General features: G+C 38.6%; 1 protein-coding gene, 1 long non-coding RNA gene and 1 pseudogene across 4 annotated transcripts; 1 reads left to right on the top strand and 2 right to left on the bottom strand.

Moving 5' to 3' along the window:
* The first annotated feature begins 262,086 nt into the window (after nucleotides 1-262,086).
* On the top strand, nucleotides 262,087-263,314 carry LOC140845850 (uncharacterized). The gene is made up of 3 exons (XR_012124761.1): nucleotides 262,087-262,163; nucleotides 262,643-262,973; nucleotides 263,112-263,314. It is a non-coding gene; the product is annotated as an uncharacterized lncRNA (long non-coding RNA).
* A 21,866-nt stretch (nucleotides 263,315-285,180) lies between these two features.
* On the bottom strand, nucleotides 285,181-547,900 carry RNGTT (RNA guanylyltransferase and 5'-phosphatase). Of its 3 annotated transcripts, XM_037013982.2 has the most exons (16): nucleotides 547,611-547,899; nucleotides 538,960-539,069; nucleotides 535,621-535,724; nucleotides 535,448-535,536; nucleotides 528,227-528,302; nucleotides 526,731-526,971; nucleotides 502,859-502,968; nucleotides 501,553-501,654; nucleotides 459,193-459,328; nucleotides 450,244-450,315; nucleotides 444,724-444,888; nucleotides 410,408-410,476; nucleotides 385,682-385,782; nucleotides 341,043-341,109; nucleotides 289,219-289,342; nucleotides 285,182-287,796 (listed from the first exon to the last, which is right to left on the bottom strand). In XM_037013982.2, the coding sequence occupies exons 1-16, from the start codon at nucleotides 547,672-547,674 to the stop codon at nucleotides 287,633-287,635; spliced, it is 1,794 nt and encodes a 597-aa protein (XP_036869877.1). In that variant the 5' UTR covers nucleotides 547,675-547,899; the 3' UTR covers nucleotides 285,182-287,632. The 3 variants fall into 3 exon arrangements, with proteins under 3 accessions (XP_036869882.1, XP_036869886.1, XP_036869877.1); XM_037013987.2 differs by lacking the exon at nucleotides 410,408-410,476 and having other exon boundaries at nucleotides 285,181-287,796; nucleotides 547,611-547,900; XM_037013991.2 differs by lacking the exon at nucleotides 450,244-450,315 and having other exon boundaries at nucleotides 285,181-287,796; nucleotides 547,611-547,900.
* A 13,771-nt stretch (nucleotides 547,901-561,671) lies between these two features.
* On the bottom strand, nucleotides 561,672-562,894 carry LOC108407027 (histone-binding protein RBBP4 pseudogene; annotated as a pseudogene).
* Between the last annotated feature and the right edge of the window lie 13,822 nt (nucleotides 562,895-576,716).

The following is a 576,716-nucleotide window of genomic DNA, read 5'->3' as shown; positions in this document are numbered from 1 at the left end:
TGTTCACAACTAATATAATTATTTTTAACTTAATTTAAATTTCTGGTCTTGAATATTTGATTGCTTTCAAGGTTAGATTATTTTCAATTAATCAGATAAATCTGTTAAAAATCAGAAATTAGTTTAATACTTAGATAAGTTTTTTCTCCAGCATATGACATTTTTAATCTTTCTATATTTAAACATGGAGTAAACTAGCTTGATGTAAGATGCTCAAATTGCAAATTGATTTTTGAGCATGAAATTAATATTTAGTACATATCAAAGTAAGTTTAAAAATCTATAAGGCCATTATGTTTGTATCATTATAAATCCAATAAAAACATGTAAATTCATACCTAGAAACATATTGTTATATAATGTTTTCCCCACCTCACAAAAAATAGGTAAAGAAAAATTAGACTACTTATATTGCTCTAATAAATTAGTATGTTTGAATTTTAGTTTTCATCTAGGATGGGAGAAAGTTTGTAGTGCTCCTAAGATTTGAATAAATTTATTTTACATTCCAATAAAATATTAGTTTAATGTTTTGTAACTGATTTATAATTTTCAATATGCTGAAGTCATAGTATGCCATGAAATACTTCCATTTTAGTTTACCTATCATTTTCTTTTCATATTTATGAGACATAGGCCATTTTCAGTGCATATTCATTGTTGTACTTCATTTTTTAAATGTTTTTTTGATGAAAAGGCAATGATCATTGTGTTCTGAATTTTCCATTACCAGACAGGTAATTTTTATTCCTGCATTGAAGCATTATTTCTCTTCCAGAAGTGTCGAGAACTGTCACATTGTACATGCATTTCATTCTTACTCAGCCTAGCATTTGGAAACTCTAGAATATGCAGTAAGTGAAGCTGTTAGCAAATGCAGAATCAATTCTCTATAGAAACAGATTGAGATCTAGGATAAGTGCAAGAAAGAAGACCTACTGTATGGAAATTGAAGTAGCCTCTGAAAAACTCAACAATGAAACAGCTCAATTACACTCCCAGGCAGAAACACCACAAATGGCTCCAGGCTCACAGAGAAAATCAATCCAAGAAGATGTGCTGATTTACATAGTGATGTGGCTGAAAAACGGGCAAAGGGAGAACATAGCTTTCAACACAGAAAAGGCAGGTGAAGAATTAAATTTGTACCGGGAGATGCTTAATGGAGAAAGCGCTCTCCAGAGTGAGTGCCACACAAAAGGGACAGGGGTCTGGAGTGAGTGCAAGGGCAGTTCTGTGACTGTCCCATCCTGAAAGCTGATCTGAGAGACCTCTAGTGAAAATGATCCCCTAAGAAGGATTCATTAATAATGGGCACCCAGAGGTGATCATAAACTTGCAAGCAAAGTCTGTCTCTTAGTGCTGTCATTGCAGTCTCTACACTAGGTGTTAGGCAATTTCCCATTCCTCTCGCAGAATGAAAAGGCACACATTGAAGTACGCTTTATTAATTTCACTGGCTTTTAAGTTGTCTGAACTGCAGAGGCCCACTCTAATGTATCAGCTTGTTCATTACAGGTCTTGTCTATTCATGGTTTCTGGAGAATGAATGAAATAGCCTAGGAATTGAAATATGTACAACTGTTAAATTACCCACGAGGATAGTCTGCCCATGCCAGTGAATATATAGGGACATAAATGCAGTGTGCTGTGATTCCAAGGAAAGGGGAAGCTGTCTAAATTCTCTACAGTTTTGAAGGCACACATCCATCCTGAATATTAGTGATCCACAACAGTATAATGGCATTTATCATGCCCTTTACATCATTCTTTTTTAGTTTCCTTTTCCCTTTTCTCCTTGATAAGGATAAAAGGGTGAGAGGTGATGGTACTGAGAGCTGGTGAAGATTGCTGACATTTCCCACACGGCACCTCTCTCTCTCTCTATCATGCCTACTGTCACAGGCCATAGGCCTTAACTTCATCTTAAAATCTAGGCACAATGTGAAGAAGGGCTCACACCTCAGAAAAGAAGCCAAGTCTCACATCTAAAGACCACATCTTCATAGCATGATAAAGGTTCCTCTGCATTTTCTGATGGGGACTCAGGCCTAGACCCACCATGTACCTGCTGTATGATGTTAGGGAAATCACATAGTCTTTCTGAGCATCGCTTTCCTCACTCCTAAATGTCTAAATAACCGATGTCTACCACAGGGTTTCTCAGGCTCAGCACTATGGACATTTGGGACCAGATCATTCCCGTGGAGGCCCATCCTGTGCACTGTAGGACATTAGTAGCACCCTTGGCCTCTACTCACAAGATGCCAGTAGTGTCCTATGGGGACAGTAGCAGCTCCTACGGCCAGGATCCTCCCCTGACCCTAAATTATTTGATGATGTAACTGGCCTACAGCAAGGCCACTGCATCCATACCCATAGGCAATGAGCTATTACTGACTGAGTCACTATATAAAGAGCTCTACCCAGTGCTCTGGGTGAAGACAGACAAAAGAGGATTGCGGAGCTGCAGACTGCTGGATGCAGATGTGATCCCAGTGCTAAACCTACTGCCAGGAGAATAAGGCTGGGTACAAACCCTTTTACCTAAGAATATTCCGTTGTCATTTCTTGGCCTCACTGAATCCACAGTGAACTTGATCAGGGCTGAAGCCCTCAGGCAAGGTGCATTCCCTGCCTTCCCCAGTGTGACAACCAAGTGTCTCCAGACATTGTCAAATGTCCCCTGGGGAGCAGGAGGTTCTCACCCTGGTTGAGAACCACTGTTCTATTGAGTATTTTGATGAGTGTCAGGCACTTTTCTGAAAGCTCTTATGTTAATTTGTCTATTCTGTCCAACACAGAGGTGGGTACTATTATTATCTGCATTTCACTGGTGCAGAAATCAATGCAGAAAAACTTAAGTCACTTTCTGGAAGTTGCCCAGCTTTAGATGACTGAGCCCTGGCAGTGAACAGGTGCTGGGCTCCAAGGGTGTACTTTTCACCTCTATTTTCTGCTACCTGGGCTGATCACAGCACAGCCTCCTGAGCTGTTGTTGACATTCAGTAACTCACTGCTGTTGCTGCTGCTATTGTCACCATCAAGAGCACCAGTCATCCGCTTTGCAAGGCAAGGCTTTACCCCATGACCTCAGAGTCAGTTACTGCCCCCATGCCGTGGCCTGTGCTTCAGGGGGAGGAGGCCACAACCCCACTGGACTTCCCTCTCTACTTGCTGACTCCCACTTCAGGCCAATCCCGGCAGTCCGCCTCCTTCACTGTTTGATTCAGAGAAGTCAAAAGAAACTGCATATTCAGAAGCAGAGAGGGACTTGATACAACACCAGCGATTCCCAAATTTGGCTGCACAAAGTACTTACTTAGGTAGCTTGACAATACCAAATAGAGCCAAGGACCCTAACCCAGAAATTCTGGTTTAATTGGACTGGGTGAGGTTTAATGGGGGTGAGGCCCGGGTGTTAGAGTTTTTCAAAGTTTCCCAGGTAGTTGTAACATGCAGCCAAGGTTTGGAACAACTGACCTAAGACAACTTTTCTGTAATAACCTGTTAGTTCATGTGATTTTAATATAGTTTACTTATTAAGTATTATACTTTACTGATATAAAAGGTGCTATTTTTTTTATATCACCATGAAGTAACCTAAAATTAACAAAAAGTAAACTGTAATCACTTGACAATTGGAAGTGTACAGAAAGGAATGAATGTGGGAGGGATGAATTTGAGTTTAGATTTGCTGTTTTCATGAATACCATGCAGAGGGTGATCAAACTCCAGATGAGTAGCCCTTGCACTCTGGACAGAAACTCAGCAACAGTGGACTTGGGAAGTTTAGCAGGTGAAAAAATTTTAAGAGAGTGTTTAATATCTAAAAATAGTGGATTAGCTAAATAAAGTAAATGTCATACTGTGAAAGGCTGTGCTCCCATCAAGGTGATTGTTCAAGGTGAGATAAATATGCTGATGCAGAAAAATCTTCACATTTTTAGCCCGTGGGGAAAAAAATGATGAGTTATGAAGTAACATACAGACATCTTTATTCTTTTTAAAATAAAAATAGACAAACCATAGAAAAATAAGTACAAGGATGTATACCAAAACATCAAGGGTGGTAATTACTAGATGGTGGGGTTAAAAGTGATTTTTTTCTTCTTTCTGCCTCTCAACATCTTATAACTTCTCTGTGATCCTTATGTATGACTTATGTAACAAAAAGTGTCATTAAAAATAGAAATCCAACTCTCTTGTTCTAATTTCATGCTCCTGAAGGCATTCTTCTGGCCTAAAATCTAGCTGATTTACTGCCTCTCACCCCAAACAGAAAGGCTGTACCAGATAAGAAAAGCTTGGCATCTCTGCATCCACACTGCATTTGTCCCCATCACTGCTTTTACCTTTGGACCTAAAGAGAAAAGGAAAGGGGCTTCCATTCAGCCCCACAGTCCTGCATGTCGGCTTGCTAGCCAGCAGAAGGAATTTTGCTTACAGTTTGAGATTTCTGCAAAGAAATAGGCCTTCCCCAAAGCTCACTTCCCCAAAGGGATGTACAGAAATGATGACTGGATTGTCAAGGATTTAGAGGAACATCATGACAAGATGCACGTCAGTCTGCCTCGAGCCAACTAGCCAAGGACAAGGAGTTCCACTACCCTCCTCAGGCACTCGCTGACGCCCAGCTGTCTGAGGCCGATGGTCACCTCCTGACCTCAACTCCTTCCTGCCCCTGCTTCCCTCAGGATTGAAACCAGTCCTCTGTCTTCTCAGTCTGCTGGCTTTCCCAATAAATTCACTTTACTTGCCCCAGCACCTTGTCTCCGACTGAATTGGCATGCCCTGCCATGAGTGGCACAAGCCTGTGCTTGGTACCAAGGCTATCCCAGCTGGATTCAGTCAGTTAAAACTACTGTAGTTTGTAAAGTGAATTCTTCTGCCACAGTCAGTGAACCAGAATGTGACCCACCATCCTCTGGGCACCTTTCTGGGAAGCGGCCCTGAAGCAGCCCAGTGGCGGTACCCTGTCTCTTCACACATGGCCGTATGGGTGTGGCTCTGTATGGCTTTCATGTAGAGACCTCCCATCAGCACCTGTTCTCCGAGTTGGGCCACTTGAGGATTCAGGCCACTTCAGCATAAGGTTGGCTTTGAGTTAGAGCTGGGCTGGCTCTCCTGTTAAAGGAAATAGTGAAAGCTATGGAAGACATGTTGCTGGAAGCATGTAATTGAAATACAGAAAGTGAGCTTTTGCATTAACAGTCTTTTATTCTGAAAGCAAGTGCCTGATAAAACCATATCACCGACCCAGAGTTTTACATGCAATAAATATTTGATGAGTGAATGAGCAAACAAACACAATCAAAAGCCATCCATGTAGAATGAAAATGAATCTTACCTCATGTGGGTTAGGCCCCTCAGTGAGCCAGGCTTATCCTGTTTTTGCACTTTCAGATTCAGACTTTTTCACAGTTGAGTGACACGTGGCTCCTGTGGTTAGAAGCAATTCACAGACTCCTAGTGCCAGAGTACATGTGATAAGCCATGTTAAAATGCCTTCTGAACGAAAAGGAAATGTGGAGGAAAGCCCTTTCTCTAACATGTGTGCTTCTGTGGGATTTTTGCATCCTTTTCAGAAGCCATTTTTGAGGTCTGATACAAAATAATGTGATAACACACATTATTCCACAATATTGGCTTAGTCACCACATTCAGGAATTAGAAATATCTTCAGGATCTAATTTCCTTCATCTTCCCAACTCCTGCCCTCCCCCCATCTCTATGAAGATAACACCTAACCTTTTATACACATGATGTCTGATTGAATCTCGAAGCTCTCCAACGAAGGACAGCCTGCCATTTTCCTTAGTAGCATTTTCCAAAGTCTTATTCATCCATCCCAGGTATCAGAGTTTATAATTATCGTAATATGTTATCATCCTATTGAAAAAAACTAAAAATAATTTCCTTAATATACTCTTTCTAATCTGAGTCAAATTTAAAATTAATCATCTACAATTATCAAACCTAATTTAATTAAAACTAGCTGCTCACCATCTGGTCTTATTTGTATAAATTTAAGAATCTACCATTTCATACCATTTCATAAGAAATTCCTCTATTTAACCAATTATGTGAAGCATAATTATTATGTAATTAATCTCAGTTCAAATTACATTTTGTTGTCACTTGATTGGAAAGTAATTTATGTGATAAAAAAGCAGTTGACCAACTAATTACTCTGCCAAATTGGGCTCTTTTATCTCAATGTCTCACCATTTTTTTCAAAAGGTACTTTATAGGAAAAGATTCTTTTTGAAATATGAAACTAGCTATTGTCAATGAAAGGAAAACACAAGAATTGATATTTGGAATGAATCTTTATTATGTTTTGTAGTTTCAAGACCTTTATCTGGATAAATCAGTAAGCAAGGGCATAAATTAATGGTGGAAACAGAACACAAATTATAAAGCTAAATGCAGGAAGCCAAGAAAATTCATCAGGAAATGGGAATGAGGTAGGAATGCATGTACTCCCAAAAGCCAGCTTCCTGCAGCAGGATTCTTCACTGCCTGCTACTTTCAGATGTGTTTCCCTCCTTGTGATTGATAAACTTGCTAACAGAAGAGACAAATAGTCACTCTGAAAAAGATACCTTTATAAATAATGCTTATTTCTATGCATTTCCATTTGAAGGCTTCAGGAAGATCAATGATGCTATCCTAGGAAGTCTAAAGAGTACATGTTGTTCACCCAAAATCTTATCATATTGGAGGGAGTTTGATCTCTGAAGGAGGGGGTACATTTCTGAAAAAGAAGAAACAACTTTAAAGACAAGAATGCCTTGCTTGAATAAAAGCTGGGAAGAGAAAGAAGAGAATAAGTAGAGCAAAATCAAAACAAAGCATTTGAGATTCTTGCTCTAGCTGCAATCTTGCACTAGACAAGTGGGGCCAAAAAGGCAAGGAAAGGAGAAAGAAACTCACCTGTGTCAAAATCTGAGAAACACTTTGTAGACAAAGAAAAACTTCCTACAAGTGCAGTAAGGAGTCAAGTGCGGAGTGTTTCTCTATTTGTTTCACCCTTATTCTGTGCTACAAGTTGCAATAGGTGGCCGGGGCCTTCAAAATTGTTAAGTTTCCATAGAAGAAGAAGCCATATGACAAGAGAGGCTATAAAAATTTTCACCAGCCTGTTTAAGGGCAGAAACATGGTGGAGAACTTTTGTGACTTTAGCACTGGTTTTAAATCTTAAAATTATGAACTGCATTCTTAGATAATAGCTTTATACCAATGTTTAACCTCCTGAATTTGATAACTGCACTGTGGTTATGTAAAACAATGTCTTGCTTTTAGGAAATATACATGAAAGTATTTAGAGGCAAATGAGGCACAGTTTTTTAAATTAACTCTCAAATGGTTCAGGATAAATATATGTGAAGCAAATGTGCCAAAATATAAGCTATTAATGAATCTGGGTGAATGATGTATGGGAGTTCTTTGGACAATTCTTGTAAGTGTTCTGTAATTTGAAATTATTTCTGAGTAAAACTTAGTAAATAAAGATGATAACTGTAAAGAGTACTCTGTATCTAAAAAACTAAAAATTCAGCATCAGCGTATTGGGCTAAATCATGTAAGATCTTTAGGTCCTGTGGTGGGAGGAGTTGCTTTCACCTCCTCTGTCTCCTACCCAACTCACATTGGGTTCTTAACATTTCTGATAAAACAACTCTAACAAAGAAGGTATATAAGCTATGAGAAAATTTAACACAAAGAACACAACAGCTGATGCTCTGTCCCTGATGGGAGCAGAAAATACTCAATTTTTTTCTCTGAACACGAATCTCAGTGGTAAAACATAGACCCCCACATTTCCAGCAGCTTCCGTGAAAACCAGATGGCAGCTCTCGGGTAGAATACTCATGACTACAAAGGTGGCATATGGGTCAGGGCCAAGATGATCACTTACACGGCATCTGCAGATGGTGGCACCCCACATCCTGAGGCAGCAATAATGAGAACAACATCCACTTCATCATCATCTGAATATCCAAACAAACACCAGGGGAAAGTTAATGAAAACCGCATCAGGGCACGTCCCAGGAGTGGCTCGGGGGGTCGTCTGGCTTACCTGAGATGAAATGGAAACTGCAACAAAACATATGCACAAGACTGAGTTTGGCTTTTAATTGAGAATCAAGGATGAAGGATCTAAAAACGAGTGTGGTAAACTGTAAAGCACTATACAAAAGGAAGAAATTATTTCCGACTGTGTCCAAATAATGAAAACAAATATGTTCCTCCAACGTTGCGGGAGTGAGAGGAACATCTCTAAAAATAATAATAAAGGATTCCCGTCAGAACAGACAGGATGGATGTGACGCACTTTCAGAAACTAAAATGACAGTTTCCATAATGTATACAAGAGATGCAAATAGTAAACAGAAGATGTTATTAAATTAAGCTGGGTAATTATAGCTGATTGTCTTTCATTCTGAAGCACAATATGATAAACTATCTAGATGGCTACCAGAACTATAATAAATGATGTTAATTATATATCCCCTGACTTGCCTGAAACTGCACACCTAAATATATCCTTGATTTCCAGTGCTATTTATTCATACCTTCTGATCATCAACAAGCAATTAACTTTTGCTGGGAATAAAGGGATTACTTGATGGGTGGATGGATGAGTAGAAGGCTTAACAGATGAAAGGATGGGAAGATGGACGGATGGAAAGGTTAGTTCTGACTAACATCAGTACAGTGAAAAGCCTTTGGGTTTTAACAAAGCACATTTCTTTGATGAAATGCAGTTCTCAAATAGTCCACTATTTCTATAACAGATTTGGATTGGCAGTCAACTCATTCAAGGGGGTTTCTATTGGATCAGTAGAGATTCTGCTTTTATCTCAATACTATTTCAATTTCCATTTTCCTTGGATTTCTTTCAGTTATCCAAATAATTTGTCTAATACAACATTGGTATACTGCCTTTGTGAAAGTTCTATGTATTTTAATTTCTTCCGTTAAAATTGTCCATTCATTAGTTCATTTGCTTTTTTTATTCAATAAATATTGAATGCCTGCCTACTCTGTACCAGGCATGGGGCCAGACATGGAGATCCGATAGAAAGCACACAAAATCACTCCTTGCCCTCACAGAGCTTAGTTCTAGTAGGTGGGAGGGAAAGGACAGGTATTAATCCAATGAGTATATGAACAAATGCTTAGTTACAAATTGTGACACATGCTATGAAGAAAGGCCATATTGAAATTGAATAGTTATAGGTTTCTGAGAAACCTGGTTGATAGATTCAATTCACAATTAGTCAAAAGTTGTTTTTAACTAAGCCTGTCTGTCTTTGGTGAGCTGAATTTACACACCAGTTGAAATGCTAAATCACTTCTGTGTTCAATGGAGTTATTATGTGTTGCTGTGGTGACTTCCATGATTTTCTTATGGTTTAGGCAAAGATTTTATTCAAAATCATGAAACTACCTTAAGTTTTGTGATCTATGAAAGCAAATATTCCACAAGCTAGGTCAAGTCAATGTCATTGTTCCTTATAATGTCCTGGAAAGATAAGCCATATTGTTAAATGCATATATTGCATTTAATGTCTGGCCCTCTTTTTCCCCTTGAGACTGAATCTGGGCCATATATTTTCAGGCTTTTCCCCCTGCACCTCGGTTTGACCTCTTTTTTAATGTACTTGGTATACAAAGAGTTCTAAGAGCCCTCTAGTCTTTCCCTAGGCTTTAAAAACATTTCTGCCTACCTTCCTCTTTTGTTTGTATTGTTTACAGGTCCAAGCTATGGTTAACATCTGTTTCTGTTAAATTTGTTTTAAAGATTCATGTCTTTCCAATGTCAGCTTTTCCCCATCAACACCAACCCCCCACACATTACTTTCTAATCCAGGACTCAGCCTAAGATTTCCATGAATCTGCCTTTTCATGGCATGATGAAAAGAGCACAGGATTAAGGGTCAGAGACTTGGGCTAAATCTATTAGTAAGACTTTATTAGTCACTTAACTTCTCTATAATGTACCTGTCAGATGTAGATAACTACCTGTCCTTTCATAGAGCTATTATGATAAATAAAATAAAGTATATTCAAATTCTGTGAAAAGAAATAAGCTCATTTAAGGCATTTAAAATGCAATTATTATCTCTTTGTATTCCTTTCCTCTGCCTTTACCCAGTTTGATTAAAGTGATTCGGCAGCCTTCAGCAGAGTACCACAGTGCCTACCACATCACAGGCTCCCAATGAGTATTACCTTCCCTTCCTCTTCCCTAATAGAAATTTAAAGTGTCAACTTTAATGTGGAACAAACAGAGATTAATGGAGGTGGTTGCACTAATTCCCTTAAGGCATCCCCTGGCTGAAATCTTTTCTCCTCCTAGCAGGTAGGTAGATATATATATATATATGGCATTTGGTGGTAGCTAAACAGGGTAGTTGCTGGCATATACGACACTTTCATGCAGATATGAAGAAGGTGTCCTTTCCTCCCAGCTCAGCTGTGTCAGAGTGCTTGACTGGATTTCAGCATCACTAGCTGAATAGGTGGAGTCCCTTTGTTAAGTGCCCAAACTGCACAACCACAGTTGGCAGCCCTGTGACCACCCTGGAGCTGGGAGATTGGAAGCTTCTACCCTTTAGCCATCACTATAGCATCATTCAAACGGAAAATATTGACTCAGCTATTCCTAATCTTACAGATACTACATGAACTCTTCTCTTCCTCATTTGCTGATTTTAAACCATAAGATATGCGTATGTCTTCAAGACAAGCTTGTTTGTCCCATCATAGAACTATACCTTTGAAGATATTTTTCACATCATTTTATGCTAATAAAGCCATCAAAATGGTGCCTTATTATTGAGGGAGAAGTAGCTGAGATTAACTGTAACTTTGATTTGATTGTTCTTTCAAAAGGCAAAAATGTCCCCTCTGTTAAAATAACACAAGAATTTGCATTGAAATAATATTACAGAGACCTCTAACTTACAAACGTCCCACTAAAAATATTAACTCATATCTGTTTGGGCTATGCTAAGCCAAGAAGATTCCTACCGTTCAAGTTTTTTGAGAGGAAGCGCCCATCTTCAGCCCTTTAATTACTTCCCCTGGCCCCTCCCCCACCTGACCTTGAGTCTTGTGGAGCCATGACAGAGACACGCCTGAATGGCCATATACTCTGCAGAAAAAGAGTTCCTTAGTAGCCGCAGGAGTATGTGGGATTTTACCATAAGGCTTAACCCTTTCAATAATTTATTTTCAAGGACTCACCACAGCCCAGCAAGAAGTATGGATTGAGTGGCAAGGCGGAAAGGACCCTCAGCGCAGCGTGCTCTGGGTGCAGGGCAGAGAGGTGTGTGGACATTCCAAGCATCCATGTTTTCTTCTGCTCATGCGCTGGAGACCTGGAGACACAGACACGTGCTGAGCTCGATGAGCTTCTTCCCATGTTCCAAGGAGCAGCAGCAGATGCACAAATGATCCCCAAGTCTCTGCAGTCCCTCTTTTTGCTACACGGAGACACTAGAAACCAGTTACTCTCTGGGGCCAACCTGCAAAAGCCTGACACTTCAGTTATTTTGGGGTAAAGTAATCTTTATAGGGTATGCGGGCCCTTAACATTTTTAACATCGCTTCTATGGGAAAATACATCATGCATTTCCAAAACTAATTTATAAGTAGATTTCAGAGCTCAGTGCATGAGGAAATGGGAGTTAACTTAAAAATAACTTGCATTCAAGGCGGAATCAAATAAACTCTTGGTTACAATTATGAACTTACTTGCTATTCCTTACACATTACGTCCAGCAAACTTGTTTTAAGACGTTAAGTTTAAAAATGCTAACTTTCGGTTCTGAGCACCTTCCTTCTAGTAGTAACTAGTAGTAATTATTTAATACTTCCATAACTAATTTAGGGTATGTTTCGTTCATGCTGCCCTTTGACATATCTGAAATTTTCACAAAACCACGTGTCCTGCGTGACTGTTGTTATTCCTGTTTTGTAAGTGAGGAAACTGAGGCTTGTCGCGTTTGGCTTGCTCAGGGTTATAAGCGTTAAGTGAGGAGCCGGGAACTCAGCCCCGGGTGTGATGATGGCAAATCCCATGCAGGTTTTCACAACACCCCACTGCACTACACAAACCTTCTGATGATGAGGGAGCTGGGGAAGTTAAGGGCTGCTGTTTGTCTGAAGGAAAGTCGTTGATCACTTTCCCCAACCAGGAGACTGTTAGCAGGTTGCTTGATTAACTAGCTGGATGCCTTCCTCTTTCCTTATAATTAACACTTGGCTCGCCCTTGTACCCCATCCTTCCCTTAGCCATCAGCAGCTTGCTTTTGACGCAGATCTTGGGCATTTTCTGAAAGCAGAAGTATATTTTCAATAATAAACTACTCAAAATAGCATTTAACCCAAAAACTTGGGGTTTCTAAATGGAGTCTTAAAGCCGCTCACTTCCCTTTCAGCAATAGCCATATCCTTCTCAGTTACGGAGAGGCAAAGAAAATAGATGCCTTTGCCTCCAGCAAACGTACTCAGAGGTCACCCACAGACACGCACGTCAGTGTGAAAACCCACCGAACCAGACAGATCAAAGTAGACGGATCCCTAGGTGCGCTGAGTCATTTCAGCTGGGTTTTGTTTTGGTCCTGAACCTCGTGCTTATTTCATGAATAATCCATCTATCTTGTTCTTAAAATGTTCAAGAAAGGAGACTCTATAAGCTATTGTAATATCCTGTTCCATTATTTGATAGATAATTGCCATCAACAAGCTATTTTTTACTAAATTTATTTCTCTACAAATAAAACCATATTTCTCAGTCTTTTTGTCTGTGAAGTTGGCATAGCAGAAATTCAGAATCCTTCTTTTAAAAAAATACTTGCTATTCCATTTGTAAAAATTTAAGAACTTTCACTGTTCTCTCTTTATCTCCACCAACCTTTTTCTAGCATATAGCAGGCACTTGATAAATAATTGTTGATTGAATGAATGTTGGTATTATTTATTAGTTCAAGCATTTATTCATATTATAGTGTTAGTGTATGCTATGGGAGATGCTGGAGACAGAACAATAAGAAAGTTACTGTCACAAGAAGCCTCAACAGAGTGGTGCTGATGACAGTCAATGGATGGGAGAGATACTGCAAAGGCAGAATGACCTGACAATTGAATTTAAGGAGAAAAGAAGAGGAAGATATACAAGATAACCAATCTTTTTGAGCCTGGGTGACTGGGAAGACAGGGATACTAATAGCAGCCTTAGGGAACATTAGATGAGAAGCAGGTCCTATGACGGGAAGATAATTCTTTTTCAACCCCCTTAAACTTGAGGTACCAGTGAGACATCCCCGTAAAATCTGGCAGGCAGGCCAGTGTGAAGATGGAGCCTGGGGAAGATGTCAAGGGGAAGGCCACGATGGGGCCTGTTTGTCACTGAGGTGTCTGACATCCTGAACCTGTGTAAGTTGGCCATGTGAAAGGGTACAGAGTGAAGGAGGATGGTGCCAGCCCCGCTGAGGGGACAGAAGGAGGCCCAGAGAAGGAGCGCACCGAAGGGAGGAGGAGAGACAGCAGAACCGGAGGCCGAAGAAACCAGAGGGGACAGCCGCACCCAAGAGTCGCTGGTCAGCGATGGTCAGCGGGTGAGCGAGCAAGAAAAAGCCACTGCAAAAGAGGCCCCAGTGGCCTCCTACAAGGGCAGCTCAAGAAGTAACAAAAGCTGAAACAGAAGAGAAGGGAATTCGGGGTAGGAGCTGAAAGGGCAATATGTAGATTCCAGTCTCAATGCACCCGGGGACGACGCTACTCCGGAAGCCCCAGTCACATCCATCGCGTTAAAGGTCTGCTTGTCTGAAGTTGCAATTTAAGTTCTACTGTTTCCTTTCCTAAATCCTTTTTTAAAGTCTTCTTTTCTAATCCCTTTAATTTTCCTCTTTCCCATTCTGTTCCCAGACGATTGCATGTTTACCATTCCTTTTTTACAGTATTTGGCCTCCTTCCTTACCGCATCCAGTATCCTCAGCCTCACAGCCCACATATTCATCCACTCTTATTATTTCCCTCTTTGAATATTACAACTTCCTATTCTATTATTTTCTCCTGCTCCAGACTATTTCCTATGAAAACCTGCCTACCTCTTTGAGATGGATTCCACTTACAGCTACAACCTTACTTAAATCTGGGCTTGTTTTATATATTAAATCTTATTCTTGACTCTTCCTAGTTCAGCCCAAAAGCTCTAGAAAATGGTAAACTTGATATTGACCTTTCTAACAATTGTATTTGTTCTCTAGACTTTGCAGAACAAGCATAATAAATTTTTACTAGGAATAAAGTGTAGGCAGATGCAATCTCACAAATGCATCGGTGGTAAACGTTGTGCCATTCGACATTTTCTGAATCATCTGACGTTATATCCTTAAGAATTATTTGTAGAAATATAAGGCCCTTTGGTAGTATCATATAGCCTTAGTGTAACTTTTATGCATTTTTTTAACAAAAGAATAAACTAGTGGATTTACTATTTGAGCAAACAGAAATGTATCAATCTACCAATATTGAACTCAGGAGCATATAGTTTTCTTTTGTTAAGACACATGCATGGAGTTTGTTTGTGGGACCAAAAGGTGGGGGTCAAGTTTCTACACTTTAAGTAGTTAAAACTCTGGGAATACAAAAAAAAGTTTTCTTAAAAAATCAGCTGCAGAATTTATTCCAGGTTAATTATGACTGCAAGTTTTTCCAAAAAGTAACATGAGCCAGGGTTATCATCGGTTCATAGTTTACTGTTAGCATAAGCTAATGAACTTCCTCTTTCTTAAAAAATAATATTTGAATCCTGCTTTTAAATGATAATTTAGGTTAATATTTTGTCTTTTGTTAACATTCATGATTTTCTTCAGTTTTCAGTAGATTTTAGGCCAAGACATGGATAATGATGATCACACCTAACAACCTTGAAATAATAAAATCCAGGATGATATGGATAGTGAATGCTGTACGTTAGGCTCTAAGAATGGCTAGATTATATCCATAAACTCAGAAGTCTTCTGTAAATTTTATTTCTGGGGAAAATGCCACAAAAACACCCTCTTTCTAGTTTGGATTAACACTTAACAACTGTAAAAGTTGATTTTTTCCTTGTCAGTGACTCAAAAATCTTCCTTTCTTTTGCTTCTCTGGGAATACAAAAAAAAGTTTTCTTAAAAAATCAGCTGCAGAATTTATTCCAGGTTAATTATGACTGCAAGTTTTTCCAAAAAGTAACATGAGCCAGGGTTATCATCGGTTCATAGTTTACTGTTAGCATAAGCTAATGAATTTGAAATAAACCTGGACCGAAGATGTTAGGAGACAAAACTCCATTATTACCCAGCTCTAAGCTATCATTTATTCACTGAGAAAAAAAAACTCAGGAAGGAGCTTGCCAATGAACCAGATGTCACCATCAGTAGACAATTATGTTCCACAGTTTGGCACCTGGGGCCCACAGGCATCATCCAGGAGGAGGAGAAATAAAAAGTAGAACATTCTGGCGACTACAGGGTAAAAGATTCCAAATGGCTCATGGGGAAGAATGGGGGCTGAAGGGCTGCTTCTTTCATTCTTATTAGGTGATCCTGGGACCAAAACCTGCTCATGCTCTACTTGTTGAGGATGCCATGATCCTGACAGACACCCCAGCATCTTTAAAAGGCCTCAGGGGCTCCCAGGGGCTGGCACTGAAGCTGGCATGGTGGCATTTTGTGTACTGGAAGGTTTGCCACCTTGTATAGATGATGTCTTCTTGTGGGCAGATTATCAAGGAATCTAAGGCGTTTCCTCCTTTGATAAATTGGAAGGACTGGAAAGGAAAGAGTTGTGATCTGGAGCTGATATCGGTGAAGTACTGCCCAAAGCATTGGGGTCTGCGCTGCTCGAAATACCTTTTCAAAAGCCTGTCTTATTCCATAATTAACCTATGATTAAGAAATTGGAGATATACACTGAGACTCTCATCAAGGCCTCCCATAGATTATGCTGAGAAAAAGAAAAGAAACTTCCTCTTTTTTATTGTGGTTCAATCTAGAATTGAAACCCACAATCCAGTCATGGCTGCAAATGAATACCTAAATGACCTAATATATCTTTTTTTGCTTTTATGTAATCTAAGAATTAAAAAATAAAGTTGAAAGAACTCATTTTCCTTAAATTTTTACTAATCACTTATTGATATATTGATATATATGTGTATGTGTGTGTGTGTGTGTGTGTGTGTGTGTGTGTGTGTGTATAACCCTTACAGTGGAAACTGCCCACCTCCTCATATTTAGATACAAATAAGGGGTGGATATTAGATTGATTGGTTAAGTCTGCAGGTAAGAGAACAAACAGGGTCCTGGTGAAGTATAAATTAGTTTTTGTTGGAAGGTTAGAATCAAGTATAGGAAAATGATAGACTCTCTCATGGAAACGTTGATGGGGAGGCAGGGCAGTCAAGGAGACACACAGGTTGGAGTGAGCACAGAGTAATTTCAAGGGCTGGTGAGTCTAGGGTCAAGGCTTTCAAATAAATAAGATTGGTCGGGAGGACTGCAGTAGAGACGTGAGTTGGCGGATACAAAGGTCTTTGCTAGCACAGGAAGCACCAGGAGAAAAAGCATGGAGATGTGCCCCAGTGTGGCCTGCTGGGAAAACCACAGGGCCTCACTGTGGCCAGAGAGGAAGTCAGAGCCAGATGGCAGGGCACACCAAGGGGCCTGGGTATTAGTCTCTGAGCACAATCTTTCAACGACCATTCAAACTATCACCCCCTGTCTTTATTAGTCACCAAATCCTGGATGACACAAAATAAAGTATCATTTAATTTGAAGATTATGTTTATTATATTTTTTAGATGGTTATGTATTTGCATGATCAAAACAGATTTTAATAAAATTGGGGAAATGCTTTTTTTAGTTTTGAATAATTCTTAGTGTTCTGTTTGGCTGGGACTAACTGGCTTACTTTAAATTAGTCTATGACTCCACCAATAATTCTTTCCCACAAACAAACCTTACCATATTTCTTAAGCTGTTCTACACTGTGGGCAAGGGGAAAGATTTTTCTTTACATATTATGTGTATAATACCAAGCATCTAGTTAATTAGCATGTATTAATTAATATATTAGTATACATTATGCAATTAGTGTAAATAACATAATTAATAACACTTCAGTATATCTAAAAGTTGTGGTTCCAGAGTCTATCTTTTAGATTTTCAAATAATCATGAAGTGTTATTTCATGATAAGGCAGCACATTATTTGTTTCTGGAAGTGCCGTTCTTCTAATGCAGTGATTTTCAAATGTTTTAGGTTGGACATCATTTTGTCCAGGGTTAAAAACAAAACAATGGGCCATAAGTCCCCCTACTACCACCACCTCCTACTTCAGAAGTGCAGTTGGCCATCAGCCCTCCCCGCAGAAACCCTTCTTGAGCAGTACTCAAAAGAACATTGCTGGGTCTAAATAATACACATGAATTATATCATAAATAATTCTCTAGTTTGCCTCTAATGTGAATAAGTGTTACAATTCTCTGCTGGTTATAAACATTAATCCTATTACCCTGTGTGGCAATCTTAACTGATGGGGAATTGTTTTCCTAGGAACTAGAAACGGCAAGCTGAGACTCAGAAGTCCCCAGTTCTATTGCAGGATTTGCACAATCAAATGCACAGCCTCTCTGTGCATCTGAGTTTCCTCAGTTTACAGGGAGAATTGTTATTCCTGCCTCTAATTCACAGCTTAGAAATAATGAACTCTGCTCTCAGGCCTGTGAAGGTGACAGCCTTTCCTCAGACCTCTGTGAATTGAAAGAGCGTTAGCAACAAGCCACAAAGCAGTCCCTTGGTCCTGTTGCTGAAGCCCCAGCACCTGCGATGCACTCTCTCTGACACCTGTCTATCCCTGTTTCTTAAGTGGCAGGGAAAATGCCCGGAGTTAATGGCCATGCTCATCACCAGCTCCAGCTGAACGACTCTTGGAATGGATGGAAAAATAAAGAAGGAAGGGTTTTTCTCCTGCACACCTCTAGCGAACTCCGTGGTGCTCTCTTAAGGTGGAGAGTACTGAAGTGGGTGGAGAATTTCTGCAAAACACTTCAAGGTCTGTTGAAAACTGAAAAGGACATACTTTTATAATAGTACATTCAGTATTACAAACTCCTCTGCACGGTTTCTTGACAGAAATGATGACTCTGATTGCTGTATCTCTGATATACAGTCAAAAAAATGGTAGGAAAAAGTAAAATAAAAGAGAAAAATATTATTTAGTCATTGGTGTCAAATTTTTAAAAATCAGTGTATATAATCTTTGATTTAAGGAAATTCTACCCTTAGTTTAGGGCTCTATGGTGAATTTCTTCACATAGTTTACAATCTAAAATGTTACGAGTTCTGCTTCCATTTTTCAGTAGAGAAGGAGAAATCCAAAGGAAACTTTCAAAAACCTACATAGAACTATATGTTTCCTGACATTAGGAAGATGATTTTCTCAATTTTAATTTCTTACCTGCAGAATGGATGTGACTAGGATACATGTGGGGGATTCTTCATAGCATAGTAGAAAATAGCAGACATCAAGAGACCTGGATTTTGCTTCCAGCGACATCTTTGACTATCTGTGTGCCATAAAACCTCTTCAGACCATAGTTTATTATTCTGTAAAATATGTGGCTCATTTCTTTCTTCATTTGAAAACATTTGTTAGAAGGGCATTCACTAAATTGGGGCGCTGTGTTTTGCTCTGGGAATCAAAAGCCAAACAAGATGCTTTCCTTGCCTTCAAAGACCGTGCAGCCAAGCAGAGGGTGACAGCAGTGTAATTAAGTACAGGAAAGCGATAGACGCTCACACGGAAACGTTGATGGGGAGGCAGGGCAGTCAAGGAGACACACAGGTTGGAGTGAGCACAGAGTAATTTCAAGGGCTGGTGAGTCTAGGGTCAAGGCTTTCAAATAAATAGGATTGGTCGGGAGGACTGCAGTAGAGACGTGAGTTGGCGGATCCCAAAGGTCTTTGCTAGCACAGGAAGCACCAAGAGAAAAAGCATGGAGATGTGCACCAGTGTGGCCTGCTGGGAAAACCACAGGGCCTCACTGTGGCCAGAGAGAAGTCAGGAGCCAGATGGCAGGGCACACCAAGGGGCCTGGGTTTTAATCTGTGAGCATAATCTTCCAACAACGGCAAGCAGGTCAGATTTTTACTTAGCATGGAATCTCTGGCAACAATATGGAGACTTGTAGAGAGAATTAAAGGGGGCATGGCCTTGCCTCATCCACACACCCTTCTAGGAGAAGCTGCCCCACCCACTGCTCCTGCTGAAAGTAAAGTAGCAATGTCTTCTACCATGTGACTCCACCCTTCACTAGTACACATGATTGGATGCAGAATAGGCACCTGAACCAAGAAGGGCCAATCTTCGATCCTGGCTTGAAAAGCTGAGCTACACTACAAGTCTGCTTTGGCAAAACTCAGAAAGCACTATTGTAAGTGTTCATGAAGACGTAGGGAAATGGGAACCTTCAAACACTGTAGGTAGAAATGTAAATTGTTAAGTCTTTCTGAAGAGTAAGTTGTCTATATTTAGTAAAATTAATTATGCACATTATTAACATTAAACCAACTAGCAACCACTTCTATATATGTAAACAGAAGATTAATGCCACTGGCTCCATAAATGGACATAGACAAAGTAGTTGTAGCATTGTTTGGGAAGCAGAGAGTTGAGGCAACCCAGGTGTCCATCACAATGAGAATGGGTAAGTAAAATATGATATATGCATGTGGCTGAAAACACTTGCAGCAGTCAGAACTGGATTTATATACAGTCGTGTGAATTTTAAAAACTGTGTTGAGTGAAAAAAGAAATAGAAAGAAGGCAATAATATAGCACCATTTATAGGTCTTTCAAAGACACATACCATGCAATAACATACATTACACAAATTGGAGTCAACACTTCTGATGCATTTCCGTCAAGAGATGGAAACAATGAGGATGAGAAATAAGAAAAAATTAAAACAATTAATTTGGCCTTGCATAGACAAATTATAGTGTTTCTGAATATGTTTAACTTGAGAGCTGGAAGAAAAAGAAAAATATGAGTTTAAAGAGTTATAGGTGAAGAGGATAACAGAGATGGAAACTTCAAATTATAAAACAGTAACAGAGATAAAAGTAGAGCATAGGAAATATAGGGAATATAACCAATAATAATGTAATTTCTTTGTATGGTATAGATGGTGACTACAATTATGGTGAGCATTTAATAATGTATATACTTGTCAAATCACTTTGTTGTGCATCTGAAGCCAATATCATATTGTATATCAACTATATTTCAATAAAATAATTAAATGAAAAACAGAGTCATATTCTCTTAAGACAGTAAGAAATAAGGCAAGAACTTGTATTTCTAGTGAGTTAGATAGGCAACGTGGCTAAGTCATATTATTATGGGACATCAGAAGAGGATCTGCAAATTTGAAAACTCTTCCTTCTAGCCTGACAGCCTTCTTAAATGCAGAACCACTTCTTGAGGTCCAGCTCTGGTGTAGCTTCTGTTTCATGAATTGTTTTGAGTAGTTCTCTGTTTCTGCTCTCAAAAGAACCAGAATGAAATAAAAACCTGCACGAACATGACCACAGTCAGAGATGCTTGTCAGGACCCTGCTGACAACCAAGGGAAGAAATGATGAATAATGGAAGAGAGGGGTCAGCACTAGCAGTACAGATTTGCGGATCAACAGCTGAGAGGAGATTACTGAAGTCCTGTAGGAATGAGTAAGATCATGTGTAAAATGCAGAAAGAAGAAAGCAGCCTTTCAAGGATTGTGTAAAGAGAGAAAAATTAGCCGAAGAGACTGAAAGGGAATAGCTGGAGGGGAGAGTAGGGGTGGCAGGAGGAACACCATAATGAAAACCAAAAAAGAGAAAATGAGTGGTTTTGTTTCCTGCTAAGCTGTCATGTATGTTGACAAGAGGTAAGTTTCCACTGATCTTCCAATTGCAAGGTTATAATGACCTTCCAGAGTAGCTTTTGTGCTGCGGCAGTAGCAGGAGTCCATGACCCCTGATCCAGGGGTCAAGAGTAAATGGGGGGCCACTCTGGCTGGTGCCCACTCTGATGCTGGTTTACTCAATCCCAAACGGCAAAATCCTGCCTACTAGACTTCCTGTGATGATGCAAAGAAAACAATAACTGAGTAAATAAAATGTAATGAGATTAAATTAAATAAAATTACTCGATAAAAACAGTCAGTATTTACAAAGTGTAACCAGGAAGTAAAGCCATGGAGACAACAAACATAGACTGCTCATTATATGATTGGCTAGAAAAGTGGTACTTGAACTTTTAAGTCTCTTGCAATTCTAGTAGTGAATGACTATAGCTCATAAATTATAGTTCATAAACACAAAAAATGACCTTAAATATGTTAAGAACTCAAATAATAATTTACTTCTTTATTTCAGCATCCTGGTTATAAAAAGGACTAAGGGCTAACTATAAATTTAAGCAACCCAGAAATATATAAAGTCAAAATTAATTCTCACTTCCACTTCTACACCACCCATATCTCACTCCCCAGAGAAACCACATTTTGTAGACATATACAAGCATATGTGTATATGTAATATTTTATGAAATGGAATCACTCCGTTTAAAAATGTAATATGTATAGGCATGAATAATATTAAAAATATTTTTTAAAGCAGTGTGGTGAGGCACCTAATAATTGGAACGGAGGCCAGTGGTAAGGAGCTAGGCTGCCCGGTGTACAGTATTTTCTTTAACTCGTATCAGAAGAGGCACCAGACTCCTGGCAAGGTGGTGAGGGCTGCGCCTCAGTGGTCAGCTGTGGTGGTCTCTGCCCTGCGGCTCTCCCCCATGTGGCTTGGATGTGTTCCTGGTTCCCAGGTTCCTAGGTTCACTCCTTGGTTCTCCCAGGACTTTTCTATGTTGTGCATGATCTTATTTACTAAACGCCCCTTCTGTGCAAATCAGCCAGAGCAGTTTGGTATTTTACAAGCCAAAGCAGGTATATTAAGAGAATGAAGAGCCAGATTCCCATCTCATTTAAGCCAAGAGTTCTGAAAACCAGTATACTTTGTGATCGGTGGCCATCTGCCAGGAAGTGACCAAATCCCTGAGATCTGTACCTCTCTTTCCTCTCTCTTCCACGTGAAGACTTGGCACGTGGCAGCTAGTGATTGTCACACCCTAGGTGGAGACCCTCTGAGCAGGACAGGAATTTTGAACAAAATGGTATGTCTTTTAGCTTTAAAATTTTTAAAATATATGTAATACATTTTTTCAGACTTTTGTAATTTAAAAAGAAAAAGCAATCAAGAGAAAAATAAAGTAAAATCTTAATTTGCATATGTCTGCTCTGGAGGAGAAACATACTCTTTTTTCATTTTTTTCTTGATTACATCAGCAAAAGGTATTCAGAACACAGTGTTTTCAAATTACTGCTTCAGGTCCTGATTATTTTTAAAGTCTCTGCGAAATACTAGTTAAAGAAAAAAATGAAGAAGGAAAATTTCCAAATTTTCTCAAATATACCAACTATGCATATGTCCATGTTAAGAAAATAAACATTTTAATTTTGGTTGTAATATAATACACTGAGAATTGTCATACATATGAAGAAAAAGGGAAGGAATATTCCAAGTGCAGAAATGTATTTCATATGTTTGTTGTCTTTACTTTTGATGTATGCTTAACTATATTGCATTCTAGGAGCAGCTAATTTCCACATAAAGTGTAGCTACTTTCAATTTTACTATGTTTCATCTGCAGTGGAGGCTTTGATTTGTGTGCCCTCGGCAGGATCAGAGCAATGCATAATTTCCTCTAACTTTCTTCTGTCATGCACAATCGGTGAGATCCTGCACCAATTATAACATGGAAGTTTAAAAAGACATTACCCAAAAGGGGGGAAAAATCAAATGAATAGCATCAAGAACCGTTAGCAAATCAAAGACAAATTATTGGAGAGGACCTGATGGCAGTCTTCCTGAATTGCATGCATTTGGACAAAGGCCCATATGAGTCTTAGTCTGTTTTGCTGATTATAACAGCTATTCCAAGCCTAATCATGGAAAGGAAATTCTGCAGTCATATCAAAGCATCTGCCATCATCTGGCCCTTATGTGACAGTTATTGAATGCTGGTAAGGGTCTTCGTAAATCTGAAGGTGGTGCTCATGGAATTGTTGGGTTCATGGCATTCTTTCACTTAATTTGCTCCCTCAGTTCTCTTTGTAGATGTGTGTCTTTGAAATAGATGAAGAAACTCTATTACCTTGAAGGATAAAATCAACTAGTCACACATCAGCCTAAACTATACCTAATGACTTTTTCTGATCATCACTAAATGGCAAGAATTCCAAACTGGAAGCCAGGAAACCTGAGTTTTAGTCTCAGCTCTGTGAATATGCAGTTCTGAGTAAATTACTTATCTTCTTTGGGCCTCAATTTCTTCACCTCTAAAATGACAAAATGACCATGAAGATCTCTTACAGATTGGAAATTCTGACTTTGTGACTAGTTTACCACCCTTGTAACTTTGCACCCTACTGAAATGGGAATCATAAAAGTTCAATTGTGATGGATTTGGGGATGGGAAGCAAAATAGGAGGTGAATCATTCCCAAACCAGGAGTAGAGATTTGTTAGGAAAGAGACACAAACACTGAAAAAATTAAAATTGGAAAGGAAACAAACTTTCTTTGCTTCTATACCTTGAGTTGTCATATGTTTTTGAAGTATTTTTCCTTTTTGATAACTTTGAAAACATTAGGGTCTGATTGATTTTTCTTTTTAGAAATCCTTGTTGGGTTGGATTTACTAGTATTATTGTAAAAATAAAAAAAGAAACGGTGTACCCCCCACAGTGATCATAGTGCATCCTGTGAGATAATCATCTATAATTAACATTTAGAGTTTCTTCTTGCAGATTCTTTATCATGGTATACAACATGCAAGGTGATTTATACATCTATTTTGCACTCTGCCTCCCATAACTTGCTCCTTTTCATTTAATGCTGCAACAGTATGACCCTCTCTGCCTATTACAAGGAATACTGCAGGTGAACATCCCTGTACATTCATCTCTGACACGTTTTGTAATCTTGTCCGCAGGAGAGATTCCAGAAAGGGAGATCACCAGACTTGGCACATGTACTCTAAAGCATGCTAGCTATTCCCTGCCTTCGCTTGGTTTCCACAGACCTTGAAACAAAGGCTTATGTGTCATTCCTCTCTGAGGGGTGTGATCCCAGGAAGCAGGAAGAGAGAAGGGAGCGAAGTGCACAAGGAGGGAGAGACGATTCTAGGATGCTTTATTGAGTTGGTCACACTACCAGTGGCGGTCTGCGTAAGTCTGCAGAAATTTCTGAGAAGCCATATGGAACGCGTTTCAGGACCAGCCCTTCGGGGCAGTGGGTGGGGAGAATGAGAAAGGGAGAAACTTTTATCCAGTAGGTCTACCTCCCACTGGCCAGAGCTTCGCCTCATGGGTTGCACACTCCAGCATTTCTGGTTTGCATATGCCCTTGTGCTTTTCCTGTGGAGTCCTGAGCTACACGTCACCTAGAGAGCTCTGGGGTGGGGTGAGAGATAGGTCAACTTGCACCTGTGTGAAGCCCACCTAAGGCCACACCAAATCATCACCACAACGATAACAGAAATGAGATACAGGTGAGGTCAAGGAGGTCTGAAGTGGCACATGAAAGGCTTCAGATACACTAACAAGCTGTCACACGAAAATGTACCAAACCACACTTTCACCAATCATGCAAAGCCCTTTAACAAAAAAAAACCTTGTCAATAATTTTTGCCAATATGACAGGGCACATTGGTATTATTTCCTTTTACTTGGCATTTTTGTACTATTGAGTTTGAATATCTTTGCAAATGTTTATTAGCCTTTATATTTTGCCTTCTGTGAGGTGTCTGCTATATTCTTTGCCTTTTTTTCAATTCGGTTGTTCCTTAAAGACCCCATTTTTGTAAACCAAGAAGGTTACCTTATGAAATTCATTTCATGGAGCTTTGTTATAAGTACTCTCCCTTATAATCTAAAATATGAATGTGCTGCTTCCTACTTGCCCAATTTCTACCATTTAGTGTGCACTGATTACAGTACTTAATCACCTATACATTCTTAGTATTAGTGAATTTATTACTATATTTTTTCCAGTATTATAATTGGAACACATCATATTTCATATGTAATAGCTGATCTGGTTTTTATTTAAGGATGGATGCATTGTACTTACAAATGCTTTCTAGAACAAACTCTCAATTTTAAGCTCCTCTTTACATCCTTTGTTCCTTGGGATAATGACTGTATATCCTTTTTCTTTTTTTTTCCTGGCGGAGAAATCCATTATCCTGTCATAGTCCAACTCCACTCTTATTTGCTCCTTGTTAAATGGCTTCTGAAAGAATATAAGGGCTTTTCTATAACCTGCTCATGATTTCACTTCAGATCTAATAGTGCAACTGCCACATACAATCTCGTCATCCAGTTATCAACCAATGAAGCAGGGTCTTCCTGGTTTTATCCCTTGTTCTACAAACCTAACTTTATGTTCTCATCTGCTATTTCCATTGTCATAGTAAAGTATTAAGTGCCTAGAGTTTCAAGTGAAGCACACTTATTGAAGTAGTATTATAAAAGATAAAAACAGGAGGAGCTACCACGTAATTTTATAAACTGTATGTGTGTGTAATTATAGGAATAATATAAGATGAACCTGATTTTCTAACTATGGGTTAGAACAAAACACTAGAGTGAAAAAATTGTGTAGGTGTCATTTAAAAGGTAAATACATCCCAAGAGCACAGCTGCTAGGTAAATCTTTCTTCAATAAACAGCATCTAAGGATAATTCCTTTATTTGTGGCCTAAACAAGTTGGTTGTGACTCAAGGGAAGATGACCCTACCTCCCAGTCCAACTGTCACCGTATTGATGTAAAGGCAATTTCATCTTCCTTGCCTGTTATTGATTCAAGAATGAGCTTGTTTCTTAACTCTGACTAATAAAACAAAAAAGAAGCCATGCTGAGGGACTTCTGGGAAAAATCTCCACTTCCCTGTGAACTAACCACAGGAAGGTACTTTCTCCTTCTCGGTGGCTGTCATGTCTGGGTACTTCACCTGATATGGCTATAGTTGGCTTACCACCACTTTGAGGATGAAGCCAATACTGAGAATAGCAGAATGAGACCAGGAAAGAACCTGGGTCTCTGATGAGGTCACTGCGTAACTGAATCAATTGACCTTGAAAGATGATTTACTTACTGCTAGAGCCAGTCTGAGTTGGGATTTCTGCTCCTTGCCACCCAAAGCACCCACCTAAATCAACTCCTTTCCACACCGGGTCAGGGGCTTGTAGGATTAAGCCGGTGAAACATCTAGGTACCCTTTTTCTTTTAAGGTCCAGAGAGAGCATGTGCAAAACTGACATATCACAAGTCTTGTAGAGGAAAGATTCTTCAGAATTTTTCAGGATAAGACCACAGGGGTCAGACTCTGTTACTTATAATCTGTGTTACCTTGGGCAAATCACTTTAAGTCTCTGTGCTTCAGTTTTTCAATTGCAACATAGACATAATAATCATAATAAATATTATTAATTGTATATTGTTATTTATTTTATAATCACATCAGCATATTATGTTGTTTTTGTATATACTATGATTATTTCTCAATTGCAAGCTAGGCATAATAATTATGATAAATATTATTAGATAATATAATAATGATACAACAAAATAAGAGGTGGTATAATGTCTTACAGGTGTGTTAAGAGAATCAAATAATATATGTGAAAGAAATAGAAAACTAAAGAATTTAGAACTTTTAATTATTATCAATAATAATGAAGTGTTTTTTTAATTCTAAGACTCCATCAATTATAAAGCACACTATCTTTTTTTCATTTTTCACTGTATTTATTAAAATATTCCATGCATTAAGTGGACCTGCATAGTTCAAATCTATTAAAACACACTATTTAGAAAGAAAAAAATGCAACCAATTAAACTATGCTTTTACATTATGCAACCAATACCTTTTGGCTGTGACTTTACTTTCAGGTATTCAGTGGATTTGGCTTTATCTCTTCCTGTTGCCCTGGTCAGCATGTATTTTATATGTATCTCAGGGGAAAAAAAAACCCTTAACTCAGCTTCATCTACTTGTGAATTCCTTCTTTTTTGGGTATTCTTTCTTAAGCCCCATAAGGCATTTGGCCATTGATTTGCAAATAAATGGAATTGGGGTTATTTCTCTAACAGTGAACATTTGCTTCATCAATATTAAATTTATACCCCACTGTTTTGCTTCCATCCATTTCTCTGTGCACAAAATTTCTATTTCAATCTCAAATTATAGTATGATTTTAAAGATATTTTTGAAATGGCATGCTCAACATGTATAGGGCCAACTGCACACCCTCAGCTGTGAGACATCAATGTGAAAACGTGTGTCTCTGAATTTGACGACACAGGGTATTCATGACATGACTACAAGAGAAAGACAGGGGCCACGTAACAGGGAGGTGTTCAAGTATTTTCTATTGTCTGTGTTTTTGAGGGAGAAGACTCACCTAATTATATAAAGATGTTGAAACATTATAATAGATAAATAATAAAATAAAGGCAGTTTAAACAAAGATAACATTTTCGCTCTACCGAATTAGCAAAAACTAAGAAAATGAAAATTTTCAATGTGGTGCATGTAAATATAAAAGGATAATTCCACATGCTGCAAGTATTAATTTTTATGGAAGGAAGATCTGAAGCCTGCCTTACTTTGTTTTGTATGTGGATACTTGGCAGGATAATTTCTTTGACCTTAATTTCTCTCTCTAATGGAAAATACAGAAAAGTAGAGGTAGTGAGGTAGAGAAAACATTAACAAGTGGCACCAGATTCTCAGGGAAAGAACAGCCTTTGGAAAGGTGCTTCTGGATAAAATTGGAATATTTCCAGTATCTCTTGCCTGGCTTTAGTGCATCTCCACACAATAGGTGTTGCCAGTGGATGGAGAGAAGTAGTCCATCTCCATATCAGTAGGTAATTTCAAGACCAAGCAAGGCCTTATCCAGACTGGAGAAGTTGGGTGGTAGCCTCTTCTGCAGCCAGGTTACAAGAGACATGGAGAGCAGAAAGTGGACTGCTTGTAAGATATAACGGGTTTCTCCCACTTTATTTCTCCCTTTGACTGATTTTGGTTTCAAAGGTGTTTTGCCCCGGGATTTTCCTCCTGGAGTTACAGTGCTCTAAGAAATGGGTGTGACAGTTGATGATCCCACCCCCATGCACTGGATATGGACAACTTATGATGCAGAGGGAGGAATTCTTTATTTTCTCTTGAAGGGAAGGAGAAAGGGGCAGACAGATTATGGGGAGAAAGGAAAAGTGAGAGAGAAAGCCAGCAAGATGGAGAGTAGCTAGAAGGTGACTCCATGGTGGTAAAGACACAGTATTTTAAGAATGACGATGATTAATGTTTGCCCTGAAGTGCTTTGCTCTTCCCCTCCACCTTCTCCAAGAAATCCTCACTGAAGTCAGCTAAACCCACAAATGCTTGCTGTCAGTGACTTTTGATTGCAGTGTTTGAGGAAACTGAAAAGAAACCCTAGACAAGGACTGCCAAGGTGCGAGTCAAATACAGGTCAGTACAAGGCTATTGAGTTAAAGCCCATTCCCCCAATCAAACCACCCACCCACCAGCATTACACCTCTTCCCCAACCTCATCCCTGCAGAAATTGGTGGGGTGGGCTTTGCTCTTCTGCCAGCTGTGCACTAGGCAGGAGGTTGATTTTTTCATTCCATACATACTTATTCTTCACCAGCTATGTGCCAGGTATGGTTCTAAGTACTAGGAAGGGAGCAAAAGAGCTTCCATTCCTGGGAGAGACACATAATAAACAGCAACAGATAGTAACTATGATCTAATGTCCTGTTTCCACAACTGCTATGCAGAAAAATAAGGCAGTATCAGAGAACAGAGATTGAGTGAATGCCTCCTTTGGGAAGGTGAGCATTTTTGGCATCACCAGCACATACAAAGGCCCTGTGACAGGAACCACCTGGGTGATGTGTGTAAGAGAAAGTTTTGCAAGAAGGTGCACAGGGAGGAGGGGGTGAGGGAGAATGGTGGGAGACAAGTCAGAAAGAGGCAGGGGCCAAGTCACTGAAGGCCCTGTAGGCAAAATAATGGCCATTGGGCTTTATTCTCAGTGTAAAGGAGGCATTGAAGGAAAGGAATGATGGATATGATTTGCTTAAAAAAAAAAAAAACTCTGGTATCACATGGAGAAGAGACTTAGGTGACACAGGTAGAAAGAGGAGGACCTGAGAAGATGATAAAAGGCTGGATTAGGCATGGATTAGGACATAGGCAGAAGAGATGGTGGAAATGGATATATTTTAAGGAGGAACTGACAAGACGGGATTCAATACGAGATACGAAAGAAAGAAAAGACCTAGTTTGCTGAGTTTCTTTTTTAAAGGATAATTTATGGTTTTAATTATACTCATAAAGACAATACATGTTCACTAGAAAATTTAAAGAATGCAGAATAATTCAAAAAGAAAAATAGATTGCTCATAATCCCAGTGCTTAGAAACATTTCAGTGTAAAACCTTATATATGTGTGTGTGTGTTATATATATATAAAATACATGTATATATGTGCATATACATACATATTATGAAAATAAAGCAAACCTCCCTAAAAATGGAGTCAGGAAGCCTTGCAGGAGGGAGCTCTCACACACCAGCATTCACACCCCAAACAGGAGGAAGCTTACTTTATATACCCCAGGAGGAGGAGGGAAGAATTTCTCCTTGCCAATGAGAAACCGCCACCCTTAGCCAATGAGAAACTGTCACCACCCTGAACTCTACAAAACAGCCCCTCACACCCGGCCTCAGCTTCCTCTTTTCCTCCATAAAAGTGAACCCCTCTCCTCTGTTCTCGGGACTTGCCTGTTTTTCACGGGTTTGTTTATCCCCAGTTGCAAATCTGCTATTCCAAAATAGACTCATTTTGTTGGTAAAATAGCTGGTACTTCTGTATTTTTTAAGGTTAACTATATATATGTGTGTATATGGGGAATCGCAACTTTCTAACTATGAATAGTTAGAAAATTGAGATAATAGTAGATGTATTATTTTATAGACTGCCTTTTTAAAACATTTCATTTTGAACTAATTTTAGAATTACAAAATTAAAAATAGTTGCAAAAGTACTAGTGTTCTCAGATACCTTTACCCAGCTTTGCTGAACATTAACATTTTGCACACAATTGTTGAAACTAAAAAATTAGCATTGATACAATGCTATTAATTAAACTACAGATTTCATTCAAATTTCTTCAGTTTTTTTCACTAATGTCCTTTTTCTATTCCAGGATTCGCCATTGCATTTAATTGTTATTTCTCCTTAGTATTCTCCAATCTCTGTCAGCTCCTTAATTTCTCCTTGTCTTTGATGGTCTCTTTGGAAGAGTACTGATGAGTTATTTATTTGGAGAAGTTCCTCAATTTGGGATATGTCTGAAGTATCCCCATGACTCAAGTGAGTTTGTGCATGTCTGACAAGAATGGCCCCGATGTGACGTGGTGTCCTCAGCACATTGTATCAAGGGACTCATGATATTCGTACACCTCATGCCCTGTGATGCTACCTTGATCACTTGGTGAAGGTAGTATCTGTAAAGTTACTATTTTCCCCTTTGCAGTTCTTGGCGGTGATACTTTGAGACTGTGCATATCCTGTTTAGCCAAGTAGAAATATCCGGAGGAAAATTTTGTTTCTTGTGGCAAATCATTTTCAGAGACTGTGTTCCTCCTCTCCATTTTTAGATTATGCTCCCTTTCATGGAGCCAGGTGTTCCTCTTTTTCTTTCAGTCTCCTTTTTCTAATATCAGAAACTTATCTTTGTAAACAGGTGGGAAGTCCTTCCATAAGTCTAATTTTGTTGGCAGATATAACCCATGGATTTTCCTTGGTGCTACTGTCTGCCCTCTGGGCACAGAAAGACTGACCTCTCAGGTATGTGCACAGCCTCTTTCCCAATTCTGTTGATACATGGGCCCTGAAAGGCTAGATAAAATCTTCCCCTTACTGAAATCTGCTCATTAGAAGGAAGGTTTTCATGTTAAAGAAGCTAAGATTGTGTGGATTTCATCTTCTAAAAATCACTGAATATGTAAGTTATATAATTTATATTTTAAATGCATATATAAATATCCATAAACAGAAAATATACCCTTATTAAAATGTATAAATAAAGGCCATACTTTCTGGTCATAGTTCAATACATGTAGTTTTTAATAATAAGTTTTAAACAAATATCTAACCCTCCTTTTATGATGTCTTATGAGATATTTTATATAAATAAAGATTAAATTCTTAAGTACTATTCAAATGTAAGATGCAATTAGTACTGTTGTTATTATTAAATATAAAAATTTTTAAGATGTGTAAAGAGAAAATTCACACAGAAATTAGTGGTGAAATTTGAATGAAATTGGAAGGTAGAAGCCATGCTGTTCCTAACATCAGAGTAACAACTACAAACAGATCAAAGTGAACCCTGAGGTACTACAGCCCTATTGTTCAGAAAACATAATGGGTTCCTGTATCTTATGTATTCTTGACTTAGGAATTCCACCCTGAGTTCCTTAGCAGAGCATAATTTAAAATTGATATTAGAACACAACTTTATACACATTATAATCTGTAGCATATACTTACACTACAATAAACTGTGTTAATGTAGGTTCACTCATTCTCAGATGAGTGTTTTTCTGTCTCCCTTTCATGTCCTCATTTGAAGAACCTTCCATATTTTTACAGAAAGACATCCAGGCTGAGAGAAACCTTCTTGATTTTTCCAGTCAATATCCTGGTGTCCACACACAGATTTCTAAGGTAGCTACAAGTTGCATCTGTCCATTTCAATACCTTAAAAGGATGGCTTTTAAAAAGCAATAATAATTCCTGTGGAGCAGTTGACAGCACAACCATGCTGCTTATAGACAAATACCATTAAAAAAAATTGGCTAATGGGGAAAAAAAATGTTACATAACCTTGATATAACAGGGACATGTTTTACCTTGAAAATCTTAAATTATTATCCCATGGAACCTGAATCGAATCCAAAACAACAACAACCAAATAATGACAGTAACAAAATTTAAAATCACTCATCCAGAAATGCAGACCAAAAAGATAAAATGACACCTTGGGAAAGCAATTGCTTTTATCCAAGAGCTCTGACTGCTAAGAAATAAGATCAAACCAATAATACAGAAGAGGAGAATGGCACATACTGTTTAATTAAGCACCTAGCAGACAGCTCTTGTCTCTCTGTGCAAATTAAGGAGACATGAGCCAGTCCATTGTAATAAAGATATTATTTTAGGATTCCTGAAAATCTCTTGCCAAAGTGCCTTTGCCCCTGTCCCCACTCTGTTCCTCAAATGTTCTCAATGTCAGTGTTCTGCTTAAGGTACTAAGGACTTCTGTTAAAATACAACTATTAGAAAAAAATTAAGAAAAATCTTATAACTGCTTCCCTCCTTTCCTCTCAATTGTTTCCTGGAAGATAACATACTTAAAAATTACCATCATTCAACCTCTTAGTTTACTGAGTTTGCTAGGCAGTCATCTATTAAGGACCTAAAGGAATGGATCCCTAAAGAGAAAACTTTTATACAAAAAAAATTATTATAAAATTAATGTATCATGCAGCTTAATTAAAGCTTGTAATGAGAAAAACAGCTAGATTTTGAAGGCACTCTTTGGAGAAATAAATGTCTGGAGTATACAGAAGGCAGCCTGAGTTGTCCTAGAGGAAGATGAGGAGACACCAAAAGGCAATAGAGAAGACATGCTGAGGTCAGATTCACCTTTTTAGCCATTTTTCCTGGATCTAGCTCTGATGGCAAGAGAAACAATAAAAATTAATTTGTTGTTTCACTTATTTAGTTTAGTCTTCCCTAATTAGAGCTATAGAGTTTTGTTCCACCTCTTCACTTACTTTCAGGTAAATATGCTAATTTGTAACAAATAATCTTAAGGCAGCCAGGTAGGCAAGAAGAGGGCACACAGCTACCCAGTGGAAGCAGGTGGTACTCCAATTTTTAGTGTCAACAAAGTGCAGGGGGCAGCTGAGCTTCCACCCCACCTGCCATCCACAAGGTGTAATGAGGTAGCTAAAGGTGGACTAACTGACACTCTGTCCCCGCCATCTCCAGAACCAGCCAGACCTGTTACCAAAAACCAATCCTTGTTACCAAAGTCAAATCACAAAATACAATGACAAGGTTTTGAGGAATGGAAAGGACTAGTTTATTAATATACTAACAAATGAGGGAGTGGCAGGCTCCTGTCTTAAAGAAACACCGTCCTACTAAAGCACAAGCACTTAGGCCTTTAAAGGGGAAATTGTGGAAGAGAGATGGTGGTGTTCACAGACACATACAGTAGCCATTTGCAAGAGTCTAAGCAAACATTCCTGTACCAATTTAACTGTTTTTTGTTTCTCTTATCAGTTCATCCTCATTACTCTGAGAGAGGATAGCTTGAGTTCTGCAAAATTAGCATTCTGCATTACCTTTGCCCCTGAGACTCAGAAAACAGGGAGAATGAAGAGAGACTGCTACCCATTAGTGGCTTCAAAGGTTTGGGGGCTGCTTGAGTTCATTTTCAGGTTCATGTTAGTGTTAAAATTTTAAACCCAGAGAATTAATTCAGTTTTCCTTTGTTATAGGCCCAGTGAGGATGTAGCTTCCACTGTCAGCCAGAATCAAATAAATGGAAAGAGGACAATGTATTTATTAGTCTGCTTCCTTCCAGAAAGAACTGGCACATTTTTCAAGTACTGAAAGAAAAGAACAACCAACCCTAAATCATATACCTAGCAAAACTATGCTTCAGGAAGGAAGAGAAGATCCGTACATTCTCAGATGAAGAGTAACTGTGTTGCCAACAGACTTGTCCTTAAAGAATGGCTGAAGGAATTTCTCAAAACAGAAAGTAAATAACTGAAGGATACTGGGACTTCAGGAAGAAAGAACAATGGAATGGGAAAGATAGGGGTAAAAATAATAAGCCATCCTTCTCCTGATGAGTTTTTTAAATTATGAGATGGATGGTTGAAGCAAAAATTATATCATCTGATGTAGTACTCAATACATGTGGAGGAACTCCTTAAGACATATTTTAAAAGTGGGGAGGGTAAATAAGCCAAATGAAAGTAATACTTCTACACTTCCCTTGAAGTAGTAAAACACTTATGTCAGTCAACTGAAATGTTACATATATGTATTGTAATTCCTAGAGCAACCACTTAAGAAAATTAAGAGATCTATTCAAAGGCACTATAGATAAAAACGTAATTCAAAAAAATGTTCAAGTAATCCACAAGAAGACCAGAAAACAGAAACAAAGAAACAAGAAACATAACAAACAGAAAACAAATAATAAGTGCCACACTTAAGCCTTAACATAGCAAGTACTTAAAATGTAAATGGTCTAATACACCAATCAAAACAAACACAGGAGAGTAGATTTTAAAAACGTGAGCCAACAATATACCATCTGCAAGAAACTTCTTCAAATCTAACAACATGTGTTATTTGAAAGTAAAAGGATGGAAAAATATTTATTGTGAAAATATTAATAGAAAAGGAGGAGTGTCTGTGTTAATATCAGTTAAAGTAGACTTAAGGAGGAAGGAAATTAGTGTGGACAAAGAAGAATATTACATAATAATAAAAGGATCAATCCTTTATGAAGATTTAGCAACCTAAACATGTACATACCAACAACAGTGTTTCAAAATACATGAAGCAAAATCTTAGAGAGTTGAAAGAAAAACACACATGGAATATGAACAGCTGTTATTTGAATTTTTATTATTAATTAAATAATGCAATAATGATAAATTTTAACATCTTCTATGGCGATGGAAGGTTTAACAAGGCTTTAGCTTTCTCATACACAGAACTAGGCCAGCATTATGATTCAGACTAGAAAAGCAGTGTCATATGCCTAAAACCATGTATTGTCCAACCTCTTCCCATAGCCGTATCAGATATGATAAATTTATACCTTTTGCTTATCTTCCAAGTATCTGTGGAGGACCTACTGTGTTTTGATGGTGATGCAGTGGTTCCTAAAGACATGGGATGTGTGTTATAAAGGCAGTAGGAGGAGGAACAGCAAAGGTAAAGAGGATCCCTCAAATTACCATGAAATACATGACAAATCCCTGAGGACCAGAAAGTTTTCAGGCTTTAACTGGGTGGGTGGAAGAAATGTCCACCTGGGACAGAGAGAGATTATTGTGAGTAAAGAAAATATTGAGGGTGAGTTTTTTGCGTTCTGTTCTTTTCCATACTCTGCATGGCCCAGGATGGGTCCATCAGTCTTATGAGAGAGCTGGTAGCAACAACAGTCCAAATCACTTAGTGCTGGTCTTGAAGGGAAGTAACGTCATGTCAACCTGATTCAGGTAAGGAACTGAGTGAAAAAATTGTCTTCAGGGAAACCAAAATTCCCCTTTCCTCCTCCTCCATATCCCCAGAGTTACCAGATTAAACCAGAGGAGATCATCACCTCATAATGTGTTTATTCATACATTTAAGGGAAACTCCATGAAAGACATAGCCACTTAGTAATATACAATATGAATACTAGGTACCTGAAGCCCTTTCTCCAGAAGAACATCATTCCTTCCACCTTAACATCAACAAGATAGATACAGTCTAGGACTTGGACTAGCCAGCCATGACATATACTGAGAAACATCACCTGAAACATAAGCTGATGGCATCAGAGGAACATTGAGCAAATGAAAAAATAATAATTAGACACTGGAGGATTATGGCCACCAAATAGAAATAACAAAACAGGAAGATGAAGGATTTAAACTAAAAATAATCTTTACCCTCAAAAAGACAAGGAAGGATTTTGGTAAGAAAAAGTAGTAACAAGAAGTCAGTGAGAACCATGAAAATATTTCATATAAAAATGTGATAGAATGGACCAGATAAAGATGGTGGTGTGAGAAGTGAGGCAGAAACCTCCTCCCCAAACAACATATAACACAAACATACAACTAATCCTGAAAGAGAGACCTGAAGATTGCAGCAGACTACCTACATCTGGAGAAAAGAGAAGACCACACAGAAAAGGGTAAAGTAGCAAAGCTACAATCCAGCAGGACCCAAGCCCTCCCACCACCCCCAGATCACAGGCAGGAGGGAGAGAAACAAAGCAGAGGGGTAGAAGCCCAGGACTGCTGAACACCTACTCCTGGATATTTGCTCTGGGACTACGAACGCACATTACACGGTGCTACAGAGATTAAAGGGGTTGGAAAGCAAAGACCGGCAGAATACTCAAAAAGTCTGAGATTCCACCTACTTGTGGAGAACAGGTACCCAAAACCGGCTGCTCCAGGACAAAAGAAAGACGGGCACTTTAAAAGACTTCCCAACAAGGTGAGGGCTGCTAAAGGTGCAAAGATTACACAGAGCTTGCTGCTCAGGAGAAAGGACAGGTGGACAAAATCATCCTGGCACACTAATCCCAGGAGATTGGGAACTTTCAGGAGCTTCAGATGCTCCATCCCCCTTGGTGGTGACACAGTGCTGAGGCCCCTCACCACAATACACAGCCTGCTGCTCCTTACTCCCAGCAGGCACCAATCTGCCCAAATGCTGTCACTGCTATTGCACTAAAAAGCCAGAGGGCAGCCTTGCCTATGGCAGCTACAGGGGCTGTAAAGCAGAGGCTCCTCCCTGCATGCTCAGACCATTCTCCCTGGCAGTGGGGGCAGACACTGCAATCAGGAAGCAAAAAAGAGCTTCCAGGCACTGGCACCATGAGCCTGCAACCCCGGCCATTGCTCCAGGAACTGGGCTGCTCCAGACAGTAGAGCTTCTGGGCACTAGAGGGCACCACCTACACAAAGCTATTATTCCATACTAATCATTGGAAATATGAAATGGCAATGAATTTTGTATAAACCAGAATCCCTCAAACACCAGAAAGAGGGTTAAGTGAAACTAAAAGCATCAATCTTCCTGACAGTGATTTCAAAATAAAAATCATGAACACACTCACAGAGCTATAAAAAAAAAAATCAAGACCTCAGGGAGGACTTCGAGAAAGAGATAGAAATTTTGAAAAATACAGTATCTGAAATGAAACATACAATGGAGGGATTTAAAAGCAGATTAGATGAGGCAGAGGAGATGGTAAATGAAATATAAATTAGAGAACAAGCAAACAAAGATGAGGCACAAAGAAGAAAAAGGATCTCTAGGAATGAAAGAATAATGACAACTGAGCAACCAATCCAAATTGAATAATATTAACATTATAGGGGTATCAGAAGAAAAAGAGAAAGGAAAAAGGATAAAAAGTCTCTTTAAGGAAATAATTGCTGAAAACCTCCCCAGTCTGGGGAAGGAAATAGTCTCACAGATATGCAGAAGGATACAAACTGTGCCAACCAGCTTTTCAGACCACAAAGGTAAGAAACTAGAAATAAATTATGAAAAGAAAACAAAAAAGCCCACAAACACATGGAGGCTTATTAACATGCTCCTATGTAATCAATGGATCAATGACGAAATATAAAAAGATATCAAGCAATATATGGAGACAAATGAAAACAACAACTTAACACCCCAAAACCTGTGTGATGCAGTAAAGGCAAATCTAAGAGAAAAGTATATTGACAGTCTAAACTCACAATGAAACCAGGAAAAAAAGAAAGGAGGCCCAAAGTCAGTAGAAGAAGAGACATAATAAAGATCAGAGCAGAAATAATTAAAATTGAGGAGAATAAAACAATAGAATAATGAAACCAGGAACTGGTTCTTTGAGAAAATAAATAAAGTAAATAAACCTGTAGCCAGACTTATTGAAAAGAAGAGAGTGTACACATATAAACAGAATCAGAAATGAGAAAGGAAAAATGACTATGGACACCAGAGAAATACAAAGAACTATCAGAATACTATGAAAAATTATATGCTAACAAATTGGATAACTTAGAAGAAATGGACAACTTTCAAGATAAATTCAATCTTCTAAGACTGACCCAGGAAGAAATAGAAAATCTGAACAGAACAATTACTAGCAATGAAAGTGTATTGGTAATCAAATCACTATCTAAGAACAAAACTCCTGCACCAGATGGCTTCACCGCTGAATTTTATCAGACATTTAGAGAAGACTTAATATCCAACCTCCTTGAAGTTTTCTAAAAATTAGAAGAGGAGGGAATACTTCCAACCTCATTCTATGAGGTCAGTATCACTCCAATACTAAACGCAGGCAAAGAAACCACAAAAAAAGAAAATTACAGACCAATAACCCTGATGAACATAGATGCAAAAATACTCAACAAAATATTAGCAAACCAAATTCCAAAATATATCCAAAAAATCATCCACCATGATCAATTAAGATTTATTCCAGGGATGCAAGGATAGTATAGTACAATATTAGAAAATTCATCAACATCATCCACCACATCAACAAAAAGAAGGACAAAAATCATATGATCATCTCCATATATCCTGAAAAAGCATTTGACAAAATTCAACATGCATTCATGATAAAAACCCTCAACAAAATGGGTATAGACAGCAAGCACCTCAAAATAATAAAGGCCATATATGACAAACCCATAGCCAACAGCAGATTTAACAGTGAAAAACTGATAGCTTTTCCTCCAATATTGGAAATAAGACAAGGATGCCCACTCTCACCATGTTTATCCAAATTAGTACTGAAGGTCCTAGCCACAGCAGACACCACAGGAAATAAAAGGCATTCAGATTGGTAAGGAAGAAGTTAAACTGTCAGTGTTTGCAGAAGACATGATATTGTACATAAAAAACCCAAAAGAATCCACACCAAAACTACTAGAACTAATAACTGAATTCAGCAAAGTTGCAGGATACAAAATTAATACACAGAAATCTGTGGCATTCCTATATATTAATGATGAACTAGCAGAAAGAGAAATCAAGAAAACAATTCCATTTACAATTGCATCAAAAGAATAAAACACCTAGGAATAAACCTAACCAAGGAGGTGAAAACCTATACCATGAAAACTATAAGACACTCTTGAGAGAAATTAAAGAGAACACTAATAAATGGAAATACATGCTGTGCTCATGGATAGGAAGAATTAATATTGTCAAAATGGCCATCCTGCTTAAAGCAAACTACAGATTCAATGCGATCCCTATCAAAATTCCAATAGCATGCTTCAGCAACCTAGAACAAATATTTCAAAATTCATATGGAACCATAAAAGACCCTGAATAGCCAAAGAAATCCTGAGCAGGAAGAATACAGCTGGAGGGATTATGCTCCCCAACTTCAAGCTCTACTGCAAAGCCACAGTAATCAAAACAATTTGGTACTGGCACAAGAACAGACCCATAGGTCAATGGCACAGACTAGAGAGCCCAAATATAAACCCACACATATATAGCCAATTAATATACAATAAAGGAGCCATGGATATACAATGGAAAAATGACAGCCTCTTCAACAACTGGTGTTGGCAAAACTGGTCAGCTACATGTAAAAGAATTAAAGTAGATTACTGTCTAACTCCATACACAAAAGTAAACTCAAAATGGATCAAAGACCTGAATGTAAGTCATGAAACCACAAAGCTCTTAAAAGACAACACAGGCAAAAATCTCTTGAATATAAACACGAGCAGCTTTTACCTGAACACATCTCCTTGTGCAAGGGAAACAAAAACAAAATGAGCAAATGGGACTGCATCAAACTAAAAACATTCTATACTGCAAAGGACACCATCAGCAGAACAAAATTTCACTCTACAGTACAGGAGAATATATATATTCATAAATGACATATCTGATAAGGGGTTAACATCCAAAATATATAAACAGCTCACATGCCTCAACACCGAAAAAGAAAAATGACTCAATGAAAAAATAAGCAGAGTATCTGAACAGACACTTCTCCAAAGAAGCAATTCAGATGGCCAACAGGTACATGAAAAGATGCTTCATATCACTAATTATCAGGGAAATGCAAGTTAAAACTACAATGAGATATGACCTCACACCAGTTAGGATGGCCACCATCCGAAAGACAAGGAATAACAAATACTGGCAAGGATGCGAAGAAAGGGGAACCCTCCTACACTGTTGATGGGAATATAAATTAGTTCAACCATTCTGGAAAGCAGTATGGAGGTTCCTCAAAAAACTAAAAATAGAAATACCATTTGACCCAAGAATTGGACTCCTAGGGAATTACCCATGGAAACAAGATCCCTGATTCAAGAAGACATATGCATCCCTATGTTTATTGCAGCACTATTTATAGTAGCCAAGATGTGGAAGCAGCCTAAGTATCCATCAGTAGATGAATGGATAAAGAAGATGTGGTATATATACACAATGGAATATTATTCAGCCATAAGAAGAAAACAAATCCTACCATTTGCAACAACATGGATGGATCTACAGGGTATTATATTCAGTGAAATAAGTGAGACAAAGAGAGAGAAATACCAAATGATTTCGCTTATTTGTGGAAATCTTACAAAGCAATGAAGCAAAACGGAAAGAACAAAACAGCAGCAGACTCACAGACTCCAGGAAGGGACTAGCAGTTACCAAAGGGAAGAAGCTGGGGAGGGTGGGTGGGGAGAGAGGCAGAAGGGGATTAAGGGACATTATGATTAATACACATAATGTAGGTGAGTCATGGGGAAGGCAGTATAGCATGGAGAAGACAAGTAGCGACTCTACAGCCTCTCACTACACTGATGGACAGTGACTGCAATGGGGTTTGTTGGGGGACTTGATAATATGGGTGAATGCTGTAACCACAATGTTGCTCATGTGAAACCTTCATAAGATTGTATATTGATAATACCTTAATAAAATATATATATATAAAATAAATAAACCGTCAAATTTTAAAAACAGTTAGTTATTCCATAACGTCTTATCACTGTTGATAGACCATGACCACAGTGGAGTGGTGAGGGCTTGATAATATGGGTGAATGTTGAATGACTGTATTGTGTAGTTGAAACCATCATAAGATTGTCCATAAATGAAGTTTTAATTTAAGAAGTGTTAAAAAGAAAAAAAACCAACGAACTAATTTCACTATGATTACAATTGGTGAGACAAATGATCAGGTTGAAGATCTGATCCTAGAATATAGCATAAAGGAATAAATGATAGAATTTATTTTAAATTAAGATACATGGAGTATAGAATGTGCCAGCAGCCAAATTAAAGGAATCCATAAAGAGAGAGATAAGAAAGAAAAAGACAAAGGGGAGGAAATAGATGAAGATGAAGAATCTCAAACAGGAAAGGTCCATAGGGTGTCAAATACGGTCAAGATATACACATCACTGAACTCATTATGATGAAATATGATAATCTTCCTTTGGAGTGAAATTTAGTAACACCTAAAAGCTTCCAGATAGAGTATATCACTTCTAAAAGAACAAGGATCAGATTGATATCTGAGTTCTCAACAGCAATACTGAATGAAAAAAGACAATGGGCTAATATTTTTTTAATTTTAATGAGAAAGAACTTTGAACCTAGAATTAATATCCAATCTAATTTAAATGCAAGGATATGTTTTAAGAGAAACATGCTTATCTTATTCATATGATTTATCTATTCCTACTTATTCTGGAGTCTTAAAATTTGAGAATACATTTGTAAATTATCCCAAATTATATTTATGATGACAGCTTTATTTTTGCAGTGTTAAATACTGATGAATAGATATTTAATTGTTGCCAGAAGTTGAATGAAGAAAGCAGGTTACCTGTGGCACTGTCAGTTGTTGAAACTAGATTAGACATTATGATCACTTCCAAATGTTATTCTCTTTGAACAAGTATATTTTTGTGAATGAAGAATTAGAAAATAATGTACTACCGAGGAAAAATAATAAACTTAAAATTGTTCATCTCAGTACAATATTAATTCCATATTGTTATTTATACTATCTAACCTGACTCATTGGAATTTCCATAACATTAATTTTAAGTGGAAAATTAATTAATCAATTAATTAATACAAGGATAAATATTAGGCATATGAAGCTTCAGAGGCTGTCACATAAAGACCCTTTTTAAAAACACTCCTTGAAGAATTACAGAAGTCCCCCTCATCCACCAGGTGTATGTTCAAAGACCACCAGTGGATGCCTAAAACTGGAAAATACTAAACTCTGTATATACTATGTTTTATTCCTATACACACATACCTATGGTAAAGTTTAATTTATAAATTAGTCACAGTAAGAGATTAACAACAATAACTAATAATAGAACAATGATTATAATATGCTACAATAAAAGTTATATGAATGTAGCTCAGACCAGAGTGCATTCCCAACTCCTGGCAAATTCACTCTGGATTTGGTGAGACTGAAAAAATGACAGCAGAATGTTTGGGGTAAAAAGAGGCTTATACCAAGCTTTATTCTCATGTTGGCAGTGAGAATCGAATCCCACTGGCCTTTGGTCCAGTCTGCAAGTAGCAAGTGCATCTCAGGCACTGCCCCTGCTCCAGGCTCTGCCTCCATTCCAGGCTTTCCTCTTGTCTCCAGATTCTGCTCTCTTTTGCCCTTAACTCTGGGTGGAGCTCTTTTCATAACAACAGAGGCAATAATGGCTGATTTCCAATCAGTATGCAAGCATATGCCTGTGCAGTAGGCTAAATATTACATCGTTTGATGTACACAGTGAGTAGATGAGGATCAGGTGAAGATCCTGGCCATGGAACTTCTGTTTTCCCTACAACGAATGTGGTCTGTCTCTCTTTCTCAAAATATTCTGTTTTACCCATGCTTCTTGTGATGACGTGAGATGATAGCATGCCTCCTGGTCAGGTGCGGTGAATGACACAGGCAATGGGAGGTGGTGTCAGGCTACTACTAGCCATGTGACAATATGGCAGAAGGAGGCTCGTCTGCCTCTGGTAACTGAAGGCAACTGAAACCTCAGGTGAGGGGGGTCTACTGTCTTTCCATAAGAAGGGAAAAAAATCTAGAAAGATGCTGCAAGAAATATGGGGATTAAAAGGGATCAAGTAACTTACAGAAATCTATTCTCTAAAAAATCAAAGATCAGAACAGATTAAAAAAAAAAAAACGACATTCATCACAATCCAGAATTTACATTATAGGTGATAATATTTGGGAAAGGGAGTTGATAGAAACTCAAAAGGAGAAGATAGTGGGTTAGAGCCCTTGTCCTGCAAGGGGAAAGAAGATGGATTGATTGATAGATCTGAGAAATTAATTTTTAAAATATGCATAAGTATGAATCTTAAGTAGTTAGGCACAAACATCAGAATGACAGAAATAGAATGTATAACTTTCAGAGTAAAAGAACAAAGTTGATCTACCCAATGGACGCCTTCAAAGGAGAAAAAAAATACAGTAAATGTGAAATATGAAGTAAGGTCACAGAAATAAACCCTAATATAATAATAACAAAATAAATACAAATGTGTTAGACTCATTCTGGAAATACAGAGAATCTCAGAATGGATATAAAAATAAGATCCGGTAATCTACTATCTATAAAAGACATACTTTTCTTCAAAAAAATAGAAAAATTGAAAATCAAAGGATATGAAAAGATATACCAAGCAACTATGAAAGTAGCAACTTTAGTATGTGACAATAGAATTCAAGACGAGTATAAATCATAACAAAGAGAAACATTACCTTCATAAAAGAAACAATGTATTATGGGACTGAAGTGTTGATAAGTCAGGAAGTTTGGCTTTAAAAGGAAGGAGTAGTAGCTGGAGGGAGAAATGGAAGGGTATTTTTAGCCTGTAATAGAAGTTTCCTGAAAAGGTGAAAGAGCCAGTAGGTCCTTTGGAGGAGAGAGAACACTTCCACAGTAGAAGTAAAGAGGGAGAAAAAGACAGGGCGCGCTGAGGGAGCCTACAGACGTGGCCGTGGAAATGTGAGCTGAAGCGGGGGGGTTCCTCACACGCCTTTCAGCCCAGCACTTAGTGTGCAGGCAGGGGAAACCTATGTGTCATTCCCCACACATCTAAGATGTTCAGAGATGAACTCTAGGAGTCTAATTACTCCCACATTAAACAGTAAGCAGAAGGAAGAGAAATAACTTGTACCTTCCACAACCAAAATCCTTATCAACTCTCAATAAACTACAAGCTTGCTTTTCTAATCTCTTACTTATATGTATATTTTCCCCATAACTCTGGTCTCTCTGATATGTTTAGAAATAGAAAAATGGAGTTTATAAAATGAGGCCACGTCAAGAATTATAAAATGTATAACTCCGATTTCCAATCCAATTTTCAAATCCCAGAGAGGCTGCCAAGCTTTGAAAGCTTGGGTGTACATGTGAACTAAGCCTTTGAAACTTGTGATGTTTGCCATCTCTGACGGAAATGTCTGCCTCACGAATGAGCCTTTATTACACTGAGAATGAAAACCATCCGTTACAGTAAGTGGCCTGATGTCTTCATGAGGGACTTGAAAATGCATGAAGGAAATCTTGCCCAGTGAATCACAGGAACGGCGTGGCCAGTGTCCATGCACAAAAGGATCCAAAGACACAGAAGGCTTGGTCTGGCTTCCTTAGCCTAAGAAAACAAAGGAGATTTTTTTCCTGGAAACAAAAAACCTGTGCAACATGTTGTGCCTGGAGGAGAGAACAAAGGTTGCTATTTTCCCTTAATGACAGCACTGGGTTTGGAAATTGAGCACAGCAGGTAGGAAGAGCGTGTATAGATTTCAAAAGCCATCTAAATGTTACACAGGCACTTCCCCTGAGAATGAGCAGCACCAAATGTGTTGGCAATTTTCTTCATTTTTCAACCAAAAACAAGACTTTCTGAGAAAAAGAGCCTGTATTCTGGCCTCTCTCTGCCTTGATTTACTGTCAGGAAGGAGGGATTTGGCTATGATGGAAATTGGGGGCTGGAAAAGGCAAACCTGTCTGTTCCTGGTGATTTCCCACCTTCAATTAATTCTCAGCCTCAGGGGAAGCCTCTCCCTGCTCCTCTCTTTTTTCTGTAATTGTCATTATTGTTTGCTAAATGTATCCCTATGTGCTCTTTATTGCAATACACTATTTCAAGATCATAATGGATTCCTCTACTCTGGGACATTTCACAAATAAATTTTGGAGATTGAGAAGTTGTGCCTCCCCAGACTAATGCTATTTGATGCATTTATAGGAGATCCTAAGAAAGAAGATTTTAAAAAATTTGATCAAATGCCTAAAGTATAACAAAAAGTACAGAAATAGGTAATATTTTTAAAGGATATTTATGACAAGGCAATTTGAGCTATTTAAACTGAAGATTAGATAGAAGAGAAAAAGAGAATGCAATTTGTAGAAGTAGGTACAGAGCAATTCAAGGAGGACATGAAAGTCCCAATCAGTGCTGGATATAAGAAACCAGAGGCTGGACCCCACTAGTGCATCAAAAGACCATCCTGAAGTTGATGAAAAACTACAGATGAATATTCAATGCTATGTCATGATTGGAAATGTAAATGTGGCTCTAAGAGGTGTAATTCCAGATGTTAGATATTTAAGAAAGATTCTTTCCTTTACTTATTTATGGCTAGATCCACAGACAGATGATGAGTTTTGTAGGAGGAAAGAAGCCTGTCACATACTTTACCAAAAAGCTGGGCAGAAAGGGGTAGGTAAAAGAATGACATCCTTCCTGGTTGGGCAAATAGAGTGTAGGATACATGGAAGATTTCACCCAGAATTTCCAGAATTTCCCATCTGGTCTTAGCCCATTTACATACCAATGGATGTGTTTACCACAGCAGAGCCTCCAGTTGATCCAGAGCAAAAGATGGAGAGAAAATGGCTATTCTCTCCTCCTCTCCATTCCTGGTACCTAATTGGTCTGGTGTTTGCTAGTCACCAGGGACCAGTCATGGAGTTCCTCCCGGAAGGGGCAGACAGAAGGAGCAGAGTGCGACAGTCGGCCGGAGGGGGCAGAAGGTGCGGAACTGGCTCAACAGCCCAAACAAGCTGTGGGAAATAAAACTCCTTAACCAAACCTATCTTCCCACTGTCTTAGGTTTCATCAGATTCATAGGGAATCTGCCCCAAGCTGGAATACCCTTCCCTCTGGAGCTACATAGAGCAAATCATTCTGTTGGGGAAATATATAAATGGAGGAGGTTTCCAAGTTAGGACAGATTAATTTTGCCACAATTAGATGAAATTAAGCCATGAATTCTTTTTAGGTAAGAGTAGGGTGAGGAACAATGAAAACACGAGGACAGAAAAACAGATGATGAAGCAGGTACCAAGATCACCGAGGTGTAGGAATTCAAGTGCCTGGAGATTCCCACCGCAGCCTAACAACTGCTTTTGTGTGAAGGTCTAGTGCTCTTACGGTAAGCTCCCCTCCTCTCCCGCGCCCCCCAGAAGAGTGGGAGGGAAGTCTGACTGCCTGAGAAGTGTTTACAGTCCTGACTATTTTGTGACTTTTGTGTGCACAGAATTACTTATTTTTCTCTGCATTCCAGTGAGGAACTTTAGGCATATTGAGTTTCTAACCTGAAGTTGGTGTCCTTGGAATTGTGGAGATCATTCTTCTGGGCAGGCTGTCTCTGGCTGTGTGGGCATTAATTACGTCTACAAACTGAATTGGGGGAAGGGCGGTGATGGGGAGATGTTGCAAACAGAGCCACAGCGGCAAAGCAATAGGACGAGGGGTATCTGATCTCCACCACAGCATTTTAGCAGTTGGCCTCCTTTATATTCCCCCATTTTCTTCTTTGTCTGTAAGCTTTCTCAGATGAGGTAGACAGATGGTATATTGGGAAACAGGAGGACATGAAAGTCCCAATCAGTGCTGGATATAAGAAACCAGAGGCTGGACCCTAGAATGGGAAAAGAAAGTGGGTGGTACTTCAGTAGAAGGTGAAAAAGATGACAGACTGAAGTGGACCAGATTCCAGGTCCCTTTGATATCATACTGGCAGCATCTGTTTGTTTTAAAATCAATTTCCTTATTTCTTCCTCCCTGTTGACTGCCTTTACGTTAGTGTTTAAGTGAAAAAAAATAGCGTGTGTGTTATCTAGTGCCTATGTTGGTGGAGCATTGTGTATTTCCCTCTGTCCTGGTCCCCACTGCAACCAAGAATTGAAGGGCAGAGATACAGTAGTGAAGCAGAGTAAAAGTTTTATTTAAAGTTATTTAAAGAGAGAAAAAGTACAGTACACCTCAGCAAGGAGAGACGCCCTGAAAGGTTGGAGAGAGAGAAAGTTTAAGATTAAAAGATTACACACTTAGGAAGTGTGGGCAACCTCAGAGAGAGGACTGCCCTGAAAGGTTGGGGGTTCCCCCTTTTAAGGATTTTTTAGGAATGTAACAAAGGGCTAGGGGTGGTCCCTGGATATTTAAAATTGGCTTAACACAAGGAATTTACTGCTCTGATTTCTCCCAGATATACTGGCTTCTTGGTCTGGGACCATATCAAACAAGACCACCTGCCCAGCCCCCAAGATGGGCTGAGTTATTGTCTGTTTGCTAAAGAGTAAGTTAAGAATCTTGCTTCTTAACTTCCTGAGTATTAAAATGCAATCTTTAAGATGGAATCCTTCTTGCCTTTTACTATGTTGTTTACAGCTGGGCCTGCATGCTAAATTAGTTGTCTAGGTTACAAACTACTTGATTAGGGCCAGAAGGAGAAAAGAACAGCATTTAGCTAAAGTTAAAAAAATAAGTTGGGCCTGCATGATTAATGCAATAAAGGCATGGGCTATGCTGAGGTACCCTCCTTTATTTAGGGAATATTCAAACATCCCAGGCCAAGTTGCTCCTGGCTTTTTGAGCTTCAACTGATTAACTCTGGTTTTTTTCTGGCTTTATTCTCTTTCCCCCCCGTTCATATCTATTTTCCTGCCTAACACCTACCTTTATGAAAAAATATTACCTTCACTTTTTCCTCTGTGTTAACTCACTGGCTTAGCTCTTGATGTGATGAAAACAGATTATCTGAAGAACCTTTCCACTAAAAGTAGATATGATTGGACAAGGGTCCATTCTAATGATTCAGCAGCTCTGGCTGCCTTCAGCAGAGGCTAGAACACTCAAAATGAAAAGAAAAATGGTAGTGGAGTTAGGGGAACAATTGTAGCTCCTGCCCAATGGTTGAAATTTCTCAGAACACAATCACAGGAAATCTGCCAGGGTTATGACAGTACTATCAAGAATTAGTTTAAGATAGAAAAATTACAATAATGTCTCTTCTCTCCCAGTACTCCAACCCAGGAAGCCAGCTAGGTAAACACTGTCATCTGTAAAGTAGATGTATCATTTTGAAGGAAAGAGAAGCTATAGGGATGGGTAAAGGGCAAAGAGGCAGGCGTCACACAAGGACAGGGCTGCCAGTTCAGCAGGAGGAGCACACTCTTATTACTCTCACTAAAGATGCTCACAAGCTGGCCTTTGGTATCCTATTTGAGCATGGTACAATTACTGTGATTATGACCCTGAAAATGGCTTAAAGTACTATCTTCCCAATACCATCCATCACTGGTATAATGCCAGAGAATAGAAATCTCTCCAATAACTGGTCTTGTTCAGAATTTAATTATTTTTCTATGATTAGTTTACCACCTATATTAGTTTCCTAAGGCTGCTACCACAAACGGGGTGGCTTGAACAACAGAAATTTATTGTCTCACAGTTCTCGTAGCTAGAAGTCTAAGATCAAAGTGTCAGCAGGGTTGTTTCCTTCTGAGGACCATAAGGTGGGTTCTTCCATCCTCTCCCTTAACTTCTGGTGGTCAGCTAGCAATCTTTGGCATTCCCCGCCTCATAGATCATTCCCATCTCTGCCTTCATCTTTATGTCTTTTCTCATATATATGTCTCATGAAATTTTCCTTTTTTACAAGGACATTAGTCTTATTGGATTAGGGTTCACATTACTGATCTCATTTTAACTTGATTAACTCTGCAAAGACCCTACTTCCAAGTAAGGTCACAGTCTGAGGTACTGGGCTTTAGGACTCCAGTGTGTCTTTTTTGGAGGACACAATGCAACCCATGGCACCACCTAGGTTGATTGGGGATCATTCGGCTGGTGTTTTCAGCTGTTCTTCAATGAGCATGAACCACCTGCTCCTGAAAATGAGAGTACCCACTGAGGCTTCAGATATAAAGCTGGCCTCTAAAATTACTGCTTCCAAATTGCCCCAGGAATGGAGCTATGCCTCTTCTGGAACTACTGCAGGTGACAAGTACAGTGTTATTTTATACCATAACCTCCTTTTGAGGTGGTCACCAGGGCTCTGAGGTCTCCTCCAGTGCTTACTTTTGCTCACAATCAGAGGGGTGTTACAGTCCACCTCACAAGAGGGTGATGGCCCAGCAGTGTGCGTATAAGCCATGGAAGACCTACTTCTCCTACCAACAGTGCTGTTACGGTTGTCATCACCCTTTCTCTTGAGGTTGGAGAAGACTCAGTGTGGAGGAAGTTGGCCCTGATGGTACCCGCTCTTGGAGACCTTAAAAGACCTAAAAGATAATCACCTTCCTTCAGCTGCTATCCCCCATACTGAGAATATTGGGTATATTTGTCTGGGTTAGGGCTGGGGATAGTTGAGGGGACCATTTAATGTCCCTCTTCACCTGATACTATAAATGTAATGCAGTTTGCATCATGAAGTCCTTGAAAGCACACCCATTACAAGTAGCCAGATAAGCTATGCCCACGAGCCTGGACTTCCGAGGAAGGAAGATGACATCACAGTGTTTCAAAGATAATTGATCGATAGCAAGGTGTAAAACTGGGGTATGACAACACAAAATAACTATTTAGGCATCAAATTGTCATTCCTTGCTTACTGCACATAACCCTCCTCCTGTACTTGGGCCTTGTTCAGAAAGCAGAATACTAATGAATTTGAAATAAGCATGAGGATCTTTGGCTCACGTGAGTCCCTCGCCTGCATAGCACGTTCTCGTGTGTGCCCAAGGCCACTGACTGCAGTTTTTCCTTTAGCTCTTTGCCAACCAATGTTCAGCCACACAAACACTGAAAATAACACTGTGGAGACTTTGCACTGAATAGTTCAGGTATTTAGGGAAAAGGAAATCATGATGGAAACATCAGATTCCTGGAGGGATTCTTTCTGGGGTTAAATATGTTTGATTGATTACGTATGTTTTGATAATAATGCACAACCTGAGTTCGCCCAACCCTGTAGTGATGAAGATGCTCTGCAGGCCTGCTGAAGGGCAGGCACAGGGGTTTTGGAAACCATAGTAATGAAAGTCAAATGGTCTTCTTTATGGTTGTGGGAAGAAGGAGGTATATCTTGAGAAAAATGGCAGTTTTCCATTTTATTATTCTTTTCATGCATCAGACGGCTATTCCATGTGGGTTTTTAAAAAATAGAAGAGAGGTAGTGAAAAATAATATTACCAAGAGAAGAAAGCATATTTCAGTTTTGGCCTTTTAAATCCATATTGCAACAGATACATTTTGTTTTTATTATAAATACAAGGCCATTATTTCTGTCAAAAGGAAAAGAATGCTTATTATTTGTGATGAGACTGAAAGCAAATAAGGACTGTATTGCATTATCATTCAGTGAAACTCAGTTGCTTCTCTTGATCGACATAAAGAACTTTTCCTATGGTCTGTTAAGAAGCAACTTGAAATCCGTATAATATATAAGCCAGGTTCTCAAGTTGAACAGCAGAAGGTTGAAAGCTGAGTTAATACACTGCTCTTTGCCATCTCTTTTCATGGTACTTAGAAAAGATTCAGTACTTTCAAACGAATGCCTTTGTCTCAGTGATAAATGAAGCAGAATAAATCAAGCAAGCAAATAAAAGATAAAGGACCATGCTGGGGAGAGTACAGGAGAAATGCTCTGGAACCAGGGTTTTTAAACATATTCATTTCCATACTTCCCCAAAGCTGCTGAAAACTGCCCATTGTTCATGTTCCCCTCTGAACAGAGGCCGAACAATAGTTACTGAAATGTCCTGCTTTGGGAGAAAGGGACCTACAGTAGCCTTATTTGTCCCTATAATAGGAGAGAAGGAATGATAACAGGGAGGCCTGTGTGAGGATTTGAATTGTTAACTAGACAAGCTGCATTCTGCAGAAAGAGCTCCTCCCCTGCTTATTACTGACAAGAGGAAGAGGGGCCCTGTGTCGGGAAGTCTGGTTTGGTGACTCAAAATCATATGAACATACATCACTACTCTGAGGAGTCTTGTTGAGATTGGGGTGATGGAGATTTGCAGGGACACACACACAAACAGTGGCGAACAGGAGCAGAGACCATTTCATTGTTAGCTGGGCTAGTTAATACCTGTGCCCTGTACTAATCTGAACTGTTAAGCTGCTTAAGCTCAATTAAGCTTAATAGTTCTTTTCTCTCTGCTAGGCGGCCAGATCTAACTGCCAACCCATCCCTAGAGACCAGCATGTACACAGGAAGAAGAAAATAAAGGAAGAGAAATGGCCCACCTACTTCCCAAATCCAGACACTGGGCAGGATGTAAAAGGTCAAAGAGAGAGGATTCCTCTCATTCAAGTGTCTTTAAAACATGAGCACCCTGATCCCCACTAAGCATGGCCAGCATGGAATTTGGAGATGAGGGAGGCAGGAGATGGAGCGGGCAGGAGATTTCCCTCCCGCCTTCATCCACCCGCCTATTTATCTCAGGCTGTGGTGGTGTGATATAGTCATCAGCTCAAAGAGGAAAATGAAGTCCTATTGTAAGCTGTGAAGTGTTCTAGTATATTATAGGTTATTAGTATTATGGAGGGAGGACACGAGAGAGACTTTTCTAATGAACCACCACAATAAACCACAATAACGGAGACATGTCTTGAAACATCTTTGAGCCTCCCACTTTTGGAAATGCCAATCCAGTCTTAGTGGTGAGCCTCCAGAAAACAGGGTTTCCAATTCTGCTGAACGAACTAGATGCACAGCTCTGCACAGTGGCATTGATGCTGGTAACTCTGACATGTAAAATTAGAGGTGTGGGTCCAGGGACCTGCTTCTGGGTCTTGCCTGCCTCTATTGGAAGAACGGCTGATGTGATATACTGATAGAGAAGTACAGTCAGCAGAGGAATGTAAGTCACTGGTTCCTTGGGTACTTCACTCTGGAGAAGTGACGCCAGTGGGGTTCAGGGACAAGTGATGCCAGTGGGGTTCAGTGAGATTTTCCCCCATGGTCTGAAAGGGTTCAGAGCATGACACCCCAAAATATCCCACTCTGGCATAGAAATATTTTGAGCTGAAAGGTAATTGTAAAAAGCAGATCTGAGATGAATTCTCTGTCCCTGCCATCCCCTTGCCCCATCTGCCTGAACATCACTTCCCGTTGTGAAGGTGTCCCCCCAGGTTCCTGCACAAGGAAGGGAGTCACAAGCTTATCACCTGGGATGAGATGGCACTGAGAAAGAATCCACACAAACCTTACTGACTAGCCTCATAAGCCATTAGTTTCCCCACATATTTTCCTCCCCATGATTTGCTGCCCCTAGAAGCTCAAAGTCCTATTCCATTGTCATTTTTCTAACAAATTTATTGTTCTTTGCTATGATGCTATATAAACCCAAGTTCCAGCTACTCCTTTGAGTTATTTGTCACTGAGTTCTCCTGTGTATTTGTATTATGCATCCATTAATAAACTTCTGTTTGTTAATCTGTCTTTTCTCAGAATGATTTGCAGGACCCCAATCATAAAACCTAACAAGGTGGAGGGAAAATCTTTTTCTTTTCATACAAGCCAAGATACAGACACTGTTCTATGGAAACACTGTGTTCTCTTATATAATAACAGGTGCAGAAATAGTGGGATTCACATGGCTGGTTGATCCAGCGAAGAACCCAAAGCCATCCCATCTCCAAGCTCTGCCATCCACGGAGCAAGCTGCCTGCAGCAGCTTTAGCCACCATATCCCGACATGACTCGGTAAGATGAGAACAGATGCCCTCTGACCCTGTGGCTCTCTAAGTATAGGAAGACTTTCCCGCAGGCCCTCCAACAGTCTTCCTCTCTTGCCTTATTGGCCAGATTGGGTCACTGTCTCTTCCCTATACCTGGAAAAGGGACTGGAATCACCCTTCACTCTTAGTCCAATCAGGTCCCCTCCAGGATAGGCAGCTTTTCCTGTGACAGCCAGTGACTACATGGGAGATTGGAGGCTGCCTAGCAACAGTAGGGTCCCATTGGGAAGGACAAAGGGTAACTGATTCTGGGTGGGTAGCAAAATTATCTACCACACCCCGTTCCATCTTGACTATTTGGGTTCTTATGGTGGGTGGGAAACTGGAATTTCTCTGGATGAGGATGCCATGGGTTGAGAGCTGGGAAATAAATATTCTGGCCAAAGACAGATGCTCCAAAAGACAGATGGAAACCTGGCATTACTTGTTTTTACATGAGAAATTACACATATCTATTTTTATTGTTTATGATTCACACAAGAATGCAGAATAAAGCATAAAAATGCCTGTACAGGAGGCTTCACACTTTCCCCTCCAGACCAACTCTCCACTCTTCCCTGGCCGGACCTCTGCTCAGCACCTGCTGAGCTGGATGGGTTACCTCAACGGGCTCCCTAACCTCCACTTCCAGGAGGGTTCAGCCAATGAGAAAGTTGAGAGGAGAATAGGGAGAGGGAAGGAAATGCATTTGACCAGAGTATTTATTCCTCTGTCATCTACCCTGAGAGGTCATCACAGACTGTCCCATCACCAAAGGCTGCAGCTCTTCTCAAGCTTTGAGAAGATGACAGCTTTGGGGATGGTGACAGCCCTGCTATTTCTAACCCCAGGACACCACATTGTCTCTGAGGTTTCCACACAGCCTGCTTACAGCTTAGTAAATTATTAAGCCCTTCTCAAATCATTCTAATTTAAGAGCATTTAACTAATTTAAGGAAATTAAATTGAATTAATTTACTGTTAGGAAACTGATAACTGCCCTATTCATACTGCCCATTTCCACATCAGTTACCTACCACAGAAGAAATTATAGACATCACTTAATAAACAACCTTCCAGACCACTTTTCCTACATTTAAACATTTATATGTGTGTGTGCATGTGTGTAATATATATGCATATATATTCATGGATAACATACACATATATACCTGTGTGTATATACATGTAAGATGTATATATGTGTATATATACATATATATAACTGGTTTTTAATGAATTACCATCACATTATTCATACTGTTCTGTTTCTTGACTTGTCACTCCACAATCTGTTAGGATATATTTCCATGTCAGTGCATACTGATTTGTCTCTTTTTAATGGCTAGATAGTATTCCTTAATGTGGATTACCATAATTCATTAAGCTTCTTATCAATAAACATTTACGTTGTTTATAATTATTAAATAATACAGTAGCACAATGTTACCTTTACACATACATGTTTATGCATATGTATACATATTTTTTAAGAGAGATTCCTATAAATGAGAATTATTGGGTCAAAGGCCATTGCTTTTAAATTTTTACTGAGACTGCCAAATTGTCTTCCAAAAGGGTGTCACCAGTTTTCACTCCCACCAACAGAGGAAGAAAGGGCTAATTTCTTCATACTTGCTTTAATTGGTACTACCCATCTTTTCCAATTTGAGCATTCTAATGAGTGAGAAATATGCGATTGTTTTGATGTGCATTTTCCTGATTACTGTTGTGGTTCAGCATCTTTTCATATGTTTATTGGCCATTTGGGATTTTTTTTCTTCTGAGAATTACCTCTTTGGTTCTCTTGTGCATTTTTTTCTACTGGTCTATCTTTTCTTTTTGATATAAAAAAGCTTTCTACATATCCTGTACATTCATCTTTTGCCTATGAAATGTGTTACAAATATTTTCTCCCAGTATGTCACTTATCTTTGATTATTTATTTATGTTATTTTCTGGTCTGCAGAAATGACTATTTTTATAAAGTGAACACAGCACTATTTTTGGCTTTTTAACCCAGAAGTAAAAGGAAAAAACATTTAAAGAGGTATATAATGTCTCCTACCCTATTTGTATTTATTTTATTTTATTTTTAAAATTAGCACAATGTAAAACTGACTCTTCTCTCTGGTATACAGTCCTATGAATTTTAACACCTGCATAGATTTGTGTAACCACCACCACATTCAGGATAAAGAATAGATACATCACCCCTGAAAGATCCCTGTGCTATTTTTGTCATACTTTCTCCTGTCCTCAAGCCTCTGACATCTTCTGATCTGTTCTTTAACACTGTAGCTTTATCTTTTCCACAATGTCATATAAATAGACTCATAGAATATGTAACCTTGTGATACTGCTTGTTTCACTGAGCATCGTGCCTTTGAAATTCATCTAAGCATCACGTGTATCAAGAGTTCTTTCCTTCTCTTACTGAATAGTATTCCATTGTATGGATATAACCACAGTTTACCTATTTACCTACTGAAGGTCATTTGGGTTGCTTCCAGATTTTGGTGGTTATGAATAGAAGAACCATAAATACCCATATCTTACATGTGTGATTTTTGTGTGAATATAAGCAGAAGTTTTAAATTTTATATCAATTTTTTCTATTATGGATTATGTTTTTGTTATATCTAAGAATTCTTTGCTTAACTCCTGACCACAAAGATTTTCTCCTATGTTTTCTCCTAAAAGGCTTATAATTATATCCTTTACATTTAAGTCTATAAATCATTTTCTATTAACTTCTGCTTTAAGTCGTGAAGTTTAGGTTCATTTTTCCATATATAAATGTCCAATTTTTCTAACACCTTTTGTTGAAAAGACTGTTCTTTCTTCATGAAATTGTCTTTGAACATTTACCAAAATCAGCTGGCCATATTAGACTTTTCATTCTGTTTTATTGATCTATGTATCTCTTCAGCAATACCATGCTGTCTTGATTAGCATAGTTTCATAATAAGCCTTAAAATCCTTTAGCTTTCTTTTTTTACCAAAATTGTTTTGATTGTTCTAATTCCTTTGACATTATGTATAAATTTTAGAATCAATTTCTTTATATCTCCAAAATTTTCTGCTATAGATTAATTTGAGGAGTATTGACATATTTACTATGTTGAATCTTCCAACCCATGAACACAGTTAGTTTACCATTTATTGAAGCCTTTTTAAAAAAATTTCTTTCATCAGCATTTTGTAGTTTTATTATATAGATCCTATGCATCTTTTGTTAGACACATACCTAAGAATTTCTCTTTTTTGGGAACTATTGAAATAGTATATTTAATCTTTCATCATTGACTGTTAATATGTGGATTATATTGACAGATTTTAAATATTGAACCAGCTTTGCATTTCTAGACAAACCCCCTTGGTCATGATATATTAGTCCTTTTATATATTGCTGGATTTAACTTGTTAATATTTCACTGAAGTTTTTGTGAATATATTTACGAGGGATATTGGTGTATAGTTTTGTCTTATTTTGAAATGTCTTTGTCATTTTGATAACAATGTAATGCTGGTCTTATAAAGTGAGTTAGAAAGCATTCTCTCTCTTATTTTTTTGGAATGGAATGTGTAGAATTGGTATTATTTCTTCTTCTTTAAATGTTTGATAGAATTTGCAAGTGAAACCATCTGGACCTGGATATTTCTTTTTCAGAAAGTTTTTAAAGGCAAATTCAATTTCTTTAATGGTTATAGGACTACTGAGGCTGTCTGTCTCTTCTTGGATAAGTTTTGGTAGTTTGTAATTTTTGCACTATTGATTCATTTCATTTAAGTTGTCAAATTTATGAGTATGAGTTTTTCATACTATGAATCATTGTTCTTTTAATATCTATATCTATTTAATAATGATATGCCCTCTTTCTTCCCTCTACTGGTAATTTGCCTTTTCCCTCTTTTTCCCTTTGTGATTTTTGCTAGGGGCTTATAAACTGTATTGCTCTTTTCACAGAACCAGCTTTTGGTTTCATTGATTTTTCTCTTTTTTTTAATAGAATTTACTCTTTTCTATAATGGATATCCACTCTTGTCTTTAGTACCTTACTTCTGCTTGCTTTGAATATTTTTGTTCTTGTTTTTCTAATTCATAAAGGAGAAAGCTTGAGATTATTGATTTGAAATCAATATCATTTAAGATATGTAAGCATTTAATGCTATAGATTTCCCTTAGATGTATCTCACACATTTTGAAATTTGTAATTTTCATTTTTGTTTAGTTCAAAATATTCTCTAATTTTCCTTGACTTTATTTTTGATCTGTGAGTTATTTGTGTTTTGTTTAACATCCAAGTATTTAGAGTTTTTCAGTCATTAGTTTCTATTTTAACTCCATTATAGTCAATGAACATGCTTTGCATGATATCAAATATTTTTGATTTGTGAGGATTATGGTCTACATTGGTGAATGTTGCATGTATACATGGAAAGAATGCTTTTCTGCTGTTGTTGGGTGGAGTGTTCTATAAATGTCAATTAAATCCTGTTATTTGGTGTTTACTCAGTATTGTTATATCTTCATTGATTTTCTGTGTCTGCTATTCTATTGATTAATGGGAAAGGAGTACTGAAGTTTCCAAATATACCTGTGGATTTGTTTATTTTTCCTTCATGTTTTGTTTCATCTATTGTGAAGCACTAATGCCAAATGCACAGATTTCAGACTGTTGTTGACTTGATCTTTTTTCATTGTATTAGGTGCTTCTTTATTTCTGGTACTTTTATTTGTCTGATATTAACATGTTCATACCAGTTTTCTTCTGATTAGTATTTATATGATATGCTTTTTAATCCTTTGACCATGTGTCATTATATCCACTTACTATATTGAATGCAATATGATAGTATTCAAAATGTGTTTCTTACCCACCTATATCATTACATCCAAAGTGTGTTTCAAATAGCCAGCATATGGTTGGGTCATATTTTTTAAAAAACCTATTTTGACAAACACTGTTTTTTAATCGGTGAATTTTTTACCATTTGTATTTAATATGATTATTTACATGTTTGTATTTTGGTGTGCTATATTATTGCTTGTTTTCTGTTTTTTTCCCCCCAGTTTTTCATTCAACTGTTTCCTTCTTTCTACTTTCCTCTGGGTTGCTTAAACATTTTTCTATTCTATTTTAATTTATCTACTGTGCATTTCTTATATTTGTATAGTTTGTTTTAGTGCTTATATAAGCTCTTCAAAATATATTTAGAATCAATATCTTACCACTTCAGATGGAATGTAGAAACCTTACCCCATATAGGTTCCTCCCCCATTATATGTTATCACTGTATCATATATTACATCTACATATGTTGAAAATGCCATCTTTAAACAAATGTTTAAACTATTCTTATGCACATTTGTCTCCTTATCAACTTTATAATCAGCTTATCAATGTCCTAAAAACATTTATCTTGGGCTTTGATAGGAATTTCAGTGGAGTCATTAAATATTTTGGGAGGAATTGCCATTGCTTAATAAAGTGTTTGGCATTAAGAGGTCCTCTGTAAATGTTTGTTGAGTGAATGAGCAATTTGTAATACTGGAAGTTGCCATAGAGGATCATGGTATGCCTTTCTATTTACTTATGTATTTTAAGTTCTCTTTTAAAAAAGATTTAATCTATTCTTATGTGATAGTAATTAATCTATACATGAGTGGCTCACTTTGAACCAGTCATAATAGTTGACTCTGCTGGCCATAACTGATTTGTCCAGGGATGGACATCTGACCTAAGTTATAACAATCACAGCCCTTTCCAGATTTTGAAACTCAGGAACAGAGACATGTAGTTGTAGTTTCTCTGAGGCAGTGATGGGATTAAATTTGGGGCCCTGCCACTAAGAGCAGTCATGGCACTGCCCCATCCAGGGGAAGCCTGCCAAAAGCAGGAGAGGGAGCCCTGGATCTAGCCAGCCCTTTCTTGGTACCAGTTATTCCAGGAGCCCAGCTGACCTCTTGCTCTTCCTGCAATTAACAGAGTGACAAAAATCGTATTTTTTATCTTCAATATGTTCAAGTTGAGTTTCTGTCACTTAAAGCCAGAAAGTCCTTCCCATCATAAATCTATACTAATTTTTCAAAAAGGGTTATGTCTAAGGTGCCAAGTAAATATCACTAGAGAAATTACTTTCATGAACAGGTGATGATGATTTTTATAATAATTATCAACTAAGTATTGATATATAAGTGATAGCTTTTAAAGTACTTAAGAGTACTTGAAAACTATTTTCGAAAGTCATTTAAAGCATTTTCCTTATAATTTTGCCCAATTCAATTAGCCTAGTAAATGGTAGATAACGCAGATCAAAGATAAACTTTAAGCTAGCCCCTGTCAAATTAATTAAATGTTACAGTGCTAATTTTTTTTCAGGTGATAGAATAAGCTACCATAATTAGAAACCACAGAGATTTTCTAAAAATATGACAAGTCTTACAAACATTTTAGTAGTAACCACTGGGACTACCAAATGACTTACAAGTGATATCATTACTCCACCAATGTCGTTATTTAAAATAAAATGAAAGTAAACCTTTAGCAGTTACTGTTCTAGGATGACAAGGAAAGGCCTAGTGAGTTACTTTCAATGACATATGGAGCTTATTGGCTCTCGTGGTTTGTTATTTCCTCCTGTAGATTCTGCGTCTCCCTATAGCCACACCTGCTCAGACTCTGAACCCAATCCTATTCTTGCTCAGTTTTAAGACAGATTTAAGAAGCCCCTCACCAGAAGCATCAAGGTTCATGGTCAAGTCATCTTTAAGGCTATTCTTGCTCTGATCTTTTTCCAATGATAAACATAAGGCCCAGCTTTAACTACCAAAGGCCCCTGACAAAGTTTCACTTGAGGATTAAAAAACTTGCCTAGCTGCTCAGGCTTAGACCCAGAGCCCCAAGCCTGAAGCGGGGGTTTTGTGTCTGGAACCCCCACCTTTTGTTCGATTCTTTGAAGCCGACTGCTCAGCTGCTCTTTACCTCACCAGGCTTCCTTTTCATGCTCGTCTAGTCTGCCAGCATATCTTCCTGATGCAGATGAACCTGTATCCCACACATTCATCTTCTACCTTCTTCTGGGACCTCCCCAGACCCTTCCTTCCATCTAGTCTGACAGGAACATCTGGATCCCAGAATCAAGTCCTCCATCAGCTGCTTGTCAGGCTAGAATGGCAGCCCCAACACTACCATACACTGTAGACCTTCACTGACAATGTAAATCTTTTCTTGATCAGGCAGAATTCTATACCTGAAAACGTTAGCACTTTCTATGAGCCTCCATTGTAAGATTTAACAAATGTAATTATAATTGTTTACCCAGCGGCACCTTGAAGGCAGGCAGAGCATTCTATTCTATCTTACATCCCAAGCAACTAAGCACACTTCTAAACCTTCACAGGTACTCAAGAAATGTACATAACAGTAAAGTTGAGGCCTCAAAACGGTTCCCTGTTAAATAATAATATTACCATCCCAGGACTGTGGATCATTTTTGTGATTGCTGATCTTGTATGATAAAATTCTCTTCCTCTCCTAAGCAGCCTGGTGTCCAGGAAAAGAACAAAACCAGTGTTTCACTCCATCTAAACCTGTCTGGGATATCCATTATGATGCCAACATTCTTCAGGCCACAGTAGTAGGGAATTCAAAGCCAGTACTGCATCCTTCCAACCTATTTTAGTGAGTGTCTTTGCTCTTTTGCTCTAGAGCATTCAGCGATTTTAAAAATCAGTTCTGCCATATGGCATGCCCTCATGATGATGATAAACCAATAAGTCATGCTAAAGTGTCAACAACCATTAAAAATTATAAGAAGGTATGGTATAAAGGCTAAGCTCACAAGAATATGATACAAAGGTTAAGAATGCAGAATGTAGAGTCACATCTGTGATTAAATACTGAATTGGCCTATATTATATTGTGCTAATATTGACTTACCCTTTGCAAGGCTCAGGCTTGCCCTCTTCAGTTATGGACATGATTAAATGAGGTAGTATATTTAAAATGTCAACCATAGTGCTAGACAAGGCATATAGGAAGTGATTTTTTAAACACTATTGCTTATGGTTATTAGCTGTTATAAACTTTTAGAGGCAGCAATATTTCTTTTATTTTTTTTTCTTGGTATCTATTAATTCAAAATGGTTTACTGAACACCTTACCATATGTGAAACATTAAGTGAAGTACTGTGGGGAATATGAAGCTGTAAAATGCAGTCTCTGTTTGCTAAAGTTTGTAATCCAAAGGAGGGTAAGAAATGGGAAAAAACTACACATGAGGACAGTAAACAGCAGATGACCCAAAAAATCCACAAATGACATGCTAGGAGAGTTTAGTAAATGGACAAGGGGATACATATGTCTCAGACAGGAGGACCCCTGTGTACTCCATGCAGTGGTATGCACATAAGAGTTGTCCCTTAAATGCCTGCCCACGGTCTGATACTGGAAATGTTCTTGACTGGTAAAAAGTAGCTGCTCTTAAAAAATGCCTATCTGAAAACTTGAGTTTTTCTGCTTCTGCTATTTATGATTCTACTGCAGTACTATTTAATTGGATGGTGTCCTTTAAAAATGTGTAAAGGGATCCTTGCAAGTCTGCCTAATAGGTACTCATTAATTCAGCCAAGCTAAATGAACTGTAAATGAAACTGACAAATGCTATTATCCCACTTGCTATATTTTTCTATATTTTTCTTTTTATATCTAGCAGAAGATAGGTTGAGGATCTCAAAATTCCTGGCACCGTGCACGGAACCAAAGGGCCACAGATAATTAATGTGGGCTGGTGCTGAATCCATTTCTCTTTCATCTTTAATGTGTAGTAATAGCCACTGGAATATCAGTCCAACAGCTTAGATTCAATAGTCCTGATGTCCTTTAAAAGGCATGGATTTAATGATCCCACCCCTATTTCCTCCTCTCTCTTCTGTAGGTGGAGGTGAGGAAATGCGTGGCTCCATAGCAGAGAGCTAGTTATCTATGCTACTTTCCCTAGAGGTGGGTGAAGCTTCTGCACATGAGAGAATGGGGAAAGGGAGGTTCTTTCCAGAGTTTATGCCCTTGGGAAAGAAGACAAGGATGACTAGTTTAGTTAACACCAAGATCATTAAATCTGTGCTGGGTTTATATAGAATCTGAGTTTGTAGATAACCATGTGGCAAGTTGGGAGGACTTGGGCCAGTTCTGCATGCATCTTTAAATATCAGGGCTTCAAATTACACCATTTAATATTTATTCTAGGTTCTTCCTATCTTCTATTTGTAGTCCTGTTTTTAAACACAAATGCCTCTGGAAAAGGCAAAACGTTGTTGCAGTATTGTTATGCTTTGACAAGGATTGGTTTGTCGATATCCCTGTAATCATCACTGTCATGTCATCCTCATGAGCACAGCCATCATTTATTGAGTACCTATTTTATTTCAGCCATGGCATATCTGGGCTAGAAATTGTGAATGCAATTTTAAAATCATTCATAGAAATTATAGATGGAGCAGACAATTCTAAATTATTTTTCAAAATTCTTCAAGCCAAGCAAATTATTTACCACTGGTCAATTTCTAAATATCCAATTCCATAGATTAGCAGAAAATAATTTATATTTAGGCTTGAAATCCACATTGTGTGTTTATTTAAATGTAAATAATGTGCCCATTGTTCTGGGAATTCAGGAATACTTATGCCATATTCTTCTATTCCCAAAATTCATATATTGAAAATTTAATGCCCAATGTGATAGTCTTAGGAGGTGAAGCTTTTAGGAGATGATTAGGTTGTGAGGGTGGAGCCTTCAGAAATGAGATTGGTGCTCTTATGAAAGAGACTGCACGGAGCTCCCGAGCCCCTTCCACCACTGTGTAAGGACACAGCAAGAAGTTGGTAGTCTGCAACTTGGAAGAGGGCTCTCACCTGACTGTGCTGACTCCCTGACCTCAGTCTTCCAGCTTCCAGAACAGTGAGAAATAAATGCTTGTGATTTATAAGCCACCCTGTCCATGGCATTTGTTATAGCAGCCTAAAAGGACTAAGACAACTTAGAAGCAAGCAATCACATTGTACTATATGAAAGTCTCTATCAGAAAAAGCAGGGGAAACTGTCCAGATTCCAAGCAACCTTCCTGACATGACTCCACCTTGGCAGGGAAGAGTACACTGCCTTCCAAACTGGCATGGCCTCCACTCGGGTGCGGTTGTCCATGCAGCACACTTCTGGAGGCCTCCCTGGGGTGGGGCTGGGCTGAGAAGAGAAAGGAAGGGAGGTGATCACACTTCCTAGGGAAAGCAGGTATTGTGAATGGATGACTATTTTATTATCTATCATTTTTCTATCTGCCATCTATCTAGCTACACTTATCAAGAAATGTATGCTGAGGTGCAGTTTTCTGCTTCTGTCACAAATCTTTGTGCAATTATCTTAATGGGAATGACACTTTACATAGTCATAATTGGACATACCCAGGTCCACTGCCAGGTATCTCTTGGCACTTAGGTCCCAGTCTAAGCTGCTTCCCGTGTGCAGCAGAGATGCTGCCCTTTCTGTGGTTATATGATGATGCCTGAGTCACTCAGTGCTAATGTAAATAATGATTTACTTCTTGAAACCACCCATGGCCACCAACACTTGAATCCTTGGTCACCAAGGATTTGAAATTCAAATGCACACTTACATGGTATAGAGCCTTCCCTTATTTAAAATTGCTCTCCCAGTCCCTGACACACTTCTCTCCCTTCCTTATCTTTTATCTTTTTTATTCTCTTTTCCAAAACATGTATCACCATCTGACATAATATATATTTAATTTGTTTACTGGTTTGTTTTCTGGACCCTACCCAAATAGAAATAAGCTCTGAGAGTAAAGAAATTGTTGTCTCATGTTGACTATTGTGTCCTCATTTTTATCATATCTGTCACTTGATAGGTCTTCAATAAATAATTACTGAATAATAAGTGTTTTTTTTAATAGCTGTTTGTTCTCTGAATACAAGAAGAATACAAGATGGACAGGGATTTTTAAAACTAGACAAAAGCACCAAAAAAAAAAAAAACCGAAACTATCACTTATAACACCACTAATCAGAGATATTAATATTATGGTATAAATATGTTGTCCATTTTCTCAATTTCTTCTGGAAAAGATTAGGATCGCATTGCCTGTACTGGTTTGTAAACTGTCATGTGCAAGCACTTTCTCATATAATGACATTTTTCTCCAATGAATGGTTTTAGTGGCAGCATAACATTCCATAGCAGAACCATAACATAAGGTATTCAGTGACTTGTTGACTATTGAGTTTTATTACAGGAGACTTCTTTGAAAATCTGCTCTGCAGTCATGGAGCTAATTCTATGCCTCTATGAAAATCATGTGCCATCGACAGGCTTGCCGAGGACCAACTCAGTCAACTTTTTCAAGGTCACCTACACTACTAGGTCCTACTACTTGGGTCCAGGACCCAAAGGTACGTATCTCACCTCAGGCCAAGGGCAGGGGCACTGGAGATGAAGTATATGTCACTGTATATTCCTAGACACTGCATCATATAGGGAGTAAAGGTTTTTAAGGGGGTCTAAATCTGTGGATGTCCTACAATTTCCATCTTGTTTCTATAAAAAAAAAATATGATCTTACCTTGAGAAGGAATCATGTCTAATTTAGCAGCCCTCTGATGGGGTGGTTTCTAATTTTTCACGTTTATAGATAGAGTTGTTTGACTTGCTTTGTAATACATTTTTGTGCATATCTATGATAATTTTCTTAAGGTAGATTTATGGAAGATGAATTAATAGGTGAAAAGACACTGAGACCTTTAAGGCTTTGAATCATATGCTGATGTGCCCTCAGAAAGGTTGTGCCAAAATTCCTACCACCAACAGTTGAAGATTGCCTCTTTTCCTATCCCCTCAGCAGTATTACTAGCTATGTTTTTTAAAAAAAATTTAAAAATATCTTTTGTACTTATTTAAAAGGTTTGTAGGCAGAATTAAACTCATTTCACAGCATTTTATCTAAGGGCAGGCTTCAGAGACCTCAGACAGTACTATGGTCAGACTTCAAACCAGGTTACACATAGCGTACCCAGAGGAATCGATTAGAGTACTTTTTCTCTAGCCTCATTCATACATATTCAAAACATTTTCCCTCATATTTTTGTATCCTTCCAAGGTCTGTAAAAAGAAAAATATAAAAGCAGTAGGTAATTTTAAAAGAGAACTGAAACATGGCTCTGCTATTGCATCCAACCCAAAATCTAAGAACTTAGACTTGGGGCTAAGAATAATGAATTTCTTGCTCCGGACAATACTATAGAGCCATTCCTTATTCTCATGAAATAGGACCTTTTGTATTGCAGTTTTCCTGAAGAATTTTGCAAAACACAGTATTTTTGTATGTTACTGCTGAGAAACCTGTTTGGTTTTTTTCTCAGGGATTTTAGGCAGCATATGTACATTTATATTTGTGGGAACATCCCAGGAACTATGAATCTCTTAAACAGGGTGTATAGATTCTTCGTGTTTTCTTTAGTTTTGAGGCCAGTATTGACCGGGTGACCAGAGATCTACGGGCTCTTCATTCACCTTCTTGGGGGTGGTCAGGAGTTCATATTAGTCCAGCTCTACTTGTTGCTTTCCTGGCATACACCTGTGCTGGCAGCATCGCCCTCTGCTTTATCAGTTCCCACTTCAACATTCACACATGGCCAGCTTCTCCCTGTACCTTCCATGAGATGGTCTAAACCAAACCGAGCCTGATTTCAGACTTATTTCATCTTTAAGATGAGATCGCCCACATCTCAAATCCTATATTATTGGGTTTAAGTAGGAAAAGCTTTGATACCTTGATTTGGTTTGGATCTTTGATATATCAGGTGATCAGTGATTAAAGGTATTTTTAAGCTGTGTATCAACAGCTACACTTCATTTGGTTTTCCAAATATTTAACCCATCTCATTTTCATGCAGAACCTGTGAGGCTGTCCCTTGCACGGGGAGCTTCTTGGATCTAACAACTAGTTTATGAGTGTTGTAGAAAATGTTAAAAGTGCCTATCCCGTCTCAGAACCTCAGATTCACGAAGTCTCTAACAATATTGTGATTTGAAATCCACAAATATTGCCCTTATAGACCTGAAATTCCAAAGATTTTTATTTCTTGATCTAAGATCTGTTTACTGGAAATTCTTGTTAAAACGAAAATCTTACCTTAGATGATAATATATTAGTGTTTACTAGATCATCATGTTAATTTAGCAGAAATTAGGGCTCTAAGGGAATGTGGGAAAATATGAATATTTTAAAGAGAGAAGAAGTCAGAGCACAGGTTGCCGAGGACAGGAAGTCCACGTCTAAATGGAAAGCTGCCGTGAGCCCCAGGAGAGCCTCTCAGGCGGGCATGGAATGGGAGAGGGCATAACACAGATACTAGCAACGTCTACCTTTACGCAGAACCTGGTGTGTTTCAGGAAAGCCATGTAATTATTGTATTTTTTCAAATTCCTGCAACACTACCACCACTCTGGTGTACATGTGTGGTTATGCCCCAGTGAGAGGTGAAGGAAGTGGGTGGGGTTTAACACAGCTCAGAAAGTGGCCTGAACTTGAGGTGCTGCTAAGTGCCAGAGCTGAGCTGAGGGGTGGCTGCCTGGCTCGTCACCACCACTTGTTCTTTCCATCTTGTCACTGATGCCCCAACAGGGAGGAGAGAAGAAAGGGGAAGGGGAAGGGGAGGCTCCTGGAGGTAAAAGTTTACAATGCCTGGTATCATCTCTGCCCAAGACTACTATCCAGGACATTCAGCTAAAGAAGTATTTTTAAATCAGCTAAAAGCAAGAATTTAAACCATATGACTTCCAGTGCTTTATAGATCACAAGGTTTAGTATAAGCTAATAGGAAGTGCAATTACATATCTTTCAGAGCCAACATTTTTTTTGGAGCAAGTGTAAGAGCATGAAGTTATTTATTATTATTCCACCTAGTTACAAAAATATTTAAGGCATATTTAATGGATTTGTGAAAAATCAACTAGAAATACATTGTAGATAAAAATGATGGTGTAATTTTGAATCACTATTGAGTTACAATGCACAAAATAGCACATAATCAGTCTAATAAACTTGCTATATAGGTGGATTTTTGCTTTCTAGCACAAAAAGGGAAGCTTGATGGTGTACAAGGCAAATCATTTGCTTTGATGGCAATCAGGAAAAAAAATATGTCCACTGGTCCCTTAAATGAAGGAAAAGGTGTTCCAAACAGAATTGTCATTTGCCATTGAAGCACTATTATTACTAGGATATAACATTGCTCAATAAATGACCATTAATAACATGACCCCATTTTTTTTCTTTTATGTATTGCTTGAGGCTTCTAATTTATAATGGCATCTCTTCATCAAGAACAAAGATATATCTGAAACAGAAGAAAACAAAAATTCATATCAATATTAAAACTAAAATTGACATCTAATCTATTGCAAGTAACAAGGGAATACACCAGTTAAATATAAACCCTATGGAGCTAAACTGAACAAAATCAGCAGTGCTCAATGCATGTCATGTTGCCAGAAACAGCAAATCTGATGGCCAAAACGAAGCAAAAATCCATTGTCTGATCCTAACTAATAACCTCTGGCTCAGAATTAGATCTGTGACAACCAGCAACCTAGCAGTCCACTGTTTTTGAAGAGGTCAAAATACTGCAGACTACAACAGAGTATCAGTACCTCAAATCCTAGAAAACAGCAGGTTAGACAAATTGTTAGACTGCTACAATGCACAGTGCCCATAAGTGTAGTTCAAATATGTCAAGGGCTGAATCTGAAACAAGGAACAGAGAACAGTGAGACAACAGCAGCAAGGGATGTAGGCTTGGGGACTCCAGTAACTCCGGAGTCAGGAAAACAATTAACAGGTGTAAAAGTTAATCTTATCTCAGTCTGTCAGTGCCATGTGAGAGGAGTACCTGCCAGAGTCTGTAGATGAAACTAGAACTGGGTATGGCCAAATGACTACCAGCTGTAGACCCAAGAAGACCACAGAGAGATTGAGCAGGGCCCAAAGAAGGAAATGACTGTTATCAAAGTCTGGGTCTAGGTGGAGCTCTCTAATGGAGGGCAAGAAGAAAAAAATAACTGAAAAATACTGCAGAACCAGAGGAATAGATTTTAATAAAAATTAAGAGGAAGAATGCACCTCTGAAACAAACATACTCTTACAACTAGAAAACTAGGCTTTTTCTATTGTACACTAGATGAACAATCTTTATATGCCAAAGCATAATAGTCTAAAAAAGAGCAATCATATAAATTAAAACAAAAGTTAACTAGCTTAAAGTGTCTTGTTCAAACATGATGAAACCCATCTGCTTAGATTAAGGGGGAAAAATAATCAATTCTGCTTACTTACAAAAGACACACTTAAAAGAAAATGACACTAAAAGCTCAGAAATAATGTTCTACAAAGCTTAAAGGGAATAAACACAGGTTGAGCATATATATTGGGGCAAATGAACACCAAAGAAGGGATCAAAAAGACAGTAACACTGAAGAAATCAAGACAAAAGCATTGAAAAAAAAAAGGGTAATTTTATGTTATGAAAGGTAAAATTCATAATAAAGAGATTATATATATGAATCTGTAAACCCTATATAACATAGCAGCATTATAAATTTTAAAAATGACTAGATCACAGAAAAATGACAAAAAAGTATTTTTGAAGTGTTAAACTGAAAGCAAATCTTGTACTCTTTAAATTTCTCCTCAAATACCATGCGAATTTTCTGAAAACTGTCTTGTATTCTACTACCTAAACCTTAATAACTTCCCCCAAAAAGAAAGTAAACTATACACCTCTGTTTACCATGTAGTAAAACAACAAACTAATAATGAAAACTTAAGCCATAATGAAACAAACTTTTTTATAACAACATATATAGATCTTCTCCAAAATTATGCTAATTAAAAACTACTTGTAAAAGTACAAGTAACTACAAAATATTTTTCAAACAAAAGTTGAAACAAATAGTTTCAGTGTTAAGGAAACAAACAACATAAATAAATCAGTCAACACAATGTTTTAGGAAGGAATATCAAAAAGGGTAAAGAAAGAACTAAAGTGATTAAAGTGCATTTTAAACAAACAAGCAACATAGGAAGCAGAATAAAATTGGCAGGGCTCTGGCAAACTTAATTATGAGAAAAAGTGCAATAATGCAAATAATGCAAGAGCAAACAGATATATGTAGGAATGATACAGAGGATGTACCAACAGACACAATTTAAAATGATAAGAAAAGGTGTTGTATGACTCACTATTATCATTAGAAAATTCCATGAAATAGAGGCTTGTCTTAAAAAACTAAGTTACTAAAATTGACTCAAGAAGGAGTTAAAATCAAATAGACACACAACTATAGATGACACAGAAAAGGTGTAAAAGAAGTACTGGCTCTGAAAACAGATGGGGTTTTCTCAAATGTTCAAGGAGCAGCTAATGCTACATAAATTGCTCTGAAGACATAGCTAGCTACATAATTTATTTTATAAAGCTAGCATAGCTCTGTTGCTCAAACAGAAAGAAAAGCCAACCCCTTTTTGATATATTCAAAAACCTGAAATAAATTGCTAGCAAACTAAATTCAAGGGTATGTTAAAAATCATCCAAGTTAGATTTATCCTCAGAATTCACAGATATATTAAGTAGACTCAATTTTTAAAGTCATGGGATAGATAATAAATATATGCTGAAAGACATTTTGATACAGTCCATTACTGTTTTTTTAAAAATTAGAAAACGAAGTTGAAGACTTTCTGAACATTATTAAATTATCAAAGAAGGAACTCAAGACACCTTCCAGGAAAAATGTTAGAGGCATCTCCACTAAAATCAGAAGCAAAGCAAAATTTCCTGCTATAAATGTTATTGTATAAAATAATAAATTGAATTCATGCCAGTAAAATAAAATGTAAAGCAAAATATCAAAATTCAAAAAAAAATGCTGGATAAATGGAAGACAAAATTTTCATTGTTTATTGATGTCAAGAATTAAAGAAAATCATGTTTCAAATGACACCTTTTGTAATTAAGAGAGTTCATGTTTCAAATGACACCTTTTGGAATTAATAAGAGAGTTCAGTAATTAGTCAGAATAAGGAAAAAATATCTGCTGTGATCTTTGAACAGCTCAGAGTTAGAAGCATCTATGCCCAGTGCAGTCAAAAATTCACATACAACTTTTGACTCCCCAGAAATATAACTACTCATAGCCTACTACTGACTGGAAGCCTTACTGAGAACATAAACAATTTATTAGCACATATTCTGTGTGCTCTATGTACTATATACCATATTCTTACCATAAAGTAAACTAGCACAAAAGAAGCTTTTTCTGTCATAAATCTCCAAAAATCTTCCTACACGGTTATTGAAAAAAATCTGAGTTTAAGTGAACCCATGCAGTTCAAATCTGCATTGTTCAAGGGCCAACTGTATTTTAATATCATTGACTTTCCCATATGCCAACAATCACCAGTCAGAAAATGCAATGGAAAAATATCCATTCATTAGTATCACACCTGTGTTCTCCACATGCCCAAGGTATCCTATCATGATTCTTGGGTCCATCTCTCTCTCATCGCGGTCACCCACCCACCCACCTACTCTCCTCCATCTCGGCAGAGAACTGCCCCTTCTTCATCGGATAGGAACCCTCTCAACTTCTTGCCACTCATCCATACCTACCTGCTTCTGAACGCATCCTCTTCTTTCTTTCCCATCAAATGCCAGTGGTCTTGAGACAGTTACCATGGGCTTAGACAGAGTAGGGTGAGGGTCTCTGGAAAAAGCAAGGCAAGATATTTACAACCAAAGCAGTGTAACAATGTAAAGTCCCTATCGAAACTCTGCATTCAGCATTTTGCAAAGTCAAGGTCACACTAATTCTCTAGGGTAAAGATACCAGACTAGGAATATAGACATCTTCAGTGATATCAGTTAAAAGTCAAAAGGCCAGGGGCAGCTTGGCCTGGAATGTTTGAGTGTTCCGCAAGGGTATCTCAGCATAACTTCTGACTTCACTGGAAAGAGCCGTGGCAGACAGACAAAAGCTCAGCCCACCTTAAGGGCAGGGGAGGTGGTACAAGTCCACCCCCTAAGCCCTCAATTCTCAAAAATCCTCAACTGCCTATAAACCCCCTAGACAACACACCACCCCCGACTCTCTTGTCCCCTCCTGGCATGAGCCAGGAGCTCTTTCCTCTCACTTTATTTCTAAACAAAAGCCTCTCCCTGGCTCTCCCATCTTGGGTGTTTGTGAAGCCCATTCTTCGACTCCGCAAACAAGAACGCCGGCAAGAGTCCCACCCTTCTCCCCTATCAAAGGCCAAGCCTCAAAGGGACCTTACCTCCCAGGGTGAGAATGAGGAAAAGAAACCTCATTGAAAATGGAGTTGGGGGGCCCTGAAGGGGGAGTGTGTATACCCAGCAGGAAGAAGGAAGGTAATTCTTACCTTGACAAGGGCGGACGCTTTTCACACAGGAACTTCATCTGCTTTTAAGAAAAAGAAGGAAGCCTCCCGCAGCCTCACCCCAGCACTAAACCGCTGCTGGCCGCCCATCCCCAATCTCAAACTGCAGTTCTTCTCCAGCGAACTATTGTTCCGAACAACCCCAATTTCCTCCTAAAACCTGTAGATGCTGACCTCCCTTCCCTTTGTCTTTTCAGACTTGCCCGTGGTTTACCACATAGTTTGCTTGTCCAAAATCGCAGTTCTTCTGATACTGCAGCTGGTTAAATACCTGACTACTTTATTTTTAAGGTGGAGTCCATCTCTTGTGGGATGAGATTCCTTCTCAGAAACCTTGTGTTGTGAGTTAGCCCTTCTTTCTCTTGTACCATTAACCTCTCCTTCCTTCTGTTTCTATGTTATTACTATTTACATCTGATAAACCCTCTCTCATCTTTCCGAGTTCCATTTCTAGGAAAAAGTTCCATTTCCTTTTCCCCTTACAGCCTTTCTCCTTTTAAATGCATCTGGAAAAGTGATTTATATTTACCATCAGGAAGATCTATTCCGTAGGAACATTCTCTCTTCAAAACTTCTTCCTGGAAGCTCTGTCACTACCCAGCCTCTCACCTGGTTAAGTCCTGCATCTTCTTCACTCTCAGGTCAAATGGCATTTCCTCACATGAAATGATTCACATCAAGACTTGAATACACGGACAGATAATACGTTCCAAGATTAGAGTACTGAACACTAAATAGATGGATACAATTTCTAAAATAGTTTGTAAGCGTAACACAAGTTTCCAATAAAAAATCCCAGTAGATGGTAGCATTAACAAAATTTAACAATGATGACACAAACTGACACCCTGATCTCACTTACTAATCAAGTTAAAAGTTTCTAATAAAGTTATAGAAAATATGATCTTTTCCTTTAGTCAAAATACACTATAGCCTACTAGCAAATGAAAACAAAATGTTTCAACATTGAGAACTGAAACATTTATCTCAACAACTGAGTAAAGGAGAAATATGTATGTGTCAATCACTGTTTAAAAGGTATTGATAAAACTTGTGATATATTTACAATAACATCTCAAGCTAGAGACAACATCACAGATAATACAAAAATATTAAAAACAAAACAAGAATGACCATTCTCACCTCTATCATCAAAGAACAATGCAACAAGGCTAAAAGAAAATGAAAGACATATTACTGGAGAAGGAGAGATAAAATCTGCATTATATATAGATGATAGGGCTGTCTCTCTGTAAGACCAATGAGAGTCGACTGGGTTAATTCTCATAAACAGAGTGAACCCAATACCTTTATGATATTCCATTAAATTCAGTTAAGGGTTAAAAGATTAATCATGGATGGAATCAAATATATAGAATATCTTAAGAGTAAACTTATCAAGTAATTGCTAGAGCTATGTATACTTTTAAAACTACAAACGATTTCATAGTAGAACTTTGAATTGATGTTGAGATCTATATTATATCTGAAAGCCTTAATAATGTCAAAACACCAATTTCCTTTTCAAACAAAAACTTACACAAAAGTAATTTGACAAGCTTGAAACATGTTTCTAAGTTATATGAAATAAAAATTAAATGAGAGTAGGTAAAAATTTTTGAAAAATAAAAACAATACATGGGCCTTTCCCTGTCAGAATTTAAGATACATTATGAAATAATAAATAAAGAAATTATAATGGTGGGTAAAAAACAAAATCAAGGAACCATAATAGAACATTTATAAAATTTCAGCATATGAAAAATTTCCTACTTCAAAACCATTGGAAAATGTAGATTATTTAATAAATAATGTTTAAATACCTACTGTTCATTTGAGAGGTCTTTTCCACCCCCATAAAATCAAATAAACCTCAGAGATTAAATGTTTAAAAAGAAAAATATTGTAAGAATATTTACATAAAATTGAAGTATAGACATTTTCTAAGCAAAGTAAGAACTTTATGAAAGAAAGGATTGAAAATTTAAATACCTAAAAATTCAAAGTGTCCATACATTTAGAAACATAACAGCCATGAGGGAAAGAAACAAACAGGAAAGAAATATTTACAGTATTTATTACAGGAAGGCCTGTTATCCTGTCTAAAGAGAGGTAGCTTACAAATCAATAGAAAGATGAACCATCCTACAAGAAACAGAGAAAGTATATAGACTGGCAAAATAAATATACAAATATCCAAAGTATTCAACATTATTAACAATGAAAGACCCTAATTGAAATAGCTTTGACAACTTTCCACCATATTGAATTGGCAAAGACTCTCATAAATTATAATAGTCAATTGTAATGAAGATGCAGCAAGACTAACATTTAGTTACAAAATTACAGTAATTTGGTAACTTGATACCACCACTCTTAAAATTAGTTTTACAGTTTAAGGGAATAATTTAAATGTGGAAACAGTTTGCAAATTGTCTATGTATATTACCACAGCATTACTTTTATATTTGAAAATTGTTAGCAATCATGACCAGTTATAATGGAACAATTATGCATGGGACATTCCCCATGTATCCATTAAAATTCACATTTTTTAGAAACATGTGGTAATATGTATCAATGTATCAATTGAAATAGTTTTAGTTCAAGTAGCAGAATCTGATGGTGATAATAACCACCATATTGGGAAAAAACTGGGCTATTTTACAGAGCTGAAATAACAACAGCTGAATAAAGAAGCTTCAGGACTGGCCCAAGCAACGAATTCCCTGAGGTCCTCAGCAGCAGGAGCTCTCAAATCTTGTGGAAACCACCATCAGATGTGCTGCTCACTCTGACCACCTTCCATCCCTGAATGTTTCCATTCAAATCCCATAAGATCTGGTTGCTTCATCTTTAGTTTTCTCTGTTTGACTCAGTCATTCAGGAAAAGGTATAGGGTGGCTATGACACAAACACTCTCCTATAAAACGAGAGCCACTCCAACATGTGTCTATTAAAACCTATGACATTTTTCAAAACAGAGTCTAAAAGGGAATTGTCCTGGTTTTATATATGTGGATGTATATGTAAGAATATTAGAGCAATATTTGGGAAAAGATATTCCAAAAAGATGGCAGGATTGCAAGTTTACAAGTGATTTTTATTTTCTTCACACTTCATACATGTACAGAAAATTCTTCATGCAACAATATGAATTGGCTACAATGTTATTAAAGGTTGGCCACATTACTAGCCAAATCTCCATTTTTCTAAAATGTTTATATCCTGAGAGTTGGAGGGCAACAGGAAAATTGAGGGGAGTGGGGGGCTGCTGAGGAAATGACAGACAATTCCTTCTTGAAAGACAGAAAACTTTAAGTGTGTCTTACTGTACTCCATATTCTCATAGCCTGATTTTTCCAGACTGGATTAACAAAATAGGTGCCAAGGCATTAGGAGGCCCTGGAAGTCCCAGTCAGCAACAGGACCCAGAGCCATCCTCATCAATATTTACGTCAAAGTGGGGATGTACCAGCTAATGGTGTCGAGACAATGAGGAGGACTTTAGGTAGTCTGGTTGGACTTTGAGAATACCAGGTGGGCTAGTTACAGAGGCTTGCTCAGGCCATTTGCATGCTTGATTTTTATTAGAGCTCACTTATTACATTGCAGTGAGGTCTTATTCAGTATTTTCTTTTCCAATTTTTTGAAAATTCTCTTTCATTAATTTTTTGAAGAGGCAATTCATTTGCTTAGTTCAGCTCTCCAGTGAAATAATGGATTTAGATAGTGTTAGCAATCTCTGCTAACACGACCAAAAGAAATGCAATCAGACATTTTCTGTGTCCTGATGGAAGAACTGAAGGCCATATATGGCATCTTGTCAAAATACCAAAATTGTATCTGCCCAAGCCTCTAAATACAACGTTCAGTTTACAGAGACACTGGGGACAGTGGAGCATGTAAAATGACACCATGAAAGCAATCAACAGAATCTAGCATATACGAAACTCTGATTTTATTACTGATCTCTTAAAAAATATGTTTCAAGGGGAAAATTTAAAAAGAGAGAGATGGGAAATTTCAGAGTAAAAGACACTTAAGAGATTTAGTACTCAAATGCCATTCAGGAACTTGCCTGGGTCATGACATGAAGAAAGCAACTGTAAAAAAAAAAAAAATATATATATATATATATATATATGAAAAAAAGGGCCTTTTGAAACACTATTTTATGATATTTGAAATTATTGTTTAAATTTTAATATGTGATAATAGTATTGTGTTTATATTTGTTAATGTGCTCTTATTTTTTTGAAGGTAAATATTAAATATTTGTGGATAAAATTGTGTTGATGTCTGGATTTGCTTGAAAATAAGCCCAGTGGGGGTTGGAGTATAGATAAAATAAGATTGGCCATGAGTGGTAAGTGTTGAAGGTGGGTAATGGACATGTGGGATTCACTGTACTATTCTCTGTACTTCTTCTTTTTAACACTTTCTGTAATAAAAACCTGTGAAAGAACTTACAAAGCTTCCATTCTATTCATCCATCTGCCTAGCTCCAAATTCTCCAAACTATTTGTAGTTTCTTGTACATCCTTCCAGAGTGTTTATGCAATAAATTCTTTTTTTTAATTAGAAAAACACTCAAATATATGTTTTTGAAAGACTAATATCTTGGGAAGTATCTGATTTTCAACCTATCAGTGGACAGCTATTGAGTTCATTCCATATGACTGGTGATCATTTCCTTTCCGACTTTCATGGACACAGCAGCAGATCACTGGGACCAGAGTAAGTGCTTGAAAATAATGACAGTGGAATCATTCTTGGTGACTGTTTCCATGGGAATGGGAATGAATCAGCGGCAAAAAACTCTTAAATTTCAACCTGAGGGTCACACTAGGCCATTCCATTTTCAAAGGGTCGCAGCTATTTACAGCTCTTACGTTTGGGTGGATGAAAAAATATCAAACATAAATTAATTTTATGGAAGAACATTACCTAATCCTACGTATGAAAACCCAGCCATTGCTCAGGGAGGTCTGATGAGCACTCCGCCTATACACACACCGGATGGGAGTGGCTACTAAGCACCATCATCTTTAGTTTGACTATGATTGTTCTGAAATTCTGCCATACTGTAGCATTTTAAAGTGAAAAATAGATTTATAGGGGCTTGAAAAGTATTAGTTTACAACCGTGAGTAGTACTGAGGGGGACTTCTGGGGGCTAATTGGAGTGCAATGAATGTAAATTTGAAAACTGGATTAATTCAAATTCCAAGAAGCAATACATACAGAGTTGGAGAGCGGACAGCAATGTCACAAATTCTTAAATGGAAATAAGTTTTGAGAGAAGCTATTTAAGGATATTTCAAATAATTTAAGTAATTATACTCAATCCAAAGGCTGTTTGTACATCTGTCTTTTAATTGTTTAATAATCCTAGACTGTGGTTTCAGAACAATACAAGCTCTCTTTATGCACATCCAGCAACATGAATCTTGGCAATGTATCATCTGGGAAAATTGTTATCGGGGTGATGAATTGCCAGGTTAAGAGTATTATATTTCTGCTATCATGCCTTCATTACCAGAGCATTTTAGAAAATACATTTTTATAGGATACAGGGGTATTGTTTTGATAAGAATTAATACAACATTTTAAGCAGCTCAAGAAAGTCCAAGTATGGTAGTTTTAGATTTATTACCCCACAATATTATACAGGCAATGTAGGGTAATAACATTTATAGAATCTGTTTTTAAACTGTGCAATTAATACCTATTTCTCTAAGTGAAACACAAGCTTAGGAATAATATGAAGACATTTTAGCTAATTCATTAAAATAAAGGATAAAACGAATTTTACCAGAGGATGGTAAAGTCAATTCTAATTTCTTGGGTTTGGAAAATGCGTGTGTGTGTGTGTGTGTGTGTGTGTGTGTGTGTGTGTGTGTGTGTGTGTGTGTGTGTGTGTGTGTGTGTGTGTGTGTTAAGAAGAGGCGACAAGAGGCAAAACTGCACAAAAGGAAAATCACGCACATACTCCTGCTGCAGTTGAAAGCAATAAGTAATCAAGTGATGCAGGGACTGTTTATGTAGGTAAGCTTCAGAGCCTCCCGTGAGGCGTGAGACATTTAAAACTAATTAACAGTTGTTAATATTGGAAAATTCCCCAGACTTTAAAAAATATTTTCTTGTAGAGACAGGCAGTGAAGACAGTTTGAGAAGAGCACACTGTTTTCTCCAACTGAGAGACAGAAAACAAAGCAAGAGAGAACAGCTAATGTGAAACAAGCGAGCGAAACAGCTAGCAGCTAACACAGTCTCCGCACAGGGCGTTGTAAGAGCCCTAAACCATCCTGAAGAATAGGAATGCTTGAGGCAGGGCGTGCATTCTCGGCAGCGTTCCCGAGATGATTGTGTCCTTTCTCCATTTTCTTTTTATGGTCTATGTCTCTCATTTAGAAAACACCATGCAGATACATACAAAAGCAGTGTCTTATTTTGCCTTCTGCTAATCTGTCCTGAGACTTACTTATAATGTATTTTCACAACTACCAAAATGAAGTTCAAACTGTTAACTTGCACAAAAGCTCAAAATTTACTTACTAATGTTCAAGCTTGTCAGATATGTATTTACATATTTACATGTGTACGTTTAGACTCTTATTTTTTAGTATTGTTCTGATGATCCTTAATACTTTTAATTTGCAAACTAAGAATTAATTTGGGGTAGAATCTGAGTTATGTTCTATTAGGAAATAGTCATTTTTAGTCATAGCTGTGTATGAAAGAAAAACACCAAAACCTTGGCTGTTGAGTGCTGTCTGTGCTCCAGCAGGCACTGTCTATATACACCCCAATGCCAACTCTTTCCTACAGACATAATATCCCCCTCATACAAGGCCTGTCACTATGCTACTTAGGGTGGTATTTGATAAATATTTGTTGATCTGGTGAAGAAACTGAGGCTGAGGAGCTACATAATTTATCCAGTCATCTGCAAAGGGAGATTCAAAACTCACGTTTCTGATTCCAAACCCCTTTCTTTGTCACTCTAGAGCTACTCCTATTAGAGTCAAACTGTGTGCCAAGTATTGAACTAGAGTCCATTTAAAAATGATGGTGTCTCCTGAAGAATTGTTTATGAAGGTACTATATCAGAAAAAGAAATAAGCTGTTTTTTATATAAGACCTATAAACATATCTCTGGAGTCAGCTTTAGAATTCAGCAATCACGACTCCTCACCCCAGAAAAAAAAATCAATGAATAACCAGCCAACCAGGCTACAAGATCAGGGTCCTTTATGTGAAAACTATTTAGTGGAATATTACAGGCATATGTCTTGGAGTGTGCCTGAGAATCAGAAGATGGACTATGATAATGGAATGGGCTGCAAACCTTCTCCAGATCATAAAATGCAACACTTCATGCCAGGATAGCATATGGGGCTGGCAGCCTTCTTGCAGTAAACTAAATTCAGAGGGATATTTCAGGGTCTTATTCTCAGGAGTAGGACTGAATAGTTGGACATTCAGCCATTTCTTATCTTTCATTCAATAAATACTCGTTAAGTGCCTTTTCAGTGATTTAATTATAACTTATGTAACATTTCCTCATCTGTACAGTGGGAGGAAATAGAATTTACAGAGATGTGAAAAATAAATGCCAGTGTGCACAGAGGGCTCAGAGCAACACCTGTCCTGCAGTAACTGCTCAAAAATGTTAGCTGAAATTATTAGGTTCTTACATGTCCTTGACATGGTGGCTCTAGATGCAGGAGATTCAAAGATGAATTTGGTATTAGACCTTTTACCAGGAAATTCACAATTGTAGAGGGATACACACATGTAAACTAAAGTCATGCAGGTAAAACAATAGAAGTTTCTACAAGATGCAGAGGGAGCTCAGAGGGTAGCCAAGTGTATTTGGGGAGTCAAACAAAGCTCCATGCGGGAAGTGACAATCTGAGTCTTGAAGGGTAAAAGAAATGAGGCCAAAGACTGACTAACTCATGAAGCACTAGACTCATGAATGAAAGTATATAAGGCAAATTGCGGGAGGGCAGAGAGAAGGACATGAGACTGGACGTGGGAAGACCAGCCAGATTATTGAAACAGGTGAGGCAAGACATGAAGATGATTTGAATTGTAAACAGTGAGAACGGCACAGCATGCGGAACAGATTCAAGAGGCACTGAGAGTATAGAAATGAAAAGAAATCAGGATCACTTGGGTGGGATGGCAGTGAATGTTAGGTACCAGTGTTTCCGATCTAGGTGCTTTAGTGTGTGTTCGGCAATGTGGGGAATTGAGAAGGAGGAAGAGGAGCAGATGTGAAAGATAGATAATTCGCTCTGCTTTGAACATAGGAAGTTTAAGACGCTGATAGAACATCCTGATGAAAATATGCAGTAAGCCGTTGAATGTATGACTTTCAAATGGAAGGATGACGTGAGGTTGGAAATACCCATTTGGAGGTCATCAGCATATCAGCATGTGGAAGCCACCAACAAGATTCCTCAGAGAGACATTGTAAGCAGAGAAGAGGAGAGTATTAAGGACCAAACACTAGAAAAGCCAACATATAAGTGAGGATGAAGAAAGAGGAGGCTGAGACATAATAATCAAGGAGCTAGAGGTTGAATCAAGAAAGAGTGGTGTCACCAAAAGCCAAAAGGATTCTAAAATCTCAAGAAGGTCATCAATATCAGAAACCATAAAAATACATGAAGCCTGAAAGAAGCCTGATGGACTTGAAGCTTAGGGATTTGTTGCTTTTTCAGTCTTTGCCAGGACAGTTTTATTTGTGTGTGTGCACATTAACACATATATATTTTCTCTTCACTAAGTTGCTGCCTTCATAAGATTGCCTACATATTTCTAATTGCATGTGTTCCTTCTACTCATGCTTCTGTAGGTTTCTCATTTATCTGTGCGTGATTTGATAGTCTAAGTAGCCATATGTTGAGTTACGAATTTCAGGAGACTAGATGTCAAAATTGGCAGTGCCTCCCAAAGTTTCAGCTGTAATAAATATGGACAAGTAAAAGTACTTCCCTCAGGGTTTTTCTTCCTAAGGAAAAATAACTTACAGCAAAGAGGAGAGAGCCACTTTTTATGACTTCATCACATCTACTCAGAAAATACCTTGAAAGAATCCTATCTTAGTAGGAAGGTTGGCAGACCTGCCTACTGTTCTTTAAGTCAGTTCAGTATGAAGCCATGTTTTGCGACTTCTATCACAGGATACATTGTTTCAAAAAGTTTAAAAAATTCTAAGAGCTGATTGTTATGGAGATTTCTCCATGATGACAGCAGAATCTCAGCATTGCAAGCCTCTATGCTCCAATTTAATTCATACATACTCAAAACTATGAATGCAAAATCAATATTTGAATTTATAACTTTTTAAATTACTGTAGAAGTACTGAAAGTGCCAAAGATAATGCAGAGATGTCTCATGTATTTTACCCAGTGTGCCCCAAAGTTCACATCTTACATTACTGTAGTACAATATCAAAACCGGGAGGTTGACATTGGTAAGATGTGTGTGTGTGTAGCTCTATGAGGTTTTATCACTAGTGTAAATGTGATGACACTACAGCCAGCATGGCACTCAAGATACAAAACAATTCCATTACCACAAAAACTCCTTCATGCTGCCCTTTTTGTCATTTAAAAATGTTATATGAATGGAATCATACCGTATGTGACCTTTTGAGATTGGCTTTTTTCACTCAGCATAATGGTCTTGAGATCCACAGTTGCAAGTATCAGTATTTACTTCCTTTTTATTGCTGAGTACTATTTCATGGCATGGATATAACATACTATGTTTGAACATTCGCCAAGTGAAGGAATTAACGTCAGAATTCTTTCCGGTCTTTTAGCTTCTATGAACAAAGCTGCTATGAGCATGCACGCTCAGATTTTTGTGTAGACTTAAGTTTTTATTTCCCCAAGATAAATCCCCAGGAGTATGGCTACTGAGTCAGAAGGTAAGCATATATTTAGTTTTCCTAAGAAACCAGGAACTATTTTTCAGAATGGCTATATACCATGTTATGTTCCCAAGAGTGTGAAAAATATCTACATCCTCACAGACATTTGATACTGTCACCTTTTTATTATTTTAGTTGTTTTGTTATGTGTGAAGTGATAGATGATAGTGACTTTAATTCACATTGCCCTGATGGCTAATGATGTTGGACATCTTTTCATCTGCTTATTTACCATCCATAAATCCTCTTCAGTGAAATGTCACCTTTTGTCTTTTGCTCATCTTCTGATTGAATTATTAGCTTTTTTTAACTGTTGAGTTTTGAGAATTCTTAGTTATATATTACATATGATACATATAACATACATATAAATAGAAAATCTATATATCCTTCATAGGTCATATGCAAATAGTTTTTCCCCATATGTAATTTTATGTTTTCATCCTCTTACAGGATTTTCCACATTGTAAAATTTTAAATTTAGATGGAGTTCAATGTATTATTTTTTTTCTTTTGTGTTCCATTCTTTGGTGGCATGTCATATTTGGATTTTAGGATTGAAAATTCATTTGCATTCCAAGAGAATAAAAATATGATCAGTATTAAGTTAAAAAATTATCATACCTGAATGATAGCTGTCTGGGATTTGCTTCAGAGTAATTCAGTGCGAGGATGAATTGGGAAAAAACCTGGGCGTAGGCTGGTATAAATGAGCAATAATGGCCATGAGTTGGTCCTTGTTGAAGCAGGGAGGATAGGTACATCAAGTTCATTATATTATTCTTTCCACTTTTGTATATGTTTGAAATTTTCCATAATAAAAAGGTTTTTGTTTTTTCAAAAGTACCTATCTTTTGACTAAATAATCCAGTTTGAAGAACTTTGCCTTAAGGAAAAGATTGAAATGATGGAAAAAGAAAGCTAGTTGTACAGGGATGTTTATACCAATGGTATTTGTGAAACTACAAGGAAAACCAGAAGTACTAAGCTGATGATTAGGGAATGGCTGTATAATCTATGGTGTATCATCTCAGGGAACCCTTATGGAGCCATTAAAGTGATGAACGTGAAGCCGAAGACACATCAAAATGGTTTAAAGACATAACATTAGACAAAAAAACAAAACACAATCCTTCAACTATAATTTAGCTAGCCACACTATTGGAATGCTTTGATTTTATACTTCTCTGACAAAATTTTAATTCATTCCCCTTAAACGAGGTAATGATGATTTCAGTTGCCATATCTAAAAGAATATGGAAGTACGTTTCAGTCCCTTCTGGACCACATCAGCAGGTCTAAGCGCTAAGGCAGGAAAGGGTAGAGGGCAGCAGTGAGGGTAGTGGGGCACTTGTGCTGCTCAAATATATACCATGAAGGATCTTAATGTGTTAAATTTCCTGGCAGTTACACAAGCATTTTCTAAAGCTTGCAAAACTTAAACAAGGGGAAATACAAGTGCAAAAGATATTAAATCTTAAGCCACTAAAGGGCTAATTTTTTTTAAATTACTAAATAGATATAGTTTACTGGGCTATAACTTGAGAAAAAATCTTCTCTAAAGTATTGTAATGCTCACAAAAATTCCTGAATAAATGTGGTGGCTCAAGAGTAGGGTTACCTTCCAGATCATGTTCTTAAAGTGAACAAATCTAGTTTGTATTGGAAATTGATAGGCTTAAAAGATGTCCACAAATTCTTTGATATTCCTTCCTTCAAAAGGAGGAGCCTATCGGATGGTGGCGATCCTTACTGGTGTGAGGCGATAGCTCATTGTGGTTTTAATTTGCATTTCTCTGGTGACTAGCGATGTGGAGCATCTTTTCATGTGCCTGTTGGCCATCTGAATTTCTTCTTTGTGTCTGTTCCACTCCTCTACCGATTTTTTAATTGGATTATTTGCTTTTTGTTTGTTGAGGTGCGTGAGCTCTTCCTTTATTTTGTATGTCAACCCTTTATCAGATCTGTCATTTATGAATATATTCTCGCATACACTGTAGGGTACCTTTTGTTCTATTGATGGTGTCCTTTGCTGTACAGAAGCTTTTTAGCTTGATATAGTCCCACTTATTCATTTTTGCTTTTGTTTCCCTTGCCTGGGGACTGTAATGGGGTTTGTGGGGGGGACATGGTGAAAGGGGGAGCCTAGTAAACATAATGTTCTTCAGGTAAAAAAAAAAAAGTGTTTTGGAAGATTTAAGAACTTAGCTAGATATAGTCAACAGGACATGAACCATATTCTAATCCCATTATTATGGGTATCTCAGACAAACATTAAATTGATTTAAATTGCCTGGATAATAAGCAAAAAAAAAAAAAAGGAGGAGCCTAGTTCCCTACCCTAAAGTATGAGCTGTACTCAGTAACTCACTTCTAACACACAGGAAGAGGTGGAAGTGAAGGAGTGTGACTTCCAAGTTGAGGACATAAAAGATGTGGCATCCTTCTTGTTCTTCCTCAGACCATTTGTTCTGGGGACACAACTACCATTTTATGAGGACACTCAAGCAGTCCTAAAGAAAGGCTCACGTGGGAAGGAGCTGAGGTCTCCTGCCAACAGCCACAGGAGTGAGCTTAAAAGCAAATCTCCAGACCCAGTAAAGCCTTCAGTTAACTGCAGCCCCAAATGACATGTTGACTGTACCCCAAGAAAGACCCTGAGCCGGAGTCACCCAGGTAAGCTGCTCCTGAATTCATGGCCCACAGAACTGTGAGAGAATAAATGCTTGTTGTTTTAAACCACTGCATTTTGGAGTAATCTGTTATGCTGCAATAGATAATACAGAAATTTCTAGAAACCTTCTAGAAATTCTGTTTGACATGTTTCTTTAGGATGTATGTTGAGTAAAATTTTATTGATTTCTCCCAATCCCTGACAATATTCTATGAGACTATGATTTTGCCAGCAGAAGTTTTACCAACTAGAAATTCTTTCAGAAACATAATTCTACAAATAAAAAAGACTTAAATATCTACAATCTATATACCCATGTGACATAGACTAGAAAATGGCATTGATATAAACACTTATAACACCAAAGTGAAAAGGATTTAATAATTCCTGTAAGTACTTTTCAGTCAATAACAGTAGTAATTCAAAATATCTTTCATATTAATATGAGTTCCAAAAATATTTTTCTATAAAATGTTTAACTGCCTGAAATTGTTTCCTTTATACTTTTGCTGTTCATATTTATACCAAAGAGAAGGAATGGGAAGAGAGTTAAGTTGAGTAAATTCCAGAGCCTGAGAAGGCAGGGACCCCTCACTTGTGATGATATTTTTCATGTGACTTGTACCGCACCTTTTTAAAATCTTTAGGATAATGCCCTTCCTTTTTTAAGAGACAAAAATATTATTGTTTAAAATGTGTACCAGTTTTAAGTTATTCATTTTTAAGAAAACAGCATAATATGACACTTCCTGGCTATGATTAAAGAGTCCGTTTCAATGTTTTGTGTGGTTGTTGGTCAAATTTAGATCCTTTCCCTTCATCAGAAGTTTCAACCAATACTTGAAACCCAAGAGAAGTGCTCTGAGGCCTTGAAAGAAAGGCTACAGGAGTCTTTGATTCCTTCAGACTAGTCTATGAACTGGCAGATTTTTTTGTAGTGACGCTGTCGGTGTACTCCATAGAGAGGCTTTGAATTTCATCTCGGGAAGTAACTCAGAGAGAAACAGATTCTCTTTCTATTTGATTAGAAATAACCTAATGGAAAGTCACTCCACTGAGGATGTGGGGATATTTGCATGTTGCATAGGAGGGGGAAAGGGGGAGCTCGAAATCGTGATTTTGCACCATGCAAGCTAGACTTAGTTAACTCAGGACAAAACAAAAGCTTTCCTGATGCTGAGCAATTGTGAAAATGATCAATTTGAATGATAAAAACCAAGCCGGACTAATGTCTCTGGAGTAAGAAGCAATTTAACTAGTGTAACTGAAACATGATGAAATAATAAGTGGATAGTACCAATTATTAAATCACCAATAAAATGCTAAAGTAACTTCTAGAAGCATGAGCATCTGCTTTTGATTCCTGGATTTTGGAGAGTACTAAGGCAAGAAAGCCGTGCATTCATGTAACAGGATGGTGGGACAGCTCCAATGGGTGAAATTGTGCACAAGTTATGCCTATGCCCACAGATGTTTAACATATTCCTAAGTGGCTTCTATGTCATTGAAATTATGCTTATTAAACTTATAAATAGTTAACATCATTCAAAGCATAAAATTAAACCTCACAATATGGAAGAATTTGAAGCTAATTTAGCATAGACTGTCAATAAAAATAATGTAAGCCTCTTTGGGAAAAATAATTACACAGAAATATTAGACATAAGGTACAATATATATATCAAGGAATAAATATAAGATTAATAGTTGACCAAAGGTTACCACATTTTATTGCTTTTAAGAAGAAAATAGTAGTCAGATATAAAATTAAGAATGCAGAATATGTGACACAACATAGTTCTATTGTCTTAGTCACACTCTTCTATTGTTACTAAGTAATGCTATGTATGTAATAATGCACTGTATGTCATATTTAGTAAAAACTAAAATACACAGTTAATCTTAAAAATTAAACCTGGAAAACAGTGTTTTACATTGTAGCTCTGTAAATTAAGATGTATGTAGTAGCTGGAACAAACTTGCAAGGAGTCACTGAAATGACTGCATGCTGCCTTTTATTATGAAGATGGTTTTGTTGTCCTATGGGGGGGCTTTGAACTTTGTGCTGTTCTCAGGAGTGGCACTGACTTCTTTGGGGTCTTTCTTTTGGGCTATGTCATGTTTTTATTAGCTGACTGATGAGGTAGAGGTAAAGGTCAGCAGTGGAGAACTCATGGAGGCTAACTGGTCTGACCAGGGCCACATGCAGACATGTCTCGCAGAGTTCTAACTAAATTGCTCAACACATAATGAAACTATGAAAGAACTGGGTTTATTGAGTTTGGACAGTAGAAAACCATGGACTGTTCTGATGACAATCTTAACAATGTATTTGAAACCACTAAATAAATGTTGTCCAACTGTTCGTGTTGTACATAACATCATGACTTACACAGAGGGGATGACCTCTGAAACTATATCTAAGAAATCATTGATGCAGCAAGAGTAATTATTGCAATTCAAGAAAAAGAGACGGATGGTACCTTTTTAGTAATGGATTTTGGAGTTTACCCTCTTAAAAATGAAGGAAGGAATAGATCTCATGTCAATCTATGATTTCCGGAAGTGCAGACTTCTGCTTATAAGGGCACAGTGAAATAAGAATTGATTTCAGACCCTAAAATATCAAATGTCAGGTTCTTCTATGGAAACCATACTAATCATATACACTTTTGTTTTCACAGAGTTCTTTTGCATCTGAAAGATAATTGTGTGTTTTAACTATTATTGGTTAACATTCTTTAAAAAAATTAGACATTTCTTCCTGAATGTTGCCTAATATATCTAGATTGGTGGCAATCATTTGGGAGTAGGTGGACACAGGTCCCAGAAGAGAAAGGGACCTAGAGGAACACCCTAAGAATGAGCATGGCCTTTTCAAACTATATCCCCACATTTGCTCTGGCCCAACTGTGAGTCTCTGTGAGGTGGATGAGGAAATGATTGAACACCACTGGAGCAGACCAGTGAAATCTGATTGAGAGCTTAAGCTGTGCGGGTGGACCACCTAGATTCAAACTGTGGCTCTTCTACTTCCTAACTGTGAGCTTAGGCAAGTTATTTGACCTCTCTAAGCCTCACTTACCACATTCATAAAATGGCGATAATAATGGAAAGGTGTTCTTACGTGAGGTTGGAAGGTTTAAATAAGATAAAGCAGGAGGAGCCTTCAGAACAATGACTAGCATATAAACTAGTGGTCCAGAAATAACAGTATGCTCATGTCTCCCAAAAGGATTCGAAGTCTCAAATCTGAGAAGAGATGATGTTGTTCTGAAAACTGCATTAAAGAAGTGTCTAGAAGTGTCTAGATAGGGACTGAATTAATGACACTTTCTCTCAGAAGTTATAAAGGGAAGTTTTCTTTTGGATGGGATTTGGCCAAATGGTCTCAGAGTTTTTTTATTCCAGTCTAATTTTATTTTAAATTAGTTGAATACAGGAACCTTTGCCCCTTGGCAGTCTCTATAGAATGAGTGCTGTTTGAGTGAATGATGATTATGTATTTAGTAATTTCAGTGTAATTCAGAGTTCACTGGTCAGGGCCATGCCTACAATTCCTTATCTCATTTGTCCTCAGCTGGCCTGATTCTCATTGTCTGTGAAGATTCTCATGGAATGATTTTTCAAACTTTTGCAAAAAACCTCTTAAAGGACAACCAACTGGTTGAAGAGAAACATCCTATATTGAATTTAATTTTGCCTGAGATTTTGCCACCCTGGTATCTTCTTACTGTTGAAGGAATTCAAAGTTCTCACCGAGCTGCTCCTAAATTATATGGCCATGTTCACTCTCCTAACTGTCACTCAAGGCTCTGAAACATGCCTTCTTGCTGGCCCTTCCATGGAAAATAAAACTACCCTCCTTTTCCCATCTCTCTGTTCTTCCTTTCAAGGCCTTTCAAAGTGTGAACTCCCTGCTCTGGCCTTGCCGAACACGTGCTCCCCATCTTTCTCCCCCTCTATCTTAGTCTGCTCAGCTGCCACACAGAAGAGCATAGACTGGGTGGTTTAAACAGCATAAATTGCTTTTCCACAGTTCTGGAAGTTAGAAGTCCAAGGCCAAGGTACCATCATAGTCAATGTCTCATGAGGGCTCTCTCCCTGGTGTATGGACAGCTGCTTACTCGCTGTGTCCTTGCATGGCACAGAGAGACAGAACACTCTGGTGTCTCTTTCTGTTTTTATAAAGGAACCAGACCTTTTTATAAGGGCCCTACCCTTATGATCTCATTTTACCTTTATCACCTTATATGGGCCCCAACTCCAAATACAGTTACATTGGACGTTGGGGCTTCAACGTAATCAATCATGGGGTTGGGGGGTGCAATTCAATCCACAGAACCTCCTTCCCTCCCTCCCTCTCTTCTCTCTCTCACTCTCTCTTTCTCCTCCGTTTGGGTCTAGCCTCTATGATCTGTCCTATTCCCTTGCTGCTTCAGACAATACGTTTTTACTGTTGGATAATTTATTTTACGTCTACATCTTATCTTTTCAACTAGACTATACATTGCCTGAGGAAGTACTGCAACCTTCGGGCTCCTCACAGACTGAACTGGGAGAGCTTCAGTAAAGATGTTTCTTCATTGACTTGTTAACAAGTACGCTCATTCAGTGGAAGAACCCACTGCAGTATCAAAATTATTGAACATTTATTGAAAGTTTATTATGAGTAGGCACTGTTTCAAGTGCTTTAAAACTATTAATTTGGCCAATATGGCTAACTCATATTTAAATATGAGCTAAGTGCTTACTGGAAGCTGGATGTTTTGCATAAATATCTCATATTTTGTTTCACCACAACCCTATAAAAGAGTTGTTATAGTGACCATTTTAGAGAAAAGGGAACTGAGGTTCAGAAAAAGTATCCAAGGTTATATGTCTAGTTAGTGGTGGAGCTCAAGTAGGAAGCATACGGATCCAATTCTAAAACCCATGTTGACTCCACTACATCACCTGCAATAGCATCTACACTGCCAGGTAACAAAGGCCAGCAAAGAACTGACTCCCTGAGAGCTTTGACAACAGCATCATGACTGCTGTGGGGACTGAACCAGTGTTCAGACCCTGTTGGGTTTTTGCTGCTGGGATAAGTACCAGCAGAAATTCTGTGCAGCACTGAATGTTTTAAACAATCCAAGTGGATGAGAAATTCACACTATGCTTATGATACTTCCTTCGGTGGCCAAGTGGATTTTGTCTGTCATGCAGAGTAATTCAGCTCTTCATTACAAATACTACATGGAGACAATTAGTATTAAGCTGGTTCTGGAACAATAAAATCCTAACGTGTACAGAGAGAGCATGGGGAACCTGGCCATGAGCAGTGCTTTCATGAAGAGATGTCAATGGGTCACCAGGTCGTGAAAAATTCAGTCTCTGTACAGATATATTAACAAAACTATAAACAAAACAGCACATTTTTTAGTATTGCTCAGTAATTTCATCTCCAAATAATGTAATAATGTAAATGGAATAAAGAAGTAAGTCTAGGGGTTACAGGGAAATGGGCCCTCTCCATCCTTGGCTGGAAATTGTATAAATCGAACCACCTTTCAGGAAACAATTTAGAAGTATATATTGAAATCATACCTATGAGAAAGCATTCCAGATGGCCTCTAAGCTAACTAAAGAAAACACAGAGGGGAGTGAGAATCATCATTCATCACAGATAGTGGATTTCACTATCCACCCATGGTCCATCAAATTGATCACTTATTGTATGGTTGAACCTGGGGAATATTCAGAGAGGAGGGATCATTTTTGTAATTTTTTGCATATGATAAGCAACTCAACAAAATCAGGATACACAGTGTGTAGTGAAAAGTGTACTTCTTACACCCCATGGTCACTCAGGTCCTCTCCTCAGAAACAACCAGTTACTGGCTTATGAATTCTTCTGGAAATATTCTCAGCAAACACATGCACACACACAAATTTGTTATTCAGGTGATTTGTGTTTTCCTCTTCATTACAACCAACAGGGATTATGAGAGAGGTATCTAGCTTCACTATAAACTTTTGTATCAGAAATATAATTTATTGTCTAATTGTAGATCACATCAACCCACTGACTTTCATTCTGTGTACCTGGGAAAGGCATCTGTGAATATGGTGCGCTTTGCTATCCTTGGCCACAAATGTTCAAGACTCTTCAATCCAGGTTGGCTACCTTCTCTGTATGGGTATCCCCCTTCAGTTTCCTTTTGCCTCTCCTCTGTGTTCATGTGCTTTGTCTCCTGTATTGCATTCTTCTTCTCTCAATATTCTTTCTCCTTTTGTTATAGTACATCCTCTTGAGAAAGCATGAGGGCAAAATTTTTACATGTCTGAAAATGTCTTTATTCCATGCTTTCCTTTGATTGATAGTTTTGCTGAGTATAGAATTCTAGATTGAAAACAATTTCTTTCTGACTTTGAAAGAATTGCTCTAGTGTTCTCTAGAGTTGCTGTGGAGAAATGTGAAACTCTGCTAATTGCGGATCCTTTGCCATCTTCCGTTAAGCACAAGAACAAATAAACAAAGCTGTGTTCACATTCATGCTCACCATCCTCCTATGCTGGGTCACCACAAGGCAAGATACTCATGTTCTCCCCCAGGATGGAAGCAACTGATGATCTGTGAGGTTTCTTCTCAACTTAGGGTTTAATTATAAAGATATGGATGGAAACATTCTGAAACCTTCTTTGGATATAAGAAGTGTTTATTACTATCACTGGTTGATGATCATGAAAAGTATTGCTTTTACCCTTCCTATCCCTTTCCAGAGCTCTTCTTGACTCTGTTCACTGACTTGGGGAAAACACATTAATTCAGGCAAATTGGCCTGTCAGGATTAATGAAAAGTCTAAATTACATTATGTATCAAAACTGTTACAGGCATCTGTGTTGCAGTGAAGTGGACTTTAGATCATGCCTCTGAAGACCTACATTGAATTAAGTCCCAGCTTTGTCATTTATTAGTCACATGTTCCTGAGTTAGTCTATTAACCCCTCTGAGCTAATGTTTTCCTTTCTGTAAAATGGGCATAATGCCTAGCTCACAGGGTGGCTGTGATAATTAAATATGCTATAAGCAGTTTGTTCATTAAATGGCACAGCAAAGCACTGTACACATGTAAAGCATTTTTACAGTAAATTAAACTACATAAATATTGCTTAGTGGAAGCTGCTTTAATGTACAGAAAAGAGTATGTTATTTACATATTTATTTATGTTAATATCCTTTCAGGTTGCTTAGTAACTGTTCTTTTACATAATTTAAATGTTTGCCATAGCAAGTGGCTTAACACATCCTTTCTTCCAAGGTATTGTGAAAATAAACTTTAGCCCAGTTCCTTGTCCAAGTTATTAAAAATTCCAAATAGTTACACTTTATTGCAGTTTTACTTTTTTCATTTAGAAAAAACATAAAATGTCAGTCCATAGTGGTAAGACCTTTCTGAGAATAACATTACTGAAGTAACACTGGGGTTTTGGTAATTTGAAGTAAATGAAATGCTGTCATTATTACTTGTAGGCAAATTAGATTTTTTTAATGGAAAATAAAATAGGATAGAAATGACTTAAAGGAAGAAGTGGCAGTTTTATTTTATTTTTATTCTAGATAGGATTGTACAGACATTTCTTATAAAAAGGCACAAACAAGAAAACAGTAAGATCAGATTAAAACAGATTTCACACGCCAGCCACATTTTGACATTGTACCTTGAGGACTCTTGCCCTTTCTGTGTACTGCTGTTCAGGTCAAAGAAATAAATAAGAAGCATCTTGAGTGGTCTGTCATTCAGGAAGAAATACAGCTGAATACCACTACATATATGAAGGGGAATTCATCCAAAACTGAAATTGGACAAGAAAGTAATAGGAGTTGTGCTTTTTTCTTCCTCTCATAGGTTTCTCTTGTCAAAATTTCCTTATTTCTAATATTACCACAAAATTTATGAAAAGAGTTTGGTATAGTTCAGTTCTTGATGAATAATATCATTCATGCATTCCACAAATATTTACTGAGCACTTTTTATGTCCCAGGTACAGTTCCAGATGCTGTGAATGCAGCTGTGAATAAAACAGAGAACACTTCCTGGCCTCATGGAGCTTGTAGCTTGGAGGCACTTGAACCCTGAGTCAGGAAAGGTAAGCATGGGTGGAAGGCATTACAAACATGAGAGGAAATGACCCTGTTTGTCTTGAAAGTGTGCTCTTTCTCTTGGTGCTTGAGGGAACTGAAAGCCTTGGGAATCCTTTGGTTCTAAATTTGATTCCAAAACTTATACTTCTATACACATCTGGAAGACAAGGAAAGACTCAAGGCACCGTGGCCTACAGAACCCAGGTGACTATGGAGAAGTCAAATCATTTAACTTGAAGACCCTCTGGTCCTCTCCTTTCCCCAAACAAAGAATGACAAGTTGTTTAATTGATCTGCTGTGTCAGGGCTCTTCCAGAATGACCTTAATTCTAATATTCTGTCCTACTTTCCTCATGAGAACATTCATATTTGTCACACCATGTTTTCCTAAATCTTGGTTGGAAAAATATGGCCTCTGTCACCATAAAGCAAATGCTGGAACAGTGGCAGAGATATTGTTAAGTCCGCTCTGCAAACACCATGTAGAAAAGGCAATGAGGGGAGACAGGCTGATTAACAGAGGCAGTAACAGCCTGAGATCATGAGGACAATATCCATAACTCTTAATATATCAGGAAGCACAGGAGCATCTGGGGAGAAGGGATGACTCTGTGCTTTTGGAGAGGAATTTCAAAAATGTCAAAGCCATTCTGAGAACTGTTAGGAACAGTGTACCTAAAGAGAAGCCTTTTCATTCCATTTCCATTGGCTCCCTAGATTGGGTGAGGGAGGGCTCTGAGCTTCATCCTGAGACTCTCCAGTGAACCTTCTGGCCCCATCTAGCCCTTTCTCCCCTGCTGTTCCCTATTGTACACCCACTGTGCATAGTTTCCACCAGAGAATGAGGTCATGGAAGCAGAACCGTGATAAACACGCTTGAGTCACAAGCTCCTCAACATAAAACAGGATCTCTTAACTTTGACTGAAGGTTTCATTTCTTTTTAAGAACAAAAATTAAAAATTATATACATATGTATACGTGTGTGTGTGTGTATCTATATTTGTTTTTTTTGAAGTTTACTTTGGTTTTCAGGGACGGAGATACTTTTGTGCTCTATTCTTCTTTCCAATCATATCCAGAGAAGAGAAGTCTCACTTGTTCAAGTTACTTGATTCTATTAAGCATAAAGTCATGGATGACTTAAGCCAAATCAGACTTGACAGGTCATCCAGCACACACTCTCATTTTACAGATGAAAAACTGAGACCCAAGGAAACTAAGTAACTCCCCCTGGTCATGGTCCCAAAGCCACAATAGCAGGGTCAGGGGCCTCTGACTCCACCCCCATAGTTAGTCCACTAAATACAGAATATACACAGTAACATTTCCAACAGACTTCTTGTACCTCTGAGCTCCTCTGTTTCTTTGGAGGGAAGTGGAATGTCTCTCGTGGACACAGAGAGGCAGGAAAGGTACTCTGGTGCATCAAAGAACAGGATGCCCCTCAGGGTCTCCCTGAAGCCCCCCATGGCATTGGAGGCATTTTTTATCACATTCAGAGCATTTCTCCTGACTGTAGATGGCACAGTTGGGCATAGAGTGACTTAAGGTAATTGTCTTCATGACCTTTTGAGGATTTTGATTCACATAATATAACATTGATTATAAGATTGATGTAACATTGATTAGTCAAACTATAAAATTTGTATGATTCTTGACACATAATACAGTCCTAACCAATAGCAAGGACATGCAATCACATGTGGTGGAGAAAGCGTCACTCGGACAAGTGTGAGCAGATATCCCTTTTCATCACAGTGGATTTCTAAAACTAATTTTGTGTAAAGATGACTGCAATAAAATGGGCTGCAGTTGCTATAGGAACATGATCTCTAGTGTTTGGAAGCAATGTTAAGAATGCATGTGTGTGTGTGTGAGTGCGTGTATGTGTTGGGTGGAGGGGCATTCTTGACCAAAAAGGAGCCCCAGTAGATGAATAGCACCTGAGATGGATAAAAATGACTTGCTTACACAACAGTCCTACATAATTCTTCCTAGGGATGATTTATTAACTCTAACATGAATAAATTAAATATTTAATTTGCATTCATTGGATTTGCTTCCCTAGCATTTAGAAGGACTTTGAGGTATTCATTTGAATAGCCCAGTTCTCTTTCATGTTACTCACCAACTTTGAACTGCTAACTTCTTTGCCTTTGAACATGTCTCTATAGTCCAGCGCTTCTTTTAAAGTGGTGGTGACCCCACAGATTTTTGTTGGTGATAGTAAATGAAAAGATTTCTGAAAAATATGAGTTAGTCCTGTAACGCTCTTTTTCTTCTGCCTCATCAATTTATTTAAAGCTACAAATTAGAGTAACTCTTCACCTATCAGTCAAAAACCACAGTGGTCTGGAAACAGTAAGATCTGCTGTGCATCTTCATAGACATAAGACAAACCTGACACTTTGTGACTGAACTTTTTGAGCACTTCACTGAAAAGCATTGAGCCAATAACCAGACCTTTAGAATGGGGGCATTTTATAAAAAAGTTCGCAAAATTATTAAGACAGGAATAAGCAACAGTCTGGCTGCACAGCCCCTTCCTTTCTTCTAAAATGGGTGCATTGTCACTGGAAACGCTGAATAAAGGGGAGCAAATGTAGAGAATTTAATTACGGGTGTTGATTAGGCAGCTGGATAATTGGGACTGACAATAATGCCTGTGTAGCACAAGACAGAAATGAGCCTGATTAATGTAAAATTGATAAAATTTGCTGGGTTTTTCTGTTTCTGAAGATCTGAATTTTGACTACCATAGTCAAGTATGGACCCAGTTGTGTGTTCTATATTTAAGTGTATTTGGAAGGATTCTCTATCCAGGGACCTTATGAACACCTTAAAATATAAATGGTTAGTAAACTTGAAAAAGGGTCAATGTGGCACCTGAGAAAGAATATAAACAAAGATGATAATGCTCTAGCTTTTATCTATTATCCTGCCTAATAAGGCCAAGGATGGGGTTAACAGCCATTGCTGTATGCTAAAGGTACAACTATAAAGAAATGTAGCTTCTCTGCAAAGCAGAGAGACATTTATAACTTTTTAGCCAGCTTTCACATTTGTAGGAACCCTAATTACTAGTATTCAACAATCTATAATTTCATTATTCTGGATTAAGAATTAGCCTTTCCTCACTAACAGCTAGCAAGAGCATAGTGTTCTGAAGCAGTTTCTCAGAGGACAGTGAGATGGTCATCCCCTGATCTCAACATTTACTTCACAGATCACCACAGGCTGGGTTTCCAGGAAGCAGACTCTGAGACAGATGTCAGTCCAAGGGAGTTTTCCTGGGGGGGCTCTTGTGACCACTCTTCATGGAAGAGGGGCAGAGAAGCAGGACCAGGCAGGAGGGCAAGTTGAATGATGATGCAGCATCAGCAGAGGTATCGGATGACCCTATGGGATTCTTTATGCAGAGCTGGCCAGGTTGGAGTTGACCAAGTTGGAGACAGAAGGCCAGGCTTTTATACCACCCTTTCCCATCATGATTCAGATATTGGATGAAAGTCAGCCCAGGAAGGGGCCATCTCCTTGGCAAAGGCAATTCTCTTCAGTCGGGGCAATCCCCAAAAGGACTGGAAGCTGGCCACACTCTCAGCAATTGAGAGAATAAGCCCTTCATTCCTGAAGGGTGCCGTGGGCAGCACGTGATGGCATATCCACCACGCAGCTCCTTTCGGACTTCATAGACTTTGATTGAGCTTTTATCTTAAATGAAGTTGAAAACCATTGCAGAGTTTGAAGTAACAGAGTGGCATGCCTGGCTTTGCATTTTTAACGGTTCACACTTGCTTGTGTATAAAAAATGAGGGCACAAGCAGACGGAACAGAAGGCGACTGCAGAAGCCCAGAGGAGAGATGGTCCCGGCTAAGATGAGAACGATGGCGGCGCACATGAGGGGAGTGACTGCATCTGAGATCTACTCCAGAAGGAGAAAGCTTAGGTCTTGGCAAAGGATTGAAGTTGACTGTGAGGAGTGGTGGGGTTAAACATGACCCCAAGGGTGCTGCAATGAGCAGCTAATTGAATAGAGGAACTATTAACCAAGATAAGGAGTGCTGGGAGAGGGGCCACTGGGGGTGAGGACAGGGAGGGGGCACACTATGTTTGATGAGTATGAGACATCCAGGTGCAAACATAAAGTAAGCAGCTATAAATATAGGTCTAGGGCTCAGATAAGAAATCTGAGTTGACAGTATAAGTTTGGGAGTCCAGGGATGTTTACTGAGCCCAAGGAAGCAAATGGACATTCCACAAAATATCTATAGAATGGAAAGGAAGAAAAAAGGAGAGGGTCTGGGACAGACAGCTGAGGGCCCTCGTATTGATGGGACAGCTAGCAGAGGATGACAGGCAGAAGAGACGGAGAAGGAACAAGTGGTAAGAGGCACAAAGGGGAGGCCAGAGGGTGAGGGCCTTGCAAACCAAAGAAGGAGTATTGAAGGAGCAGGGAGCCCCTGGCAGCATCTAATGGTGCTGAGGGGAAGTGACATGTAGAGGCCTGATAAAAGATGAGGGAGCAGCAAAGGATACTGGGAAGGAGTGGCCAGGGAGGCCGAGGGACACCTGGATTACATGATCTTCCAGAGGCCGAAAGAGAAAGAGTCTCACGAAGACAGAGGTGGAGGGGTGGGTCTGGCACTGCAGAGAGATCTAGAAGGGAGCACTGGAAAGGCCCCCTCGGGTTCAGCAGTCAAGGTTACTGCTTAGGGAACCCATTCTGGGGCAGGGCAAGGACTGAGACAGGATTTGAAGTCCTGTCTGCAAAGTGAGAGGGGGGTGAGAAGAAGGGATTAATAGCAGCAGTGAAGAGGGGAACTTTTGGTAAGAGAATGAAGGAAATGGAGTAAATGCAGGTGGGATTGGGGATTTGCTGGCAGGAACATGAGGCTGTGTGTTTTCTCTGTGCTATATGAGGCCAAGCCTATTGCAGGTGGAAAAGAGAAAAGCAGTAAGGTTTCATGGAGCAGGGGGTTGAGTGATACACAGAAGTTCAAGGGGATAGTTTTGAAGAAAGTGGAGAATCTATTAAGGCTATGGAGGATGATGGAAATGTACCTAACTTGAAAAACACAAAATTGCCTGCAAGTTTTAAGAGCCTGTTTGAGTAACCCTATAAACTGTGGCACACTGCTGCTTATATTAAACTATCCACAGTCAGACAGTTTCAAGGTCTCAAAAAGGGCATTAATCCAAGTCCCCTCAACCACAACTCTTTCAACTAGAGAACTTTTTCAGATTCTCTTATCCCTTTACTAACAACTCTCTGAAGCAATATTAGGGCTCTGAACCCTTGGGAGAGGAAGAAGAGAATGAATAGAACACAGAAAAAGCTAAGTTGGAGGTGCTGAAGTAAACCTTGCGCAGGGACAAAAAATCTTAAGGTGTGAATGTTCTGGGCGTTTCTACCCTGATCACTAAAGAAAACCCGGTTTTACCAGCTCAGTTCCTGAGCTTTCATGATGTTGAATGGAGATTGAGTAGAAAGAGACAGAAGTGGGGACATGAAGGGCGAGTGGTGCTTTATAGTGTGGACATTTGTTCTTAGTCAAGAATAAAGGCAGAAAGAAAAGGAAAGAAGATCAAAGTCCGTGCTGGCTCTGACAGAGAACTGGGTTTGGGGAGCTGAGAGTAAGAAAGAGGTGAAAGGGCGCAGCTTCGTGCCAGTGGAGGATATAAAGAAGGAAAAATGTGGGTGGAAATGACTTGTCAGAAACGTCATTCTGCATTTAGAATGTGTGTCTATCAAGAGACTATTTAAGATAGATGTTGCATGTTTCTGCATTTCCTGCAGCTGTTCTAATTTGTCTTTTCAAAAATATTTGTCTAGCAAATAACCTTAGGAGACAGAGATGGTGTCTCCCGCCAGAGCAATGAGGAGCCATGCTTACCCTCACATACAAAAGATTCCAATTCCTATCCTAGAATTCCACCCATTAAGTGTATAGGTATCCTTTGGCACTCTTTGTGTCACTATGTGGGAATTGAAACCTGGGGTACTGGAGCATAAATGCCAATAGTCTGACTGCTGCTATTGCCATGAATGATATACTACTATTCTTCACCTCTGATCCAAGAATCTCATGTCTTTTAGAAGCATCCATGGAACTATGGCAGGCTAACTAAGCTTGCACATAGGTTAAATTTCAGTGCCATCACAGTTCTTCACAATGGCATCTATCCATTCACTTGTCAGATTCTTAAAAGACTAAGCACAAATTTGAATTTCTTAAATCATTTCCCTGTCAAAAGGTTATTTCTTTGTGTTGACATCATGAAGAGACCAGGCTATCTCAGCAATGCTCAGTGGGCCCCATTATGTTCAAGTTATATCTCACCACAATCTTTTCCTAGTCAGACATATTAGCCCTTAACAGAACATTAATGCCACAATGTGGCTTTTATTTCTTTCTTTCCTTTTACCCTGTTGTGGGTGAAATTGCAATATTTCCAGAATCTCTCAACTGGCTTTAGTGCATCTCCAAATCAACAGGTCTCTCCGAGGGGTGGAGAGAAGTAGCCATCTCCATATCAATGGGTAATTACAAGGGCCAGCAGGGCGTATCTGGATCTGAGAGGTTGGGGGGAGGATTCACTCACTTGTGCTGCAGCAGAAGAGGGGCACGGGACCACTGCTTGTAAGCAATAAACGGGTTTTAAACTTTATTTCTCCTTTGACTGATTTCAGTTTTAGCTAGGTATTTTGCCCAGCGGTTTCCCCTCCCCAGAGTTACAGCTGTCATACTCCAAAAGATTTGAGGGGCCTTACAAAATGCATAGAATGCAACAAAATTAAAAATAAGCAAGTGAGAAAACCAAGCTAAAAGAGAAAATAAAGATAGGAGAGATAATTACAAAACCAGCTATGCCTGATGTCACATCCTGGAGATGGGTCAGATTTGGTTCTGAGCTTTCTTACAGTCACTGTAGACATGAAAATATATAAGATTCAACTGTACTTGCTTTTCATGTGTTTAAATTAATTATCAGCTCTTCCCTACAAGTTTTATATCCTCATAAGTCTAGTTTAAGTATGAATTGCTAAATCCAAAGACTTATTTCCATTTTTCTCACATGAGCATATTAGAAAAAAATTATTTCAAGACTTCATTATTTATTATGTGAATGAACTTGGTAGAGTCCCTTAGTATTTGTGAATCTCTATTCTGTTAGCTTTAAAATAGATATGGGGCCTGTGGGTAAAACTGTAATATTTCCAGAATATCTAACCTGGCTTTAGTGCATCTGCATATCAACAGGCATTCAGGGGTGGAGAGAAATATGGCTCTAGTGCATTTGCTATTAATAAGCATTCCTCAGGAGTGGAGAAAAGTTCATCTCCATGTCAATGGGTAATTACCTGGGCAACAGAGGGCTTATCTGAATGTGAGAGGTGATGGGGAATGCTGGTCTTTGCTTCTGCTGGAGAAGGAAAGAGAAATGGCCCCAGACTGCAGTTTGTAAGTAATAAATGGGTTTAAACTTTATTTCTCTCTTTGACTGATTTTGGTATTAGAGGTATTTTGCCCCAGGATTTCCTCTCCCTGGACTTACAGGGCTCAATTCACAAAGTTCGCTCATTCATTCATATGCTCATTCAAATATTTACTGAGCATACAATGTATGGCTCTGTTCTAAAATGTGGAGGTGGGAGTAAACAAAACAGACATCTCTGTCCTCATGGAGTTCATATCCATCAGAAGAAATAAACCATAAACAATATAGCTAAGTAAATATAGATTAGGTCAAATGATGTTAGTATAGAAAAATAAATAAATCAGGGAGAGGGACAGTGAGTGCTGGGCAAGGGCAGAGATTTCAAGTTAAACAGAGTGATCAGGAAAAGCCTTATTGAGAAGGCACAACTCAAGGGAGATCTGAGGAAGAGAAAGAGGAAGCCACGTGGATATATGGGGAAGAGTATTCACAGGAGAATTCACAGCTTGTTTGTAGCAAGGAGTTAGTGTGGCTAGAGTGTGTGGGCAAAATTGCAATATTTCCAGAATCTCTCTCCTGGCCTTAGTTCATCTCCTTATCAATAGGTGTTTCCAAGGGGTGAAGAGAAGTAGCCCATCTTCATATCAGTAGGTGATTATAAGGGTGCGGATAGCGAGGGTGTATCTTAGCCAGAGAGGTTTGGTGGGGTGCCTTTTTTGCAGCCAGTTCACAAGAGACACAGGTGAGCAGAAGTGGATGTCTGCTTGTCAGCAATAAATGGATTTCTCCCACTTTATTTCTCCCTTTGACTGATTTTAGTTTCAAAGGTATTTTGCCCTGAGCTGGGAAAATATTTTCCCCCCAGAGTTACAAGTGGAGTAAGCCAGTGTGAAAGTTGGAGAAGGTAAAATCAGAATGATAACAGGGAGCCTGAGGAAGGTGTTTTAGGCTCTCAAACGGTGATGGAGAGCCATGGAGTGTTCTCAAAAGAAGAGTGATGCAATCTGGTTTTTATTTAAACAGAACCACTCTGGCCTCTGGGTTGAGAAAGAAATGATGCAGGGATAAGGGTTAGAGCAGGAATAGAGGCAAAACAAGGAGGCCGGTTATGAAGCCGTTGCAATGATCCAGATCAAAATGAACTGGTGACTTGGCCCAAGGGATTGGGAGTGGGAATGGGCAGAGTAGTGGTAAAAAGTTGAATGAAAAGATTAAAATGAGATGATGCATATGAAAAGAAATTTGAAATCTATGAATGAGCGATCAAGAATTGTTTTTATACTGTATTTTGAAGAAAACTCAGTATAATTATCCCAAGAAGTGGCATCTGGTCTTCGGCATGTCCCAAAGAAGATATTGTAACTAGAATCCAACTGAATACCTTACAAGAGTAAAGCAGCGTGGGAAATCCAGTCCAAGGTACAATGTTGAGCTATAATTTGTGTGAGTATTTTCTCTGTTTTCCTTCAGTTTCCTTTTTGTTTAGCCACAGGCATATACTAATCAAACTTGAATCATTTTTTCCCCATGTACACCCTCACTGGGGACCCTTCTGCAACCACGTAGAGCACACCTCAGGATGCCCACCGGAGAGAGGTGGCAGAGGGGGTGTTTATCCATGTGCTTTACCCTGATGCCCCAAGGGTGGCTCCTGGGTTTGTTAAGCCCCTTGAGCATTTGTCAGAGTGGCTCAAGGGGCTCTTGCTGGCACCCCAGATGCTGTGACAGAAGAGTGGCTGGCCACCACAGCCCTAACTGCATAAAAACTGGGCTGTGGAGATGTGAAATATGAAGCAGGCACCTCTGCATTCCCAGCACGGAGCACACTTAGTGCAAAAATGTCGGAAGTAAAACAATGGTTCCTTAATAAATTTAACTGTGATGTAGTGAACAGTGCCCTGGACGTGGTTAAGAGATGTTGTTTCTATCACAGCACATGACTCCTTACCAGCATGTGATATGTCCAAGTGTCAGACTCCTTTTCTGAAAATGGAGAGCAATAGCTATTTCACCAGATAGCATAACAATTAAATAGATGACATTTAAGACCCATACACCATAATCTAATGCCCACATATATATATAACACAAATACATAGAATTTTACAAAATGTGAATCAACCCCTGTGAGCAAGGCTCCTGTCACACCCACTGTGGTGCTGAGCAGAGTTCAGGCAAATTAGGGATCCCGGGTGAGGCTTGGAAAGTCCTCTTGGATTCCCCACTGTCAGCACAGCCAGCTTCCTATCTCCTAAAGAGCAACAGAGTTGGAATCTGGGGCACTAGATCGTCACAGTCTGTTCTCTTTTCTCCTTCCCAGCACGTCTCATTTCAGTTTCTAATCATTGAATGGGGCCATCAGAGAACCTCAGTGTGGCCATGTTGGTTGTAAAGCTGCTTTACATACAACCACATGTGGGGTGGAATCTGCTAAAAGCTACATGCTTATACTTATTTCAGCAGAGAAAACCAATAATGACATCTAGCCCCCTCTATGTCATTTATTTTTCATTTTATTAAGTGAGATCCATAATCCACCCCGAGAATGTTAAATTGTTAAAAGTCCCTTAAAAGTTTCACTTCCTCCTTCTAATTATCTCATTGCATTTGACAAGAGGCAAAGATTATAATTTGTGGTTATCAACTTGTGTTCTAAGCCCATTTCCTTAATTTGATTTTGACGTATTTCAAACTATTTCTTCTATACTGTGCATGAGAGAAAGAAACACACTCCAATTACAAATGTATGTAACATTTGTATAAATTAGTAGAATTGAAAGTAGACAAAAGTATAGAGATCAAAATACACACAATGACTACTAAATGTTAATGTACATTTCTTCCAATATAGTCATTTTTTGGTATATTTGGGATTTTTTTCAAAAGTGCAATTGTGTACCCTGTTTTTCTATATAGCTTTATAGTGAGATCATTTTCATAAGCAAGCATTGAAAATCAGAAGTTTGTGGTAGAAATGGGGATGAAAGGGGAAAGTGGTCTGCTAAACTCAGTAGGTCCCTTGATGCGCAGGTGGGTCTTCTAAGGCTCACTGATGGAATGAGAGTAGCGGGCGATGCTCTGCAGGGGCTGACAAGGATGGGCTGCAGGGAATAATCAAAGGCTAGAGGCTTCTAAACTGGGCAGAGGCGATGAGAATCCCTCTACAATTGTCCATCATACGTGGTTCTAGCCTAGCCAGGCTCAGAGCAAAATCCCCACATGCCCACTTGAGTAACTTGATGTAGTTTCTAAATGAATTTACTATCCAACCTTTTTCTGTTGGCTGTTCAGATAAGGTTCTATTGTTCAGTGCTATACAAACCTCCAGAAGTCAGATTTATGCTTTGGCTTCACATAGTCCCTCATGTGAAACTCAAAGAGAATAAAAAGCTAGAAGATGTGGGAGGGGAAAATGATAACCTTAGAGATTCTCTACTGAGTGAACAATACCCTTATTTTCATTGACTTCAAGGTTATGTTCACTTTCATAAATCAAGATGCTGGTCTTTACATTGGGATTTCAAGGAAGGCTGCACTTATAAATTAGTAGAATGTATGAGTCACTGCTAAATCGTGTTTTATCCAAGATTCAGCTACCAGCCTAGCATAACACCCAGCATCTGTCCTAAATTCAGTGGTCCCTTCATTAAAATACCACTCCAGAAATACAACCAGTCTTCAGGTTAGACTACATAGACTACTGAATTTTTATTGCTGCCCATGTTAATGTTCAATTACTTAAAATGCTGGACTTTAGTTAGAGGTTAGTTGCTATTTATGAATGCGTATTTGTGTGAATGCTTGATTGGGTTATAAGGCAGAGCTTCCTGAAGGACCACAGCAAGTGTAGCTTTTTTAAATGGACATGGAGTCATGACCTTGACTCCTGTGTGTGTTTCAAAGTAAGATGTGAACCACACTGATGAGCGGTTGTGGTTTGGGGAACAGAACCAGTCTATTGAGAAATATAAGGCTCAAGAGGGAGTGCTAGGTAACTCAGTGAAACACATTCAAAGATGAGCTCCATTAAACTGGTAGAAATTTCTTTTCATAATAATTAACCTTGCAGATCAGGAAGGTTATTAAATTGAATTATTTATTCAAAAGATAAAATTCTAAAAGGAAAGGAAAAAGATCTTGAAATGGTACCACCTTGCACAGATTTTAGGCAATGAACCAAGGTCTCAAACAACTTCACTTGTTAATGGCCTAAATTGTATCAGATTATCAAATCAAGTGAAAGGCATCACATCCCACAACTGGGGCCCAGGGCATTTGCACAATATTGCATTCATGCAGGTCCCTGCTGGTTTAGGAGGAAAAGCACATGTTTCACAGGTAGAACAATTTTCCAGCTTTTAGTCCAAAGTTGTTGCATGTTGACACCAAGAAAACTGGTAGAATATCACTGAAGCTTAGGTCCTGTAAATGTGAATACAAATGGTATGTTCCTTTGCATCCTTTGAAAAGGGAGGGCTTCATCTCGCGGATTAGGGTATGCAGCAAGGGACAAGGAGAGAGCTTTGAGATGGGCAGTTTGATGCTTTTTTGCAATCAATATTGTTTATGGATTGCTCTGACATGGCTGGATCCATTTGAAGGGGAGAAAAAAGAAACTACAAACACATACACTTGAGAATTTCAGGAAATTACCCAAATGCTTAAATCCTTCCCAGGGGCAATGGTTTTCAGTAGGAGTTTACATGACGAATCCATGCAGTGAATACATTCAAAAAATAATAATCTGGCAGTCACATGCAACAATAATAGCACACCCGTATCGGCGGCTTATTTTGAAAAGAGCCCTCAGTCAGAATGTGTGTGAAATTAGGCCATCAAAGAGGAAACAAGACAAAGGAGGCCCAGAGTAGTGGAAACAGGAGAGGCAGCTCATGCACTCCTGGCTGACAATGCTACGCATGCTGTGGAAACTACTCAGAGCTGTGCTTACAAAGAGGCACGCAGAGCCAGCATGGCAGTGGATGATAAGCGGAGATCTGCAGCCATGGAGAGAAGAGGCGGCAGCTGCAAGACAGGAGAGTGGAAAGGACAGTCAGGTTGTAAATAAAGGCACCGGTGGGACCACCCAGTGAGAGCCGGAATGTGCGAGCTGGGCATCACTGCCTTTAGTGAGCTCACTGCCGTCTCCACGGCTTATGAATTCCTGATAAACCGGATCACCTTCCATGGCTACAGTTATCTTAGAGTTTTGATAAGGAGAGAAAAGATACTGCAGATTCCAAGTGTGGATTTTAAAAAAACATCCTGTCTTAAACTAGAGTAAACACCAAAGGCTAAATTTTCAAAAACAAAAAACTAGGGCCAGCATTTGTGAGAAAGCCCATTCACACCCACACTCTGGCTGGCACATGAGATGTGGGCATAACGTGCAGGAAAGTTGCTTCCGAAGTGAGAGCCCTTGACAGCCGTCAGGATTCTCCCAGTATCATCTCACAGCTTCAGCTCCGTCTTCTGTGAGTGCAAGATCAGCAGGTTTTCCAGAACTTTCTTAACACCTGAGTCATCTCTTTACCACAAGGGACAGGTATCTCCACAAGACAAATGACATTCAAGGTAGAAGCCCAAGACAAGTTGTTTATTTGGTTGGTTGTTTTTATTTAGGAATGTGCTAAACAAGTATGTTTTATTTAGGAAATTCTAATCAATTTTTTAATTAGCATCCTATTTTCAAAATACTATCTCTATATTGAAACTCTCCATTTCCATACCTGCAGTTTTGTAAGGGTTGGGCAAATGCTCCATTTAAAGACATTCGCCAGCTAACCAGGTTTGGGTTTTGAGAGTTTTTTGCCTATTGTGAATAGATGAAAAAGTAGGTATAAACCATCACTGAAGAATCACAGGCTATAGTGCCAAGCCAGGGTTTGCACAACATAAACCATCACCTCTAGATTCTCAAATGGCCATGAGATTATCAAAAGTTGACTTTGTATTTTTGACAGCAGAAGAATAACTTAACAAAACCACTCTGGGCATAGCACAGTTCATTAGCTGGTCAAGAGGTTTAAGAAAAGGCATAAAGAACTGACCCTTAAAAAAGAAGTGTCCCTGCTTCTGGTTTCCTAAATCACTCCTTAGCTCTAGGACAAAAGAATAATGGGGAAAAACTCATCAGGAATATTGTTTTCTCCCCATTAAGTCTCGCTCCTGGCTCCATATTTACTTAGAGAAAGCTTCATGTTTTGTAGCTCCACTCTGAGTCAACGTCTGCAGAATCACGACTGTGCTGTGCTGAGCTCAGAAGACACCGTGGGCATTAGGAAGAGGTGCACCCCTAGTTCAGCAAAGTGACAGTTTGGGGTAGGGGAGATTGGGATTGTTGCTTTGTGTGCAGCATGACAATGGCTCTTTGAAGCACAGTCCTCATTTCCAAGAGAAAAACAGCTTGCTAATAAAGTCTCCTGATAACAGTCGGAAATTATTTCCACAGCATTTGGGGCTCTGACCATCCCTGTGACATCTCCCATTCAGCAGGCTCCATCCCTCCTTTGGATTATGAAAAGGTGATACCAGGTCCAGGCCTCATTATAACAAGGCTCCGGGGGTGGGGGAGGAGCTTACCCTGGTCTCTAACAACTGTGTCAGCTGTAAAAACTGTGTGCGACCCCCTTTTTATCAAAGATGATATTATGGTGATGAAAAGGCATCTTTCTTTTCTCATCGCAGGTTTATTCCCAACGCTAGAAGAAAAGATTTCTTCGGGTTATTACCTTGAGGGGGACCAGAACTGCTAATAACACATCAGTCCAGCCCAGATTCTAAATGTTAATAGACTGACGGGCCTGGGGGGGAGTCGTTCTGGGCTGGGGAAGCGGGCTGGCAGCCGCCCATCTCTCAGCAGCATTGACTCATGCCTGAATCACAGCCAGGCTGGCAGGATGTTGTTTTGGGGAAGTTCGCAGGCCTGTCAAAAACCTGCTGTTGCCATTGGCTGATATTATGCAAGATTCTAAATGATAATTATTTATATTCTTCTTTTGGATTTGTGGTGTGGTTTTTTTTTTTCTTCACCCCATCCCCCAACTCAAACCCCGGCACTAGGGCTTCAAGTGACCAAAAAGAAAATATATATATTTAGAAGACAGGCAAGAAAGAGCCCATTAAAAATAAAAGGCATTTTGCCCCTGAGCCTCCTTCAAGCTCTCAGGTCAGAGCAGTGCCAAGCAATTTGCTCTAATTCATTAAAGCCCTGCTCTCTTCGCTCCTGCCGGGCCTGGGGAATGAGGCAGAGCCCCTCTGGAATCCCACTGACCGCAGAGCCGTGCACAGTTCTGCCGGAGGGCCCTCCTTTCCATCCTGGCACAATCTGGCTGCACTAAGTGTTTCTCCCATTAAACGTGGAACTTCCCTGATGAAGCTCGGTGAGGATGAGAAGGATTTCCTTGGATTCCATGTCTGACTGATGATGAGGTGGGCTCTTAGAAGATTCAAGGAGACTTAAGCTTTTAATCTGAGCTACTCCCACTCCTGGAGTCCGTAGGAGTGTAGCTGTAGAGCTAAGGAAATTCTCCCAACTGTGTCATGTAGTGCTGACGAGTTCCTTTGCAGAAACTTGGTAGGCAGAAAGAGTGTGAGTGAATTCATTTATGTGCCTAATTTAAGACACAATTGAGAGGCACAGTGTTCTAATAGACGGAGTTCTGACTGAGAAGTTAAAAACCTGAGTTCCATTATTAGCTCGGATGATGGCTCAGCACATTGAATCCAAGGCTTGGCACATTCCAGAAGACTTTGAACTCTAGAGGCAGTCAGTTCAGGACAAAATTACCTATAAATACAACTATAATCTCCCCATTATCTAGAGCTTCCATTGTTCTCATAAAACCCAAATTTTGCTCTTCTAAAATTCTTAGAAAAGTCCTAATGAAAAATGTTCTTTGAATTAAGTCTCAAGAGGAAAAGGAAGGAATTGTTTAGCATCCACTGTGCAAAAGGGGGAGCTTTCTTTGGACAGTTCAAAGCAGACCTGTGGCGTGGGGGAGGGGCATTCCCCCCCCACACCGGCAATGGGGAGACAAACAGGGTTCTTTCAAGTCCTGCCTAGGGCACTGGACACAGCTGCATCGCTGCCTTCCTGGAAAAATGACCTTGGCCATTAGCTTGAGCATTTGGCCGTTGTTTCCATCTAAATAGCGCACACTCTGCGAAGATTTTAGGTTTGAAAGACAAAACAATCAATGCCAACAGTTTCACTGGCCTTACATCCACTGGGATCTCCTCACCTGCTAAAGCTTATTTTCTCAAGCCACCATCATTACATAAAAATAGATCTCAAGTATGGTTACAACCAAATTATGTTACCACTTCTTTCTCTCAAAATAATGATTATTTAACAAATTAATATAGTGTCCCACTGAAGAATACTGTGATATGATGTTCCACTTGAAGTAGCCATTCCCTGCTCACACAGTAAAAATACCTCTTGGTTCCTTTTTCCCCATGCATTTTAATTTTCAACTGTCAAAAAAAAAATCTGTACTTGTATCCTGTTTAACTTTATCAATGGTAAACATTTTATTTTTCTTGTATTTTATCGATTTGATCACTCACTAAATATCAGTGCCAATTGTGGGTCATGCACCTTGTTAGATGTTTGGGTTTCAAAGATAAATATCAATCTGTGACCTTAAGGAGCTGACAGTCCAAGCAGCATAGGACTGGCTCTCAGATGCTCTGATACAACCCTGTGCATGTTCAGTGGGGATGTAAAGGTGGGAGATGTTGGGGAAAGGGGTTAGGAAAGAGGAGGCACTGAACAGGTATTTCCTAGAGGGAGTATAGGGTTGGCTCTCTGAGCAAATCCAAGCACAGCCGGAGGTGTTGAGGGGAGCTCAGTAGCTTGAGCCAAGGCAGAGTGGGGGAGCCATGGAAGAGGAGAAGCAGCACACGAGCAGTTAGCAGAGGTCAGACCTTGGAGCGCCTAGACTTTATCCTACAGACAATGGGAAACCGTGGTTTATCCGGGGAAGGCTGTGATTCAATATACAGAAAGAGATCGCTCTGGTCCCTGGATAGAGCTTGGGTTAGAGAGTTTTCATGGATACTTATTCCCAAGCACACATTCTTTCTCTTCTTCTACTAACAAAACTGGAAACCAATTGCTCCCCATGCCCACTCAACAGAATCTATGTGGAATGATTTGACTCCTTTTCTGGCTCGGTGGGGCAGAGTGCACGGCGGGCACCAAGGAGAGTCGATCCTGGAACTCTGCCGAAGCAGCTAAGGAAGAAGCCGGCTCTTCCAACTGTGACTGCGGGAAGACGAGGCCAGAAACTGAGCTGCAGGCCTGAGGCACGAGGGGAGAGCCTGCCTGAGATGCAGCCTCACATAGGAGAGCAGAGCATAAGGACGGAGCGAACTGAGCTCTGATTATGTCGTGTTAGACCCTGGATTGAGCTGTCCCTGAACGTTCTGACTTCTCCTCAGTTATAAAAGCCCATTGAGTCGAATTTTCTGCCACTTGCAACTGACAGATTCCTAGTTAATGCAGTGAGACAAGGAGATCAGTTCAAAGACTAATGAAATAGCCAAGGAGAGAGATGACAAGAGACAGAACTAAGGCAGTAGCAGCAAGGATGCAGAAAATAGTGAAAAAGTGAAAGAAGCTGAGGAGGTGGAAGCCTGAGGTGTAGTGGTTGGTGAAATGTGAGGGTAGGAGAGGAAGTCATCCAGAATAATGCCCAGGCTTTTAACCTGACTGCCATGGCAGTGCCATTCACCAACACAAAGGGTATTTGAGATGAAAAGCAGGAGGACGAGGGAGAAGAGAATGAGTTTGATTTTGGGATGTGGTGAATTATCTCCTCTGGGATATCCAGATGGAGATGATGATTCTGGAAATCAGAAGAGAAGCATGGATGAGCTTGAGATCTGAAATATCAAATACGGTTTACAGATTACTACAACTCGTGACAACTATTAGAAGTTCAAAGATCCCAAGATGGGAACAATCAATGGATATGAACCAAAAAAGCAGCTTCTTCTCAAAGAGAGAATAATTTACATTTTTTGGCATGGCAATTCTTGTTGGTGCAGAACCGTTCAGGTTGTTGAATTTTTAACATCTCCCAATGCTAGACACAAAATGTTAGAGCACCTTGCATCCTTCAGTCAATGGAACAACCGGAAATGTTCCCATATAGCTTCAAACATTTTGGAGAGTAAGTGTAATCCTCCAAACCCATGTGAATCACTCTGACTGGTGTTATGGATATGTGCGCTAGCATGTGGGCAGCCTTCTACTACTGTATCATTCAATACAGATGAAATGGCTTCTCTGTAAGTACAATTGAAAAGCCACACAATGAATCTAACTCTGAAGAAGGTAGCTTCCCCCGCTGTGTCATCCTGCCTGTCTGTTCTGCTTGTCTCAGAACTTCAGTCTCCTCAGACTGCTCAGAAATTCTATCCCCAGTGGCCACTCTCATCCCATGTACCACCTAGAATGCATCATTTTCAAATGCCAAAATGGCCATGCATATAATTGTGCATGGGCATTGTGTTATAACATGCATCAGATTTAGTGTCTATTTACAGGTAAGCATCCATGTATGGCCTACTGGGTTCCATTTCGAAGTTTGGGGAAATGTTTAATGTCATTTAAAGGAAACTAATACGGCAGCAGGCTTTAAAAGTGAGATTCTAGTAATGTGAAAGTCACATTTATCTGCAAATGAGCAGGTTTCCTTTTGTGAGTAGCAAGGTACTCATGTGTTGGTAGCGACATGTAATGTGGGGTTTATAAAAACCTCCAATGATGATGAATGTATGAGATATTACTTAAGTGTGTCATGATTGGCTTCTTGATTCAATGAATAATAGGTGTCTCTCAGACTAATTTGAAAGCCTTCATTTTTTTGACAAGCTTTTTAATTTGCACAGTACCATGAATTAACTTGTATGTAAACATTTTGATTTGATGAAAATTAAATAAAATACATTGAATGCATGTTATTTTATGTACTTGCTTCTGGAATAAGAGTCTCAAGGAAATTAAGTTGTCTTTGTTTTTTAAAGCAGAAGCTGCAGGAGGCTAATTTTCTCTCCCTTTTCTTTTGGGATAGGAGAGAGCGTGAGAAAAATAGAAGAAAAAGAGAAGAAAGAAGAAAAGTCACAAGATCATAGAATCCTGCCAGTGTAGACAGGAGCCCTAGGCAGGAAGAGTCATTGTCTGTCTCCACAGGCTCAAGAACAGTTTTCAAGCCCAGATCTTATGCCAAACAAAGGACAGGATGAAAAAAAACCAGATCCATTGTTTGCTAACAACCTAACATCTGTCTAACATTGTATGGCTTCTTCACATAATTACCAAATTGAGTTCACCTGGGTAAGTGATTAGCTTGGGTTTTTCTTCCTCATCATCACCACTACAACAGAGACAATGGCTGGAAACAAACTGAACTAGAAAATGTCTGGTAGTGTGTGTTCCATGATGTGGTGGGAAGGCTGGAGCGAACACTTGAGGGTATAAAAAGGAAGCAAGGAAGAGCTGGCATTTCCTCTGCACCTTTGTTTCCTCTGAGTGCAGAGCCATTTACAGATAAAAGAAGGGCTTATAATTGAGCAGTGGAGACATGGCAACTCTTGAGTCTTGCATGTAATAAAGCATGAAAGAAGGAGGAAAAAAAAGTAGAGGTTAAAAAAAATGTTTTTGATGCATACTCATCAATTTTCTTCAAAGAAATGCACTTGCTCTTTTTTCAGCAATGCCATCTTCAAAGTCCCAGGATATGCTGTTTGCCTAGGCTGAGCAGAATCCTACTGAGGATAAGCTACCACATGGCAATGCTCTCATCAACAAGGAAAGACCCCCATGGGTGACACCAGGAGTATTTTCGAATGTGCTTCCTAACTAAATGAATGGAATCAGTATGTCCTGTGATATCACATGGACCAAGGAAAATTATTTACCTCTTATAAGTCCAGTGAAAATTAGATTTCCAAGTTTCATTTTATTTATCAAATAATTAATGAAAAAATTAATAAAATAAAAGTACCAATAACAGTATTAGTATTATCAGTACTACACATTGAAAACTTCCTTCTTGTAGTTGACTATGTAGGGATTTTTCGTCCCATATGTTGTTGAGAAAACTCAACATTCACAACCAAAACACTTGCCCAAGATCACCCAACTAGGAAGTAAGCAAGGCAGGGATTAAGGCTAACTCCAAAGGCCATATTTTTTCTGCTACAATACTTCTCTATGCCAGTGGTTCTCAAACCTTAGCATATAATCACAATTACCTAGAGAATCTGCTAAAACACAGCTTGCCAAGCCCACCCCAGAGTTTCCTTCCCAGTATGTCTGGATAAGGGCCCCAAGAATTTGCATTTTTAAAAAGTGCCCCAGTGATTCTCATGCTTCTGGTCCACAGATTGCTCTGCACTTTGAGAACTACTCATCTATTATCTATGCATAATTTTTGTCATCCTTTAATTCTTTGAAAGTTGGCAGCCCTTGTATCCAGAAAGCAAAAATACTCTTGACTACCTGGCATTGCTTCTCCAATGTAGTCTAAAGACATAAGTAAAATATGTGTTCATACTTAAAATGGAAAAGTGGTTGGTGATGAGGCATTACCAAAAATCAATGTCCCCGATATTTAAGAAGCACCTAGACTATGAGTGCCAATAAAGTTGTTTCTTCAAGGAAGTCCCTTAGAGAATTCATGCTTATTTCAAAGATAATGTTAATGAAGATCCTTATGATACTAAATTGTTATCCTTTGAGGGAAAAAACCAATCACTTGAAGTCTAATAAGGTACATAAATAATCAAATTAGAATATATCATTTTGTATTTTTCAAAAATATATATACTCTTGTATTCCCTTTAGACTAATCATGAATAAAATTCTGAAGCAAGAAATTCAAATAATCAGAGTAACTGTAGGTTTCCAGTGTCATCGTTTTGTGTATGCGGATGGACTCAACAGCTATAAGATTACCTCAAACTCTGAAATACAATTTGATAGCAGGCTGATCAAAATGTTTCATTTCTTAGTAGTTTCTGTTATCAATTGCAGGGTCCACAAATTCCATAGGAAATCATTTTCATGGAATAAAGTAAACATTAATTGAGGTATGACATACACATGGAAAATTAAACAAATTATAAGTGTGCAACTCAATGTATTTTCAGAATGAAAATATCCATGCATTCACCATCAGGTCAAGAAAAAGAACATTACCAGCATCCCAAAAGTCTCCATCCACATGTCCACTACCAACCACACCTCCTCTTAAGGTATGCCCCTCTCCTGATTTCTATCACAATTGATAAATTTTGCTTATTTCTGAATGTTCAGTGTTCTCTAATGTTTGGTTTATACCACTCAATATTATGCTTAAGAAATTCATCCATATTGTTGATGTGGCAGTCATGGTTCAATCCTATTATAATATAGTATTCCACTGCATGAATATGCCACAATTTATTTATCTTTTCTGCTAATAAAAGGCATTTGAGTTGTTTCCAGTTGGGCATATTGCAAGTAACACTACGAATATTCTGATGCATGTCTTTTAGTATCTACCCCACATGTATCCTCCCCAAGAACAGAGTTGTTGGGTCACAAGATACACATATGTTCAACAAGCAGATACTGCCCAACAGTTTGCCAAGAATTTGTATCAGTTTACCCTCTTCATCAGTGTACAATACACTGCTGCACACCCTTGCCAGCACATGACATGGCCTGCGTTTTTAAGCTCAGCCATTCTGATAGGTGCATGGTGGTATCTTGCAGTTTTCATTTGCATTGCATTTCATTTGGTTGACTAAGGACTAAGTATCCTTTCATACATTTATTGATACTCTTGGATAGTCACTGCTGTGAAGAGCCTCTTTAAAGTCTTCTGCCCATTTTCTACTGGTTTCTATGCATTTTCTTATTTACTTTTAAGAATTTCTACATGTATCTTGGATGTGAGTCATGTGTGAGATATGTGAGATACACATTTTGAAAAGATCCCTCCTGTGCTTGCCTTTTCACTCTCTTCCCAGTAATGTTTAATAATTAGAAGTTCTTGATTATAATGTAAGCCAATATTCTTTTCCTTTATGATTGGTAATTTGAGAATACTTTTTAAGACACCTTTGCCTATCCTGATGTCAGGAAGATAACTCCTAGGTTACTTTAAGGTGCTTTAATATTTTACCTTTTCCATTTTAATGAACAGTTCATCTGGAATAAGTTTCTGCCTGTAGTGTGAGATAAAGGTCAACATGTGAATTTTTTTCAAGTTGACTCAAAAGCATTTATTGAAAAGGTACTTTTTTCCTTCAATGCACTGCAGTGTCACTTTTGTAAACATACATGTGTGTATGCCATTTTGGTCCTTCCATTTGGTGTTCTCAACTCACCATTTGCGAGTATCACATTGTCTTAATTATTCTGGTTTTATAATAAGTTTTGACACCTGCAAGTGTAAGTTCTTCAACTTTTTTTTCAATGTTGACATTGGCCACTCTTTGTATTTGCAGATAAACCGCGGAAACAGCTTGTCAGTTTTGACAAAAAATTAACCTGATAGGATTTTAATTGTAATTGCAATAAATCTTTAGATGTTTGAAGTGGAGGGAAGAACTGATATCTTAACCATATGAATCTTCTGATTCATGGATATGTTATATTCCCCTATTTATTTAGGTCTTCTTAAATGACTCTATAATGTATTGTGGTTTTCTGTATGGAAAATACAGTTTTATTGCACATATTTTGGTCAATTTGCTATAAGAATTTGTTTTTTAAAACTATTGTAAATGGTATTTGTACTTGATTTTCATTTTCTACTTTTGATATGCTCTATATAGAAATATAATTAATTTTTGTATATTGATCTTATACCTGGCAACATGAATAAATTCACTTATTACCTCTAATACTTTTTCTAGAGACTATTTTGGAATTTCAGCATATTCAAATCATATTATTTGTATATTTAGACACTTTTATTTCTTCCTGTCCAATCTTTCTCATTTTTCCCCCTTGACTTATTGCACTTGCTGGGACTTTTAACACAACACTGACTAGAAATGGTCATAGCAAGTATCCTTTTTTCATGTCTGATCTCAGAAGGAAAACTGTAACTATTTCACCATGATGTAAGTCTACTCCAGATTTTTTTTAAAATCAAATTAAGGACACTTCTTTCCATTCCAAGTTTACCAACAGTTTATTACTATTATTATTGTTCATGAGTGCTGAATTTATCAACTGTTTTTTTCTGTATTTCTTAAAAATATATGATTATATTATTTTTCTTCTTTATTTGGTTGCTGTAGCTAATTATATTGATTGATTTTCAAATGGTAAGCCAATCTATATTCCTGAAGTTAAATAAGTTCAATGTTTTGTCTTTTTTATTTATGGATTGGATAAACATTGCCGATATTTTGCTCTGCATTTTTGTATGTAAGTTCTATGAAAGAAATTGCCCAGGCTTTATCAGATTTTGGTATCAAAGTTATTTTAGTTTTATAAAGTAAGTTGGGAAATGTTTCCTTTTTCTCTGTTCCCAGGAAGAGTTGTGTAAGATTGAAGTTGCTTCGTCCTTAAATGTTTGATAGAATCCACAAGTGAAATCTTCATGGCCTGAAATTTTCTTCATTGGTAGGTTTTAATTCTGATTCACTAATTTAATAGGCATAGGACCATTCAGGTATTTTGGTAAGATGTGTGATTTCAGGAATTTGACAATTTCATCTGAATTTTCAAATTTATTGACATAAAGTTGTTTGTATTTTTATCTTTGTAATATATATATGATCTATAATAATATCTCCTTTTTGTGACGTATTTATTATTTGTGCCTAGTCTCTTTTTTCCTTGATTGGCAGTTGTCAATTTCATCAGTCTTTTCAAGGCTTCAACTTTTATCTTCAAAAAAATGTTTTCATAAACTATGGTTCATGTAAATATGTTATAGTAGTATATATTAAACTATAAATTCTGTGATAGTAAAAAAATTCAGAATAAAATAAACCTCAAACTATAAGAATTAAACAGCAGAGCCTGTGGCAACACCATGAAGTATGTTAAAGGCAAGATTCTAAAACATAAGTTATTAGCTGATATCTTTACATTTCCATTTCAGTAACTTTACTATAAATGATTGTTATTCAACTATTATAAAATCCCAGATTCATATCTATTATCACGTAAAATTAATCTTTCTGCTCATACTGATGTCAAATAGATCATAGGTGCCAAATTTTAGTAATGTCTTTATGTCAATTTATGCAGAAAAATGAGACTCAATCCAAGAGTTAGGTGGCTTTGTTATACATTTGTTTTCTATATCAATAATTTTATCAACCATTTGCTTCCTTCTACTTTTTTTGCATTTAATTTGCTATCATTTATCTAACTTTCTGAGCTGGATATTGATGTCATTGACTTTAAGACATTCCTTTTTTATTTGTATGTGAGCCCATAAATGTCCCTTCAAACAAGCTTTAGCTTCATTTCACAAATTTTGATATGTCACATTCATTATTCCTTCAGTTCAAAATATTTTCTTATTCCTGTTTAATTTATTCTTTGATCCATGGACGGTATAGAGGTGTACTGCTTGATTTCAAAAGTTAGGGGAATTTTCTATTTGTCTTACGTTATTATTACTAATTTATTTCTAACTTAATTCCACTGTGATCAGTAAGCCTACATTCAACTGTCTCAATATTTTTAAATAGTTGCATCTTGCTTCATGTTCCAAAATAAAGTCAACTTTGGTTAAATATATTTTAAAAGGATATGGATTCTGTCAAATGTGTTCCATATAGTTCGTCTCCATTAAGTTTATAATCATGCACTTCAAATCTTTTATATTTTCACTTATTTTTTTGTTTCTATAAGTTATAAAAGAGCTGTGTTGTCATGCTCTTTTCAGCATTTTCCATTCATTTCTGTCCCTCTACTTTAAGCTATATGCATATTTCTTACTGTCTTTTCCTCCAGTTCACTTACCTTTTCAACTGTATCCATCTGATATTGAGCACTTTATTAGTTGTACTTTTCATTTCTTAAAATTCTATTTTATCCCTTTTTTAATAGACTCCAATTATCTGGCAAGCCTTTCCACCTTGAAATCTGTTTTCTTAGACATATCAGTCATAATAATTAAGGTAAAAAAATATGTGACTGATTCATTTAATAACTGGAGCACCCATAGTCCATAATGCTATTTATCTTCTTATTCCGTTTTTCATATGGGCGGTAATTTCTTATTGAGTGCCAAAAATTGTGACAGAAATATTGTAGACGCACAATGTTATCTTCCTTCAAGTGAATTTATACTGTCCTTTGCCAGGGAACATGCAGATCGCTTTGCACTCTTTCAAGGCTTAGTCCACTTAGCCCTTATGGTGGTCAGCTGAGAACTTAGGGCACTGGGCACTGACTAGTATCCACATTTCTGGCAGGTCTTGGACTCCAACTTTTATTTCCTTAGCACCGTGAAACTGTTAAAAAAACAAAACACTTCACTCTGCTTTTTAGATAAAAAGCTTTTGGTTCAGCTTTCAGGTTTTCTGACCTTGCCTGGTTTAAGAAATGGAAAGTATCTCAAGAGGAAGATGGGTACCAATTGTGAAATTACTTTTCTTTGTACCTTCTTTCTCTCTGAGAACATGGCCCTTCAAGACCCCGCTGTGTTAGCAAGTCCAAACTCCAGTTTCCACCCCAGCGCTGTGAGGTTGCCTATATCTGTGTTTGGCAACTCAGCCTCTTTCTCTAGCCCAAGAATTGAGAAAATGTCTGAGGAGAAAAATAGCATGCAGAATATTCAGTTCGCCACAATAAACTCATCTTCTCTCTTATTGGTCCCTTAAGTCTTGGCTGTCTTGGCAGCCGTTAATCCTTTCAGCCAATAGTTTTTGCCTTTTTTTCTGGCTTCTCTAGTTGTTGTCAATGGAACCATCATTCTTTTATAAATATCCACCATCATTATATTCAGAAGCAAAAGTCCTCCGTTTAATGGAGTATTTTTGTAATAACACTTGCCCTATTTATAACCATGACAGCTCTAACACTCTTGTAGGTACCTTTACTACAGGATAATGCTCTAAAAGTTTCTTCTGATAATACTGTTACCCAAAATCTATTGTGAAATAGCTCTTACAAAATAAATAGAGTAAAATTTAAGACTGCGTAAGGAAGCTGAGATGTCCTACAGGACGGCCACGTAAATGTGTCTTCGGGATCTGCTGTAGTGTTTGAATCAAAGACATAAGAAATCCTAGCCAAAAACTGAACATGGCAGGGGTATCAGATCCCAGCCATTGCTACCCAACATGAGATTCTTCTACTGGCCTAGAGGCTCTCAGAATAGCACCCACATCTTAGGCTCTTCCTGTGTAAATGTCCTTCCTTCCTTCACTCACAGGTGTCAAACCTGCATTGCAACCTGAAAGCTTTCCCTGCTTATTCTGCTCCATCTCCCTTTATCCTTCAGAGGTGTTACTCCAAAAATTTTTCATACTTCTAACTCTGTTTTGGCATCTGCTTCCCAGAGGATTTGAACTGATACACACTCATTCATAAATCCTATTCGTCTAGATATGTCTCCTTGATTTACCCATTATGCTGAAGATGTAGAAATCTTCTTGGCTGAGTTTTCCAACCAGTTGCTATTGCACGTAATGTTGTGAGATTTATCTCACTCCCCTGGGAACTCAGTGTGAGCATTTCTCAGATATTAACATCTCTTCTCTATATTGTTGATGGTGTTTTTGTTGATGCTGTTGGAAATAAATGTATTTATTAATTTATTCTACCCTTTATTCTTTATTTAAAAAGAAAACCTATTGAGCATCTAACACATGCTAGACACTTCACTAGATTGTCTTCTTAAGAGAAGAAAAGCACAAGAGTGCAACATAAAACTCATCATCCAGCAAGTTATGCTCAGTCTCTTCTTGGTGCCTCTCTTACTCTTCAGACATGGCTCCTCCCTCCTTCCCATCCATGCTTACAGCCTTGGTCACCCCGAGGTTTCAGTCTGTGGACAGCCTGTCCACGTACTGTTTATGGCTCAGTTATAGCCATGTTTCAGGACAAACGCCTAATGCACTTTGGTTACGCCATGTGAGTTTATCACTTCTTGCCCCTGTGGAACAACATCTAACTGATTCTCTGTCCCTTTGTTCTTATGATTCTGACATGAATTACAGTGAGGGCAACAGGAAGGCCTGGCTAAAAAGGACATCACAGGACAATCGCACTCACAGAAAATCTGAGGAAAAGCCTTGTCAACAAGCAGGACATAAAAAGAAAAGAATATATCCAGCAGCTGCCACAAAGCTTATCGTCTCCCCAAAACTGGCATTTCCCCCAGAAGTACAGCCAGGGAGAAAGCTCCTGATGGCCTGCAAGAAACTCATAATGACTTCCCAATTCCCTTCCATTACCCCTGTTAAAATGACTCTCATTTCAGAAAGCACTTTTCTCAGTCATGCTCCCCAAATCTATGGAAATTAGGCTAACCAGTTTCATCATCATTATGTGGCAGAAAGGAAAAAAATGTTTCTGACTAAAATGCCTGCTCGAAGGCAGTCATGAGCACAAGTGGGCCAGTGACAGACTGAGAAAAGAATGATATGATTCTAACATATTGTACATCTCTAGACTTGCCAAGGCCCTTCTGTGGTCTCATGGCCCACTCCACACTGCTGAGTAACTTTAAAGAAAAAGCAGGGCCTTGAGAGCTTGAGTAAGAAGAACTTTATTGTTTCAGTGTTTAACGCCAGGCTTCCAATTTTGATTAGCTTACATTTTCTCCCTTCTTCACAGGGACCCCACACTGAGAGTTATTAAATTGTATGTGGTAAAGTGTTCAGTAAAATACAAGTACAATAAACTCCAAGGAGAAGATTGAAAATATAACTGATAAGCTGAAGGACCTCAAGATAAGGAATTGAAATACCACAAAGAAACGAGGACTGCAGAAGGACTGTGCTTGGAAGACAAGCACCATTTAAAGCTCACTGATTCATTTTCCTTGTCCTAAACTGACAGTAAATCAGGAAAGCTCAAGCTGCCAGAGATGAAATGATACTGAAGCAATTTTGCAATCTTAATTACCACGAATTCTTTCTTTTTTGCCTTACATCCCTCTGCGGATGAGTCCACGCTTCTTCTTCCTTTTAAATTCAGTAGGAAATGCGTGGTTGAGCTAGATAAGAAAAATGTGCAGTGTTTGCCCGCTCTAGTTTGCCAGTAGTGTTTGCGCTTACTGGAGAGAGAGTGTGTGTGTGTGTCAGGACATATTCCTGACCAAACTACGAGGTGACTCTGTGTAGTACCTACCCTCTGACCATCCCTTTCAGAGCTCCTCCTGGGCAAATACCCAGACGTTTCCACCCCATGGAACCAGTTCTGTGTGCACTTGCTACTCTCCTCTCCCTATCATCCTCGACCTGCTGAGGTGTTAATTCTGCCAAGCTGTCAGAACAGAGCACAAACCTTGGCTCAGCTCCCTACCTGCATGGAATTCCCTCCCCATCCTTCTCCATCTGTTTAATTTCTGCCTTTTCTTAAAGATGCACATAGAGGCCAGGACTCTTGATTACAAGTAACTAAAATAATATTCAACCCAGCTTAGAAAGGCCAAAAGGGCATTTCTTGAACTTAGGTACTGGACAATGGACAGAATAGAATCTGGGTGGCCATTGGATTCTAGGGCCAGGCCCTCAATTGTTGTCTCCATTTTTTGTCTCTGACACCTTCAGAAGTTCAGCTTCATTCTCTTAAAGAAGCTTTTATAGAATGTTGGAAACTTGGCCTTTTTGCAGCTCAACTCTTCCCAGCTTTGCCAACAAAATAACTGCTCCCTCTCCTTCAGTCAAATTTTAAAATTCTGAGGAAGAATACCAGGTGGTCTAAATTAGGTCACATACCCACAGTTGTGCACATGAAATAGGTCAGAATAGCCTTATTAGGGCTACATGGTTGGAAAAGATAAGACAGAGAATTCCTTACAAGAATTTCCTAAAAAAGATGAAGCTTTTTCCAGAAGAAGAAAAATGTGATGGGTAGACCAAAAATATGAATATCCTCCCATATCTCAGTTTAGTTCTGCCTCTGTTCAAAGTAATACCCTCACATACTTCGATAAATCACTTTCTTGGCCTGTCTTTTCAATCTATAAAATAAGGAAGTTGATATGAATTGTTTTAAGCTTTAGAATTTTATGACTGTGTTTCATGTCTCTCTAGCAACAAGGCTTTCTGAGCATCTTATATTATTCTCTCCCTTCTCTGAATCTAGCCTTGTTCATATAATTTTGATGGGCTGCATAAAGAAAAATGTCTTTGTTGGATCTTATAATTAGCCTGTGTTAACTATCTGGAGTGTTAAGTTAGGATATTGAGAGTGTCAAATGTATATGATTCCTCAAAAGAAGGTTCAACAAGTTGGTAAATTTCTCACTCAGAGAACCTATGGAGGCAATAGGAGTTAAATTTTTTTAAAAACTAAGAAAAAGTTACCACTGTGAAAGGAAGATGGAGTTAGAAAGAAAGAAATTTCTCTTGCAGTCACCAGGTAAGATGGTAACTGAACGCGAGTGTTAAATCTCTCTCCAAATCATTACGATAGCCAGACTGGAATAACCAGTAGAATGCAGAGGAAAGGAGTGTGGAAGAAATTTCCCCTCAGCCATGGAAAATGAAATTAGATCAACTAATAAGCAAAAGCTCTAAGGCATTTTAGCTACATGTATTGCAGATAGAAACAATTATGAAAGATCCTAAGATACCTTCCAGAGAAAACAATGCCAAATTGTAAGAAAGAGATATCAGAAAAGCCCCCACAAATATGTTATAATGGGATTTTGGCCAAAAACATGTTAAAAACAAGGATAGAAGCCAAATCTTCTGGAATCATTTCAACAATTTTTGTCAACAATATTCAGTAGTCTTACCTTCCCTGGTACTGAATAAAACAGAAGAAAACTAATAAGAGGGGCTAATGCAACAAGGTTTTCCCATCAGGCAGCAGCGAGTGGAATTAGGACACAAGCAGACATTCTTATCCTGAGTATCTGGAGTGGAGACTGAGACAAAATTTGAGAACTAGATGCAAGGAGCTGGTATGGTACCCTAGCATCACTAACAAAGAAGAAGCTATGCAAAGATAAAGTTTTTCTTTTGAAAATGCAGCAAAAATGGAATTAGAAATAGAAGTGAAAAAAAAAGAATTTAATAGATACCATGAGCAATAAACCGCAATCAGGATACAGGAACAAGCGCTCATGAAAATCCACCAGAAAAAAAGAATGAAACAGTTATTAAAAATATAATAAAAGCAAACAGCAGAAGTGAAGAAAGTTGCATTTAAAAACTGAAACAATTCCCTGTGTACCAAGTAAAATTAATTAAAGAAGAATTCCTACTTAGACATACCCTGGTAGCTTGTTGAACAAAAGAAAGAAAAAAATCTACAACTGTCAAGACAAAAGTCACCAATAAAGGAAAAAAATTAGTCTTTTTCTTCAGATTTCCTTTCTGTCACATAATATGAAGGACATTTGTGACATCAAAAACAAAACTTTGTGGCCAAGAACTCTATACCCAATAAGGAATGTATAATGAAAATGGAGAGACATTTTCAAATATGCAAGTGTCAAAAGAGGGATAATAAGCAATTGAAAAAATTCAAGAAAAGGGGAAGTAATAGAAGAGTTTTGAAACAAACAAATAAGTTCAAATAACTATTGCAAATATGGTAAATAAACTCAGATATTACAAATAATTTTTTAATTAAGAAATTTAGTATCTAAACAATGTTAATTTAATATTAAAACTAATAACTTAATAAAGCAGGCAAAATTTTAAGATATGTCAACCAAAATCAAGACATGAAAATGGGAATCATAGAAATGAAGTCAAACATATCAAATAATATACTTAAAATTGGTGAATTGTATTGTATATGAATTATGTCAAAAAATAAAGTTAAGTACATTTACACACACATACTTACATATTTAGACACATATATACAGACAATATTATGGACAACTTTATGCAAATAAATTCAAATTTATGTAATAGACACTATTTTGGAAAAACACAACTTTGCAAATTTAACTAAAGAAGAAGTAGATAGTATATATATGTCTACTAAAAGAAATTGAATCTGTAATTAAAAATTTTCCCATAAAGCATTTGACAAAATTCTATGCTGATTCATAATAAAAAACTTTTAATAAACTGGAGGAAAAAACTGAATTCCTCTAATCTGATTAAAAGTATTTCAAAAAAAAACCCAACACTGCCTTTCAGTATTATACTGAAGAACCAAGCCAGAACACTAAGGCAAGAAAAATAAGTGAAAATTTTAAAACTTGGAAAGGAAAATATAAAAGTGACATTATTTATGAGCAACACAATTTTGTAGACAAAAACTCCTACATCTACAGATAAATTGTGGGAATTCAAAATAAATTCAGCAGGATTGCTGGACACAAAGCCAATATACAAAATCAATTTTATTTCTACATCTCAACAAAAAACAAAAAGAAAATGAAATTCAGAAAACAACTACATATATAATAGCATCAAATAAAAACATCAAATACCTAGTAACACATTTTACAAAAGACATGGAAGATCTCTATACAGAAACCTAAAAAACTTTATTGAGACAAATTGAAAAACCTAAGGAAATGGACAGATAGATAATGTTCATGAGCTGGAAGTTTCTATATTGTAAGTCTATCATTTTTCTCCAAATTAAACATATATTAGATTCAATTCTAATAAAAATCCCAACCAGGTTCTTTTTGTTGCTGTTATTTCTAATTTAAAAAAATAGTTCTAAGCTGTACATGGACATCCAAAGATCCCAGAATAGTAAGGCATTCTCAAAGAACTAGTCTGGAGGACTTACAGCATTAGGTATTAAGATTTATTATAAAGCTACAGTCATGACATAAGGACATGCAAATAGACCAAAGGACCAGAATGGAGACTGTAGAAACAGCTCACAGCGGTGTAGTCACTCTATGAGAAAAACAACACTGCATAAAAGATAGATCTTCAAATACAGAGAAAAATAAATGAATCATGACCTCACACCACACTTAAAAATCAATCAAATAATAATCCCAGGTGGATGTTAAGTCTAAAGGTGAAAGGTAAAAAACATATTGCCTCCATAATATTGTACTGGAGTACAGTTTTATAATTTGAGATGTACAAAGCTTTTGTAAATAACACAAAAAGTCATAAGAATAAAGGAAATGATTGATGATTGTGTATATTAAAATTAGGGATTTCTATTCATCCAGATATACCTACAAAAGAATCAAAAGCAAGCCAAGGTATGAAAGGAGATATTAATACATATATATATATGGAAATGACTCCTACTTATATTACAAAAATTCCTAAAAATAAATTTTTAAAATATGACCCAGTAGAAAAATCAGCAAAATGCTTGAACAAAAACTTGAACAAATACATTTTTTTAGAGTGCTCTGCCTTTTCAATATCCTGGAAACATAAATAAACCACAATGAGATGTTAACACACACCCAGCATAATGGTCAAAATTAACAAGAATTGACAAGCATGTGGATCAACTTAAAACTCATACACTATTTCTGGAAGTGTAAACTGGTACCAACACTTGGAAAAGGTTTCCTGGCATCATCTTTTAAAGCTGAACTATGCATGCCCAGCAATATACCCCTAGGTATATAGTTAATCAAAATGCACATGTATTTACTCCATAAGACATGTACAAAAATGTTCATGGCAACACTGTTTTTAATAGCTCAAATTGAAAATAAACCAAATATCCAGTAATAGTAGAAAGGAAAAGGAAATGGTGGTATAGTCATGGAATGGAGTATTATGCAATGATAAAAAATGAACAAACTTGCTAACAATAAAACATGGATAACTTCACAGATACAATGATGCACCAAAGAAGCCAACACAAAAGAATGTATAGTATGTGGTTAATCGACCTAAAGTTCAAAAGTAGTCAAAAATAATGGCTCATCAGGATAGTGATTATCAAGGGAAGGGAACTGGTGGTTCAGGGAGAGGGGTACATGGCAAGCCTCCCCATGGCTGGTGATATTCTTTTATGCACTGCATGATGGTTACGCAAATGAGTTCCCGTGCTGAAAAATTAATTAAATTGTACACTTATGATTGGTGTACTTTGCCATATATACATCAATAAAAATATACTTAAAAGTAGCTAATAAAACATTATAATATAACATTTTTAAAGACAAATGGTGATGTGTATATAGGAAAAAAGAAAGCTGAGGCATCGTTCCTGTGTGTTAGAAATACTTAAGAATTAATTACTTGAGAACTAATTGCTTTAGAATTAATTTGAATATTACTCTTTTTCTCATTTTACTTTTTTGTGTTGTTCTCTATTTTCAAGTTTTCCACAGTGACCAAGAATCACTTTTGAAAGAAAAATAAAAACTATTTTAAATACAGGAAGGTCTCTTCATGATGACCCATCAGATGGCTTGACCAGAAAGGCTGTTCTTAACAGATGGACCCAGAAAAGAAGGTGCTTCTTAAAGAAGTTACTGAGCTGAGCAGGAATGACAGAGCAAATAAAAAATGTGTAAGACCAGACAAGTCTAAAACATTGTACTTGATGTCACGCTCAGTGGCAAATGTTAACATCTCACATCTCAGTGGCTCTTTATAGTTTCAATGTAGTTTCACATCCATTTTCTGATGGTAGTTTCACAAAATTCTGTCAAATAACTGGGGCAGGGGCTATTTTCATCATTTTACAAATAAGAAAGAAAGTAACATGCTAAAATCCAGAACTTGAAAAGTGGATATTTGAGGGAGAATAATAATGACCCAGAAATCCTTGCCTCAATTAGGTTGCCTTTTTTGAGAAATGGTAATAGATACTTTTAAATATTCAGAGATATCCAAAATGCATCCCTCAAGTAACCATTTCAAAAATAACTCAGAAGCCAATTCTAGACAAAAAAGCAGTAAGTAGAAACTAAGAAGCAATAAACAGTAACTAAAACTTTAGGCATTAAAAAGTAAACCTGTGAAAAGATACACATCAGCATTAAAACCAAATAAAGCTATGGGGGTAAATATAAATAACTCTAGGAAGTATTTCCAAACTGAATCTAGGAAATAAAGAAGTTTGTAATAAGTCTTATATTTCTAAGTATGTAAAAGTCTGGGTCTATAACCATTAATATAATTAATATTAGCATGCATTTGACATATCAGGAGGTCAAAATTTATTCAAAAAGTAGAATTCTTAAACTTCGAAAACTAAAGATCTCATTAAGATCTTTCTTAAAGCTTTAAAAGAATCACCAGCAGAATTTGAAACAAGATGTCCTCTCTTTATTATATTTTATAGAGTAAAAGATGAAAGAGAAAAGTAAATACAAAAGGTACACATAAATATAAAACAAGATAATAGGACTAAGAACTAGAGGCTCATTTGGACCAAAGTAAATGACTTAAGCCTCAAATTAAAAACAATAATCCTAAGCTTGGATTAGAAAATAAATTCTAATCAGATAGTTCTTACACAAATCACTCAAAAATGATGCTGAAACTTTAAAAATTTTAAATCAGGCAAATGGGGGGAAAGCGAAGTTTGGAACTATTAATATCAAAGTAGATTTCAAGCCAAAGACTTTGAATATGGTAAAAGAAATTATTTTATAAGAAAGATCTCCATAATGAACATACAACAATTAAGAAATATATAAAATAAATCAAGAAATTTATTTAAAAACATTTTTTGAAAAAATAGAGTGTTGGGCAATTATAGTAAAAGGTTTAATATAGCTTTCTCAGTCACTGACAAGTTGAAGCAGATAACAAATAAGACATGAAGCTTTAAATAATTTAAATACTAACCTAAAATTAATAGATATAATATTTGTTCCCTACAGGGAATATGCCTTCTTTTTAATTATTTATGGGTTGTTTACAAAAATTGACTACAGATACAACTTTCACATTCAAAAAGTGCACATTTTGTGACCCATATACTCAAGAAGTCAGCTGGTAACAAATGCTTAAGCCAAAAATCTCAAACAACCTGGGGTTTAGAAAAAAAAAAATCTGACCTAAATAAGTATTGGGTCAACAAGAACATCAAAATTAAAATCACAGACTCTTTTTAAAATAGTAAAATGGAAAACATCACCTTTCAGAATTTTGGAAATGGAGACAAGAACTGTCCTTAGGATTTTAAAAATTAAGAAGTATTTTTCTCTATTTCTTTTACCCCTTAAAAAAATTATGTGTCTCTTTGATGAAGTTCGCTTAGCTAAAGAGATTTAAAATCAACCATCTAATTGTTCCTAATAAAAGTAGAAAACTGAGACTCCATTCTCTCACGGTATCTGGACCAGCAACTGCTTAAAGAACCAGCTGACTTTCCTAGTTGAGCTGCAGAGCAGGGGCTGGAAATGAGCCTGCAGAGAGCTTGTGTTCAGCTGCTGTCCCTGACAACACCACCCTGTGCTCCTTAACGTGGGTTTCTCAGCAGCCTACAAAACTTGAGCGTGACACCTGCCTTGCTAGAAATGATGCTTTTGGAAACCATGGTCAGAGTGATAGCAGGTAGGATAGGAGAAGGTGAGTATTGTCTAACCGAGGCAAGTTTAACACTACGGAGGCAGGATTAACCTGAGTGGCAGGGCTGCAGGGGGTGTGGGGCCCCGCTCTGGCCAGGCAGTGATCAAGTACATGGGGCAGAGAGGAAAGATGGCGCATCCAGCTGGACGGCTGTGATAGCTGCGCAAGTCAGCTGCGGTGGGTGGCCGCCGTTGACAGATGTAACGGTCCTGTAATGAAATTCGCTAAGTACAATGATAAGCAAGTTTCATCTGCTCCACTTCAAAAAAGGAGTTAGGAAATTTGAATCTGAGTGACTCTTTTACACTCCATTGAAGGCAATAATCTCAGTATCAGACAGAGCCAAATTTTCTCCATACAATTTGGAATGAGAAAGTGCTTCTGCTTCTGGAATATCTAATATCTCCATGCTAGCTTAAAGTCTATAAAATGCAGGTCACTCAGTCCCATTTCCATAGTGATCACAGCAAGTGGGCCCCTGAATCCAAATAGCTTCCAGCATCTATCTCTGGTTCTCTTCAAGGGACAGCTTTGCATTATTTCCTGGTGTGGCTGAGAGATTTGCAGAGTAGGAAAAAAGTCTAAATGTGTCCCTTAAAATGTGACCTGCCTTGGAAACCCTGAATCAAAAGTCAGAAACAAAAATGGCGGAGGGGCCAAATGCTTCTGGATATGTACAAAGACAGATGGTAAATAGAGTGATTATGAAACTACAGTCTGTAAAGTGCCTCCAAATACTAAGATGGAATGCAGTGAATAGAAATCATTGACTTTTCACTGGGAGAAAAGGGGAAAGCATGTTTTTGTAGAATGCCTAGTTTGTTGTCCAAACATTTAACCTAGATTTTACCCTTTCAACTCTTGTTTATTACCTGGTACTACTTAAAAACAAAACCAAACAAAACTTGATCTCCTGTCTAATACTGTTAACTCTTAGCAAACTCTTTCCCATTTGTTCATTAAATATATAATTTGTCATTGGTAAATAGTGTGACATTCATTGTGCCTTGTATTTTTCCTACACTTTTAATCATTGATTTTTATAATTAATATCAATTGTGAATTGGGCTGTTGCCTAAACTTCTTTGAAGATAAGTGTTCTCAGCCATCCGCGTTATTCTGGCCAAGCTCACAGGGATTAAAGGCTCACATTTTTTAGGTGACTGGATGGAGTCCGGCATTCGAGTTTAATGTTGGAGCAATTTTTCTTCCATGTAAAGCCAACTGGCTGGTGCTCTGAGCCCATGGATTTCGGCAGTTGTCTTCTAACTTTTGCTTCTTTCCATTTCACTTGGTATCCTATAAAGTGGTTTATGGGCCTCTAAGCTGAAAATTATAAACTTAAATTGCAAGGTGAGATAATTATGGCTGAACCAAAGTTTTAATATATATTCATACATTTTCATGACATTGAGATATATATATGACATAAAATATATTTATGTCATGAAAAAGGATGGAGTTCTTAAAGACAGTCACACTATCTAGCTATGGTTGACCTCTACAACTTGCATGTGAAAAGTGCTGGACTCCTGGAATGTATTCGCAAAAATAATTTTGTCTTCCACTGACTCATTACATTTTCTCTACTGAGAATTTTCCTTTGCTTTTCTCTACACGCCCATTGGGACAGGTCCTGTGATTTTTCTGTTCACTTTTTTTTAAACAGTTTTCTTAGAGTATAATTTACACATTGTAAAAAAGACTATTGTGAAATGTACAATTCAATGATATTGTTAGCTGCAGGGGACATCCATCATGATAATCTGGTTTTAGAAAGTTCCTTCAAGCCCATGTGCAGAGAATCCTTGCTCTCTCCCTAGCCTCAGGTACCATTGATTGACTTCCTGTCTCTATAAATTAACTTTTCTGGACATTTCACATAAATGGAATCATACAATTTATTGTTTTTTGTGTCTGTCTTGTTTCACTTACCACCATGCTTGTGAAGTCTGCCATGTTGTAGCATGTATCTGTATTCAATCTTCTTTATTACTAAGTAGAATTTTATTCTATGCATATGCCATAGTTTCATTTATCCATTCTCCACCAAGTGCACATGTAGGTTATTTCCATTTTGGGCTATTATGAATTATGATGTTGTAAATATTCATGTACATGTCTGTGTGTGTGTACACAGATTTATACCATCAGTTGACCATAAATATAAAGGTTAGTTTTGGCCTCTGAATTCTGTCTCTTTGATCTATATACCTATTCTTACACCAATACCAAACTTTCACAATTACTGTAGTTTTATATTAAGTTTTGAAATTCTATTAATATAAGTCCATTAAACTTATTCTGTTCTAACATGGTTTTGTCTTATGCAGATCCTTTGCATATCCATGTAAATTAATGGATCATTATGTCAGTCAGAGTTCGACCAGAGAAACAGAACCAGTAGGAAAGGGATATATTATTGGCTTATGGGATTGTAGGGGCTGACTGAGCAAATCTGAAACCCATAGGTAGGCAGTCAAGAAGACCAGTTTATAAATTCATTTGTGTAGACTGAAACTACTCTCTGCAGGTAGAATTTCTTCTTTTCCTCAGGGAGTTCTCAGCCCTAATTTTAAGGCTTTCCAACCATTTGAATCAAGCTTATTAAGATTTTCCACCATAATCTTTCTTACTTAAAGTCAAATGGTCAAGACATTATTTATAACTGCATATATCCTTCACTAACAAATTAGTGTTTTATTGAATAACTAAAGACCATAGACTAGCAAAGTGGACACATTGCAAATACTACAATCAGGTTGTCATTTTCTACAATAAAACCTGCTGGAACTTTGAAAAAGACTGTTGGTTCTATAGATAAATTGGGAAAGATACCCATCTTAAAAATAATGTCTTCCAAACTGAAACATGAAATGTCTCTCCATTTATTTCTGTCTTCATAAATTTATCTTAGCAATGGTTTACAGTTTTCCATATGTGAAGGTTTTAATTACTAATTTGCTTTCTTTGATTATCATAGGTCTATTCAGATTTTCCACTTCTTATATCAGTTTTGGTAATTTGTGTCTTTTCAGGAATTTGTCTGTTTAATCTAAATTGTCTAGATTATTGGTATTAAAATATGTTGAAATATTCTCCTATAATCCTTTTAATTGACATAACACCAGTAATGATGCCCTTCGTTCATTCCTGATTGGGGTAATCTGTGTCTTTCTTATTTCCTCTATCGTTCTCACTAAGGGTTTGTCAATTCTGTACATCTTTGTAAAGAACCAGCTTTTGGTTTCATTAGTTTTTCTCTACTATTTTTTATACTTTTTTTCTGTTTCAATAATTTTCCATTATACTCTGTTATTTAATTCCTTCTGTTTGCTCTCAGTTTAGATCACTCTTCTCTTTCTAGTTTTTTAAGGTAGACATTTAAAATTACCAGTTTTCTACTTCAGATTCTTTCCATGTATTTTATATATATGTTGTGCTTTTGTTTCATTCAGTTCAAGATACCTTTCCTTTTTCTTTTTCCTCTTTTCTCTGACCCATAGATTATTCAGAAGTGTGGTATTCATTTTCCAAAGGGACTGGGTTTTACCAAATATCTTTCCGTGTAAATCTGTAATTTATTCTGTCCTGGATTAGCATGCAATCTAACTAGAGAATGTTGTACCCACACCTGAAAAGAATTTGAATTCTGAAGTCTTGGGATGGGTTATTCTATAAATGTCAGTCAGGTCAAGTTGTTAATAGTGTTGTTGAAGACATATATAATCCTGTTCATTTTCTTTCTAGTTGTTCTATTATATATTCAGAGTGGGCCATTGAAATCACCAACTATTATTGTTAAATTGCCCATTTCTCCCTTTGGTTCTGTTAATTTTACTTCATACATTTTAAGGCTCTGTTTTGAGATGCGTATATACATTTTTCATTCTTATAGATTCTTGGTATATTGATCCTTTTATTATTATGAACTTATTAATTATTATGAATTACTTTATTATTATGACTCTTTTTGCTTCAGTGACAGTTCTTGTCTTAGAATCTATTGTGTTGATGTTATTATAATCACTCCAGCTCTCCTATAATTACTGTTGAATGGTATTTCTTTTTCATCCTTTTACCTCCAGTCTATTTTTGTCTTTGAATTTAAGGTGTGTCTCTTGTAAACAACATGTAGTTAGATCTTACTTTTTTGACCAGCCTGATAATCTCTGCCTTTTAGGTAGGATGTTTAGGTCACCCACATTTATGTAATTATTGATATCATTTGATTTAATGGACAACTTTGCTATTTGGTTTCCATTTGTCTCAGGTTGTTTTTATTCCTCTGCTCTTCATTTGCTAACTTCTTTTGTATGAAATAAATATTTAAGTGTTCTAACCCAGGAGGAAAATCTTCTGGACATAGAGCTAGGCTAAATATTAGACACAAATTCCAAAACATAGTTTCTAAGACAAAAAAGAGGTAAGTTGGAATTCACTGAAATTAAAATATTTTGCTCAGTGAAATAGTTTCTTAAGAGAATGAAATGACAGGTTACAGACTGGGAGAAAAGATTTGAAAACTACATATTTGACAAAGAACAGGTACTGGGAATATATAAAGATATCTCAAAGCTCAACAGTAAAAAACAATCTAATTAGAAAATGGGTGAAAGACATGAACAGGCATTTCACCAAGAAAGGAGATCTGGGTGACAAGGAAGCACACAAAAAATGATGTCCAGCATTAAAAAAATGCAAAGTGAAACCACAACAAGACATTACTTCACACCTGTTAGAACAGCTAAACTAAAAAATAATAAACCCTAAATGATGGCCAAGATGCAAAGATACTGGATCTCATACATTTCTGGTGGAAATGTGAATGGGGCGGCCGCTCTGAAGAATAGCTAGCAGTTTCTTATTGAGCAAAATTTGCACTTATCCAGCAACTCTTGGGTGTTTACCCCAGAGAAACTGTAACTTACGTTCCTACAATAAGCTACATGTAATATTTATGGCACACATGAATGTTTATTTGTAATATCCTAATACTGGAAACAGCCCAAGTATCTTCCAACAGGTAAATAATTAATCTCTGGAACAATCATACAATGGGAAACCACTTAGTAATAAAAAGGTACAAACTATTGATATATCCAACAATTTGGGTGGATCTTAAAGGCATTATGCTTGGTGAGAAAAAGGCAATTTTGAAAAGTAGCATCCTATATGATTCCATTTATATATCTTTAAAATGGCAAAACTAGAGTGATGAGAACAGATGAGGGAATTCCAGAAAACGAGGTTGGGATGAAGATTGGGTTTGACTATGAAAGTATAGCACACAAGAGTTCCTTTATGGCATTAGAACAGTTTTATGTTCTAATGTATTCTGATTGTGATGGTAGTTACACAGATTTATACTTGAGATAAAATTACAAGGAACTATACGCATATACACACATACATGCAAAACCCAGTGAAAACTGAACACAGTCTGTATTCTAGTTAACAGTATTACAACAATGTCAATTTCATAGTTTCTCATATAGTACTAGTTATATACAATGTCACTATTAAAGGAAACTGGTTGAAGGGTATGGGAGACTATGTGCTATTATGTCACCTTCTTATGAGTCTAAATCAGTTCAAGATAAAAAGTTAAGAACAAACCACACACTCACACAAAAGTGTATAAAAAAGTGTCCCACCCAATATTTTAATTTATACTTCAATTTTCATATGATGATAACACTTCTTCAAGGAGTTTGTTCTCCCCTTCTGGCTTGCAAAACTTGTCACTTCTTCCATCACAGTCAAAATTTGGGGATGGGGGTGAGCTGGGTGTACAGAGTAAGGGGGAAATGAAGAAGGGAATAGAGGAAAGGACAGTCCCCATTTGATGGGTCCTACATTAGGATGGCCTCATGTCCTTCAGGCTTGGCTGGAGCTTGGAAGTGGCCACTGTCCCATCAAACTTTCATGGTCTCTTCTCCCCTGTTGGGCCCCCAGACCACAACTCTCTGAGTAAAGGCAGGCCCCCTTCACTGGCTGGCCAGCCCAGTCCCCTCTCTGCCTCTGCTTCCACTGTATACCCCACAACTTCTGAGTGCTGACCCCTGGCAGGTCATCTCTTGGGAAGAATGTCTTCTAAAGCATCACTATGCTAACATTCTCTGAGGTTTATACCTCTAGTAACTGGGACTCCCATACCTTTGATCTGCTGACAAAAGTGGGTGAAGTTACTGTCCAAAGACAGTGTCAATTGTGTGGCCACAGGCCACCTGAGCTTTCTCAGAAGGGAATTGGTTACCAGTTCTCTGTGCATTTCCCCACTGTGGTAAGAACTCTCTAGAACACACAGAGAATACTCACAAAAACATGAGCATGAGCATGAAATGCCACCAGTACCTTAGTAAACATACATATTGCTTCTGATATTACTGAATTTAGCCTTAAAAACAAAACCCTATGGCTGGTTGAATTAGTGTTAATTGCAACTTGTCTGATTCATTTCTCATACCTAACAGAGAAGCAGGATAGTATTTTGAATTTTTATTAGGTGGACCACTTCATTCATACTGTAAAACACGCTGTCAATTCCGAAATGCATTTCTGGATCACTGTAATGCTGCAGTTTAGCAACCAATTAAACACACACACTCACAAATCCACCTTAACCAGACAAACTTTGTACATAGGCATAGATCCCTGCAGAGCCTGAAGACTGCGTGGAACTCTGCAGCTTGAACACCACTCTGTAAAATGACACACTAATAAGCTAACAAAGGAGGCGGGGGGAGCTGCAGTCTACAGCAAATGACCCAGCAGGGCTTGAGGGAACTAACAGGCAGAATCCTAAATTGGATATGTCATACTTTGGCAATAGCAGCCACTTGTGATTAGTGTGAAACAAGGCGCTAACAGGCTAAAGGACCCGCAAGAAGCCAAAGTAAGTGGAAAACAAATGAATCTGTAACAAGGGATGAAAATGAAGACAACTCAATCATTGCAGGCTTCCTGGTCTCATCACCAGTTCTGCCATTACTGGGTGTACAGATTTGGACTCATTTTTCATTCTTTCCTCAACTTTATATTGTGCAGTCTTTCTGTCCCAGCATTTGACCTCCTCAAGCCCACCTCCTACCTCTATATTGGGGCTCATCCTTGCAAACCTTTTCTCCCTGTTTTCATCTGCTACCCCTGATTTTTCCTGTGCAAATCACAAAACCTTCCTTCAGTGCCATGTTCACCTTGTCACTCCTAGGGGGGAAAACTTACTGCTTTCTCATTGGCTACCTAACTCTTACAAACTCTTCCACTCAGTTTAAAGATATTCTCCCTACAAGAGTGTATCTTTACAATAAGATACAGACTCATGGGCAATACTCAACGGTGAAAAGTCAAGCACATTTTCATGCGATCTAATATTTCTGAACACCCAGTCAGGGAGAAAAGTAAGGTTTCTAGCCAGAGGTGAGTATTCAGGGCCTCAGAGTCTCACCACCCTAGGCAAGATAGAGTTCATGCTGACAGCATAGAAGAACACAGGCTTAGCTCTGGCCATCTGGGTCCCCCTGATCTAGACTAAGGGGACTTTTGTCCTGCCATCCTTGTCCTCCGGTAGTCAGCTTCAGCCGCTGTTACAGCAGCAGCTCAGGTGACCAGCAGTGCATGTTCTAGCATCTCAGCGTGTCCTCAAAAGTTGGCCATCACAACCTCCTTATGGCTAGAAAAGTTCTGCATACAAATTCTAATTCAAATGCTGAATGTCTAAGTATTAACATTAACTTATAACCAGTCACCTGTAGTGGGTTGAACTATGTCCCCAGTAGAATTGTCCAAGTCTTAATCCTCTGTCTCTATGAATGTTATCTTATTTGGAAATCAGGTTTTTTCAGATGTAATTAAGTTAAGGATCTCCAGGTAAGATGATCTTGGATTTAGGGCTGGCTCCAAATCCAATAATGTCATCCTTATAAGAAAAAGGAGAGGGAAATTTGAGACACACACAGAGAGAAGAAGGCCATCTGAATAGGAATGCAGAGATTGGAGTCAGGTAGCTACAAGCCAGGGAACACCAAGGGGTGCCCTATTGGTAGACACCAGAAGCCAGGACAGAGAAATGGAAAAGAATGTCCCTCAAAGCTTCCAGAAAGAACCAGCCCTGCTGACAACTTGATTGTGGACTTCTGGCTTCCAGAACTGGAAGAGAATAAACTTCTGTTGTTCTAAGTCATCACATTTGGGCAATTTGTTACAGCAGCTATAGGAAATTCATGCACAGCCATAGCAGAATGAACATTTGGAAATTGTTCTGGAACTAAACCTGAAGTTGTAAACAAAAAAATTATATATTATTATTTTGTATTATTAAAGTTTTGTTAGTCAAATTTTACTGCTTTGTTATTATAGTACAGTAACAATGATTTCTCAATTGCTACATTTTACCCATGGTCACTATTGTGCATGTTCATGATATAAACAGATGTTCACTTTCAAAGTTAGTAGAAGAGATTTCCAAGATATCTCATATTTCTCCATAATGTTTCTGTTTTCTTCCAATTCTTATGTATATCTAAGATAATTTACCTTGGACCTTGTCATGCACACTTTAAGAACTAAAATCAACTCTGGCTGACAAAGCTGATATTGATCCTCAAATGGCATTTAAAAAAGAAAAATTCTAAAAAAGACTTTTATTTTTAAAAGCTCTTATTCTCGGGATTGTTTAATTCAAATTTTAAATTAAATCCAGTTTTCAAAGGCCATTTTGCACAATAATATGAATGCTGGTATACCAAACAATTCTACAAAGATTATAACATGTAATCCAATCTTTAGGGCAGCACAATTAGAAATGTAATGCAAACCACATATGTATTTTGAGTTCTCTAGTTGCCATATTTTAAAAAATAGAAAGAAACAGATAAAATGTATTTTAGTTATATATTTTATTTAATATAGCCAAAATATTTCCATTTCAACATGTAACCAATATAAAACAATTATTAATGAATTACTTCACATTCCCTTTTTGTACTGTGTATTTTAGACTTACACTGCATCTCAGTTCAGATAAGCTGCCTATCAAGGGACTAGTGGCGACATATTGGACAGCACCACCTTAGAGGGTGCTCCTGGGCAGCGCTACAAACTCCCTCCTGGATGACCACCCCCAAGTACACCACTGTGTTTGTGACACATTTCAAGCTGACAATATTTTATTAAAATTTCCAAACACAGCAAATAAAGTTGGGTCTTACTAGAAATTCCAAATGCTACTTTAACAGCAATTTTACTCATTCTTTCAACCTCAATGCCACTTTTTCTTTTAAATACTGTTTTCTAAAGAGAAATTCATTTTGAGCCAAATAATACTTGAATTTCATTCAAGGGACTTAAATGAATTATCAACAGATCATTGACAAATGTTGTTTTTACCTATAGTAGTCTTAGACTTGAACCCAAATTTAGCAATATGTTGGGACTCAATGGTCCTTACATTCCCCTAACTCTGATTCATTCCTACTGTCGGTTCTTTCTTATTCAAACCGTACTCTGGGCCCTTAAAATATTTAAAAGATACAAAATTAAATGAGGAAAAATGTGTACAATACCCAGCTTGGTCCTTGGCTCATGACAAAACTGTAGAAAACATGCACTCATGTTTACAGCAGCATTATCTCCAAAAGCCAAAAGTTGGAACCAACCCAAGTGTCCATCAACAAATGAATGAATATAAACAAAATGTGATATGTGTACACAATGGAATGTTATTTAGCCTTGAACAGGAAGGAAATTCTGACACATGCTCTAAATATGGATGAATCTTGCTGACATTGTGCTAAGTGAACTAAGCCAGTCACAAAAGGACAAATACTGTATGACTGCACTCACGTGATGTTCCTAGCGTCAAATTCACAGAGATAGAAAGTAGAATGGTTAAAGGGGCAAACTTTATGTTATGTGTACTTTACCACAAACACTGTAAAAAAAAAATCCCATCCCCTTAAGACTCTCCTACCTGCACAATGGCAATGCCCAACCCATGCACATTTTCCCTGTGGGTTTCTGAGTGTTCTCATAAAGAGCAGACTATGGTCACATGTCCACAAATTTCACTTTATCTTATGGCTTCAGCCCCATTCTCCAAAGAGTTTTTTCTAGGCCAGTAACTGATAGCCTATATAATGTGACTATTGCTTTCTCTCTTTCTTTCAACACCACTTCGCCAATAGGGCTCTGAGGCCCCCAGTCAGAATCAAAGAATCAGCAAAGGGCATGAAGAATGCATGGAGTGTGTAATCTGAATGACAGTTACAGAAAATGGACTTAATCACTTTATGGTACTGACCTCTTCTGTATTGTACCTTTCCTACAAGGCTCTGTAATGTAGCTAAGACAACTGGAGGCTGTCATTACCACCTCTTGGTAGGTCACGCCTGAATCTACAAAATGTGTGTGCATCACATTAGAAATGTATTCCCAGCACATGAAAGCAAACAGCATGCAACCTAAGTTCAAGTGTATGGCTGTTTTTCCTGGTGTGTCTGACATTACTGCGAAGCTGGGGCTGATCAAGTAGAACAAGAAGTCCAAAAGGTGGTAGAGGGACTCCCTGGAAGCAAAGAATCACAAGGACACCAGGAAAGCTTCCATCATTGTGCACTTGGCATACATTTTGACCCCTATTATTGCCACTGTCAGGCCCTGGAACTGGCTTTTGGCCCCAACCCAAATCCTGCCTCTACTGGGGCTCCCCATATAAAGTCAGACTTATTGGGTGAACAGAAATGGAAGATGTTTTAGAGTAGGAAGCAAAGGGCCCAGTGGCTATAGACCTCTTCAAAACTGAGTCAGGTGGTGGTGCTAAAAAAAATAGTAAGGAAGAATGGTAATGGCTTTGGTAATGATAGAGAAAAGAGGAAAGTGGGTAACATTGATTTTCACCACTCTCTCAAATATTCTGTAAGTTAGAAAAAGGAGGCACTTTTTATGTTCCTTGGCCTCCTTAGCTTTTCTTGATGGAAAGTAAAACACCTTTTGAAAGAAGATGAAAGTAGATTCTTACATGCTAATGAAAAAGTAAGACAAAAACTCAGGGTGCCAGACCCAGGGTTTCCCTTTCTGAACTCACTGGAAGAGGATGGTGTTCACAGAAAAGAAAGAGTTATTTTCATTTTTTGTTTTTAATAAAACTTCTTATTTTATGTTACAATATCTGTATAATACTCACAGGGAATAAAAATATTAATCAGCACAAATAAAAAAGTAAAAACCACCCATAATCCTGCCACCCAGACAATTATTGTATTTTGATGTCCAGTATTATTTCAGAAGGAAATGGGACAATACTCTATATGTTATGTTACTTACTTTATTTTTCTGATATTTTAAAATTAGGATATAAGTTGTATACAAAGCACATCAATTATTTACTGCTGCATTAAAAACTACCCCCAGATTGTAGCAGCTCAACAAACAATGAACGTGTATTATCTCACATAGTCCCTGTGGGTCAGGACTCTGAGAGTGGCTTAGCTGGCAGGTTTGGGCTCAGGGATTCCCATGAGGTTGCAGCGAAGATGCCAGCCAAGCCACAGTCCTCTCAAGGCTGGGCCAGCCATTGCCAGGCTCCCTCTCTGGTCGCTGGCAGGCTCCGGCTACTCACTGGCTGTTGAACTCAGGGTCTGAGCTCCTCTTCACAGGCTGCTCTTTAGTAGCCTAAAAACAGAGGCTGATTTCCCCAGTGCAAGTGATCCAAGAGAGAAAGAACATGAAAGCAAGATCGAAATGGAAGCCGGGGTCTTGTATAACCCAATCCCAGAAGTTACGGACATCACCTCTGTTGTATTCTAAACACAGACCAGTCCAGGCACTATGAGACAGGGTATGAATGCAAAGAGGTGGAGGTGTCTTCCTAGAGACTGGCTTCCACAAAGAAAATGCACATATTCTAAGTGTACATTGGAAAAATTTTGACCAAGGTACACATTTATGCAAACATTATCAATCAAGAAATATTTGTTAGTACAGAAAGTTCTCATACCACTTTGCAGTCAAGCCCTTAACAGCCTCGCCAAAGGCAATAACTATTTTGATTTTTTTCACCAAAGAATTATTTAATTTGTTCATATACTTCATATAAGTGAAATCAAACAGTATGTACTACTCTCTTCTGTCTGGCTTCTTTTACTCAATTGTGTTTCCTGGATTTATCCATGTTGTTCTTTCATGCCTTCTTATTGCTGAATGAACAAATTGTTCATTCACTTACCTGTTGATAGTCATTGGGTTTTCTCCAGTTTGAAGCTAATATGAATCAAGTGGTTATGAACATTCTTGTGCAAGTGTTTTTATGGACATATGCTTTCATTTCTCTTGGGTAAAAACTAAGGAGTTAATTGCAGGATCACAGGGTAGATATATGTTTGATTTCATTTTTAAAATTGCCTGTTTTCCAAATTAATAGTACCATTTTATACTTCCACCAACAATTTATGAGAGTTCCAGTTGCTGCATATACTCACACACATTTAACTTTCCATTTTTAAATTCTAGCAATCTGGTGGGTAAGTAGCAGTAACTCATCATGGTTTTAATTTGCATTTAATTTGCATTGTGATTTAATTTGCATGTCTAATGTTATTGAGCACCTTTTCATGTGTTTATTGGCTCTTTGTCTATCTTCTACAAAGTATCTGTTCAAGTGTTCTCATTTTTCAAAAATTAGATTTATTTTTCAATATTGACTTGTTGGAATTATTTATGTATTCTAGATACAAGTGTTTTATCAGATTTATGGATTATAACTATTTAATCCTAGTCTGTGGCACATCTTTCTGTTTTCTTAAGGGTGTATTTTTATAAGACATTTTAATAAAGTCCAATTAATTAATTTCACATTTTATGGTTAGTGTTCTTCATGACTTAACTAAGAAATCTCTTTCTCTCCCAAAATTGCAAAGATAGTCTTCTCTGTTTCTTTCTAGAAGCTTTATAGTTTCAGCTTTTCTGTTTAGGTCTATAATCCATCTTGAATTATTTTTTTGGTGTTTGGTGTGAGGTAGGGGCTCAGACATTTCTTTTTTCATGTGGATATCTAGTTCTCCTAACATTATTTGTTGTGAGGGTTTCTTTTCCTTCTCAAATGTTTTGTGCCTATTGAAAACAATTGACTTGATATATATTTGCACCTATTTTTGGTCTCTCTAATTCATTCTAACAATCTAATCTATTTGTTGAAACTTACATGACCACACTATCTTGATTATTACAGCATTATAGTACATCTTAATGTAAGCTGCTTTTAGCACAAAACAGCATGTCATGAATATCTTCACAGCACAACAGTTCTACTGTGATACCTGCAGCTTTTATGAGTCATCACTTTATTCTATGGCCGAATGTAATTTATTTAATGAATTCCTTATTGTTGGACTCTTTAAGCCTTTATATTTAAAAGAATCACTTCAAAATTCTGCAATGAACACCTTTGGCATTGTTCTAAATTATTTCCTAAGAATAAATTCCTAGAAGTAGAATTTCTAAATTAAAGTGTGTTTTGGTGTTTAAGGGTTTTGTATATATTGCCAAACTATTCCATAAAGGCTGTGTCAGTTTACAGCTGCCACAGGGAGTACATGAGAGAACCAATGCTGTGTATTATCATTTAAAATAAAAATTGCTGTGCAGTCTTAACTGATAGACAACTCTAGTCATCATTGCTGTTTTAATGTGCACTTAGAATTTAGAATTTTTATTTCCTAGTAAAACTGAAAGAATATATTGAGCATATTGGACATATAAATGACCATACAAGCACAAATTTCTTCTTTTTTGAATTGCCTGTTCGTACCATTTGGTCATTTTTATATTGCCTTTATTTCCTTTGTAATAGATTAGTAGTCAAAGCGAATTATAGCCTCAATATAGTATAGAAATCCTTTCAGGACAATTATAGAATAATTAAACACATCTTTTTTTAAAAAGAAATAGTATAAATTTCTATTAAATGTAGCTATTAAAATGACTTTACTCATTATGATAATATGATGACCTTGTCCCAACTACGAGCTCATTTTCCTTATCTTTTGTGTAAAATTTAGGCTTTAACACTTTAGGGCTTTGGCACCACACTCAGTCTGCCCAGATGGCTTCTGACTTCCTCTTTTGCCCTTACTTTGCCCTGAAAACTTGTCCCTTCTGTACTCTTGGCCTAGTCCTTCTAAGAGGATTTCTTTGCCACTGTCCAGTTGTCCCTTTCAAATTCCCCCCAAATAAAATATTATTTCACCTACCCAAGTTCTTGACCAAAATAGCCATATGGCAACTTCTTGTTATTGAAAAATAGAATGGAGAAAGAAATACAAAAAAAAAAGAAAAGAAAAGACAAACATCAAGAATATACTAAAAGGGAGAATTTTGTGTCATTTATTTAACTATTGTGCCTACTTCTCTTAATCCTTTGAGTGTCATTGTTTAGAACAGGAAATTTCCCTCTGATCTTAGTACTAGGAATAGCTATGTTTTTGAGCAGTTGGTTTGTTTTTACGTATGGACTTTATGAATCATTTAACCGATCGTGCTCTCCTGTCTGAGTTGGCTGCTAAAAATCTCAGTCAGACTTGCAGTCCATCTGTAGCAAGCGAGTATATCTCAAGACATGCTTTCTATCTATTAATCCACTCTTACTTTTCATCATATTATTTTTCCTACTCTTCTCTTATTTTTCCTATTATTTATTGCCCATTTACCATGACTTTTTTAACCTAAATAATTAAAGTCTTATGGTATATATTTTGAACACTGACTTAAAACTCTTTTTTCAAAATAAGATGGGTATCTATTATATAAACAACCTCCTGTTTTCTAAGAGAAAGAAAGGAAAATTTCTTTAGCCTAATGTCATAATTCACATCTTAGCTATCATGGGTAAAAAGCTCCTAAAGTCAGTATCTCTTACATCCCCATTTGCAAATAGAGAGGTGGATATCAAGTAAGTGAACTTCCCAAGATCACAGGTTGAGCGAGAAAAGGGTCCATAGTGAATCTTTCCTTTCTCACCCAGCACATGGTTTATGAGTCCTACATTCCGCTTGCACATGGGTCATGACTTTTTGAAGTAGTTAATAACTTTGAAAATTTATTCAAAGAACACTAGTCCATAGCTGTTAAGTCTGTGAGTTTTAGGTCTATGGAGAACGGATCTAATATTATTACAAATTAATTGCTTTGAGTTGTTTTGGCTTTGGAATGGCTGGTGGAGCAAAAAATCGTTGTGTCTTGACTTTTCCAAAATCTATAATTCAGAATTTGGAAAAATTACTGTGATTTTGCTGATCCTCACTGCACGAAGAAAAGTATAAAGTAGTGATATTCCAAAGGAAAATGCTATTATTAATGAAAGTATTAACGTGGAGTGTTAAAACATACAGAGACTCTTGGGAAACAATCAACAGAGTGAAAAGGCAACACACAGGATGGGAGAAAATATTTGCAAAGCATGTATGTGATCAGGGTTAATATCCAGAATATATAAAGAACTCTTACAACTTAACAACAATAAAAATAACTCAATAACTCATTTTAGAAGTGGACAGAGGGCTTGAATAAACGTTTCTCTTAAGAAGATATACAAATGTCGGATACACATATGAAAAGATGCTTAACATCACTAATCATCAGGGAAATGTAAGTCAAAACCACAATGAGGTATCACCTCACACTCACTAGAATGGCCACTATTAAATAACAACAAGAACAACCAAAAATAACTAGTGTTTGATGAAGATATAGAGAAACTGGAACCTTTGTGCATTGTTGGTGAAAAAGTAAAATGGTGCAACTGCATGGAAAACAGTATGAGGTTTCTTCAAAAAATTACCAGGTGATCTAGCAATCCCACTTTTGGGTATATATCCAAAAGAATTGAAAACAGGATCTCAAAGAGATGTTTGAATACCCATGTTCATTGCATATTATCCACAACAGCCAAGAGGTGGAAACAACTTAAGTGTCCATCAGCAGATGAATGGATAAAGAAAATGTATGTATGTATATATACATACAATGGACTACTACTCAGCTTTAAAAAACAAGGAAATCCTGTCATATGCCCCAGCATAGATGAAACTTGAGGACATTATGCTAAGTGAAACAAACCAGTCACAGAAAGACAAATAGTGTGATTCCACTGACATGAGGTGTCTAAAGTAGTCAAACTCATATACATAGAAAGTAAGAATGGTAGTTGCCAGCGGGTGGAGAAACGGGGAAAGGGAAGTTGTTGTTAATGAGCATAGAGTTTCAGCTTTGCAAGATGGAAAGTGCTAGAGATCAGTTACACAAGAAGGTGCCTGTAGTTAACACTACTGAACTGTGTGCACTTAAAAATGGTCAAAACAGTAAATTATATCATTTGTGTTTTTTATCACCACAAGAAAAGAGTAGAGCAAATCACTGAGTATGTGAGCACTGAAAAAGCAGTTTTTAGAGCCCAGAACTGAGCCTTGGAGGAAACCATAATTTGAAAGGAACAATTGGAGAAGACGGGAAGGGCAGCAAAAATTGACTAGATATATAATATCACAGAAGCTGAAGGAAAGGATGTGTTATAAGAAAAACCAAATGCAACAGAGAGATGAATAGGACATCAAAGAAACAGGGGAATCATTATAGATCTTAGGTGGGCACTTTCAACATTCACTAACTGATTCGATCCAGATATTTATTGAGCTCCAACTGTGCACAGGGCACTGCTCTAACAGAAAGCAAAGTCTTTATTTTTCAGTGTGTTTGCAGATAGCCAAGGAATATATGCCAGGTAGTGGTAAGTACTGTAAAAAGAAAATAAGCAAACTAAGGAAGCTTGGGAGCTGAAGAGGGAGGTGATATTTCACTACTTTTTTTTTAATAGAGTGACCACGGGGTCATCTGGGCAGACTTGAAGTAGTATTGTGACCATGTAAGGGAAGAGCATTGGGGCAGAGGGAAGAGTAAATGCTAAGGCCTGAAACATGAGTGTGCTTGGCCTTGAGGAGCAGCAAGGAGGCCGGTGTGGTTGAAGAAACGAAGGAGAAAGAATGAGATGACCTCTGAAAGGAGCCAGGTCAGCTGCGGCACTGAGGATCAAGAAGAGAGGGATATGAAGGTTACAATCAGTCAAAGAGTTTGCTAGTGAAAAAGAGGAGAAATGAAATAAACTGGAGTTGAATGGTTTACTGGTATCACAGGAAGATTTTATTGTTTGTTTTTTTAAAAAAAATGTTATGCAAACATTTGGGGAGAGGGAGAGAGGAGGAGATAGAGGGAGATATGAAATGGGGGGGAATTACTATGGAAGCAAACTCCCTTCAGAAAGGAATAAAAAAATGAAATTGAAGACAGAGTTTAAGATATTAGATTAGGGAAAAGCAAGAAATGTCTTCCTTCCTCCAGAAACCCTGGGGAAAGATGCAAGAATAAATCTATAGCCACGGATGCCTGTTCTCAGCACCTGATGCAATACAGTCAATCGCCCAACACCCCCCCAAAAATATATATATACATATAAAGTCAGACAGTATAAATGCAACTCACATAGGAGACAGATGGTCCTAGAAGTCTGTAGGCATAGTTAGATATTTGAGGTGATTCATTAGAGCCAAGTAAAGGAAGCTTTTGGTTGTTGACTTAATAACTTACTACAGGATCTTTATACAACCTTCAGCTTGGCTAGATATGGGTTTAATAAGCTTGGTAATCACAGGAAAGGAGAAGGGTTTGATCTTCATTTTCATTAAGGCTTCTAAAACTTTTGAAATCTTCTTAAAAAAAATTTAAAGTCAACACTTTATAATAATTAAGAAAGTTCTGTGGGGTAAATGGAAGTTTTCACCCAGAATGTCCAGAATTTTCCACCCAACCTTAGTCCAATATACATACCAATAGATGTTTACCACAGCTGAGCCTCCTATCAATCTGAGGCAAGGGGTGGAGAGAAAATGGCCATTGTCCCCTCCATTCCTGGTACCTAATTGGTCTGGAGCTGGACAGCCACCAAGGACCCACCCATGGAGTTCCTTCTGGAAAGGGTGGGGTGGGTGGGGATATGGGGGTGAGCAGAGAGCATGAGCATGGCCTGGCTAGCAAACTCAAGCAAGCTGTAAGCAATAAGAACTCTTTCCCCCAACCTGCCCTTCCCCTTGTCCTCAGTTTACCAGATTCATAGGGAACTTGTCCTGGGCAGGGAACCCCCTTATTCCCAGAACTACAGTTCATAAACTTTCATTAGAATATATTAGCAGCATGATTTCATAGGAAAAATAAAAGCTATAAAAAAACACAACTCGACTAAAGTAAATGTTTGAGAGATTTAAATAATGTTAGACCATACTATTCAACATTAGGAATGTTAGTTTAAACTGTCTTAGGTTCATGGCCCCTGTCTGAGGTTTACAGTAAAGGTAGTTTAGATTTATGATAAGGAGACGAGACAAGTCTTGAAATTTCATGTGTATGGTTGCTGCCATTGAGTAGAGCTCAGGCCCAATACTGGAAGCCATTAGAAAAAGCACAGATAGAGAATATGAAAAACAAGTTAAAAGCACAGTGCTTTTCTGTCAACCATACTGTAATACTTACCAAGTATGCGAATGGCTTTTGGTAGTAGCTGACACCAGCCTTTAACTTTATTAATATTTTTTTAAATTGTGAAATATAGCATCCATTATTAAAAAGAAAAAAGCACGTAAAACATACATGTGTAGTTTAATCAGTGGTAGCCACCGCCCTCCCTTCCCTTTCCCCTCAGGGATAACTGCATTCCTCGATTTTGTGTTACCCATTCCCTTGCCCCTCTTTCTAGTGTATGCACCCAGACGGGCACTCCCAGACAACATACCGTTTCACACCAGCGCTGGAGGAGAGCTCCTGTTCGACCTGCAGATCTTCCCCCCTCCTGTGGGTGTGAAATTGTAGCTCACTGTGGTTTCAATATACATTTCCCCATTACTGAGTTTGAGCATCTTTCATGGGTTTCTGGAGCAACTGGAATGGCTCTTCAAACAGTAACTGTTCTCACTTTTGTATTGGGCTGCTCACGTTTTATCATGTTGATTTCTAGGAATTCTTTATATAATCCCATATATATATACACACACATATATATATATATATAGCATATATGTGTATATATATGTATGCATATACCTTGCAAATATCTGCTAATTTTTGACCTGCTTTATCATTCTTTCTGATTCACTTCAGTGAACAGTCATCCTTAATATTAAAGGAGCCAACATATACCAATTCTGCCCCCCATAGTTCTAGCCTTTTCTAGTTCTAACTTAATTACATCATGGTCAGAGAATGATTGCAAATTGGTTGGGCTGGCTCTTGTCTTAGCAAGAATTCATTTTCTATGAATATTTCATGTGGACTGCACATTAATATGTAGAATATGCATTTTTTTCAAGGCATTGAAAATATTGCTTTTTAAGTGTCCATTAGATTGTGCTGAAATGTTCAGTTAATATCTTCTATAATCTTACTAATTTTTGTCTGCCTGATCTATTAGTATTCTAGAGAGTACTATGGTAGGAGATTTGTCAGTTTTTCTCTGTTGTTCTATCAAGTTTTGATTTACATATGTTGAAACTATATTATTTTGTGCATAAGGCTTAGATTTGCTATAACTACAGGGGGAATTACATTTTTTAATGTTATGGTGTGGCTATTTGTTATTCCCTTACAGTTGTTTTTATCTAATATTAAGAAGGCCACCCTAGGTTTCCTTGATTATTTGCTAATATACCTTTTTACATCCTTTGCTCCTAAATATTTAATTATCTTTGTGATGTGTGGGTCTGTTGTAAACAGTATATGGCCTTCCTTCTATTTCACCTGTAATGTTGAGTCCATTTTCATTTATTGTGATTAATAATATAAAAGATGTATCTGTATCTATCTATCTGCATATGTTTGTGTGTGTGTGTGTGTGTGTGTGTGTGTGTGTGTGTGTGTGTGTGTGTGTAGGTATACACATATATATAAAGATATTTATTATGAGGAATTGGCTCACATGATTATGGAGACTGAGAGGTCCCATGACCTACTATCTCAAGCTGAAGACTCAGGAAACTGACTGTTGTAACTGTAACTCCAGGGGGAAAATATGTCCCTAGACCAGGGCCAATTACCTTTGAAACCAGTATCAGTCTAAGGGAAAAATACAGTGGGAGAAACTATTTATTGCTTACAAGCAGCTGTCCACTTCTGTTTGTATCTCTCACAACCCAGCTATAAAAAGGGACCCCACCCAACCTCTCCACTACAGATATGCTCTGCTCCCCCTCCTAATCACCTATTGATGTGGAGATGCACTACTTCTCTCCACCCCTTGGAAACACCTATTGATATGGAGATGTGCTAAGGCCAGGTGAGAGATTCTGGAAATATTCCAATTTTACCGACAGCCCACCCCTCCAGAAATCTCATCTCACAATCTACTCATTCCCCATCTTCTGCAATGGCCCCTGTGTGAGAAAACTGTAGCATTGTAACCAGACTAATGACATACAATAACAATAGCCATAAAATCATGATAATCCTCAAGCCAGAGAATTCAGTTAAATTCAAAGTCCTATGCAGATTTAGTCCATACCTCGCACATTCCACAGGTGGTCAGTAGCTGAATGGGTAGGGAGTTCAGAGCAATCATCATGCGGCAGCTGCAGCCAGAGGGCAAGTCCAGGCCACAGGGACTATACAAGAAAATAACCTTAAGGGTAATAAGATACATGTTATAATGACATCAGCATAGGCAAATCTTGTCCATCAGGTAGGATGCATGCAAGAGAGTGGTCCTGTGATAGGACAGTGGCAGGAGTGGGATCTCATACTGGCCTAGTATACCAGACTTTCACCCCCTCCCTGTGGGAGTTATATTTGGGTCAATATATAGGGCTACAGGAGACACATGCACAGGCCATAAAGATAAAACAAAACTTCCCCATAAGATGCTCTTACCTCCCAGATGTTATGGGGACACTACTGTGATCTTCAGAGGCCATTATGCTATTACTCTAGGAACACACAGGAGGCCAGCTTCCAGGCCTTTTCCCCAGGTGCCAGAATGGTTAGCCTTTGCTGGTCCATGTGTCTGAATGTCCAAGGCCACATCCATTCAACAGTGTCTCCAGGGCTTAACATAGATGGGGCTGGCAGCAGGATGTTGCTCTGCTGGCCATATCCTGGCTTCAATAACTCCTCTTTGGTTTGCACATACAGTTGTATGGGAGAGGCAGCAATGTTAGCATGTCCACAGGGCTCAAGGCTCCTTTTTGGGGCTTCTCAAACACCATAGCACTGTCCATAAGTGAACTGACCAGCCTCATTGACTATTGGTGTCTGACTTTATGCCAGATTTCAACAAACCACTGTACCTTTCTATCATGTCTGCCCCAGTTGGGTTATATCATACATGAAACTTCTACTTTATTCCTAATTGCTGTACCCATTCCTGTAACGCATATCTGGTAAAGTGGTTGCCTTGATTATTCTCAGTCACCTGCAGCTGGCCATAGGCTGCAAAGAGATGCTCTAGGCCCCCTTTGGTCATTTGTTGATCTGCATGACATGCAGAAAAAGCAACCAACAGTCCAGTAGCTGTGTCCACACAGTCATGACATACCGATATCCTTCTGATACAGGCAGAGGCCCAATATAGTCTATTTGCCACCTGACAAGGGGTATCGGACCCTTTACTATTGTACCATGTTGCTGCAGGACTCAGTGCAACTCCCCCTTAGAGCACACAACGCACTCCTTCCAGGTTCTGCTGACTTCTTCAGAGGTCAACGGCAAGCCCCACCAATGGGCTACAGCCCACATTGTCTTTTGCCACTTGTGCAACAAACACTGATGTAATCATTGGGCCACATCAGAGGCAGACTTTCCTTCTAGCCAATGCACCTGGGCCAACGTGTCAGCTTCATCATTCCCTGGGGGAGCCAAAGGCAGATGGCCAGTCACATGATATACATTAACTGTCTTAGTCTGACCAGAGGCCCACAGGTCTTGCCACAACTCTTGCCCCCAAAGAGGCCAGTGACCCACCATCCAGTTGGTATTGTACCATGTTGTTAGCCACAGGGTCAAGCCCCAATAGATGGCCCAGCTATCAGTGCAGACAACTATAGGGGAGGGCTCCTGGGTAATCATGAGCCATACTGTCTGCAACTCAGCCCACTGGCTGCTCTTCCCCTCTCCATCCTCCATCCATATTGTCTCAGTCTTAGAATGGAAAGCCATAGCCCCCCCACTTCAGGTGCTGCCCACAACTGGAGCCATCTGTATACCAAGTATCTTCAGGTATAGGGATCTTCCCTTCTGATAAGGATTTTTGGCTACCAATGGCTCAAAAGCAAGTTCTTCCTGCTTTCCACTGGTATATGTCACTGGCCCCGATAAGCATTGGAGTTCTCCACTTAAGGGGCTAGTAAAGAGGGCACTAGGCTGCTGTAAATATGCACCCCATTTGGCCAGTGCAGGTGTCTCTTCAATGCCACTCTGGTCTTTGGGTCCAGGCTTGCACCCACCCCATGGTGGGATAGGTGGTTATTACCTTGGTTAGAGCTGTTCCTGCGATGGGCTCCATAGCCAGAAAGGTTTGGTACACAGCAGTCAGTTTCTTCTCTATCAAGGTGTACCAGACCTCCACTCCTTTCCATAGTTGTGACCGGAATCCAGTAGGTTGATGTGTCCATTCAAGCCACTGCCAAAGACCCCATCCATAACCATCTTTGGTTTCGTGAGCATCTAGCTCACAGGGCCCTGATGAGTCTATTACACTCAAGGCCTCTACTGTCCTGACTTCTTGCTTAGCAGCAGTAAAAGCAGCTGCACATGTTTCATCCCAGCCCCACCTAATGCCCTTTCATACCAACCAGTATAAGAGCTTCAGAATTTGTGCCAAGTGCTGGATAAACACTCCCCAGTAGCCCAAAAGACCCAAAAGTCTTGTAATACTGCTACAGTGGTAGGGGTAGGGAATGGCTGGACCTTGTCTATGACTGTTTCTGGGATAACTTTAGTTTCACCCAACCAGATGACCCCCAAGAATTTTATTGACAAACCAGGTCTCTGAACCTTGGTGCTGTTCACAGCCCATCCTTTCTCCTACAATGTTGCAGCAGTCTAGGGACTGCCCCTTCTAAATCTGAAAGAGAAGCAAATGTGAGCATAATATCATCAATGTAGTGATACAACTACACCATTTGTGGTTTCTTCCATGTGGCCCAGTACTGGGCTACAAGTCCATGACAAATGGTGGGACTGAGGAGGTAACCCCATGGAACGACAGTGAATGTCCACTGCTGGCCTTCCCACATGAAGGCAAATTGTCCCTGACTTTCCTGTGCTATGTCAATAGATAAGAAAGCATTAGCAAGGTCCACAACATAATGATATGTCCCTAGTTCATAATTGAAGGTGTCCATAAGGGCTGCTATAGAGGGAACAGCACCATGCAAAGGGGGTGTGACTTTATTCAATTCCCTGTAGTCCATGGTCATATGCCGGGAGCTGTCTGGCTTTTTCCACTGGCCACACCAGGTAATTAAAAGGACTATGAGTGGGCTTTATGAGGCCCACCTTCTCCAACACCTGTAGAGTTTTTCCAATTTCCTTGTGTCCCCTAGAGCTACAAATGGATGCGTAGCATGTTCCCTCAGCACTGCCTTTACTACACATACCCTCAGGCTGAACTCACCTGCAATATTCTGTAACTACAGGCCCTGCAGGATATCTACCCCCAAAATGTATTCAGAGATGGAAGAAATGTACACAGTATACTCTTTTGGAGGTAAACACCCTATCCCCAATGGGTTTTGGGCTTTCTTCCCTCTAATTGCCTTATTCCCATAACCAGCTATCACAGAAGGGTCCCAGTAGAATACTCACAGTTGCCATAAATCAGAGAACATTCAGCTCCTGTGTCCACCAGCACCAGGACTTGTTGCACATTTGTGGGGGACCAATGAATTGCTGATTTTACATGTGACCTCCAGTCCCCACCATGTCCCCCAAGGTGGGGGCCTTGATGTCCCAACTCAGTCAGACCACAATGCCCAATCTGGGGCATTGTGGGGGTGAGGGCCCAGGCTGGAACTGCTGCTCTGGCTTTAATTGGTGCCACAATTCTAACAAGATCCTCTTGGGCTGCCCATCAAGTTTTTCTTTCCTAGCCTTTATCAGGTCAACCCACATCTGTGTCCTTGAGACCTTCACAGGGCCCTTTGCCCCTCTCCTTTCAGTCATAACCCATACTTCCTTCCAGGCTCTTATTGTTTAATACTCCCCCAGATCTGCTAAAGCACAAGCAGCCTCACTTATGGGTTGCCCTGTGTGGTGGAGGCAAGAGTATTCACTAGGGACCCAAAGAGAGATGGGGGAGCTGTATGCAGCACCAGATTTCTCATTCCTACAGTGAACAACTCCTCATTGGAGTCCTGTGGGTCCATATTATAGATTATATTTTTCATATCAACTCCTGTAACACCTGCTGGAGCTCTGCACAGGCTTTCCAGCTAGTGGGTAAGCATGGTAAATCACCCTGATTAGGCCAAACTGCCCTGATGGCTGCTGTCAGCCAATCCAGAAGCACCTGATTCCCTGAGGTGTGATGGGCACCTTGCAACCACTGCCAGAGAGAAGGGTGAGTCATCAGGGAAGCCAGTCTACCCATTTCAGAACCGGACATAACAATGTTTTCCACTCCCTTATCCCAAAGACACAAAAGCCATGTAAGCAGAGGTTCCAGCAGCTTCTGCTGAAACTGGATGCTCATGTCCACCAGCTCATCCTGGGTATAGGGGTGGAGCATGGAGTTCTCCACAACCTGGGGAGGGGATGGCTCTTCCCCCAAAGAGCCCAGGGTTGCTGTGTTTTTATTTTCTTAATTACAACTGGGCAGCCCTTTAATGCAGGAGAGGCTGGTCCCTCGGGTGGTGGCCTCGGCAACAGTTCGGCCCTCCGCCCCACCCCCTCAGCCCCCCTGAATCTCCTCTACCATCTCCAGGGCTGACAGCACGCTCCATCCTCCCCCTCCCCCACAGGGTCCTGCAATGCGGTTTCTCCTGCTGCTAATGTATCTTCCAAGAGCGTGATTGATCTTCTCAATAACTTCCTCTTCTTTAAGGGCGTCCCACTGGCCATTGCCCAGCTCCTTCAAGTGATTCCAAAGACTCTCTCTCTCCTCGATAACCCTTTCCACTATCTTGAGAAACTAACATTCCACAATCCCAGCTGCCACACAGCCACTCAGGGCCTCTAAGCAGTCTTCCTTCTCATGGAGGGCTAACTCCACAGCTTCTGGTGTCTCCACCCTTCCCCAATTCTGGGCAAGGCCCACCTGTCTAGGAGGTGCTTTATCCTAGACTAATTCCCCACTGGGGCTCCCCAAGTGGAAGCCCCCACAGATAGAGGGCTCCCAAGTGAAGCTGCATCCTACACCACTGCAGCCATTGGGGCCTCCCCATCATCCACAGGGAGGTTTCTGAGTATCTCCCCACCACCTCTAAGGGCAGTCCGCCCAAGCATCACACCCATAAAGACAGATTTCAGGTTCGGAGATCCTGCCAACTACCACCAGGTATAACTCTGGGGGAAAAATATGTTTATAGTCTAGGGCAAATTACCTTTAAAATTCAAATCAGTCAAAAAAAGTGGGAGAAATCCATTTATTGCAAACAAACAGTCCTCCACTTCTGCTCTCCTGTGTCTCTCCACCCTGGCTCTAAAAAGGGACCCCACCCAACCTGGTCCTGATATGCCCTCCTCCCCCTTGTAATCACCTACTGATATGGAGATGGACTATTTCTCTCTACCCTTTGGGAACACCTACTGATATGGAGATGCACTAAGGCCAGGTGAGAGATTCTGGAAATAATATAATTTTACCCACAGTAATTCAGTCCAAGTCTGAAGGCCTGAGAACCAGAGTAAGTCTCAGTCAATGACAGAGCCCAATGTCCAGCTCAAACAGCCAGGCAGCAAAGGTAAATTCTGCCTCCCTCTACCTTGTTGTTCTGTTCAAACCTCCAACTGATTTGTTGATAGTCACCTTCATAGGAGAGGGCAATCTGCTTAACTCTACCAATTCAGGTGCTAATCTCATTCAGAAGCACTCTCACAGACACACCTGAAAATAATGGTTAACCAAATGTTCCGGCACCTGTAATACAATCAAGCTGACACATAAAATTAATTCATTACGTCTTCTAATATCAACAATATATTCCTAAAACATCATATTTTTTGCATGAAACATTGTCTGAGAGTCTTTTTCCTATTATTTTAAAGGAGAAAAATGTGTAAGGGTTATGTTAATCCTACCTCCCAACCAGTTTTCTTAAGTAAAATATAAATAACAAATATAAAAATGTTGAAAACATTGTTCTATTGATGCCAGGGTTCTTATTTGCAGAGTCGAAGAACGAACTTAGCAAACACCCAAGGTAAGAGAGCCAGTGAGAGGCTTTTATTTAGAAATAAAGTGAGAGGAAAGAGCTCCTGGCTCATGCCAGGAGGGGACAAGAGGGCCCGGGGTGGGGTGTTGTCTAGGGGATTTATAGGCAGTTGAGGATTTGGGGGAATTGAGGGCTTAGGGTGTGGACATGTACCACCTGCCCTGCCCTCAAGGTGGGCTGGGTTGTTGTCTGTCTGCTAGGGCTGTTTACAGTAAAGTCACAGGTTATGCTGAGATACCCTTGCGGAACACTCAAACATTCCAGGCCAAGTTGCTCCTGTCCTTTTGACCTTTAACTGATCTTACTGAAGATGTCTATACTCCTAGTCTAATATCTTTACCCTAGAGAATTAGTGTAACCTTGACTTTGCATAATGCTGAACAGAGTTTCAATAGGGACTTTACATTCTTACATTGTTCTGACTGTAAATATCCCACCCAGCTTTTCCCGGAGGCCCTCACTCTGCTCTGACTACACCCACAATCCCTGCCTCACTATGATTACCAAATATGAAAATCTGAGTGAATACCATGAAGATTATGTTTACAACATGGCAAAGCAAATAACAGCAATAAATACATTTGTAGAAAAAATGCAATGAAAATTTTCCAGTAAAACCAAGACAAATACCTTCAAGAAATTGTAACTCATCAAGTGAAGAGAAAACTTGGTACCTGAAGAAAACTGAGAAGGGAACTGGAATCAAAGCAGTAATTGTTTGGCGCTGGTTTGTAGTAAGTGCTGATGTGGATGAGTGAGTTGATAACAGGTCATTTCGAACAACCTATCCAACTCAGAAGCTGATAAAAATTCTGTATCATTTGGCACTGCTGAAGAGAAAGCTGTGAGAAATTTTCAAAGAAGGTCACCAGCATTTAAAGATGAGAGAATTTGTAGAACCAAGCTTTGTTTTAACTCCCATTATTTACATTTGTTTTCTCTGTTCTTCACACTTTCCTTGAATGTTTTCTCTGTGTGTGTGTGTGTGTGTGTGTGTGTGTTTTCTGTGTGTGTGTGTGTGTGTGTGTGTGTGTGCGTGTGTAACTCCTTCATTACCAGTCAAAAATGAAAGCTAAATATGAAAGGCCCTCTGGAAATGTGTTCAGGATGAGTGTACAGTGGAGAAAGGTGGTCCCACTGTAGAGGCTACTGTGTTTTGCCAGGAAGCCTTTCTTTGGAGCTCTGCATGCTTTTCAAAAAATCTTCATGAGATTCTGCTGATTTACCTGTTGTATTTGGAATGCAACCTGATACCTTTCCAGCACATCATTTTGTTAAAAATGCATTGTGTATTGGGAATGTAATTAGACACTGCTCCATTTAATCACTGGCTGATAAAAAAATGTATTCTGAGATATGTATTCTGTGATATTTGCTTTTTAAAAACCAAGAGATATTCTACTGAAAAGAAATTAGCTGAGGAAAATTCTGCAATATATGCCTGTATTTTAATTTTCCTTTACAATCATATTACTTTTCCAATTGTATCTCTATTCTCTTTCTCCTTCCTCTAGTTCTTTCTTGCCTTCAAGCCCAAATGTGGGTTGGCACGTGGTTATGAATGATCAGGGGAGATGCTGGGCAACACCACATTCAAGTCAAGTAAACCACTCTGCTGCTCCTTCAGGCGGCAGGCTTCACTTCTCATTTTCCATTGCCCTAAGGGCGGAGCCTTTCAAGGTCCTCCTTATTTGGACATCACCTCTAAGCCTTCCCCCTAAGTTCTGCCCCACTTCCATCCTCTGCCAAAAGAGAAGCGAGAGCCTCAGTACAGAAGCCAGCCTGGGCGCTCCTGTGCACCCACGGCTTTGAGTTGATTTTAGTTCCCACCTCTGAGAAGTGCAGACTTTCATGCCAGCTCAGCAATGAATTTAAACAGATTTCTTTGAAGTATTTAGTATTTAACTTGTTTTTGTCTAGAGGGCTATTCAGAGCATCTGTGCTTCTGGAAACAGAAGTCACCCCTCCTTTTTAACATCTTTAGTATTGTCCCAGTGCATGGAATCAGATGGCTGTCAATTTACTTTGCAGTTCATGTTAAATGAATCTAGGAACTAAACCAGACAGGTCATAAAGTGTCATACTGTTTAACATGGCAAAATGTGATTTACATCTTAAGAGTAAAATTAAGGTGAATAATGTATCCAATGATCATAGAAGGCTTGGGTGCTTACCAGGGGACACTGATCACCAAATTCAGTGGGTTTACTGGTATTGAGAGTTTGAATAGGACAATTGACATTTGGGGATAGTTGTGAAGAAGTGTTATCTTGTTTTTGTTTAAAGTAACAATTATACGGTCAAAGAAAAAAGGCTGGAAAAAAATAGTTATCTCTGGGTGACGGGAACTATGACCCATTAGTTATTTTTTGCTCTTATTTTTTTTCCCCTAAAATTGCTAAAATAAGCATGTTTAATATTGTTAAAAAAAAGAAGAATAGCTATAAGTGTTTTTAAGGCAAAGAGAAATGATATACAGCATTTTGGGGACTGGGAGGCAGGGTTCACATGGGGGCTTCAGAAGGTCAGCACTGCTATAGACACCACAGTGCAGATGGGTGCCTTTAATCAAAAGGAGCAGGAAAAAATGATAAAATTATTTACGAGAGTTAAATGGTGCAGAAAGCTTTAAGTACATGAACATGGCTGAGCACAGGTTTTAAATGTTATAGGTCTAAAAGCTTAGGAAGAACTATTCCTTTAACTGACAATAAAATGCTCTAACTAGAAGAGGTAAAATGAAAGCAGTTCTTTTGAAGGCTGGCAATGAAAATAACCCTTCCTGAAATTGTCTAAGATTAGAAAATACATTTAAATTTTAATTAGGATGATTAATCCACTCAATATTCTACACACACAGGAAGATACAAAAAGGAAACACACTGCTTCTTGAGAATGCCCATGCTGATGTCAGCAAAGACGTTTTCTTATACAATCCACTCATTCAAATAGTAAACACCATTGAGTGCCTACTATGTGCCAGGTATTATGGTGGATGCTGGAATCCACCGACAACCAGCGAATCACTTATGCTTGCAAGAAACAAACTTTTTTCAGAAAAACAGATTTGTACGTGGGCTACAGTGTCGTATGATAGAAGCATGTTCACTGGGGACTAAACCTGTTCATAAGTTGGCCACAGCACAGTGAGCTCTACATCTCTTCAGTAGGCTCTTGAGGGACCAGTTTCCAGTAGTGACAAATGAAATAACAATTTAAATAACAAACCTACAGTCTCTCATTCAGACCCAGACTCAATTTTAGTTGGTGTGCATTCGCTGAAAACAAAACAAAACAAAATCCCAACCACCTATCCCTTTAACAAGAGGTTTTAACTCCATTTCTACTAGGGAAGCTAGAGCCCTGTTGGGGTAGATTTGCCAGGTCCAAGCTTTGCCCTCCTAGCTATACTGCACAGTCATTGATGGTTAAAATATTTGGCCCCCAAATGCCGCTAAGACAAAGAACTCAGATTCTGGCATTTTGAAGTAGAGAACTCAGATTCTGGCATTTTGAAGTAGAGCCTGTGATCTAGAAACTCCCAGAAATTGCCTCACTTTTATTGCTTCTACAGAATGAAAAAGCTGTAAATCAAATGGCAGCTGGGTGTTTATTCAAGAGTACAGGCATGTGACAATGGCTCTTACTTCCAAAGCAGCTTGAAGGAGTAATTACAAGACAACTGAGTGGAGTCAGGGTATGACGGGAAACTCATGAGTTAGCAGGTTTCACTGTGCTTCTCAGGGTCCCTTCTAGAGAACCTGCTCCACCCGTGGCATCCGAAGAGACTGCAGCACAGCAGAGGTCATGAGCTGCGGCCTTCCTGGTGGTCTTGGGCAAGATGAATACGAGGAGCTGAACAAAAGAGCAAGAATAGACAGACGAGAGGAAATCTGAAAAAACCAAAGATAAAAGAAATTGCACAGCCCTGAGATACTGGGAAAGCACTGGTTCTTCACCTCACTCCCTGAACCCATACACCGCCATGAAATGACCTCTCAGTTCCATATAAGAGCTCCCTCTTATTTGGGCCAGTATAGATAGGTTTGTTTCCTTTGGACTCTAAAGATCCTTGACTAAGACAAATCAGAACACAGTTTAGCAGAACCATTTTATTACTTGGCATAAATAACATTCAAATGCTTCAGTGGGTAAACAAGCTCTATTAGTGAAAATCAACAGAATACTGCAAAGCAAATGGTGAAAAATGCACTGTTGGCTACCATAATGCCTAAACATGAGAGGGAGGAATGGATTGCATGTTCAACTTGAGATGCAGTGGGAATCCAAGATACATGCCACAGGGGACATTTTAAGCCCTCATCTCTGATGGAAATAACAGCTTGAGTGCCTTGATCGACGACTGGGCTCAAAAATGTTATGAAGTCAGGCACTCCCAACAGCAGCAGCAGTGATATTAATTTAAGAGTAATTCATAACTCAAGACAACAAGCTGAAGCTTCCTGACAGGCCTCTGGATTTTTCCAAATCATGGCATGGTCTGATGGGCTGCATGCATCAGCTTTTCTTCTCTACGTGGCAATATCAGAATGGTGTTTACGTGCCTGAGTCACAGATACATTTGCACAATCTTTTTCGATACGTACAATTCATTTATTAAACGGTAATGGCCTATCCCTCCAATAAAGACAAATTAGTCTTTAGCTTAGGAGCTAAACCTATAAGCTCGTTTCTTGTCTGCAACACTCATCCATTATAGACCCTGTAAAATGAGTAATTATAGTCCCTGAGGAGATGTGCTATATGTATTACTGTGGTAGTCATCAAACTGGAGGGAGGGTTGATCGGTGTGGGCAACCATGATAAAACGAACAGCCCTCTTGTCTGTCAGGCAGCGACGTAAATCGGTGAGAGCCGTCCTCATTACCGCAAGTTGAGTGGGTATGTGTGGCGTCCAATTTCTGGGCATGTACTCTTTCTCTCTGTGATAAAAATAAATACTATACCACAAAGACTTACTTATCATGTATAAATTCATCTAATGAGTAAGCAAGAGAAATATCATATATGACTTACGAATGAGTTCATTTGGGGCCCTATTCTATATAAATAGCCTGCCCTTTAAAATAAAATAGCCATATTATTTTTTGCCACACTGGAAGCCTATATTCCTTGGGGAAAATGGAAGATCAGAAATCAGAATCTAACAAGCTGTGCATAATAAATGTGTAGCATATGTTACAGCTGAATTCATTCTTACTATTTGCAGCATATACATTCTACCTAGGGTTGCAGAAGTGCTTGTTATCTTGATGACACTGAGGCAAGGAGAGAAGATGACAGGAGAGGTGCCATATATAGCTCAAATATTGCCTCCTGGGACCATGTCAGGATTCCCAGCAATAAATCCATGGGAATAAATTCAGGGATCACTGGAGTCTAAAATTGCCAAATCCTAATTACAGACTGTTCTTAGCAGTCCCATGGGTCCTGTGGATTAATTTTATAAGTTATGTTGATTTCATTATAACATACATCCTTTACAAAATGATATAAATAACTTGTACCTCCTGTTAGTTCAATACATTCTTTGGATGCTGCTGTCTTACCAATCTTACTGGTAAAACAAAACCTGCTCTCTCCAGCCTCAAAATCCCCAGTTGCTTCTCTTTAAAATGTCTACATGATTTATTATCTTATCCTTCATTCAGCATATATTTATTGATGGCCAATTCCATGTATAACATTACACTAGACACTAGAGAAGATGTAAAGATGTATAATGCATACTTCCTACCCCTCTAGAAAATTCATCTTCTTCTGGACAAACAACATGCACACATGAAAAGTGAAATATCAACACACAAGTTAGAATAATGCAAGAAGATAAAGAGGTATCTCAAAGTAGGACATTGTGAAATGCCAAATACAGACAAAAAATAATAAAAGAGGAGAGTAAAAGAAGCACTCATCTTTCAGTGCTCAGTGGTCAGAAAAGGCTTCCTGGAAAAGGAGCAGAGAATATGTTAATAAGAGGCATTTTAAAAGAGGCAGTCTGAGCATGGGCAAGGGCATGGTTCAGTACATAGAGATGGGCAAGGTGTGGCCATGCAGGAGAAACAGACGGCTCCTCACATGGGGGGGAGACTTGATTGGCATGCAGGAGGGTAACTTGAGGATAATTTGTAAAGGGTCTTGACCAGCAGTCTGTGCTTCATCTTAAAGGTAATGGGTACCCATAAAAGTTTTATTATTAATTTAGCTTTATTGAGGTATAATTTATCTACAATCAATTGCCCATGCTTTGTACTGTTATGGGAGGTTTAACAAATGATACTGTCACAGAGTCACCACTGCAAACAAGATACGGAACATCTCCATCATTCCAGAAAGTTCTCTTGTGACTTCTTCTTGTCAATCCCTCCCGAACACTTCTTTTATTAACATACCTCAGTCTGCTATGTACCCATGACTGTGCATTTTGAATAGTTCCAGTTTTAAGCTATAACATGCTTGATCTGCTCTATTATATTTCATACAGCTGCAAACACTTTAAAACAGAAGGGTTTTTAAAAGCTTTGTGAATCATTTTCTTAAGCCTGGGCCTCCCAGGTAATATTACTGGGTTAAACCACTTAATGCTCCATTCATCCACTGATTTTAAGTGCAGTGTGGCATCTGATGCCATATGTTTACCTTGCTCTGACTCCTCGCTTCCCAGTGGACATGCTAGGTTTCTTCATCGGTTTTATTATCATCATCATTCAGGTTAAACATGGCAGATTGTTAATGCCTCCTCTCACCTTCAAGACTTTGAAAAATGAAAGTAAAAATAAAGGGATGACTATATATATATATATAATCTCCACAAGGATGAAGAGAATGGAGGACAACCTATCAGCAGACAAAAAGTTTCAACACATCTTGGGAAGAGAGAAGATAGAGTTGCAGTAACTGATTTAGCAGAGGAAGCCATATTTGAAAGAGCTGTGGAGATGAGAAACCACTTTATCCATAAAACCTCTGAGATTACCGGACTACCTGTTAGATATTATCAGACCGTCTGAAGAAAGAAGGGTGAGGCATGAGGTTTCAGAAAGGGATTTGGCCAGGAGCCTGCTGCTATGGCAAAGCTGGACCCCAAGGCTCCCTCCCCACCGTGTTCTCTCAGGCACCCCAGCATCGTACCTCTGCTCCAGCTGCGCTCCCAGCCGGAGGTGGGAGTTTCATTTCTTGAGACCTCAAAGAGGAAGCCTTGAGCTCAGAGATCCCAGACTCAGGGGAGGACATCAAATGGAGAGACTAAATGAAAGAGAAAATACCTAATGCTGGGTGGGCCTTACTTGGCTCACTCCCACGGCATTGGCAGCTGGACATTTGGTTTACAGGCAGGAAACTGCAAAAACTGAAGCCTTCCGAGAACAAAACTCCAGAGAGTGACTTTTGAGCTCCAGTTTAAAATCAAATGCCCACTTCCCCACCCAATCACCAAGAAAAGAAGTCTCCCAGCTGACAAATCTGACAGATGTGTACGGAGATTCCAAGAAACTTTTCATTGATTTTTCTTTTTCCCTCAGAAATGGATGGCCAAGTATTATTGCCATTTTAGGGAAACTTCCAACATGAAAGTAAGGGATGAAAACAGAGTAAAAAGGAACCCAGAGGAAGGAAAAGAGAGTGCAGAAAATAAAAGAAATTTTCCCCCAAAAAAGTAAATATCCTTCAAGAGATAAGACAATATGTTGCATTCATAGAAAGAGAATTGAAAGTTTTCAAAAAGGAATAGTTAAGAATCAGAAAGCATTCTTGAAAATTAAAATTAGATAGAATCAAGGATATTTCTCCAAAAAAATAAGGCAAAAATTCAAAGGATTAGAAAAATAGGAGAAAATAAAAAGATATACAAGTTTCAACTAAGACCTGCACATTGAAACCAATTTGAGTTCGAAAGAGAAAACAATAAAATGGGATGAAGAAAATTACCAAACAAATCATGTAAGAAAATTACATGACTACCTAGATGGAAAGGGTCACTCCATAAGTTGCAAACAGACTCATATTAAGACATGTTATTGAAAAATTCCAGAATACCAGAAATAAAGAGAAGATTAATAATACATTTTTTAAAAGCTTTCAGAGAGAAAAACAATGCTACACACATAGGAACATAGGTCAGAATGGTATTGGAGTTTTTAATAGCTTCACAGGATTCCAGAAACAATAGAGCAATATCCTAGAAGCTCTCAAAGAAAATGATTTAGAACCTTGAAATGTACATCCAGTCAAACTATCAATCAAGGGTCAGAGTAAAAGAGAGAGGTTTTCAGAAAGGTTGAAGTCTCAGAAACTGACCTCCCAGGCACCTTTCCTTAAGAAACAACCAAAGACTGTTTTCCATAGAAATAAAGAAATGTATCAAGGTAGTGGGACACACAGAATTCAGAAAATGTGGGGATTCGACAGAAAAGTGGTGAATAAAATTCCCAAGATGGTGTTGAAGAAAGGTGCCCTTTGACAGCTGAGCAGGAAGCCCAAACCCAGCAAGTTCAGGGCGGGGCAGGAGCATCGGTGGTTCCCGGAGAAGGTCTCCAGGGGGAAAATGTAATTGTTAGACTATCTCAAATGTTGCAGTGTCTTACAGAAAATTACATGAGAAAAAAAGGAAGCAGTTAATCAATTCAGGTGCACATCAAGGGCAAGTTAGAAATAAAAGTTAAGTCATCAGTTGAAGGAGGCCTTAAATAAATAGGTCTAAAAGGAACAGGGAGTGGGAGTAATGTGGGATATAGTGGATGTCTCAGTGCACACGTGTGCATTACACACGTGGATGTATAAATACACGGTCGCGCGTGTGCAGGCTGTGTGTGTGTGTCTGTGTCACAGGAGACAGACCCGAGGACCCGGGAAGCAGGAGGAGACGCACTGTATTCAGAGAGGGTCTGTGGTTGACATCAGTCCCAGGCTCCTTTTTGGAAATGTCCTTCAGGGGGCTTGTATGTTTTTTCTTCATATTGTTATAAGGTTAGAGGTCACTGATGATTCTGCCAAGGGACCTGCGGCACGGTGTCCCCTGGGGTGTCGCCACAGAGCAGCTCCTGACTGAGGCTGGATGCGTGAAGGCGTTCTGACATCTACCGCTATGAAGGGCTTCCCGGGGGTCCACATTACAACCCTTGTGCAGAAGTCTGTTGTCACATTCTGGAGCTGAGTTGTATGAAGTAGACTAAGTCGAATCTTCTCAAACGCTACCTTTTAAAGCCTCCGTGTGGTACCTCCCCTGGTTAAAAGGGTTTCAGCAAAGAGTACACAAGACAGGGCGGCTTCCTGCTGATTCTGAGAAACCAGACGACTCTGCCTTTTAAAAGTCTAGGTGGAAGCCGCAGTGGGAAAGCTATTCTGCAAAAATTTTTGCTTTTCTTTTTTTTTCACTCCCTTGACTATTATTACTGGTTGTTGTTATTTGTTATTAAGATCTGGTCATACACACAAACACACAAAATATTTGAAATATTCTTTATTATAGCAGCATAATCTGATAGGAATGACAGAGATAACACCAGGATGGAGGTGGAATAGCTGCCCAGCCAAAAAGAGCAGCAGGCGTGTCAAAGGATCGACCCAGGGATGGCACCAGACCACTCAGGAGGGTCCTAGAGGGTGTGATTGCCTAAAACTGGGCACAGCCCCTCGAGGCTGGGATCAGAGACCTGGATTCAGATCCTGGCTCTGAACACAGGCAAAGGACTTGACATGCCTGTACCTCAGTTTCCTCACCTATAAAATGGAAATAATCACTCATCATGGGATTCTTTCAAAATTAACATATGTGAAAGATTTTTTAATGTAAGGAATTGTAACAGTATAATTTACTATTATTAAAATTCATATCACAATAACATTATATAACATAATTAACATGCTGTGTGATATATAATTATGTGATATAATTTATAACGATATATATTGAATATACATCAAATACCTTTCCATTCTGCAGAATTACTTTGACATATTGTTCCCAACATATAGACAATTAAACTGTGGCCGATCTGTAACTGGAATCAGTTGACAGTTCTCACATTATGCATTTGGTGCAAAGACCAATTTCTCAACTGAGGCTGCTGCCAAGTAATGTACAGAGCACTGCACGTCCTTAGATCCAAGACCAGTCACCTTGATGCTACCAGCTTCACTATGGTGGCTTCACTACCAGCTACCACACCCTAGTCAGGTCTTACCTGCTCTGAGCCCAAGTCTTTGCATCTGCACAACAAAGGAATTAGATGGATGGTCTCTGAGGTTCTCAACCTGCTCAAAAATTCTGTTTCTCATGTGAGACATCTGGATTAGGCATAAGGGTAGTCAGCAACTGTGTTAGTTATCTACTACTGCAGAACAAATTGCCCCAAAACTCAGCAGTTTCAGCAACATTTATTGTCCTGCAGTTTCTGTGCATCAGGAATCAGGCCAAGCTTACCTGGGATCTCTGACTCAAGGTCTCTCACAAGCTTTAATCAAGCTCTTAGCCCTCATTTCATGGCTCAGTGGGGGTACAACCTGCTTCCAAGCTCACCCACGTGACTGTTGGCAGAAGTAAGCTCCTTCGGGGTGTTGGACTGAGGGTCTCCAATCCTTGCTTGCTGCTGGCCAAATTCCTTTGCCCCACGGCTTCTCCATGGGCTCCATAGGGCTACTCAAAACAAGGCAGCTGGCTTTCTCCAGAGTGAGAACTCTGAGAGACATGGGTGAGAGGGAGGGTGAGGAAGAGACCGTGCAGAGAGAGAGAGAGGAAAAGAGTGCCCCAAGTAGAAGCCACAGTCTTTGTAACCAGATCTCAGGAGTGACATCCCATCGCTTCTGCCAAATTCTATTCATTAGCATCAAGTCAGTAGGTCTAGCTGACATTCAATGGAGGGGGTTACACAGGAGCATCTAAAGTGGGAGGCAGGGGTCTGTGGGACATTTTAGAGCTGACCAACCACAGCAGCTAAGAGAAAATCATGGGGGAATGACCTCATAGTTGTAATCACATGATACTCTTTGTCCTTTGGTTCAGTCCTGCAGCAAACATCATTCATGGCCTTCCATGACAACGCCTCTTGTTGTCTGGTCTGAACTAGTGAAAACAACAACCAAGAAAGTCCTTGTCCCCATCTACTGACATTCATTCTCAGTGAAGTGAGGGTGGGAAGCTATGGGAATCACCTAGAGCCGCTTCTCAACTATGTGTGCCCAGGAGGGCCCTCCACCCGCACTGCTTCTGATACACTCTCCCCGTACGCACTGCTAAGAGAAAGGCTAAAACTGGTGGTACTCGGTCTTGTAGGATGAGGTAGACAGGGAAAGGCTGTAAATAACATCTCTCAGGAGAGCCACGGGGAGGTGCACTTACGGGTAGGCGGCCGGAGAAAGCTCTTACAGCTCGTCCCTGTGTTCCCAGACCCAGAAGTGCGCCTCCCAGTGGCTCTCCTGAGAGATGTTATTGGGGGAAGCAAATGCTGGTATATTGATGGAGTTCCAATAAGAACCAGAACGTCACTGCCTCCTAACCTAACGCTTCCAGACTCCTTCCTGTTACATGGCCTTCTTTTATCATGTTCTAGGGCCATTTCCCCCACTAGATGGCCAACATCATTGAGGGCAGTGTCTGTCATATTTATATCCCCACTCCATCCACCCCCCAGGCCCCTGAGGCCCGCCCCAAAAAGTCTCCTTCTTTAGTTTAGTTTAAGGTTTCCCATGAGGTATATATATATATATATATGTTCAGTAAGTTGATATTACCTTTAAAAGTAAAATAATATGAGATACAAAGTACTACAGGAGTTTCAAGAAGTTAATATATTTAACTGAGATTATTATTTGAAGTTTTTCCATGAAAGAGATGGAATTTATATTTGGTTTCCTTTGAAATTCATTTTTGCCAGTGGAACTTGGTCACAAATTCTGGTTGAGAAGTGATCCCCTTGTGTACAGCACAGTGAGGTCAGAAGGGAGTGAGGGATGCTTATTCCTTCAACTATAAACATCTGTGGCCTTTGGAGTTTTCTGATTTTCTTTATCTTTCTTGATGCCAAGACCCAAGGAAAAAAATGATGTCTTCATCAAACACCAATACCATGTATCATGGTGTGTGTGTTACCAGTCACGTGAAAGGGCTCTGCATGGCACAAATGTCCCTGAGTAGGTTAGCGTCCCCCTAAAATCCATGTCCACCCAGAACCTCAGAATGTGACCACACTTGAACATACGATTTTGCAGATGTAATCAGTTAAGGTTCTAGAGATGAAAGTGAGCCAATGAGTGAGCCAGAGACAAGATCCAGAGACAAGAGGAGAAGAGGAGGTGGGTCTTGTGGAGTGAGGCAGGGTAGTGAGAGCATGGCACCAATGTGCCCTGATAGAGGTTTATAAGAGTTGAGAGTTATATCTTCACAGAAATTGAAAAATTACCAATTCCTACCAGACACTGGCTATGTATGTGATCCCAGAGGTTCAGAGAAGGTGGCTAATTGGGACATGTTTGGAAGAGTTAAGGATGACACCAGATGGCAGCCGAGGGGAGTGAGGAGAGGCAGGCAGTGTTTGTGCTAGTTAGGTGCTGGATCAGCCCAGGCTTTGAACACCCACTTTAATTTTACCTGCATAATCTGAGATGACTTTAAAACTTTATAATATCCAGAACTGGGAGAGTAATAGTACCTATCTTATGTTGTTATTGTGAGTCCATGCAGTAATGTTCAGAGGTCATAGGATTATGTGCTTAATTCGTGGCGTAAAAAATGATAATGATGTTATGAGCTGGGACACAGTGCTAACAAACTGGAACTATCCAGCTGTCTGCGGGACAGGAGGAGACTCACTGATTAGGTTAGAGGGGCTGAGGCCCTTTCAGGCTCAGTAAGGAGACTTCCTTTCTGTGGACCCTAAACTGTTCCCTTGAAATTCAGTCAGTTGAAATACAAATGTTTTTGTAAGACAGAAATTCTGCAATGATTGATGATTCAGAAAACTATTCATTTTATGTATCAATTTTTAAGAACTTTCAAACATTTAAATGAGGAAATTGAGAGTCATTTTGTTTATGAGAGAATGAGTTAGCTAGCTTATTTTAGGAGGAACATGATTTTACTCCTGAGCCAACATGTTGCAAAAATTAAAACACAAATACATACACAATAGAGCTGTACTCTCCAGTATAGCAGCCACTAGCCACAGTGGCCACTGAAAATGTGAAATGTGGCTAGTCTGAATTCAAATGTGATGTAATTGTAAAATTCACTCTGGAACTCAGAACTTTATTATAAAAAAAATTTTAAATACCTCATTAATAACTTAATATTTTATTACATGTTGAACTGACAATATTGGGTTAAATAAAATATGTTACTAAAATTAATTTCACCACCTGTTTTTTACTTTTTTAATGTTGCCACTAAAAAATCTAAAATTACATACATGTCCTGCATTTGCATTTCCCGTTACACCATTATTGGCTATCCCTGCACTAGATAGACAATGAGAGGCAGAAGCTCCTTGCATTTATCCATTCAGACAGTTATTCTACCATTAGCATCCTTTGTACTGGGAATGCTAAAATCAACATGGCAGTGTTTGTCCACATTACAGGGGTTAGGGTTTATTGACATGGAATGGGGTGCGCCGGGCCAGCAGGCCCTGTTAAGTGCTGGACGAGGTGAGCCACGGCTTCCAACATCCCTGTCCCATGCCCAGCAGCTGCAGACCTTACCCTGCTCTTCACTTCTGCTGTGGCCTTTTATCTCCATCACAACTGTTCCTCTCTTCCCACCCACTCATTCCTCTACCCCTGTGGGAATATGACACTTAGATCCGCACCCAGAACCACACACACAGAGCTCACCTTCAGCCTAGTCTAAACCACTTCCAAAGAGCCGGCTTCCTACCAGGCCAGTCCTGCATGTCTGGATTTTTTACTGAAAAGTAGCAGAGATGGTTTGAGAGGTTTTTTTTAAAGACACTATCCCAGACACAACAGACATGAATAATTCTCTGCTTTCCTCTCTCCTTCCCTCCCAGCCTCTTCTCTCCTGTCCCCCACACTTGAGAAAATTCCATAGCTCCCCCTCAAAACCATGTCAAGATCTAATAGCATAATATCATACAAGGAAGTTACTTTTTTTACATTTTTTACATCTTCACTGCAACAATTGAGTCCCTATCCTGTAATTCTTATAATGGAGAAAAACAACCTCCTCTATCAAGCTATAGGGGCTCCCCTGTGTTCGCAAATAGTTAATGAATTGGCTTTTCTTTTTTTCATATCAAATAAACACAACTTTTTAGTGTTTCTTCGGTTTTTTGTTTGGTTGGTTTTGCTTCCTCACACCCTCACCTTATTCTACTTAGGTTTCTGAGGCAGCAAATTATTTCATGTACTTTCAACATTCTTATCCTCTATTTATACTGGTCCTCTTAGAGCCCCATCCCCATTCTCCGTAAAGGTCTTGATGTTCCTTTAAAATAAATAAAAATAGTGCTTTAAAGTATGGCACCCAGAGTGAAGAAGAACGCTTGCTTTCCATTTTATATACTTTTCTTTCACCTCACCCGGTATCCCCCTCACAGCAGCAGAGCTACATTAGTGACTCATGCGCACCGTGCATGCCACCCGCCCTCCCTGTCTCCATTCTTCTATTATCTGCAATTCCCAACAGAGTATTTGTTTCACTGTCTTTCCTGTTACCCTGAAGTTTTTCATCTTGGATTCCATTCCATTTGCTTTAAAATTGGCAAAGAAAAAGTATTGAGAATGATTGTTTTATGTTGTAAGAGAAATTGTATAAAATGGGAGCTCTAGTCTTTTTTGTTTCTTTTCTTATTCCCCAAAGTGAAAAATGCACCTGCTACTTAAACCATAATTCTCTTGGCAGTGCTTTCTTGGTCAGAATCAAATTCCTTCCTTTGCCTTCAAAAATAGCAAATATATCAAGAGTGTTTTCAGTCTATATATTGAATTATGGAATACCCATAACATTTCCTGGCCCTGAAGATTTCTTAATGTGTACAGGATGTAGTTCCAGAACACCACTGTTTTCTGACTATTCAGCCAAAAGATACATAAAGGCCACGTGCATTTGTAGTCAGAAAAAGATGATACACACTGTTTTGTATTTTGATACAGAAGGCCAATTTTGGGATTGTGGCTTATAGTGTTTTACTGTGACTAAAAATGAAATCGATAAGTAAAATAACTTCGGTTAGTTGATAAGAGTTTTTTGATCAAAAGCTAAATTACAGAAATTCTAGAACCGAATGTAAAATAAAAATAAATTTTAAAAAATAAAATGGTAAAGAAATGAAACCCAAGGCCTTAAATCTCTTGATAAGCTTTATTGAAATGTCCTACTACTAAAAAATAATACATTTCCATTATAGAAAATATGGACATTCAGATAAAGACACACAGAAGAAGTAAAATTATTTTAGTGGGTTATTTTTTTATAGTTTTAATTTCTGAAATTAAATATCTTTAATGTCTCAGATTCCTTCTTGCTCCTATTCCTTCTTTTGCTCGGTAACCTGCGCTTTTTTATGTTTACCTTCTGTCCTCGATTCTCAATGAGGTCGCTACTCGGAATTCTTTTCTTTCTGCTAAGGTCCATCGTTAATCCTCGTTCCCTGGAGTGATCACTCTGATTGTCCAGGTAAATCTCCTTGGTTACTAGCTCCTGATTCCCCTCAAATGCCTACTGATTGTCCTGATGATTGTACATATGCACTGGTTTCAGTTTGCAGCTGGTATGGACCGGCTCCCTTTGGCAACTGTGGAGATCACATGATTAATTTGCCCTGGTTGGCCTATCCTGAAAATTACTTTCCCAGGAATACAGACCCTGCCCACATCCCTCACTGCCTCCCAAGGCAGACAAGATCTGGGACCCAACCACATACCCCCAACTATATCAATGGCTCTACTTCTTACAACTTCCACGAAACTCAAATAGGAAATCAGGGAACCCGTAACTTGCTCCACGAGTTAGGAGCCGGCTCCACCAATCTAACAAGCTATTAGTTTACCACTCTCACCCTCCCCTCCACTGTGAAATTGCAAGAGTCCAAGAGAAGCTGAAATTCTGCCAAGATGCCATAAATGCAAATACACCAGTGAGTTATACTTTTAAAGCAAAACTAGAAACTCAACTGCTAAGTTGAGATACTCGCGTACCTGAACTCAACGCCACATTCTCCAGTCATACCTCCTGTGTAGCACAATTAATCAGCACCAGAAACGCAAAAAGGAAGAACTCGGGTAAAGCCAGATACTGTCAAAGATAAACTGAAGATGATATCAACATGAAACTCTATGTCACAGGGGGAAGAGAAATAGGAATGTTGGTTACATGGACAAATAATTTTATCGAAATGGCAGCAAACGCTCCAGAGACTATTACTCACTTTTCAACTGTATTTTTGTCAAATGTTCAAAGACCTCGTGTCCCAAACCTTTGTTTTCCCCCATATCTGTCCTCTCTGTGAAGACGTCCTGCATTCTATCTGATTGCATTGTTAGCTCAACTCCACTTCCCCTTGATCTCTGTTTCCATGTTGCTCCTAGCTTTTGAAGTGACATAAAGCAAAGCTTGCTTTGTCCTGGCAGACACACAGCATGAGGCAGGAATTTGACACACCTGGGTTTCCATAACGGCTCCATCTCTTATCAACTGCATGACCTTGGGAAATTACCTGACTTTTCTCAGCCTCAGTTTCCCGGGTAAATGTTATTGACAATGTGCAAGCCCTGGGCAATACATCACGAGAGGACCGAGGGTAGGTGCTCAGTTGGAGAGGAGATGAGTATGAATCCTCCAGTTTTTAACGGGAGCCTTTAGAAGTGTGAGATTTCCAGAAGTTCTTTCATGTACAATACTCTGCACGGGTGCTTGGAGCAACACAAAACCTCCAGTGTAATCATATAGCCATTCTCAGGATGGGCACATAAGCCCAGCCAGATCAAAAAGGAACCCTGAATAGAAAAGGAAAAAAAGTTCTTTTTGTAGAGATAGCTCTCCAGGAGACAATGCTGAGGCTTAATCCCAAATTTTTTCTCTATTCCCCTGCCAGGGACAAGGGCAGGTAGCAATTTTGCTGGAAAGCCGTTTAATCCCCTTCTGGAAGGTATTTGAGGTCATCTCTCTCCTTTGCCCATGCTCTGTTCTTGGGTACATGAACAACCAAGGATATCTTCTAGTTCTGAAAAGTCCCAGCTCTGGAACACACCAGGGCCTCCTTTGCCGTGGGGAAAAATTCCAGGAGTGTTTCCTTAAAAATAAAATGCAATTCACCAAGCTTGGATTTCTTCCATTACTAATCCAGAAGTTTCCATGCAGAAGTAGTACTATGTAGGAGCTAGATAGGTAGGGGCTTGTGGGGCAGGGGGTTACAGGTTTCCTTCTTATTTTTACTGTAACTGCTTCTGATTTTTAATCTGATAGTACTAAAATCAAACTCATATGCGTGAGATCAAACTCAAACACAAAGTCAAGATCAAACTGACTTACTAATTACCTTCCTCCTACTTCTCTGACTCCAGGAAAGATATCTCTTCAGCACCCATGCTGTCAAATCAGGACCCTTCCCACCAAGTTGAAGTCCAAACCTAACACTAGGGTCCCAGTTCTCCCAGTGCTGGTATTTGGGAAAGTTTCGCCTAGACTCACATTTTGTGGGCGGACAGGCAGTTTCCAGGAGGCAGATGTCTACTGCCCCATGGTGGACCTGGCCTGACAGGAAGCCTGAGAGGGGCCCTGAGATACCCACGGACCCCCCCAGCTGCCCCAGCCCCCAATGACACTTCTCATCCATTAAAGTCCAGTCCAGATCTATTCCATTCTCTGTGGCAAAGTCAGTAATGGTCTATTCTAATAGAACCAAATGTCCCAAGCACTTTTCTACACTTTCCAGCCATTTCCAATCAGGCACAGCCATGTGTCCAGTTGTGCCAATGGGCCATGAGGAGAAGATGCTGTGTGACACTTCTGAGAGGAGACAGAAAATAGCTGGTGAGTGAGCCTCCTTCCTTCCTTTCCCTGCTTCGGTGGCCAGGGGCATTCCTACATCCTACATGCCAACTGGAGACTGTAAGTGAGACCGACCAGCAGAACCCCCCAAACACGTCAGCTCACAACAGATCAGCCTTCGGGATTTCAGGTTACTACCACAGCATAAACTAGCCTATTCTATCTAATATATCCTAAAACCCTACCCCAGACCGGGAGAATTCTGTTCCTTATACCAGGAAGTCCAAGCCACCCATGCATAAATGTGAGACGACAGTCACAGCAACGCAGACATATGAATTGAGCTAAATGCGTGTTGCATGTATGTGCATTAATAATTGGAAGTGTTCACAAGGATCATCTCTGGACAGTAAGATTGTGGGCAAATTTTGTTTCTGTTCTTTATATCTTTCTGTACTTTTCCAGTTGTCCTCTACGTATATGTGTTCTTTTTATAATCAGAAAATAATATTAACATTATTTTTGTTGTTGTTACATTGATATCAGTAAACTAGGGTAGACAGGCATTCAAAAAGATGGATCTTCATTGCTGCAGACACTGTTTAATTGCCCTTTCCTGCCCTGGCTTCTGCCTCACCCATGCCTGTGTGCTCATCAAGGTCACCCACGGTGTCCATGGCCATCATCAAGGTCACCCATAGTGTCCATGTGGCCATGGCCTCTCATCACGCTGACCACACACCTCATGATCATCTCTGTCACCTCCTCTAGACAACAAGCTCCTTGAGATAGGCCCAAGATCACACTGAAACAAGAGTCAGCGGGGCTGTGCGCATGCCTGAGACTCTGCGGGAGCATCTGCCCGTGCCTCTCGCCTAGCTTCTGCTGGAGGCTGGCTCTCCTTGGTGATTTACAGCTGTATTGCTCCAGTCTCTGCCTCCATCTTCACATGGCCTTCTCTCTTAAAAGGACACATGCGATTGTATTTAGGACTCCTCCCAGATAATCCAGGATAAACTCCCCTTCTCAAGATCCCTAACTTAATCACATCTTCCACCATGGAAGGTAATAGTCACAGGTTCTGAGGATGAGGACATGGACATCAATTTTGGGGATCCACCATTCAGCCCACAAACCCTAGCATAAGATGAAATGAGCATTCCATAATATTTGTTAAATGGGTCAATAAATTATAAATAAAGGAATGACTCTTCCAGGCTCAACCTCCTCTGTGAAGTCTTGACCTTCTCTTTCCCAGGCAGGACTGTCTACTGCAAACTCCCTACACCCATCCTTCTTCTCCTGTGCTAGAACACCGGGTCTGCATTTGGATCTGAACTGCGGCCTTAGGCCAGCTAATGTATTTTTGGCCCAGTGCTCTTTTGGAAGAGGAAAGGCTGTGTTTCCCTTTGTCTAGTCAGTTGTTTAATAAAGGCAGTAGCGTGCTGAGCAAACCCACTTGGGGGCTGCAGCCCTTTCTCCCAAGGCTGATAGGAGGATTAATCTCTGCTGGTGATACTTTTTCTTTTGCAGTCAGGTCAGCGGGAGCTCCCAGCCCACAGTGTGACCCACTGGATGGAAGGCTGGGGGTCCAGGCACTGCCGAACGTAGAATCAGCATTGTGATCATTAGTCACATTAAAGAATCAAAGCCTTTGAGTAGAAAGGGCTGCTGTGGAAATCAGAATCAGGATAACTAGTGGGGGAAAGAATGCATATATCTGAATTAGCATTAAAACAGCTTTTCTCCTCTTTGGTGAATCAGAGAGAATCCAGTGCAGTGACATGTTCTCTTCTGCGGAATCATCGGTCCTCCAGCATTGTCCAAGACCTGCATTTCTGGTCAAGCTGATCCCTGGTGTCATGTTAGTGTTACAAACCTAAACCATAGATCAGGTTTAAGACATATCTGTCCTTACATCAAATCTCAAATTTTGTACTAGTGTGAATTCTCATGATCTTTAAAACACAGGAAGGCATCAATTTCGAAGGAATGTTTTTGCAAGTGTGCATGATTGGGAAGCAGCTCCTCCTGCATAACTTCCAGTTGAGAACAGAATCGTCTCATTTAGAGTACTGACGGCTGACAGTCCTACCTGCACTCTCCTAGTCCGGACAGACATGACACAAATATGCATTTGCCACTGACACGAGTGCTCCCCAAAGAGCCCTTGTGTTTAGAGATCAAAGCAAGAAGTCAGCACTCCCACAGTTGGGGGGTCAGGACCACCGAGAGGAAAACAGGAGCACAGTGACCTTGAGCAACAAGGCATCCAGGAAGAGCTGCAGCCCCCATGTGTGAGGTGACATCCAGGGCTATGCGCAGCTCCAGGGACACAGGGCAGTGAGGAAGGGGCCGGGGTCAGCAAAGCAGTGCTCCTTAGCAAATGTGCCTGTTACTGCTGACTCCAGGCTGGCCCTGGGTCCCACCCTCTGCTCAGAGGGTTGTGTCATGAAAGCTCCCCACACCCTTGGGTGGAAGAGGGGCACACAGTGCCCTGAGTCACTTCCATTTCCATTTTATTACTTTGGCTCTTGCCTTTCCGCACACACACACTCTTTAAGGAACCATTGTAGTTTCTTTTTGGCTTCCTGTCTCTTGCTTTGCCCAACACAGCAGCAAAGCCTTAAGTTGCCAAGAGGAAAGAAAGTAATCCACAAATCCATTTCTTCAGAACAACTAGTAAATTATGTTAGCCTTCACCTGAGTTTTTAAAATTAAAATACATATTCATTTGCATATAAATAGAAAAAAATTGGAAGAAGGCACACCCAAATGAAATCATGATGCTCTGATTGGGTGTAGGGGAGGAGAAAGACAACAGGCTTTTACTACATTTTTGTTTTGCTTTAATTTTTGACAGTGATTCTATATTACTTTTGTTGTTAAAAGAAATCAGTAAAGATATGTTCTATTTCAAAAAAAAAAAAAGCAGAGCAAGTCCATTTTTGCTCCTTGCTTTCCTGTGGGAAAAATGAGAACTCACTCGGCAGTTGCTCTTCGTGACGAGATGGTGTGTGTGCACGCACTTGCACTTCTCACAGTGATCAAATATGCATGCACCTGAAGAGCTCAGGGACCACAGAGCCACTGAGGGCTTTTGCCTTCTGCCCATAAGACCCTGGAGTGTGAATGCTTCACCTGTGCAGACGGAACAGTCAACGCCTCCTCTCCCTCTCACAGCTGTGTGGCAGGGACTCTCCTCCACCAGACGGTGAGACTCCTTTGGGTGTATGCCAGGAATATTCCTAGAGAAGGTGTTGCTTTGTACCTGACCACCAGCAGCACGTGACTAGCAAAAATAAAGATATAAAAAAAAATGACTGGCAGGGATGTGCACACATTCAACCAACCAAGCCAGAGAAAACTGTACATGTAGATAAACATTAAAACAAGGAAATGGGAAAAATAAAAGAGATAGTGGGAATCTAAAGTGACTGGAAATAGAGTTAGCTGACCTAAAGATGCCCTGTGTTGAGGGAGAGGAATAAAGAGGAGGGAAGAGAAGGACAGAATTCCCTCTTTCTTATTGCTTGTCCTAAAGTCATGCCTCCCAAAAGGCAGTTGATATTTCCAGTTTCACCTTGGAGAAGCAAAGAGCTGGAAAGAGCATTGCAGCCACACTTATAAAAGAAAAACTGGGACAATAAACAAACTGAATACTTTTCCTGAATCTAGAGAACTGAGGTTACAGGGCAAACATCCAAGCTAAAATCTGGGGAGAAACAGGCACCTGCAGAGAGAAATAAAACCAAGCATTTGTTTACCTGGGGCACATCCTGCTACTTCCAAATAAGTTGATAAGAGGATTTGGTTAAATTTTAAAGAATTACTAAAGGTTGAATGTGAACTATAAGAGTGTGTGAAGACCCTGGAAGCCACAGACTGAGGGTAGTTCTTAACTTCTTGCAGGTTTTACTGCAAAAACTCCTTCAGACACTTAACAGGGAAAGCTGGGGAAAATCCTGAGAAAACCCATAGTGGCGACTAGGACTGGGGGACAACCACTGCTGAAACTCCACCCAGACCCATTTTTTTCCATCTCCCCTATGGAACAAAAGCTTTATTCTGTGGGAGAAAAACAAAGAAATTGACATCTTTGATCACTGATAGAAATCGATTGCAGCCTGAGAAGGTAATAGACTTTTAAAAAGCTCTGCCCCTAAAATGGCAGGATCTTGTACTAGGACCAGGACTACTGAAAGGGAAAGTCCAGGAAAACTTGTAAGGGCCACACTCCCAAAACCCAGGCTCACAGGGCCTGCCTAGGACTGAGGAAAAATCAGAACACTAGGAAACAGTACCCCCCACACTGCCACCACCACACCACTTTCTCCTACACCACAGTAACAAGCACTGAGAAAATATCAGTCAAATACAGCTGGAAGAAGTACAAGGGTCAGATTCTCTCTGGTGAATAGACACTGAAAAAAATCCCCTTGCAAAGTAGGCCACACCCTAAAAAGGTCACACTAGAAAAATTTGAAGTACACTAAGGGTCACCCAGCACAAAAAAGAAACTTCAAATTCAGTCCAACTCCTGAATAAATTAACACAAACCTACACACTAAAGGCAAAAAAGATGTGTTCATCTCCAAACATAAAAAATTATTATTTCAGTATCTTTTATCCTATAAAACATGTAAGCTTTATACCAAAGTTTTCTACCAAACAAACAAAAGAGTATACAAGAAGGTAAGGAAAAACCCAATCTAAAGAGACAAAACAATCAACAGAAACAGATATGATGCAGATGTTAGAAATCAACAAGGGAATTCAAAACAGCAATGACTAATATGTTTAAGGCTCTAATGGGAAAGGCTGGCAGCATGCAGAATAAGATAGGTCATTTCAGCAAGAGAGAGAAACTATAAGAAAAAAATCAAAAAAATAAAATCAAGTCCACAGTAACAGAGATAAAGCATCCAGGGCTATCAGACAATACTAAGTGGTCTAACATATGTAAAATTGGAATCTCAGAAGTAGAAAGTAAAACAGGACAGAAGAAATACTTGAATAAATAATGAACAAAAAATTTCTAAAAGTAATTACATATACTAACCACAAATCAAAAAATTCAGAAATACCCATTAAAATAAACATAACACATACACACACACACACACACACACACACACACACAGAGCTAGGGTTTATCGTATCAAAACTTTAAGAAACCAAAGACAACGAGAAAATCTTGAAGACAACCAGAGGGGAAAAAACACATTACTGACAGAGGAACAAATTAAAACTATATGAGACACCACTATACACATATTAGAATTACTAAAAATAAATGCTGATGAGAATAAAAAGGAACTGGGGCTTATACTGCTGGTGGGATATAAAATGGTACAGTTCCTCTGGGAAGCAGTTTTCTAGTTACTTATGAAAATAAATATATATTTAGCATATGACCCAGCAACCCTACACCTGGATATTTATCAGAGAGAAATGAAAATGCATGTTCACACAAATGTTTGTATACAGTTGTTTATAGTAACCCTATTTATAATCACCAAAATACTGGAAACAACTCAAATGTCCTCCAATCAGTAAGTGACTTAAAAACATGTGTTACATGCATGCAAAAGAATTAACCAGCAATAAAAGTAGTGAACTCTTGACATGGACAGACACATGGATAAGTCTCAAAGCATAAAGCTAAATGAAAAAATCAGTTTCAAAGTTTACATACCACATGATTACATTTATACTAAAATTCTAGAGAAGGCAAAGCTATAGTGATATCAGGGATATCAAGAACATATCAGTACTTGACAGGATTTAGTGGCTGAGTGAGGGTATGACTACAAAAGGGCAGCATGAGGGATTATTTTGTGTAATAAAACTGTTTTGTACCCAAATGATTATTTTTACATGAATGTGTAAGTATTTAAACTTTCAGAACTGTTTCCCCTAGAAAGAAATAGATTGACACAAAGAGACACTGAAATTTTTTAACCAGGAAAATACATATTAAAAAAGCTGAAGTCTGATTTAATTGTGGCAAAATATGTTGAGTTATTAATTTGTTTTGTTCTTCCCACATTTTTTCTCTCCTGCCTCCAATCTGAGCACATGGACAGCTGTCTTTTAGCCCTTGTCCCAGAGGAGGTTGGAGCAGGGGACTGCAGAAGTAACCTGTAGTCAGCCAGTCTTCCTGACTTTGGTTTGCTGAGGCCTGAGTCAAATGAGGGAACACTGCTCAAGGTGAATGGTGATAGGGAGCTGATAGAATTCCTATGAAGAGTGGCAGCATCAGCCAGATGAGGCAAGCATGCAAACTTTACGTTTCCAACAAGTGATCCATAGCTAACTGCCTTCCGAGTGCTGGGTGAACTTGACATCAGGACAAAAGCAAAATGTGTCTGAGGAAGCAAATCCTTAGTACTGGAGCTCTTAATCATTGCAAAGTTTACCAGGCCCAAGAAAGCAACAATGATTCCAGACATACAGGAATCATTCCCATCTAAGTAATGTGAGGACACTATGTGTAAGGCTCCTCACATAGTTTGCTTTGCGTGAGTTTCCCAGAACCTATGCCCAACCTGGAAGAGGCCAAGAAGAACTCTATTAATGGATGACATTTTATTTTCTGACAGGCTAGTTAGATGAGGACTTGGAATTAAGTTTACACTTATTTAAAGAAAGTAAAATATTGTAACATTTCTTGAATTCCATCAGTGCTATATCAGTCCCCACTCATACACCTTTAGCACCTACCATTTCTATGCTTGCTGCCCCAGTTTCCAAATGCCAAAACCTCCAAGCCTATGCCTAAGATTTCTCTATGGCTGTTTGAATCAGCTCTGCCTGCATGAAGCACATGCTTGAAGCTCTGAAAAATTAATGACCCCACCCCAAGAGCAATCTTCAACCAATAACTAGTGGATAAATACCCCAGCTCCCTTGCCCTTCAGCAGGATAACTCTAAGACATGTGTTTCATATTGCTTCTCAAAGTTCTCCAGTGGAATTAAATGCCAGTTGCCCACAGTGCTAAATTTTTTGATGAAACATCCATATTGCTTTCCTTCCTTTCTGTATTTCACTTCCCTAGGGACTTACTAGTATTGCCTGAGATGACTTCCCGTATTTTATATGTTCATGTTAATACACTGTATGCTCAAGTTTGTATTCCCCAACACCCAACAAAATTCATATGCTGAAGCCTAATCCCCAGTGTGAAAGTATTTGGAGATGGGGCCTTTGGGAGGTAATTACATCATAAGAGAGGTGCTTTCATGAGTGGGATTAGTGCCTTTATAAAAAAGACCCCAGAGGGCTCTCTTGTCCCTTCACCATGTGAGGATGGCACACACAAAAAGAAACCCCAGCTGCCTCTGAACCACAGTCCTCACCAGACACTGAATCTTCCAGCATCTTGATCTTAGACTTCCCAGACTGTGAGAAATAAATTCCTGTTTTTTATAAGCCACCCAGTCTACGGGTTTTGTTACAGCAGCACAACTATATAAACCACTATGTAAATCCTTACCTTACTGTCTGTTTCTAGACAGTCACAAATTGAAGACTCCCAAGGTCTTGGCTATAAATTAATACCTACCACATTTTTTTTATTTTAAAAAATTATCTTTTTTCCTGTTTGTTGTTGGAATAGACATTTATTCTCTGACTACTCTTGTTTTCATAAGAGGAAAGATGTTCAAAAGACAGATTCTAATTGTTTTCTCCCTCACACCTCTACAGAGGAGAAAAAAGATTGTCTGGTGGTTGAGTTCAAGAAAAGGATTTGAACATGTTTGGTTCATCTCAGCCCATGTGGACTTTGACATCTTTTCAAATCTGCCTGCCTTTAGAGAGGGTGTGTTCTGGTCTATCCAGCCTTAAAGCAGTTTTCAGGGTAAAATATGCCTGTCACTGCATGAGTCAAATGTCTTATTCATAAGTTAGGATTAATATTTAAACCATTTGGTCATTGATCTAAGCCATTCTCTAATTCTCTAATCGACTTCAGCAGTAATGAAACAGATTATTGATCTCTATCTCCTGTGTTTCATTCCTCAGTTGATTCCAAATTCAGGAAAGGCAGAGGGGAAAAAAAATACTTAATTGTTATTCTAAGTGTTGTCCCAACCATTCTTGAAATTAAGCATATATTTCCTTGTTTATTGATGTTTCCTGAGTATAGAATTCTAGGTTGATAGAGTTTTTTTTCTTTTTCAGTTCCTTAAAGATGTTGCTCCACTGTTTTGTTTCTGGTTGAGAAGCCTGCTATCATTTTTAACTTTTTGTTCCTTTGTATATGTAATGTCTTCTTTTCTGACTGCTTTTAATACTTTCTATCACTGGTTTCGAGCATTTAGAACACTATGTGCCTTGGTTAGATTTGTTCATGTTTCTTCTGCTTGGAGTCTGCTGACGTTCTTAGATCTATGGGCTCATAGCTTTCATAAAATTTGGCAATTTTTCAGCCATTGTTATTTCTTTGATTTTTTTTTTCTGTTCCTCTCCCTCCTTCAGGACTCTAATTACATACTTATTAGGCTGCATTGCCCTATAACTCAATAATGCCCTTTAATGTTTTTTAAATTCTTTTCTGTCTGTGTGTTTCATTTTGGTTTTGTCTACATATTAAAGTTTTTTCTTCTGCAATGTCTGTTCTACCATTAATTCCATTCAAAGAATTTTTCATCTCAAACATTGTAGTTCTAATCTCTATTCGCTTAACTTGGACCTCATATATTCCAAGATCCATTTAATGTTCTGAACATCTGGATGATAATTACAACTATTTTATGTCCTTTTGTGCTGAATTTAACAGCTACATCAACTCAAAGTTAGTTTTGTTTGGTTGAGTTTTTCCTCTTTGTTACAGGTTGTATTTTCCTGCATCTTTGTATGCCTAATAATCTTTGCTTGGGTACCAAAGATTATAAGCTATATCTGTTGGGTGCTTGATATTTTTATATTCCTATAAATATTCTTGAGCAGTTTTGTTCTGGGATACAGTTAAGATCCTTGGAAACTGACCCTTTTTTCCCCAGCTTTATTGAGGTATAATTGGCAAATAAAAATACATATATTTAAAGCATACAGTGTGATGATTTCATATACACATAAACTGTGAAAGGATTCTCCCCATTGAGTTAAATGACACATCTGTCACATCACATATTTACCTTTTTTTTTGTATGTAGAACATTTAATCACTTCTCTTAGAAAATTTCAGTTACATAATATGGTATTATCAACTGTAGTCTCCATGTTATACATTAGGTCTTCAGACCTTATTTATCTTATAACTGAACTTTGGTATCCCTTTGCCAACCTTTCCCTATTCACACCACCCTTCAGCCACTTTTCTACTCTGTTTCTATCAGCTCGACATTTTTTTGATTCTATGAATAAGTGATACTGATGAGGGAATCTGATCCATTTGGCTCTTTCTTTAACACTGGTTAAGCGGGTCCAGGCAGCATTTAATTTAGAGCTAATAAATTCCGACAGCTGAGATAAGATCTCTCTGAGTACTCAATCCTGTGAATTATGAGGTTTTCAGTCTGGTTTGCAGGAATGGGCACTGGGTGAGCAGGGGCCACCGTTCCCACGTGTCCTCTGGGTGCTTCTTGTCAGGGCTTCGGTTGTTTCTCCACCACCAATGTGTGTGCTGACTCAGGGGCCCTCCGTGCATCTCTGGTGTTCTCCCTTCAGCTCTCCTCTCCAGGGCTTTGTTTTCTGCATTCAGCCACCTTGGTCTCCCTGGACTTCAACTCAGAGACACCTCCAGGCTCTGTCTGGGTTCCCCTCCTTGCGCTGGGACCTGGAAACTCAAAGCAGTAAGCTGGGGCAATTAGAAGTATCACCCGGTTTGGTTCCCGGCTCCCAGGGATTAGTGTCTTTCACTTCAAAACAGAAGACGAAATAAAGGTGTTGTCAGGCAAAAAGCTGAAAAAACTCACCACCAGCAGATCTTTAACAAAAGAAAGAAGAAACATGTTACAAAATGAAAATCTGGACCTACACAAAGGAATGCAGAATGCCATTAATGTTTAAATATCTAGTTAACTACAAAACCCATTTATCCAAATGTATAGCCCATCTTAGAACCACTTACGGAGTCCATTATCTTCCTGCTGCAATGAAATGCTTCCTTTATTATATATCAAATTCCGTAAATACACTCAGATCTGCATGTATATTCTTTATTCTGTTCCAGTGACCTATCTATAATTATGTAATTGTACCGTTCTGTTACTATTGCAATCACTATATAACTTGTTTGATATTTGTTAGGGCAAGTCCACCTCATTGTTCTTCTTTTCAAAACTCCTTGATAATTTCCCTAAACTTATTCTGTGACATAAATTTTGAAATCAATATATCCACTCCTCCTCAACCCCACCCCCCAAAAAAGTTATAAATTCCTGTTGGGATTCTGACCTAAATTATAATAAACCCATGTGTTAATTTGTTAACATGAGTTATCTGAGGACAAGCTTCTAATAGGGAAAAGAGATCGCAAGATACTGGGCTTGGACAGAAGACTACATTTCACAGTGAAGCAGTGGGAGCTCATGAAAGTCACCCAGGAAATTCTCTGGGGAACACTGACTGGGCAGAGGACCTTGCTGAGTGGGGGCAGCAAGGGAGCTGAGAGGAGGGTGTGTATGCAATGGTTGTTCTGATCTACCCAGCTCACGGGCCTCTCCTAGAAACATGGTCAGCTTATCTGCGAGGGGTAACTGTATTGCTGGAAGATTCACCTAAGAAGGAAGTGGGAAGGGAAGTGACCATAGACCTAATGCAGTGTATACAGCCACCTGGAGAGAAGGGCTCCAATCCTAGTCATGAACTCTCCCAGAGCTCTGCCATTCGTGCTTATATGTGTTGTTTGACAAAAAATCACAAACGGCTAAAAGATAACGTGCTCCAAGAATTTAAACTTCCCCAGTGTGCATGGAGCCTCTTTCAACTGAGGCACCTGCAACATTCTCCACGGGGAAACTGCACCAGCCCTCTGTCCTGGAGCTCATGTGGGTGACCGGGAGCTCGCTGCAGCCGTGAGGAGGAAGCACTAGGCTAGCCGAGCGTCCGGGCAGGTGTAGCTGAGCTCGTTACCGCAGTGAGGGGATGGGCACCAGAAGCCAACCTTGCCTCACTCGCAGCTGTGCTGGGAGCTGACGGCTCTCTATCCATGAGGTGACTTTATTACCCAACTGAAACTATACTGCAAAGGCTTTGAGATAAAAGCTTATAGTATTCACATATAAATGTGCTCATATTTTGCCTGAATCCTTTCATATGGGAATTTCAGAGCACTAGAAGAACTATGCGGTGTCAAGGTTCCTGTCATCCCCATCTTTCATGTAAAGGAACAGAGAGGAGAGGGGGGTGTTGAGGTCACTCTGAGCGGAGGACGACTCGAAAGCAAAGCTGAGGGGAACTTACGCTTGGAACGTGTACTTGGAATTACCCTGCTCTGACTGCAGCTTCCTCCCGGCTTGAGTGGCAGTTCAAACATACTCAGTTTTGTTCAGGGCTGCACCCAGGAAGTGGCATGGGAACCTCATGTATCAAGTATTCCCTAAGCCCTCAGCCCTACATTAATTAACTGGAAGATTCAAAATAAGGGAAAGATGGGGTCCCTGCCATCAAGGGGCTTATAATCTACTCGGGGAGAAAAGACACAACCATAGACATGTTATATCATGAGTTCCTTGAGGATGGAAACTATTTAACTCAACTTTGTACCCCCCAGAACCTGGTTCCAAAAAGTCTAACCTAAACTGAACACTTGCGTAGTTTACAAAGGAGACAGAGGGTGGTCAGCGCTGAGCCCATTCCAAGAAGGGCAGGTTCGTGATGGGCCAGAGTTGGAGAGGGGAGACCGGATGTCAGAGAAGGACATGAACTAGACCCCAAAACTCTCTGAGAACCATTCCTGTATGACTATTATTCTAGCCTTTCCTTCTCACTCTTTACTGTGGAACATACGAAGGGAATTGGTGTCTCAATTAGCTCCTGACTATATACAATAAGAACCAGCTCGTTCATTATTCTACAAATGATTTTTAACACATACTATGTGCCAGGTGTTGTCCAGAGCCTAGAGATGTCAAAGTGAAGAAGTCAGGTGGCCCCTGCCCCTGACGCTTCAGAGAGCCATGGGGGACGCGTGCTTACGTGCAGGCCTCCCTTGCCTCTGACCTCCCTTTTGTGTTGGGTCACAAGATCATCTTCATATCAAAGGCTAACAGATCCTTTTCTTTCTCCTTCTACCCAAAGGAGAGAGACAAAAACCCATTAGGATCCCTCAGTGTTGTGAAAATGTTAGCAGTGACTGTAAACAGCAGATTATTCCCAGGCCTTTGGGGATTTCTAATGAGAAGAAACTGCCATGCTCAAAATCTCCAGTGTTAGTTTCTTTGGGGAGCTTCTCTTGGGAACATTGACTGGACAAATGCACTTTTTCTTTTTATCATGCATAACCCCTTACTCCCAGAAAAGGTGGGGTAGAAAATAGTTCCAAGACCTTATAATTAGCAGCATGATTCTCATAGCAACAAGGAAATCAGAAGGAGAATCCAGTCCCAGCAGCATTCCCCTGCATTGTGCCTTCCTGCTCTTACATTGTTAGTTCCATTTTAACAGTCACCTCTCTGAGGTAAAATGTGGGTGGTCTCCCACAAACACCTACTCTATGGGTCCTGATGTGCCCCCAGGTTCACTCTCTGACTTCACTGGCTGTGTACCTGTTCTCGGATTGACCCTGTCCACTGAAGACTAACACAACCTCAGAGTCCCATTGAACAGTGCTACTACTATAAAGGAGGGATCAGCAAACTATGGCATAAGGACCAAATTTGGCCCACTGTCCATTTTTGTAAATAAATTTATTGGAGCACAACTCTACCCATTCATTTGTGTGTTGTCTAGGGCTGCTTTTGCACTACAACAACAGAGCTGAGTAATTGTTGGAGACTGCATGTCCCACAAAACCTAAAATATTTACTAACTGGCCCTTTATGGAAAATGTTTGCTGACTCTTGCTATATAGAGAGAAATCTAGGACACACATTCTGTGCTTTTCATTGTATCAAAAATGTAGTTGTTTGAGTAAAGAAAATTGTATTTATATTTAATCTTTTCTGATAACATGAGTTTTGTATGTAGTTTTGGGTAACTTTCTTTGCTCATGAGAATCCAATGGATTTGTATCCGTACTCCTGATTTTTCAGTTATCAGGGTGGCCAAGGCTAATGATTCATTCCACTGAATTCAAAGCATTCTGGCAAATAGAGAAGTTAAACATTTGGGAATAGCTTCAGCTCAAGTTTTTCAAGATAATATTAGAGAAATGAAACTTGGAGGTATATCTTGTCTTGACACATACCCTTCCTTATCAGGTCAAACTCTAAAGTGCACCATAAGAAATGGGAAAATAATCACAGGCTTGATAAGATTAATATCATTTTCAGTTTGGGTAGAAGGAGATGATCTCAAATATTCAAAAGAAAATCCTGGAGATGACCTAAGAGTAAGCCCCACCTAGGAAGCAGGAATTCCTGAGAAATGAAGATCTTGTTTGCTGTAAATAATCCTCTAAGTTATTGGACATGCTGAGGGACCATCAGGATAGGAAGGTCTCTTGTTGAACAAGTAGTCATTTTGGTTACCTTAACATAAGATGACCTGTATTACATCTTTACAGAAAGTTGATAGTTCAGTTTTTCAGGCCAGGAAGGAGCTAAGCCTATTTCTTACTCACCATTGCCTCTTTCGACTCTTAGATGACCACTTCATGCTTTCTCTTTCTTAAAACCTCTTCCTTCTTCTCCCCAAACTCTCAGATGATGACCTCACCTTCCACCTGACTGAGAATAAGAGCCATCGTTAAGGGGGCCTCCTTCCCATATACACGTATAGACGGTTCTAAGCCAAGGGCAGTTTAACCCCCAGAGGACATCTGGCAATGTCTAGAGACACTCTGAATGTTACAACTGGAGAGGGGGAGGGTGTGCCACTGACATTGTGTAGGTAGAGGCTAGGGATGCTACTAAATATTGAAGCAGAGATGCTACTGTGGACAGGACAGCCCCCAACGACAAAGAACCAACTAGCCCAGAATGTCAATAGTGCCCAGGTTGAGAAACCCTAGTATAGACCAAACCCCACAGACACCCCTTTCTTCTCTTATTCCAAAGGAACAGTTTCTCTGTTCCCAACAAAACCATTATCTCTCATTCTCAAGGACTTTGCTTTTGAAATTATCACCTCTCTCACTATATCTTTAGCTCTCCCTCTCTGTTGTATGTATTCAATCATTCGACAGTGTAACCCTTTCATATGCCAGAAATTCTTCTAAGTGCTGAGGTTACAAAACAAATGAAAATTCCTGCCCCTTTAGAAATCACATTCTAGGGGAGGAAAACAATCAACATTGTAAATAAGTAAAATACACACATTAGTGATGAGTACAAAGGAGAAAAAAAAGAGGAAATAAGGTGGCCAGGGAAATTGTTTCCTGATATGCTGCAATTTGATAAAACCCAAAGAAAGTAAGGGAGAGAACCACACAAACGTCTTGGGGACAGCAAAGGGAAAAACAAGTGCAGAGGGAATGAGCCTGGTACGGGACCTGTCTGGTGGGTTCAAGGAACAAAAGGAGGCTCGTGTAACGAGCAGATTGAACTAGGGAGACAGTGTAGCAGAGAAAGTCAGCAAAGTCATGAGGGACAGATCACTCTGTGATTTTAGTTTGTACACATCTAAGTAATATGGGATGGGTGGTCTGCACATTTTGAGAAAGGATTTCATTATCTGACTTATGCTTTAAATTCAGGAATCAAGAAACTACAGCCAGTTAAGTCACCACCTACTTTTGTAAATAAAGTTTTATTGGAATACAGCCATGTCCACTTCTTAATATATTGTCTACAGTTGCTTTTAAGCTACAGTGGTAGAAATAAGAAGTCACAACATTAACCATACAGTCCACAAAGCTGAACATATTTGATGTTTGGCCCCAGAAAAATTTTTTAAGTGAAGAGTCCTTAATAAAATCAAGAACCTTAGAAGCCATAAATGAAAAGATATATTTGACAGCATAGAATTTTAAGTAATTAAGCAAAAGTTAGTATAAATTACATAAACACATAAGAGATTGGAAAAAAATTATTTATCACAAATTAAGAGTAAATGTTGCTAATACACCCAGAGTTCCTGCAAATTGATGGAAAGAAGACCAAAAATCCATAAAAAAATAGGCAAAGAATATGAACAAGCAATTATTCATAGAAGAGAAAATGTAAATAGCCAATCAACATACTAAAATATGTTCAGAGTCACTACTGGTCAGATAAACACAAATTAAAACCATAAAACTGTTTGTCACTTCAAAATTTAAGAGAGTAATGACAACTAGGACTTACCACTATATAGGGGAGCAGGCACTTCCATCTGTTGCTGGCAGGATGTGAATTGCTTCAGACTTTTGAAAATGTAATCTGACTTTTGAAAAGCCATTAAAATTAAATATATGGATTTCTTGAACAAGCTATCCCACTTTGGGAAATCTATCCTACAAAAACATAGGCACCAGTTTATAGATAATAGATAGATAGATAGACAATAGATGACAGATAGATAGATAGATAGATAGATAGATAGATAGATAGATAGATAGATATAGATAGATGATAGATTATTCTTGCAGCATTATTTGTACAGGCAAGCACATACCTAAAAAAAGGAATATCTAATAGTAAACATGAATACTACTATTAAAAAGAATATATTTGAGGCAAAAGGCTAATCTCCTTAAATTTCCTTAATATTTGAAGAGGCTCCACGAGTCAATATTGAAAAGGACAAATAATCTGATTTTTCAAATGGGAATACAACACAAATAGAGAGTTCACAGAAAAAAAAAATCCAAATGCCCTTAAATACAGGAAATGACACTCAATTTCTTTCATAATAAGAAAAATGCAGCTTACAGCTACCTTGGGATACCGGTTTTGCCTCTCATATTGTCAAGGGACAGTAAGTTTGATGACATGGCATACTGAAATTGCACCAAGATTTAGGTCTGACCTCACTGGTAGAATTATAAATGATACAGACTCTCTGGAAGACAACTAAACTATAGGTGTCAAAATTAAAATTGCACATTTGACCTATTCCATTTCTAGAAATGTATCCCACAGATAAATGTACATGTATGCAAAGTGATGTAGTTAAAGGATTATTCACTGCAGCATTGTTTATAAAGTCAGGAGGTGGCGGGGTGGACAAACAAGAGACTTAATTTCCTTTGGTAGGGAGTGCATTAAATACATGTTGATGTATGTATACAGTGGAAAGGTAGGCAGCCATTAAAAATAAGAAAACAAAATAATAATGAGTAAATGAGGCAGTTTTACATGTAGTGATATGGAACGCTCTCCAAGATACATTCTTAAGGGAAAAAAGCCAATAAAGACAGTGTGGGGATATTTTTACTCAAAATAGAAAGCATGTCCTTTCATGTATGGAATAGCTCTGTGAGGCCCCAGAACAGAACTGACAATGGCGTTTGCACAGCAGATGGTAAGTGAGTGGCTGTGAGACAAGAGTAAAACATTTAATTTTAATTGAATAACATTTATTCTTTTCTTAATTTGCATCATGTGTGTGTATTGCCTTTACAAAAAAATAGATAAAATTTATGGACCTGGAGAGGTGTCCACAATGTACTATAAAGTAAAAATGAAAAATTGCAGAGTTAAACATGTAATATTTTTGTTAAAACATGACATAAACCAAACCATATGCATACGTACATATGCACAGAAAGAAGTGTGGCACGAACTATGAACATAGATTATCTCAGTGAGAATGGATTCCAGATAGAATGGGGAAGAGATGATTACCTTTTCCTTATTCGTCTCTTTTTTTGACTGGTCATGACAAAAATAACACCATTTTTTTATTTTAATAATCAAATCCAGTAAAGAAAAAATGTCTGGGTGGGGTGGCGAGGGATGTTTATTTTCTTCATTACGCTCCTGTTGTGCTTTCTGAGCTACGTTGCAGTGAACTCAAAACCACCAACTAAGTTTCACAGCAGTCAGAATCATCCTTCTCTGACAGTCTCCTTCTAAGAGATACTCTCCTGCCCAGAGATGCAGTCTATGTCTGTTCAAGACGCAATTCCATTTCATTCCAATCTACATTTAAAAGTTCTTAAGAGGCCACATTTACCTTGAACACACATCACTCGGCACCTGCTATCTTCACTCCCCATTTAAGCCGTGCTTTAGGCTACAGCACAGACACTGACAGGGCCTTGGTGAGTCCTGTCTTTCCTTAAAATGTTGATATTTTGTTTATCATGGATTTTTGCATGAATTCTGATTTTTTAAATATCACATTACTATCATAATGAGTTTTTTGATGCCCCTAAATTTTACACCTGAGGTAAATGCCTCAGTTGCCCACCTTAGTGTGGCTCTGCTAAGACCAAATAAAATGAAAAGGGGGGACTAGGATGGGCTTGTCCCAGGAATCCAGAAATTATGCCAGAGATTATAGCCACTGGGTAAATTCAGACACAACCAACTAGAGCATGAGCTCCATTTGTTTTTGCTTCTTATGTCAGAGCTACTTTGTCTAGTATAATACATTCTAGCCACACACAGCTATTTACATTTATATTAACTAACATCACAAATGTACAGGGAGAAGGATGAGGTCCCTGGTGCACAGCTGAGGGGACTCCATGAGCACTGGTAGGGTTCTCCATGGGAAAAGCATGCAACATGATGCAATGCCCAGTTCTGGGACACAAGGTCATTCGTTCCTTTATTCATCCATTCACCATTTATTCACTGAGCACCTATGATATGTTCTTCTAGGCAGCATGGGTGCAGTGGTGGACAAAACAGAGCAAAAGGTCTCTGCTCTTATGGAGTTTACATTATAGTGAAGTGAATAAGAGACAAACAAAATGAATGAGCGAAGTACATAGTACATGCGGTGGGAAGAGGAGAAATAAAGCAGCGAAGCAGGAGGGGACGTGCACACAGGTGAAGGCAGTTTGGGGTGGAGGCGGGGTTGCCTGAGGAGGGAGAGGGAGGGACCCGTGCAGGTATGTGGGGGACAGGGACAGGGAGAGGGAGCAGGGCTCTGTGGGAGGGGTTCGGTGCCCGAGAGGAACGGTGAGGAGGTCGCTGGCTGGAGTGGGCCGTGAGGAAGGAGCAGTGATGGTGTGGCCGCCGTTGGCCTGGCGAGCTTCAGCCTAAGTCAGTGTTCCTGGGCAGAGGTCACGCAACTCCCTGAGAACACTTCGCCGTTTTGTCTTTCTGTCGCCTTTCTGGTTCAGGCTACCTCAGGAGACTCTGTCACCATCCCACCACTTCCTGGCAGCCGTCCAGGGACCTGCCGTCTGGCTGCCCCCCATCCCCATCCCTGCATCTCCCTTCTGAGCTCTGAGCCCTCACTCATTTTCTTTCCTTTGGGAACATCTTCACTTTTCGAACTTCCATTCTTCAGGTGTCAGCCACCAACCCAGTGCGTTCCGGGTGTCCTTGGAGTCTGACCACGAGCCAGGACTCTACTACTTAAGTTTACCATTCTCATTAACTTCTTCTAGAGAATCAAAACTGCTTAAGCCCAGTAGTGATACCCCAGATGGCCAGTAACAGTAAGACAGAGCCTGGAAAAGCATGTTGGAGCAGGGGCACAGTTGCAGAACCCACTCTGCCAGGTCAAACTTTGCCACTGGGTGGCACAAGGACTGGGAGGGTATATTCAGGAGACATTCAGTGCTCAAGGCGGTGACAGCTTCCTAGCCAGCAGGGAAGCATGGACCATTTCACCACCAGTACAGCCATGCCAGCATCTGTCAGCGGCATACACACGCTGCTTAAAGCTACATTTACAACCTAATACAAACTGCTGCTTTAATTTCCCGTTTGAGGGCTTGGCTTTAAATTTACAATCATGGGCTCCTCTAGGAGTAATTATCAGGAGAAGCTAACTTTTTCTCATCTGTCAGTGAGTCTACTCGTCAGCACAACCTTCACAGAAGGGGCTGGAGTCCTCTTCCTAGAATCATCTCTGCTGCAGAGAAAGATGTGTGTGTGGATGAAATTCATCCCCTTTAAATTGCTCAGAGATCATCTATCCCAATGCACCACCACCAACCGCTCCTTTTAGTATCGGACATTCAAATCATGTTCACAGTCGCTGAGACACCTCCATGCAGGCCTGCTGAGAGATCAGACATCCAGCATAGTCTCTGAAACTAACAGAAGCTTATTTGTGACCCTGACAAGTAGAACCTGTGTGAAAGACAGAGACTGCCTCTAAGATCATCTGCCTTCATGTTTCTCACTAAATCTGAAACCATAGTCACTCCCTGAAAAACTACTTAGCCCAGACAGTTCCCTCTAAGACTTTTGGTGTTGCTGAAGATGGTACACTTTGCCAGCGTCCAACACAAGTCATGGTCTGGAGCAGGGTAAGGGGAATAGGGCGTTGGAAAGCGAAGAGGGATGCGGTTTATAGGTACTCCTCTACTGCCCCCTTGAACTTCTTCTCTCAGAGAAATCATCCCACTAATGTTGTGTGGGAGCACAAAGGCAAAAGAGGCCAATGAAGTCATCCTGCATGTATCTGGGTCTCCTATTTGTCTGGTTTATTACCTTGCCAGCTAAAAAATATTGCAGGGGACTTCTGGTTCATGATGACAGTCTAGACATATAGATTTGCCTGTCATCCCTCTTGGGAGACTATCCCACTGCCAAAATATAAAGGTGCCAAAGCTCCCACCCCCAGAGACCAACAGCAAGGAGGTGTATTGATCTGAAAGAGCAAGGCATGGACCCACTTGACAGAGGGTACTTGCAGAATTTTGTTAGGGAAGCACTTTAAGGTAGACATTAGAACGCATGGTTTAAGGAGGAATTTCCCACAGTTAGCAAGTGTCAGATTTTGGATTCAAACTCAGAATGTGACTGTAAGCTCTATAAAACAAGTATTGTATCTCTGGTTCACTACCACATCCCCAGTACTTTGTTCAGTACCTGGCATATGACAGACACATTCTCTTTTATGGATGGATGAGTGGGTGGATGGATGGGTAATTGGACCAATGCAAATAATCCAAATGGCTCCGAAACCACCAAGCGTCCCTAGAGCTCTAAAGTACCATATAAATCAGTCTAGATGTTAGTTGCAAAGATATGAAAGCCAGAGGGATGCAGGGACTATGGACCTCAGAAGGCAAGTACAGACATGGGGTAAGGAGGAGGTGAACAGCAGAAAATGGGATACAGGCATTGCACTCAGACAAGGGGCTAGAGACACTGACCAAAGTGTCCAAGAAGAAAAAGCCAAGAACTGAGGGAATTCCTGAGTGTCAGGTGTGGGGCACCATCCCAGCAAAGGAACAGAGCGTGTTACCTTGTGCTTGGATTGAGTCAAAAGGCTGAGAAGCAGCAGGGCGTACTATGGAGCCGGAGGCTCAGGGAGCCGGGCGTGTGCTGCGCTTATTCATGTATTTATGCTCTGCCTGGTTCCAGAAGAACATGAGTCACCTTACAAGGACACAGAAAGTACAAGGTAACATAAGCAAGAGCTAAGTGAGAAAACAAAAGGCAAATAATAAGGACGAGGCATAAGAGGAAGGCAGGAATGATACAAACATGCATAACTTAAAATCCAAAGCAAAAGCTGCAGCACAGCCACAGGTCAGCCTCTAGGCTTGCTAGAGGAAAGGGCTTGAGAGAAGACCCAATAGCCCCGTTCTTCCCTGACCAAGTATGGAATTCCTTAAGATGCAGACATGGAAAGCAGATGTTAACGGCCATGTTCATGACGAGTTTGGCAGGCACGGGTTAGGTGGGCAGGCAGATCTGCTGGCGCACGCTCCCCGAGGCATCGCTTCTCTCCAGCCTAGCTCATGGTGGCCTTCCTGCAGGGGCATTTCTCTCCCAGCAGTGCTCTTCGCCAGAGGTCTGGGGAGGAGAGGAGCAGAAAGAACCCAGATCCTGATGCTCACAGCCGCTTCCAAGGTAAGCTTCATCCAGACAAGAAACATCACCCAGGCACTCTTACCCCGTGGGGAAGTGACAGAATTCACCATGTCTGTGAGATAGACACAAACCAGCTGCTCTGGAGAAGCCCTGTTCTTCTGGCACTAAGACCAGATAAGAATGTATCCCTTGGTTCTTCACTGTAGCCACCCTGAACGTCCTCGGAAATGTCCTTGTGGAAGTGCTCCCCACAAGCTCCCTACCGCCCCAGTTCTGGTCTGAGGTTCTTTCCTGGCTGGAGCTGCAGAGCAATGAAACAAGATTCTAGGCCATTCCACCACTTGGGGCTGAGGAAGGCCAAGGTGTTGTCCCCCTGCACAGCCAAGCCCCCTAGTCCAGACTCCACCAAACCAGCTTTTCCCAACTACCCTAGTGCATGTTTATGGCCAACGTAGAAGGCAAGGAGGTGAGAAAAAGAAAAAAATTAGTAAAAAGACCCCCCAAAAAAAGATAAGAAAGTGAACAGGCCCTTTCATTTACGGTCCTATGAGGCAGGCCAGCAGCCAGCAAGTAACCCCGCTGCTGCAGGAGCCGGCCGTGCACTGGAGCGACGCCCCCAGCCCCTTCCCCTGCTCCTTGCTCGCACTCCCTCCTCTCTCTCTCTCTCAAGGATCCAGGTTCTTTCCACTCCTCTCCTCCCCAGGCCTCTCGGCTGAGAGCACCTGCCTGCAGATAGAACCCTCCGCACAGGGAGGCATCCCACATGCTGGGCTTGGGAGGAGCCCCGCCAGAGGAGGCGACAGGCAAACTGAGGCGGCTGCTTGCCTTTCCTGTGCACCTGTTGCTCTTCTCGTTTCCATTTCCATGCATCTGATTTCCAGGTCTATACTTGGGCAGGGAAGAAACGGACTAGTGGGTCTCCTCAAAGTCCTACAAAAAGATATACAGGGTTTCTCTATCTGAAAGATGTTAACACTAGAATTACTCAAGGACAGGTGCCACTCTTTATCTTTGTATTGTCATCGGTTATAACAATGCCTTAACCTAGCAGCATTCAATTTTTCATTTCAAATACCCTGTTTTTCAATGATCTGTTATGCTATGATTCAAGAAACATGGCATCGGAGAATCAGGCAGTTTTCATCATCAAAATCTAAATTTTTGGAAATCTCACCCCTGAAGTATCTGTAGCGAGGGAGGTGGAGACAACGCTAGGTGTAATAGGAAGCTAGTTCTGAGGTAATGTCAGGTCTTGAACTGTATGAATCCTGGCATCATGGATACTTTCCCATAAAGTCTGATTCAGAACATTAAGGAACATTTCCTGGAGTAAAGGCAGGAGCTATAAAATCTGTGGGGGAAAGGAAACTGTAGCTCTTAAGCATGAGACAAATTTCTCTCTCCCACACTTTTCTTGAGAAAACTCAGAGATCCTCATTTGACCTGAGACTTAATCTATTTCTGGATCCATGCAGAACACCAAATTTGCTAATAGGAAGCATTAACATTGTGTTATTTTGAATGTTTTGGCACTAAAACTTCCCTGACTAATCAATTATTTCCAGCTCAGTTAAGCCTTCCACCAGCTCAATGTCTGTCAGCCGCTCTGTGCTCCATCTCACCTCAGAGCCCTTGGAGTAGACAGGAAGCCACAGGGTCCTTCATGTGTGAAGTTCTCCCCAGAACGAGACTGTAATACCTGAGAGCTAAGGTGAGCTTCTGAAGGACATGGAATAACTTTCCACAGCATTATCAGCTTTCCTCAAATTCTTTTCTTAATTATCCCCTCCACAAGCGGTTATCATCACTAAGCTAATTTAATGAACTGATGCAACTATTATAGGGGGGAAATTAGAAAATATTTCTCTAGTCACTTACATCCCTATAACAGAATTGAAAAAGAACAAAGAAATATCCACATTCCACCCAATAAATGGCTGCACCACCAAGTTACACATAAGGAAATACTGGCAGCAAATTATCACGGATAGAAATGCTTGATTCAATAGCAATTAAACAAATCCCAATTAAAATTCAGGCTATCGTTATTTATTTATTTAAACAATTTGTAAACATTGTTGATGAATCTATTTAGAAATTGATATTCCTACATATTTTTGGGAGAGCAATTCAGCAACACTAATCAAAAGTTATGAAGCTTTGAAGCAATTTAGTTCCATTGTATGAAACTTACCATAAGCAAAAACTAACAAAAGTAAAAATAATGTATAAAAATGTTAGCAATGCTATTATTTACAAAGTAGAAAATATAAGTAACCTGATTGCTAGTAACAGGAGAACAGCTGAGCCAATATCAACACAATTGTTGCTCTCCTATCCCATAGTGCTTTAAAATTATGCATGTTTAGTCAATTCACATTTAACATAATCATTGATATGCAATTTCTGTATTTTGTGTCTTTGGCATTTCTCTGTTCCTCTTTTATTGCTTTCTCGTGTGTTAAACAAACATGTTTTCGTGTTCCATTTTAATTCCTCTGTTTATCTTCTCAGCTCCAGTTGTAAAATTTTTTTCTTAGAGGTTTCTCTTAAGATTACAATGTACATATTTAATTTATCACCATTGACTACAGATTGATACTCACTAAATTTTGGTGAAATATAGCAACTGTATTCCAATATAGTTCCATGTCTTCCCTCTTCCTTTGCTATTATTGTTACACATAACTATATATTATTATAGTTATCATATATACTTACATATAATCATATATCTAACATAATCATATGAGATATGTAATTTCACATAAGAAACTTTTTATCATACATAATACATCATATATTTTGTGCATCATGTATATTATAAATCCAACAATACAGATTCTTGTTTTAAGTAGTCATTTTCTAAAATTAAGATATGAGAAAAGAGAAAAAGCTATTACAGTCTCTTATATTTACCCATATAGTTAATATATTGGGCGCTCTTCATTTCTTCCTATGTATGTGAGTTACTCTGTGGCAGAATGTTGTTTCAGCCTGAATTTCTGACTTTAATACTTTTTTGTAGGGTTCTAGCAATATATTCCTTCATTTTTTGTTTACCTGGGAATGTATTTATTTCACCTTTATATTTGAAGGATAGTTTTGCTTGGTATTATTCTTAGTTGACAGTTTTTTTCTTTCAGCACCTTGACTGTGTAGCTTCACTGCCTTCTAACCTCCATTATTTCTAATGAGAAATCAATTATAATGCTTTCCATTCTGAATTCATTTACTCTTCCTGTTTTTAATGTTTCCATATTCATAACCATTCATCTTGTTTTCCACATATTTATCTCTTTAATAGAGAGAAATTTATTTCATCCCCTTCTAGGATAAATTTAGTGTTGTTTTCAGATTTTTCAAAGATTTGCAGTATTGCTGCTCTTGTCACTGTTCATTTAACTTTTCAATCTGTTTGTATTGCTCTGTATGGAAAGTAAGTCAGTCCAAGTTCATTCTCCTCCAAAGTCATAACTTATTGTCCTGGTGCTGCTTCAGCTCTATGAAACATCCATTTATGGGATGTTTAACTAAAGCAGGGATGAGGCAGAGCTAAGCCCTGAGAACCTTAGAACCCGGACAAGCAGGTGGCATTAGCAAGGTCCAGTAAGAGGTAATAAGATATGACAGACAGGCAGGCCCATCAACAGAGAACTGCAATGTTCAGAGGCATAAGCAGGAAGATAACTAGCTGCATGGAAATCTATGATCAGGTTAGCAGAACCCAGCCAAGTGGTCAGATCAAAAAAGGATTCCAGGGGGCTCTGTGGATAGGACCTGGGTTTTGGCATTGGAGAAACATCTTCCTTCTGCTTATGTGACGTTGAGCAAGTACTTAACCTCTCTGAGTCTTACTTTCCAATCTATAAATTTCTACAAATAAGGCTGATAGTGCCTATTATTATTCCTTGGTTGTTGTAAGGACTAAAATACATGGTCCACTATGTGGGACATAGTAAGTGTTTAATAAATGGTAATCATTTATAGTATCATTAGTGAAAGGGCTTATAATATAAGCAGGGACCCAGTCCTTGGAGACCTGCCAAAGCACAGATGCAGGAACAAGATGAACAAGGTGAAGATTAAGTTCTTAGAACTCAGAGCCAAGATAAGACTAAATTTACCTGCATGGAGGCAAAGATCATAGCTAGAATACATTCAAAGTCACCTAAATATTGTACTGGAAGTCCTCATGTCCCTATTTAGAGCATCTGATGTTCTTTTCTTACAATGGAGCTAATACCTTAACACCCTGTTCCAGTCCCTGTGGCTCAGTAACAAATTACCCCAAAATTTAGATGCTTAAACCAATGACATTTACTTTTTTATGTACCTTCAATTTGGGCAGAACTTGGTAGGGTGGCTCACTATGTACCACTCAGTATCAGCCATGGCAGCTGGAAGGCTGAGGTCTGCAGACATCTAAACACCCATGCGTCATGTGATGCTGGCTACCAGCTGAAACCTTGCAGAGGCTGTTGGCTAGAACACCTACTTGTGGCCTCTCTATGTGACTTGGACTTGGAAATGAACTTCCTAATATGATAGCTAAGAGTGGATGGTGAAAGAAAGAGCAAGAGAGAGAGAGGAGATTCAATGAGAGGAAACATAAAATCCTCTCCTTGATGGAGGAGTGCCAACATTACAATTTAAAAAGAGCATATTGGATGGGATATAGTGATACAACCATCTCTGTATAAAAAAAGGCTGCCACTCAACTGCTTTTTCAGACATGTATGAGAAAACTTAGAATCAAAAATAAATGTAATTAATTATAGTATGAAAAGTCATATTCACAAAGTGATATGTAATGCATTTTCTACAACTGCTTAATGTCTCTTTATTCTATACACTAAATGGCAATCCATTGTTAAAGAAATATTCAGAATACTCTATGTGCTCGTGGAAGGCTTCCACAGCTCACATATATTTCGCTTATTATACATAACCTGTAATTTTCCAGATTCCCCACTGGCTCTGCCCACTGAACCTGGCGACTTCGTACAACTGGCTTAAATGAGCAGCCAGTTGGCACACCAAGTCTCTGGTTAGACCCAGTAGCAGCGTCAAATACTTCTCCCACCACACTGGGAAGAGATAGCTATCTATAGAATCCGGATGCACTTTGTTTTATTGGTGAGTATGTCCTCATCCTGCACGCTGCACTTTTTAAAGGGAGGTGTTACTTTGCATCAAGTAAGGCTCAGGCAAAAGGAAAAGTGTTAATCACTGTTCATCTTTCAGATTTAACACATATTAAATTCTGAGAATTCTGTTCCCTACACATGTTCCTTACCTACTATTAGACAAAACCATGACAGAGGCTGAAAGTACTCCGTGGAGATGATATCAAACCTATCCCAGGTTCTTTTAATGCAGCTATGAACAATAATGCTCTTTAAAAATAAAAACGTCTAGGAAAAACATTAAATGCAAGAGGGACATTTGGACAATAGCATAAAACAGGACAGATATACTGAGACTTACAGTCACCCTAAAATGGAGATAGTATTTAAACATAACCTCATTAAAGGAGTCATTATAAAAATTAAGCGAGTTAACATTTGAAAGCATTTTGTGTAGTCTAAAGTGTTTATAAATATCTTTCTACATATTGATCTATATATGCATCACCACTGATTATTTCAAAAGAATGTTACCATCATTTTGCAAATTTCCATAAAGTATCTTGCTGTGATTTTAATAGGCATTGCTTTAAATTCATATATTAACCTAGAGAGTATTGTCAACTTCACTATTTTTAGTCTTTCAAATAAATAGTATGTTATAGCTCCCTACTTACTCAAGTCTGGCTTTATTGTCCTCATTAGAGTTTTATAGATTTTTCAAATAAATGTCTTTGTCCTGGATTATTTTAATAGCCAAGGATTTAATGTCCTGTTGCTATTTTAACAGACTCTACATTTTTATTGCATTTTCCAGCCTTACATCACTAGTGTATAGAAAGATGTTTTTGTCTGCATAGGGAATTAATCTTGCATCCTTGTCTCACACATTCACCATATTTGATCTCTTTTACCTCCTATGTTTCCAATTCCAAAGTCTCTACCCCAAGTTCCATTTCCTGAGTACCAAACACACCATCTATGCAAACCCAGACATCCCACAGACACTTCAAACTTAATATAATCAGAAGAAAACTAATCTCTCTCCCAGAATCTCCTCCCTCTCTGATATTCTTAATTTCAGTGAACCACACATCCTGTTGTACAAGATAGAAACTCAGATGTTAACCTTGACCCTGTTTTTTCTTTCACCCTCACATCCCATCACATACCAAGTCATGCACCATCTACGTCCCTCATATCTCTTGAATCCAGTGCCTTCTCTCCAAGTTCAGACCTGGAAATACAGAAAGTTGTTTGTTTGTTTGTTTGTTTGTAACTGTTTTCCCTCCTACCATTTTTGTCTGCTTCTCCCCTTCCCCCCAATGCCTGTCTATCCTTACACACACTCAAGTCATTCTTCAAACTACAAGCAAAGGGATCCTTCGGAAACCATGCCTCTCCTATGCTTAGCATTCTTCAAAAGTTACCCATGACTTCTAAGAGAAAATACAAACTTCATCTTCTCTTAGGAGGATGCACAAGACTGGTGGCTTGGTGTCTACATATATCTGCATCTTCGTTTCTCAACAGGAGGTACTTCCCTCTCATTATCCCCTTTATTACAGTCACATTTACTTCTGCTACCCCAAAACAGCCATTCTGTTCTCCAAACTTTGTATGCTTCCCATTCCCTCCATTAAGGAACATTTTCAAGTCCTTCAGGTCTACTTTGAGAGACCACCAATCTCCAGAAAGCTTTCTCACTCTCTCTTCTGGTTAGAACCTACAGTCTGTTTATTTGTCTGTCTCCAGAAGCAAAACTTGTGTGTGCAGGATGTGGGCATTCCTGAAGTGGGCTTATGCCAGAGCCAACACAATATGCTCCTTGCTCCTGAAGTCTTGACACCCCAGAGGAAAAGCAGATTGCAACAGAAATAGAGCAGAGTTTGAGACTTGGTAGTTAGTATTGGAAACCAGCTGCCTTTCACAGGAAGTGCAACTTACTATTATATTTGCTTGGCATGCATGGTAAAAATAGCTCTTTGTCACAACAGGCAGCAATCAGGTATCAGCCATGGAGACAACTCTCAGCTCTATCAGATCAAGGTCCCTCTCACTTCTGCCAGGGTCACTGATCACGGAAGATGGTCAGTATAACAGAGTGTGAGGTACGGATCAGAGGGTCTGTGACATTCTCTCACCTACTTGGAAAGGCCATTGTTTGTTGTTTGTTTTTAAATACCAACTTAAAGACCAGGGTGTATCATTATGGGGCTCTCATTTCCAGAAGTACAATGATTAAGGGTGGTTCAGAAAGAGATTTTTGAGCCCAAGAAGCATTCTACAATTCCGTGGGAGTTCCCCATGGAGGATGGGAGGGACAAAGATGCCCTTGGAAGGTGTTTTTAATTTGAGTTTTGCAGTGAGTTTCTACCTTTAAGTGTGTTTTAAAAAAAATGGAATGCATGAACAAACCCTAGTTTCACTATCAGTTTTCCAGCAAATTCTAGCACAGCATGGGGGAAAGGGCACTCACAGGTGACATCCCCAGTGGACCGTTTTCCCTCCTTTTGCCACTGACATCTGCCAGGACAAAGCAAGGTTAGTTGGAGAAAGCAGCACATTTTATTCCTGCCAACACGTACGTTCACTGCAGACTGCATTCTAACTTTTAGCCTATGTTAGTTTCAAGAGTATTTTTTGTACACAACTATGTGCTTGATTCTGATTTGTCATTGTTGTTGTGATTTAAACTAAGAATCAACCCTTCTTTACCTATAATGAATCTGTTCCATTAAGCTTATATAATAATTCTCTGTATTCCCTCTAAACTTCACCATTTTTCCATGCTTCCCTTTTCTTTTCATGGATAGATTATAAAACTATGTTAAACATTTTTTTGTTTTAAAAATCAAGTTGGAGTATAATCTCTTTTTCTAACCTAATCTTATTACTTTTCCTCTTATTGGCTAAGTAAACATGTAGCAGACATAAAAAATGAAGCTGTTCGGGTTTCTACCACTTTTCACTTTACCTAATTGTCCCTTATGAGTCTATCTTTTTTGAAATTCTATGTTAACACCTGATAGTTTCAGAACACATAATCTCATCCAGTGATTTACAGGTGAAAGACCTTTTGTAAGCAGTGATATATTCATTATGATGATATACTCATTGTAACATCATAAATATTAATTCAACAAATATTTATTGAATATGTATTGTGTGCTATGTTTGAAGGTGTGATGGTGTATCAGTTCATTTATGGTGCATAACAAATCCCTCCCTCCAATATTTTATGGCTTCAAACAGTTATATTCTGTTTCTTACAATTTTATGTAAAGGCTGGGCAGTTCTTCTAGTCTGAGTCAGAGAAAGACCTGTGCAGGGCTTGTTCATGTGTCTGTGGTCAGCTAGCAGGTTGGCTGGCGACTAGCTAATGCAGAATGACTCACTCATGTGTCCAGCAGATGGCAAGTGTTGGCCGAGGGGTCTGTGTTCCTCTCCACATGGCCTCATCCTCCACAGCCTAGCTCACTCTTATTCACATGGTATTCTTAAGTTTCTAGGGCAGCAAGAGAGCCCAAGCTCCAATGTGCAGGTGCCTTTTAAACGTCTGTGTACATCCTGTTTGTTTGCTAATGTCCTATTGGCCTGAGCAAATCATATGAGCAACCCAGATTCAAAGGGTAGAGAAACAGACACTACTTCTGATGCAATGAGCTGCAAAGTCACACTGCAAGAGAGACAATACAAGGAAGGAAAACCATATGGCTTTTTTGCAGTCTACCACAGATCCACCCCAGCCACAAATTATTCACGTTCTTCTCACATGCAAGGTATGCCCACTCCCCTCCCAGGACATCCAAAATTCTCATCCAATTACAGCAGTGGATTTGAAGTCCAGGATCTCATGACCTAAATCAAGTCCACATGTAGCTCCTCTTGACTCAGAGAAAGATGGGCTTAAAAGACAAGTTACCAACCCTCATGCACCCAATATACAACAGTGAGACAAGGACAGAGTTAACTGCAACAGGCCCTCACATTCCAAAATGGAAAGAATGAGGGGTACCTAGCAGTCACCGGAGCAAAGCAATTTTGAAATAGAGCTGGGCATATGGTGCCAGATCCCCTGCTTCAGGAGCAGAGAATGTTTCTTGCTAAGGACTCTGTTTTGCTCCCTGGAAATCTCTCTCCAGACCATTTTTCTAGTCCTCCCTGAGAGGGGCTCTCTAGTCCACTGTCCCTCATGGCTCTGGCTTTACCCTCTGAGCTCTGGCAATGCCATCTGAGACATACTTGTTTTTCAACTAGAATGGCCCACGTGTGCAGCTGCCTGATGTTGGGAGACCAGTCCTCTGGGTCTTTTGCATTCCATACATCTTACAAGTAGAGACAGGGACTGCCTTTGTTCTGGACTTTTTTTCAAAGTTGTTTATATTAAGAACAGCCTTAGCGTGTACAGATAGTGCCTCCTTCTGAAATAAAGAGCAGGTTTACCCATAACCCTGCAAGAGAGGTATTTCCCTGTGGAACAAATGGGCGGGCATACATACTATCCAATATAAAAGATGCAGGTTTCTAAATTTCAGAGTTACTCTCCTGGACAGACTACTGTACATGTGCAGCTATTAGCTGGCTCCCTTCCTATCAGACTTGGCACTCAGAGAACTAACATATCTACACTCACAGTCCCACTGCTTGCTGTGCCATAGGTAATAAACTATTTGTCTCTGACTGAGGAGTTTCATGTCTGTTGCCAGCATCCACAAGCTGTGACAAGGCTAATTTACGAACTTGCAAGTAGGCTAAAATCTCAGACCCTGCGCTGCTCTTGACATCTTCTTTCTACATACAGGAAGTTGGGACCTGAAAGCTCTTTGGAATTTGAGCAATTTTAGTCTCCTTGTAGTACAAACCAGTGTTACTTTTGTTAGTACAACTCTTTTAAGATATCTGTGGGCTTCCTGTGTATTAGATTATGGCCCACTCTGATTGACAGAAGCTATATCCACAATTCTTTTCAAACTAGGCCTCTTTCTACTTTGGATTAGGTCACTGGATAATAATGCCTGAAGATTCTCAGAAGCCCTGTTGTCCAGCTGAGACAGGGTAATCAGCACCCCTTTAAAACTTTCAGAAGTCTGAGCCAACAATCTGGTAGGCACACCCCCAATTTGATCTTTAGCCCTAGGACCCCTCCACTTTGAGAATCTTTTATTGCCTAGAGTCTGTGGGAGAGAAACTGGACCCTCTACTTCACTTTAAATTCTGCTGGCAAAATAAAGAATTCCTTCTTCAGCTCATCTCTTTCTTGAGATATTTTATTACATATATCCAAAAGCACCCTAACACTTTCAGCATTCTGTCTGAAAATCTGAGCCAGATCTACAATCTCATTAGGTATATTTTCTATTTTCCAAGTTACCACATGGAATAATTTGTGCTAATAGTTTGCAATTAGGTAACACGTGTTGCCTCCAAAAGCAACTTCTATCATTTTTTCCCAGCTTCATCAATAGTTTCCTTGCCACTTTTTCAGATCCACCCACTGGCCAGCCCTGAGCTAGGGACATATGTTTTGAGTTTTTGCTGCAGCAGCACTTCACTTCTGGGTATCAATTTTTCTCTCAGATTTTCTGCTTTATCAGTCCTCGTTTGTTGAATAACAGACACCCCAAAAGTTAGTCATTTTGTTTTCTCATGATTCCGTTCATCCTCATGTGGTCTGGGCTGAGCCAATGGGGTGTTCTGGTGGTCTCTCCTGGAATATTTCATACAGCTGTCATCTCTGGCCGTTTTGTCTAGGACTGGGTGGTTTTGATTAGCTTCACTCACATCTGGTGGTTAGTGCTGGTTATGAGCTCCAATCAAGGCTCCAAGAAGGCAAAAGCTGGAGTTGCAAAGCATCTTACAACCTAGGGTTCCCAGTGTCACTTCTGCCACATTCTCTTGGTCAGAGCAAATCAGGAGGCCAACCCAGAAATAAACTTCACTTTTTGATAGGAAGAGTAGCTATAGTGGACACTGTGATATACTGCCCTGATCCTTGTTCCAAGACCAACTCACTCATTCCTCCATTCTCAGGAAGCATCGACTGCTGGTGGCACCTAGCTGAGTCCCTCCACAAGCATTGCCCTCTGCCAAAGACAGCTTTCAAATCCCAGACTGCAGCCCCTTACCAGGGGCCATTCCAACCCAGTGACTCAGACCCCTTACCTCAATTAAGGAGACCTCTGAAAGTTCCTACCAAATTCAGAATTCCTATAAGAATGGCTAAGGCCACTCTTGTGACTACATTGAAGCTCAAATTCCCCTCTTGCCCAAGTTTCCCCCAGGCCTCAGAGATAGTCCCAAGAGCATTCCCCAGTAAACTGCATACATGTAAATCTTCATCCCAGAGTTTGTGTCCTAGAAAACCCAACCTAAAATAGCAGCAAAGTCACATTGCAACCTACCATAGCTGCAAAGTAAACCACTTGAAAACTCCTCTGGTTTGGAACAGCAGCCCTTTATTATTTCCTGATTCTGTGAATTGACTGAGCAGCTAGATTATCTAGTGGGGGCTCATGCACATGTTGGGCAGTTTGCCATCTGCACATTGAGTTGCCTCAGTTCTTCACTTGCGTCTCATTCTCCAGAAGGCTAGCTTAGGCTTGTCTCTACTGCAGATTGGCATAGATTGAAAAGATGGCCACAAATCTTTCTTTCCGTGTACCCAGGTCCTTGCAATGCGACATTGCAGATCCTGTTGACTGCAGATGCAAGAGCCAGCTCAGCAGAGATCCCCTGAGACAACACAGATCAGAAAACTGACCCACACAATCATAAGAAACAATAAATATTTATTGTTTTAAGTCTCTAAGTTTTGAGGTGGTTTGGTTCACAGCAAAAGCCGCATATGTTAATGTAATAGGCCAGGCACTATACAAAGGTAAACAAAAGAGACCCTCTGTCACACAAACTAAGAGTCATCTTATTAACTAAAATTGTGGACAATATAAAATCACCAAAAAAGAATAAACATATGTCCATAAAAATCAAATTGTTCTATTAATAATGATTATATTTTCCTCATATTTTCCAATAACATTTCATTTCTATCTATTCTCTCATACCACAGCCTTGGAAGTTTTAAGAAAGCATTTGATGGGGAAGGGGAGGTGAGTGTTAAATTGAGGAAGTTCTGCTCTTCAACTTTTTTTCTACATGTTGGAACTATATTGCAATCACTTCATTCGAGAGCCACCTATATTTTACAGAAGGGCATTTGAGAATGATATGTCTAATTTACCTACTGATTTTATTTGATAACATTAATCTTGCCCTTTGGGGATGTTCTAGTCTACTTATCTCTTATTAGTGTCTTTCATCTACTTTCAAATCCATAAAAACCCTTGTAATGATCTTGCCAACTGTGAAACTTTGCTGATAACCCACGTGGGCTCCTCTAGCCCTGGAAATCATCTGCTTCTACTTTAAGAGAGCAAAGTCAACTTGACAAGTCATTATAATGAAGGTGATAACTCTATTTCTCTTCATTTTCAGGTTATTTTCCCCTCAAGCCCTTCTTTTCTCTGAAACAAAGGGTCAATAAAATCATTCTTATTTTAGCATGTTTAGAAGTTGTTTCTGTTTTCTTCTTAATAACTTGTAAGTGCTCCTGAAAGCTGTTAATATTGTGACAAGGGCATATCTGTTAAGTGGAATGCTGGGCCTCCTATGAGATTATAAGTTTTTTTCCATGCACTTCATCAACAAGTATTTATTGAACGTCGATGATATGACAGCATTGTGCTGGGCATTACAGGAGTTACTAAAATGCCTTACAGAGGTCCGACTGTAGAACCACATACTCATTCTGACTCCTGTTTCTTCTCATACTCAGATTAAAGAGTTCACAAATTCTGTCTCTTGTATATATCTTCTATGTATTAGTTCTCTCTTGAAAACTTAGATTGAGCTTTGCAGAGTTGTGATCTTGGACATTATCAGTTCTTCATGGGGCAGTGCCTCTCTGCCAGTCATAGATTTTTGTTGTTGTTGTTATCATTAAACACAATTTGAACTGCAAATGTAGGTTATGTTGTAACAGGATAGTGAGGTTCAACAGGATATTCACTCAAATAGCTGAGTATTCAATTTTGAGAAGGCCCTCTAAGCTTAAGTCCCAAGGAGAGCGTACAGCCTATTATTCTCTAAGCGTAAGTCCTAGGGAAAGCATATAGTGTATTATTCTACTCAGAGTCAGGAGCACAACTATAATTTTTTCCAGAAAAAAGGTTTTGTTTTAAATTAGAATTGTCTTCCTGCTTACACTCCTTACAAAGCTGTTGACATTATAGCACTGTGGTTAAGCTCTGAGGCTCTGCAGTTCAAACCACCCCCACCTAATATATGACACCACCTTCTAGGTCTCAGGGCCTCATCTGCAAAGAGGAGGTGATGATAGAATCCAGCTTAGAGGTCTGTCATGGGAAGCGAATGATACAAGCCATGTAAAGCATTTATCATTGTGACGATGATAGGGTAAACATTTAATAAACAGGAATTGTTTTACTATGTCTATCTCTAGTACTGGTCTTTTATAAATGAAAGTTGTTTGATTTTTTACAAATATTTCTTTATAGGTTATGAATTTGGTCTCATCAACTATTCTCATGATGTATTCATACCTCTGACCAAGAGGAAATCATGAATTACCAAGCTTTGAGAATGTAAGTATGAAAGGAAGTCACGTACATTTATTATATTCTTATTGTGAGCATTGGTCAATATTGGGTCTCTGCTCACATGTCTTTAAATTCTGATAGTACTCCAAACAAAAACATAAATATTTATTAGTTGATAAATGCTATTTTATAAAACATGAGAAGAGTAACTTCGTGAGAGTCATATAATGAGAAGGAAGAAAATTCCAGCATTTCAGATTTGCCTACAGGTCTTTAGATACCAATTTGAAAAGAGCATGACTTTCAAAATTCACATGGAAAACAAAATGACAGTATTTAGCTTTTAGAAATTGAGACTCAAAAGCTTTAACACAATTTGAAGTTCTTTTAAAAAAACACATTATAGTACACAGAGATAATATCCATATAAAACCATAACAGTAAAATTAAATGGCCAGTATAAATTCCCAGAACAGCCAAAGAGAAAATGAAATGAAAATAAAATTTGTGTTATTGGGTTTTCTCATTCAGGGCAAAGCTGTTCAGATTCTATAATATTTGGAAACTATAAGAAAGTTTTTCACACAATTGTTTCATTGTCTAAAATGTATCTGACGAATCCTGAATCCTGTGGAGACCGAGAAGACAAAAGTGAGTTTACTGAGAGATAGAAACCCCCTCCCTACAGAGTTGCTAATCTTTGGAGGTTCTATGGAGGTTTTTGTGCCTTCAGGAGTTTAACATGGCCTTTCTCTGAAATCCCTGGAGCAAGGCTGCGAAAAAGAGGCACTGAGGCTTCTGTGTGCCATTCCAGGGGCACATCCTCTCAAAGAGCAACACAGATGTAGATAAAGAACTTCATCCCCCAGCTGAGTTTGGAAACGACCTGATGTTTGAAGACACTAAGAAGGTTAAAACATTAGAAGTTTTTTCGAAGCTTCCGAATACTATCTTCCAGATGCTCCTTATTGAGAATAGGGAGTTTGTTGGTTTTAAAAGTGTAAGATATGAAATCCTCTGACTCCCAGGGTGTGACCCTTAAGAACATGACTTCTAGCTTCACTTCCTGGGCAAAGCTCTTGTCCATAGTCTCTTGCATGGAGTAAAGACAGAGTTGGCTCAGAGGAATTCTGCGCCAAGCCCCCACGTCATCAGGAGGAAGGGCGCAACCCTGGAGCGATGCTCAGGGCCGAGCAGTTGTCAGAGATTGGCAGTGGGATTCTAGCCGCAGCTACAGCAAAGCTCAAGAGGTGAAATAACCCCATCATCGCTGCCACCACGTACTTACTGTTCTCTTTGTAGGTTATGAAAGCCAGAATTGGGAGGAAAGTCTGGTTTTATTTGTGTCTACATAGGACAACGTGCAATGGCCAAGCGCTCCATGCATTTGATGTGGGACTTCTACCGGAAGAGGTGAGAAAAAGATGACTTTAGGTAGAGCAAAGAACAAAGAAATGTTGGAAGTAAAAGGGGCTGTCATCAACCTTCATTCACTGAGGATGTAATGGAAAACATGTTGGCTATAGTTGATACCTCGGCACTGTATAATTAAAAATTAAAACTTGATTCAGGTCTCTGCTAAAATACCACCTCCTCAGAGCAGACCATCCACATAAGATGGCCCACCCCTCACTCTCTCCTTTCTTGCACTGCTTAGTTTTTTTCTGTAAAACTTATCACTCCCTAAAGGTGCATTATATGGTAATTTGTCTATTGATTCACTTGTCTATTCATCAGCTTTTGATTGATTACCTACTCTGGCAGGCCTAGTCTTGGCCTGAGATTACAGCACTGAACACAGACCAAGCGCCTGTTCTTATGGAGCTTACATCCCAGTCAGGAGTGAGGAGCAAGATTGATAATGAGCAGATAAACAAGTAAAGAGAAAGTCTGTCAGAGAATGATAAGTTCTCTAGAAAAAATAAATAATAATAATGCAGGAAAGAAAGACAGGGAATGACAGCATGCAGGGGGTAGCAATTTAGACAGAATCACCAGAGAGGCCTTACTGAAAACATGACATTTGGGAAAAGTTCCAGACAGAGGAAATATGTGCAAAGGCCCTGGGGCAGGAACTTGGTGTGTTTGAGGAGCACAAACGGCCAGGGGCCGGGGAAGGGAGGCAGCCAGAGAGTGATGGGTGATGAGATCAGAGAGATACAAGCACCAGATCCCACAGGGCTGTTTTAAGGACTTTACATTGAATTCTGCGTGAGATTGGAAATCACTGATGCAGAGTCACAAGATAAAACACAGGACACCCAGTAAATTCAAACTTCAGATGGGCAATGATTTTTTTGAGTATAAGAATATACCAAATATTGCATGGGACATATTTGTATTTTAAATGTATTTGTTGTTTATCTGAAATTTTAATTTATTTGTTTATCCTGTATTTTTATTGGATAAATATAGCAACCCTCCACGGGACACTTTTGAGCAGAAGATTGATATGGTCTGACATAAGTTTTGAACAGGGTTGTTCTGGTTACCAAGGTAGAAACAGACAACAGGGGCAAAATGGAAACAGGGGGACCCCTTAGGGGGCTGCTGGATGACCCGAGATGATGAGGATGGGCTTTTCCCAGGGTCAAAGGAATGGATCGACGAATGGACCATCTGGACAGATGGATGGCACTTGAGCTCCACTGGCGTGTGGTGCAATTTAAAGCAGACAGGTGGGGAAATAATGCTACACATGAATACTGGGGCCAGATCAGATGGGTCCCATAGCATCAGGCAAGAGATCTGTATTTCATGTTTCAGGAAATGGAAGCCTTAGAGGGTTTGGAGCAGGTGAGTGATATCAGAGGTGGGTTTTAGAAGGACACTCTGCCACCATTAGGCTGAAGACAGGAGGTACTTGGGGGAGACCAGCTGTGGGACTGTTCCATCTCTGCTTAGAGGTGCTGCATTTCCCCGGTTAGGGGAATTCTGTCAGATTGTGATTCATTAACTCTCAAAGATGTTCTTCCTTACAGATAGGCCCAATGCCAAAAATATTCAGTTATGTCTGGGTTCCTACAATGAAAGTAAAATGCGTGGACAGTCATATATGTATCCCAAGAATTTATTGTTCCAAATAATGGGGAGCCCTCCCCCCACATGCCATACCCCTTCAAATACTCTCAGGTCTGCACAAATACCAACATACCTTCACAGATAAGTAATCAGACATGGAGAGAAATAAAGGGTAATCTATATGAAACCATTTGGTGGTTTCTCACTAACATCTGCTTTGAAACCTCCGGCTGAGAAGGCAGTGCCTCTGAAGGGAGCGAGCAGTGAAGCGATCGGGAGCTGTGCCCACTCCCTAACAGCACCCTGGCTGTGTTCAGGCTTCTTCCTTCCCCTGCACGGCCATGGTCTCTGCAGCAGCAGCTCCCACCCTGGCCTCAGCAGTGGGGCTGACCAGTCTGAAAGCAATGCTGTTCCCTTGTGTGCGATGGGGAAGAGTGCAATGGGACCCATTTCTTACTAGCAAAGTTAACAGGAAGTAGGGAGTAGAGAGCAGTTCTGGGAAGAGTTTCCTCAATACTCAAACAAAACCTCAGAAAGAGCCACTCTCACCTCGCATTTTGGACAAGGTAGAGTCTGGATGTGGTGAAGTCCGCTCAGGGGATGGTGGAAACATGAGCAGGGAAGAACCTGGTCCTGACCCCAGGCTAAGCCACCAACCCAGAGCCCAGAAGTCCAGAAGCCCACCCTGCTCTGGACGCCCCGCAGTGTGGGATACTCAAGGCCCTGTGGTTTAGGACTCTGGGTCCAAAGTCTCAGACTGGCTGCTAACCACATCTTCACCACTAGACCCAGCCCAGGAGGCCAGGTTCCCAGCCCAGCAGGTCTCAGATACCAACTGCGACCTCAGGGACAGCAGGACTGGACCCTGCTGACTCACTTCCTATACCTGTGCCCACCGACAGGCCATTGGGGGCCTCCTCTGTGGTATCCCTCCTCATCTGTCCCACCTACCACTCTTACTCTGCCCCAAAAGATACGGGAGGAAAAAATCGGTAAATTTGGGAGGAAAAAACAAGTCTTCTTAGCTTAGCTTCTCCTCTCCTTTCTGGAGACCATCTCTGCCCCTCTGCTGTGCCAGGAACAAGGTGGGCAAGTCTAATCAGAAGTGAAGTACAGTTGATCCTTGAGCAACTTGGAGGTTGGGGCACCAACCTCCCCCATGGTCAAAAATCTGAGTATAAATTTTGACTCCCCAAAAAACTTAACTACTGACTACAACTACTATTGACTGGAAGCCTTACCAATAACACAAACAATTAACATATATTTTGTATTTATATGTATTATATACTATATTTTTGCAATAAAGTAAGCTTGAGAAAAGAAAACATGTTTTCAAGTTGTTGTACATCTCCAAAAGCTTCTCCATATAGATATTGAAAAAAATCCACCTGTAATTGGACAAGTGCAGTTCAAACCTGTGTTCAAGGTCAACTGAATTAGCAAGACTACTTGGCTGCAGCTTTAAAACCTCTTCTTCCAGCCTAGTTGTGTCAGAAGTAAATACAGTATTCTGACCATGTCTGTCTGGGTCCAGCCTCCGCCCTTCATTGGTTCTATACTCAGGAAAGGGTGAAAGGCTGTTGTTTCACTCCTTCCTTCTGGTCAGGGTAAAGGCTGAATTGCCAAAACAAAGTGGCCCAACAAGACAGCAGCTTACATAAGACAGAGCTGATTTCCTTCCCACACAGGAGAGGTGAACCCTCGAGATTGGCAGCAGGCTCTGCTCACAGGCTCATTTGCAATCCGGGTTCTTCCACCTTATGGCTCTGCCATCCCTGGTGTTAGTCTCACTTGCATGATGGAAGCCAGGACACTACCACTTCCATACTCCAGTCCACAGGAAGGGAGAGGGAGGGCGGAAGAACAAGAGCCCAAGGTCGTAAGGCCATAGCCCAGAGGCTGCACATGTCATTTCCACTGAACTCCAGCCCAGTCCCTTGGCCATCGCTGACTACACGGACAAAGCATGTGTCTAGTTTGGAGTCTCTATTTCTGAAAAAAGACCTCTCACTTCTTTGGGTGATTCCCTAACTCCAGGATATCTGTCTCCTTCCACAAGATAGAATGATAAAATCTACTTAGCTAGACAGTGCTAGGCTGCAAAAATCAGTGAAGATCCTGGTCATTCTTGGGTAGTGTGTTCCCAGGAAGTGGCTCTATTGATGCTTCTCCACCAAGCTTCCTGGAGCTTCTCCTGCCTGCTCTAGGAGGTGGAGGAGCTGAGCTTTCTCCACCCTGCAGCCATGACTGGGAGCCAGGACTTTGCCTGGCCTGGGGTACAGAAGGTGCTTAATAATGTGAGCAATGAATGGGAAACTGAGAGGGCATGTAGGTGGGTGAAGGTATAAACGGAATCAATTCCCTTCACTGTCTACAGCATTCCCTGTGGGCTATGTCAGAGCACCACACCTGTTCCAAAGTTAGGCAGTTGCCAGGCAGGAACATTCTGGGGCATCTCCAGCAAATAACCAGCACCTAAGCAGAGAAGCCATAGCAGAGAATAAGCTTTGTTTGTTTTTTTAAAATCCCTATTCTTTGTTGTTGTTGTTTTTAATTTAATTTTATTTTTGTTTTATTTTAGTATCATTGATCTACATTTAAATGAGGAACATTATGTTTGCTAGACACCCCCATCACCAAGTCCCCCCGACATACCCCATTACAGTCTCTGTCCATCAGCATAGTAAGATGCTATGGAGTCACTACTTGTCTACTCTGTGTTGTACAGCCCTCCCCGTGCCCCCGTCCTCATTATACATGCTAATCATAACACCCCCTTTCTTTTTTACCACCCCTTATCCCTCCCTTCCCACCCATCCTCCTCAGTCCCTTTCCCTTTGGTAACTGTTAGTCCATTCTGGGGTTCTGTGAGTCTGCTGCTGTTTTGTTCCTTCAGTTTTTCTTTGTTCTTATACTCCATAGATGAATGAAATCATTTGGTACTTGTCTTTCTCCACCTGACTTATTTCACTGAGCATAATACCCTCTAGTTCTATGCACGTTGTTGCAAATGGTACGATTTATTTTTTTCTTATAGCTGAATAATATTCCATTGTGTTTATGTACCACATCTTCTTTATCCAGTCATCTACTGATGGACACTTAGGTTGCTTCCATTTCTTGGCTATTGTAAACAGTGCTGTGATAAACATAGGGATGCATATGTCTTTTTCAAACTGGGTTGCTGCATTCTTAGGGTAAATTCCTAGAAGTGGAATTCCTGGGTCAAATGGTATTTCTATTTTGAGCTTTTTGAGGAACCTCCATACTGCTTTCCACAATGGTTGAACTAGTTTACATTCCCACCAGCAGTGTAGGAGGGTTCCACTTTCTCCACAACCTTACCAACATTTGTTGTTGTTTGTCTTTTGGATGGTGGCGATCCTCACTAGTGTGAGGTGATCTCTCGTTTTAATTTGCATTTCTCTGATGACTAGCAATGTGGAGCATCTTTTCATGTGTCTGTTGGCCATCTGAATTTCTTCTTTGGAGAGCTGTCTGTTCAGCTCCTCTGACCATTTTTTTATTGGATTATTTGCCTTTTATTTGTTGAGGTGCATGAGCTCTATATATTTTGGATGTCAACCCTTTATAGGATCTGTCATTTATGAATATATTCTCCCATATACTGTAGGATGCCTTTTGTTCTGTTGATGGTGTCCTTTGCTGTACAGAAGCTTTTCAGCTTGATATAGTCCCACTTGTTCATTTTTTCTTGTTTCCCTTGCCTGGGGAGATATGTTCATAAAGAAGTCACTCATGTTTATGTCCAAGAGATTTTTGCCCATGTTTTTTTCTAAGAGTTTTATGGTTTCATGATCCAGTTTCATTCTCTAGCATGTAGCTGTCCAGTTTTGCCAACACCAGCAGTTGAAGAGGCTGTCATTTCCCCATTGTATGTCCATGGCTCCTTTATTGTATATCATATATGTTTGGTTTAATATCTGGGCTTTCTATCCTGTTCCACTGGTCTGTGACTCTGTTCTTGTGCCAGTACCAAATTGTCTTGATTAGTGTGGTTTTGTAGTAGAATTTGAAGTTCGGAAGCATAATCCTCCCTGCTTTATTCTTCCTTCTCAGGATTGCTTTGGCTATTCAAGGTCTTTTGTGGTTCCATATAAATTTTAAAACTATTTGTTCCAGTTTGTTGAAGAATGCTGTTGGTATTTTGATAGGGATTGCATTGAATCTGTAGATTGCTTTAGGCAGGATGGCCATTTTAACAGTATTAATTCTCCCTAGCCAAGAGCATGGGATGAATTTCCATGTGTTAGTGACCTCTTTAATTTCTCTTAAGAGTGTCTTGTAGTTTTCAGGGTATAAGTCTTTCACTTGCTTGGTTAGGTTTATTCCTAAGTATTTTATTCTTTTTGATGCAATTGTAAATGGAATTTTTTTCCTGATTTCTCTTTCTGCTAGTTCATCATTAGTGTATAGGAAAGCAACAGATTTCTGTGTATTAATTTTGTACCCCACAACTTTGCTGAATTCAGACATTTGTTCTAGTAGTTTTGGAGTGGAGTCTTTAGGGTTCTTTGTTGTTTTTTGTTGTGATGAGTTTTGCTCTAAAGATAGCATTGGCTGTGTTCTCTCAAAATCTAAAAATTAAAAAAAAAATACCCTCTTCTCTGAAGTTTCTGCTGCCTGATGCCTATTTCTCTGGGATTTAAGTCATGAAGGCAGAAGAAGAAGGCAGATGAGCTGAAGGGTAAGGTGTGTCTGTGTGCTGGGACAGACCTTGCAGAGGGGCTGGTGCATGGACTTGCTGGTGCCTCTGGGGCCACAGCCCTGATGAGGTAGCATGTTGGTCACAGCCACGAGATAGAATCAGTGATCTGTGATCTACAGATGGGCATTTCCCAATCCTCAACTGGGGCAAGCTAAGGTGTTCTCTCGTGGCCTCCTGTTCGTCACTGACAAGTTGTATGCCCCAGTTTCCCCTGTCGCCAAAGAAGGTCCAGTAACAATTCATCATACAGAATCGCTTTGAAGAAAATAAATAACTACGTAAAAAGACATGTCAGGTAACTCGACGGGGTCACATGAATGGGAATTTACACTCGCATCTCTCTCTCCACAGGCTCCTGCCTGAGGTCCAGTCCTCACTCCTCTGGCTCTCTCTCATCCCACACAACCCCCTCTTTACACTAGTTCATCAAAGCAGCTCAAACCCCTGAAACAAAAATCCCACTTTCTGAGTTACCATCCAGAGAAGTTCATGGAGTGTGCAGTGTTAGGAGGACCTTGAAAGGCTTCAAAATAATGGGACCACCCTCACGGCAGTGTCCTTTGACAGACTTTCAAAACCTCCCTCTCACAAGAGAACCTGTCTTAGTGGGCAGGTAAGATGCCTGAGGAAGAAAGGAGATTTGCCAATGGAAATGCTTCACCCTCCTAAGTACCCGTCCTGGGTCTGGAGCTCAAGCCCAAGCACTACAAAGTCGAATGAGGCATCAGCTGGCATTTGGAGAGACTCTTTCCTCTGCCCTGAGTTGTTGTGAGAGGAACAGCATTTTTTTAACCTGTTCCTGAAACCTGCCCATAACAACAAAGGGCAGCTCCCTGGCCTGCTGCAGGGAAGGACTTTGCCATGGCCTCCGCGTGCCCAGGCGCTGACACTGGCTTAGCCCGCACTGACCCTGTCAGCAAAGCATAGCCTTGGCTGCTGGGTGCCCTGGAGGGCCCAGATCCCATGGGCCCACCTCCCTGCTCTGGTGCCCCATCAGGCCATCCTGGGAAAGCCTGCAAACAAGAGGGTTAGAGGAACTGAAGAATGGAGGCTGCTGAAAGACCAGAGCAGGCCTCCAGTATGGCCTCTGTTTGTTTTCAGCCTCACTACAGGCTCCCCACTTGCTAAAAATGGCCATGCTTATTGCCTCATAAAGCAAAAATGTTGTGCCCTAGCAGGAGAGAATTTTGGTTTTAATACATTCTGCATGGAGAAGCAAAACTCCCCCTCCCTGAGTCCGAGTACTACTCTGCACACCGTGCGTACTGAATCGGAGGAAATGCTCCCCAGGCCCTTTGCGCATTGCCTACCACCAACATCCCTGAGCCACGCCTCAGTTTAACTTGCCAACTGGGGCTTCAGGTTCTCCCAGCCCCTTGCAGGTGCTGAGCCAGAAAACAGAGTGCTATTCACCACCGCAGATCAAGGCCACTCCAGAGCAAGGAGGCACAGAGAGGCCACTCTGCCACCTGTGGAAATGCTCACAGCCCATAACCAGGCCAGCCCCAGCCATTCAGCCAGGATTGCTGGGAGTGGACTGGACATCACTGTCCAAGTACACACTGGAAACCCCCTGAGAAGTTTTCACTGTGCAGGCAGCTGATCCCCAGCACCAAGTTGGAGAAGCAAGTCTAGCAAAAGTCTGCCAACACCAGGATGACCGGCTGCTGGTCAAACAACCTCTGTTCTGCGTTCGCCCCACCTGAACCTTCTCCCCAGCCACAGTGTAGACCCCCAGAATCCTCAGGCATCAGCCAGCCTATAATTGGGGGTGGAAACACTGTTCTAGTAAGATAAAAATAACATAATGACAACTGCCACATGCTCTGGGTCGGGCATCACAGAAAGAGCATTTACATGTATTATCAAACCCCCAAACTCATACAGGATAAAAACTCATTCCTTAGATAAAAAACAGTCTCAGAGGAGGTCACTGACTGCCAGGACCACACCACTGAATGAAAGCGCCAGAATTCCAACCTAAGTCAACTGACTCCATTGGCTAAATTTTTAACCACCTTGCATCAAATTTTCTGTATTTTCTCTTTGACATTCAATAATCTGAACCCTCCCATTTCCCCAAAAGCCGATTCTCCAAAACACATTTGCCAAAAGCTAATTTGTCAACTTCTCACATCACCAAAAATTTCCATAAACCATCTAAAAAGTTTACAGTCATCCATGGTACATAGTTGGTTTCAACAGATTTTGAGGACATTTTCCCCTTAGGGGTCCCTTTTGCCCTGTCCAGCCTGAAGAGAGGGGAGGGAAGGGCCTGGCCCTGCACAGCAGCATCCCAGTCCTGGTGCCAGCTCCATGTCACGCCTGGGTCCTGCCTTCACCACCGCCTGCCACAGGCCCCCACGCTCAGGCCCCAGGGCTGCCAGTGTTTGGGCCCTAAGCAAGGCTGTGGTGGGGGCCCAAGTGAGGCTGGACTCGACAGGACCCCCTGCCTTTGGTGAGGTGCTCCAAGGAGAGGGAGAGACTCCTCTCCCAAGCAGAGCAACAGAGAGGTCTACTCCAGCCAGCTATCCCAGCCTTCTTAGAAACTTTCCCTTGGTCAGTGTGAGATAAACTACTCACACATCTATTTGATTTTCAATAAATTGACAAGAGCCCTCTCATTCCAACCCCTGTGCACTGCCCGGCATCCTGTCCCGCTACCACCAAGGACTGGTCACGCTGAGTCCTGATCGCTTCTTCACTTCCCTCCTGCAGGAGACCGCGAGTCCTGTAGGGGCAGGAGCCCCCTTCCACCTTCGTGCCTCCAGCACCGGCACAACAGCTCTCTGATTGTTCGAGAGGGCATAAATTTATCATCAAACCAGGAAACTTTGAGGGTTGAACATAAAATTTATCATTCAAACCAGGAATCCTACTAACCTGATGGGATCTTCACAAACCAGAGTAAACCAGGGTTGTCCTGAGCAATACAAGTGACCGTCACTCTATCTGTAGTAGACTCACATATTGGTTTGATTAATAAACTCACGCAAATAAAAAACCTGGGGTTGGCCTACTTCTTGCTAATTGTGTAGTGGGTGTCTCTCAGGTGAGACAGTGTTTCCCATGAGGAATCAGGCGGTATGGACCACCCCGCTGGCTGCTGGAAGTGTTTGTCCTGGAGTCCATCCTAACAGTGAACCGCCCTGTGCCCTGGCTCCCCTGAGAGGCTGACGGCTGGTGCCTGGCACAGGGCGAGCCCTCCATAGTCTCTGCCGAACTGAGTTAATGTACCTTGTTAAACCACTCACACGGCTGAGGACATGGGTGGATTTATTGGTTGAATTGGGTCCCCTAAAAAGATATGTTCAAGTATTAATTCCTTGTAACTATAAATGTGACCTTATTTTTTTGGAAATAGAATATTGTCTTGACATAATCAAGTTAAAATGAGGTTATACTGGATGAGGGTGGGCCCTAAGCCAATGACTGGCACCATGTAACAACAGGGAAGATCAGACACAGACACCCAGGGGAAAATGCTATGTAAGGACAGAGGCAGAGATTGGAATGATATGTCTACAAACCAAGAATGCCAAGGATTGCTGGCAACTTCAAAAAGTGAGGAAAAAGGCATGGAACAGAGCCTCCTTCAGAGCTCCCAGGAGGCACCAACTCTGCGGACATCTTGATTTTTGAATTCTAGCCTCCAGAATTGTGAAAGAATAAATTTTTGTTGTTTTAAGCCACCCAGTTTGTGGCAATTTTTTACAGGCAATTTAATACAGATGGTACATGTACATTATGAGTGAGAATAAAAATGGCAGTACAAACAGAAGCTGGCATGCTCAGTTCCTCACGCTCGTACCCCCACCTCCTCTCTAGCCTCCATTCCTACTGCTCCCCTGCAGACCTCCTCTACTCCAGCCATGGGGATTCACTCGTTGTTGCAAGGACATGCTTTGCCACCTCGTGATTCTGTGCCTTTGCATATGCTGTTCCCGCTGCACTTGTCTTTCAAATCCCATTTTAACGGCCAGCTCCCCTAGAAGCCTTCTCTCAGCCTCTCAGGAAGAATTAAAGTCTCCCTTCTTTGAAGTCCTACAGAACGTTCTTACCTCTGTCCTGGTGGTCATCCTCATGATCTCTGTTCTTATCTATTTACCCCTTTGGGGGCCCAGTGCTTGCAGGAGCTGTGCCCTACTCCTCTCTGAATAGAAAGTGCTTAGCAGAGTGCTCGGCACAGAGGAGGGACATCATCAGAATTCAAACACTAGGTTGTAGGGACTTGACCCTGGGGAGCAGTGAGAGTTTAGTAAGCAGGAAGTGGAGAGGGCCACTTTCTGCGGGAAGATAAGGCTAACTTGGTAGGTCAGAGCCAGACTGTGAAGGGGTCTGAGGAATCATGAAGGAAAGTTCAAACCTCAAGCTGCAGACTTCTCAGAACCTGTGGACGTTTTTTGTCTGTAGCCTGAAAGAATATGTGCTACTGAACCATGGTTCCTACGGTGGTGCAGAAGACAGACCAGCGTGGAAACAGTGTAAGGGTCCAAAAGCTCAGCTCGGAGGTATTTGCCCATCCAGGTGAGAGGTGACAGGCGAATGAACCAGAACAGAGGCAGTTCAGATGTGTCTGAGATATAATCAGGAGTCCTCATGGCCAAATCACTGTACAAAATAGTGGAGAAATGGAGCAGCCGAGGAGCCTGCAGTGTCCGGCCCATGAATATGGTGGGCAGCAGGGCCAGCCACATGAGACGACTGCTCAGGAGGGCAGCATGTTGAGAGGCGAGACCAGGGGTGTCTGGAGAGCGAGTCTGTTCTGCAGCACGCACTGGAGATTCCCAGGAGGCCTTTCTATGAGAGGTTCTGGGGCTCAGGGAGACAACAGACGGAGAAACAACTGTGCGAAGTGCTGAGGTTCAGTAGGGGATGGCCGAAGGCGCAGATGAGGCCCACTAACCAGGGTGTCCACTGCGAACGCAGAGTGGGCTGATGACAGATCCCTGAAGAACAGCAGTAGCAGCCAGACCCTCTCTGGAAGGTGCCTCTGGGTTTCCCTCCCCTGAAAAGGCGATACGACGGCCCCGTGGTTCTGCCTCTACCCGTCCCCAAAGTCCCCTGGGCGGCCGCGGGAGCGGCTCTCCTGTGAAGAACAATTCTCTCCATCTGCCATCTCTCAAAATTATTTTTCTGTTCGCTAATACTATTCAGGCACAAAACCTTTGGCTTGCAAGCTTGGGATTAATGTGATGAAAATCTATATTCACCTTGCATGGGCTGTTTCGAATAACAGGCATTTATTTGATCAGACTCCATTATGCCCTCAGCTGTATATCGCCGCACACAAGAAGAAGGCTGAGCGCAAGGTTTTGGCGACCATTGTACAGGGTGCTTCAGGCCCTGGAACACAGGAACCACAAGAAGAGACAGATTAAAAATTAATGAACGTGCTGTACGGGATGTCTTGCAGTCAAGGATATTTACATAGATAAAAGAACAAGGGGGAGGGAAAGGTTTCATTGCTAATGTTCTCCTTTAGAATTATTAGGTAGGAAAAACTGGTGAAGAAAGTAGGGGACAGGACTGGGCAACTGAGTTAAAGTGAAAGGCCAGCAGTAAGAAAGCCAGGCACGCTGAGAGGAGGGTGTGCAGACAAACGGCCTTTTGAGGCTTGTGCTGCGTGGGGGGCAATACACAGTAAAGTGTAGAGTACTTCAGGACAAAGAGCAGAAACATTTCCACTGGGGCGACTTCGCCTAAAGCCCGGCCAGCCCTGACTTGAATAATGAGACTGTTTGGACTACCCTCAGGCCAGTAGCAGAGACTTATGTAACAAAACAAAAAAGTTTTGGCTTATCTATCTTCCCAAAGAAAATATGAAGCTTCTTATACATTGCAACGTTTTGCAGCCATGGAGTAGTTCTCTGCAGGTACTGAGTTAGTTCCCACCAAAGGAAATGGGTTTCCTATAAGTAGTAATGAAAATGCCAATAATAAAAAAAAAAAATCAACCCGGCTCTAAACACACACACACACACACATTTGCCAAGGAGACAAATCAATCGTTTTTTAATGAACTGCAATATCAACAGATTTATTCCAAAAAAAGAGTACCTAGTGAATTAGAAGCACATCTACATATTTTCTAAAAACTACTGAAGTATCACAAGCCCAGAATATGAAGCTTTCCAAATCAAGCCTGAAGCAAACATTGCATCTGGTTCAAGTCGTGCTTCGTAAAATATACTACTATGCTATTTTAAGGAGATAGCTAAAATTTTGTGGATGAAATCCCTATGGAAAGCAGAATATGCATCTCTAGGGTGAGGAAATGGTTAAGTTGAAACATTATCTGTGAAACCGACTGGCTGTGGCAAGGTGGACCAGTTGTACGAAACTTGCCAAGCAGCGGGGTCAATATCAGGGCTGTGATGGCCTCGTGGGCCACCTGGTCATTGTTTTGTTTGGGATCCTGAGCCCTGGGACCGCCACCGCCACTGGTATTGTGCTTCCTGGGGGGCAGAGCTTTGCAAGGTGCCCTTTTCCAAAGCACATAATCCATTCCAAAGTACAGAGCCTGCTGGGTTCCCCAGTGCGCAGGCTGTGACACTCACTGTTCACCAGAATCACTCAGGGGAGCTTTTGGAATCTATAAACACTCAGGCCTCACCCAGAGATTCAGATCTGCTGGCTGGAAGGGGCTGTGCAGCCCTGGCCTCTGTGGCTTATAGAAGCCCCCCAGGGGGTCCCAGTGGGCGATCACCACGAGCGCCCTGCTTTCGCACATCCTGGCTTGTACCGAGCCCCCTTCCATTCACATTTCTCTCTGGGTCAGAGACTGCCATCAGTGCCCCCTCCTCCTCCAAGAGCCTGCAGATGGTGCAAAGTCTAGTCACGCCGAAAGCTAAGAGTCGGTGATGTAATCTGATTAGTATTTTAGGAAAATAACCACAGAGGCAGGATGGCAGAGGGACTGACAAGGGAGAGCCTGCGGGCTGGGAGCCCAGTTGGGCACCTGACTGATGCTGGCTGTCAAGGCTACGGGGGGAGGCCAGGGATCGGAGGATGTGGGAGGGTACCGAACACGCATCTGGGGCCACACCAACTGCCACGGCTGTGCCAGGGGACGAGGCTGAGGAAGGAGTTGGGGGTAGAAGCACAGGATGGGGAAATAAGGTCAAAAGAGACAAACATAACTAAAAAAAAAGACCATCTGACTGGGGGAAGGAGAAAGAGCACCTGCCTGCCTGCAGTGCAGCCCTGCTGTGTCCGCCGTGGCCCCAGGAGGGCTGAGCAGACTGCACAGAGCAGAAGGTGGTCCTGGGCCTGTGGATTTGCATGCAGTGACCAGCGTCCCTGTCCAGACTGTGGGCTGCTGAAGAGCAGGCACTGCTGTTGGGTCACCTTTCTCGTCTCAGCCCCCAGCACAGGGAGTGTGAGCCGGGCCCAGAACACGCGTCTGCTGAGATGGTGAGTGACACCATGTTGCCGCAGACAGCCTCACTGGGAACTCTGGAATCAAGCCAGCTTCATGACAAAGACTGTTTCACATAAAAAGGAGCCACAGTACCTTATTCACCTAAGCTGCAAATGGCTTACAAGACATGAGGATTCTAGCAACGTCCTTTGGGAGGAAATGTTGGTAAGGGAAGGTTTTAGGCTTGAGTCATCGTGTTTTGGTGTGGCATATGCTTTCCAGTGAAGGCAGCCTTTGACAAAAGCCACTGTGCATGGTAGGTGCCCCCTTTCTGAATGTGGGAGAGGAGGGTGTGAAGGAGGACTGAGACGGGAGCTTGTGTCGGTCCTTGTCCTGGACACAGTGGGCTGGAGGCACTGGGGAACGTGGAGGGACGAGACGTGCACTTGACCAGCCTACCCTAGAGAAATGGGGGTCACGCCACTCGGCTCAACACAGACAAGACTCCCTTTAGAAGGGGTGCATGGTGCTGGCAAGAACTCAAGAAGGTGAGCAGTCATTTCCAAGGGCACTGGCAAAGGGCCCTTGTGTATGTGTGGCTCTTTTTCAGAGCTGTCATTCTTTGCTTTCAGATCTCCTTGCAACAACCCCTTCTTTTCTCTGAAATGACACACTGAATATGGTTAATTAATCAGTCAATCAACAGCCAGTGATGATCAGACAACTGCTATTCGCCTACCAGAGAGGAAGTCACCAGCATGCAAACCTGGGGGTGACCCAGACCAGGGCATGTGTCACCTGCAGTGTGCCTCGGGCAGCGTTGGACCAGATGCTCCATCCCCACCATTCCTACAGAGGCTTCCTAAGTGGCTTGTTCCCTTCTCTGCCAAGAAACTGATCACGTCAGCTGCAATTATGTTTTTCACATAAAATCTCCTCGTGCGACTTTATTGTGAGCCAACCCCCCACCCCACCAACCCACCCTAGTCCCCAAGAGACACAGTATCACATCACCAATTAGAAGTATGATCTTCAGACTTCTCTGTCTGCAGTGCTGTGAAGGCTTCATTTTCACATTTCTCTTTGGCTGGAAGTGTGAACTGCCAGTTTCAGGAGTTGAGGGTGCATTTTGCTTTCCTCATCTATGAAATCAGTATCAATATGTACTCACTTTCCCTGACCTGAAGGTTTTCCTCTTCCATTTCTTATTTCGTTTATGCTGGAAGTCAACAACATTCTGTGCTGGCTGGTGTCTGTAGGCACTGTTGTTGACGGCCTGGGAGGGAAGAAGAGAAAGAAAAGAGGAAGAAGAGAAGTAAAGAAGAGACCAGCAGGAAAAAGGAATCTTGAGGCAAAATGTTGTTGTTTTAGTCGTTTTTGGAAACAACTCACTGTCCCCTGTTGTCTGCCGTGGGCTTTTGTTTTCAAAGTCTTGAACTCAGTCCTCACCTTATTTATTCAGTTCTGTGATCTCAATTCAGCTTTAAAAATTGCCTGATACACATCTAAGTAGACGTCCTGCAAAGGCATGTGTTGTGGAAATGAAGCCATGTCACCAGAAAACACAGCTAAAACTGAAGAGACGAATTTAAACTACGAGACAGAGAAAAACATTAGCGTATAAATATTCTGAGCTTCTTCTACCTTGCATGAGAGAGTTCTGGGCTCTTTCCACGTGTGCAAAAGAGGCTGTGGGGGAAGAACCTCAGAGCCTGGCTAGATCTGCTTTAGAAAGAATAGATAAGATGTATGCAACAGAACAAGGAGTGGGGGGCCCGCTGCCACCCCCCGGGTAGCAGCACAGCTGGGAGAAGGGGCAGGCCTAGATGAAGCCACTGTGCTGAGGGGTGGAGAGAAGGCAGTTTAAGAATCTTTCTGTGCATTATGACTATAATGTTTTCAGCATTTTCTCAATAAACCGTGGTGAATGCTCAAGTTACTTTCAAATATTTTCAGGTAAGAGACAGATTTTACTCTGAAAGCAGCCACACACAGAGGAGGGCCCGCGTGGCAGCTCACCTTTAGGTGGGTCAAGTATGTCTGACCTCACTGTTGGAGGAGGAGCTGGCGAGGGAAGTGGCCGAGGATGGGTGTTAGGGGGGTGGGGAGAAAGGCAGGGAAATAAGACCCTCATAGCACTACAGAGAAGTCAGGTTCAGTTTTTTCACCATACCAAATACTAAACTGTGTCACATATGGAACAATGACCCTGGAAGTTCCCAAGGCCCTCCTCTCAGTAAAACAACCTCCTTCTGGAAGTCTGTGGCTTCTCTGTGACCCAAGCAGCAGTGCTGACCCCCCAACCACAGGCCAGATGGAGACACTGTGGCAAAGAGCCTCTGCTGGAGGGGCCACTGACCACACTTCATGGGAACCTGGGTCCCTCTCTTTGATCTCTCTTGGCAGTTTGTCTGGACATATCCACCATCTTGGGAGCCAAAGGGAATCTATGAGAGAACAGCCCGCCTCCTTCAGGCTTTATTGAAATGACTAACAAATTACCACAGGTGAGAAGTCGCTTGCCAGCCAAAAGCAGTGGTTAGTTCCCAAGAATTGCTGTCCATTGGAGGGCAGAACTGTTTGAGAGCCGCTGGGGAGGTGGGCAGGGGCGCTCCGTGGCCTTGACCCCACAGCTCCAGCTTCCTGCCTTTGAAAGCTGCCCACCCAGGGCTGTATCTGAGGCCCCCAGGCAGGGGGTCGTGAGGGCACCGAGGGCTTGACTCAGAATATGCAGGCTCCAACTCTCACCCCAACTCCCTGGCCTCCTCAGGAAGGAAGTGGCAACGCTTCCCCTCTCCAGGATGCCCTTTTCTCAAAACAGCCACAGCAAACCCACCCCATGCAAATCTCAGCCCCAAGAGTGGCCCAGTCAGTCCTGAATTTTCCTGAAGCCCAGGGTTGAGTCTTGGTGCCCAGAATTTAAAATTCTATAATTGCCATGATCTCTGCTAAATTCTGTGAAATATATACCTAGACAGAAGGTTGGAAACATAACCTGTATCTACATTAAAGCTATTTTATTTTCTCCATCAAATAAAACTTTTCTATTCTCCTAATTTTCAGCCACAATCTTTGTACCTCTCTTAATAGTGCAAATAATTACAAGTCCGTGCTCTGCCCCTGGTCACTCAGGGGTGATAACCACCCTGTGCCATGGCTTGCTTGTCACCAAAATGAGAAGCCTGTGTCTGTGACTTGCTCACTAAGGTCCCACTTAACACCAGCATTCTGGAAATCTGTAAGAAATTCGATTATAGTTTACATTAATTTAATCACAAGAGAGTGCAGTCCTGACAAAGCTCTTAGGAGTCCTTGTTGGGGAAGGAGATTAACCTTGCCAATTGGAGATTGTGAGCGACAGGGCATCAGAGATGTTAAGTACACGGCTCAAGACCAGACAACCCGTCGATGGCTAAGCTGGGACTCCAAGCTCAAAGCCCTCTTTCTGCAATGCTACCAGACTGCCTAAAATTCCTTCTTGGAGGATGATATGTGTTTGCTGGCCAGCAGGAGGAGACGGGATACTGCAGGCAGAACAAACAATATGCATGAGTCTGCAGGCAGGATAACGCCTCCAGAGAAAGAGCAAGTTGCTTCACACGGTCACTTATCTGTTGCTAAAGCAACCAAACTGTCTATAGCGAGCCCGAAAGTAGATTATGTCTGAGGAATATTATTTCTTAGATTGCCCAATTGTTACATTGCCTGTCATTTTTACTTTTGCATAAAATTGAATTTTATGGTTCTATGGTAATAAAATCCTTTCAGTTATACCATGTTCCTACCCACTAAGCCTTCACAAAGATAAACTCTTTTATGTTACAGCTATATGCTTTGATTAAAGCAGTTATAGATACATCTAATTTCACATTCAAATAACTGCCCTGATCAGTTTTTATTTTCCATACTTTCCTTTTTTGATCTACTATCACATTTTTCCAGAATGGCTCTAAGATAATTTGCAATCCCTGGCAGTTTGCTCTTTGTATACGTGCTGACCTATATGTTTAATAGTTTTAATACTTGTGCAAATCAACCTGACTTGATCTGCATTATTCTATGTTATTTGCAGCCTGATTAAAGTCATGAATCTCTAAAGTATAACTATGTTTTCAAGATTGTCATCTAAATTATGTAAATAACTAGCCCCATAATTAGCTCTCCGCTTTGATGAGCTTACGTTCAGTTTCAAAGCGTGTCATCTGTATTTATCAGTTTGAGGTGTGCATCTCTCCCAGACAGGCAAGCCTCTTCAGGAGGGGACCCTCCCCGGGGAAGCATCATGTCAGCATCCTGAGATGGCCTGGCCACAGCCCCCACCCCATGCTCACCTCAGGTGCCTGTCAGTCCTTAAGTCTAAAAGAGTCTTTCAAGGACTCTTCCATGCAAACAGTTGAATCCTTATTTCTCCTATCTACTTTTTAGGATCCTAAGGTTCAGCACCAAGTAGGTTTTTTTTGTTCCAAATTCTTTCTATCTCTGCCAGGGATGACTTTTCAGATCTTTCTAGAGGAATTCTTTGTATTTCTCACCTTCACTCGGAGATAAGAAAACAACAAAGCAATTTCCCCTTAATAATCAGAGGCTCTTCTTGCCAGCAGAAGAGGAAAGGCTTCCAGGCTGACCTTTGGAAGGGCACCGTCATTGATACTGTTCCTGGGACATTGCTCTGTGGGATGAACACACTGAACCTAGGTCTGAATCCTGGCTCTAGAGCCACCTGTGAGTTGCGTGCCAGTTAATCTTTTTGAGCATCAGGTCCGTCACTGGGAAAATGAGGTAATAATATTCACTTTACGGAGTGTTGCAAGGACTAAGGGAGATTAATTCCTGTGTTCGCCCAGAGAAGCAGTGTTACGCAATGGCTACATACCCAGATTCTGGCCCAGAACCCTATATACCCAGATTCTGGACCAGAACCCCAACCCACAACTTTTCAGTGGCATTAAGCAATGAGTTCATTCCTGCTATCTCAGTTTCTTTAACTCTGGACATAACAATAGCACCTATCTCACCGGGCCATTTTTTTTATTAAGGTATTATTGATATACACTTTTATGAAGGTTTCACATGAAAAAACAATGTGAGGTGATTGCTATACTCACCCATATTATCGAGTCCCCCCCAGATCCCATTGCAGTCACTGTCCGTCAGTGTAGAAAGATGCCACCGAGTCCCTATTTGCCTTATCTGTGCTACACTGTCTTTCCAGTGACCCCCCACACCATGTGTGCCAATCATAATACCCCTCAATCCCCTTCTCCTTCCCTCCCCACCCGCCCTCCCATACCCCTCCCCTTTGGTAACCACTAGTCCCTTCTTGGAGTCTCTGAGTCTGCTGCTGTTTTGTTCCTTCAGTTTTTGCTTTGTTGTTATACTCCACAGATGAGTGAAATCATTTGGTACTTGTCTTTCTCCACCTGGCTTATTTCACTGAGCATAATACCCTCTAGCTCCATCCATGTTGTTGCAAATGGTAGGATTTGTTTTCTTCTTATGGCTGAATAATATTCCATTGCATATATGTACCACATCTTCTTTATCCATTCATCTACTGATGGATACTTAGGTTGCTTCCATATCTTGGCTATTATAAATAGTGCTGTGACAAACATAGGGGTTCATATGTCTTTTTGAATCTGAGAACTTGTATTCTTTGCATAAATTCCTAGGAGTGGAATTCTTGGGTCAAACGGTAGTTTTAGTTTTTTGAGGAACCTCCATATTGCTTTCCACAATGGTTGAACTAGCTTACATTCACACCAACAATGTAGAAGGGTTTCCCTTTCTCTGCATCCTCACCAGCATTTGTTTTTCTTAGTCATTTGAATGCTGGCCATCCTAACTGGTGTGAGGTCATATCTCATTGTAGTTTTTATTTGCATATCCCTGATAATTAGTGATGTGGAGCATCTTTTCAAGTGCCTGTTGGGCATCTGAATTTCTTCTTTGGAGAATTGTCTGTTCAGCTCCTCTGCCCATTTTTTAATCAGGTTATTTGTTCTTTGGGTGTTGAGTTGTGTGAGTTCTTTATATATTTTGGATGTTAACCCCTTGTTGGATATGTCATTTACAAATATATTCTCCCATACTGTAGGATGCCTTTTTGTTCTGTTGATGTTGTCCTTTGCTGTACAGATGCTTTTTAGTTTGATGTAGTCCTACGTGTTCATTTTTGCTTTTGTTTCCCTTGCTTGAGGAGATGCATTCAGGAAGAAGTTGCTCATGTTTATTTCCTATGTTGTCTTCTAAGAGTTTTATGGTTTCATGACTTACATTCAGGTCTTTGATCCATTTCGAGTTTACTTTTGTGTATGGGGTTAAACAATAGTCCAGTTTCATCCTCTTACATGTAGCTGTCCAGTTTTGCCAACACCAATTGTTGAAGAGGCTGTCATTTCCCCATTGTACGTCCAAAGCTCCTTTATCATATATTAATTGACCATATATGGTTGGGTTTATATCTGGGCTCTCTAGTCTGTTCCATTGGTCTATTGTTCTGTTCTTGTGCCAGTACCAAATTGTCTTGATTATTGTGGCTTTGTAGTAGAGCTTGAAGTTGGGGAGCTTAAACTCCCCAGCTTTATCCTTCCTTCTCAGGATTGCTTTGACTATTCAAGATCTTTTCTGGTTCCATGTGAATTTTAGAACTATTTGCTCTAGTTCATTGAAGAATGTGCTTTTGGTATTTTTATAGAACTGCACTGAATCTGTAGATTGCTTTAGGCAGGATGGACATTTTGACAATATTAATTCTTCCTATCCATGAGCATGGGATGTGTTTCAATTTATTGGTATCTTCTTTAATTTCTCTCATGAGTGTCTTAAAGTTTTCAGGGTATAGGTCTTTCACTTCCTTGGTTAGGTTTATTCCTGGTATTTTTTGCTTTTTGATGCAATTGTGAATGGAATTGTTGTCCTGATTTCTCTTTCTGCTAGTTCATTCTTAGTGTGTAGGAATGCAACAGATTTCTGTGTATTAATTTTGTATCCTGCAACTTTGCTGTGTTCAGATATTAGATCTAGCAGTTTTGGAGTGGATGCTTTGGGGTTTTTTATGTGCAATTTCATGTCATCTGCAAACAACGATAGTTTGACTTCTTCCTTACCAATCTGGATGCCTTTTATTTCTTTGTGTTGTCTGATTGCCCTCACCGGGCCGTTTTGAGACTTAAACATGAGCACTTAAGGCTGAGCTGGCACCCAGTGGGTATGATATTGTCAGCCATTATCACTCTAGCCCAGGGCTGACAGAGTCTACGCTAGAGAAAGTTTCTTTCCTTTCCCATATCCTGCTCAGAGAGGTCCCAGTGTGGGTGGAGGCTTCCTGCTGCCTCACCACGGTTGGGGGTAGGAGGCTGGATGCAGCTGGAGGGTCAGCAGTAGCCTCTCACTCGGAATCTCCACAAACAAACCCAGAGACATCTGGCCTTCCTGCTTGTGTTTCCTATTGCAGTTCAGTGGTGCAGCTGGAGCCATTCATGGATTTTATGTTGACTTTTCCACCCCGGCCCATCACCCTGGTGTCCACTCCCAAAGGGCCCAGTCCAAGCACCCTTTGAGGCCCAGGACACTGCCTGCTAAGCCTGAGGGCACTCTGGGAAGGTGTGTGCTCCGGCTGATGTCACCTGCCAGAGGGAGCTGCGGTCAGCTCCGCAGCCAGGAAAAGGGGAGCCCTAGGGCAGTGACTAGATAGTCGGTCAAGAGGGGAAACCAGGGACTGCTTCCTGGAAGAAGAGAATCTTGAACTGGACTTTACAACAAGATTCAAAACATTTAAGAAGGAAGAGAAGCTATTGGGCCAGAGGAAGGGACCCATTCCACACTGGCTGTTAGGTTTCCAAGCCAAATACCTCATATTTCAGAGAGGAGCTCCAATAAATCCAGAAGGACAGAAAGCAAATGAGTGGTTGCTAAGGATGCAGGTTGGGATGTGACTGGTTATGGGCATGGAGTTTCTTTAGGAGGTAACGAAAACGTTCCCAAACTAAATTGTGGTAGTGGTGGTACGATTCTGTCAATACACTAAAAACCACTGACAGGTACACTTTAAAAGGGCGATATTATGGTATGGGAATTAGAGCTCGAAGCTGTTATTTAAAATATAGAAGACTGGAGTCCTAATAAGAGCCTATGGTGGAAAGGTGTCTCTGGTCTGCTGGGCCCGCACCCCCCAGGGCCCGGGATGTGCCAGAAAGCAGACGTGCTCTGGAGACAATGCCACAACCCATGGGGATAAGCACAGATATTAATTGACGATAACATCTTTTCATCTAGCTCAGTCGTTCTCAACTGTGTGCAATTTTGTCCCAAGGGACATTTGGTAACGTTCTAGAGACATCTTTGGTTGTCACGACTTGTGGGTGCCACTGCCAGTTAGTAGGTAGAGGCCAGCGATGCTGCTAAGCCTCCTACAATATACCAGACAGCCGCCCCCCCACACCAAAGAATTATTTAGCCCAAAATGTCAATAGTGCTGAGGCTGAGAAACTGGCTCTAGCCAAAATTCTACAGGTTCTTACCATCTCTCTTTCACTGTAAGTTTTTTGTCTTAAGGCACAAAAATGAATATCTAAAACAATTCAAAAGCTCGCTGTCTGAAAAATTTTCTCTACATGTAATTGTAGCAATATCCTAGTTTCAATCTGTTCCAGATTCACAAGGAAAATAGGCTTTTCCTGTAATTTCCTGGTTTATTCATGTTTTGAAAGCAAAATGAGTGAAAATCTCTACAAGAATATGGTATTTTCACTAAATTTAAAAGTTTACTTGCCAAATTGGTTATTTTCTAAAGTTCCCTAGGTATTTCTGTGAGTACAAAAACACTTTTACTTAGCTAAACAACAACAACAAAATGTTGCTTTTCCATTTAAAAGAAAATTTAGAAGAAAAATACATTATTGAAAAACAGAAGTGTGTTCATCATTAGGGGGATGTAAGAACCACGAAGCAGTTTGGTGGAGGGAAAAGAACTGGAGCTCTGAGTCAATCTGAGTTTGAGGTTCAGCTCTGCTTTTGTCAGCTGTATGGCTCTGGAAACCCCAGTTTCCTTCCCTATAAAAACAAACATGTAATGCCCACCATTCCAGAGGGAGTCCAGTGAGATCACACATGTGTGGCACTAAGCCTATGCTCAGTGATGTCTCCCATGCCTCTGAGTAGCCTTTGCCCTAGGCCAGTTCAGACCACCCACCCACCCACCCCTGACACATACCACTACCACCCACATACCCACACATTAGTAAGGATATGACCCTTTGTTCCTTAGGAGACACTAGTAGAAATTTCTAGAAATGGCATGAAGGAAATGGGGTTGCCCCCCGGGGTGGCCCTGTCTATTGCCAGGCCTGGAGCAGGGGCTGGTGGTGGTGGTTTGTGTCACCTCCAAGGCCTGGCATCTTGGGCCTGCAACCACCTCTCCCTTCTCTGTGCTCAGCCAGGTACTTCCTGGTCCCATGTCTGCCACATCTGCTCTCAAACAATGTACACTGTGTCTCTCAAGTCCTTACTTCGGATCCAGGTCCGCTGGGGAGCACCTTCAGGGTCAGGGGCATTAACACTTCTGAGCTCCTACCGAGAGCTAGCCCTATGGCGGGCACTTCACATCAGTGTCTTGTTTAACTCTTTGCAGTAAGTAACCATGGCCATGGCCATGACCTTTAACTATTGCTTATGTGCCAGGCACAGTTCTCACGTGTTTTGACTTGTTTTAATTTCACAAGAAACATATGAAGAAGGTAGTAACTACTACCATTTTGTAGGTGAGGAAATCTGCAGGACGCATGGGCTAAGCAGTTTGCTCAAGGAGAGGAGAGTCAGGACTTGCAGGTTGTTCGCTGAGGGGTTTTATACTACATCAGGGCATCTGGTCACCTCATCCTCATCTGCCTTACCCTAAACTGGCTCCTTCCTGTTGAACAGTGACCTACCTCCAAGACAGGAGCCACAACTAACCTCCAGCAGCCCCACTTAGCATGTGTGGAATATTGCCCACCAGTCTAACATTTCAGGACCAAGTCTGCCTGCCTCTGCTTGGAATGTGGGATGTCATAAGTCAAGAGCAGGTTCTTAAACCCAGATGCCAAATCCAACTTAGTCAAAAGCATATTTTTCAAAATTGGATCATACTAAAGTCTCAGCCTTCAAAGAATTTTTAAATTTAAAATAAGGCAGTCCTACAAGTTTTCCATTCCCCTTGGAGTAGAGATACTTTTATAGGGTCCTTCATGGGCCATTTCACCTCTAAGTTAGAAGGCTCCACCGTGCCTTCCCCAACCTTGTACTAGAGCCTGAGTGTCCTGATTGGACCCAGGGGTCCCGGGAGAGTTCTGAACCCAGGCGCTGTATTCACGTGGACCCAGAAGCTCGTTCTACTTGCAGCCAATTCTCTTTCCTTTCAATAAGTCATGTGTTTGGGGGCAGTCCTGGAATTATTATGGCCCCTCTGTACCTGCCAGGCCAAGACAGGATCACAGCTCAAGGACAACTCTGGGCTGCAGTCAATTCCCATGCCCAACACAGCTCAGGCTTTGAACCCAGAAATGACCTCTGAGAAAATGGAACCTAGGTGATGGAATATGCCAAACAGTCCAGTCGTGCATCACATGCCCATCACCTGCATTCAGGTTAGAAAGAAGCACAAATGAATGATACACCACCACTGATTCATCCACCAGAGAGCCACCCCAAATGACATTTCCATCTGTTCACAGTGCCCATTGCCACCTCCTTCCACTTCATCTCACTCGCCCTTCAAGAGACGCAGCTCGAATGCTCACCCCTCTGGGAAAACTTTCCCAGACACCCACTGAATTACTTGCCCCCTGTCCTGGATTCCCACGGCACTTTGCACCGACGGCAGCCCCAGCACCCGCTGTACCTTGACATGACCCGTTGAGCCTGTCTCCCCCACCAAACAGAGCTGAGGGCAGACACCATGTTTGCTTGCCTCAAATCCCACGGTCCACCCACACCTGGAGCAGAGTAGTTAGTGAAGACCTTCATGAGAAGGGTGGAGGTACAAACGGGGGAGGAAGGAAGGATATAAGGGGAAAAGCAAGGGAACGTTGACGTTTTCCACAAAGAACATGGCAGGATGGGAACTGTATTAGCCTCCCGGGGCTGCCAAACAAATTACCACAAAAGTTGGTAACTTAAAACAACATAAATCCATTCTTTCCCAGTTCTAGAGGCCAGAACTCTGAAATCAAGGTGTTGGCAAGGCCGTACTCCTGCCAAAGGCTCTAGGGAAAAATCCCTCCTGGCTTCCTGGCGGCTTGTGGCTGCGGCACTGCAGTCTCAGCCTCAACTTCAGTGCCTTCTCTCCTCATCTCTGTATGTCCTCTCCTCTTCTTCAAGGACACCAGTCATCGGATGTAGGACCCTCCCTAAACCCAGGGTGATCTCATCTCAAGATACGTAACTCATCGGCAAACACTCTATTTCTATGTAAGGCCACATTCATAGGTACCAGGGGTTAGGATCTGGGCATATCTCATGGACAGGACACAATTTAATCCACCACCATGTAGAAATAGACTCCACTTCCTCAACGTCCCCCAAGCCCACCACCACCCAGGTGTTCCCAGACTATTCCAAGGCTTCTCAACCTTGTCACTTCAGAGCGCACAGAAATGGTAACATTTCAACATCACACTGGAGCAGGGACACAGCCACTCATAGCCTAAGGCAGCCACAGCGGGGACCTGGCTGCCCCAGGCCTGCCCCATGGCCTTGAGCTGAGGGAATCGTTATCCTGTCATCGCTGTGACCCATTCCTAGCAGCTGCAGACCACCATCAATGCTCTATACACATACAAAAGTCACAAAACTTGGGGTCACCACCTCCAACCTCATCATACTGAGAGCTGACAGAAGTCTCAAAAGCAGCGTTTTCCTCCCGGGATCCCCTTCCTTCTTCAGTGCACCCCAACAGAACTTTTTGCTCTCCTGTCCTGGCCTCTGAACGGGAGGGGCAAGGCAAGCCAATCCCCTCCTTTGACTAGGGAAAGCCAGGAGGGGTCAGGAGCCACCTCCTTTACCCCGTGACCTTTCTCCTCCCAAGCAGCGTGGATCTTACCTTTGTGGTTGTTAAGTCCAGCTTCAAGTTTACACTCCCTCTTCTTTCATTATGCCAACTGGGTGTCTAATTACATGCAGGCCATGCCCCAAACCACAAACAAGATCAGCGTCCTTTATTCTTTCACCTCTGTGTGTGTATGGGGTGGGGGCTTTTATTCAGCAATTATGTGGATTTTTAACCCGAGGTCTTGAGAATAAGAAAGTATGATTTTCCTTTATGTGGTACAGTTCTATCCAGCCCCAGTATGGGATTCAGGAAAAGGCTGTTCCTAGATAGAATTCACTTCACATCTCTATTTTGTATTCTGTTGGTGACTGGAGTGTAATCTGTCCTTCCTGAAATACCCTAATCAACTAACTTGGCCAAGTTCTTTCCTAAACAACTCCTGTGCAGCTTCCAGTTCTTATTCTGCAAGAAATACCAAATTAGCTGCTTTGTGGTTTGCTGGTGAGCCCTGAGACCTTTATTTCATTATTAGGCACTCCCTGGCCTACAGGGAACACTGCCTAGAATATCTAAAACTGTCTATTGTTGAAGTTCATTTCACTTCATTTCTGTGCCTGCTTCCGTTGGTGATCTTGAACATGGGCTGTATATCAAACTGTTACCAGAGGGGGAAAAAATGTATGAATAAGATGATTATGATGGCAAAAGAATCCAATTCATTTAAAATACCCACATTTCTTTACAGATTTAATCATTCATTCTTTCATCTGTGCAAGGATGATAGTCAATGTTGGCTGATCTTAAAGATAATCAGTTAAATTTTCTAGGACTACATTCTCAAACATGTTGCAAAATATATGTGGCTCAGCTTTCCATATGTGAACAGGAAGGTGATTTTTATAAAAGGAATTTTTGCAGAGGGTACTCAAACTTTCATTTACAGAGTTTGGGAGATAATTTTGGTGGGTAGAGTCTGTCTGCCCTTGCTGGGCTCAGACCTCAGCGAGGATGCTGACAACCCTGGGCATTTGACAGGGCTCATTTGCAGCTTCAAAGACAGGAAGCATTTAAATTTACAGCCTTCGTAACAGTTGGATGTAAGGAATTGTGGTGATGCTGATATTTTGCCCCTTAATTCAGCTGTGAGTCAGAGCACAAACTATCACAGTGACAAAATTTTCAAGACATGACTTGAATGTTCTGGGCTGGATTAAGATAGGCCATATATATGTTTGTCCTATGTCCCATGACCCCTCTGGGGTAACTATGTAACATATCATGCAAACACGGACAGTTCTGAGAGTGAGAGTGGCTACATTTGTAATAATTGACAGGAAAAGGCATAAACCAGGACTGTCCCAGGCAAACTGGGAAGTATACTAAACCCTCCTTCTCTTTCCACCATCACCACACCCTCTCCCCACCCTGGTCCCCACCTCCCACCTCATCCCTGGACTCCCCCCTTCACTCCTGGCTGTGGCCTTGTGCACAGCAGTGGTTATGGGGTGGGCATGAATGTTGGTGTCTGCCCTCTTTGCAGCACCGCACCTCCCCTCTATTTCACATTCAGATTCTCCCATTGTCAATCTAGGGGACCACATGGAGAGCTGAATAGTGGCCTCAGCAGGAATGTATGTAGCTCCCAAATGTATGTAGGAAATTCTTGTCCATCCACGGGCTACTCTTTAATTGCCAGCACCTGCCTCATTGCACAGCTGCCCACCTCACTACCACCAGAGTTTATATTGTGGCACCTAGAAGCACTCAGACTTGTACTAGGCAAACAGTACTCAGGGACTCTTCTTGTTAACCAACATTTAGCTTTGACAACAGAAATAAATATAGATTCATAGATGTGGGAGAACATGGCTGCTCCATCCACTGACCTGAAAGGAAATGGTTTCAGTCAGATAAGAAAAATTTTATTATTAAGATTTGTCTACAGATGGAACTGTCAAGGCTGTTTCAACACATCTAATCTTGTATTTTCCAACATGAGCAACCAGAAAGTTCTTATGTCCCACATGCTCTACATTTCAGAATTTATTTCTTCTTATCCTCCAATGTGGAGCACAACCCTCTGTAGAACAACCCTTTCTTGACCCCTTTCTTTCTAGCCTTTAATCATCTTTCTTGTTCCAACTGGTTTCATAATCATTTTTTTGGTTACAGACTATCAAAGTGATGATTTAGGAAGGATGGTTTTCCCATCTGATATTTCTAGATCCTAGAAATCCAACTGATAATGACAATATAATCATTCATGCTTTTCCAAAAGGACACCAAAATGCTATTCCACCTCACTTGGCTACAGACACTCCTTATTTTTAAATATGGATTCCACACCTAAAGAGTTTCAGATTATTGCCACCTGGGGGTTTTTTTTCCCACTTAATCTTTGGCCTCTAACCTCTTCTCTGGGTTATCAAAGACATTTGAGCACATTACTATGTCTCCATGACTTACTAAACCAATTAAGAGGAAAGACATCAGAAAGCTAGTTACAGATGGAAAAGATCTATGAGAACCTTATCTTGGGAGGACACACAATGCCTTACACCCACTGGGTAGTAGATATATTTGCTGAATTGAATTAATTACAAGCCCAAAAATGTCCTTTTCAAAAAATGTTTATACATTGCACAATTTCTCCAGTGAAGAATCTCCTGTCAATATCCTGACAGAGAGCTAGGTATATTTCATCGGTAGGGAGGCTTTGCTTAGAGGCGCCCACTCTTATGAGATATGCTGGACAGGGAGGGCTCTTGGTTGGGGGCTTGCATGGACCTGATGCACATCCTGATGGTGCCCAGCTCTGTGACCTTGGAAAAATCACTTCATCTCTCTGGATTTGGTATTCCAATTCATAAGATGGGAGCACAAACTAGAACCACACTCTAATCTCTCAGGTCATAAATTTCATTACTCTGTTCTTCCATTCAGGTAAACAACACATTTCCTTAAATTATTTTTAAAAACCAGTGTTTATATGAGACATTTAAAACATTCAGAAAACTACAAACAACAATATCACAACTATTTATGATCCACCAATATTCGATACATATTTACGTTCTGCCATATTTCCTTAAAATTGTCTCTCTTTTTTAAAAAAGAAACAAAACAAAACATTCCTGAAGCCTTATTTAAAGACTTCCTTGGCCCTTTTCCATTCCACTTCTCAAGAGCTTAACACTCTCCTAAGCCTGGTGTTTTCTGTTTCCACCTTCGTTTTTATACTTTCCTAATATGTGCAGGTATTCACAAACTATTGTTAGTATGTTTTACATGTTTATCAATTCTATATAAATGATGTTATGTCTTACACCTTGAAATCCCTCTTTCATCTCATCTTAATTTCTGAGAGGTTTAGTATCAATGTTATCATTGAATCATCCTGTTAAATTTCTGTTGAGAGTTTATCACATGTATCAAATCCCTTATCTTAGTAATCATTTTTGTTTTTTCTCTTGGAAGTTCATTGCGATTTATAGTCAACTTCACTTAACTGTTTGCTCTTCCTTGTCACATTCTAAAAGCATACATTCTTGAAAGGAGAAGGAGAATTCTCATTCAAAATTCCAGAATGTAAATATTAAGTGAGAGTAACAATTATAAAAAAAACTAGATAATTTTGTAGTGCAGTTTCTCTAAAGAATCCTTAACCACCTCAAGTTCACTTGTCCTAGGGAGAAACAATTTCTACAGGGTGTAGAATAAAGAAGAATGGTTTTCTTTCATTTATAACAAGGTTATACAAAAAGGCTTGCTAAATACTTGGATGGACTGGTAAAGTCCTCATACTTATTCATCAGCATTGTCTGTCCTAAGAGGTAGGTACTCGGGAAACCTCCGTCCTGCACAGTGCCGCAGAAACTACTAGCACGTAATAAGATCTCTGTGATAATAGTGACGACAGCCACTCTTCTGGATATAAGGCCCTGGGAATAAAAGAGTGGGGACAAATCAAGACAAACGTTAGCCTGTATTTGGACTAGAATCACTTCTCAGATGAAAAGAAAAATTAAAGTCAGCATTAGTAATTCCCCTTCAGCTAAAACATGGATGAGGCTGATGATGACCACTTACTTTAGAACATCTCCCATTCATATCAGAGTTCAAGGTCATATTACAACAGCTAGTAGAAAATATAACTTTCTGCATTTTATAAACATTGCCCCTGTGGAGTACTGAGAGTCCGAGCTATTTGACAAAATGATGTAAGTCAATGAATGGTCAAGCTAGGATTTGAACTCTGGTGGAGAGAATAATAATAACCATTCAAAGAGGATCTTGCTCTTAAGCACCAGAGAATATTTCTAAAGCAAATGAACTACTATGCATCTGAAATAATGAGCAAATTAATTCCCCATTTGGGAAACATCTGCCAGATTGGTAGATATCCACCTGGGAAAATGGTCCTTTCCTAAGGTCCTAAAAGAGTGGAGACAGGAGAAAACTCAAGATTATTATCCAACGGAGTGTGTCAGACTGAAGCATCTAGTCGTGATGTTACACTGTATGCTACGCTGCCTCTGAGACTCCAAAATCAAAATTCAAAAAGAAAAGCTTCTTTGAACACTTTTCTAGCTTACCAAGAGGGTATGACAAGATGCCCAGTGAAATCAGAGATGATGAAGAGAATTTCTTAAGCATGAAAAAACAATGTTTACTCATGAGGCACTGTTACTGATCCCTAGAAAAAAACAAAGAAAAGTCCAGCACGAAAAGCAGGCCTCGGTTTATGTCCCTTTTACTTTCCCAAGTTCTCATCATTCATGATTGCACAGAACAAGCAGTCCACAGCTATTCTTAACTATTAGAAACTCTATCTCCTCAAATGTTTAAATATTATATTGATTTACTCTCTTTCTACAATCATCCTAATTATAGCTAATATGTATTGAGTAATTACTGTGCTAAACACATAATGTGCATTTCCCATATCATCTTCATAATAACCTGTATAGTGATTTTTGCGGGGAGTAGATAGAAAACCCAATGAAAATTGATGTAAACAAAAGAGGCTAAAGCAAAAAGACCGTATAACAAGAAGTGCAGGGCTGGCTTTAGGTGCAGCTTGAAGTGGGTCTCAACGGCAGGATCCATATCCTGCTCTCATCGCCAGCCCCACTTTCTCTGTGTTAGCTCTAGTCTCCACTTGGCTGGTGTCTCATAATTTTAAGTTGGTGGCCAATAGCTCCAAACTTTACTTCCTCTCAAATCAGATCTAGGGGAGCAAATATGTCTGCCTCTATTCCAGCATTTTCAGCAATCTTCTGGTGCTGAGTCAGTCCTGTGCTGATCCCTGCACCAATTGCTGAGGTCAGGGAAAACAGTCATTTCCTAGGCCCAGGTTCCAGGAGTCAACTCTGAGTGGTAACGTGCAGCCCCACCCAGAGCACCTGGGCTGAGAGCTGGGAAGAGGTGATTCCTAGAAGGAAATTCCAGAGGAAGGGTAAGTGGATGCTAGAAGAAAATCTGTTACAAAATGTGTAAGATAGGACAGAAAGGTTAAAAATATTCTGGGTGAGGGAAATAGAATGATGCAAAAGTGTGGAGGGAAATAAACATGGTTCTATATAAGGAAACAAATCAGCAGAACATAACAACTGAGCAGTGGAAGAAAAATTGGAGCAGCAGGGCCATCCAAACTACGGAAGGGCCCCTAAGTTCCCAGCAAGCGGAAACTGGGAAATTGGTGAGGTTTTGGAAGTATGGAGGGGTGAGCATGGCATTTAGTGGTACTTGATCTCTTGATCACTTAACTGCCACCATAGGAGGGGTAATAAGAGAAGATTAAGTCCATTCAACACTATCTTTACTGGCCTTTCAAAAAAAAGTAGCCAAGGAGAATGTTAGTTTTGATTTTATCATCTCAAGAGAAACAATTCTGTTTCTAAAAGTACGTGCAAATAGTTCTCCTAGCATGCAAACCTGACCTTGAGACAGATTTAGACAAAAGTCTTAGGAACTAATTGAGTTAAATTTTGTGTTCTGAAGTTTCACATTTTTCTTAAAAAAGAACACATTTTCTTAAGTAAACAATTGCTTCTTGAAACTTCTGCTCAAAACAAGCATGCGTATGTAACCTGACGCAGTAGCGTATTTGTGCATCTGGGCTAAATGTAGGAGAAAGGAATAAATATAAGGCATCATTTTCAGGATATTCATGGTTTCCAAGAATACTGAATTAAAATGGTCTCAAGACAATTCAGCTAAAGCATTAAGTATCTAACTTCTGTGTTTTAGACATGATTCTGTTTGGGGCATAAATGACCTTGCTGGATCAGAGCCAATAGCGATAAGGGGAAACTGGCAGTCTGCTCAACATCTCCATAGCGAGAGAGCTTAGGAAAATCAGTTACCCTTTCTTTTGGGTTACCTTAGAATCTTGGCTTGAGGCCACAGTTTCTTTGGTAGCTAGGAAGAGTGACAGACAGCTGCACCGCCCTCCTTTCTTCAGGAACATAGGGAAAAACTATGGAAAAGGAATATTGTAGATGTTGTGGGGATATGAAGTAGATGCAGTTGAACAGAGGGTACAGCACTGAGCCCTGGAAAAGAAATATCAAGGCTTTTATTAGGAAATAACTCTTGTACGGGAAGAATAACCCAAAGGAGTGAGGCAGAGGAAATAGAGACATCCTGGAAAGAGTGTACACCACTACTTGGAACGCTAACACAGGGCAGAGCCGACAGATGGGGCAGGCAGGAGGGGAGTGGGTGCGGGGAGTGCAGTGGGGGGAGATCTCTTTGACCATTCTCTAAACTTCTTGACACATTAAATACCTTCTCTTGAAAAAATAAATATTACCTGAACAAAATGAGCAGCTGGGTAATTTCTGGAGCAAGAAAGAAGAAATCTCTGGGTTGTATCTCCTCTCCATTTCAGACATAACACTATTCACCACTGCTTAAAGGGTTTCTGTTTCTTTGACTGAGAAGTAAAGTTTAGCTTCCAAATATCGTTCCCTTACATCTCACAGGAGGCTGTGAAATTTAACTAGAAGATATTTATGATCTCTGATGAAATTAAGCATAATTGTTATCATTACCTGAAGCTATTTTTACTTTCCTTGTTTTTATGTATCTAGATGGCATGATGCCGTCCATGAGAGCGCTGGCATTAGCATCCTTCCCACTTGCCCACATACCTCAGTGCCTGTCCTGGGCTAGGAGGTGGGTGTTTCAAAGCCTTGGGTCTCAGCGCTTTGGGCCTCTTGGCAACCCTAGATCTCGTGCTCCTGTAGGTGGCACTTTCGGACAAGCGTAAAATTTCATTCCAAAACAAATGTGCCAATAATTGGCTTGCTGTGGGTACAATTAGTCACTTTCTCAGAATGAGGAGCAAAGGGCTAATTGTTCTGCAAGTGGACAATCGCTGCTGTAATTATTAGGTTCTGTATTTTTCATTCATACATAATTGCACAGTGGAATGAGGAGAGCTTGGACTGTCTTCCTGCCATTCCGCCCGAGAGGTTTCTCATTGTTACGCTCTGGTTTTTTCCATTTGTATTGGACACAGTTGGTTGTGCTTTTCCATGATTGTTCTTTCTTACTCCATAAAATATCAATGCAAAAGCAGTTTTTAAAAAGTTTTCCAGAACAGATTTAAATACCGAATCAGCCCACTAGTCATTGGGTTTATGTTGAATGTTAACTTGAATGTTTACAAAGGCAAGTTTCTGGCTGAAGTTTGTGGAAACAGGAAAAGAATGAAGCTAGAAAGTTCCCCTTGGCTCCCTGAATCCACCCTCACCAGAGTCTATGCTCTTTTCAAAATCTCCAGGAAAAGGAATCTCCATTTTATGGCCTCTGTTTGGAACCTCATTTCAGTGTTAGGTCTCTACTTTGAAAATGCCTGAGCCTCATCAGTTCCCAAACTCCAGTTCTAGGATCATCACAGTGGCAGTAACACGTAGGTAGTAGGAAACCACCTTGAGGGGTCAAGGGATCTGCTGTAGGTTTATATGTGAAGCTTAATAGAAAATGCTCTTGGGAGCAGTTGATCTCTCTCCTGAGGCATTTGGCCAAAATGCCTCAGCTTCACTTCACCTCCATCCCTAAGCCCTCAGCTCCTGGCAGAAATGTTATCTGGGTGACAGAGGAAGCTGCGGAGGAGACTCGCCTCCTCCCAGTTTGCAAAGCTGCTTGAGAACTCCTTGTCCTGAAGGATTTCCCACTGTTCCCCTGTGCCCAGAGCATGGCTGTGTGTCCTAAACAAGTTTCCCCGACACCTATGGGGCTGCCGACTTCCCTTCAGATGAAAACTCTAAATATTCAAGAAAATTCCTTGTACTCTGTGAACTCTCATAATGCAAGAAGTCACAGAACTTGGTAATGGTGGGAAAGGCACAATTGATTTAAAGGATTTGGGGAGAATCATGTCATTAGGGAGCACTGATTTTTTTCTTTTTCGTGTTCTTTCACTGGTTTCAAATAAAAGTGAAACTCACTGGAAGATATAGTATCTACCTGCTGGACTTGAGAAATAGAGTCTGATGAAATTATTTGCTATTAAAGGGAAATCTGCCTGTACATAGACAGTAATGGACCCCTACATGCCTGCAGATCTTCCTGGAAGCTTCAAAATAACATTAAGCTGCTCCCCACCTTGGGACCCTGAAGAGCTGCCACCTGAACTCCCCCATCCAAGAATGTCAATAAGCACTACTGAAATCATGCATTGCATTTCTAGCACCAACATTTCCCTATTTTCTGCTCAAAGTGAATAGGATTCTAAATGCACCACATTTGCTTTTATGAGGATGCATTTGCCAGTCGGCCTCAAGTGCTGCAACAGCATTAGTAAAAAGGGTGGTGTTCTGAAGAGCCTTATTTTTGTCCCTAATGTTCACCCCAAAAGGAAATGTGCTCCATGCTAATAATAGAGGATGTGACCAAAAACACCCAGGATATTTATCTGTTCCTAGTTCATTTGCCAAGGCTGATATTTCCCATCAGAGCTCTCTCAGGAAGGCTAAAACAATTAACCTCTTTCTCTCACTTGTCCTGCTGAACACCAAGGTCTGGCAGTTTTGTTTGGGAGCTTCAGCTGAAGATCAGCCCTCCTCTCCTAACACATAAACCAAGTTAACCCATAATAATATGTTACATGTTATTCGTTGGACAGCCGTCAGGCCTTTGCCAGCAGTAGTCACCAATTTCTGTACCCTGGTCATCTTTGGGTAATGCTCGCAAACAGGAAGGTGGTTATAGGTAAGCCTGGCCACCACAGGCTTCAATCTCTCTTGACTGAACCTATTTCCTTACCATATACTAATGTCTTTTTTTTGTTCATCTATGTATAAATATCTTTATTATTTTAAGTACGTTTTTCAGAAGCTATTAGCCCTTGTAATACTTTGAAGGGCACTTGTTTGTTGCAGTTTTGTTTGATTTTAAACAAAAGCTCTACTTTTTTTATCCTGATAAAACTCTTATGCCCTCATTTTTCATGCTTTCAGCAAGCTCTGTATAGGCAAGGAGCTGAAAATAGAATTTGGCACCAAATGATATTCTATAACATCAAAATGCTTCCCTTGTGTAAAAAAGTCACAGGCAACTTTTTTCTGCACTCAATTTAATAAAGTAAAGTCCAAGAAAATGCACAAGGGGATCCCGATTTCTGTTGCCCATGTTTTTCTGGGTACCTGTCCAGGCAGAGACCCTTTTCCTGCTCCTGAAGTCAGGAAACCCACTGCCCAGGCTGGTGTCCCCCCAGCTCATCCTCTCCCAGGTCAGAATCTGACCAAGAAGGGGGACAGGTTCCAGAGGACCTTCTTCTAACTGAACGTACAGCAGCATCACTCACAGTCAAATTAATAGTGGTTGTTAATTTTTTAATAGTGGGTTAGTTCAACATACTTTTTAGGCCACTGAATGTTCTCCTACTCATAAGAGCAACATGTTAAGCATCTCCCTGTTCCCCAGCCTATATAGCTTTCCAAGTTTTCTTCTCACAGCTAATACTGTTTCTTTTCAGAGGAATTAATTCGAAGAGAAACCAGCAATCTGCCTTTAGCTTAACCTATATTGGTCTCCAAGTAAAAACAAAAGGAAAAGAATCCAACATTTGGCCAATGGCCCAGTAAACCGCTTCCTTGCCAGGCACTGCCACCCTCTGAGGGCCTAGAGATGGAGATTTTGAACAGCAAACCCTGCTGCCTTCTGCCTTTGACTTCCCTCTGGGTCCTGAAATGATCATGTTTAACCAGAGAACTACATATCACAAGGTTTTTTTCCCTCCACTCCATGCAAAACAAAACACAAGCCCAAGTTTATCAAAAAGCAATTTCCAGCAGTACTTTAATTAAATGTTAACCTTTCAGTGAAGAATTATAAATTGCATTAGAACATAAACGTCAACTGATGACATTTGAGATCTGAGTTGAACTTATGCAATGTTTCCAATAATAAGTGTATCTATTTAAGATGTCAGTTAAAAGTTCAAAACCTTGATATGTGGGTGACATCAAAGAGAACAGGGTCTTCAGGGAGGATTTCCAGAAAGGTGACAGATTTTGACCAGAACTGAACCTTACTTTTGGCCTGAAGATCTGTTTCCTTTCCACTCTCCTGGGCTTCCCAGAAGCTTGGGAAAATCTTAATAACACTAGACATGTTTACAAGCCAGACTGAGTCAATTCTCGAGTCAAGATCTATAATGCTCTTTTCCCTTCCCTTAACAAGCTGATAGCCCCTGACTGACATCCCTTCAGCTCAGAGTGATGATATTACTGGTTCTAATCTCCCAAATTCCTTTCAATCTGCTTACTGGTAAGAAATGGCTTTCTCTTCGGTCTGGCTGACAGGTGCCATAAACTGCACATTACTTTGTCAGCCCTGAAGTCGGGGCATCAATAACTTCCACGGGGACAAAGTTGATAATAATCTCCTGGTATAAAATTGTCTTTTACAGAATTAGATTAATGTGTAACTCCTCACATTTTCAAGAACATGACTCTAGTCTGCTGCGCCGAGGTTGACAGCCCATGATGGCAGCACACGGTGAGTGCCTGCAGACGTGGACATCTGTTTTCAGGCCCCCATGTCCATTCACCCCACTTCCGGAGACAAACTCGGCCCATCAAAGCGCTTGTTGGTCCTACTCTTAAACCTGAGCAGGACTGAGCCCCGGGAGGAAGACCTGCCTCCCACAGGTGGGCTTTTTAGTCTCTCTCTGAAATCTGCCTCCAGGGTATAAATCATTCATCTCTCGCTGGCCATATCTCTTTACAGAAATCTCTGTGGCAAAGTTTGGACAACAGCAACATTGTGGTGTTAACCCACAGTAGTGAGGAGGAGGAGAAAGGGCAGAAGGAAGCCCCAGCAGGCTCCAGAGTATAATTTCACACTGTTAATACAGTCAGTGTCAGAAATTGTTTTAGTAAAAGGAAATAGATGCATTCACAGGGTTTCTGAACTGGCAACTGCTGGAAGAGGCCATTTGGTCTAATCTAAGGCTCAGGCGGGACCACGCCCTGGCAGGTCAAGAGAGACGTCTGGCCTTCTAGACATTCACTCAGTGGCTACTTCCGGCTAATTGATCAGAGAGTAATCTCTTTCCTGTGCATCAAAGCTCTCTCTTGCAGCCGCTGATAGCTTTTACTTGAGGTTTTTCCTTTCCCATGCCCTCCTGCGCTCCTGGGCCTGTCCCCCACCACAAGTATTTGTAAGTATTTAAAGAGCATGATGTGGCTCTGTGCAAGTACTATACAGATCGCCCAGCCTTGCCCTGTGGGAATTTATAAAGGGAGATTTATGATTTTGTGGGTTTAAAAAGATAAGAAGAGCAGACATGGCAAAACCGTGCAATGGCTCTCCATTCCACCCTCAATAAAAGCCAAAGTCCACGCGACGGTCTTCAATGCATGCATGACCTGCCCGCCACCGGCACCCCACGCACACATGCACAGACCTGGCCACTCCTTCCCTTCCTTATTCACCTGGCCCTAGTACGTCACCCCTGCTGCAGACCGGCCCCGCCCGCAGGCCTCCGCTCTGGCCCCCTTCTGCCTGGAACTCTCCCCTCTGATGTGCACATGGCTCACTCCCCCACTTCCTTCAGACTTTCACTCAGCTGTCACCTTCTCGGGGAGGCCTAGCCTGGCCTACCCTATGTCTATTGCAATCCCACTCGACCCCATCACCATACTCCTGAACTTCTGCCCCTGCTCTATGATTTTTTTTCTATACTAACCACTTTCTAATATACCATATTATTTACTTATTCATTATCCTTGCCTCCCCCAGTGAGAATATCAGCCAAGAGGGCAGAAATTTTTGTTTGTTTCAGCCACTGTTGTATCTCTAGGCACCTGGATTGATGCCTGAAACACAGTAGGTACTCAATAAATATTTGCTGAATGCATGAACCAGAACACAACAGACCAATTATGGGCTTCCCAGGCTCCAGCAGCTGAGTAAGAGGAGAGGACTGTGGGGGCGGTGGCCCTCACATCTGGGGTTAGCTGGGGTGGAGGGAACAGTCAGCCACAGGGAGCAGGAGAACACGGGCGGCCTCCCCGGAGAGCCGGGACTTCCAGAGCCTCATTTACCTCAGGCACTGCTGCCTCCGGCTCTTCACGCACTGTCTCTCCCAGCTTCACTTACCGGCTCCATCCAATGTCCGACCAACTGAACTTTCCAAAACACAAATCAAATCATTCACTCCTCACATACTCACGGAGCTCCTACTGTGTGCCAGGAATGTTCTAGATGCAGGGGATACAGAAGTGAACCAAAGAGACAAGCCTCCCTGTCCTCAGGAACCTTACCATCTAGGGACTGTGGCAAAGAGTAAGCAGGACATGTGAGTAAGTAAAACCTGTGCCATTAGACGTTGCTGAGGAGAGGCCTGTTTCTTGTTTGCTCAGAAGCTGTCCTGGGCTCCCTTCTTTCTCCAGGATAACACCCAAGCCCCTCATGACCAGGAGCACACAGCTCTTTGTGGCCACTCCTCCAGCCCAAGGCTTGGTACGTGCACTCCGCCTTCCAGGCCGAAGGACCTTGTTGCCGTTCCCTGGTTGTGTCTGGTGGTCTCACACATCGATGTCTTTGCACATGCTCTTCCTTCAGCCTGGAGCACCTTCCTCCTTTCCTTTCACTTTCTTTGCTAGTTTGACCTGTTCTCAATTCCTAGCTTTGCCCACGCCTACCCCTAGGAGTCTTTCTCCGTCACCCCCTCACGCCACCCCACCCCCATCTCAGTCAGGTGTCCTTTCCTTGGTCTTTCCCACCTCACTGGGAACACCTCTACCCTAGTACTTTCCTCACCAGCTGGTAACTGTTTCCCCACTGTCTGGGGTCACCTCTCTATCCCCTAAGTGGCTGACCCACTGTAGTCGGTCAATAAATGTTTGCTGAATAAATACAGGGATGAGTGGAATGAAGGAAGGACAAGTGGATGAATAAAAAAAGGTGAATGGATGGAGGGAAAGTGCTATAAGCTAAATTGTGTCCCTCCAAAATCCATATGCTGAAGCCCTAACCCTCAGTACCTAAGAATGTGACTGTACTTAAAGAAATAAGTATGGTAAAATGGGGTTCTCAGGGTGGGCCATAGCCAGTGTGACTGGTGTCATTGTAAGAGGAAATTTGGACACACACACACACAGAAGTCCATGTGAAGACAGAGCGAGAAGCCAGCCATCTAGAAGCCAAGGGGGAAGGTGTCTGAAGACATCAGCCCTGCGGACATATTGATCTCAGGTTTCTGGCCTCCACAAGAGAAGCTTATCTCTGTTGTTTAACGCACCCAGTCAGTGTTGCTTGGTTAGGGCAGGCCTAGGGACTCACACAGAAGGACGGATGGATGGAGAGGTGGCGGAATGAACGATGGAGGAAGAAATGGAGGGACAGATGGGGGAAGGCAGATGGACGCTCACCTCCCCGGTTTCTGTGGCCACAGTACTGTCCTTTCCACCAACGCCTGAGCCTGCCTGTGACATTTTGGCCCTTCCAGCAGGCCACAGGCCTCCCCAGTGCACTGTGCGGACGACCCAGCCTTGGCCTGCACACCTCCTGTTCCCCAAGGTCCGCAGCCTCCCCTTCTCCCCCTGGCACCTTCTCCTGTTTCTCCCAGCATTTTCTCCCCCACCCTAAAGCCCTGTTCCTTCGAGGTACCTCTAAACGGTCTCCCCAGCCCTGGCCCCAGTCTGCTGGAGCCTCCCAGAAGAAAGCAGGCCCCTCTTTTCCTCCAGAGGCCCTTTGTCCAGCCCCTCCCTGGATCCTCACAGGCCGGGTCCCCCTGATGGACCTGGACACTGGTGGCTGCGTCCTGCCCTGTCCCCGAGGCTCCGTGAGGTGGGGCTTTCACTCTGCCCCTCGCGTCCTTAGGGTCGGGGCCGCAGCACGTACGCTGGAGCCAGGCGGCCCAGCCCTGGCCCAGCCCTGCTCCCCCTTACCCGCATGCCCTTGGTGGGGCTGCTCCAACTTTTCTCTGCCTCCATTCCCACGTCTGTTAAGGGGAGACAGTAGAAGCCCTGCCTCTTGGGGTCACTGCAGAGCCTGAATGCATCAGCACACGGCGAGTGCTCAGAACAACGCACACGGTGAGTGTCTATCAGTTCACTCCTCTGAGCAGCCACCCAGCTTTTCACAGATGCTCTTGTTGCCTCTAAGTCCACTCCCTGGTGCCATTTTTTGCATTATCTCCTCCTAGCACATCTCTACTGTCCCTGTATCTTCTAGTGCAGACAAAACAGGAGATTTCTCTGAGCTCACATGACTGGGAGGACCCTGAGAAAAGCTGCCCAGGCCCAACCAGGCCCTACTCCCAGCCACCTTGCCTGCCCGTCGGCTTGAGTCTCCTCTGCAGGCTGGCTTCCTCCCTGAGGTGAGAGCCTGCTGGGACCTCTGACATCTCAATTACACCCTGGGGCCCGCCTGGAAATGGGCTGTGCTCACTCTCCCTGGCCCCAGCTTGTGGAGGCAGCTCTAGTGCCTGGCTGGAAAACCTCCCATGCCTGGGGAGCAGCATGGAGATGAGCGGAGGGGGGCGGCTGGCCTAGAGAAGGGCAGTGATTTTTCAGCACAGTACTGCTTAATTCTTCACACTTGTGGGGCTGCACTACTCCGATAAAAATTTGGGTAAAATACAATGTTTCCTCTCAACTGCCAAACAGTTAAAAGACCACATAACTAAAAAAAGCATGGACAGTTCATCTTTTCTTTTTCTTAATTGTGGAAAAATACACAAAACCTGAAATTTACCATATTAACCATGTTGAAGCGTAGTACTGAGGGTTCCGAGTACATTCCCACAGTGTGCAGCCATCACCACCAACCATCTTCAGAAGTTTCTTCATCTTGCAAACTAAAACTCTGCCCCATTAAAAGGCATGCCCCCACGCCATGCCCCCATCCAGCCCCCAGCAGCCACTATTCTCCTTTCTGTTTCTATGAACTTGATTACTCTAAGCACCTCACTCCAGTGGAATCACAAAATCCTTTTGTGTCTGCCTTATCTCACTGAGCATAATGTCTTCAAGGTTCAACCACTGTTGTTGCGGGTGCTGGAATTTCACTCCTTTTTAAGGCTGAGTAATACTCCACATATGTTCATCTGTCATCATGACCACATCTTGTTCATCTGTTCATCTGTCAAAAATGCTTGGGGTTTTCCAACCCTTTTTCTGGTACACATAATGCACCATGCATGTGGCTGCCCAACCAGCTCAGCTTTTAAAAGTACCTTTTTAGGAGCCTCTCTTGTTTTGGTATAAAGATTAAGAAGCAAAGGGAGGTCAAAGACCCTGGAAATAAATTACCCTCCATCATCCTTGGCCATCGGATGGCTCCGTCCTCTGTATTTTTAGTATGGGTGTTGTCACAGCAGATGATTATACCCATTCCAAACTCAGAAACTGAGGCTCAGAGAGAGTAAATAAATTTCCATGGTAACACAGCAGAAAGGGGCTAAGATTCAACCTAGGTCTGACTCCATAGCTCAAAACATTTCTGCTGTCTCATGCCACCTCCCAGAAGTGGGGTCACAGCTGGACACGTGTGTGTGCAGACACGGGTAAGTTTCAGCAGGAGGCTGAAACTCTGTCTGCCCCTCCCCTGTGTCTGGGGGACAAAAGTCATTGTTTGAGAGCCAAAGGAAAATAAAGAAAAATACAGAAAATTGTATTTCTTAAGGATTCAGACATGAAGCCTGCTGCTCAGACCAGAACAGGCATAACTACATGTAACAATGCTGAAATGGAGGAAGAATTCTCAAAGTCCCCTGAAGAAAAGGGATAAAGGGCCAGGAAATATTTCAAGGCTGTGAGAGGACTATGAAATGGTAGATGAGTTTTGGGAGGGGAAACTGCCAGCAGCTGTATTCAGTGAAAATCATCCAAACTGGACTAATAGGAGGATTGCTCTGAGCTAGCAGGGTAATTCCAGAAAAGTCCAGGTGGGTGTGGGCCACGGCAGAGGCTGCAGAGCTGCCCGATGCACCTCTGCAGGGGAAGGGAGCAAAAAACACTGGACCTCCTCGGGACAGAAACTCTACCCAGGTCCACATGTCAGTACCACCACCACTGGTCACAAAGGAGAGAACAAAAATAATAAAAATAATAAAAACCCTTACCCAGGTACAAATTGAGGCTTGCATCAGGAAGCCACTGTGAGGCACAGAGAGGAAATAGTTTTCCTTAGAAAATACCAGGGCTGCCTGTTGAGAGGACCAAAATGTAGGTGAAATACTGAGAAGTATCAGATGTGTCTCCTTGAGCACCCTGGGACCCCACCGGGCTCACGTGGCCCTGGACTACCAGGCAGAGTCTCAGGCAAGCCGTGTGGATGCAACAAAGGCAAGGAAAGGAGGTTCGGCCCCAGTGGCCCAGGCTGAATCATGAGAATGAGTCCAGGAGTGTAGGGTTCTCACAGCACTACACCCCCCTGGAGGGTCGGATCAGGAGGTCAGAGAGGATGGCACTGTCCCTGGACAGGTTACACCCAGGAGGCCTTCTGGCCTAGAGTCTACATTATGTGCTTGCCTTTGTGTTGTGAGAGGACAGGAAGGAGGCGGGGATTGAAGTAAATACTCTGACACTCTGATATTAAGTCTTAAGCACATTTCAAGTTCCTCTCTGAGACGGACCATAGGCAGGAAGTGGCCTGACTTCCAGGACATGTTAAAAGCCCCCAAGCCATTCCAATCAGACCTGGCCCGGCCCAAAGGTCCTCAGTTACAGGGACAGGGGCCCCAGGCTGAGCTCAATGCAACAGTTGTAGGATCTTGCCTTTGAGATATTTTGCAGAACTTTCTATAACCAAAGCAATGCCTCTGCCACCTGGACAGGAACCTCAGGTAAGGACAGCAATGGAGGTTGTGACTCGTGGGGCCCACCAAGGTCCACGTGTCAGTACACCTTGCCACCAAGCACTTGGAAGCAGGACTCCCCTGGCCCCTGAGACTGGTACATGAGCCACACACAGCCCTGACCCAGGGCCCAGGCCCTAAGCTCAGCTTTAGATGGCCTCCCTGGAGGCTCATGAGAAGTACTCTGATCTGTACTTGTTCCCCAGGGAAGGGGCTGCTCAGGAGCGGTAACGCTCCAGTTTGGGGAGAGAAAAGGGAATGCAGGAGATAGGAAGCACGAGGGCACACTGTGGAGTGGGCAAAGCACATTGTGGAGACAAAGAGCTAAGCAGCCAGTCCAGCTCCCTCAGTGCTAATGGTGACAGATGGGGGCCCAGCACAGTTGTGCAGCTGCCACACTGCACAAAGGCTCCCCTCTGGGGCCAGATGTGGGGGGGTGCTGCACATGGGGGCTGCTTGTCTAGGCCTTGGCCTCTGCATGGGGCCAAGTCCACCATAAGGAGATAGACTCTTTCTTATTCACACAAAGAAGCAATTCACACAGGTGTACATCCCTGGGCACCTCACAAAGGGGACACTCAGTAGGTGTCACTGGAGTGACTGGTGGGACAGTTTTGAAAGTGTGTGTTATCACATAACCCTCACCCCCTCAGGGGAATATATGGGTTACATCTCTGACTCAGTGAAGCCACGTCCTTGGCTGGAAAGTGGGAGAGAACATTACATGCATGCTGGGCTCATTATCCAGAGGGCAGATGCCTACCTGGTGTTAGCACAGGGCAGGACTTCGGGCCTCTGTCTTCATCCAGAGCCCAGTTTGGCAAGACCCGCACATGCAGAACAGAGCGACGGGTCCCTGACCAGGGCAGCCTGGCCCCCCATCCCCACCAGAGGCATAAGAATCCCTCACTGCCATTAACCAGACAGCTCCCAGGATGCAGGGGATAAATGCCCTCCCTGGGGCCGCTCTGCAGGGATGATATATAAGAACCATCCACAGTGCAAGGGGATTGACCCTGGTCCTCAGAGCTCTTTGGCTTAATAGGAACAGCTGGTCAGTGAAGTGTTTGCTAGCAATTTAACAAGGCTCAAACAGCAAGAGGCATCTGCCGATAAATCAAAAGGGAGCGCTGGCTAAATGAGGTTTAATTTAAATTCCTACCCCGAGCTGAGAGCAGAGCATGTCTTCCAGATGTACTAGTACCAGCAAGGCCTGGGCCAGGTCGGCTTCGGCTGGAGCCTGCCTCTCTGGCCAGGGGGCAAAGGCCCCACAAGACTGGGCTATAAAAACCAAGCCAGAGGGAGGGAGAGAGTGAAAGGAAAGAGCGAAGATACCATTTCTTCTCTCACAGAATCAAAACGAAAAAATCTTCCCTCCATTTGAAAGCCATAAAGCTGGTCATGGCCACAAGCTTAGCCACGGTGGCTGCCCCGCCCCAGCAGAGGGCAGGAGCCCATCCAGAGCACACATGGGCCGGGCAAGAAGAGGACTTGCTCTGCGGTCAGATCATCTGTCAGAGCGTGACGACAGCCGGGAACACTGCTGCTTCCTTCTCGTTGTTTCCTCGCCCAAAGAGCCGGACACAGATCCTGCAACCAAACGCAAGCCGATAGCTTCCAGGAAGTCCTCCTCTGCCTGCGAGATGTCCACAGCCTGGCACTTCCATATACGGACAGCCAATCCCGAATGCACTTGATTCTCCCCCTCCTGCACATCTGATTGCTTTATAAAATCAGAGCCCTGGACTTCTATCAGGCAGAAAGCTGACAGCTGCTCAGTGAGGCTGCCTCAGGAAGTTGAGCAGCGGGTCACCAGAGGTTTACCCTTCCAGGAGGCCTATACAGGCTGCCCTTCTCTCCTGTTTCATTTCACCGGGGGCCAGCAATGGCTTCCCCATGGCGGGTTCTGGAAGGTACAACAGGAGCTCAGCTCTCAGAGACTACTGGGCAGAGGGAGAGACTCAGAAAGCCCTGGTGTGGGGAGGAAGTGAGCCTCTACCCGCTGATGTCAATGGCTTAAGGCTTCTGCACATTCAGTCAGTCTTCACTCCCTCATGGTTCCCAAGGCGGTCTGTCCTCTTCCCCGCTCCACGCTCCCCTCTGTCACTCTTTCTGTGTTCTTCAGGCACATCAGTGCACACTCCCTTGAAATCAGCACAAGTTCTTTAGGAACATGTGACCTACCATAGTGACTTCACCCTTTATATGAGGTTCGAAGGCTGACAGGCCAGGGCAATACCTCACATAGGACTGTATCATTTAGGAATTGTGCCTGGCTTCTAGGAAGAGCAAAAAGAAGATGGAAGTTTATTTTTTTTCTTTCACACAAAGTTCACAGATGGCAGTCCTGGGCTGGCATGGCAAGGGCATCAAGATCCAAGGCTCCTTCAATTCTGTGGCTCTATATCTTCACGTCTGGCTTTCATCCTGAAGGTCACCTTGTGAGCAAACATGGATTCTGGAAGACCAGATATCCCATCTGGATTCCAGGCAGGAGACAGAAGAAAGAGGGACTGGGAGAAAAGACTTGACAGTTGTCTATCTTTTAAGAAGTTCTCCCAGAAGCCCCACCCAATAACCTTTGTGTGTATCTCACTGATAAGCACTTACTCACATGGCCACACCTAGACACACAGGAAGCTGGGAAATTAGGCCTATTAGGTGAGCATATTGCCACCTCCCATAACAACTAAGAATTCTCCTGCAAAGAAAGGAGAGGAGAATGGATTCTGGCCAGCAGCCTCTACCACAATGGGCGGCATCTGGATTTCACTATACCATCTGATAAGTACACCCATGAGGTTCTGAGGTTGAGATGGTGGCACATAAACTTGGTAACTAGACAGTCTGGGGTGCTTCTGTATAAGCAGCATCTCAAAAGGTGTAGTAACTCTGCCAGCTGGCACAGAAATCTACAGTGACCATCACAGGACCCAGTCCTGATTGCAGATGTTCACCTTGAATAAAGATTTCCTAGAAGATGGAATCTTTGCCCCAGTGAAGAGGGACATGCACAAAAATACTAACAAACAGTATCAATGGAGCCTAGAGGAGAGCATGGCCTGGGCAGCGAGGGGACACATAGAATAATTTGCCCTGAATTCTGACCCTGAAAGTTTGCCCAGACCCTCCTAAGCACTTAGTCCTGATGCCTGTTGACATGTATACACATATAGACACCAAAATAAATTACATTTCTTTTTGCACACACTTTGTGCTTAGTAAACATGTGCTGATGGGTCAAAATTAGCCACAGAGTTCTACAATATAGGTCTTCAGTAAAGTTAATGAGAAGGGCAGATGGAAAAAGTGGGGTGAAAGATTCCATACCACCTGGAAAACTGATCTGATTCTCTCACACAGATATTTTGAGCACAACTGTTTGTCTGAATTGCTCTCACGATGTTCCTCAATGATTTAGGTAAATTTGATGGTCCAAAATAATGCAGGGCAGGAAAGGGACTTTCTCCAGTCCTGAGACCCACAATGGACCAGGAATGCTGCAGGTTTATTTGCAAAGCAATATTCAGAAATGGTTCCTGTTCAGTTTTTTATTGTTTTGTTTTTTGATTTTTATTTTGAAGTAATGTTAGACTCATAGGCAGTTGCAAAAATACTAGGGAGTTCCCATTTACCCTTCATCTGGGTTCCCCAAATTACAACATCTTACACAACTATAATATATTATCAAAACCAGGAAACAGACATTAGTAAATACTGTTGCCTAAACTACAGACAGAATTCATGTTTCACCATTTTAGCACATGGATATATTCATGTAAAAACCATCCTAATCATGTAAACACCTAACACTCTGGATGCAGAAGTGTTATGTCCCCATAGTGAAAATCCTTTGTCTACTCTTTTATAGTCTCCCATCATCTCTAACCCCTGACATTTACTGATCCATTCTCCATTACTATAATTTTGTTATTTTAAAAGTATTATATAAACTAAGTCACACAGCATGTAACCTTTTTAGATGTCTTTTTTTACTCATTATGTCATAATGCCCTCAAGATCCATCCAAGTGGTTGTGTATATCAATAATTTGTTCACTTTATTGCTGAATAAATTCCATGATGTGGATATACCACCGTTTATTTAACCATTTACTGTTGAAGGACATCTGGGCTGTTACCAGTTTTTGTCTATTATGAGTAAGTCACTATAAATTTTTGCATACGGCTATAAACATTTGTGTATAGATGTTTGTGTTTGATAAGCTTTCATTTATCCATGATAAATACATAGGAATATAATTACTGAGTTATATGGTAAGTGTATGTTTAACTTTATAGGAACCAGTCAAATGGTTTTCCAGAGTGACTACACTATTTTATATACCACTAAGCAACATGTGAGAGTTCCAGGTGCTTTGCATCCTTGCCAGCAACTGGTATTGTCAATATATTTTATTTTAACCATTCTGATAAATGTAGAGGAGTAGCTCACCAGGTTTTAATTTCTATTTCTCCAATGGCTAATTATGTTGACTGTCTTTTCACATGCTTATAGGCCATCCATATATTCTATTAGGTGAAATATCATTCAAGTCCTCCACCCATTTTCTAACTACATTATTTTGCTGTCAAGTTTAAAGTGTTCTTGACATATTCTGGATGTAAGTGGCTATCTTTTTATTCTATTATAGTATTTTTCACAGAGCAAACATTTTAAATTTTGATGAAGTCCTATTTGACAATATTGTTTCATGGATTGTGCTTTTGGTATCCTGAGAAATCCTCCCCTAACCCTACATCATATAGATATCATACAAAGCAGCTTCTCTGACCATAGTGGAATGAAGTTGGAAATCAATAACAAAAGGAAAACTGGGCTCACAAAATTTTGGAAATGAGATAACACACTTAACCAATGGATCAAAGAAGAAATAAAAAAGAAGTTAAAAAATGCTTAGGGATTAATGAAACCAAAAGCACAATATACCAAAGTTTACAGGATGTAGCAAAAGCAGTGCAAAGGAAGAAATTTATAGCTATACTTATATTAAAAAACAAGAAAGTTTTCAAATCAACAATATAACTTTAGAACTTAAGGAACTAGAAAAAGAACAAATTGAACCCAAAGCTGGAAGAAGGAAGGAAATAATAAAGATTAGAGCAGAGAAAAATGAAATAGAGGATGTGATAATAAAGAAAATTAATGAAACCAAAAGTCAGTTCCTGAAAATATTGACAAAGTTGAAAGCCTTTAGCTAGACAGACTAGGAAATAGAGAAGATTCAAATTACTAAAATCAGAAATGGGGACATTACTACTGATTCTACAGAAATAAAAGAGATTATAAAAGAATACTCTGAACAACTGTGTGCCAACAAACTGGATGATCTGGATGACATGAATAAATTCCTAGAAACACAAAACTTACCAAGACTAAATCACAAAGAAATAGAAAATCTGAATAGACATATGCCTAGTAAGGAGACTGAGTTAGTAATCAGTCAGTAAATAATGTCAGTTAATCAGTAATCAGTAAATATCTCCCAACAAAGAAAAGACTGAATTTGATGGCTTCCCTGGTGAATTCTACCAAACATTTAAAGAACTATTTCCAATCCTTCTCAAATTTTTCCAAAAAAAACTGAAGAGGAGAGAACAATTCCCAACTCATTCTATGAAGCCATTACCCTGATATTAAAGCCAAAGACATTTTAAGAAAAGAAAATTACAGACCACTATCCCTTACAGTGATGCAAATATCCTCAACAAAATACTAGCAAACAGAATTCAGCCACATATCAAAAGGATTACATACCATGATATGCCACATTAACAGAATAAAGGGGGAAACCACCCGATCATCTCAACTGATGACAGAAAAAGCATTTGACAAAATTCAACACCTTTTCATTTATAAACACCCCCAAAAATAGATAGGAAACTATCTCAACATGATAGAAGCCATATATATGAAAACTCACAGCAAACATAATATTCAACAGTGAAAAACTGAAAGATTTTTCTCTAAGATCATTTAAACAGCAAGGATGACCACTTTCACCACTTTTATTCAACACAGTACTGGAAGCTCTAGCCAGACCAATTAGGCAATAAAAAGAAATGAAAGGGATCCAAATTGGAAGCAAAGAAGTAAAAATGTTTCTGTTTGAAGATGATATAATTATTTATGGAGAAAACCCTAGAGATTTGCCAAAAACAAAACCCTATTAAAACTAATAAATGAATTCAGCAAAGTAACAGGATACAAAGTCAACACACAAAAATCAGTTGCATTTTTATATGTGAACAATGAACAATATGAAATGGAAATTACAAAAATAATTACACTTAATTTCATTATAATAGCATCAAAAAGAATAAGATACCTAGGAATTAACTTAACCAAGGATGCAAAAGACTTGTACAAGGAAAACCACAAATGATTGCTAAAAGAACTTAAAGACATAAATAAATGGAAATACATCCCATGTTCATGGATTGGAGGGCTTAATATTGTTAAAAGGTCAATAATACCCAAAGGGATCTGCACATTCAATTCAATTTATATCAAAATCCAATTACTTTTACAGAAATAGAAAAAATACATATCAAATCTCAAGGGACCCTGAATAGCCAAAACAAAGCTATAATAATCAAAAAAGTGTGTTATTGGAATGGAGATAGAAATATAGACCAATGGTATAAACTAGAAAGCCCAGAAATAAACTCTTGCATATATGGTCAAATTATTTTTGACAAAGGTGTCAAGACCATTTAACAAGGAAAGGACGGTCTTTTTAACAAATGGTGCTGGAAAAAATGATATCCACACGCAAAAGAATGAAGTTGGGCCCTTACCTAACACCATTTACAAAAATTAACTAAAAATGGATCTAAGACCTAAATGTAAGAGCTAAAGCAATAAAATCCTTAGATGAAAACATTGGACAACAGCTTTACAACATTGGATTTGGCAACAATTTCTTGGATATGACACCAAAAGCACAGGTAACAAAAGAAAAATAGACAAAATGGACTTCATGAAAAAAATTTAATTTTGTGCATCAAAAGACACTATCAAAAGAGCTCAACCTACAAAAATGGGAGAAAATATTTGCAAATTACTGATGTCGGATTAATATCCACAATATAGAGAGAACCTAAAACTCAACAACAAAAGAACAAACAACCTGATTGAAAAATGGGCAAAAAACTTGAATAGACATTTCTCCAAAGAAGACATACAAATGGCCAATAAGCACATGAAAAGATGCTCAACATCACAAATCAATGGGGAAATGCAAATTAACTACAATGAGATACCACCCTCACCTATTAGAATGCCTATTATCAAAAAAAAACAGTAGGTGTTGGCAAAGATGAGAGGAGATTAGAACTCTTGTGCACTGTTCATGGAATGCAAAATAGTACAGCCACTAGGCAAAACAATATGGCAGTTCCTTAAAAGATTAAAAATAGAATTAGAATGTGATCCAGCAATTCCACTTTTGAGTATATACCCAAAAGTATTGAATGCAGAATCTCAAAGAGGTATTTGTACACCCATGTTCAAAACAGCATTATTCACAATAGCTAAAATATGGAAGCAAACCACATGTCCTTTGGAGTTAAGTATATAAGCAAAATGTCATATATACCTACAAGGGAACATTATTCAGCCTTAAAAGGGAAGGAAATTCTGCAATATGTACAACATGGATGAACCCTGAGGACATTACGCAAAGTGAAATAAGCCAATCACAAGAAAACAAAACTGTGTAATTCTCCTTGTATGAGGTACTTAGAGTTGTCACAGTCACAAAGACAGAAAATGTAATGGTGGTTTCCAGGAGTTGGGGGGAAGGAGAATGGGTTTAATGAGTTGTTTAATGAGAAGAGAGTTCCAGTTTTACAAGGTGAAAAGTTATGGATGGTGGTGGGGATTGCACATCAAGGTGAATATATTTAATAGCCCTGAATTGTACACTTAAGATGATTAACTTTGTGATTTTTGTATTTTACCACAATGAAAAGAAATTGAATATTATTCCAACATCTGTGTCATCTCAGTGTTGTCATTTGTTAATTTTATTTTCTCATCTGAGTTGTGATTTTGCTAGTTCTTGTATGAAAAGTTATTTAGGATTGCATCTTGGACATTTTGCATATTATGTTATGAGGCTCTGGTACCTATTAACTGTTCTGATTTAGCAAGCAGTCACCCTGTTTAGGTTCAGGGTGTGACTTAAGTGTCAATTTCATTCTCAAGGTCTTTATCATGCTCTTCTTGCATGCCCACTTGTGTGTCGCCAGAGGCCCTCTGAAACATGTTTGGTATTAGTTCAGTTCTCAAACCTGTTGTGTTGATTCTGATCAATTTCACTCTTGGGCCACTTGAGAGTTGCCTGTGACTTCATGCATAGATTTTTTAAATCCTTTTCTTCAGCGCCCTGTTCTCTGTAATCCTTCCTCCAGCCTCTGCTGAGGAAGAGAGAGGGTGCTGCATCCTCTGCTCGTCTCTCAGCACAGGGCAGTCACAGCCCACAGTCCTCCTCCTGTCTCTGCAGGTGCTGCACCAGCGGGAGGGGCAGGGAAGGCACCTCTGCCGACGGTTCCCTGGTTCAGAGTGGGAACAGCTGACAGGGCTCCACCCCACAATCTCCACAGTGACAGGCAAGCAGAGGCTGAGCTGTGGCCTCCATAAGGCAGGTAGGCACGATCCCCAGGGTTCTGACCTTAGCCTCCAACAGCCACAATGCCCAACAGGGAGGCGGATGGTGGTGGCTTTTTCCTTGCCTTTTCCTGGTGTAGGCAGGTATAGTGAAAACAATCCATCCTACAGGACCATCCTTTTCCTGGTCCTTTGGCTAGACAGGGCAGGCTTTTTGGGTTTTGTTCTGTTTTTTTTTCAGTCTGAGGCAGTTGGCATTTCCAGGTTTGGGGCTTCTCTAATGCCCAGGCTAGGATATGACATAAAGGAGGCAAACACACACACACACACACACACTAGGCTAGGATATGACATAAAGGACACACATACACACACACACACACACACACACACATACACACACACACTAGGCTAGGATATGACATAAAGGACACACACACACACACACACACACACACACACACACACACACATACACACACACACACACACCCTCCCCTATGGTTATTCTGGAATCCCCAGGTCTCCAGCCATCCATCTTCTTTCCTCCACCTGCAAGAATCTTCAGGCAGTTAGTGCCGTGTGTACACTGTCCAGGGACTTCAGCCATAATTATCAGGAGGCACAGGTGGAACTCACTTGCTCCATTTCGTCTGGAACCAGTAGCCCACGTTCAGTTTTAATGGAAAGCTCTGTGCTCAGGCATCAAGGCAATTTAACCTTGCAAAGAGATGCTCTCTGAGGCAAGCCTGATCCACAGACTCAGGCCAGGGTCCCGTCCCCAGCACACAGGAGTTCCCACCGCCTGTGGGCTACAGTGCGGTGATAAAGCCGCATCTGCTTTTACTTGTCCACCAACAGAAGAAGGTCACTTGGTTTTGTTTTTCCTTCTTCCTTAACATCACATGAGAGGGAAATTAACTCTCACTGTCAGAGAGCACCAGGGCACAGGCCAGCATTTGGTGCTTTGAGGGATGATGCAGTTAGGCAGACAAAGCAACAAACCCATGGAGGGCTCACTGTGCACACAGTGGGACATGGAGAGAGGCGATGAGAGATGGGGACAAGCAGCGTGATTGCAGCTTCCCACCTGCACATGTTGAGAAAGGGCAGAAAAACACTCCTGGCAGTTTGCTTTGATAGGAGAGCTGTGGCCCTAGAGCACGTGTGCCGTGTACAGACCATCTCTAGAGAGAGGCCCTGTATGGCAGTGGCACAGATTAAACCCACACTTCCCAGCTCCTTGCTGAGCAAGGTCCCCTGGCTTTGAATTTGAATACCAATTGGCTCCAAGAACTCATTACAGGCAGTAAGCAAAACTAAAGAAGCACGTGCTTCCATCGCTGCAGGTCCGTAGGAAGGGTGAGTGGTGTCCGCTGCAGCCTGTCACCCCAGGGTCTGATCACCACCCCAAAGACAGCTCTCGGGGGGAGCTTGGTAAAGACGCCCACCCTTTGTGAGCCTTGGGCACTGCCGAGGATACCACCTCCTCCAAAAAATCTCAAACAGTCTTTCAGGGCAGCAGCATGGCACCCTACTGGAAAGACGCAAGCCAGCAGCTGAGCCTCCTGACTTGCCATTCGGAGGAGTGAGGTTTCTCTTCTCTCTGCATTAGCAAGTGAATTCGCATTTCCACTGTTTATGTGTCTTACAAGCCAACACTTTCAGTGTGTTTCTGGTGTGGAAAATGATCATCCCACAATTGGCACAGTGAGATTATTTCTTAGGCAAGGCATTTCCTTCAAAACTGAACCGCCGTTTGTACAGTTTTGTTATTTAAGACAACACATTGCCTGGCTGCTCGGGGACAGAACATGAGTCAGCCGACAAACTTGCACAGGAACGTGAGAGCCGGTCTCACTCCTGGAGAGAGAGCTGGAGCTGGATCTGGGTGAACACCAGACGGAGAGCACCCGCCTGCGCCACTGCTCAGCACACTGCACTTCGTGCAGACCCTGCAGGCGGGGGTGAGGCTGGGGTGGCTGCATGTCAGGTGTGGGCCCCTTTCCCCACTTCCTGCTCCCAAAGAAGGCTTCCTGCTCCAGCCGCCAACTGCAAAACTCACTCCAGAGCAGGAAGGCAGGAGATGGCCTTTTCCTGAGCCAACTCCAGATGGACTCCAAACCACGCTCATAAAATGTGGGCCTGCTTCCTGTTTTAGTCACTCTAAGAGGTGTTCGTGCTCCGCATCCACATTCCTAATTCTCCCCTTCCCTTCTTCAATCCTCATGACCTCTGAATGTTTCCCTGAGGAAGTCAGGTGGATTACACAGTGTGCTTAAAAGCGCAGAAACTCTCCCCAGAGAAAGAAATCTAGCTGGGGGTATAGGCTGCAAGATGAACTCCTCGTGTGGTCTTTGGTGATCATACCTGTGAAGGTGAAGGCATGGACTCAGGATACTGGAGGATTTCTACTCAGAATGGTTGGATGGGTGGGTAGGTGGGTGGGTGTGTGGATGGATGGATGGATGGGTGGATGGGGAGACGGGTGGGTGAGGTGAAAAGGAGCAGCAGTAGGCTCTACGGCCCCTTGAAGCCCGTGTCCAGTGAGTGGCAGTGGGAATCTACCAGCCTTCGTGTCTGTAGGGTCCCACAGAAAAAGCCCTCTCCTCTCCGGCGCTGGCCCTGCAGGCTGGTGCACAGGAGCAAGTGGGACCTGCAGCCTCCTCGCCCACACCACCATGTGCATCTCTGCCTTGGCTGGAGCAAGAACATGGCCTCTCCCAAGAAAGGAATGTAGTAGAAGGCCCTCCACTGAGCACCAAGACACAGAGCTATCCAGCTTCAAAGCTTAAATCAACCAGCTACCACCACTCTACTCTTATTTGAAAAGTGATTCATCAGAATAGAATTTAAAAAAGAAAGAATTCTGTGTTTCCTGGCCCTGACATGTCTCTTCAAATCCCAGCAGGAATGGGAACCGTGGCTGTAGATCAGAGTGACAGGCAGGGCCCCCTGCCCGGCTTCTGGCGGACATCTCTGCTCCCTTCTGAGCCCCGGTGGCTGCCCACACCCAGGGGGAGGGAGCAGGCTGGAGTGTGGCAGCTGCTTCCGGCTCTGAGCCCGAGGATGGACTCCAGGAGCCCCACAACGGGGGGGGGGCTGGACGGCAAGGAGCATGGGCTCCCAGGGAGGAGTGTGCAGGGAGTGGGGGCACGCGGCGCCTCCCAGACTTCTTCCAGCAAATGGCCCCTTGTCTGCACACGCCTCGAGGAACAGGCTTCCCGGCTCTGTGCCGGCAGGTAAGGTGGACATGAGTCCCTCAGGGCCTCTTTAGAGTGTGCTCCATGAGCACCCCCATCTTTGCTGTCCTCCTCTTTCAACAGTTCAACGTTATGCTCTTTTCTTTGCTCTGATTCTAAACCCTTCCCTCTTTCCAGCTTTGTCAGCTCTTCCTCAGGTCCCCAAGGCAGACATCCTGTGCCTCAACCCTCCTGGGTCCCAGGAAGACCCAGGGCTGACAAGAGAACCAGCTTCACATCCACAGACTCTTCTTGCACCATCTAGTTCCACAGGCGCCGCCAGCTGCATGTGGCTCTGTATATTTACATTCCAAGTCATTAAAATGACATAAAACTTTTCAGCCACATTAGCCATTTTTCAACTGTGACTCACGGCTGCTCCATGGGAAGGTGCAGGAAAACATTCCTATCATTGCGGAAGCTTCTTCTGGACAGTCCTGCCCCCCACAGGGACAGAGAAATGCCCTGACAAACGGACACGGCAGACACAGTCCTCAAGTCTGGTCTGAACCCTGATGTCCAGAACATCCTTCATTTCTTTCTGAGAAGACTTTAGCACTAACTGTGAGTTGGAGAAAGACCCCCAGGCCCCAAACATGAATCCCACACTGGATTTTTAAGCAGTCACCCTCCCAGCAACAACCACTGTCCGTGTCCCAGGGCCACCCATTCACCACCTCCCCAGGGTTGCCATGCGCCAGCAAAGTGAGGGCTCAAGGAGGACAGGAGCAACCTGACCGTGGTGCTTGGCTTGCAGGGAAGCTGGTTAGTCTTGTTCTCCAGGGCACTATTTTTAAGCAAAACATATGCTCTGAGAATTTTTCTAGCCAATTACGCTGGAATTGGAGGCTGCCTCAGCTCCCCACCCCACCCCACCGGTGGGGAAAAATGGCCACCGGGCTGACTCTGCCTGTGTGTTAGGGTCCTGCCGCCCTCCATGCACACTCCCACTTGGCCATGTGGTCCAGCCAACCACAGGAAGGATCCACATCTCTGTGACCACAGGTAAGAGTCACAGCAGCACAACTTGTCCTGACTTCAAGGCACCAAGTGTCCAGAAGTGGAGGCAAAACCCGCCTACAGGATGGTGGCTACGAGAGACAGATGGCGGCTGTGGCTGCCTTTCTACCTGCTCCCCTTCCAGGCCCTCCTCCTACAGAGTCCTGGAAGGGCCCAGCCATCTGACAGTACAGGACCCTTCCACGTCAACACGGTAGTCCCAGTCTCTCGCTTCCCTTTGAGATCCTTCCGTTGGTGGGTCACCGGGCCCAAGAACTCTCCCACTTCTGTGAGATCTCACCTTCTCCTTCTCACTTGTCGGCACCTCTGCCTCACTTTGTCCCTAAATGATGCATTGCCCACTTTCCCACCCAGACCGTCTCTCTTTCCTCAGTCATTTTTAATGACTGATTCCACGTGCAGTCATTGAGCCTATTCTCCTGGGCTCCGGGGCCTGGGCACTGCTGCCTCCCCTGCCCTCCAGCCTGTAGCAGGTCAGCCAACGGGGGCATCAGCAGGATGGCGAGGACCGGAGGGGGTACCCATGACCCTCTTCCTCCCAGTCTCCTTCCCAGCCGTGCTGAGATGCTGGTGGGCCCCCATTTCCTGTGTCTCTGATGATAGCTGTGGTCACCAGCCTGCAGTCACTGTCTCCCCACTTCCCCTTCAGGCAGAGAGGCAGGAACGGGGCCTCCTGCGGCTGTTGTCGGGGCACTTTACATGCCTCATTAGTTCTCTTAACCCTGCCCACACCTCTGTAAGTAGCCACTTCTTCAAATGCCGTCCTTGTCACTCTTCTGCACGGAACACCTGTGTTTTGCCAGGACCCAGAATGATCCAGTGCCCTTCCCCGTTCGGAGCAGGTTCTGCTTATCTGTTGTTACATAACAAGCCCCCCTCAACATAGTGGATCCACTCACAGCAGCCAGGTATTACCCGTGTTTCTCACGGGCCTGGCTGTTAGCTCAGCCCAACTAGGTGGTTTTTGCTCCAGGCCTCACAGGAGGCTGCTGTCGGACAGTGCGGGGGGCTGGAGACATCTCGAAGGCTTCTCACTCCTGTGATCCATCAGTTTTGTGTGGCACCTACCTATGTGCTTCTCATATGGCCTCGGCTTCCTCACTGCATGGCGGCTGCGTCCCAAGGGCAAGAGACAAAGAAGGAGCCGCACAGAAGGAGCCAGACAGCCGAACCCTTCTGGCCTGGTCTTAAAAGTCACAGAGCAGCACTTCTATTGTATCGTATTATTTAGAGGCTAGTCCCTAAGGCAAGCCCATATTCAAGGTGGGAATTGTGTTAAAGAATATGTGAAGTGTTTTAAAACCAACACAGATGGTGAATTCATCTGACCCCTCCCCTTCCATTGGTATCCTGATCTATGTCCTTGACATCCTCTTCTGTCCCCAAGGCAGAAATGAGAGCATCTCTCCAGACTCTTCCCTCCTCGCCGCACACCCTCGGGCACCAGGCCCTGCTGACTCTACCTGCCAAGTTTCTCTCCAATACCTAGGCTTGTCTCCATCCCTCTGCCACTACTGGGGCTGGGCCTCCGCTGTGTCCATCATGTCCTCTGGGTCACTGCTGACCTCATTTCTCCTTCCCAGGGGTACTCGGGCCACCGTTGGAATACACCTTAGCCCACACCATGGCCCTTCACTTTCCTGGGTAGACACCCAAGTAACAGAGAGGGAAAGGGGCTTTCCCAAAATCACACAGACACCCAGAGGCGGACCAGAGAGCCCAGGGCTGCGAGGCACTAGTTCTGGGTGCCTCCCAGACCCCTCGCTGCTCTGGATGGTAAATCTTTGGATGGTCTTGGAAGGTGTCTTCCACCAAAGGCCTGGAATGGTCTCTCTGCCTCTTCATTCCAGACCAAGAATATGGTCTTTATGGCTGAATTTTGCAAAGAAATTGTTGCTGGAGAACTAAATGGCCACTTTTATTATTTTTCTGTATTCCATTTACCAACTTAGCATTTAAAAAGGAATCTCCAGATTTCTGAGTGTCATCGGCTCACGAAAGAACTATTCTTGCTCTTAAGGAACTTCCATTCTAAAATTATTCAAGACACAGAGGAGATAGACACAGAGGGACAACTATGCTTTTCTTTTTTTGGTAAGGGCTGGGGGCAGTGCAGAGAAGGGAGAGAAAATAGAAGAGGATGGAGGAAGATCGGCACTGTTTGTTGGATGAAAATAGCATGAGAGACAGCAGAGAACTGGATGGGCTCTGTCCCCAAGAAGAAGGGATTTTGAAGCTGGCAACTATTTATTTATTTTTTGCATATGGAATCAACCATTTTATGCAACTGATAAAATCAAGGACAATTAGACCAAATTGAGCTTCAATTTTGGATTGAAAGTGTGATTCTTCCACTGAGAACTCCCTCCCACAACATCTGAAATTACTAACTAGCTGAGGAAGCCATCCAGAGCCATCACCCTAGATAAGTGTGAGCTTATTGCTTGTCAAAAATGTAGACACTGATAAGATCCTCGTGCTTCTGCAAAGGCATTAGGAAGTCTAGACGACATGCAGATTAAGGTCGCACCTCAGGGAGTATTATTTAAAGCATTGGCTTGTTTACAGTTGATTCAACTTTGGAACTGAGGAAGAAAAAGTGACTTGAGAACTCCTGAAGTGTCTGGGCTGCTGGCTTGAGTTTGGGGATGTTGGCAGGACACACCCCAGTCAAGAGCTCCCCTGACGGTTTCATCTCCAAAACATGCTGAGGTTCACCTAACCTTTAGAAAAAATTTCCATCACCTTTTTTCTCTTCTTTACTTCCCTCCTTCACCCTGGTCCATAACAGCAAAACATTCTGGTTAAAAGTTCAGACACTTTGAGGCCAGACAAACCCTGGGGGGCCCCCTCCTCAGCCATCTCCGTGTGACCTGGGCAAGTGAGTTCTCTCTGAGCCTTGCAGCCTGCAGGCCAAGGGCCCAGTCGTGATGGCTCCTACCCTGCAGGGCGCTGGCAGGGTTAATGAGATGATATGTGGAAGGTATTAGCCCTGTGCATGGCACAGAGTTAAAAAAAATGCTTGCCATCCTTACTTACTACACGCATTACCATAGTCATAGGCCTGTCATACCCCTAGACGCCTTTCTCCCAGTGCCTGCTCTGTGGCTGACAATCTCCGTCCTGTCTAGGCTGGTGCTCCCCTCAGAAGGCTCTGTTCATCTGGAAGTTGGGATGGCTGGGCCCGGAGGCGTGTTCTCACTGTAAGGAGTGTGGCACGCCACATATGTCCTTGCTTGGGCCCCCCTGGCCAGGCAGAGAGCAAAGCTTTCCTGAGATGCAGCAGGCAGGCTCCAGCTGAGGTCAGGGAGGGTGCAAACGGAGTTCATCACTGGGACTCAACCCGCAGACAGCAGGCCCCACGCTGCAGCTTGTTGCTCAGAGATGCCATTGGGTGAGATGTAAGGCAGGGCCCAGGGAACACAGCAAGGGGACCCTCACCAAGAGGTCACCCAGCTGGGGAGGCACGGCCAGGCCTTCAAATCTCCCTCTGCATCTAGGTTGGTGGCTAGGCTTGAAAATCATGGCAAAGCCCAATATCATGACCTTCCCTCTCTCCTTTTTGAAACGTGTCTGACCCCCTCCCTCGGTGGGGTCTGGATTTCTCTTTCCTGAAGGGAAGGAGAAGCAGTGGCTGAGGGGCTCTTGCTGAGGATGGGGCCTTGCTGCAAAGGGAACTGGAGGAGGCAGGAAAGGGAGACAGAGAAGGACTTGCTCTCACTCCTTTACACAGTTTCTGGAGGAGCCACTCCTCTGTACCCTTTGGGTGTAGTTCCTGCCCTGAGGGGCTCAGGTGAGTGAGGGATTGCAGATGATGTGAGAGCTGAATGCACAGTGCGAAGCTCACAGGAGGGGTCAGCAAAGGCTTTTGTGGAGGGAAAGGTCTGGACTAGATGTCAAGGGTAACTGAGTGGGAGTTAGGGGTCGGTCAGGTGACCCAGTGGTGGAAGGACAGTCCAGCACAGTGTGTGTGTGTGCGTGTGTGTGTGTGTGTGTGTGCGTGCATGTGTACTGCAGTGCTACAACCGTTTAGGGTAGCTGAAGCTGCAGGTATGAGGGGGAGATGTTAGGAAGTGGAGAGATTGGCAGGGGCCGTATCACAGAGACCCTGGAGGCCAACATTTTGGGACTGGGGTTTTCTCAGGTAGATAATGGAAAGCCCCTGAGAACAGTGTGACACAGGTGGTGATGAGACAAGACAGCCCTTATTCCCAGCAACATGTGTTTGGGTGTCAGATGCTCTCACAGCCAGCTGCTCCGTTCCTGCTTTGGTAAACCGAGAAGACCTGAGGCCACTTTGTTCATCCGTGCCTTTGCTGAGCAACCCACGCAAAACAAGCTGGTCTTCCTGTCTTCAGAGGTCTTTTAAAATGGATTTTTATTTTGTATCAAAGTAGCACATGTCCATAGGCTTAAAAAGTCAAAGATGACTATAAGTTGTTTAACAGAAAATAGTTGTCCCTGCCCCATCTGTCCCCATCCCAATACTCATTCACCAAAGACACAGTGTTCTCTGGTATGTAATTCCATATTTTCAGGCAGCATACATAGAAAGATTTCTTTCAGTTTCAGATTTACAGTGGAAGAACATCATATCCCTCCGTACATCCCTTGCCACCTCTTTATCAGTGGCTAGTTTGGTGTTTTCACCATAGCTGAGCCACCTAATGTATTAGAACATTTTCTCTTGTTTTGCTTTTTGTTTTTCCTAGAGTTAGTAATTGCCAGTTCGCTTTGTTTTTCCATGTAACTATCACTGATTCATTTCCAACCTCTCCAGCTGAGCCCCGAATCTACTTTTTTCCTGAGACATTCCTCCTGGACCCTTCCTCTCCTGCTGTGGGTGAGAGATGCTGTTCTCTAGGGAACCATTTGGGGACCCTGCTTCCTCAGGTAGAAGGAACTATACAAAACTGATTTTAAAATAACTGTAATTTTTAATTCTCCTTTTAATTACACTGGAGGCTACTTCTAGCTATATGCACACCTTTGGTTCTTGCAGGGTGAAAAATTGAATCTCCTCTTTGGTTTTAAATTCAGTAACACCTCTGTTCTGCCAGTCTGATTTATACAATGACATACAAGAAATGTGGCTGTTATTACTTTCAGGTGCACATACAGTAATTTAACTAAATGCTATCAAAGCCTTTTAAGTAAAAAGGCCTCCTGGGCTTGTTTTAATGAATAGATAAAGCTAATCTGTAATTAGTACATTTAGTTGTTAATATGCAAATAAGGCCTGCTGCTATATGTAATTAGCACCAAATTCTGGATTGCTAAGGATGTTGCTACAGTACTTAGGGATGTCTGTAATCCTCACTCAAGTCTCAGTTACCTGAGGCCCTCCCAGACCTCACCTGCAGCCCCGATTCCCCCTCCGCTCACCTTTGCCAGGTGTCCCACTGCCTGCCGGATCCCTTCTCTCTGTGTCCCACAAGCTACCTGAACTAGCCTAAAACTGAGCTCATCAAGTTCTGTTCCCTCCTTACACTCGCAGCCCCTTCTAAGAAACCCACTCCTCAGACTTGGCTGTTGTCTTCCCCTCTTCCTCCTTTCTCTCCAGCAGGGTGCTGGGTCAGTGAACACACCACCATTCAGGCAGACATCTAACCCAAAAGCATGGGCCCACTAACAAACCCCTTCCTCTCCTTTGCCCCCAACATCCCATCCATTTCCAAGGCTGCAGCTTCTTACATCTCCCACTCTCAAACCCCTGGGTCAGGCCACACTGTCTCTTCCCAGGAGACCTAGAGTGGCCTTCCCACTGCCTCCCTCCCCCTCAGCAGTCCCATCTATTCCTCATGTGGAAGCCAGCATGATTTTTCCAAACCTTCACTTTATATCCTTCAAGTCTCAGTCTTGACATGGCGGCCACTGGGAATGTGCCTGGTCATTTGTCCGCCTCACTCCTTTAGAATAGGGATAGGTATTGCAAACCTCATCACCTGACACCCAGTAGACCATCAACAAATGCTTGCCAGAAGAATGACTGAGTTACTCTTCTCAGATAATTAAAAGTTCTCCATCAATTCTTGTTATTTGATTAATCTGCTCACAGACCAACTCCTACCATCTGCATGCAAGAGAAACCTTTGTCTTAACCTTGATCGATTGATTGTGGATACTGAATTAGGAAGGGCTGAGGGCACTCCTGGGTTGGTCTTATTGCTGCCCCCAGGGAGATGCCCAGTCGGCTCTGGGGAGCCTGGGCAGCAAAGGGGTGGGACCCTGCCCTAGGAGTTAGGAGGCTGGATGTTCCCATCTCTTTGCTGTGACACCTTGCACCACCCTGTCCCACCTGGGTGGCTTCAGCAGTGTGGGCAGGGGGCAGGCCCGATAAAGCAAGGCCCAGCGAGCTCTGCTTGTGTGTGACGCTGTAGCCTCCATCGCCCACATCTGCAGCCAGGTCCCCACATGGAGATTAAGTCCTTTGATGGCAGGGTTTAAAAACAACAGATTTCTCTTTGGTAGGAACATTGAAATAACATCTTTTCAAGTCTGTTGAAGATCCGAATATGAATAGGATGGGGGTGTGGCAGGAAGGGGTAGTGAACGGAGGGGGCTGGGTCCACAGCTTGGTCTGTTCTGAAAGGGGTGGTGGTGAAGCTTGCTTTCTTTTCTCTATAAAATGACAAAATCACTGTGGGGACATTTACAGCCAGAATCTCTTTGACATTTTTAAATCTCTGAAATCATCAAAAATAAAACATTATACCATGTGCACTGGCAAGGGAAATGCTTTACATTGTAGAGTCTAAACGACACCAATGGAGACTATTTAGCTTTGTCAAGATTGCTCTCTGAGTTTTTGGATGATTGAAACATTATAGTTTCCTGTGCAGTGTTTACCTCATGTGGAAGGTGGGGTGGAGAGGACTCAGGCATTACTTACAAGTTATTGAAGACACGGCGAGCACGTCAGGTTCCCATCTTCCTCTCAGAATGCAGGGGAAGGGACAGTGATGAAAATATTTGAAGGGTGAAACACTGTCCAACCATCATTCACTCAAACTACCAATGACTGAAACCAGTCTTCACAGCAGGCTGGTGGAAGCCAGGCCTGGACCCCAGCCTACCCCTGAGAATCTAGGAAAAATGAAGGAGCTTCAGCTTCTCATTCAGAAGGACTAGGACAGAGCCCAGCGATCCCTGGAGGGCTGTGGAGCCTCTGGCCCCCTCCCGCAGCCCTCTGGCCCTTTGCAGTGATGACTTCCTGGGCAAAGCTCACAAATAAGCACTTAACCAGAAAGGCAAAGAAATAACGGAAGAAGGTAAGCCGGCTCTCACCCAAAGTCACTCGGACACTTATAAATAAATCACCTGCTTCGTCTGTTCCCTGCCTGACATTCCATCATGTCCAACAGTCCAGCCTCGACATTAGTTGCTCAGTTAACTATCCTTTAGGAGCCGATGTGATGCCAAAATCCAGCCACCCACCAGCGCTTAATGACCACACTTGGCAAACACGCTGACAGCAGAGATGCCTCGTGTGGGGCTGAGCATGCTGATCCTCGCACAGAAGAGGCAAAGATGCAGGTGCAACCCCACCTCAGAGGACGGGCCAGGGTGGCAGTGCAGCCGCAACCTCAGACACTCAGCACAGTGTGACCCTGGACTGTGCCTCCTAGGAAGCTCTGGCCATAGTATGCACTGAGTCTGAGGCCGCAGTTAGACCAGCAATGCTACTGCTTTGTACTGACAGAAGCATAAGCCTCCACATCCAAGAGGGACTCGGAGGGGTGTAACCCTATGTGATGAACATAGATGGGTCATTGCACTTGGAAATAGGAGGCAAGGTCATCTTTGTGTCTGGATTCCTTCTCTGTCATTTTTACAAATGCACTCGCTAGGCTTGAAGAATAAGAGGGTCACCTGACCAGAACTTATTTCGTGGCAGTAGCCCAGGTAAAGGACCGTTTTGTGCTGCTGGGACAGGTGTGGGCAAAGAGCTCAACTGCAAACTTGTCCAAGAAGAAGCTTCTGGTTCTTCTTAAGCTTTTGGGATGGTAGAACCCTTTGAGTATTATTTAGGCAGAACTCTGGGCCCTTGCTCCAGAAGAAATGTACATCTGCATGAATTTTGCCTCCGTGGGACCCGTGGAGCTCATTATAACCCTCAGGTTAGGACCCAGCTTTGGGAGTTGACCAAAAGTCCCTCTAAGGATTCCTCACTGTGATGTGCAAAATACTGAGTTGTCTCTGATCATATTATAAATAACTCGTTTTACCAAAAATCCAAATGATTTACAACTTCTTAGCAATGTCTCTGCAGATAAAGCAAGATAACCTCTGAGATGTGAAAGAGAAAGGCTGCATCTGAGGGGCACGCCTAAGAGGAACTAGTTTTCTCCAGCACGCACATGAGCTGCAGGCCCATTCCCTCGAGGCTGTCTGAGTGCATCACCGATTTTTCTTGGGTATCTTGTCTGCTTCTGATAATTTATCTGAGCGGTGCTCGTCTCGGGTAGGTTTAGTGACAATGTTAGTAATGAATTTGCACAGGTTCACTCACCCTGGTGTGATTTATGGCCAGCTAGCTGAGCTGCGGTCTGGGGCCGCTGAGCACACGCTACCTCGCAGCAGAAACACGCTCCTGGTTCCCCCTGCTGGGTTGCCGTTTCCTCCCCAGCGCTCCGAATGCATTCTCCAGAGCGCTCACCAGAACTAGAGGAATCACTGGTCAATTCAGATTCTTAGCCGGCATGACAGAAGTGCTAGGTCTGGGCAAAACCTTCCTCCTGGACAACTGGCACGGAGTGAGGTATTGGGTGGCTCCGAAGGGCTGAGAGGGGCTGAGCAGGCACCCCTTATGGCGTGCAGTCAGTGCCCTGCTCAGGGGACGAGAGGCTGAGAGCCAGCTGGCTCTTGTTTAGCAAGCTCTGCAACCTGGGTGCCACCTTGCCCCGAGGAGGCAGTTGTTTTGATCCCACACAGGCACTGTATGGGTGCACAGGGCCCTTAAAACGGCATCTTGCTGGATGGGCCCCAGTCAGCCGTGCAGAAGCAGAGTCCTGGGAGTGAGGCGCTCTCTGACCAGGACCAAGGCTCCACAGTAAGGACAAAGAGGACAGGGCCCAAAATCACCCGGTTTGCATTGGTTTGGGGGACCGGCGTCTGCTGTAGCGTCCAAGGAGCTCAGACCCCTCCGGGGAAGGCACCCTTGCCAGCCCAGGAACACTTGAGCTGGGCCAGATATGAATGAGAATGCTTCCCGCTGACGAGTTGTCGCAGATCATTTCCCAGGTTCATCACACTGGGCTCATGTGGTCACGAGTCCCCTTGAGAAGTGTCTTTGTCCTTCAGGAAGATCTGACATGACCAGAACACTCCACATCCTGAGGACCCAATGTCAGATGCCACCACTGAGCCAGGTGGAGAAATAAAATGATGTGGTCACATCCCAGCTCCACGGATTCCTGGCCACGTGGCCTTGGGCACATTGCTTACACTCTGGTGTGTTCCCCTGCATAACAGGAAGAATGATGACCATTTGCCAGAGCTGCTGGGAAGGTTTAGTCACAGGTTGGACATGGCTTGTTCACTAAAAAGATCTCAGCACTTTTGCTCTGTGTTGTAGACCGTCCTCCAGTTCACAGGTTTCTAAGGCAACTAGAGACCATCCCAGCCCCTTTCAAACAGCCATAGAAACATGTACCCTTCCTATCTCCCTCTTCTTCTGCCTGGTGTCAGTGATTACTCACCTGTACGACATATGTTTGCTGTCCACACCACCCCCAACCCGTGGCCCTAATACACATTCACATTTGTAAGTTTCTGAGGGCCAAGCTGACAGCCGGTTCAAATTTACACACCCTGGAGCCTCTAGCACATCATTAAGACTGGTGCCTGGATTGAATGGTTTAGGGTTATGGGATAAATATTCAAAGTCTAAGAAGAAAAGCTGCACATATACACACAGCGGTGAGCTTTCACACTTGAAGATCTCCTCTGCAATGAAACTGTTTCTCTATCAGCAGCAGGCTTAGGCAGCCATGTGAATAATTTTAAACGGCCTGAAAAATTACCATTGATTTCAAAGCATGGACTTTCGGCACCACAGTAACATATTAAATCTCCTTTTTGAAAAAGACAAAAGAGAACTAAAGAATAAATTTCCACTCCAGAGGGTGGGGATATGGGTGTACTTATACAACAAAATTAATTTATTAAGCTGCCTATTTTCATAGTGGATGACCAGCAAAGGACATTTAGTGTCTGTCTAGAAAGCCATGCAAGTGAGACTCAGCTGTGCCCCAAATCAGAGGGAAGCTGACGTGTCTCCAGCCACCAGAAGGGATGACTGTGTGACGCAGACCATGGGGCTACGCCCCCCACCCAAGACCCCAGTGCCTGGAGGCCGGTCAGGGAGAGCTTGAGGCCCCCCTGCCCAGGGCCTAGCTCCCTGGGTTTGCAGCCACACATTGTTACCCCCAAAGGCAGGTGCTATGCCCCCAAATTTGAGTTCTGAGAGTTGGGTCATGCCTGTGGTTGCTTTTTTTGTTATTCAGACTCTAGGCTTTAGAGGGGAGTGTTGGTTTTCAACTAGAAGAAGATACCTCCCAGGCTTATGTGTGATGACGTAAATGGATACCCATCATTCATAATTTTTTTGTTTCTGTGGCCTTTAGTAATCTTGTGATTCCCAGTAGAAAATGCTCGGAGCTAGAACAATCCCATTATAACTGTCTTTAGACTGGAAAAGAAAAATTTCCCACTGTCCTTTACCTCCCCATCTTCCAAATGTCCCTCTCCAGCCAAAAACAAAAAGGGACCCTGAAACTTTTCTACTTGGTTTCAAGCTCAAAACAGATTCTATTTATTTATTTATTTTTAGAATGCATCAGTTAAATCTGTTCATCTTTTTTGAGTTGAGGGACTGGAAGAAATCACACATCGTTTCTGATGTGATATACCCATGGGCGGTTTTGCATCCTACCCAAAGATAGCTCAACTTCATTTTAAGATGTTTTGCCTTCTATGGCAATCAAAATCAAACTTCCCTAAGTAGTTGTGTACTTGTGGGTTACACAACTCTGAGCCCTCATTGGCGGTGCTGCCTGTGGTCTTGGCTTCCCCTTGGATGAACTTCTAAGGCCTGGGGGCAGGTATGGACGCTGGCGCTCCAATGGGCATACCAGTGTCCAAGCTGCTCAAGCTCCAGGAATGAGATGAGAGTAAAGAGCAGGACCGCCTTGCCTACACATGGGCTTTGTCAAAGGTCAAATGGCCTAATGGGAGACAATTGTTTCTCCTCCCCATCTTTATCTCCACAGGGACTAATGTCAAGTGAGCGGGAAGGAGAAAACCAGGAGACCAGCAGTGTTAAAGTCACCTAGTGCTTCTGGCTCTCACTCTGCTCACCTGTAAAATGGAACCAGATGCTCTCAAAGGTGAATCCCAGTTCAAACTCAGTCTCATGCATTTCTTCTCTCTGGGAAGACCCCAGCAGCTGATCAGGGTCCAGGAAGTAGCTCCAAGCTCCCCAAACTTCCTCCATCCAGGCTGCCTCCTGCTTGTACCTTTTCCTGCCAGATGAACAGCCTCCCTGCCTCTCAGGCCAGGGCAGGGCCACCCCTCTGCTCATGTCTCCCCAGGCTCCCTCCAGCCCTGGCCACCCACGAGCAGCCCCCTCCACTGGATCCCACCAACAAGATATCGGGGGTAACATATTTATAACCAGGACAAGCCTTGGATAAATCCTTGTCACTCTTCCTGAGCAAACTGATTGTGTCCAATATTACAAATTCCCTTAGATACCTACCAGCTTCCTCAAACTCTGCTTACCCCTTCTCCTTAAATGAAACTTCTTCTTTGTCCAACTGTAATACTTCCTCTGCAGCCCTTTTAAAGGAGGCCATTACATTCATTCAATTAAATTATTCAGGACTTACTATTTGCTGGGCTCAAGAAATGCTTGAGTGAATAAATGAATGGACAAATGTACTTGGTGGTGCTGTGGGTGACTCACAATAATCAAGGCCTCTTCCCAGCCCTTAGGAGGACAGTCTAGCTATATAACGGTGGAAGGGATTAAAAACACACAGAAATAGCTGGAATTGAAGCAGGTACCAATATTCGTGGTATAGCAATACTGCTTGTAAATACTGAAAGACAATACGAGTTGGGTAATAGCCACTTCCCTAACCTCCCCCTGGAGGCGTCTTCCCCGCACCCCCCTAGCTACCCTGCCTCTGCCCTGGAGCCCTCACACCTCCCCACGCCAACAGCCAGAGAGGGTTAACACCTGAGAACCGTCAGTATGCTCTCCAGAGCTGTTCTCATTGGCCAGTACCCATGCCCATCAGTTGGTTAATATTTTGACTGTCACTAATGAATCTGAGTAAAGCTCAGGTATGTGCCACAAAGAAATGATGAAAGTAGTAAGTCAACAAAGGAAAATATCTGGAGAGTCGGTTCTATTCTCAGCCATAGTGTTGGGCACCAGCCATAAGTCTGACCAGTCAGGGAGGTCTTTATATTCCCTAGCCTCGGTGACTGGTTCAGGAATGGCAAACGACTCCATCAGATGCACTGGGATGTCACAAAACTTTGGCTGGGACTGTTGGCAGAGAGATAATTATCAATAATTATTCTTTACGATGGGTGTGACTCTTTATGAGATGTGATTCTTGAGGTACCAGGGGGCCTCATGAACCCACAATGCCTGGGGTGGAGAGACAGGAAGCTCCCTGATCAAGCCAGGAAGTCATTCCTGCCTTCTGGGCTACTCAGTTAGCTAGAGCAGGTGAGCTGATTTTTCTCTCATTTTATAATGAAAAAGTCCTGATACTGGGGTGAGGCAGCAAAGGAAATACAAGCATAAGAGAGGCAGAAAACCATGCCCGGCATCCTCGGTCCCCTTCTCTCTCAGCTTTGCCACTGGCTCCACACGGTGACCTTGGGGTCTGGCCCCCTTTCTCCTTCCCATTCCCCTGGGCCATCACCCCCATCTGACTTTGATTTCTTACCCAGCCTAGGGTAAAGGCCCTCATCTGTTCATCTGTTTTCACCTGGCCGATCTCAGGTCCTTGGCCAGCAGAACACTGCGCCCCAGCCCTTTTCAGGTCATTGCAAACACAGATAATGACAATCATTGAAGGACACACTGGGGCAAACTAAACATCAGTGTCCATATGGAACCATAACATTTTCTTCATAGTATAAAATGGTGGTAAGAAAAAGTAAACTACGAAGTCCCAAGGATGCTTTATATGAGATTTCAGAATAAAGTATCTTCAAAATGTTAAATGAGAAACTTGAGCTGCCTTCCATGAACACGCCTTTTCTATACCACATTTAATGCTTCAAATGCAGACCTCAAATCCTGATCAAAATTTTTCAGTGATAATCTCTTCAAATTCTCAGTACTCACTGTTAATGAGAAACCTTGCACATGTTGGGAAAAATAAAATAAAATCATTTTTTTTTGCAACTTTTCAAAAATGTCAACAGTTGAAATTGTATTTAAAGAATCAAATAACATTTTCTCTTTTTCATTCCTATGTGCAAGATTCCTGTGGACATTTCTTAGGATAAAAAAGCAAATAGACTTCAAGTCCAGCAGAATTATTTTCACATCAATTATTTCCTAAGAACGATGAATCCCTGATGTGCAGAGTACACGCCCTGTTAAAGCAGCCCCTGGACCCAAAATAACCACCAGCACAACAATGCACCTGCCAGAGCGCACAGGAGTATGACAAACATGGAGGCGGACAGCTCCGTCCCCTCAAGCCCTCAGCAGCCTCCCAGAAGGCCCTTCCGGGTCAGTCACACCTGAGCCATGTGCTCAGCAGCCCCATGGGCTCTTGGTCTGGGCTGGGCAGGGCCATGTTCCGTGGGCCACCCACCCAGTGTCCAAGGTGGGGCACCAGCATCATGTGGGGCTCACTGCTGGCCGCTGTGCTTCCACCTGCGGGAACCCTGGGGTGCTCTCGGGAGCCCAGAGAAATCTCTCAGCTGAAGGCACCAGGCCCTCCATGGTGACCCCAAGGGCTGAGAGGGTGATGACACAGCACACCTCCAACCACTTGGCCACACAGCACAGGGTCTTGAAATAGTGGTTGGGAAGCTCTCTGGACAGCTAGACACATGGTCCCAAAAAACACATGCCATGTAACCACTGCTTGGCAGTCTTGATTCATCTGTTAGCACGGATGAAGCGCCAAACCCCGCCACCTCCATCTCCTCATATTTTCCTTTCTTCCCTTGACCCCACCATTCCCATCATGCCTCCAACGGTCACCTAGAAACCAGACTCGAGGCCCTTTTCTCTGTCCTCAGCTCTCTGACTCCCCTGGGGCAGTCAGAACGTTTTCCTGCCTTCTCTGCCAATCAGCAGCCCCTCTCCCGGCTCCTGTGGCCCTCGATGCCTTTCTCTCCTAGCTTGTTTTCCTTCCACCCACTAACACAGGGGCCCCCAACCCCCTCCACTCCGTGCCTACTACTCGCATTTTTACTATCACTGTGTGTGGACAGTTTAAAGTCTTGCTCATGGTCTGTCTGAGCGCCAACTCTAACTCCTGCCTGCTCTTTGCGGACAGTTCCTCCTGAACCTCCTGACAGCACCACCCGCTCTTCAGGCTCAGAAACCCCTTCTCCTTCACCCCAGCCCCAGTCAGCTCTGCCTTCTCACTTCCGTTTCTGTTAAGGATACTGCTGTTCCCACTGCCCCTCCCCAGCCACCCCCACCCCTACTCCCAGGCTCAAACCCTCTGAAGGCAACCTGGGCTTCCCAATTGATCATTGAATCTTGATTATTCTCCCTCACAGCCATGTCTTCTCTTTCTGTAGGTGCCACCCTGTTCTAGATTCTTTCCCTCTTACCTGGATTACAACAGCTTCCCAACTGGCCTGTCATCTTATTATTTTTTCTTTCTTCTGTCCCCTTAGACAGATTATCAGCAGTTTACACCCACAGAGACCTCCCTTGTTTAAAAATAATCAAGAACTCCCTCGTGTTGATCAAATTTATAGCCTTCTTAACCAGACATCCAAATCCCTTCATAATCTGGCCCCAGTCTATCTATGTATCCTTAATTTATAGATTCTAGAAATATTCCTTGAGCTCCTATACTTTGCCAGAGTGGCCTCAGTGGTGGCAGTAAAGCAATGAATGAAATCAAATTCTCAATTCACATGGAACTTAGCATTCTAGAGAGTAGTGTCAGGCAGTAGGTAAACAAGTAAACATGTTAGATCATAAGTACTCGTAGCTCCGAGTGGCATCTTACTACCCATTGGTGGTAAAGGGAGTGGCATTTTAAATGGATGGTCAGAAAGACCTCTTTGGTGAAGGGGCATAGTCTACAGACTTGAATGGAGTGACAGTGAGCCTTATGGATGTCTAGAGGAAGGGCATTTCAGGTAGAGATAAGAGAAAACTCAAAGTCCTTAAAGTGGGAACATGCATGGCAAGTTGAAGAAACAGTAAGGAGCCAGTATGGATGAGCAGAGTGAACAAGGATTAGAAAGGCTACATGGGCCTGCAGACCACAGGTATGCATTTCGGGTTTAATTCTAAATGAGGCAGAAGGCACTGGAAGGTCCTGAGTAGTTGAGTGACACATTCTAAAAAAACATTACCAGTAGCTATGTGGAGAATAGAGGGAGTTGGGGATGAAGGAGAGTCAAAACTGGGATGCCAGCTGGAGGCTATTGCAATAATCTAGGCAAGAGATGGGAGGAGAGCTGCTGGAGAGGTGGAGAAGTTGTCAGATTCTGATTATAGTTTGAAGGTTGTGCCGACAGCATTTGCTGATGGATTGGAACTGAAGTGTTAGAGAAAGAAAGAATCAAGAACGATTCTGCAACAACTGGAAAAATGCAGTTGCCTTGAACTAGGTTCTCTAAGAACATTGCGGGAAGAGAAGGAAGTCTACTGGAGAGGGCAAGGTCAGTTTTTGGTGCATTAAGTTTGAGGTGACTATTAGACATCAGGTGAAGATGTCAGATCGTCAATTGGACATTTGGGTCTAGAATTCACGAGGGAGATCCAGGCTAGAAGTAAATTAGGAAACTGTGTGTAGACAGTATTAGTGTTCAGACACTACAAGCGATCTCTTAAGAGTGTAGACAGAGGCCAGTGGACTGAACCTCCCCACAACATGTAGAGGTTGAGAAGGTGAAGAGGGCCCTGCCCGGGAGACCAACAGGCAGAAGGAAAGAAAACAGCAGTGGCTTGGAGGCCAAGTACAAAAGGGTTCAACAAAGAGAGAATAGTTCGCGATTTGTTTTAAAAAATCCTGTGTGTGTCAAATGACTTCACTCATTTGTGGAGTATAACAACAAACCAAAACCGAAGGAACAAAACAGCAGCAGACTCACAGACTCCAAGAAGGGACTAGTGGTTACCAAAGGGAAGGGGATGGAGGGTGGGTACGGAGAGAGAAGAGGATTAAGAGGCACTGTAATTCACAATCACAATACAGATGGGTCATGGGGAAGGCAGTACAGCACAGAGAGGACAAGTCACATCCCCAGAGCATCTTAATACACTGATGGACAGTGACTGCAAATGGGGGGCGGGGGGGTAGGGGCGGACTTGATAATATGGGTGAATGTTGAAACCACAATGTTGTTCATGTGAAACCTTCCTAAGATTGTATATCAATGATACTTCATTTTTAAAAAAAAAAGCCTGTGTGTGTGCCTGTGAAGAAGGGTGAGTGACTAGTTGGTATATAAACAAACCTGAACTGCCACAGATTGATCAGTGCCGAATCTGGGCAGACAGGGAATTCACTTTGCCATTTTCCTTTTGTGTGTTTGAAATTTCCCATTAAAAACAAAAACAAAAAAAAACAGGCAGTGAGGAACTGGTTCAAATGTCAAATCAGGAGAGTGGACCTGCCCCTGCAGAGGTCATCGGTCACCGGGACACGAGCAGTCTCAGTAGGGATGAGAGCTTGCTGGCTGGGGTTCAAGAGAGAACAGGAGGAAAGGGTGTGGAGTGGACAAGTGCAGTCACCTCCTCCTAGGAATTCTGCAGGAAAGGTGAACAGAGAACAGGGCGGCTGGAAGGAGAGAACGGGCCAAGGACGGCTGGTTGGTTTCAGACGGAGGGCTTACAGCTGTATTTGCTGTCACCATCCCGCACACAAGCTCTAGGGCAGCCCCTTCAAAGCACCCTTCCCCACATTCCCTGTCTGTACCTCCCCTACCCCATCCATCCCACCCACTCACTGAGGCCTAGACCACATCCCACATTCTGCATCATCCCAGCTGAATGGGAAGTCTTCAAGGTGTAGTTTTCATGTGCAGAATTGTCATGAACTTTTTTATAAGAGAGCTTGGGTTGTGGACTGTTCAGCTGGGTCTCCAGCCCTCATCTTCAGTGGGTATGAGAGCACACTGTGTTTATACTGTAGATCGAAACCACACACTGTTCCCCTGACAGCTTTCAGGAGGAAAGCAGAACTTCTACAGAAAGTTAAAAGTTTCTTATGCCTTTAGATCCTGGAAGATAGCCTCAATAGTAGCAACAAGAATAATATCTTTCAGTTGCCTTTCCCACTTTTAAAAGACAAGGCTAGAAGCGCCAACTCACGCTAAGGGGTCACAGACTGGTATTTATTTTTAAAGCAAACTGAAAAGCCTCAGAAGTTACCCAAGGACTTCTCTTTGAAAACATCAGCAACTGGGCAACTGGGCGGGATTAGAGAACAAGAGAGGTTATCAGTGCTGCTGTTAGGATGAGAGGGCCGGAGTGACAAGAACCATATGGCTGTAAGGCTGAACTGAGGGAGACGGCAGCAAATACAGCTTGACTGAGTCTCGGCAGCAAGTCAACGGGGCATTGGAACCTCCTGCCCAAATCACCGCGGGGTGCCCGCTGCCGCCAAGCCCTGAGCGAGCCATTTTCTGACTTTGTCGCTCGTACGATAGAGGCCGCAGGCAGAATATTTGGAGATCAGGAACAAGCAATGCCCCTAGAGCAATTAGTGTTTGAACTGTACCAAGGAATGCAGACAGGCGATAACACCCTGGAGGGATACATGCCTGGTTGAAAGCCTGTAGAGAAATAGGAGGGCCACTCACCAATGAGCCGCGGCCATATTACAGAGCCATCACTAACAGAAGTATCAAATGCTTTCAATGCGGGAAATTAGCATATAAAGAGAGAGTGTAGGAGCAAGAACAAACAACCCAAAAGACCCCTGAGTTGTGCCCTAAGTGTAAGAAAGGCAGGCATTGGGCTAATGAGTGCCGGTCTATTAAAGATATAGAAGGGAAACCCTTAGAGTTGCCAAAAAACGCCCAGAGGGGCCCCCGTCACAGGGCCCGCAAATATATGGGGGCAACCAGCACGCAAGTGGTGGGGAGGGAGCGGAGGCTTCCAGTTCAAGACGTGGCAAGCTCAGGGAAAATGAGACCTGTTAAAAACACTACTTCCCACCACTCCCTCGGAGCTCATCACAGAGAGGCGAGCAGGGCACTTCCTTGAGATGCTTCCTGCTGAGAAGTTTCCTCAGAAGCATTCATTTTCAGTGCAAAAGGCAAGAACAGACAAGACACTTCTCTCAGGATTAAATACAAGACGCATGAGAGAGGGCCCTGAAGAAAGTCTTAAGAACAAGAGAGGTTATCAGTGCTGCTGTTAGGATGAGAGGGCCGGAGTGACAAGAACCATATGGCTGTAAGGCTGAACTGAGGGAGACGGCAGCAAATACAGCTTGACTGAGTCTTGAGCTGTGGTCCCCAGGTGACACAGCCCTGCTGCTCGGGAGCCCCCATATGGAGGGGCCAACAGGGCGTGAAGTCTAGGAGGCTGCCTCGGGCAGGAAGGCCTCCTCGCTCCAGAGGCTGAGGGAGGCTGAGGGTTTCTGGCAGCAGCCGCAGCAGGCATCCCGAGCCACGGCCCCTGGGCTTACAGGGCATGGAGCTCCGGGAACAGCATGCAGTCGCACAGCTGTAGCGCAGGGCAGGAAGGAGACCCAGATCTGGATGCCCAGGCTGAGGCCAGGCCACGGAGGGAGCCCCTAGCGGGCAGGAGGAACAAGAGCAGGTTCGTGGTTTGGGAAGGTCGTTCTGATGGCAGTGGTCGAAGGACAGACAGACTGTGTGCCGACTGCAAGGTGGTGAAACCTGGTGACTCTGTCCGTCTGGTTTGCTGTCAAGGCCAAATTCAGTTTGGGGGTATTTTCAAGCATTCAGATAATTTCGTTTTTTGCCGATACACCTTATGTCACAAGAGCACAACCAACCATTGTGGGCTAGTTTTATTACGGCCAGGTCTGGCTATGAGAGTGACCTTGGGCTTCTTCCCTGAAGGTTTTCTTGCTCTTCTCCCTGCCCACAACCCCTGTCTGGAATTTCACATATTCAGTGATTCCCAAGAGGGGTCCATGAAAAAACTTTCACTAGTTTGGGGTAAAATGGAGAAGCAAAGGATAATGTGGCAAGTCTTTCATAGAAAAAATTTGTCCTATGTAACGATGCATTCTTTCTTCTAAATTATGTCCTACTTCCTTTTAGGGTGTTACAATTCCATTTTTTTAATGAAGTGATGGTAACATAATTTTTTGTGAACAATCTTCCAAGCAAAATAGTTGGCAACCCCAGATCTGTGCACTGATTATTTTTTGAAATGTGCAATCTTCTTAGAAGCCTGGGAGGCCCCTGCTTTGAGTGCCCACCACCATCACCTTGCTCACCGTGCACAGTGGCCACCTGCTATCAGAGAGGACAGTGACAATCAGAAAAATGCTGGCCCCAGGTGTAATTTAATCACTTATTTCTTCCTATTTACATCTTTGCAATTTTGCATCTTAATGAGAACATTAAACTTCTTTTCAGGGCCTCTGTGTCACATTTTAAAACTGTTAAGTAAGTGGGAAGGGAGGGAAAAGGGGATTGAGGGGTATTATGTTTAGTACACATGGTGTGGGGGGTCACGGGGAAGAGTGTAGCACAGAGAAGGCAAAGAGTGACTCTGTGGCATCTTACTATACCGATGGACAGTGACTGCATTGGGGTGTGGGGTGGGAACTTGATAATATGGGCAAATATAGTAACCACATTGTTTTTCATGTGAAACCTTCATAAGAGTGTATATCAATCATACCTTAATTAAAAAAACCGTTAAATAAGTAGTTAAATAAGATCCTAAAAATGTATTTCCTTCTCTGCTCTCAACTCCATCTCCTTATTTCAGGACAGGTATTTGATGCTAATTTCTCATTAGCACTGAAGAAACAACTTAAATAGTTCGGGACCCCTGGCAGAGACTGTAACAAAGCCTACAGGATAATAATGAATTTACAATAAATTAAGTGCTGGAGTCGGAAGGACCTGTGTTTGGGTTCTGCCTCACAGCTGCCCACTCTGGGTCACTCAAACCTCTGAGTCTCCGGATCCTCAACTACACAATGAAGTTAATAACAGAACCTACCCACACAGATTGTTTACAACAGCCCTGGTGCTTTCAATAATGGTAATTTGCCATTATTGTGAACAGAGGTTATTTAAAAAGCACTGGCTTTACAAGAATCATGCTAGACCAGAAAAGTTTCTTTTTGATAATCTGGCTCAATCTTGGCAGTTTACAGATGGGGGTGGGGTGGGCAGGGAGAAATGACTTGTGGAGAGAACACAGGACCAATGAGAGGCAGAGCTTACGCTTGGTCCCCAGGTCTAGCCCAGGGTTCTCTCTACCATATTAGCTTTCTCTAGCTGGAAGAATTTGGTTCTTGACTTTCAAGGGTTTTTTTGACCAGAAATGATTACATACATAGTTCAAAATGGTGGTATCATTTAAACATTTCAAGATGGCAAATTCCATGCTACAAAAATGCATAGGTAATAAATATAAGGTCATCATTTCAGAATATTTATTGCTGAGTATTCTAAAATAATTAAATGCATTTAAAAAAATAATGTAACAGTATACCTACCTGTACAATAGAGTGCTAAGATGAGGTGATAAATAGGAAATTATAAACATCTTATAAAGATGCGCTTTCACCACTCCCTAACACTGATATCCCCCATGTCATTAAATTTCTGGGTTTCTCAGGAAGAAAAATAGAAGATTTTCCCAGTCTTCAGGCTAATCTCTAGAATGCAACAAAACCAGATGGACGATGTTGGGTATGGTTGATTAGCAGGAGGATCTGTTGCCAGCAACGGAAGGGACACAAAAGCATTAGTTAGATAAAGGGACACAAAGGCTTCACCAGTAAAATAAAGTATATAGACACCTTCTGTTACTTTAAATCAGTAGTTTTATTAAAATACACACTGACACACAAGTTGAGAAGGAATGTCCTGACTTTTTCTGAGCATTTCATGGAAAGCAAATGGAACCATCCAGGTAGCTGAGTCATCCACATCTTTTCCAAACACGAACAAAAGCTTTTACATGTGAAAACTCAGGAAAACAAAGTTTTCTTATTCTTGTCTGTAAAATTTCAGTGTCAGAAAATGGTTACTGTGAAGAGGGCTAAAAAGGGAACTGTTTTCTTTCTGATGTTCCAAACCCTGCCTCTCAACTGTCCCCTGCCTTTCTAGATGACTTTTGATGATATTGCAGATGGTAGTGTGTTTGGGGCTAAACAGGGTCTACTTATAAGGCCACCAATTATACTTCACTGTAAATGAAGGAAAAGGAATAAATTGAGAAAGTTAAGTCCTGGAAAATGCACAAAGAAAAGGAAAAATATCTGGGTGTATTAAAAATGGGATGCTCTTTTCACATAATTCATTTAAAAGGTCACAATTACCATAGATATTTTAACTCCATTAAAGATCACCAGTAAATGTTTGGTCTTCTATCTGCAAAAGGACTCTGCACTTACACAGGCTCAGAAGAAAGCAACATACTGTACGAAAAGAGTCACTGAGCCTGGTGAAGCAGGCACCAGACTATTTGGAGTTGCATAGGGGTTTTTTTTCAGACTCGCTTTGTACAAGATACTACCAGACCTTGACAAATTTCCGTCTTGCGATAGCTACTATGGCAGTCAGGTGCTTCAATCCCTGCAGCGCCCAAAAGCACAAAAGCGTTCTAGGAAAAAAACACTAAAACGGCATTTTGGATATCATTCACTATACCTTACATGATGGGAACAACAAAGGAAAAAGCCCAGGCATGGCTCTAGTATTTCATATAGAAAAGCACTGCAGGAGAAAACTGTTTAAAAACATTAAAACTCAGGTGAATATAAATACATTTTTGGTTAATCTGTGCTATATCATATAGAAATCCTGTCGGACATTCAGTCTACTAGGTAGCTTGTCTGGATTTTCATATCTATTAGTAGAAGAATATACACTGCTGCATATACTCACAGATATATGCATATACATACATAAAATTCAGGTCATGGACATTTGTTTTAAATACACACATTTAAAACCTGTACCTCTAAAAATAAATACATTAGCCTCTAATCGGCTAACTCTCAGAGTTCCTTCACAAACCAATCAGAACACAGTTTCTTAACAATGGCAGGTGACCAATTAGCTGCTCTTTAAGTTCATTATCTATCAGTAAATGCTTTAAAATTCAGATGTACAACAGAAATAGCATCCCCAGAATAGAATACAGATAGATTTCTGGCTTTGAAAATACATGCCTTGGCTTCCTTGATGTTTGGTTCCTACAGATGTCTACTCCTTGCCTCCGCACTTATCTAGCAGTAGGAGAGCATTTTCTAGCGACAGCATTCTATTCCGCTAACATTCCCTTCCAATCAAAGGAGTCAGCTGGCATTCCCTTTGCCGTTTGGTTCAAGGGAACTAACACAACATCATCTGTGTTTGATGTCACAGTGAGTTGTGTTTTAATGTAATTTACAATGTGCTGACACCACTGAGGTAAAGCCGAAGGAGCCCTGGCATTAAAAAAAAAAAAAACCCCAGGAGAACCACACATAAAATATGGGCAGTGTAGATTGAAGTTCTCGGAAGTAACTCAAAACCAATGCCAGAGAGGGCATGTGGGTATCTGATACGTAGCTTAAGCAACAGAAACAGATGAAAATACTCAACGTACTTCCTTTAGCGAGGATGCAATTCGCAAAAACGGAGCTTTATGCTTCCACGTTTACATTTCAAAAAAAAACTTCTTAAAATGATATAAGCTGGACCAAGTTGTTTAATATAAGTACCATACTTAACAACCCTGTCATTTCACTACAAGAATCTCAGAAATGCAGGAAATCCATGATAAATGACAGCAAGAATGTGTAATGCCATTGCCTCTATTTTGTAAAAGGAAAACTTACCAGAGTTGAAATACAACTTCTAAAAAACAGTGTTCTATGTACTCACAGTTCCAAATTGCTAACTTTATAAATTAAAGATGAAAGTTACCCATATATAAACAAGGCCTCTTTTTCATTAATTTCAATCTTGTTCAAACCTTTGGATATTTCATTCTTCAGATTCCACAAGGTAAGGCTGAGTTTATCGGCTATAAATAACATGTGTAAGTCCGTGATGCCCTGCGCACTGAGGAAAACAAACGCATCAAATATTTACAGGCTGGCTACAACACTTTCCGTTTTTAAAAAACTTCAAATGGTATCAACATCAAGCCACACAATCTCTTTTTAATTTCTCTGTCTGCAAAAATGAGCACAAGCAGTTTTTTTCTCAGTCGTCTTTCCTCTCACTCCTTAAGTCGGAGGCAGGTCTTAGGTCATAGGGCGCGGTCTTTTGGGAGGTGGGGGAGGCATGAGCTCCGTGTCAGGGTCCAGATGGTGCTTCCGCTTCTGTCCTTGAGAAGCTGCTGCACATCTGTCGATGAACTCGAACAGCATCTCCTTGGTGACAGGGTTTGAGATGCTGTTGCACACAGCTGTGGACAAAGGGAGACGTGTCTCACGTGAGGGTTAATTAAGGCAGCTGACTCACCACAGGGAGAGGAGTCGGGGCAAGGTGTCCATCCCCACATGCGGGACACTTCCGTTTCACCCACGGGTGATGTGCTTCGGCGTCAAGTATTCTCCTCGCCCTTCTGCCCCCAAGAGAGTGCTTTTCTGGTGGCTACTCTTTCTGTATTATTAATTTCAAACCATAAGTTTAAGCATTTGGGTGATAAGCGCATCTTCACTATGGTTTTCATCTGTCCAAAACAGTTTTCATCTAGCACACTTTAGTCCACATGCAACCAAAATTTCTACAGAACAATGTGTGCTATATAGTCCTCCAGTCTTTCTCTCAGAAAGACGTCTGCACTGCGTAGCGTATGACACAGCGCCAGCCACCATTCCCACTGAATAGGTTTCACTGCAGCTGGCAGATCATATTTTAATAACTTGCTTGAAGTAAGGTATTATGACAAAATGAGTAATAAATAAAGCATCTTTTCTTATGTGATCAAAATTTAGTACCAGTCCTTTTATTTACCTATTTGGTTTGGGGGAAAAAAAGACACTGGCTTAATTATTCCTATTTTCAAATTTAACTCATCTTGTCTGAACACAGACGCTAGTTCCAACAAAAACCTTTAAATGCACAATGGCAACTTCCAAACTGCAAAACTCAAATCAGCAATTTCTGTATTTTTCCCTAAGTTTATCACATCATCATCTTCACCATCATCAGACTGAGCACTCTAAAAACACATGATTCTATTAATCTTCTACTTGTTTTTTATCTGGTTTTTTCAACTCCCTTAAAAATGCAATCCAGAGCGGCAAGTGCTACCAGTAGTTTATCTTATAAACTTAGGTTGTCGTGTTTCCCATGAAAGAAATGGACGGTCCTGGTTCTGAAAGCATTCATACTGTACCCAAAGAACGCTCTGAAGGACAGCACAGCAGGTTTTAGGTTTGGTGGGATTTTTTCTTTAATGGTTTGCACTTACTTTGTTCTCCATTGTTTGTAAAGCTATTTTAGGAGCTGGAAATTACATTTTCCCCTGCTAATTTTGTCTTTTACCATCTGGCAAACATGGTTTTATAGTTTTTAATAGATCTGAAATTATCGTGGCTTTGTTGCTGTTCAACAAATTCAGCTTGTATGCAGCCCACCGCCCTGCCCTTTAACCTTCCCTCCCCGGCGCAGGCGCGCAAGCGCGCAGGTCGAGCAAGAAGAACCTGCAGGCTGACTGGAGCCGAGGAGCACAGAGCCGGGCCGCACCCCGCTCCCCAGCAACCAGGGACGGGGTCTGAAGGGCTGTACTCCACCAGGGAGAACAACAAAGGCAGCCCATTTCTCAGACCTGACCTTTCTTTTCCTTCAGCTGTAACCGGCCGTGGCAGGTTGTCACACTCACCCATGGCGGTGTTGTAGGCATTCGGAAAACTTTTGTCTGTTCTCTGTCTCATGAAGACCCAGCTGTTGTTCTCGAATTTACATTCTATAATTTTGTTGTCATACTGTTTTAGATCTTTTGTCACCTGTTTTAAAAGAGAATTGGGGAAAATATTTAAATCAGATGAAAGGCTTTTTGTCTGCACTGTGTGACAGGGACAAGGAATGCCAGGCGCACCGCAGTGCCTCTCCACGCAGAGGTTTTTGTCGCCTGAAGTGTCTCATCAGCCCACGCATACGGTGTGCTCTCCCTGCCCCACATGCTCAGGAACCTGACATTTCATAATGGTCGTGCCAACGGCTGTCAGTACACAGCAGTTAAGAGAGGCTAGGCGGAATCCAGCCACTTCTAGGCCCGATGCAAATACGTTACCACAGACAGGGGTGCACATCCCGCTGTGGCTTTCAGAGACTGAGTGGGCTGCTAAGGGCTCATCAGCTTTCAGAAAGGTCTATTATCTAAATTCCTATATCCAAACCTAGGAAATACCCTTCACTAATCGAAAGAAGAAGTTACACATAGAAAGTAAACATTAAGATCAGATTCAGGTACTGTGCATCCGACTATTTTGCTTTTCAAGCAGTGATAATTAACCAAAAATCTAATCTTTAGATGATTTACCCTTTCCATCTCCAAACTAGTATGAATTTTGAGATGAAGCTACTTTTGATTTTTAGTTAGTGGGTTTTTGGCTACTTCACCTCAGATGATTGAATATAGATTACAACTTACTCTATCATAGCTAACAAGTATCCATGGTAACTATAAAACCTTTTAAAAGATATTTCATCAGGCTGTGAGGATGGTTTTCATAAATAGGAACCTAAGCTTATCTCTGCAGTTTTCAAATCAAATGCCAGTCATGGTAATATTTTAATTTTGTCCTCATCTTTCACAGCTAACAACTTTTCCTCACAATATGGTAGATTGCAATCATTTAAAGTTCATTAGCATTATTTGAAATGCTTTCATTTTTCTACCCATATATTCACTACCACCTAGGAATATGAAGGGAAACAAATTTTTAAAAGATGCTCTCAATTCACCAATTAGGCAGTGAATATCTTCATAAAAACTTTCAGACTGTATTCCTTTTCCCTTAATGAGTATTGCATTTGATTGAACTATTTGCATTTTCAAAAATTCCTAACAGGGCCAATACATTTGGTGGCTCTGGAACCAGACCTACACAAAAAGTGATGCTTCACTTAGCAAACTTGCTAAATTCATTCTCAGATATTTATTATGCTAGTAATAATAAATAACTCCCCTTCTTCCTTGCCTAGGGATCTACCTACTTATACTTTTGGTACATTATCTATAACCAAATGTTAGGTAACTCATTCAGTTAGGTAACCAACCACACTCATGTTACATCAAATGTAGGTTCTCTCAACAGAGGTAAGTTTCTAAACCTTTTAGTCTCCATTTTCTAATATCTAAAATGGGCAAAGGAGGTTCTAACTTGCTGGGACACTGGAAAATAATAAATCAAAGTGCCCGGCACATAGTAGCCAAGCAACAAAATTCTTAATTGAATAAAAAATTAGGAAATGAAACATTGCGTATTAAAAAAAACTTTAAAAGTAAATTCACTCAAGAAACCAGGATGACATGAAAAGGTAGTTTGAAAACAGCTGTCAAGAAAATTGTATCATATCCATTATACAAGAATGACTTGCTATCAACAATGTGCAGTCTATAGTTTTACTGACAAGCCATTGTAGTTAAGTCTTACAGCTAATCACATGGCTCATCATTCCGTTCCTAGTTTCAGAATTGCTATAAATTATGTGTTGCTCAATCTGACTACAGCAATTAAGCAGTATTATTAAGTATCTGTGTATGTATTTGGCATGCATTAACAATCTAGGAAAAAGAGCTGTCCATGGACCTGCCACTATATTAACCTAAATGTATCTTCATGTTCAAGAACAGTGCATCATTCATCATTGGTCACATCGGTTATCTTACCAAGAAAGACACACTACAAGGTGCCTTGATCAGGCAGTAAAATATATTTAACTGATAAAAACAATGCTTCCCATATGTACATAAACTGAAGACAGTAGTCACTAATGGTCAGATCAAGAGAATGACTGACATACAGAGGAGGAGTTTAATTTTAGTATCCAAATCCTAATTTGTTACTATGACAATAATCATCCTCAGCCAATTACTTTTTACTATTTACTAAAACAGGAGCCTGATAGGCCTTCTATAATAACTCTGTTTTCCTAGTTTGAGTTAATGAGAGCTTGAAAGTAATAAGAATAAAATATTTATAAATCAGGATTTCACATCTGTACCCATAATTACATTGAATTAATGAGACTTTCCTGTTTTTGAAAGAAAAAAAAAGAGAGCAATATACAGAGTATTTTACATTAAAATTTTTTTTCATGTATCCATTTTATTGAGAACTACACTTTTTCTTTTATTTGAATCTATCAATAATTTGGGGTTAAGACAGTCAGATGAAACCAGATCTAGTATATCTGAAGGTTTTAGATTAGCAGTCTACCAAGAATATCTTGAACAAAGGGCCCAAAACACAGGCAGGTAGAATCCCAGTTGCTCCACTCTGCACTGTGTTAACAGAATACTTCTTATTACCTAAGCACTGGGCACACCAAGTCACTGAAAGCAGACTGCCAGTGTGGGCGGAACTGACCTGTACAGAGCTGGCAAAGGTGTGTTTCTATCTCTAGAGGTGGGAAGGAAGCCTCTGCTCATGAGGACTGTTTTGTTACCAAGAGCTCTTCTTTCTTTTAGAGATACTGCACAAAAGCTTAGGGGAGAAATTTCTCTGAACTAATGTCTGGAGACACTAAAATAACAAATATCCTTAGATGGAAAAAGCCACGAGTGAGGTGTGGCTTTCTTTTAAATTTTGCATTTTGAAATAATTTTAGATTTACAGAAAAGTTGTAGCGATAGTACAGAGAATTCCAGTATTCCCATTATCCAACTCCCTCTAAGGTTCGTATTTTATACATGAAGGTACATTTACCAACTCTAAGAAATTAACATCGGTGTGACCCAGTTAATTGAACCACAGACTTTATTCTGACTTGGGCAGTTTCCATGCTCATGCCTGTGTCTGCCCCAGGAGCCCACCCAGGGGGCCGCAGTACGTGGCTCCTCAGTCTCTCCGAACTGCGGTGGTTTCAGACTCTCCCTGATACGTCTGAAGAGCACTAGTCAGAAACACTATTATATATCAGTTGAGGATTTTCTGATGTTTCCTCATAACCAGAATGACGTTCTTCATTTTGGGGAAGAATGCCAAGAGGTGAAGTGCCTTCTCACTGCACAATAACTGCAGCCTTACGATGGCAACTTGACTACTACTGGTGATGTTAACCCTGACCTCTTAGTTAAGATGGTATCTGCCCAGTTTCTCTACTATACAATTACTATGTATTTCCTTCCACATTCTTTGATTAGTTATGACCCACCACGTCCAGCCCCACTCAAGGATAAGAGAGGTAGGCTCGCCTTCTTGGAAGAAAGCATATCAAAGAATTTGTAAACATTTATTAAAACCACCACATAATAAGTTTCTTGAGAGAAATATTTATACTGCATATTTTATTTCTCCTTAAAGTTTCACTTAATTTTAGCATTCATCCATGAATCTTCCTGTAGCAATGATTATTGCTGTGTTCTATGGGACTTTCTATTTCTTCCACTCCTACATTTATTATCTGGACTTCTTCTGTAAGGAAGATTTGTCCCGTCTCCATCATTTATTTGCTTATTTATGTCAATATGGACTCATGGATATTTACTCTACTCTTTGGCTCATAATAAAATACTATTGTGGTTTATTTTGTTGGTCAAATTGTTTCCATTTGGCCACTGGGAACACCCTGCAGTGGTCCCCTGGGTCCTTTTAACCTGTTTCCACTTGTACTTGTTTATTTTTTTATCATTAGCATTTACTTCCTGACGACAAGATGCTACTTCAGGCTCATCCTGTATCTTCTCCGCCCCAACACTGCAGTCGGCCACTGGGTCCTCTAGCAGGATTCTGTGAGAACAGAATTACTCTGCAACAGTTTGGGCTGTGCTAAGAAAGGACTGCCACCACGTGTTTTGGTCAGAATCTAAAATTATTAATTGACAGAAAGAGAAGGAGTGAAAGGGAGTGAGAAAAACAGAGGGTGGCAATAAAACTCTAAATACGAATACGTTTGCACTCAGAGGTTTTTATCCCAGCTTTTGTGAACTGCTCTCTCGAGCTAAACTAAGTTGGCCCTTTTTTGTTTTCTGTTATAATCTACTTTGTGATAATTCAAGTTCTATCCCTACAGTGTGGCAGAAGGTAGATCTGAAAAACCTATTTCAAGTAGATGAACTCAAATAAAAATCTTATTTTCATGTAAATAGCTGCAATTTCTAATACTTATGAAGGCAGAGTAACAAATAAATCAGAAGTGAAATGGAATTACAAAAGTTTTCTTTGTGGTGTCAGAAATAATACAGTTTAAATCTCAATTATTAGATAAATACTCTTTTAGAAGTACTACATTATATTACTTGCAGGAGGTGCATCCATCTATTGGAGGAAGTAAAATACTTGACAAGCTACCCTTTAAAAAAGTTTCTAAAAAGTTCCTCCACTAAACTCTACCTGTGCTGTGCCTCCACAGTGGAGAACTACTGGGTAATAACACACCTGCCCGTGCCGGGTCAGAAGCACCGCGGGAGGAAGCCTCTTTCTCCTGGATGGTGGGGTCGCTGAATCCTCCAATCAGGTGTTTACTGAAAGGAGCTAATGAGAGAGAGCGGCTAGGACTCTCTTATTTACCTTAAAGGTCATTGTAAAGAAGTCTTAAGTCCAAGGTATGCTGGTCCCACTAAAATACAGACTACTGCCTCTTAATAAAATCAGAATTAGTCATAGTTATTATTCAAAATGTAATAAATCTTCATAGAAAAAACTGGACAGATAAAACAACATATTAGTTCTGTTATTGGTGGATGATAGAATTGGAAATGACTTATTTTCTTCTATGTTTTGCTATACTTTCCAAATTTCCATTTTACACATGCTTAACTTTAATAATAAAAAATTCCTAAAATAAACTACTTCATAAACGTGACATCAGTTTTTTTCAATGTAATCCCCCCAAAAAAGAATAAATAAACATTTAAGTAGGGAATAAAAGTCTCAGAGTAAGGCCTAAGTCCACAGTTCCCACAGTTCCCACAGTTCCCTGATACGTCTGAAGAGCACTAGCCAGAAACACTATTATATATCAGTGAGGCACCCAGGGGGCTACAGCAAACTCACAGAGGCACTGTGGGTACTGTACATTTTTAGGGAAAGGCAGTGGCATGTGTTGGGCACCATGTAAACCACTGGTCAGAGGGCGTTCTCGGTTTCAGCATGGGATTGCTTTAGATTCTTTGCAAAGCTATTTTCGGCAATTACTGTGATGAAAACCCAAGCATCACAAAAATCAGTGTGAAACAGCAAATGAGGCTAGATTTGAGCAGTTATGTAGTCCTAAGCACAGGCTAAGTTGCTAAGACACAAACACTTCTTGTATGGTTCAATCCACTTAATAAACGGAATTGTTAGATCTTTGTTTGGGCTTAGAGGTGCTGTGTATGAGGCCTGCACCAAGAAACCTTGGTCCTGCTCATTTATACTTCCTGGTCTCTGAACCCACAGGTAGGTTTATATCTAGCACTTAGTTGGAAACTAAGTAGAGTAATGAGAAACTGTTCTTGAGGTATAAAAACAGATCATGGCACAGAAGGAGAATTTCTAATAAGTAAACTTCATTTGTTTTGATCTAGATCACCAAACATGTGCTCCTTACTGACCTGCCCACTGTCAGCCCAGAACCCAGTCCAGGGTGGGTCCTCAGGGAGGATGTTTACTGAGCTCGGAAGAACCACGAACCTCAGATTGCCAACAGGCGTGCGCTGCTGGTGGCTGGCTAGGGGAAGTACGTAGCACCATCTCCAGCCTTTCTCTGCCTCCTCCCTCCTTTTCACCCTTTCTTTCTTTCCCCCAAAACAAAACAAAAGGTTGAAGACTTAAATACCCTCAATTTGACATCTGAGTAGACGTGATGCATGTGTGCTGCTTCTGGGTGCCTGAGGTGGAGGTGATGCCACCATTAGTCTTTGCTAACTCAGTATTAAAGGCAGAATTTCTTCCTCTGACAGTGAAGAACGGGTAGAGGAAAGGGAAAGACAAAGGAAGAACTCTTTGTGGTTACCCCCCAACCCCTTACTAGCCAGGTAATGACAACTGTTTCTAGAACTGTATGATTCATCTGTATAAAAATAAATATTTAAAATTTATTTATTGAGCACTTAGTATGTGGTAAGCATTATAAATTCATGATCTACACATATAATCTCATTTAACTTGCACTGCAGTTTTATGAGGTAGGAATTATATCACTGCCCTTTGACTGGTATAGAGATTAAAAGTTAGCATACTTAAATATCTCACCCAAAGTCACAGACCCGGATGCAGGTCTCCCTGTCCAATGCCACATTTCATATCCACCAGCTATTATGGAGCTTGGCACTCTGTGGCCAGTAAGTATAAAACAAACAAAGTTTCCTGCTTAGATTTCGGTTGAAATTGGATACAGCAACTTCTATGTACACAGAAGTATAAACAGTCAGTCATATGTAAACACAAAAACATTGGGCCTAGCTGGCCACAGCACTGAGCTTCCTGCCATCTGACAAACATCCCTGAGCGGCCACGTGCCAGGCACTGGGGTGTAGACTGCTGATACAGACGCAGTCCCTGCCCTTGGGGATACACAGTCTAATAAAAAAAGGACAAATTAGGACAAAGGCTACGAAGAAAACAGAGTATGTACTAGAGACTAAAGGGAGAAAAATACCTGATTTTAGGCGAGGTAGTCTGAGGAGATAATTTTTAAGTTGATACTGATAAGAAGCCAGCTTATAGAAAGAAGGGAGGGACGGAAATAAGTGAGAGTGGGTGAGGGGAGACACACACTTCAGGCAGTGATTAACTGTGTGTCCAAAGGCCTGAGGTGAAAAAGAGCTTAAGATCTTGGCATGCTGAAGGAACTGAATATAAAAAATATTCTCTACAAGCCTTTGAAGGAGGTACCACATAAGCCTGACTCACTTCACTAACTTATATACATGATACCCTACATATATACACACATACATATATATATATATACCCCTTTATACCACATACATATAGAGAGAGAATCCAGCTGCCTATTTGACTTGCCTGAAGACTTCTCAAACCTGACAAGCTCAAAACTCAGCTCTTCACCTTCCTCCAAATCTGTTTCTTCTCTTGTCTTCTCTATCTCAATAAATGGTAACTCCATTCACCCAGTCTCTCATGACAGAAACCTTGGTGTCCTCCTGTTCCCTTCCCTTAGATTTTCCCTCATATTCATTTCATTACCAGCGCTTACCAATTCTACCTCCAAAATATATTCCAAATACATCTTTTCATCTCTCTCTTACTGCCATTACCCTAGTCCAACTATCACTGTCCTTCAGATTCAAATGGTATCTTTTCATTTTCCCCATCTTATCAATTCTTTACAGAGCAGCCAGATTGGCCTTCAAATGTAGATCCAATCAAGCCATTCCCTTGCTTAAAAGGAAAACAAATAAAAGACATATAGGTTGTAAAGGGAGAAATAAGACTGTCTATTCACAGAAGACATGATTGCTTACATAGAAGGAATCTACAAAGATGCTCCTAGAACTAATAAGTTTAACGAAGTTGCAGAATCTAAGGTTAATACACTAAAACCAACTGCATGTCTACATATTACCAATGAACAGTTGGACATTTAAAATTTTTAAATCATTTATGATTAACATCCAGAAATATGGAATATTTAGATATTAATTTTAAAAAAATATGCAGGATCTGTATGCTAACACCTACAAAGCACCAATGAAAGAAAGAAATCAAAAGGACCTAAACTAATGGAAAGATACACCATGCTCATGGATTAGAAGATGCAATACTGTCAAGATGTCAACTCTTCCCAAACTAATCTATAGGTTCAACAAAAATTAAAAGCAAAATCCCAACAGGATTTTTTTGTAGGTGTTGTCAACCTGATTCTAAAATTTATATGCAAGGCAAAGAAACTAGAACAGACAAAACCAAAAGTAGAACAAAGTTAGGCAACTGACACTAGCTAATTTCAATATTTAGTATAAAATTAAATAAATCAAGACAGTGTGGCACTGGTGAGATTGGTGGACCAGAACAGAGGGTCCAGAAGTAGATCCTAATTATAAAGTCAACTGATCTTGACAAAAGTGCAAAGGCAATGCAATGGAGAAAGGACAGTTTTCTCAACAAATGGTGCCAGAGCAACTGGATATCCAGATGCAAAATGATACATCTTGACCAGTATCTTTCACCTTACAAAAAATTAACTTTTCACACTGGAAAATACACCTAAATATAAAACCTAAGGGAAAACACAGAAGAAAATCTTTATGAGATAGGTTTAGGCAAGATTTCTTAGAAACAATACTGAAAGCACAATTCATAAAATAAAAAGCTAATAAATTAAACAGCATCAAATTTTAAAACTTATACCCTATTCAAAGACATTGTTAAGAGAATGAAAAGACAAGATACAGATTAAGATAAAATATTTGCAAATCATTCATCTGACCAAAGACTTGTTTCCAGAATACATAAAGAACTCTTAAAACTTAATAATAATAAAACAAACAACACAATTAAAAAATGGGCAAACAATCCGAACACATACTTCACCAAAGAAGATATATGGATGGAAAATAAGCACATGAAAATATGCTCAACTATCATTAGTCATTAGAAAAATGCAAATTAAAATCACAATGAGATACTACTGTATCTCTATTAAAATGTCTAAAATAAAGAACATTGACAATATCAAGTGCTGACAACAATGCCAAGCAACTGAACTCTAATGCATTGCTGGTGAGAATGCAAAATGGAGTAACTATTTTGTAAGACAATTTAGCAGTTCCTTTGTAATGTTAAACATACTTACCAAAAACTATAAAGCACTCATGAGAGAAATTAAAGAGGACACCAATAAACAGAAATATATCCCATGCTCATGAATTAACTAATTTTGTCAAAGAATTAATATTGTCAAAATGGCCAACCTGCCCAAAGCAATTTACAGATTCAAGGCAATCCCTATTAAAATACCAATGGTATTTTTCAATGACCTAGAACAAAAAATCCTAAAATTCATATGGAACCACAGAAGACCATGAATAACCAAAATCATCCTGAGAAAGAACAAAGCTGGGGTAGTATGCTCCCTGACTTCAAGTTATATACTACAAAGCTACAGTAATCAAAACAGTATGGTACTGGCACAGTAACAGACCCTTCAATCAAAGGAACAGAATACAGTGCTCAGACATAAACCCACACATATATGGTCAATTAATACATGATAAAGGAGCCATGAATATACAATGGGGAAAAGACAGCCTCTTCAATAACTGGTATTGGGAAAACCAGACAGCTACATGTAAGAGAATGAAACTGGATTGCCGTCTAACTCCATACACAACAGTAAACTCAAAATGAATTAAAGACCTAAATGTAAGACATGAAACCATAAAACTCTTAGAAGAAAACAGGTAAAAATATCTCTTGAACATTAAGTATGAGCAGTTTTTCCTGAACATAGCTCCTTGGGCAAGGGAAACAGAATAAAAAATGAACAAGTGGGACTACACCAAACTAAAATGCTTCTGTACAGCAAAGGACACAATCAACAAAACAAAAAAGCATCCTACAGTATGAGAGAATATATTTGTAAACTATTCACCAATAAGGGGTTAACATCCAAAATATATGAAGAACTCATATAACTCAACACCAAAAAAATAAATAACCCAATTAAAAAATGGGCAGAGGACCTAAACTGACATTTTCCCAAAGAAATACAGATGGCCAACATTCACATGAAAAGATGCCCCACATTGCTAATCATCAGGGAAATCAAAACCACAATGAGATATCACCTCACACCAGTTAGAATGACCACTATTCATCCAAAAGACAAGAAATAACAAGTGTTGGTGAGGATGTGGAGATATGGGAACCCTCCTACACTGGTGGAGGGAATGCAAATTGGTACAACTGCTGTGGAAAGCAGCATGGAGGTTCCTCAAAAAACTGAAAGTAGAAATACCATTCAACCCAATAATTCTGCTTATAGGAATTTAGCCAAAGAAAGTAAAATCCCTGATTTGAAAAGATATATGCATCCCTATGTTTATCACCACATAATTTACATGGAAACAACCTAAGTGTCCATCAATAGATGAATGGATAAAGAAGATGTGCTACATATACACAGTGGAATATTATTCAGCCATAAAAAAGAAATCTTGCCATTTGCAACAACATGGATGAACCTAGAGGGTATTATGCTAAGTGAAATAATCCAGGCAGAGAAAGGCAAATACCATATGATTTCACTTATTTGTCGTATATAAAAACAAAGCAAAACAAAATGAACAAAACAGCAGTAGACTCATAGACACTGAAAAGTGACTGGTTACCACTGGGGAAGGGTTTTGGTATGGGTGTGGGAGGGAGATTAAAGGGCATACAAATCTCAATCATAATATAAGCTGATTATAGGGATAGTAGTACAGCATGGAGTATATAGCCAATGATTCTGTAATATCTTCCTATGTTGACAGATAGTAATTGCCCTAGTGGAGGTAAGGATTTAAGAATATGGATAACTGCTGAACCACTGTGTTATATATTTGAAACCAATTTAAGATTGCATATCAATGACACTTCAATTAAAAAATATATATACTTACCATAAGGGCCAACAACCCAAATCCTAGGTATTTACTCAAGATAAATGAAAACTTGTGTTCACATAAAAACCTAACAGAAATGTTTAGTTTTATTCATAGCCACCCAAAACTGGAAACAATTTAAATGTCCTTCAACCAGTGATGAGATAAATTTTGCTATAGACGTAAAATGGAACACTACCCAGCAACAGGAACTATTGATAAACTATTCGTAAATGCAGTAACAAGAATATATTTCAACAGCATTATGCTAAGTTACAGCAAATAGACTTAAAAAGCTATAGAGTATGTGATTACACATAGAAGAGGTCCTGGAAAAGGCAAAATTATAGGAACAAAATACAGATCAGTGATTGCAGAGTTTGGGAGTGGTTGACTATACAGGGATGTCATAAAGGATTTTTTTGGAAGGTGACAGAATTGTGCTATACCAAAGTTCCCCCTTATTTGTGGGGGATATGTTCCAAGACCCCCCCGCCAAGTGGATACCTGAAACCACGGATATTATCAAACCCTATATACACTGTTTTTCCTATACATACATACCTATGCTTAATTTATAAATTAGGCAGAGTAAGAGATAAATAAAATAGAAGTTACAATAATATACTGTAATATAGTTATCTGAATGTGGTCCTCTCTTAAAATATTTTGTTGTACTATACTTACCCTTCTTTTTGTGACGGTAATGAGGTAATAAAACACCCACTTGATGAGATGGAGTGAGGGGAATGACGAAGGCATTGTGACTGAGCATTAGGTACTACTAACCTTCAGACTGATACGTCAGGAGGAGGACCATCTGCTCCCAGACCATGGGTGACTGAAATCTTGGAAAGCAAAACTGTGGATAAAGGGCAACTACTGTACCTTGATTCTAGATGCAGCTAAACGTCTGTATGCTTTTGTCTCAGTTCATAGAACTGTACACCAAATGGAGTGATTTACTGTGCAGAAATTTTAAAAGGTGAGTTTAAACAAAAAAGAAACTAGAAAAACGCCAATTAAAAAAATTAAATCTAATTATGGCATCCCCTTGTCAATGGCTTCCCATTACAAAGGACTAAATGACATAGCCCCTGCTCAGCATATCTTTCTGGCTCAAATGAATTCTCTTAGAGCATCCCATACCTTTGCTCTAAATTATATCATTATTTGTAAATAGGATATTTTGTTGATTATCTACCTGATATCTGCCGACCAGAATGGCTAATAATTACTGAATACTTGCTAGGAGCTGAGTCTTGTTCTAAGTGCTTCACATGGATTAAAATATTTAATCCTCACAACCACAGGAAGTATCCTCATTTTTACTGATAGAGATACGGAGGCATGGAGGAGTAATTTGATCAGGGGTCTTGCAGCTAATAAGCAACAGAGAAACACAGTGTTTCTCTACTAGGTTTTCTAATACAGTATCTAATTTAATCTGTATAAGAATCCAGTGAGATCTGCAGATGCGGAAACTGAAGACCAGAGAGTTTATGTAACCTGCCTAAGGATACATGGCTAATTCGTTTTGCTCTCAAAATTCAAATTCTAGGTCTTGGTGAGTCAAAAACCCTTTGCCCTCTTTTTCCCTAAGAAGCTGGCCCTAGATTGAAAAAGTTTTAAAGGAAGGAAAGACAGACTAAACTTGAGGATGATTTTACCTCTTGTGTAATCAACAGAAATTTAAATAAGTATTTCAAAGGATTACATTCCACTTGGGAGAGTCTGTGGGTGGGATGGGAGGTGATGTGTGACAGATGAAGGCAGAGGGCATAACATACTGGCTTGAACCAAGCACAATGTCTATCAAATTTCTTTTTCTTCACTTACTGGATGCATGCCATTCTGACCTGCAGCATCTCTTCTGTTTGCTATTCTAGTTGCAGCACAAACCACAAATCATAGCAAATTGCAGAACTTCTCAATCATTAAGGATTTACAATAGGTTAATTTTAAAATGGGCTGCATTTCACAACTGCAAAGCTTTTGTCCAATTTCTAGAGCAAATGAGAAGCCGTTATGGGACTGGAGACCTTTCCATGGACATGACTAGCAAAAGGAAGAGGTCACGTGGACAAAACAGGCAGTTCTGCCAGGTAAAGCGAGGTAATGAGAATGGCTTACTAAATAGAGTGCCAAACCCCTTGGCACAATGGATGACTCCCTGTCAGTTTAGTACTAAGCACGATGAGGATTATAAGTAGATCATGGATTCAGTGCATGCCTAGGATAATAAACAAGGAGAACTTTACAATCTACCAATAACATAGAGGAGGCTGACATGCAATATGCATGTCCAACACTTTTTTCTTTTAAATAGTTCTAAGTATGATGACAGATTTATCCAATGTATGTGTTGCTTGTTTTTTAAGATATCTGCCCCATGGCCAATGCAAATAATTCATAGAGTATATTTGTCAGATTGAATTTGATAAATGGTCTATGTACTTCTGGCAATAACAAGTAACTTTAAATTGTTTCAATGATCATTAAGTATCTACACTTAACAAATGCACAACATACCTGATCTAATGATTAGCTAGGTAATTCATTAAGATGTCAGTGCACAGTTCAAATTTACTTTAATGAGTCCTTCATTTACTTTCCAAGAACTTGCTAACAATTTGACTGAAGAATGTTCATTTTTTTAATTCCTTTAGCAATGTGTTCTGGTTACATATAATTTTATCTCCTCTCCCACCCATTTTAAGTCCAACTACTCAATGATGCCCTTATGAGTAGAGACCTCAAGAGAACTGTCCTCCAGACAGATCTATGTGACATGTGGCAATAAACCAAAATGTTACAATGATAAATGAAAATTTCCTTTCTGTTCTACCAGTTGAAATACCAACAAAAATGCTGAAGTTCTTCCCTTCTGATCATCCTCTAGAGCAAACTTTTTGTTTTAAATGACAGCTTGCTCTAGCAGCACTGACGGGCACCAACCCCCAGACTAACACACCTCTGAATCATACGCTTAGATGCACAGAGCTTCTTAGTTTAGGGATTAGTGCTTCTGCTGTGACTGGGACCCATCTGAGCAAACAAAGCTTCCCAGGATTCCTTTAGCTTCCACGCCTGTGCCTCAGGTCAGTGCAGATTCTCGCTGAGGTATTCTGCCCACGGTAGCTGTGACCGGCCACTGGTATGCCCAATCAGCCATGCAAAGTCATCCTTTTACTCTTTGCTACACGTACTATTTTTATATAAGCTTTCTCAACTGTATTTTCTCTTCTTTGAGAAGGAAATCCTGAAGTTACCATCAAAGGCATACCACACATACAGAGTGGTAATAACCCTGATCGGAACCCTCGGCATCTACGTCTCCTATGTTTTCTTTGAATGCTACTCACAGTAGACTTTCTTAAATCTGCCTCATCAACTCCAGATATCAGGGAATATTAAAAACCACTCAGAAGATGTTGGAAGTTTGAAAATGATTACAATAAATTATCTGCCTCAAGTGTCACATTCCCTAAATACCTTCCTCCAAAAGCCTTTCTTAAATTCCAGTATTTTGGAGCTGATAGGAGATTTGAAGATCATCAGATCAAACACTTTTTTCTGATATATTCGAGAACTAAAGTGTATCCCCCATTATCTCTACTAATTGGTGAAACTTTATGTGTGTGAGCATTCATGTGCTGAAGAGGTATAAAACCAGGGGGAAACAGCAAATCCATTATTTTTTACCCAAGATATTTATTTTTCATCTGAGAGTTTTACTTTTAAAATTGTGGACTGAGATTTTTTTCCTTCATGGGGAAGGAAAGGGGAAGGAACTGGCATTTATTAAATACCTGCTATGCAGCCAACACCATGCAGAGAACTTCATATACTTTATTACCCATTTTATAATAATGGGGAAGTTAGGGATTCACAGTATTTAACTGATTCTTTCAAGGTTGTGTTTGGATCTAGAGCTCTATTCATACTGTTTCTTGGTAATATCTAGGAAATTCAATACATTAGAGGAAAGAAAAATTTTATTATTGCTCACACCTAATGAATAAATCACTAAATAGCTAAACCAAAGAGCCAATGGAGTATCCTTTGCAGTCACCATCAACTAAAGGAGATATGTGGATGATAATAGGTCATGTTAATACAATCTTCTACAACAGAAGTATAAGAAACACAGGCTGCATGTACAAAAGAACAAATAAAAAAAAAACAGTCAAAAACCTCAACAGTCTCAAGTGCCACGGGTTGGCTAATGCTAATTTGGAGAAAAGAGGTTTGGAAGGAAGTTAGGAGGAATGAAGTGGGAGAACTCTAAAAAGTGGATAGGGAAACGTGGTAGAGAAGGAGACAAAGGAACTTACCAGTGCCTTAAGTCAGGTCTCGGAAAAGGAGATCAAGTGCCTTTCAGTTACGTGATACACAAGAAAGATTTCAGTCATGAGTAGGGCTGTTTAAGTTTTTAGCAGGCTCTACTGATTCAAAGTCTTTTCTATCCTGGCAACTGTTTATCTGCTGTTATTTTCAAACTTGAAAAAGAATTATGCACATATGTAAAATGTACAAAAATACAGGCCATTATCTAAAGATTTCTACTTCTGATTGCCTGATCTTTGAGAGATCAAACTGTCACTTCAGGATTGGTACTCCTGAAGACTACATTAGGAGTCAGATTACATTTCTCATTTAGTTCCCTCCTCTTTCCCCCTTCCCACCCCCCAGCCCACCTTAGGTTTTTATTCTAGTCCTGTCCTGGTGAGGATAATAGGAATGTCTCCTACTGGGAATAAAGAACAAAAATCAAAATTAACATGAGCAAAAAAATCCCACATGTGTGGACGATCACCACTCACTCAACTGCTTTTATCAAGCCTTCAGAGAGTCTATGCTGAATAACAGAGCTGTGATGACCTATTAAGAAGTAAACTTTTTTCTGGGCTATAATGCTAAACTACTTGGAACTAAGTCTGAAGATCAATAAGGTAGGTGGCTTTTCACCTTTCCTTTAAAAAGCATCTAGCACAATCTTGGTGCTTAATAAAAATAATATATCAGATAAGTGGTATGCTTGGGAGGTATGCTTTTAAATAGTCAGTATTCTATAGAATATTCTCACACCAGTGCACCTCCTCTAATTTCAACTAAGTCAGTTCAACTCCATGATGATGGGAAACCGCTACTGGGGTCTTTGCAGACCACTCCTCTTACCGGCGCCACTGAGCCTCTGCCAGTGTTTAGGCCAGGAGACCTGTGCCCCTGAGCTCCCGGGGAGCCTGGGGCAGTAGACCTCTGTGCCAGCAGCACACTTGCTTTCTGAGGGTCTGCTGTAGCCAAGTGACAGTACAGGAAGGATATTTGCTTGGGGATTCATTCAAAGTTGGAGAACACAGTAGAGTGTTGGAAACTAACAAGCTGAGAACACGACATCATCTGCTTTTTGCCAGCTGCCAGCTGCCACGGGAGGCACAGCGATCACCTCCTGGTACTATTCTGTGCCCGAAGGCTCCAAATTATCACTGCTTTCACTGTCTTGCTGCCACACTTTAGATGTTACTACTACCATTTCCATTTTTGCTTTTGGAATATTCTAGGAACAACAGTCCTTTGAATCTTATCACTGGTGCTAAATTTACATAGTCATGCTTCCCTCACTTTGGTGTTAAATGGATATTCTAGTCCTTTCCAGTCCTTAGGAACCAGGAAGGGAGAAGTCCCTGTTTTACCTATCAGCCCAGAGTTTCACTAGCAGACAAATGCTGTGGAGCCCCCACTCCAGAGCCTGCTGCTGGCAGAGCAAACTGCTGAATTGAACTCCAAAGCAATCATTAAATATGAACTCTTGAGTTAAATAGGTTGGCCGTTATGTGGCAAATTAGGGGAAGTGGCAGAGTGACCATTTGGGACTTTTTTTTTTTTAATCTAACATGAAAAAAAGACAAGTAGCTCATTCTTAATTTCTTTTTGCTTTTTTAGTAACTTGGGGTTGGTTTTTTGCTTACATAACTTTTTAGAAATCAAAACCCAACAGCAAGAACAATTATGTTAATAATGCCAGGAAATTTGTTTGCTTTGTTAAACTGAGCTTCAAAAGCACTTCAATTGAACATACATTTTTGATCACAAGTAATACCTATTCTTATATCCATTTAAAATGTTTACTTTATTACAGTGTATTTTAAATGTGAGTCTGAAATGCAGCACCATGGCTGCTCAATTTCCAGGCCACAATTTCATGATAATCATACGAAATGTATTCATGTGTCAACAGAACCATATAACAAAGCCCTAAATGGGGCTGTTAGCATCTCTGTCTTTTTGGTGGTCACACAGTTCTGCTCTCTATAACATTAAGAAGCAAGCTACATGCAGAGAACAATTTTTTTGAGCATTTTAACTTAGTTTGTAGCATATGTTAGTTTGTTACACTTAGCTCAGTCTAATTGCTGCTCTCTCAGAATGCAGGTGAGCTCCTGCACGAAAACTGACCTCAAGAGCTCAAACCTATGAATGGAGTAAGTTCTGTTACTTTACGGTTGGATTTTCTTTTTAGGCAGCCTTCAAGTACCAGAGGGGACCAGACTGGAGAATCGCCCTGTCCTTGATGCTCCCTACTCCCCACAGAGGTAAAGGTTCACAGAAGGTATCTTCTGTCACCCTGGCATCTCACAAAGAAGTAAGGGAACCCTTACAGGCAACTAATAACGAGAAATGGATAATGGGTCTAAGGTACCTCTCCCTCCCAAGGACTGGCTTCTCTGCAGCACACATGCCTTCCTCACTTTGCTGTTTTCTCTTCTATTTCATTAAAAACAAAAAACAAAACTGGTTGAAATCTACTGAATTGCTTTAAGACCAATCACCAAAGTTAGGGGAAAAAACCTCACCAGAGTATACAAAGAGAATAATGGATCAATTTCACGCAACCAGCAAAGAGTAAGGAAAGCATCTTACCTTTCCTAGTCTTGAATTACATGAAAAATGGAGGCAGACAACCCTCCGGACAGGAGTCTTCCTACTCAGGGTGCCAAGTGAGGCCCGACCTCATGGCCCCCTCCACCTTCCCCACGTCACCCCCTTGCCCTGAACAGCCGCGCCGGGAAGGGGCGGCCCTGGGCAGCCAACACTCTCACCCAGCTCTTCCAGACCCTCTTTGGTAAATCATCCTGGTAAAAAAAAAAAGCTGATACTTGACTTTAATAATTCCAGATAACATTTTTCTCTAGAGAATTGAGCCTGTTTTGTCAGCTCCGGAAATACCATGTGATATGTTACTTTAGAGTATGATTTCTTCCTTCTGTTTACATTCTCCCCCAATAGATGGTAATAAGCTCCTTGATCAAACAAAACAAGGGCTCTTGCTCTGTTCACTGCCAGATCCCACTGAACACATAATAGGTCCTCAGTAAACATGTGTTTTTAAAAAAGTTGATGAACATTACACAAATATAGAAAGGACAACAGATTTCAGAACACTCCAGCCATTATTAAGTGACTTTCATCCCCTGGACTGACCAGGTTCTCTTGCTCCAGGCCTTTGTACTTAATCCTTCCCTCTCTGTCTGGCACGGCATCCCTCTTCCCCTCTAGTGAGCCACTACTTCTCTTTTACTAGAATAACTTTCTCTGGGAAGCCCTCTCTGATTCCACAAATTCTTGTGATTTATTCACACACTCTCACAGTACCTTATTCTTCATTATTTTAGAAAGCCAGCCTACTGAATTCTCTACATCGCTAATTTGACAAGAAGCTCCATCAGGATGGAACTTTAATAGAGCCTGGCACACAGTATATGCACAATTAAAATTCTTCCATGAATACATGCAGGAAAATCATGTACTTGTGGCCTGAAAACACAACAAAATAAGTGCAATCTAATGACCCAATTATATGGGCAATTAGTAGTTGATCAATCACAGCTTTAAACAATCCTACCACATAAAATTAAGTTTCTCCGGGATATGGATATGATTTCTAGTGAAAGAGGAAACAGGGTGATAGCTATTGGGAAGAACAAAAGCAGGGGAAGCAGGGAAGGAAAAGTAAGGTAGCAAACCATCCACCATGCTTTTTTATGTCAGTTGAGAAACAAAATACAAAATCACTCAGGCATACTATCACATAATATTCTTTATAAACCAAGAAATTTTGGCTTCCTGAAACATGAATGATAATGATGCACCACCCCAGTGGTTATCAATATTGTTCCAAGTTGGAAGAAGGATAAATGCATCATTCCCTCTTGCATCAAGTGTCCAAACAGGAGAAGTGCTAGATAAAACATGCTTTAAATTTGCGAATTTTAAGCATGTGATTCATTTACATAGCTGTACTTATAGGAACTGAAACATCTTCATAAACATTAACCCTTCACAATCTTTGAGCTAGTTTTGCAAGATTCCTATTTTAAACACTGAGTTAGGACCCATCTAAATACAGATGAATTCAAAATAGGTTTCTGCCTTCCTGTCTAAAATGAACCAATATTTCCTTCTTAAAATTTTCTACAATAAAAAATCTCCATCAAAATCAATTTCCTGCCAAATCTGCAGTTAGAAGGATGAGCAAATTGTCATAAGAAATATGACTTGCCAAGTTAATTCAAAGTGGCCTCAATAAAAATATTCAATAGGACTACACAAAGTTGAAAGGCTATAAACTGATCAAAGACTTATGACAAGCCACTGAGAGTCTGCCCTGGGTATACAAAGGGGTTGGCTTCAAGTCTCTAATAATTTGTTACTTTATTAATGATCCAACAGATGACTTCATGAATAGCCTACTAATAAGATATAAATTCAAATTTGAAGATTCTTTTGAATATCCATTAAGAAAAGTAGCATAATGAATTTTTAGGGAAGGCATTTTCTCAAAAACAAAAAAATTGCAGGAAACAAAATGTGACTTGGAAAAAATAAAGAAGATGAAGTCCTTTAAATATTTAACATGAAAGAGAAAAATGGGAAAGCTGTGATCGCCATGGAGAGAGAAATTATAGCAGACAGATTAGCAGAACAAGATTTAAAATGAGACATCCATTACACTTATATATATTATTAATAGTTCTAACCCCTTTTAACAGAGTCATATTACTATAGCAGGAGGTAGAATTTTGGAGGAAAGTTTCTTGAAGGAAGAAAGAATATCCTACTGATAGATGGAGAATTGGGGTTAAGCTTGAGTGGCTTTCTAGCTCACTCTTTTTTCCATCCTTCTCTTTATACTCACCCAGTATGCCTGAAATAACAGGAAAGAAATAAACACAGAAGCAATCATTCCTTTGTATTTGTTTTCTGTGTTTGGGGTGTGTGTGTACATATATGCAAGAACATGTGTCCATGTTTGATGCATATGTATATGATGTATACGTATCTTTTTTCCAGATTTTAAGTATCAAATTCAGGGCTTTTAGAAAGCATGTAGCTGATATTTGGATACAAAAGAGTTATAAAATTTACACAGAGGAATAAATCAAGCCTCCCAAAATGGAGAATAGCATAGGAACAGAAAGTTCGTCTTTCATTTTTGAACCTTCCAAGGCCTACAAAGATGAACAATTCCTAGCTAGCCCTTGATGCACAAACAAAATGACATATTCAGGAACCGAATGCTACTTTCTTGATTATCAGTCCTGCAGTCTTGCTTCTATAACCACTCTGCCCAAGATATACTTTAATTTTTTCACTTGGATGTATGTGGTTATTTTTATTTATAGTCCTTCAGATCTGTAGATACAGGACTTGCAGTTTCTAGTGTTTACTCTATCTGCAAATGTATCACAGATCCAACCCTCTCCTTCCCCTCATTACAAAAATAGGAGCACGTTCTCCTTTTTAAGAGATATAGGTCATTTATACAACAAATATTCCTTTAGGTCATATTACTGTGCAATCATATTCTGGTGAATCAAAAGAGCATCCCCTACCACCATCTAGGCGAGAGTACATTTCTATCAGAAAGAAACCGACTATCATTTTCCCAAGGGCAGGGCAATCTCTCGCACCTGCCCTGCAGAATGAGGAGGAAGACCTCCCCTGACTACTGTCTTTGGTACACACATTGCAAAGCACCCTGGGGTAGATTCGGTTCCTTAGGAAAGCCCGTATGGCTGCAGGCTTTTATAGACTCAACTTCTTCTGAATCCTGGTTTTCTGAATCCTGTTTTACAGTTATCCAATTTATCATTGCTAATTAATAATATCACTCTTTGGTAAACTAGATCAAATTTATTAGGAGAAACATAGATAGTACCATGAGGTCACAGAGAGTGTTCGCAAAATTCAGACAGCTAGTCACGGAGAGTTCCAAGATCACTTTTTCCCCTGACTCCAAAGCTCTTACCCATATAATCTGACAGGAATTCTCCAAGCATTTATTCCATTTGACTTGGAGTATTTTCACCTTCCTTTTATAAATCCTTAAAGTCAAATAATCATAAATGACTGTATTTTAATTTGGGTTTAAGGAAAAAAAACTAGAAAGAATCCTGGACATGATTTAATGAAAAAACATGTTTTTAATTTAAAAAAAATGTTTTAAGGTAGATGAGAACCCAAACCTCACACCATCATTTCTAAACTCCTTCCAACATACCACACTGCTTCGTTTTTAGGAAGAGACTGTAGTTTCTTCACAGATAAACATAACTTACAATTTAAAGACTACTGTATGTAGGGTCTTCCTCACCTTGCTAGATTACTGGGACAACTTAGCAAAGAGTACAAGAGAGTGGAAAGAACTTTGGAATAGGCAGTAGATTAAAATCCTGACCCAGGTGCTCCTGATACACAATCCTTAGGCTCTAGGCTACGCTGCTCTGTGCTATTCAGTTTTTAAGCTCTATAACCTGGAGTACAATGCTCAGAATCAGCCAGTTGCTACTGGGATCGAATGAGTGAACCTACGTAAACCATTTGGTGGCCATCAGGGGACACTGTTAGTCCGCTCTCCTGTTATTTCCTGGGGTTATTCTGTTACTCTGTGCAGGAAAACATGATAATGTATTACATAAACAGAAGAATTTTTCTTCCATTCCATTTTCTACAATGTCCACTTTAAACAACAAGAAAATAAAACTAAACAACAGAAGAAATGAAACCCCAGGTGGTTCACTCTCATTCAGTACAGACTTTTGCCTGAAACTATCCATGGTAGCAAATGAAGGCAAATAATAGACTATTTGGTTCATCTGCATTCTGCTCATTGTCAGCCTGAATTGGTAAAGGCTGGGGTTTACCCAGAACACCCTGAGCCCAAAATGCCTCACAGAAGTGAACTCCCGAGCACAGCACACGTTCCCTACTTTTCTAGGTGACGTGTATTCAGTTTTAGGTACCCCACGTCCCCATAACAAATACTCAAAAAACATACCTGTGGTTTTAGTTATTTGCTCACTCAGTTTCTCATGTTACAATTTCTCATATGAAATAAAAATGTAAGAAGATCCTAATGACTGGGTTTCAAAGTGATAAAAGAGTTAAGGTCCCTATTTGTACTGGTGCAATGAATGCCCTGGAATAGGAATGACAAGGGAAGAAGGAAACACCATTTTTTAAAATGACTTTTATTAGACTGGTATTGTGCTAGGTGTCTTACCCACACTATTCAATACCATTCACTCAATATTTGTAAGAAGTAGGTATCGTCATTCCCATTTTATAGATGAAAACCCAAGGTACATCCACCAATGTATATAAATTGGCTGAAAATCCTACCAGGTTGGACTAGTTCTAATGTCTATCCTAAGGTTCAGGGATTAATTTACTTTTCAACTGAATGGCAAATCAATCACCCTCATACATTTTCTTAGGTTCATGAAAAAAAAATTTCATAAAAAAACTAATTATGAAAGTTAATCCTAACGCCCCATCAAAGGCATGTCTCACATGTCTCACACACCAGTCTGCCACATTTCTCACCATTAAATCCAATAAGCAAAATAGAACAAACCAAAACTAACTAAAAAACTGAAGGGCTCTATTCTTTTGCATAAGATATACTTTTTCTCTAATCTGCCAAATTTCTCTATTGATTGCATAGTATGAGCAATGTTCTCACAGGAAATCTCTTATATTTATAGCAAGCTAATTACTCTAGAAGTGACTGTCATATGTATGTGGATGGTTTTAGAATTCAATTTTGTCAAAAGCTGGAAAATTAATTCATGCTTTATCCCATGCAAGCCTTATGTTTTAAGAGAGTAAAAGCCATTGCAAAGACCTATTACCAGGGAATTTCTAAAGACCACACTTAACTAAAAAAACCCATTAATCTCCTTTACTTGGATGTTACAATCTATGGGACAGCGTGTTTGCTCCTATTAGGTCAGTGTTCCACCAAGTTGGGAAGGAAATGTGTTTATCGAAAGAATTTTCTGTTTTGAACTTTAGACAAAAAAAAACATCTTACATCTTAATCATGAACAGACTTTATTAAAACATAAAAACAAAAGATTCCAGCAGACAAAATGCTGGCTCATTTTCTTTTGTTTTAGCAAATCAGATACACAAGGTATTATCTATCGGCTATGAAAAGTGAGGTGTTCACTCTGATCTCTACCCGTTAGGCAGAGACACTTCTCATCTCTACAGATGTTTTTAATACACACTTTTCTCAAAAGCTACAATATGCTGTTTACTACACAATAACTATTTTCTCTCAAGACAGAAAAGTAAGCAACATTCTGAAAACCTCAATTTGTTGAAATATGTAACCGTCTGCTGAGCTTCTTATTTTGTATCAGCAAAGGGAATGAATTATGCTACTTTTGCTGCTGTCAAACAAAAAAAAATTAGAAGTGATCACAAATCTTGACTCTTACTCAATTTTTTTCAGTTGAAAACAGTAATACAGCTAAAAAATGAATTACTGACATTCAAAAATGTCAAAAATGCCATTTTACTACAGCAAAATATTTAAACAGACATTTGGTAGAATCAACATATGGTGCCGTTGTGAAGAATATGGGGGACACTTACTTATTTTAGAGGAGGCAATGCCTATTTCTTAATCTATACCGAGCCCCTCTCAAGCATGTGATACCCTTATAATAAAAGTCTCCTGCAGTTATGAGGCTTTTGCAAAAGCATTCCTAAGATGTTAACTAAGGTTTCCAAGACCAGTCATTAACATACAGAGCACCTACTATTCACATACCTCAGTTTGTGAGATACATACTTTCTCACATCAAGCATGGAAAGTTTCAGCGGTAAGTAAAGATATGCACAGGTAAAATCTTAAAAGGTAAATAAGAACACAGTAAAATACAGGAACACCTCAGGGATACTGCAGGTTCGGTTCCAGGCCACCGCAGTAAGGTGAGTATTGCAAAAAGGTGAGCCAAACCAGCTTTTTGGTTTCCCACTGTGTATGTACATAACACCATGCTGTAGTCTATTATACAGGGTGCAGTAGCACTGTCTGAAAAACACTGTAAACGCCTTAATTAAAACATACTTCATTGCTAAAAGATGCTAACCATCATCTGCGCTTTCCCTGAGTCATAATCTTTTCGCTCGTTGGGGGTCTTGCCTCCACGTTGATACCGTGACTGATGAGGGTGGTGGTGGCTGTGTCAGTTTCTTCCAGGAAGACAACAGTGAAGTTTGTCGCATCTATTGACTCTCCCATTCACTAACGATTTCTCTGTAGCACGTGATGCTGTGTGATAGCATTTTACCCACAGTAGAGCTTGTTTCAAAATTGGAGTCAATCCTCTCAAGCCCTGCCACTGCTTTATCAGCTATGTTTATTTAATATACTAAATCCTTTGTTATCATTTCAAGAACCTTCACAGCATCTTCACCAGGAGTAGATGCTATCTCAAGAAATTACTCTCTTTGCTCATCCATAAGAAACAACTTTTCAACTGTTCAAGTTTTATCATGGGATTGCAGCCATTCAGTCACTTCTTTAAGCTCCATTTCTCATTCTAGCTCTCTTGTTATTTCTACTACATATGCCGTTACTTCCTCCACTGATGTTCTGAGCCTCTCAAAAGTCACTGCTGAGTGTGACTTCCTCCAAACTCCTTGTCATGTTGACCTTCTGACCTCTTTTCATGAATCATGAATGATCTTAACGGCACCTAGAATAGTGAATCCTTTCTAGAAGGTTTTCAAATTACTTTACCCAGATTCATCAGAGGAATCACTATCTATGGCACCTACAGTCTTATATAATACATTTCTTAAATAGTAAGACCTGAAAATCAAAATGACTCCTTAATGTATTGACTACAGGATGGATACGTTAGCAGGCATGAAAAGAACATTAATCTCATTATACATCTCCACCAAAGCTCTTGGGTGACCAGGTGCATTGTCAATAAGCAATAATATTTTGAAAGGAGACCTTTTTTCTGAGCAGTAGATCTCAACAGTGAGCTTAAAATATTCAGTAAAGCATGTTGTAAACAGATGTGCTGTATCATCCAGTCTCTGGATTATATTTAGACACACAGGCAGAGTACATACAATGAAATTCTTAAGGGTCCTAGGATTTTCAGAATGGTCAGTGACCACAGCCTACAACTTAAAGTCACCAGATACATTAGCCCCTGACAAGAGAGTTAGCCTGTCCTTGGAAGCTTTGAATGCAGGTTTGATTTCTCTTTAGCTTTGAGAGTCCTAGGTGGCATCTTCTTCCAATAGAAGGCTGTTTCATCTACACTGAAAATCTGTTGCTTGGTGTAGCCACCTTTATTATCTTAGCTAGATCTTCTGGACAACTTGCTACAAGTTCTAATCAGCACTTGTTGCTTCACCTGCACTTTGTTATGACAGAGATGGTGTCTTTCCTTAAAACTCATGATCCAACCTCTCCTGGCTTCAACATTTTCTCCTGAAGCATCCTTCCCTCTCTCAGCCTTCACAGAATTGCAGAGTTAGGGCCCTGCTCTGGATGAGGCTTTGGCTTAATGGAATACTGTGGCTGGTTTGATCTTCTGACCAGACCACTAATGCTTTCTCCCTACCAGCAATAAAGCTGTTTCACTTTCTTACCATTCTATGTTCAGCACCACTTTTAATTTCCTTCAAGAACTTCTCCTTTGCACCCACACCTTGGCTAAGAGTATGGTGCAAGAGGACCAGCTTCTGGCCCATTTTGGCTTTCAACATGCCTTCCTCACTAAGCAAATCATTTTGAAGTTTTGATTTGAAGTGAAACACATGCAATAATTCCTCTAATTGGAACCCTTAGAGGCCACTGTAGGGTCATTAACTGACCTAATTTCAATATTGTTGTGACTCAGGGAATCAGAAGGCCTGAGGAGAGGCAGACAGATGGGAACAGCAAGTTGGTAGAGCAATGAGAACACACCAAACATTTATTAAGTTCACCATCTTACATGAGTATCATTTATGGAGGCCCAAAATAATTACAATAGTGACATCAAAGATCACTGATCAAAGACCACTGTAACAAATATAATAATGGAAAAGTTTGAAGTATTATGAGAATTACCAACCTGTGACACAGGTGCACTGAGTGAGCAAATGCTTTTGGAAAAATGGCACCCAACAGACACTTCCTCAAGACAGGGTTACCACAAACCTTCAATTTGTTTAAAAAAAAAAGCAGTATCTGCAAAGTACAGTAATGTGAAATGCAAAAAAATGAGGCATGCCTGTATAAGATTTCATAGTCAGTTTATATTTGCTAAGAAAATGACACATAGTCAGTTTATATTTGCCAAGAAAATGACACAAATCATATACAACTCCCAGAAAAACAGGACTGCTCCTTCACAACTGGCTCATACCCCATACCTGATTCTTACTGCATTATTATTCTTTGCTTTTTAGCTATTTATATACATATCTTAAGTTCCTTGAAAGGAGAGATGTTATATTCTTCATTTCTGAACCCCATCACAATACTGAAAAATACCTGGAACTTCGTATATTCTCAAGAAATGCTTATTTGAATACCTGAATAAATGAATGATTGATGATTGCGATGACGATGATAAAGGTAATAAAGACAGCAGCCACGCTCAGGGCCAGTCACTGTTCTAAGTGCTTCACAGGCGTTAACTAAGTTACCGCTAGTTTCCACTTGGTACGTCCACTTTCCAAAGAAGGAGACCAAGGCACAGAGAGAACAGTTAGCTCGCCCACATCCACCTCACTCCTTTATGCCCTTCAATTCTTGGCGTAAAAGTGGCTTCACCACGGAGGTCTTCCTTGATCCATGAGACAGGGCTAGCTACCCTTGCCATCCAACCAAATAACTCTTTTATTGTCCCTGTCATTATAACCATCACTCCTGAGAACTTACCCAATCAGTTGTCTTGACATCACACAGCAAACCCCATGGAGGCAGGGGCCAGATCAGTCTTACTCGTTACTCTAATCCCAGTGCCTATCAAAGTGTTGGGCTCACAGTGGGTGCTTAAGGAATGTAAGTTTAATGACTGATGCACAACAGGTGGCCAGTGTTCATTAAGTGTTCGTTTAATAAGTAACAAAACTGAGTGAACCTGAGGTGATGCTGAAATAGTGCAATTTCCCAGGAGGTATCAGAAGTTCAAAACTGAGGTTTAAGAGAAGAATGAGGATTAGAAGTAAAGAGTTGAGAGAGATCTGCAGATGCTTGCTCCAGTTATAATGCCCACAACAAAGGCATGGCTGTACAGCTGACCCATTTCTGAATGCATATTATTTGTATATGCAGAACCCAACATCATAAGTTTAAAATGGAAGCACCAAAGTAAAAATTTAGAAAGGGTCCTTACTAACAGTAAAACAGATGAACCATTCTTCAAGAGGTTCCTCTTAATAATAATATATTGGTTGGATGAAAGTTCCCGGAATCTGCCATTAGCATATTTCTAGTTAAATAGAAAAGCTCCCAGCTTATATTAAGCTCCCGTGTGTCCCTCTACGATGACTACGGTCAAGCTGAAATACACTGCTACCACGGTCCTTCAACACAGGCACTCAGGCACTGGAGATGAGCTCTCTGTTGCAGAGACAAAGCGTCTAAACCTGCAGATTGACTTCACAGGGGAATCGGGATTATGAACCCACTGCATTGCTACGGCTACAACGGTGAAAACTCCTATAAGCCCCTGACAAGTGAACAGAAAGTAGAACTGGTTCAGTCATTTTGCTGGAGAAACCTGAAGAGACACATGTACAAGTTAAGTTGGAAAGTGTTTTAAGCTTCAAACCTGTTTTACATCACTTGGCATGGCTGTGAGCAGCAGAGACAGACATCAGCTACCGCCACAGCGAAGAAAGGGAGGCTTGGAGAAAAGGCAGCAGCTCACTGAAGGACAGAAACCACCGCGAATGGAAGAATGCTAGTTCCGAGCAGAACTGCTGGTGCTTTGGGCCTTCTTGGCTATATTCACATACACAGCCAGTAAGCACACTCACACCCAAACACTTAGGATCCTGACAGCAATGTGTGTAAATAAAAGAAATAAAAGGGTAGGTGCAAAGACCCTGTAAACAAACACTACCACCACAGCAGTACTGCCTGAAGGAAAACAGAGAAGAATTGGCACTCCCACATTACAAAAATAAAAAGAACACAATGTCAGTGAATAAAAGCACCACACTTTTCTAACAGGATGTAGGAAGACCTCTAGGTCTACCTGTCACAACTTAGAGATAAATATAACTGGATGCAAATTAAGGTTACTGATTTAACAAGTTCAGCTACCTGATTTTCCCTATAAATTTTGACACTTCTTAAATTATTGGCAGGGAGGAAAAAAAGGAAGCAACAGCTGGAAGGGAACTGCCAGAAATTGAGGCTGAGAAATGACAGTTGCCAGCAAATCACCAACCACAAAAGGACAGTAATCTTGGGCCACTTTCTGAGGTAGTAACCGGCTTAAGAGACTAACAACTCCTGAGGCCATCACTTTATTAAAGCACAATCAAACAGCCTAAGGCGATACTCAAAATAAAAGTTATACAAATTACAGAACACTTTGTTTAATAAGGTAAGGAAACTTCTAATGTATCAAAGGAAAAAAATGAATGTAAGTGTTTGCTTTAAAAAGCTACATGGAAAATACGTCATTAAATGGTGGATAACTTAAGTCTTCACTGCCTTCACTTCTCTACAGCTTTATCTTTTCAAGGCATTGTCATATGAGCTCACTCCCTCGAAACACCTGATCAACATTCTGGAATGAAAAACTCAAGTTAGCAGTATTTACACAGACAGTAAAAACCAAGATGGGAGGTTTAGGGAAGCAGAAAACCTAGTTTCCAATACCAGTTATATACTCTACTGGTAGCATGATTGTGAGCAAGTTATTCAACCTCTCTATGTCTTGATTCTCTCATCTGTAAATACAAGTAAAATTTACTTTATAAAACTGCTATAAATATTAAAAGGTATGTCGAGGAAACATAATATGTGCTCAATAAAAATTATTTCTTTCGCTCTATATAAAAATGCCTTTTTCTCTACACCTAGTACAATTAAAATCGTATGTTATAATTCCATTTATGCCAGAGTTTTTTAAAGTTATCACTGATCTTAACATAAACATCTAACTTTGAAAATAATGTCAAAGGTTATTGTTTCTAAAAGGAAGAATACATATCAAACCAGAGAAGTGCAAATTCTATTGCAGAGTTGCACACCACTCTAGTAGAGGTTTCTGCTTCCAGATTACCATGTAGAAACACTGAAAGAAATGTCTAATGGAAATGGTACACTATAGGAGGTAGATTTTTTAGCATTATTTCTGTATTATTCATAAATAATTATTTTTGACCCAGTAACAGACTCTTGGTGCTATGTTTTTAAAGTCATAATTTTGAAGATAACTCTCTGCAGAAGCTGTGAATGCAGTAACAAAGGGTAATTATCACCTTCAATGGGGGAAACAGTGCAATAAACTGACTTCTTCCTCACAATAACAATCTACACTGAATAAACCTGAACCAATCAATCTGTTGTCTTTTTCCAGAATTTAGTTCTCCTGTGAAGAATATGTATAACAGATCTAATTTCTCAAGACACAAAAGAGAGATGAAAATAACAAATAAAAACTATGGAGAGGCAGGACCTTCACAACCTGAACTGTCAGATTCAAAGGTACAACTAAGCCATACTAAGAAATGTTCGCCAGAGCATTCACTTCCTGTCACAAACAACAGTTCAACCTGAGCAGCAACAGTATGAGAACACAACTAAAAACATTAACCTGAACTATTTTTATACTGCATTTTCTATTTTCTTCCAACACCTGTCACCGTTCTAGCCCTCTAAGGGATGAACAGAAAGTCTCTCTTCCTCTCTCCTGTCTTTCTCTTTCCTGCCTCCTCCCACCTCCCTCTCCCTCTCACAACCCACTAGTCACCTAATTGGTGGAATAACACAGTTCTTACTTCCTTTGTGAATCTTACCTCAACTGCCCCAGTCCACAATTCTTCCTCAACTTTTGACATTTATAGCAATTTCCAAGTTTCTGACACATCATATCCTACTTTGCATTATTTTACAAAGAGATTTCTTTCATCCCACAAATCAGACCATAAATAAGTTGGGGGGCAGATAAAGTATTTTATTAATCTTTATATACCCAATCTCTACCAAAGTATCTTGCACATACAGACTTAACTGATGTTTCTTTTTGATTAGCAGATAAGTTTTGAAATGTATACTGAACAAGATACCAGTATGTACAGTCAAGGGAAAGGGGACTGTAACCATTAGAGGGGAGTGGAGTCGGGAAAACGCAGGGTCTGTGGGATGGGCAAACCCAACGAAAGGAGCTCACATCTGCTCCAGAGGGTGACAGGAAGCCACTCCTGGGGGTAACTTAAAAATGAAGAAAAGCAAACTAACACAGTGCAAACTTATGAAACATTCTGAAGGCAATTAAAAGGAGACTGAATTTATGCCAGAGAGTGTCAATATGCCTAAAACAGAGACCCTCACGTAGGGGAAGGTTTGAGGAGGAAAGTGATATAGACCAACCACCTCAAGCCACTCAGAAGAGGGAGGTATCAACTGTCCTGCCTTGACTGAAGCAGAGTCCTGGCCTCAAGAAAGGTAGGTTTATTAAGCACATTTGAAACTTCACCAATAATGAGTGGAATTCAAAAGGAGAGACAAGCCTTTCTTTTTACCCCAAATTATAACTTTTCATGATTTTTTACTGACTTGATAAATCGTTCAGGTGATTAAAGGTATTTGAAAATCCTCATCAGATTTAGGATTTTATTTATCATGGATAAGAATGACTTCTCCAAGGGCCTGGCAGTCTCTAGCTTTTAGTAGTATACAACAGCATGGAATAGTTCATCACCAACAGTAACTCATCCTCATAAATACAATTTCTACCTTTTCCTCATGTGGTAGCTCCTTTCCATTCCCTAAGTTTCCATTTCATGACATCTAATGACCTGTATCATGAACATGTTACCTTATTTCATTCATCCTTTTGTTAAACCATAACCATCCTGAGAACATCTCCTTGCTTACTCTCAGGGTCACTGCTCTTGACATCATCTAATTACCCTTGTGCTGTGCAACCACCCTACTCACCCTGAGCTTAAAAAAACATCTGTTTCAGAAGGAATAAAACAGCATCAGACTCACAGACACCAAGAACGGACTAGTGGTTACCAAGATGGAGGAAGTGAGTGGGGACAGGGGGCTGTGGGGGGAACTGTTCAATCACTGTGATGTGCATTTGACAAAATAAAAACAATTTTTTAATTTAAAAAAATCTGTTCCTTCTCCTTACAATTCTGCTATAATCTTTTTGCTGCCAAAATCAGCCCTGAGTCACCAAAATGCCTCCAGGATATACTGATCTTAAACAATATTAAAATGTTTTAACTTCAGCTATGCATACAAAGCATACTGAACTTAAAAGCCAGAAAAAAGGGAAAATGTTCTTCACTTTATCTAGCAAAACTACCACACCTGGTAGAAGAAAAAAAAATCTTAAAAATGAGATATTAACTCTTTTTTCTGAGCTAATCAGCGTACTCAGAATCTTAGGTGATTTGTTTATATATCTGATTTCCTATCATGTGATTTTGTCTTAAAGAGATAAAGTAGATTTCTAGAAGAGTATTCAAATTAATAACTATACAATACATTCATCCAAATCTGGGGGATATTAAGAAGTAATAAAGGTAAAATCAAAAGCATTGAATATAAAAGAAAAACAACATGCAGTGTTGGCCCCTCAAACAAATGATAGCTAAGGAGAAATACATGATACAATAAACTTCAAAATAAAAGCTCTGGGAAGGAAAATACTTTGTAAGTGTATCAGAAGATATTATAATTAAAAGCCTTTTAAAATCTCAGATTCATAAATGTTCCCAATATAAAAACTCTCAGCTCTTGCTATTAACAGCTAATGAATATAAACACTCAACAATGACTAAATAAGTAGCAGAGGTGAGGTTGTAACATTGAGCCTTTTATACTCCCATCTCTTTTTACGTAAACAAACCACAACGACTATCTTGAACCTTGTGGTGGAACCACATTTCCTTTGGTCAAGTTATTTAATCCAGGCAGTGTCTTAACTACTATTATATCAACTACAGTGGTCATTTTTGCCTACTGTATACCAAAATTCAGGAGGGCTTCAAGGACTTTAATAATAGATGATAACAAAATGCAACATAAATAACTAGTATACACTAGTTAGCATACACTATAATGATATGCCGTAAGAAGCAACATGATGTACTTCTGTCGGTCGGCAGTGTAATCTGGGGTCAGTCACTCTTCCTTCTATATCTTCCTGATCTCCAAAGATGGAGATGCTAAAAGAACCCACATTTAATGCACTGTTTGAAAATTAATTAAAACAGTGCCTGGCACATAGTGCTCAACAAATGCTGGCTATATTTTTTTGTTTGGTAACAGTACTAACTGAAACTACTTATGCTTCTGGTTTTAAACAAATAATTATCCTGTTTTCCTTTTTCATGTTAGAAGTTTTCAAATACTGACAAAGGAGGAAAAAAAAGATATCTACAGAGGTATCAATATGATTGTAACAGTTGCAGATAAAATGAAGAAATTATTGTACATCAGGGATATGTTAAATAGTCTTTTATATTATTTATTTTCAAAGTCTCAGATTCCTTTGACCAAAAAAAAAGTTTTATATTTTATAAGCTTTCCACTACATAACTGCTTTCATTATCTAAGACTTAAAGAGTGAAGTCTAATTGTAAAACATTGTAATCTATTGAGAAGAACTTCTGTATAGTCAAATAACCTAAAGTGTCATTTTATGTGTCTATCCACATAGGTTCTTTTTAAAAGAGTGTATACACGTGCTTACTGCTACTATTTTGATTGTTACCAGATGTAATCTTAGCAGAAAACTATAAAGTTTCTGCTTTAATACCAGAAACAACGTATTGTTTTAATGTGTGAATGATCACTTGTGAAGCTATTTCTGCAAATCAGAAATTCTCTGATCTGGTGATACTGTAGAAAAAACTTAAATAGCAATATTTTAGTAGAACTGTAAACATCCAAGTGGCACCTCAATGTTGACCTATATTTGCAATGTTAAACTTAAATTTATAGTATTTTCTCCAAATCTTATTTCATTGAATTTAGTACAGTTTGTGAATTTCCTGAGCTACAAATTTGTTGTTTTTACTTACTGGCAAATAATTGTATAGACAATAGAATTTTGGATAATGCAGAAAACAAATTAGTTACCTTACTATTTAGAAAAACATATCTTAAGACATTGTATAAGATTGACTTAATTATATTTTTATTCTATTTTAGAAAATTAAAGAACCTCCTACCCACACCTCACAATATTATTTATCACAGGATGTCACTCACTGCAACATTCTCAAACTTCTGAAGGTGCTCACAGTAGCAGCTTTAATACTTCTAATTATTACCAGTTTTGGCAACATTTGTGGATTTGTATTATCTAGTCTCAGAGTTTCTTAGTGTTCTTGAAGAGTCAGCAAAGAGAACATCAAGCCATGGCCATTCCCAGCTGTCCGAATCATGGCCATGGGACACCTGAAATGGGCCTTGACTGTAGTTTCTGCATTTGAAAAGATGTTTTTTGAAACTTTATTAGGCTAAAGGACAAGTGAATATTCCTTCAGAACTATTTACTGGGGAAATTACTTTTCTCTTTTTTGTGAGAATACAGTAAAATATATAACATTTAGATGTCTATTATACATCTAGATCAGAAACTGTGGCATTATTTCTATGACTTCTGCAATTGTCATTTTAGATATAATCTTTTATAATTACATGGTTATCAGTGCCTTTGAAATTCAAGTGAGAGAACTACTCTTTTTGGAAGTAAAATACCGGTAGTAAAAAACACAACAGGACAAGAAGTATAATGTTATTTCCTTTCACCAAAACATGAGACCCATTCCATTGTAAATACTTAAGTAGGCATGATACCACTTATTTTTTCAAAACTACAAAAAAGAACTGTTTGTTCTTTTTCTCTCTAAACCATGCTTAATAGCAATTCACCTGGATATATCTAGTTTTTAAAATTGCTATAATATGCTAAAATAATTTCTAATAGTTTTCTATAAAGCATCTAGCTCAAGAGATTGAAAGCCATTGGAATTTCTGGCTAAGAAAAATGCTAAGTTTCTTAATTGGAAAATAATTCCAGGACTATATTTAAAATGTTCTCAGAATAATGTATTCATAAAATCTACATTTCAAATAAAGCTACTGATATTAATAGTAATTTACAACCACAATCTTAAATTAGAAAATAAAATTAATTTATATTGCCTCAAAGACTTGCCAACTCAACATGTAATAGAGATTAGAAAATAAGTTTTAAGGCAGCCAATACATATTTAATTGGAGCCAGAGTTTTAAATACTTTGATAAACTTCATGATAAATACTTAATGGTTAAAAAACAAAACAAAAGAAAAAAAAAACTAAACAACCCCCCTGCCCCAAGCTCATAGGCACAGAGAATATACTGGTAGGTGCCAGAGGCAGTGGGTAGGAAATAGGCGAAATGGGTGAAGAGGGCCAAAAGGTACAATACTCCAGTTACAAAATAAATAAGTCATGGGGATATAATGTACAGAAGGGTCTATAGTTAATAATACTGTATGGCATATTTGAAAGTTGCTAAGAAAGTAGATCTTAAAAGTCCTCATTACAAGAAAAAAAATTTTTTGTTATTACGCAAGGTGACAGACAGTAACTACAGGTATTGTAATGATCAATTTGCAATGTATACGAATATCAAATCATTATGTTGTACACCTGAAACTAACATGCCAATTGTGCCTCAATGAAGAAAAAAAAAAGTTTGGTTTTCTAGGCACTTTTCAACAGTAAAGTTAACAAATATTTAGTGTTTTTATGTCTCAGGCACTAGGATAAGTGCTGAGGATACAGAGGTGCCCAAGATCCTATGGGCTTATAGTTTTGTAGTTTTCTAGGGGCATGAAGATAAAAATGCTGAAACTGAAACCTGTGACTATAGGCCTTAAGAGTTGCTCCATTAGGGCAATAACACTGCTAAAAGCAGGTTGGTAAAAACTGAAGGAGATATTACTATTACAGAATGCTTCTTGGAATGCTAGCCTGCAATTACTATGTGATTTGTTAGCAAACAATGCATGAGAGATCAGCCCAACAACAGTATATAACAACTGTAAAAATCTATGCACCCAACATAGAAGCACCTAAATAAATTAAATAAAGCAAATACTAACAGACCTAAAGGGAGAAACAGATAGAACACAATAATAGCAGGGGAACTTAACACCCCACTTAAATCAGTGGACAGATCACCCAGACAGAGAATAAATAAGCAAACAGTAGTAATGAACAAACATTAGACCAGAATGACCTAACAGGTATGTACAGAACACTCCACCCAAAAGTAATAGAATACACATTCTTCTCAAACATACATGGAATGTTCCCCAGAAATGATCATATATTAGGACACAAAAAAAGCCTCAACAAATTCAAGAAGATTGAAATTGTATCAGAATCTTTTCAGATCACATTGATATGAAGCTAGAAATAAATTATAAGAAGAAAACCTGAAAAAACATAAACACTAGGAGGCTAAACAACATGCCTCTAAATAATCAATGGATCAATGAACAAATCAAAGAGGAAATCAAACAATACATGGAAACAAATGAAAACAGAAATACAACAGTTCAAAATATGTGGGATGCCGCAAAAGCAGTTCGAAGAGGGAAGTACACAGTAATACAAGGCCTGCTTCAAGAAACAAAAACAATCTGAAACAAACAATCTAACCTCACAACTAAAGGAACTAGAAAAAGAACAAAGCACAAAGTTTAGTAGAAGGAGGGACATAATAAAGATCAGAGCAGAAATAAAATAGAGAATAAGAAAATAAAAAATAGAAAAAAAATCAATGAAATCAAAAGCTGTTCTCCAAGAAGGTGAACAAAATAGAGAACTTATCCAGAAAAAAAAGAACACATATAAATAAAATCAGAAGTGAAAAAAGAAGTTACATCTAACACAAAAGAAATTCAAAGAATTTTAAGAGAAGTCTATGAAAAATTACATGCCAATAAATTGGACAACCTAGAAGAAATGGACAAATTCCTAGAAAAATACAACCTTCCAAGATTGATCTAGGAACAAAAAGAAAATCTGAATAGACTGATTGCCAGTAACAAAACTGAATTGTAATCAAACAATTCCCAACAAAAAAAGTCCACTACCAGATGGCTTCACAGGTGAATTCTACCAAGCATTTAAAGAAGAGCTAATATGAAACCTTAAAGTAGTCCAAAAAACAGAAGAGGAAGGAATACTTTCAAATTCATTCTATGAGGCCAGTATCACTCTAGCACCAAAACCAGACAGAGATACAGCATTAGCTGGACAAGATCTACCCTGTAGCAGTGTTTGCCAAACTGAGTTGTAACCCATTTTCAAGAGAGAAGTTAATTTAATGGATTGAGACCAGCATTTAAAAACCAAATAAACAGAAAAATAAACAGAACAAAATGGACAATATAGCTTTGTACCATACTTATTTTGGAACTTCGGTTTGCAGTGTATGAGTACTAGACCTCAGGAAATACATGTCTTACATTCCTACAGATCATGATCAAAAGTTCAGAAGCTACTAAACTAGAATACTCAGTTCTGGGGATGGCATTTTTGTCTAATGTAATCCTCAAGATATTTTAAAGATTTACAAGATGGATATTAAATAATTTTTTAGTAAAAAAAAAATATTGATCTTTTGAAGCCAAATATTTTCTTAAAGATCGCCAGTCAATAATCAAACCAAATCAGATTTCCTAGTGTTTTTCAGTCATTTCATGATAGAACCCAAATACTTTACCTTTAAATTTAATTGACCCTAAAAGTTGTTAGCCATCTCAAAAATATTTTTAAATAACAAATAAAAATCTGAGCTCAATATAACTTAAAGAAAAAATATTCTACTTTCTTCTAAATAGAAAAGAGTGTGAGGGAATGGTTTGATGAATTCTCTAGTGATTTCAAAAATGAAGAAGTGATCATTGTTTCTTTGCAACTATCGCACAGACATATCAATGCAAACACCAATCTTATTCCCTCAGCTGTAAAGAGATTTTTAAAATTTCAAGCTAAGAAAGCTTAGAGTACGAGACTATGAATAATGGCATGCAGTCCCTCAGCAAGGATGGAACTAGGCTCTGAGCAGGGAAAACTTTGCTGCTCTGGCTATAAAATAACTGCCTCAGAATAATGATTCCATTCCCTACTTTCACATATGGCTGCTGCATGGAATTCATAGTAGAAATATCGAAGACATTTTTTAGCCATTCTGCAGTGTCAAAGGAAACTGTCCGACTCTCAGCCTCTCAGACTTCCGGGGCTGTCAGAACTGGAAGAAGTAACTAATACCAAGCTCTGTGGGGAGGGACAGCTCTGTGGCCTTGAGTGCCCATAATAACCCTTCAGTTGGTTAAAAGTGATGTTGACAGGTTCAGTCCGTCTTGGATTTTTGGATTCTGGCTGCTAAGTGAAGCCTCCAGGTCTAGAAACCTATGAGAGTAGCATTAAGATTTTTACCAGACTGTGAATGCTCTAGAAAATAACACAAAATAGGTATAAAACATATACTATTACTTAAACGTGTCTACAAAAATAAGCCATGAATATTAACACAATTAAGATAAAGATATTATGCAAAGACATACAGACATACCTTTCACCCAAATAAGAGACTTCAGAAATACTTCTAACAGGTTGAAAGCATACAAATAGAGATTAAGCAAATTTTTATTTTAATCAAAACTTCCCTTTGTAATTTCAAAGAGTGAATATAAAGGTATAATGAACCACATCTCTTTAGGAAAACCCTAAGTCATGCACAGTCTAGTAATTTAGAAACTTAATAAAGTTGAAAGAGGTTAGTCATCAATGACGGTGAAATCTGCTTCACTTGTAGCATGAAACAATCACTGTAGATATGTAGGTAACTTCTCTCTGATTTATAACTCATTATACAATGATCAGTATTTAGTTTATTATATTTTAGGATAAACAAGATAATAATCAGGCATGTTTAAAATCAAGTTCTTCAGATGACAAATTTCCCCAAAATACTTTCTATACCTTTTCAGTTAACAGAAAAAATTGGGAAAACATATTTTATTCACTTGGTAAGCATCTTAATTTGGGGTCCTTAAATGCACTCCAATGGGATCCATGAACTCTCTGAAATTATAAATAAAAGCATATGTGTGTGTAATTTTTTCTAGGGAGAGGATCCATAAGCTTCCACAGGATTCTGAAAGGGATCAATGATCTGAAACCAGAGTCGCTGCCTTGGTTGAAAGTGATGCATAAAAAGTCTGAGCTTATTGGGAAAAGATCATTCTGATGACTTCAGAAGATACTAAGAAACAAAAGGTATATTGGAATAACTTCCCCTAAAAATAAGGAAACCTAACACTACCATGCAGATGTACTGGTCTAAGACTAAAATTAAGCCCTAAGTTTATACATATTTGTGTCCTTAGGGCTTGGGTAGAAAACTAAAACTAAAAGATAAGTAATAATGGGAGAGAGAGAGTGTGTGTATGAGAATCGTTGTAATGACTTATGTTATATATTAATAGTACAGATATCTACTGCCATGCTCTAGCAAATTTCTGAATTCATTTAACATTTGTCCAAATATTTATTTCCTTTTTAGTGTTTTTTATCTTTCTCTTTCTGATCTTTATAAAATAGAGCTCCTTTTTAGAAATATAATTATAAAATGTCTCTTTAACAAAAGAGCCTCTAACACCAAGCCACTCATATGTAGTCCTGTCATGTTAGTGAGAATTTCTTTTCCAAAATATTCAAGGGAATAACTTCCTATTTTGATTTATAAAAAAAATTTCAGCAACCAAAAAGTTAAAAGCAAAGCAGTTTCCATTTATTACAAGTTGTATCTGGTATCTATGCCATACAACATAGTATCATTACATTTGGTTTAAAGGCAGAAAAATGAATATGACAAATACTGGTAAAATATGTCCAAAAGATGTCAGCTGTAAGGCAAGGGAAGAAATGAACTTTAAAAATTCCTAGCCTAATCTCAAGCATTTAAAATATGATTTTTAAATTGTTTTCCAATTAACTAATATGTATTCTAATTAGGTATGGATCTATATAGCATTTTTATAAGAACCACAGGAATTATGGAAGAACTTCAACTATTAACAAGCATAAAAAATCCTTTCACAGTGTATGAGAGAAATCTTTCCCACAGCAACATCAAAGGAAAAAGATGCCCTAAAATAATGGACCTTTCTCTATTGAGTTGATTATCCAGGCACAAGTGGTTGACAAAGGATTGACCTCTGTCACTGGGCTTGTTAGGAAAGCCCTGGATAAAGAAGATGTTATGTTAATGGATCAGGTGAGTGGGTGATGGAGGAATTACGGAATTACCCTCATACATATACAGGCTGTGCTTTTGAAACATGAAACAACACATGCACACATGCAATGTGCACACACATGCACACATATACACACAAATTCTACCCTTCCCAAAATATATCAGAGAAGCCTCTCACATTTTAGTTATTTCAGTTCTAATAAGGAGTAACAGGATTTTCTGAACCAATGGATGGAAAAAAATGGGCTTTCAGAAATGTTCCTGCACAAACTTATTAGGGTTTCTGGTTATACTGCTGAATTCAGTGAGTAGGACAGTGATGGAAGTGCATGAAGGGACTCTTGCCAATTCCACATTTGGTCCAACAATATTAAAAATAGAAGAAAAAATATGTTCCTGAATGTTTGTCATAATGAATCAGAAAGGTTCAAGAGGATCCACAATTTAAGATACTGGTGATAGACTTCTGAGTATTTTAAGTTAATGGAGGTATTTAAAGAAATGCTGATGTTATGACAGCCCAGATAAGATTATTCATTAAAAAAATGCCAAAATCTTCTCAGTATTACATATCTTGTATGTCCTATTAGGCTCAATCTATTCTGAAAAATCCTTGTTTTTCAAAGCATAAAAATATATGTCATATATGCAGGTGGAAAGGAACTTAAACTCATACTCCACAAATGAACGGGATAAAATAACTCATGGAGCCAAGAACAAAATGTGAAGAAAAATCAGAAAGCTAAACAAAACAAAACACAAAAACAAATTGTAGAGGTCTGTCAGAAAACATTAACAAAAAGTTATAATGACAAAGAAAAAGGATGATCTCAAACCTTCCTTTTTATTAACCATCTTGAATGTTCATAATATTATTCAATTTCTTAGAAGAAAACCTATAGGAAATCTATGACTCAATTAATATTACTATAAAAATAATTTTTGATGAAAAATTGAGTACCTTCTCTCTAAGATCAGGAACAAAGCAAGTGTATCTGTTCTTACCATTTCTATCAGCTCTGTACTGGAGGGTTTAGCCTGTGTAGTAAAGTAAGAAAAAGCACTAAAAGCCACCCAGATCAGAAAGGAAGAAGGAAAACTATCTTTATTAGTAGATGACATAGTCATTTATGTGGAAAATCCTACGAAATCTATGAAAAAACTACTAGAACTAATCATTGAACAAAGTAAAATTTCAGGATTTAAAGTAAACACATAAAAAATTCCATCACCTTTTTATACACTAGCAATGAACAATTAGAAACTGAAATAAAAATACTTTCATAATAGCATCACTAATATAAAATATCTTTGAGTAAACAACCTACTTTTTAATGTGCAAGACCAATACACTGAACAAAATACTACTGAGACATTAAAGAATGAAATAAATGGAAAAATGTGTGATCTTCATAAATTGGAAGATACAATATTGTTAAGTTGTCGTTTCTCCTAATACTGATGTATAGATTCAACATGATCCAAATCAAAATTCCAGCAGGTGTTTCTACAGAAATTAGCAAGATGATTCTAAATTCATAAGGAATTCAAGGAGCCTAATCAGCCAAACAACTATGAAAAATAACAAATTTGGAGACTGATACTGCCTGACTTCATAACTTACTATGAAACCATAAAAATCAAGATAGTGTGGTATTGGTAGAGGGATAGACACACAGGTTAACAGAACAGAATAAAGAAGTCCAGAAATATATTCACAGATACATGGTCAACTGATTTTCAATGAAAATGCAAAGGTGATCCAACGGTGGAAAGGACACTCTTTTAACAAATGGTTTTAGAAAAAAACCCTGAATATCCATTTGCTAAAAAAGAGAGGTAGGGGGCAGGGGAAAGAGGGAATAGACAACATTCCTCTACACCTTGAACCTTAAATCACATACAAAAATTAATTCAAATGGATAGTAAGGCTAAATGTAGAACTTAAAACGATAAAGATTCTAGAAGAATACATAGGAGAATAATCTTTGTGACTTTGAGTTGGGCAAATATTCCTTAGATCAACACCAAGAGCATAAGCCATGAAAAAAACTAATAAACTGAACTTCAACAATATTAAGAACTTCTACTCTTTGAGGACCTTGTTAGGAGAATGAAAAAACAAGCCATAACTGGGAGAAAATATCTACAAATCACATACCTGATAAAGGACTTATAACCAGAAGATATAAAAATGCTCAACAGGAAGGAAATAAACAAATTTTAAAAAGGCAAGTTTTAAACATACACTTCACTAGAGCTGTACAGATGGCAAATATGCAGAAGAGAAGATGCTCAACATTATTAGTCACTACAGAAATGCAAATTAAAACTACAATGAAATACCACTACATACCTATAAGAATGGCTAAACTTAAAAAGACTGACCAACGGCGGAGCCAAGATGGCGGCGTGAGTAGAGCAGTGGAAATCTCCTCCCAAAAACACATAGAGCTATGAAAATATAACAAAGAAAAATCTTCCTAAAATAGAGACCACAGGACACAGGACAACATCCAGACCACATCCACACCTGCAAGAACCCAGCGCCTTGTGAAGGGGGTAAGATACAAGCCCCAGCCCAGCGGGACCCGAGAGCCCCTCCCCCCGGCTCCCGGCGGGTGGAGAGAAACCGGAGCGGTTTTTGTTTTTTTTTTTTGGCGAGCGCTTTTTGGAAGCCTTAGAGGGACGGGCCCCCGTTGCTGGGGAGGCAGGGTGGCGGGACCGGTGAGGAGGTGCCTGGGAACGGCGCCGGAGGACAAAGAATATCCCGTGTTTCTCCCTGCGAGACCTGGGGGCGGGTGCCTGAGACCGGTGCCTGAGGACGGAGGAGGTCGCGCGTTTTTCCCCTTTTTTTTTTTTTCTCTTTTTGGCGAGCGCTTTTTGGAAGCCTTGAAGGGACGGGGACCCCAGTGCTAGGGAGGCAGGGTGGCGGGACTGGTGAGCGGGTGGCTGGGACTGGCGCCTGAGGACAAAGAATATCCCCCGTTTTTCCCTGCGGGACCGGTGGGCGGGTGCCTGAGACCGGCACTTGAGGACAGAGGAAATCGCGCGTTTTTCCTTTTTTTTTTCTCTTTTCTGCGAGTGCTTTTTGGAAGCCTAAAAGGGACAGGGACCCCGGTGCTAGGGAGGCAGGGTGGCGGGACTGGTGAGCGGGTGCCTGGGACCGGCACCTGAGGACAAAGAATATCCCGCATTTTTCCCTGTGAGACCGGTGGGTGGGTGCCTGAGACCAGCACCTGAGGACGGAAGAAATCGCGCGTTTTTCCCCTTTTTTTTCTCTCTTTTTGCCGAGTGCTTTTTGGAAGCCTTGAAGGGACAGGGACCCCGGTGCTAGGGAGGCAGGGCGGCGGGACTGGTGAGCGGGTGCGTGGGACCAGTGCCTGAGGACAAAGAATATTGAGCGTTCCTTCCCTGCGGGACCGGTGGGTGGGTGCTTTTTGGAAGCCTTGAAAGGACAGGGACCCTGGTGCTAGGAAGACAGGGCAGCAGGACCAGTGAGTGGGTGCCTGGGACCGGCACCTGAGGACAAAAAAAAAAAAAAAAAAATCGCTTGTTTTTTCCTTTTTTTTCCTTTTTTTTTTCTCTTTCTTTCTGTTCCCTCTCTCATTGTTGCTGCTGTTGTTTTGGTTTGGAGAGTGCTTTTTGGAAATCTTAAAGGGGCAGGACAGGTCACTTAGACCAGAAGCAGGGAATCTGGGGATCTCTGGGCACTCTAACCCCCTGGGCAGCAGGGAGCACAGAGGCCCCTTACAGAGATAAATAGTCTCCTGGCTGCTCCCCCTCCAACGGGGCTCCACCATTTTGGAGGAACAGCCCCAGCCAGGCCAAGCCCACAGCAACAGCGGAGATAAACCCCAAAGCAACTGGGCAGGAAGCAGAAGCCCTGTCTGCGCACAGCTGCCCAGCACAAGCCACTAGAGGTCGCTATTCTCCCAGGAAAAGGCTACAAACCAACAAGAAGGGAAGCTCTTCCAGCGGTCACTTGTACCAGCTCTGCAAACTATCTCTATCACCATGAAAAGGCAAAACTACAGGCAGACAAAGATCACAGAGACAACACCTGAGAAGGAGACAGACCTAACTAGTCCTCCTGAAAAAGAATTCAAAATAAAAATCATGAACATGCTGACAGAGATGCAGAAAAAAATGCAAGAGCAATGGGATGAGATGCAGAGAAAAATGCAAGAGCAGTGGGATGAAGTCCGGAAGGAGATCACAGATGTCAGGAAAGAGATCACAGAAGTGAAACAATCCCTGGAAGGATTTATAAGCAGAATGGATAAGATGCAAGAGGCCATTGAAGGAATAGAAGCCAGAGAACAGGAACGTATAGAAGCTGACATAGAGAGAGATAAAAGGATCTCCAGGAATGAAACAACACTAAGAGAAATATGTGACCAATACAAAAGGAAAAACATTCGTATTATAGGGATACCAGAAGAGGAAGAAAGAGGAAAAGGGATAGAAAGTGTCTTTGAAGAAATAATTGCTGAAAACTTCCCCAAACTGGGGGAGGAAATAATCGAACAGACCATGGAATTATACAGAACCCCCAACAGAAAGGATCCAAGGAGGACAACACCAAGACACATAATAATTAAAATGGCAAGGATCAAGGACAAGGAAAGAGTTTTAAAGGCAGCTAGAGAGAAAAAGGTCACCTATAAAGGAAAACCAATCAGGCTAACATCAGACTTCTCAACAGAAACCCTACAGGCCAGAAGAGAATGGCATGATATACTTAATGCAATGAAACAGAAGGGCCTTGAACCAAGGATACTGTATCCAGCACGACTATCATTTAAATATGATGGTGGGATCAAACAATTCCCAGACAAGCAAAAGCTGAGGGAATTTGCTTCCCACAAACCACCTCTACAGGGCATCCTACAGGGACTGCTCTAGATGGGAGCACCCCTAAAAAGAGCACAGAACAAAACACACAACATATGAAGAATGGAGGAGGAGGAATAAGAAGGGAGAGAAGAAAAGACTCTCCAGACAGTGTATATAACAGCTCAATAAGCGAGCTAAGTTAGGCAGTAAGATACTAAAGAAGCTAACCTTGAACCTTTGGTAACCACGAATCTAAAGCCTGCAATGGCAATAAGTACATATCTTTCAATAGTCACCCTAAATGTAAATGGACTTAATGCACCAATCAAAAGACATAGAGTAATAGAATGGATAAAAAAGCAAGACCCATCTATATGCTGCTTACAAGAAACTCACCTTAAACTCAAAGATAAGCATAGACTAAAAGTCAAGGGATGGAAAAACATATTTCAGGCAAACAACAGTGAGAAGAAAGCAGGGGTTGCAGTACTAATATCAGACAAAATAGACTTCAAAACAAAGAAAGTAACAAGAGATAAAGAAGGCCACTACATAATGATAAAGGGCTTAGTCCAACAAGAGGATATAACCATTCTAAATATATATGCACCCAATACAGGAGCACCAGCATATGTGAAGCAAATACTAACAGAACTAAAGAGGGAAATAGACTGCAATGCATTCATTGTAGGAGACTTCAACACACCACTCACCCCAAAGGATAGATCCACCGGGCAGAAAATAAGTAAAGACACACAGGCACTGAACAACACACTAGAACAGATGGACCTAATAGACATCTATAGAACTTTACATCCAAAAGCAACAGGATATACATTCTTCTCAAGTGCACATGGAACATTCTCCAGAATAGACCACATACTAGCTCACAAAAAGAGCCTCAGTAAATTCCACAATATTGAAATTCTACCAACCAATTTTTCAGACCACAAAGGTATGAAAGTAGAAATAAATTCTACAAAGAAAACAAAAAGGCTCACAAACACATGGAGGCTTAACAACATGCTACTAAATAATCAATGGATCAATGAACAAATCAAAATAGAGATCAAGGAATATATAGAAACAAATGACAACAACAACACTAAGCCCCAACTTCTGTGGGATGCAGCGAAAGCAGTCTTAAGAGGAAAGTATATAGCAATCCAGGCACACTTGAAGAAGGAAGAACAATCCCAAATGAATAGTCTAACATCACAATTATTAAAACTGGAAAAAGAAGAACAAATGAGGCCTAAAGTCAGCAGAAGGAGGGACATAATAAAGATCAGAGAAGAAATAAACAAAATTGAGAAGAATAAAACAATAGCAAAAATCAACGAAACCAAGAGCTGGTTCTTTGAGAAAATAAACAAAATAGATAAGCCTCTAGCCCAACTTATTAAGAGAAAAAGAGAGTCAACACAAATCAACATAATCAGAAATGAGAATGGAAAAATCACGACAGACTCCACAGAAATACAAAGAATTATTAAAGACTACTATGAAAACCTATATGCCAACAAGCTGGAAAACCTAGAAGAAATGGACAACTTCCTAGAAAAATACAACCTCCCAAGACTGACCAAGGAAGAAACACAAAAGTTAAACAAAACAATTACAAGCAAAGAAATTGAAACAGTAATCAAAAAACTACCCAAGAACAAAACCCCGGGGCCGGACGGATTTACCTCGGAATTTTATCAGACACACAGAGAAGACATAATACTCATTCTCCTTAAAGTGTTCCACAAAATAGAAGAAGAGGGAATACTCCCAAACTCATTCTATGAAGCCAACATCACCCTAATACCAAAACCAGGAAAAGACCCCACCAAAAAAGAAAATTACAGACCAATATCCCTGATGAATGTAGATGCAAAAATACTCAATAAAATATTAGCAAACAGAATTCAACAGTATATCAAAAGGATCATACACCATGACCAAGTGGGGTTCATCCCAGGGATGCAAGGATGGTACAACATTCGAAAATCCATCAACATCATCCACCACATCAACAAAAAGAAAGACAAAAACCACATGATCATCTCCATAGATGCTGAAAAAGCATTTGACAAAATTCAACATCCATTCATGATAAAAACTCTCAGCAAAATGGGAATAGAGGGCAAGTACCTCAACATAATAAAGGCCATATATGATAAACCCACAGCCAGCATTATACTGAACAGCGAGAAGCTGAAAGCATTTCCACTGAGATCGGGAACCAGACAGGGATGCCCACTCTCCCCACTGTTATTTAACATAGTACTGGAGGTCCTAGCCACGGCAATCAGACAAAACAAAGAAATACAAGGAATCCAGATTGGTAAAGAAGAAGTTAAACTGTCACTATTTGCAGATGATATGATACTGTACATAAAAAACCCTAAAGACTCCACTCCAAAACTACTAGAACTGATATTGGAATACAGCAAAGTTGCAGGATACAAAATCAACACACAGAAATCTGTAGCTTTCCTATACACTAACAACGAATCAATAGAAAGAGAAATCAGGAAAACAATTCCATTCACCATTGCATCAAAAAGAATAAAATACCTAGGAATAAACCTAACCAAGGAAGTGAAAGACTTATACTCTGAAAACTACAAGTCACTCTTAAGAGAAATTAAAGGGGACACTAATAAATGGAAACTCATCCCATGCTCATGGCTAGGAAGAATTAATATCGTCAAAATGGCCATCCTGCCGAAAGCAATATACAAATTTGATGCAATCCCTCTCAAATTACCAGCAACATTCTTCAATGAATTGGAACAAATAATTCAAAAATTCATATGGAAACACCAAAGACCCCGAATAGCCAAAGCAATCCTGAAAAAGAAGAATAAAGTAGGGGGGATCTCACTCCCCAACTTCAAGCTCTACTACAAAGCCATAGTAATCAAGACAATTTGGTACTGGCACAAGAACAGAGCCACAGACCAGTGGAACAGATTAGAGACCCCAGAAATTAACCCAAACATATATGGTCAATTAATATTTGATAAAGGAGCCATGGACATACAATGGCAAAATGACAGTCTCTTCAACAGATGGTGCTGGCAAAACTGGACAGCTACATGTAGGAGAATGAAACTGGACCATTGTCTAACCCCATATACAAAGGTAAACTCAAAATGGATCAAAGACCTGAATGTAAGTCACGAAACCATTAAACTCTTGGAAAAAAACATAGGCAAAAACCTCTTAGACATAAACATGAGTGATCTCTTCTTGAACATATCTCCCCGGGCAAGGAAAACAACAGCAAAAATGAGCAAGTGGGACTACATTAAGCTGAAAAGCTTCTGTACAGCGAAAGACACCATCAATAGAACAAAAAGGAACCCTACAGTATGGGAGAATATATTTGAAAATGACAGATCTGATAAAGGCTTGACGTCCAGAATATATAAAGAGCTCACACGCCTCAACAAACAAAAAACAAATAACCCAATTAAAAAATGGGCAGAGGAACTGAACAGACAGTTCTCCAAAAAAGAAATACAGATGGCCAAGAGACACATGAAAAGATGCTCCAAATCGCTAATTATCAGAGAAATGCAAATTAAAACTACAATGAGGTATCACCTCACACCAGTAAGGATAGCTGCCATCCAAAAGACAAACAACAACAAATGTTGGCGAGGCTGTGGAGAAAGGGGAACCCTCCTACACTGCTGGTGGGAATGTAAATTAGTTCAACCATTGTGGAAAGCAGTATGGAGGTGCATCAAAATGCTCAAAACAGACCTACCATTTGACCCAGGAATTCCACTCCTAGGAATTTACCCTAAGAACGCAGCAATCAAGTTTGAGAAAGACAGATGCACTCCTATGTTTATCGCAGCACTATTTACAATAGCCAAGAATTGGAAGCAACCTAAATGTCCATCTGTAGATGAATGGATAAAGAAGATGTGGTACATATACACAATGGAATACTACTCAGCCATAAGAAGTGGAAAAATCCAACCATTTGCAGCAACATGGATGGAGCTGGAGAGTATTATGCTCAGTGAAATAAGCCAAGCGGAGAAAGAGAAATACCAAATGATTTCACTCATCTGAGGAGTATAGGAACAAAGGAAAAACTGAAGGAACAAAACAGCAGCAGAATTACAGAACCCAAAAATGGACTAACAGGTACCAAAGGGAAAGGAACTGGGGAGGATGGGTGGGCAGGGAGGGATAAGGGGGGGGAAGAAGAAGGGGGGTATTAAGATTAGCATGCATGGGGGGTAGGGAGAAAGGGGAGGGTGGGCTGCACAACACAGAGAGGACAAGTAGTGACTCTACCACATTTTGCTAAGCTGATGGACAGTAACCGTAATGTGGTTGTTAGGGGGGACCTGATATAGGGGAGAGCATAGTAAACATAGTATTCTTCAGGTAAGTGTAGATTAAAAATTTTAAAAAAAAAGAAAGAAAGAAAGAAAAGGGGGATTACTCCTTAACAGGATAAAACTATTGGTAAATCAAAGATCAACGCATGCTTTAAATATCCTTAATGTTGATCACTTAAAGGGTGTCAGATGATCAGCTATGGAGGTACTCTTTTCTGATAATATTCCTTTCTCTTAATTAAAAAAAAAAAAAAAAAGCAGTTACTGTGTGCTGACCTCCAATGAGTTCTGCACAGTGGTATAGAGGGCATGTCAAAGTGTGGGCAAAGGGTCTGTTTGTTTCTACGCAGAAGATCAAGGCCTAGCTTGGATACCCAGAAAATGAACTAAGATACGATATGAGGAGGAGCTTCCGGCATCAGCACTCTCTGGAGGACTCGTGCCGGGGGATGATCATCAAAAAGCCTCCACAGGGATCCAGACGATGCTGCGGTTGTGGCTGCATCCAGCCCACCGTCTCCTGGACTTGCCATAAGAAGGAGGAGGGAGATGTCTAGGCTGGCATGTGCATACAGTGAGACAACGAATTTGACTGGATCTGTACTGTTGGAACTCAACCAGGAGTTGGGAGGGGTGCAAGTTGTAGCACCCCAAAATCTCATGACTATAGACTATCTATGGTTAAAAGAACATATGGGATGTGAACAGATCCCAGAAATGGGCTGCTTTAATTTGTCTGATGGTTCAAGTACAGTTGGAAAATATCCATCATATCATAGATAAATTTTCACAAATGCCTAGGGTGCCTAAATGGTTTTCTTGGCTTCACTGGAGATGGCTGGTAATTATAGATTTGCTTTGTTTATGTCACTGTATTCCTATTATGTTAATATGTGTGTGCAAATTAGTTAGTAGTTTAAAACCTATACATACTTAAGGTACTATACAAGAAGATATGTCAAAGAAATAATCAATCCTCCCAAGTTTCCTTCATATGCTACATCTATAGCTTTTCTTCTTCCTTCCTAATTACAAACCTTAAATAGAATTCGTGCCTCATATCGAATTTACCGAGTATCATAATTCCTCCAGGTGGTAAAGATACCTCGAGACAAGTGCTGGGCATAGAAGCCACAGGGCATAAATCTGCAAAGAAGTAAAAAGCTAACCTTTGCAAACAATATGGCTTCTCTCTCACTTACCAACTTTACATTTCCCTGTATGGCCCCGGAAGATGACTGGTTAGCCAGAGACAGGTAAGATTCCTCAAGGGAGGAACAACCTAAGACAGGCACAGTCGCAGGGGGGCCATCAGGTGAGAATTTGGGGATCAACAGAGGTGAGGCTCAGAACCTCACCCCCCCTGCTTTGAGAGAAATCTTCTGCATCCGTGGATGTCTTGCTGCCCTTGTCTAGCCTGGATTAATACTTAGTCCATAGGCACACACCTGATCATCTGATCATCTACATTTGCCTTCTTACAGCACTAAACTATGTTTTCTACCTTTATCTTGCATCTACCTACCACTTCAGCATTTTATTAAAAATAAAAATAATAATAATAATAGGAGAAATGTGGGATCAACATATAAATCAAGTACAAAAATCAAATGAATATTCATATTTGACCTGATGGTTTATAGGTCATATTGCATGATCAAAACCGAAAGTTTCTGTGATGAATGCCCTTGTACTGTTCACCATGTAAGAATTTATTCACTCTGTAAGAATTCGTTCACCATGTAAGAACTTGTTCGTTATGCTTCAGAAGATTGGAGACTGACGAGAATTAGGCTTGAGATGGATTAATGATTGTACATTGAGCATTGACCCCCCTATACTGAATTTTATTGTTGTTAACAACCATTTGATCAATAAATATGAGAGATGCCCTCTCAAAAAAAAAAAAAAAAAAGACTGACCATACCAAATGTTTATGAGGATGTAGAAGAACTGGCACAATCAAGTCCTGCTGGTGGGAAAATAGTTTGGCAGTTGTTAAAAAGTTGAATAAACTACCATTTAACCTAGCCATTCCCATTTAGGTATTACCCAAGAGAAATCAAAGTATTTATTTATTCAGAGACTTGTACACAAATGTTCATAGCAGCTTTATTTGTAATAGCAGAAAGCACACACAACCAAATGTCAATAAACAGGTGAACAGATAAAGAAATTGTGCTATAAACATATGTGAAATACTCGGCAATAAGAAAGAATGAGCTACTGATAAGTGATTCAACATGGATGAATCTCAAAATAATTATGCTGAGTAAAAGAGACAGAAAAAGAGAAACAGGAGAGGATGATGGAGAAGAAAGGGAGAGAGGGAGGGGAAAAAATTCTGTATGATTCCATTTACATAACATTCTAGAAAATGCAAATTAATATATAAGGACATGAACTACATTAGGAGTCACCTGAAAAAGGAAGGGCAGGAGTGGGGAATTTTAAAGGAGCACAAGGAAACTTTTTGCAGGTGATAGATACGTTCTCATCTTGATTATGGTGCTGGTTTCGCAAGTGGAAGCATGCCAAAATTCATCAAATGGTATACTTAAAATATGTACAGTTTATTGTACATTAACTATACCTCAACAAAGTTGTCAGAATTTTTTTAGTGGCAAAGGTATAATTTGAAAGATTATTCTGTGGCTCTAAATTGTACTCTTCTTAAGTAATCACTAAAGTGCTTTGGTCGAATTCAATTCTACTAGGGGCAAGGATATTAAAATAATTCTTTGAAAAACTGAATTATTTCCTCAGCAGAGGTATGCAAAAGAAAACGGAATTAATAGTTCACATCCATAATATTTTTGATTTGTTGGTGGTTATTTGCAGGCTTTTGGTGGAGTCTGGACAAGTAAACTACATCTAGGAAAAGTATACTGAAAACTGAACAATCATACCTTGATCTGTGCAAAGGGTCTTTCATAACCTCCAACATAGAGAAGGCCAACATTCTGAGGAAGTAACCTAAAAAGGAATAAAAAAGCATTTTAAAAATACTCTTCCTTAAATGTAAGGTTGCAGAATCATCAAAATCTGTATAACAGATAGACTGTGAAAAATCTATTACAGATTCAATAGCTTGAATTCAATATTTGCAATCATTCATCTTTTGCACTATGGGAGAGTAACCAGCAAGTAATTCCTATACTTCACAAAATAACAGGTAAATGTTGAGAATGAAAACTTACATGTAGAATACTCTAAAAAATCAGTAATTCTTACAAAATTACTAAACAGTGTTTCTCTAGGATAGAATTAAAGGCAGTAATGTGTGTATTTTAAAAATCTATGAAGATTCAATTCAAGAAACATTCTTTGTATGTCCATCCTACGTACCCTAGGAGTTAATACAAAACTAAACAATTCAGTCCCAAAACATAAGGGGAAAACTAGACACATAAATAACTAACCCTAACAAAAGGTGGCCTCTGATAAGTGCTGTATATAGAGGTGTTCACCATTGCAATATAGAGGAATAAGCAGTACTTGCTAGGGAGCTAGAAAATACAAATAGGTGGGATTTGGACTTAGCCTTAAAGGGTGGATAAGGCAAAGGGAGAAGTTTAAACAAAGTCCTGAAAATGCAGAAGATTTGAGACAAAGAGCAGACAAGTATGGCTGGAGTAAGGGATAGTTTAGCTGGAGAGGAAAACCCAACAAAGTTGGATATGGACCATGAAGAATGCCAAATGTTGTATCTTTGTTTTATAAGCAATATGGAGGATATCTTAAAGATATACTTACTTCTTATAAAAACAATAAATGCACATGAAATTAAAATCAGTGCATACAGATGGTGGGAAAAAAATAAGAGTTACCTTCCCTGCATCATCCATCCCTATTTTCACTTCAAAGAGGCCCAGCATTTTTTACTGTATTGAAACATTGTGAATGAGAAATGCCATCATTAGAACTGTGTTTGTGGAGAATGTAGTGGTATGGGATATGCGAAGAACAAAATTAAAGGAAATGTTTCTGTGTTTTTCTCATTTTTCTTTTGCGGCATATCTTTTCCTAATGGACACTGTGAGTAAATCAATGCAGGTCCAAAGTTAACATTACTGTATATAAAGAATACCAAAAACAAGATTATTTGCCTGTACCCATGTATAAAGCAATTAGGCCAAGATACATCTCCTCAGAGTCTAGATAGTGAAAGTTAATAGGCTTTTATGGCAGGCAAAATATGATCTCTAGGATAGCTGTTAATTCTATTGTGGAATCTGAATATTTACAGTGAAGAAAAAATTGCTAACTAAAACACACACAAAGGGAAAATTCTCAGTATACCATATTGGTCTAATCATAAAAACTAGAACACAAGAGTATCATAACCATCCTTTCACATTTAGTTAGTGACTTCAAAAATTTGAGGATACGTATTCCTTCATATCTGAACTTCTCTGAAATTAAAATGCTTCTAATACTCTACTGTTTCTCATAATCACTGTCAACTGTGAGGTAAGAGTCTAGTAAAACTAAGAAAACATACTCTCAAAACATCGTAGATTTTATTAAATAAAGTAGATATTCAGTCTCCTAGGAATATCCTCTGCTCCCTGACATTCTTTAAAGGTCTGTAAAGGACTAAAAACCACTAAAAGAATTTCAATAGCTAATGAACACAATCCTGAATTAAAACAATATAGCAAAGAGGTTCTTAAGTTTGGAATATCAGTGATAGTTGTAGTAATTCATTTTAGCATCTGTTGAAGGTTATAAACATGACTAAAGGCAGTTGTTACCTGGATACAGGTAGAAAGCATAGGAAATATCCCTAAATCTCAACTATGAAATAGAGAACTTATTAATCATCATTGACAAATAAGAAATTAATCCAAACAACAAAACTTCAAATCTCTCACAGATTATTGCTAGTATTACAAATTTAATGTTAGTTATATATAGCAGTAGTAATTTAGTTCCTATAGAACATGTTCACAAAAACCCTGACAAACCCCTTTTAGAATAGTCACTGTTCACAGAAATAGATGCTAAAGAAATTAGAGAATAAAGCCGGCTGACATTTAAAAATCAATATACCTCTGATTACCGTGCATATGCATTTCAGGAAGCTTACCAATATTCTATTAGTGTGCCCACTTCTTCCTAAACAAGAGTACCTTTCCCTAAACAAGAAATTTCTTAGGTATATAAATTACATAGCATTATTATATATATTTCACTTTTTAAATACTGTTCCTTCTCATTCATGTGCCCATTATTCCTTAACATAGATTTATAATACCACCATCATTTGGGAGGGTTTTAATATGTATCATAATTTATACATGCTATGCATAAAATAACTAATACTTTGAGAGAACAATTTCCAGTTTTAAGATGGGACATTTCCTAAAATGATTTTATCTTTCAAGACATTATTTTTCCAAAGTATATAATTATTGTCAAATAACAAACCATTTTATGATGACAGGGTACTTGCTATAATATCACAATCACACATTTTAAATTCCAACAGTAAGGCATCAATTAGTCACTGATTAAGGCAATTGTTTGTATATGCAACTATATGTGTTAAAACTGAAACTCTAATTCATTTAGTACCAGACAACTGTTTTGTCCTTAACTTTGGTGAACAATAACATAACCTTTATATAAATGCTAACTTGTAACTAATATTTGCTCGTAACTAAACACTTCTATAGTGTGGATACCAAACATGTTTTCAGAAAGAAGCAATAAGAAGATGAACTGTAAGACATGAAACCATAAAACTCTTAGAAGGACACACAGGTAAAAATTTCCTGAACATAAGCATGAGCAGCTTTTTTCCTGGACAGATCTCCTTGGGCAAGGGAAACAAAATAAAAAAATGAACAAGTGGAACTATATCAAACTAAAAAGCTCTGTACAGCAAAGGACACCATTAACAGAACAAAAAGACAACCTACAATATGGGAAAATTTATTTGTAAACTATTCTTCCAATAAGAGGTTAACATCTATATAAAGAACTCATACAACTCAACACAAAAAACACACATAACCCAACTAAAAAATGGAAGGAGGATCTTAACAGACATTTTTCCAAAGAAATACAGATGGCCAACAGGCACATGAAAAGACGTTCCACACTGCCAATGATCAGGGAGATGTAAATCAAAACCACAATGAGATACCACCTCACACCACTCAGAATGGCCACAATCCAAAAGACAAGAAATGGCAAGTGTCAGCAAGGATCCCCACTACGCTGTTGGTGGGAATGTCAACTGGTGCAGCCAATGTGGAAGGCAGAATGGAGGTTCCTCAAAAAACTAAAAATAGAAATACCATGCAACCCAGTAATTCCATTTCTAGGAATATGCCCCAAAATACAAAATCCCTGATTCAAAAAGATATATGCACCCCTATGTTTACTGTCACATTATTTACAATAGCCAAGATATGGAAGCCACCAAAGTGCCCATCAGCAGATGAATGAATAAAGAATAGATGGTAGATATACACAACAGAATATTATTCAGCCATACAAACAGAATGAAATCTTGCCATTTGCAACAATGTGGATGGACCTAGCAGGTGTTATGCTAAGTGAAATAAGCCAGGCAGAGAAAGACAAATACCATATGAGTTCATGTACTTGTAGAATCTAAGAACAAAACAAAGCAAAATGAACAACACAGCAGTAGACTCATAGACATTGAGAAGTGACTGTTGGTTACCATGGGGAAGGCGCTAGGTTGAGTGGGTGGGGATGGGCACAAAGTTTCTCAATCATATCAGTTGGTCACAGTGATTGGTAGTACAGCATGGAGAATAGAGCCAGTGGTTCTGTAGCATCTTCCCATGTTGACAGATAAGTAACTGCACTAATTGGGGTGAGGATTTAAGAATATGGGTAACTGGAACCACTGTGCTGTAAAGCTGAAACCAATATAAGATTGTGTATCAACTATACTCAATTATAAAAAGGAAACTGAGTATATATTTCAAAGTAAGTTAAAAAAAGGGAAAGGGAATATTTTTAAAAATAAAAATAAGCTAGATAACTAAAAATTAACTTTTCTGTCCATAAGACATATTTACAATACCCACTAACAGATATATTTTCAACTGCCAAACAATACTTTGAAAAACTTGAGTATCTTGAATACTGACTTACAAATCTCTACCTCCTTTTACTACTAGAAAAAAGGAGAAAACTAATGTACTTAATATGGGGATCAATAGCGCCCTTATGAATTTAAGAAAATATATATTATTGAGAAGGCCTACATTATTCTTTGAGACTTATAGCAGGATGTAAATAAAAACAGCAAATGCCCTTAGGCCCAGATAAAACTTGGATGAGCCAATGAGTAAGCTTATGATTATCTTTAGAGACTTTTCATAGCCTACACTTTTCTATTCTGGTTTGTCTTCTAAACCCTAATATAGACATGACAAAATGCTCTTGATGTTCGTAAAAACATTCAAACAAGTCAAAAAACCTCACCACCGTTAAAAGCAGTAACACGTTTAAATAAAGAATCTGTGTGACAATAGAAATAAATTACCTGAGAATGATGTTTGTTTAAGTAAAATATATATTGAGTGAAATTAATACATTTTGCAAAGGTGTAAGAAGAAATGTTTTGCTACCAATATTCAGAGAATAAATACCAACATAATGTGTAACTATATTATTTCAGACAAAGAAAATAACAAGGTAAAAGTATTATTGAAGCAGAGGAAAATACCTCAGAATAACAAGAGGTTCAATTTGACAAGAAATTCATATGTGTCTAATAACACAGCTACAGAATATGTAAAAACAGTGAACAAATAGATGTATGTGATGAAATTTAACAAATCCACAACCAGAGTAGGAGTTTTACCTTTCCCCTCTCAGTAAATGATGGGTAAAAAAAAGAGTACAAAAGCAGTAAGAATACAGAAGAACTCAGCAACACCATTACCAAAAATGTATGGAACACCATCCAACAGTTACATAAAACATGAACCACTGAATATGCACACACTGAACATTTACAAAAACTGACCATATGCTGGGCCATAAGGCAAGTTTAAAAACAATTCAGAGTATAGTCTATGAACACAGTAATCCAGTAAGAAGTCAAGCGCATAAAAATGACCAGAAAATCTTCACATCTAAAAAGACAAAAAGACACTGATAAATAACCTATACAACAGGAGAAAAATCCCAATGGAAATTGTGGAATATTTTGAATAGGAACAAAATAACAATATATCAAAACATGCAGGATGCAGCTAAATCCAACTGAGAAATTTATAACCCAAAATGTATATATCAAAAAAGAAGAAATGCTAAAAATTAAGTAACCACATTAAGGAAGATAGGAAAATTCAGTAAATTAAGTCTAAAGAAAATAGAACAAAACAAGAAGCAGAAAGTCATGAAGAGAAAACACAGACTTAGACAGGACCAAAAAGATTAAAATCTGTTTCTTCTAAAACAAATACTAAATTGATAAAGAATCTCTAATGAGACTACCAAAGAAGATAAGGCATAAATAATCAGTATCACGAATAACAAAGAGAGTCCATCCTACATATATCAGAAAATAATAAGAGGACATTATAAACACCTTTATACACACAAGTTCGAAAATTCAGAATAGAAAAACTTCTGGAAAAATACAATGTACTAAAACTGAAACAAGAAAAAATAGAATATCTTTAAAAAATTTTAATCATATCTACAAAGAAAATAAAAGGTCTAGATGGATTCTTAAGCAAATTCCACCAAACATTTAGGGAAAAATTTATTCTAATCATTTACAAATTTTTCATTGAAAAGAAAAAGAAGGAATATTTTCCAATTCATTTAATAAAGTCAGTACACTTAGAAGTTTTATAAACTCTGACACTTAGATATGAAAATTCAATGTTGATCAAGAGAGAATAAGACAAGCCACAGACTGGGAATGTATTTGCAGAGGACATATCTGATAAAGGACTATTAGCTAAAATATACAAAGAACTCTTAAAACTCAACAACAAGAAAACAATCAAGCTGATTAAAAAATGGGCCAAAGACTTAAAAAGATATCTCACCAAAGAAGATATATACATGGCAAGTAAGCATATGAAAAGATGCTGAACATCGTATGTCATTAAGGAAATGCAAATTAAAACAAGATACCATTGCACACCTATTAGAATGGCTAAAATCCAGAACACTGACAACACCAAATGCTATTGAGGTTGTATGGCACTAGGAACTGTCATTGATTGCTGGTGGGAACACAAAGTGGTACAGTCACTTTGAATAACACTTTGGCAGTTTCTTACAAAACTAAATATACTCTCACCATATGATCCCACATCACACTCTGGTATTTACCCAAATGAGTTGGAAACTTATGTCCACCTAATAACCTGCACCTGGATGTTTATAGCAGCTACGTGATTATAATAGGGGAAACTATATGCTGGGGACAGAGACTACATTGTAACTCTCTGTATTTCCAGCTCAAAGTTTTGTAAACATAAAACAATTCTAAAAAAAAAAGTCTAAATTTTTTAAAAACTGCAATGAATGGTGAGAGAACAAGAAAGGAAATATTTAGTCTCTTATGAGCACAAAAAAGGGGAAAGAAAGGAAGGGAAGGGAAACCCTAAATAAGTGAAAGAACACATCACATTCCCAGATAAGAATCTCAATGTTGTTAGCACATAAAATTTCTAATACAATGTCAACAATCCTGACAGGATTTATCTGAGAAACTTGGTAAGCCCATTAGAAAATGGATATGGGAAAACAAAAGAATAAAAATATAAAAGATTGCACCAAAGAAGAGCAAAATAAGAAGACTGACCCCATTAGATATCAGGATTTCTTATAAAGCTTCAGAAATAAAGATAATGTGGTGTTGGCCTATCAACAGGCAAGCAGGCCAGTACAGTGTCACAGAGAACCAAGAAACAGACCTACACATAAACTGACACTTGACTTCCAACAAAGGTGGCACTGCAGAGCAGTAAAGAAAGGACAGTCTTTCTAAAAAAATTGCACTGGGACAACTGGCTAGCCACATACATAAAAATATACCAGAAGGGAAAAAAGATTGATAAATCTGACTACATTAGAATTAGTCATTTCTATTTATTAAGAGATACACTAATATCCAAACTTCACACAGCCCACAGGAATATACTCTAAATGGATTGGGAATCTAAGTAAAACAAACAAAACAACAAAAAACCTTACAAATGTTAAAAGAAAAACAAACCTGGATAAATTCCTTGTTAACTTCAGTGTACCAAGAAAAAATACTGGTAAATCATGCAATAAAAAACAAACAAACAAAATAATCACTTCCCAACGTCAAGCTCTACTACAACGCCACAGTAATCAAGACAATTTGGTACTGGCACAAGAACAGGCCCACAGACCAGTGGAACAGGATAGAGAGTCCAGATATTAACCCAAACATATATGGTCAATTAATACAATAAAGGAGCCATGGATATACAATGGGGAAATGACAGCCTCTTCAACAGCTGGTGTTGGCAAAACTGGACAGCTACATGTCAGAGAATGAAACTGGATCATTGTCTAACCTCATATACAAAAGTAAATTCAAAATGGATCAAAGACCTGAATGTAAGTCATGAAACCACAAAACTCTTAGAAAAAAACACAGGCAAAAATCTTTGAACATAAATATAAGCAACTTCTTCATGAACATATCTCCCCTGGGCAAGAGAAACAAAAGTAAAAATGAACAAGGGGACTACATCAAGCTGAAAAGCTTCTGTATAGCAAAGGACACTATCAATAGAACAAAAAGGTACCCTACAGTATGGGAGAATATATTCATAAATGACAGATCCGATAAAGGGTTGACATCCAAAATATATAAAGAGCTCATGCAACTCAACAAACAAAAAGCAAATAATCCAATTAAAAAATGGGCAGAGGATCTGAACAGACACTTCTCCAATGAAGAAATTCAGATGGCCAACAGGCACATGAAAGGATGCTCCACATCACTAATCATCAGAGAAATGCAAATTAAAACCACAATGAGATATCACCTCACACCAGTAAGGGTGGCCAACATCCAAAAAACAAACAACAAATGTTGGCAAGGATGTGGAGAAAGGGGAACCCTCCTACACTGCTGGTGGGAATGTAGTTCAACCATTGTGGAAAGCAGTATGGAGGTTCCTCAAAAAACTCAAAATAGAAATACCATTTGACCCAGGAATTCCACTCCTAGGAATTTTGAAACAGGAGCCCAGTTTCAAAAAGACATATGCACCCCTATGTTTATCGCAGCACTATTTATACTAGCCAAGAAATGGAAGCAACCTAAGTGTCCATCAGTAGATTAATGGATAAAGAAGAGGTGGTACATAAACAAAATGGACTATTATTCAGCCATAAGAAGAAAACAAATCCTACCATTTTCAACAACATGGATAGAGCTAGAGAGTATTATGTTCAGTGAAATAAGCCAGGTGGAAAAAGACAAGTATCAAATGATTTCACTCATCTGTGGAGTATAAGAACAAAGAAAAAACTGAAGGAACAAAACAGCAGCAGACTCACCAAACCCAAGAAAGGACTCACAGTTACCAAAGGGAAAGGGACTGGGGAGGATGGGTGGGAAGGGAGAGATAAGGGGAAAAAAAGGGGCATTACGATTAGTAGACATAATGTGGGGGGTGAGGGGCATAGGGAGGGCTGTACAACACAGAGAAGACAAATAGTGATTCTATAGCAGCTTACTACGCTGATGGATAGTGACTGTAATGGGGTATGGAGTGGGGACTTGATAATGGACAGGGGGAGTCTAGTAAACATAATGTTTTTCATGTAATTGTAGATTAATGATAGCAAAAAAAATTTAGTGGGGCAAAAAAACCATAAAGTGAAAACATACCTGACAAACTGTGAGAAACATTTGCAACATAAATGACAGTAAAGGGGTTAATAACCCTATTATTAAAAACTCTTAAGAATCAAATGGGAAATAGCTCAAAACCTGATGGAAAAATGAGAAAAAGACAAAAAGACAATTTACACAAAAAAAGGATATTAAGAATTTAAAAAAATATTCAGACTCTCTCTTAATTAGAGAAATACAGATTAAAACACAGAGATACCATTTCTTATCTATCCGACTGGCAAAAATTGAAACATACAGACAACATATTCTGTTGGCCTGGCCATGGAAAACATTTTCATACATTGCTAGAAAAGCAAATTAGGACAATGCTTATTGAGAGAAACTTGGCAATATCTAACAAAACCACACGTGCACTTAGCTTTTTGATCTAGTAATCTCCCTTCTAACAATCTGCCTTGAAGAACATCTCCAAAAGCTCAAAAATACATATGCACAAAACTATTCACTGCATCACTGTTTGTAACTGCAAAATACTGGGAACAGCCTAAATGCTTATACATAGCAGAGCGATTAAATAAGTTTGGTAAATCCACATAGTAGAGTAATACACAGCTGTAAACAATAATGAGAAAGATCTCTACTTACAGGGAGCAATTTTTAGGATATACTTACTGTTAAGTGAAAAAAGAAAAGTATAAAAAGGAATATACAGTATGTTATCCTTCATTTAAGAAAGAAAAAAAGCATTGGAAAATATTTATGCATCTGTTCATTTGTGCAAGAGAATTTTAGGAAAGCCAAAACAAAAACTCAAGAGACTGGTTTCCTAAATAGATGTTGGGGTGAGTGAAGAGGGACACTTGTATGAGAATACCTTTTTGTATAGCTGCAACCATTATAACCATGATAATGTTATTTACCAAATAAACACTCAGTACTTTGGGGGCACCCAAAATGGAATAAAAGTAATTGTATCACAAATGAATAATATCCCACATTAAAGATCACAGGGATAAAAACAAACTAACAAATTAGTTCAGAAAACAGTATTTTGACTATAATTCTGTGAGGCTACAGATAAACTATACACATATATAGTCCTTGAATTAGTCAACTTGTTTCTGACAGGAGGATAGGTTATTAATTCTACAAATGCTTTATATGTATACTAGGATTTTATTTAAAAAATAAGTATATAATGATATGGAGATGCACTGTAAAAGAGTTACAAATAAGGGGGAAAGCTAGAATTACCATTATAATGTTTCATTAGAATTAGAGATATTAGTTGGAATTCATGGCTTTCAGACAGATAAAGAAATACATATAAATGTGTATATAGAAGCATGTTAGCTTATGGTACATCCCTAGCTGACAACTGAAAGGGCCTGTAATGACACCCGAAAGCAATGGACACAGATTTTTGTTTCTATCTTTCACCAATTCAAAGCAAACAAAAAATAGAAACAAGAAAGAAACCTCGGCTTCTTGCAGAAATGGCTGATTTCTGGAGTGAAGGAGGTAAAATGTAAGAAGAACCTGTAACATACTGTGGAACTAAAAAGTAAGGAAGTGCTGAAAAATGATGAGAACATGTCAAGAATACACAGAAGTCAGACTGAAGGAGTTCCCAATGACCAGAGTGAAAAGGGCAAAATAAAATGATGGTATTATTGGATTGTAACCCATGGAATAAAATCTTCATTTTTTTTTTCATTAGTGAAGTATAGTTGATACACAGTCTTTTACAACATGGGAAGAGGCTACAGAACCACTGGCTCTATTCTCCATGCCATACTACCAATCGCTGTGACCAACTGATATTATGATTGAGAAATTTTGTGCCCCTCCCCGCCCACTCAACCCAGCCCCTCCCCCATGGTAACTACCAATCACTTCTCAGTGTCTGTGAGTCTACTGCTTTGCTGTTCATTTTGTTTTGTTTTGTTTTTAGATTCCACAAGTAAGTGAAGTCATATGGTATTTATCTTCCTCCACCTGGCTTATTTCACTTAGCATAATACCTGTTAGGTCTATCCACGTTGTTGCAAATGGCAAGATTTCATTCTGTGTTTATGGCTGAATAATATTCTGTTGTGTGTATCTACCATCTATTCTTTATCCATTCATCTGCTGATGGGCACTTTGGTTGCTTCCATATCTCAGCTATTGTAAATAATGTGACAATAAACATAGGGGTGCATATATCTTTTTGAATCAGGGATTTTGTTTTTTGGGACAAATTCCTAGAAATGGAATTACTGGGTTGTATGGTATTTCTATTTTGAGGAACCTCCATATTGCCTTCCACATTGGCTGCACCAGTTGACATTCCCACCAACAGTGTAGGAGCATGCCCTTTTCTCCACATCCTCACCAGCACTTGCTATTTCTCATCTTTTGGATAATGGCCACTCTTTTCATGTGCCTACTGGCCATGTGTATTTCTTCCTTGGAAAAATGTCTGTTCAGGGCTTCTGGAATAAAATAGTCTTAAGTCCTTACTAATATAAATAAATATATGTAGGAGAGGGAACAGTTCCTCTTACAGTCAAATTTCCATTAATACATTGAAAAACAATGAAAGAAATTGAAATTCATCATTATTTGAAAGTCACTAAATCAAAATTGAAAAATACCACAGTAATGACTGTTGCAAACATAAACCACTAAAAGACATTAGACCTAGAGGATGAAAAAAACATATTTGCCTAGTCAAAGTTTCTCCTCAGAAAACACTTATTAATTACAAAGAAAACACAGCAACTTTAGAGAAACCCAGCAGACAACCTTAACCAAGTAATCAAGTCTAACGTCACTAGTATTACGATTTATCAACATGATCTATCCCCATCCTAATATCATATAATGCACTGAGAAGGGCACAATATCACTTTGGTAGTGTTCTTGCCAAAAAAATACCAAAAAGATGAATCTAAGGGACATTCTATGAAATAATTGACCAATATTTTTCAAAAAGTATCAAGATCATGAAAAACAAAAGTGAGGTATTGTCACAGATAGGATTAAGAAGAAGTGAAAACTAATGCAAGGTGGGATCCTGGAGTGGATCCTGGATAAGGAAAAGGATACTGGTGGAGAAACTCGCAAATTTAGAATAAGGAATTCAGGTAAGTTCATAGTTTTGTGTGAACATTTACTTTCTGCTGTTAACAACAGGGGAAACAATGAGAGAGAAATACAGGAATACTCTGCACTAGTTTTTCAACTTTTCAATGTCTAAGATTATTTTAAAATTAAGAAGACACACATATGTGGTAAATTAACTTACAACAAAAGAGCCAGGAATATACAATAGAGAAAGGATGGTCCCTTCAACAAATGGTGCTGGGAAAACTACACAGTTACATGCAAAAGAATGAAACTGGACCCGTATGTTATATCATACCAAAAAATCCACTAAAAATGGATTGAAGACGTAAACATAAGACCTAACACCACAACTCTCCTAGAAGAAAACATAGGGAGTAAGCTTCTCATTGTCCAGTTGGTCTTGACAGTAAGTTTTTAAATTTAACAACAAAAGCAAAAATAAACAAGTGGGACCACACCAAACTGAATTAGAAATAGAACTACCACATGATCCAGCAATTCCACAACTGGAAACAAAATCACTCAAAGATGTACGTTCACCCCCATGTTCACTGCAGCATTATATACAATAGCCAAGATACGGAAACAACCTAAGTGTCCACTGATGGATGAATGGACAACGAAAACAGGATATATACATATATAATACACATATATTTACATATGTATTATATAGATATCAATCATTCAGCCATAAAGAAGAAGAAAATCCTGCCATTTGCAGTAACACAGATGGAACTCGAGGGTATTATGCTAAAATCATATATGGAAGCTAAAAAAACCAAGTTCACAGAAATAGAACAGCTCAGTGGTTGCCAGAGGTGGGGGGGTAAGGGAAATTGGGTGAAGGTAGATGAGGTTACAAACTTCTAGTTTTAAGATTCCAGAGAGATAATATACAGCATGGTGACTGTAAGGTAACAATGTATTAAATATTTGAAAATTGCTAAGAGAACAGATCTAAAAGTTCTCAACACAAGAAAAAATTACATACCTATGTGAAGTGACAGATGTTTAAACTTAATGTGGTAATCATTTCACAATATGTACATACATTAAATCATTACGTTGTATGCCTTAAACTAATAAAATATAATGTCTCGATAAATATGGGGATAAGGGGAGAAATACTACTTTCTACAAACATTTTTTTGTATTATTAAGAGACTGAAAAAACCATCGTGTAAAAAATTTGGTACCAAGCATCACTTCCTAAGTTGAACATACACATACACTAGGACATGAAAATTCCAATTTTAGTTATATACCCAATAGAAGTGTGCATGCATTTGTCCTAAAACATATATAGAAATAAGTTTGACTATTAGGGTAATCACCCCAAACTGCTGCCCATCCAAATGCCTAAATATAAAACAGAGAAAGCAACACAAAGAAATTAATTCCATATATCATGTATGACTTCTAAAATCATGCCGTTGCACAAAAGAAGCCAAATATAAAAGAACATCAGATTGCATTTATGTCAAGTTCAAAACAAGCCAAACTAAACCTTACAGTTTAGAGAGCTATATGCAAATAATGAAAGTATGAAGAGGAGCAAGGAAATAAAATCAGAGGTCTGGATAGTGGTTATGTGTAGGAGGGAGACATATAACTGGGAAAGGGCACGGTGGAGCATCTAGGATGCCGGAAATATTTTCTTTCTTGCCTTCAGTAGTGGTTAGATGGTCATTGGTTACGTGACATTTCATAAGGATGTACATTTATGTTATATGTGCTTTTCTGTATGTGTATTTTATTTCATAATATAAAAGGCCTTAATATATAAAGCATGAAGAAAAAGACCAACATAAGCAATCAGTAAGAGAGTGACTTCTAAATGAAGTATAGAACACTAATTGATATGTTAACATATTTTATTATTCCGTATAAATAAATGAATATTTTAAGAGGTGATGAGCACCCAGGGAATCCAAAAGCCACTCATCCTCTTCTTAGTATTCGAGCTACATATTCTGTGGCTTAAATGTAACATAACGCAGAACTCACATATCTGGGCATAATAGTTTTAAATATAATGGCATTAAAATTGAAGAAAAGGGAGCAACCGTATTTAAAATATATTGACAAATTTCCCACTCCCGTCCAAGACTTGAGTTAACAAGGAGTGGACTAGGACTTATTCTGACTAGACAACTAACGATATAATGTCGTACAATGTTTTTCAGAAATTGAGTGAGAGGCAGCACAGGTCAGGCGTAGCTGAGAGAAGGGAAATAAACAAGGTCCTGCCACAGCGCCAACTTCCTATCTGGAGTTTTTGGACCACAGTGCAAGAAGGCAGAATCCAGGCCCCTGACGCCTAAAATACTTACTATCTGGTCCTTCAAAGATAAAAATTGTCAACCCCTACTCTACAGAAACGAAACGTCCACAAAAAGACTTGTGCCCAACTTCACAGCAGATTCATCCCTACTAGTCCACAACCGGAAACATCCCAAATGTCCATCCGCAGGTAAATGGGTAAGTCAGCTGATGGATCTATACAATAAAACACTACTCCGCAAGAAAAAGACTGTGGATGTTTGTAACAACATGGATGACTTCAACACTGAAAAAAGTGGGGGACGGGGCACACGGGCAGAGGAAGTATATGTTGTATGGTTCCATTTATACAAAATTCTGGGGAATGAACACTCAACAGCAGACTGGTGGTTGCCAGAGAAGGGTGGGGAGGAGGGAGGGAAGGAGGGGCGGGGGAGGCATTAGAAAGGGGCAGGAGGAAATGTGGGGGAGTGTTGGACTTGTTTATCAACCTGGAAAATGAGGAATTCACATGCAAAAACCAATCAAATTGCATACTTTAACTACATGCAGTTTATTATGTCAATTACTCCTCAAAGCTATAAAAAATATATAACTACCACCTTCCAAATTTTGTTAAATATATTAAAGAAGAAAGTCTACAACTGTTCACAGGCCATATAGCTAACAACCTACAAATAATTCTAAATTGATCCACCTGATTATTCTAATGAATAGGTGGTTTATTATTTAAAGAATTACCTGTGTACACATGAAGCAGAATAGTTCGTGAAATGGATTTTAACAGGAAAATCTTTAAACACATATAGCTCCCGCCTAATTTGTTATCTAATGATTCTGAGAATTATTCTGTCTTACTTCTACCTACAAAACAAGAGAGAGGAGGTAGGGATTAGCCTCTAGTCTAAAAATCTGAAATAATCTGCTTCATCATCATCATATCCATAAATTTTCATCTCCCTGAAAATAAACTCCATGACATACATATAAAGCCCATTTGCTAAAAGGTTAAATGGAATAAAAGTTTCATTTTCTACACTGTGCAATTACAAATCTTATTTCATCTTCTCTCCTTCCCTTTTTTGTCATACAAGTTTCCCTTGTAAACTTCAGACAAGAATTTGACCGAGAAGTCCTCCTTTTCCCCTGGGGAAAGGCAAGAACATTGTGTTAAGAAGCCGGTTCTGCAACAAAAAAAAAGTACAAAAGATACTCTGGAGAGTAGAAACAGAAATTTAAACTGAGTGGATATAATTCACAACTCAATTTTTTCAGTCGAAATTATAGCACCATGTCAGATATTACCAGCCATTTCAATAACAGCTATGATCAATCAACAAGAAAAATGTTGTTGTTGTTTTTAAATCACAGACCCAAGAATGACTGAGATTGTTATATTCCACACTGAAAAGAATTACTGCATATCTGAATTTCAGCTTCACAGAATGTTCCACAAAATGCTGACACATGAACTATAACCAAAAATACAGAAAACCACCTAAATGTCTCACTGCTAGAATACACATTAAAGTGGTCTTCTCTGCCATTAATTTTAATTCAAATACTCCTCTAGTAAATATTATATATGCATCCGTTTTCTTAAAATATGGATTATGGTAGGTATTAAATTATTATTTTTTCATTGCTAGGCACTTAGTAGCAATCTTTATTTTTAAAAGCAAGTAACTTTTTATCATTTTCATGACTCTATAAATATGTATCAGCCTATTTTGAGTTAGCTCAACAGACAGTTCTTGACCTTGTAAACCTCATCATTAAATGGCAGCGTGGAAGAAAATAAAAGATCACAAATCTTTGAGAGAAGAAAGAATAAGTGTTGAAGTTGGGAAAATACCAAATAAATGGAGGACCAGATAGCTTTAGCAAGGAGACAAGAAGGACAGCGAAGAATATATGTATAGAAATACAGACGAACTGAGGGACGGATAAACTCGTAGCTCAAGACTGGATCTTCTCCATTCAGTGAGATGTGAACAGTGTTCTGGAATGAGAAGGGAAAGGGACCGACCTCCGGAGATCTGGAGAAAAGAGGAGGTCTGGAGCAATCTCTATGGGAATCAAGAAGAGAAAAATGTTTGAAGTTGTTGATACACTGGTATTTTAGGCATGGATATTTTGGGGCTTTTAAAAGTTGTGATGATAAATGCGTAATACAAAATATACCATGTTTAACCAGTTTTCAGTGTACAAATCAGTGACAATAATTACATCCTGTGCTGTGCAACCATCACCACTGTACATTTCCAGAACTTATGCATTATCCCAAACAGGAACTCTGTGTCATGAAGTAACTCCTCTTTCCTTCCTCACCTTACCCCCTGGTAACCACTATTCTATTTTCTGTCTCTATGAATTTGATTATGCTAGGTACAGCACGTTAAGTGGAACTATTCAATATATTTGGCCGTTTGGGATTGGTTTATTTCATTTAGCATAATGTTTTTAGGGCTTGTCCGTGTTGTACTATGGCAGCAGCTCATTCCTTTTTAAGGCTGCATAACATTCCACTGTATGTATTTACCACATTTTGTTTATCAGGTGTCAATGAGCATATGGATTGCTTCGATCTTTTGGCTATTTTGACTAATGCTGCTATAAACACTGGTGTACAAAGAAGTGGATTCTAAAACCAAATCTTAAAAACTCTGATGAAATGACTGTTTAATAAAATGACTATCTAGTTAAACTTCCATACTGTTTAAGTCATTTTGAAGCCTAGTTTGTTTGAGGAAAAGATACCATGTATGACTACTCTCATGTTTTTGCTAAGCACATTCTAAGGCTTAATGACTATAACCTGCTTCAGAAATTCACATCAGTCACTTAATAGAAGGAAAAGAACTGCAATTATTAAATAACCACAATCTGATTTTGGGGCATTAATCAAATCAGTTTCACCCTAAGGATATGAGGAGTCTTTTAAGTCATTTATAAAATATAGTCCTAGTCAGGTAGGTAACATTTAGTTTACATTCTTGGTTTTAAGAAATGTTGAAATTATCATGCTTTCTAGCACTGACAGCATCATCTGGTGAAAGGATCTTCCTTGTGGACACCTCATAATATTCTATTATCAGCCAAGCACATGAGATTCTGGATTTTACATCTTAAATACTTAGACTAGATTATAGTCATTACATTACTGAGGCTGAACTATCTCACACATTATGTTAACTTTTAGTCGATCAAGGCATATATCAAGGATAAATATAGTCATTTATAAGCAAAATAACTGACATACAATTTAGCATTTTAGTCAGTTACTTTTAAATTTGAGGTAATTAAAAAATAGTTGTACTGTTACATCATTAGTTATAAATTTGTTTGGAACAGATATCAAAACATAAAATGAATTGTCCTAGTTAAAATTCTTTTACATGAGCTAGATTAAAAAGTTCTTTTAAGGGTTTTTACAAACTACAAGTCAATAGTTACTGTGAAGAAACGAATATACTTCAATTAATTTTACATCTCATTGGTCTTCTTTGTGGTATGAATACTCCTTTAGTATTAGGAATTTAGGATTATCATTTAATCTTGTCCAAGGACCCCCATGAGTTAAGTACCATTTTTATCTCCATTTAATAGATACGGAGACTAATAGAATATATTAGTTTGGGTAAGGACACACAGCTTTTAAGAGTTAGAACTGGAAATCAAACTTCTCTTCTCCTGGCTCTTTGTTCTTGATTCTCATGTTGTATAGGCATTATTTCAATCATTAAGTTTAGTTAAGGATAATTAATTCCATACAACATGATTAACTAAGGGATAAAATCACTTTGGGGCTTGCAAAGCTATACCCAACCTCCCCCATAGGGCCTCACTCAACCACAGGTATTTAAAAAATCTCTGCCCAGTACATTTATATGAAGATGATACCTCATAGAAAAGGCATATTTAAACAAAAGTGTTCAAAGCTCAAAAAAAAAATTTGAAATAAGCCATGCACAAAAGGACAAATACTGCATGACTCCAGTTATGTGAGGCACCCAGACTACTCAAATTCGTAAGGACAGGAGGTAGTCAATGGCCACCAGGGGCTCAGGAGGGGCAGCTGTTGTTTAATGGGTGCAGGGTTTCTGCCTGGCATGATGAGAAAGTTCTGGAGTGAGATAGTGGTGATTCTGCATGTGCTTCATGCAAATGAAGTATACATTTTTAAATGGCTAAAATGAAAAATTCTACTTTGTTTATTTTACCACAATTAAAAACAAAAGACAGCTGGCCTAGCTCCATTAATACCAGAGAAAACATAATTTAGGTCAAAAAGCATTAAAGAGGGCCACTTCAGTATGATAAAAATCTGAGTCATGTGGAAGAATTAACAATTATAAATGTGTATGTACCAAATAACTGCCTCCACATGTCTAAAGCAAAAGTTGTCAGGCCCACAAAGAAAAACTTACAATACTGGTAGGAGATTTTTAACAATGTTGTAACAGTAACTGGTAGAACAGGCAGTCAAAAATTCTACATATCAGCACCAGAAGACCTGTATAGGAAGGTTTAAAGCAGCATTACTTACAATAGCCCCAAACTGGAAACAACCTAAACATCCATCAAAGTAGAAGGGATAATACACCGTATTAGATTCATACAATGGAATACTACAAAGCTATGAAAATGAATGAACTACAGCTACACACAACAACATGCATACATTTCAAAATACAGTGATGCGCAAATGAGGTCAGTCGTGAAATAATATACTTAGAGTTATTCTATGCAGAGTATCTCTTCAGTCAATATGGCTGACTTCTTAAAAAGAGAAACAAGGAAGGAAAAAAGAGAGTAAACCAACAGTAGGAGAGGAAAATGAGGTCAAACTTCTGTACATCTCGGCGCTCTCCCCCATGTTCTTTCTCGCTCTTTATGGAAACTGAATCATTTATTGTCCATCATTTATTTATAGTATACGCCAGACACTGGGCCAGACACTGGGCCAGGTACCAGGGACATAAAAATGATCCCTGCCCTCAGGATCTCAGCACTAAAGAGACAGCAGATTTGAAATAGTTAAACTACAAGAAACTAAGACAAAATTGATAAATTCTATTACAGACCCATGTGAACTGCGCACTGTGGTGATCTAACTACTAAAGACTTTTAAACCCTGAAATTAGAGGCTTGCATGTTAAGTGTAAAGTCACATGCAGGTTTTGGGGGAATTCCTTTAAACGCACTATGACTCAACATCGGAACCGCTAACAAGTTTTCTTATTTTAAGACTCTCTTACCAAATGCCACAAGGTGTCACTATATAAAATTTTGTATTATAATGCCAAGCCTCTAGCACAGGGCCTGACACAAGGTCAGTGACCAACCACTGCTTAGTAAGTAAAAAACAAAAGAAAAAGAAAAAGAAGGGAAAAGAAGTACAAAACAACATACATGTCCGTAGGGAAGAACTGACCACTAATACTAAATAAGCCTAAAAACAATGTGAGAAAATACAACGCAGGTTTTTTAATGAATAGATATGAAGCCAACTTAGACGTAGATTACTTTGCCATAAAGTATTTTGATAAGCAAAACCAAAACTGTCAGCTAAAGTCTAGCATGATCTAAACAAGATGCAGATTACCTCGTCTTAGGAAAATTTAAAGTAGGATTCCTATTTTATGTGGGCGAAATAATGAAGAAGTTTAAGAGCTTCTTAAAATTCTTTTCCAATCTAGTTTTAGAAAAATAAATTATCTCTACTTGAAATATTCTTCTCTCTTTTTCCAATAGTACCAGTTTTTCCAGTGCCATCTCCTGTGCGAAGCTTACTTTGTCCACCCTCTCTGATTTACCACTGCTCCAAATTCCGCTACAGCATCAACACCTTGCCACGCAGTTTGGCCCTTACTTATATATTGTCATACATAGTTCACCATTGATTCATGTGTTTGTTTTATCACAATTATATTTTAACTTCCTGTGGAAAAATTGTATGTAATATTTCTCCTAAGTCCTTCACATTGCTTATCACTGTACTGGGTATTCCATAAGATAGTCTGTAAACATTTGTAATTTAAATTATAATAGCAACTATACAAATAGACAATATTTATTAAGTTATGTGTATCAGACATTGTGTTAATCGATTTGGGTTAATGTAATCATCATGATAACTCTGAGGTAGGTTATAATATTAATAATTTTAATATTAACCCCATTTTACTTATGAGATAATTAAAACTTTGGTAATAAGGACCATTGTTCTGAGCTGTCATCTCAAAGGAATATGCTATCTGGAAAAGATATGAAAACTATGACACTTGGTAGTTTGTACTTCTAATCTATGAAAAGTTTCCTAAGTAAAAGCATAGGGAAAGTGGAAAGGCTAACTATCCAGTTAATGCTTCAAACTCACCCACCTATCTGGGGTCCTTAAAATCAGTGCCTCCATCCCCACCTGGAACTCAGGCAAGTGCCACACCAGGCACATGGTGACCTTGCACAGGTGAATTTCCTCTTCTAATATACACTTCACAGCTTCCATCACATTAAAAAAAAAATAAGTACATGGAATCTACTATTATCTTCCTAATTTTTATTAATTTTAGTAAAATAGTCATTAGTGAAGAAGGAAATGATAGTGACCTTGTTTAAAAATTACTGTCCCTCTCTTTTAAGCTCACTGAGCCCTCCAGCAAGATTCAGAACCTGATCTTATATTATCAAACAAAAGATCCCAAGATTAAGAAACTTTTAAAGTTTTAATTTGACAGAACAGTCCCTTGTTCAGTTAGGAGTATAAAAGGTCAAGTGTGATAATTTCAACATTCCTTTAAGCAGATGATGCATAATTACTTCAAAATTGTAAGTAAATGTGTAATATATATAATGTGACATATAATAAATATAAATTATATATATATATACAGATATATCTATAATATAAAGTAATAAACCATGTTTACCAGATTAGATATTTAGGAGATCACTTTTTAAGCCAATATTATTCCAAATTTATGTTTTCTCTCCCTGAATCCTATAAATCTAACAATAGATTGGAATTAATCTATGGATGACTAATCCTATAATAAAACACTTACTCTATCCAAGGACAGGATGGCACACAGAAAACAATTACAAGTAAAGATTAAACAAATTAAAAGACATCTAGCTCAAAAGTAACGACCACAGAAACACTATCTAAGAGTCTGGAAGAAGACAGGAAGACTCATTGCTCCCACACACCGAGGTTCTGTTTCCATCCATTATCTCGCGGTGCTTATTCTAAGACTAGGGAAGGTAACAGAGGGCTGAGGCGTAAAGCTCATTCTCCAGAATCTCATGGGATCAACAAAAACACTTTACAAGCATACTATTTTCCTCATAAAAGTGTGCTATTCTGCATCCAAACTATTGGAGCCAACCCTCTAAGACTCAATTTTTTTATTTTTCCAGGTACAAATTATTTTAAAGAATAAGGGTAGGGCTAAAAATAAGTTACTTCAGCAACTATTTTTCTATGGAAATAAACTTTTCACAGTCAAATTTCTCTTAACATATGTAGGGATCAATGATGCCCTATTTTGATGTGTGAAAATTGAAAATGTAAAAAAGTCTGGCAGCATGTTAGGCCTCTACCAATGATAAAAGATGCCAGGATAAGAACACAATCTTGAAGGGCTGCTACCTACCTGTGATGGTACTTGCATTAAAATGGTTATTTTATTTATTAAACATCAGAATTTAATTGTCCCTCCTATCTTTTCCAACCATAAGATTTAAAACTTTTCTTTTTATAAATGCTACCTACAACTACATTAATCTAAACAGTGAAGGACAATGTGCTCATGGCTACTGGTAAATAGAGGTCTAGACAGCAAATGATCTCTGCACATACATATTTCCACTGAATAATAAGTCCACAGCATCCTGGACTATCCTATGATACACAAATATAAGGAGAAAAATAAAATCCCATCAGTAAAAGAAAAATTTTATAGAAAAAGGTATATTCTCTCTCCTCAGATTAAGAAAAAAATTACATAGGTTTTCAAAAATTCAAAGTTATAACCAAGAAACACATTTCACAGTGATTTATGTTAGATTATTCTTAGTAAACTGGTTTTGGCTTAAAATAAAAAAGCCAGATATTACTAATGTACTTAAATGTTTTTGTAGGTGGAACTGGGAATCTTTTTCAGTGACATAATATATTTTCATCTGGAAATAAACCATTTTACTTGTTTCCTTCATTACTTCTAACTTAAACAGAAAATCTAGCCTTGGTCTTGAATTACCTCTAGAGACAAGTTTTAACCTTACAATGTTCAGCCTTTAAATATTTCATACAAATTAATCCAAACTACTAATATTTTATCCAAAATAATTACCCTCCAAAGCCTCATGATTTAATTACAGCACTGACATTTAGAAATTTGCTTTCTAATAATCATCTATCAAGGTTATATACTATATACTTACTTACTAGTTCTTTGTAATTTTTCTTATAATTGCATCTTTCTAATTATTTAAGAACACTGAAGATGCCTTACCAAGAATAAGTTACAGTTTAGTCGGTATCTTGACAGTTTATACAATCCAGCTCACACACACATCACATATTCTAAGAAATGTAGTTACAATACAGTACTATTATTTATATTATTACTGGTTCCATACTAATAATAAAAGCTTTCTTAATGAACAAATTAACCTTTTTATAGTAGTTTATAGTCTATAGACACCCTTCACACACATTGTATCTCATTTAATCTATGTAACAATTCCACACAATTCTGTTGAATAGGCCCTAACCTATCAACTTACTTGAATAACTATTAACCTGGTACATCTTAAGTAAATTAAGAGATTTCATATAGCATGTTCATGCAAGGAATCAACCTTTAGCACTACGGATTTTAAATTAAAATTGAAAAAATTTTAAATATGTGAGCATAGTGACTTTATTTATAAATATTCAGGTGGGTAAAATATTACACAAGCTGTAAGAACCATTCATTAGTTCTCTCCATTCATCCATTTGTTCATTTCTTGAGCACCTACTATGAGGCAGGCACTGTTCTGGTAAGACTGATCATCTAGGTGGTATTTATTAGAGTGGAATTTATATTTTAAGATAATTGAGCAATGATCATCTGATACATTACCATGCAAATTAAAAGACTGCTCTAGAAACAAGATCTTAATCATCTGACCAAGTGAAGAAAACTATGAATCGGTAATAAAGTTAAAAATGAATACATAATTTGACAGCCCAGTAAGAAGCAAGCTGGAATAGAAAAAAAAAATCAACATATACATATAAAAATCTAGATATCAGAAACGGGTTATATGCTCATCTTATCTTCAGAGGACTGAATTTAATTCAAAACAGGTACCAGAGAATAGGCAGAGTCAAGCACTTTTTTAGGTCAGGTAATACAAGACAAAATGCAATAAATGTTAATAACAAAAAAATTATGGGACTTCAAAGATAGGAAGAATAGTTTGGACTTAGGGAATAAAATGTGTAATAATTCAGTTTCATTATAAACATTCCTAATCTTGGACAATTGAGATGTAGACTTTGATTTTAAACTCTTTTAGTATCACCCCAAACTGAGTCATTTTAGTGTGAAAAACAGAAGTAATAAATGGGAAATCAATGCATTTTACCCAGTTTTATCTGACACCAGAATTTTAATAATAGAGTGCAAAAGAAGAGCTTAAGGAATGTGATTAGAAAAGTGAAAAGAAAAAAAACTAAGAGAGAAGAAATCTTCATAGTGCTACAATATTAATGAACTGCTACGTCAGGATTCTGATCCCCAAAGACATACTGCAAATATGCTTCCCTGAGCAATATATTTAGCAGAACATGAGCTAATCTAAAACCCAGACCCTAATTTCTAGTGATAAAATCTTCCCGACATATTATAACAAGCTACTCTAAAAAGAAAGTACATCTACATTTTATGTAAATATTTCAAACCCAGAAGACAAATATATAATGAAATTTAAATAAACTAGTTTCCATATTCAATTCACTTTACATGATAGCACTGATAGTTTGTAAACCTATCATAAATTTTCAATGTTTAATGTTGCATATGTGCAATATTTAAGGTGTGCCTATGTAATATATTTAATGGCAAGTACATGTACTATATTTGTTTTTTATATATCACATTTCTTCTAGTTTTTCCTTAAATTATAAAAAAAAATTTCAAATGCCTATCATATATCTTGTTAAAGAGGAAATATTTTTGAAATTACTGACTTGTATTATGGACTTTATATTTATGCTGCATATGAAAGAAGGTATATAATGATGAAACAATCTTGATGCATCAGACTGAAAAATTAGATATTTACAGACCATGTCTGAAGCTAAAGTTTTAATTGGATAACCCTTCTCTCCCCCCAACCACCCCTGCTCTCATTTTGAAAGATATATAAATTTAATTTGATTACTGGCATGGTCTATTGGACTGAGCACAGACTGGATGAAAAAAAAAAAAAAAGAGTTCCAATCTTGGTCTATTTTTCCAGTAAATCTCAATTCACTGAATGCTCTTGGATAAGTCACAAACTAAATGACATTTCTCAATTTCCTCGCATGGAAAATTGAGATAACTGTCCAACTTCATGAAGATACTATTTACTTTAGTTAATAACTACATAAAATACTGTGAAAATAGAAAATATTATATAGAAATAGAAATAGAAAATCAGTCCAATTAAAATTTAAGTCATTATTCAAACTGAAACTTTTAAAAGAGTACTTTTTACAATCTAAATGGAATATTTTAATAGCATTTGTTGAACATCTCCTGACTCATCTGAACCTTCAGCTTTCAAAGAGTATAGAGCAACCTCAAAGTAAGTGACAAATTAGAACTTAGAACAGACGCGGGGACCGGCTCGTCAGATCAAGAGGTGAGCTCTGGTTTTGCAATAAAAGACCAGGCTCACTTAACAACATGCAGCACAACAATTAAAAGATCGATGATCATCCAAAATGAATTTAACATAATAACCAGTTTCCAGTTAACAATGGAAATGATAGGAAAGGACGTTAGTTATTGCTCAATACAGTACATTCTATCTTTCCTCCCCTAAATCACAAATTATGTTTACTAAAAAGCATAGAAGTTGATATATGGGAAAACACTTGGTAGAAATCCTACAGGTTTTATTTTATTCACATTTTCCTTCTCCCAATTAATGAATATTAGATGAATAGTTAGATGGAGACAGTTTTCCTAAATACCAGGCACCAATTTTGATTCAATTTAGTAACTAGTGAGCAACTACAATGTCAACCATTCTTAAAAGATTATATATAATTAAATTTTTATAAATTAAATGATATGTTCCTGGAAATTCTGCTAACAGGAAAGTGAAGTAGACAACCTTTTCCCTGTTATTCCCATTAAGTACGACTAAAAACCAGGGACATTATATATAACAAAAGCATAAGAAGATTCTACAAGGGGAAGAGCAGAAGACAGCCCAACTAGGGAGCTCAGAACCCAAGGAACAACGTGGAAATGCACACCCTGGGTTTTCCTGTTGCTTCCTATATTTCAGATTGGGTAACAGAGGAGACAGCAAGCCAAAAACATCAATGGGAGGGGACAAAAAATAAAACAAAACCCAAACCCAAGAAAAGCCTGTTCTCTCTACTCAGGAAAGGGCTAACCCAGCAAGAGAGAAAACTTTTAGATAATTACCACTCTACTCTAGTGAAACACCACAGAAAAAACTGCTCATCACCAGCCCGAACAGCAAAAGCCAAGTGGGAAGCCTAGCCTCCTATTCCCACCATACTGTAACCCAGTTACAGTGGAGAGAGCAAGGTGAGTGGGGAGCCGAGGACCAGGAAACATCCCCTACCACAGTGGCAGTGCACACCCCACGGAGAACCTAGGTTTCCCCCCCACCCTGCACTGGGGTGTCCCAGGAGAATCAGGACTTCTGCCAGCACCAGTGACACTCCTCCTCCTCCAAGACAATGTCAGTAAAGGCCACATGGGATTCCAAACTGACACCCCTGCCCAGGAGAAACAAGGGGTACCTCTATTCCCACCCAACTCCTGTTCTACAAAGGCCAGGTGGGAAACCTGGACTTCCACTCGCACCTGGCGGTAACAGAGCAGCATGTCCCTGCCCAGATGGAGCAGTGTCAGAGGAGACCTGCGAGAACAGAGAGCTTAAATAAGATAAGACCCAGAGCCTCATAGCATACTAGCCACATGTCCAGGTTCTAATCAAAAGAATCAAGAAAAACTCAATTTGAATATGAAATTATATGCTCTTGTTTTTACCTTATTTATAGATACCCTTACATCGTTTTTGAATGATCTTTAACTGAAAGAATTTCCCCAAATTAATAACGGACACAAAAGCACAGATCCAGGAAGCTCAGAGAACATGAAGCAGGATAAATACTAAAAAATGCATACCTAGGCATATCATGTTTAAATTATAGAGACAAAGAGAAAACCTTGATCGAAGCCAGAGGTGAAAAATACAACACCTTACCTATAAAGGAAGAAGGATAAGAATTACATCAGACTTCTCATCAGAAACCATGCAGGCAAGATGAAAGCGGAGCGAAATTTAGTGTTAAAATCCATCAACCAAGATTTCTTTATCCAGCAAAATTATACTACACAAGTAAAAGACAAATAAAAATTTTCTCAGGCAAATAAAAACAAGGAATTTGTTGCCAGAAGACCTGCCCTGCAAGAAGTGGTAAAAAGTTCTTAAGAGAAAGAAAAAAATAAATCATGTGGGAAACTCAAATCTACATTAAAAAAGGAGTTTCAGAGAAGGAATAACTGAAGGTAAAATACAATTTTTTATTTTTCTTATTCTTAACTGACATCATAGACAACTGTTAGTTCAAAGTCACAATAGTAACAATGTACTGGGTAATTATAGCATATGAAAGACAGAATATTACAAGAGATGGGAGATCAGAATTGGGAATATGCTATCTTTAAGGGCACTTTTGTATCTGAAGACCAATCAGATACAAAAAGCTATCAATACTGGATGCCTATGAGTGATGGAGAGACAGAACTTTTCCTTTTCATGCCTCCAAATGTTTGTTTATCCCCCTCATAAACATCTAGTTTTATAACTGAAAATAATTATCAATAAGCAGAAAAGGAGCTAAAACAGCCATATCTATTTCATCAACAAAAGATAAAGTGCATTTACTAAATGTCTTTCCGTCTATAGCATGATGATAATGCAACATAAAAACAAGAGGTCCTGCATTATACAAGCATACAGTAGAAATAGAAAATACTGACTCAGACCAATAGAACACATACAAAAATAAAGCTGACACAGAGCAGTACTTTTAACAACATATATTAGATTAAGGTATGAAGTTGAGAGCTTAACTCTTCCAAAAGGAAGAGAGTGTCAACAACTCAAAAAGAAATCACAGACAACTGCAAGGAAATGACTATTCCAAAATTCATCAAATCTGTTCAAACATATTTTAAATATGCAGTGGAGAACATTTCTGTTATGAATGTTTTTCAAAGACCTAAGACTACTGGTTTTTATATCTGTTTTAAAAATTAGTTGATGTTTAAGCATAAAATATAGATAAGTACATGACTAGTTAACATATCAGGATAGCTTTTTAAAGTATCATCACCAACAATAATGTAAGTTTCCTTCCTCTGCCATTTGTGATCTGGGAAGAACAGTTTTAAATACACTGGGGGAAAAAGACTTGTCCCAAGTTATAAGTGGAGGCAGGGTGGTTAAGTAACTCAGACCAAGGGACAAGGCCTAAAGGAGTCAGTTCCAGACATGAGTCAAAATTTACCCTCAACCACTTCTTCAAGATAAGATTACATTGTACTAGCTAACAACTAAAGTTTGGTAGCATTTACTTAAATTTATGTGTCAATTTTTCAAACTTGTTAGGAGTGCTTATGAAGTAGGGATTAGATGTTAACTTTTTAGAGTTACAGTTCTGCAGAAAAAAACAATGTTATCTCTATTCCCCTGTTTACATGCCAGGCAAATGCAAAGAGAGCTTCCTTAGTCACAGCTTAAGGCATTATATCTCATTTGGAGAAAAATCCATAGATCACAGAAGAGATGTCTACAAAGAAATAATCAGACGTGATAGGGCTAACCCTTCAATTTCCAAACACATGAAGGTAAGCTGAATTTCACAAAGTTGGGTCAATAGTTTTAATCTGAAATAGTAACATAAGAAGTTTACATTAATCATATTTTATATTAAAAGAAAGTGCACAAGACAGTGTGGAATCCTTATTCAAACAAACTACAATACTACTCATGGAACAGGTTGAAAATCATGACCTGAATCAAAAAAAGGGTAATTTCTGAAGTATGATAAAGGATTTGAACACTGACTCCTGTATTTAGACGCTATGTGACTTTAGACAAGTCACTATACCACTTTAAACTAGTTTACTCTGAATGAAGATAGCAACACCTATTTAATAGGTTTATTTCAATGAATTGAAATAACAAATATAAACTGCTTAGTCCAAAACCTACAAACATTAATCTTTGTTAGCACCCTCCTCCTTTTTTCCTAAAGAACTAAAAAAATTTAAACCACATTCTAATCCTAAATTTAGATTTGTATTTGCTGCCACCCAATAAATTTCACAATTAAATAAACTTTAAGTTCATCATCTCCAGAACATACGACTTTGTAGAAAGAAGTAACTTTGTAAGCAACCAGTAATGGTTCTAAGATAGTTGATAAGAATTGACTCACTCTTACTACTATACAGAGAATATAATAGAGGAAAACTGATCATTACATTAGCTCTTTTTCTCAGGAAAATCATATTTCTTTTATGAAACATTACTAGCTTTTAATGTTATGTTGTGAGATTGATTCTTCATAAGACAAAGAATTTCAATGTATTGTCATTGTAACTTACACTAAACAGGCAAAGTAATTTGAGAGAAAATAATTTAAAACCTCAGTATTATTAAAATCTGTTATCATAACAGCAATACTTTGAAAAGGATCGTTGATTTACTAAAATGAAATAAACCTAGAGTTCTTAGGAAGTTAAAACAGATTTCATTTTCTGTACAAATATCATGCTTAATATAAATAAGAAAAGGAAATTTATCAAAGTCTGAATACTTTTGGTTACAAATGAAATCAACTTGTTTCTATGTATTTATAGTCCTAGTCTATTTAGAGATGAAACAAATTTTCTGGAAATAGAAAATTACCACTAGAACACTGTAGTAATAATTGTTGGAAGGCAGGATCTACTAATGGAAGCTAAAACTAGTGGGTGAGAAGAATCAGGATATTTGCAGAGACTGAAAACATCTCCCCCAATAATTTAATGGCAAAACAGAAAGCAGCAACTTTAAAAATAAATTTAGCAGACACCACCTTAACCAAGTGATCAAGAACACGACCAGAACTATGACTATCTCTACCATCAACTGTCTGATATGATGCACTGAGAAGGGTACATCACTTCTGTGGTATTCCTGGAAAAAATGCATTCTTGGAAAAAACAAAATGGAGACAACTCCCTAACTCCAATCTAATCATTAGGAAGTATCAGACATACCTAAATTTTTTTTATTAAGGTATAATTGATATACACTCTTATGAAGGTTTCACATGAAAACACAATGTGATTAGTACATTTACCCATATTATCAAGTCCCCACCCATACCCCACTGCAGTCACTGTTCATCAGTGTAGTAAGATACCGCAGACGCACTACGTGCCTTCTCTGTGCTACACTGTTCTCCCTGTAATCCCCCACACCATGTGTACTAAACATAATACCCCTCAATCTCCTTCTCCCTCCTTCCCTACCCACCCTCCCACATCCCTCACCTTTGGTAACCACTAGTCCCTTCTTGGAGTCTCTGAGTCTGCTGCTATTTTGTTTCTTCAGTTTTGCTTCATTGTTATACTCCACGAATGAGGGAAATCATTTGGCATTTGTCTTTCTCCTCCTGGCTTATTTCACTGAGCATAATGTCCTCCCGCTCCATCCATGTTGTTGCAAATGGTAGGATTTGTTTCTTTCCTATGACTGAATAGTATTCCATTGAGTATATGTACCACATCTTCTTTATCCATTCATCTACTGATGGACACTTCGGTTGCTTCCATATCTTGGCTATTGTAAAAAGTGCTGCGATAAACACAGGGGTGAATATGCCCTTTGGAATCTGAGAAGTTGTATTCTTTGGGTAAATTCCAAGGAGTGGGATTCCTGGGTCAAATAGTATTTCTATTTTTAGATTTTTGAGGAACCTCCATATTGCTTTCCACAATGGCTGAACTAGCTTACATTCCCACCAGCAGTGTAGGAGGGTTCCCCTTTCTCTACATCCTCGCCAGTATTTATTGCTCTTAGTCTTTTCAATGCTGGCCATCCTTAGTGGTGTGAGATGATATCTCACTGTGTTTTTAATTTGCATTTCCCTGATGATTAGTGATGTGGAGCATCTTTTCATATGTCTGTTGGCCATCTGAATTTCTTCTTTGGAGAACTGCCTCTTCATATTCTCTGCCCATTTGTTAATTGGGTTATTTGCTTTTTGGGTGTTGAGGTGTGTAAGTTCTTTATGTATTTTGGATGTTAACCCCTTGCCAGATACGTCATTTACAAATGTATTCTACCATACTGTAGGATGCCTTTTTGTTCTGTTGATGGTGTTCTTTGCTGTGCAGAAACTTTTTGGTTTGATATAGTCTCATGAGTTCATTTTTGCTTTTGTTTCCCTTTCTCAAGGAGATGAGTTCAGGAAGAAGTTGCTCGTGCTTATATTCAGGAGATGTTTGCCTCTGTTGCCTCTAAGAGTTTTATGGTTTCATGACTTACATTCAAGTCTTTAATCCATTTCTAGTTTACTTTTCTGTATGGGGTTAAACAATAATCCAGTTTCATTCTCTTGCATGTAGCTGTCCAGTTTTGCCAACACCAGTTGTTGAAGAGGCTGACATTTCCCCACTGTATATCCATGGCTCCTTTATCGTACATTAATTGACCACATATGCTTGGGTTTATATCAGGGCTCTCTAGTCTGTTCCATTGGTCTATGGGTCTGTTCTTGTGCCAGTACCAAATTGTCTTGATTACTGTGGCTTTGTAGTAGATCTTGAAGTTGCAGAGCAAAATGTCCCCAGCTTTATTCTTCCTTCTCAGAATTACTTTGGCTATTCAAGGTCTTTTGTGGTTCCATATGAATTTTAGAATGATTTTCTCTAGTTAATTGAAGAATGCTGTTGGTATTTTGATAGGTATTGCATTGAATCTATAGATTGTTTTAGGCAGGATGGCCATTTTGACAATATTAATTCTTCCTATCCATGAGCATGGGATGAGTTTCCATTATTGGTATCTTCTTTAATTTCTCTTAAGAGTGTCTTGTAGTTTTCAGCGTATAGGTCTTTCACTTCCTTGGTTAGGTTTATTCCTAGGTATTTTATTCTTTCTGATGGAACTATGAATGGAATTGTTTTCCTGATTTTTCTCTCTGCTAGTTCATTGTTAGTGTATAGGAATGCCACAGATTTCTGTGTATTAATTTTGTATCCCTCAACTTTACTGAATTCAGATATTAGATCTAGTAGTTTTGGAGTGGATTCTTTAGGGTTTTTTATGTACAATATCATGTCATCTGCAAACAGGGACAGTTTAACTTCTTCTTTGCCAGTCTGGATGCCTTTTATTTCTTTTGTGTTGTCTGATTGCTGTGGTGAGAACTTCCAGTACTATGTTGAATAGAAGTGGGGAAAGTGGGCATCCTTGTCTTGTTCCCGATCTTAAAGGAAAAGCTTTCAGCTTCTCACTGTTGAGTATGATGTCGACTGTGGTTTTGTCATATATGGCCTTTATTATGTTGAGGTACTTGCCCTCTATACCCATTTTGTTGAGAGTTTTTATCATGAATGGATGTTGAATTTTGTCGAATGCTTTTTCAGCATCTATGCAGATGATCATGTGGTTTTTGTCCTTTTTGTTGATGTGGTGGATGATGTTGATGGATTTCAGACAAACCTAAACTTAGGTACTGTGTTGGGTAACATTAAGACCACCCTCATGCTCAGTCATTCACTGGGAAGGACTCACAGGACTCAAAAGTTGCTGTACTCAAGGTTTTAGTTTACTACAGCAAAAGAATATATAGAAAAATCAGCACAGGGAAAAGGTTTGTGGGGCAAGGTCCAGAGAAAACCAGGTACAAGCTGAGTGAAGGGTATATGGGAACTAAAAAGTTAAAAATATGTTCCTGTTTTTAATGTAAATTTCATAGATTTAAAAAGGCATTCTGTTATGGAAAATTTCAAACATATTTGAAAGTAGAAAAAAAGTAGTACAGGAGAGTGAACTGTCATATAAGCCTAAATGCAATTCACATCAATTCATGGTGAACCTTGTTTCATTTATTATCCCCATGTGCTCACTCACATGACACTTTCAAATTATTTTGAAGTAAATCCCAGGCATATCATTTCATCCATACATATTTCAATATGTATTCCTATAACACTCTTGCCTTTAAACATAACTATAATATCCTTATCCCATTTAAAAAGCCAATTCTCATATCATTAAATATCAGGAATATATTAGCTTTCTAGTTTGAAATAATTTTAGGCTTATAGAAAACTTGCATGAATAGTCCAGAGGTCCCTTATACCCTTCACTCAGCTTATGCCTGGTTTTCTCTGGACTTTGCCCCTTAACACCTGTTCCCTATGCTGATTTTACTCTGTATTCTTTTGCTATAATAAACCAAACCATAAAACCATGAGTACAAAACCATAAGTGTTCAAATGTTTTCCTATTGTCCAGTTGTTTTTTTAGAAGGCCCTTATGTTTCAATTGGTTAATAAATCACTGAAGGCTCTTTTGGTTCTCATCCTCTGCCCCGCCTTTGCCATTTTTTTTTTTAAGTCAGTTACTGTATAGAATAACCTACATTCTGAATTTTGCTTTCCGTATCACCACAGTAGTGTTTTCTGTACTCCTTTAGTCCACTGTACTTCTTGAAAACAAGTTGTTAGTTCTAGGTGCTTAATGAGATTCAAGTAAGTTTATTTATTTTGGCATGACTACCTCATAGTATGACCCAGGAGGCACACAATGTCTGGCTGTCTCTCTTTCTGTATGATGTTAATGCCATTGATGATCACTGTCTGGATCTGAACTATCTAAGGCAGTAGCCACTAGCCACGTTAAGACTGAGCACTTGAAATGGGGCTAGCCCAAATCGAGATGCACTGTTAAGTATAAAATAACACACCAAATCTCAAAGACTTAAGTAGGAGAAAGGAATATAAACTATCTTGTTAATATTTTTATGTTGAGTACATGTTGAAATGACAGTATTTTAGATATACTATTAAATAAAATATACTTCATCTTAATCATAACTTACAAAAATTGACTTTATCTGTTTCTATTTTTTTATTGTGGTGATTAGAAAACTTTAAATGTGTGACTCACATTATATTTCTATTGCACAGTACTGGCCTACATACAGTAGGAGTTGCAAAACAGTAATTATCTATCATTCCTTCTTCATTACTTGGCTGAAAAAACTTTCCTAAAGAGAAACCTAAATGGCCTCACTATTTGCTTGCTTGAGGTATATTTTGCATAGGAAAGGCAGAAGACAAGACTTGATTCTTTCCCTTATCAGCTTTCAAAATAATGATTTGGTCCCCTTACATCCTCCAAATATAACTGTGCCTGTTACCAATTTATAGCCTCCTAGCCCCCAATCTTCCCTGCTTGCTTTGCTCTATGATACAGGGTCAGGAGCCTATAACATTTCTCCTTTGCCAGCTGGTGCAACGTCAGGCTTTGTCAATACAAAGCAGTGCAGGGACTCTACAAGGCTATAGCCTGGATTCTTGTTTTTGTTTTGTTTCATTTTGTTATTTTTAACGTGGGGTGAGGTTGTCAGCTCAATACTGTTTGGGCAGCCAAGTGGCACTCAGCTCAGAGACCAGAGCAGACCAGCTCTAGCCTACTGACATTCTCTGGCAAATTTTTTCACCACCAGAGTGTGGCTATCAGCAGATTGCCACTGGTTTTCCAGCATTCTACAAATTTCTTCACCACCTTCTTGCTTCATGTGGTCCAGCTATGGACTGCAGCTATCTCACCCAGTTTTCAGATCTAACGTCAGTCCCAAAATCCAAATAATAAACATGCATACAAATTTCTGCCTTAGAATCTATTTCCTGAGAACACCACCTTAAGACAGGTACTAACTGGCTAAAAAATCATCCTGATTTCCAAGATATTAAGATGTGAAGAAAAAAAAGCCCACCTTAGAATTGCTGAAACACTGTAAATGGAACTAGAAGGTCACAGAGAAACTCTGAGATTTAATAAAAGTACCATGACTTACCATTACTACTGCCTCATGTGGGGAAAGGGTTGAGTTTCTCATATGGGTCAAAGCAGAGTAAAGACATCTGCTTAGGAAGCAGAAGCCCAGAAAGAGATCACTGTGAGATGAACTGCCTGAGACTTACTGGTATCTTGGACCTTGGACCTTGGACCTTGGACCTTGGACTTCCATGAGGCACACAGCTGAGTGATGGAGGTGCTCACAGGGTATGGGAGTCAAACCAATTTCGTCTAAAACTCAAAAGTCAAGGGATCCTTGCTGATACCTAAATTACAAAATAATACCTAAAGACCTACTAAAAAATCTCCAAAAGTTACACTCTGTATACAAAGTGAAGACCTGGAATGATACTAAGTCAAACCTTATCTCAACAATCACTGAGAGTTATCTACTCAATCACTCTCAAATTCACTTCTTATAAAATAAGAATCCTAATATTTCCTTATTTAACAAGTAGAATAAAAGAGACTATGCTGGTCCTAAGACATACATATAGGAAATCGTATTAAAAGAAAGCTATTTCATGCTGCCCATGTAATTTCCACACTAAAATGCATAGATTAAATAAAAGGAGACTGAACTACAAACAAAAATTATAGAATGTCATTGTTTATAAAGATCTGTTCAAACTCTACTTTTAGAATGATAAACCACTAATTTATCTAGTTAACTGAAACATAGCCAGTTGTTAATAAGGTTAATTCTATGCCTAGGCTAGACTGCATGGTGAGGGTCATAAAATTCTGATTTTTAGAGCTTCCAATGAGCAGAAATATGTGACGTGTCAAAATATTCTATTCAGGATATACATAAAAAATAGACTTTAAAAAAAAGAACACACTTCGAAAAAATTCTGAAGTGCAACTTCTATAACCACAAATTAGCCAGTGAAATTTTGGCAGACAAACATAATTACAGGGAATTTTGACAGAACATTTCCAATGTTATTGTCTCAAATACACTTTCAGGACTTTTTGTAAAGACAAGGATTCTGAATCTAAGGTACCTTCAAAATGACACCTTTGGTTTGAACAAATCATCACAATATTCTGGGACATTAGAGAAAAAAAATCCGCTCACCATTAACATTTATATCTGCATGTATCTCAAAAATGCTAAAGGAATTGAATTTAATTTCCTTTCTCAAATATGACAAAATAAAATTCTAAAATAAAAGTCAGTAACATTCTAGTGTAGTATCTCTTGTACCCAATGCAAATTATCCAATACTAATTTACCCAACAAAAATGCACTAGTCATCTGTCACGTGAGACATACACAGAGTCATTTACTCATTAAAGAGGTATTTATTAAGTTTTGCCAGTGTGCAGAATGATAGGTCCTAGAGAAAAAAAAGAGTTCATTATTCTAAGGGCATACGGACAGATTCAGTCTATTCTTGTTATTTGTGGTAGTTACGTTCTATAAAGTCATCAGGAACACAAAATTAGTGAATACCAAACCACTGCTCCTTAAGAAATTACAACATTAGGTTCCTGCAGTCCTCTGCTCATTTTTTTGTCAATTCAATAATACATAACATTGTTTTCTGTGTGCTTCTGTTTAAAGACTACTTATTTAATATATATGGTTGATTCTTTAATGTTGAACTCACAGCCAACAACACTGTAACTCATGCCTAAGTAAAGCTTATCTAATGCCAGTATTTTCTCCAAAAGTAACATCACATATCACAGCCTTCTTGCATTTAGGAACACTAAATAGCACTTTAGCAGTATACTCGGAAGCCATTTCAACAGTGAAATCATCAACAAAAAGCACAGAAATGCAAAAAACAGCACTGTGAAAAAGGACATGTGTTTATCCTGTAAGAGTTGAAACAAGAAAGCAGAGCATCGCCTTGTTCAGCCTCAGCTGGGAATGTGGGCATCAGATGACTCTAATATTCTGTTAAATGGTGCATGCCCAGGAATGACTGCAAGAGCGAAATATCAGCAAATAGGTGAACTTGCAACTGCAGAATCTGCGAGTGATAAGGATCCAACGTATATAGCTGATTGTAAATGTTTAGAGCAGAAAGTTACTTTAAAGATCATCTTTCCAATATTCTCATTTTTCAGGTGAGAAAAGTAAGGGGTAGAAGTGCATGATATTGACAAGATCAGAATCTAATCAATAAAGTACCCAAAGCAAAAACATACAGCCCTTCAAAAAGAATGAAGAGTATCAGAAGAACTAAACTGACTTCTCTGCAGTAAACCAAAGCCTTGCTCCCTCTGAAACCTGTAGGAGAGAATCCTTCCCTGCCCTTTCCTAGCTTCTGGTGGTCTGCCAGCAATCGCTGGCTTTCCTTGGCTTATAACAGCAGCACTTCAATCTCTGCCTCCTTCACCGCACGCCATTCTCTCCTCAGGCATCTCTGCATGCCTTCCCATCTCCTTTTATGACACTAGTCAGGTTGTGTTAGGGGTCCACCCTATTCCAGTATGGCCTCATCTTACCCCCTTACTTACCCCTTAATTCTACCTGCAGACTCCTATTTCCAAACATGGTCACATTCACAGGCACCAAGGTATTCAATACATCTTTTTGAGGGACACGATTCAACCTACCAAACCAGGCAAACGTTAAACAAAAGGGCTGGGTGGCAGGAGAGAAGCTGGCAGGGTTCTTGTGATGTGTACTAAGTGACAACAAGGGTAGTACAGTAACATCAGTTGGAGGCTATTGTCATAGTCCAGGTAATACAACGCTAGTCTGAATTGAATGTGTATATGGAACAGGGGAAAGTCAGTACATTTAAGCAGTGTCTATAAAACTGACAGCGCTTCATTAGATAACCAGGTAGGAGAGACAAAGATGTCTCAGGTTTCTGGCTTGTGAAACTGGGTGGAATATGCTGCCAACTTCTAACTTCTAGCTAGAGTAACTTCCAAAACACAGATAGTATCAATTCTTTTTATAATCTTCACTAACTCTCCAATTTTAGTCCTAATTCTTAACTCTGGTTTCCTGGTCTATCACATTGGGGTCCTGGCCTACTTTATTCAAGTACCTACTTCCCTAAATTCTGGTTATTTAATAAATAAGCCATGTGACTTCATGACTTCTTTCAGATTATATTTTATGTCTTGAATGCCATGGCTATGTATTTGCAAAGGTCTATTCAACTGGAGCATCTTCTTTGGGACCTTCTTTGACAATAAAATATTTTTCTTACTGACAATAAAAATATTTTTATATGTAGTATAAGATTGTCTGGGCTCCTGTATACTTTAGGAGTATTTTACTCATTAAATAGCCAGTTTTGTTACACTGATGTTTATTTATGTCTCCCCATTCTAGCTACTCACACACCTTCAGAGTAGGGCTTATCCATCTCTTTATTCCCACCACCTAACAATGTGGTTTGCACAACTGAATAGCAATTAATCAGTTATAACTGGCACTTCTACTTACTATGCTGAGAGCCTAAAGTAAATGGGAGACAAATAGGATAGTGATTTTTTTTCTTTTTCATAAATTAAATTCTGAAAAAGATGAATAAAGGTCTTTGTTTCTTAGTAATGAATTCATGTAATTTATAGTTAATTTATTCTAAACTCCCTTGAGAACATGGAATATGGTCTATACTTTCCAAAATAAACACACATTTAAATGCCAAAGCTATTTTTAAATCTAAATAATACATAATCCAGCTCTACTTTTAAGAGCTAAAACATTGCCCAAGGAGGTAAATTTGCTGATATTTGAGAAACTCATGCAATTGTATAATGGTCAGTAAATGACACTAACATGTTAACTTACATGTAATTTAGATTGGCATTTTTTTCAAACAATTAAATGAAAATAAAATGTGCTTTTAAAAAAAGCTGCATAATCTAGACTTCCTTTGATAACTGATAATATGTGTCTGAAATTCTTATCAATATGAACATGAAATCTTCGGGCTGTCAATACAGAAAACTTCCAGTTGATAGGGTTTCTCTTAGAAGAATATAAGGTGTTAATTTCTTATAAATACAATTGTTAAATCAGTAGTGTTTACAATGGACAATGCTGGTACAGTACATGGGCATTAAGAAAACCTAAAAACAAACTGTTATTACACAGTAAAATGTATTTCACATGATTAAATACAATTTTTTTAAACAAGGTCATACATAACAGGTGCTAATATAATAAATTTTAAGATGTTAAAAACAACCACTAGAACCATTACATGTAATACTTTACAAAACTCTGAAATCATAATTGTTCCTACTATTCCCTTACTCAACACTTGGAAGTCCAGTTTGTTAAGAGAGTTTTCTGATGTACACAAAGAACAAAATGAGCTCATTCCATACCCTCCCCCATATTCTGTCCCCTGAGATTCAAAGCTTAATATGAGTTCCATTTTCCAGAGATAAAAGGATTGCATTAACAATGATGTGCCCTAGCTTTCTTCTTTTTATAATAAATTACCATATTTATATTTTGAAGCTGTCATATGCTGGAGGATATTAAATATCCTCTTGTCATAATTAACTCTTTAAACCAAATTAAATGGATTGGTTCAAAACAGACTGAAAGTTAAAAGAATATAATTCTATTACCAATTATTCTGCAGTTATTTAATAGGCAGAGATATTTAATTTATTCCATAATTGATATTAACTGAGAAATGCTCAGAGGCTAAAAAACACAAACCTTTCCTCATTTTACCCTTAAGATGTAAATAAGAATTTGAACTTGGTGTTTAGCAATAAATATGTACTAACTTCATAAATACTTTGGGCCAAATCCTAATACAGTAAACTCTAACAGATTGCTAATTTAAAAAATGCCATCCATAATTATACCAAATATCAGCTGCTGGGCTAAAGTGTTTCATTTTACTAAGGCTTTGTAAGATTTTTATTATAAACACAATTGTTTCTGCAGTAGATAATGTAATACCATGGAGAATAACCCCTTTATGTATACAATACAAACTCAGAAATATACTTCTAGGAATAAATGAAAATTCTCTACTTTTCAAGGATTTCTGATGACCTAAAGACATTATAAAGATCCTAAAAGCAAAAAAATGTCTTTATCTGTCTGAAGAAAAAGTTTCTTAGAAACAATGAATAGAAGTAACAGAATTAGTATTTCAAATTAACTATTAGATAATAAAAATGAATCCATAACAGCTGTTGTAATCTTATTTTCTCCTAACATCAATGCAATATTTTTTTTTGCAAATTAAGCCACAACAGAAAGAATTCTGGTTATGAAGAAGTGTTAAATAAGAATACTTCTTAAGAACATTATGTGAAAATATACTTGAACTGAAGAAAAGTTCTGGAAAAAGAGTAAAGTCAAGGTATAAAATGACTATCAATGAGCACCAGAGCCACTTAAAATATGGATGAGTTTGACTATTATAAACCTGATTATATATTTGAAGTACATATAAAGAAAAAATAAAAACACAATGCACATGATTTCTATCTAAAATAATAGATTATACTGACAAAGAGCAAGAGAAGCGCGGCAGTAGCTGAGCTGCACACTGAGCTTCGTGTCTTACACGTGGAAGTTTCAAGAAACCATTTCACTCTAGAGTCAGGTACTCAGGAGAATATGGGTTTAAAAGGCCTTTGACAAACTCAAGAGTGATTACAATAGAACCTAACTAGAACATATTATTAATAAATACTAAAATATTAGACTATAAGGAATATCTTTATTCCCTCTGTTATGACTGAACATTTACGTTCCCTCAAAATTCTGATAATTGAAATCTAGTCCCCAAAGTGATGGTATTTGGAGGTGGGGCCTTTGGAAGGTCATTAGGTCATGAGGGTGAAGTCCCCATGAACAGGTTTAGTGCCCTTATAAAGAAGAGGCCACACAGCTGGCTCTTGTTTTCTACTACGTGAGGATACAATGAGAAGTCCACAACCCAGAAGAGAGCCCTTTGCCAGAACCCAGCTATGCTGGCACCCTGCTCTCAGACTTCCCAGCCTCCAGGTTGTGAAAAATAAATGTTTACTGTTTAAGCCACCCAGTCCATTGTATTCTGGGCTGACTTCTAGGGGAAAGGAGGAGGGAAGTTTGTTCAGGAACATTTTTGTGATCATAATTTACAAAACAAGAAATAAATTAAAAAACAAATAAATAAAACAAATTTTTAAAAAAGAGAAACAGAAAGGACTATTTGAAAATTAAAAATAAAAGATTAAGGATCCAAGGAAAAATTAAGTTAAAATAATGTAAACATGTCCGACTCCTCATATCAACTCCAAACTGTCAGCCTTTTAAGCCAAGTGTATTCTGAGTAAATGTGAGGTAGGGAATTTGAAGTGATTTCCTGGCAAGGGAAGTGATTTGTGGCTTACATGGACTTTTTTCCTCACCAGAGCTACCTGTAAGTGCTCAGCCTGCCAACAGCTGACACCATACTGAGGCCCCTGATGCAATGCCCGTCCCCAGGGAGATTAGCCAGCCACTAGCCCAGAGTGAGGATCACCAGGCCCCCTGAGAGCGTATGAGCATATTGTCAGTCACTGCGGCAGGTTAAGCACACTGACTTCTTCCATCATGGAGGGGGCAGCAATTTCCCCTCACTGGATCACCTAAGTATTCCAAATAAAATATCCCTTTTTCTCCTTAAAGTTTCTATTACCATCACAGCTATGGACTTATGGAATGTCTTCTTCATTAACCTGGTTTGCAAGAAAAGTTACTCCTTAGTAAACTAAGGGGGGCAATGGGCTGATGGCCTTGATATTCACTGGTCTTACCCCTCACCTAAAAGCAGCTGGCTTAACAACACAGCAGAACAGTCAATTGAAAATTCAGTTATAACACCAGTTAGGAAACTACACCTTAAAAGGATGGTGTTCTTATAGGATGTGGTACATATTTTAAATCTGTAGCCAAATATATGATATAGTTTCTCACTCAGCCAAATACATGGGTCAAACTACATCTCAATATTACTTCTAATTACCTACTCACAGAATTTTTGTATGATTAAATCTTCACAAGAAAATCTATGAGATAAACAGTGTTACTGTGGACATTTTACAGTGAGAAGCTTAGAAAAATTAAGTAACAAGACTGTAATAGCGAGTGAGTAGTGTATCTAGGACTCGGTTCTATGCAGTCTTGGCCAAGAGCCCATGTTCTTAACCACTATATATTGCCCAGGTTATTTGAAGAGATTTGTTACAAAAAAAATTATATAAAAAAAAGTTTTGTGACTTTGTTATGTTCTTGTTCTATAGGTGTTTAACAACTTATGATTAATTATACAAATAAGTTGAAGATATATGCATTTTAAAAGGTAAACATTTTAAAGGATTAGACTCAAACAGGATATGCTTTACACAGAAAACTGAATTTTACACAGTCCAGCAAATAATGGAATTGTAGGAGCTATAAAAAGAAAATAGAGACTTTAAATCTATTTTAATTAAAACAAAAATAATAGCAAACATTTGAATGCCTACCATGTGCCATCTGTTCTAAAACATTTTACATATATTAGTTCATTTAATCATCACATGTCTTATGAGGCTGACTCCTTTTTCATTGATGACGAATTTGAGGCACAGAAAAAAATAATGTGCTAAAGGTCTCACAGCTAATAAAGATATTCAAACTCAGGCAGTCTAGTTCCAGAATTTGTTGTCTAAATTACTATTTTACACAAATATTAAGTTAATACTGCTTGCTGTTAAGTCACTGACATTATACTTAAGAGTTTTCACTTTCCTGAATACAGACAACCTTTATAATCCTTTAGCTTTGACAGTGACCATGGTTTTTGGTTGTAGATTGGTTAACATAAAGTCACATTTTTTTCAAAACAGTGTACACCTCTCAGATGAAAATCTACATTGTGTGTCTACATACAGCTCAATACAATGTAAGCTGCTAAGACATACAGAAGTTGATTTAGGCCATGATAAATCAATATTAAGTTAATATACCTCAAATTTTCAGAATGATACTAAAAGGAGTGAAAGAGCAAAGTTTAGGTTTTAATTGCCATCAACAGGGCACTTAACACAATGGATTTTTCTATTTCTATTACATTTTAATCTAACAGAATCTATACTACAGCCACTTTATTATAGTAGCTGAGACTCAAAATCATACTATAAAAGCCTAAGACTACAATAAAAACAAAAATCATTGCAGACATTGTCAAAGATTGGTATTTGTACCTTTCAAGAAATTCCACCCCATTTTATGCTTTGTAGAAATACTTAGAAATGCAATCAAGAAAAAAAAAATGGTTGTTTCAGTAATTTAATATCTTAGTCCCACTTCACCAATCATATGGAAAATATGATTCCTATGATTCAGAGACATGGCTATTCTCCTCTCAAACTATTGCAGGCATATTTCTTACAATGCTCTCTAACATACTACAACTAACCATCTAAAATACCCAAAGAGAGAGGTAGACAGACAGTTAGTGTGGGGGCAATTTTCAAGAAATATTAACAATATTTCATTGTTACTAGTATTTAATATTTATTAATTACTATTATTATATTAATATACCTTTCATTGACAATATCTATTAATAATTAATATGCTACCAACATTAATATTAATGTAAATACTTATCCAAAAATTGAAGAAATAGTATTTTGGATTAAGTATTGATAAGTAATATCATTGTATACTGATAAGATTATTCTTCCTAACAAAGTATCTGATGTACAGATATTCTGGATTGCCAATATTATTCCTGTTGTTTAATCTTTGACATTTTTATATGGAATATGCATAAACACACACACACCATCTAATCCTATAAACAGTCAAAAATTTATCTGTCCATCCTTGAGTTAAATCAGACTAATACAGAGTAAAATACCTGAACAAAACTATGTGGTTCCCCAAATAACTGTTCTTACTAAACTACACTTTGCTATTAAGTCACAAACTCTTCTTTAAATATATTAAACATTTAATACTTTACTTTTTGAAAACTGACACCACATGACTTATTAAACACTTTTTACTTAGGATTCACCACATTGCACAGAATCCTTTATTTAATAATGCACAGTCTTAAGAGACTTAATCTTCCAGAGTCCGGATGCATATAACTGTTTACAAATCCTGTGTTCCATTAGCTGCAAAAATGCAAGTCTGTAGCTTACCTATGGCAAGTAAAAAATATTTCATGGCATGCATTGGTAAACTTTTAAAGCTTTCTACCAGTGTTATCTTATTTACCTTCTCTTTACGGATTCTTTACTCAAACATTTCTTACTTGTTAGGAATTTACTTAAATAAGATGTCATGAAAATTAGTGAAACATGACAAATAAAATAAGCGTGTGAAAAAACAATGAAAATATTTATGCTAAAGCATCTTTTATTCTAAAATAGCAGCCAATGAAGTCAGGAAAGGAAGATTAACCAATAAATGAAAAAACATTTAATGACCATTATGAAAAATCCTAATGAAATTCAACAACTAATACATTACCCTAATAAAATATGGATAAATGTTTGCTATGCAAATGCAAATATAAAGTAGTTTGCTCCAAAATAAAAAAGCTTATTTCAAAAAACTTAATTATAATAATAATTATTATATCTGATCTTCATAATTCACTTAACAGGACTACCTTTGGTAAAATCTATTTTCACTTTTGCAATTTAACAAGGTTCACTTTTTTATATTAAAGATAACTATTTTAATATGAAAATTTGTAAATTTCAAGGATGCTACAAAATGTTAGCTGTAATAGGTCTAAGAAATAATTTGTCAAACAGATGTATAAATATGTATGTAAGCATACTGTAAACTAAAGTTATTTTACTTTTTTTAATAAAATATATGCAAAATACCTGGTAAGCAGTGAAGCCTTATACAAACAGTATTATTTCATGTAAAACTGGGGGAGGAACAAAGTGCACACTTACCCTTCTCCTCCCATTCTTGTTATTTTTAGGCGAAAATCCACAGAATTCAGACTGGGAGGCTTCCATTTTAAAATATCATCACATCGACCAGGTTTATATTTCTAAAGTGAATTAAAATGATGGTAATAGTTAATAAGAAGCTAAAAATTAAACATTCGATTTATTAAGTATAACAGCAATTACCTGTTATTAAGTGAAATTGCTTTTTTTTCTGAATATAATTTTACCTTTAACTGATGAGTGAAGCTAGATAGCTACCTTCTTAGCAAGGGCCTTTCTCCCTTTTCTGCCAAAGCATGCAGACCCTTTCTTATGGATGTCCCAAAACAGAATGAATCCTTTTATTCTCTCCAACCTTCCTATAACTTCAAGGAAGCTTTGTCATTTAAAAAAAAAAAAAACAACTTTTTTCTTGTTCAGCTTTACTATGGAATGATTTACAATGAATAAAATTAACCAATGAATTTTAACAAATGGGTATGTAATCATCATCAAAATCATGATGTGGTATTTCAGTCACCCCAAAAACCTTCCTGCTGGCATCTGCTGTCAATTTCCTCCCACCAATTCTCTGTAAACAGTGACCTTTCTATCACTACCACTGTGCTTTTTCTAGAATCCATAAGAAATTCTTTTTTTTAACTGATATACAATCTTACACTGGTTTTAAATATAAAAGACAGTGGTTCGACAGTTACCCATCTTATTAAATACTCACCCCCACTAGTGAAGTTACTATTTGTCAACATAGGAAGATGTTACAGAATCATTGGCTATATTCCCCATGCTATACTACTACCCCCCGAACAAACCTGTATTATGACTGAGAACTTTTAGGCCCCTCTAGTCCCCTCCCCATGGTAACTACCAGTCATTTCTCAGTGTCTATGAGTCTACTGCTATGTTGTTCATTGTTTTGTTTTGTTTTTTGGTTCCACAAATAAGTGAAATTATATACTATTTGTCTTTCTTATCATGGCTTATTTCACTGAGCATAATACCCTTTAATTCCATCCATGTTGTAGCAAATGACAGGATTTCTTTTTTTTTCATTAAGGTATTTTTTATATACAATCTTATGAAGGTTTCACATGAGTAACATTGTGGTTACTACATCCCCCCCTATTATCAAGTCCCCACCACATACCCCATTGCAGTCACTGTCCAACAGGATTTCATTTTTTATTACTTAGTAATATTCCATTGTGTATGTACACCACATCTTCTTTACCCATTCATCTATTCATGGGCACATAGGTTGCTTCCATAATTTACCTATTCTCAATAATCCAGTGACAAACATAGGGGTGCATATATCTTTCTGAATCAGAGATACTGTTTGCTTTGGGTAAATTCCTAGAAGTGGAATTACTGGGTAATATGGTATTCTTAGTTTTTTGAGGACACTCCAAACTGCTTTCCATAGTAGCTGCACCAATTTACATTCCCTCCAGCAGTGTAGGAGGGTTCCTGTTTCTCCAGATCATCGCCAACACTTGTTATTTATGTTTTGGATGGCAGCCATTCTGACTGGTGTGAGGTGGTATCTCATTGTGCTTTAGATTGCATTTCCCTGATGACTAGTGATGTGGAGCATCTTTTCATATGCCTTCTGGCTATCTGTATTTCTTCTTTGGAGAAATGTCTGTTCATGTCCTCTGCCCATTTTTTAATTGGGTTATTTGTGTTTTTGGTGTTGAGGCATATGCATTCTCTATGTATTTTAGATGTTAACCCCTTATCAGAAGAATCATTTACAAATATATTCTCTCATTCTATAGGCTGCCTTTTTGTCCTGCTGATGGTGTCCTTTGCTGTACAGAAGCTTTTCCATTTGATGTAATTCCACTTGTTCATTTATTACTTTGTTTCCCTTGCCCAGGGAGATGTGTCTGGGAAAAACTGCTCATGCTCACATTCAGGAAATTTTGCTTGTTTCCTTCTAAGAGTTTTATGGTTTCACAACTTACATTTAGCTCTTTGATCCATTTTTAGTTTACTTCTGTGTATGGAGTTAGGCAGTAATCCAGTTTCATTCTCTTGCATGTGTCTGTCCAGTTTTCCCAACCCATTGTATATTCATGGATCCTTTATCATATATTAATTGACCATATATGTGTGGGTTTATATCTAGGTTCTTTATTCTGTTCCATGATCTATGGGTTTGTTACTATGCCAGTAACATACTGTAGCTTTGTAGTAGAACTTGAAGTCAGGGAGTGCAATCTCCCCCAGCTTAATTCTTCTTTCTCAGGATGGCTTTGGCTATTTGGGATCTTTTGTGGTTCCATAAGAATTTTAGGATTATTTGCTCTGTTCATTGAAAAATGTCATTGGTGTTTTGATAGGAATTGAATTGAATATGTAAATTGCTGTGGGCAATTCTGACTTCAAGAACTAATTGATATTCTTCCTATCCATGGGCATTGGATAAATTTCCATTTATTTGTATCTTTAATTTCTCTCATGAATGCCTTATAGTTTAAAGAGTACAGGTGTTTCACCTCTTTGGTTAGGTTTATTACTAGGTATTTTATTCTTTTTGATGCAATTGTAAATGGAATTATTTTCCTGATTTCTCTTTCTGCTACAATTATTTTCCTGATTTCTCTTTGCTACTTTGTTAGTATATAAGAATGAAACATATCTGTGTATTAATTTTGTATTCTGCAACTTTGCTGAATTAACTCTAATAGTTTTTTGGTGACATCTTCAGGGTTTTCTATGTATAATATCATGTCATCTGCAAATAAAGACTGTTTTACTTCTTCCTTACCAATCTGGATACCTTTTATCTCTTTACCTTGTCTGACTGCAGTGGCTAGGACCTCCAGTACTAAGTTGAATAAAAGTGGTGAGAGGGGGCATCCTTGTCTTGTCTGGATCTTAGGGGAAAAGCATTCAGCTGTTTGCCATTGAGTATGATGTTGCCTGTGTGTTTGTCATATACGTCCTTTATTATGTCGAGGTACATACCCTCTGTAACCATTTTGTTGAGTTTCTTTCATGAATGGATGTTGAATTTTGTCAAATGCTTTTTCAGCATTTATTGAGGTGATTGTGTGGTTTTTATCCTTCTTTTTGTTAATGTGATGTATGATGTTGATTGATCTTTGAATATTGTACCATAATTGCATCTCTAGAATAAATCCCACATTGTTGCAATGGATGATCCTTTTATTGTATTTGTTAATTCAGTTTGTTAATATCTTGCTGAAGATTTTTGAATCCATGTTCACCAGCAACACTGATCTATGGTTTTCTTTTTTTGTTGTTGTGTCTTTGTCTGGTTTTAATATTAGAGTGATGCTAGACTCAGAATGAGTTTAGAAGTATTCCCTCCACTTCTACTTTTTGGAATACTTTACGAAGGATGGGCATTAGCTCTTCTTTAAATGTTTGGTAGAATTCAGCCGTGAAGCCATCTGGTCCTGGAATTTGTTTGTTGGGAGTTTTTGATTACTAATTCAATTGCATTACTGGTAATTGTTTTGTTCAGAGTTTCTGCTTCTTTCTGGATCAGTCTTGGAAGGTTGTATTTTTCTAGAAACTAGTCTATTTCTTCTAGGTTATCCAATTTATTGGCATACAATTTTTCATAGAATTCTCTAATAATTCCTTGTATTTCTGCATTATCCAGGGTGACTATTCCTTTTTTGTTTCTGATTTTGTTTATTTGTATACTCTCTTCTTGTCTTGGTAAGTCTGGCTAGGGATTTGTCTATTTTGTTTATTTTCTCAAAGAAGCAGCTCTTGGTTTTGTTGATTTTTTCTGTTGTTTTATTCCTCTCTATTTTACCTATTTCTGTTCTGATATTTATTATGTCCCTTCTTCTACTAACTTCGGGTTTCATTTATTCTTCTTTTCCTAATTTTTTTAATTGTGAGTTTAAACTGTCTATTTGGGATTGTTCTTGTTTCTTGAGGCAGGCCTGTATTGCTATGTAAATTCCCTCTTAGAACCAGTTAAGAAATTTTTAACACAGGATTTTGTGATTTATCTCTGTTGGTGCATGTATCAGTACTTTGTTCTGTTTTATTCCCAAGTAGAATTCCATCTTATGTATAGTATATACCACAAGTTGATAGATATCTGGGTTGTTCCAAGTTTTAGGCTATCATGAATGAGGTTGCTCTGAACATTTATGTGGATATGTTCTCCTAACTCTTGGGTAAATACCTAGGAGTGGAATGGCTGGGTCACATGGCAAATGTACGTTTAACTTTGTAAGAAACTGTCCAATTGTTTTCCAAAGTGGCTGTAAACTTTCCTGTAATACATGAGAAGTCAATCTGCTCCACTTGGATCCAAAGTAGGACTAGGTATTGTCATTGTCAATTTTAAGTTCTAAATTTTTAATTCTAAAATATTTCTCATAATTTTAATTTGCATTTCACTAATGACAAAAGATGCTGAAGATCTTTTCATTGGCTTATTTTCTATCTATGTATCTTTTTTGGTGAAGAGTCTGCCCAAACTTTTATCCTGGTGTTTACTGGGTTATCTCCTTACTATTGACTTGTAAGAGCTGTTCGTATATTCTGAATAAACAGCCTTGGTTAGATATATATTCTGCACATATTTTCCACCAGTCTATCTTGCCTTTTCATTTTCTTACAATTTCTTTTGAAGATTAAAGTTTCCTACTTTAATGAAGTCAAAAAATCATCTATTTTTTTAGCTTTATTAGTTATGATTGAGAAATAAAAATTTTAAGGTGCACAATATGCTTTGATATACATATAAACTGAAATAATTAGGACAATCAAACTAATTAACATATCTATCATCTCACATAGTTAACTGTATATGTAGTGAGAACATTTAAGTTCAACTCTCTTAGCAAATTTCAAGTATACATTATACATTATTATTAACCACAGTCACCTTTATGTCTGTATGTTAGGTCTCCAGAACTTACTCACCTTATCACTGAAAGTTTTTACCTTTTGATCGATGTCTCACCCTGTTCTCCTACTCACCCCCCCAATGGGTTTCTGGTAACCACCATCCTGGTCTCTGTCATGGTAAGTTCAATTTTCCTTTTATTTTTAAATATACCAAAGGTATGCAAGATCACACATCTGTGTGATCTGTGTGTCATGGTAAGTCCAATTTTCCTTTTATTTTTAAAGATACCATAGGTATGTGAGATAACACATCTGTGTGATCTGTGTCTGGCTTATTTCACTTCACACAGTATACTCCAGACTCATCCATATGAGTCACAAATGGCAGAATTTCTTCCTTTCTTAAGGTTGAATAATATTCCACTGTATATGTACACCACATTTTCTTTATCCATTCACCCACTGATATACACTTAAGTTGTTTCCATATTTTGGCTACTGTCAATAATGTTGCAATAAACATGGGACTGAAGGTATCTCTTCAAGACACTGATTTTATTTCTCTTGGATATATACCCAGAAGTGGGATTACTGGATCATATGGTAGTTCTACTTTTACTTTTTGGAGGAACCTCTATACTGTTTTTCATAATAGCTGTACCAATTTACGTTCCCTCCAACAATGTATAAGCGTTCTCTTTTCTCTGCATCCTCACCAACATTTGTTATCTACTGACTTCTAGATAATAACCATCCTAACTGGTGTGAGGTGATATCTCACTGGTTTTGATCTGTATTTCCCTGATGATTAATAGTATTAAGTATCTTTTCAAAATCATCAATTTTATAATTAATGTTTTTTGTGCCCTTTTCTGTAAGGTATCTTTGCCTATCTAAGGTCACTATATTATCTATGTTTTCTTTGAAAATTTTGTAGTTTTAGCTCTTATTTTTAGGTATATGACCCCCTGGAGGTTAATTTATTTATACGGTGTGAAGTAAGGGCCTAGATTTAGTGTCTGACATATCAAATTGCTACAGCACCATTTGTTCAAAGTATTCTCCTTCCCTCACTGAACTGCCTTGGCACCTTTGTCAAAAATCAGTTCTTCATAGATACAGATATACTTCCATTCTCACTAATTTGTTGCACTGGTAAGTACACTGTCTTCTGGCTAACAGCACACTATCTTAATTACTGTAGTTCGGTAAGTTTTGAAACCAGGTTGTATAAGTCTTCCAACTTTGTTCTTTTTCCAAACTCCCTTAGCTAATATAAGATTTATGTTTTCACATAAATTTTAAAATTAGCTTGTCAATTTGTATGAAAAATAAGTCTGCTGGGATTTTAATTAGAACTGCATGGAATCAATAGATTAGGGGAGAAAAAACATCTTAACAATAATGAATCTTCCAATTCATGAACACTGAAAATCTCTACTTACTCAGGTCTTCCTAAATTTCTCTCAGCAATGTTCTGTAGTTTTCAGTATGCAGGTTCTAAGCAACTTTTATTAAATTTATTTCTAACAATTTAATATTTTGGGTGATATTATCAACATAGAAAATCAGCTGTGTTGCAACAGCAACAATCCAAAAAGGAAAGCAATTCCATGTACAATAGCATCGAAAAGAACAAAATACCTAGGAATAAATTTAACCAAAGAAGTACATGATCTATATATTGAAAACTGCAAAACATTATAGAAAAAATTAGAGGAAGACCTAAAAACTGGAAAAACGTCCCTTGTTCATAGATAGGGAATGTGATATCATGACTTATAATAATAAATATATATTTGATCTTCACCCCTGTTTCCGGTACAGAGCTGCTAGAACACTTGGGATTTCCTGAGTGACAACAGCAATGAATCTCTTCTGTTATATTAATGAGGTGACTTTTGCACCACACTGAGGATGGACGGGAACTGGCTACCAGAGGAGCCGACTATGTGATCAGAGGGTGGGAACTTCCAGCCACCCCCTGACCTCAGAGAACAGAAGCTGGAGGTTAGATCAGTTACCAACGGCCAATGATTTCATCGATCCCGCCTTTGTAATGAATCCCCCATGAAAACCCAAAGGACAGGGTTTGGAGAGCTTCCAGGCTGGTGAACATGGGGAGACTCAGGGAGAGCAGCAAGTCTGGAAAGAGCACGGAAGCACTGCACCCCTTTCCCATTCCTCTCCCTATGCATCTCTTCCACTGGCTGTTCCACAGTTATATCCTTTTATACTAAACCAGTAATCTAGTAAGTAAAATGTTTCTCTGAGTTGTGTGAGCCGCTCAAGCAAATTAATCAAACCTGAGGAGGGGATCATGGGAACCTCAGATTTATAGCCGTCAGTCAGAAGTACAGGTAACAAATAGGGTTTGCCAATAGCATCTGAAGGGGAGGACTGAGCCCTCAATCTGTGCAATCTGAGGCTATATCTGAATAGACGGTGTCAGAATTGAATTGTAGGATAGCTACCAGCTGATGTTAGCAGAATTGCTTGTTCGTACAATTGAAATTGATCTCAGAACACCAATTTAGGAAGACTTTATATTGCCAAGATGTCAATACTACCAAAGCAATCTACAATGCAACCTCTATCAAAATTCCAACAGCCTTTTGTGCAGAAAGAGAAAAGCCTATCCTCAAACCATATGGAGTTGCAAGAGGCCCTGGAGAACCAAAAGAATCTTGAAAAAAGAAAAACAAAGTTGGAGGACTCACATTTCCTCATATCAGAACTTATTACAGGCTACAGTAACCAAAACAGAGGTGCTGGCACGTAAGGACAGACATACAGACCAATGGAATAGAACTGAGAATACAGAAATCATCTCTATGTCAGTAATCCACTGATCTTCTACAAGGATGCCAAATCCATTCAGTGGGGAAGGAATATTCTCTTCAGTATATGATGCTGGGAGAGCTGGACTTCCACATGCAAAAGAATGAAGTTGGACCCCTACTACATACAAACACTAACTAAAAATGGACCAATGGCCTAAAGCTAACAGCTAAAACCATAAAACTCTTAGAAGAAAATACATGGGTAAGTTTCCATGATTGTCAGTTTGACAGTGGATTCTTAGATATGACACCAAAAGTACAAGCAATAAGAAAAAATACAGATAAACTAGACTTCATCAAAATGAGAAAACTTGTGCACCACAAGACATTACTGAGAAAGTGAAAGGACAACCTATAGAATGTGAGACTATGTATGCAAATCATATGTCTGATAAGGGTTTAACATTTCCTACAACTCAAAAACAAAAAGACAAGCTAAATAAAATGCTACCAAAGAACTGGAATAAACATTTCTACACAAAAGATATACGAAAATGGCCAATAAGCACATAAAAAGATGTTCACTATCATTAGCCATGGAGAAAATGCCACTAAAACCACAATGAGATACTACCTCATACCTACTAGAATGACTATAATTTAAAAAAAGAAAGAAAGAAAGACAAGAAAAATAAGTTGGAGAGGATGTGGAGAAATTAGAACCCACATACATTACTATAAGAAACAGAAAATAATGTAGCCACCATTGATAGCATTTATAGTTCCACAAAAAGTTAAACACAGCATTACCATATGGTTCAGCAACCCCACTCCTAGGTACACAGCTCCCAGAAAAATTGAAAACAAGGAATCAAATAGACACTTACATGTCAATGGTCACTGTAGCATTTTTCACAATAGTCACAAGGTAGAAACCTAAGTTTCATCACCATATCAATGGATAAACAAAATGTGGTAAGTATATATAATGGATTATTTTTCAGCCATAGAAAGGAATTACATTCTGGTACATGCTACGACATGGATGAGCCTCAGGAACATTATGTTAAGTGAAATAAACCAGACCCACAAAGACAGTTGCATGACTCCACTTACATGAAATATCCACGATAGGCAAATTAATAGTAACAGAAAGTAAATTTGAGGAACAAAGAGCTGGATAGGAATGGGGGGAGGAAAGGGGAGTTATTACTTAATGGTTATAGAAGTCCTGTTTAGGGTGATGCGAAAGTGTTGGATATGGCTGGTGGAAATGACTGTACAACCCTGTCCATGTAATTAAAGAGACTATAGGGGGAAAAAATGCTTTGTGTATTCTGGGAACATAGTAAAAAAAGAAAATATTTTACTTGGTGGCTTAAGGACTGATTATAGGTGAATGAACACTATAAGACTTAAAGACCTGCAGCATGAAGTAAAAATGATCAAGCCATAGGAGTACAAGAACGTAGGGTCTACTGAAGGAGAGCCAAGAATGCTGTTCAGCAAGAGCATATGGAGAGAAGAGTCATGTCATGAGAAAGATAGGAAGGAAGAAAAACTGCTAAGTGTTCTCAGTACTAATACTTTTTTAAATATACAAGTCAAATTGCATTCTAACAGATTTCTATAAGTTTGAGAAAAACTGTAAAAATCCTAGTCACAAGATCACTTATTTCAAACAGAAGTCCACAAAATGACAAACTTAGTATAACTTGTTTTGCTTAGAAAGATAAATCACTGGAGTTGATAGGAAAGATACTTTATCTGTAGCGAGTTTAAGAACATAATATATGCTCTTTTTCCTCATATCTTGTGTTTAACATGAATGAATATAAATCAAATATATAATATTTCAGTGGAACTTTTGTCCATTTATTTGCCCTGAGAGATTCATTTAGGTAACATATATCCTTTAAAATAATCACAAATAAATCTCTGTAAACTTAACTGAACATGAATTGTTCTATAAACGCTAAAATTGCAAAATTTTTCAGTTGTCAGCCCATTAATGAGAAGAATCTAATAAAATTTAGTCTTTTTTCTAATAAAACATATCTGACAGAAATGTCACAGACACTCTTTAGAAAGAATGGTTCACTACAGTAAGGGATAAAAAAGTAAGGGGAGAAAGGAGGGTTAGCATCCCACCCTGACCCCAGTCACAACCTCTGCCACAGTAACATTGTACTTACAGACAAACCATCATTTATTTTTGCTCCCTATTTACTTATATAACTGTAACTATTGAACCACTAAACCAACAATACTCTAAATTACTAAATTTGGGGAAGTTTAATGATTGTATAGTTTAATGACTATAAAGTTTATTAATTTGTACAGTCTATACAAAAAAATCTATAAAAATTTCATAATAGGTACCTAATGACAAATTCTAACAAAAATTGTAATATAGAATAGTGTCTGTATAACATCTATTAAATATTGTTCACATTCTTCCTTCTGGAAGTCAATAGTCAATCTTGTCTAACAAGAAGGAGCATGTACTAACTCTTCTGTTTTTACACAGCAATAATTCAGAAACTTAAGTTATTCTTCATCTCACTGCACACCAAACCATTTATATTAATTTGAAATACTAGACTTGATATTATTGGAAGTTTCAAAGCACCTTTATGAAAGTTAATGGATACATAAGAGAAAAATTTTAGAAAATTGTATTTTTAGAATACTGTAGTTCTCAATTACAGAATATAAATTCAATGACTAGATCCCATGAGTGAAATATATGTAAATACCTATTAGAATGTAAATTCTACTTCAGCAAAAATCATGTCTAATTACATGCCTAAAGAACACCTAGTTATATGCTCAAAAAACTTGATAATAAAAATAATAAATTGCAAAATTTTAAAACATTACACTATATTAGTCTCAAGTACAATTAAATTTATTTTTAAATAGAATATTTTAGAACATTAAGTAATTTAACAATATTCATAAATGATTTGCATATCATTCATTATCAAAAAAATCCTTTTTTCAGGATCCGTACCATAAGGACAAAGATATTACATAATATCAGAACTTAAGCCTTTTAAAAATAATTATTTATGAGTAATCAAACCTCAAATACAGAATCTTGCTCAATTATAAACAAGGATATAAAAACATCCTTTCATTAAGTTCAACACATGTATCTAGATTAAAATAATTATCAAAACCATATTTAACTGATAACATATAATACTTAGTTCTACAGAAGTAAATCTGGTTTTACCAGGGGAGCTGTCAAATAAAAAACTGAGGATAGATTATGTCTGAAAAGAATTGCCAATATAACCTGAGATATCCATTATCATCTTATAGAAAACATGTAGATGCAAATGTCAGGGAACAATGTAAGATGTTTAGGAAAGCATTTACCAAATGGGAGCAGAAACTGACTTAGAAGCAGACGACGGCCATGTGCCAAAGAGGTCTTTAAAACTATAATAGAAAATGAAATGGAGGCATAAGTGATACATTTTGTTGAATAAAGCAGTGGTTCTCAACTAAGAGATTTTGCCGCCACCCTCCAAGTCCTGGAGCTACTTGGCAACGCCTGAGCTCCGGGTTGTCGCACTGTTGGGGGGGAGCGCTGCTGCCATCTAGTGGATAGAGGCCAGGACGTGTCTGAACAGCCTACAGCGCCCAAACCAGCAGCCCACAACCAACCACTCCAAAATGTCAGCTGCACCAAGGTTGAGAAACTCTTACGTCAAGGAAGCTGGGAGTAATCACAGAAAACAGGACAAGGCATTTAGTTCCTTTGTTTCTACTAACTATAACTTCATGATTTTAAACAAGTTCAAAGTGGGCTTTATCTCTCCTCCCTGTAAAAATGCAGTAATAGTATTTCATTTGCCTAAAACAGGATATCTAGACCAGTTATTTTTAATGCTTTGTGGCCCTATGCTACTCTACAATTTCCACGGGTAAAACATAAGCAGTTACATTATCATAACACATATTCCACCAGGCTCTATACTGAAACCTGAGACATAATGCCTTCTTCACAACGATCACATACTAAAGCTAAGAAAGATTGCTGGCCTTAACCAAAATGTTGGTTTTATTTTTGTTGTTTTTCTAGCATTTAGTTTGGAAGAAAACAGAAGAAATCCTAATGGGTAAAGCTACCAATAAGAAGATTAAACAACTCTAGACTTAGTGACTCAATTATATCCTTTGTCCACTTTTCACAGAGAAGCAAATAGTAAGTATCTATTGCTCAGAACAAGACATAAAAATACCCTGTATAGACGAAAAATTACTCATTCAACACTAAGTACCTACTGCGTGCCCAGTCCCATACTAGCTGGAGAAGACACGAAGACCAACACGAGAGTGAGCTCGGCGACATGGGGCTTTTGATCTCATCTACGAGAGAGGTTACACGGGTGCTAAAATGAACATAAGAGGTGCTAAGGAAGGGTAATGAAGAAACAAAATCAGGGGTTTGGGATAAAGGAAGTTTTCTTGAATAGGAAAAATGTATGAACTGAATTTTTAAGAACAGTTTATGACAAAGTTCTAGGCAATGGAACCAGGAACATATTTGAATTGAGGGGGAAGTTTGCTCAAGTTTTCTGCAACTAAGTTGGCTTACTACTCTATGCTGTTCTTGTGGATGTAGAAAGATAATATTAAGTGACAACTTAACATCCAGGGCTACTGTCACCTGGTATAAAATTCTATTAATATTAAGAGCTAGCAGACTTTCACAAAGTTTCTCCTCTTTGGTAGACAGAAATCTAAATAAAAGTGCTCTCTAAATAAATGTAAATAGAAGTGTATATATTCAGATAGAACTCTAGATAAAAGTAACATCTATAGCCTATTACTTTACACATAAACTACATTAAGCTCTTTTTTGCTAATCTGCAATACCTGGGATCCCTAAGATAACTTCCTACGCTCCTGGTACTGGTAGGAAGACCTGGTAGGAAAGCTGGTTCTTTCAACTGGAGAGTAGATGATTCAAGTTAAAAAAGAAATGGGAGTAATTTTGCCCTCCTGTCAAAATTTCAGTTTAGCACAGCAATTCAATTTCTCTGTAGATTATTGATTTAATATCATTAATCATAAATCACTAATAATCACGTCAACTGCCTTGAAAACAACTCTAAGGATCCCCAGTCATCTCAGGAAGCACAAAAGTTCTCAAAAACTTCAAAATAAAAATAACTATGCCACATTGCTGGTATGGGAATATATATATACACACACACACACACAGAACCCTGAAAGACACGACAAAACAGAAAACAAGAAAACACATACAGATACAAGTATAATACAACAGGCATGGCAGGCAGACAGGAATGGAAAAATCAATATATATTACTTCAGAGACTTATTCTGCTTCATTTAAACCAACAGAGAAATATAACACTGAACAATTATTCAGTGGTTTTCAAAAACTGTCCATTAAACAGTCATTTAGTGTGAATTTCAACATCAGAATCAATTGTAAACAATACATTTTAAGTATCTACTGTCTGCCTTTTTCTTACTGTTATTCACTACATGAAACCCACTCCTCGAAGACTCCAGATATACATGCAATGAAAATCACTTCCAAATCTTCACCTCTAATCCGGATAAGTCTTTGAGGGCCAGGATATCCTATGCACAATAGAAGCGTTAGCAGCATCCTTGACCCCTGCCCACTCTTAGTCATGATAATCAAAAATGTCTCCAGACATTGTCAAACATCATCTGGGGAGTAAAATGCCCCCAGTTGATAAGCACTGGTCTGAAGGATGCATTCTATTGATCCACTAGTAGGTCTGCGTCAACCTCTGTACTGGAGGCCAGAGAGATGAAGAGATTTCAGACAAACAAGCAATTACAGTAGGCTGTTAGTAGTTTTATGAAATGTGCAGTTCACAGTGCTATGACAGCATGTAACAGGGAATAAAACACAAAGTCAAAAAGATCAAGAGAGGCTCCCCAGAGGAAGTGCAATTTAAGCAGAGCATTATATTCACTCTATGAGAAAGTAGAGAGAATCTGAGGAACTGACCCACATGCAGAATGCACACCTATAAAACATGGTACTTCATATTTATCCTCTAAGAACCTACTAGGTTATAGGTACTAAAAATACAACTGGGAATGAGTCAGATATTGTCTCTGCCTTCATGGAACTTACAGTCTAGTTAGGGAAATAAGGATTCTTAAAATAGAATCACCACGTGGTGTTAAATGCTCAGGGGGTCAACAAGAGCGTGTGGGAGCACAGGGGAGTCACAGTCAAATTAGCTAAACCTAATCTGATATTCAAAGGATGAATGGGAGTAATATAAAAAAGAAGAAACAGTTTGAGGCAGAAGCAGCAGCTTGTGTAAATATATACCCATTATAAAATATCTCAGTTTGTAGCTTGTACAAAATGAATTGGTCTGCCGGTAGAAAGAGCCACTAAAGTTATCACACTTCAACATCAAAAGGAAAATCTATTTTTTATTCTCAATTGACAAAATATATGCTTTTAAGTATTTCCTTCTAAAATTCTGAATTGCCATAAGTACCCTACCTTTTGCTGATTCCAATAATGTCCTCAGATGCTAAAATTAGAGCACTAACAAAATACATATTAAAAAATATGACAGAATAAATTCTGAAAGGCAAAGTATAAAAAAAATTTTACCTTTCTTGAAAAGTGGGTGAGAATAAGAATATATGAATATATTTGTATTTGCTTATAAATGCATAAAGCAACTATGAAAAGATAAGTTAAAAACTAGAGAACTGAAGGAAGGGAAAAGTATGGAAAGATTTTCTTCTATGAATTTTTTTTACTACATGTTAAAATTTCTGTATTATCCAGTTAAAAATTAAAACTAAAGATATATCACTATAAAACACAATTTTTAAAAATGAATTGTTTTTGTTTCAACATTAAACAGGTTATCAGTAAAAAAGAACTACCCCTAATTCATTGTGTCTAATAGTATGAATATGAAAACGGATTTTGTACTTTATGTATTTACCCTGTTGGAATTCACTGATTCTTTCATTTTTGTGAAGTCTTCATTTATATTTATATCCCCTTTCTCTGCCACTATTATGTCTTCATTAGCAATGTCTTTTAGTTGTACAGTAACATTATATATCTATATCCAGCTGAGACTGATTACAAACTATTCATCTTCTGCTATTTGTCAACAAAATTCAATAGAAAAACAGTATTTTATTTAAGAAAACCAGAAAAATGATGTTCTCCTTTTTTTTCCTTCACACAGTAGCTAAGAATTTGCTATGTTCTAAAAAGTTGAACAAGGAAAAAAATTATCAAGGTGTATTTTCTTTCTTGGCACTTCACTGTTGCAATTCCTTGGAAATTATTATATTTTTCAGTAAAAAATAACATATTTGGCGAAAAGATAGAATGACACTTCCCCAGTCTGCCAGGAAACAGAGCCCTTCTTCAAATGAAGACCTATCAAAATATGCAAGCAAATGCCATGGCAACAGAAGCCCTCACCATGGCAACATCATCTCTGCTACAGAGGAGAACCACTCTAAGTCGTCATGTACTTCAAGACAAGGCCTGAGATTAATTCCAATTTTCATTTTATAATCTATCCATAACATTCAATATACTGACAGTAGTAAAGATTTAATAAAAACATCAATATTTCATAAGAAAACTAATATTAAAATCAAAGCTGACTCAATTTATGTGCAAAGTGATTAATGTCTGAGACATAAAATCAAGCTGACCCACACTATAGAAAATCAAGGTAGTAATGAAAGTATACTACTGCTTGAGAGTAAATAAACTAGATTAAATATAGAAACAATTATGTTTTACTAATCACAATATAGTTGGTAGGCAAAACAAGAAAAGTCTTTTTTTTAAGTAAAACAAAGAAAATAATTTCAAGATTTTTATTATTACCTCTATTTTGCAATTCATTATATGCAATTCTGTTTTTATGTCAATGATAGATTAATGGCTCAAAACTTCATATCTAGAAACATGTGTCTCTGACAAAAGTAAAATCAAATATGATTTTTGAGTTAGAAATTAATCAGTTATTGACACAAATTAAAATTTACTATGCTACATAAACCATTAAAATCTTCTAGTAAAAGCTAGTAAATAAATGTTTATTGTATATCAATGATACTGCAATAAAGAAAATTAAATACCACAAAAATTCACTTTTAGGTAACAAACCACAAAAGATTAGAAAATCAAAATGTCAGTGAAATTGTAAAACTGAATATCTTATATCTTAAAGTCTAATAAACTTACCTAGTTTATGGTATAGACTAATAACTAGGTGGAAAATTCAATTCAAAAATGCTTCTTTTTAAAAATGATTACTTCAGTTTGATCAAAGTTTGAACTTTAAGCTTTAGAAAGCATGTAGTTTATATTGAAATAAAGCCAATTTTTTTCTTTGAAGAAAATAGCCATTTTTCTCAAAATATTTAAATATTTTGTCAAGTGTACCTTACACTTCACATTTTTTAAAGCTGTGAATAAAGTAATATAATTAAGTCACCTTTAAATAAAAACACAACATTAGTTACTTTTGCATCAACAGCAAAACACATGAAGAAACCAAAAATCAGCATGTAATAAAGAAGAGAGTTGCCTCACTTCAACTCTAATTTTGGTCTTTAACCTGAAAACAAAGGGACATTACTGGATGTTAAGGAAGACTGATCGGATACAGCAGGAAGCTAAGACTGGAAAGAAACAAAGTAGACATTGCAGGACCAGTCTGGATGCCACTCTAGCAGTCCTAGCAAGAGGCAATGAATGACAAGTCAGATTAGAGTGGTGGCATTGGTTATGGAAAGAAAGGGGAATAATTTACGAGATTTAGGAGAGAAAGCAACACTTGCACATGGATTGAAGGGATGAAAGAGAAGAAAGTATCAAAAGTGACGACATCTAGATTTCTCATTTAAGTAACTAAAGTAGGAAATACTAGGAAAGGAATGATTTGTATAGTTTGTATATTAGTTTGTTTGATTGTTTTGGGAGTAGAGATGGATTTGGCCTTAAAATATACTGAGTTTCTGGAATTTCTGAGAAATTTAAGAGGCGCTATCAGGGTTGGCAATTAGATAAACAAGTCTGGAGCCTAAACAGAAATCAAAATTCTGAATCTCAGGCTGACAAGAGATAACTAAAGCCATTGGTGTGGATGAGATTCGTAGGGTAAAAGCAGAGCATGAGAAAGAATGAAGGTCCAGGAAAGTGAGCTTTTAGAAACTCAAACTTCAATGGGTAGTAGAAAATGAAAATCGTGAATGAGACTGAGAAAAAATGGCAGAAGACTAGAAGGAATCAAGAGCATGTGGTGTCACAGAAGCCACGGAAGACAGGAGTGTAGAAGAGTAGACAGCTGTATAAACTACTCCTTAGAGGAACAAGCAAAAAGGGGCTGAAAAATCATCTTGATTTTGCAATGAAGGAAGATCACTGGTGACCTTTCAAAAAAGCAATTGACTCAACCAGAATTTAATTAAGTGAAGCCTTTTTTAAAACACAACCTTATTTTGAAGTACAATATGAAAAAGAAAGAGATTAGGACTGCTGTCATGTAAACACAATATTTACCTAGTAACCTATCCCTCTATGTGGTCCCATGAGCCAGTTCAGAAAACTAGAACTCTGGAAATTAGTATTTTGAAACCATTGGGTAGATACTCTTGGAAATACTTTTTCAGATCCAATTTTCTATAATTATGTAAATGCAATTTAATCTACTTTGTTTCAGTTGAAGAGCTTTCATGATAATTCATGACTGCTCTGTGTTTTGGTAAATATCAGATACTGGTACATTCCTTTATGAACACAAAGACATATACTAAGCTTTGTTTTTCTGAATATGCCATTGATTAATTAATTTTGCTTTCTCTTTTTCTTATTAAAAGTAATAAAGTATGTGCAGTCCTAGATGTGTTACAAGGTTATCTCTCTGAAAAATAAAACATTAAATCAAAAGATAAATGAACTATCTTTTAAGCTGGTGTTTGGGGTATCTCAATAGAATCATCACTTTAATACAGTATCTTTATCACTATTCTTCAATATTTTGCCAGGATTCAAACATTCTCTTTCTTTCTTTTTTCTTTTTAGGAGTAGTAACATGTTCTACCTCTTACTCAACTTAACTCACTCACTATAATTAATGTAATGGAGCAGAAGTAACTTCTGGCTAAGTTTTAAATAACTAGCACCCAATAAATGTAGGCCTAAGAATTTTTTCACCAGGAACAAGTAGATGCACCAGGAATCCTCTTCATCTCTTGCTATTCATTTGCCTTTGGAATATTTCTGTGTTATCAGAAAATTGCAGGTTAAATCAAGCTTTGCTTACCCTTGACCGTGACTACTCTGTTTTCTGCAGACTCACTCGGATTGCTAGGCTGGTCACTCAAAACAGCCCCTTTCTTCACTTATTTGAATTGGCTCCCTTGAGCCAACAGATGCAACACCGCACTGTGAAACATTGGGGGGATTTTCTGATAAACATGGTAGATTAAACACCTGCATTTTACATCTACATTGATTTGAAACCTCACTGAAATAGGAGTTACAGAAAAGAGATATCAACAGAAAAGGAAAAATAAGAGAGAAGACAACAGCAGAAAACATGTCAGTACATTTTTTGATATAAAGTAGATGGAGAAGTTAATAGAGTAAAGAAACCTGAGTTCTAAGTGAATGCAGAGAAGGATACCAATGCGAAGCAATCCATACGGCGCTGAGCAGGCAGGACCTAGGACGATTAGGTACTATGAGGAACAGCCCGCTGAGAAGCTTGCAAGGGGTGAAGGGGAGGCACGGTACTGAATACAAGGAGACTGGCTGAAAAACTGTAAAAGGAGCATTTAAACCTCTGGGTCCCCTCCCCACCTGAGGCAAAAGGCAGGAAACATGTTTGTTCTGTGGAAAAACTGAAGGACAGAAATTCCAGTCCAGAAGACAGAAGCGTAACAGAAAAAGAGAACTGGAACGCGGAGAGTGAAGAGTGGGCTCTCCCCCTTACCTTCTCTGCTCCAAGAATGCTGACAGTCAGGCAAACGCCACCAAGCAAGTGACTGGAGGCTTGACCTCTGGATTGGCTGAAGAATTCCAGAGAAAGAAAACTACAGATTCTAACATCTGTATATTCCCCAACTTAAAAATAAGGGATGAAAAATGTATACATATTTCACCATGATAAAAAATAACTTTTTATTATTTTAAAAAATAAATAATAAGCACCAATATAATTTTGTCATAAGAGCATATCACTTCCCTGTCTGAACTTAATTATTAAAGCTGAGTTCATCAGGGTTTTAGACTTTGCCAGAAGGGACATTTAGAATTGTTAGCAAATTTTACATTTAAAAAGTCTTGGTCTGATTAAGAGTCCTAAACTACTTATTCAGAACTGGCTTTTAATAGAAAGTATAATGAAGGGACGTAACTTACAAATCTTACAAGTAGAGAACCAAAAGCTACTGGGTATTGTCTACAACAATTCGATGGTCATGGCATATCAAGCGAGGTAACTGTGGGAGGCTGAAAAATGGCCCCCAAAGATAATCAAGAGATATTGATATCAAATGGTATACCATTCATAGCATATATAGAAAATGGTATCACTCACCCTAAGTAATAAGTAGTCTTAAAAGAAGATATGATGGAAATGAGTCAATGATACTAAACTCCAGTAGATATGTTGTCTTGTAAACTCACTTGTTTGAAAAGGGAAAGATTAGCAAGTCTTAGATATTAAAAACTAAAAGTAAACAGACTTTGTCCTTATAAATAGAATGAATAAAAACTGGAATGGGATTCAATGTCTCATTGTGTGATGCAATGTTACCTACTGCCCTCCCATCTATCACATCTCCCACCACCATAAGCTGCACCTGCTGTAACCTATTCTCTTCTTACCTCCTCATACAGAAAATTTAGATAAGCTGAAAAAGGAAAATTAAGGTCTTTCCCATGAAGGTGTAAGAGCAATAATTAAAAAGTCATAACATTTTAAAAAGTAAAAAAAGGAACTTGATGATAACGTATGACCACAGTGGTTTCAATCCCAAAGAATTAGGTGAAAGAAAAAAACTTAAGTTTCCTTCTCTGAAAACCATAAAGAGAAATCATAAGAGTCATGAATTATTAGAAAAATATTATATTAAATTCTGCTTTCTTTAGCAGAATATCATAAATACAGTGTTTGATAATATCACTCAAGTTCACCTATTTAATAGAAACTTACATTTTCATTTTTTTTTTAAGGTAGAAAAGTCATAATCCTGTGTAGAAGTTAAGTACAACTTCACCTGTGGTTTGGTTAATCCTAAATTTGCAAAGGAAATTCATCGGGCCAGTCCTGTGTTGCTGGCCCCAACTGGGGAAACAGTAAGAACAGAAAAATCAGACTGAAATTGTAAAAGAAAAATAATGAAAAAACTACAAGGGGTACAAAGCTGCAGATAAGGAAATGGTGCATATGAGTGAGAAACCACCTCCTGCTTACCCTGAATGGATTCATGCTAAATTGGATCCTATTCTGGATGGCAGAGTGAAGATATTGTAGACTCAGATACTCTTTGGAAGATTTAACACAACTACAGTAGGAATGCAAAGAACTCCTGACTTAAACAGAATGGGTGGACATGTGATTAAGACCACCACATCCTTCTTACAATCAAACGCCATTGTATCAATTTACAGTGAAGTCCCAGTAAAGGGCAAAGTGCAAACACTGTGAAAGGTACGTATTAGTGGTAAAAACTAAGAGAGTTATTAGAGTTACAGTGAGGTGTACTTTCAAGAAATAAGAAAGTAGATAGAAAATGACCATTAGAAATTATAGCTACAAATGATATATATCAAGAAAGTATGACTGAAATTAAAATTTCATGCAAAAATGAAAAGGATTAGCCAACGACAAGTAACTATTACAGTATAGTGCTGTACTACCAATTAAGCTATTACCAAAGTAGGCAGTTGTGAAACATTTTTTCTAATGAAACAAGTCTTGTAGAAATAGTAATCAAAGAATCTGTTATGCTAAATAAGAACTGATAATGTCTACTCATGAACAAAATGTGACCCTTTTAGAACCATTCTAGTATCATATAATCTTAATAATTTAGGAGGAAAAATGTTTAAAAGGGAAAATTCTATTGAAATGGTGGCAGGAGAAAAATATTAGTAGAAATACAGTCATGTAATAGTGATAGTAATAAACTTTATAAGAAATCTATCTTATCTACTGCAACAGCCTAAATTTCCAGTTAAGGAATAGATTTTTTTAAGAAAGTAAACTAAGAGAGTTCTTTTCCTCTCTCCTGTGAAAAATTCTTTCACATTTTTGCAGATACTGGGAGGAAGAAGGAATTCTTAAATATTGATTTCTTTTCTCATACATTGATCATCACATGACCACAGAATTTCAGAACTAAACTATTATATCTTGTACATTTTACAGATGAAGAACTGGAGAAACAAGGAGATATTTAGTGGCTTCTCTTAACCAGAGACAATTCTAACCCACTGGAAAGTTTCTGACTTCTAAGTCATAACCATGTAAACAATCTGTCACAGTTCTAAAGACATTTGGCAATTAAAACAACTGCTCAAGAAAAGAGAGAGAAAATAACTACTTTGGGCTTTACAAAAGCAAACCACTGCCCCATAAGTCTCATGGAATGGAGAGCAGGGGGAAGACTGAGCATGCACAAGGATCCAAGATCTCACTAAAGCCAAACTGCTTCTCTTTTCAGTCACAGTATTACATTATATTGGCATCAGAGAACTGGAAAAGCTCCATGACAGGGAAGGGAAAGGTATGGATTGGTGACCAGGACCTGGAGTGTCATGGGAAAGATTTAATTCTAGACAAGGTTGTGTCAGGCCAGAAATTGCTCTAACCAAGCTAGTCCAAAAGTAATGACAGAGTAAGGGCTTATTGATGTGTAGGTAGGCGTACGTGTGAGTGCTGCCCAGAGAGCTGTAGGTCTAAATGTTCAGGCCGAGTGGACAGGGAAGAAACCAAGCGACGACTTCTCCATGTCCTTTATACCATCAGGCTAGCAGGGACAACTTAGAAATACCAGTCTTCACCAACATAGTAATCTAGTAACGAGAACAGCAAATGCACAAAAATTGGGTCAATCTATGAACTCATCAGAATTTCACTAATATTATGGAACAAATTATATAAATTCCAAGTAATACATAAAATACATGCCCATAATTTAAAAAGTCAATTTGAATATTATGCCTTATACTGAAAAATGGAGCAATTTCTTCTACCTTTCCCCACACCCAAAGTGTCTCTTAGGAGGTAAGCATTTTTTGTTGTTTTAGCTGTGGGCTTTTTCCCCCTCCCTATTTCTACAAAATCTATTTATGCCGCTTTTTCTGTTTTTAGGGTTTTTTTTTTTTTCTGTTTCTATGTGATCTTTTATTTTCTGTTTCTACTGTTGAAGAACAGGACTGAGCTCTCCTACTCCACCTACGCCCCCTCTTACCCTCTCTGTTTCTGTCATCCCATTGCAATTGTATCACATACTTGGTCAAATGAATATTCAGTATTTGTATTTCAGTGGTGACACAAATATTGTTCACATCTGAGTCAAGCAGTATATATTTTCTTTCTTAGAGAAAAACCATCGTAGGAAACAGGTGGCAAAAATCCTCAAGAAACAATTACACCCAAATCCAAAGTTATATAAAAACATTATACATATTAAGATCAAAAAGTATTTATCTCAGAATGCAAGGATGGGTCGACATGACAAAACCATTGTAGTTTACTACAAGAATGTCATAAAAAGGAAAATGACATGATAATCTCAATAAATATAGAAGAGACATTTATTAATATCCAAAACCTCTCTATGATTGACTAAAAAAACCTTTGTAAGAACAGGAACAAAAATTTCTTAACATGATAAAAAGTATCTAACAGGAATCTACCAAAAACACATTTAATGGAGAAAATTCAGCCACATTCCCTTTGAGAATTATGTATAAATGTTCCCCTCTCCACCATCCAATGAGTCAATGTTTAAGCCACTACTAGAGGTCCTGGCCAAAATGTAAAATTAGACAATTAGGACTAAGTGTTCAGCAAAAGTGTTGAATAATAAAATAAGTCAATATATTAGAAGTACCATATTTGAAAAGACACCATTTGCTATAAAAATGGAAACTAGTATCTAGAAATTAGACTAACAATAATGAAAAATTTAAATATAATTAGACAGTAGAAAAATACCTGAAAAGAGCTATAACTTATTCATTGAAAAGACAGTTTAATGTGGCAAAAATCCCAATTTTCTCCAAATTAATCTAAATTCAAAGCAATTCCAATTAAATTCCTAACAAAAATTTTTCGGTGACGTGACAAACTGATTCTGACATTTTTATGTTAAACGAAACGTCTACAAATATTTAAGAAAATCCCAGCAAAGATCAGGATGACTTGCCTTACCAGATATGAATTACAAAGTCATTGTAATAACAAGTGTGGTTACTAGAATCAGAACAGACTAATAAGTCAACTGACTATACTAGACATCCCAGACTCACTTATTTATCAGGCTACTTCTCCTCATATACCAAAATCTCATACATGCATGGGTCTGAACAATAAGTTTAACAATGAAATTTATTACAGTTACTATTATATTTAGATTTTATTTCTTTCTATCTAGGGAGATTAGGCCTGGAAAATACTAGAACTCAAATATCTAACTCCCCTCTTCCTGAGATAGCATTTTCTACTATTTTTATCCCCAGCTCCCAACTCTCCTCCATCTTCTCCTCCCTTGACCACCAAAAATTTTTCCTCTGTTTGTTTAGTAAAGGGGCCTGGGAGGAAGACAGAAACCAATCATATATCACATTATATCTAAATTTGCACAACAGAATTTTACAATATTTATAAAGCATATATAATAAGTGTTTAATATAAAGTGTTCAAAAATATTAGTGCTCTTCACTCTTCTCCAAGTACCTAGTCTGTTGTTCTCCAGAACTTCATAACTAGCTCATACTCTAACTTCAAGAATACAGTTAACGACAACAAATGCAACACACGATGAGGTATAATATATGAAAGACAACACTTTTCTACAGAGCAGATACTCTTATACTTTATGTATCCGAGTCACTTGGAGAACTTGTTAAAGCACAAACTGCTAGGCTTCATTCCCACAGCTTCCGATCAGTAGGTATGGGGTGAGTTGCACTTGTAACAGCTTTCTGGGTGGTACTAATATCCCTTGTCCATAGGCCAAATTTTGCAAAACACTGCCCTACAGAGCACCGGTCCTCAAGTGAGGGCGATTCTGCTCTCCTAAATTAGGTAGTGAGTGTATATATTTTTAGTTGTCACTGAAGAGAAGGAGAAGTAATACTAGCATCCAGTAGTACAGACCAACATGCTGCTGAACACCCTACATGCACAGGACAGCTCCCCACACAGAGCATTATCCATATCCAGTCAATAACATCAGTGGTGCTGAGGCTGAGTTACCCTGCTGTAGAGCAAACCGTAACTTACTCCAAATATATGATTTGGCCATTAAGTTGGTGAAAAGTTGTTCAGTGAGTTTCAGAAACTTGACATGGAATAAATATTCATCACATGGAATTGTATTTTTCTTTAAGTATTGATAACTCTCAATTTTACTCATCCACAGTAAAATGAAATTTTAGAATTATTAATATTTAGAAGCATATTGGGCTACAGAAAGAAATAGCATTTATGTAATGTTACTGGCATATTTCCAGTAAGGAAACATAAATATTCATTTTGCAAGAATTACAAGAAAACTAATTATATTAAAAGACAGACTGACTGCCTTGAAACATAATGATCAAAATGTTTATTTCTGAAGCTGAGTGAAAAGCAAACTACTGTTCATTTTACTATTATATACAAATTTAGTATAAATGAAGTATTATACAATGAACAATTCATTTTAAGAAAAAGTAGATCACAGCAGTAATCAATCCTAAGTAAATATGCCTGAGGAAAACATGCTTTATATATACATGCTCATGTGTACATGTGTATATACAACACACATATGAACTTACTCCAATAGGCTGAAAAATAAGTCCATCCATTTCATGACTGACTTCTTTGGCAAAATTTCCTTCAAGTAGCTATAAAATAAATATACAGTTTCAGAAACACAATAACCAATACAATAATTACTTAAAAAGTATTTTGATTTTCTGTAAGCTTTATAAAAGCTTCTTAATACATAAGTTTTAAAACATGAAATACAAAATGGGGGAGATGGATGACCCAGAGGGATCTAGGTTCGTCTAGTGTGTGTTTTTTTTTAATATACAAAGACTTTTATTCCATGGCAGGCTAGATATCTCGAATAACTTGAATAACAGTCATAACTGCAACAACCAAAATGATGGATAAAATATTAAAACATATTTTTTAAATGCACTTCTGAGCCAGCACTAAAGGAAGGGAGATGCGGAGGCCAAAAGCAAAGTGCAAGTAAAACTCTGGGAAATAATAAATACAGGGAATAAAAATAAACATACACAAAAAAAGGAGACAGCAGAGAAACTTGCTTGGGGACAGCTGGAGGCCGGGGGCAAGGGAGAGATCCCCTAGGAATTTGTGACCATAAGCTAGCTCAGACATGGGAATTGCAGTCCAAAAGTATATTATCTGTCTTCCCCAAACTCTGAAGCAGAGAATTTTTAACCTTTCTTTTTTGTCCTACTTTTTGTTTTATTGTCTTTTTTATATTTGTTCAAGCAGAGAATTTCATTACAAGGACACACAGTATAAAATACATTTTCTCGGCCATTTCATTCTTCAAAATCTGTAATTTCTCTAAATTTAGGGAAGTTCTGGAAGGAAAAATAAGAGCAACCCTAGTTTCTAACTATTTTAAGTAAGACCAACTGAAGTTTGAATGTTTACATTTCCTTAAAGCTGTCAAATTCACAGGAACAGAACTTAAAGAGGCTTGGGAGAGGGGAGACAAAGGGGTTAGTGATTAATGGGTACAGAGTTTCAATCTGGGAAGATGAAAAAGATCTGTAGATGGATAGTGGTGATGGTTGCACAACAGTGTGAATATACTTAATACCACTAAACTGTATGCTTAACAATGGCTAAAATAGCAATTTTATGTTAATGGTATATTTTACCATAATTGTTTTTAGAAACTGTGATGCTCTTGATGCTTTCTTTCTTGTTTTGCTTTCTCCTCTTATTACAACACTAAGAAACTGCGTAGCTGGCAAATTGAGCCTCTTAGAGCCATATTATCCAGAGTTTAGCCAAATGGGCAGAAATTTCAGAACAGTTCTGAGACTTACACATTTGCCTCCAATTGACTCATAGGTTTAAATGATCTAGCTACCTGAGGAAGAAATTGGCCAAAGTAAAGAACTCAATATGGATTTAAAATACTGATTTCTTAGAAATTCCTTTCAAGAGAGAAAAAATATAAACCCTAAGCATCAGAGTGTCTAAAATACCAGCCTCTATTCTTGCTGAAAATTTGGAAAACAATGCTAAACTTAAAGCCCTTGTTTCATATATGTGATATATTCACCCCAGAGGAAAAATACTTTGGAACTCATGCTCATACTGGGAAATATACATACGTGTGTGTGTGTGTGTGTGTTTGTAAGACCTTTGTATTCTATTTAAAATATCCATGAATTAATGATGGGTAATGGTTCAAACGAGACAAAAATATATAGTCTTGATCCTTCTTATACCCCATCATGTAAGAAAAAGTAATTTGCTAAATTCGTAACACAAATGCTGCTGAGGAATGCCGCAATGAAAACCAAATACCATAAATATATCTTTTAAAAAGATTTTTAAAAGGTTAAAAGAATTTGTTCTCCTTTTGCATCATCTATACCAAGTAAAGGAAGCTTTTTCATTCTTAGACCAAACTTCTCAAACTCATATAAAGGGCCATCCCTGGATATAAGGTATGTATAAAATAACAACATAACGTATAGAATTAGCAAGATTCTATATACCTGTTGCAGAAATGAAATGGTTTCTTTATTTTTTATTTCACTCTAACTTTTTATGAGTAAGAGAAATTTAAGGGACTATGAATTGGTCAAAACAAGAGATACTCCTTGTTTTTACTCGTTTTACTCCTTATTGATTATTCCAGACAACATGTTAACACATCAGCATTTACAACATCACCTATCAAACAGTAAGGAACTACTATAAAGTGTTTTACTTAGTTCTTAACATGTATCATTCAAAACACACAACTCATAAGTATCTTTAGTTTTGTATTATTTAATTTGCCAGAAAAGGAAACTGAGGCCATCAGAGACATAAATAGCTTCAAGTCAGACACTTAAAAAAAGTAAAATCATGCAAAACAAATTTAAATCCGACTTTAAAAATAAGGAAGTAACTAAAAAAAAGTTTTTTTTGACTCTTTGAAACAAATGCCCCAAAGATTTCTGCAACTTACTAAATATAAAGTTCCTCCAATCATCATTTAACACAGGCTTTGAATGTACTGTAGCCTGTATTATAAGAATAGGCTCATGAAAAGGAAGATAAATTTACTGGAAGTGAAAAGAGGTTTTTCAGGAATTTTATTAATGTTGTATAAATTAACTGATTTATTTGTTCACATTTGAGGTCATGTATATAAAATAGTATGTTAAGTTAAAGATATTGTTGTTTCCCATTCACAATTCTTGAGAGAAAATTTATCCAACCTTGTTATGGTTATCTTCAATGCACCAATGTCTTCATCATTAGAGCCAATATTTAAATCATTTAATCCATTTCCATTATTTTCACTCTGAGTTATAACATACTTCAAATTAGACATGAGACTATCACTGCAGATGTTATTTCAAGCTACAAGTACCAACTGAATAACATTAGGGAACATTTTTCCCCCTCATTCATTCTATAGGTCTAAAGTCACAATCTTGAAAGTGCCTAACCCTCTTTAAAGTAATCTTTAAAAGGCTGGTTTAAGGGAAAGCTTCACTGTCATTTACCATAAAAAGTGGCAAGAGAATGTTGCTTCTAATCTGACAGTAATAAAAAAGCAAATAATCTAAAAAATCATAACTTTTGTTAAGGCCATTAGAGAGCTGAGGTCTCTGGGCAACCAGGTGAACTGAATCCCAATCCCCTCCAAAGAAAGATGACACATATTAACTGACTCACATTTGGAAGAAACTGTTTTATAACTCCAGGCCTCTCAATAACAAGCTCAGGTACCAACAGTCATAAACTGAAGGAATCTGAAGTCTTTGGGGCACTGACAATACCTATTTAGCAACACAAACCCATCTAAAGTATATGACAGACTGATTCAACCATTAACACCCCCTCCTCCAAATGAAGCCTCTTAAGAAAGTGAAGTAAGAAGAGGTATGTCCATTACTAAGCATAAACATATTTACCTCACCTCTTTATTGTTCACACAGAAAAAAAAATGACTGTCCAGCATCTGATTAAGAAACTATCCCACATACAAAAAGCCAGAAAAAAATTACTACAATCAATAAGAAGGGAAGACAAAGGAACAAGACACAAAGATGACCCATATTTTTAAATTATCAAAGATTTTTAAATAACCTTAACATTTTAAAGGAAAAGGTGAAAAACACATATGAACAAACATGGAATTTCAACAAAGAATTGAGAACTATAAAAAGGAGACAAATGAAAATGAAAGAAATAAAATGCACAATATCAGAGAAAAAAATGTTAATCCATGGGAATAATAATCAATGGGATTACCAGCAGACTGGACACAGCAAAGGAAAGAATCACTGAACTTGAAGATGAAAAGTGTGTGGCACTTCTTCCAACTGAAATACAAAAAAGGAAAGGGCAGGGGGGACAGAACTAAGAATCAAAGAGCTAAGAGATAAAAACACAGAACACCTCTACAATTGGAGTGTGTTAAGAAAAAGAAACAAATAGAGAAGCAGAAGAAACAATTGGGAGGAAAAAATGCTTTGGATTATTGCAAAATTAAACACACATGAGTGGCATGCACATACACAAAACCCCAATGGCAGCCTAGAGAAAAAGGATTTAGGAGAAAAGTATACATAGTCAAACCCCAGCAAGAGGGAAAAAAATTACATGCAGAAGTACAAAAATAAGATTGACAGCAGACTCCTTGTCATGAATTATATAGGTCAGAAGATAATGGAATGACAGCTTTAAAGTAGTAATAGCAAATTTGTAAACCCAAAATCTTTAGCAAATGAAAATGCCTTTCAAAAATGGAGGCACAATAAAGGTTTTTTCAGGCAGGCAAAATCTGATCAAATGAATTTCTACCAGGCCAGAACACAAGAGATTTTAAAAGAAAGTTTTCTAGCAGAAGGAATATGATACAAAAAAAAAAAAAAAGGAACTAATAAAAAAATAAGCATCAGAAATGGCTGAAAACTAGGATAAATATAAAATATTTGTTCCCTCCTTTCTCTCTTTAAAAGATCACTGACTACTTAAAGCAAAATATTAAAGGGCATTGTGGGGTTTAAAACATATTTAGAAGCTAAATATATGAAAGGATATAGAATAATATTGTTGTATGGTTCTTATCCCAACTATGAAGTGGTATAATATTATTTAAAGGTAAACTGTAAAAGGTTAAGGAGATATACTATAAATTTCAGAACATCTCCAAAAATGTAAAACACAGATGTATATACCTAATAAGCCTAACATGGAACTATAATGAAATCAAACAATTCTCAATCCAAATAATGGCAAGAAAAGAGGGCGAAAGAAAATGAAAATACATGGGGCAAATGTAAACCCAGGTAGATCTAAATCAAAACCTTACTAATAATTACATTAAATTTAAATGGTATCACATGCCCCAATTAACAGGCAGAGATTGTCAGATTGGGGGGAAAAAAAATCAAGAACCAACTTTATGCTGTCTACAAATACATGCACTTTGTATATAAAGGTTACATTAGAATTAAAAGTACAAGGATAGAAAAGGATGTTAAATCTTAACACTAATGAAAAGAAAACTGAAGTGGATAAGCTTAACAAGAAATATTACTAGAGATAAAAAAGACCTGTTAACAATCTCAAATGTATATGCCCCTAAAAAGAAAACCTTAAGTGAATAAAAAAAAAAAAAAAAAAAACCTGACCAGGTGTTTTTTAAGAAAAATAAGACAAAACCTCAATTATACATGGGGAATTTAAGGCTCTTCTCTGAGTAAATGATTGGATGAGTAGAAAAAAAAAACAAAATAGGGGTAAAGATGTCTAGCAATGACATTGAACACAAGCAGACAGAACAGCAGTAAAAATATGGAAGTCTACAATACTTAAACAACATGACATAGCTGACATTTATAACAACACTACCAACAACAGCAGAGAAAACTTTTTCCAAGTACATACAACACATTTATAGTTTCAAGTCATACAAAGTATGTACTCTGACCACAATGAAATTAAGTATCAACAAGAGAAAGACATCTGGAAAAATCCCCCAATGTTTGGAAATTTAATAACACACTTCTAAATAACCCATGAATAAAAGAGGAAATGAAAAGGAAAATTTTAAAATATTTCAAACTGAATAAAAATGAATACACAGTAGATTGAGGTTTGAGTGATACAGCTAAAGTATGTTTACAAGCCAATTTACTGCAGTAAGTGACTAATTAGAAAAAGAAAGGTCACAAATGAATGATATCAACTTCCACCTTAAGATACTAAGGAGAACTAGAGAATTCAAGAATCACAGGTGCAAGGAGGAGCCACCAGGGCTGAGATCACAGGATCACTGAAGAGGACAACTCTGCCTAAGGCTAAGACCCAAGTATCATCAACAAGGCACAGCCATTGCTCACTAGATGGTAAAGTCAATGAAAAGTCTTGATAAAGTGTCTCAGTGGTTTTTAAAGATGGAAAAATTGTGATTAGAACTTTAAAGTTAGGATAACAGCCAGGGATAAGTTGCCAAAGTGAAAGTAACTAAGTCAGAAGAAAGTCATTGAGATGAAATTTCAAAGAAATGGAGAAGCCGAGGTAATACACAGATCAAACCAAGCACAGGGAAGTTGTACTCAGCAAGGATGATAGGCAGTCTTCCAGAGAAGAGCTCAAGTCAGGCAGAGTCTCCAAGGCAGGAGACATCGTTAACAAGTAGCCAAAAAGAGTTTCAGTATACTTAGTTAAAACAGCATGGCTTGAAAAGTCAGGTCTTATTTTAATAATTTAAATATTAGATAATTTTAAAACTCACTTTGGTATTCTTTTGCTCTGACATTACATTCCAAGAGAGGATGGCCTATATTTTTAAGCTATTCTGTTTTTTCCCTTGCCTATATTTTAAGCAAAACCTATTTATGAGTCGCACTTGTATTCTTATGCAAGAAGTGTTGACCTAAGTTTTTCTTAGATAATTTATTGTATGATAACATCTCAATAAAAATAAAATTTCATTCAATATTCATTGGGTAGGTTTTTCCTGACTGCCTGCCACTCCTAGAAACCCAGCCAGCATTAATTCCTAATTAATCCCTATAACAGGGGACCCAATGATAATAAAAGCCTAGGCCAATATGCCTAAATAATACCTGAATTTCAATTTAACAGTAAAAACATTAAGTATGATCTAATTAGACATTTCTCCCTGTCAATCTTTCTCAAAAACACAGTTCTTCTTAAATTATCCAAGATGTTTTTTAAAACACTTTAACAAAAATTTTTAAAGCTATCTTACTTCAAAAATAAATATTTAACTGGAAAACTGGAAAAGCTTTGAAGTGAATATTTGGTGTGTTACCCTAAACTGGAATGTACTCCTTTTCAGAATTATAATTTTCTTGATTATTTGCCACCAGACAAAAGTAGAAGATAATTAGATAAGAGTTAAAACATCAGACACACTGTATCAAATAGGTTTTAATACAGCATGATCATATTTCATAGTCTTACTTACAAAACTTAAATATATTTACCTATGAACATAATCTCATCACTTGAATACCATCTGAAATATCCTATAGAACGCATATAACTTTTCACTGACCAAAGACTGGTGGAAGTGACAAAGGTTATACCAGGTGTTTGACTCTGAATACATACATTTCATTTTTTATTCCTGCTTTATACATATATGAAGCAGGAAGTAATTGGAAACATATCATTATAAATGCATAAGCAGAGAAAGATCATGCAAAAGGGCCTGAAATTAGAAACATGAGAAACAAAACAACAACTGCAAAGTTATAAAGCATAGGAAAGAACCTTTCAGAAATAAGAAAAATAATAGCTTAAGGCTACAATGAAGAGGAAAATGAATCTGCAATGTAACTGGGAATGTAAATCAGCAACATCAGTTTCATTACAGTATAGAAAATACTGTAATGGAAAATAGTAAGGGAATACTTAAACAAGAAAATAGTAAACTATCTCTACCTTCCAATTCTGGACTATTCTACTCACATCACTGAGCAGGCATTTCCATATAACCTCAACTGACTGAGAATACTCAATATAGGAGCTTAGATCTGTTGACTTTTTTTAATGTGCTCTCATAACTCCCCTAAAATTCAAGGTTTAGGTTTTACCAATCTCCTAAAAATGGACATTTCCACTCACCTAGATGCTACTTTTCATTCTTTTTCATTCCCAAAGTCTAACTTGCTTTTAGGTTAAGATTATTCCACGCTTCTATACCCTAAACACTCTTCTCATCAGTATATCATTCTACAAAACTCATTCTTCATCTTCTGCATCCGTGGATGTCTTGCTGCCCTTGTCTAGCCTGGATTAATACTTAGTCCATAGGCACACACCTGATCATCTGATCATCTACATTTGCCCTCTTACAGCACTAAACTATGTTTTCTACCTTTATCTTGCATCTACCTACCACTTCAGCATTTTATTAAAAATAAAAATAATAATAATAATAGGAGAAATGTGGGATCAACATATAAATCAAGTACAAAAATCAAACGAATATTCATATTTGACCTGATTGTTTATAGGTCATAATGCATGATCAAAACCGAAAGTTTCTGTGATGAAGGCCCTTGTACTGTTCACCATGTAAGAATTTATTCACTATGTAAGAATTCGTTCACCATGTAAGAACTTGTTGGTTATGCTTCAGAAGATTGGAGACTGACGAGAATTAGGCTTGAGATGGATTAATGATTGTACATTGAGCGTTGACCCCCCTATACTGAATTTTATTGTTGTTAACAACCATTTGATCAATAAATATGAGAGATGCCCTCTCAAAAAAAAAAAAAAACTCATTCTTCTTGCTCACCAAAAAGCCAATATCATTATCTTCTTTTAAGAACAATGATTTGATTTACATTATTTACCAATGATGATTGAACAACTCTATCATTAAAGTTAAGTAATCAAAAGACAGTTTCTGAAATAGTATCATTGGCTCTTTCATTAACCCATATTACTGCAATTAAAATTAAGCTTAATAATTCTGATTGAGTCCACTTGACAAATTAGAAAACCTAAAACCAAAATTTTTCCAGGAAATACAGCTTCTGTATTATTTCTCTGTCGTATTTTTACCAAAATTCCCCAAAGTAGAAGTCAACTCATTCTCATGGAACAACTGTAAACCTTTTGCCAGATTACCAACTTTTCTTTTTAATCCCCTAATTGAGGCATCATTCTTTCATTCAACAAGCATTGACTGACTGAGTGCCAATAACTGAGAGCCTCCCCTACTGCGATTTAAAAGAGATCAGTTAGTCTCTACCCTGAAAGAGCTAGTGTCAGAGTCTAGTATGGAAGTCCCAAACTCAATGACAGGACTTGGTAAAAAATAATCAACTACTGAGAACCATGATTAACTAGAGAGGGAATCCTCATCTACAGCAAACTCAGTATTTTTTAACTTTCTGGTGCCTACCAGTTTATGACTTCTGACTAATATAGGCCTAAATACACATAAAATAGCCATGTTTAAAGACTCAAGAGGGAACAGAAAAGTAGTTAAAATTTCATCTATCATTCAGAGTTTTATTCAAATGTTTACTGAGTACTAATTATATATTCTTGGTGCAGAGGTGGGGGGGGGGAGATCAGAAGAGCAGGAAGAGGAGAAGGAAGAGAAAACATGTAACACTATACACACCAGGCACCATTCTAAACACTTCATATATTAACTCATTTTAGCCTCATAACAATCTTATGAAGTAGGAACCATTATTATCCTCATCTTAAAGGTAAAGTTTAGAAGTTGCTCATACTAAGGAAATGAGAAGCCAAAATCATTCTGGCTCCACAGTCCATGTTCTTAACTGTTTCTCCTAAACTAGGGTGTCACATTCCCAGAAATCTCCTAACCTCTGGTCTAGGTTATAGGCAGCTTCAACATAATCTCTTAGCACCCTGTGCTTCCCTTCCTCACTGGATTTTCCCGCTTAATTGTCTCACTACCAATCTGAGCTGTGGGCTTTGAGGTCACATGGAATCATGTCTTACTATCATTGTATCTTCAACATCTCTTACAGCAATCTGGCACAGAGTAAGCTCTCACTTCAACAAATGTGTGCTAAATAAGCGTAAATCGAATAGTATAATGACAGGATCAATAAAAACAAGCTGGTACATATAGGTTAGGTAGAAAACAGACGGCATGTACTATCCCAAGAAATTCTGTAAAATGAAAATTAAAAAAATTATAAGAGAAGTTTAAAAGCTGTTCATTTAATACATTACAGATTACTACAGTGTAAGATTTTTAAAAGCTGGAATCATTTCTCATGGTTAATAACTTTCTCACAAACCATCCCTTAGTACCTTCACTGTCCTCAGTGGGGATAAGAGTAACAGGGTCCCGACTGGCCTTCCTGCTTACAGGTTACCTTCCTCTTTCCACATGGTTTCTACTCACTGCGATTAGAACTGACTCTCTAAAACACTTGGTTTTGTCATAGTCACATCTAAAAATCTCTGAATGCTCCTCATTGCCTAGTCCAAGGTACTTTAGTATGTTTTTAAAGTACCTTTTTTTTCTGGGCAACCTCTCCTAAACACTTTCCAGAATGTTTATACAGAATGCAACTGATAAACAGCAGAGCTGCATATTTCCTGGGGTAGAAAAGCCTGACCTACCAGTCTGAAAGAATATTAAGCACTTTTGGAAGGAATACAAGAATAGAAAGGTTACTCACCCATGAACATGTATGTAATGCAGTAACAATAAAATTAAACTACATAAGTGGCTGGTCTGAATGTCACAAGAAAAGGGATAAAAATCAGAGAGAAAAGAAACCAAGGAAGAGGTTATATATTTATAATTTGAACATAAAGGGGAAATCATATTTTTTTGTCAAATATAATTTAAATTTCAAACAAAGAGCAATATGGTAAATTGCAAAACAATGTATCTCATTCAAAAACATATCCTTTGTTTGAATAAGTGTTTACTGAAAAATTCACTTTACCAAAACAGAGGTCTGACCTTTGCCCTCCACTATTGGGAGACATCTTTAGGCCCCCAAAATGTCCTGCCTGACAAGCGTATCTTTGTTTGACAGAGGTGTCTGCCCATCAGGGAGTCTAACAATGTGATCGGAGGAAGCCTTTGGAACATGTCACATCAGTTGTGACCTCCAGAGGAACTGGAGACTAAATGTATTAGCCTGAAGCTCTGAAAGGGGCTGAAGACTAAAGGTCGGCCATACAGGCAATATGTGATTAAACTACAGTATAAACTTTGGACACCAAAGGCTCAGGTGAGCCTCCCTGGCTAGCAACACTTTTTAAGTATTGTCATACTTCTTAGCCCGCAGTAGGTAACGCTGTTCACAGGGAGAGGACAACCAGAAGCTTCTTATTTGGGTCCCTCCCATATTTTTCCCTATGCGGCTCTTCCTTTTGTTATTATAAAACTGTAATCATGAGTATAGTGCTTTCCAGAAGTTCTAACAGTCATTCTCGTGAATAATCAAACCTGACAGACTGCTTAGGCACCCCAGAATTTGTAGTCAGCAGGTCTGAGGTAAAGGTGGGTATGGGGACCCCCAAATTGGCAGCTGGCATCAATGTGAGAACAGTCTTGTGGCAACTATGCAGTTGACCTGAACTCATTGCAGTAAGTTTTTGTAACTGTATTTCTTTAGCTGATACAATTTAGACTGTCCTCAAAGTCACCGCCATCATCAGGCACATGACCTCTCCTTTTGACATTAGTGCCAAGAGTCTATTCAAGAAGATGGAGAGCAGAGAAGGATGCCCTAGTTCCCTGTCTGTCGGTGGTAAAGTGACCCAGTTAGCCACCACAGATGGGACCTTTAATAGTCACTGAGTATCTCTGGTTGAGGACAGTGCACACTGGGATACCAAATGTTATCTGTAAACTAAACATGCTGTACCTACTAATGTACAAAGAAAATGAAAGTGAGACTTTAAGAAATAAATTGTGTTTTCCACAATATAAAAGTATATAACATTTCCCTTGTTCTTTGTATCAATTTTAAGCTAGTACAGATTCCTATCTAGAAATATAAAGTTCAAAATCATTTCAAATCAGGATCTAAGGTTTATATCTAGACTACTGTATAAAATACCTCATGAACAAAACAGCACAATATGTCACACCTCTGTTACAGTGACTGCATTTCCTGTGCTTAAAGTTTGGCATTAATCAGCAATTTAAGGCAGCAAAGTAATTATATGGTTCACTGGAATTTTATGTAACACCTCTGAAAGAACACTTGCTTTCATTAATTGTATTGTCATTGGCCTCCTATGTCCGACTGGTGATCCTCACTGGTTCTCTTTCGTGCCTCTACCTGTACTTTCTCCCAGAAAGGCCCCATTTCTGCTTCAGCTAGTGAGGCACACTCTTCTCTCACAGGGTGCATACATGTGTCCATTGTATATATGGACACAGACGTGCATGCAGAGTCCCTAGGCTAAGACCAGGAATCCTAAGGACATGCAAAAAAAAAAGCCAAAGGATAAAAATAGGGAAAGAAATGAAAATGCTTATGAATGAGGAAAAGGAATGGATAGAACTGCTGGAAGAAACCCATGGTCTATTATGCAGCATTTGACACAGAACAATAGGTTTTGGAGATAAGACTAAGCAAAGTATATTTCAGGTACTGGAAAAGCAGTGCACTTAAACCAGTGACAGAACCATTCTAGATTTATTACTCTTTTGTTCTCAAGTACATGAAACTATAGGTCTTTCAAGATTCTACTTGGAAATAACTTCCAAAAAAATATTGGGAAATCTTTTACAATCAGTAATAAAATCTATTCTAATTATATCCTTATAAAACACCACTTTATAATACACCAGCACTTACAAAAGGTGACCCAGACATATGAGTATTTGAAACTTCATTTTTACTTAGATATAATCACAGTCTGTGAAATGGGGGGGAATAGAAGGCACAGGCGAGCGGCATCCTCTCATCATTTCCTAACAAGAATATGGAGGCCTTATACCCTGTAACACAAACAACTCTGGACTAATGTGCCTAAAAGGAATCCTAAACAAATACAAAGTTATCACCTAAATGCCTTTCCTCTCAGACAACAAAAAAATTACATACAAGGTGTTCTGAACCTCCTCATACCACACAGTTGGATTAAGTATAGTTGTCTCACCTCGTACATCTCAGACAGAGAGACAAAATCTACATTCTGAGGTCTTCTACAGTTTGGTTTTTTCTGGTGACCCCATCAAAAATAAGGGGTAGCCATATTTTCTTTCCAGTCATTTAAAAAAATAACACCCTTAGGCCTATTTCTTTCAGATTCTTTGTCAAACTCTGAACTTAAAGAATAACTAACTCATCCCATCCCTGCACCTCCTTCACCACCCAGGTCTATTCCCCCTCCCCGGGCCCCTACCACCTGTCAAGTTTAAAACATTCTACCTGTATACAGAGGTAAAATGACTCAAGTGTTAACAGTTTAACTTTTTCTATTCAAATATAATCTCTGTGAGGTTAAGTTTCCTGTCGAGTTGTTCCTGAGTATTTTAAACATAGTCAAATACACTTTCATTAAAAAAAAATCAATAGATTAAGAACATAAGCTGGAGGCATCAAGTTAATCAGAAGCATGCTTCAACTTCATTATATCTGTGCAGAACCAAACTTAATCATCCTAAAGATCAATGCACACTTCTTGATAAAATAAGGCTATGAAATTAGCAACCAATTCATTACATTAAAATGTTTCATCACCACATTGCAAAAGTCTTCATCAGTATTATTGGTAGAATTCATACTGAGAATGATTTTAATGAAATTAAGTTGGTCTCTCCTAAAATTAGTAATAAATATAACTTTGCAAAATGCAATCACTATTTCTTTTTTAAAGAGAACCCTACTTAGATCTCGAAAACCATTCACATAACTAAACATTTTTTCTCAGGTTCATAGTAACTAGAAGAAAAGTAAACTTTTGTTAATTTGTTTGTTGGTCGGTAAGATTGTATCTACAAGGAGTTTAATAAAGATAATTGTACCATTCCTTGTAATATCTTCAACCTTATTTTCCTTTGGTATATAATTCAACAAACACAGAAAATCACTGGAAGATTTTCATTTAGAAATATGCTATTATCATAACACTAGTTGGATGAGCTGGAAGAAATTATTTAACATTTAGAATACTGCTCTTCTTTACCTTAAGTATCCCCTCAACAGTGTATTTTTAGAAAATAAAGGGAGTAATATAAATCATCTTTTTTTGTAAAATTACTTCTTAGTACCTTAAATGGACTACAGCAGAAACAGGAAGGAAATTAAGAGGAAAGTTTTAAGTAGGAAGGGTACTGCACTAACAGATACAGTAATAGAGAAGGAAAGGCGGGACTCATGGGTTAGAAAGCCCCAAGAAGAATGAATGAAAGGGGCTCGTTCTGAAAGGGTGCAAAAGAGCTCATGCAACTAATAAACACATGTCCCACGACAACCAAAAATGGTAGGATATGCAATCCCCTAGTAATTTAAAGCTATTTCCAAGCCTTTACTTTTTACTTCTGCATAAAGAGTCCTAGTCCTCGGGTATCAGATCCACTCTACTCTAACCTTAACCATAATTTCACTGCTATCTATTGAACTCCCAGCAAGGACTCAGCACTTGAGTTATGATCTTGTTCATTATGTGTGTCAGCATCCATGTGGACCATCACCCAGAATCCAAGTTCAAGTTTTTCAACTTACTGACATACTCATTCATCTCTTAGATCACTCATAAAATTTGACTCAAAATGGATCACAGATCTAAGAGTAAACCATGAAACTATAAAACAACTAAAACATAACATAATAGAAAATCTAGATGATCTTGGGCATAGCAATTGCCTTTTAGTTACAATGCTAAAGGACAATGCATGAAAACAATAATTGTTAAATTGGACTTCCCTTCAATTACAAACTTCTGCTCTGCAAAACACATTGTAAAGATAATGAGAAGACAAGCCACAGGCTGGGAAAAAATACTGGAAAAAGACACATTTGATAAAGGACTGTTATCAAAAATATACAAAGAACTCTTAAAATTCAACAATAAGAAAGTGAACAACCCAATTAAAAAATAGGCCAAAGGCCAGAACAAGCACCTACCCAGAGACAGATAGATGGCAAGTAAGCATATGGAAAGAGATTCAACATCATATGTCGTTAGGAAATTGCAAACTGAAATGACAGTGAGATGGCACTACACACCTATTAGAATGGCGAAAATCCAAAACACTGACACGACCAAATGTTGGAGAGGAAACAGAACAGCAGAAACTCCATAGTTCACTGTTAGTGGAGGAATGCAGAATGGGACAAACATTTTGGAAGACAGTTTGGCAGTTTCTAACAAAACTAAACATCTCTTACCATATGATCCAGCAGTGGCATTCCTTGGTATTTACCCAAAGGAGCTTAAAACTTATGTCCACACAAAATCTATAGAAGCTTTATTTATAATTGCCAAAACTTGGAAGTAACCAATATGTCCTTCATTAGGTACATGGATAAATAAACTGTGGTACACCCAGACCAGACAGTGGAGAATTATTCAGTGCTAAAAATAAATGAGCTATCAAGCCATGAAAAGACATAGGAGAACTTAAATACATATTACTAAGTAAAAGAAACCACTCTAAAAAGGCTATACACTGTATGATCCCAATTATATGATACTCTGGAAAAGACAAAACTAAAAATACAAAAAGATCGGTGGTTAGGGAGGAGGCACAGATAAACAGGCAGAACACAGAGGATTTTTAGGGCAGTGAAACTATTCTGTACAATACTATATGGGGGACCTATGTCATTACCCATTTGTTAAAACCCGAAGAATGTACACCACCAAGACTTAGGCCTAATATTAACTACAGACTTTGGGTGACACTGATGTGTTAATGTTGGTTCATCAATGATAACAAATGTACCACTCTGGTGCAAGATGTTGGTAGTTGGGGAGGCTGTCCATATGTGGGGACAAGAGGTATATGGGAACTCTGTGTACTTTCCACTCAATTTATTATGAACCTAAACCTGCTTTTTAAAAATAAGTCTACTTTTTAAAAAGGAAAAAAGGAAGAATGAACTATTGAGCCACAAAAAGAGCCAGAGAAACTTTAAATGCATGTTGTTAAGTGAAACAAGCCAAGGTATAAAGGTTATATACTACATGATTTTAAGTATATGACATTCTGGAAAGGGCAAAATTAGAGTCAGTAAAAAGATCCGTGACTTCCAGGGACTCAAGCAGAGAAAGAGATGAGTAGGGGAAGCGCAAGGAATAATTTATTGTGGTGGTGATCCTGTAATGGTAAATCTGTACATGATATTTTGCATTTACCCAAATCCACAGAACTATACAACCCAAAGAGCTAACCCTAATGTAAACAATGGACTTTAGTTAATACTGGTTCATCAATTATAACAAACATACCACACTTACGTAAGATGATAGTAGAGCAAACTGTGTACAAGAGGCAAAAAGGTCTTGAGAACTCTGTATTTTCAGCTCAATTTTGTGTAATTGTACAACAGCTCTTAAAAAATAAAGTCTATTGCTTTTTAAAAATACAATATAAGAAAGGACACATATAGGCCAATTTTTCTCATCAACATAAGGAACAGTTTATTACTAATGTAAATAAACTAATTTCTATTTTAGAAAAAGTTGGAAATAACCCCAATTCATTTCACATAATGAATACAAAAACAACTACAAAACCAATCTCTCTCTACTATCAACTGCAATCTCTGTCATTTCTTCAGCAGTTCAAGGTGGTGGTCTAGGCTATAGAGATACAGTAGTAAATCTTCTGTCACTTTATCTTATCAGAAAGTGTATCTGTATCATGTAAAGAGTGAAAATGGATGGCCTCCCAATTAAAAACAGGTGACTGATCTATAAATACATCAACATTTATGATGGTTTTTGACAAAAGTGTCAATGCAACCTAGTGATGAAAGAAAGTCTTTTTTTTAATTAAAGTATCATTAATATACAACCTTATGCTGTTTTCAAATGTATAACACAGTGTTTCAACAGGCCCCATGATCAACTTACTTCATGAATGCTAATTACTGTGCCCCTTTATCTCCCTCCCCCTCCTCCTCCCACACACTTCCCTCCCCCTTGGTAACCATCAGTCACTTCTCAGTATCCGTAAGTCTACTGCTGTTTTGTTCCTTCTGTTATGCTTTGTTTTTATATTCCACAAATAAGTGAAATCATATGGTATTTGTCTTTCTCTTCCTGGCTTATTTCACTGACCATAATATCCTCAAGATCCATCCATGTTGTTGCAAATGGCAGGATTCTCTTCTTCTTACGGCTGAATAATATTCCATTGTGTATATGTACCACCTCTTCTTTATCCATTCATATATTGATGGACGCTTAGGTTGCTTCCAACTTTCCAAAAGAAAGTCTTTTTTAACAAGTGGTACTGGAATAACTATAGATATCCATATGACAAAAAACATGGATTCCTATCCCATACGATACACACAAAAATTCACATGAAATGGATATACATAAATTTAAACTCAGATGAAAACCGAAGAATACTTTTCTGACCTTGGGTTAGGCAAGCAATAGTTTCAAACTTAAGCAGGATACAAAAAAAGCACTTCCCATAAAAGAAAAATAATAGATAAATTGAAGTTCAGTGAAGTTAATAACTTTTGCTTATCAAAAAATACTAAGAAAATAAATCAGCAAGTTACAAAATTGGAGAAAGCACCTATCTGACAAAAGATCGATGTCCAGGATATGTAAAGAATCCTTCAACAAAGAGATAAACAACTTAATAAAAACTAAAATTAAAAATAAATGGGAGTCTATAAATTACTTTAGAATGTATCAAAAAAGCAGGCTAATGGATGGACATTGGAATGGATGGTGAATTAATATGTGTTAAAGCAGGTATAGTAAAATGCATAATGTCAGTGGTATGTCAGAGTTAACAGTAAAATTCAATATTTTTTATGTAATTAAATGTTTTCTCAGTAAAATCTTGTTGAAAAATATCAGAGATCAGGGAAGGGCTCACTAAGGAAATAAGACTGAGTTGAGAACTAGGAAGGGTTACCCTAAGATAGGAGGACAGATCCAAGCCCATACACTCCAGGAGGCACGATTCTGGGCAGCAGAGACTTTAATAGAACATTTCCATCATCACAGAACATTCAACTGGACAGTATTGCTTTATAAGAAAATACAGATATCATAATGTCAACAAAAGAAACCACACAAGAAATCGAAAACTTCTGCATGATTTTTTTAAAACACCTAAGAAAAAATGAAAAGAATAAACTTAGAAAAAGTATTTACAAAATGCCAAAATTCTTACCAGACGAAATGCTTAAAGGAAGTCTGTCAGTTATCACAGAACATGTTTTGAAAGGCACATTTAGAGCTTAGCCAATAAACTGATGACAGACACAACATCACACACCACATTTGCCACCTATCGGTTAGAAGGAAGTTACGGATCCTACCCGCACTGAAGAGGACCCAATAATCAAAGGTCACTGGGTGTCATCTCAGAATTCTATCTACCACGTGGGTAGAGGTAGATACTGTCACAAAGTTTCAAGTGTATTTGGCACTATGGATTAGAACCTAAAATTCCATTTGTAGAATTTATCCCTGAATAAATATTTACAAATTTTCATTAGGCTATCTACAAATGCAGTCATCAAAACATGGGTAACAAAAAATTTGGCAATAACCTAAACATTTCAATAAAGAAATACTAACTTAAAATCATTATTTTTAAATAAGTGCATCCTATTTTGTATCTCTCTGTGGGTATATACAGTTGACCATTGAACAACATGGATTCAAACTGCACGAGTCTACTTTACACAGATTTTTTTCAATAAATACAGTACAGTACTGCAAAAGTACTTTTTCTTCCTTATGATTTTAATAATTTTCTTTTCTCTTGCTTATTTTATGAATATAGTGCATAATACATGTAACATACAAAATATGCATTAATCAACTGCTTATTTCATTGGCAAGTCTTCCAATCAATAGTAGTCTATCAGTAGTTAAGTATTTGGGGAGTCAAAAGGTTATACATGAATTTTTGACAGCGCAGGGGTTTGGCGCCCCAGCCCCACTGTGTTCAAGGGTCACCTGTATATATGTTTGACATGTAGTTTTTTTTTTTGTTTAACATTTCTTAATTTAAATATATTCAAATCTTATCTTTGATTTATGACTGTAACCACAGCTTTTTACACAGTGTTGCTGGTATTCCTTCCATAGCAGAGCACAGTATTCTGTATTGGTCTTCTAACGTAATAGTTCGTTATTGCTTCCAGGAAACAGTAGCAATATGACATTGCTCTGATTATGACCACTGGTTTTAAATATTCTGTATCATACTGATAGTTGCCATATTCTACGTATTCACATAAACTTTGTTTAGATTTCCCACTCTCCTCCAGCACCCTCTGAACCAGCACACATGTTCGATGAAATAAGGCAAGACTGATGACACACGGGTGGAAACCAAAATGGAAATAAATGGATGTTCTTGTCTCAGCCTAATCCTCTTTGATACCTGGTTTATCTGAATCAATTTTACAAACTAGCATGGAGAAAATACAGAGTCCCTCTCTCTATCAGGAAATACATACTTCCCTGTTTCACAACCCACATTATTTTACATCTCTGAAAACAGGATATATCTTACAATTGATGGCATCATAGTTTAATTGGCAGAGGTCTCTCTTACCCAGTGGTTCATAAAATAAGGTCATGGTCTTACCATCAATGGCATCTTATTTGACTGAACAAGGTACAGAAAACACAGTCCTGTATGAACACTAGAGTTCTCAGATAATCTTCTCAAATTTCATGACTTAAAGTTGCAGAACCAAATATGCACTAGAATCACACCTGTGATTTATATATAATTTGTTCTCATGCATTTGTCTTCAGAATCTTAAGTCTTAGCAAGATTGTTCAAACCAGTAAGTTTGAGGCTTCTCTAAAATGACTTCTGAAAGGATTTTCATGAATAAATATAAAACCACACCCAATTAACTGGATAATAGGATTACACCACATATTAGGAGTGGTTAACTTGTGACTACACAATCAAATCAAGTTCTTCAGTTCTTCACTTGCACCCAGTCAAGTCCTCAAGGACTAAATATTCTATGACTAAACATTAAACAATATATTTGAAAATAAAACTGTGAGAAGTAGAAGAACACTAAGAGCCACAAATCAATTTTCCTAGAAATTTTATAGATTTTTAAAAATTTTGTTGCTATTCTTCAATAATGACAAGCAAATTTTCTACATTTTACTTTTGGCAAGACTGGGTCTGCTTGAGGTATAAAAATGACTATATATGCAGTCAATAACCAATAAATAAAATCCAACTAAAAAATATACATCCCTGATTTTCCTTATCCCCTCCAAAAGTTTACATTTTTCAACCATGTCTCAAAGTCCACTCTCAACTACACATCATCTTTTCAATTCTTGGGGGAAAACTGAAATACATATTGTAGGTTTCAGGAAGTCTGAAGTTGTTAAATGTCTACTTTTTCAGCAACATGATGAGGGTAGTAAATATTTAATTAAATTATAAACATTAAGATATACTATAAAAGTTACTTTTAAACTCAAGTGCTGGAACTAAGAACCCTCCACTGTTTCAACAATGATTAATAGAAGGTTCACTTAATTTTCTATATGACAGGAAAGGGTAAAACTATTTCTATAGGTCAGATATTAATATCAAAGAACTGGCTCATATTGTTACACACTTTCTTTAAAAATTACTCAGATGAATTTGAAGACACTTGTGTGATACATCAATTCTGTGCCTTTATTCACCTACGGTAGATGCACAACCACAGCTGATTAGAGAATTAATCTACCAGACTTTTTCATAAAGGAACTGTCTCCTAATCATTTTAGAATACAATAATCTAATACATACCTCTTGAATGTTTGTTAAAAAAAAAATTATACTGAGCAATTACATTGAGCAAACATATAGAAAATTTCCATATGTTACTGTGAATCTTACATAGAAATATTTAAAATACATTGGTACTTGATATAATAATTATAATATATAATAATATAGTTAATATAATATAATAAAAAATATAATAATAATAAAATTCTTTATGTTACAGGAAACAAGATTTACTACCCCAAAAAAAGTTTCCTGGGTCAGTAAATCTTGAGGCTCACCATACAAAAGCAATTAAGAGCTCTCTTTATTATGTGTTATTGTGATTTTCTTAAATTCTCCTCTGAAATGGTACTTGAATGAGACTAAGAGGATCCATCAGGCCGTAATCAGCTTCAATACTGAATAACATATTAATAGACTAGATAATGCAGAACTGAACACTAGAAATATAAGAATACATAAAGTTATCCTCATTTTATCTTGCATCTGCCTTTAAACCAAAATAGTTTACCATTGTATCTGTAATTACACAAAAAAATTAGGCATAATCACTGAGAACTTCTATTTGTGAAGAATAGATCTTCACATTTAAGCAAAATTCTTTCTTCTCTTCAGCCACAGTTGGCAATAACAAACCCTCACAGGTTCTTTTTCTTTCACTATGATACAAATAATGTAACACTGATAATGTCACAGGACATCTGTATATATAAATAACAAACTTTATGTCTAGATTAGCTTTATGACCCTATTAGTCTTAGACAAACACTAAAGAACTATACATTTATGTATTTAGGGATAAAAAAAAAGACAGTAACTAGAAAATAAATCTGAATGCCAGATGAAATACATAAATACAAATGAAACATAAATATTCTACCTAGCAAAGTATGTGAAAAGTAATAGATGAATATTAGCAAAATTCTAATTAAACTAGGTGAGTATATGCCCTTGAAAAATGCAGTGAAAGAACAGCTCTTGTAATTCTGTTTAATCCTCTCAATAGTTAGTAAAAAGGAGAGCCTCATATTTATTACTCTTTCAGCCTACATAGCAAATATTTTGCTTTCAAAATAGCAATAATCAAATTATTTTAAAAATATTTTCCACAGGATTTTAACAAAGCAATCAAACTGGACTGAGAAAGTAAAATGACTCCAAGCCAAGAACAGCAATAAATTCATTACCAAGAACTGCTAAGGGCTTATTAGATCTTCATCTTTTTCTTTTTCTTTTTTTGAGTGTATGAGGTGGAAGAGGGGGATAGAGTCTTGCTTATTTTTTTTTAACCAAGCATAATTTCCTAAGACCATTCCAGGCCAAGTCCTTGCATGTTCTTAGGCTGGGTCCTAACTACATACAATCCTACAGGGAACACAACTCCCCTTAAGGAAAAGAGCACAGAGTTGAGAGAGGCAGACGAGGAGGAAATGAAGTAAGACAACTGAGTATTTCACAAGAAACAGAACTTTGCAAGGGGTAAATAATCCAAGATTGGGCTTACTCACATTAAAGTAAAAATGGGGAGTTCACCAGGGAAGAAAAATAATTATTTTTGTCAAGTCAGAAAAATAGGCAATTAGACAAAAAATACATCAGCCAATCTCACTGCTTTATAAATGACTAAAATTTTAGAGTAGTCATTCCACGTACTTATACAACAGATAACTACTATGCTCTGAAAATAAGAAAGGGGAAAATAATTATAAAATGTGAAAAAAAAAAAAAGCACCTTCACAGAGTAAGGAAATAATCATAGAGGTTTGCAGTTTAAAATATTGTTTAATAGCTCTGACACAAATTTTCCAGAATATCTATTGAATAATTAGCCTGTGAAAAAACATGAAAACTTTAAACCTCATACCAGGACAAAGAAATTCATACACTACCAGAACATCAAGGCTGATAATCTCTATTGAAAAGCTTGGCCACTAGACCTCATATACTGTGCAGGCAGCAAGCCTCACCGAGAAAAATGACCCACTCCCCTTCCCTCACTGTGGACTGCAGGTCACAGACATAGGTTCACATCAACCAGAAACACAGCTACTGCTCCCACAGCCTTCCTTTCCCAGTCTTCTAGGGGGTTTTTAAAGTGTGTCTGTGGGGGGCCCTCAGACCATTTCAGGTGGTCTGTCAGGTCAAAACTGTTTTCATAATTATGCTAAACAATAATTTACCCTTTTCACTTGTCACTCTCTTATGAGTACACTGCACAGTTTATCACAGACTACGTGACATATCACAACAAACTGAATAGAAAAGAATGGGAGAACCTAGCTGCCGTCAACTAAGCCGGACATTCTTTAATTTGCAAAAAGGTAAAACAATGCCACCCTTCACACCGAACTGTTTTCACTTTAGAATATTTAATGATTTTTCACAAACTATTACTTCTATTAATATAAGTTTACTATTGTAATTTTAAAAGAAGTAATAAGTATTTTCCTTTTTAATTTCTAATATGGTAAGTGTCACTAGAAATAATCCACATAAACAAAAGTTCTTTCGGGTCCTCAGTAATTATTATGAGTATTAAGGGGTCCTAAGACCAAAAAGTCTGAAAAGGCTGATCTAGGCAGTACAAGTCTTTTAAAGAACTTCACTTCCTTTATTGATACAGGCAGCAAGTCCAAGAAAATAATTAGGAACGAAAAATAGGTATATTAGCTTTATATTAACTTACTGAAAAAAAAGTAGTAGTTGAAAAAAGACAGGAGGATCCCAGAGAGCAGAGCATATTGGAAACTATAGTATTCATACACTCCAGCTGTTCAAAAGATCACGTCATAGGAGACAAAAGAATATTTCACTTCAGCCTAGCACAGTCACAGCTAGACAACGGCCACGTCAGTTGAAACTTAAAGAGAGTACAGACAAAAATGACCTACAACCCTTATCAACTAATAAGCACTGGGACTGGATGAATCTTTATCATTTAAGGAAAGAGAAGTACCATCATGAAAACTCATAGGAAAAGTACAACCTTACAAATAAATTCTATTTTAAAATCCCATTAAAAAGGTATAGAAAAAGTTTTAAGGAATAGAAGTTAAAAAGGAATTAGAAGAAAAGTTTTGTGTCCTCAATAGGAAGCCAGAGGACATAATCTCTTAAGAAAAAGAAATAAGAAAAACAAAAATAGAATAATAAGAACTATATGAGATGAAAAAATAACAGGATGAGATTAAAAAGGCAGACAGGCAAAGGAAAAAGTAAAGATTTCAGAAAAGGGTAAAAATCCCATACTAGAAAAGAAACAGACGTTAATGAAAATTAAATCTCATTTGAGACCCGACTCCAAGATTTCCCAGAATGCAGGCAGAAGAAAATGGGGGGAGAAAGTTTGGTCAATATACTTTATAAAAATTAGTAATATCCAAGATAACAATTCAGTTTTAAGTATGTCTAAAAACATTGCCGCAACAAGAACACTTACAAGCGATGCAAGAATAAAGGGATGTCTTTCTTGAAAATGTACTTGAGTGAGCACTGTAGGTAAAAATGGTATGTACTTCACCCCTTCTAATCAAAGGCACAAAAAAATTACAGGAATGAAATTAACTTAGAATAATAAACAGCAACTGGAGGACCATCAGAAGAAGAGAAAGAACTCAGTAAATTTCTGAACTATGAAGAGCACAGACACCTGTTAGCATATAACCAGGACACACCCCAGAACAATGGAGGAGCTTAACTGACAGAGAGGGGAGAGCTGGTCATCAGCACAGTGACAGCTGAGGGCAACAGCTCTTAGAACTGCTAGGCCATCAAACAAGAGCAATGAGAATCAAGCAACAGTGGCTATTACATTTGGAGAATTGTGCGTTTTTTTTTTTTTTCAAAACACAAAAAATTAGGTTCTAAGGAACAGTTTAGGATATTCCTGCCTTAAATACTAGCTAATGCTTAAAATTCCCTTCATCTAACAGTAGCAAAATAAATTCCAAAGATACATACGCATATACCCTACAGGGAAACCTGAATTGTAATTCTGCTCATATCTCTAGAGTCAACAGTAAACTATATAAGAGAACTCAATGTCATCGCTAACAAAAATAAAAAATGTGTCCAGTGCTTTAATCAAACCCAAGGCTTTCAAATTATTGCCTTGAAATTGCCGCAACATAGATGCAGCCGCCTTCTCCTCCTTGTGGAAATCACTAGTAAGAATGAAAGATTTGTGGGTATGATTTTTATTTATCAAAGAGCTTTAAGTAACCCAAGTTTACAACCAAACTTATAGGAAAATATTATCCACAAACTCTAAAGTAGAAGTGCATTACAAAAAGCACCTAGATTCTAACAAAAACCTCAAGAGAAAAAGAGCTAAGGAAAGTTTAGAATGCAGCTGGGAGAACTAGCAGTGTACCTCAGACATTGCACAAAAATACTCTCTCTGATAGAATGGCCAACATCCAAAAGACAAACAACAAACATTGGCGAGGTTGTGGAGAAAGGGGAACCCTCCTACACTGCTGGTGGGAATGTAAATTAGTCAAACCATTGTGGAAAGTATTATGGAGGTTCCTCAAAAAGCTCAAAATAGAAATACCATTTGACCCAGGAATTCCACTTCTAGGAATTTACTCTAAGAATGCAGGAGCCCAGTTTCAAAAAGACATATGCAGCCCTATGTTTATCACAGAGCTATTTACAAGAGCCAAGAAATGGAAGCAACCTAAGTGTCCATCAGTAGATGACTGGATAAAGAAGATGTGGTACATATTATACACAATGGAATATTATTCAGCCATAAGAAGAAAACAAATCCTACCATTTGCAACAACATGGGTGGAGCCAGAGGGTATTATGCTCAGTGAAATAAGCCAGGTGGAGAAGGACAAGTACCAAATGATTTCACTCATCTGTGGAGTATAAGAACAAAGAAACAACTGAAGGAACAAAACAGTAGCAGACTCATAGAACCCAAGAATGGACTAACAGTTACCAAAGGGAAAGGGACTGGGGAAGATGGGTGGGAAGAGAGGGACAAGGGTGGGGGGGAAAAAAAGGGAGCATTATGATTAGCATGTACAATGTGGGGTTGGGGAGCCATGGAGTTGGCAGTATAGCACAGAGAAGACAAGTAGTGACTCTATAGCATCTTACTACACTGATCAACAGTGACTGTAATGGGGTATGTGGGGGGGACTTGATAATGGGGGGAATCTAGTAACCACAATGTTACTCATGTGACTGTACATTAATGATACCAAAATTTTTTTTAATCTTTTAATAAAAAAATACACTCCCTGAAAGTAAACAGCTTGTCCTTAAATGCAAAAGCTAATTTTAATGTTTGAATTACTGAGTACAGAAACCAAGGTGAAAAAGTGGTGGGGACTGAGCACTGTAGCTCCTAGACAAGTTTAGAGCAAGACTAGATGGGTCTACTTAGAAGAATCATACAGAAAACCCATACTATCTAGAGCAATCTTGACTCCATGGTAGCAGTGAAACTTTGGATGACATAATCTAAAATATCATTCCTTGTCCCCTCCACCCTACAAATAATTGATTCAGGAATATCTAATTTATTTAAAGATGAGTAATATTAAGGGAAGTGGCATAGCATCAATATAAAATTACCTAATTAAAGAGGTAGAAATGCAATACTCACAGGTGGTGCAGACCTGATGGAAAAATACTGCCATACAACAGAGGAAAATTATCACCAAACACTTTATCATGACTTTTTAAAAATTAATAAAACCCCCAAGGCTAAAAAGAACAAAGCAGAAATATAAAGATTTGAAAAAGAAGATCGCAAACAACTGAATAAAATTAAAGATACATGAGAAACACAGGGAAAAAGTTGAAGGAAAAAAAATCATCACGAAAATGAAGACACATAAGAGAATATAAATTTAAAGGACACAACAAAATGAACAGGACCAAAGGATTAGGGCATCACTATCAGATTTAGAGCAGTGCTTCTCAAAGTAGGGTCCCTGGACAAGGAGCTACAGTTTCAGCTGGGAGTCTGAGAAACACTGTAAATTCTCAGGCCACCACAGAACTTCCCAAATCAGGAAAACTACAAGTAGAACCCAAAAATCTGTTTCAACAAGCCCTCCAGATAATTCCAACACACTGAAGTTCAAGAACTGCTGCTTGATAATATGTAAAAAGAGAAACAATATGAGCATAGTCAGAATGTCCAAAGAGGAAAAACAAACAATATAACATCACAAATATTTAAAGATGAAAGTCAAGAAAACTTTAAACTTAAATCTACATATTAAAAAGGGCATTAAGTGCCAGAGAAGACTGAGCTAACACAGTGTGCTCCAATACATATTAGTAAATTACTGAACTTAAAAGATGAAGAAATAATCTTTAGAGCAGTAAGTGGAAAAGATTAAGTTAATTAAAACGGGGGAGAGGGGAATCAAATGGCATCTATTACTTCTCAGCAACATTAAATGCTAAAAGACAGTGGAACAACACTCACGGGTTAAGCATGAGTCAAGGATTTCCTATCCCTCTAAATGACCCTTCAAAACAAACATTGCATCAAGCATACATTTTCAAACACACATGAACTAAGGCATCACTGTTCTAATGCATTATTCTTGAGAAAACCACTAAGAGATAAACTTCAGTCCAGCAAGAATTGGCAAAGGATTGTTATGAAAGCACTAAAGAGTAATGAACAGTAATGTGGGGATTAAGATGAAAAAAACAGGTCTTCCCCAATAATATGAAAATAATATAAATAAGAACTGAGAAGATAAAAGAGAGAAAGGCTGGGCCCTCCAAGTTTATAATTTAATGCTAAGAAATCAAGTAGTAGAGTATATTTACCATTAAGAAAAGAGTATTATTCACTAAACACTAATAGAGAAATGATGTTGTGGGTAAAATTGCAGTATTTCTAGAATCTCTCACTGGGCCTTAGTGCATCTCCATGTCAACAGGTGTTTCCAAGGGGTGGGGAGAACTAGTCCATCTCCATCATCAGTAGCTGATTACTAGGTGGGTGGAGAGGGGGCGTGCACCTGGACTGGAGAGGTTTTGTGGGGCTTAGCAGCCAGGTCGCAATAGACATGCGCGAATGGGAATAGACAGGTTCTTATAAGCGATAAACGGGTTTCTCCCACTTCATTTTCCCTTTGACTGATTTCAGCTTCAAAGGTTTATTTGCCCTGGGCTGAAGACACATTTTCCCCCTGGAGTTACAGACATAAAAGCACAAAGATGAAAAAGCAGGCTACTTATAATATGCATAGTAGTGGATTAACTAGATAATACATGAAAAAATGCAGAACGAAAGATCATATAAAAAGATAATTATGAAATTAACCACTAGAATAAAAATACAGACCATGCAAATGCCAGAAACTTGGAAACACATGCACCCATACACATTTTAACCATGGAACAAAAGACTTAACTATACAGTTAACTATAAAAATACACTACAATGACAACATTAATACATAATATACTTATCACATTAATACACCTCATCAAAAAAGATACAAAGATGGAAAATAAGCATATAAGAAGATGTTCCACATCTTATGTCATTAGGGAACTGCAATTTTTTATAAAAGATACCTCTACACATCTATCTATTAGAATGGCCAAAATCCAAAATACTGACATTACCAAATGCTAGTAAGTATGTGGAACAACAGAAAATCTTGTTGACTGCTGATGGGAATGCAAAATGATAAGTCACTTTGGAAGACAGTTTGGCAGTTTCTTACAAAATTTAATATACTCTTAACATACGATTGAGCAATCATGTTCCTTGGTATTTACTCAAAGGAGATGAATGCTTCTGTGCATACAAAACCTATACATGAATGTTTACAGCAACTTTATTCATAATTGCCAAAACCTGGAAGCAACCAACATGTCTTTCAGTAAGTAAATGGATACACGGTGGTTCATCCAGACAATGGAATATTATTCAGGGTTAAAAAGAAATGAGCTATCAAGCTATGAAAAGACATGGTTAAACTTAAATGTCTATTACTAAGCGAAAGAAACCAATATGAAGGCTACCTAGTGTGTGATTCCAAATATATGACATTATATATAGAAAAGACAAAGCTAAAAAGACAGTAATAAGATCAGTGGTTGCCAAAGAGGAGGAGGAGCGGGAAGGGATAAAGAGCCAGAGCACGGAAGATTTTTAGGGCAGTGAAAATATTCTATATGATATTATAGTGATGGGTATATGCCATTATACAGTTTTCAAAACCTACAGAATGTATACCACCAAGAGTAACTCCTGATGTAAACTACAGACTTTGGGTGATTATACTACGTCAATGTAGGTTCGTCTTTGGTAAAAAATGCACTATTCTGGTGAGTTATGTTGAATATGGGGAAGGCTACATATGTGTGGTGGCATAGGGTATATGGGAACTCTCTGTATCTTCTTTTCAATTTTGTTATGAACCTAAAACATCTCTAAAAAAATATTAGTAACTACAGTTCATTAAGATGAAGTAGGGCATATCCCAGGAACACAAGACTCAGCATTGGGATATATTTTCATATAATTCATGAGATAAACAAATCTAACAGAAAATAACAGTAATATATCTACAGTAGATGAGAAGCTACTTGACAATATTGAATGCCTATTACTGATTAAAAGTAAAATAACTCAGTAAAATAGAATCAGACACTTGTTTAACCTAATAAAATAGATTTCAGACTCAAAGGGAACATACCATAATTTGAAGAAACATTAGAAGCATTCCCACTCAAATTAAGAAAAAGACAACGATCCCTATAACCATTACTACAATTTAAACTGTTCTTGTGTATAACTCAGACAAGCGAAGAATTAATGTATAAAATAAACTAAAGAGTAAAAATGTCTATTTACACTTTGACTGAATACCTAAAAACTCCAACAGAATCAACTGAAAAATTATTACAAACATTAAAAAAATGCAGCAAGAGAACTGGATAAAGTAGTACACCAAAATCAACAGCTTTCAAGTTTAAAAATTTATCTTGTATAAAAGGCACCTGCTAAAGCCCTATAGCTAACATCATACTTGGTAGTTAAAAACAAACTTCTCTTGCCCCAAAGCAGAGGGACAAACAAGGTTGTTCACTCTCACTACTTGTATTAAACGTTAGACATGAGGTTCTAGCCGGTGCAAAAAAAAGCAAAAGAAATAAAAGGCATCCAAACTGGAAAAGAAAAGTAAAGGTGGCTTCTTTTGCAGATGACATGACTATCTGCGAAAATATGTTGTAATTCAATTGTAAAGCTATTAGAACAATAAGTGAATTTATCAAGATTTCAAGACACAAAAAATCAACGTATTCCTATATAATGCCTATATACAATTAGAAATTGAAAACTTTAAAATAGTCATTACAATTTTATCAAATGGTATGAAATCAATCTGAAAAATCGGATGAGTAAAACCTGACACTGAAAAATATAAACATTTCTGAGAGAGATTAAAGACTAAATAAAAAGTGAAATATACCAGGTTGATGAACTAGAAAACTCGATATTGTTAGGATATCAACTCTTCCCTTAAACTGATCCATATATGCAATGCAATTCTAATCCAAATTTCAGCAGGCTTTTTTGTACATATTGATAGCTTATTCTAAAATTCTTACTCTAAAAAATATGTAATTGAAATGCAAAGGATAAGAATAGCCCAAACAACTTAAAAAAGAAGTACAAAGTTGGAAGAGTAATTCTGATTTCAAGATTTATCATAAACAAAAGAGTAATCAAGACAGTAGAGTATTAGCATAAAGATAAACAGATGAAGTGAACACAACAGAGTCTAGAGACCCAGACATACAAGTTATTTTTTACAAAGGTGTAAAAGCAATTCATTGAAAAAAGAATAGTCTTTTCAATAATTAGTGAAGAAAAAATTGGATATCCATATGCAAAACAAAAAAAAACCTATCATAGACTTTTAAAAAAAAACCCAAATGTCAGGAGAATATATTTGTAAATGACATATCCAACAAGGGGTTAAAATCAAAAATATATAAAGAACTCACACACCTCAACACCCAAAAAGCAAATAACCCTATTAAAAAATGGGCAGAGGATATGAACAGACATTTCCCTAAAGAAGAAATTCAGATGGCCAACAGGCACATGAAAAGATGCTCCACATCACTAATTATCAGGGAAATGCAAATTAAAATCACAATGAGATATCACCTCACACCAGTTAGGATGGCCAACGTAGAAAAGAACAGAAACAACAAATGTTGGTGAGTATGTGGAACAAGGGAAACCCTCCTACACTGCTGGTGGGAATGTAAACTAGTTCAACCATTGTGAAAAGCAGTACGGAGGTTCCTCAAAAACTAAAAATAGAAATACCATTTGACCCAGGAATTCCACTCCTTGGAATTTACCCTAAGAATTCAGTAGCCCAGTTTCAAAAAGATATATGTGTGTCACAGCACTATTTACAATAGCCAAGAAATGGGAGCAACCAAAGTGCCCATCAGTAAATGAATGGATAAAGAAGATGTGGTACATATACACAATGGAATATTGTTCAGCCATAAGAAAAAAAGAAATTCTACCATTTGCAACATGGATGGAGCTCGAGGGTATTATGCTCAGTGAAATAAGCCAGGCGGAGAAAGACAAGTACCAAATGATTTCACTCATATGTGGAGTATAAGAACAAAGAAAAACTGAAGGAACAAAACAGCAGCAGACTCACAGAACCCAAGAATGGACTAACAGTTTCCAAAGGGAAAGACTGGGGAGGATGAGTGGGATGGGAGGGATAAGAGGAATAAGGAGCATTACAATTAGTCCACATAACATAGGTGGGAGGCACAGAAAGACAAGTAGTGATTCTATAGCATCTTACTGCGCTGATGGACAGTGACTGTAATGGGGTATGTGGGGGGGACTTGATAATGGGGGAATCTAGTAACCACAAAGTTGCTCATGTGATTGTGTATTAATGATACCTAAATAAATAAATAAATAAAAACCCAAATGTCCATGCTTATGGAATAGTTAAGTTATGGTACACTGAGAAGGTGGAAATCTGTACATCTGTAGACAGAGAAAGGATGAGCTCTACATACCACTATCAGAGCAAGGGGACTCAAGATACGATGTTAAGTAAAATTTTTAGAAAGCAAGGTATAAAGCAGTGTGTTAAGAATTACTCTTGTGTGTAGGGGTGATAGGAATATAAATAAATGTATTTGCCTGTATTTCTGTAAGGAAATTCTGATGGATACACCAAATATTAAGAGCAATGATTACTCTTCTGAGAAGCTGATAAATGGATAATGAACTTTCAGAGAAACTCTTTGCTATATGACTTCTACAATTTTGTTAACCATATTTGATCTATTCAAGTAACTCCTTTTTAATTGGCCTTCAAACTTTAAATGCAAATAAAATTAAAATTTGAGAAACTGCTACTTGCTTTTACCATTCTAGATGCTTTATTCTAACATGTATATTAATAACTAAACAACTCATTATCTCTTCACTGTGCTTGACAGATCAAATGACAAAATAAAGTTGTTAATAGAGCTACAGTAATAAAGTCCTAAAATCAAAGTTACCTTCAAGATTCTATAGATATACAAAAACAAAAATTATTTTCTACAAAAAAGTATGTATTTTTCACAGCTGTAAATTTCGCTTGGAACCACAAAAAACTAGCATTCCTCATAAAAATGATATATACCTCCCTGACAAATGCTTTATCATTCATATCATTTAACCATTCCCATTAGCAATGGTAGAAATAGTTAGAATCCCTACAGCAATCATCTGTCAACTGTACCTACTATCCTGTAAGTGGTGTTACTATGATCCTACCCTTTAGACCAATTCAGCTGCAAAAGGTGCTTTCTGTGTATTCTTGAGAACAAAAAATAACAGAACCAAAAAGGATGTACATTTAAAATTCAAAATATTAGAATTGCTTTAAAAAAAGGCAGGGCCTATGGTTTTTAAGTGAGGTTACAGAAGTTAAATATGGAGAAAGAAAAGTAACAAGCAGTTTTGTTTTTCTAGTGAAAAAACCACATGAAAATCTGTTCATCATAACTGCTTTAGATCCGTATCAGGTCCTTAAAGAAATTCTACAGCCATCCTCTGGAAAATAGTTCTAAGTAGCACTGATTTTAACTAAAGAAATTAAACTAAGACACATTGTCTTAAATGTGGAACTTTGAATCATGACAGCACAGCCATCAATTTTTTTAAAAAATGAATGCAAACAATTTGGCTTCTGTCCAACTTTTACACTATTTATAATTTACGAAATGTTTCAATAAGAATACAAAGCTCTATAGAGGGTATTATACTCAATGAAATAAGCCAGGTTGAGAAAGACAAGTACCAAATAATTTCACTCATTTGTGGAGTATAACAACAAAGCAAAACTGAAGGAACAAAACAGCAGGAGACTCACAGACTCCAAGAAGGGACTAGAGGTTACCAAAGGGGAGGGACAGGTAAGGCTGGTGGAGAGGGAGGAAGAAGGGGATTAAGGGGCATTAAAATTAGCACACGTGATATAGATGGCTCACAGGGAAGGCAGTATAGCACGGAGAAGACAAGTGATGACTCTGTAGCATCTTACTACATTGTTGGACAGTGACTGCAATGGGATGTGGAGGCAGGGGGTGGGGGGGAGTACTTCGTAATATGGGTGAATGTAGTAACTACAATGTTGCTCGTGAAACCTTCCCAAGACTGTATATCAATGATACCTTAATAAAAAAAATTTTTTAAAGAACACACAGCTCCAATTAGCAGATTTCCACCAATGACATAGTGTCTGCCTTATCCTTATCCTTACCCTACTGACTGCGTAAGACACAGAAGGAGGCATGCCTATAACATTCTTCCTGCTGCCAAAGCAGACACAAAAGGCGAGCAGCGAACTGTGGGAAGATGGTGACAACAAAGGCCAACCAACAGTTCCAAGTCAAGCAGACATTATGCAAAATAAATAATAAAAATAGAATGACAACTTCATTTTGTTGAAATGACAAAATATAGGCCCTTTCAGTGCCGGGATTACTGCCAATATTATGCCCAACCACTGATACCAAATTAAGTGCACAGGAGCAGAAGCAGGTAAATACAACAAAAACTTAAAACATCTAGCATGTGAGATTATACTAGAAAGGAGTTTAAAACATATAACTGCATTATTCATTATACTTCACATATTATTCTGTCATAATCACCCCTCCGGCAAAGAATAATATCTTTACAGTGCATCTTTACTGCCAAACACTACATAACAGTTAAAAAACAATGTGGTGATAATACAGGTGAATGTAGTAACCACATTGTTTTTCCATGTGAAACCTTCATAAGAGTGTATTATCAATAATACCTTAATATATTAAAAATAAAAATAAAAATCAATAAAAAACCCAAATTATCCCTGAGAGGACACATGAAAAAGTAAAAATAGAAACAATGTGGCAAGGCTCTGAGCACTGACATGGAAATATTCCCAAGCTATATTGTTAACTGAAAAAACAATAGTCCCAAGACATTTAGAATGATGTATTTAAAGTGTCAAAACAACCAAAATAAATAATAAAGGAAAAACCCTCAATGTGTGTGTGTGTATACACATGTAAATGAATTTTTTAGTATGACCATGTGCCAAACACGGGTGAGCTTTAAAGGCATAACATGGTTTTCACTCTCTAATTCTACAATGCAGATAGCATTTTTAAAAACATAATGCTGACCAAGCTATGAATCAAAAGCTTTTATGAGAGACAAGAAAGTAACCAAATTTAAGTTTCCATCACTGAGAATCTAACTAAAGAGAAGACATGGAATAGTATATGTCTGCCCAGAATAGCATTATATTCAAGTAATTTCTGGAAAAATCAAGGCAACTGGGTAGTCAAATATTCAAATTCCTCTCACAAACTGAATTACGTACACTGTACGTACTAATTAGAAAACTTTACCTTTCTTGAAGTATAGATGTCAAAAAATGGCTTGTTTCTGACACTGAATGGTTCCCGTGTTTTGTCAATGAGCCCAGTCTTCATTTTTTCATGTCGAGGATTTATTATTTCTCGTTCTATACACTGCAGACGAATATTAAAATCACAGTCTCCAACTGGCTGTGCCTGAATTAAATGAAACAATTATTTAAATTTCAACACTAAAAACTACTTTAACAGCATAATTATCATGGCTGTCAATTGTACATAGCAGTCTAGATAAACAGCATTCTTGGGAATTGTCCAATGCATAGCCTGTACAACCATACATGCCAGTCCTGATAATTAACTTGACTAATTAAGCATACCTAAACACACATATAGAGTTATTTTAAAATTATAAATGTATAAAAGAGTATGGGAAAGAAGTATAAATCTACTCTAATACAAATTGATATAAAGTTTTCACATATGAAGTAAAGTATTAATATACTCACTAATCATTTACATTTATTTATATGAATTAGTAAAACCTGTAAAAAAACTAAAATAACATAATTCAGGTGTATGAGCAAATAAAACATCAAAATAAGCAAGTCACCTATAGAATTTTGTTGTTGTTTAAAGTAGTAACCCTTACACATATCAATAAGTAGATATTTAGCAAATACTTTCTCAACTCTGAAAACAATACAGACTAAAGCTTACATAATATATTCAATTATACAGTTGTAAAAGCCTCTTCTCTCTCATACATACACACACACACACATATATATACATCTCCCATATATATATATACATATATACAGTATACTATATGGTATAAAAATATGGCATATATGGTTTGAACCATGAAATAAAGAGTATATATACAGTTTTGTATGAATTGAAGGTGGGGGTTTGCACTGTCCTAATGGTACACACAGATAGAGCTATAAAACATCATCTGAGTGACAATAATTGTCTAAATTAGTAGCATGTCAATGGCATACCAAGTATGCCATCTCTTCTTTCCTTTACAATTGGACACACTTCCACGCATTCTTCCAGTCTGTCTTATTCCTCTTCTCTAATTCATATTACTCAACCTAACATTTATGCAACCTAATGTTTACAAAGAGATGTTAGAACATTAAATACGCCTCAAAGATGATTTTCTCAACTGCAGAAGGATGACAATTTTGATACTCAGCAAAGACTAAGGAGCAAGACAAAGCGGGCACCTAGGTATAAAGTAGAATGAATATGCTCCCTTTACATAAAGGCATACAACTGTTCGTAAAAGGTATTATTGAGGAAATGCCAATAAATATCCACAGTGTCCATTTACAATCTTTTCCATGTCACCTACATCATATATAAAATTGAACAATCGAAAATGGTAGGCTTATTTATTAGGAGTAGTAGGTGAATTCAGACCCCTATGGAAATCAAAGCGGAACAGTGGAACAAGTAAGCTCTTTTTCCTTTTTTTTAGAAAGACACTAAAAAGCCAAACAACTGCTAAAAATATATATAAGGGATCTAAATTCCCTCCTGGGGAATTTAAAACATACATAAATTCACCAAAACAATAAGCAAAGATCGAAAGCAAGTTCACCTTCAAATCTATGCTGCTTATCATAAAGGAAGTTCTCAACAGATAGGTGTTGAAATTGAGAATAGACTACAGGAAGCACTCAATGATGAGTGACTAACTGGCCTCTCTGTTTTGAGTTCTTTCTCACTTCAGAACACTACCCATGCTGCCACTGGAGTTAGCTTTCAAAACAATAAAAGTGTGATCATATCATCATAACCAAGACCTATCAACAAAGCCCTATGACATACAGAACTAAGCTAAAATACATTATTCGAGTAATGTGGCCCACTACTCACCAATCCATTCTCACTTTCTGCTATGCCCCACATCTTGCCACACATCTGGAATGCTAAAATCATCTAATGTTCCTGACTCCAAGACTCTATACTTCAAAATCAATCTGTGTCACTTTGTCTGCAAGTCCACGCTTCAATGGCTTGACTCTACCGAGGGTAAACTGGAATGATTTCATCTTTCTAGTACCTCTCATAATTCTGTATCTCTCATGTACTTCTGTTGTTAGAGTTATGATGATTGCAATTATTTCATTACATTTATATTCTCATCCATAAGACCATTGGTCTGAAAATTTCTTTTGATTTTGTACCCAGACTATACACATACCCTAACAAATGTTTATAATACCAGGATATTAATTTTTAATGAATTGCACCACATATAAGGCAGACGAAAATAAGATAAATTATAAAAATAAACAGAAAGTTCTATTTTCCTCCCAAATTCCCAATGAACTGCTGCAGAACTGGCCTTTTTTGGAGGCCAGTTCACTAAATTACAAATTCCCTAAAGGCCAGAAATTGTATCTTACTCATCTGGGTATACCTAATACCAAGAACAATTCTTAATATATAAAAGGTGACTAAAGAAATTCTTGCTGGACAACATAATAAACAGAGGAACTGAAAAGTTTTTATTATTTTAAAAGAGTTTTTTCTAATAGTGACCTTGGTTTGGCAACTCAGAATAAACTGGCTAACAATCAATGAAAGCTCCATAGTAAATTAAACAATTAAATATCATGCTTTCCATTATAAATATATCCTAATAGCAGAAATGTGAAAAAATGTGATTTTAAAATATACGAAATATGGTAAACAGGCACTCAATATTTACTGAATGAATGATTATAGACCTAGAGATGAAAGGCATAACTTATTTTTACTGAGGCATATTTAATGTAGTAAAAATATGAATGAATTTCCGAAACTCAACACAAAAGCACAAACTTTGATATGGTCTAACAAGTTTGACTTCATTACAATGAAAATTTTCTGTGGATCAATAGATACTAATTTTGGAAAAGATATGGTCTTTCACATATAAAACCAAGAAAGCATTGGAATTCAGAAATGGTAACTAATTTCTACACATTAAGAAGAAAAAAGATTGACAACCAAATAGAAAAATAAGATTATTTGAACTTGAAATTAAATCTCAATGGAAAATCCAAACAATTAAAAATAAACATATGAAATATGATCAACTTCATTAGTAATCAAGGAAAAACAAATTAAAACAAGATGAGATACCATATCATACACATACAATTGGCAAAATTTGTAAGTCTGACATACTAACTGTAGCAAATTGGTATAATTACGTCTGAGAGGAATTTAGCTAATAAAGCTTAAGTTGCCATTTATAATCAGAATCTCAATAATGCAGGGGTGACAGGCCGTACTTTGTAAAACACTTTCCAGGTGATTGCAAAAGATGGAAAATCATCCTAATGATACTCTGCACTATGCACAAGGTAAATACATAAAACTCTTCGATGCCATAGTAGCATCACAGCAAAATATGGAAACCCAAATGTCCATCAAAAGGAAACAAGGTAATTCTGTACATTTACAGACTCTAATACTCAACAGTAGTTAAAAATGAATGAACTAAAACTATACATATTAACACAGCTAAATCTCAACAAAATAATGTGGAGCAAATGTTGGGTACCACAGTATGGTATGACATTTATATGGCACTAGAAACCTTACAGAAGAATACTACACATTTTATGGACACACACACAAATAGTAAAAGTATTAAATACACTTATGAGAATAATAAACACCAAATTCAGGGTAGAAGATGTTTCTGAGTAACAGGGTTGAGAATAAAATGAGAGACATGTGTGCAAGGAAGTTCTATGGGATCTGTAATGATTTATTTCTTATTAAAAAGAGAGTTGAGTAAAAATATGATAGAATGTTAAAGTTTCAACAAATCTGCTGGTTAGTACATGAGTATTCCTTATACTATACCATTCTCTATACTTCTGCATATGCTGCATTTTCATATTTTTATAAAGAATTAGGAGGCTGTTGAGAAAGACAAACACCATATGACTTCACTTATATGTGGAATCTAAAAAAAAAAATGAACAAAACATTGCTGTCTCATAGAAACAGAGAAGTGACTGGTGGTTCCCGTGGGAGAGGGGGAGGGCTGGGTTAGTGAAATAGGTAGAGGGGATAAAGGAGCATAAAATCTCAGGCATAGTATAAGTTAGTCACAGGGACAAAAGTACAGCACAGAGAATATAGTAATTGTTCTGTAACATCTTTCTATGTTGACAACTAACTACACTAGTTGGGGGTAAGCATTTAATAATGTAGGTAACTCAAATCACTATGTTCTATACTTGAAACCAGTATAATGTTGTATATCAACTATACTTCAATTTTTTTAATGGAAAAAAAATTTTTTTAATAAAAAATCAGAAGGCTGTTGTCTAAAAGTGCTCATGCCAAGAAATGAACATTTATTAAAGCAGAGCTTGGACATCAAAAGGCAACGGAGATAGTGCCCCTGCCCCACATTCACAAAGAAACAAGGCCACCCCCAACCCTTTATGTGTCATTATGGACCAATGAACATGATTCTAAGACCTGCGATAAGAGTTGGCCAATTCTGGGAACCATTACTTTTGAGGACTACAGTAGTCACAAATATAACAAAATTAAAATTTGGTGGTTTCTGACCTTGAGTTTATTAAATTTGAAACTCTGTTTGAAATACAGAAATTCAACAAAATTTAAGATATGTACATTCAAGATTTCCAAGAAAAACTCCTTTTGGGTAATCTGGACTAATGTGATCCTGAATCTTAACACTGCAATTTAAAATACACACTCCAAAAAAGAACTTTCTAAAACTTTTGTTATAAATCTTCAAAACCTTAAAACTTAAAACAACACTTTTAATTCCAGAATTCTTAATTGCTTTTGGTCTGATTTGAATGCTAAGTGACTATGCAATTTGAATAATATATGTCTGGGGGAATGATTATACCTTTCCATAGATGTACACGTTTCAAAGTGCTTCTTGCATTTACAGAAGTCATCACATACTGCCTAAATAATTTAGACACTCATACTATAATTAAACATGAACAGCCAAACAGATTTTTGGCTGGTCTAAAACTGTAGGAAATGGGTAGAGAATATAATTCCTATTTTTTGGTATCTATTTACAACAAGGAATTTTATATTTTAAGTTTCCTGCCTGTACTCATGAATAACATATTTGTGCCTCCAAGTCATACATTCAATATTCATAAGCAGTTCCTCTCTTTCTTTTTTTTTAAGTGACAAACAGTAATAAAATTTGGGGAATTTTTTTTAATTGACTACAGGATAACTAAAGTCAAGAAGCTTCCATTTTACAAAATGCTATCTTATTGTCACAATTAAACTGTTTTTCATTATGTACTTGAAGTACCTAAAGAATCCAAAGACAAAGGAATGTGCAAAATATTAGGAAATAAAGAAAAGGAGATGTAAAAGTATTAACATGAAGATATAAAATGAGTAACTTTTCTGAAAGAGCCCCAATTTTTCTTTCCTACTATCTCTAAAGTAGTGACACTTTTTGTCTGTTAAAAACATATTAGCTCAGTGACAATTTTTATTTTATAAATTATAAGAGATACTTACATTGAATTTAATTATGTCATATATCAAATATCTAGGAACAGCCTGTCCATTTACTCTGTCAATAATCATTTCCTTGAAAGAGAAAAAAAGATAAGTTTCTTCATACTTAATAGCAACTTCTTTAATTTGATTGAAATGTAACATACACAGAGAAAGCACATAAATCATAAACACGCCTGATGAAATTTCAAAGTTATCATAGTTACATCCAGATCAAAATCAACAAACTGTCAGTACCCCAAAATTCCCCATCATGAATTTATTCTGAATTGAAATGAAATCATACAATATCACCTTATTCTATTTTTTTTAATATGTGAATTACTATTCTTCACTTTGTTTTATAATTGAATTACTAAGCAACTATTACTATAAAGAGACTAGAAATTTTAATCCCAAGTATGAGGGGCATTTTTAAAATAATTTTGTTAGATCATTATTGCTTTAAATTTTGTGATATGCCAGTTACTTTAATCATAAAATCTACAGCTATGAATGGTACTATATATATATGACTCCCATGTGACCCATATGGTCTTCCATGGTTCTATGTCCCTCTATCATGACCAAAGGGAACAGAACCAGAGAATATGTTATCATACATCACAGCCGTGAAGTGAAGAGAACTTAAATTCTGCAGGCAGACAGAAAAGAGATAATGTACACTGAAAGATCATAACAGGCATATAATAGAGTATTTTATAAATTTTAATTCTTAATGACAGGTTTTGACCTGAAGTTATTTTTCTGTTTTCAAGTTTTCCCTAGGAAACTAAGCAGGTTTTTATCTAATTTCATGACAGAGGATCCAAACACAACCATCTAAAACTATCCAAAAAACTCACTGCTTTAGGACAAATATATCTTGTTTTAAGAAACTATAACTAATTAAATTCTTTCTTGAATATGTATTTATTAGGCTACAGATATTTATTTGCAGTTATCATAATGAGCACAATATATGACATAAATTAAATCACCTGCATTATTTTAAAGTGTTTACTGAAATATTTTTATTTAAATACTTGTAGTATCTGAGACTTTCATGAGCCAACAAGGTGGTACGAAAAACAGGTTTCAGTTCATTTTTCTTTTCAATAATGTCTGCTTGTAAATCAAATAGACTTCCAGACTCAGACATAGCAGACAGCACAGAATTTCCCTCCCAAATTACCTGATGAAATGAGCACAAGCATATCTTTCTTTAAACATTAAAAAAAAAGGGAAAGTTTACTATCAGCAAACAAAGTAAGTAAAAAGGAATAAACAAACGAGGAAGCTCTTTAAAGTGGCAGCAACAGAAACCACCAAGATTCTGGTAAAACAGAAAAGCACAGCAAGGTTCAGCTCTGAACCCACCAAACCCCTTCAGTCCTACTTGTAAGATGACAAGTTCTTGATAATTGTCACTATCACACTCAAATATAGATAGAAGCAAACTCAGTGGTTATTCTTGTCTTCTTTTTCCTCTTCTGATTAAGACTAATTAAAAATAGCAGAACACTCACTCTTTCTGCCTGATGTAAATGCTCCTGGACTCACACTGACTTGGAGAAATAATCTGAGCATTACTGGAATAAAATATGGCTCCCAACTAGCTGAAGAAAACATTTGCCAAAAGTTTGTAAAAGAGAACAGAACTCAGGGATTCTAACAAAGACCCAATACCTAGGCTGAGCTCTTTCCAATGACCCCTCACCGCATTGTTCCCTTCCCCACAGCTGCTATCACTGCCCTAGGCTATAGAAAAGTAGGTAAAAGTAAAATACATAATCTTAAAACTTAGTTAAGAAAGTTGGAACCATTGTACACTGTTGCTAGAACTGTAAAATGGTGCAACCATTACAGAGAGTAGAATGGCAGTTACCTCAAAAAATTAAAGAATTAACTGTATGATCCAGCAATCCCCCTTAAGAGTCTGTATCGCAAAGAACTGAAATCATGGTTTTAAAGAGATATTTGCACACCCATATTTATAGCAGCATTATTCTGATAGCTAAGAGATGGAAGTAACTCAAATGACCATCGAACAGGATAAATGTGGTATATACATACAGTGGAGTATTATTCAGCCTTAGGAAGGAGGGAAATCTATCACATTCTACAACATGGGTAAACCTTGAGGACATTATGCTAGGTGAAATAAGCCAGTCACAAAAAAAATAATCCTAATACTATATGATTTTACTTAGGTGAAATACTTAAAATAGTTCAATTCATACAAATAGAAAATAAAAGAGTTATCACCATGGGTTGTGGGTGCTGGGAAGCTGTTTAATAGCCATAGAGTTTCAGTTTCACAGGATAAAAAAGTTCTGGAGATCTGTTGCACAACAATGTGCATATACTTAACACTAGTGGAATGTATCCTTAAAAATGGTTAAGATGGTAAATCTTTTGTGTTTTTTATCACAATTATGAATAGTTTTTTCATAAAACCAAATTTAGAATGAAAACAGACTTCCTCTTCCAACCAACATAGGGAAACGGACTAATTTACCCTTCTGCCTAAAACAACTAAAGATGTGGACAAAATATATGAGACAATGATTTTCAAGGCACTGGACATCCAACAACAAAAGACAGTAACCCCTATGAGACTGTAAATAAACTATATGAGTCTTACAATTGTCCCAGCTTATTGCCCAAAGAGTTTCCAGGCTTTGATGTAGGCAGAGGGATCCCACATGGAGCCCAGCAGACTCCCTGAGTTGGAAAAATGAAATAGTTTGTATAAGGGAGGCTCATGAGGCTATAGTTCTCAGGGCAGAGCATCAGAGAGGGAGACAGAGAGAGAGAGAACTCCAGAGACCCGAAGACAGAACCCCATGAATATTTAGCAGCGCATGCATGTGAGGAAACTACTCAACACCAGGCACAGAATCACCCGAAAGTCTTGCAGGAACCAAACCAGGGACTGATGCAAGTTTGGGAATAATGCCTGTTCTTACCAGCCAGAGTAGACAATCTCGTAACTCACAGAGCATTGAGTACTCAGAAGGATCTTGTCTCCGTAGTGGAGAATAATTATCCCAATATAAAGGCTGCTTTAGTCCACCTAACAAATCTTAAAAGCAAGACTTGAAAGGTATAAACTAATTCCAAGTAAATTAACAGCATCTCAGAACAAAGCTCAAGAATATTTACAGGAATATTATAGCTCAAAAATATTAAGCCCCCAATAAGGTAAAAATCAAAATGTCTGGTATCCAATCAAAATTTAACAGGTTTGCAAAGGGGCAAAAATATAGAATCCATAAAGAGGAAAAAATCCATCAAAAAAGGCCCAAAATTGAGAGAGATCTTAGAGTTAGTATGCAAGAACATTGACAGCTTATTATAACAGTATCCCATATAGTCAAAGGTTTAGAAACATAAAAGATTCTAAATTAATTTGCAGAAATGAAAACCCCAAGTGGTGAAAAATACTGCAGTTGGGATGAACAACAATTTAGACGCTGCAAAAGAAAAAACTAGTGAATTTGAAGACACAGCCATAGAAACTGTCCAAAATGAAACGCCGAGAGAAAAAAGTTGTCATTTTTTTGATAAAAAGACCATTAATAATTAAATCTCCAAACATGAAAGGGTAGAAATAATGGCAAAAAAATTATTATTTTTGATGAAAATTGTAATCCTACAGATAAAAATGTTCAACAATGTTCTAAGCATAAGAACCCTGAAAGCACATCAAAGCACATAACTTTATATCTCTCAAGAATTTGTTACAAATTACTCCATTGTCTTTTGGTATTAAATATTGGTGTGGAGAAATCTGAAGATTGAATCCTTCATTATGGGCCACACCAAAAAAAATTCCTGCATGTCTGACTTTCCTATCCTCTGAACTTTACTCCACTCCCTTTAGTTGAAGTCCCCACACACCCACCCTTCTGCCTAACCATCCAAGATTTCCTGAGCCAAAAGTATGTATTAGGCATAGCTTTAAGTTCAGAGAAATTAAGCATATAGTCTGTATCTTCAAGGAAGGAGAGTAAAATATATAAGTAGCTAGGTACAATGACGAGTTACAGTTTTAATGATAGATGGCCATATATAATAACCAGGTAGCTTACTGTCTAAACCAGGATATTACTGGGAGTGAAAAAGATTATTATTAACTATACTAAGACAACAGATGTACAACTACACTGTTTCAGCCAAATAAGGACATATGGTATATGTCTAAGAAGGAGTAGTTATTTCTACTTGAAGAGTAAGAGAAAGGTTTGAAAATAAGGTGTGTGAAGCATTAGTTGAATCCTGAAAAACGCAGCGGGTATTTTCTAGGACTACATAAAGAAGACTCAAAATTAAATTGCATAGGTGAAAACCATAAATCTAATGTGAAAAATACTGCAGTTGCCGTCCATCTCCATTTGGCATGAAAAAAGATGGTCTAAGGTAAATTGACCAAAGCTCAGTATAGGTGGAACTTATCACACAAGGGCTCACAACCAAAGATGGTGATAAAGACTTAAGCACATAAAGACACAGATACAAAGAATATTTCGTTGAATAGTTTGGCTTTCATGCTATGGGAAGTGGGAAACAACTGAAAGATTTTAATGAGAGGAAGAAATTAACTGTTCTCTATGAAACCTGTGGGCCTTCAAAGCATATCTCAAAGGTAACCCACCCATTGAAATCCTTGCAGATAAGGCCCACTTGGTTGTAATTATCACTGTCCACCTAGGCGATGAAATGTTCTGGAATTAGACAGCAGTAATAGTTGCACAATCTTGTGAATCAAATAAAAGTCACTGAATTATATACCTTAAAATGATGAAAATCATAGTATATAGGTTATATACTTCAATTTCTTAAATGTAACTAAATTTTAAAATAGGAAATCCTAAAATCAGTTCTTTGGATTTAAGGAAAATGATGAAATCCCAGATATAAAGCACATATTAAATGTCAGCTATGTACATATTGATTATATACATTCTATAAAAACAGGCACAACAAAATGACTGAAAAGAAATACACCAAAATGTCAAAATGTATTCTTTTCTTCAGTTGAATTTTTCTACTTTCTAAAACTTCAGAAATGAGCATGCATATTCCTTTATAAAAAATTAACAGTTGAAAAGACATGCCATTTTTCCAAGATTCAGCCATTAACTTTAATGATTAACTGCTATATCCTCCTCTTAGCACCAATATAAAATTGATTGAATTTCACTGAGTTGTTTCAAGTGAATTAATGCCATATTTCTAAACTCCTATTTTCCACATTTTATGGGTCAAAGAACATCATTTAGAGAGCACAACAAAAGCTTCAATTCTCGTATCTGACAGCCAGACAATTAGGTAGTTTGAGTTATTCTTGGATTTGGAATTTTACAAAAACAATTTGCAAATGAAAATGTAGAAGAAACAGGAAACTACACAGAACTGTTTTTAATTAACTAACTGGAAAAACAGATATGGCAACTATAATTCTGGTCCAAGTAAACTGACATCATGAATCATATTGCTATTTTAAAACCTCACAAAAGTCTATTATACTGCTCTCAGTTATCCAAGTGTAGGGCAGGAAAAAAAAATAGTATTGCAAAGTTAAATCGCAGATGGTTAAATATCTAATTTTTAAGCATTATTTCCTACCTATGATGCCCTCAGCCTAGGACCAACAAAAATCTCTTTCCATAGAAATCTTTCCATATTGAATACCAATTCCCTGTAAAACATCTTTAGTTCCTAACTAATGAGATGTCATTTATTTCTCCTCTAAACCACCACAGGACTTTTATTAAACACCAATCTTCAGGTTATTGTTTTATCTGATGGTCCCCTCCATCCTTATCAATCATTCTCCACCCCTATCCAATGAGGTAAAACGTCTAAAGGATCTCAACTTCTAAGTAATGTCTGCACTCCTGACATAGCATAACTTGAACGTGATATGCACTCACAACTACTAGTTCAATTAAAAGCTATTCCTAAACTTTGGCAAGTGCTTTAACTTAAAAGTCTTTTTCTTCCTTTTATTAATTTTAATGCTAAAAATACTTAAAGTATAAAGTGACAAAAATAAAATGTTCTTGCTACTCCCATGAACTACCAGAGCTGCCACACTGGCTCTGCAGTTTATGTACAGCACAACCGCAGGGGTGCCAGTCACCTCAGCTGCGATAAGAATGGCACACCTCGGTGATATGCAAACAACTCTTCCAACCTTACACAATGGCTCTGTCAACCATACACATAACAAAAGGTTATGTATATATGTGGCATACATTTACTAGTAGCCCCAGGGAGTACACAATATAGATAACTCTTGGTTTTGTGACTCGATAGCTACTCTGCTCAGTCTCTGTATTCCACTCAGTCCCCATCCCACTATACCACCATCTTTCCTCCTTTCCAATCTTTAGTGCCTGTTCACAGTCACTTCCTCTCTACCAGGACTCCTGCCATCGCACAATATGACCCATTTAATACTTTCCTTGACCTCATTTCCACAGCTCTTCTTCATGCAACCTCAACCTCTCACTCTCTCTGGGCCATATCTATCTTGAAACCTCATCACCTAGAATTAAACCTCACAAGTAACTAACTCAAACATCCCATTCTCCAATCACAGTGTTCCAACCTAAATATTGGTTTACCCACACTCCAATATTTAGCTGGTAAATAAAAACAAAGCACATGGCAAGGGGGCAACAAGCATTCAGGTGATTTGGAATTCCCTCTGTTAAACAAATAAATACATATTTTACATAAGTGATTTTCATTAGGATAATTCTATCATTGAGAGTTTAAGTGGACATTCATAAGCCACTCTCTCAGGACCCAATGTCTATCAATACAAACCAGAAATAGAGGATAAATTTCATCTTAAAGACAGGATTACAAATTTCAGAGAATATTAGCAGATATAATTCAGTCTGGCTCATGAAAAAAGTTCAATATTGAAGACTAGTATCCCTGTAGAAAGGAGACCCGAACTATGGGAAGATATAATGACGTTGTAGAGTCCCTGTCTCCTCCAAAGAAAGTCAGTGAAGGTGTGGCGGGAAGCTAACCCATACAACCAAACACAGCACACAGAATGGTGAATGGTCTGGAGACAAACCTACTATAAATTATTCTCCAGAGTAAAATAGAAGCTTATTTTTATACAGTGTAACATACTACTCTAGCCTAATTTCTCAATCAAATTGCCTGTCTGTCTAAATGCTAAAGAAGAGAGTGAAATCTATGTGGCACACCTCAGAATAGACAGGACACTAAATTGTATGCTAAAGTCATTGAATTTAAATCATTCTAAAACTACCACTGGAAGATCAAAATATTAATGAATGGGAAAATGAATCATGAAAGAAATAATTGATATATAAAGGAAGCTAGTATATAATAAAAATTATATATGCAATTAAAAAGGAAAAATAGGGGATTGGCTGAATGGTGCTGCAGCAAGAGTTCAGATATTTGGAAATAAATAAAACTGTACTCCTATCTTATTCCTTTTACCAAAATGTTTTTCAGATAAATCAAATACTTAAATATACAAATAAGCCATAAAAGCACTAAAAGGAAATAGAGGTATTATAATAATTCTGAAGTGAAAAATATCCCTTTCTTAAAATAACACGAAAGCCAAATATTAAAAACCAAAGTATTTATAACTTTACCTACATAAACTTACCTACATAAATGTAAACTTGTTTCACAGAAACACCAGAAAAAGTAAAAATACATTTTTTTCAAAATATGTGTCATAAAGTAATACCCCAATAGATAAATACTCATAAAAAAAGAAATGAACACCCAATAGGAAAATGTATAAAGGATTTCAATGGGCAACTCACAGAAGAAATATAGTAACTTATAAAGAAGTGATCAAATCTTAAACCTCATTAACATTTCACATAAATGCAAAAAAATAAACATTTATTTCACAATGTGAGAGACACTGTTACCAGTACTTTATAAACTATTCAACTTGATCTTCACAACAATACCAAGAACTAAGTACTATTATTAGTCTCACTTCACCACAGATGAAGAAAGTGAGTAAATTATATAAAGTCCCTGAGGTAATAACTGATGGAGTCAGTCAAGGACCATCAGTTAGTTGTGGCTCTTCACCACTGTCCTATACTGTCCCTTAAAATGGAAAACTCTTTTTACCCCTCACCAATTAGAAAATATAAAATTTTCAAAACCCAGTGTTATAATAGCAAGAGAGCCTCTACACATGGTTGGGAGAATTCTACATGTGCTCAACTTCTCTGGAAAGAAGGGTGGCAATTATACAGGCCAGTATTCAAAATGGGGATGCCCTCAAACCCAGCATAGTGAACAGTGTTCAGGCTGGTACCATCCCTTCCTTGCATTGCTGCTCTTGCAGTCCAAGTGGTACTGTTACCAATGACTCCCTGGCCACCACTGTCACTCTCCCATGGGTATGTAACTCAGGCAAAGCCTTTAGAGTCTTTGCTGGGACTGACATATGAATGTTAGGAGAGAAAGTTCTCTTTCTGACTGGGCTGCCATGCAACTTGCTTCCCATGTGGAAAGGGCTTTCATTCAGAATGAGACCAAACAGAAAAGTAAAACAAAGCAAGAGAAAGACAGAGGCTGGCCAATATCATATAATTATAATTCAACTGACAAGTATAATAATAAAGTAAAACTAGTTTTTTTCAACAAGAATTTTTTTTCAATCACAAAGAACAAAAAAAAATTAAGATTTAATTTTGTTCATTTACCTTCTATACTCAAGGCAATGATCAAGTGACAGGAAGTACAGGTTAAGAGATAAATGGAATTAAACATGCTAATAAAAACTAGATTCCAGTCTTTATATATTAATTATACCTCACCTTTTTAAAAAACTTTAACTGGATTATAAATTTCCTATTTAATAAAAATACACATTTACTTGCAAAAAAATGGCAATAGTGAATTTTTTTTAAAAGCTAAAATATAACTTACCCCATCCAAGAGAGTATTTGATAAATGTATGCGGAGATCTTTACGAAATGGAAATTCCAGATTTGAAACATGAAACACAGAATTATCTCTATCAATCATAAAAACTTCATTTGTGCCATCAATCAACATCATATATCTGTAAATGAAACATTGAAAAGGTAATATTAACAGTGCAATCCAACAATAGGGTCATAAGGAAGAACAGTTAAATTTTTTTATTAGACTTACAAATAGCTGCATGAAAGAAATAACATTCACTAGAACCCCCACACCCATCATTCAGATTAAAATACCTCAAATAACACTTTTTTTATTATTTTTTGCTTCCTATGAAAAAACACAAGGTATAGAGAAATTCAAGTTTTTTATGGAAACAATGTGATGTTCACAAGCAACCTGATGACCCAACTTATGAGAGAATAGTTCTCTAATTTTTATTAGGTCTTAAACATAAAAGTTTACAAAGCACACTCAGATATGTATGCAATTATTGCATTTTATTGACCAAAGAACTATACAACTTAGGTATTAGTTTCTCCACTTTGCAGCAGAAAAAAAAGAGAGAAAATAAGTGATTTGCAAATAGCCAGACCTCAAATTACCCAATGCTCTTTCTACCACACTACAGTTAGCGAAACAGTTAGCCCCTGTCTGTGAATCAATATTATGGTACAGCCAGGTATCACCACTTAAGGTACAATTATCATTCATTACTTTAAAATTAATATATTTTTAAATATCATCTCACGAGTATTTTTATGAGCCCTTATCTTCTTAGAGCCAACCAGCTGATGGGAGAGCTTTTATATTTTAAAATGCATCATCCTTTAAATGGTCAAGTTATGATCACTGATTCGCCATCAGTGGGTCATCAAGAACAGAGCTCTACTTCACATAATATATAGAAATAAAGTCCACATGGATTCCAGGACATGAAATTACAGACTGACAGGCTATGCTACCAAATACATAATGTCAAGATTTGGGGTAAAAATGGAGACCATATCCAGATACCAAACTATTCCAAGAATGACAGAAAACTGACAGCAATAAATTAGACAGATAAAAGGCATGAAGTCTCAAAAGAACAGAATTACTTTGGTACGATATTTTTGTTTACTGTTAAATGAAAGAGTGGAAGCAAATAGTCTGGATGTACCACTGAGAATGAAGGAGACTCCTGACCAACCTGCCCAACCTCCTACCCACCAGGTGTGTCGGAAAAAAGAATCAACAATCGAAAGATGGAGCTGAATCAATGAATTAAGTTAAGGCCAAAGGCAGAAAAAGCATTAAATGAAGAGATGGAAGCTACCTTTGTATACGGTAGCTAAAATAATGGAGGATGAATTGTTTCCCATAAACAAGTGTTCTAAGGAGCAAGTAGACACGTGTAAGACAGAAGAGGAGAAATGGGAGAGCTGATGAAGGTAACAGAAGTGTGCGACGACAGGCTGAAGAGAAGCATGAAAGACCAAGGGGTTTACATTTTGATACTGGATTGGAAGCCTGCTGTCCCTAGTGGTTTCAAATAACTAGCACCAGCAAATTAATGTTTTCAAAATAATAAGTACCAGCTAACCCTTGGGGAGGAGATGGCTAGCTCAGGCCCTTGCTACACATTGAAACAGCGACAGACCTAGTAGATGCGGATTGCAGAGACTCAGGTGTCACAGGAAAAATAAAATCAGTCTCAGTCTGGACTGAATGTGCATCTGAGAGACTCCTAGACCAACTGCCAGGCCAGCAGACTGGCAGACAACAGGAATACTTAGTTCCCAAAGCCTTCCTGTACATGCTATTCAAAAGCAGGAATTCCTGGTGGATAGGGAGAATCTAGGCTTCTTGAAAGAAGTCAGCCTTGCCCTGGGTTGTGTTCCAAAGAGAATTTAAATCAACAGAAGGAAAGGTCAAATAAAAAGCAACTGTGGATCAGGCGGAGCCAACATGGCGGCGTGAGTAGGACAGTGGGAATCTCCTCCCAAAAACACATATATTTTTGAAAATGCAACAAATACAACTAATCCTAAAAGAGAGACCAGAAGACACATGACAACAGCCAGACTACATCCACATGTGCGAGAGCCCAGTGCCTGGTGAAAGGGGTAAGATATAACCCCCGGCCCGGTGGGACCCAAGCACACCTCCCCCCAGCTCCCGGCGGGAGGGAGAGGGAGCCCAGGACTGCTAAACACCCAGCCCCAGCCACCCACACCAGAGCGCAGACACAGTGCATGCGTGGAGGGCTGGAAACTAGGGAAATAGGGCAGCAAGACCTCTGAGCAGGTTCCGAAGCTGATGCCCCTGTGACAAAGAAAAGCGAGTGCTTTTTGAAAGTCTTAAAGGGACAGGGATATAACAGCTGGACAGATACAACACAGGTCACAGCCCAGTGGCTGGAAATTACAGGGAAAACTGGGCACACTAACCCCCTGGGAAACAGCTCTGAGACCCCTCACGGAGGTAAACAGCCAAATAGCCCCCCGGTCCATTACCCCTCTGGGCGCTGCGAAAGCAGAGAAACAGCCTAAGGCAGACCCCGCCCACAGAAAGGGAAATTCCTCCATATCAGCCGGGCAAGACACAAAGACCCAGTCTACACGCAATTACCCAACACAAGCCACTAAGGGTCACAGTTGTCCCAGTAAAGAAAGGCCAGTAGCAAGTGAAAAGTTTGGCCCTCCCAGCTGACAGTCAATAGCACCTGTCAACAGGAAAAGGCAAAAAAATATGATCCAGACAAGACTAACCCAGACAGCTTCGGCATCTGCTACATCTTCCCCTGAGAAGGAACCTGGGGAGATAGATTTAACCAGTCTTCCTGAAAAAGAATTCAAAACAAAAGTCATAACCATGCTGATGGACTGGCAGAGAAATATGCAAGAACTAAGGAAGGAGAACACTGAAATAAAAGAAGCTCTGGAAGGACTTCAAAACAGAATGGACGAGATGCAAAAGACCATTAATGGACTAGAAAACAGAGAACAGGAACACAGAGAAGCTGATGCAGAGAGAGATAAAAGGATCTCCAGGAATGAAAGAATTCTAAGAAAGCTGAGTGACCAATCGAAATGGAACAATATCCGCATTATAGGGGTACCAGAAGAAGAAGAGACAGAAAAGGGATAGAAAGTGTCTTTGAAGAAATAATTGCTGAGAACTTCCCCAAACTAGGGGAAGAAATGGCCTCTCAGACCACAGAGGTACACAGAACTCCCATGACAAGGGATCCAAGGAGGGCAAGACACATAATAATTAAAATGGCAAAGATCAAAGACAAGGACAAAGTATTAAAGGCAGCCAGAGAGAAAAAAAGGTTACCTACAAAGGAAAAACAATCAGGCTATCATCAGACTTCTCAACAGAAACCCTACAGGCCAGAAGAGAATGGCATGATATACTTAATGCAATGAAACAGAAGGGCCTCGAACCAAGACTACTGTATCCAGCATGAATATCATTTAAATATGAAGGAGGGATTAAACAATTCCCAGACAAGCAAAAGTTGAGGGAATTTGCCTCCCACAAACCACCTCTACAGGGCATCCTACAGGGACTGCTCTAGATGGGAGCACTCCTAAAAAGAGCACAGAACAAAACACCCAACATATGAAGAAGGGAGGAGGAGGAATAAGAAGGAAGAGAAATAAAGAATCATCAGACCACGTTTATAATAGCTCAACAAGTGAGTTAAGTTAGACAGTAAGATAGTAAAGAAGCTAACCCTGAACCTTTGGTAACCACAAACTTAAAGCCTGCAATGGCAATAAGTTCATACCTCTCAATAATCACCCTAAATGTAAATGGACTGAAGGCACCAATCAAAAGACACAGAGTAATAGAATGGATAAAAAAGCAAGATCCATCCATGTGCTGCTTACAAAAGACTCACCTCAAACCCAAAGACATGCACAGACTTAAAGTCAAGGGATGGAAAAAGATATTTCAGGCAAACAACAGTGAGAAGAAAGCAGGGGTTGCAGTACTAATATCAGACAAAAGAGACTTCAAAACAAAGAAAGTAACAAAAGATAAAGAAGGATACTACATAATGATAAAGGGCTCAGTCCGACAAGAGGATATAACCATTCTAAATATATATGCACCCAACACAGGAGCACCAGCATATGTGAAACAAATACTAACAGAACTAAAGAGGGAAATAGACTGCAATGCATTCATTTTAGGAGACTTCAACACACCACTCACCCCAAAGGATAGATCCACTGGGCAGAAAATAAGTAAGGACACAGAGGCACTGAACAACACACTAGAACAGATGGACCTAATAGACATCTATAGAACTCTACATCCAAAAGCAACAGGATACACATTCCTCTCAAGTGCACATGGAACATTCTCCAGAATAGACCACATACTAGGCCACAAAAAGAGCCTCAGTAAATTCAAAAAGATGGAAATCCTACCAACCAACTTTTAAGACCACAAAGGCATAAAACTAGAAATAAATAGTACAAAGAAAGCAAAAAGGCTCACAAACACATGGAGGCTTAACAACACGCTCCTAAATAATCAATGGATCAATGACCAAATCAAAATAGAGATCCAGCAATATATGGAAACAAACGACAACAACAACACTAAGCCCCAACTACTGTGGGACACAGCAAAAGCAGTCTTAAGAGGAAAGTATATAGCAATCCAGGCATATTTAAAAAAGGAAGAACAATCCCAAATAAATGGTCTAATGTCACAATTATCGAAATTGGAAAAAGAAGAACAAATGAGGTCTAAGGTCAGCAGAAGGAGGGACATAATAAAGATCAGAGAAGAAATAAATAAAATCGAGAAGAATAAAACAATAGCAAAAATCAATGAAACCAAGAGCTGGTTCTTCGAGAAAATAAACAAAATAGATAAGCCTCTAGCCAGACTTATTAAGAGGAAAAGAGAGTCAACACAAATCAACAGTATCAGAAACGAGAAAGGAAAAATCACGATGGACCCCACAGAAATACAAAGTATTATTAGTGAGTACTATGAAAACTTATATGCTAACAAGCTGGGAAACCTAGGAGAAATGGACAACTTCCTAGAAAAATACAACCTTCCAAGAATGACCCAGAAAGAAACAGAAAATCTAAACAGACCAATTACCAGCAACGAAATTGAATCAGTAATCAAAAAACTACCCAAGAACAAAACCCTTGGGCTAGATGGGTTTACCTCGGAATTTTATCAGACATACAGAGAAGACATAATGCCCATTCTCCTTCAAGTTTTCCAAAAAACAGAAGAAGAGGGAATACTCCCAAACTCATTCTATGAAGCCAACATCACCCTAATACCAAAACCAGGCAAAGACCTCACCAAAAAAGGAAACTACAGACCAATATCCCTGATGAACATAGATGCAAAAATACTCAACAAAATATTAGCAAACCGAATTCAAAAGTACATCAAGAGGATCATACACCATGACCAAGTGGGATTCATCCCAGGAATGCAAGGATGGTGCAACATTCGAAAATCCATCAACATCATCCACCACATCAATAAAAAGAAGGACAAAAACCACGTGATCATCTCCATAGATGCTGAAAAAGCATTTGACAAAATTCAACATCCATTCATGATAAAAACTCTCAACAAAATGAGCATAGAGGGCAAGTACCTCAACATAATAAAGGCCATATATGATAATCCCACAGCCGACATTATATTGAACAGCGAGAAGCTGAAAGCATTTCCTCTGAGATCGGGAACTAGACAGGGATGCCCACCCTCCCCACTGTTATTTAACATAGTACTGGAGGTCCTAGCCACGGCAATTAGACAAAAGAAAGAAATACAAGGAATCCAGATTGGTAAAGAAGAAGTAAACTGTCACTATTTGCAGATGACATGATACTGTACATAAAAAACCCTAAAGACTCCACCCCAAAACTACCAGAACTGATATCGGAATACAGCAAAGTTGCAGGGTACAAAATCAACACACAGAAATCTGTGGCTTTCCTATATGCTAACAATGAACCAACAGAAAGAGAAATCAGGAAAACAACTCCATTCACAATTGCATCAAAAAAAATAAAATACCTAGGAATAAACCTAACCAAAGAAGTGAAAGACTTATACTCTGAAAACTACAAGTCACTCTTAAGAGAAATTAAAGGGGACACTAACAGATGGAAACTCATCCCATGCTCATGGCTAGGAAGAATTAATATCGTCAAAATGGCCATCCTGCCCAAAGCAATATACAGATTTGATGCAATCCCTATGAAACTACCAGCAACATTCTTCAATGAGCTGGAACAAATAATTCAAAAATTCATATGGAAACACCAAAGACCCCGAATAGCCAAAGCAATCCTGAGAAAGAAGAATAAAGTAGGGGGGATCTCACTCCCCAACTTCAAGCTCTACTATAAAGCCATAGTAATCAAGACAATTTGGTACTGACACAAGAACAGAGCCAGAGACCAATGGAACAGACTAGAGAATCCAGACATTAACCCAAACATATATGGTCAATTAATATTTGATAAAGGAGCCATGGACATACAATGGCGAAATGACAGTCTCTTCAACAGATGGTGCTGGCAAAACTGGACAGCTACATGTAGGAGAATGAAACTGGACCATTGTCTAACCCCATATACAAAAGTAAACTCAAAATGGATCAAAGACCTGAATGTAAGTCATGAAACCATTAAACTCTTAGAAAAAAACATAGGCAAAAACCTCTTAGACATAAACATGAGTGACCTCTTCTTGAACATATCTCCCCGGGCAAGGAAAACAACAGCAAAAATGAACAAGGGACTATATTAAGCTGAAAAGCTTCTGTACAGCAAAAGACACCATCAATAGAACAAAAAGGAACTCTACAGTATGGGAGAATATATTTGTAAATGACAGATCCGATAAAGGCTTGACGTCCAGAATATATAAAGAGCTCACACACCTCAACAAACAAAAAACAAATAACCCAATTAAAAAATGGGCAAGGTAACTGAACAGACAGTTCTCTAAAAAAGAAATACAGATGGCCAACAGACACATGAAAAGATGCTCCACATCGTTAATTATCAGAGAAATGCAAATTAAAACTACAATGAGGTATCACCTCACACCAGTAAGGATGGCTGCCATTCAAAAGACAAACAACAACAAATGTTGGCAAGGCTGTAGAGAAAGGGGAACCCTCCTACACTGCTGGTGGGAATGTAAATTAGTTCAACCATTGTGGAAAGCAGTATGGAGGTACATCAAAATGCTCAAAACAGACTTACCATTTGACCCAGGAATTCCACTCCTAGGAATTTACCCTAAGAACGCAGCAATCAAGTTTGAGAAAGACAGATGCACCCCTATGTTTATCGCAGCACTATTTACAATAGCCAAGAATTGGAGGCAACCTAAATGTCCATCGGTAGATGAATGGATAAAGAAGATGTGGTACATATACACAATGGAATACTACTCAGCCATAAGAAGTGGAAAAATCCAACCATTTGCAGCAACATGGATGGAACTGAAGGGTATTATGCTCAGCGAAATAAGCCAAGCAAAGAAAGAGAAATACCAAATGATTTCACTCATCTATGGAGTATAAGAACAAAGGAAAAACTGAAGGAACAAAACAGCAGCAGAATCACAGAACTCAAGAATGGACTAACAGGTACCAAAGGGAAAGGGACTGGGGAGGATGGGTGGGTAGGGAGGGATACGGGGGGTGGGGAGAAGAAGGGGGGTTTTAAGATTAGCATGCATGGGGGGCGTGGGAGAAAGGGGAGGGCTGTACAACACAGAGAAGCAACCAGTGAGGAGTAAAAGGTGAAGCGGAGGTGAGGTGGGGGAGTGGTGATAACCAGTGGCTGGTACATAGTCTACCAGGTGTAATACCCTTGAGACAGAGCAGAATGTGCATGTTCTGGCAACTAGAAAATTTCGTAACACTGAAGAATAAAGAGAAAGAAGGGAAACGGCATAGCTTGAGAGCAGAGATACAGTCAAAGACTTAGGAATTAATGAACACTTTTTTTTACTTTATGACTAGAAAATGGAAAACCCCTTCCTTGTATGAGAAAGACACCATGATGGGTAATTCAAACACAGATTTAATACAGGATGCTGGTTACAAAGACACTGGAAAGCTAAGAAGGTAAAGAAGGAAGGATAAGGTAATCAAGAGACATCTACCACCTAAAGGACTAGGGAACAGAATGGAAGGGGTGTGTTTCCAGGAGCCCGGGGCTTGGAGAAGCTTTTAAGAAGGAAGAGTAAATTGTCCAGTTTAGTTTGGGGAAAGTAACAGGCACCATGTTTTGGATATGGAAATGGGTAATTTCATTTTCACACTGGAAGCCAAAAGGCCTCAATTTTCTCTATCCTTATCCCTAACAGGTTGGAAATAGACTTGGCCCAAACCAGGCAATCAAATTCTCCCTTCCCAAAATTGTAGACCTGAGTGACAGAAAGGCACAGGAATAGTTTGAAAATCATCCAGAGCAAAAGCAGGGTCGCTGTCAGCAAGTGGCAATGGCAGCGTCCTATTCAAAGTGTCCCCGTGCCTGACCTTGGCTCTGCTCCTTGCTGCCCGGTTTCCCTTGATTCCTGTCCATTTCTTGAGACTAGTTCTCCTAAGGGCATTTCAATTTCTTTCTGCTTAAATTAGCCAAAGTTGATTTCTATTACCTATGGTCAGTGTAATGCTACCGGATGTGCTTTTTGTCTTCTTTTTGCCCACTATATCCAGCTAAATTCAAGTAAGTTCAATGTGCCTACAGTATAACCCCACTGTTACAGCCCCCAACATATCCTCAGTACCAAGGGTTCCATGACTCCAGTGCTTTACATAGTAACTTCATGCCAAGACACATCCATCTTTCTCCCGTCTTTCAACAGAAGTAAATTTGTAATATTAAGCCCAGAGTTTACTTGCCCTGCGTATCTTCTCTCTCATAAAATTCACTGCCAAACCTCTGCTTCTAACTACATTTCCTCTCATTTCTATTCCCCACAGAATTGGCACACACTCCCTGAAACCTAATCCTCAAGGTTGTAAAGATACACAGAAATAAATTCAGGTTTACTAAAATTTCTTACAGAGAAACTCAGTTTAGAGCCACTTCCCCAGATACAATTATAAACCTTCCTGAGGAGCAGTCAGTCAGACCCCCCAGCACCTGCCATACCTTATTCTGAAAATGACCCAAGAGCAGCTGACTTGCCAAACTCCGGCTTTCTCCCTTCCTCACGGGGGCCTAGGCACACTCAGCCTCTTCCTCTCACTAGCTTACTGTTCAGTATTTTTTGTCTCTGATAATTTCTTTTGCAAAGTATATCCATGTCCCCTTGAGCCCATTTTTTTTCTGTTTCTTTCAACTCTTAAAAAAAATTTTTTTATGTACACTTTGCTAAAATTTTTTAAGATAAAAAGGCATTTTCCACCTTATCATCTCATTCATTTAGTGTCATTAATGAGCCTAAGAAAACTCTGATCAAGGCTAGTGACACATTTACATCAAGCCAAGTGAAAAATCAGTAAGTTTTTACTCCACCTAGACAAAATAATCAGTGTCAAAGTCCCCCTCATAATCTCCATAATACTCTCAACCTAGCTCATCTTATAAAATGAAATCTATATTCCCCAGTAGAATTTTTAAAGTAGTCAAAACAGAGTTTTTATAAACTTCTTGCATTTGTTGCAATTATAGTTTGTTTAGTTACAGTGTTGGAAAAGTACCATTTGTCATTTTTCACAGCTAGACACACCCATGTCTTGGCATGAAATTACTATGTAAAGCACTGGAGTAATTAAGCTACCCAAGGAATTAAGCAAACTTTATAGATTACGTTGGGAACCACGCCTCCATTCAGTCTAGAATTCTATGTAGAACAACCTGAAGTCCACTAACTTAGTTAAAGAATCTCAAAAACTAGAGAACTTCCCACATCACTGGGTGCATCACTCCAAAAAAGGCCCAATATTTGATGATAATACAATGTAATCCTACACGTGAGCTTTACTTTTAAACTAATAGCTATTATCTCTTTATCAGACAAAAACTTCAACCCTTGAAAAGAAAAACTATTTGAAAAAGAAGTACAGCCTTACCTTATTTCATACCTTATTTGGATTTCCCAGAAATCCAAAAAATGTATATTATCATTCTTATTTTCACATTAACATAAGAGAACACACACATACAGTAACACCACCACCACCTAACCTTTTTTAAAATTTTTGTTGCTGTTATTAACAGTCACTGGAATGAAGATACAGTTCTAACATAGTCTCTTCATCACAAACTATCAAAATTTTTGCTCAGCATTAAAAAGGATCCCAACCCAACAGGTATTTTTTTTTATTCATTATACAAGCACAGCAGCCTTCTTCAGAAGGATTAGCTCTTTTTTAATCCTTATATCACATCAATTTAAAATCATGAAATAGATGTGAATACAGTTTTGTGGACTTAAATTCTCTTTAAACCCACAGCTTCATTCTATTATGTGATCACTTACATATACACAGCAGTAATTAAACAGACAACATGTATTATTATTTAATTTTAAATTGCAAAGCCCATTTACTTTCCCATCAATTTAATTGTCAAATTTGTCTAGCCAACCTTTGATCTTAGAATGTTATTTGTATGTTAAATGGTAGGCCAGCAGCATGCCACTGAACATTTAGATAATTTGGCAGCATTTTCAATGTCTTCTACCTAAGCACAGCTGTCTTTATTTTATATGTTGTTTATACAGCAAACTTTCTACTACGTTCTGTTCATTTACTTTTGTTTGTTTAAGTTTGATACTTGGTAAACTTTGCCTATGAAAAAAGCATCCATCAAAAGACTCTCATTTTTATTTCAGTTCAGGTAATTCATCACAAGTAAATCTTGAAGACCTAGGAGTAACTACCATTAAAAAAAAAAATCACAAATTCTCCTAGCCTTCTTATTTAAATATCATGTGTGTATGACCATTAACAGATACTAGTAATTTCCAAAACATAGCTGTTTCAAAAAAATTCCATCGACCAGCAAGACAGAGTCCTCTGCAAAGCTTAAAAATCAACAACTTAGAGTTTGGCAAGGTGTTGGGCCCAGTGTTAGTTTCTAAATTCCTCCTTCATATTCCAGAGAACTAATGATACATAATATAAATAATCAAGTTTATATTAAGATATAGAGCAAATTTGTTCCAAACCACCCAACAATAGAAAAACAATTTAATATGCTTACTTTGTTTACGTGGGTCAATGGTACAAACGCCATCATTATGGGCTATGAGAAGAAAATTCAGTTCCAGAGTCCCTAATACCAAACCCCATAGTGCCTGCTATCTGGGCCCCTAAAAAACAGGCAGATTGTTAACTAAAAATTTCATCAAATATTATGAAGTGATTCTAACTGTCTAATGCCTAAGTATATGCTTTAACTTCAGAACTGCAATTTCCTTATCCCTTTCTCATTTTGCCATCCTCTTCTTCTCAGAAATTTGCATGGGCCTGTCTCTAAGCCTATATAGATCTGTTTTGCTACACCATCTTGTCCTAAAAACATATCTTCAAACTCTTACTCAAAACTCCCTTCCTTCCAAGAAATCTCTCATACACCAAATAACAGGTCCTATTCAAGTCAACCCATCACTCCAAGTTTTCAAAAATTATAATTCTAGCACATACAACAAATAATCATCTCTGATAAAAGAAAAGCAGACAGGGAGCAAGTAGGAGCCTTAAAATACAATTAAAGGAATTTCAATTTTACTTTGTAATTGTGCTGGTTTATAGCTTAAATGCAACAAGATTTAACAAATAAAATAACCTACTGTAAATCCATATGACATTAGTATTAAAGGTATTTATATTATATACCATTAATTATATATTAATATATAGTAAGTAGGGGTAAAGATATCTCTGTAGGTAAAACAGAAGGCACCAACATAGAGAGATACATGGGAGTCTACTGTGGCAGTTAAAACATGTATTGCAGACAGGCTTTTCCTAGCTGTGTGGTTCGCACAAATTATCTGACTGCTCTAAAACTCAATTACCTCATCAAAACTCTCCACCTCCTAAGGTGGTTGCAAGAATTAAATGAATGAATATACCATACTCATAGCAGCATTAGCCACAATAGCTGAAGTGTGGAAGGAACTCAAGTGTCCACTGACAGATGAAAGGATAAGCAAAATGTGATCTATACATACAATGAAATATTACTCAGCCTTATAAATGGAGGAAATTCTGACATATGCTATAATACAGATGAACCTTGAGGACATTATGCAAATGAAGTAAGCCAATCAAAAAAAGGCAAATGTTGTATGACTTCACTTCTATGAAATACCTATAGTAGTAAAAATCAGAAAGACAGAAAGTAGAATAGTGGTTGCCAGGGGAGTGGGGAATTATCATTTAATGCGTACAGAGTTTTAGCTTTGTAAGATGAAAAGAGTCCTGGAGATGAACGTGGTAACATTTCACACAATTATGAATATATTTAGGAGTACTGACATTAAAGATGGTTTAGAAGGCAATTTTTATGTTATGTACATTTTACCACAATAAAATAAATGAAAAGATGAAGAATTAAATGAGCTAACATATGAAAGGTTCAGAGCAGTGCCTGACATAGATAATATAATGTCAGCTATTGTTTTTATATTATGTCTATTATGTCTAAGTAAGTAATTAAGGCTGAATGTCATTATTATTAATACTGCAAGTAGTACTTTACACAACCCAAAAAAGAGTTTAACAAAACAAACCCTGAATAAGACAGAAAGGATTAGTTTAAGAACCCCTGTAGACAAGAAAGAGGATGACCACTCCTTTCCAAACAGAGAGGAGAAAAAGATGAGTGAATGCAGAAATTTAGAAATGTAGAAAAACAAATCATAGCACTATTTACAATAGCCAAGAAATAGAAGCAACCTAAGTGTCCATCAGTAGATGAATGGATAAAGAAGATGTGGTACATATACACAATGGAATATTATTCAGCCATAAGAAGAAAACAAATCCTACCATTTACAACATGGATAGAGTTAGAGGATATTATGCAGTGAAATAAGCCAGGTGGAGAAAGACAAGTATCAAATGATTTCATTCATCTGTGGAGTATAACAACAAAGAAAAAACTGAAGGAACAAAACAGCAGCAGATTCACAGAACCCAAGAGTGGACTAATAGTACCAAAGGGAAAGGGACTGGGGAGGGTGGATGGGAAGGGAGGGATAAGGGGAAAAGGGGGCATTAGAATTAGCACACATAATGTGAGGGCAGCAGGGCACGGGGAAAGCAGTATAGCACAGAAAAGACAAGTAGTGATTCTATAGCATCTTACTACGCTGATGGACAGTGACAGTACTGGGCTATGTGGTGGGGCCTTGATAATGTGGGGAATCTAGTAACCACAATATTGCTCATTATAATTGTATATTAATTATACCAAAAATTTTTTTTAAATCATAGGAAATTCCCTATAAAGGTTACCCACAGCCCACAAACTCAGGCTTATAAGCATATTTAACCAGTCAAATGCAGACAACTACAGTAAATAGTTACTTATTCATATTTCCATGAATAGATACAACTCAAACAAATTTTGCAAAATCAGAAGCTACACTAGGTGAGTGAGAAATGACTCAAAACAGAGAACCCAGATAAAAGAACCTGAGTCAGGTGGGTCTCTCAATCTGTCTACAAAATTGTTTTCTAAACACCAGAATGACAAAAAGAAACCTGAGCCTAAAATATCCCAATGTACTGAAAGAGCTTCATAAAATTTACTAATAGTGTTATACATAAATATACAATAACTCCAAAAGCCATTGTACATAATGGAAAAGTATCATGCCTTTGTCCCAGAATCTAGCTCATTAAAATAAACATTAATAACAGCATAAATTAGATTACAATTAATCTATATAGGCTCATATTTCCCTTACCAGCTCCCTCAAAAAACAATGATTATCATATTAAGAGTTGACTGATAAAAATCTCCTCCTATGTGTAAGTTTACAAAATTAGCTAACTACCAAGAGTTTGGAAAAATGCAACAAGTAGCGTATCAAAGCGTATCTTTCAATTAGTGATAAGAACTGTCAAATCAGAACTCAATTTATTTGCTACCAGCAACATGCATTTGCTAATTGCCACATCTACAGACTAGAGTATGCTCTCTCCTACTTTCCACCAATCTACAAAGAATTAGAAAATTATGGAATAATAAAAGGCTGCAAGAGTTCTTACTTAGTCCCACTTCACCCACGTAGTGTGCACACACACACATATCCCACCTCCAGCCCTGCACCAACCCTAACAGCACTTAAGGCACAAGAAAGCCAGGCTGGATTCTAATGCAAGTGAGAACAAAAACTATTTATATAGATACTACCGAAGAAACAAAAACTGTCTGGTTATATTACTTCCTTTAGTTCATAACTGTCTGAAAATAAAGTATACACTAACAGTCACTTTATATAAATAAAAACATATGATTTACTCTTCTATAGGAAGAAGCCTCTACCCCAAAAACTAGATTTGAAAAGAGATATTTTATTATCTTCTAAACTCAAATTTGTTTATCAGTGATCACCTAAAGTCCAAAATGTAATAAGCACTCTAAAACAATGATTGGATATAGACATAGTTGAATAAATCAATTTCTTCAACTTCTCTAAAGTGGTAAGGTTAGAAGAGAAAATCTGAACATACGTCTTAAAGATTGAAGTTTAATAAAGTTGGCTAAATAAATGAGTTGCCATTTAATTAGGCGGAAAGGAGCATTTCTCTTGGTTTTCATACATTTCCTTACACTGAGAAATACATTTTTTTGTGACATTAAAAAAAAAAGCCACAGTTGCTAATTAGGTATAAGCTATAGAACAAACTTGGTCTCTGCCTTTGATATCCTCATCCTAAGAAAATGGAGTAGATTCTTGCTACTTGAAGTGTGGTCTTTGGACCAGTAGCATTGGCATTTCTCAGCAATTTGTCAAAAATGCAGAATCTTGGGCCCCACTGCAGACTTGCTGTGTCACAATATACATTTTAACAAGATGCCCAGGTGATTCATATGGACGTTAAATTACGAAAAACACTGGATTAAACAAAGTCTAATCACCCTTAATGCTCATACTGCAAAAGAAAATAGGTAAGTCAAACAAGAAAAGTCAAAATAAGCAAAAGAAACGGAAATTTTTTAAATATGAAAATTAGGAACTTCCACCAAAGCACGTGTCCAAGAGTTATATTCAATAAATTTTTTCTTCTCTTCTTAGCTATAGAAATATTCTTATTTTGATGCCAACTAGGGGAAACAAAGCAGAACAGGAATTGACTAAGCAAGATCACAAGTTAGTTCCAGTTACCATCTCCTAAGCCAAACTTATGTTGGCTAGACTAACTGAATGAATGCTAATAAAACCTACTTTCAATAAAAGCTTTCACTAAGTCCCAAAAAAAGGCACTTGACAGTCCCTGAATCATAACTGAAAATGGGAAATAAAATGTTGGGGGATAACTAGGCAGAAATTACTATAGAGGCTTCCTGTACCTCCTGCAGGATAACCCTTGGGGGTGTCTTGGTAGGGCTGGCTGTGGCATTACCCTCTTTATTCTCTGCCTCCAGTCACAGAAGTATGTGGTCTACTTCCCTTTCCACACCAACTATTCCCAGTGTTTCCCTACCTTCTTGTATCACTATGGAAAAGTACAAGCTTACCACTGTCTACTCTTTTTCAAAACACAGCTCTTTTAAGTACCTCAAAAGCAACCGGGCTAACCAACTGACTCAGCAATTCGAGGTGGCCTTGAACTTCAAGAAGATTAAGATACAGGAACTCCTATACCTTACAAGTTCTCAAAACAATTCAAGAGGTAGTTTTCGTTAGTCAATATTTAAAAGAGACTCAGCTCAGCAATCATTAAAACTCTGACATGTTTAAAATTATAAATAAAGGGTTTAACCAGGCACCTGTAACAATTTTCTTCCTTCAGCCTAAGCACCTAACAGCCCAGAAGCCAGAATTACACAGACCTGGATTTGTACCAATTATTAGTCAAGACAGCCCCACCTTGGACTGTTTCCCCCTTATGACTTCCTCCATATTGCTTCTCTTGCTCATGATACTCAGCCTTCACCATTCATCATCCTCTTAAGAACTACATTTTTATAGTCCATGTCAAGTCATTTACATGCAATTATATTTCATACTGTCCTCTAATGTATTTTAACATCACAATTAGATCTGACCCCATTAAGTTATGAACCATATCTTAAATTTTCATTTTAAAAATATATATGGAGACAAATCCTACCATTTGCAACAACATGGATGGAGCTAGAGGGTATTATGCTCAGTGAAATAAGCCAGGCGGAGAAAGACAAGTACCAAATGATTTCACTTGTCTGGAGTATAAGAACAAAGGAAAACTGAAGGAACAAAACAGCAGCAGATTCACAGAACCCAAGAGTGGACTCACAGTTACCAAAGGGAAAGGGACTGGGGAGGGTGGGTGGGAAGGGAGGGAGAAGGGGAATAAGGGGCATTATGATTAGCACACATAACGTAGGGGGTGGCATGGGGAAGGCTGTATAGCACAGAGAAGACAAGTAGTGACTCTGTAGCATCTTACTACTCTGACCAACAGTGACTGTGGTGGGGACTTGATAATGGGGGGAATCTAGTAACCACAGTGTTGCTCATGTGATTGTATATTAATGATTCCAAAATTTATTTTTAAATGTGGAAGATGCATAACACTACAATGCTTGATTTTATGTAATACTGATAGTTTCATGCATATAGGGAACATTAAGTAAAATTATATCTAACTGTACCAAATGTTTTAAATGAATTTTAATTTCTCTATTTATTAGTAAATAATGCTTAATGAAGCACACTATTAGAAATTAACTGGTTTCTACCACTACTCTATGTTTATGTTCAGTTAAAAGTACCAGGAGGATTTCTAGATGCATCAGTCTCAACAGCTAAATAGTAAATACAGGTAGCTAAATACTATTGAAACAACAAAAATAAATAAAATGTGGATTTATAATTATATACTGTATGCATTATATACTTTCTCTATGTATTATATATTATAATATTCCAAGGCCATATCATGCAGTAGACTCAATGTGCAGTTGCTTGAAGTTTATAATTTAAACAGCAATTTTATTCTCCTTATAGATTGTACTCCATACCTCTAGCCACCAATTTACATTTTATCAGGCTAATGTAACACATAAAAGGCTTTAATGCCATTCTACATAATTGATAAGGGGACAAAATTTAGTTCTCTGCCCATGCAAAAGTATTTTAAATATTGAATTCTAAATTCCAGGTTGCTCCTACAATGAAATTTGTCCAGACGCTCACCTGCCAGTGGGAGTATCAGCAACAGCGAGAGCAGTCGGGCCAGGCGGAGGCCAGACTCACTCTACTAAGGTGCGCTGCCTAGAAACCTTCAGACCAGACTTCAGAGCTTTAAAAAGAGCTGTCAGAATTACTCATTTTCAATTTCTTTACCCAGTTCACAGGTATTAATGCCTTTTGGGAACCAAATTACCATAAACATGCAAAAACTGAATATATTTCCCCAAGAGAGTAAAAATACTATATAGGATTAAAGAAAGAAAGCATATAGTTGTAGCAATTTCTTCCCCAAAACATAACTGGAGTACATGTATCAAAATCACTATTCTTCATATACCACATGCAAATCGAATTACCTTTCTGCACTATAAACATAAATTTCATTATCTAAAACAGTTATATGCCTATAACAAGTTTTCCATTAGACTCCTTTGCTCCCAACACAAAGAAAAAAAAAACCCAAACGAGATAAAAGAGAATTTTCACATCATTCTTTCACTCTCTGAGATTTCACAGAACATCACAGTTTCCTGAAGCAAACAAAACACTTTTGAGGGACTTAAATAAGGCAAAATCATTTTTACAAAAATAGTTCCAAAATGACACTACACTACAAATATAATAATTCAGATGCAATGCACAAAAGAACAAGTCAACATTATCAAAACTGCTATGCTTTCAATACTTTTGTATACATGATCTTCCTACTAATCCATACTGAATTCTTAATAATCCCAAACTAATATTTGGGATATATTACAAGAAGAATGCACTGGGTATCACTAGAATTCATTTAATGCTTCACAACACAGCCTCGATTAAAACTGGTCCTCTGCTGCCACCTAGTGAAGCCATAAAATGTCAAAACAAAAGAGATGGGAAAAAGTTTTCTAACGATGAATCTATTTAATGAATCATTAAAATATCCTAGTTCAGAACACAGTCTTTAAAATATCACTGCAGAAAAATGCTAAAAAAAAACATATAATACACTGGGTTTTTTACTTTGAACGAAAATGGGTGTATATTCCCACCACAAATGTATTCTAGACTATATAGAATACAACAATAATTCATTATAATGAACTATCAGATGAATAGTTTTTCAAGTGATAAAAATGATCTAGACTAATACTATCACACTACTGTTATATAGACAAAAATTTCCAAACAATTTAAATTTCTTACCACACAGGATTTGCCAAATAACTTATGGTAAATTCATACAATGGAATATAAGCGTACAATATGAATCCTTTTCCTCCCAAGACACTACCAAAATAATACTTTTTTGTTAAGTACATATAAAGCCATCTGGTGATTTTAAAAATAAGTTCACAAGTCCACAAATTCTTTGACACTCTCCCCTTCAAGAAGTGGAACTTAATTTCCCACCCTTTGAGTGTGGGCTGCATTTGTATCTCACTTCCAACAAACAGAATATGGTAAAAGTGACTGTACGTCATTTTTGAGATTAGATTAGATTATAAAAAGATTACCACTTCCATCTTGGATATCTTGGATTATGTACTCTCTCTGGGATCACTTGCTCTGGGGAAAGCTGGCTGCCATGGTAACAACAATCTGGCAGCTGCAGGGACCCACTTGGAGCCCCAGAGTTAATATGAAGCTTATTTTAAACTGAAGACATGAGATTCAAAAGATGCGGAATGAAGCCTCCTCAGGCCTTCCCTTATCGCACTAAAAGAAGAAACTTCTGGGAATGAGGCTGTCATAAATTCTCTCATCAGGCAGGCTTCATTCCCAAGGACATTAAGAGTGACTATCTTAAATCCCCTCTCTGGAAGGGACTTACAGTTAAAGAAGATGGACAAGACAATTCACACCTGCATAAACAAATACTGCCATAAACTGTCTTACCTCCCATTTGTTCCCCTAAAAATTCATTTGTCTTTCCAAAAAAAACCCATTTGTTCTTTCCATAGATTTTCCTCCCAACTCCCTTTCCCCTGTTAAGTTAGGTATGAACCCCTCACTTTAGCCATTTAATGAGCCACTTCTTCCTGGCACTTCCATATGCATATGAACAAACTTTGTTTTTACTCTCCTGCCTTTTCTCTGTTTAATTCACAGGCCCCCAAACACAAAGCCTAAGTGGGCAGGAGAAAAGTTTTTTCTTTCCACATGGGTTACGGACAGGCCCAGAGGCAAGAAATGGAGACTTCAGGCCAACAACCAGCAAGGAACTGAGGACTGCCATCAACCACACGAGTGGGCTCGGAAGGGGAGCCCTGACATGACAGCAGCCCCGGCCAACGGCTCGATGGCAGCCTCATGAGAGACGCTGGGCCAGAACCACCCAACTAAATTGCTCCCAACGACTATGAGATAATAAACATTTGTTATTTTAAGCGGCTAATTTGGGGGACAATTTTGAGGTCATTTGTTAGGTATCAATAGGTAACTAATACAATACACAACAACAAAGACCATGAAGGGAACAAGGGAGGAGCATCAGCAGATGAACTATTTCAATAAATTTCTGGCCACCAAGAAACAGAGGTATGCTTTTAAACCTTCCACTCTGTCCCGGTACCAATCTCCCCAGCGGAGCTCCCTGTTTGGAAAATCCCAAAGGTCCAGATGTAGAAACATCAACGACAAAGGATGACTAGAAGGACATGTGGGCTGAAAAAGAGGGGCTGCTTGTTTGTAACTAAGGTAAAACAACTAAATCTCCACAGTTCATAGACAAGACACGCAGGTTGCCTCCTCAGGGAAAAAAAACAATCCGAGGCCTCTTCTCTGAAGGAACGGAACCGAATCCTGGAGGGAGAGTAAGGCAATGAAGCAACCTCACACAGCAGTGCCAGGAACAAAGACCTCTCATTGGAATCTAGAAGGTCTAACAACCAATAGTAATTCCAGAAAAGGAAAACAACTACAATAGAGGACTGAGGGTCCTCCAGCACAAGTGCTTATCATAAAACAAAGGTCACAAGTGGACAAACCCAACCTATGCTCACAGAGCTTCCAAGCAGCTTTTCTGCGTCATTTTTAAATTCTGACAGCCAACCAAGGATCACCGCACATCTGATGAAAACCAGAAACAAGAAGAAGAAAGATGCTTCGAGAAAGACAAAGTAACTCTACACACCCTCTAATTAGTATTCTCATATGGGATTCAAGAAGCCATTGTCCATAAATCAAGAGCACACTCTCATAAAAAGTATGAGCAGAGAATGAGAATAATGTACTCTTGAAAATTATAAGTAAAAAGAATTACTGGAATAAATAATTCAGAAGATAGGAAGAAAATGAAAAAACTTCACAGAAAATTGAAAAAGAGACAAGGAGATAAAAGGTATGAGAAAGATTAAACATGAAAAAGAATTTGGAATCTAGGAGGTTTGACAACCAATAGTAATTCCAGAAAAGGAAAACAACTAAAATAGAGGCAATAAAGTACCAGAGATAAATTTTCCCTGAATGGGAGAATCTGAGCTTAAAGATTCAAAGAGACCACCAAGTGCCAAGCACAACCAACGTAAAGGGGAGGCCTGAGAAGAAGAGCAAGGCGCATAATTCGACATCCCCTAGGAAATTGCAGGCCAAGAATAAAGAGACATTTCTAAAAGTTTCCAGGGACAGGGGAAGACCACTTAGAAGGAACTAGAATTAGAATAACAGCACACCTTTTACCAGGAGCAAAGAAGACATTGGAATATTTTAATTTAAAATTTTATACAAAGGCTATAAACTATTAAATATAGGGCCAGAGCAATCACATTTTCATACGCCTAAGCACACATCCGGGTTACTTGCCACACACACTTTCTTAGGAAGTGATTTAGGGAGGTACCCCTGCAAACTGAGAGAATAAACCTAAGGGAAGAGACAAAGGAGAGGAAGAGAGGAGAAGAGAGGAAAACACGGAATCCAGAAAGCTGGATCCAACCAGGAGTAAAGCCGGGAAGACAGCTTTACACAGAGGCTAGAAATCATAGAAGGCTCTAGAAGAGAAAAGTCTTTGGGATAACAAAAAAAAATAACTGAAAGAAGAAATAAAATTATAAAACCTTGAAAAACCTGAATATAGGGTATAGGTATTACTGGAATAAAAAAGAACAGGCTTACATTCAGCATGAGGAATATTCTACTCTAAGCAGCAGAGAAATCATGACTTTGCACCCTGGACAAGTTAGCCGTCTGCTGTGGTCCACTCCCCCGCTGCACTTGTGCCTCTCAGTGTCTCTTGGTTTGAGAAGCAAGCAAACCACACTTCTCAAACTCCCTTAGCAGCTTCCTGGAAGGAGAATGGAAGAAAGCAAGAGGGGAGAAACCAATGATTGGTTTCTGGCAGCATCTCAGGTGGTACTGGAGGCAGCAGCCCCAGGAAATGGGCCCCTAGTGGATCTGTCCTCGGTGACAAGCTGCCATGCTGCAGAGCGCGTGCATTCCAGCAGCAGCAGCCAGGCCGGCTGCACCTCCTCCAGCAGATGCGCAAGTGGCAGCCAGACCTCAATCGGGCCCCGTAGCAGCTCACTAATCTCGAGGTGACACTTTTATTTCTTCATCCTTCCAATGCCTTTGTAACCAAGTCTATGTATTAAATCCCTGTATGTTTGAAATATTGGAGTGATTCTTTTTCATGCCATAAAAAGGGAAATGCAATCCTTTCTACTAAACAATAGTTTCAGTGAGAAATTTTCAAGTATTTTCACCATTTAAGTTCAACCATAGACAAAAATGTTTTAAAAACCGTGTTTACCAAACAGCATGGAAATGTAAATGGAGTTGACGGTATTAAAGTCAGAGCTGATACAACAGAGGCAGATGAAAAGAGGGAATTCTAAACTCCTCATTTAACAAGATGAACAGTCAAGAGACACAATTTGGGGCTTATTAGAACATTGAAGGGAGGATTAAACATATACGTGTGATCGATAAAGAGCCAGCAATAGCAGTATAACTATGATGAGAAGCTACAAGGAAAGATGAGCACAAAGATTCTGGTGGGCTTTTGGTGAGCTGTATCCTCAGAGACCACACTAGGAACTCACCTAAGGCTGATTAATAAACAGAAATAAACACATTACTTAGAGATTTAGGAATAACCACAGAATAAGTAAAAAACAGAAATAGTTAAAAGTGGTTGCCTTTAAGGAACAGGGCTGATGGAGAGAAGGGATGGGAAAGGGCTTCCCAGTATTACTTTTTTAGCCATAAACAAGTATTTACCTTAATAAATCTTTTTTAGTAATCTAACACAAAAATACTTAATGAAATGGAAAAATATTTATTATATTTTATATATATATATACATATATAGCAGATTACTAAACTATAAACTATGAATATTAAAAAGTTTATACAGAAAACAGTTCACCTAATAGAAGCTCCATTATAGCAGGGACCACTGTAATAAATTTTCAGCACCTAGAATGGTAGTTGACACATAATACACACTAAAAAAATACTGTGGAATGAACACATTTTCATTTAACAAAAAAAAATAACACAAGGACAGAGTAGAAGATCTAAAATCAAAATGTAGAAATCAAAATGTAAGCAGCAACCATCTTTAAACTGGTGAAATTAAGGATGCTTTTCACTTTTGTCCCTTTCCTTTTCTTCATTTTCTAAATTTTCTACAATGAATACAAATTACTTTTCTAATAGGGAAAAAGAGATTTAAAGATACTATCATTTTTTTTCATTATTACAATACCAACATCACAACAACAAAAAAGACATTTTTGCTAAAATTTATACCAAGTTACAAAAAGCCAGAAGTACTAATAATGGAAAATGTTTGGTAAGGTATAGGCATATTCATTGATATTAACCAAATGAGAAGCTCTGAAATGCTTCCAGGGTAACAGAATACTGCAGAATTATTACTCATTACACAGATCAGGTGATTCATTATAATATTATGAACAAATCTCATGAATCTAACAGTTCTGTAGATAAGAAGCCTCTCTTGGTCATTTTAATTGGTTACTTTCAGATTAACTGTTCATAATGAGAATATAGAGTATCTTTATCAGACTTCAAAATGTAAAATCAAAGGATATATATTCATTTGCGCTATTACGTGAATGTAACAAGTTATAACTTTTAGAACTCCACAGCTACACAAATTAAATAAGTAAAAACAGAATCCTTTTAAGTAGTCTTCCATCCGAGAGTAACACCACATCTATTGTTCAAATTTGTCTTGATTCAGAATAAAATTTAAAAGCCGCCTAAGAGGTTTGGGCAGTACCATATATCAAAAGAGCAGAAAGATGTGAAAAACATTTGATTTTTATAAAACAATCAGCCCTCATAAAAGTAAAAAATCAAAAGAAATATTCCAAAGGTTTATTTTTCATTTGTCTCTGACATGGCTGATCGCTTTCAATTTTCTTTTGCATAAAGCATACATTCTCAAAAAATCAATTATAATTCTTTCAAACCATTTTGCATTGATTCACAAAAAGGAACATTTTTCCCCTTTTTATCCAACCTAATACTTGCCATTTCTAACCACATAGTGGACTAAAGAATGTGAGCAGGTACCCAATTCTTAAAGTATCATGGAATTATGAAAGATTAAGTATAAAAATCCACTTAACACCTCATCCAACAAATGGCTCTATAGCTGAGACAGGGGTGGGAGCAAATGTTTCTCAGTCTGGCCAGGAGCACTATTCAATATTAAATAACAAATATGTTTGCATCTTTTATTTATTCCACTATCAAAAATAAAAATCCATCTAGGGCGCCCAATACTATTCTCATAAAATTACAATGAGCACTCATATTTCACATGGATATCAAGTAAGCTCCTTAGTACCTGACAGCCTGTCCTTACCATTCTGCCTTGTACTACACATTGTTTTACTACAACTCTTACGTCTTAAAGCTGCTTCAGGGCAGGAATTGCATTTTGTTTTCCTATGGTGTCTTGTAACATCTTGAGACCTTCTAAAGCCCATAGCTCCCTAGTAAAGCAATATTTCTGTTTAATAGCTACTAGTAAAGCAATATTTCTGCAAAGATACTGATTAAGAGAAAAGTGCGGTACTATTCAGTTACTATCACAAAGCAATTTAAGGAAAACTAATAAAGTTTCTGGACAGTTTATTTGTACTAGAATAGTACATATCACATCCCGTTTATAGAATAAGGCAGTGAGGAAGATGGCAGCAGGTAGGGAGATGGAGGCATAACACCTAGAGGAACCAAACATCCAGCTCTCAACACTGATTATCCCATATTATCCCAAGGAGTGGGATAAAAATTCTCACAGGGAGAACATTTAATCTCCCTATAGAATGCTTCATAAAGAAGACTTTATCAAAATAAGTATATTTTAAAGACAAAATTTCACCTATAAGAATAATACAGTGATGGAGCTAGAGGGTATTACACTCAGTGAAATAAGCCAGGCAGAAAAAGACAAGTATCAGATGATTTCACTCATATGTGGAGTATAAGAACAAAGAAAAAAACTGAAGGAACAGCAGCAGACTCACAGAACCCAAGAGTGGACTAACAGTTACCAAAGGGAAAGAGACTGGGAAGGATGGGTGGGAAGGGAGGAATAAGGGGGAAAAAGGGGCACTACAATTAGCAGACATAATGTGGGGGGCGGGGGGCACGGGGAGGGCTATACAACACAGAGAAGACTATAGCATCTTACTATGCTGATGGACAGTGACTATAATGGGGTATGTGGTGGGGACTTGATGATGGGGGGGGTCTAGTAACCATAATGTTGCTCATGTAATTGTAGATTAATGATATGAAAATTAAAAATTAAAAAAAAGAATAAAACAGTAAAAATAACCAGAGAGATAATGAAAAATAATAATTGTGGAATGAATACATTTTCATTTAACTATAAATAAAATAATACAGATAGACAGAAAAGAAGGTCTAAAAGCATACACACCAAAACATAAGCAGCAACCTTCTCTAACTGGTGAGATTTTAATTACTTTTAAATTAAGTGACTCTCTTCATAATGAGAATATCATCCAGCAATACAGAAAACTAGCAATATAGAAAACCTTCCAATATAGAAATACAGTATCTAGCAATATAGAAAGACATTACCTAGCAATATAAACATCATCTAGCAAAACAGAGAGAAAGAAATATATTTATAATACAGCAGTACCAATCCTGGGCTCTGGAGCCAGACCATCTGCATTCAGATGCCAGTCTTGTTACCAACATAACTGCGTGCTTAGAAAACTTCCTTACCTTTACGAACCTCATTTTCCTAATTCATGAAATGGGGATAATAGTATCTACACCTCACAAGAGTTGTGCACATTAATGAGATACAGGCTCCGTGTAATGTACTCGTAACAATGTCTAATGTACATAAGTGCTCTCAGCAAGTGTTACCCATTAAAATATAATTGTTACTATAACCAAAACATATAAAAATTTAAACAGCACTGATGTTCCAAAAAAATGCTAATTAAAGCAGTAACAAAATTTCATTTTCTGTTGTCAACTCTGCTGCATTATATTTTTATTTTTATTTTAATGAGAGTCACTACTAACTCATAAAGATAGTATCTCCAAAATGGTTCTTAAAAATCAACTGAATTCATTACTTATTACCAAATCACCATGCCTGTAGCCTAACCTGTAGCTTAGCTCTACTTAAAAGTATAAATAGTTTTAAAATTAAAATGGATGCAGTGAAATGGGCTCTTTAAGACAATGGTTTTTAGGGTACCTCATAGAACTTTTGGCCTGGTGTATCAAGGACTTCAGAAGTACCCATACTGTTTATCTAGTAAAACTAGTTTTACCAAAACCTACATAAAGATGGGTATAAGGGGATCTTTACAAATACTTATAACAACAACAAAAGAAGAAAAAACTGGAAACTAAATGCCTCAATAATAGGGAGTAAACAATTTTATCTTGTCAGCAATTAAATATTTTTAAAGTATGTCCTAGAAATGGAAAATGCCATTAATTTTTAAAAATACAAAAATAATCATACTACACAGTTTAGTTTTAATTATCTGCTAAGTCTAGCACAATCTCTGACATATGGTAGCTGTTCAATAAATTATTTTATATGAATAAACAAAGACAAATTCAATCTCTTTATCTTATATTATCTCCTCATATGTTTGGGTCCTGTAGCCTAGCTCTATTTAAATTACATATCTATATTTAGAAATATTAAGAAGGATCTATTTTTTTAATGTTTCACAATTCCAGATGTTTCCTATCTCTAGAATACAAGCAACTGCAAATTCCAACTTGGGGTTGCACCTATGTTTGCAACAGAGGTTTTATGTGTATCTGTTTAGCTCTAAGAGGTCTCTAGCCAGATTTGGTAATAGGTAATGAATTCAGCTGATTTCTAAGTACCATTTGGAGATATCATTTCTATTAATTAGTGGTAACTTTCATACTCAGGATTTAATTAAACTAACATTTAAAATAATTTTTTATCCTTCAGTAAATCCTAAAGCTGTGACTAGCTGGTATCTATTTTAAAAGTTTGGTTTTAAAATATTAGATTGTTTTGTCCTATATCTATGTTTCTTCTTATGCAGTGAGTACCCCACACCCTAAGAGAACTGTGATTGGACTCTGGGAAGCCAAATGTTGATTCCTATGCAGAAGCAGTTGTCTAAGTAGTCTTTAGCTAAGACAATAATAACTAACATCTAGTGAACACTGTACCAGGCCTTTTATACGGATCCCTTTAATCAACTAATGGAAAAATTCTCAACTATAACCTTAACTCAGTGGTTGGCTAAACATTTCTCTGATTTAGGTCACTGATTTTTAAACTGTGTTCCTAAGGGCAGTAATTTCCAAACCTGGCTAGAAATCAGAATTAACTAGAGTGTTTCTCAAAAGCATATATTCAGCTAACCAAGGCCTGCAGAATTTGGATCTCTGAATTTTTTTCACAAAAGCTTCCTATATGGCAATGTAATCATGATGGTAACATAACCCAAACACCCAACGGTGCTTGGGAATTGCTGCCCTAACAGGTTCCACGGTGACTTTAGAGACCACCCAGAATGCAACACAAACTCGCCCAAAATGGGCAGGAACCATGGGGCGCCACTTTAATCTATTTTATATAGTGGGGCTCCAAGTAAGACTTGGGCTTGGAGAAGAAGTAAAATGAGCTCTGCTACTTTCTTATATAACCAATTAAGCACCAGGTATCATTAACTACAGCTTCACATCACTGAACAGTGTTTCTGACTGACCTCTAATCACTCTTTGTCAGTCTCCCTTGTCTATGTTAAAAAAGAAACGCCAAGTCATGACATTATTGCAGCCCTCCCAGGTGCAAGAGAACTGGCCTTGCTGCCTCACAGCAATTCTAATGAAACTAGTGTAAAAAAAGGAGCGCAGGAGTCTTTAAATGATGAAATCTGGTCTACATTCTAAGGGCTTGTGGCTATCATCAGAGGTACAATGTTAAACATTTGGTAAGTCCCAAATCAGTCAACTACATAATGAAGAACAACTACCTTAAAGCAAATTTTAAAAGCCTGAATTCCGGAATACAGACGAATGAAGAAAACAGCTAAAGAACAGAAGGCCAGAGTTGTGCTGTCGATTCTGCTATCTACTTGTATGAGTGAAGCAAGTAATTTACTTTCTGGATTCTAGCCCCTTAGATACTCCTCAAATACCTTAAGTCTCCCTAGAACACTTCAACAGTGTAAAATCCTTTCCAGGTACAACTTCACTACTGAGTTTCTAAAATTAGGGATGTTGTTATGGCTATAATTAAAACATATTAATAAATAAGATATGAGATAAATTCTTATTAATACCAATATTCAAAGTTCTTATGTTATATATCATAAGAAACTACTGCTGTGCTGTCAAAAGAAAAACAAAACTAAACAGAAATTTATATATGCTCTGATCTCTTCCCTCAAGTGGAACTGATAAATAGCTAAGTGAACAAATCTAAGTTACAGTCATACACACATCACTTAGTTGATCATAATTTAATTTACTCATTCTGCTCTAAAGAGCTGTGGATAAAGTGAAGGCCCCTATGGTCAGGATCCTCACCTGAACCTAAACTACTTGACATAACTGGCCTACTAGGCTACTGCTTCGAAACCTGTAGGCAATGAGCTATTATTGACTGAGTCACTACGTAAAAGAGCTCTGCCCAGTGCTCTGGGAGGAGGCAGAGACTAAGGAGCATTACAGACCTGCACACTTTTGGATGCAGACGTAATTCTAGTGCTCAACCTAACGCCAGGAGAACAAACCGGGTAATAAACCCTTTTACCCCAGTTCCACTGTCATTCCTCAGTCTCACTGAATCCACAGTGAACTTCCCCGGGGCTGAAACCCACTGGCAAGACGCTCGGTGTCACTAAATCCATAGTGAACTTGCCCAGGGCTGTAATTCTCAAGCAAGACAGTAATTCACTATATTAAGTGAATTAACAAATTAAAGGTGAAAATGCATATGGCTTACCTCAATAAATGCTAATAATGCATTATAAAATTCAATGATGATAAAAATTCTTAGCAAACAAGGAATAGATGGTACTAATTATAAGACAATGAAAATAGAAAAATATTTTCAGATGATATTACCTACATAAATTCAAAAAATCTACTCACATTATTAGAACTTACTGGGTTAGTGAACAAGAGGTTCAACAAGATTGCTAGTACAACAAACATGCACAAATGAACAGCATCCTCGTGAAGCCATTCGCCCTGGGTGAGATGATACCTTGAATTCAAAGCAAGGAACGTCCTATTCACTTTAACACACATTAGCTGTTTCCATTTCAATTTCCAAGTTTATTATATAAGCTTCTTTCAGAATTATGTGCAAAGAATCAGTTAATTGCAATACCAAAACATAGGTTCTTTTTTAAAATTTTAACAAAAGACATGTCAGATCTTTACACTGAAAGCTGCACAACATTGCTGAGAGAAAGACATCTTAAACAGAGGAATCCATGTTCGTGGGTTGGAAACCTCAATAGTGTTAAATGATCATTCTCCCTAATGTCTAGATTCAATGCAAATCAAATCAAACTTCTAGCAGTTTTTTTCACAGAAACTAAAAAGCTCACATTAAGAGAGACATGCGAACAATCTGGAACAGCCAAAACAACTTTTAAAAAGAACAAAGCTGTAAGGTTTATACTACCTGATCTCCAGACATAATGCTAAAGAAATCAAGACATTATGGTAGGAGAAACACACAGATCAATGTAACACTGTTGCACATCTGAACAACAGATACATGGTAAATTGGTTTACAACACAATTGCCAAGAAATAGAGAAAGGACAATCTTTTCTAATAAATGATATTGTAATTGATTTTCATTGGAAAGAAAATGAACATTGACCTTTACATAATTCATATACCAAACTTTACTCAAGGCTCAAATAGATCACAGCCCCAATGTATAAAACTTCTAGAAGAAAATATAAGAAAAAATTAGAATACAAAAATCATGAACCCTAAAAGGAAAGATTTAAATGAAAACATATCCACACACAGACTTGTATCTTAATGTTCACAGCAACTTTATTTAAAATGGCCATATACAGGACACATCCCAAATACCTTTCAATAGGTGAATGGATAATGTTTAATCATCAAATCACTGTTGTACATCTGAAACCAATGTTAAGATTGTGTAACAATTTTATTTCAATAAAAGAATTTTTAAATAGGTGAATGGATAAATAAAATATACCATATTAAATTTATACTATTATACTATAATATAATAAAATATACTATAATACTCAACAAAAAGGAATAAATTACTACTAATTAATATATGCAGTAATACAAATGAATCTAAAAATCATTACACTGAGAGAATAAAGTCAGACACAGAAGAGAACATACTGTATGATTCCATGCATACAAAATTCTACAATATGCAAACTAACATATGACAAGAAGTGAATTACCGGTTAACTAGGGCCAGGGGCAGTAAAAGGCATAGACTGTAAAAGGACAGAAGAAAACTTTTCGGATGACAGAAATGTTCTGTATCTTGTTTTATGGCAGTGCTTTCATGGATTGTACACATGTGTCAAAACTCAAAAAACTGCACACTGCACATAAATTATAACTCAAGTTGACTAAAAATGAATCAATAATGTAAGCCATGTGGGAAAAGTTCACATCTGCTTTTGGCACAGTGAACTGGTTCAGTTTCTTTAATAATGAAGCAATGAACAACATAGCCCTATTCTTTGAAGCAGAAATTTCCCTACTGGGTTGAGCATTTAAAGCCCTCAGTTTCAAATACCTCAAGTGGTTTCCCAGTTTAAGTATGTTAGATGCTAGGACAGAGCTTATATAAATAATCTTGAAAAAAGTTGTGTTTTAACAAGCTTTCTTTTCAATGTTACATGTGGAAGTTTTAAAAACATTTCGGAGAATAACAAAATGAAAGCATACAATGAAAAATGTGAGACGTGAACTAGATAACAGAAAGTAGCTCAGGAACACAATTGAAAACTTATATTTAATAGTTTGAGCCAAACAGTTTCCCCTTCCCCTCTATACGAACCATAATAACAACAGCAAGAACAATTACTAAATGCCAGGCACAATTCAAAACTACTTTGTGCATATTAACCAATTAATTATCACAAAACCCAATAACTGATTCTAGTATTACACCCATTTTATAGACATGTAAACTGAGATCACAACACTAGTAATATGATGAGCCAAAATTTGGACGTAGGCAGTCTGGCGCCTGAGTTTGTCTTCTCAGTCACTGTGTTATACAGCCTTTTACAGGTTAAAACTTTCTTTCATTCCAGTTTTATTATTTCTTGCCAACACACACACACACACACACACACACACACACACATGCACACTGAAATAGTAGATCATGCTCAAGTATGTCAAGAATTATTCGTTAATATAGTTCTCATTCATTTAAAAATTAACACTTATTGTATATCAGGGCTGTTTTAAAGGCACTTTACATCAACATTTCACTGAAGACTTACAACTCTAAGAACAAATATTTTCATTTTACGTATGAGAAAAGTAAGGTTCAAAAATGTGTTTAATTCATGAAAGGCACACAGCCAACAAAGTTAGAGGACCAAGCTACAAACTCCACCTTCTTACTGCAAAAGTAATACACTCTTAACCACATTATGTTGCCTTATTTAGAGCTAAGTTCCATTAGTTTCACAACTTCCAAACTTTCATTTCACCTGATTTTCCACCCAACTTTAAGTGTTAATATTGGTTCTAACTTCCAAATATGACACTGAACCTTTAAGATTTAAATACTGCTTTTATGTTTCAAGTTTATAAGTCTACACATAGAACACTTGGTCCTGTTCTCTATTATTTAAATTTATATAATGTATTCATCAAAAAAATCCGTTATAAGGACACATAAATCATGAAGCCTTAAATAGCACCCACATATGCATATATTCATATTTTATTAGTCATATATCAAATACTGTCAATTAAAATATAATGGTTTTCATTTATCACAAATAATTCATGCTCCTGTTTCCACTAATCCCAGGCCCATCATGAAATCCCATTATTTTTCTCAAAATGATTCTTTAGAAGCCCTGACACTTCCTCAGTTACCTATCTTCTTGCTTCTGAAACTCACACAAGATGTCAAAAGCATAAACTTTAGAGCTTGATGCATTTATTATATATAATAAAGAGAAAAACGTACCCTACTTGTAACTCTGACAAAGTTGCTAGAGTTAAAAGTCTGGGGTTAAAACAGGAAACACAGCTGGAAGAGCAGGAAGGCAGAATGTGAGCAATGGGCTCCCAGCACAGGCCTCCACTTCTCCCCAACATAGGGGTGTATGTGAAGGAGCCTGAACAGAGGGATGGATCGTAAGAGACTGAAGAAGTTTAGTCGTGGGCACCCAGAGGAACATGAGCGACTCCCCTCAAACAAGCTGCTCGGAAAGCAAGGGATTATTTACTTCAATATTTACCACAAAAAAGAAACAAATGACATAAAAGGAATTTTAAGATTTTTAAGCTGAAACATTTGGCACCTTACTTTTTCTTTTTGAATTTAAATTTACTGTTTAATATAAACTGCATTGCATTAAAACTTGACCACTTCCATTTGATATCTAATATGTTCACCTTGAAAAAAATATTCAGGGTCCCTTAGACTATCAACACTCTGCATTTTACAGTTAGTGCTTTTCGAAGTTACTAACTGAATGGCAAACTAGAGTTCCTAATTGGATGGCGAAGCACAAGTTTTTAAATGGATCCCTAAATTCTAAGTTATCATTCTCATGTTACAAATAAGGGAAGTGAGACTTAGTAATATTAAAACAAAAAGAAGAAAAATCTTAATTCTAAAACAGTGTTACTAATTATCATTTTAACTCCTAGATCCCAACCTCACACACACACACACACACACACACACACACACACACACACACACACACACATGTGCACGTCTGCTCTTTCTCTCCCCCTTCTTGTCTTTTTCTCTCTCTCTCACATACACACACCCCTAATTTCTTTCTTGCAGCAACTATAAAGCAAACAAACCAACAGCAATTTTATGGCCAGTTAAACTTGCCATGTAATTTAGCTAATGTAATATGTAAGTTGCAAATATGCAAAGGTTTGAAATTAGACATTTACTTAGCCAACTAAAAATGAATTAACAATTATTAGATACCTACTATATGCAAGGCACCATGCTAAGTGCTTTATATACATTTCACTTACTACTCAAAATAAATCTATCTATAGGGTAATTATTGTTAATTTCATTGTACAGTGAGGAAACAAGATAAAAAAGGTTAAGAAATTCTGTTTCACGCCAAGGAAATTGTAAGAGCATTACCTGAACACATTTTTGTGATCTTTCTGGTAACAACCTGCCTCAAAGAAAACCCAAAACTGAACAGCAAAAATCACTACTTATTTGATAATGAGTTACTTTACTCTTTAACAACAGACAAAATGGTTTTTTTGGCTTTTCAATTAAATCTCTTTCTTATAATTGCATTGCAATTATCCATTTTTGTTTCAAAAATAAACAAATGTATATTTTGCATGACATGGGACAAAGAAGGTCTATGATTTCAAAGCTCTTTACAAAGCCATGTAGATTCATAGCAACCCTAAGCAGCATATAAAACTATGCCTTTGTCTGACTTGTAAGAGGCTTGAGATGCCCTCTTCACTTACTGGTTCATCAATTAAAATTTCCTTTCCTGCTCTAGTGCACAGCTCCATTCAAAACTGGCTTTTATATAACATGACCGATCAAGCCAGCATGCCTCATGCCTGTTCTCAGTTGAATCGCATTTTAACCTACCAAGTAAATAATAGCCTTCTCTGTCTAGATACTATCCTACAGAAATAATGTAAGCCCTATGAGTAATTTTAAATTTTCTAGTAGCCACAGTAAAAAAAAAAAAGTAATTTTCAAATATGTTATTGACCTCAATATATCTGACATGTAACTGATATTAAAATTACTGATATTTTAGACATTCTTGTTTTCATACTAATGCTTTGAATTCTGGTGAGTATTTTACACTGTAGCACATCTCAATTCAGACTAGCCACACTTCCAGTGCTCAACAGCCACATGAGTGTCGGAAAGCATAGGTTCGGACCAGGAGTTAGTGAACTTCTCATATGAGGGGCCAATGATAAACATTTTAGGCTTTATAAACCATATATACAGTCTCTATCACATATTCTTTTTTTTTTCCATTCTTTAAAAATATAAAAACATTTTATATAATATGATCATAGTTAATGCTACTGAAACTTAAAAAGGATACACTTAAAAAGGATTATAATTGTGATTTTTTAAAATACTGAATCAGTATGTTATCAACCTGAAACTAATATTGTATCTCAATTATAATTCAATTAAATGAATAAATAAAAATAAAAATCCAAGAGGATATCATGAAAAAAATGGTGAAGTAGGAAGGCAAGGCGGAAACGTCCTCCCACAAACACACCAAGGAAGTGACTACAGCAAACTCAACTAACCCTGAAAACTGCTGAGCAGACCACCAACACCTGGTAAAGAAGAGAGGACCACACAGAGAAGGGTAAACTGGCAGAGCCAGGATCAATCAGGACCACAGCCCTTCTCCCCATCCCAGCCCAAAGCAGAATGGAGAGGAACAGAGTAGGGAGGGTGTAAGCACCCAGAAACTCTGCACACCTGGCCCAGGAGATCTGCTCTGGAAACAGAGTCCACATTGCACTGGGCTATGGTGATTAACAGGGCTGGATGCCCAGGAGAGTTGAAGCACTCTGGGAGGCTGGGACTTCTGCCACTTGTAGAGGACAGGCATGCTCCACTGGTTCTGCTGAGACCCAATAGAGGCAGCAGGTTGAAATATTTACCAGCAGTGGGAAGGTGCCAGAGGGGCTAGGGTTGAATGGAGCTCTCTCTGCAAGAGAAAGGGCAGGTGGATGATGCTTCCCCAGCCCTCCTTCAGCCCACTGACCATGAGCTCCAGGGAGCCAGCCCCAAGTGCTCCATCCCCCTTGCTGACAGCTCCACCCCAGGTACTCCCTGCACATGCACCCCACACATCCCAACAGTCCAGCAGCGCTGGCACAGCTGCCGTGTGGACAGTGGGTGACCCTGCCCACAATGATCCCAGTAGAAGCTCCACTGCATGACTGAGGTAAACAGTGAGTTGGGGGCAGACTGAGATCAGCCACTGCCCATAGACGGGAAGATGACCCTGCCCACAGCCCACAAATAGCAGATGGGGCACCGTCACAAGGGAAAACCAGACACAGGTGAGCAAAGAGTCCTGAGCTTCTGGACACCACAGGATGCCCTCTTCATAAAACCATTACTTTCTAGACCAGGAGGCATAGCAGATCCATCTAATACAAAGGAATAAATGTAGAAACTCTGACAAAATGAGGAGGCAAAAGAATATGTTCCAAACAAAAGAAAAGGATAAGACGTTAGAAAAGGGCTAAATGAAATGGATATCACCAGTCTTCTTGATAAAGATGTCAAAGCATCAGTCAATAATATGCTCACTGATCTGCAGAAAAGTATTAGCAGTTTCACAGAGAACTACAACAAAGAGAGAAGAGTTAAAACTCAGAGCTGAATAATACAATGACTGAAATAAAAATACAATGGAGGGAATGAATAATAGATTGCTGCTATTAGAGGAGACAATGAATGAGATGGAAATTAGAGAACAGGAGAACAATAAAGCTGAGGAACAGAGAGATAAAAGAATCCTGAGAAATGAAAGGATGTTAAAAGAGCTGTGTGACAACTCCAAATGAAGCAATATTCGCACAATAGAAGTACCAGGAGGAAGAGAGAGAGACAAAGGAGTAGAATGTCTCTTAAAAAAAATAATTGCTGAAAACTTCCCAATCTGGGGAAGGAAACAGACACCCAGGTCCTAGAAGCACAGAGAGCCCCTAACAAAAGGAACTCCACAAAGACAACAAGAAGACATGTAATAATTGAAATGGCAAATATTAAGGATAAAGAGGGGGTACTGAAAGCAGCTGGAGAGGCAAAATTACTTAAAAAGAAACCACATCAATCTATTAGCAGACTTCTCAGCAGAAACTTCAAAGGCCAGAAAAGAGTGGCATGAAATATTTAATGTAATGAAACAGAAGGACCTTCAACCAAGAATCCTCTACCCAGGAGGGTTATCATTGAAAATTACCAAGGAGAGATTAAAAATTTACCTCCAATAAACAGGCCCTACAGGGTATGTTAAAGGTACTTCTGTAGATGGTAATGTTATTAAGTCTAAATATTTTTCATCCATGAAAATAAACCCACAATAAAGGTAGTAGACCAAGTACTTATTAAGCAAGTTCGAAGTTATAAACAAATGCAGTAAAACCAACTATACACAAAATCAGTCCAAGGATACACAAAAAAAATGTAGATTATGACATCTAATAAAGTGTGGAAGAAGGAGAAAACAGAAGTACTTTTAGATTATGTTTGAAATAGAGCAATCATCAACTTAATATAGACTTGTTATATAGTTAGGAAGCTATCCATAAAACTTAAGGTAACCACAAACCTGAAGCCAAATAGATAAACAAAAAAATTAAAAAATGGAAATCCAATCACAACACTGAAGAAAACCATCAAATAACAAAAACAGAAGGAACTACAAAAACAACCAGAAAACAATCAAATGGCAATAAGTACATACTTATCAATAACCTCCTTAAAACTGAAGCAAAAGGCATAAGGTGGCACAATGGATAAAGAAACAAGACCCACCTATATACTGCCTACAAAAGACTCATTTCAAATCTAAAGACATTCATAGACTGAAAGAGAAGGGATAGAAAATGATATTTCATGCAAATAACAGGGAGAAAAAAGTAAGCATAGCAGTACTTGTAATCAGATAAAATAGATTTCAAAACAGAAAATAACAGGAGACAAAGAAGGACATTCCATAATGGTAAAGGGGTCAATCCAACAAAAGGATATAACAAATGTAAATATATATGCACCAGACATAGAAACAGGTAAATATGAAAAATAAATACTAACAAAACTAAAGGGAGAAACAGACTGCAACTCAATCATATTAGGGGATGTTTAACATGCAACTTACATCAATGGACAGATCAACAAGACAGAAAATAAATAAGGACACAGAGGCAGTGAATAATGCATTACATCAGATGGACTTAACAGATATCTACAGAACACTCCACTGAAAAGCAGCAGGATACACATTTTTCTCAAGTGTACACAGAACAGTTCTCCAGGATAGATCACAAAGTAGGCCACAAAAAGAGCCTCCAAATTCAAAAAGATTGAAATATTACCAAGCATCTTTTCAGATCACAATGGTATGAAACTAGAAATAAATTACACAAAGAAAACAAAAAACCAACAAACACTTGGAGGTTAAACAACATGCTTATAAACAACCCATGGACCAATGAATGAATCAAAGAAGAACTCAAGCAATACATGAGTTGCTTGGCATAAGGAGACAAATGAAAACCAGGATATAACTGTTCAAAATATGTGGGACCTCACACCAGTCAGATGGGCCATCCAGAAGAAATAGCAAGTGCTGGCAAGGATGTGGAGAAAAAGGAACCCTCTTACCCTACTGATGGGAATGTAAATTGGAGCAGCTACAATGGAAAGCAGTCTGGAGGTTCCTCAAAAAACTAAAATAGAAATAACAAATGACCCAGTAATTCCAGTTTTTGGAATTTACACAATGAAAACAATATCCCTGATTCTAGAAGATATATGTACCCCTATGTTTATTGCTGCACTATTGACAACAGCCAAGATATAGAAACAACCAAAGTATCCATCCATAGATAAATGGATTTTAAAAAATGCAGTACATATACACAAAGGAATATTATTCAGCCATAAAAAAATCCTGCTATTTGCCACAATATGGATGGACCTAGAAGTTATTATGCTAAGTGAAATAGCCAGGGGGAGAAAGACAAATGCCATATGATTTCACTTATTTGTGGAAACTAAAGACAAAACAAAACAAAATTAACAAAATAGCAGTAGATCCACAGACTCTGAGAAGTGACTGGTGGTTACCATAGGGGAGAAGTTGGGGTGGATGGGTAGCATGGGGAGGGGACAAAGGGACACCAATATACTCAAATATAATATAAGTTGGTCACAGTGATCATAGCACAGCATGGAGAATATAGTCAATGATTCTGTAACATTTTCCTGTGTTGACAGATAGTAACTGCACTAGTTGAGGTGAGGATTTAATAATATAGGTAACTGTTGAACCACCGTGTTATATACTTGAACTAATACAAGAGTGTGTATCAACTACTCTTTTGAACATCTCTATCAACTACTTCAAATCTTTAAAAAAAATCCAAGAGTTTTCACAGGGATTTCACAACTAATTTATTAATAGAATGGTAAATTTTATGTTTTATATATATATATATGTTTTACCAAAACAAAAAAAAATTTTACACAAACACACACATACATATACATTTGCCATTCTTAACTCATGACTCCTACAAAAAGAAGCCTTGGGGCAGATCTGGCCTATAGACATAGTTTGCCGACCCCTGTCTTTGACAAAACCAACATAACTTTCTAACAAGAAAGTAGGTAACTTGTGTGTACTAAAGATAAGAATATATATTTGTATGTGTGTGTATGCAGGCACATATTTAATGTGATAATATTATTGCAAATAATTCAGAATTAGAGCTAGTCTTTTAAGGATAATTAATGAAGTACAAAATACAGTTGAAACAGGAGAAATATCTGATATGTACTACAAGTAGTTTTTAAAATCAATTAATGAGACACAGAAGCAGATACTCTGTGCCAGAAAAGATGGTGTCATTGTTTGTGAAAGTGAACTAAGAGGAACCCATATATTTATTTGCTCCTCTACCTACTTGGGCAACTAATATGTTTAATATTGGGAAATTGACAGTACATTTCATTTAGAGCATTATGCAATTTAAGTCATTTCAGTACACATTATCTCATTTAGGCTTCAAATTAACCACAAGACGTAGAAATATATATACAGCTTGTAATATAATGAGTCATAAGAAATACATATTTGGTCATTCAGATAACCAAATATATATTTCCCAGGTTTATTTGGTCTTCATTCACAGTTGCTAAAAACACTACAGAGTCTTAAAGGTCAAATGAGTATTTCTTCATGTTAATGAGAGACTTTTGGACCCCCACCCAAGGGCAGGGGCTGGAAGTTTAATCAGCCAATGGCCAATAAATTAATGAATCATGACTATGCAATAAAGCCCTCACAAAACTCCCTGAGGAGAGCGTATTGGTCTACCGGATCCTGCTTCTCTGTGGAAGAGAGAGCTTCTACACTTGGGGAGCATCCATGTGCCACCAAGCCAGGCCCCAAACTCCCCAAGGACAGAAGCTCCTTTATTTGGGACCTTGCCCTACACATCTCTTCATCTTGCTGTTATAACTTGTATCCTTTATGGTATCCTTTATTAAACTGGTGAGTTCTGTGAGCAGCTCTAGCAAATTAATCAAATCTAAGAGGGAGGTCACTGGAGCCGCCAATCTGTAGCCGGTAGGTCAGAAGCACAGGTAACTGCCTGGGGCTTGTGGAGGACAGTCGTGTAGGACTGAGCCCTTAACCTGGGGAATCTGGTGTTGTCTCTGGGCAGACAGACTCAGAATTGAATTGAGCTCTCAGACACTCTGCTAGTGTTCGAGAATTGCTTGCTGTTGTGTGTCGGGGAAGACCCCCTTCCATCTCTGCGCACACAAACAGCTATGATACAATATAATGCATATTAGTACCAACTATACACCTTATCCAAGCCAGTAAAGGTCTTCAATTTCTAACCCTGTGCTCTTTCTACTACTGATGCAGTCTTTCTAGTACAACATCCATGTATGCTTCCAATATAGGAGAGACAGAAACAAAATAATTAGAAAGAAAAAAGTAACTTCTGATAATGAAGAGTGCTATGAAGGAAACAGTATGCTGTGACAGAAGAACATATCATTTTAAAAAGTATGATTTTTAAAAAGGGTGATTTACTGAAAGACAAAACATATAAATATTAATTATTCCATCAAAATGATTTCACCTGTTACTGCAATTAACATAGCTTATCAATTCTCCTACATAGGTAATACAAATCTCTCAGTTTCATTACTAAGAACTTCCATATTTCTATGTATATTATTTGGCTTTACATTGAGGAATTATTCCCTATTCTATCATGTTTTAGAATCGATTACAAATTCCTGTCAAACGGCCACTGTTACCTCCAGGTCTTGACCAGGCTGATGCAAATTCCTAGCCAATACCTTTTATTGCTAACTCCATCCAGGTCTCATATTACACTAAATTTCAAAGATCCTTCAATCTAAATACCATTGCCAGATACAACAAAAGCCAATAAACTACAGAATAAAGATAATAAAAAGAGGTCCCACATTCTATCATGACATGGCTTTACAGAAAATGGAATCTAGAATTCTTGGCTATTAACCAGCTGTTCTAATTCCTTGACCTCCTAGACCATTCTACAGCCTCCTCAGGCTCTTTTCAGCCTATAAATCACAGAAAGTCTCTCTCCCATCCTATTGGCCTGAAATCCTAATGTACAAAAGAGAGATTTTGCACAGAAAACATCTCACATAAGTCTGTTTCTCCTGGAATAAAATATCCTAAGACAGAATACACAAATAATTATGTAGAGATTTTCCTTTTGGTTTTGGTGAAGCACGGTTCTATGAGAAATACGATAATTCCATTAAAAACATCTTAGTTTAAACTACTATAGCTAATCATTTAGGGATCTGACAGTACTGAAACACAGAGAAAGGAGTACAGAGGAGTGGCAGGGGAGGGAAACGAACAAAAGTAGGATAGCAGCCAACTTGCAGACTTTATTATTTTGCCCAAGGTTTGCCATGATAACAGCCTCACTACCATGGAAAAGGCAACCTAGAAAGTAAAGAATATCCAGAATATGAAATTCATCAGAATAAAACTGTGCCCCATCCCCCAATCTCCAGGCCATTTTTGTAGTAGAAAGCCTAGAAATAGGCACCTTTGCTCCTCTCCACTTCACTCATCCTCCACTCATGAAGGTAGGTAATAACCTCATCTACTAGGACACTGTTCTGTATCTATTAAAAAAATATGTCTCAACAACTTAAGCCCTTCTAATCCTAACTACCAACTTACTAGATTCCAAACTTACTCTAATCCTAATATTTATTTTCTAAATGTAAAGCCAAATAATACCAACAGAAATACAGAGGTTCTTAAAAATGAAACTGGGAGAAAAATTAAATATAATTTTAATTTTTAATCAGCCAAGTTAAATAGAGTATTAACATTCTGAAAATAAGCAATGAACCTACTTCTTACTTATCCTCCAAAAATACATATCCACTGGGAGGAAGACATGGAAACGGCAAACCATTCATATTATCTGTACCGAATCTTTAACTGTGTCCATCCTTCTAGATTCATCCTTGCAGAATGAATATTCCTAGAAGCCCATAAGGCAAACTCAACTTTTTCATTTTATCTCTCTATACTATTTGAATTTTTTTATCATGTATTAATATTAATTCTGTAAAGCTAGTTCCTTTTTAAAGTAAATTCAAGATAATGTGAACAGATGATCATGTAAAGTAAAACATACCTGTTAGTTAACTATTTGGATACACTATAGCAAGCATTAATATTAAAAACAATAACTGCTTCATAACCAAAAGAATATGGTCAATACCACAATGATGGTAGCACTTATCTCTAGGTGATAAAATCACTCTCTGTTTTTATTTTCTTCTTTTTCTTATTTTCTGAATTTTATTTGAAAAACCTACGTTACCTACAAAACCCAAAAAAAGCAACAAAATGCTAAATTGAAGGGAAAGACTGTTTCCCAAAAAGAAAGACAAATGAAAGTTATTTTGACATATTCTCAAATAAAAGTAAAATACAATAAATTACTAAAAAGCCTATCATGTTGAAATAATATTATATTCACCTAATGTTAAGATCAAGTTGTTGTATCTGTCCCATTCCACGTCGCCACAGGTATCTTTTAAGTCACCACAACTAAAATGTAGATGAAGAGCACTATAATTGCCACTCTGACATTCAGAAACTTCTCATAAAAATTAATTCCAACCTGTATCATCTTCAAAATAACATTGAAAAACTAAAATATGCAAACAGCACCTTGAAGAGATACCTGCATTGTATCTCTTCTTTTCCAGAACCTCAGTACAATCGAGAGATAAACGGATAAAGAAGAAATGTATTACACAGCTAAGAATACTAGCAAAACAAGAACTACACAATGTTTAAAACATGCTTATTTCGCTGTTAGGTCTGAAATTCACACTCCCAAGAATGCAAACCTTCTCTAACAATAAAGCAATATTCTTCAGCCATTAGGGTTATTTGTATAACTGTTTTTAGAAGTCTGACTTACCGAGTACCATCTGCTTTCCAGCTTACTTTATATGGCTTCTGCTCCAAAAGTTTAATATTTTGCTTGTCCATGGAAACAGGCTGTGCTCCAGGGAATCCAGACCTTAAAGAGGAACATTTTATTACTATCATGGCTGGTATCCATACAAAGCAATACATGTCTTAAACCAATCTCAGCATGAGTCACACATTTATCACAATGTTCTCCCTATCAAGAGATTAATGTCAACTGGAATAATACCAGCTTTCAAAGAATGCGAACAAAAGGTTATTGTTTTCTTGACATCTTAGAACACAGGAAACTAACTAACTATAATTAATCAGTTAAATAACTGCCACTGCTATACTATAACTACTGGGCTAATTTTTAAATATTAATACACATGATATGCAAATATGTTTTTTCAAGATTTTTACTTAAGGAGGAAGTTTAAATCTTGCTTTAATTATCTTACATTATTCTAGACCCCATAGTCCTACTTCATGTTCTGCCAACTTGGCATAACTCTACAGGGTTGGCATGTTTCTGCTCAAAAGATGCCCAGAAGTGACAAAACAGGAAAAATATAAGTCAAGATTAAAGTGTACTGGCAAGAGTTTAACACGATACTAAAATCATCTTTAGTTAAAATTATTTACTTCATCACCTTCTTCAATATTACTTCATTATCTTTTAGTAAAAATTATTTCTCCTGATCGATCTGTATATACCAGTCAGAAAGTTCTTTATATTAGGAATATTTAGCAATTAATAATCCTGTTTTTTATGTTCTAACTATATTAGAATTTTCTGCCACAGATGGCAATGATCAACAGAAATGACCATATATCAAGACGCAAAGACAACAGAGTAGTGAACTCTCGCCTGAATCCTCTCCCGTGATGTCTGATATTTGTAATCATGGTAGGAGACAGAACACACTTAAAGCTGACTCTCCCAAGTTTCTCATTACAGAAAAACTAGAAAATGAGACACATTAAAGTTTCATCTCTTCTTTCTTAATAAAATAAGGGCTACCCAAACACCAATCAGCAACTATGGAATCAAACATGAAAAACAAAATAGATGGTGACCACAGTAACTTTCTACTCCTTTAGGAAGACATGTAAGCCATCTAATTTTGAGTCACCTGTCTAGCTATCTAATCTTGACTCAACTAACTCTGACTGCCTCTCTTGAGAAAAAGCTGATAAACTCTTGCATGACATCTTTTTAGTCAACAAAGAAGCCATGTCGATGTTTGCATTGATGTTAAGTGTTACAGATTAAGAATAAATTTTATTTAAAACTTTAAAGTATTTATTACCCTTCCCAGCCACAGAATTGATGACACTTCTGCTGTACCTCTCCTAACTTTGGTTGAGTTGTTACTTGAGTTACACCTTTAACAGTTACACCTTCCAAGAAAATGGCACCCTTAAAATAAAAGGAAAAGAGAAATATTTTATTAGAGTTGAAATCCATTTAGAAAACTGGACTGAAAAAAAGATATGTTTATTTTCACAAATCTGAGCAAACACGTGAAATAGAAATGGTCTGTTGTAGGAGGCTCTATAAACTCCTATGGGAGCACACAACAGATTTTTAATCCAGCATATGATTTTCAGCATACATATATAGCCCAGTGTCCGTGTCATGTTGCCAAAGTACTCCATGGGCACTACTCAGTGATCATAACAGCAATAATTTATCTACCACCACTCAGAGCTAAGCAAAGTATCTGGCATTTTCTCTAATCCTTATAACAATGCTGAAAGGTAGATTATATTTGTTTCATAAATAAATAAATGAGGAATAAAGACAGAATGCATATTATTCAAATGGTAAAAATAAAACTTGAATGCAGGTCTACACTATACCACTCACCAAATGATTCTGATTTAGGGAAGAAGATGAGAGTTGTATCAGTGATGGAGTAAGGATATAAAGGAGATAAACACATACAATGTATATCTTTGTAAACTAGAATATGAATCTAACAGTAGACAAAGTGGCTAAGCTACAGTCATTGGGTGTATCAACATAAAAACTAAATATTTTTCATCAATGAATTTTTAATTCAAATTCTGTAAGTCAGAACTATACAAAATGTCTCACTGTATTTCATAGTAAGCATATTTAAAAATATCACAGAGAAGTGAAGCAAATGGAGAATTTACTTACCAAATATTTAAAAAACACTCCTAGAAATCTTAAACACTAAAGAAATGATCTACTGATATTCCAATTACCTACAGACATCAGTCTCAAGAAAAATCATAAAGCAACTCCAGCTATTATGTAATTAGGGAATAAAAAAATATGGTCTATAAACCTTCTGGCAAAGATTTGACAACGTGAGCTACTTGGGAAGTTTAAAAAAAAAAAGGACATTTAATATTTAGTTCACGTACATACTTTTTGCCCCTTATTCTGAGTCAAATTTATAGTGATCTAATATTTGCCTACTTTTTTTTCCTTAAATAAGCATACCTTAGAGATTGAATGAGCCAAAGGATTAAAGAGTACCACTCCTCTATTATACCATAACCTCTCTTTTCCCACCAATGAAATGTCTTAAGAATCATTTCTGCCATCACAAAGTAAAAGAAAGAATGAATGAAAGAAAAAAACCTTTTTAAAGGAAAGCTAACCAGGGAAATAAGATTTTTTTAACAAATTTAGTTGGTGAAATATTCAGATAACTTCAATATCTTTAGAGAAGGCACTCAGAGAATTCAATATTCAGTATCTCTATTCATAAATTACTAATAGCATAGGATTTTTTTTGTAACTTTTACATGAGGAAGGTATCTAGCTTCATTTCTGAGAAGCAAATTAGTATTAACATATCCTAAAAATATAAACATTACTTCTTTAACAAATAATAAAATGGACTGGAACATAGGAAATACAGTCAACATTCAGTCAAGAGCTTTCCCAAAACACTGCTACAGAATTTTTTTTCAATTCCTTTATATATTTTTTTATTAAGGTATCACTGATATACAATCTAATGAAGGTCTCACATGAGCAATATTGTGGTTACCACATCCACCCATATTATCAAGTCACCCCATACCACACTGCAGCCACTGTCCATTAGCATAGTAAGATGCTATAGAATCACTACTTGTCTTCTCTGTGCTATAGTGCCTTCCCCGTGCCCCCCCCTACATTATGTGTGCTAATCATAACTCCCCTTCACCCTTCCTCCTGACCCACCCTCCTCAATCCATTCCCTTTAGTAACCCCTAGTCCCTTCTATGGAGTCTGTGAGTCCACTGCTGCTTTGTTCTTTCAGTTTTGCTTCGTTGTTATACTCCACAAATGAGGGAAATCATTTGGTACTTGTCTTTCTCTTCTGCCCTATTTCACTGAGCATAATAACCTCTAGCTCCATCCATGCTGTTGCAAATAGTAGGATTTGTTTTCTTCTTATGGCTGAAAATATCCCATTGTGTGTATGTACCACATCTTTATCCATTCATCTATAGATGGACACTTAGGTAGCTTGCATATCTTGGTTATGGTACATAGTGCTGTAATAAACATAGGGATACATATGTCTATTTGATTCTGTGATCTTGTTTTCCTTGGGTAAATTCCTAAGAGTGGAATTCCTGGGTCAAATGGTATTTCTACTTTTGGTTTTTTGAGGAACCTCCATAATGTTTTCTACACTAGTTGAACTAATTTACAATCCCACCAACAGTGTAGGAGGGTTCCCCATTCGCCACATCCTCGCCAGCATTAGCTGTTGTTTGTCTTTTGGATATTGATCCTAACTGGTGTGAGGTGATATCTCATTGTGGTTTAAATTTTCATTTCCCTGATAATTAGTGATGTGGAGCACCTTTTCATGTGCCTGTTAGCCATCTGAACTTCTTTGAAGAAGTGTCTGTTCACTTCACCTGCCCATTTTTTAATCGGGTTATTTGCTTTTTCGGTGTTGAAGCATGTGAGTTCCTTATATATTTTGGATGTTAACCCCTTATCAGATATGTCATTTATAAATATATTCTCCCATACTGTAGGATGCCTTTTTGTTCTGATGGTTTCCTTTGTGCTACAGAAGCTTTTGTAGTTTGATGCAGTCCCGTTTCATTTTTTATTTTGTTTCCCTTGCCAAGATGTGTTCAGAAAAAAGTTTCTCATGTTTATAGTCAAGAGATTTTTGCCTGTTTTCTTCTAAGAGTTTTGCAGTTTCATGACTCACAATCAGGTCTTTGATCCATTTCGAGTTTATTTTGTGTATGGAGTTACACAATAATCCAGTTTCATTCTCTTACATGTTGCTGTCCAGTTTTTCCGACACCAGCTGCCAGCTGTGGAAGAGGCTGTCATTTCCCCATTGTGTATCCATGGCTCCTTTATTGTATATTATGACTATATATGTTCATGTTTATATCAGGGCTCTCTATTCGGTTCAGTTGATCTATGGCTCTGTTCTTGTGCCAGTACTAAATTTTGATTACTGTGGCTTTGTGGTAGAGCTTGAAGTTGGGGAGCATAAGCCCCCCAGCTTTATTCTTCCTTCTCAGGACTGCTTTGGCTACTCAGTCTTTTGAGTTGCATATGAATTTTAGAACTATCTGTTCTAGTTCACTGAAAAGTGCTGTTGGAATTTTGATAGGGATTGCATTGAATCTGCAGATTGCTTTAGGCAGGATGGCCATTTTAACAATATTAATTCTTCCTATCAATGAGCATGGGATGTATTTCCATTTATTGATGTATAATTTCTCTTATCAGTGTCTTATAGTTTTCAGGATACAGATCTTTCACCTCCTTGGTTAGGTTTATTCCTAGGTATCTTATTTTATTGATGCAATTGTGGATGGAATTGTTTTCCTGATTTCTCTGCTTGTTCATCATTAGGATATACAAATGCAACAGATTTCTGTGTATTAATTTTGTATCCTGCAACTTTGCTGAATTCAGTTATTAGTTCTAGTAGCTTTGGGGTGGATTCTTTGGGGTTTTTTGTGTACAACAGCATGTCACCTACAAACAGTGACGGTGTAACTTCTTTTCTTAGCAATCTGGAGGGCTTTTATTTCATTGTGTTGTCTGATTGCTGGGGCTAGAACCTCCAGTACTATGTTGAATAAAAGTGGTAAAAGTGGGCAGCCTTGTATTGTTCCCGATCTTAAAGGAAAACCTTTCTGCATTTCGCTGTTAAGTATTATGTTGGCTGTGGGTTCGTCATATATGACCTTTATTAGGTTGAGGTACCTGCCCTCTATACCCATTTTGTTAAGAGTTTTTATCATGAATGGAAGTTGAATTTTATCAAATGTTTGTTCAGCATTTATGGAGACGATCATGTGGTTTTCGTCCTTGTTTTTGTTGATGTGGTGGATGATATTGATTGATGTATGAATATTTTACCATCCTTGTATCCCTGAAATAAATCCCACTTGATCATGATGGATGATCTTTGATGTATTTTTTAATTCAGTTTGCTAATGTTTTATTGAGTATTTTTGCATCTCTATTCATCAGGGATATTGGCTTATAATTTTTTTTGTGGTGTCTGCCTGGTTTTGGTATTAGAGTGTTACTAGCCCCACAGAATGAGTTTGTATGTATTCCCACCTCTTCTACTTTTTGGAAAACATTAAAGAGAATCAGGCCTTCTCTAAATGTTTGATAAAATTCATCTGGTCAACGGGTTTTGTTCTTAGGTAGGTTTTTGATTATCAGTTTGATTTCATTGCTGGTAATTGATCTGTTCAGATTTTCTATATCTTCCTGTGTAAGCCTTGGAAAGTTGTATTTTCTTTAAAGTTGTCCATTTTTTGTAGGTTATCCCATTTGTTGGATATAATTTGAGCATGCAATTTTTCATAGTATTCTCTAATAATTCTATTTCTGTGGTGTCTGTGGAGGGCAAGATGTGATGTCATCCCAGACGTGACATCACCGGTGATATCACCAGAAGTTAGATCACCAGAAATGGAAGTAACATCATTATGAGCTTGTGTATATAAGTGGTACTCAGAAAATAAACTACGTCACTTGTCCACCATTCGTGGGCAGTGAACCAACCTCCTGATCCCAGCTTTGGTTTCTGTGTCTTTTTCTGTATTTTCCTCACTGTATTTTCCTCAAGCTCCTCATCCACTCCACTCAGGTTCAGCTGGTTTGTGGAGCTGGTTTCTGCAGGTGGCGTCCCAACAGGGACCTGAGGACCTGAGAAGAGTCAGGTCTCATGTGCATGGCTGGCACTTTCAGTGAGAAGCGGCTCCTATTGGTGAACAGACGCGTGTCTATAAGGTACAGACTTGGTGAAGTCCTAGAGGTAGTACGGGACTAGTAGCATCAGGAGTAAAACTTGGGATAGCAAGGGTCAAAGGACTGTCAGACTCTCAAATTTTTGTTTGTACGTTTTAAGCTATAGCTATGGGTCTGTCTGGATCTAAAGACCAGTCGCTCTTTGTACTTAATGCTTAAAGCTATGCTTCACACCCACAGCAGTAATGTTCGCAGCTGGCAGTTAAAATCTTTTCTTGCTTTTAAGCAGACTTGGCAAGAAGTGGGCCTGCAGTTTAAATGACATTTCACTCTTCATGGGCCTCAGGACTTTCCCGTGGAAACATTTGCCCTGTGGAATTTAGTGAAAGAAAGTCTGGACTTCTCCCCCACAGCCTCCCGTTTGCCAGATAAACCTCTTGAAGAGAACGTTGTGGCTGAACAACTTAAACAGGCGGTGACTGACTATGAGGCTCTTGTAAAATCCACAGCCTCAGAGAGTGATGAATCTTTGCATCCTGAATATGAGCAGAAACTAACCCAGAAGAAACAATACTTTCAGAAAGAATCTGGATCATCGGGGGGAAGAGGGGAGGAGGATGATATGCCTACAGACTCCAAGTCAGAGCTAGCTGACCTTGGAAAGTCTAAAATAACTTCTCCTTATCTCCTGCCCCCTCTCTTTACAAGTCTACCTCATTCTCTCTAATAATTTGCAAACTGGACAATTAACTTAGCCTGCAAGCCCAGCCATAAACTACATAGTATATATAAGGCAGGATGGATTCCATCTTAACTTATTCTTTAGCAAACAAACAATAGTTCAGCACATAATTACATCATCATTTTGCACTTGGATATTAGTACCTAAAAAATCTTTGTGTCAGTTTCTGTGTGTGCATTCTTTTATGTTGACTGTGGTCATTACATCTCAATCTATAGGTTTGTATGTCTAAATGTGTAAATAAAAAATATTTTTCTACCTCTGGATGGCATTAATAAAAATTAATTCACAGACAAATACTTGCAAAAATTGGACAATTTAAACCTTCCAGAAATTCTAATAAAAAATATTAAACATTAGGGCTAATTTAAGTTTAACTGAAACGGATGTATCCTCATGGTTATCAACTGCCTAAGTTTACTTAAAGTCATTTAAGTTGATATTATCTGTTAAATCTTTCAAGAAGATGTTTAAAGAAAGGACTGACTTTGTCTAAAGTTTGGTAAAAGTTTTGTAAGTAATCTAGCATGGCTGCTAAAAATAAGTGCAGCAATAACATCTTAATAATAACAGCATATTAATATATAACTGTGTGTATGTCTGCAAACAGCCTAAGAATTTTTGTGGTAACTAAAATTCTTACAGTTTTGCTAAGTTATATAGACATATTTTATGCTGAGAAATTGTGGTCTAAGGCACATTTCCAGAAATTATAAAACATGTTCATAAATGTATCAATCTAAAGAATGCTGGTGTAACAGTTTACAATGGCCTATTTTTCAGTGTTCACTGAAGGTTAAGGTACCAAATGGTTTTAAGTTTTAATTAAAACTAATATAATAAGGAAAACATTTCTGTATGCTGAAGAATGTGTGTTTTGACAAGAGAAGGTATAAGGAATAGAAATGCATTGTATTGAGAGTAAAAGAAGGTAACTTTGTTCTTAAGTACAGCTGTTTATTGAGTGCTTAAGAAATATGATCTTAATATTAAAAGGACTATAAGCTAAGTATTGTTAACAATTGTGTGACCTTCTGTATTTGCCTTTAGATCTTTTTATTGTCATTCTGGTTAAATAATAAGTATTATTTAATAATAACCTATAATTCTATTTAGGCAAGTGCCCGGAAAACTTTCTTTTAACAACTTTCTAAAACCAAATTCAAAAAGGTGCTTTTACCTCTAGTTAACTCTGATATGTTCCAGGGGGCCTCTGGAACATGTCAGAGGAATTTTTTCTCCTCATTAGGGAAAATACTTGGCTATTTCTGCTTATTTATCTAATATATAATTTCTTGGAAAGCCCTGTCAAAGGAATAATTCTAAACTTTACTGAATATTTTATATTATAGATATTTCCAAATATCCCTATATCAACTGTCTTATGTAAGTTCTCCTCAGATATTTAACCATTATAAATTCTAAGTCTTTTGTCATTTATAGTTTATTATTCCTACACTGATAAAGAACTAGATCCCAGCAGCAGTGCTTATCTCTGGAGAAGTCATATCTGCTAAAGGTCTTTGTTGACTCCCCCAAACGGCTGGTCAAACATCATCATACAGTGGTGAACTCCCGAGATGAGGATGAGGACCACCCCAGAAGTCCGCCTCCCTCGACACCCAACATCACCTACAACTTCATTTAGAGAAAGAAGGGGGAGAGCTCCCAGAGCTCCCAGCTATGCCCTAAGTTTTGCCCTAAGGTTTTTCCGATCTTTTCACCTTTCTTCCTGTTTGCTGGTTCTGTGATCTTTCTCCTTCCTTCTCAAACCAAACATTTTCTAAAATCTCATTACCCTGTTGTTTCGGAAAAAATATCTACATTATAAAAAATGGCCTGAGTTTCTCAAAATATATAACTTGAGCTAGGACCCTGCTGGCTGGCAAAGGATCCCTACAGCAGATACTGGGCATGGAGGCCATGGAGGCATAAACAGCCAAAGAGACAGAAAACCGATGCTGCCTTTCTCTCACTCACATGCCTCACATCACCCTGATTGGCCCTGGAGGATGACTAGTAAGCCAGAGACAGATAAGATTCCTCAAGGAAAAAACAACCCAAGGCAGGCACAGTCGCAGAGGGGCCATCAGGAGAGAACTTGAGGGCCAACAGAGGTGAGGCACAGATCCTCACCCCACCAACTTTGCAGAGGCCTAAATCTTCACCATCTCTGACAGAAGTCTCCTCCTCCTAAGGCTGCTTTGCTGCCCATGCTCAGCTCAGGTTGAGAACCAGGCTGTGACATAATCCCACTTTTCTATTTCACTATGGGAAATTTAAAAAATCTTTCACTATGGGAACTTAAGGGAAGGACTATATTAAAAATGGGATATTTAAGGGAAGACTTTCTATAATCTCTATTATATCTATCTCTATATTTATTTTTAATAAAGTAGAAAGGGGAAGATGTGGAGGGCCAGATGTAAGGTCACCCCAGAAATGACATCACAGGGCCCGGGCACCAGGGACCAGTGTCACCAGAAGTGAGATCACTGGAAACGGAGATGACATCATTATGAGCTTCTGTATGTAAGTGCTGCTCAGAAAATAAACTGCATCACTTGTCCAACATCCATGGGCAGTGAACCTCTTGATCCTGGCTTTGTTTTCTCTTTTTTGTATCTTTTTCTATATTTTCCTCACTGTATTTTCCTCAAGCTCATCTACTCCACTCAAGTTCAGCTGGTTTGTGGAGCTGGTCTCCGCAGGTGTCCATATTGATTTTTCCTTTCTCATTTCTGATTCTTTTTATGTGTGTACACTCTCTTGTTTACTTGATAAGTCTGGCTAGGGGGTTATCTATTTATTTTTTCAAAGGACCAACTCCTGGCTTTGATTCTATTTTTGTGTTCTTCTCAATTTCATTTATTTATACTCTGGCCTTTATTATATCCCTCCTTCTACTGACTTTGGGCCTCATTTATTCTTCTTTTTTCTAGTTTCATTGATTGTGAATTTAGACTATTCATTGGGATTGTTATTCTTTTTTGACATAAACCTGTATAGCTATATACCTTCCTCTTAGAACTGCCTTTCCTGCATCCCACAGTTTTTGGGGTGTTAAATTGTTTTCATTTGTCTCCATATATTGCTTGACCTGTTTTTATTTGGTTATTGATCCATTATTTATTCAAGAACATGTTCTTAAGCCTCCATGTGTTTGGGGGCTTTTTTGTTTTCTTTGCATAACTTATTTCTAGTTTCATACCTTTGTGCTCTGAAAAGCTGGGTGGTACAATTTCATTCCTTCTGAATTTACTGAGGCTCTTTTTGTGGCCTACTATGTGATCTATTCTGGAAAATGGTCCATGTGCACTTGAGAAGAATGTGTATCCTGCTGCTTTTGGGAGGAGTGTTCTGTAGATGTCATTAGGTCCATCTATTCTAATGTATCATTCAGTGCCTCTGTCTCTTTACTTATTTTCTGTCTGGTTGATCTGTCCTTTGGAGTGAGTGTTGTGTTGAAGTCTCCTACAATGAATGCAGTGAATTTTATTTCCCCCTTAAATTCTGTTAGTATATGTTTCACATATTTAGGTGCTCCTATGTTGGGTGCATAGATATTTATAATGGCTAAATCCTCTTGTTGGACTGATCCCTTTATTATTATGTAATTTCCTTCTGTCTTATTATTTTCTTTGTTTTGAAATCTATTTTGTCTGATACGAGTACTGCTACTCCTGCTCTTTTCTCCCTTTTATTTGCATGAAATTTCTTTTTTCATGCCTTCACTTTTAGTCTGTGTATGTCTTTCAGTTTGAAGTGAGTCTCTTGCAGGAAGCATATAGATGTATCTTGTTTTCTTACCCATTCAGTAACTTGATGTCTTTTGATTGGTGCATTCAGTCCATTTACACTTAAGGTGATTATCAATCAATATGTACTTACTGCCATTGTAAGCTTTAGATTTGCGGTTACCAAAGGTTCAAGGGCAGCTTCTTTACTATCTAACAGTCTAACTTAACTCACTTATTACACTATTTCAAACACAATTTAATGGAGTTTTTTTTCTTATTCTTCTTCCTCCTCCAGTTTTTATATATTAGGTGTCATATTCTGTACTCTTTGAGTATCTCTTGACTCACTTTGGGGGTAGCTGATTTAATTTTGCATTTGATTAGTAATTAATTGGTCTACTTCCTTTACTGTGGTTTTATTTTCTCTGGAGACAACTATTTAGCCTTAGGAGCACTTCCATCTATAGCAGTCCCTTTAAAATACACTCTAGAGATGCTTTCTGGGAGATAAATTCCCTCAATTTTTGCTTATCTGGAAATTGTTTAATCCTTCCTTCAAATTTAAATGATAATCTTGCTGGGAAGAGTATTCTTGGTTCGCGGCCCTTCTATTTAATTGCATTAAATCTATCGTGCCACTCCCTTCTGGCCTGTAAGGTTTCTGCTGAGAAGTCTGATGATAGCCTGCTAGATTTTCCTTTGTATTTTTTTTTCTCTCTCTGGCTGCTTTTAAAAGTCTGTCCTTAGGCTTGATTTTGCCATTTTAATTATATGTCTCGGTGTTGTCTTCTAGAGTCCCTTGTGATGAGAGATCTGTGCACTTCCATGACCTGTGAGACTATTTCCCTCCCCAAATTGGGGAAGTTTTCAGCAATTATTTCCTCAAAGAGACTTTCTACCCTTTTTTCTCTCTTCTTTATCTTCTGGTCACCATATGATGCAAATATTGGTTTTTTTGGATTGGTTACACGGTTCTCTTATTATTCTTTCATTCCTAGAGATCCTTTTTTCTCTCTGTGCCTCAGCTTTTGTTTTCCTGTTCTCTAATTTATATTTCACTTATCATCTCCTCAACCTTATCTAATTTGCTTTTAAATCCCTCCGTTGTATGTTTCATTTCAGATACTGTTTTTTTCAAAGTTTCTCTCTCTTTGTTGAAGTCCTCCCTGAGACCTTGAATATTTTTCTTTAGCTCCAAGCATGAGCATGTTTATGATTTTTACTTTGAAATCTTTATCAAGAATATTTGTGATTTCAGTATCACTTATCCCTCTTTCTGGGTGAGGGATTTCAGGTTTTACCCGATTCTTTTGCTGTTTCATATTTCCAGTGACTCCTATAGAATACCTTTGTGTAGGCAGTGCCCTCTAGTGCCCAGAAGCTCTGCTCTCTGGAGCTGCCCAGCACCTGGAGCAATGGTCAGAGTTCCAGGTGTGCAGCACTGGTGCATATGGGGAGGAAAGAGGTCTCCCCTGCTTCCTGGCTGCAAAGCCTGCCTCCACTGCCAGGGCCAGTTGACCAGTTGCACAGGGAGCAGCTCTGTGCTACACCCATAGCTGCCATAAGCGGGGCTGCCCTCCAGCTGGTCTGGCATAATAGCAGAGGCACCAGGTGAGTGGAATGGTGCTGGCCAGGAGGAAGGCTCAGCAGGCTGCATACCACAGTGGGGGAGCCTCAGGGCTGCATTGCCACCCAGGGGATGGAGCACCTGAAGCTCCTGATAGTTCCCAACCTGCAGGGCTTAGTGTGCCAAGATGATTTTGTCCATCTGTTCGTTCTCCTGAGCACCAAGCTCTGTGTAATTCTTGCTCCTTTAGCAGCCCTCTCACTGTTGGGAAGTCTTTCAACATGCCCACCTTTCTTTTGTCCCGGAGCAGCCAGTTTGTGGTACCTGTTCTCCACAGTTGGCTGGACTCTGTCTCTCTGAGTATTCCACCTGTCTTTGCTTTCCAACTCCTCTAATCTCCACAGCACCATGTAATGTGGGTTCATGCTCCCAGAGCAGATCTCCAGGGGTGGGTGTTTAGCAGTCCTTGGCATCTACTCCCTCCCTGCTCCATTTCTCTTCCTCATGCCTCTGAGCTGGGGAGGGGAAAGGGCATGGGTCCCACTGGGTATCATCTTTGCCACTTTTCTGTGAGGTTTTCCCCAGATATAGGCAGTCAGTAGCAGTCTTCTTACAGGTCGCTGTTTCAGGATTAGTTGTTTTTGCTGTATTTTTCTTACTTTATGCAGATTTGGTGGAAGGTTTCTGTCTCACTTCTCATACCACAATGTTCCCCCCCACCCACCTCTGCTACATAAGTATTGTTAAAAATCTATGCAGTTGACTATTTTCAATAGCCAACACATGGAAGCACCTAAGTGTCCATCAATAGATGAATGGATAAAGAAGATATAGTACACAAACAAAATGGAATATTATTCAGCCATAAAAAGAAAAGAAATCCTTCTATTTGCAATGACATGGATAGATCTAGAGGGTATTATGCTCAGTGAAATAAGCAAGGCAGGGAAAGACAAATAGCAAATGATTTCACTTATTTCTGGAATATAATAAAGCAAAACAGAAGGAACAAAATAGCAGTAGAGACTCATAGACACTGAGAAGGGACTAGTGGTTACCAAAAAAGAAGGGCTGGAGAGGAGAGGAAGGGGATTAAGAGGCACAATAATTCACAATCACAATATAGCTTGGTCACAGAGATGATCGTACAGTATGGAGAATATAGTCAGTGATTCTGTAACATCTTACTAAGTTGATAGACAGTGACTGAACTGGAGGTGGTGAGGACTTTATAATATGGGTAAATACTGAACCACTGTATTGTGTATTTGAAACCAATGTAAGATTGTGTATCAATGATACTTAAATATATAATTTGAGGAATAAAAAAATGTATGCAGTGGAACAAGCTAAATATTTTTTAATTTAACAGAACAAATAAATATTGAGCCTCAGGACAGTCCATTTCTGTTGAGATTTATTTACAAAAGATAATTGCAACTATCTAGTAAATATCTGTCATCCATTTATGTTTCTTCTTCCTTACCCTATTCTACAAAGCATCAATTTGTTTTTTTACTTTTATATTCTCCTATTGTCTTCTGCAATAATTAAGTAAAAAGAAAGGTAGGAATAAGTCCAATAAAAATAGTAAGCATTAGGTACCTTATACACAAATAATATTTAGTAACTTTAAGTAAAACTTAATTTTGTTTATTGTTTTTACAAGTTTATCCTGATAAAATAATAACAATCAAAATTATGTAATAATTCAAAGAAAGATCACTAACCATAAATATAAACAGTAATGTCTTGAGTCTGGAACTACTTTCAAACACACCATAATTGAGTTTTAAAGTCAATGACATTTATTTTCACTTTTTAACAAATTTCAATTTTTAGTCTATGGGAATAAAGAAAACTCAAAGGCAGAAAGAAGAAAATATATGTCTAACATGCAGAAGTATATTTCATTAACAGAATCTACCTAAACAAAATCTACTTTAAGTCTAGATAAACAGACTTAAAATAGAAATCTGTATGGCTATCACAAATAGCGCAAAAGGAATGAGTGGTCAGTTAGATAAAAACTGAGTAAATTATTACAGGAGATGGGAGACAATTTATAAGTCAGAGGGATGTATGTGTGTAAAAAGAGTAAGGAAGCATGTATGTAATGTGTAATAAGGATATTTCAGTAATGAAGAAAATGCATGAACAGTTTTACGCAAAGAGATGATCCGAGATGTCAATTCAAAGGAGCAAGCAACCTATCTATAAGTCAGATGGGTCAGAAGAAAATATTCAGACTGAAAAATGAAATGAAAGGATGGAAAATACAGAACAGAACATGAAAGACATTTAAAAAGATGTTTATTGGTTAAGTCCCAGAAGGAGAAGAGAGAAAGAATGGATCTATGGATCTGAAACAATACTTGAAGATATAATGGCCAAGAACTTCCTAAAACTTTGAACTAAAAAAAAAAAAAATCCAACCACAGATTCAAGAATCACTGTAAATAGGAAGTAGCACAAATACAAAGAAAACCACAAGTAGAAACATCACAGTAAAACTGTTGAAAGTCAAAAAATAATAATAATAATAGTAAAGAAATTACCTTCAATAATAATAGTAAACAAATTACCTTCAAAGAAGCAACTTCCCAACAGAAATACAGGAAGATTATGTAATATTATCTTCAAAGTACCAGCCCAGAAATCTATACCCAGAACAAACATTCTTCAAAACAACAGCAAAAGCAGACTTTTCATACAAACACTGACAGAGTATGTCACAGTAGACCCACATTAAAGAAAACACCACCAGCTCTTACATTAAAAGGAAAACTATCCAAATGGAACAGCAAAAAGACAAAAAAATGAGGAGCACAAGAAACAAAAAATATGTAAGTATATCACATAATTAACTGATAAATAATAATGATATCTTAGGAAGCTTAAAATATATATATATTTAAAATATACAGTACTAAAAGGGCAGGAAGAGGTAAATGGCATCAAATATTTTAAGATTCTTGCATTGTCTGAAAAGTGGCAAAAGTATTTATACCAGACTTTCAACAAGTCAATGATACATACTGAAATTTTAGTTAACCATTAAAAGGAATGAGTAACTAACAGGGAATCAGTTGGGGTAACGGAATAATAAAACTAAACATAAAGAAGACACAAAAGGAAGATAAAAAGTAACATAGACCAAGTGGGGTCAAAAAAAATACTAAGACATAGCTTAAATCTAATTGTATCTAAATGTGCATGGACTGATATTCCAATATGGCAAAAACTGTTGACTTGTTAAGTAAAATCCAACAACATGATTCTAATACAAAACATTACAAATAACTGATAAAGGTTGAAAGTAAAATGACAGAGAAAAGATATTCCATACAAACACTATCCAAATGAATGCTTCTAACAATCATAATAATATCAGATATTATACAATGCTGAAAGTTAGGGCATGTAAAGATAAAATAATCTTTTACACATAGTTCTATAAACCAACTAATATCACCTCAAAATATATAAAGCAAAACCTGGCAGAACTATAAGGAGAATGGGAAAATTCAATCACAATGGGGAATTTTTAAAACACTCCTCTTAATAACTGACAAGGCAAAACAAGATAAACTAGGTTTGGGGTTTTCTTTTTAAATGTCATTTATATTCCCTAAAAAAACATGCCCATCTTGGCTACTTTTCTCAAATGCTACTGGAACTTATTTGCAATTTTATGGAATTAATGGTATTTGGAATTGTAAGAGAAATGTCATTTTTAAGACACTTTATCAGTGGGGAAAAAGATGGCAGTATGAGAAGGCAGAAACCTCCTCCCAAAATCACATAAAACACAAAAATACACCAAATACAACTAATCCTGAAAAAGCAACCTGATGACTGATGAACAGACTGCCTACATCTGGGGAAGAAGAGAAGACCTCACAGAAAAGAGTAAAGTGGCAAAGCCACTATCCAGTGGGAACCAAGCCCTCCCCCTACCCCCAGCCCACAGGCGGGAGGAAGAGGAGTGGGCCAGGGAGGGAACAGAAGCTCATGGCCTCTGAAAACCTGGCCCTGGGGAACTTCTCCAGGAGCACAAACCCACATTACATGGTGCTCTGGAGATTGGTGGGGCTGGAAAGCAAAGATAGGTAGAACACGCAGAGAGGCAGAGATTCTAGCCACTTGTGAAGAACAGGTATGTACTACCAGCCTCCCTGAGAAAAAATAAAGGCAGGCAGTTTGAAGGCCTTCGCAGCAGTGAGAGATGGACTAAAGGGGCAAAGATTACACACAGCTCTCTGCTCAGGAGAAAGGGCAGGTGGACAAAACCTACCTGGCATACTCAGCCCAGCAGGTTGGGAACTCGCAGCAGCTTCAGATGCTCCATTCCTCTGGCTGGCAGTGCAGCCCCAAGGCCCCCCACTGTGGAATGCAGCCTGCCGCTCCTTACTCGAGGCAGGCACCAGTCCCACTCAGCCTGCCAGAGGGTGGCCCTGCCCATGGTACCCACAAGGGAGTAGCACAGAGGCTCCTCCCTGCACACATGACCCACTTGACCTGTCAGTGAAAGCAGGCATTACAGCCAAGAAGGAAGGAAACCCTCCCAGCTGAGCTCTTTCCTCCAAGCAGGTGCCCATTCAGCTCACCTGTGGCCCCTATACTGTGGAAGGCTGAAGGGAGGGCAGCCCCTCCCATGGTGGCTCCAGAGAGTATCCTCCCTGCTTGCAAGATCAGCTGACAGCCCTGAATTCAATACCTAAAAGCAAGACAGACAGGTGCCACATCCACTGCATGTCAACAACTGTGACTCCCACACAAGAAACTGAGCTTCTGGGCAATAGAAGGTACCACCCACACATAGCTATGTTTCCATAAGAAACACTAAAAAAATGAAGTGCAAAAGAATTTGGTCCAAACAAAATTATAAGAAAAAAATGCCACAAAGAGGGCTTAGTGAAACTGAAATCACAAATATTCTTGACAAAGATTTCAAAAAAAAGTCATGAACATGCTCATGGAGCTACAGAAAAATATTCAAGATCTCAGGGACGACTTCAACAAAGAGATAGAAACTTTGAAAAATACAGTATCTGAAATGAAACCTACAATGGAGGAATTTAAAAGCAGATTCAATGAGGTAGAGGAGATAGTGAAAGAAATACAAATTAGAGAACAGGAAAACAAAGAAGCTGAGTCACAGAGAGAAAAAGTGATCTCTAGGAATGAAAGAATATTAAGAGAACTGTGCAACCAATTCAAGTGGAACAATATTCACATTATAGCAGTACCAGAAGACAAAGAGGGAGAAAGGATAGAAAGTCCTTGAGGAAATAATTGCTGAAAAATTCCCAAATCTGGGGAAGGAAATAGTCACTCAGGTGATGAAGTGCAGAGGTCTCCCAACACAAAGAACCCTAAGAAGACAACACCAAGACATAGAATAATTAAAATAGGAAAGATCAAGGACAAGGAGAGAGTATTGAAAGCAAACAGAGAGAGAAAAAGATCACTTATAAAGGAAACTCCATCAGGCTGTCATCAGACTTCTCACCAGAAACCCTACAGGCCAGAAGGGAGTGGCATGATATATTCAATGTAATGAAACAGGAGAGCCTCAAACCAAGAATACTCTTCCCAGAAATATTATCATTTAAATTTGAAGGAGGGATTAAACAATTTCCAAATAAGCAAAGGTTGAGGAAATTCACCATCACTAAATCATTTCTACAAGAGCTGTTAAAGAACTGTTCTAGATATAAATGTTCCTAAGGCTAAATAGCTATCACCAGAAAAAATAAACCCACAGTAAAGGTAGTAGACCAATTCATTACTAAGCAAACACAAAATTAAATCAACTACTCACAGTTAGCCAAGGAATACAAGAAGAGGGCAGAATATCACACCTAATAGATAAAATGTGGAGGAGAAGGAAGAAGGGGGAGAAAAAAAAGTGCCTTTAGACTGTTTGAAATAGAGCATCCCACAATTTAAGACAGACTGTCAGATAGAAAGGAAAGTACCCTTGAACCTTTGGTAACCACAAATCTAAAGCCTACAGTAGCAATAAGTACATATCTATCAATAATCACCTTAAATGTAAATGGACCAAAGTCACCAATCAAAAGACACAGAGTGGCAAAATGGATTTAAAAACAATACCCATCTGTATGCTGCCTACAAGAGACTCACTTCAAAATCAAAGACATACACAGGCTAAAAGCAAAGGGATAGAAAAAGATATTTCATGCAAATAACAAGGAGAAAAAAGCAGGAGTAGCAGTAATTGTATCAGACAAAACATTTCAAAACAAAGAAAGTAACAAGAGACAAAGAAGGGCATTACATAATGATAAAGGGGCCAGTCCAACAAGAGGATATAACCATTATAAATATATATGAACCCAACATAGGAGCACCTAAATATGTGAAACAAACACTAACAGAATTAAAAGGGGAAACAGAATGCAATGCATTCATTGTAGGAGACTTCAACACAACACTCACTCCAAAGGACAGATCAACCAGACAGAAAATAAGTAAGGAAACAGAGGCAGTGAACAATATACTAGAACAGATGGACCTGACTGACATACACAGAACACTCCACCCAAAAGCAGCAGGATACACATTCTTCTCAAGTGTACATGGAACATTTTCCAGAATAGATCACATACCTAGGCCATAAAAAGAACATAAATAAATTCAAAAACACTGAAATTGTACCAACCAGCTTCTGAGACCACAAAGGTATGAAACTAGAAATAAATAATTCAAAGAAAACAAAAAAGCCCACAAACACATGGAGGCTTAACAAAATGCTCCTAAATAATCAATGGACCAATAACCAAATGAAAACAAAGATCAAGCAGTATATGGAGACAAATGAAAACAACAGCCCAATACAGATGGATTCACAGCTGAATTTTATCTAACATATAAAGAAGAGCTAATACCATTCTAAAGTATTCCAAAAAGTAGAAGAGGAGGGAATACATACAAACTCATTCTATGGGGTCAGAATCACTCTAATACCAAAACCAGGTAAAGACACAACAAAAAAAGAAAATTACAGATCAATATCCATGCAAAAATACTCAACAAAACATTAGCAAAGATACATCAAAAGGATCATCCATCAGTCATGACTAAGTGGGATTTATTCCAGAGATGCAAGGATGGTATAATATTCACAAATCAATAAATATCATACATGACATCAACAAAAAGGACAAAATTCACATGATCATCTCAACAGATGCTGAAAAAGCATTTGACAACATTCAACATCTATTTACGATAAAAACTCTCAACAAAATGGGTATAGAGGGTAAGTACTTCAATATAATAAAGGCCATATATGATAAACCAACAGCCAATATCATACTTAACAGTGAAAAGTGAAAGCTTTTCCTCTAAGATTGGGAAAAAGACAAGGATGTCCACTCTCACTATTTTTATTCAACATAGTACTGGAAGTCCTAGCCATGGTAATCAGACAACACAAAGAAATAAAACGCATCCAGATTGGTAAGGAGTAAGTTAAACTGTCACTGTTTGCAGACAACATGATAATATATGTATAAAACCCTAAGAAATCTACCCAAAAACTATTCAAATAACTAAATTTAGCAAAGTTCCAAGATACAAAATTAATACACAGAAATCTGTTGCATTCCTATATACTAGCAAAAAATTGGAAGAAAGAGAAGTCAGGAAAACAACTCCATATACAATTATATCAAAAAAAAAATACCAAGGAAAACATAACCAAGGATGTGAAAGAGCTATGCTCTGAAAACTATAAGACACTCATGAGAGAAATTTAAAAAGATGCCAATAAATGTAAATACATCTCATACTCATGGATAGGAAGAAATAATATCACCAAAATGGCCATCCTGCCTAAAGCAGTCTACAGAGTCAATGCAATCCCTATCAAAACACCAATGGCATTCTTCAATGAACTAGAACAAATAATTCTAAAATTTATATGGAACCACAAAAAATCCCAAATAGCCAAAGCAATCATGAGAAAGAATAAAAAGCTGGGGGAATTATGCTCCCCAACTTCAAACTCAACTACAAAGCCACAGTAGTCAAAACAATTTGATATTGGCACAAGAACAGACCCACAGATCAATGGAACTGAACAGACAGCCCAAATATAAATCCACACATACACAGTCAATTAATATTTGATAAAGGAGCCATGAATATGCAATGGGGAAAAGCCTCTTCAACAACTACTAGTGCTGGGAAAACTGGACAACTGCATGTAAGAGAATGAAACTGGGTAATTGTCTAACACCATACATAAAAGTAAACTCGAAATGGATCAAAGACCTGAATGTAAGCCATGAAACCATAAAACTCTTAGGAGAAAACATAGGCAAAAATCTCTTGAAGGTAAACATGAGCAACTTTTTTATGAATACATCTCCTTGGGCAAGGAATACAAAATCAAAAATGAACAAGTGGGACTACATCAAACTAAAAGGCTTCTTCTATACAGCAAAGGACACCATCAGCAGAAAAGGCAACCTACAGCATGGGAGAATACACTTTTATATTCATATATAAATATATTCATATGTAAATATATATTCATATATAAATATATATATAAAAAATTTATCTAATAATGGGTTAACACCCAAAATATATAAAGAACTCACATGCCTTAACACTCAAAAAACAAATAACCCGATTAAAAAATCAGCAGGTGATCTGAACAAACACTTCTCCAAAGAAGAAATATGGATGGCCAGCAAGCACCTGTGAAGATACTGCAGATCATTGATCATCAGGGAAACGAAAATTAAAACTGCAATGAGATATCACCTCACACCAGTTAGGATGGCCAATATACAAAAGACAAGAAACACATAATGGTGGTGATGATGCAGAGAAAGGGGAACCCTCCTACACTGTTGGTGGGAATGTAAAGTGGTACAACCGCTGTGGAAAGCAGTATGGAGGTTTCTCAAAAAACTAAAAATAGAAATACCATTTGACCCAGTGTGGGTAAAATTGAAACATTTCCAGAATATCTCGCCTGGCTTTAGTGCATTTGGATCTTTCCTCAGAGGTGGAGAAGTTCATCTCCATATCAATGGATGATTACCTGGGTAACAGAGGGCTTATCTGTACCTGAGAGGTGAGGGGGAGGACCGGTGGTTGCTGCTAGAGCAGAGAAGAAAGACAGACTGGGACTGCAGTTTGTGAGAAATAAATGGGTTTTAAACTTTATTTCTCCCTTTGACTGATTTTGGTTTTTAGGGGTATTTAGCCCCAGGATTTCCTTTCCCCGGACTGACAATTGGCGTAGTATTGGCAGGATTCCTGTGAACCCAAAATCTGTCATAATGGGTGCCACCTTTGGGAGGGCCGCCCCTAGAAATGATGGGGAGAAGTGGCACTCGCGCCGCGGGACATGTGTCTACACTCATGTGGTCATGGAGGCACCACCACCACTGCTGGCCATGCCGACCCCGGCCTGTGGCCCGAGCCTAAGGCTACTACTTCTGCCACTGCTGCTGCTTCTGCTGCCGGCTGGAGCCTGGCCACAACCATGGAAAGGAGCAGAGGTCAGGGTCACCTTGGTAGAGAAGCAACTGGCTGCTGTGTACCACAGCTTGCTGACTACAGAGCCCATCACTGGAACAGCTCCAACAAAGGTGATAACTACCTATCCCATTGTGAGGTGGGTGCGAGACTGGACCCAAAGGCCACGGAGTGGCATGGCACAGAAACCTACCATATATCATGTGACTGGCCACTTGCCTTTGGCATCCCCAGGGAATGATGAAGCAGACACATTGGCCCAGATGCGCTAGCTGGAAAGAAAGCCTGCCTCTGATGTAGCCCTATGGCTACATCAGTGTTTGTTGCACGTGGGGCAAAAGACAATGTGGGCCTGTCGGTGGGGCTTGTCTTTCACCTTTGAAGAAGTCAGCCAAGCCCGGAAGGAGTGCCCTGCACGTTGTGCAGATCAGCAAACCACCAAGAGGGGCCTAGAGCATCTCTCTGCAGCCTATGATCAGTCGCCGGTTACTGAGAGCAATCGAGGCACCCACTTTATTGGACATGTGTTGCAAGTATGAGTGCAGCAATTAGGAGTAAAATGGACGTGGCCCTGGACATTTCAACACACGGATCAGCAATGGCTGACTCTTCTGGCACCTTGGGAAAAAGGCCTGGAAGCTGGCCTTCTGTGCAAATTGGCCCCCGACAATCACGGTTACTTGCTTCTACAGTCTTTGTGTCCTGGATGCGCCCCCTGGCTGCAGCTGCCGCATGATGGCTGGAATGGACGAGTTTTGGACTTAATCTGCATGGGACTTTGAACCTAGCTGAATCCTCTGGCTTGAGAATCATGATTGTGTTGCTGTTAAGAAAATAATGTTTAAAGAGAGGCTTGACTTTGTCTAATGTCTGGTAAAAGTTTTGTGAGCCATCTAGCATGATTGTTAGGAATGAGTAAACAAATGTAGAAATGTATTTTTGTGCTTAGTGAGAGATTGTGCTCTAAAGTAACCTAGTTAAATTCTCTGGCTTGAGAATGATTATGTTGCTGTTGTCAAGAAAATAATGTTTAAAGAGAGGCTTGACTTTGTCTAATGTTCAGTAAAAGTTTTGTGAGCAATCTAGCATGACTATTAGGAATGAGTAAACAAGTGTAGAAACGTATTTTGTGCTTAGTGAGAGATTGTGCTGTAAAGTACATTTACTTGATCTGCATTGGCTGAATCCTCTGGCTTGAGGATTATCAAGATTTTATTGCTGTTGCTATTGCATGTTACTAGATTGGTCAGAAGAGGGGGATCAAGCAAATTGCAAGGCGAGATTTCTGGAAGGGTGGATTGTGGGTAAAATTGAAACATTTTCAGAATATCTCACCTGGCTTTAGTGCATTTGGATCTTTCCTCTGAAGTGGAGAAGTTCATCCCCATATCAATGGATGATTACCTGGGTAACAGAGGGCTTATCTGTACTTGAGAGGTGAGGGGGAGGACTGGTGGTTGCTGCTAGAGCAGAGAAGAAAGACAGACTGGGACTGCAGTTTGTGAGAAATAAATGGGTTTTAAACTTTATTTCTCCCTTTGACTGATTTTAGTTTTTAGGGGTATTTTGCCCTGGGATTTCCTTTCCCCAGACTGACACCCAGTAATTCCACTCCTAGGAATTTACCCAAAGAAAACAAGATCCATGATTTGAAAAATATATGCACCCTTATGTTTATCACTGTACTATTTACAATAGCCAAAATATGAAGCAATGTAAGTGTCCATCAATAGACAAATGGATAAAGAAAATGTGGTACATATATACAATGGAATATTATTCATCCATAAGAAATCCTCCCATTTGCAACAACATGGATGGAGCTAGAGGTATTATGCTCAGTGAAATAAGCCAGGCGGAGAAAGACAAATATCAAATCATTTCACTCACTTGTGGAGTATAAAAACAAAAGCAAAACTGAAGGAATAAAATAGCAGTGGATTTGCAGACACTGAGAAGGGAACAGTGGTTACCAAAGGGGAGGGGTTGGGAGGTGCATAGGGAGGGAGAAGGGAATTAAGGGGCCCTGTAATTCACAATTACAGTATAGGTAGGTCACAGGGAAGGCAGTTCAGCATGGAGAAGACAATTAATGACTCTATAACATATTAATATGCTTATAGACAGTGACCACAACAGAGCGGGTAAGGACTTGATAATATGGGCGAATCTTGAAACCACTGTGTTGTTTATGTGAAACCATCATAATATTGTATCACAATGATACTTTATTAAAAAAAAAAAAGACCCTTTCTGCTGGCAAAAGAACAAAACCTCCAAGCTTTATACCACTTTGCAGAATGGTAACTTTGCTTTATGCTCTTACACACTCAAATACTTTATCGTGATTCAAAACACACTAAGCATATGCTCATGATGTTAGTCTTAAAAATATATAGCTAAATTCCTTTACAAAAATGCTATCATAAGAGGGTAACCATCTATATATTATGTTACGTTAAGCTATTAGACTTTCTTTAGAATGTGATTGTTACTCTAGGTATATGATTTAATGATTCCAGATGTCTAAATCTAGGAACTAATGAGTTACACTAAATGAACAACAAGTTACTGAAATCATTTCTATTTGTGAAAGCAATTTAACTTTTCAGTGGTCTTAGGGTCTTGAAGCTTGAGACGTGTAAGTGCATATTAAAACAATACTTTTCAAAGACACTTTTTTTAAAGCCCAAAATAACTATATTATATGGTTTACATAAAACTTGCCTGTTAATCACTGCCTACTAATGAGTTATAATACTCACTACTCCATCATGATACCCAAACACCTTAATTATTAATTTCATTAACACTAATTAACACTGTCTCTAACCTTCCTCATTGGTCTATACCATATACTTGTGTATCTATAAGTACAACCAGTTTTTTCTTCTCAATCTCTCTCCTATGATAACTCCTAATGTTTTTGTTAGGCCCTCTACTTCTGGAAGATTAATGAGAGTTGTCCGTAAAAGTAAGAGTCTTCTCTAAAGTTTAACCATACAGAAAATACGAAAATACCACCCAGGGAAAGGAACAGAATTTTTATGTAATGTTATTTTAACTATGTGACAATTGTGTAAAACATTAGTAAAAAATTTCACTAGATATTTAGTTGGAATCTCACAATACTTTGCAAAGAAATTCTCAATCTAACATCTAAGAGTTATGTGGTTTACAGAAGAAACAAAAAGCAGGATTAATTAACATAACTGAAGCTTTTTTCATAGAAAGGTAAAGACTCTCAGCTATCAAGAATCCTTAGAAAGAGCCACAATGAAACTTGTGGCTAAACCAACATAGGCAACATTCCATTTTCATACATCTCAATAAGCCCACAGAAGAAAAAGGTAAAGACTATAATAGTATTTTTGAACATTACCAGTTTTAATCGTTCTTTTCTCCTTTTGCCAAAGGAGGCACTTGACCCAGGTTCTGATTCCTTTTTTATATCCTCATCCTCATCTTCATCTTCATCATCCTCAAAACACCAATCTGGCAATAGAGGTGGGGGTGGTGCTTCCTCTATATCACCATAGCGACGAAAAAGTTCTTTCAAGTAGTCACCCTTATAAATTCCTGGTGGTCTGGCTTGAGCAAAAGTAGCAACTGCTGCTTCAATACTATGGAAAACAACACACCATGCAGTTTCCTCACTACTCACCGATTCTGCAGAGTTATCAAAAGTCACTTAGCATATTTAAGGCACCACATGAAGTATAACAGAGGTTTACGAAATGGACAAATCACAGTCCCCACTCTCAAGGCATTCGATCTATTAAGGGACAAATTCATTCTGAAACAGTTTTAACATAAGGTACATTGATAACTCCTAAACTTTAAAGGTAAATGCAATGAGTGCATAGAAGAGACCTGGGTAGAGTCTGAGAATTTAAATGAAGCCTTGAAGATTGAGGTCTGACTCTAGGGGAAAACATCAGACAAAAAATTTGTGAGTTGCAATATGAATAAAAGTAAAAGCATGCTCATTTTTCAGGAACTTTCAGTAGACCCAGGCAATAAGAACATAGGTCGTCTGGGAGAGGCTAAGCGCAGGCAGAGTCTGACACAGGGGTCTACAGCTGGGCAGAGCAGTGGAAGGCCCAGCAATGCACAGCCAGATGTGCCTGCAGCAGAGAACCACTGAGGATGTGCCCACAGGGAAATACACCATCGGATGTGTACTTCAGCTGATTGATTTTCTGAGAAGGACCTACTGTGTGACAGGCTTTAAAACAAAAATAATGACCCTCAATCAGTAAATAGGGAATTCAGTTAGTAATATCCCACTCTCTCAGGAATACTAGGTAACTAGGGTTCTAATCTCTCAGGATCTAAAAAGGTACTTCACAATTAACAGGTGCTCAATAAAGACATGCTGATTGGTTTAAACAGAATATATCTATTTAAATATAGTATCTCCAAAAATATCTCCTCCATACAACATCATCAGTTTTTACCAGTACTCAAAAGCTATAAAAAAGGTACCATTAAAAATGAAAAGACCACCATCAATGTAAGTTCTAAAGGTGAATATAAAAACAATATATTGGTAGAACTTGTCTGACAATTCTATAAGATATAGAAAAACTCTATAGAAGAAAACACATGGATAGAAATTAGGGAAGAAAATACATAGAGAAGAAATAGTGCATGGAATCCATAAGCACTCAAATGAAGAGCTATTTAGTTCAAAATGCCAGGCAATGAATAGCACTCTAAAGATTAACCAATTCCAAAATCAAATTACTCCAAATTACATTAATTATGACTTTGCCAAATATTTGGTGATATAAAATGCTAAAGGCCAAAAAGAAATCAATAAAGTTTTTATTAATTACTAAATAGTCTTATTCCATTATAGCAAGAAACAAATACCTCCAATCCATTTTCTCCACCAAAAAGGCACATATGAGGAAACCAGTGCGGTTGAAACCATGGGTACAATGAACACCTAAAAAATAAAGTAGCTTTGGCTTAAAATTAATACATCACTTCAGAGACCACATTTTACCTCAAAATTCTAGGCCTGCAATCAAAATATTTCAGTCATTTTATAAAATAACTACATTTTGTTAACTTAGCCCCATCTTATAGCTATTAGTAACTTTACAGATTAAATTGCTTAAAATCTAATTTATAGCCCCAGCTAGATGTTTAAATGTAACATATATTGATTTATTGGTTATAAATTGTCTCTAAGGTCTAAAGATTTCTTTTAAAACTAAGATTCCAAGCATTTTAAATTTCAACAGACAACCCTAAAGGACACACAAGCACATGGGACACTTGACTGAATACAGATACACAGTATAATAAAAATAAAACTACTTTGAAGTTCTCTAGAAACCAACTGACTGTATCTTTACATTAGCTACAATCTTTCAAAATAAGCTTTTAGAAGAAAAACCTGCTGAGAAAATGAAATGTAGTTTTCTTAAATCTTTTTTCAGGATCTTTTAAGATCCTGAAAGAATGGAAGCATTCTTCACAATAGCCAAGATATGCAAGTAACCTAAGTCCCATCAACTGGTGAATGGGTAATAAAGATGTGGTGCATGCAAAGATGGAATATTATTGAGCCATGAGAAAGACATCCTGCCATTTGAGACAAAACAGATGACCTTTTAAGATCAGTGTGGTCCTACTCTACATTCTGGAAAGCTGCAAATGAGCTTCATAAATTCCAAAAATTACTGCATTTTAAATCATCTTCATTACTTTGAAACAGTAATAAAATACCTTGGTAGACATCATCAACATGACAACACCACTGCCAGGCTCATTCTCCTTCAAACTTCAAAATGAAGCTTTTCTTGTTACCTCTGCTTAATGGAAAGATATCCTTTCCATTTAAGTTTTATCTTTCACATGTTACCTGTTAAAAACCTACTCTTCTCTATATTTAAAGCACCTTAATAGAGTGTAACCAAAATCAAATATAGAAATAAACTAGAAATTAAAATGACAAAACTTCCAGAAGAAAATACAGGAGAAAATCTTTGCAACCTCCATGTAGGAAAAGATTCCTTAGATAAACAGAAAATGTAGGGAAGAAGCTACCTGACATTGGTCTTAGCAACAATTTTTTGGTTATGACACCTAAAGCACAAACAAAGCAAAAATCAGCAAATAGGACTACATCAAACTTAAAAACTTCTGCCCAGCAAAAGAAACAATTAACAAATTGAAAAGGCAACCAACAGAATGGGAGAAAAAGTCTGCAAACCATATATCAGATATGGGGTCAATATCCAAAATATATGAAGAACTCATCCAACTCAACAATAAAAATACAAACAATCTGATTTTAAAATGGCAGAGGATCTGAACAGACATTTTTCCAAAGAAGACATCCAAATGACCAACAGATATATAAAAAGAGGCTCAACATCACTAATCATTGGGGAAATGCAAATCAAAACCACAGTGAGATATCACTTCACACCTCTTAAAATGGCTACCGTCAAGATGAGTTAAATGTTGGTGAAATGTGGAGACAAAGAAACCCTTCTGCACTGTTGATAGGAATGTACATTGGTTCAACCACTGTGGAAAACATTATGGAGGTTCCCTAAAAAGTTAAAAATAGCAATCCTACTTCTGAGTATATACCCAATGGAAATAAAAATAGGATACTGAAGAGATATATGCATTCCTACGTCCATGGAAGCATTCTTCACAATAGCCAAGATATGCAAGTAACCTAAGTCCCATCAACTGGTGAATGGGTAATAAAGATGTGGTGCATGCAAAGATGGAATATTATTGAGCCATGAGAAAGACATCCTGCCATTTGAGACAAAACAGATGACCTTGACCACATTATGCTAAATGAGATAAGTCAGACAGCAAAAGACAAGTACTATATGATACTACTAATATGTGGAATCTAAAAAAGCCAAACTCATAAAAACAGAGAATATGGTGATTATTACTAATACACACTAATAGAGATCTTATATATAATATAGTGATATAGTCAAGAATACTGTATTGTCATCAGCAAACTTACTAAGAAACTAAAACTTAATTCTTCCAACCACTAAAAAGAAAGGATAATTATATAAGGTGACAGAAGTGCTCATTATCACTACAATGGCAATCCTATTACAATGCATAAATGTATCAGATTAACAAGTTGTACACCTTAAATTTACACAATGTTATATGTCAAATATATTTCAATAAAAAGAAATTCTAGAAAATACAAACTAATCTATAGTGACACAAAGTAAAAAATGATTGCCTAATCTACAACAAAGAGTTAAAGGATAGACACAAAGGAACACAAGATGTAAATGCTCTGACCCTTGATTGTGATTTCATGGGTGTCTACATCTGTCAAAACTAATCAAATTGTACAATTTAAATGAATACAGTTTAGTATATACAAATAATATTTCAATAATTAAAGTGACATACTGGTACAAGTCAGCAATTGGCATTAATTACATATTCCAAATGTTAATGTTCATCAACATGGCCCTGTTTCAGCAACTGACTTTATCAAAAATGTTACACATTTGATACATTTTAAAAAGCATACTAATAAAATATCATCACCATCTCATTTCTGTAATAGGATAAGATTTCTCTCCAAGAAAGACTTTTCTACTTCAAAAAGTTTTTTTTAATCAGTATCTTAGATTTATTGTCAATTGAGCCAAAACACCTATTTCTACCCTCATAGTAAATAAAATGATCATTAACATTTAGAATAAAAAGCTTAGTCAGTGAACTCTGCTCAATGAACAAGTTTACAAAGGAACTGCAGACAGCAGGAACGACTTGTGCGAATGTACACAAGTGTCACTTGTACCACACAGGACAAACTATAAATGTCAATAAGGAGTGTCGCATGTACCACACAAGATGAACTATTAATCAATCAAAATGGCTAGAGCATGGGGTATGGTAATAAAGTGCTGTCAATGCAGTTGCAGACAATGAGAGTCAAAATCCTGAAGAAATGTGTGCACATACTAAAGAGAATATAAGAGCAGTGGGGAGATTTTAAAGAATTTTAAGCATGGCAATAAAATGATCAGGTTTTAGAAAGCCCACTCCCAGAGCAGCTCAACAAAAGACAGACAGAGAGGGCACAACAGTGCAAGCCAGAACACCAGTAAGGAAGCACCCAGTAGTTTATGTTTGAGATAAAGGTCTTTGTGACAAGGGTCACAGTGATGGGGACAACAAAGTGAGGCAGACTGAAGAGACATTTAAGGTAGACTGCTTTCTGAGAGGCAAAGGACTGTCAACGCTAAAACAAAAGATGTAAACAGATGGAGTAATGGGTAAATAGGTGTAGGAAAAAAAAATCAGGGAGGATTTCTGATTTCTTGACCAAGGCAATGGTTACATGACTACAGACACGTGGAAACTCATCAATTTATACACTAAGACTGGTGTACTTTATTCTATGGACCTCAATAAAAAGTAAAAATAATTTTTAAAAGGTTAAAAAGGTTTTACTACTGTGCTAGTTGTTAACAGCACATGACAGAGTTCTTCTAATCCAGGTTCTGAGACTATCCTTTGCTGGAAACAAATAATTATTTATATATTTTAGATATAATTCCTTTGTCAGATATGTGTTTTGCAAATGTTTTCTTGAAGCCTGAAAAAAAACAAAGATGTAAAGGGAGTCTTTGGTTTCTGACTTGGGGCAGAATTGGGCAGTGGTACCATTTGCTAGGTTTGGAAGCACAGTTTATACCATTGTTACAGGCATGTCAACAAGTACAGTCCAACATGCTGAGTTTAAGATTCTTAAGGGATTTACAAGTATTTGGAAATAATGGTAAAGAGCTTTACTGGCTGGAGTTGTATCAGCATATAGTTAACATTTAGTCAACTATGGAAGGATAAGATTACCAAGAATGTGTGTATAAAAAGAAAATTAAGGATGAAATCTGATGAAAATCAATCTTTCAAGAATAAGGGTGGCGGGAACCATAAAAAAGACTAAGAATCAACTGTCATGGGATCAAGAAAATACAGAGAACATGGGGTCATGTACAACAGGAAAAGAAGTTTCAGGACATGAATGTTCAATTATTTAACTGTCATATAATGACTAGAACTGAAAGTCACTATTTGATGAATTTAAGAGTGCAGAGGGAGGACTCCAGAGAACAATCACATGAATGGGAATAAACAGGTTCAAATATCAATCTTTCAAAAAGTCAGCTGGAAAAGGGAAATATAAAAGAGAAAGAAACATGTAGGTTTTTTTTCAGAGATGGGGGGGTGGTGTCATTTAATATGAGAGGCTTAGATATTGGTTTGCAGGGTAAGAAGGACCTTGTTAAATCAGAGGTTGACAATGACAGGGAAAATGGATATAACTGAAATGAAAGGAATCAACTTAAAAAAAAAGACACCCCTTAGAAATAAATGACTATACTCATGAAAATATAAATTTCATCATCTCCACGGCCTTGTAAGAAAAGAAGCCTCAGAAAGTCATACAACAACGTTAGCTATAAAAAGACATTTTATTCAACATGTTAACTTAATCCAACATGTAAATCTCCTACTTTATACTTCCAATTTAAGCAACACTGAATTTAGATGTTTCTCACCTAAATAAATACTGTTTTGCATTTAATTTTTACCCTAGCAAGATTAAATATTTTTATGAACAGGAACTTTAAGAATAATTGCCAGTTAAGTGACTAAGTCATGTGATAATATATAATTTAAGTACCATTGCTCTTGTAATAGTTATGCAAATACATAAAGCAAATAAATAACTGGGTATTTAAAATACGACATGAGTTACTAACTTACAAAAACCTTCATCAAAACAAGTCTCTACAGAAAAATTTGGAAGATTATGTATTTAATGTTTAAAAAGTATATTAAGTATACTACAAGTTTGGTCTGATATGTCTTCAATGTTTTTTAAAAAAAAACAGCATTTTTCAGTTTTCCTCGGTTCATTATGAGAATGGGTCCATCTAGTGGCAAGTAAAGCACAGTTCATATCTGAAGACTAGCTCACTACTATTTCAAGTCAACTTCTTACTCAAATTTATCTTCATGTTCTAGGTAAGCTAATGTAATGAAACAAATTTATACAGCATTTCAAAAAAGATTAACGCTAATCTATGCATTAAGAGAAAACTATAGTTCTTTCAAAATCAAATCAATGGAAGAAGCAATCTCCCCAAGGAGAGAAAGATGAGCTATAACCATAAAAATATACATATGGGTAAGTATAAATTAAGAAGAGGTGACTTAATGAAGGGCTGATGGCAAAATATCTTTCTAAATAAAGCCTAATCTCAATATATACAATTTCCTTCCTCACTAGTCAGATCATTTTTAGGTTCAAAAACCTTATCTGATCAGTCTAAATCAGTGGCTCTTGACTGGGGTGATTTTGTCCTCCCACCGCCAACCTCTTTAAGGGATGCCTGGCAATGTAAAGAGACATTTTTAATTGTCCAGAAGTTGCGGTGCCACTATCCTCTAGTGGCTAGAGGCCAAAGATGCTATTGAACACCCTACAATGCAGAGAAGAATCCCCCAAAATAAAGAAGTATTGAGTCCAGAATGTCAACAGTGCTGAGGTTAGATACCCTTTCAAATGTGCAAGAAAAATAAGAAAAATGAAACTAATAATTATGAAAACCTTACTGTAAGTCATCTTAAATATTTTTATTTAATCTAAAGAAACCTTTCTTGCCAAAACAAACATGTGCTACTCATAAAAACACATATTTACAAACCTGTCGCACATACTTCTAACTAGAAACAAAGTAATTAGAGGCATCAGTTAAGCTATGCATTTATTTTACATGAAAGTCTAGCATTTACGAAGAAATCAGCTATTTCTCTTTCAACACAAAACAGGTTAGTTTCTCCAGCCCACAAAATTCTATTCCCAAAACAATTACAAATGTACTATACTCCATAATCTCTTATTTGTAATTATAATTTCAAAAAAGTGCTAAAAAAAATAAGATTTTTGTTAAGTCATTTGGGGACAAGACCTGACCTGATGTGAAGTTATGCATAGTCTATTTTTCACACTTACTGTGAATGACTATTCATATGTTTAACAACAGAAATATTAATGTGTTTAATTATGGAATGGTCTCTAACACCCAGATTATCTTTAAATACTATTTTCCACTAAAGGAACCAATCTCCCTTAGAGAAATAACTGATTCCAGGTCTAGAAAATATCTTGTGCCAGGAAACAAGGAAATCATCAAGGACTGATGGGGTGATATCAAAAGGATACAGAAACCAACTTGGCTCCCACTGGGCAAGGCTGGAGCACCTTGGACATAAGAGATACTAACTGCAACTGATTTAAATACACCAACAATATAAAACTCATGACTTTTTCATCATACAAATGCTCAAAAAATAATCAGACTCACAGACTCCAAGAAGGGACAAGCAGAGGGGTGGGGGAGGATGGGTGGGGAGTGAGGGAGAAGGGGATTGAGGGATATTATGATTGGTTCACATGGTATGGGGGTGTCACAGCAAAGAAAGTAAAGTTCAGAGAAGACAGGTAGTGACTCTGTGGCATCTTACTATGCTGATGGACACTGACTTCAATGGAGTGGGGGGGACTTCATAATATGGGTGAATATAGTAACCACAATGTTTTTTATGTGAAACCCTCATAAGGGTGCATATCAGTGATAATATAATAAAAATAAACTGTAGTATGATCATATGATGAAATACTACACAGCAGCCTAAATGGACAATGGTTACATACATCACCATGGGTCACTCTCAGAAATATAATACTGAGTGAAAAAAGAAAGTTTCAGATTGTCATACAATATGATACGTAAAGTTATAAAAAATACCTATGTAGGGTTTAAAGTAGTTTCCCAACAATACAATCTGAAGAGGAGTAATTAGGGCTTTATCTTGAAAAATATAAAATTATATAAATACATTTATTATATAGTTCACAAAAGTCAGTCTATTACTTTAAACATTCCTTGGTGATTATTTTAAAAAGATTTAAAAAAAACTTCCATATCATGTAAAAAGAGAAAATGGAAGCCCAACTACAATACAAAATATTCAACAATAGTAGAGTCAAGCCGTACATACCTATAAGTTCAGGTGGGTTTCTTTCATTAAACCTCTCACACAGACGAATAAATGTCTCAGTATTCTCAGCTGTAGGACACTCACCATGTCTAGTAATAGGAAAACATTTTTTTGAAAAGAGATGTATCTTAGCCAAAGGTTTCAATACTAAACAATCTTAATACAGGACTTACCCTTTACACTGAAGTTTTATATATTTGATTCCTTCTTTTTCTATGTCATTTCTGTCATAGAATCTTGAAGTATTTGTCAGGTCCACCAACAAGCCCATTTTAACCTTACAAAAAAAAGAAAGAAAAAAGGGGTAGATCTACTAGTAACTTAATTTGTTGCAAAACAAGTTGACTAACTGGCAATACTCTATTCCAGTTCACCCATCTACAATGAGGGAGATTTTATGTTCATTCTGTCAATGAACTATTGACACTCAAAGTATCACTTAGGAAAGTCTTACTCAAGGCACTAGAACTCAGCAGGCACTAAATGAAATAAATTAATTAACCCCACACTGACAATGGAACAAGAACATAGGCAAAACAGACTCCACTTGTTGAATCACAAAATTCTACCTAAAACACAAACACTGAATGCAGTTTTTGTACATCTGCCAGTCCACCTCATTAGGCAAGAGGCTGGCACAGAAATAACATCTATCTGAAATACACCCCAACCCAAGCTCCAGGCACACATCAACCCAGCATTCCAAGCAGCCATCACTACATCACGTTAGGCAGTTAAATTCTAAAGCGAGTACTATTATAGAGTAAGAAGTGTGCAGTCGAAATTCCCTGTAAAGGAATAATCAAAAAGGAACAGTACACATGGCCAAACTTACGCATTTCACTGAAGACTTAATCCCATCTTTCAGCCAGTTTTTCTTCTTGCATTGGAACAAGAACCATTATTTCTCCTGTTCAGCACTAACTGAAGTAGTTGACTTATGCTCAGGGGCCATGTGGGTTTGAAAACTTAACTACCATCATATTGCACTTTTCAAATTACTCTTCTCTCTTCCCACAAAGCTTCTGCAGTGATCTTAACTCCATCAGAGGATACACATTGCCAAACACAAAGATTTAGACACACAGTACAGCTGGCTTCTGAGTTAGAATTAGAAAGCATATTGTTCCTCTCCAGGTGCAAAGTAAGAAGTGAAGGAAAAGAGCAGATGAGCAAGAAAATATGAAGTTTCTAAAAACAAAGGAATACTTTAGGCGAGGAAACTGAGAAACAGTACTGCGTGACTTAATTTCCCTGGGCCCCATATATATGTATATGTATAAATGTGTGTAAGTGCGTGTGACTTCTCTGGGTGGAGAATGCGTTTGTGTGTGACTGTATCTGTCTATGTACATATATTACATATATATTTATTTTTCATAACAGATAATCCCAATCCATGAAGTAAAGATAATGCTAGTATCCCCCTCACAGAGCTGTGAAATATAAATGAAATCCTTACTCTGTGGCAAAAACCATCTTACATGCACTAATTTTATTTACAGATAAAGAAACTGACACATGAAGAAACTGTATAACTTGCCCTCAAAGCTACAAGTGGCAAACTGGAATTCAAACCCAGGCTATCTGACTTCTAAGCCCAAGCTCCTTGCACACTGCCTAGGAAGTATTTAACATGTTAACTCTGACTTTCAATATAATTATTGATCATGAAAATGAAAATTACAAGTTTAGAAGTAAGCTAAAATAAAAGATATAAACAAAAAAAGACTGGAATCTACACCAAGAAAAGTAACAGGTTTTCAAAATCTAAGTGTCAACTTTTCTATCCCATCATTAGCAGGCCTGCACACAATTGGCACTACTAATTGTTGAAGTGCTAATACAACATACAATAGACTTCCCAGAGCATAAAATGGAGAAATAACAAAGATTGGTGTTATGGGATGAATTATGTCCCCTGAGAAGATATGTTCGTGCACTAACTCCCAATACCTGTGTATGTGACCTTATTTGGAACTTGGGTTATTGGGTCTTTGCAAATACACCTGACCCTTAAACAACACAGATTTGTACTGTGTCTCAACCTGTATGTGGATTTTTTTCAATAAATACTGTACAATACCATAAATGTATTTTCCTCATGGTTTCCTTAAAACATTTTTTTTCTAACTTACATTATAAGAATACAGTATATAATACATACACAAAACATGCTTTAATCAACTGTTTATGTTATGAGTAAGGCTTCTAACCAACAGTAGGCAATTAGTAATTAAGTTCTGGGGAAGTCAAATGTTATAGACAGATTTTTTATTGTGGAATCGGGAGTTGGTGGGGATCAACGCCCCAACCCCAGCATCATTCAGGGGTCAACACTAAAACCAAGTTAAAATGAGGTCATATTGGATTAGGGTATCCTCCTAAGAGGGCACCTTGGACACAGATACACAGAGTGACAACTGACAGAACCACAAGCCAAAGAATACCAAGGGCCGCTTGGCCATCACCAGAAGGTAAGGGAAAAAGAAGGAAAAATCCCCCTTCCAAGCCTCCAGAAGGACCCGACCTCACTAACGTCTTGATTTGGAACTTCTAGCCTCTAGAACTGTGAAAGAATAAATGTCTGTTGTCTTAAGCCATCCAGTTTGTGGTAATTAGTTATGGCAGTCCTCGGAAACTAATACAATAGGTATTGTGTCAGAATAAAGTAAAAAGAGCATGAAGTTTCAATTAGGAAAACAGTTTGGCACTTTCTTGTAAAACTAACCATGCACTCAGCAATTGTATTCTTGGGTATTTACCTCTGAAAAATGAAAACTTGTGTTCACGTGTACATGAATGTTCCTGGCAGCTTTATTTGTAATATCCCACAACTGGGAACAACTCAAATTAGTTAGTTAATCATTCAAGGGGAGGACAGTTAAATAAAACCCAATATATAAATACAAGTGAATACTATTCAGCAATAAAAATGAACTTTTTGTTGATACATACAACTTGGATATACCTCAAGGCAATAGGCTTAGTTAACAAAGCCAATCCCAAAAGATCACATACAGTTTTATTCCATGTCTGTAACAGTCTGAAAATGACACAACTACAGAGATGGAGAACAGATTAAGTTGCCAGCATACAGGGAAGAGGGTCTGACTATAAAAGAGGAGCATGACGGAGTTCCTTTGTGGAGATGGAACAGTTCTGTAACCACCACCACATATCTATATGTTGAATCAAACTGCACAGAAATATACACACATACACACCAATGAATGCATAAAAAAACTGATAAAAAACTAAATAAGGTCTGAGAAACAGTCAACAGTACTATATCAGTGCCAATTTCCTGCTTCTGGTATTTTACTATAATTACATAAGATGCCACCACTGGGAAAAGCTGAGGAAGGATTCATAAAATTCTGTGTACAATTTTTGCAACTGCCTCTGAGTAAATTATTTCAAAGTAAAAACTGAATTTTTTTAAGCCACCTGAAGAACAAGGGAGAGATAAAATATATTATATCAATATAAAAAATTTTTTTATTTCTTACCTTCAAACTCTTTAGATAATTTGAAAGCATACTGGGATGGAACCGGTTTTCTTCAGCAACTTGACTGTCATATCTTGGTCCTAACATTGTTTTCAGAGGTAAGAATCTTCCTAAAAAACATTAACATGGGTAAAAATTTTCTTAAAGAAAATGTTCCAAGTTAAAACTCTATAAATTAGCAATTCTAAAATTCACTTTCTTAAAACGTTTTCAATGGAACTCTTCATGAAGTACTCTCAGTCTAAACTTTACTTTTTAAAGATGCTGACTTGGAGCTTTTAAGGACTACATAAATTCTAGACATTGACAATCAAATAATAGCAAAAGAAAAATTACCAGTGAATGGAACTTCCATAAAGACCTACACTCTAAACTTAATTTCTAATCATTAAAAGTTACTTCCTTAGGAGATTCAAGATGGCGGCATGAGAGGTGAAACAGAGAACTTCTCCCAAAACCACATATAATACGAAAATAAAGTTAATACAACTAATCCTAAATGAACAACAGGAAAGAAGCCTGCACGAAACTGCACAGACCTGGAAAACAGAGCAGACCTCAAGAAACAGGGTAACGTACCAAACCCTTCCCCCACCCCAGCTCACTGGTGGGAGGAAGAGAAACGGAGCAGGGAGGGGGTGGAAGCATAGGACTGCTGAACACCCAGCCCTGGAGATCTGCTTTGGGAGCACAAACCTACATTGCATGGTGCTCTGTAGATTAGTGGGGTTGGAAAGCTAAGCAGATGGAATTCTTGGAGAGACTGAGATTCCAGCCTTTGTGGAGGACAGGGATCCAAATCCAGCTGCTCTGGGAAAAAGGAAAGGCAGGCGGTCTGAGAGGCTTCCTAGCATCAAGGGGCTGCTGAAGGGGCGGAGTTTGCACGGAGCTTGCTGTGCAGGAGAAGGGATAGGTAGACAAGGCTGTCTGGATGCACTCTGCCCAACACGTTGGGAACTTTCAGGAGCTTCAGGCACACCTTCCCCCTGGCTGGCAACTCAGCTCCAAGGCCCCCCACTGTGATACACAGCCTACTGCACCTCCCTCCTAGCCTGCCGGCACCAGCTTACAAACAGCAGTCCCTGCCCTAGTGTCAGGACAGCCAGAGGGAGGTCCCACCTACTGCAGCTACAGACACAAAGCACAGAGGCTTACACCTGTGTGCTCGGCCCATTGATTCTTACAGTGGAGACAGGCACTGGAGCCAGGAAGCAGGAAACTGCTGTTTCCTCCGTCCAGGCACCAGCGCCACTCCCCTGGGGCCCCTGACATCACTCCAGGGGCTAAGTAGCTGCAGAGACTAGAGGAGGCCACATAGAAATATGAAACATCAAAGGAACCTGGTTCAAACAAAAATCTCAGAAACACCAGAAAAAGGGCCAAGTGAAACTGAGATCACCAATCTTCCTGAAAGAGAGTTCAAAATAAAAATCATAAACATGCTCATGGAGGTACAGAAAAATATTCAAGAACTCAGGGACGAATTTAGGACTGAGACTCAATCATTAAAAAATTCCATATCTGAAATGAAACATACAATGGAGGGATTTAAAAGCAGATTAGATGTAGTAGAAGAGACGGTAAATGGAATAGAAATTAGAGAAGAGAAATACAAAGAAGCTGAGGCACAGAGAGAAAAAAGGATCTCTAAGAATGAAAGAATACTGAGAGAACTGTGTGACCATGCCAAACAGAACAATATTGGCATTATAGGGATATCAGAAGAAGAAGAGAAAGGAAAAGGGATAGAAAGTGTCTTGTTGGAGGTAATTGCTGAAAACTTCTGCAGTCTGGGGAAGGTGATGGTTTCTCAGGCCATGGAGGTACACAGATCTCCCAACACAAGGGACTCAAGGAAGACAACACCAAGACATATAATAATTAAAATGGCAAATATCAAGGACAAGAACAGACTTTTAAAAGCAGCTAGAGAGAGAAAAAAGATCACATACAAAGGAAAACCCATCAGGCTATCATCAGACTTCTCAACAGAAACCTTGCAGGCCATAAGGGAGTGGCATGATGTATTTAATGCAATGAAGCAGAAAGACATCGAACCAAGAATACTCTACACAGCACAATTATCATTTAAATTTGAAGCAGGGATTAAACAATTTTCATGTAAGCAAAAGCTGAGAGAATTTACCTCCCACAAACCACCTCCACAGTACATTTTGGAGAGACTGCTATAGATGGAAGTATTCCTAAAGTTAAATAGCTGTCACCAGGGGAAATAAAACCACAGCAAAGAAAGTAGAACAATTAATTACTGAGCAGATGCAAAATCAAATCAACTACCCCCAAAGTCAATCAAGGGATAGACAAAGAGTACAGAATATGATACCTAATATATAAAGAATGGAGGAGGAAGAAAAAAAAAAAGAACTTTTAGGTTGTGTTTGTAATAGCATACTAAATGAGTTAAATTAGACTGTTAGATAGTAAGGGAAATACCCTTGAACCTTTGGTAACCACGAATCTAAAGCCTGCAATGGCAATAAGTACATACCTACTGATAATCACCATAAATGTAAATGGTCTGAATGCACCAATCAAAAGACATAAAGTCTGAATGGATAAAAAAACAAGACCCAACTATATGCTGCCTACAAGAGACTCACTTCAAACCCAAAGACATACACAGACTGAAAGTAAAGGGATGGAAAAAGATATTTCATGCCACTAATAGGGAGAAAAAAGCAGGAGTTGCAGTACTTGTATCAGACAAAATAGACTTCAAAACAAAGAAAGTCATAAGAATCAAAGAAGGACAATACATAATGATAAATGGGTCAATCCAACAAGAGGATATAACCATTATAAATATCTGTGCACCCAACACAGGATCACCTACATATGTGAAACAAATACTAACAGAATAAAAAGGGGAAATAGAATGCAATGCGTTCGTTCTAGGAGACTTCAACACTCCACTCATTCCAAAGGACAGATCAACCAGACAGAATATAAGTAATGAGACAGAGGCACTGAACAACCCATTAGAACAGATGGACCTAACAGACATCAACAGAATTCTAGATCCAAAAGCAGCAAAATACACATTCGTCTCAAGTGCACATGGAATATTTTCAAGAATAGATCCTATACTAGGCCACAAAGAGAGCCTCAGTAAATTCAAAAAGACTGAAATTCTATCAACCAGCTTCTCAGATCACAAAGGTATGAAACTAGAAATAAATTATACAATGAAAACAAAAAAGCCCACAAATACATGGAGGCTTAATAACATGCTCCTAAATAATCAATGGACAAATGACCAAATAAAAACAGAGATCAAGCAATATATGGAGACAAATGAAAACAATAACACAACACCACAACATCTGTGAGACACAGCAAAGGCCATGCTAAGAGGGAAGAACATTGCAATACAGGCCTACCTTGGGAAAGAAGAACAATCCGAAATGAACAGTCTAAACTCACAATTAACGAAACTAGAAAAAGAACAAGTGACACCCAAAGTCAGTAGAAGGAGGGACATAATAAAGATTAGAACAGAAATAAATATAATCAAGAAGAATAAAGCAATAGAAAGAATCAATGAAAGCAGGAGCTGGTTCTTTGAGAAAATAAAATAAATAAACCCCTAGCCAGACCTATCAAGAAAAAAAGAGTCTACACGCATAAAAAGAATCAGAAATGAGAAAGGAAAAATCACTAGGGACACCACAGAAATACAAAGAATTATAAGAGAATACTATGAAAAATTATATGTTAACAAACTGGGTGACCTAGAAGAAATGGACAACTTTCTAGAAAAATACAACCTTCTAAGGTTGACCTGGGAAGAAACAAAAAATCTGAACAGACCAATTACCAGCAATGAAATTGAATTGGTAATCAAACAACTACCTAAGAACAAAACTCCTGGACCAGATGACTTCACCACTGAATTTTATCAGACATTTAGCAAAGACCTAAAACTTATCCTCCTTAAAGTTTTCCAAAAAGTAGAAGAGGAAGGAATACTCCCAAACTCATTCTATGAGGCCAGCATCACACTAATACCAAAACCAGGCAAAGACACCACAAAACAAGAAAACTACAGACCAATATCCCTGATGAACACAGATGCAAAAATACTCAACAAAATATCACCAAACTGAATTCAAAAACACATCAAAAAGATCATCCATCATGATCAAGTGGGATTTATTCTAGGGATGCAAGGATGGTACAACATTCAAAAATCCATCGATATCATCCACCACATCAACAAAAAGGAAAAAATCACATGATCATCTACATAGATGCTGAAAAACATTTGACAAAATTCAATATCCATTCATGATAAAAACTCTCAACAAAATGGGTACAGAGGGCAAGTACCTCAACATAATAAAGGGCATAGATGATAAACCCACAGCCAATATCATACTTAACAGCGAGAAGCTGAAAGCTTTTCCTTCAAGATGGGAACAAGACAAGGACGCCCACTCTCCCCGCTTTTATTCAACATAGTTCTGGAGGTCCTAGCATTGGCAATCAGGCAACATAAAGAAATAAAAGATATCCAGATTGGCAAGGAAGAAGTTAAACTGACAGTTTGCCACCATCCAAAAGACAAACAATAACAAATGTTGGCAAGGTTGTGGAGAAAGAGGAACCCTCCTACACTGCTGGTGGGAATGTAAATTAGTTCAACCACTGTGGAAAGCAGTACGGAGGTTCTTCAAAAAACTCAAAATAGAAATATCATTTGACCCAGGAATTCCACTCCTAGGAATTTACCCTAAGAATGCAGCAGCCCAGTTTGAAAAAGACAAATGCACCCCTATATTTATCACCGCACTATTTACAATAGCCAAGAAACGCAAGCAAACTAAGTGTCCATCAGTAGATGAATGGATAAAGAAGATGTGGTGCATATACACAGTGGAATGTTATCCAGCTGTAAGAAGAAAACAAATCCTACCATTTGCAACAACATGGATGGAGCTAGAGGGTATTATGCTCAGTGAAATAAGCCAGGTGGAGAAAGACAAGTCTCAAATGATTTCACTCATCTGTGGAGTATAAGAACAAAGAAAAAACTGAAGAAGCAAAACAGCGGCAGACTCACAGAACCCAAGAATGGACTAACAGTTACCAAAGGGAAAGGGACTGAGGAGGATGGGAGGGAAGGGAGGGATAAGGGATGGGGGCAGGAAAGAGGGCATTATGATTAGCATGTATAATGTAGGGAGTCACAGGAGGGCTACACAACACAGAGAAGACAAGTAGTGATTCTACAGCATCTTACTACGCTGATGGACAGTGACTGTAATGGGGTATGTGGGGGGGACTTGGTGATGGGGGGAGTCTAGTAAACATAATGTTCCTCATGTAATTGTAGATTAATGATACCAAAATAAAAAAAAGAGATACTTGTTGCATTCCCATACACTAACGATGAACTAGCAGAAAGAGAAATCAGGAAAACAATTCCATTCACAACTGCATCAAAAAGAATAAAATACCTAGGAATAAACCTAACCAAGGAAGTGAAAGGCCTATACCCTGAAAACTACAAGACACTTCTAAGAGAAATTAAAGAAGAAACCAATAAATGGAAACACATCCCATGCTCATGGATAGGAAGAATTAATATTGTCAAAATGGCCATCCTGCCCAAAGCAATCTACAGATCCAATGCAGTCCCTATCAAATTACCAACAGCATTATTCAACAAACTAAAGCAAATAGTTCTAAAATTCATATGGAACCACAAAAGACCCCAAATAGCCAAAGCAATCCTGAGAAGGAAGAATAAAGCAGGGAGGATTATGCTCCGCAACTTCAAGCTCTACTACAATGCCACAGTAATCAAGACAATTTGGTACTGGCACAGGAACGGACCCATAGATCAATGGAACAGACTAGAGAGCCCAAATATAAACCCAAGTATACATGGTCAATTAAAATACAATAAAGGAGGCATGGATATACAATGGGGAAATGACACCCTCTTCCACAACTGGTGTTGGCAAAACTGGACAGCTACATGTAAGAGAATGAAACTGAATTATTGTCCAACCCCATACACAAAAGTAAACTCGAAATGAATCAAAGACCTGAATGTAAGTCATGAAACCATAAAACTCTTAGAAGAAAACATAGGCAAAAATCTCTTGAATATAAACATGAGCAACTTTTTCCTGAACTCATCTCCTTGGGCAAGGGAAACAAAATCAAAAAAGAACAAATGGGACTACATCATGCTAAAAAGCTTCTGTACAGCAAAGGACACCATCAACAGAACAAATAGGCATCCTACAGTATGGGAGAATATATTTGTAAATGACATATCCAACAAGGGGTTAACATCTGAGGTATATAAAGAACTCACAAGCAAATAACCCCATTAAAAAATGGGCAGAGCATATGAATAGACACTTCTCCAAAGAAGAAATTCAGATGGCCAACAGGCATATGAAAAGATGCTCCACATCGCTAATCATCAGGGAAATGCAAATTAAAACCACAATGAGATATCACCTCACACCAGTTAGGGTGGCCAACATAGAAAAGATTAGGAACAACAAATGCTGGCGAGGATGTGGAGAAAGGGGAACCCTCCTACACTGCTGGTGGGAGTGTAAACTAGTCCAACCATTGTGGAAAGCAATATGCAGGTTCCTCAAAAAACTAAAAACAGAAATACCATTTGACCCAGGAACTCCACTTCTAGGAATTTACCCAAAGAAAACAACTTCTCAGATTCCAAAAGACATATGCACCCCTATGTTTATCACAGCACTATTTACAATAGCCAAGATATGGAAACAACCTAAGGGTCCATTAGTAGATGAATGGATAAAGAAGATGTGGTACATAAACACAATGGAATACTATATTCAGCCATAAGAAACAAATCCTACCATTTGCAACAACATGGATGGAGCTAGAAGGTATTATTCTCAGTGAAATAAGTCAGGCAGAGAAAGACAAATACCAAATGATTTCCCTCAATTGTGGAGTATAACAATGAAGCAAAACTGAAGGAACAAAATAGCAGCAGACTCAGAGACTCCAAGAAGGGACAAGTGGTTACCAAAGGAGAGGGGTGGGGGAGGGCATGTGGGGAGGGAGGGAGAAGAGGGTTGTGGGGTATCATGATTGGTGCACATGGTGTGTGTGTGGTCATGGGGAAGACAGTGTAGCTCAGAGAAGACAAACAGGGACTCAGTGGCATCTTACTACACTGATGGACAGTGACTGCAATGGGGTGTAGGTGGGGACTCGATAATAAGGGTGAATGTAAAAACCACATTGTTTTTCTTGTGAAACCTTCATAAGAGTGTGTATCAATGACACCTCAATAAAATAAAATAAAATAAAAATAAAAGCATATATAAAACAAAGGCTGTATTTACAATATATAAAGAACTCTGACAACTCAAGAATAACCCATTAAAAAAAATCAGCTGAATATTTGTCCATTTCACAAAAGAAGATATGTGAATTGCCAAGAAGCACATGAAAAGATACTCAACATGAAACCACAGTAAGATTATTACTAAACATCTATTACACTGGGTTAAATTTAAAAGACTGGTAGCGTTACGTGTTGGAGAAGATGTGGAACAAACAACTCTTATACATGGACAGTGGGAAAGTAAATGTTATGACTTTGGGAAAGAGTTTGACAATTTTTTAAACAGTTAAACATATACCTAGCAGATGGTCCATTCCTCTCCCAGAGTAATAGGAGAGAAATGAAGGTGTATGTCCACACAAAAAAGCAGTGCATCAATGTTCATAGCAAGTTAATTTGTTAACAGCAAAAAACTGGAAACATCCCGAATGACCAACAAGTGAATGAATAAACAAATTGTGGTATATCCATAATAATGGAATACTACTCAGCAATAAAAAGGGATGAACATACATACACATAACATGGTCAAATCTCAAAATAGTAATGCTGAGTGAAAGAAGCCAGAGACCTCTCCCTGCAAAAGGGTGCATACTCTGTTTCCACTTGCTTAAAAAATTACAGAAAATGCAAACTTATCTATAGTGACAGAAAGCAGATCAGTGGTTGCCTGAGGAGGAAGGAAACAAAGGGGCAGAAGGAAACTTTGAGAGGTGACTGTTAACGTTTATTCTCTTGATTGTGGTGATGGCTCCACGGGTGTTTCATAGGTATGTAGTCAAAATTCATCAAACTAGACACTTCAAAGTTTGTTGGGTGTCAAACTCAATAAAGATGAAAGAATCCACAATAAGTCTTTAAAAAAGAAAAACCTCCAGTCTTTGCCGTTTCACCACCGGGAACCCTCCTCTTTAGCCCTCCTCCATCTCAAAGCTGACGCTCATCCCTTCCCCTTTCGAGAACCCCAAAAGATTCACAAACTTCGAACTACGCTTCCAAGTATTGCCCACTGTATTTTTGGGTGCTCAGCTTCTGCACAAAAACCTCCTGCCTATCTTCCCATCAGCAGTGGTGCCCCCCCACCCCGCCCCGACCCACCCCCTGCAGTCCACGTTCCCACTCAACTCATCCACAAAGCGTCATCGGACCCTGCCGGTCTCCGATCCTGAGATACACGGCCAGGCACGGAACCACCGAACGCTGCTCCCCTCGGACGGCCCACCCCCGGGCCGGCCGCTGCGTGGGACTCGACACCACCCCGCGCCCAGGTTACCTGCCACCGGCTGGCCGCGCCGCGGGCAGTTCAGCCACCGCGGCGGGATCTTGTTGTGAGCCATGTCTTGGGGCCGCGCAGAGCCGCCCCTCTACCCAGGCTTGCGGCGCCACCGCCGCCACCTCTTCGCGATCCGCTCGGCCTCGCAGGTCCCAGGCTTTCGAATCTCCGCCGCTGTTGCCCAGTAACGTCAGGGGCTGCGCGCCACTTTCATTCAGGACCAAGTCCCCTGCTGTCCGCGAGCCCACAATGCACTGCCACTTCCGCCCCCAGAGGCCCCGCCCCCTCCTTTCTGAGGTCAGAGGGGAAGAGAGAGCTCGGCGGAGGCGTCGGGAGTTACGGCCACGGCGACGGGAAGGCCGGTCTCCCCTCGCCCCGCCCCGCCCCGCCGAGATCCCGGCGCGCTCTTCGGACAGCTCTGCCCATGCGCAGTCACCCTGCGGGCCCGGCGGACCCCAACTTAGTTCTTCTCCCGTGTAGGCAGCAGGTGGGAGCCCCAGATTAAAGGCAGCCAAGCATTGCACGCGTGGACTGGCACGCAGCTTTCAGAAAGGCATCTTCATTTCTGATAAAAGGGGCCTTCTCACCGCTATCACAACTCAAGGAGCCTGATCGCTCTGCTGCGGCCAAACCTGGCGTCCCAGCAGGACCTGGGTTTGCTTTGGAATTTGGAAAGTTCACCCTGACGTGGATCAAGGGAACAAGCTTTGGAGAAATCTAAGGGCAAGAGATTGGAGTACCAGAAATGAGGAATTTTCTCTTTGGGGGAGCACGTCTAAGGATCCATGAAGTACCTATAATTAACCCCAAAATATTTTTTAAGAATTTTGTTTGTACGTATCTGTACAGTTTCAAACCCTACTTGGGAGTCTCGGAGGGTCAGCGTCTCAAGGTCGCTAACTGATGAGTGTAATTGGCAAAGGCAGGAATAGCCTGATGGGAGCACCACTACCTGGGCAGGGTCTCCTTTGCCTTACCAAAAAAAAAAAAAATGGTCTTTCCCTGCCGGTGAGGCTGGGATGGTTTGGAAACATTTTGTAAACTCGGTCCCTGTAATAAGACTTTCTGTAGTTGTCAGATGAAAGTATTAAGTATAAAGCGAAATGATGGCAAATGAAGTATAATATAGCAGCTTGATTTTAAGCACCATTGCTATTTTTGAACTGTCAGCGTGTAAAGTTTGAGGGGATATATTTTAAAGGGTCAATGGGAACTTGTGAAGTAGCTCGGCCTCTGAATGCCTGAACCTTCTCAGTAAGAGTCAGAATTCTGCCATAAATAGAAAGGGTGCAAGGCTATCTGAGAGGGCCTGAGTTAGGTCACACTCCTGGTCTGTCTACTGAAACGTGTTACTGAAAGTGTCACTCCATGTGTGAGACACAAGATAAGACTGCTTACAAACCAGCAGTCTGCCTGAATGACGCCCAGTTCTCTTCTGGGCTGGCAGGGTAGATTTCATACCATGCCCAAAGTGGCAACATGTTTGATTGCCCAAATTTCCTCCAAGGATGGAAAAGGTGAGCCTGGTCCTAGGAGAATGTTTAGCTTTTCCCTTCTGGGGATCACACCCCTTGACAGTGTCCTCTCATAACCTGGGAGCTCAGTCCTAGACATAGGGGCAGCTTCCCGGAGGCTTCACACTGTAGGTGGATAGCCAGACATGAGCCCAAGGGGATTGGGGACTTGGGCCAGTATTAGATGCTTGTTTATATTCTAAACTTTCCCTGTCATCTGTTCTCACTGGATATAGGGAGAGGTATAGATGCCAGACCTGCTACTGGTTCCAGAATGGAGAAGTTGACCCTGACTTTACCCCAAAGTACATTACACTCATTAGGGTACTAAAAATCACACCCCTTGGCACCAGGACAGTTCTGAGGAAGACTATCTAAGGACAAAAAGGCAGCATAACCCTATTTCCCAGAAATCCCCTCCTAATTCCAAGAAAACCCCACTAGCTGGAAGAATATTCCACCTCTGCTTAAACTACAGCTCTAAGACCATGCAACCAGAACCCCACCATGAGTGCTCACCTCCAGAGCGTGGCCGCACTCCCTCCCAGAGGGTGTACTCTGCTTTATTAAACTACTCTTTGCTTGTACCTGCTTGACTTGCTCGGGGAAGTGAATTCTTTCTCAATCAGAATCAAGAACCCTCCCTCAGGTTGAGGTCTCGCCTCGCACGCAGGGAGATCTCCCTGGACTGGATTGCCCAACAGCAATACCACCAATGAGCTGCTGTTAGTAGCACTTATTTTTCCGCCACTAACCAGTAATGCCCTCCCCATCCTTGTGCCCACAGATTGAGAGGACCTGTGCCTCCCCACTTCCCACAGCCAGAGGACAGGGTAGGAGTAAGCAAGCAGTTTCTCCGTCCCAACGGGAATCCTTCCCCTGATGGGTTATTTCTGCCTGTATCATTCCTAGGTCTACATCTCTGCTATTCTGCAAGAGAAAAAAAAAATAAGTGCCTCCAGAAGGGCCAACATGATCCCTCCCTGGCTTCCTGGAACCCCAAAACCCCCCCACACTCACCACAAATATGGCTTGGCTAACTCCTTGGTTCTTCATGGCTGAATTCTTCCATCGAACATTCGTTTTGCACATAAGGAAGGATGTGTAAGGGTAAATAAAGAAAGATTGAATTTTCCCTGTGGGACAAAAAAGAAAGAGACCCTTTTCCCTTTCCTAAAACATTTCCTTGAGAAAATTTGTAAATCCTTCAAATAAATGTGTATAACCTTTGTAACAACTAAATAAGCCTCTTGCCTACCTTACAACACAAAAAGGTTTTTCTTAAGAGTCTGGGAGCTGTCTCTTTGTAACATGAAGGAAGGTGGTGGCCCTGTCTCCCAGTCACATGAGAATTTAGTGTAAGATGCCTCGTTTCCAAGCTGTAACTACCTGAAGTCAGAGAGTTAGAGAAAGTTTTGTTTTTCTTTCAGATACTAGCTGTAAACTGACACCAGTGGCCTCACCAGTTACCCATGAATTTAGGATGAACTATGAAAGAATGTATAATAAATGGTACTGCCATGTCCTCTTACCTGCAAGCCAGTTATTTACTATTTATCTTGGGAACATGTATGTAATGGATTATATGAGATTTCTCTCCTTCTCTGCAATCTAATTCGAGGATTGCCTGTGAGGCTCATCACAGTCTTTAATGAATTCAAAAATCGCGTGAATCCGTGCACATTCAATAATGAAACCGTTTTTCTCTTTTCTACATTTGCATTGTTGGGGAGGAAAAATTTTCTCCTACTCCTCAAGGTTCTTCCAGTTAGTCTAAGAATCGGATTGCATGAAGCAGTTTAACAGGAAAAATCACAAATTTAATGAGACTCCAAAAACAGACAAAATGAGGCACACATGTCATCCTGAGCCAAGGAGAAGGGGGTAGGCAGCCAGAGCTTCAAAGGGAAAAGGAAGCACTTCCCAGGAATAGGAAAGAGCAAATGTTTGGCAAGCCAATGGTTGCAGGGCTGCACGGAAATAATAGGACATGAAGAGGACTTGAACAGACTTTGTTAAAGTCCTCCTTGTCTACCACTCCTAGTTCATAAGGTACTACAACTCCCTAAGGCGATATAGCCCTCTTCCTGGAGCAAGTCCTGTATAAGATCCCTTTTATGCAGTTAGGTGAAAGGTCCACGTTACTGATTGGGCCTTGATTGTCTTTAGCTCCCTAAACCTAGCCCTCCCAATAAACATAATATGCATGCCCGAGTGACATATCTTGGGGCTGCGACAGTTGAGAGGATTTTCTGGGTTGGCAGATTTTATTCCAAAATTTTTCCCCTAACAAGTGTTTATGCCTCACTGAACTATTAAAGCCTATTGCAGAAATAGCACCTCTTAAGACTAAACAAAGCTCCTTCATGCCTTGGGAGTTAGTGTCCTCCATGCATCTCTAGCAATGGTGGGTAGAGCGCTGAATCTGTTTATTCTGACAGCCAGTAATCCAGCATGTAAGGAAGGATGCTGCCATCTGGCTTTCCAAAAGGTGGCAAAATGTTAGCCAGGGCCATTCACTTTTTTGATCAGTCCACATGTTCCCTAGCTGGCAGGGACTACGCTGGTGCCACCTGTGCCCAGATCCCTTTCTCATTCTGGCGGCCCAGCACCTCCACCTCCTTCCTGTACTCTACCAACTTCGGCAGGTGAAGAAGTTCAGAGGTCACACTGGTTAAGCTTGGAGCAGAGGAGGAACACTGGAATCACATCCCACATGGAGGTCTGGGATCTAAACTCTGGCTATGGGGCAAAGGAAGATAAATTACAAATTACCCTCCATTGCTGTTTCTCTTTGAGCACCAAACAAAGCCACTGACTGGCATTTTGGATCATGTTTGTACCAAAACACAGGACTCTCTCTATATGAGAACATTTTCACAGACCCGTGCTGAGCTCCTTGAGGATAACAAACCCTGAAAACACTGAAGGGAAAAAAAAGACAAACAGCAATCTTTGAACAGCCAAATCACACTTTTCACAGCCAGATGCTCTTTTCCAAGAGGCCTCAGCTTCACATGTACCCCCAGAACACAGGTTCAGGGAGCAGAACAATAAGTAGCCTGGGTCTCTTGTATGCCCGTACAGGTAAACTCACGTGAGTGCACTGTGGGTGCTCTGTGACCTCACTGTCAGCATATCAAACCGGCCAACAGCTGTTCTAATGTAAACCAAAGAGGATTTACTGTGCGGCTCTCTGCACAAGCTCCTTACAAGGCCTAATTAGATATTTGTAGTTTTGTATTCTTAATTTTAATAGAGGGCCCCCACGTTATATACTTTCAGGCCTGTTTGGGTTTGTGTCCCACAAAAAAGATATGTTGGAGTCCTAACCTTTAGTATCTCAGAATGTGACCTTATTTGGAAATAGGGTCCTTACAGAGTAATCAAGTGAACAGTCAGTCATGAGGGTAGGCCCTAATTCAATATATCTGGTGTCTTATGACAAGGGGAAATGTGAACATAGAGACAGCGTGCACAGAGGGATGACGATGTGGAGACGCAGGGAGAAGATGGCACTGTAGTGATGCATCTACAAACCATGGAACTTCCAGCAGACACCAGAAGCTAGAAGAAGAAGGGAAAGAGTCCCTTCAAGAGTCATCAGAGAGGTCATGGCGGCCCTGCTTGCAGCTTGATTTCAGACTTCTACCTCCAAAGCTGTGAGAGAAATTTATTGTTTTGAGCCCTTCAGTTTTGCATACTTTTTAAAAACAGCTCTAGGAAACTAATACAAAAGGCCCCACAAAACCTGGTCTGCCCTTGCTCCAACCCATGCTCTTGGGTTCTAGAGCTCTTGGAGCTGACGTCCTCTGTACCAAAGTCCCTAACATCAGTACAAATGTGGCAGGCAACTTTTCCCAAGCGCTTTTGAAGGGAAATTTACCTGGTACTGTCGGGGTTTTAGTCTCCAAAAGTTTGCTCTTACCTTAGACATTCATCCACTAATACTAAATCACTATTTACTTTAACAGCTTAGAAGTCTTCAAAAGCAGCATTCATTAGTTCTTCTTCAGGTAGCAAGTATAAGTTCAAGCATCTGCCAGCATCTCCAGAGTCCTCCCTGGCTGGTGGTTTACTGTCCCTGGTCCGGCAGTGGGCATCCATCCACCCGCCCTACCCACTACACAATGCCCATAGACCCAGAGGGTCACCTTCCATCAGAGGACTACCCCCACTGTATTCATTTCTCAGGGCTGACGTAACAAAAAGGGCCACAAACTGGGTGGCCTGTAACCACAGAAATTTATTCTTTCACAGTTCTGGAGGCTTGGAGTTGGAAATCAAGGTGTTGGCAGGGCCATCCTCCCACCAAAACCTCTAGTGAAGGATTCTTCCTCACCTCTTCCAGCCCCTGGCAGCCCCAGACATTCCTTGATTCCAATATCTGCCACCGTCTACCCATGGCCATCTTCACCCTGTTTCTGTGCTCACATGACCTTCTCCTCTCTATGTGTGGCTATGTTCAAATTTCCTTCTTCCTATGACACCACTTGTATTGGATTAGGACTCATCCCTAATCTAGTATAACCTCATTTTAACTCAATTCTATCAGCAAAGACCCTATTTCCAAATAAGGTCACATTCGCAAGTACCAGAAGTTAGAAATTCAACCTATCATTTGGGGCAGTTCAACCCATAACACCCAGCCTTACCTCTGGAGGCACACCCAGCTTTGCAGAAACACAAGCTTTTCTGAACCCCAGCTATTTGGCTGCTCTCTGCTTTCCTCTCAGAGGACCATGCAGTTTTTCAGAAAGTCAGAAACTGAGACAGGCCTTAGAAAAACTTTCCAAGTCCCTCCCTTTTTTTGTAAACTGCTAGGAGCTGCAGAGAATGAAATATTACAGGCAAACTCAGAATCAGCTAGGGGCACCCCATGGACAGGAGCCAGGGGAAGACTTAAATGGATAAGTTGCAGAAGCAAAAAAAAGAATTTGATTGGCTATAGTTTAAAGCCTAGCTGGCTGGCTGTGATCAGCTGTCCTTAGTGGGGTTTTTTTTGTAACCTGGGGACATGAAAGGCTTAGATTTGGATTAGTTTATGTAGGCACTTAGAACCACTTCAGTCTAAGGCCTCCTTTTTAATTACTTAAACATCAATTCCCCAACAAGGCCTCAATATGAAATAACTCCAGTTTTACGGGTGCAGCTATACACCCAACCCTGAACAGGCTCCTACATCAGAGATCTGACTCTCTGGCCACAAACCTGCATGCAAATATATTGCATCTCTTTATTTTCTATAAATCAACTTACACCTGATTCTGAATTCCTTCCTGCTATATAGGTAGTGTAGGGGAAGAAAAATAATGTTCCCTCTACACTTCTGAGTTCTTTGCTGAGACCTCCTATAATAAAAGATAGATCAACAAGAGAAAAATAAATAGAAGTTTATAACATTATTGTTAGTTCTAAATTTCATAGGACCAACTGCTTACACCAGGAGAGCACAGACACACCAAACCACAACCAGAACACGGAAGAAAAAGAAGTTTTTTATTAGCAGTAAGAACACCTGCACAGGGGCCGTCAGCCTTAGATCCACTAACAGCAGCCTCAAGAGTTTAGTCGACACTTTTATATTCTCTGAACTTCCTTTCGGCTAACTGTCTTAGTTTCGCTTGATTGCCTGAGACTAGTAGGTCAGCTGCTTCTTCCTGGGTTGGCTGCTTTGCACCAGTTTGAAATAACCAGTGTTTGAAATAATTCTTTCAATAAAACAGTTTTGCAATAACAGGATATGGCTGGCTGCCACTTCTACTGAGGCAAGCACTAATACAGAAGCAGAAATGGCAAGTTAATTTTTAGCCCTCACAATTATGCCTCAAGAATAGATTGGAGATACTCAAAGAAACTGAGTAACTCCCCAAGCAGGCCCAAGTCACCACCTTAAATACTATATTCAGCTAAAGACAAAACAAAGACATTGGGGGAGTATGAAGGCCAGTTATGGGAAGGTCCCAGGAAAAGCAAAGTAAAAGGTAAGATTGTGCAGACTTAAGTCACTGCCATTGATGAGTTTCTTGTGATTTTAGAGTCACTTGTCTCTTCCTGGTACCTTGGGAGAGACAGCCTCACGGATTTCCTTCATAAATGTGAACTTCCCTTATGAAAGGGTTATATATACTCTGTTTTCAGAACTTCTCCTGTGTCTGCTGTTTCTCAAAAATAACCAGCTCAGAATAACCCTTATGCCAAAGAGGCATGCATATTTTGGGGAACATGCTCTGCTCCCCTTCAGTAGGAAATTCCAGGTCTGGCATTCTTTTTTTGTTGTTGTTCAGCAGCTTTATTTGTAAACACCAAAAAATGGAAATAAGCAAAATATCCTTCAACAGGGCAATGGTTACACAAACTGTGTCACAGCCAGACCATGGAGTACTAAGCAGTAATAAAAAGGAATAAACTATTGATTGGTACATGCAACACTTTGGATGGATCTGAAGGTAATTATAATGAGTGGAAAAGGTCACATATCATATGATTCCATTTACACAGTCTGGCATTCTTGGACTTCCTGAGCCCACTTCTATGTCTAGAATATATCTTGGTTCTGTAGGGCCAAGGGCAGACAGCCCCAAGATTTGCCACTTGGGCAGGCAGACTACACAGAGCTGAAAACAATCAAGGCCTCAAAGCCTCTGAACTTTGACCTAACAGCATAAAAAGGATTTAGATGCAAATTTGCTCCAGGAAGAGAGCTATCACCACAGAGAACTATTACCTGAACTAGAGCTGGTAGACAAGGGGGAATTTAGCAAAGTCTGTTTGTTAAAGTCCGTCTCAATGTCTCATTGTTTCTGTGTAATCCCACAAATCTTTGTTTACCAAATGCTCTTTCATATTCCTGTCATTTGCTTCCCTTTCCTTTTGAAGTTCCCAATTTATCCCCTTCCCCTTAGTTCTGGATGGCACATATACCTCATTTATCCTGTCTTAGAATCTCACATCTGTGTGGATTCCCCATGTGTACTATTGGAGAGAAAGCATTTCTTCTACCCTTTAAGGTTCTTCTAGCTGGTTTAAGAATCAAATTGACATGACACAGATTTAACAGGAGAAAGAAAAAAGTTTAATTACATAAATTGGGAGGCCTGTAACTCCGGGACGGGGGGGTGGGGGGTGGGGGGGGTGGAATATGTTCCCAGCCCCGGGCAAATAACCTCTGAAGCTGAAATCAGCTAAAAGGGAGAAATAAAGTGGGAGAAATCCATTTATTGCCTACAAGCAGTCATCTACCTCTGCTCGCCTGTGTCTCTCTCAATCCAGCTGTAAAAGGACCCCAGCACACCTCGCTGGTCCCTGTGTGTGCTGGCTCCCCACCCACCTTGGAAACACCTATTTACATGGAGATGTACTAAGGCCAGGTGAGAGATTCTGGAAATACTGCAATTTTACCCACAAGGCCCAATAAAAAAATTGAGACCCAAACAAATGACCAAGTCAGGCAGCTTTTATACATTTTAGACAAAGAAACATAAATTCCTAAGGAACTGACAGGTCAAAGAAAATTAGGGTTTGGGAGCTTTAGTTAGTAAGGAATTCTAAACAGCATTTGGGTTGGGGTAATAAATTAGAAAAAAGGCCACAGATGTGTTTATGCAGACTTCTCCACTATGAATTCCCTATCTCTGGTGATAAAGATGCCTTTTGTGCTTCAGCTACAGGCCTGGTTTCAAGATGAGGGGCCAATGGGGGCCAAAGAATCCGTCTGCTTCTGCTGTTTCTCCGGTTATTTCAGTTCAAAATAACTCATACACCAAAGTGTCCCATTTTGGGGCAGCCTGCCCTTGGTCCCTACAGTACATAATTAAATTTGATTTTCTCCTGTTTATCTGTCCCATGTCAAGCTAATATTAGACCAGCTAGAAAAACCTTGAAGGGTAGAAGAAAATTTTTCCTTCTCAACATTTTCAGTGGCTCAGACAACACCATCTCCAAAAAAGGTCTCTCGTCTGACCATCTGTCCCCTGAGCTTGTACTGATTCTTCGTGTGGCTCCCTCAGATCCAGCCACTCTCCACAATTCCGTGGGCACACTGTGGGGAAAGGACATCCTTTGTGAAGCTAGAAGCCCTGTTTCTCAGGTCTTTTCTTTGTGGATACATCTATAGCCATCTCTCTCTGAGGGAGCAGGGCCCCAGTGCCCAAACTCTGAAATCTGGAATAACATCCAATACCTTCCTTCCCTAAGCAGACAGACCCAAAGGAAAGACTAAGTAAGTACATGTGGCTGGATAATATTCTGAAAAATTTATTTTTTAGGGTTTGGTGACAGAATGGACATATCACGAGATATCAAAGATGACTCTAGACTGTTCGAAATAGGAAGCCAAGTTTCCGGCCAACTCCCAGAATCTTCCTATTATTTCATTATAACAAAACAGCATTGAAAATACGTATATCAGGTCATTTTTCCTGAATAATAAGCTGGATGTATTTGCCTTTAAAGATAAAACTAGAATTCCAGAAAATTTCTCCGACTCTGAAAATGTGAGCGATGTGTGGCCACTAGATGGAGCTAAAAGCTAGGTAATCCAGCGTTCTACTGCTTTGGTGGTAGCGAAAGTAGGTCAGGGAGCTAAATTCTTCAATTACATATGTGTGTGCCTATTCCAAAGGTTCAATTTGGTCCCAGTTTACCAAATTCATAATAACAGGTCAGGCTAACCTGCAAGATGATTAAATAACAGTCATTAGCAGAGTATCTGTGCTGTACAGTTATGTAAGTTTCTCCACTGGAAAAAAATGAAAGATTTAAAGGAAAAATAAGTGACTGCTTTCTAAACATTTCTGTCAAGGCATGATGTTTTTCAGAGGTATAAATATCTTCTTCTGTGTGCCATAAAAAACTTACTTTTGTTCACACTAGGCAGAATATTGTCTGCCTTTTCATTTGAGAGCAATAAAACTTTGCAGTGAGTTGTGTTTTACCTTGCACAAAGTGTGCAGGGATTTTCCAGCCTGAGTTCATCCTCAGAGTTCTGTGAGGTAGACGTTGCTATGACCTCCATTTTATGGATAAGGAAACAGGCCCAGAGAGGTTCAGTAACTTAACCCAAAACCTGGCAGCCAGGACATTGCAGACACAGGCTGTGAGGTGGTGTGTGATGCTAGAACTCACCAGCAGTCAGGAAATCTTTGTTTGTAATCTGAGCTCTGCCACCCAGGAGTATTAGGTGTAGAGGGGAAAATCACCCGGAAAGGCCTGATTTTGTTTGTTTTTCCATTTGAAAAATGATTAGATGGTCACTAAGGCAATGTGCCTTAAGTGGAAATACACTCACTCCCTGGCAATCTTGTTGAAATGCCCGTTCTGATTCAATAGGTCTGGAGTGGGCCTGAGATTGTGCGTGTCTAACAAACTCCTCAGGTGATGCCTGTGCTGCTGCCTGGAGGATCACATTGTGGAGCCTTCCTATTGTGCAAAGCCAATAACATCCACAAGGGAGAATATGTCCCCAAAGTAAGATATGGGCAGACCATATGTCTGCAACAGTGCCTGCCATTTGAGATACTCCCTGGTAGCTGTCTATTTGAAAGGAACTCTGTTGCTTGATATTGATTTATATCTTATGCTTCTAGGTTAACTGGCCTATAGGATCCCATTGGGGAATGAAACTTTGTTATTCCAGTTATCAGTCACCAACAGATCCTTATCATTTCCTTCTTAGATCAATTTTTTTATTCCTGATTGATAGACACCAGGCATCTCAGATGGAACCACTCCAGATTTCTTAGGTAACATCTGTTATGAAGCTGATGTTTTATGTCTTTGCAAAGCAAACCATAATCTTTACCTGATTACATGCCGGGGAATAGGTAGAGCTTCTGTGTTTGCCAAATAAATAATCCCTAGATTTCTACACCCTCTCTGTACTGGAACACTCTTTTACTGCCTTGAAGATTCCATGTGCTAAGGCGTTATGAGACTATAGCATACTCTTAAGATCAATTTGTCTGATAGGTTTTGCATTTATTTTATGTAGTCCTTTACAATTTATAACATTTTCACCTATATTAACTATCTGCTCCTAGAAACACTTGATGAATTAGATAGGCAAGATCTCATCTTCCCCATTGCAGATGAGGAGACGAAGGCTCCAGAAATGTGACAGACAGGAACACAGCCCAGGTCTCCTGTCTCTAAATCCCAAACACATTTCACTGCACCACACGGCCCTCCTGCTCTTCCTCGGGGTTCAATGTGCATATGAATTGTGAGCAAGGAGTGTGTCTACACTGTAGATAAAGGAAGACGGAGGAAGTGGAATAAGCTTAGGATCACTTTTTTAAGGAGAAATGAGGAAAGAAGAGCAGTACATTGAGGCAGGTGAATGGCTAGTGAATATCTTAAGCTGCTGGTGATAGATTTCAAAACTCTGGGTTTGGATTCTACAGAAACACAACCTCAAAGTTCACTGACTCATTTCTAAAATGGATATCTTAAGTCAAGCCCTAGTTTTAAGCTCAGAAAAAGCACACTCAAGTCTGGTCCATTCATTCTATTCCAATTCCTACTGAACATTACTGTGTGTGAGGAAATCAGGGTATACAAAGTTTAAGACACATTCTTGAACCACAAAAAGCTTATTCGTTAAAAGAGAAGGCTTATTATTTCTATTGTTCATGTGTTGATTTATTCAAAAATATGATTTATCACCTTGCTCTGTGCAAAATACCATCCTAGGTGGAGAACAATGGCAACAAAGAAAACAGGGCCCCTGACCTCAAGGATTTTACTTGGCCAGTATTAGAATACAGAATACATCACTGCAAGTGCCACAGCGAGGGGCTGCCCAAGTTTCCATAGACTCACAGAGGAGGGTATCCATCCCAATCTTGAAGAATCAAGAGAATCTTCCAGGAGGAAGTGACATTTAAGCTAAGCCAAGTTAGGGAGGAAGCCTAGAAGCAATGACATGTGGTAAATGCTCAGCAACCGTCTCTCTGGGGGTAGGCAAGAAGGCCCAAATTTGTAGATTTTGCCAATTAGCTTGACATAAATACTCCCACCATGGTAGATTTTAAGCTGCCAATATGATGCTGCTACACACGGAATCTGGAAGAGATGTGCTTCATAGGTTCCCACAAGCAAGTACGAATCAGCTCCGGAGCACCCCTGCCTAGACGTACAAGTACGTGCTTCTGGAGAACCACAAGCAGTCCTATGTGGTAGGAACTGTGTGGGGTCAGGGGCAGCAGGAAGGGGACAGGCGGGCAGGTAGGAAAAGTGGTGGGAAGGATGGCTAGAAAATGACCACATGCCATTTTAAAGAGTCTGGACTTTATCCTGAGGTAAATATGGAGTCATTGAATGGTTTTAAGAGTCATCTCTGTAGATGAATGGAGACAGATGCCCGACGACAACACTTGAATGTGAATAGTGATGAAGTAGACATAAGCGTGGCGACAGTGAACACAGACAGCAGCTACTTTGGCCTCGGGAATAACGGCAGAAAGGAGCTAAAGCAGCAACTGCTGGGAAACTGAAGCCAAAGGGTTGGATTAGAATTCTTTCTCTCTCTCTTTCTTCTCTCTTTCTTCTTTCTTTCTTTCTCTCTTTCTTCTTTCTTTCTTTCTCTCTTTCTTTCTTTCTTTCTTTCTTTCTTTCTTTCTTTCTTTCTTTCTTTCTTTCTTTCTTTCTTTCCTTTCTTTCCTTCCTTTCTTTCTTTTTTTTTAATGTAGAAAAGCAATTTATTCCATTATACAAACTTAAACAGTTAGCCATAGAGAGTCACAGGCCTGCTGGTGAAACAGGTCACCCAAAATAGAGATGGCATCAAACTAGTAGTTAAAGACTAACTCCTAAGAAAAAAAAAAAGCAACTCTTAACCAGGATTAATTACTCTTTTAAAACAAATAAAAGCTATCCATTCACTCTTCTTCCAACTGGACAGTCTACCTGTGGTCGGGTAAAAACGTACATCTTGACAACTTGGTGGTCCCAAGGTATTTTTTTAAAAAACCATTTCACAGAAAGGAAGGAAAGAAAGAATATGAAAACAGCTCAAGAAATACACTAACAAGCCAAAGTATATGGGGCAAAAGGAACATGTAAGTTTTGCCTTCACTGAAGAAACTGAGAGGAAACTGCTCTACATAGGAAAATGTGCATCCTGGAAAATCAGGTGTGAAGATTTTAGAGCAGGAATTTATATGACTTGAAACGCGCCTATTTCCTGAATAAAAATGACAGCTTGCAGTACTTAAAGTTCATGGCTCAGACATGTACCTCACTTGGCTTTATTCTTTACTCACTCTAGGCTTTACTTAAATGCGTCTGAAAAACCTACAGATGTAGCCTAAGAAAAATAACCACACACAATATTCTCCTTTTTGTGGCTACTTTAGACCTTTGTAAGTAGAAAATTCCTGAAGAAAATTTAAATATAAGCCAGTGGCTTTGCTGAATCAAATCCCCCAGTTAATATTTAGGAAACACCGTGATTGGGCCAATGGCAGCGGCTGGTGGAACCTATTGTAGAGGGACAGCCACCCAAAGTCTGTGCCTCCAAACCAGTATTAAATCAGTCTCAGGGCTGAGAGGAAAGCAAAGGCAGTCTAAAATCCCAAGAAATGCAGATGTATCTAGGACCCTAGTGCTTCTGGAGCCACGCTTCCTTCAGGGTCTTCACCATTATAAATGTTCTCCACCATTTGCCACACCTGCATGATATTGTCTTCTGATACAGAGCACATCACCCAAGGTTCACTGAGGTTCCAGGAGGAATCAGACATGCTGGCAGTGTGACCGCACGAACAAACAGCAACTCCGAAGGCCCATCTTCTGCATTTTCCAGAGACTGCTGGTCTCCAGTTTCACTCAAATCCCAGGCATTCAGTCTCAGATCAATACCACTGAAACCAAATTAGTCTCATTGTGAGGCAACCACTGGACTTGGAATATTTCATATGTGACTCGATGGAATGCAACTTAAGTTTCAGATTTCTCAGATCCCACAAGGCAATAGCCTCATCAGCTGATCTGTGGCAAGCATGAACTCACTGTAAGGACTGAAAGAAAGCAGCTCACTTCAGCAGTGTGAGCATCCAGTGTGAGTGGCTTGGTTTGGAAGGATTGCTTAAAGGGGTATCCCAGATCATAACCATCCGATCATCAGCAATTGATCCAAACAGAGGCTCATGTTGCAGATGCCAGGAAATATCTACTACTACTTCTGCATGCCCTGTAAAGACAGTCTTCGCATCCACAACTTTCCCTTCCTTTGGAACAGCACTGATGTCTCACAGACAGATGAAATGGTCATCAGAAACACCAAGTAAATGCCCACTGAGATTTGGGTTCCAGGAAATCCCATAGCCTTCCTTGTGATGTCCACAGAGACGCAAGTCTGGATCGCACTCTCTGGACGGGTCTGGTTTAGAAGGATGTTTCATGTAGTCAAAGCAAAAACATCACTGATGGAGTCTTTGTTATAAAGATGCAAGGACTCTGGGGCATATAACACACCCTATTTACTTCTCCTTCATGGCTGATCTTGATTTCTATTTCAATTTTTCCACTAACTGAGCCAAAACCTCCAAATTCTCCCTTCTCACTGTCGTAGTGTGAAGCATCAAACCAGGCAGCATCAGGGCGCTGCACAGTAGCTATCCCAAGGTGGTTTTGTTCATCCAACGTGTGCGTCCACAGGACAAGTTACTGGATGCTGAAATCTTTCCCTTCTGGTCTGGTTGCATGTAGAAGCCACTGTGTATTAAAACTGGGCCACTCCAGAGCATGAGTCATCACCAAATCATAAAGAAAAGGGGTGTTCTTTTTCCATATTTAGTACTCTTCATTGATCACACATTCTTCTACTGCATCCCCAAAGGCTGCTTCCTTGTTGACCAGGCCGGGCAGGCAAGCTGGGGGAATCCAGGGTCAAGCATTGCAGGAGGGGTGGGGAGGCTGTGGGACTAGAATTTTTTCTTAAAATGAAAAAAGTTTTGATTACTTGCCAATGAGTATGACAAAAAGCCAGAGGAGAGAAGAGGGGACGGAAGAAAGTTGATGAAAGAGCTAAGGGTGGGATCCCAGGTTCAGATGACTTACTACACGGTAGAGCAACATAAGTTCCATGAGATTAAACTCATTTTATTAATGCTTAAAAAACCCAAACTTTAAGGTCAGAACCTTTGTCTATTCTACTTAATGTCTGGAACATGGGAGGTGCTCAGCAAGTATTTGCTGAGGGAATTAATGTATGAATGGGTAAAAGTAACCATTAGTTAGACACACACATGGTGCCTGGACTGTGAAAATGATTTTCACACATATTCTCTCTAATTCTTACAGCTCTACAAGGTGAACGATTATTTCCATTTTACAGATGAGTAAAGAGAAGCTTAGAGAGATTTAGAAGCACAGACATTCAGGAATTGCCACCTACGATATGCTGCTTTGGGATATTGATTATTTTGAGCTGAGGGCATCTGAGAATCAGCAGATGGAAGGGCTCTCTGGTCTACCCTTTTTCATCTAAAAATAAATTATAAAATTTCCCATGAGCAAGATACCCTCCTTGTACTGGGAAGAGAAGAAGGTCCTTATCACCAGTGACCAGGAGTTGACCTTGAAGTGCATCTGTACAAGCAAACTTATTGAAATAACCCTGATTTTCCATGAGTTTCTCCCCCATATATCTCCTAGTCACTTCCCCACAATTCACCACCCCTAACCAAACCCCTTTATCTTACCATTTTTTCACGAACATATCATTTATTTGTCTAAAAGGTATAAAAGCTTCCCTCTCTGGTCACTCCTTCAGGTTTTCATTCTCCTGTGAAGGCTCCCTGTGCACCTGTAAAAATTTTGTAAAATTTTCATGTTTTTGTCTTGTTAATCTATCCTATCTCAGTTTAGTTCTTAAGCCCAGCTCGAGACCCTAAGAGAACAGAAGAAAATTATTGTCCCCTACAGAAACTTGGCCATAATTACAGAGCTAATGAGTAGCAGACGTGGAACTTAATCCATGTCAATCTGATTCAAAGCTGTGCTTTTAATAATGACTATGATTTTAAGAATCTGGTTTTTAAACATTCTATCACTTTGTCGGACTACCGAATGTTAGCTAAGTACTGATGCCTTAACCCACTCCAGAGCAGTTGAGGCAGAATCCCTGCAGGTGGGACCCAGGGGTCAGTGTATTTTAAAACCCCTCCACAAGATTCCCATGTGCAGAGAAGGTTGGAACTCCTTCATTAGATCACTTCCTAATCTGAAGTTACGGATATCATCTGTCATCTTTTTTTTTGAAGCAAAATTTTTGCAAATACACCAAACAAAACATTTCATCTTATTTTCCTTTGGGAAGTAAAGTACTGGGCACACAGTGAACATCCTGTAATTGGAAAGTCTTGGCAATAGTGCTTATCTAATACCTTTATGGAAAAATATTGAATATTTGAAGGAAGAATTTAAAATATTTAGAAAAGGAAAAGGAAAACTTTTGATTCATTGCATCAACAGAATAAGCAGAAATTAGCTAATTACAAAGACACAGGACAGCACAGCAGTTAAACATGTGCCCCATGGAGCCACAAATTCCAGTTCTAACGCTCACTAACTCTGTGACCTTCAGCAAGTTACTTAACCTTTCTGTACATTGGTGCCTCTCCTGTGAAGTGAAAATAATGATAGTTTCTATTCCATAAGACTGTTAGGACTGAAATGAGTTAATATGTAAAACATATAATGTCCGGAATTATTCTGTGTCAGCCAGGGTTGTTATTGCCCATCTTTACCTAACAGATAAAGAGGATTTTGCATGGTATTTTTTTCCCCAACCATCTCTCCAAGTCCCCATAAATGTTGCTTTTGCTATTTTTGAAATAAGGTAATTACATAAAATGAATTTTTGTGTTTGCCACTCAAAAATATTCATTGAATTTGAAGCTCAAAATATAAAATATGCTCACAAATCATGTTATGTCATTACACTTTCAAAAGAATTTGGTTAGCCACTATACAATAAAGAAACAACCATTTTAAAACTATTGCTAGACAGTCAAGCCTTAAATTTCACATACATCATCATAATAATATTGACCTTAGGTTAGAATAAAAATATGCAAAAATAAAAATAGTTAAATATTAAGATTATGGAATTATAGCGATTTTTCCCCCTTTTCTTGGTTTTCTTTTACTATTATCACACCATTATTTCTTGCACTATTTAATTTTCCTCTTGATGCTAAACTGACAGCAGCTTCATCTGCTCTTGGGAAGGAGAGAGAAAAGACAGGAATAGTCCAACAGATGAACTGCACTGAATAGTTTAATGCTACCCTTGTAACAGCTGGAAATTTTTCACGGAGGGATTCCAGCCACTCCTCGACTTGTGAAAAAACCATTTAGGAAGCATCTATCTGCTTCTGCAATTCATAACCCTTAGGGAACTGGGATCAAAGAAATGTACAATGTGCCTATGAGTCATCCTTAAAATACTGGTGTTTTCTTCAGCAAGCTTCTGTAATGGGGAAAAATGATGATTCCACACAGGCTTCTGAGATTGAGTAACCTTGGAGACAAGGCACTCTACCAGCCTGACAGCCTGGAAACAGCTTCCAGACCAATCAGTTCCCTGGAAACAGCTTTTGGACCAATCAACCACCTAGAAACAGAGCTTGGACCAATCGCTGTCTTCTAATAACTATTTCTCCTAAAATCTGCCACTGCTGCCTTGCAAACCAGAACCGGAGAAGTAAAACGTACCTGAATTATCTCTATATTGACCTCACATGTCACAGCCCACCTCTGGCCTGTTTGACAAGTACCTCAAATTCTGTGTCCTTCCGTGGAATTCATTCCATACTGAATAATTTTTTACTACATTATATCCTTTGTGGAATGAGATAAGGAGTAAATACATTTCAGAACACCATTTAGTATACTGTAGTGGTTTTAATGTTCTTTTTAATTGTATTTTTTTCAAACTAGATGGTTCTCAACCTTGCCTGCACGTTCCAGTCACCCTAGTCAAATTAAATCAGAATTTCTGTCATCAGTCAATGGTTTTAGTATGCATCTTAAATTGAAAACACTTGCTTAACTAGAGTTTAGCTAGATGAAGAGCTTGCCAAAAGCCAGCCAGTTTCTTGCATTTTGCTTTATTTTTCCTTGTGCTGCCTAGAGAGTTTTTCTGCCTCGACTAGGTAACCAATTGATAGTGAGTACACAGGGAGTTACAGAAAGGTGCCTAGGATTTGGGGTAAGATCAGGGATGTGTCATCCACAGGGATCGGTAAGGGACTATGGAGTAGCTGTCAGAGCTTGTTAGATCTGCTTTTGATAAATTTTGATAGATCCAAATCTGTCGTATCCTGAAATAAGTGAATTGTAAAGTGGAGAATTGAAAGTACCTGTTTGAGAGGATGTCATAGGATTACATCAGGTATTGTACGTACAGCACTTAGCCTAGCCTTGCTACATGCTCTGTAAAGAGCAAACAAAGAATAAACACAAAATTGTTGAGATGACCCTCTTGCAAAAGTAATCCCTCCTAAGAGATGATTTGTAGCATTAGCGGGGGCTTAGATGGTAACCTGCAGTGATGCAGTCACAGCGTGCAAAGTGCATCCTCAGGCCTGTCACTTAACTAAACAGAAATGTACCTAATCAAGCCTCCTGTAACTTGAACATTTCAAGTAATATTATAGTAATGGAAGTGCCATTTCCTGCACAGACTATAAAAAAATTACACACTGTAAAGATAGAAAAAAATAAAATAAGAGGTAGAGTTTTAGCGCTGTATGGATGAGAGAGGCTATCTTCTGTGGTGGGAGCATTTTTGTCTCAACTTTGGGAGACTTTCTGGGTTGTTGGGATGGTCAGAAAGACACTGTACCACTAGTCCAGATGCAACTTGACTCTAGAATTGATAGGACATTTGGAGACAGGAGTTCCTTGGAGAACATCGAGCCTTACCCAACTACAAAGCCTTCTGGGTCTGGGAATTAGAACCATGTAGCAGACTGATGTTTTGTCCTGAAGAAACCCTTCTTAAAACCCCACGAGCAGTAGGAAAAAAGTTTTCAAAGCATAATTACATTTGTATTTCAGTTTGTTAAGCCAAACCCTTTTTGTTTTTTGTTTAACCTCCACTAATCACAAAAATAATACTAGCTCCCATATACATGAAGGACACACAATAAACCTGATGCTTCCAGTATCTAGAGAAGGCTTAGAAATAAGTTAATAATAGATCTAGTAACTCTTTCGAGTTTTTCAGCTATTGGCTTACAGGATTTTCTTTTTGCAAGATTAGAGCTCCTGTGCTCTCCATCTCCAGCTAGGTGTCTCACAAATATGTATTACTGGTCATAAATGAAATTAGAAATTTCTCTTACTGTGAATGTAGAGGGAGGGACTAAATGCATTCTAAAAATAGAACACCATTTTTATTATATCACCCAGAGAATAAAGCACTATTTAATGATTCAAGCTATTTTCTAAATGATATCCTCATGTCCTCAATGTTATTGCAGCCCTTTAATACATTTTACTTAATAAATAATAGTCTGGCTTGAGAAGGCTAATATAACAGTAACATACATGCATAAGCAATGTATCCATAGACTTGAAATAGTAATTTATCATAAATATATACTTCACATGTAATATGACATGACAACTTTTTCATATAAGTATCTAGTTGTTCCAGTCACATCACATTTGTTGACATGACTGTCATTTTCTCCCACTGAATTTCCCTGGCACCTCTGTTGAAAACCAATTCACTGTACATTCATGAGTGTTTCTGGATTCTTCTATTCTGTTCCATTGATCTATTTACACCAATATCACACTGTCTTGATGACTATAGCTTCTTAACAATTGTTGAAATCAGGTAATGAAGGTCTCCAACTATGTCCTTTTTCAAGATCATTTAGCTATGCTATATCCTTTGCAGTTTCACATGAACTTTATAACCAGCTGGTAAATTCCTTTGTAAGTAATGCCGCTAGGAATTGGACTGGATGGCTTTAACTCTACATTGGTTCATGGTGGGTTACAACACATCGTAATAATATGGAGGCTTCCAATCCATGAACGATTTACTACTTCACCTTTATAGATATTTAATTTCTGTCTAACATATTTTAGTTTTCAATATAGAGATTTTACACACTTTTTGTTAACTTTATTTGTCCCTATTTTATGTTTTGATTTTCTTGCAAATAGTATTATTTTTAAATTTCATATATGGCCCCAGTAGCATAAAGTATATCTTGGTGAATGCTCAATATGCACATGTAAAAAATGTGTACGCTGCAATTACTCGATTATCTAAATATGGCAGGTCACATTGGCAAGAGTGTCATTCAAATCTATTCCTTACTGATATTTTGTCTACCTATCCTATCACATACTAAAAAGGAGTATTAAAATCTCCAAGTATGATTGTAGATCTATTTCTTGTCAATCTTTGCTTTCATATACTTTAGACCTCTGTTATTAAGTCCACACACACTCAGGATTGTTACATCTCCTTGATCTATTGGACTTTTTTTACAATATCATTCTTTATCCCTAGAAACACTCTTTTTCTTTAACTCTACTTTGCCTGATGTATAGAAATACCAGCTTTCTGATCCTTATGTTTGCATGGTATAGGCTTTTTAATACTCTTTAATTTTCAAAATGTGTCTTTATATTTAAATTCATCTCTTGTAAACAGTGTACAGTTGGGTCTTGTTTTTTAACCAGACTGACAATTTCTGTCTTTTAATTGGAGTGTTCGGTCCCTCTATATTTGGTGTCATTATGTTACAGTTTAAGTCTGCCGCTTTGCTCTTTGTTTTTTATCTGTCTGCTCTCTCCTACTTTGCTCCCCCTTTGGTACACCTTTGGGTTGAGTAATTTTTGTATTCCAACCAGTCTTCTCTATCGGCCTCTTTAGCGGCATTTTAAAAGTGGTCACTAAAGATTACAACATGCACCCTTAATTCATCAGTCTACCTTGAATTGATATTATACCACTTCGCATGTAATATAAGGACCTTACAATGGTATATGATGATAATTTTTTATAAAAATTGCATCTTTTTTGAAACTTCAAACATTTATACACATATTTATCAAAACTCATCAAATGGAATATTTAAGTTTTTTTTGCTTTTTTTGCCCTTCCCTGTGTGTGACTTTTACCACACACACAAAGAAATATAAACAAACATTAAGCTCTAGTTAATGGTATTGCCTATTAAGTATCCAGGGATGAAGTTTACCTATGTCTACAACTTATTTTGGTTCACATCAAAAAATAAGATGAACAGATGAGTGGCAAGAGGAATGGCTGGATGATAGACATGTGACAAAGCAAATAGAGCAAACATTAGTTATAGAATATAGGTGATTCAATTTTTCTCTTTGAAAACTTTCATAATAAAATGCTGGATTAAAAAAAAGCAATTCTTCTCATTTGACATGAAAATTAAAATTTAATCTATTTTGTAATTTCAATTAATTCCGTAATGAAACTTTAAGAGGAGAAAAAATTATGCACATATATTTTGTTCTGGTAATGGCCTTAAAGTTGTATCTCAGTGAGTCTTTGGCCTTCTTAATTCTAAATTCACAACACTGTCAGCAAAGCTGTACAAGATCTCACCCTGGCCCACCTTTTCAGTCCTTTTGCTCCCCTCTTTTCTTCATTCTGTACCCGAAGCATGTGAGACTTTGAATTCCCTGAATGCACTGCGCTTGGGCTTGCCTGAGGCTTCAGGGCCTCCCCATAACTTCTTCCTTGCCTGGAATGCTGCCCTCCCTAACCCTCTCTTTCTTTTTGAACAATTAAGCTCATCATTTAGGTTTCAACAGATGTATCATTTCCCCAGTGAAGCAATCCCTCATCTCCCAAAGTAGGTCAGGTTCCTATCCTGTAAGAACTGTGGCAAAGCACCTGTCAGAGCCCAACTTGCTGGGAAGCCAGCATAGAACCCTGGAATTTCCTTCTTGAAGAAATCAGATGTCATCAACAGACTTGTAACCTTTGGAAATTGTCCTTAAGTAAGACATTCCCCTTCTCAGAAATGAGGAGTATGGGTAACATCTAAAAATCCCCCATTAAAAGCCTGTCTATGTTTAGAAACCATCCTTGTTCACCTTTTATATTACACAGTAGGAGAAATATGCCCTCTCAGTGCTTTAAATGAGGTGAGAGAGGGTTGATCGGGTACTGCCATGGACCCACAGCTTCTGCTCTCTAGAAACAATGCAGCAAGTCAAAACACCAGCATGAGCACGAGCACACACACACACACACACACACACACACACACACACACACAGAATAACAGTCCAGTAGTTTGTGCGGTAGCTCATCAGCAAGTTGAAGGCAAACCATCCTTGCTGTCTGCCCCCCACCTCCACAGTGGCCCCCAGCTGGCTGGCTCTCACACGCACAACTGGCTGAATGGCTGCAGCGCTCTGCCTTAGGCCCGAAGTCTAGAAGCCGTGCCCTTCTAGTCGGATAGTGAGAAACTGGAGTGACAGGGAACAAAGTGCTGGCAGTGTCTCTGCCCTTTGGTGCCTGGAGTTGTCCGTTTCATTGGAAGCAAAATGTGTGGAGTAAGATTTGATTCCAGTCAAGGGAAGGGAAGCAGCTGGAAGTGTGGCAAAGCCTAGAACAACCTTCAGCTACACATGGCCCATAACTCCCTGAGGTCCCCTTTGTAAACTGACTCAGTCCTTTCTTCAGCATTTCTCTTGCCCGTCAGATTCTAAGCAGAAACAGGCCTTCCACCCTTTGGTATCCTCAGTAGGTACTGCAGAGCAAGACCTCAGTAAATATTTGTGGTAAAAAGGAATTTCTATCTCTTTTTCATTTCAATACCACTTTGTATGTTCCTTGACTATCCTAAATGCCATCTTATTGCATGTATTCTCCATGATATTCCTTCATGTAATCATTTATTTAACGGACATTTATGTAACAGCTGCTAAGCACCAAGGAAGCAAATGTTTGTATTACAGTTTCGCTACCCTTGAGAAGCTCATGATCTATAAGAGGCCCACAGATGAGCAAATGAACAACCAACATACAATGCACAAGTGCCACAACAGAGTGTATAAAGGGGACATGGTAGTTAAAATAGCAATGAGGAACTGTATTCCTCTCCCAAATTAGCAAATATAAAAATAAAAGAGTGATAGTCAGTCCACCCTTGTTCCTTCCTAACGGAATCGCAGTTCTTCTTTGTGTGTACATGCAGTCAGGCAACTCAAGAGAAGCTGAGTTCATCCTCACTTCCAAAGGTTGGTTCTAATTAAGCCAGAAACCATAATCCCATCCAGTGGGATTGCCAGGTATTGGTTCAAGAAGCCAAGCCTAAACCAAATTTAGGGTTAGGGTGAGGTTCCCCCAGGAACGATTCTGTGTCCAGAAAGAAGTACATGACCTAAATGGCCCAATCAGACTAAAAAGGGAACTTTATCCATTGTTAGGGTAACATGTCTCCCCTTCTCTAGTCAGACATGACCAAGGAGGCGGGTGGTCCAGCCTGCGATCCGAGAGGGTCCTGAGGACAGTATCAGCCCAGAGAAGGGGGGAGGGATGCGGTTGTGAGGTAACAACAGAAAAATAGGGTGGAAAACCCATATTTACAGCATAGGCAGAGAGTGTCCTACTTCTGTGATTCCTGTTCTAGCAGCGATTGCCACGCATTCCTTATTGTTGGAGACAATCTGAGTTGTTACTTGATTCAAATGTATCCTAACTGACAAAGCAAAGGTATTGTGAAACTGCGAAATGTGGGGAAATGTATGCTAATATGATTAGCCCCCAAAATTAGAATGCAAAATAATATATACATGATGATTATAGTAATATTTAAAAGTCGATAGAAATCATTATAAAAATGCTAATAATGATTGCATTTGGATAGATGTACTATTAAGGACTATATTTTTTTAGATCTCCCAATCGTCTATAATAAATATATGTTACCACTCTAGTGAAAAGTGTTTGAAGAAGTTATGAAAGCGAGGAATGAACGCTTACCTCCACTTGGAGAAGTCAGAGCAGGCTTTACTAGGAGGTGATGCGAGCTGACTCTAAGGAGTGTCATTCACCAGAGGAAAAAGAAAGAGGCACTTCTAAGTTACACTTGCTCCTTTTGTTAGGTTGTGGCAAATTAATCAACTCCTATTAGCCTCAGTTTCCTAATTTTAAACTAAGGATTATACTACCTACCTCACAGAGTTTTAGTTAGAATTTATCATGTGATCATCATTATTATTGATGTTATTGCACATCAAAGGCAAAGTGCACGGCTGGTTCAGGAAGATTTGAATGTTTTAGCATATTCAGTGCATAAAACACATGGCACAGACTGCACAGAAAGTGAGGCAGTAGCCAGATGGTGAAGACCTTGTAGGTCACATGAGAGCTAGAGCTTCAAACAGAGAAGAAAGAGCTTCTGACTTGGGGAAGTCAGATTCAGAGGTCACCTGAGGTTGCTGTCGGATTCCACCTGGGTCCACTTAAGTTCCTTAAATATGTACTGGCATTGAGTCACACCATCTCTAATAGCAAATGCCTGAAAAAAGGCATAGAGATGCATTCCTACTCTGGAAAAGTTAATCCCTGGTTTGCAACAACAGGCTGCCAGGGAGCTAGAACAGCTACAAAAACATAATCATAATTGATCTGTTCAGATTTTCTATTTCTTCCTGATTCAGTCTTGGAAGATTTTACGTTTCTAGGAATTGATCCATTTCTTCTAGGTTGTACAATTTGTTACCATATATGATTTTTCATAGCAGTCTTTTATAATCCTTTGTATTTCTGTGGTGTTGGTTGTAAGTTCTCTTTCACTTTTGAATTTACTTATTTGAGTCCTCTTTCTCTTTTTCTCAGTGAGTCTGGCTAAAGGTTTATCAATTTTGCTCATCTTTTCAAAGAACCAGCTCTTACTTTCATTGATCTTTTTTATTGTTCTTTTTAGTTTCTAATTCATTAATTTCCACTCTGATCTTTATTATTTCCTTCCTTCTACTAACTTTGGGTTTTGTTTGTTCTTCTTTTTCTAGTCCCTGTAGGTGTAGGGTTAGATTGTCTATGGGAGGTTTTTCTTGTGTACCCCTGTAGTGCTATGAATTTCCTGCTTAGAATTGCTTCCCTCTTATAACTGTTCCAAAGATGTTGGAACATTGTGTTTCCATTTTCATTTGTCCCAAGGTATTTGTTTGATTTTCTCTTTCATTTCCTCATTGACCCATTGGTTGTTTAGTAGCATGTTGTTTAGCCTTCATGGGTTTTCATTTTTTCCAGTCTTTTTCTTGTATTTCTAGTTTCATACCTTCGTGGTCAGAAAAGACGCTTGATACGATTTCAGTGGTTTTAAACTTATTGAGATTTGTTTTGTGGCCAAACACATGATCTATCCTAGAGAATGATTCATGTGCACCTGAAAAGAATGCGTATTCTGCTGTTTGGGGATGAGATGTTCTTTATATATCTCTTAAGTCTGTTTGGTCTAATGTGTCATTCAAAGCCACTGTTTCCTTATTGATTTTCTGTCTGGATGCTATAAATGGGGTCTATTATTATATTACTGTCAGTTTCTCCTTTTATGTAAGTTAATATTTGCTTCATATATTTAGGTGCTCCTATCTGTGTATGTGGATATTTAACAATTGTTGCATTCTCATGTTGGTGTGATTCCTTTATCATTATGTATGCTCTTCCTTGTTTATTACAGTCTTGGTTTTAAAGTGTTTCTTGGCCTGGTGTAAGTATTGCTACCCCTGCTATTTTTCTGCATTTCCATTTGCATGGAATATCTTTTCCATGCTTTCACTTTCAGCCTGGGTGTGACTTTAGGTCTGACGTGAGTATCTTGTAGGCAGCATATAGATGAGTCTTGGTTTTTTATCCATATAGTCACCCTATATCTTTTGATTGAAGTATTTAGTCCATTTACATTTAAAGTAATTATTTATAGGTATGTACTTACTGCCATTTTATTAATTGTTTTCTGATTGGTTTTGTAGTTTTTCTCTATGCCTTTCTTCTCTTGCTCTCTTCACTTGTGATTTGACGACTTTCTTTAGTGTTAAGTTCGGATTCTTTTTACTTATTCTTTGTGTGTCCATTAAAGAGTTTTGGTTTATGGTTACTACAAGGTTCCTACATAACACCCTTTGTACACAGTACTCTATTTTCAGTTGATGGTCACTTCAGTTCAAGCACATTCTAAAAGCAGTGCATTTTTACTCCCACCTTCCATGTCTTAGGTATTTGGTGGCATATTTTATATCTCTTTATTCTGTGAATCCTTTAACTAATTATTTTAGATATAGTTGCTTTTGCTACTTTTATTTTTATATTTAAACCTTCATACTAGCTTTGTAAGTGATTAATGTACTTTTACTATATGTTCGCTTTTACCAGTGAAATTTTTTCTTTCATAATTTTCTCACTTCTAGTTATGACCTTTTCTTGTTCTCTTAAAGAAGTCACTTAAACACTACTGTAAGGTTGGCTTAATGGTGATAAACTCCTTTAACTTTAGTTTGTCTGAGAAACTCTTTATCTCTTCTTCAATTCTGAATGGTGACCTTGCCAGGTAGGGTATCCCAGCTGGTTGCAGGCTTCCTCTTTTCAGCATGTTGAATATATCATGCCTCTCCTTTCTTGCCTTCAACGTTTCTGCTGAAAAATCAACAGATAGTCTTATGAGGGTTCCCTCGTACTAGTTCCTTCCCTCATCACTAGGGGTTTTTTTCTTGCTGATTTTTAAATCCTCTCTTTTTAACTATTGACAGTTTGATTATAATGTGTCTTGGTGTGAGTCTCACTGGGTTCATCTTGTTTGGGGCTCTCTGTACTTCCTAGACCTGATGCCTGTTTCCTTCCCCATGTTAGGGAAGTTCTCAGGTATTATTTCTTTAAACAAGTTTTCTACCCCTTTCTGTTTCTCTTCTCCCTCTGGGATTGTTGTGGACATGCTGCTGAGCAGGCTGTCCCCCTGCGCCCTAGCTGGAACAGGAGTCACTTTGGAGGGGTGCCAGTCCCCACCAAGGTAGTCTATTCGGTGTGGCAGAGCATGAGTTGCTTTGAGGAGCTCCTGCCAGAGCAGGCTGCTTGGGGTGGGGGGTGGGGGTTCACAGGGGAATGCCAAGATGGGGTTAATAATGCTACAGAGTAGATGGAGAGTGTCAGAACAGGCACCCTCTAGGCTTAGGCTGAAGGAAAGCAAGAAAAATGGTGCCTGCCAGCACTTCCATTCCCAGAAAAAGTTTCTAACAGATTCCTACTCCTCCAGCACACTTCCCCAAATTAGTTCACATATAACCCAGACACTCTTCACTGCAGCTCCTACACTGAGTTTGGAGTGAGTGGTACTGTGTTGGAGCCCTTTAAGAGTGGAGCCTTGGTTTCCTGCAGCTCACCAGGTCCCCCAGAGTTAAGCCCCGCTAACTTTCAAAGCCAGCTGTGATAGGGGAGCATCTTCCCGGTGTAGATTCCCAGGGAGGGGGTGCCCAACGTGGGGCTTGAATCCTTGCTCCTCAGGGAAAACCTCCACACCTGTGATACCCCTCTCGCTGTGGGTCCCCACACTGGGGGGTTGGGTCCCACCTAGACCGCACCTCTGCCCCTCCCACCCGTCTTGATGTGGCTTCTGTGTCGTCTCCTTAGCCATGGAAAAGCTGCTCCGCTAGTCTTCAGGCAGTCCTCACAGAGAGCTGCTCGAGCTGCTCCATTGTAGCTGCCTCCCTGGTGTGTCTGTGGGAGGCAGTGAGGTCAGGCCCTTCCTACTCGGCTGTTTTCCTCCTCTCTAAAAAGCATTATTTAATATTATACCAGAAATCTTTTCTTTCGATAGTAGTAATTGAAGTAGCCACCTAGAAACAATCAGTTTTAAAAAGAACATAGAGTACTTCTACAGAGATTTATTACTGATACAGATTTCCTTTTTTAACTTAATGACTCACCAACAAAATCCTTTAGAATTGGAAGGCTTTGTGCTTTGCAAGATTGCCAAATTGTACTGATTTATTCCCCTAAGTATAATTTGAAAGAACCTGCTGTGTAAATCTGAATACTATAAACTGTAAACCATGAATCGTTCCAAATCTACTTTTCCAATTAATGGCGCCTAATGCTTAAGAGAAGAATCACGAATTGGAGAGGGTGGAGAGAAATGTGGGGCCTTCACTGTGCTAAATTTCTGAACAAAAACTTCTACTGAACCTACATTTGGAGGATCAGCAGCAGACTCGGCAGGAAGACAGCAGCAGCAGACAGAGCCAGGTCCTTGGGCACGCAGACCTAATTTTCCAACCATGATTATAAGGGTTGATATCTTCAGGCTGGGCAAATATTCCTGGAGTTCTTGGATTTATCATAAGAAAGGGACCCTGAAAAGGGAAGTCATTCTTGAGTTAACTGTATCATTATAGGTCTTGAAGTGTATTATAAAGGAAACGTGCATAGTGCTGTGATAACGTATAATGGGGATTGTTTTGGTCTAGGGATGTTCAAGGAGTTTTCTTGAGATGGCTCTTTTAGTTTATCTATTTCTTCACAAAAAGCTACTCCAAAACATAATGGCTTAAAACAACAACCTTGAAGAAA

Source organism: Manis javanica, chromosome 13 (genome assembly GCF_040802235.1).
Source record: "Manis javanica isolate MJ-LG chromosome 13, MJ_LKY, whole genome shotgun sequence".
In the NCBI taxonomy this organism is placed as follows: domain Eukaryota; kingdom Metazoa; phylum Chordata; class Mammalia; order Pholidota; family Manidae; genus Manis; species Manis javanica.
The sequence above is the reverse complement of the archived record's forward strand: the minus strand, read 5'-3'. Positions and strand labels throughout refer to the sequence as shown.

Bases quoted from the DNA above. Each gene is read 5' to 3' on its own strand.
- RNGTT (XM_037013982.2), bottom strand. From the start codon at position 547,674: ATGGCTCACAACAAGATCCCGCCGCGGTGGCTGAACTGCCCGCGGCGC. The intron at 539,070-547,610 runs GTAACCTGGGCG...AATGTTTTTTAG, and splicing joins GCGCGGCCAGCCGGTGGCAG to GAAGATTCTTACCTCTGAAA. The intron at 450,316-459,192 runs GTAAGTTATATT...TTCTCTTTCAAG, and splicing joins CAAATACTCTCTTGGATGGG to GAAATGATTATTGACAGAGT.